This window comes from Rhinolophus hipposideros, assembly GCF_964194185.1.
Source record: "Rhinolophus hipposideros genome assembly, chromosome: 2".
Lineage (NCBI taxonomy): Eukaryota > Metazoa > Chordata > Mammalia > Chiroptera > Rhinolophidae > Rhinolophus > Rhinolophus hipposideros.
In genome coordinates, this window is record NC_138048.1 from 37,925,937 (window position 1) to 38,462,881 (window position 536,945).

At 36.1% G+C, this 536,945-nt stretch overlaps 1 protein-coding gene and 6 pseudogenes across 7 annotated transcripts; 1 reads left to right on the forward strand and 6 right to left on the reverse strand.

Annotated features, from left to right (window-relative positions):
• Positions 1–15,768: 15,768 nt before the first annotated feature.
• LOC308510034 (rab-3A-interacting protein-like) lies at positions 15,769–18,459 on the reverse strand (annotated as a pseudogene). Its single transcript has 2 exons — positions 18,380–18,459; positions 15,769–16,930 (listed from the first exon to the last, which is right to left on the reverse strand). The product of its transcript is annotated as a rab-3A-interacting protein-like (transcript).
• Positions 18,460–59,754: 41,295 nt separating this feature from the next.
• On the reverse strand, positions 59,755–78,946 carry LOC308510041 (ferritin light chain-like; annotated as a pseudogene). The gene is made up of 2 exons: positions 78,896–78,946; positions 59,755–60,359 (listed from the first exon to the last, which is right to left on the reverse strand). The product of its transcript is annotated as a ferritin light chain-like (transcript).
• Positions 78,947–81,083: 2,137 nt separating this feature from the next.
• On the reverse strand, positions 81,084–81,684 carry LOC308509516 (large ribosomal subunit protein eL15-like; annotated as a pseudogene). Its single transcript has one exon. The product of its transcript is annotated as a large ribosomal subunit protein eL15-like (transcript).
• Positions 81,685–84,220: 2,536 nt separating this feature from the next.
• Positions 84,221–467,654, reverse strand: LOC308510048 (protein DEK-like; annotated as a pseudogene). Its single transcript has 3 exons — positions 467,613–467,654; positions 466,690–466,842; positions 84,221–85,189 (listed from the first exon to the last, which is right to left on the reverse strand). The product of its transcript is annotated as a protein DEK-like (transcript).
• Positions 231,925–232,455, reverse strand: LOC308506240 (double homeobox protein A-like; annotated as a pseudogene). The gene has a single exon. The product of its transcript is annotated as a double homeobox protein A-like (transcript).
• LOC308506246 (C-terminal-binding protein 2-like) lies at positions 319,241–320,159 on the forward strand (annotated as a pseudogene). The gene is made up of 3 exons: positions 319,241–319,338; positions 319,455–319,722; positions 319,754–320,159. The product of its transcript is annotated as a C-terminal-binding protein 2-like (transcript).
• Positions 343,289–343,666, reverse strand: LOC308503338 (large ribosomal subunit protein P1-like; the record flags this gene model as incomplete). Its single annotated transcript, XM_081062662.1, has 1 exon — positions 343,289–343,666. The coding sequence occupies one exon, from the start codon at positions 343,664–343,666 to the stop codon at positions 343,322–343,324; it is 345 nt and encodes a 114-aa protein (XP_080918788.1). The 3' UTR covers positions 343,289–343,321.
• Positions 467,655–536,945: the final 69,291 nt, after the last annotated feature.

Below are 536,945 nucleotides of genomic sequence, written 5' to 3' on the forward strand. Positions count from 1 at the left end.
TTCCATACAAATCTGATGATTTTTGTTCTATTTCTTTAAGAAGTGCCATCGGGATTTTGATGGTGATTACATTAAATATGTGTATTGCTTTGGGTAGTATGGCCATTTTAACTATGTTGATTCTTCCAATCCATGAACATGGAATGTCTTTCCATTTCTTTGTGTCTTCTTCAATTTCTTTTACTAATGTCATATAGTTTTCAGTGTATAGGTCCTTTGCGTCCTTTGTTAAGTTTATTCCTAGATATTTTATTCTTTTTGTTGCAATTGCAAAAGGAATTGCTTTTCTCATTTTTTCCCTGAAATTTCATTGTTAGTATGTAGGAATGCAATGCATTTTTTTTTTTTTTTGGAACAGGACTTTATTGGGGAACAGTGTGTACTTCCAGGCCTTTTTTCCAAGTCAAGTTGTTGTCCCTTCAATCCTAGTTGTGGAGGATGTTGTTCAGCCTCAAGTTGCTGTCCCTCCAGTCCTAGCTGTGGAGGATGCAGCTCAGCTCCAGGTCCAGTTGCCATTTCTAGTCGCAGGGGGCACAGCCCACCATCCCTTGCGGGAGTCGAACCAGCAACCTTTTGGTTGAGAGGACGCACTCCAACCAACTGAGCAATCCGGGAGCTCAACAGCAGCTCAGCTCAAGGTGCCGTGCTCAATACCAGCTGCAGGGGGCGGAGCCCTCCATCCCTTGCGGGACTTGAGAATTCGAACCGGCAACCTTGTGGTTGAAATCCCACTGGCCCATGTGGGAATCTAACCGGCCGCTTTCGGAGCCAGGAGCATGCAGCTCCAACTGCCTGAGCCACCGGCCCGGCCCCTGCAATGTATTTTTGTACATTGATTTTGTATCCTGCAACTTTACTGTATTTGTTTATTGTTTCTACTAGTATTTTGGTGGAGTCTTTAAAGTTTTCTGTATAAAGAATTATGATATCTGCAAAAAGTGACAATTTAACTTCTTCATTCCAATTTTGGGTGTTTTTTATTTCTTTCTCTTACCTGATTGCTCTGGCTACTTATCTGATTGCTCTGATACTATGTTGAATAACACCTATGTGGCATCCCTGTCTGTCCTGATATTTGAGGAAACGCTTTCAGTTTTTCATCATTGAGTATGATTAGCTGAGGGTTTGTCATGTATGGCCTTTTGTGTTGAGGTACTTTCCTAGTATACCCATTTTATTAAGTATTTTAATCATAAATGGATGTTTTACCTGTATCTACTGATATCATTATATTATTTTTATGACTTATTTTGTTTATGTGGTGTATCACATTGATCGATTTGCATATGGGACTAGTTAATTTTTATAAATCCCTGACAGTGGACCTATTTTTCATGCATATATACGTGTGTATACCTGGTCTTTTTTTGTGCAGTCCATTCCAGAAAGATTTTTAAAACTTCTTTATGAACCGGGTCAACTCTGTAAGTGTCCTGTAAGCAGTTTATTGTTCCTTAATTATCAAGACCAGTCATTAAGTATTTGTCTTATAGCAATTATTACAATTTAAAAGGGATTGTAATAGTGTTATTACAATTAAAATTAAAGAATTGAGGATATTGGCGCTCAAAAACGTCTCTTTCATAGATCTTGAGATTTAAGCTAATTCGCAGCATATATTCTTGCAGATGGTAATTTTTTTCCAACAAAATGGCATATTTAAAAATGTGTGAGCTTTTAGTTGAGTGTGCAAAAATAAATATAAGTCATTCTTTGTATCAGTCTTTTTTTAGAGTGTTTTATGGGACTTTGCATGTGTGGAGACTATATCCAGCCAAAAGTAAAATTGTCTTTGAAGCTCATGTTGGGAATCTAAAATGCAATATTTATTGCTTTCCAAGACTTAAAATTTATGTGTAGATATACTGTTATGAAACCTTATTTGATATTCAAATATTCACTTTATCTTCCATTCACCCCCCAGGACTGTTTCTACTATCAAGACAGACTTTTTTTTGTTTTTGTTATTAATACTATTAGTGACAATAGACTCTAACAGTGGAAAGTAATCATTGCTGGAGGGTGGGGGCGGGAGTTGTTTATGGTCCTTGAAATATAATACTTAAAAAAATATTTTTGAGTCGGTAACCACAAGATGGCCATGGGGTTTTAAAAATTAATTTGGGGAATGTAATCAATAATGTTGTAAAGATTTTGTAGGGTATCTCATGGATACGTGTCCCATTTGGCAGACCACCTCAGGGATGATGTAGATGCCTGATCACTGCACTGTACACCTGAAGCTGAAGCTGAAGAATAATGAATGCCAACTATAATTATATATATATATATGTATATGTATATATATGTATGTATATACTTACAAGAAGTGGAGTACAGCATTAGGAATAGAAACAGTGGAAATGGAATGGCTCTGTGCGACGTCAGAGGGATAGTGGGGGAGAGGGGTTCACACAGTGTGAGGGATATAAATGATAAACGTCTAAGTATTACTTTGTCTTGTGCACCTGAAACTAATAAAAAAAACAAAAAAAAAATTTGAAGTGTTTTTTTCAGAGTTCAATATGTCTCAAGCTTTAATTTCAAAAAGAATAAAGAAAAATCAAGTAGAGAAGAAACAAAAGGCACCTAAATGGTGAACTGTCGAACATTTGGGTGATACAAATTTATGTAAATCTGAAAAATATGACAAAAAGCAACAACCCAGTGCTCCATGATAGAATAAACAAGGCAGGGACTTCCTCTTCCCAATTTAGTTTAATCTTTTTCAATTTTTGTGTGTCTCTTCACATAATTAGTGATCGATAATTATTAATTTATTTGGCATTTATGATGGCAATATTAATTCATGCATATCTAATATGGCTTAATTAGAATTGGGAGGAATTTTCTGATATGATGGACTAAGTCTAACATAGTAGTTATTGAGAGAATATAAATATTTTTACATGAATCTCGCTGTAGTTTGCTAATTAATGTACTTACTCTAGGATATACAGAGTGACATTAGAATCTGTACTAATGAAAAAGCAGTAGTTTAAAAATTATTCAATATTTATGTTGGTACTTAATGCGTCTTTCTTGGAAGCCATATTATGAACAAATTACCGAGCAACCAGGTTTTCTTATAAAGTATATTTTTATGAATATTTTGTATATTGGAAATCTTACAAATTGAGATAGACTTCTGTTATTGGGAAGATAACGGTCTGACACTGATAATAATTGACAATGATTCTCTTGATCATTGTTAAGTGAACTCTTTGCTCCTTCTTGAGCCCATCTTCCCTCATCTGTTCCCTGCCTCTTGCATGTTTGAATTTCAGTGTTTGGTCTCTTTTCAGTTTGAATTTAATGTAGGGTTTAAAACTGAGCTCTGGAAAGTCAGTTTATGAGAACTAAGTCCTAAGGAAACTAGAACCCTCATTTTTCTATGATTGTCATATAAAGCTTGGTAAACCCAAAATCTTTTACTGCCTTTTGTATAAATAATAACCTTCTCTACATGATTTCTATGACTTGACTCCATTTTTTAATGCTTGGGAAAAATGGTTTCACACTCATGTTTCTATGACCATGTTTCAAGGTTGCATTAGGTTGATGCAAAAGCAATTGCAGTTTAAAAAGTTAAACATAATTGCAAAAACAGCAATTACTTTTTTAAAATTTTATTTTATTTATTTTTTATTTTTTTTAATTAAAGTTTATTGGGGTGACAATTGTTAATGAAATTACATAGATTTCAGCTGTACAATTCTGTATTACATCATTTATAAATCCCATTATGTGTTCACCACCCAGAGTCAGTTCTCCTTCCATCACCATATATTTGATCCCCCTTACCCTCATCTCCCACCTCCCTCCTCCTTTACCCTCTGGTAACCACTAAACTGTTGTCTGTGTCTATGAGTTTTTGTTTCTCATTTGTTTGTCTTGTTCTTTTGTTGTTTTTGGTTCATATACCACATATCAGTGAAATCATATGGTTCTCTGCTTTTTCTGTCTGACTTATTTCACTTAGCATTATACTCTCAAGATCCATCCATGTTGTCACAAATGGTCTTATTTCATCTTTTCTTACCGCCGAATAGTACTCCATTGTGTATATATACCACAACTTCTTTATCCATTCATCTATCGAAGGACAGTTTGGTTGTTTCCATGTCTTGGCCACCGTAAATAAAGCTGCAATGAACATTGGAGTACACGTGTCTTTATGTATTAATGTTTTCAGATTTTTTGGGTGGACACCCAGGAGAGGGATTGCTGGGTCATATGGTAATTCTATTCGTGACTTTTTGAGGAACCTCCACACAGTCTTCCATAACGGCTGCACCAGTCTGCATTCCCACCAACAGTGGATGAGGGTTCCTTTTTCACCAGAACCTCTCCAACACTTGTTACTATTTGTCTTGTTGATGATAGCCATTCTAACTGGGGTGAGGTGATATCTCATTGTGGTTTTTATTTGCATTTCTCTGATGATTAGTGATGTTGAGCATTTTTTCATATGTCTATTTGCCATTTATATGTCCTCTTTGGAGAAATGTCTCTTCAGTCCTCTGCCCATTTTTCAATTGGGTTGTTTGCTTTTTTGTTGTTGAATACCACAATTATCTTTGTACCAACGTAATATTATGTATTCCCACCTCTACTATTATGAATGAAACTTCTATTTTTTTTTTTTTTTTTACAGAAAGCATTCTGATCACTTGAATAAGCTTTAGGTATAAGAGTACAGAATCAGTTTAAAATCAAGATTTATCCTCTGAACATTATAGGCTTGTGTCAGACAGTAAGATGGAATTACATTTTAAAATTCAGTATGTTATTATTCAGGAAAGACAGAAATATTTACAAACTGACTACCTGAATTTTAAAAACAAAACATGCTCCTTTTTATTATCAGGAAAATATTACTCTTAACTTTTGCCATTCACTAAGAATCAGAAGTTAAATTCAAAGACAGAGACTGAATCAGATTGTCCTTTCTAAAGGACTTGTGCCAACTGCTCCTGGCAGAAATGCCCCTTCTCTCCAACCCTAACATGGCAGACTTAATTAGGCCCATTGCTGGCCTCCTGGAATAGGATGTTATTTCCCTAAAGTAATGAAATACATAATAATAGTAGCTACCATTTATTGAGCGGTTATTAATGCTGGAAACTTTCCTAAGTATGTTCATATATTATCTCTCCCTTTGACCCTTCTCTCCCTCTTCCTAATTTCACATGGAGTAACTCTAAAAGATTTACCGACAGGATGTTCTCTTTTTAAGTATTCTGACAGCCACATAGTTTAATAATATTGGAAGTTCAGGGGGAAAAAAAAAACAGTTGAGCTATCAGTATGAAGCTGCCTGTTAGACTTATAATCAAAATGCAAATGTCAATATTTAAATACTTTTTGCTATGGCATAGCAAAAAAGGAGAGAGACAGTTCAATAATGTTCACTGCAGGAAACTGGGGTGACAAATACCTTTTCACTTTTCTGAAACTTACATAAGAGTAAAACATACTCCAGTAAATTAGGCTTTTACCATAACAGGTTTGGTTTTTCATTTAGGAAGGGAAAAAGAAGATCAAACTCTGAATCACTTCCCATTTCATCCACTCTGATAGCTTTAACTGAGGCAAAGTTTTCTAATGATTACGTTTAGTCATAATAATATTTCGCTCATAGTTCTCTGGCACATATGACATAACCTTTGCTGTTATCAATGTGTCATAACATTTTCTCTCCATGTTTAGCTTGCTTTGTTCTAAACCATCTGTATCAAGTAGATATAATTTTGTGATGTTCCTCTTCTAGCACCACAACCTGCTCTTTGAGTGGAAACGCCTGGTAAACAAAATTTAATTTTCTCAAGTGTTTGTTCTTAGACTTTGTAGAAATTCAGATTTGCATTTTCTTTCATTTCCTCCTGAGTTTTGTGCTCACAAGATAAGTGATCCTTTCTGGGAACTGAAGTTTATCTAGACCACAGGAGCTCCCTGGTTTATAAAAACTGATATAAGAAAATCTACAAGCAAAAAATAAATTGAAGGATTTTTTTTCCAAAAACGATCTTTCGTTTACTGAATGGATTTGCCAACGGGTTGCTTCCAAAAGCCATTTCTAAAAGTACGTCTGCTTATTTTACACATCATTAACTATTTGTCAAAGAAAACAGGACAGAGAAAATTAAAGAATTTGGAATCCACTGCCAATTATAGAGCAATTAAGAATGAGGACATGATTATTTGAAATTATAGTGGCAATCAACATGAAAAGATGACTGCCACACTTAATGGCAGAGAAGTGAGCCTGAGAACATGACATTCTTGATAGCCATTGACTCACTGGCTACCCTGCACTCAACTCTGCTGGAATGCCACAGAAGTTCTTTGTTCTCAAGGGATTTATAGTGTAGTGAGAGGAATCAAATTCATAAATGCTGATTCTTTCATGTGAATGGAAAGTGAACTGGTCTGGAAATGAGATTCAGTGGTGTCCTGCGGGGTCTCTGCTCCCGCTCCCCACATAAGAACGCAGGAAATGGTGAGGCCAAAAAGGAACACCCACGGAGCCATAGGTAGGGAAGTCATACCACTATAGTCTCGCTGGAGGCTGGGTTTACACAACGTGCGAACTGCTGTTCACTTTGCTGCCAACCGACCAACTCTTCTCGACTCTCCTTACTCTCCTTCAGTCTCCTTCTTCACTTTCCGAGGCTGCCCTCCGTAGCCGCGGCAGTTATATCAGTGGCCAATGGCTCAATGGCTACTGCTGATGGCCAACCAGCCATAGCTGACGGCCATCCACTATCTGAGCCAGCACCTCTCCACATGAGGCCGAGAGCCTGGAAACTGCTTTCTGGGGCTCTGTCCCCACAAGTGGTATAGTTAGTGATTGTTGATTCATCACAAAAATCTTCCAGAAAACAACTTTTGATTTGTGGCCTAACTATTGAAGGGAAATATTTGAAGTCTCACTGAGCTAGCCCACAAGTGAGTGAGGTGAGAAAATCATGCAGTTTGGCATCTTGCAATTTGATTTGTCTCTTAACTAGCCATGTGACCTGGGAAAAGCTATTTAATTTCTCTGAGCTTCACTTTCCTCATCTCAAAACAAGACTAAGAGTCTTCATTTACTTCACAGCACTGTTGGGGAAACCAAACGAGCTATAGTTGGACAGTGTTTAGCGTAGTCCTCAACACAATTTCCCTAATTGACTTTGAGAGTTTGGCTGTATCCTTAATCTTCACATCTAAAGTGTTGAGCCTCCAAGATCCGAGATCTGTATCTGCCTCTGAGTTGCAACACCTGGTTCAGTGGAAAATCAGCCTGAAGTGGGAAGGTAGGTAGGTGCTGGGGAGAGGCTAGCAGGTGAGCCTTCAAGAACATGATGGACAGACACTAATAAAAAGCAGCCTGTGGATTGGGGTTGCTCACTAAATCTGCAAGGTTGGATATGGGAAAAACTTAAGCAACCAGTGAAGGGAAAAGGATGAAAACAAAGGTCAACATGAAAAAGGATCTAAACATAGAAAGATGTTGATGAACGGTAGTTTTCTTGAGACTAGGGATCAATGTTCTGCAATTTAAAAATTGGTTGTTAATAATTTAATGAAGTTACAAATTGGGAAATCCATGTGTCCCGTGTACTAGCGGTGGGATTTTCTGCATAGATGTGTCCAAAAACTGGCATGCCCACCAAGATGGGTTAGGAACAGGGATTGCATGTGACTTTCCCATACTCACTGTACTTATGAGTGCCTGCTCTGGATTTAGAGAGGTAATAGCATTTTTGAAATTCACGCTGCCAATACCTGGAATTCCATTTCTCCCTTGATTCACTCAGAGAGGTCTAGAAAATGAGAGGGTCAGTGGTTAATATCGTGTTAGAAGGGACAGGAAAAACAATCCTGGAATGCATTTTTTCTACCTATGGCTAGAAGGGGTCCATGGGATACCATGGGAGTGGGAAAAACTCAGCAGTTTGGAGAAAATATCCCTTTCTCATCACTGCTAATAAGAAGGTCCAAAAGTAAAATAATTTACACTTCTAGATTTCTGTCAAAGAAACAGGATTGTATCAGGAGTTTTCCTACTTCAAAAGTTCTTCCTGCTGTTTCATTAGGCTCTTGGCTAAAACATCCAATTAACAAAGGTAATTATCCAGGTGTTCTCTCCTTGGCTGTGACAAGACTTGTTTTTTTTTTTAAATTGTTTTAATATTGATTTAATTCCTAAGTGCCCAACAGCTGTCAGACAGTGACAGCTTTTCATCCACAAATAATCTAATAGTTTATTAGAAGTAGTTACTTACACATGAGTGGACATCTGGCCTCCCTTGTATAGTATTAATTTTTCTTGAGTATTATCTTTAGACATGGACTTGATACTAGAGAGATGGATGGTAGCTAGAGGTCAAATTTTAATGCATCAAGTCAGATTTATTTCTGAGAAGCCACCATTCCACAGAATCAGAAAATGGTAGAGCTGAGGGGCAGAGTGCATCTACTTTATCCTTCTACCTCCAGGTGGTCAACAGAGTGACCCAAATGTTATGCTAATTATGCTTATTCTGCGTAGCTTGGTAACATGCTATTTCCTGTCTCTTTCCCTCAGCTGCAAATTCTATAGCATGACATTTGTTTCGCTGATAACACTGATAACTGCTGCCATAATAATAAATAATAACTGCTGTCATCTAATAAAACATGATCTGATTTTGCGATTGAAATAGCAAATGCTACTCTTACCTGATATCTTTCTAAAGAAACACTTGGCCTTTGATCCTTTCTGCTTTGGTTTTTCCTAAAATCCTAAGGTCAATTTGCTACTCAAGACTGAGTGTATTTTGTGAATGTATGAACAAATTCTCAGAGTCTGGGGAGGAAACAAGAACTTTGGACTTCCGGACCTCATATCTTTTTTTGGTTCTTTTCAATAAAATGTTTTTGATGCTACTTTTTCCGTTGGAGAAAAGCAAAAGTGGAGCTGGGAATCAAGCTCAGTTATTTTTTCTTAAGGAAAAGCTTATCCCAAATTAAGTTTCCTGGGTTATATTGAAAGTGAGCTAATGACTCAAGTCCCACCAGCATCTATGAGACTTCCACTGAGATCCAAGAAGGCCAGCTATAATAGCTCTCTCTGCCTTCGACACTTAGACAACTTGTCCAGTTTTCAACATGGTACAATCTAAGTGCCAACAGGTTGCAGATGGCAATGTTTTGGTAGGTAAAGTGTGAAACTCTCCCTTAGCTACAGGAGATTTTATATTTAAAAGTAATCTTATTTTTTAAAGGTTTTTAATTTGAAGTAATTTTAGATTTGAAACATTTTTCAAAAAATAGAAAGCTTTCATATAACCTTCACCTAGACTTCCCAAATTTTAAGATTTTACTGTATTTATTTTCTTCCTTTCTTCCTTCTTCTTTCCTTCCTTCCTTCCATCCATCCACTTTCTCTCTCTTTTTATATTTATACATTTAGGCATGAACTATTTGAGGGTAAATTGCAAATATGATACATCTTTACCTCTAAACACCTCAGTGTGTATTTCTTAAAACTGAGAAATTATTTTACACAACCACAGCATGACAATCAAAATCAGAAATTAACAGCAATATAATACTGTTATCATACAGATTTTGATATAATACTGTTATCATATATTACTTTTCAGTAATATAACACTGAATCAATAGACTTTGATCCAATTTTTCAGGTTTTCCATTAATAGCATTTTTTTCATGAATATCTTTATAGTACAATAATTTTTTCAGTCTGGTTCAGAATCCAATTCATAATCACAAATTGCATTTGTTGTCATCAGCGTAATCTTTTCAAAAACCTGATCTGTTAGTATCATTATCTGGTTAAGCATCCTATGAGTTTGTAGTTTTCCTAAGATAAAAATAAAATATCTATTGCCAAGGCTGATATTCAGGAGGTATGCTGCACTAATTCTCTTGACTTTATTCAGATTGACTAGTGCCTGTACCTGATGGTTGTTAAGTATTTGCAATATTACTCTCTCTTTTTTTTTCTTTTTTCTTTTTCTTTTTTCATTGGGGAAGGGGAACAGGACTTTATTGGGGAACAGTGTGTACTTCCAGGACTTTTTTCCAAGTCAAGTTGTTGTCCTTTCAATCTTAGTTGTGGAGGGCACAGCTCAGCTCCAGGTCCAGTTGCCATGGTTAGTTGCAGAGGGCGAAGCCCACCATGTTTTGCGGGAGTCAAGAATCGAACTGGCAACCTTGTGGTTGAGAGCCCACTGGCCTATGTGGGAACTGGCAGCCTTCGGCATTACAAGCCTTTGGCATTACAAGCACAGAGCTCTGACTGCCTGAGCCACCAGGCCGGCCCTTCAATATTACTCTTGACCATATCTCATAATATCCTGTTCTGCTTTGCAGATTCATATTTTGCCATTCTCTTCCAAATTATCTTTGCTTCACTCACACTTGTCATCAACTGTGAAGGGGCTTAGGATTTACACTATTTAAAAGGTAACAATGTAGCCTGCCACAGTTTCATAGATGTGGGCAGAAGACATACGATTCCTCAGTCAGAGACAAAGGATATCATTGTGCATGGCACAGCGGGAAGATTCATATTCATGTTGCTTCTTCCTGACTCCAAAATCCCATGAGGATGATGTGGACATAGGCCCAGGTGAATGCTGTGCACACAATGGATCTGTCACAGCTGAAGAACCCTGAGCTTAGGAAACCCCCAATCTTATGAGTAGTCTGCCAACAAACTTGATCTTGGAGTTGGAGGAAGATATTTTATTTATCATCGTGGTCAGGAAACAAATATGCTCTTTTGATCCAAAGAGAGACACTGTATCTTCCAAGATTGTCATTATATAAACATCCTTAGAAAGCCAGTACAGCACGAGAGCTGATAGAAGATGTCCATTAATGTCATGGAGAATTGTCTCTCAACAACACTGGTCATCTTTCAGTTTCTCTAATGGGCCATGCTCCCCCCAAGTTCCATTGCATGTATTGTTTTCCTTTTGGAAATATTTTCCCTTCTTCCTCTGCAACATCTAATTGATATGTCATCATTCTTTTTTTTTTTTTTTTTTTTTTTTGCGATTTTTGTGTTAATTTTAATGATAAAAGGGCTCTCATCATTCTTTAAATCTCTTATATTGATGATTTTTCTTTAGTCCCTCAAATTAAGTTAGGTTTCTCTATAGATCACTATACATTTCATTAAGGGGATTTATCATGCTGTGATTTATGTTAGTGTAAATATTTGCTTAATGTCTATCTCTTGAAGAAGACACAATTCCTTAAATGTAAGGGACTGGACTGTGTTGCTTGACTTGAATCTCCAAGATCTAGCACAGTATTGGACACATAACAGATACTCAATAAATATTCGAAAAGCGAAAATAAAGTGTGTGTCAGGCATGTAGTATTTAAGGTAGCAAAGCCTGTGGTTGTGCAGTCTCTTAGTAGTTATTCCAAAATTTTTTTAAATATTTGATTTTGTGAAATCATCTGCAAATAATGAGAGTTCAGTCTATTTCTAATATTGATACCTCACTGTGTTTGTGTGTGTATGTGTGTTTATGTGTGTGCGTGTGTGTAAACACACATGCTAGGCTCTCCATTATAATGATACAAGTACTAATAAGACTGGGTATTTCTCTTTGTTTTGACTAATACAAGAATTGTTCTGATTTTTTATTAACAATGGTCTACTCTGCTATAAAAAAAAAAAAAAGAATGAAATCTTGCCATTTGTGGCAATACAGATGGGCCCAGAGGGCATTTATGCTAAGTGAAATTAGAGAGAGACAAATACGGTATGATTTCACTTAAATGTGGAATCATCTTAAAAAACAAAATAAACAAAAAAACAAAACAGAAACAAACTAAAGAAAAAAAAGAATGACCTTCAAGGATACCCTTAAAGAAGTTTCTTTCTATTCATAGTTGGCTAACAATTTTCTTTAAGACTATGTATTGAGTTTTACCAACCACTTCTCTTATATTTTTTCCTTTAAACTATCAGTGAGTGACTAGAATAATTTTTACATTCTAAAGAAAATTATATGGTTATATATCATTTAGGAATGCTTTTTTACAGGTTTATTGAAAAATAATTGACATACATTAGTATGTAAGTTTAAGGTGTACAGCATGATAATTTGATTTACATGTTGTGAAATGATTACCACAATAGGTTCAGCTAACATCCATCTTCTCATGTAGGTACAATAAGAAGAAAAGAAAGGAAGAAAAAATTTCTCTTTGTGATGAAAACTTTTAGGATTTACTGTCCTAACAACTTTCCTATATATGCTGTACATGATATAGCAGTGTGAGTTACAGTCATCATGTTGTACATTACATTCCTAGTACTTATGTATCTTATAACTTGAAGTTGGTATCCTTCGACCATCATCCTCCAATTCCCTCTCCCTCCATCCTCTGTCTCTGATAATCACAAGTCTGATCTCTTTTTCTCTGAGATTTTTTTTTTTTTTAAGATTCCTCATGTGAGGTCATACTGTATTTCTCTTTCTTTTTCTGACATCTCACTTAGTATAATGCCTTCAAGTTCCATCCATGTTGTTGTAAATAGTAGGATATCCTCATTTTTTATGGCTGAAATATACATATACATATACATATACATATACATATACATTCCAACATGGATGGAACTTGAAGGCATTATGCTAAATGAGATGTCAGATAGAGAAAGAGAAATACTATATGTGGAAATACCTCACATGTGGAATTCTAAAAAAAAAAAATCTCAGAGAAAAAGAGATCAGACTTGTGGTTATCAGAGACAGAGGATGGAGGGAGAGGGAATTGGAGGATGATGGTCGAAGGATACCAAATTCAAGTTATAAGATAAATAAATCCTAGGAATGTCATGTACAACATGATGACTAACTAACACTGTTGTATCATATACTGCATATATAGGAAAGTATTCCTCACAATTTCTTTATCCATTCATCCGTTGATGGACACTTAGGTTGTTCCATATTGTAAATAGTGTTTCAGTGAACACGGAGGGGCAGATATCTTTTTGAATTAGTATTTTTATTTCCTTTGGATATATTCCCAGAAATAGAAGTGCTAGATCTTATGGTGTTCTATTTTTAATTTTTTGCAGATCCTCCATACTGTTTTCCATGGTGGCTGTACCAATTTACAATCCAGCCAACAGTACACAAGGGTTCTTTTTTCTCTACATCCACACCAGCATTTGTTATCTCTTGTCTCTTTGATGATGGCTATTCTAACAGATGTGAGGAAATATCTCATTGTGGTTTTTATTCGCATTTCCCTAATGATTAGTGATGTTGAGCATCTTTTCATGTACCTGTTGGCCTATCGTATTATATTTTCAACACTATTAGAAAATCTATGCATATCTTTAAATCATTAACTTAACATCTAAATTTTCTTTTTATAAAGATGTACCTAATAATATAATCCCACTATCTAGACATTTTAAAAATAGCATGATACATAGAATGATAATTTTAAAGTCCTAGATACATTTATTTCTCTGCATCCTTTAAACACATATTGACATGTAGCTAAATATTTATAGGTTGATTATTATATCCATTGAAACATGGTGTGTTTGAATTTATAACTTAATTTTAAAAAGCGGTTTTTATGATGGGTTTGAATATATACATCAAAATGCTAATGTTGCATTTTTCAACATTTAATCTATAATTTATAAACATTTATAAATATTGTACTTGAAAGGGAATTTCTTTTTTTCCTTACATGGAATAGACGTTATTTTGAATCACAAATTCAACATATCTTTTAGGATACTAACCCAAAACTATGTTGAAAATAGTTGCCTTTCTTTGAAATAGTATACTTAAACCAGTTTCAGCTGAATATTTAGATATGGCTTATTTTGTTTTAAAATTAAGTTTACTGGGGTGAAACTGGTTAATAAGATTATATGTTTCAAGTGTGCAATATTAATTAATACATCATCTCTATATTCTATTCTATGCTCATTACTCAAAGTTTAGTCTCCTTGCATCACCATATATTTGACCCCCTTGAACCTCTTTACCCCTACCCCCTTTCGCTCTGATAACCACCACACTGTTGTGTGTTAATGAGTTTAAAATTTTTTTTTGTTCATTTGTTGTTTTGTTTTATATCCCACATATGAGTGAAATCATATGATTCTTGTCTTTTTCCATCTGACTTATTTTGCTCAGCATGATACTCTCGAGATTCATCCATGCTGTCACAAATGGCAGTATTTCATCTATGGCAGAGAAGTATTCCATTGTATATATTGTACCACAGCTTCTTTATGCAATTGTCCGTTCATCCAAGGACACTTGGATTGTTTCCATGTCTCGACCACCACAAATAATGCTGCAATGAACATAGGGGTATATATATCTTTATGAATAAATATTTTCAAAATTTTCAGGTAGATACCCAGAAGAGGGATTGCTGGGTCATATGGTAGCTCTATTCTTAATTTTTTTCAGGAACCTTCATACTGTTTTCCATAATGGCTATACCAATTTACATTACCAGCAGCAGTGTATGGGGGTTTCTTTTTTCTCTGCGTTTTCTCTATAAATCATAACAAGTGTTATTTTTTTGTCTTGCTAGTAATAGTAGATATGGCTTATTTTAAAAATATACAACACTTGGAAAATATAGGCAGCATTTTGTTACGAATGTATGTCAAAAACCTAATCTATTTTTTTAAAAATTTTATTTTTAATTGGGAAAGGGGAACAGGGCTTTATTGGGGAACAGTGTGTACTTCCAGGACTTTTTTCCAAGTCAAGTTGTTGTCCTTTCAATCTTAGTTGTGGAGGGCGCCGTTCAGCTTCAAGTTGTTGTCCTTTCAATTTTACTTGTGGAGGGTGCAGCTCAGCTTCAAGTTGTTGTCCTTTCAATTTTACTTGTGGAGGGTGCAGCTCAGCTCCAGGTCCAGTTGCTGTTGCTAGTTGCAGGGGGCACAGCCCACCGTCCCTTGTGGGAGTCAAAACCGGTAATCTTGTGGGTGAGAGGTTGCGCTCCAACCAACTGAGCCATCCTGGAGCTCAGCGGCAGCCCAGTTCAAGGTGTCGTGTTCAATTTTAGTTGCAGGGGGCGCTACCCACCATCCCTTGCTGGACTTGAAGAATCAAACTGGCAACCTTGTGGTTGAAAGCCCACTGGCTCATGTGGGAATCGAACTGGCAGCCTTCAGAGTTAGGAGCAAGGAGCTCTAACCGCCTGAGCCACCGGGCCCGCCCTCTGATCTATTTTTTAAATTATTTTTTTCAGTTACAGTTGACATTCAATATTATTTTATATTAGTTTCAGGTAAAAACCTGATATTTTTTTCAAATAAAAACAATAAGTATAGAATTAAGGCACAATTAAATGATGACGATCATGAAAATCTAAAGTGTAAATTGTAAAAATCACTATTTATTCAGTGATTTGAATAAAATTAATATATGCTAATACATATCCCTGAAACATACCAGCAAATATAATTCAATATTATTTATGCATATTTTTTCAATCTAACATTTATTTAGCTTTTTTTGGCAACTATATATTACAATCACTGGTACACCTGTAATTCTTTATAGTGTGTTCGACTAAAGAATAAGCAAACACAGCACATGTCAGTTTAAAAGAAATCACAGTACTTTGTGTAATTTGCAAAAGAGGGAAAAAGTCTTGGATGCACTCCCTGGAAATAAATATCAAGTAACCATAAAAACATTCAGCCATTTCCCAGGTATTCAGAGGGGTTTATGCATGGTCCCAGGCAGAGCATCAGAGTTTCTCTTTGAAATGTCCCAGCTTTGCATATGACATCTCTCTTCTCAACTGCATAACTTCCCAAAACATTTGCTCAACATCTTGCTGTTTCACAACAGGAGGATGTATATATATCAAATGTATGCAAAAACAGTTACGTACAGAAGTGATCCTGTATCTACAAAAAGGAGAAGTGTAATAATTGCTTGAGTCTCTGTGTTAATTCTGTGTTGACTGGACTCACTCTGGCCAGTGAGAGCACGTCTTTTTGGTATTCGACTGCTGAAGCTTTCACAAATCAAATAGATTGTAATTTCACTGACTCAACGCTTAGAGTTTTCCACATCCTCCAGAATAACTCACTTTTTGAGCATGTTAAACATGGAGAAAATCTTCCTGATTTTTGTCTAAGAAAGGACAGGTTCTGTCTGTTGTGGGCCCATCCTTTCAAGATCTGAATTGATCATACAGAGATAAGTCAGCCTTTTTGCAGTCTTTTACACTTGGCTGTATCACATTGAGGTCCTGATGACTGCCACTCATAGCAACGCTTGTACTTTAATTTTTTGTATGCCCCTTGTAAAAAGGTGTCTTTCCACCTAGCAGAGGCTCTTGTGGAGGTGATGTTGGAGAACTGGAAAGTCTGTTTTACTGCTGTTGCCTGCTTGACATTTGCTACATCACCATATTATGAGCTTCCTCAAATAGACTAGCTATGAGTTCCTCCAATTCCTGGCCAGTTTGATCTCGTGCTTTAGAAAGTCACACTCTTCATCTTTTGACTTCAGTTCCCTCTGAGCTATTGCAAGTTCTTTTAATCTTTCATAGCCCCTTTCTCTGACTTCCAAAACAGATGGGCTTTGTAAATGGGACAGACTATCGGTACTCAACCCCAAAATTTATCACTGACATCACAAGCCTCTATTATAGTAGCACCCTTCAAAAACTCCCTCTCTGCTCTACAGTTGTTATAGTTAATTTAGTTAATCCAGCTGTTACTGCAGAGGTAGAACAAGGTGTTGGATCTGTAACACTGATGCTGATACTAGATATTTCCGTACAGTTTAAACGTCTGGGAAATGAATACACAGGTTGTGTAGGAAGGTTAGAGACATCTAAGGCATTAGACTGAATAGGGTCAGAACATAAAGCCAAAGGTATGGCCAACACATGGCACCTGCAATAATGAGTACTCTCCTAGCTTTATCAGACTTTGTGGAAGAAGTGCTATTAAAGCTGGTCCCTGAGTTCCTATTTCAATTTCTAGGACATTATTCCACTGGGTCTTCTCTGCCTCAGAGTCAAGAGAGTGTCATTGATGGACTAGAAAAGCAAGGAACAATCTCTGAGTGGTACATAGCACTGGGTGTGTGCTCCTTGCACTTTGACTAATATAAACAATTGAAAATTATGTCTAATATTAGTAATATTAGAGAAAACTAGACACAAAACTAATAATTATAAATGACAATTATTATAATTTTAAATTTACATTGCTCTTTTTTTTTTTACTAGGGATTTAATCATTTAGTGTTGAACACTATTTTTTTTAACTACTGAAACTATTTGCCCAAGGATACACAAATGAATCAGTAACTCAATTTTAATGAAATGCAAGTGATCTGTTTTTGAGTCCTGACCCTCACAGTTTCTCCAAAGCAAATCCCACTTGGAAAAGTGTAGAATGCTATCAGTAGCCAATTTAAATAATGTTAAATAGCTCTGAATTTGACACATTGGATTTCTGTGTCATCTTATTAATCAGGACAGCCATCTGGCATCACCAAGACTTTCAGAATATTACAGGGACTCAATGGATTAAATTGAGGTAATTTTAGAAGTTCATAGCTCTGAACTTCTTACATTTTCCCCTCACCCCCAAGTCTGTTTTGTGGGAAAAGGCAGTAGTGGCTGGATTTACTCATTACTTTAGTATGTATATTTGGTGAGCTGGAGACACTGAGATGTTCTGACTTGACAGATAGTTCTAGTTTAAAGGATTTTCTAGCTATATGGACTTTTATTAACCATAGAGCAAGGCAAATATTGCATTAAAAGTTTTCTTTCTGCCCTAAGTGGTTGTCTCTTGGGAAATAGAGAATTTTGTATTATTGGGCAAAACCACTCAGTTGTGAGGTACCCACAACTTTCTTGGGTAGGTGGAATTCCTGGTAGTGGAGGAACAACTTTCATGTAGAACAATGGGAAGACAAAGGTAGGATCCTGGGAGAGTCCAGCAGATATTTTGGATTTCTGAACTGCAGCATGAAGTAGTCAGTTCAATTTTCAGAGGTACCTCTGAAGTACCTGCCTAAGATACCTTAATAGAGAAGCTTCCTTCCTTTCTCTGAATAACAAAATGTATATAATGGGATACAGGAAACATTTAAACTAAATCCTACAAAAACTTTCCAGAAGAATACAGATAGTATAAATCATCCTCAGGGCTGTTACCCAGAGGATGGAGTGATGGTCTCACTGCATTTTCATATCCAGAGTAGAAGTTGGAATCATTACTTTTCCTGAAATCACCTCAAACTCATTGGCCTCATACCCATTGAGATATAAATGATTTCTTCCAAAATGTGTTATGTTTGGTAAATATTCTAGAATTTCTGTGCATTACTTCAGCAGGAAAGGACATCTTTTTGAAACATTTTCTTCATTTCCTCCAATTCTTTTGGGTATTAAAGATTCAGGAGGCATCTACTGATTCAGAGCTAAGCAGGTCTAGCTTTGAAAGGACTTAATAGATTTTAAGAGATGCAGATTACTCTTTGTGACAAAAAAAACTATAACGTAAACAACTAACATTTTTTCTCTCATTAGCTCAGCAAGTGAAATAAAGACTGGGATTATTTTGCCAAATAGTATGCCTAAACCTCAGCTGTGAAGGGCACGTTGCAGGAAGTACACATTTCCAATCTCAAAATTATCATATTTGCCACTGTTGGAAACTAAAAATACTCCAAGGAAACTCTTTGTAATACTGATACCATTATTGCTAATATACACATACACTATGTGCACTTTTATACTGGGGGTGCCAAAAAAATGTATGTACATGACTTGTATTCATCTTTTGTTATTGATATATATTGAGTATTACAATTTTAATAGTTTTTTCCTTTCTTACAATGTGTATACATTTTTTGGCACCTTCTGTATACTGTGTTTCCCTGAAAATAAGACATAGCCATGCAATCAGCTCTAATGCATGTTTTGGAACAAAAATTAATATAAGACCCAGTCTTATTTTACTATAAGACAGGGTCTTTATAATATATGTTATATATATAATATAATATAACATATGATATAATATAATATAATATTTGGTCTTATATTAATTTTTGCTCCAAAAGACGCATTAGAGCTGATTGTCCAGCTACGTCTTCGTTTTGGGGAAACGGTATTGTGTTGCCTGTCAGGGAAGTGAAAGCCCAAAGGAATTTAAGAAGTGACCTTGTAGTCATTGTCTATTGCTGTGTAACAAATTACCACAAACTTAAAAACACCACCAAGTTGTCTCATAGTTTCTGTAGATCAGAAATCCCAGCAGGACATAACTGCGTTCTCTGCTCAGGAGCTGACGTCAAAGTGTTGGCCAGTGCTGTGGTCTCATTTGTAGCTTGGGAGGGCTCTCCCTAGCTCATTTAGGCTATCAACAGAATTCAGTTCCTGTGGTTATAAAATGACCAAGACCCTCATTTTCTTGCTAGCTATTGGCTGGTGTTGCTCTTAGGAATGGCTTATACTGCCCTCTTATTCTGCTTACATTTTTGCATTTTCTCCACTGGTGATATCAGTTTCCAGGTAGAAAGGATGGATTATGAACAAAAAAGAACTGAAAGGTTTATTGTGAACATATGTTTCTCTATATGATGTATGTAAGTTGCCTGGCACAATGCAGTAACTAATAAACATTAATTAACTTCTGGGCTTCCCTGAGAATGTGGAGAAGGAAACAAGAATAGATTGTAAAAGCAAGACTTTAGTTCAGTGATTTCAAACTTTTCCAGAAATGCTTTTATTAAGATTAAAAGCAAAAAATGAACACTTTAAGGATCCCCATATAGAAATTTGGAGGAGTAGCAATAATGATAAATGATTCTTGGGATTCAGAGGATTGAGACTTTGACTTTTCATTGGGTTTTGTCATTGACATTCTTTCTTGCTTCTTTATTTCTTTGCCTAACATGTGGTTTGCTGTCACCTTGGTAGAGATGTATAAGGACAAGGTCATGTCTGTAAAGCAGTGTCTGGTGCCTATTTGATATCTCCCCATGATTTACTTCTTCTGCAGGTGATTGAAGTCTGTGGCTAGTCACAGGGATTCTTCAAGGTTATTGGGATGTCATGTACTCAGCTGGGGAGGTTTTTGTGTCCCTCTGACTTACTCTGGCTGTTTATGTCACCTTATTGTCGAGTGCATGTCTGATTCTATCCATTAGCATATAGGTGTTCAGAGTTAATGATGAGTAAACAATATACACTTTATGCGCTTTACAGGTTATTACTTTTTTTTTTTTTGCATCTTAGGCAGAACAATCTGACTGTGCTCACAACTGTTATTTGAACACATTTAAAAAATTGCTTTGGTCATTATTTTAGGCTCTTGTGAACTTGCCCCCTGAGAATCCTGCTAAAAGCATATGTATTTAGATTCATGGCAGTGCTTCCAGGCATTCTCCCGTTTGAGAAAAACATAAATACCTATTAAAGTTCAATGGACAGTTTTGGGAAAGTAATAATCACTCTGTTTCTATCAGTCTTACGGAGGTCCACTATTTAATTCTCTGGTCAGAAGCAATCACATACAGAAGACAAGCTCCCATTTGCATGAAAAGACTTAAGTCCTTTGTTTGTACTGCTCTATTAGGAAAACTGTATAGTAATGTGGTTAAGAGCAGTGATTTTGACTTTATGCAAAACTGATTCAGACCCTGCCTTTGCTATCTTTAAACTGTGTGATGTTAGCCAAACCTCTTAAGCACTTTGAGCTCCAGCTTCCTCATCTATACAGTCTATAACTCAGTGTCATCTTGCAAGTTAATGACCAGCACTTAGACACAGATGGCTATACAGTAAACTGTGTATGGCTTGATTATTACAACTAACTTAATTTTCCTCTGCAAACTGTTCCTCTCCAGTTGTTTCACAAGTGTTTTAAGTTCTACACTCAAAGTAAATCCCTATAGCTTTATGTAGATGTTCAATATACTAGGTTACGTGCCTCAGATAGGAAAATTAATCCAAAGCCCATGAGGTCAATTATGGATCTTGTGCTGCAATTGCTCCTTCTCATAGTTGTGTTGGGTTATGTTGACTGATACCCGTATTTTCTTACCAGGTTGCTGCTCCAATTAAGGACATACATTTGGAAGAGTGCTGTTTTGAGATAGGAGTGCTGAAAGTAGTTATGTAATTGTATTTTTCACTGTATGAAGCCAATTTGTCCATACCAATTGAGTGAACCTAAAACCCTGTCTCATAAGCTCCACATTCTGGTTACTGTTTGAACCATTGCTTTTTGAGAGCTGTCACTTTTGTTAGAAATTGAACTGCACAAAAAAGACCAGGGCCAGAAAAGTGATTAGAGTTCATGAGTTCAGGGAAGCCACAAAAGGATTTTGACTGAGCTCTCTTTATCGTACATGATGAGCTGCTGGGTTTCAGAGGCTTGGGCTGTTACAGTCGTCCCGTCTTATCTATGTGGGTATGTTCCAAGACTCCCAGTAGATGCCTGAAACTGTGGGTAGTACTGAAACCTGTATATTAAATATATAATTAAACCTATGATAAAGTTTAATGTATAAATTAACCACAGGAAGAGAGTAAATAACAATAACTAATAATAAATTAGAACGATTATAACAATATACTATAATAAAAGAATAAAAGTTATGTGGATGTGGTCTCTCTCAGTAAATTAGCGTAAATTTCTTTTTCCATCTTCACAATTTCACCTATTAAAGATTTGTTCTTGCTGTGGATCTTACCAACTTCAGCATAGATTTTTTTTCTTTCTTTAAATCAAGAACTTCCACTTTTTCACTTAAAGGAAGCACTTTACCGCTTCTTTTTGACATATGCGAATTGCCAGCATCACTACTTTTGCTCTTTGGGGCCATTATTAAGTAAAATAAGGGTTACTTGAGCACAAGCTCTGACTTACTGAGACAGCAAATTTGATAACCGAACCTGCTACTAAGTAGCAGGTAGTGGGCAGCATATACAGTATGGATATGCTGGACAGGGGAGTGATTCGCATTCACGTGGGACAGAGTGGGATGGTGCAAGATTTCATCACGCTACTCAGAATGGTATGCAGTTTAAAACATAAATGGTTTATTTCTGGAAACTTCCATTTAATATTTTCAGACCACAAGTAACTGACACCACAGAAAGTGAAACCATAGATAAGGAGGTGACTGAGTAGAATTGGATGAATTACAACTTGATATTAGCCAGATGAGAGGACTAAATATTTTCTTTTTTGGTATTCATTTTCATTTTCAGTTTGTCTGTTTCTAGATAAAATTCTGTAGTCAGACAGAAGAATTTGAATTTTTTAGAAAACAACTAAACTAGAAGGATCCAAAACCAAAAGCCATAAACAAAGATGCTCTCTTGTATTTTGTTGATTCTAACCCAAAAGAAAAAGAAAAACAAAACAAAACAAAAAACCCAGCACAACAACAAATAACCAATAAACACAGTTATTTATTGCATTACTACTGTTTTAACATTAAAAGGGAACAGGCTGTCTACAAGGCAGGTTACCTAGCTTATTGCCAAGATGTCTCAGTCTCTCAGGCATGTTAATGGGTCATGCCCATGAGTTCTTGTTCCCTCTTCTCTCTCTCTCTCTCTCTCTCTCTCTCTTTCTCTCTCTCTCTCTCTCTCTCGCACACACATGATTTAAAATAGCAATTTTCACATAATAGCTGATTAATAACTGTTAGTTATTGCTGTTGTTTTTGTTACTTGTACTCTAATTGAATCCTCTAGGTATGAGGTAGGTACTATTATTAGCTCCATTTAACACACGTGAGCACTGAGATTTTGAGAGGTTAATTAACTTGCCTGCCCAAGAACTCTGAGTAAATGGGCAAGCTAAAATGCTAACTCATTATTATCAGTGTTTATTTGACATATTTTGAAGCTCTTATTGGCTAGATAAAGGTTTAGTATTGTTATGTCTGCTTGATGAATTGACTTCTATATTATGATGAAATGCCCCTTCATTGTCCCTGTTAATATTCTTTATTTGGAAATCTACTTTTTCAGATAAAGATATGACATTTCAGCTTTCTTTCAATTAATATTTGCGTTGTACATCTTTTTGTATTCTTTAAGCTTTAGCACTATGCTGAATCAAAATGATGTGAGTAGACATTCCTGCTTTATTGTGATCTTAGGGAAAAACTTTCAATCATTCACAATTAAATATGATGTTAGCAGGCTTTTTGTAGATGTTCTTTATCAAGTAGAGAAAATTTTCCATTATGCCTAGTTTTCTGAGAGTTTTAGTTTGAGTGAGTAAAGAATATTATGAAATGATTTTTCTGCATCAATTGATATGATCATGCAATTTTTCTTTTTAGCCTTTTAATATGGTGGATTATACTGATTGATTTCTAATGTTGAACCAGCCTTGCCTCCTTAGAATAAATATACCATATGGTCATGGCATATAGTACTTTTCATGTATCTCTGAGGTCTATTTGTTAATATTTTGTTTAAGTTTTTTTTGTGTGTGGCTATGTTAAAGAGGAATATTGGCCTGTAGTTTTCATTTTATGTACTATCTTAGGAATTAGGATAATACTAGCTTCATAACCTCTGTTGACATTACATTTGATTGATAGCATGTTTCACATTGGAAACAATACAAATAAGAAGACAATGGAACAATATCTTAAATGTACTGAAAGAAAAACCAAACATGTCAGCCTATAAGTCTTTATCCAGTGAAAGTATTTTTCAAAAACAAAAGCAAAATAAAGATTATTTCAGATACTCAAACCAAAAAGAATTCAGACATGCATTATAAAAAGTATTAAAGGAATTTCTTTAAATAGAAGGAATGTGATACCCGATAGAAATCTGTATTTATATAAGGGAATGAAGCCACGGGAGATGATAATTACATGGGTAAATATAAAAATTATTTTATTACTCATATCTCTGTAAAAAATAATTAACTATTTCAAGCAGAAGAATAACAATGTATTGTGAGGTTTATAACCTATATAAAAGTATGATAATAGAATGTATGACAATACCTGTAATGTCAAGAGAGGAAATATGGAAGTAGACTGTTGTAAATTCCTTATACTATATGTGAAAAGACATAATATTTCATGGCAGTCTGTGAAAAGTTACATGACACTGTAAACCAAAAGACACTTTAAAGTAAGTCAACAAAGGCATATAGATAACAAGTCATAAAAGAAGATATAGTGGAATCATTAAAAAAAACCTAAAGCAAATGAAAGTAGGAAAAAAAAATGGGAACAAAGAACAGATGGGGTGTGGGGACAAAACCCCAAAAAACAGTTTCCAGGCTCTCGGCCTCACATAGAAAGGTGCTGGCTCGGGTAGTAAATGGCCATCAACTGTGATCAGATGCCAGCAGCTGTGGCTAGTTGGCCGTCAGCTGTAACCCGTAAGCCATTGGCCACTAATATAACGGCTGTGGCTACGCTAGCAGGAATGGAATGGGGGCTAGCAAGAAGATGGTGGCTGGCAAGCGCGGACTGCTGTTAGGCAGATTATGTAGATCCTGCTTCCTGTGTCTCCAGCCCAGCCGCCAGCGAGAATATATTGGTTTTACTCCCCTACTTATGGCTCCATGGGTGTTCCTTTTTGGCCTTACCGTGTCCTGCGTTCTTGGGCGGGGAGTGGGAGCTGAGACCCTGCACAACAAATGGCGCAGCGAGCAGGGTCCCCTGCGCGACATGGGGAAAATGGAAACATGGTTGATTTAAATCCAACTATTTTAATACTCATTAAATGTAAATGGCCTAAAAACCTCAATGGAAAGATATTGCATTATTGGAAATTAAATGCAAGACCAAAGTGTATGCTACTTATAAGAAACAAATTTAAATAAAAAGACAGAAATACGTAAAAAGTAATTATTGATTTCCAGTTTGATTCCATTGCTTTCAGTGAACACATTCTGTATGATTTTAACCATTTAAATCTTATTGAGGTTGGTTTTATGACCCAGCACATAATTTATCTTGGTATACGTTCCGTGGACACTTGAAAAGAATGTATATTCTGCTGTTTTTCGGTGGATTGTTCTATCATATTGATTAAATCCTGTTGGTTGATGATGTGTTTAGTTCTATAGCCTTGCCAAGTTTGCATCTAGTAATTCTATTATTTGCTGAGTGGGGAGTGTTGACTTCCCCAAGTATAATTGTGGATTTGTATATTTATCTTTTCAATTCTATCCGTTTTTACTTCATGTATTTTGAGGCTCTGTTGTTTGGTGGATACACAATTAGGATTTCAATGTCTTCTTGATGGATCTACCCTTTTATAATTATATAATATTGTTCTCTATACTTGGTAATTTTCTTTGCTCTGAAATCCAGTTTATCTATTATTTATATAGCTGCTCCTGCTTTCTTTTGGTTTATGTTTGCATGGTATATCTTTCTAACTCCCACCTACTTATATTGTTATATTTGACATTTCTTGTAGACAGCATATAGTTGGGTATGACAATCTGTCTTTTGATTTGTATATTTAGACTATTTACAGTTAATGTGATTATTGATAGTTTAAGATACATGTCTGTCATTTTGTTTTCTGTTTGTTTCTCATTTCTCTATTTTCTTTTTTTTTTTTTTCTTTTTTTTTTTCTTTTTTTTTTAATTTATTTATTGGGGTGACAATTGTTAATGAAATTACATAATTTCAGGTGTACAATTCCGTATTACATCATCAATAAATCCCATTGTGTGTTCACCACCCAGAGTCAGTTCTCCTTCCATCACCATATATTTGATCCCCCTTACCCTCATCTCCCTCCCCCCACCCCCCTTACCCTCTGGTAACCACTAAAATATGTATTTCTCTATTTTCTTTTCCTCTATGTAGTTACTTGGACATATTTTAGAAATCTATTTTGATTTATCTATAGATTTTTTCTCTCAGTGTATCTCCTTGAATAGCATTTTTTAGTAGTTGCTCAAGATATTACATTATGTATACATAACATCACAATCTACTGATGTCTTTGGTGGTCATGTAAACTATAGAAATCTTACCTCCTTTGTGTTCCATTACCCTCATCCATATACCTTACATATTTTCTAATATTTCTAATACATTTGAACATGCTTATAATACATCAGTGTTATAATTTTTGTTTCAACTATTAAACATAATTGAGAAAATTCAAGTGGATGAGAAAAGTTTATTATATTTATACATAATTTTTCTTTTTCTGTTGTTCTTTCTTTTTGATGTTTCAAGATCTCTTGTTTTATCAGTTCCTTTCTGTTCAGAGAACTTCATTTATCCAGTTTTAGGGTCATTCTTCTGCTGATAAATTCTCTTAGTTTTTCTTCATCTGAGATGTTTTTCCCCTTCATTCCTAAAGAATATTTTTGCTGCATAAGGAGCCATGGGTTTGAAGTACTTCCACTTCAGCACTTAAAAAATGCGGTACCACTTCCTTCTGGCATCCATGATTTCTGCTGAGAAATATGGTGCTACAGTGAATTATTTTCTCCCTATAGGCAAGGTGTTATTTCTCTCTCCTTCCAAGATTTCTTCATTGTCTTTAGTTTTCAGAATTTGACTATGATGTGTTTAGGTATGGATTTCTTTGGGCTTATTTTACTTGGATTCTGCACAACTTCTTGAATTTGTAAGCTTATGTTCTCTTACCAAATTTGAAAAATTTCTAGCCATTATTTCTTTGAATACTTTTTCAGCCATACCGTCTTTATCCTTCCCTCCAGGATTCCTATGATAAGGATGTTACTTCTTTTTGTTAAATTCCCATAAGTCCTTGTGAATTTATCTTTCCAGTCTATTTTCTCTCTGTTGTTCAGATTGATTACTTTCTGTTGTTCTTCAGTTCATTGATTTTTTTCTCTGCCCTCTCCATCTGCTGTTGAACCCATTCATTGGGTTTTTAAATTTTAGTTATTTTTTTAATTCTAAAAATGCATTTTGATCTCCTTATATTTTCTATTTCTTGACTGACATTTTGTGTTTTTTATTTGTTGCAAGCATGCTCATAATTGTTGAGGCATTTTTATTCTTGTCAGATAATTGTAACATCTGTGTCTCAATGTTGGCAATTGTTGATTATTTTTTCTCATTCTAATTGAGAATTTCATAGTTTTTGTATGACGAGTAATTTTTTTTATTGAATCTAGTCATTTTGGTCATTATGTTGTGAGACTTTGGATCTTATTTAAAGTTTTAGTATAGCAAATATCCTCTAACACCACTCCAGTGGGGAAAAGTAGCGTCACCTCATCAGTATAAAAGTCCAGGCTCCGACTTGACTTCCGTTGACACTTGTGTGGGGAGGTGCTCTTTGATACTGCTGGTTGAGGGTAGAAAACCAGGCTCTTTATTATGCATCCACTAATACCACTCTAGCTGGGAGGAGGACCATAGTATTGCTTCTCACATGGCATCCCTGATGCTGTCAGAAGGTGGTGCCTTGTTACTACTGGGTGTTGGCAAAAGACATGACTCTCCACAAGGCCTCATCTAAGACCAATTTAGCAGGAAAAGAGAGGGGCACCTTAATCCCTCTGGGTAGGGGTGGAAGACCAGTTTTCTCACATGGCCTCCACTGATCCCACAGGGAGGAATACCTTGTTACCATTTAGTTCTGAGAAAAGTCCCTTCTCTTTTCTTAGCCTTAATTGACACCTCCATGGCAGAGAAATTGGGGTGACTTTTTAAAATCCGGTGAGCTTATAATTCTAGTTTCCTCCCTTGGCTTTTGATAGCGTAGGTGTGGATGGAATCATAGTTTATCTTCAGTGTTTGGCTGGAGTGTTTTGCTTATTGTCTAAAACAAATATCTCTGTAGGTTGCCCCTTTTCTGAATGTTTGGTATGATTAGAAAGTCTTTCTTGGGAGCATATTTTTTTCTTGTTTCTTTTTTTCTGTAACTTGGTGGTCCCAGTTTACCTGCTGCTTCAGCACCCCGTCTGGGCTATTAGAGGCAAATAGACTAAGGAACTCATTGCTCAGAAGGGCCCATGCCTCCAGTTACTGGAATATTTCTTTGGTTCTAATCTGCAAATTGGCTTCCTTCTGTCCTTTTTTTACCCCCTAGGGGCTTAGCTTTTAGTATTCTCAGATTTTCTAGGTCAGTTGTCTTTTTCCATCTGCTTTCCATTTTTACAAAATCTTCTGTGTAGTATCTCTTGATTAATTTGTCATTATGGATTTATTCCTAAAAATACTTTAATTTCATTTTATTAGGTTTTTGTGAAGGATATGTGTTTTATTTTTAACAACGTTTTAAAGTATAATTCTTCAAAACTATTTCTTTTGTGTGATATTTTTATTTAAAATATTTTAGATCTACTCTCTCAATGCCAATGGCTTCATAGCATTGTGTGTGTCAGGGATAAGTGACAGATAGAAACCATACAAGTTATTTTTTAAAAGATTTTTATTAAAATATAGCAAACATACAATATTATATTTGTTTTAAATGTATTCCATAGTTATTCAACATTTACATACCTAAAGAAATGATCACTTTGATAAATCTAGCAACCATATGACATTGCAACACACTATCACAATATTATTGACTATATTCCCTATGATGCACATTGCATCCTCATGACTTATTTGTTTTATACCTTTTAAAAATTTCCAATTATAGTTGACATTCAATATTATATTAGTTTCAGGTGTACAGTATAGTGGTTAGACATTTATACAATTTAAGAAATGATCCCGCTAGAAGTACAAATTTATTTTTACAAAGTAGTCATGGGATATAGGGTATAGCATGAGGAATATAATCAATAATATTGTAAAAACTATGTATGGTGTCAGATGGATACTAGATTTATTGGGGTGATAGATGGGAGGGATGGTTGGGAGACCGGGTGAAAAAGGTGAAGGCATTACCAAAAAATTGGTAGTTACAAAATAGTCATGGGGAAATAACGTATAGATAATATAGTCAATAATATGGTAATAAACGTATGTAGTGCCAGGTGGGTGCTAATCTGGGGGATCACTTCTTAAATTATATAAATGTCTAACCACTATGCTGTACACCTGAAGTTAATATAAAATAATATTGAATGTCAACTGTAATTGAAAAATTAAAAGGGGAAAAAAGGTGAATGGGAATAAGAGTTTCACATTTCCAGGTATAAAACAAATAAGTCATGGGGATGTAATGTACAGCACAGGGAATAGTCAATAATATTGTGATAGCATGGGACAGTGTCAGATGGTTACTGGACTTATGGCGATCACTTCTTCAGGCATATAAATGTTGAATAATTATAGTGTACACCTGATACTAACATAACCTTGTATGTTAGCTGTATTTTAATAAAATTCAAAAAAAATGTTGTCCTGCTGACTGGTCTAGTACCCACTTGGCACTATACATAGTTATTACTATATTATTGACTATATTCCCTATGGCTTACTTTACATCCCCATGACTGTCTTATAACTACCAATTTGTACTTTTTAATCCTTTCACCTTTTCCACCCTGCCCTTTAATCTGCTTCCATCTATCACCCCAATAAATCTAGTACCCATCAGACACGGCACATACTTATTATAATACTATTAACTATATTTCTTGTTATACTTTACATCCACATGACTACTGTGTAACAACCAATTTGTACTTCTTAATCCCTTCCTCTTTTCCACCAACCCTACAACCCCCCCCAAACCCCCTTCCCCCAATCTGGCAACTATCAAATTGTTCTCTGTTTTTATAAGTTTGATTCTGTTTAGTTTATTTATTTTGTTCTTTAGATTTCACATATAAACAAAATAACATTGCATTTGTCTTACTTTGTCTGATATACTTTCACTTAGAGCAATACTCTCCAGGTCCATCCGTGCTGCTGCAGATTGCAAGATCCCACGACCTACAATGGCCTAGCAATATTCCATCGTATATATGTACCATCTACTCTATCCTTTCATCCATCGATGGACAGCCAGGCTGCCTCCATATCTTGGCATTGTAAACAATACTGTAATAAATGTATGGATGTACATGTCTCCTTGAAGTAGCATTTTGAGTGTCTTTGGATAAATATTCAGAAGTGGGATTACTGGGTCCTTCTTTGTCTTTTGTTGTAGTCTTTATTTTAAAGTCTGTTTTGTCTGGTATAAGTATTGCTACCCCAGATTTTATTTTGTTTCCATTTTTATGAAATATTTTAAATCTTGCTACCCCAGATTTTATTTTGTTTCCATTTTTATTTGTTTCCATTTTTATGAAATATATTTTTCCATCCCTTTACTTTCAGTCTCTGTGTATCGTTCAATCTGAAGTGAGTCTCTTAAAGGCAGCATTTGGGTCTTTTTTCCTTATCCATTGAGCCACCCTATGTCTTTTGATTGGAACATTTAATCCATTTACATTTAAAGTAATTTTCGATGGATATGTTATTGCCATTTTATTATTCATATTTTTTTAACCTTTCCCCCCCCATCTTGAAGTCCCTCTAACATTCTTTGCAATACTGGTTTGTACTTGTCTGGAAAGTTCTTTATCTGTCCTTTGATTCTAAATGATAGCTTTGCTGGATAGAGTAATCTTCGTTGTAGGTCCTTGATTTTCCATACATGATGTTTTAATGGAAGGAATTCAATTTACAGACTTGTTTACTAGCTATTTAGAATTGCAAAAAAAGAGAACATGATGGTATCATGGAAATGCCAATTGCAAGAAGTAGCTACATTTGGAAGAACAAAGGAAAAAAAAATTAGAATGATTACAATTTGGACAATTACAGAAGGTACTCCATAAAGCTGAAATCCTGGACTCAAAGTTGGATGTGTTTGTTAGGTGGTGCTGGTGTCTCTAATCTCAGAGGAGGGGTCTGTGAGGCTGGGACACAACACACTGAGGAAGGAAGTGATGGCTGGGTATGCCAGGTGTCTCTGAGGGCACATAATAAAGCAGAACTGCAAGTGTCAGAAACACTGCAAAATAGATTCAACTAGTCTCCAAGAACAAATCATTGTTGCTTGGCTGAAGAAGCAAGGCTGAGATGATGCTGACAAAACAAGATATACACAGAAAGCCAAAAGCAAGCAAATGGGAAAGGGCAGACCTTTTCTTTCTCCTCCATCTTTGAAGTCTTCCTCTCATACCTCCTATTTGCATACCAAGAACATACCAAGAGTGTGATTTTCATAGTTCTGACCTCAGAATGAGAAAGCAGAGTGGAGTAGTTGGAGAGAACAACTTAAAAAATGATGTAATTATCTTTTGTCTTATCTTTAGTCTTATCTTAAAATATTTGCATTCTCGAAATATTCAGATAATTGTGTTTTCTAGTTTGCTTTATTATAAGATACTATCTCACTGCTTTTACAATACTTTATGATATAGAAGAGTAATAGTTTTCTGATTCGACCTATGTGAAACAGAAGCCACAATGAAATTAAATGACTTGTCCAAAACCACATAGCTGAGACTAAAAATCAGGCTCTCTGGATCCTATATCAGTGCATTCAGTATTGCTTTAATGATTTTGTGTAGTCTTATGGCTCAATACCTTCTGTCTCATAAATATATTCTCTGAAATGTTTGTCTCCACTCCAGACTTCTCCCTAATTCCAGACTATTATCCAAATGTCTGCTTAATATCTTTACTTGGATGTCTAATAGACATCTCTGAACATATTCAGAAATTGTTCAGAGCTTTCCATTTTGAAACTCATTTTTCCTGCATCCTTTCCCACTTCAGTGGCAACTTAACTTCTTCTAGTTCTCAGGCCAACACTCTGAGAACAGGATTTGGGTTCCACTAATTCTCTCTCATTTTCTAGTCAATCCATTAGCAAATCCTGAAAAATATAATCAAATTTCAATGTCTTTTCATAACATTCACTTATATTCTCCTCATCTAGGCTGTCATCATCTCTTGCCTGAATAATTTCAATAACCTCCTACTAGGATTCCTGTTTTCCTCTGTGGTCCCTCTTCTCTCTACACTTAAGGAAAACAAAAAAATTAAGCAGCCAGGTAATCCTGTTAAATTTTAAGTCTGAACATTTCACTCTATGCTCAAAATCTTCCAGTGTCTTTTCATTTTACTCAGAGTAAAAGCCAAATTCATCTTGGGACTCCACCACACCCTGTGTAATCCAGCCCACTCTGAATTCCCAGGGAGAACTAAGTACCTCCAGAGAGCATCATCCATATAGAATGTTAAGTGTCATATCCTATGCCCACCACCTTCCTCTTTTTTTTTCTCTGACTTTTCTTCCTACTGTTTTTCTTTTCACTTATTTTGTTCCAATCCCGATGGCTTACATGCTATTATTCAAACAGAACAAATACACTTGGGGTCATTGTCCTGTTCTTTGTGCTTCTACTTCAAAGACATGGTTGGCCTCTCTTGTGCATTCTACAGGTTTTTACTTAAAAGTGTCATCTCAGTAATTCTTACTTTGGCCTATTTAAAAATGTAGCCAGTCCTACTTCCTGTGGACCTTTTCCCTTTTCCCTGCTTTAATTTTCTGATAGTGCTTACTCCCATACAACACACTACATATTAAATGTTATTTTGTCTACTTTTTTGTCCCCCATTCAGCGAAACTGTAATGTCTCAAAAGAAGGTTTTCCTTTGCCTAGTTTATAAGGGATGTGCTTCATGTCGATACCTAGGACTGAGCAGAACACATAGTAGGTGTTCAATTCATATTTGAAAATTTGACCATATATGTAGTAATCTCATATCACTATCTCCATAATCTGTGAAGATTTGACCTGCCTTACTATAAATGAAAAAGAATTTGTAACTTTGAATTCTGGAACAGAATGAGCATCTCTACCAAGTTGCTAATGCACTGTGGCAAGGCATGGAATTTACAAGATGGAAGTTATATTGAATTGGAAATTACATATGTGTGTGATACGAAATCCGTATCATATTGCCAAATTTGAATAATATTTCAAACTTTTATGCAAGATTGCTATATCCCCCAGTCATCATAATTTAGAGCTACCATGGTTATTTAGTCAATATAAATCCATTAAAATCGTTTCAATAAGAAAGCAAAAATATTGTCCTATTGAAATATTTTCTAGGACACTTGTTTTGCACCTTATTGGAGTATCTGGCCCCAATTTTAGAATGCATTAGTAAAGAAAAGAAATTAAGAAAATGTGTTGTGTTGTGGGGCAAAAAATGCATTTGCCACTGGGAAATCTAGCATATTGACAAAGCTATGGCTTGGCACTTACCTTAATTTTTGTCTTTAAGGATTCTTAATAGGATGAAGTAAAAAGTTGCATTGCTCTCCCTTGACAAAGATGCACATATAAACAGAATGCCAAAATGCAATGTAAGCTTCAGGGTGAACTTTGGAATGCAGGATGTTACCATGAATTGAAGTGCCAAGCTTGTTAGTATTCCCAGCCCAGTCTGTACATAAACAATGTTACCTCTTGTCTTGTGACTCTGGACTTATTTAATTGAAAATGTGTAGGCTATCTGTCTTTAATGGATTATAAGAAGGGAAACAGTGACCTATAGAATGCATTATCATTTTCCTGTTGATAGTATCAAACAAATGAAGTAGCCCAAAGTGGAAAATATGTAAAAACTCATCTTTTAGGAGTCAGAAATAGGAAAAAAATATAATAAGCTCTAGAATGTATTCAGGACATCACAAAGAAGGCATCATAAAGCATCCAGTATGCTTAGATGTGGCACTATTACAGGGCTTGTGCTAACAATTTATGTCAAGCAAAAAATTAACATTGGGAAATAAATTCTTCTGGACACTATCTCTGTAACAGCATTCATTGTGTAACTTGCATTTCTTAAAGTACCACTGGTTTGATAAGGTTAATTTAATTAGAGAGAAACCCACCAGAAATAAATGTGTAATAACTGAGAAATGAGATTAATAACATTTTGAGAAAGATAGGAAATGGGAAAAATTATTGCTGAGAGGGTTAGTTGGCCTGAGCGAATATTCTTTTTTACTGTGTTGGGTAGCAATGAGTGTGCTAACCATGTCAGTTTTCACTGACCTGGCTCAAATTCACAATGTAAGAACTTTGTCTTGTTAAGACACAGATGCTGCTACACTTGAGAAAACCAGGGATTTCATCTGACAGTAGAAAAGGCATAGCCTGCCTGTCTTTCTTATATTTACAAGAGGCTTTAGAAAAAGCTTTGGCAGGGCCAAATGAGAGGGAAACAACCCTCCTTTTACTAGATACACCTTTTCTTTGTTCAGTTCTGTGATGAATGTTGTTGCACATGGTCGCTTCTCAGAAATGTATTAATATTAGGTCCTGATAAAGTAGTGAATAGAAATGATGTATCCTAACATCCTTTTTAAAATTCATATTCAATTTAATAGCAGATACAATTGGTCTATTTCTTCAAATTTTTTGTTCAGCTTTATTCAGTTTTTTTTTTTTTTTTAGTAGCAGCTTAAGTTCACAATATAAAAAAAAGTCTTTATTTTTCTGTTAATTGATTTTTATATTTCACTTTCTGGACAGAAAAATACATACCATTCTTTCTCATTAGGCCATACAGCCAGTAAGACTGTTCATGAGGAACTAGAAGTAGGAGTGGATGAAGATTATAACTGGGAGAGAGAAACCAACCGGGAGATGGTGGTGAGAGTTAAGAGTATGGGTAGAGTTAATGGCCCAGGTAAAGAGGCATGGAAAGTCTGAAAGTCAACAAGAATGAACCCATGATTTAGGCTATCATGGGAATAGGAGTGAATTCAGAGGAGGAATCAAGAAATCAAAGCGAGTTAAATCCAAGGGACCACACAAAGACACCTCATAGCAAGAGTGTGTACAAGGAGATCTGTGAGGAAGGAATGTGTCCTGTAAACCTGGCTGTTAGTTCTTCTCCATCGCTTCATGAACAGATATTTTTTCTATCTAGAGGACCATAAAGATATCCCGTGTCTTCTTGATTTTTGTTTACTTTGTTACTTTTTAAAAGATTTTTATTAAAATACAGCTAACATACAATATTAATTTCAGGTGTACACCATAGTTTTTCAACATTTATATACTTAGAGGAGTGGTTATTTTTGTAGCTCACTTCTGTACCTATGCAACCTTCCCTTCTTTCAGTAAACATGTATTGATGCCTTCTATGTGTCAAACATTATTCTAAGTATTTTGATACAGTAGTAAACAAAACCAGTGAGGGAAGACCAAAAGTAATCAAATGATAGAAAGGGTCAAGCAATAAAAATGGTATGAAAAACTAAATTAGGGTAGACTGACAGAAAATAACTTGGGGCAGGGCTGAGATGGGGCCGTCTGAATAAGTTACATATAAGTTGATACCTGAATGTCAAGAATATCTGAAGGTCTAAGAAATATGAGATAAGCACCAGAGGATAGCTGAATTATATCAGGATGGAATTTAGACATCTTGGCCCTTTACTTCCTTAGGTTACTCCCTTTTCTAGGACTTTAAGCTGCTTTATTATTCTGTTTTTCCTTCATTTTACTTATTTATTAATTTATTCACTAAGCCAAAATTATTTTTTGACATTTTACTGTGCACCCTTATCACTTTTAGCACTAAAACATCTTCAAAAATTAAATTATCAATATATTAGGAGTGAAGAATTGGAAATTGAAATTTTAAAAGTATCACTACAGTAGCACCAAAAAATTAAAATAGGTAGAAATCTTACAAAACATGTTCAAGATCTGTATCCTGAGAACAAGAGAATACTGTTGAAAGAAATCAAAGAAGATTTAAATAAATAGAGATAATGTCATATTCATGGGTGAGAAGACCCAATTTTGTTCAGCTCTTAATTCTCCCAAATTGACCAATAGAGACAATGTAATGACATTCAAAATCCCGGCCGTACTTTGTAAAATAGAAATTAACAAGATAATTCTAGAATTTATATGGAATGACAAAGAAACTCGAATAGACAAATAATTTTGAAAAAGAATGAATTTAGAAGACAGAAAGAATGCTCAACATCATTAGTCAATAGGGAAATATAAATTATAACGACAATGAGACTTCACTATACATTTATTAGAGTGGCTAGTTTCAAAACAAACAAAACAATTGACAGTATTAAGTCTGGTGAGGATGTAGAACAACTCTCATATATTGCTGGTGGGAATGTGGAATGATACAACCATTTTGGAAAACAGTTCAGGAGTTTACTATTTAGTTCAGCATACTCTTACCATATCACTCAGCAATCCTCCTCCTAGGTGCATATACAAAGACATGTATGTGAATATTTATAACAATTTTTTTTTAAATAATTGCTCCAAACTGGAAATAACCCAAATGTTCCTCAGCTGGAGACTAGTTAAACAAGCCATGGTATATCCATATAATGGAATATTCTTCAGCAATGAAAAGGAACAAATGGCACAAAACAAAATAGATGTGCCTCAGATTCATTATACCAAGGGAAAGAAGCTAGACTCAAATGACCACATGTTGTATAATTCTACTTATATGACTTCTGGAAAAGGTAAAACAATACAAACAGAAAACATCAGTGGTTGCCAGGGGCTGGGTGTAGGGGAGGGGTTTATTATAATGAACCACAGGGGGCATTTTTGGAGTGCTGAAACTGTTCTGTGTCATGATTGCAGTGATGGTTACATGACTATGTTTGTCAAAACTTGTAGGGTCAGTTTTCTTGTATGTAAATTACACCTTAATATAAAAAAAATGACAGAAACAAATTATAGAGATACTTTTTTTTGTCTGTTTTTTCTATCTGAAATCTAAAGGTCTGGGAGCCACTGGTTTAGAACAGAGTGTCTCAAAGTGTGGTTTCTAGATTAGCAGTGTTATCTTCACTAGGCACCTAGATGACAATGTAAATTCTCTGGTTACACACACTGAATCAAAAACTTTGGGGGTGAGGCTCACTTTTAATAAATCTGCCAGGTGATTCTGCCAGGTAATGTTTGAGGGTCAGCATCAGTTTCTTTGCTTTATACGGAGTCAGTATAGTATGGATTTAGGAGTAAAACAATGCTGCTTTTGCATTCTGGATCTTTTACTGTATGAAGTATTTAATGCTTTCAGGTTTGATTTTTATCATATCTAAAGTGAGGATTTTCTTTTAACAATTTAAAAAAATTATAGTTGACATACAATATTGTATTAGTTTCAGATTCAGTGCAACATAGTGACTTGATATTTTTATACATTATGAAACGATCACCACAGTAAGTCTACTTAGTATCTGTTATCATGCAAAGTTATTACAACATATTGACTATTATATTCCCTATGCTGTGCATTGCATCCCTATGACTTATTTATTTCATATCTCCTAATCCTCTTTACCTATTTCACCTGTTCCCTTCTCCTCTTCTCCTTGGCACCCATCAGTTTGTTCTCTGTATTAGTGAATCTGTTTTTGTTTTGTTTGTTAGTTTTGTCTTTTAGATTCCACACATAAGTGGAATCATGCAGCATTTGTCTTTCTTTGTCTGACTTATTTCACTTAGCATAATATCCTTTGGGTCCATTCATGCTATTGCAAACAACAAGATTTAGTTTTTATAAGGTTGAGTAATATTCCATTGTATATATGTACCACATCTTCTATCAGTGGACACATAGGTTGTTTCTATATCTTGGCTATTGTAGATAATGCTGCAGTGAACATAGGGTACATATATCTCTTTGAATTAGTGTTTAATTTTCTTTGGATAAATACCCAGAGATGAAATTGCTGGATCATATGATAGTTCTACTTTTAATTTTTTGAGGAACCTCCATACTATATTCCATAGTGGCTACATCAATTTAAAATCCCGCCAACAGTGTATGAGGGTTTCCTTTTCTCCAAATCCTCACCAACACTTGTTATTTCTTATCTTTTTAATAATAGCCATTGAGACAGGTGTGAAGTTGTATTTCATTATGGTTTTGATTTGCATTTCTCTGAAAATTAGTGCTGTTGAGCATCTTTTTGTGTGCCTATTGGCCATCTGTATGGTTCTCTGCCTATTTTTTATTCAAATTGTTTTCTGTGTTGATATTGAATTGTTACATATTTTGAATATCAGCCACTTATTGGATATATCACTTGAAAATATTTCTTGCATTCAGGAGGCTGCTTTTTCAGTTTGTTGAACATCTACTTTGCTATGTAAAAGCTTTTTAGTTTGATGTGGTCCCATTTGTTTATTTTTACATTTGTTTCCCTTGCCTGAGGAGGTATATGCAAAAAATATTGCTATGGTTTTAGGACTTACATTTAAGTCTTTAAACCATTTTGAGTTTATTTTTTACACAGTGTGAGAAAGTGGTCCAGTTTCATTCTTTTACATTTAGCTGTATACTTCAACACCATTTATTGAAGAGACTGTCTTTTCCCATTTTATGTTTTTACCTTCTTTGTTGTAGACTAAATAGCTGTTTGGGCATGGGTTTATTTCTGGGCTCTCTATTCTATTCTATGGATCTGTATGTCTGTATTTTTGTCAGTACCATACTGTTTTGATTACTATAGCTTTGTAGTATAGTTTGAAATCAGGGAGCATGATACCTCCAGTTTTGTTCTTGAAAATGAATAATATTATTCTTTCTCAAGATTGCTTTGGCTATTCCTGATCTTTTGTGGTTCCATACAAACTGTAGGATTATTCTAGTTCTGTAAAAAAATGCCATTGGAATTTTGATAGGCATTGCATTTTATCTATACATTGCTTTGGATAGTATGGGCATTTTAACAATATTAATTTTTCCAATCCATGAATCTGGTATATCTTTTAATTTATTAGTGTTCTCTTCGATAAAATGGAGATTTAACATTTAACTCCTAACGTTGTAAGATTTGAATAGAATAATGTCAATAAAGTGTTTAACACAAAGTCTGAAATATAGCAAAAGCTCAAGGAAGGGTCACTAATTTTAAGTGTTATCTTGATTCATAGCCTTGTATTTTTTCTTTTTTCTTTTTGATGTATGCACAAGTAAATTCATCTTAGGTAGGAATTTTATTTTTATTTTTCAGTTACAGTTGGTATTTAATATTGTTTTATATTAAGTTCAGGTGTATAGCATAGTGGTTAGACATTTCTATAATTTACAAAGTGACCCGCCCCCGTTAGTCTAGTACCCACCTGGTACCATGCATAGTTGTTGCAACATTATTAACTGTATTCTCTATGCTGCACTTTACATCCCTGTGACTATTTTATATTTAGTAGTACAATAGTAGTTTGACATTTAGATAATTTATGAAATTATCTCCCCAGTAACTTCAACATAGTTGATTATATCTCCCATCCTGTATTTCACATACCCATGGCTATTTTTTGACTACCAATTTCTACTGTCTAATCCCTTCATCTTCTCTCCCATATCCCAACCCCGCTCCCATCTATCAACCGTCAATGTTTTTCTCTGTATCTATAAATCTATGTCTGTTTTGTTTGCTCATTTATTCTGTTCTTTTATTATTATTATTATTATTATTATTATTATTATTTTTAAGGAGGGCACAGCTTACAGTGGCCCATGTGGTGATTGAACCAGCAACCTTGGTGTTATTGGCACTGCGCTCTAACAAACTGAGCTAAGTGGCCACACCATGTTTATTATGTTCTTTAGATTCCACATATAAGTCAGAGCATAAGGTATTTGTCTTTCTCAGTCTGACTTATTTCACTAAGCATAATACATTCTAGGTCCATCCATGTTGTCACAAATGGTAAGATTTCATTCTTTTTTATGGCTGAGTAATATTCCACTGCATATGTACCACATCTTCTTTATCCAGTCATCTATTGATGGACATCTAGGTTGCTTCCATATCTTGGCTATTGTAAATTGCATATATTTTTTTGAATTAGTATTTTGGATTTCTTCGGATAAAAACCCAGAAGTAGAATAGCTGAGTCATAAGGTCGTTCTATTTTTAATTTTTTTGAGGACCCTCCATACTGTTTCCTATAGTGGCTGCACCAATTTGTAATCGTACCGATAGTGCACGAAGGGTCCCTTTTCTCCATATACTCATCAAATGCTTTTTTATTTGTTGATTTGTTAATGATAGCCATTCTGAGAGGAGTAAGGTGTATCTCATTGTGGTTTTGTTTTTTTGCATTTCTCTGATGATTAGTGATGTTGAGCATCTTTTCATATGTCTGTAGGTCTTCTTTGGATAAATGTCAATTCAGATCCCTGCCCATTTTTTAATTGGATTGTTTGTGTTTTTGATGTTGAGTTGTATGAGTTTGTATAAGTTTTGGATATTAACTCCTCATCAGATGTATCATTGGTGAATATCTTCTCCCATCCAGTAGGTTGTCTTTTGGTTTTATTGATGGTTTTCTTTGCTGTGCAAAATTTTTTAGTTTGATGTAGTCCAATTTGTTTATTTTTTTCTTTTGTTTCCCTTGTCTAAGAAGATATGTCAGAAAAAAATCATTGCTAAAGAACAGTGTCAAAGAGTGTACTGCCTATGTTTTTTTCTAGGGGTGTTATGGTTTCGGGTCTTGCATTAAGTCTTTAATTCATTTATTTTTATATATGGTGTAAGAAGGTGGTTCAGCTTCTTTCTTTTCTTTTTTTAAGCAGGGATTTCAGACTGCTGTCTGACTATTGCTGTTCAATTTATACAGGCAAGGGGCTCAAAATTTCTGATTAGATTTTTTCCTTTTCCTTAGTGTTTTTCCAATTATTTTATGTTTTTTATTGCTTTTTTTTTTTTTTTAGATTAAACACTACTTGAGGAGAGAGACTCTTTCTTGAACATTGGAAGAAGAATGCATGTCTATTTTGCAGAAAGAACATCTTTGTTTGCATATTTATATTGCAGTCAATCATTACTTGGGCATTTGTAAAAATTTAATTAAAAATTAATTTAAATGAAAATTCAACTGACTAATCTAAGGCAGAATATTCAGTAGGAGATATGAGTATCAAACCTTGTTCTCCTGATTCACAATCTGTTTCCATAATCATGTTATAAGCTTAAAATATAGTGTGCATATGTGAATGTGTGTGTGTGTGTGTCTGTGTGTGTCTATGTCTGTGTGTATGTTTTGAAGGGAGGGCAGTTGATTGAAAAAAAGAGGGAACATAGGGAAGAATGTATCATCAAAGATGAACAGGTAAAGTTTTAAAAAGTGCTGTCTCAATTTGTAAAACATAAGGAATTAATAATCATTTTGTGCTAATTTGTCAAGTTGGATTTTTTTTTTTTTGAAGAATTAGAGTTGAGAAGTAGTTGATATTATTCTTTCTTTTCTGTTTCTTGCAGGTGACAAGTGTTTGCTTAATTGTTCTTATGGCTCAGTAATGCAACCATTTTTCAAATAGGAGACCTGCCAGGATATTTCACCATGTCCCTTTGACTCAATAGTCTAGAGATTTATTTCCTTTTCCTTGATTGGTGAAGTATTGGGAATAGGAAATTTATTTCCTTTTTGAGCATGTGTACTTGCATATCTGATTCAATGGAATTTGAAAATAAAAGTGGAATCTTTTGCATTAATGACTTTAGATCCCACCTTGACTTGCATGAAATCCTGCTACAATGCTATAATAATAATAGTAAAAATAATATAATGATCATAATAAATCAGTAAATACTAGTATAGGGGTTTTACTTGATATAGTATTATCAAAATATAAGACTTGAGGATAATTTATTTAGAGAGGAAGTTAAATTGTCCTCTATACTGGGCAGATACAAAGAAGCAATTTTTTTTTGGAGAAGGCTAAGTACAGGTATACTACATGGACATTTGTTTTTCCTTCTGTGCAGGGGGGAAAACACGCTAAAGAAATGGATATTTCTCCAAACCTTCCGATCAATAGTTGGGGTAGTTTGATAAATATGTTAGCTCATTTCTATTGCGCTGAGATTTGCAATGCTTTATCGTTATTGCAGATCTTCTAATGGTCTCAGAACCAGTTCGGGGAACTTACTGGGCACTTAAGAGTAAGTTCTTAAGAGCTTTGTAAGAGCTTTGTAAGAATGCTCTTAAGAGCTTCATAAGAAAATGTATTCTTCCCATTTTGTAGTGTGGCAGCCGTTCAGATCCCTGTTTAAGAGAGAAGTTGCTGTTCTGATACATTGAGTGCCAGTGGTTGACAGCATTCCTTGGTAGTGCCTTCACGTTCCTTGGGGGCTTTTTGTTCTAGTTGAAGGCATACTCCTCCTAAGCAGTCCACAGCCAATGTCTGAGCATGGTGGGACTAGCAGGGCCTGGCCATTTCTGCTCAGCATATGAGACTTCTCGAAAGGGCAGTCTTTTCTTCAGAGATCTCCATGAGGTTGGCTTACACTTAGACCCATCCGTTGGACAGTCTGAGACTCTCTCTGCCCAATCTTGCTTCCTCTTTATCTTTCACAGGTGTTACCTCCCAATAGATCACTTGTAATTCTCAGCATTTGCATCTAGAAAGACCAATTGACACGAGATTGATTGCTGTAAAAATTCAAACAACACAATGATACTTGCATTCAAGAGTAAAATTCCCTTTCAACATTACGTTCTCCATATTTCGCTCTCCTTCTCTAATCTAAATACATCTGCCCTTACATGCACATTATTGCACACCAGTAGAATCATGCAGTCAGGTGTAAAGGTTGAGAATAAAGTAAGATCTGACTGCTGGATTAGCAGCCCTCATTCACACGTTATTAGCTGTGTGATTGGGATCAGTCTCAGTTCCCTCATTTTCAAAATCATAAAGTAGTAGTGCCACCTCACATTAATATTAGCAAGATTAAATTAATTATTATACATAAAATATTTGAAAGAGTATCTGCCACAAATTAGTGCTTTATGGGTTTGCTATTATTAGTAGTAATATGACTGACCATTGTTTTTCACATAAGCAATATACTGTGGACATCTTCCCATCTTCCTCATCTACTTCTTAATTTTGTAAGGAAACAGGTACTTTATTTAAGTAATGACTTTTTGTTTGCTTTTAAGAAAAACACTTCACTGAGGTATAATTGACATAATAAACTGTACTTCTTTACAGTATACAATTTGGTGAGTGTTGATATAGGTGTATACTTGTAAAACAATCACCACAATCAAGACAGTGAACATATCATTCACCCCAAAGTTTTCTCATGCCCCTTTGTAATCCTTTGCTCCTAGTCTTCTTCATTACCCCCTTCCCAGGCAATGCTTGATCTGCTTTGGGTTGTTATAGTTGAATTGACATTTCCTAGATTTATATAAATGGAATAATATAGTATATACTACAAATGTCTGTATATGATTCAATGTATAGACCAAATTTCGTTTTTTTTTTTTTTTGCCTGTGGACATCAAGTATTCCGTCACGTCTTGTTGACTAGACTCTTTTTCTCTAAGTTGCATTTCTCCCTGTGTCTATTTTTATTCCAATACTTGTCTGGATTGCTGTAGCTTTATAATAAGTCTTGAAATCAGAATGTATTCACTCTCTAATTTTGTTCTCCCTTTCCAAAGTTGTTTTGGCTTAGAGAGATAGCTTTAAAGACAGGTGGCAAGGGAAGAATTTAGCTTATTACATTGCTTCTTTTTTAAAAAATTATTTTATTTATTTTATTAGTTTCAGGTGTACAAGGCAATGTGATAGTTAGACATTTACACCCTCACAAAGTGATAATCCCCCTCCCCCAATCTACTACTCCTCTGACATCTTATATAGCTGTTCCTTTGACTCTCTTCCTTGTGCTATACTCCACATCCTGTGACTATATATATTTATATTTAATTATAGTTGATGTTCAATATTATTCTACTTCAGCTTCAGATGTATAGCATATTGGTCAGGCATCTACACAGTCTATGAAGTGATCCCCTTGATAAGTCCAGTGCCCATCTAGCATCCTACATAATCTTTACAACATTATTGACTATATTTCCCATACTGTGTTTCATATCCCCGTGTCTATATTGCGTCTACTAATTTGCACTTTCTAATACATTCACCTTTTCCCCCATTGCCTCCCCTGCATTGCTTCTTGAAGATAATTATTTTAAGTTTAAATAAAATGTCACTTTTATAATACTTTTGTATACAGATGGCAAGTAAGCACATTAAAAGATGTTCCACGTCATATATCTTCAGGAAATACAAATTAAAACAACAATGAGATACCACTGCACATCAATAAGAGCCAAAAATCCAGAACACTGATAATACAAAATGCTGGTGAGGATGTGGAGGAACAGGAACTCTCATTTATTGCTGGTGGGAATGCACAATGGTACAGCCACATAGAAAACCAGTTTGCTGGTTTCTTATAAAACTAAACATATTCTTAGTGTAAGATCCAGCAGTTGTACTTTTTGGTATTTACCCAAAGAAGTTGAAAACTTATGCCCACACAAAAACCTTCATGTAAATGTTAACAGAAACTTTATTCATAATTGCCAAAACTCGCAAGCAACCAAGATGTCCTTCAATAGGTGAATGGATAAATAAACAATGATACATCTAGAAAGTAGAATATTACTAGGTGTTAAAGAGAAAAGAGCTATTAAGTCATGAAAAGACATGAAGGAAACTTAAATGCATATTACTAAGTGAAAGTAGCCAATCTGAAGAGGCTACATACTATATAATTTCAACGATATGATATCATGAAAAAGGTAAAACTAAGGAGATAATAAAAAGATTAGTAGTTGCTAGGGATTAGGGATGGGGAACACGGATGAATAGGCAGAAAACAAAGGATTTTTAGTGTGACAGTGAAAATACTCTGTATGGCACTATAATGATGGATACGTGTCATTACACATTTGTCCAAACTCATAGAATGTATAGCACCTAGAGTGAACCCTAAGGTAAGCTATGGACTTTGGGTAATAACGATGTGTCAGTGCAGGTTCATCAGTTACAACAATGTACTCTCTGGGGAGGGATGCTGTTCATGTTTGCGGGTAGGGGATATGTGGGAAATCTCTATACCCTCCTTGCAATTATGCTGTGAACCTAAACTTTTTCTAAAAAGTTTGTCTTAAAATAATGTTGCTTTTGCAGGGGAGCTTGATTTGGGTCTTGGCCATGGCATCATTGAGCGTCATTGCTTCATTATAGCAGCACTTGTGATGGTAGCAGATGCTGCTCTGGCCACCGGCCTGGAGAAGGCTTGTGGAGAGAATGTGTTGACACACATTGAGGCCAGTAGTCATTGACTCAGATCCTCTTAGCGTGATGTCTGATACCTCAACCTCCTGAAACACCTCCTGTGACATGGCTGAGTGATGGGGTGCTCACAGTCACTGCTTGTGAGCCCATCTGCACCTTGAATAAAGAACACACCACCACAGCTCAATACATGGGCTTACAGTGCTGCAAATCAGACCTTGCCCTGTGGGGACATTATCACCTCCATTAGTGACTGCTGTCACCGCTCAAAAGCCAAACTGCTGTCAGTAAAGAAACTCAACACCTTGTGGACTCCCCATGTGGAGGACATAAAGTTCTCCCAATGCTTTGGTAGTGGGTGGATGGAAGTAGGGCAGGTGCGTCTGAAAAGAAGGCTGGTAATGACAGTGTTAAAATTCCTGCTGATAATGCAGTTTTATTTTTATTTTTATTTTTTATAAAGCCAGCTGGAAGTAGCAGGGGCTAGCTAGAGGGAGTGAATGCAGCCTCCAGCTTATTGGGAAAATGTCCTTTGCTTCATTTTCCTGTACCAGTTAGGAAGAGGAGATCAAGGATATCTAAGAGCCTGGCCACTGAAATGTTCTAGGTAAGGTTGAAACTAGTCAAAGCATCTGGACCGGCAAGGAAGTCTGCAAGTGGGGGATTGATGAGTTAAATATGGGGATAAGTGGGTGAGAAACAATAGATTATGGTAAGGACATATGTATCTGGTGGAGGAGGTTCATGAATCAACATAGGTTAACACAGTCTGACATAGACTGGAACTGACATAGTTTGATCAGGGAAACATGCTTCTTAAATAAATCATTTAAAGGAGCTTTTTATCTAACATGCTCAGAAACACATACTTATATTCACTTTGATTCTACAAACACCTAATTCTGACTGGGAGCTGGGGATACAGAGATGAATAATGTCATGGACCTTGCTTTTGAGGAGCTGTATAAAAGGCCAGGATACCTTCTGATCCTTCTCTTGCTCATGCCGTTGTGTGGAACAACACATGTGGATTAAGAATCTCACATTCACCAGGGACCTGTTACTGAGACGGCCTTCATTGGAGAGTCAGACAGGAAGCTTATTATGGAAAAGCGGTCAAGTGCTCTGAGGTTTTTTTGTCTTTCTCCTCCCTCTTCCTCTAACTGCCTGCCTGGAAGTTGACAGAGCATAAAAGCTTTCAAAAGTATACTGCTTAATGGAGCGCTCAGAGAAAACTTTTTTTTGTTTACTGTGGGTAATTTTTCCTTTTTTGTTGTTGCATTTAGTGAATTCCTAGCTTTAGTAAGCTGCTAGTTTTCATCCTTAGGTAGGAAGGAAAGAGTGAAATAAATATGTAAACAAAGAGATACATAAGTAAATACAAGTGAAAAAGTAAACTGTTCAACATGTAGATTAGAAATGCTGGTTGATCAATGTTTTTGTGGATTAGAATTAGATGTGCATTTCGTTTTTCAGATTTTGAGATAAGTGGTTTTATTTATTACAGGGAATTAAACCTTTCAAGGGACTGTTTAAAAGTGTTGGGTATATTAGCTGAGGGCTGCCACATCCTACTGAATGTGGGTAATTATATCGCTCTGGGTACTTAACTAAAAGTCACTTTGTAGGAGTCGGACAATTCACTCCTTCCTGTCACCCAATTCCACTCCAAAACTGCATGTCCCATGGCACGCTCTATTTTGCCTAACCAAACTCTTGTAGGAAAAACTGTAATTTTCTTTTAAAATTATAAATAATAATAAAAGTAAATATCATAATGTGCAATGTAAATATTTTCCTATAGATTTATTATTCCAAGAAATTCTCCTCTTCCACTTACGAGGAAGGTGACGTGTCAGATGAAGAAACCAAGTTACAACTTGACCAAGGACACACATTAAGTGTCACATGAAACAGTTAAGCTGCAGTTAGTTTACAGATTCCCATTCTGAAGGCTTAGTTGTGTAATGAATGAAATCAGCATGTCTACTGAGGTTCCTCTTTTCCCATCATAAGTTTGGTGTTATTAGCCTCATTTTGCCAATGAGGAAACTGAGGCCTAGAGCAGTGAGATAACTTGCCCAACGTCTCATGTTCACTAAGGTTTAGAGAGAACTTCAGACCCATAACTGACTATCCTGAACAGCATCTTTCTTTCTCTCTACTTGGCTGGCTGCTAAATCTCAGGAACTCTGCACAGAGCAGATTTTCTGTAAAACCATTGTTGCTGTAAATGAAGGACTCTGCTGTGTGTTCCTTGGAACATTTAAAAATATCCATCATTGAGATTGTCATGGCCATCACTGTCACTGAATCATTTAAGCAAGCAAGGTCATAGATTTCCAAGAGAATGTCTATATCTGCTTCATTCTTGTTTCTGAGGGCTAATGTATTCATAATATTTAATTTATTAAGGTCAGTCCAAACTCTACAAATAATGTAGAGGGAATATAAATAGATTCCATTGACATATATATATATATATATATATATATATATATATATATATCAGATATATATATATATATATATATATATATATATATATATATATATATATATCTCCTTTCTACCTCAATTACTGGTAAATAAAATTCAAATACAGATAATGTAATATACTATGCTTAAAATTTGATTTGTCTGTTAGATTTAATATAAATATTTTAAAATCAAACTGCCATAGAAATAGAATGCACATATCATTTGTTTTACATTTCAAATATCTATTCTTACGTATCATAGTATGCAATTGTCAGTTCATAGTTATGACAGTGCATTAAAAATAAGAGTAGTTAATAGCATTTCTTATTTTAGGTTTTAGGATACACACCTTGGGTGTTGAAGCCAGTGTTTTCTGTTTTGTTGTGTTTGTGGTTTCTTCATTTGATTTAGGATCTTGGTCAATCACAAATTTTCCCTATTATAATTTCTCCATCTCCAATATGAAAATACCAATAATGATTTGCCACGAATTAAACTGATTCTTAGAATTGATGATGACCTGATTTCTGGAAAATATAGGATACTATAGGTATAACTGTAGCAACAAAAAGAAGGAAGAAAGTGTGGTCAAGTTTTTTTCCAATAAACTAAAATAAAGAAGAGTGGGTATAATTTTTCATTATTGGAATTTATAGTCTAAAATATTAGAGACAGAAAAGACTATAGAGGCCAGATGTCAGTTGTGTTCAAATATACTTTTTTTCTCAATGTAGAGTTTCCTTTTATCAAGTGTTCCTTCTCTCTCTATATATAGGTATATATTTTCCACAATTAAAAAATAATTTAAAGGAAAATCCAGTTATACATGTTTTACTATTGTGTTTGCTAGGATAATGATTATCAAATTAAGTAATATTTTTGATATTTTACTCTGTCTCATTCATAGGACCTCAAAATTATGTGTATGCAAATCTAAAACAATGGAAGGTCAAATAATAGCTTTTTCAACCACTCTGTTATGCATGCAGAATGATGCATTTGTATTTTCTATATGCTTGCAATTTAGAAAAGTCTTTCAAATGCCCAGTTTAAGGACATTTAAATCACAGAAAATAAAGTCAACTTTTTATAAATTATATTCAATGCAGAGTCATCACATTTCCTTTGCCTGGTGAGGAGTAACTCAGTATAGAGAAAAATGCTTAGACACCATTTATTAGATATGTGACCTAATTTTCTCACATGGAGAAATGAAAGTAATAAAAACTACATGCAGGTTTTTTGGTGAAGGTGAAAAATAAGATGTTAAATCAACCAGTACTTATTAAGAGCCTGCAAAGTACTAAACACAGTGCAAAGCAATTAACACTGTATCTGCATACAATAGGCACATTAGTGAATGGAACCTTTATTAATAACTTAAATGTTTTTGTTATGATTAAATTTTTAATGGCTTTTTGTCATTTTCTGTTTTCAGCAGTGCATTGGTCCTACAGTGAAGTCTGCCTAGTAACCTTGTTTCTTTGGGGGTGTGACCCTGTTGACTTATGAAAATTTTCATGATAGTTTTAATTCTTGGCTAAATCTACTCTTTTCCAGAGAGATTCATGAAATCACATTCTCATTCAAATGACTGTAACCTAAAATAAATCACAGTGACCCTGTTGGAAACCAACCAGCCAAAGCCAGCCCTTGCCCTTTTTGGATTTTTAAATTTTGATATTTCAAGTTTTCTATTTGTAAGGGAAGCTAGCTGTAAGACTGCATGAGGATTCTTTTTCTTTCTTTTTTTTTAAAAAAAGATTTAATTGGGGAAGGGGAACAGGATTTTATTGGGGAACAGTGTGTACTTCCAGGACTTTTTTCCAAGTCAAGTTGTTGTCCTTTCAATCTTAGTTGTGGAGGGTGCTGTTCAGCTACAAGTTGTTGTCCTTTCAATCTTAGTTGTGGAGGGTGCTCTTCAGCTACAAGTTGTTGTCCTTTCAATCTTAGTTGTGGAGGGTGCCATTCAGATTCAAGTTGTTGTCCTTTCAGTCTTAGTTGTGGAGGGCACAGCTCAGCTCTAGGTCCAGTTGTTGTTGATAGTTGCAGGGGGCACAGCCCACCATCCCTTGCGGGAGTCGAACCGGCAACCTTGAGGTTGAGAGGACGTGCTCCAACCAACTGAGCCATCTGGGAGCTCAGTGGCAGCTCAGCTCAAGGTGCTGTGTTCAATCTTAGTTGCAGGGGGCACAGCCCACAATCCCTTGCAGGACTTGAGGAATTGAACTGGCAACCTTGTGGTTGAGAGCCCACTGGCCCATGTGGGAATCGAACTGGCAGCCTTGGAGTTAGGAGCATGGAGCTCTAACTGCCTGAGCCACTGGGCCAGCCCCCGAGGATCCTTTTTCTTATTAAATATTGCATTTATGATTTAAGAAAGATCAAAAGAGAGTTGTTTGGAGAAATTGTGAGGTATTGAGCTGATGAAGATGAATTGAGAGGGTACATCAGGGGACAAATGATTTCAAACTAATTTCAAGATTAAGCTTTGCTTACAATGATCCTTCTTTGTGTATGGAATTTGAAAGAAAACAATGAAAGAAAACTACGTCTTAATTTATGATATTACAATTGGTTATTGCTGGGAAGCAAAGCTGCCTACTCAGTTTAGCGTGTTTGACAAACATTACTGAATGAAGCTAGGCAGGTATGTATGCACTAAGTATGATATTAGGCAATGGGAAATCAAATGAATCAAATGGGAAACTTGTTGGAATTTTAAGGCTTTATACTACGCATAGTTTGGTACATTGTGCCATATAATGTCTCCTTAGCTATAAGCTCTTTGAGGACAGACTGGATTTTATATATATTTTATATTCTCCGTAGCTTTCAGTGATCCTCACCTAGAGCAAGCTCTCCATAAACACTTGTTAGCCAACAGTCTGCCTGCCTGACTGAAGACATTAACTAAAACCTAATTTTCAGACATTTTACGGCTTTCATTTTCTGTTTTCTAGTTTCCTTTATTCATGGTCCAGAAAGAAAGCATCTTGATTTAAAAGCTGCTTGTGATGCTACATCAGTAAAAGTCCCATGAGCTTTGTAGCTCTGCCCTCTCCACGCTGACTGTGTCACAGCCCATCTGCACGGCAGGGTGTTCTGTAACTCCAAGCAGTTGAATCTGATTTCTTTCCAATACCTTAACTATCTTTCTGTCCTGTGTGCTTGCTCCTAATTAACCAAAGGTGAAGGACTGTGGCAGTCCTGGCTCTTGTGTCAAATCCATTTATCTATTCTTTCCCACACAATTCACAAACGAGAGGATCAGAGACAACTCGCAGTGGCTGTTTGTAGTATAGGGGAAAAAATATATCTAGGAGGTAGTAGTTGCAACATGGATCCATTAAATTTAGCATGCATTTGTTTATTGGCTAGCAGCATGTGATCTGGAGTCAAAAGAATCGGATTTGAATTCTGCATCTGCCATTTGCTGTTTGTGTTACTGTAGGTAAATTACTTATCTGTCCCTCCTTCCTTTTAGTCTTTTTTTTCATGATTAAAAGTCTTACACAAAATATTTAAAGCTCTTCAAACTTCAGTTTCCTTACCAACAATAAATTTTAAAAAAGCAGTATCCATCATATAGATTTGTTTTAAAGATGAAATGAAATAATCCATATAAAGTATTTACACCCTGTCTGGTGCAGGTTTCCGTCAATAAATATGATTCCTGTTATTGCTGTTATTCTTATTCTTTCTGTATCACCTTTGTATTATAATTAATTGTACGGTTCTTTATATGTCATCAGTATTAGGTCATTTTACAGTTCAATATCAACTGTTCTGCCTTATTCACCACATGTGGTGAATCTAAAGTGAATCTAAAGTGAGTCTCTCATCTCTTTTCTTGTTACTCTAGCTCTTGTAGGTTCCATGAGTTTTAAGTTTAAGGTAATCAGGAACTTCATTCCCTTATTGCGTTGTCTTTTTGTTCACTACTCATAGTGCCCTTTCTTTTTGACGTTCTGAATTGGAAACTGTACCCTTGAACTTGATGGCAAGTAAATCTGCTGTAAGTCAGAAGCTGGCCTCTATGTGAAGCTCTAGCAATAACTATAGAAACTATACATGATTATAAATCAACAGAGTTCACCTTTCTGTTCTAATTTAAACTTAGTTTGGATAGTCCTTGGATCATACAAAATGTGAGGTCTTCAACTGTTGTTGAAAGAGACGATGCCCTTTTCTCTATTACAAAATGTGCTGATGCCAGCACTCTTCATTCGCATAGCATTCTGCTCAGAGGCAAGTTTGAGTCAGAGGCAGCTGTATGTACCGAGGCTGCTTTTAGGAGAGCAACTCCAGCCCATGTTACCCTTTTAATATAAGACAACTGTGAGAGTAGTCCTGTAAAGGGGAACAGTCTCATTTTGGGTGCCAAATCACTTGTACTGCATAAGATTTATTTGCATGATCCTGGAGATCCTTGCTGCCCGACTCCTGTAAACCTGGGGGAAAGTAGAGCTCTTGAGCAGCTTTTTTTACTGGGAGTAGGAGCCATGGGTCCCATCTCACTCATTGCCAGGCAGCTCAGAGAGGCTCTCCCATGATCATTTATTGGACCATCCTGTGTGCCATTCACAATTAGTTAATTATGAGATCTAAATTTAGCAACTAATTGTTAGACCTAATAATTAGTAATATATTAATTGTCAGATCTTACAATGACTAATTAATAGGTCTAATGATAACTTATGGAATTTTTTTTTAAAGATTTTATTGGGGAAGGGGAACAGGACTTTATTGGGGAACAATGTGTACTTCCAGGACTTTTTTCCAAGTCAAGTTGTTGTCCTTTCAGTCTTTGTTGTGGAGGGTGCCATTTAGCTTCTAGATGTTGTCTTTTCAGTCCTAGTTGTGGAGGGCACAGCTCAGCTCCAGGTCCAGTTGCTGTTGCTAGTTGCAGGGGGCACAGCCCACCATCCCTTGCGGGAGTCGAACCGGCAACCTTGTGGTTGAGAGCCCAGTGGCCCATGTGGGAATCGAACCGGCAGCCTTCGGAGTTAGGAACATGGAGCTCTAACTGCCTGAGCCACCAGGCCGGCCCATCCATGGAAGGTTTTGAGTCAGAAAGATTTTGAGTCAGAAAACTGCACAACAAAGGCAGCGTTTGGGGACCATTGGTCCAGGTGCAATAATCCGTTGTGCAGGAGATGATGAGAGTTAGGGGAGATTGTTGTTCTAGAGCCTGGACTTAAATAAGCAATGGCAGAAATAGAATAAACATTAAAAGGAAAGGATAGATAGACATTGTGATCAACTGAAATCCAGGGATGAAGGAGGGACTGAAAGATGGTTCCCTTTTAGGTTATGGCAGCCTGTGAGTGTCTGACAGAAGAGCATGTCCGATGAGCTTCTCTGGGAGGTCAGGAGGCTAAATTTCCGACACAGGGTGAGTTATTGCAGGGGAGGAAATTTGCTGAGGGGATATTTAGAAAGAGATATAAGGAAACCCAAAGATAAACTTCAACAATTTCTACAGTTTTGTTTTGTTTTTAGGTTTCTGGAGTCAAGACAAGACCTGGGCTTTAATCCTTTTCCTATCTGTTACATTTCATACTAGTGCCTACATTTCTTTGAGCTTTAGTTTTCTTATCCATAAATTGGGGAGGGGGATAATAGCCAGTACCTAGGAGACAATTTGTGAATAAATGTGTTATGATATATAAAGGTATATAGCACAGTGTCACGCATGGTAAGCACCCAGTAAATGAAGCGTGATAAAAATATTCCATGTTCAACCCCTTGAGGTTGGGAGTGAGTATAAGGGAATGTTGAAACTGGTAGTTGGAAGTTGGAAAAGTCAGGAAACCTCCTCTATTCCTATAAGGTCTGGAACTTTAAAAATAATGCTGTTTGCTTTTTGAATACAATATTGGAGTTATTGTTTGGGTGAAAAGATTCTGGCTTTTTACCCTGGACATAGACTTTTAAAATCCCTTGGAGATTACCAGTGGACCCTGCAAGACAAAGGAGATCATAATGATGAGCTGGTCATAAAATGCATTATTAATTTGTCTGCTTTGATAGAGGTTATTTACTGAGATCAGTGCAAGTTTCACTGTCTCTGTGTTCCCACAGCCTGGATATTACTCTCGTCTTTAAACAGCAGTGACAAGCTTAATTGTGCACTAAAGGATTTAAAAATTGCAACTCCTAAGAACTGACAAAATACTTTCTGCCCTACTGACTGACATAAAATGCAAATTATAATTCTGCTTTACTTCCCTAGGACATCATATGGAATAACTAGTTAATGAATGTCAACAGCATAAAAATAACGATTAAACGTGAAATTAATGTGAAGCATTATTTATTTATTTTTGCCATCATAGCTATCTCATTTTAGTGGCTGATACCTTCTTTCTCTACAGCTGCAAATATGCATTTGGGGATTATGAGAATTAATCAAGCCTCCAATTGGATTTGGTGGTGGCAGACATCCTTAATAACAGGCAATAGAAAACGAAGGTCATTGCTAGTTTGGGTCTAGCATAGATCAGTGCAGCGAAAAAGCCATTAACAGCTGAGTATGATTTTGTATTCTGAACAGAAGGAATTGCTTCAGCCCAATTTCTTAGTAAACAGGTGTCCCACATCCAAGCTAACAATCACAAAAAGGATCAACTGGCCCCTTTGCTTGCAGCCTTGATAAGCAGAAATTCTCAGCCCTGGCTTCACATTAGACTCACTTGAAGAGCTCTGGAAATGCAGATGCCCAGACAGCACACAGGCCAATTAAATCAGGGTCTCTAGGAGCAGAACCCAGGCACCAGTTTTTTTTATTTTTTTATTTTTTTAATAATGCTCCAGTAATTTCAAAATGTGCAGCCACATTTGCACACCACTGCTTCAGAGGAAAGAAAAGCTAAAATGCAACTCTTTCCCCCTCTTAAAACATATTTCTTCATGATAGCTTTGCAATGAACCACAACCTATGGCAGAAGTATTTATTTCAGTGGTGCTTATGTAAGGTAAGGCATGCAGATAAAAAAATAGATTTTAGTTTATTTGAATACCTAGTTCATAACTCTGAGGACTATTATGTTGCTTTAAAAAATGATTTGTAATCCCAACCACAGCCACCACTTGGATATTTTATGTTGTAGCCTGCCTGAAGACTGCACATTTGAGGCCTATCAAGGTTTCTGAGGTTTCTGTACTCATCTCTGTTTATCACCCTGTTGATGCACAATTTAGATCTTTGCTGTGGGGACAGAGCCAGGAGTGCAGTGTCCAGGCTCTCGGCCTCACGTGGAAAGGTGCTGGCTCAGGTAGTAAATGGCCATCAACTGTGATCAGATGGCCATCAACTGCGGCTACTTGGCCGTCAGCTGTAACCAGTGAGCCATTGGCCACTAATGTAACTGCGGTGGCTATGCTAGTAGAAAATGGGGGCTAGCAAGAAGATGGTGGCTGAGCTAGCAAGAGCGGATTGCAGCGAGGCGGATGCCGCCAGCAAGAATATAATGATATGACTCCCCTACTTATGTCTCCGTGGATGTTCCTTTTTGGCCTAGCCATATCCTGCGTTCTTGTGTGGGGAGCGGGAGCTGAGACCCCACAGGCCGCCCCCCATGACATTTACCTACAGACAGGAAAGCTTTGCACTTACTATCTTAATATGAGAATTACAAATGCTCGATTTTTCGCAGGCGATCTTCAATTCAGGTCAATGAGTAAGAGGTATTATACTCCCACCCTCACCCCCACCTCTTTCAGATTGGCGACTGACAAATGTGGGAGTTACAGGCAATCACAGATACAGAGTATACTTGGAAAGGAAGCAGGATAAACCCACGGAGAACACTTAATACTGCACGTTCTTTAGAGCTCCCAGAACTCTGGCCAGGTCAGCAGTTGTCTTCTCTCTCCATTTTGTCTCCAGTGTTTTTATCTTTTATTCACAAGACAGTTAGGGCACTGGCAAGGATGAGCTAAACATGATTGCAGTCTCTCATCTCCTACCTTCTAGAACAGCTTTGGGTTTGATCACCATGACTACCCCTAGTGACTGAAATTCAAGTGAGTTGCCAAACCTAGAGAAGGAAATTCTGTACAACTAACTAGCTTTCATTCACTGGACAGGAATCACTTTGGATATTATTATTCTTAAAGCAAACATCTAATTTTCTCTCTAGATTCTTAAAAACTGGTAGAATTTCACAAAGAGGAATTCAGCTTTGCTGTTTTTTGGATGAGAAAACCGAAGCCCACAATCACACAGCTGGTTAGTGGAAGAGCCAGAATTCAACCTGAGACCTCCTAACACATCTACACTGTGTTCTTCCCACTACTGCAGAAGCCCCACTCAGAACAACCACACCTCTTGTTGCCTAAACTGTTTCAAAGCACTTAGCTGACAGTAAGAATAGGATTTTTGATTATGACTGTCAAGTGGGGTGGCCTGGGGGGGAGGGTCTCAGCTCTTGCTCCCCACATAAGAACGCAGGACATAGTGAGGCCAAAAAGGAACACCCACGGAGCCATAGATAGGGGAGTCATACCACTATATTCTCACTGGTGGCTGGGTTGGAGACACACGAAACAGGAGCCACACAATCTGCAACCTGCCGTCCACTTCTTTCGCAACCAACCCCATTTGCTAGCTGCAATCCGCTCTTGCCAGCTCAGCCACCATCTTCTTGCTAGCCCCCATTTTCTACTAGCATAGCCACAGCAGTTATATTAGTGGCCAATGGCTCACTGGTTACAGCTGACGGACAACTAGCCACAGTTGATGGCCATCTGATCACAGTTGATGGCCATTTACTACCTGAGCCAGCACCTTTCTATGTGAGGCTGAGAGCCTGGAAACTGCTCTCTGGGGCTTTGTCCCCACAGTGACCCATGGGGGAACTTGTTCAGGCTTTGAGATGAGGCCCGGTCCCCTTTCCTGTGCTTTTTGGGGGTTCCCTTATTTGCAGAAAAATTTCACAATTTAAATGTTTTCTGTTAAATATCTGAGCTCTTCAGAAAAATATGGGGGTGTGTGGTACAGTTATACAAGAAGCATATAGAATTGCAACACTATTCTTACTTGGAAGATTATATTGTACAGAAACTTCTCTCTACTAAAACTATCAGGCAGCTACTAATATTCTTTAATATGTAAAATAACTTAAAATCCTTTAATATAAGATGCCAACAGTGGTGTTTTTCCTTCAGTAATTCAGTTTAATAGTACTTTGAATTTTGTACATACAAGTGTATTAAACATGTTAGCAAGATAATGGAGGGGAAAGGCAAGCATTTATATTGTCCTTTTTTAGAAACATGGATTAAGTCTGTATACAAACATTCAATATCCCAGCAGTACGTCATCATTTAATTTTCTGATATTATGATTATGTCAAATTGCTTCCATAAAGCTTAATTTCCCATATTTGATATTGGTCTTTAGAGAAATTACAAATTACAGCAGCTACTTGAGTGGCTGATACAAGTAGATGGACATACAGTACATTAGAATATAATTGCCTTTCCTACAAGCCCTAAGTATAAAGTGTAAAAAAAGAAAAAAAGCTGCAGTGAAGCACTGATATAAAACTGTATATCAAATCTATGTTCTTGGATCTTGCATACCAGTGGGTGAATATGATAATAAACAGTATCATGTGAGGTCAGAGATAAATGATTTCAAGAAAAATCCAGCAGGGTCTGAAGGGGTAGAATTGATACGGGGTGCTTTTTAGATAGGTCAAAAAAAGAGTCTCATAAGGCAACATTTGACAGAGATTTTAATAAAGGGACCCAGAGACCTCTATTGCTATCTGGTAGAAGAGCATGTCCAGCTGAATAGATAATAAATAATTAACACTTTAAAAATTATTAAGTAAAAGCTTCCTAACTTGCAAATTTATTAATCAGAGTTCTTTGTTGCAAGTGACAGAAAAATAATTTAGTAAAAGCATATTGGATAGTTCACAGATGCTCAGAGGATTGGAAAACTTGGTGCAGATGTACACAACCAAGAAAAAGGGGTTAGATGAAAAACACACAGCCACTATTACCAGAACCCAAACCCCAGCAGCTGGACTCCTGTCTGTATTAAGCAGGGAAATAGAGATTGTAGCAACTGGTTTAGCCACGAGAGAACATTTTCTAGTCTCCCCTTCTTTGTATCATCTTCTCCCTGGTAGAAATCCATACCACCATGTTTGATTTGTAGAGCTAGGTCATATGCCCAGGCACCCACTGCAAAGAATGTTGGATGGTGAATGCTTGGTATTTTCAGCTTTTAGAGTTGGAGAATTCCACAAACACAGGGAGGGCTTTATCTGCTGGGTTGTCATAAGGAATTACAAATGCTACGACAGCAGGGGTCTCCTACAACTCAAACATTCTTTAACAGTAATTACCTTTTATTATATTGTTCCCAGCCTCAAAATAGTTAATACTACTTTCATATTTATAAAGAGAACCTGTTTATTTAAAATATTAAATATCCAGAGTAGCCACTATGTTTGCATACAGTTCAATACTCAGATGATTTAATAAGGAGGGTCTTGATGAGATAGAATCAGAATCTCATTTCAGCTAAAGGGATTTAGATTATGTATAAGGATAGGTATGGTATGTATAGTTTACTTTGAAATGGATTATTGGGTTGCTGGATAAATATGACAAGATACATTGAAATAAATGCAATTTGCATAGGTATGTAGGTTGGGTATATGTAACTGATTTCACTACCCTGTGAGAACATATACAATAATATTAACATTCATATCTAGATCTCAATTGTTCCAATACCTAGAACATTTTGTGGGACCTAAGTCTACTCCCAAATATTAAGTCTCCCTTGGTAATGTCAGCTGGATCCAGCAAGGTGACACCATCTGTGCTTTTGAATAAGGCTTCTCATGTGCTCATGCCGATTCCTGACATGTCAAATTGTCCCACCAGTCTTTGACATTGGAGGCCTGTAGGTACAAATACTTTCTTCTTTTTCTCTCCTTTAATTCTCAATTGGGTCTCAAAGCGGTACTGAATAAGCTCAGATTCTCATAACATCTTTTATATATATATATGTAACTGTAAGTTTCTACCCTAACCCTTTCTTTTACAGATGTTTAAAACTAGGTAATCAGTTCAAGTAAGAGAAAAACATTTCTGTCTCTTTTACGGAGTTTATCAAAACTTTCCCAACAGATCTTTGTCTTAGTAGTAGTATCATCATCATAAACAACAATGAAATGCCCCCTTTCTCCTTCAGTCAAAAATTTAAAACCCCTCTCTCACATCTACAGACACAAATAGACATCCGCAGGTGACACCACACAGAAAGCAATCCAATTTAGGTTCAGCTAAGACACTCTGTATAAGGGACTCTGTGTTGACTAGCTGTTGGGTGTGTTTGGCTCATACAATTATTAAGTTGTCTTTTACTTTAGCTAATGCAGAAGTTTGGGAGTCCAAACTACCCAAAGTCCCTGTTCTAGTAGTGTTTTACAAGTTCAAATTGGGAAGGAATGTGCTCTTGATTTAGTTAGTTAAATGAAATTGTTACAATGTAGCGTTAACAACAAGAATGTACCAGTCTGGCTCAGTTCAGATCAGAAACAGATCAATAAAGCAGGAGAGGCTGTTGTGTCCTAACTGAGCAGCTTTGCTTAGCTGTTTTTGAGCAATTAGTAGCCTGGGGGAAAAATGGAATGACAAATTCACAACCATGTGTAGTTGAACACCTTGCATTTATATGTGTAGATTCTTCAAAGAGATCAAATTACATTTAAAAACACTTAAATTTTTCTTCATAATAACTTATGGGAAAGAAAGGGATGAGTATTTGTACCATTATTTTATAGATTAGGGGATTGAGTTGCTGAGAGAGGGTGAGAAAGGAAAAGGTGACTAGACTAAACTAGACTACTAGTCTCTGGCCTAAAATTCTTCTTATAGTCTGTATGATAATGCAATTTAAAACACGGACTCTCATTATACATATTCCTATCATTTATATGTTAGTATTTTGATTACATCTTATATATGCACTTTCATCTTTTTCTTTTGCTGCATAAAGCTTTATTGTTTCAATTTTGTCCATGGCATAGGAGAGGGTTCCAGGTGATTAGAAGACTTTCTGGTGGTTGCAGGGAAAGGCTCAGGTAGAAGCCCAACACCAGGGGTATACAGAGGGGCCCCTCAAAGACCTCTGGGCTCCAAAAGCTCCTAATCATGCTTTAGGGTGAGATTTTCGCCAAGCCCTGCCTAGGCGCTGGCCAGCCTACGGAGGTTAGTCAGGTGATTGCCCATCTTCTTGACAAGTTTCACCTCCGCATCTAGGAAGTGGTTCTCCAGGAAGTCACAGAGATGTGATCTGTGTGGGCAGAACCCAGGGCATGCAGATCCAAAAGGTCCTGGTTCAGGTTCTTCTCCATGACCATGGTGGTTTCCATAGCATCCAGAGTTTTACCCCAGTCATCTTGGGAAGGCTTCTGCAGGTCCTAGAAGAGGGCATGGCCACCATGCTGGTTTTGCATTTTCAAGAGATACTCAGTGTCCTTGTGATTCTCCTTGGCCAACTAGTGGAAGAAGTGGCTCAGGCCTTCTATGACCACATCATCTCAGTTGAAATAGAAGCCTTGAGAGAGGTAGATATAGGAGGCCCACAGATGCAGGTTGATCAGACAGCTGATGGCGACCTCCACCTTGGTGGAATAATTCTGATGAACTTGGGCATTAATGGTTGCTCGGCAATAAGGAGTTAAGCTTAAAAAATGGTTTTGGCTGGTCTTGGAGGCCGAAGATGGCTGAGTTGGTTCTGAAGGTTGAGACTAGAAGGCAGGTTGGAGGGTAGAAGAAGGGACATCCCTGGGTCTGTTCCATTCAAACACTGTTGAAGCAAGAGACAGATCCGGGGGACCGCCAAGGTCACTCTGCACTTTCCATCTTGATTTCATATTTAAGTCCTTTGAAAACTGTTTTCTCTTATCTAAATTCCTTACGCAGATGAATTCACTATTTTGTTCAGCATGAGGCATTTTTGGGATTTATAAGAGCATGGATTCATATACAAGTTATGATAAGAAGTTTCATGAATATTTATATAAAAAAATTATTACAGTAAAAGACACATTCCCATTTATCCCCCTCAAATACTCCCCTGCTCTTCAAATACACTTATTCCCTCATTCTTGCCACTTTCCGAAGCAGTTCTGAAGTCCTCTTTGGTGAGTGTCTTTAGTTTCATTGTCGTGGCTGCTCTGATGTGCTAAATCATTTGACTTTGGGGAAGAGGCAGAAGTCGCATGGTGCCAGATCTAGTGAATAATGTGGATGAGGACACACAGTAATGTTTTTATTTGACAGAAATTGCCATACCAGAATTGATGTGTGACACAGAGCATTGTCATGATGGAGGATAAAGATTTCCAAAACTGCTTCAGAAAGTGGCAGGAATGATGGTATGGGTAAGTGTTTGAAGCGAGGGGAATATTTTGAGGGGGATTAATGGCAATGTGTCTTTTACTGTGATAATTTTTTTTTTAAATTTAAACCTTCACCATATTTTTTGATCGCACCTGATTTTGTGGGGTAAAAGGGTAATGGGTCAAAAATATTGCAAAGTCTTTAAAACATAGTCTTGAGGCACAAATATTCATGTGTTGAGAGGAGGAAAATAGAGATGACAAAGATAAAGAGCCTGAACTGAAGAAAGAGAATCAGGATATGCAGAGTGATGGAAACCTAGGCATTTTTGGGGTTTATAAGAGCATGGATTCATATACGAGGTATGGTAAAAAGTTTCATGAATATTTAAATTAAAAACAATTATTACAGTAAAAGACACATTCCCATTAATCCCACTCAAGTACTCCGCCGTGCTTCAGATACACTTATTCCCTCATGGGGATGACAAAGTTTTTTTTTTTTTTTTTCTTTTTAGCAGTCATAATAGTAATAATAGCTACCATTTATTTAGCATGTATCATGTGCAAGGCACTATGCTAAATGGTGTACACACATTTTTATTATTTTTTTATTGGTTTCAGGTGTGCAAAACAATGCACTAGTTAGACATTTATACCCCTCACAAAGTGATAACCCCTCTCCCCCAAGCTACTACTCTGCTGACATCCCATATAGCTGTTACAATCCCATTGACTCTATTCCCTATGCTGTTCTCCACATCCTGTGTAGGGATGACAAAGTTTTAATACTAAAGGGAAAACTTTCACCAAAGAGCCCTGTTTATAATTCAGGTCCCCCAGCTCCCATTGCTGTCAGCTATCCAGTTACTAATTTGGCTACGGGGATTTGAAATAAAGCTATGTTTCTTTAACCTATAAACTTAGCTCCTTAGGTAGAAAAAAATGATAGGTCATAACTATTCTGTTTTGATAGATTCTGATTTTCATTTTTAACTATCCGAAAAAAATTAAATCATCTCTATAAAACAACAGAACGTTAACAGTCTCACTAAAGTCTTCATTAACATCATTTGTGGATGGTCTGTTCCAAGAACATCTTTCTAATTGTTTCTTTCTTTTTTGTTTGTTTTTTCATTTGCCTTATCTCTTGCTCTCAGTTCCTGGGAAACAAAGCCAATGAAAAACCAAGCAAGTGGACTGAAAAACAAAACTAGACAAAAAACCCCCACTTTGGTATTTGGATAACATGAGGTGACAATATCTTGGTTACTGCCTGTTATGTTCCAACTATGTCATTTAGTACTCTGAAATCACACACTCTAATTGACGCACACAGATGGGAGACTGGAGAGCAAAACCACAAAATCTAGGAAATCTGAGGGTAACGTCATCAGTGAATCTTCACTGTAAATTTCATTGTTGTAGTGAAAGTAATTTCTTCTTTCAATAGTAGGGAAGATACTTTCCATGTTGAGGCCTCACTGAAAGACGAAAGACTATTGGTTAATTGCTTTATAACCTTATTATTACTTAAGTTGATAAAAAAGTCATCTTGATTTTTGTTCCTAGTTCCAATATAAATCAAAATGGGTCTAGTTTTTGTCTTTAATCACATAGATATTAACTAACAACAGTGGGGAATTTAATTAAAAGAAGAGAGAACTGTATCCTTGCATAGTTTTTGCATCAGACTTATTGTATGAAGGTAGAGAATTAATTAAATGGCTCCTTCACAACGTTTGTAATATGATTTATTCTAGAAAGGAGGCCCTTCAAAAAGTGAGACAATGGGGAAAATAAAGCTATATTTGTATCATTAATAGAACATTATATCACATATGGAAAAATACCTATTTTATTTGTTAGTCATTGTCTTTAATTGTGCACAAAGCAAGTGTATGCCTAGATTTAGTATGTGCAGTTTGAAAATATATATTTACTATTGTAACTGAATGAATATTTAAGGTGGATTTGTCTGCATTTTGTCTATAATTGCAAAGCAAAGCAAAGCAACAGACAGTGTGAAAACTGACCTGCAGTCTAATTTCACAAGAGCTAGAAAAGAACTTGTCGTAGGCAAACCCACTGCACATATTGATAACATATTGTAATATATATTAAACTTATCATTTTGTGACTTTTTTCTAAGTAAAATATTTATGTTTAATTTCTAACTAATTCTAAAAAGGAATATTTCCATATTTGTCCAAAGAACACATGGAAAAAAAGAGGGTGGGATATTATCTTTTCTAATATTTGTGACTCAAACTGGTTTTGCAAAAACAATACCTGGCATATAGGGAGCACTCAATAAATAGTTGTTCAACAGTTGGCTGTAAAATTACTTAATCTTTCTATGTTCTCCTTTCCAGTGGTTAGCTTTAGTATTCCTCCAACATATTTATTTTACTATTATTATAGAGCAGACTGTGAAACCTGGAATAAAGAGATACGGTAGAAAAAAAGCAATGGGACTTTTGGGGATGTAAAGCTGTGTAGTATATAATACTATTTAGCTTATTCATTGAGGTTTGGGAAAGGCCATTTATAAAAGAGCAGGCCACAGAAAAACTTTAAGCTTGGGAGCTACACAGCTTAGGAGATCAATGGCATTTGGGGTTGAATTAACACATTAGAACATTGGTTTCTTGACTTGCTTTGCCGTTGTTCATCGGTAATTTGGAGGAAAGCTTTGCTGCTCTGGTTGACTTGGGGCTAAAGCGGCTTGAGAATATGTTTTCTTGGCACTAACTTCTTCTGTGACAGACATAGAGGGGCTCTGAAGTGCAATGTGTGAAAACAATCACCTGGAAATAAGCTAAGTGGGCTAAACTGAAACACAAATATTTGTTGACTGACTGACTGACTGGATGTATGAGTACATGAATAGACTCATCTCTTTGATGAGATAATGAAGATAAAGATTATGTTGATGATGATGATGACAGTCGTGATAAAATACTTACTGAATGCTTTCTATGCACTAGATATTGATCTAAGTGTTCTTATTTATTTAATGCTCATAATTAACCAATAAGGAAGATATTATTATCATCTCCATTTTACTGATGAACAAACTGAATCACAGAGAGGTTAAGAAACTTGCCCAAGATCACCAAGCTAATAAGTGACCATATTCATGGATAAATCTTATTGATTAATATTAATATAATGAATAATGGTTAATGCGGTAAATAAGTAATTATCTCTTTTGTATCTATATACCTATATGTGCATCTATTATCTTTACCCTGTGCCTAATAATATGTGAAGCATGTAGGAGATCTTAAATAAGGAATAAAACATAGTTCTTCCTTTGAAGCACATATAATTTTGTTAGAAAGACCTCCTTACACATAATACAACCCAATTCAATTTATTTAAATGATTTATTTAGTATAGAAAAAAAGGCAGTGAGAAGTCAGAGATCACTTAGTGAGTATCCTGGAATAGTTATTAGAAGGCTTTGTTTAGAAGACGGGACATAAAATCAAAAAGTGTAAGATAGGTAATATCGATAAAATAATTTTCTAGGTTGGTAGGAAAATGGGGGAAGCCATGAATTATAAATACATACATGCAGGTGCCAATGTAGAGTGAGATCTGAAATTAGGTTTTGGGTTGGGCAACAGAAAAGCTGAATTGAAATGATGATACAGTTTTTGGAGGGTGTCTTAGTTAGCTCAGGCTGCCGTAACAAAATACCAGAGTTTGGGTGCCTTAAACGATAGACATTTATTTTTCACAGTTATGGAGGCTGGGAAGTCCAAGATCAAGGTGCTGGCAGCTTCCGTGTTTGATGAAAGCCTACTTCCTGGCATGCGGATGTCTGTCTTCTCGTGTCTCCTCACATGGCAGAGAGCAGAGAGAGAAGCAAGATCTCTCCTGTCTCTTCTTATAAGGGCACTAACTCCATCATGAAAGCTCCATCCTTATGACCTAATTATTTCCCATAGAGCCCCATCTCCAAATACCATCACATTGGGGAATACGGTGTCAATAATATGCATTTTGGGGGGGACGATAACATGCAGTGCATAACAGAGGGCCTTGAACAGAGAGTATATAACTGTGTTCTATTTTGAAATTGTGAATGTTTTTGAGAAAACAAAGTAGAAAGTGGGAAGTAGTGTGATGACAGAGTGCTATCGCAGGGTTAATGTACTGTTGTATACAATACAAATTAGTACAGAGACTGAGTAGACCTTGAACTAAAGAAATGTGTTAAAGGTGTTGCAATAACTCAGGAATGGGTTAATGAACAACCAAATTGGAGTCATGACAATGGGAATAAAAATGAGGAGAGAGAATGAGAGAGACAATTAGGAATATATTTTTTTAAATGATTGGTGTCTTTTTTTTTTTAATTGGGGAAAGGAAACAGGACTTTATTGGGGTACAGTGTGTACTTCCAAGACTTAATTTTTTCCAAGTCAAGTTGTTGTCCGTTCAGTCTTAGTTGTGGAGGGCGCAGCTCAGCTCCAGGTCCAGTTGCCATTGCTAGTTGCAGGGGGCGCAGCCCACCATCCCTTGCGGGAGTCAAACTGGCAACCAAAGTGCCGTGTTCAATCTTAGTTGCAGGGGGCGCTGCCCACCATCCCTTGCAGGACTTGAGGAATCGAACAGGCAGCCTGTGGTTGAGAGCCCACTGGCCCATGGGGGAATCCAACCGGCAGCCTTCAGAGTTAGGAGCGCAGATCTCCAACTGCCTGAGCCAACGGGCCGGCCCAGGAATATTTTTGATGGCTGAATTCAGTCACTTGCATTTGGCCACAGGTTAGAAAGTTCACAGTGAGTTTCTGCTGAATATTTTCTGAGGTGCAAAAACAACTTTGTAATGTGATAGTAAAATAGTGTCTGCTGGTCCCAGATTGTTCAGTTTGTTGCACCTGTAAATCACTATATAAATACCCTGCAACAGGAAACTGGTATCAGACAAAAATTGTATAAAACTGAAAGAGGAGATATGGTACTCTCAAAAAATAAATATAAACAACTTAATAATAAGAGAATTTGGCATAAATATACTCGTATTAATTGAAAATCAAACAACTCACCTGCATGGATCATCTATGCCCATGTCTAATTATGCTACCATGGATAAATACTTGCTTTAAAAAACCAGCCATAATGTTTTGCATGTGTCAGAGATGCAGTGCTCTTCAATTTTATGAATTTAATACATGAAGTCATTTTAAACATTAGCAGCAAATTGCTGTAATTAGAAAACTATACTCCCATAAATTTTCACCAGAAAAAAATGGTTACTGGTGATTTTTAGATGTTATAACCATTTCATTTTACCTGATATGAATGTCAGGACAGCAGGAGATGGCAAACTTTTCCAGGGGAACTATCTTGCTACCCTGAAATTCAGCAAATGCCATAAATGCATAGGTGTCAAAGTGTGTGCTACATATTTTTTACTGTAGTATTTAACTAATGTCTTTACTGCCATCAGTAGCAGCATATGTTTCAGTTCTTTGGATTGGAATCCAAAGCGATATAATTGCTGAATAGTTCATACTGAAAATTAAGGGATGGCATTTTTCCTGTGCGACAAATTAATAGGAAAAATGGTATTGATGTGCATCAAACCTATGGACCTGTGAATTTACTCAGCATTATATAATTTCTGTAACCATGAATGACTTCCCTTCCTGAATAGCCCTGGAGGATTCCCAAAACTGGCTCATGGCATGGGGCTGATGAGGAATAAAAACAGAGAGAGTGAGAATTTTCCGTGAGGTATCTTATAGAAGGGCTCAAAGGTCAAGAGGTAAAGGGCTAGTTTTCGTGCGGCAGTGTGAACTTCCCTCTGAATTCCGGCATTCTGAAGAGTTGTAATATAGTCGCTTCTCTTCTCCCATTCACCTCCTTGCTTCATCATCCCCACATTTTTCAGGGTTGCAGGATGAAGCTGCCAAGGATGCTTTTTCACTCTCAGGTTCTCACCAAGCTCTATAGGAAGACAGTTGAGAGAAGACAAAAACTGAAGCCCACTTAAAGCTGGGTTGGGAAGGACACCAAAACTGCCTTTGCTGTCTTCTCTCCTCTCATTTGTTGCTTTTCTATGATCCCCTTGTTTGTCTCCTTCCCAGTTTTTATGGACTGAGTTATGTCTCCACCAAATTCATATGTTGAAGTCCTAATCCCCAGTATCTCAAAATGTCACCGTATTTGGAGATAGGGTCTTTAAAACGGTGAATAAGTTAAAATGAGGCCATTAGGGTGGGCCCTGATACAATCTCACTGGTGTCATTATAAGGAAAGGAAGTTCGGATACACAAAAAGAAACACCAGAGGTACGTATGCACAGAGGGATGACCATGTAAAGAGGAAGCAAGAAGTGACCATCTGTAAGCCAGAGAGAGCCCTCAGAGGAAACCAATCCTTTTGGCATTTGGATCTTGTACTTCTAGCCTCCAGGACTCTGAGAAAATACATTTCTGTTGTGTAAGTGACCCAGGATGTGGTATTTTGTGTTGCGTGGCCCTAGCAAACTGATATACCAGTGTTCTCATGAAACTCATGGTCCCTCTATGATTGCCTCATTTCTGCCACCATTTTCCTCTCACCTACTCATGGGAATTTTTCTGCGTGATATAAAGAGTTACTGCATTAAGCTAATTTACAGTAAAATAATCACTTCATAGAATTATATCATGACCAAATTGCCCAACAGCATATATTTTGTAAGTGTTAGAGCTGGGATGAAAACCTGGATATTTTGAATCTTAGCCCTAAGTATTTTTTGCTGCACACTCTTCCTCTTATGATAAACCATTAGAGAACTGTGACTATGAACCAGGTTGTTTGGGCTTTTCATGATATTACTTTTACTAACCTGTGCCCTGGTGTTTCCCATCAGACTGCATCAAACAACTCATTGAAACTCACTGTTGTATTTGTTGTAGTAGCGTCACATATGGTTGTCATTCTCAGCGTCCCACAGTGTCTCTTTGAGGACAATCAAATGTGTTTGAAGGAACTGATGGATTGCACTTTTGTGTCTCTGGCCTTTTTTCTGGCTTCCTTTTCCCCCCGAAAATAGTCTCTTCTCTTAAACTTGTATGTAATTTATTTCTTTATGCATACATATTTAAAGTAACTTCTAGTTAATTAATTTAGGAGTATTCATATTTTTCACCTATATTTTTAAAAATTATTAAAAAAAATTCAGTTACAATTGGCATACAATATTTGTTTCAGGTATACAACACAATGATTAGACATTTATATAACTTACGAAGTGCTCACCCTGATAAACCTAGTCCCCATCTGACACCATGCATAGTTAATACAATATTATTGACTATATTCCTATGTTATACTTTACATCTTCATGGATATTTTGTAACTACTAATTTGTACTGCTTAATCCCTTCCTGTTTTTAACCAGCTTCCCAACCCGCCTCCCATCTGGCAACCATCAGAATGTTCTCTGTATCTGTGAGTTTGTTTCTGTTGTTTGTTCATTTATTTTGTTCTTTAGATTCCACATGTAAGTGAGATGATATGGTACTTGTCTTTCTCTGTCTGACTCACTCCACTCAGCACAATACTCTCTAGTCCTTTCATGTTGTTGCAGATGGCAAAATTTCATTCTTTTTTATGGTTGTGGACTCACATTTTAAGAAGAGGTTTAGTTCAAGCTATTTACATGCATCTCTGCCATCAATATCTTTATAATCAATAGGCAGTTTTCCAGAGAATGTCCATGGATTGTGAGTATGAATTATGACTGTAAATCCCATTTTTATCATAGCACTGTATCATTCTCAACCCACACATTAATGTAGCGACATTCAGGGAAGGACCCCACATCTTCTCAGGATCAACATAATAGAGTTGTTTTATTTACACCCACATGAAACATACATGCACATTGGTGGGGGTAGTGGCACTGAAATATGCAATAATAGTATCTGAGACCAGCATACAGAAGTTCACTAAGTATAAGCACCCTGAGCTTACACAGCTTAATATCACTAGTTTGCTCTTATGGCAATGCTATATGCTGTTCCTCCACTCTCCTAATGCTACAAGGTTGGGTCTCTGTCCAGAGACTCTGGAATGCTCCTTGGAAAACAGTTGTACTAGATCCAATCCATAGTCATGGCCTAGCAAAACCTTGGAAAAGCAAAATCATCTGTCCCCACAAGTCAAATAATGAATCAACAGTGACACCCGTCTATGTGGCCTGATATCCCTACTCCAAGAAATATGCATTGATGTAGTGTGTATGTTAATAGGAAAGTTTAGTTTACATTCATTGGGTATTTTTAAATTGAATTTATTTTTGTTGTGTTGTGTAATTCTATAGTAAATATAACTAATTGGAAAAAGGCTATCTCTGATCAATTTCCACGTTATTCTGTCAAAGCAGTAGAGTATAATGGAGTTCACTTTAGGTCTTAGGCTGCTAGAGATATGGTCATGCCATTTTCACTTCTGTCTAAATTTTTTTGAGATATGCATTTAATAATTCCATGTATGATGTCATTGGAAAATTCAACTTATGTTACAAAATCATCACATTAGGAAGTGGGTGCTCCTATATGTTCTATAGGTGTACATTCATAATCTCCAAAACTAACCACTTGCTAATTTTTTTTTTTTTAGTTTTACTTTTTTCTAAGTTATATATGTACAAAGTTTAAAGAGGCAAATGGTTCTTACAAGATTTGTTATGAAAACCAGGAGTCTACTTTTCCTTACTCTCACTTTTGGATTATTTTGGGATACACTTTTTTTTTTTTAAAGAATATTTATTGGGGAATGTTGGGGAACAGTGTGTTTGTTTCTCCAGGGCCTATCAGCTCCAAGTCGTTACCCCTCAATCTTGTTGTGGAGGGTACAACTCCACTCCAAGTCCAGTTGCTGTTTTCAATCTTAGTTGCAGGGGGCACGGCCCACCATCCCATGTGGGAATCGAACCATCAACCCTGTTGTCCAGAGCTCGCGTTCCAACCAACTGAGGTGTCCGGCCACCCCTGGGTTACATTTTTATGTCTCTAAATAACATACTTCATTGCCACTCCTTGGTTTGTCACTTTTAAGCATGACCGATTGACTTCCAACTATGGAACCTGCAGCTTAACTCTCTATTACCACTTCCCCTCTCCCCTGCACACTGCCACTTTTCAGCCTACGTCCTCTTGATAGAATTAAATACAATTTATAGTTGAGCCATGTAGCGAATCTTGATAATTTTTCTTTCCTCGCACCACTTTATGTTTTCCCTAGAGATCATAATTGTCGGAATATCCTCAAGATGTGAGGTATATTAGGTGTTCTGTCAGTTTCATCTTCCTGAAGAAATCTCTTCCTGAAGAGCTTTCTGCTCTATCCCAATCGGGATTGTTTTCCTTCTTTGCTGGGGCACAGCTGTTAGTATAGAAACTTCCTTTACCATCATCTGGGAATTATTCCCCCCTATCTAGTGAGTATCCATTTTTTCCTTAGTTTCTTATCTTCTTTCTTGGCTTACACCTTCATGTTAGTGAAGCTAACCCTCCTGTAGATTTCTGAGCAGGGGGAGAATTTTTCCAAAATCCAAAGTCCAAAATGGTCTTTATCTTCACATTTAATTTTTTACTCTGTCTGTTATATACCTCCTTCCTTCAGTACTTTAAAGTTATTGCTGTGTATCTTTAAGGTTCCAGTTACAGCTCTTGAAGTATGATGATACTGTTTGTATGTCACCTGTTTTTTGCTGTTCTCTTTGTCGCCAGAGATGTGAAATTTTATGATAATATGCCTAATGTAGTATACTTTAACCTGTTGACCTGAATTCTTTCAACCTGAAAAATCATGAAATGTCCTTTAATTCTGGGACATTTTCTTGAAAAATCTAACTGATTTTCTCTCTTAATTTTCTATGTTCTTTTTTCTATAATCTCTATTATTCAGACATTAGACCTCCTGAACTAGTTATTCCCATCATTGTTTTCTAATTTTCCTTCTCTAAATTTTTTTACTCTTTATGAGAATTTTACTCAGTTTTATCTTTCAACACTTCTACTGAGGTTTTCACTTTTGTAATCACATGTTTAATTTCAGAGAGCTCTTTTTTTGTTGTTGTTCTGTTTTGTTTTTGGAATAGTTCTAACAGCATTGTTTCCACGTTTATGGATGCAATAAATTATTTTTATCTCTTTGAATATATTAACAATTTTTATGTTTTCTTCTCTTTTTGTAATCCTTGTTTCCCCCCAAGTTGTTGTCTTTTGCATGAGAGGCTTTACTCAGATGTTGGTAGTTTTTGCTTGCTGCTCCCATTTAAAAGGAATTTTTGTTTGCTTCTCCCATTAAAAAGCCATTTAAAAGGACAGAGGGTGAAGTTAGGGCTTGTGTGCCAAGAGTTTTACTGTAAGTTCATGTGGCTGGGCCTTTTGGGGTGAACCTCTGATGTTAGTATCTTCTAGATCTTTCCTCTTAACTAGTCAGATTCTCCAAAGAAGACCCTTTGAAACTTCTTCATGGAGATGGAAGGTCTAGCTACTGCTGGTGTTCTGAGATCTGAGTCAGGAGAGTGGATTGGGATCCAAAAACCCAGTAAGCATTTAATACTCACTCTATATTTGGTATTGTACTTCTACCCTCAACTCTTTCTGGTATCCCATCACCAACCCCCATCCCACCCCCAAATTGTTTAACTTCTCTAATAAATAAAACTTCAGTCTTTTGCTGGGGAAGGAGAGAGGAACTGAAGAACTACTGCTCCGAGAAAGCCTCCTTATTTTAGGATACTTTCTTTGTCATCATTTCCAAAGTGAACTGGTGCCATCAATTCCTGACTTTTTGAGGATTCTATTGAATAAATAAGATTTATTTTTGGCATTCTCCTCTACTGCTTTAGCATTTTGTTTCTTAGGTAGTTTATGTCATCACCACTAGCCCATCTACTCTAAAATTTTGCTGCTATTACCTCCTGTTCTTCCATCTTCTGGTGTTATGCCTTAAAGTCCCTGTTCCATTATTTTAGAGGGGTTTGAAAAGAAAGGAAATTTGTGTGCTCTATTTTCCACTCTAATACCTAGATGTATCAACATTTATTTGTTATCTATTGTCCTCTTATTGTATTGTACATATTTCTGTATGCTCCCTTAAATTTTATTTAAAGGGGGAAAAAGGATAAACTAAACAGACTACCCTGATTAGAGTTCTACATGTGTCTAAACTTCATCATATAACAGATAATCTTTTGGTTTAGTGCTACAGTAGAAAAATGTGAATTGCTATTAATTTAATTCTTTGAAATTCACTTTATTTCCAAGGTCTTGAAGCACACCCCAAGATCTTTAATGCATCCCCAATGGCAACTTTCCTACTTCATCATTCAACCGAGAGCTCACTTTCCTAAAGTATGTGTCTGTGTGCCTAGTGGCATCTCATCATTTTTAGTCAGGCAAATCGACTTTTATCCTGGAAGAAACCCAGGGCATGGAGTGAAACTATATGCTAGATTTGGCTGTGCCAAAAATGTTTCACTTTGAGATATTATCTGTTCTGAAACAGTAGGAACTCGGTTGTATTAGGAAATGACATGAATTTAATTGGTTTTTAAAAAGCCCTTTTCAATTGTGTTCTCACTAACAACCAGAGAGGTCTGATCATTCTCTGTGCATTCCATGCATGGAGGTTTTAAATGAATGACACATGTCATCTGTGCAGTGAGGTGTGTATTGTGCCCGAGCCATCTCCGGGTTGGTCAAGTGTTAGGAAACTTCCTAGCGATGTTGTATATTCAAAGGGAAAAAAAATATTTTTGAGAAGTTAATCTTAAATCATGGCTGACCCTCTAGTAGTTTGGTTTGATCTGAGACTATGTATACGAAGTAATTTTTAAGCAGAAAAGCACTACATAATTCCCATTATTTTCTTACATTTATTATTTTTCTATGCTGAACTTTGAAATATGTTCTATTTTATGTACATCATTTAAAAAAGCTGCATTTGGAAAAGGGAATGAAAAAGTATTTTATTTAACAGGTTTAGGGTTCAATGAATCCCCCAAACTTCTGTTTTTAAGATCCTGTGCTGATCCAGCCTCCGGTTGGCATCTCCATCGATGTGGGCATGGGTGAGTTAGAAGACGCAGGAAACAAGCACTCACATGGGCTTTCAGACCTCCCTTCATCGAAAAAGTGAGTTTTTGGATGAAATGAAGTTAGCAGGTAAATTTTTATCTACAAGTACCAAACAATAAATCAAGATGAATGCAAACATCTAAGATTTTGCTAACTTTATCTGGGCAGCAATAATTGTTGCCAGCAGTGAGTGTCCTGAAGGATGAAATGGCTTCAATATCCTATACATGGGAAATCAAGAAGTCCTCTCTCCCCCCACCCCATATACCGATTAAATGCTGGCAGTGCAAAAACAATATTTTACCTTTATGGAACCTAGTCTGTGTGATTAATTGAAACATGTTTCAAAACAAAGATGCTTCATCAGAAAATACTTGTTAAATGATTTATGTGATTCTAAAATGGTACTGGAAACAATAAATGGGCAAGCATCTACCCTGACAAAACTTACAGATGAATGAAGAAGATATTAATACAAAAATAATCTTACTTAGGTGCAAAACTCTGTATGATGTAGCTGTTCAACAAATTTGCTGCATTTTTGATGAAAGATGCTTTTTAAAGTCACCTTTATTGAGGTGTACTGTGCACAATTAAAATTTATTTAAGTTTACAATTCAATTAATTTTAGCAAATATGTATACTTACTCCGCCACCACAGTCATCATGCAGATATTTCTATTGTACCAAAGAGTTCCTTCCTTTATGATCATTTCCAGTCAATCCTCTGCTGTACTTCTGCCATCACTCACTGTTTTCTGTATCTGTTAGTCTGTCTCCCTAAGAATTGTGTATGAATGAGACTGTAGAGTTGAAGGCTTTTGTGTCTGGCTTCTCTCACAGAACATAACCACTTTTGAAATTCATCTATGGTCTTGTGGATATCAGTAGTTTATTTTTATTGCTGAATAGTATTCTCTTGTATGGATATTTATTTATGCATTCACAAGTTACTGGACATTTGAGTTCCTTCCAGTTTTTTGGCAGTTATGAGTGAACCTTTTATGAAATAGTCTTGGTGTGGACATAAGTTTTCATTTCTCTTGGATAAACTTTTAGAAGTGGAATTGCTGGGTTGTATGATAAGTGTATGCTCAGTGTAATCAATCAACTGCCAAACTGTTTTCTAAAGTGACTGAAAGCAAAAAAATATCTATTTTGTTTTCCCAGTGCCAGTATATGAGAGTTCCAGTTGCTCCACATTCTCACCAAAACTTGGTATTTGGCAGTTTTTAATGTAATCAGTCTAGTGAGGGTCTGGTGGTATTTTAAGTTTTAATTTCTATCTCCCAGTTACTAATAATATTAACCATCTTTCATGTGCTTACTAGTTATCTAAATCTTTAGGGAAGCGTCAGTTCAAATATTTTACCCATTATTTTTTTGACTATTTGCTTATCTTCTAATTATTCTGTGTAAGAGTTCTTTATATAGTCTAGATACATGTTTATATTTTCTCCTAGTTTGTGGCTTGTCTTATCAGTGTGTTTCGAAGAGTAAAATATTTTAATTTTGATAAAGTTCAATTTATCAATTTTCTAAAAGAGTTTGAGCTATTTGTTTCCTATTTAAGCAATCTTTATCTAATGAAAAGGTCACTACCAAGCTTTTTTTTTTTTCCTAGAGGTTTTATAGTTTTAGATTTTATGTTTAGGTCATGACCCATTTTGAGTTAATTTTTGCATATAGTACAAAATTTTTATCTTCATATTTTTATTTTCATATTTTTTGCTTCATATTTTTTTTGCATGTGAATATTCTAATTCAGTGGGAAGAGGATAGTCTTTTAAACTAATGAACTAGTTCATATGTGTTCAGGAGGATAAGGATGATGAGTTCTGGTGGAAGGCATCCACCTGTGAAAGAACAAATAGTACACCATAAAGCACTGTGTCAGAGTACTGTACTAGAGTCATACTCATGGGTAAAAGTCTGGATGTATGTTACACAAACACACACATACACATATGTAAATATATAAATTATATTTTCTTTAATGTTTCCATTTATTTGATTCTTGATTAGAAAATGGCTTAACTCTATGATCCTGAGGATATAATGTAACCCATCCGTACCTCAATTTCTCCATCAATAATGTGGGGATCGAAATAGTGTCTGCCTCATAGAGCTCTTAAAAGAATTAAACAAGTAATGCATATAAAGCACTCAAATGTTAGACGTTATTATGAGCACCTTTTCCTTCCCAGTGAATGCCCTAAGCAGCTAGCTCTCTTATACAGGGACAAGTCTTTATAGTATCATTCGTATTATGTTCTTGCCTCATCTCTTCCTTCTGAGCAACAAGAGTGTCAGCACAAATATCTAGTTACTTTCCTGTAATTAACAATTCTGGAAGAGGTTCTTCTGTCTCAGTCATTTACAAAGACATCAAAAATGATTAATTTAGAACAAGTGAACTCACATCATGAAATTAATTATATAGATAGTACTAGCAGTTCATTTAAGTATAAACACAGTTAAAATGATATCCAGAAAAATGTATACCCTCTCATATTTATTACTGACTATTTTTCCAGAGGCGTTAAAAAAATACTGTGCAACTCCTGCTAAGGATATTGTCCTGATATTTATCCATGTCTGTTATTTCACTGTCCTTGTTGCTGCTGTCCATTGATCCACTTCTGTATTCCATGCTGGGCCAGTACCTGCTGATCTAATCTGCTTCATGTCTGTCTTGTCGCTCCCTTGATTTAAGACTGATATATTAATTACAAGGATTTCTAAGACCCCATCTGTATTTCTGAGTCTAACAATTCTCTTCTCATTTGTTATACAGATATTTAAGCCACTGCCTCATTTTTGCCAGTGTGTTGGTTGTAGCCATCTATTCCAAAATGTCTCCTTTACGTATTGCTCTGAAATGAGCGGCGTTACAGAACCTCCTGAACAGGACCAGCCACATAATGTGCTGGGAAAATATAAAATGAAATTGGGTGGTTATTTATTCAAAAATCATCAAAATTTTCAAAATAGTGACAGCAGGGAGAGGGGTGGTAGATGAGGGTTACCGGGGTCAATTATATGGTGATGGAAGGAGAACTGACTGGATGGTGAACACACAATGTGATGTATAGATGTTGTATTACAGAATTGTACACTTGAAACCGATGTAATTTTACTAATCATTGTCACCCAATAAATTTTAATTAAAAAAAAGATAGTGACAGCAGAGCATTAAACCAAGAGAAGCCTTTTAAGCATGGGTCCTGTGCAGCCCCACAAGTTGCACACCATAAACTTGGCCTTGATACTGGATTTTGATGGGAAGTAAAGAGAACCCACCTGGGTGTTCTTGAAAATATTTCACCTACTACTTAGAAAATTTAACTCAATCCTTACTTTTTCTATATTATTTCATGCTCCATTTTCTACCATCTTTCCAACCCCACTGGTAGCACTGTAGTTAAATATCTGCTTACTGTTTTAGTGGTTTTTGTGCTTTAATAATTTTATACACATTTGTATGTTTTCTGATTATAAGAGGAGACAACATAAGCCCCGTGATGCTGATGATAAATATGTATTGAACAGCAAACTATGTATAGTCTTGTGCTTTACAGTCTGCAGAGAAAGCTAAAGGGATACAGTCCTCATGCTGCTCTCGTTACAACTGTGTACCAGAGTCTACCTGCTACTGGACCTGAATTACTTATTTTGTCTGTACTGTTCCCCAATTTCCTCATTAGTCAAAATAGAGATAATAAGCTAGGGCTGTTGTTGTTATAGTGAAAATATAATATACTTAAGACATTTGGAACAGTGCTCAACATATAATAAGTGATCAAAAAATATTAGCTATTTCACTCAGTTTCCATACCTGGACCAGGAGAAACACATAATATGGATTTCATGCCCAGCATTTGGATCAATATAGGATTTTTGTGCCTGTATAAGATGACTTTTGTGCTTGTCAAACATACAGCAATAAATATCAACCAGGACTATACTTCAAGATTAGAATCTTTAAAAATATATGTCCACTGATTTAGAATCTCTTGGCAGGCGGCCAGGTTGTAAATGTGTGTGTATGTGTGTATTGTAGATGGTACAAAGAAACTGAGCCTGTGATCTTCCTCCCTCCTCTCCTCCTTTCCCTCTTTCCTTCCTCTCTCCCTCCCTCTCTCTTTCATTTTCCCTTTCTTTCTTTCTTTCTTTCTTTCTTTCTTTCTTTCTTTCTTTCTTTCTTTCTTTCTTTCTTTCTTTCTTTCCTTCCTTCCTTCCTTCCTTCCTTCCTTCCTTCCTTCCTTCCTTCCTTCCTTCCTTCCTTTTCATTCCTTCCTTCTTCCTCCCTCCCTCCCTCCCTCCCTCCCTCCCTCCATCCATCCATCCATCCTTCCCTCTCTCTCTCTTTTTCTCTCTTTCTTCCCTTCCCTCTTTCCTCCCTATCTATCTATCTATCTATCTATCTATCTATCTATCTATCTATCTAATCTATTTATCATCTATCATCTATCTAGGTTGTGGAAGATAGTGACACTGTGCTAGTTCTTAGGAATTCATTAGCTTCACAGTATACTGAAGGAGAGAGAGAAGAAAATAGGACGTATTTAGTAAATCTATGAGAACACAAAGGAGAGCTACAGAATCTAACCTGAGTGAAGGGTCTTTGGAAGCCCTTTGGGAAGAGGTAACTTCTGAGCTGAGATTTAAAAGTAAAATTGGAATTAACCAGGAGAAAAGGGTGTTCCCGATAGGAAGGATAGTATACGCAATGTGAACTTATGCTTTTTTAAGTTCCACAGGCAGTTTTGATGTGGAACTAGGGTTAAAGATTTTAAATTTAGAGTTGTTTATTAATTCTGAAAATCTGGATAAGGAAGCAGAGAAACCAGAAGAACAACACTAATGTCTTTAACTCTGCTGTTGTCTGTCCCAGGCCTGCATCCCAATTAGTCAGTCTGTCCTAGTGCCTTTTGCCTTTGTCTTTGACCGTATATGGGGACTAAACTAACAATGTGGCTTTTATGTTTTGTGGTTATGATAACTGTCAGAGGATCCTGACAGTATCCTGGGTCTGTATCGAGACACTGAGTTTGTCTTCCTAACTCTGATTAATATTTTTTTCTTTGAAAGTTAAATATTGGCCGTTTATCAATTCTTTTATTTTCTTTCTCAGGGCCTGCTCCTCACCCATTTTTCCTCAGTCTGATCTTGTAAGAGAATAATATGAGATAATCAGTTTAGGTGAAGTGTTTGAATTGTTCTAGGTCACCTTAGTTTATAAATTATAGAGCCTGGATTAGAACCCCAATGTTCTGATTCCAAGATCATATTTTTCTATTCTCTTTCAATAAAATTCAGAGACATTATTCATAATTTATTTTGTCTCTGGAACTACTCTCTTAATTCCATTTGTTATCCATCAACAGATAAGAAATCTGTGGGGAAGAGGAGGGTTTTGGTTATCATGATAACCAGTCTCCAAAGATGGCCCCTCCAGTTCCTCCATTCCTGCACTTTATGCCATGCCTCACAGGAAGAGATAGAGTTACAGATATGCCTCAACTTACAATGGGATTATGTCCTAGTAAACATCATAAATTAAAATTATCGTAAATCGAAAATGCATTGAATATACCTAACCTACCAAACACCACAGCTTAGCCTAGCCAATGGTAAATGTGCTCAGAACGCTTACATTAGCCCACAGTTGGGTAATTGTCTTGCATTTCATTTTGAGTAAATGCCTTCCTCTTTTTCTTCTCACCAGAAGTAGGAGACACAGATGGGTGATTTGTAGACCTTATGGGATGTGAAAACACAAAACACAATGTCCAAAAAATTGCTTTCAATGCATTACATGGTAGAGTATCAGTTGTTTACCCTTATGATTTCATGGCAGACTGGGACCTGTGGCTTGCTGCTGCTGTCCATCATCGTAAGAGAGTATTGTACTGCATATTTCTAGCCTGGGAAAAGATCAAAATTCAAAGTGCAGTTTCTGCTGATTGCATATTGCTTTTTCACCTTAATAAACTTGAAAAATCATAAGTTGAATGATTGTCAGTCAGGGACTGTCTGTATACCTCCTCTCTTTGAATCTGAGCTTCTCTTGTGATACATTTGACCAACAAAACATTCTGGGACTTTTGAGTCCAAGCCTTAAGAGGACTAATAGTTTCCCTTTCTTTCCTCTTGAAACACATGCTCTTGTGATGTTCATTCTGAAAACCCAGCTGTCATGCTATCAGCAACCTGAAACCTGAGGTGCTTTGGTTTATAACCCAAGAAAAGTCCCCAGTGGACAGCCAGTACCAGTACCAACTGCCAGCCTCAGAGTGACCTTTCTTGGATGTCACAGTGCAGTGAGACCCAGACAATTGCAGACCCAGTCAATATCCTATGGAACAGAAGAACCATCTAGCTGATTCTAGTCAACCTGCAGAAACACGAGAGTTACTAACATGGTTGTTATTATAAGCCATTACCATTTTGAGATGGTTTATTACACAGCAATGGGTAGCTGAAAATGTTACCTCTTATAATAAGGCTTATACCTTCTTTCAATATTTTGAATAATGAAAGCACTAAGTGCAAAGTAATGAATCCCATGTGACTTACTGAATAGACTAGCTTATTATATATTAAAGTAACAATGATCTCCGCTACAATAAGAGTATTTCTGAAAATTATTTTTTAATGGCCAGAAGTATTGTTATCCCAAGCAGAGCCAAAATGAAAATGACAGTGGATTTAAAAAGCCTCATTAATTTGGGCAGAGTGCATGCTCTAAATGCAAAGGAACTTGGATCAGCTTGCTGAATGTCCTTTTGTGATGTTAAAAAAACACACATATTCATTGTTTGACACTTGAGACTTGATTTTGAGCTAAAGTATCTTAAAGTATTTTTTATGGGGACACAGAAAAGGAGCAGAGTGCAAGGGAGGAAGAGACATCAGTAGGTATTTCCTGCTGGGGGACTCTGCAGTTAGCATTTGAGGTTAGGGAAATTGAACAGTGGTACTAGTTCAGAAATATGTTTTCTTTAATTTTGATATAACATGTATATATATGGTTTTTAGTTTTGCACTCCTCTTCCACAGAATTTATTTTGCACCTGTTATACCAAACAGCATTTTAAGTACTGACATATAAACTCACTAATGAGTAAAGCAAAAACAAAAGTATTTGTCTTATGAGAAACAAAATAACACCATCGTTTACTCTTCAAACATTATTGCACTTTAACTTTCATAATTTGACAATGCATTCATGAAAGAATCTGCAGTCTACTAGTTTTAACAGATAAAGAATACTTTTAAGCCGACATGACTGTCTTTATTTTTTTAGGTATACTTTGTTTATAACTATAAAAGCTAAGATACATGCATTAATATTGACTGAAGAGAATTTGTAGACATGGAAATAAAATTCAATGTTCAGTTCTGTTTCTCAGAAGCTGTGTATACTCTTAATACAAAAATTTAATGACAAATTGAGATACGAAAAGATTCATGCTTGACTCTATAGAAATGAAATATATCATTTTTCTTACAAAGTACAAATAATCCTTAAGCATTAAGTCTTATTTATGTGATAACAATTTCAATTCAATTACCTAGTTAATGCAGTAAAGAAATCAATAGAACTGATTTTATTTGTTAAATTAATGATTTCTAATTGCTTGGCTCATAATTATGTATCTGTCACTGAAAAATGGGATATTATAAAATTTAAAATAACAACTCTTTCTTTATAGCAGGGCTTACAAAGAAAGTTTTGTAAGAACAGAATTTTATCTTCAAGGACGTTTTATGAGAAATTCCAACATACAAAACCAGATGAGACTGTAGAATCCAACTTGAAAAGCATTGCTTCACCAGGTTAACACATATGAGATTGTTTTAGTCCCTCAGAATGGCTGTAATATGCATTAGCCACCTTAATGGGAGAAACAGGGACTTCTGTTAATATCATGTTATGTAGTAGGCCTCCCATAAGCAAGGTCAAATTAGGACATGACTGTCTTTAATTGTTTACTAGGTAAGAATTTTACAAACATTACTCATATTAGCGGTAACCGTGGAGCTGGAGAGCACTGCGCCTTCTCCAAGCTGCACGGTGAGAACCACTAACAGAATGGTGGTTGTGGCCCTTTCGAAGGCCACGGCTCTTGCGGCCTGCAGATGTCAGCTTCGCATCTCCCTGTGCGTGTGGACTGGTTTTGTGATCCAGTGGGTGTCAGGATTCCGTCTGATAGCTTTACGGAATGGATCAGTGAGGATAACCTCAAAGAATTTGTACTCAGAATCTTCACCAACCCAGTAAGAATTCAGGACTCTCAGAGCCCCACAGTTCTCTCCTCGGCAATGGACTGATGGCTTCGAGCAAACCATCTGGTTAATACCGTGATGGACTGGCTTGCCATAGGCTGCACCCTTAGAAACTGGGCGTTTGTGGCCCCGATAGTGCACACAAATCTGATAGATGATGACCTAACCTTACGTGGCCTTGTCTCCCAGCCTGCGCGATTTGTCGGGCTGGGTGGGGCGGAGGGCCTGGTGGAACGCAGAGAGCTGGCGGTATGCCAGCAGCGCACCCGGAGAAGAACCCACATTACCTCGGATTGCTGCTTCCTCCATAGCTCCTGGATGTACTTGTAAATGCCCATCTTGGCTTACTTGATGGCCGTGGCCAGAAAACAAAGAGCCTTTCTACTACCTGAGGGAACATATTTTCCAAACCATAAATTGGGACATCTGCTTGACAGACATATATGAAATTATGAACACATAGGACAAAATCATCAGGAAAAAAATAATAAAGCATAGCCACACAGAAGACAGTGTAGGTGATAATAAAAATTAGTTAAACAAAATTTATATAGTGCTTATGAAATACTAGGTAGTATCCTAGGTTTCAGGAATTAACTCATGTAATAGGTACAAAAACTCAATCACATAGGTCCAATGTTAATTCCTATTTTACAGATGAGGAAATTGAGGCACAACCTTCTAGGTGGCAGAACAAGCTGTGAAATTAGTCTTATTCTAGAATCCATATTCTTTTTTTGATTTATTATTTTTATTGACAAGGTTTATAGGAACACATTAAATATTTAAAATATAAGGCCAATTCTTAGGTCTCATTTAGTTTATTCCATTCATTTGTATTCTCTAATGTATTAACAACTTTATCAAGAAACAAGCCAAAACTGAAAATCCCTGTTAACTGTCAATAAACACTCCATTGGTTTATCAAAGTCGTAAGTCTCTCATAAGCAGCATGTTTTACTTTAAAATTTGGAGATTATTTAATAAAACTGATTAAGACAGTCAATTTAAAAGACAAGTTAGTCTCATTCAGGGGTGGTCTATATGTTGATCAACTAGAATCTTGACTGGCCCAAATTAAAAACCCAATTGTTCTAATTCCACAAATATATTAAATTTCTTTCATGTTAACAATAAGTCTGTTGTCACTTTTGAGAAATACTTTGTCAGAGATACCCACTATTGCCTACACATTATCTTCTGGCATTCTCCTGGTACTTTCCATCACAATTGTAAAGGTGGCCGGGTTCCCTGTAAATATCAGCATTTTTATGTGGGCAAAAGCAGTTAATAAAAATCAATCATGCATTTTAAGCCAAATGTGCTTGTAAGTAATCCCACTCTTTTGCAAATTTGTGAAGTTTCGATGTGTTGATATTAGCCTATCCTTAGTATAAAATGTATCTATAGACTCTGTTGCCCAGTTAACACTAAAACTACAAATTGACACTTTTAAGGCAAAGCAGAGAACTCTGTTCCTTCACTGCTTTCATTGAATTCCGACTTTCACTGACACTTCATAGTTTATAACTGTAAAGATAACTCCCTATGAGTTTAAAAATTAATCTACACAAAAGAAATATTAAAAAAAAATATATGCAACAAATTTGTTTTTAAAAATACAAAAATACTATCTGTCATTTTGTCATGCTGACAATTTGACATATATGCACGTGCAGGAGAAAAGTTCCAATTTAGTAACCAGGGCAGCTGAAGCTTGTATATTCTTTTTTTTTTTAATAGAATTTCCTCAATGATTTTCTTTTTTTTTTTAAAGATTTTATTGGGGAAGGGAACAGGACTGTATTGGGGAACAGTGTGTACTTCCAGGCCTTTTTTCCAAGTCAAGTTGTTGTCCTTTCAATCTTAGTTGTGGAGGGCGCAGCTCAGCTCCAGGTCCAGTTCCCGTTTCTAGTTGCAAGGGACACAGCCCACCATCCCTTGGGGGAGTCAAATCGGCAACCTTGTGGTTGAGACTACGCACTCCAACCAACTGAGCTCAGTGGCAGCTCAGCTCAGCGGCAGCTTAGCTCAAGGTGCTGTGTTCAATCTTAGTTGCAGGGGGCAGAGCCCACCATCCCTTGTGGGACTCGAGGAATTGAACTGGCAACCTTGTGGTTGAGAGCCCACTGGCCCATGTGGGAATCGAACCAGCAGCCTTCGGAGTTAGGAGCATGGAGCTCTAACTGCCTGAGCCACCGGGCCAGCCCAAGTTTGTATATTCTTAATTGATGAACACACGGTCACTGAGGTTTTACACTGACAGAGAGATGTGTACATATTCAAAATATTTCTTATACTAAATACTGCAACAGTCTCTGCTTGTATGAATGTCAATCATAATAGTTTCTGTTCTACTTGATTAAAAGTATGTCTTTTTTTTAAAATTAAAGTTTATTGGGGTGATAATTGTTTGTAAAGTTACATAGATTTCAGGTGTACAATTCTGTATTACATCATCTATAAATCCCATTGTGTGTTCACCACCCAGAGTCAGTTCTCCTTCCATCACCATATATTTGATCCCCTTTACCCTCATCTACCACCCCTCCTCTAAAAGTATGTCTTTAGCTAATGGTAAGTGCACTAAAAACTACAAAAGTTCAAGAGTCTGTGTTCTTTTATAAAGAAATACAAAATGTACAAAATACAACTATAAAGGCAAGGAACATTGACTGCCATGCAAAATTTTAAACTAAAAACTGCATAGAAATGCAATTTAAAATGGCAAACTCAAATTTATGTTAATACTCAAGATAAAAAAAAAGTCAGCAGTAAGTTCTATCAACAATTCTTGCAAAGATTTAGAAAAAGAAATACATTCTCTTTGCTGGAATAATGGTGTAAATCAGATCTTGAAGTCTATGGAACAAGTCATCTGTCTCTAGAAATTAGCTCTTTAACAGTCATTTTTATGAAACCTTTTCTTTCATTTAAATCAGAAGCAGTATAATTTTCATATACCTTTTCCAAATCTGCTTCATTGTAACTTCCTCCAAGTTACCACTGGCAAATAATGTCTTTACAGTTTGTTTCCTTTAACTCTTCATCTGTAGGAGGTTTCTTCAATTTTTTAATTAAAGTTTGATCATCTGAACTATCCTCTGCTTCCCTTTCTTTTCTTTTCTTTTTTTCTTTTTTTTGAATTGTTTTGATTCTTCTTGGTGGTGCTGCTATCTGCTTTCTTCACATTAGCTCTCTTTACAGATTTTTTACTTTTAGAAGGGGCTTTCTGTTTAGGTTTTCACTTTCATTATCTTCATCCCCTGAAGTTTCTTCCTTGTTTTTCCTTTCATCACTGATAGATTCATCTGACAGGATTTCAGGACATGTGGTTTGCTTAGCTTACCTTGCCACTCCAGAACTGTTCTGTGCCTTTGCCAGAAGTGTTTTTAAATTTTGGCAGTGGTTTGCCAGAAGGCTTTGAATGCATTAAAAAATTCAAGATCCCCTTCACCAGTTCACTATTTACACCTGATCTTTCCAAATCAAGAACGTCACAGATGCTCTTTAACATGGCATTTTTAAATTTTTTCAACATTTCTTTACTCTTTTTATATGGGGTACTTCCTTTTTCAAATGGAAAGCAACTAAACTGACCCACATTCTTCTTTAATGAGGACACAGTGCCTGGTCTGTTGTAAAATAGTTTATGTAGATTTGTAACTTCATCTATTTTCTTCTTACTCAGAAAGAAATATGCCTTTCAATTTCACAAAGTTTCTGCCCCTTTCCTTGTGCAATTATAAATGGCTGTCTTTGTAAAGAAGAGACTTGCATTGTCAACCTCTCTACTTTTTTCTTTTCCCTCTTGCTTTCCACGACGAGGCTCTTTTCTTCCTCCTTGTCCAGAATCCATATTCTTTACCACTATATTATACGTCATCTAAGTACAGTCAGTGTACAAGGTTAAGTATAAAAGGCAGAAGGCTATAGTTCTTAAGTAACAAGAAGGGGCAGCCATGGCTGGTACAAGCTTATTGCATGTAAAAGATTTTTGGAGCTTTACTAAACAGTGAAGATATCACCTGCCTATCTGACTTTCATCTCCTCTAAAGACACTGATGGCAAAGTTGGAGCTACTGTCTAGCAAGTGGCCCCAATGACAAGCTCCCTGGTTACCCAGGATGCTAACTAAACAAGGAAAATGTAGAGACAGCATTGCCACTTCTCTGAAAAAACTGGCCAATGGTAGGGCCACACTCATGGCCCCATCAGCTCAAGATCCCATGGGAAATATGAGTTGTTCTTTGTGAAAATCCAATGCTTTGTTTTCTCTGTTTTATGCACTTGTAGTATATCAACAATGAGGCAGCAATTTGGGTGTCTGATAACAAATTTCAGTGTGCCCTGATTGTCAAGGACAATACAAAGTTCTTCTTAACTATTTCTGTGCAAATGATAGCAGGTTGCTAGCATATAAGATCTAACAATTAAGTTCATGAACTCATCCTAGAAAAAGTGCTACATACCTCATTGCTGAATATCACTACAGTCCAGTACACCAAATGCCAGTGCCTAGTCCCTCCTTCAAAGAAATTTTGGAACTCTTTCTGGAATGGCCATCAGAGCTGTCATCGTATTACATTTCATGTTCTGAATGTCATCAAAATGTCTTCCTTTCAATATTTCCCTCATCTTTGGGTAAAGAAAGAAGTCATTGGGTGCTCAGTTGCATAGAGAGGGTGTTCCAATACAGTTATTTGTTTCCTGGCTAAAAACTCCCTCACAGACAGTGCTGTGGAGCTGGTGCATTGTTGTGAGGCAAGAGCCATGAATTGTTGGTAAAAAGTTCAGGTCGTCTAACTTTTTCATGCAGCCTTTTCAGCACTTCCAAATAGTAAACTTCGTTAACTGTTTGCCCAGTAGATACAAATTCATAATGAATAATCCCTCTGATATCAAAAAAGTTTAGCAATATCATTGCAACAAGTTTGCAAATTTAATTTACAGACCTCTTATATCAGGACCCAAAAGGGAGAATATAGGATACTGTAAATGCCATCCCCTTCAGCAACTGGTTTGATATTTTAGACATAAATTAATTTTTTACCTATTAATTTTTGTTGAGTATTTGGAAATATATGTCATTCCATTACCTTGAGGATACTATGCTATTAGACAGTGTTAGTATTGTCAGAATTGGAGGTTACATTGAGCTGGATTCCAAGAACTTGGACACAGGGAAGATAACATAACATCAAAGTTAAATGTAAGATCAACACAGGAAGGATCTGAGCAGGCAAATCCTAATTCACCTGAAAGAAACAGGACTGTTCCTAGGGCAACCAATCTTACATTAACAAGGAAGAATGTATTAAAATATCTATAGAATAGATTTTTATTCAAAAGAGAGTTAATCATCCTAGAGGCACAGAAAAAAATGGAGAGTTGGTGAGGTGAAGTAGGACACAACCATAGGTACAATACAAGAGAAAAGGATTCTCAACGATTGGAGCAGGAGTACCTCTGAGCTGATGACCAGACCATCTTTGATTTGGACATAGATGTGAGGAATGGAGGGAGTAAATTTATAGGGTTTCTGATCCTCATGGATGGCACTATCCCTAATGGAAACTACATGGGACTTGAATAGACTGGGGACATTAAATAATCACAGATCCTCTTATTCTAACTTTATAAGGTAAGCAAACATTTGTTTATGATTTGACTTTCTATGTACTCCTGCATAGGAAAGGTTGTAAACTGAGGATCCAGAGGCCAAATTCAGACCAAAAAATTTTTTTCTTATGTAGTTAAATGTTCATCAATAGTTGTGAACATATGAAAATTGGGAAAGTAGTTGGGACCAATCTTAATCTTAACTCACCTCCAAATATAGAAAGTTTTTATGAGATTAAGTTCAACTTTCTAGTTAGTAGCTACTGACAATGGATAGCAGCTGCTTCATTTAAATAGGATATTTATGTTTAATTTTATCAGAATTTTCACCGTGCCCTGTGATATTATACCCAGCTGTTCACCAACTTAACTGCCAGCCCCTGTAGACTTTTGAGTTTTTATCTTCTAAGCCTAAAGAAAAATTCTCTTATTACATAAGAATTAATTTTTAGTATATGTGATAATTCCTCATTGCTAATGAATAAAGTGATCTTTGTCTAGCTTTCTATGTAGCTTGGCTGTTATAGTAATTCTGACCCGAATCCACAGAATTTTCTCTTTCTCATTGTTAAATTATAAATTATCATCCTTAGGACTATTTCAGTGATAGACACCTTTGATTCCGTGAGATTTTGCTCTAAGGACTTACTTATCCCTGGGCATAGAAATAGCTAGGATGACCTGTCTAGGCAGAGCTTCAAGTCTCCCGACATGGAGAATGAAGCCCTCCTGATGGAGGCCACTCTGTCCTTACCTAGATAACACAATTACCACTTCTGATTTTGTATAGGCAAAGAACACTGAAGGAAGAGCCACTAGAAATCGGGTACTGTGTAGCTCTATCATTAAATTGGCTATGTGGCCATGAGCAAATACCCTAATATACACCTTGGTTTCAACTTCCTCATAAATGAAATAGAAGAGTGGAAGTGAAATATCTCTGAATTTTCATCCTGCTGTGGCATTATGTAAGTCATTCAGACATACTCTAACATTCTTGAGATCATGTGCACATTGTCTGTATGATTTAGGTATGACTTAAATCCTGTCTGCGTGAAGGATTTCATGAAACCCAAATTATTGTGTTCCAGGCATATTAGCAACCATATTTATATCCAAACAGAGAAAGTTAGATTTTGAACATATTTCAGCAACATTTGGATATCTTGATGATTTTTATAAACTGTTTTTAATCATTCAGTACAACAGAATTCAAACAAAAACAACAAAATAAGCACATAAAAATATGTTTGACTTGCACAATAATAGGTAGCTGGGGAGCCAGGTACACTATTGCAAAATAGGCCTGCATATATCACACTTTACATATTTATAACTGTGTAGTTCCAGCAATATTGGCAGTTAATAGAGTGTCAATGAAAGAAAAGCTGTCTCAAAGGCTTGTTTTTATTGGACAAAAGGAGAAGAGCCAGGAAATCTAGTTTTCTTTTTGCCAAATAAAGTTAGCTGGGAGTGTAAGTCATCCGTTTTCTTTGGACATGCCACATATGTTCCTGTTTATCCAAGAGCCAACCCAACAACACCAGGATAGACTCATCTTCATTTATGTCCAAGTTGAATTTAGGAAACAGAAGCAGAGTTTTCTATATCATTATATTAAAGATTATGGATGAAGGTGATGCATTTGACCAGCAAATTGCTATAAATAAAACAAACAAGTAAAAACAAAACAAAACAAAAAAACTAAAGATTTAACATCTATACAGAATATATAGTAATTTTCATGACAGAATGGCAGAGCAGCCCAGGGAAAATTAAAATCATCTAACTCAAAAGAGATACAGGGATTTTGGTGATGGTGAGGTGGTGGAAGCAGCACAAGGAAGAATGAAGAAAGAAAAAATAAAAAAAAGATTTATTAAACATAAATGTCATGAGGTATCATGTATCTACACATATAGGTGCTTGTTTTCTACTCAACAGAATTGAAAGGAATAAAATGTGGAAGAATAAAATTATGGTTTCTCCTTTACCACAATATAATTGAGGTAAACAAGGAATACACAATTGCTTTAAGTCTTAAATAATATAATAATGCAACTACAATTAGAAAATGATAAGAAGAATGTGACATAGAATTGGTAGTAAAAATCTTTTCATGATCAGGACTAGAGAAGTAGTAAATGGGGCTTAGGTTTTGTCCATGGTCCACGAGGCAAAATTGTGGGGCACAGATGGTGTCATGGGCAGGAAATTCACTAAGATATACCAAGAGCAAAATTGTGCAGGAATTCCGAAGCAAGTCTGTTAAGAGGATCCAAAGATTAGTCACTAGGGCAAAAAAATGAGATAGTCGAAGACAAAGAGTTCTAGGTGATCCTATATTGAATGTGCATTACACCTCTGTGGCCGAACACTCTTTAAATAGGGTACGTGTCTGTCTCTGTGTGTCTTGCTATATTAGTTATTTATTAGTATTAGTTATCTATCTGTACATAAATTACCTCCAAAAACTTAGCAGCTTGAAAGTACAAATGATAACTCACATTTTTTAAAAAAGATTTTGATTAAAATATAGCCAATGTACAATATTAGTTTCAGGTATACACTATAGTATTTCAACATTTATATATCTAAAAAAAAGGATTGCCATGATAAGTACAACCATCTCACTTTACACCATGTTACCACAATATTATAGACTATATTCCCTATGCTATACATTACATCCCCACAGTGTCTTTCATGATGTTTAGTCAAGATGTCAATCATGGCTGCAGTCATTTGACGGCTTGACTGTGGCTGTGAGGTCTGTTTCAATCACCCACATGGCTATTGGCAGGGGGTTTCAGTTCCTTGCCACATGGGCCTCTATCTAGGGTTGCTTGAGTGGCAACTGGCAACTGGCTTCCTTACAGTGAGTGATGAGAGAGAGAGAGAGAGAGAGGGAGAGAGAGAGAAGTCACAATGCCTTTTGAGTCTAATAAGACTGGTCATGTGACAACAGCTCTGTCACCTTTCTACAGCCCACAGGAGAAGGAAATTAGACTCCATTCTTTGAAGATAGGTGTATCAGAGAATTTGTGGGCATATTTTAAAGCCAGCACAGTGTGATAAAAATATATGCTATCACCTGAAAGTGAATGGGAGTTATTGGCTAAGGCTTCTTGCAAGACATGTGTATCAATCAGGATCTTAGCAGGAAGTAGATAATTTCAGGAAGGTTTGATAAAAGGACCATTTATAAACATGCATTTGGGGTATATGGAAGCAACAGGAAGAGTATATTACTACAGAACTAATAACAATCATCACTGTCCTAAGAGACCAAGGAATGGAGCAATTCCTGGAACACAGAGGAAAGGATTCCTGTGGAGATGGCTGCCTTTGGTTGAAGGATGCAGCCAGGAAGGGAAAAGTGCAATACATACCACAATCTCCCTCTCCTCTTTCTTCCTCTCCTATCTCTGCCAGGATTCCCCTTTGGCCAAACTTCACTGACAGCTAGAAGTCAAGGCTGCCTGTTGATGTAGTCCATCGGCCATCTGGGTAGAGGTCAGGGTGGAAAAGTGTGGAGAGTGGATCTGAAAAGGCAGACAGAGGATCTCTTTCATTAGATGAGAATTTAACTTGACTTGAAGGATGAGTTAGAAGCAGAGCTATTAGTAGTTGGATTGTATGTTAAGTGAAAATGATCAGGATAAGCAAATGTTGTGGGATTAGAAAAATAATTAAAAGTCAACTAAAACAAATTATGTCGTATGGAGAGGCTGAAATAGGCTGGATAGGGTTATGGATGAAGCCATGTATGGAGGATCCTGGGAGAGACATGGGTTTAGACGGTCTGTGAGAAGCAGTACTTGACAGTTTTTAAGCTTAGATGTGCCAAGACAATAGGAATGGGAGAGGTGGGGAAAATCTCAGAGACATGTGTCTGTTTAGAAAGCAGGAATAAATGAAATAATGTCGATAAAAAATTTAGTTTTGAAAAACTTTTCAGGTAAAATCAATAGTAAGTATTAATGGTCAAATGAATAAAAATGTGAATTTTTTAGAATGAGATATCCATGTTTACAGAATCATGCTCAGTCTACAATTTGCCAGAACTGCAAGCAAAGTAAGCTTACAATTATAAATACTTTAATTTAGAAAAATTATGTCATACTACAGTATGAACCTAGGGACGAAAACAGTGTTATAACAGAAACAATCATGCCAAAATAGAGTGAGAGATCTGTTCTTTGGAGATCTGTTCTTTGATGTCAGCATGGCTGAAGGTGTGGTTTGAGTACACAGTGTATTCGAGCATTCATCTATGGTCTGGGTACTTAGTACCGCAGGAAAGTCTTGTGAGATTCATAGAATCCTTAATTTCTAATTTGATTTGAAACACCCAGAAATTGCAGTGTTTCATATCTATAGAGACTTCAGTGAAGGCAAACATTAGTAGTAGGAAGAAACATTGGCATTTATGCCATGGTTTAGAAAAAAATAGAAGTATGATAAGAGTTTACAATGAAACCTGCTTGAATGCACTTACCACATCTGACCTGCTATCAAAACAGTAAATCAAAGGGGAAAAGTAGCAATAAACACTTAGTGATTGCTAGTGCAGAGTGGGACATGCAAGTGATATATGACTGATTATACTCAGTGACACTTTAATATTACGTATTACAGTAAAGCCTGTTTCACATGGCAGGATGTCAACCATAAATTTCCTAATTGCATTTCCACACATTTACGTTGAATGTAGAGATAATCGATGTTAACACAAAAGACCAGGGAGTGCTTGCTGAGTTTAGGGGGGAAAGAAAAAAGAGGATGTTACATTTTGAATGAGTGTACTTTGATTTGTAGGTTCTTTCCTGATAGTTTGAAAATTACCAGTTTAGTTAAGAGTGTTGTAACAATTAGTCAGGATAAGGATAAGGGGTAAAGTGTGATACTTATTCAAAGCTTACCTAACAAGCATAATTGACTGTTACTATTTTTAGGGCTTAAAACTTGTTGTGCAGGACCTTCCAGAAACTGTGTGTCTCAGAAGAATGACACTGAAAATATGAAAAATGTTAATATAATGCTACTTGCATTCATTCACTCAAATTTTTGAGTAGTTAGGAATTGCAAGTCATAGTAAAGTGTTGAAAACACAATATGTTCTTAGCATTAATGATTGCAAGGTAGCAGTTCTTGCTTTTAATAAATAAACACAAATGATTAATTTACCATGGTCATAAGTGCTACAATGATCTGTTCAGATGCTAAGAAAAAACAGCAATGAAAGATTAGCAATGGCCTAATATGCTGTTAGAGGATGTTAAGCTCTGTTAGTCCTAGCTTCACAACTAACACCTCCCTCTTTGATAGAAAATCAACACTTAAAATGAGGAAGATAGCACAAGCAAATAAACAACCAATAATTAACATCTCTTTCGCAGTTAAGCTTTTCCTTAAATTAAAGAATAAAATTCCACCTTGTAGATCTTCATGTGTCTATGGGAACCAATGAAACAATCAGGAAGGTCTTTGGTGTGAGGGAAAACTAGCTTCAGTGTTTTCTCAGTGATACCTGAGAAATAGTGACCCCCTCCCCTCACGATCTTTTTATTAAGAGTCACATGTGGAAAAGAAGATGAATCGGAAGTAGTCCTATTCCATGGTTATTAAAGATAAACTCAATCCAGTAGAATTTATATCTTAATGATTAATTCTGCTTCTGTCCTGTGCTACTGTTTATCTTGTCAGAAGAGGAAGAAAAGGAGGCAAATGATGGACTGGGTGTATGGCAAGAGTTCTACCCCCAAGTTAGCTGGGTCAAGCACAAAAAGGGAAGTGGAAGAGACTCAGGGGGTTAGAAAGATGCGAAGTGTAATTTCCAAAAGTAAAAGAGGCCAGAATGAAAGGTTTGGGACTCAACAGAGTCTTAAAACATCATTTTGCTCATACAATTAATTATCAAACCTGTGATTGGATTATTTGAAAGCTTGGAAAATTAGTAGTGCTATGGTGTGTACTCATATATGTGTGCATGTATGTGTGTGTAATGTACACACACTTATGATTTGAAATAATCTATTCCAATTGGAAATCATATAAATAAAAAAATATCAAAGAGGAAACATCCAAATAGCTTAAGAAAAGGGAAATGCTATCGTATAAGCAGCCATTCTCCACCTGCAGCTGGGTAATAAAACAGCACAGGTCATAAAGAGGCCGCCCAAGACACTGCCTGACGGACTTGAGACTCAATCCTCCCAAAGGCCTCATCTCATTTGGGGCTTAGGTTTTCCTGCAAATCATGGTAATTGGTAATCAGCTCACACAGCTGTGAACCACAGCTCACAGGTACAGAGGGAACAAATTTGAAGTTGAGCATCTCTGTTGGAAAGAGAAGGGAAGTGACTTGTTTATGTACCATTTCATCACTTTCCCCAAAAGGCACTAGTCCCAGGTTTGCGTTCCATTAAAGGTATAGTGACATGGTTTTAAAGCATTGGCCTCTTATTAGAATTAGGGAATTTGGATTCAATTCTAAGTTAAAAAATCATGAAATGTTAGTTCTGCAAGGAAACTAGGTATAATCAAATTAATTCAATTTTCCCCATTTATAGGTGAGAATCCTTTGACCTAGAGATGTTAAACAGTTTGCCAAGTTAGTTAATGATGGCATCTGGACTAGAATCTCCAGTAGCCTGTATTACCACTTCTATGTTATTCGCCCATTCAGGAAAAATATTCCTGGAACCTTGAGGCTGATGCCAGTCAACTTTAGCAATCTCCTTTCCTCTATGTCCTCATATTTATTATGTTCAAGGTTTTCCTACATACATTGAGAACTCTGTCATATGGTTTATCATTTTTGGTTTGCCATCCTTAGTCCTGCTCTCATCGAGGTTATTTCCCTAACCACATAGACTGTTAACCCAATTTGCTAAATTCAGATTTTCTTTCTACCTTTCTTATTTATTTTCACTTTCTATCAGCAACCAACTCTCATGATGCCCTCCTGAACCATTTATTCCCTAGAACTACATAATGTTTGAAGTCACAAAATCTAACATCGTAATTTCTGATTATAACTCCTTCTGGGTAGTACATCATCATTCCACTCACATTCATTACAGGGTAAGCTGTCTGAAACAGACAGACCCCAGAATCCAAGGGCTTTGCCTCATGTAATAATTTAAAAGTGGGTGGTCTAGGGAGGCAGATGGCTCTATTCTACAAGGTCATCAAAGGACCCTAATTCCTTCTATCTTGTAGTTCTGCTGCCTTGTAGGTTTCTTCACATATTTGAAGTTGGTTTGCTGCTATTAAATATACTTTCCAGCACTCAGAAAGAAGAGAGAGAAGGAAGGACTAGCATCTTTTTTACTAAAGGATATTACCAAAAAGTTGCTCATATTTCTCATACCCATATCTTATTGGCTAAAGCTTGGTCACATTGTCATACTTAGTGACTTAGTCCATTTGAGTTGCTCTACCAAAATACTATAGACTAGGTGGTTTATAAACAAAAGAAAGTTATTTCTCACAATTCTGGAGATTGAGAAGTCCAAGATCAAGGTGCCAGTAGATTTGATGTCTGGTGAGAACCCACTTCCTGGTTCATAAATAGTTGTTTTCTTGCTGGATTTTCACATGGTGGAAGAGGCCAGGTAGCTCTCTGAGATCTCTTTTATAAGGGTACTAACACCATTTATGAATGTCTCACCCTCAAGACTTAAGCACTTTCCAAATGCTCCAATTCCAAATGCTATTACTTTGGGGATTAGGTATCAACATACAGATTTTAAGGGGATATAAACATTCAGTCTATAGCACCTAGCTAAAAAGGAACATGAAGAAATGTATCCCTAGCTGAGCAATCTTGTTTGAAGCCAAAAATTGGGATATTCTATTCCTGAAAAGAAGAAAGATGAAAAATTTTTTTAGGACACAGTTAGCTGCTTCTGCTATAACTCTCACTGCACTTGAATTCATTGACTTCATTGGAATCTCCAGTTACTTGATCCAATATTTATAGCCAAGTTTATCAGTCCCTTTCTGAACTTACATCCTTTCTCCCAAATACGGATCCTATGGAACACGAGCTTAAACTATATCTCACTAACCGTTTCAAAAGCTTATCTCAGTTACCTTCTGCATCATCTCCTAATTTATCATTGTGCACTCCTACTTTAAAGTAGATTAGTGACTCTGGAGAAAAAAAATCATGCAACTCTTCTCATAGGTGTTGATAGACTGGTGGTTGCCAATCTAGTAGGGGTCATCACATTTAAATATCAACCGAATCTGCTAAACTGTAAGCTCTTCCCAAACAAGAGTTAATTAATCTTTTTTAGTTTTATGTTCATTGCCTAGTTGTCTGGCTCTGAATTAATTAAAAAAATTGTTTGTTGAATGAATATGGGAATACTAGTGTCTTTCCAACTTTGAAAATTTATTAGCATTTTAAATTAGCCTTTTGAATTTTATGTTTTAGAGGCAGCATTGCCCTTATGTTTTTACATGTTTCTTTTTAATTTTTTAAATATTCGTTTAAGGTGTACAAAACAACATAATAATTAGACATTTACACCCCTCACAAAGTGATAGCCTCTCAAGTCTACTACCCTTCTGCACTCCTGTATAGCTATTACAATACCATTGACTATATTCCCTATGCTGTATTTTACATCTCATGACTATATATATATACTGGGGGTGCCAAAAAATGTATACAAGTGGACACTTTGGTCAATGTTGCTCAAGGAGTAGTTCGCCGTAATCAGAAGTGTCTGGACACTGATGGTAACCACTTTGAGTACTTCTTGTAATTGCAGAAGTCAGACATGACTTGTATTCATCTTTTGTTATGGTTATATATTGAGTATTATAATGTTAATACAGTTTTCCTTTCTTAAAATCTGTATGCATTTTTTTGGCACCGTGTGTGTGTGTGTGTGTGTGTGTGTGTGTGTGTGTGTGTGTGTGAACTATAATTAATTATAGTTGACATTCAATAGTATTCTACATCAGCTTCAGGTGTACAGTGCAGTGGTCAGGCATCGCACAATCTATGAAGTGATCCCCCTGATAAGTCCAGTACCATCTGGCACTCTACAAAATCTTTATAACATTATTGATTATATTCCCCAGACTGTATTTCACATCCCCATTACTATTTTGTGACTACCAATTTGTACTTGGCCCTTGTAAATGATGCTGCAGTTTACATATGGAGACACATGTCCCTTCGGAGTAGTGTTTTGGGTTTCTTCAGATAAATACTCAGAAATGGAATTACTGGGTTCTTCTTTGTCTCTTGTTATAGCCTTTGCTTTAAGGTCTATTCTTTCTGGTGTAAGTACTGTGACCGCAACTTTTTTTTTTTTTTTAATTTCCATTATCATGAAATATCTTTTTATGTTCCCTATCTCTTTGTTGAAGTTCTCATTGAGATAACTGAGCATCCTTATGAGCACTATTTTGGACTCTGCATCTCGTTGATTGCTTGTCTCCATTTTTAGTTCTTTTTTTGAGCTTTGTTCTGTTCTTTCATTTGGACATGTTTCTTTGTCTCTCCACTATTGGTGGGGATGTATATTGGTAAAACCACTATGAAAAACCTGGAGTTTTCTCTAAAAATTAAAAGTAGCACTGAGACAGGATAGTTAGCATGTTGCTAGGTAGATGGGGGGTCCCTGGTGGAATAAACAAAAAAGCAGCCATATCCTGAAATTCCAGGTCCTGAAATGTCTCCTTTACTCCAGGACAGAGACATGAGAATATGCCTCGAGGTTAATAAATTATCTCAAATCCCTTCGGCTGGACAAAGGAGCAGATCTGATAGACAGGAATGGGTTAGCTCATTAATCCCTTCAGGATGGGAAAACAGGACAAACCTGATAGGTGAATTCAATTAGAAGGCTCCAGCCCCATTCCCCAAGCAGGTAAGAGAAGGTATATAAGTAAGAACTTTTGCCTCAGTCACTGGGCACCCCCATTTGGGACCCCCTCCCGCATGGGAGCTGCAACCTCTTCTGTCTCTAATAAACTATCCTCCTTTACAACTTTTTGCCTCTCCCTGGTTCATGTGTCCATTCTTTGGCTTCACGAGACACAATCCTGGCCCACACCCAGAAACTGTCGGCAGATCCAACATCATTTGGGGACTCACAGAGAAATATTCATTACTTCAGCACTACCATATAATCTAGCAATTCCACATCTGTGTATTAATTCAAAGCAAACAAAAATACTAAGAAAGATATATGCACTCCCATGATCACTGCAGCATTATGTACAAGAGTAAAGATATGGAAGCAACCTAAGTGTCCATCAATGGATAAATGGATAAAAAAGATGTGGTATATGGAATGGAATAGTATTCAGCCATAAAAAGAAGGATATCTTGCCATTTGCAACAATATGGATGAATCATGAGGGCATTAGGCTAAGTGAAATAAGTCAGACAGATAAATGCCATATGATCTCACTTACATGTGGATATGAAAAAAAACAAAGTAAACAAACAGCAAGCTCATGGATACAGAGAATAGATTGGTGGTTGCCAGAGGTAAGGGGTGGAGGGTGGGGGAAATGGGTGAAGGGGAGGTAAAAAGATACACATTTCCAGTTATAAGTAATGGGGATGTAACGTACAACAGAGACTATAATTAATACACTACTGTGTATTTGAAAGTTGCTCAGAGAGTAGATTTTAAAAGTTTTCATCACAAGAAAAAAAATTTTGTAATTGTTTATGGTGATGGATGTTAAATAGACTGCAATCATTTCACAATAAATACATATAAAATATATTATGCAACTGAAACTAATGTAATGTTATCTTAATTATATCTCAATTAAAAAAAGAACATAATCACACTAAAAAAAACTATAAATATCCAAATTTATTGTCTCAGTTATGAAGCATAGAAATCTAAAATGAAGATTGTGACAGAGGGGGCCGGCCCGGTGGCGCAGGCGGTTAGAGCTCCGTGCTCCTAACTCCGAAGGCTGCGGGTTCGTTTCCCACATGGGCCAGTGGGCTCTCAACAAAAGACAAAAAAATAAATAAAAAATAAAAAAGCCAATAGTTTCTTTAAAAAAAAAAAAAAGATTGTGACAGAGTTGACTCCTTCTGAGATCTGTTCTAAGCCTTTCTCTTTGACTTGTAAATGGCCATTGTCTCTATGAGTTTCTTCCTTTCCTCTTCTCTCAATGTATGTGTATCTCATGTCTACATTTTTTCATTTTTATAAGAAAACTAGTCATTTTGGATTAGGGCCCATTGTATGACCTCATTTTATTTTTTTAATTTTTTTTTTTTTTGAGATTTTATTGGGGAAGGGGAATAGGACTTTATTGCGGAACAGTGTGTACTTCCAGGACTTTTTTTCAAGTCAAGTTGTTGTCCTTTCAATCTTAGTTGCGGAGGGTGCTGTTCAGCTTCAAGCCGTTGTCCTTTCAGTCTTAGTTGTGGAGGGCACGGCTCAGCTCCAGGTCCAGTTGCCGTTGCTAGGTGGGGCAGAGCCCACCATCCCTTGTGGGACTTGAGGAGTTGAACCAGCAACCTTGTGGTTGAGATCCCACTGGCCCATGTGGGAATCTAATTGGCAACCTTCGGAGTTAGGAGCATGGAGCTCTAACCGCCTGAGCCACCGGGCTGGCCCTCGATGACCTCATTTTACCGTGAGTACCTTTGTTAAGTAAGATTCTACATATTAGGCCTCATTCTGAGATAGTAAGTAGTGTTAAGACCCCAACACACCATTTTTGTGGAACACAATTCAACCCATAAAATGTATAGTGAAATTCAATTTACTTTATAAAACCTGCATAAAAATACAGCCTGTTTGGAGAATCTAGGTTTCTCTCCACCACCTCACTGCCATCAGTGAAAACTACACGAATCACTGCTACTTGTATATTTTCTATGATTGCTCGTAGCTTAGATTGTAATTTATTTATTTACAAACCAATATGTATCTCTTATTAGACTATGCCAAATTTCAGAGCAGGAAGTCTTATACTGATCTCATTATCCCCAGAATGGAGCATAAAATAATATTGCCCTTATTATCATTACTATTATAGTGGACACTGAAAAGCTTTATAAAAATTTATATTATTTTTAGTATAGTATGATATAATAATACCTGGTCTTATTTTACTATAATATAAAACCCGGTCTTATATAAGACCAGATCTTATATTCATTTTTGTTCCAAAAGACGCATTAGAGCTGATTGGCTAGGTCTTATGTTCGGGGAAACACGGTATGCATATACTAAAAGTGTAAAAAAGCATGTATGAGAATAATAAACATCAAAATTTGGTTTGTTTACCTCTGGAGAGGTGGGAGGAAAATGAGGTTGAAGTGTACACGGGGTTTTCAATTATATCTAATGTGTTACTTCATTAAAAAGAATCAAATGTGAGAAAGGTTTGGGCTTATTAAAGCTGTGATGCTTTGATATGCTTGATATTTAATAATAAAGGTTTGGGTTTATTAAAAAAAATATATTATTTTAATTCTTAGATACATAAAATAGTATAAATAAGTTTTCAACATCTCTTAGAATAATGTGTTTCAGAAGATTAGCTCCAAAAGGCATTTTCAACATACTTCTTTTACTTGTATTTTTTAAAATTGTTTTCTAGAAATCAACACAAACTTCAGTTAGGTGTTGGTGAGTTACCAACTTGAAAGTCCTTTTTATTTGGATCAACCATACCAAAGAATTAAAAAATATTAAAAGCTGGTTGAAATATGTATTATGAATGTGTGTGTTTCATATAAACAATATTGTAATAGTGGAGATTAAAAATGTTTAAAAAATGGAATCACTTAGAAGTCAGTAATCTTAAAAAAAGTAAAATACCTTATATTTTCAACATTTCATTTCATTTCTGTTCACATAAATAAAATTTATGTCAGTAATCTCAGCATAAATGTGATTTTTCTCACTTTTTAGAACATAAGATTTTATCAACAACATTTTTCTGTTGCATGAGGAAAGAAGGCTTTAAAAAACACAGCCTTGCTGTTATTAAAAACAAATATATTTTTAGTTCTCAGTTATGCTTAACCAGTCCTAGCGTAATGGTATCTGTTGCCTGTGGCCATTTAGGCCAATATGGTACAGAATCGTGTTCCCGGGTACAGGCTGAGTGGAGGAGTTCTAGCCCTCTCAGGGCCTGTTAGTCTCATACAGTTCCACAGCTGCCTCCCTCTCTGGCCATCAGAAGGCATAAATATGCAATGGTTTCCAAGGGACCAATTCAGAGAGGGTATGTGGGGGTTTCCAGTGTGGCAACAAAATACTATGAATTCCCTCTTTGAGAACAGAATATTAAATCACAATTCTGAATCAACCTTTAAGAAGAGATTTAATTATAGGGAAATTATGAAGTAATCAATTTGACTTACTGCTTATGCAGAGCATTGCCTTTGAACGATTACTGTAGTTGAAATAGAATTAATTGGGTTAACAGCCAAGGTCCTAGGTCAAAGTGCAGATTACTATGCTTTTTCTCTTGAAGCTTCACACTCTGCTGTTGTTTCTTCAAACCAAAGGCTGAAGGAGAACAGCGCTTTCTCAAATGTATTCACAGTCTTTTTCTTTTTATAAAAACATAAATACCAACCTCTATATGTCTATGGACTTTACATTTCATGAAATAGTTTTAGAAAATTACACCAAGTCACAAGCCAGGAAACATTTGGAAAATGGCTATCAGCTTATAAGTTTTATCTGTTGTTAATCGATTTTGTTGTAAATTACTGCATAATAAACTCAGTGATTTTTTTATTCTTTCCTTGTCATCTTTCCAACTTTATCTAGTGGGTCTTTTGTATCAAACTCTGAAAACTCACTGTGAATCCTGATATTTGAAACAGCAAGTTGCTCTTTTTTCTCTCCTACGCAATGGTTTTAAAAATGCCTCCGATCATTTTTAAACCTAAATCCAACTGGAGCTTTGTTTGTCTTTGACACTGTAGGAAAAGCAACTCAATCTGTCCTTTGAAGGAGAGAATACATAATCTAATAGAGTGTCAAAATGGAGGACCATCATTAATTTCTAGGTACTGGGTTTGATGGCTTGAGGAAAAATGATTTTTATGTCTTTTATTCTAAGTAATGTGGGTCAGAGCTTTTTTTTTTTTTTTTTTTTTTTTTTATCTGAAGTTTCTTGTTTCAGTTCCTATCCTTGGGAACCTATTGTAGTTTGGGTAGTTTATTTAAAATTAAAAACAAAACAAAACTCAAGTGCTACGTACTGCAGCTATACAAATATACAAATAATGATATATCATTTAAACAAGACTTTACAAGAAAAAATGTTGCTATTTCATGAGAAATGGAAATCAGTCTGTTATTTAGAATTCAGAGCTTTACTTTCTAAAATGTCTCCTGTGGCTAGGAACAAGATAACCGAATGTTCATATTTCCAAAGAGTTTCAAAAAATGAGGCTCCAAGCCATTCACATTGAAATTCAGTCGTGCACAGTATAACACTGCTTCAGAAAAAGGGTGCAAAAACTGAGAAATATCTTCAAATTGTCCTTGGTTTTTCAGAGAAATGTGATAAGATTCCTTTGAATGACAAAATGGGAAAGAACATTTGATACGGTTTCTCACAACGTGGTAAACATAAACCAAATTGACCTGGAAAATAATGGAGCTGCATGAACTAAAACCTAGTAAAAAATGCCAGTAAAAGTAGAGGCATAATATAAGTGGATTTGAGAGGCTCCCAATCAGGAAAATAAGAGAGTGAAGAGAAAAAGCACCTGGGATGATTAAGAGGATGAAGGCAAAGATTGATGACGTTATAAAGGATGTCAGTATGAATAGTCTAAGAAAGCTCTGGATCAAGTTGGAATATCAATAAATAAAATCTAAGCAAAGCAGTCTAAGAACAACCTACAAATGATGCTAACAAAAATAATTGTTTAGCACAATACCAACTGAAAAATAGAATTAGGAAAAGGAAAATGAAGGAATAGAATAAAAAAAAAAAAAAAAGAAAGCAACTTATTTGCAGCTTAGAAACGACCTGAACATGCAAATGTCTGTTGCCATTCTCTTTCACAGCTCTCTCCCTTACCCCATTACCATATACCACACACAGAATCCCTCCTTCTCTATCATGTGAAGAAAGCCACTTACTTATTCTCAAGAGCCCTCAAAAATTTTTCCTGCCTTGTTGTTAGCCTCATTTACAGGCCTTTCTGAGCCTGCCTTGCTTAGATTTTATTTATTTATATCCCAAGCTGTTCCAGAGCTTGTGAGACTATTCACACTGACACCTTTTATGACATAACAAGGTAGAGATGGAAGAGAAGAGAAGTGAATATACTCGTAGATGAGAGTAGGTCCCTGAGAGAAAGACTCTGATTTCTCCTTACTGGTCAAACTCTAAGGAATGCAAAAGAAGTTGCCTGGTGTTGTCCAGGGTTGTTGACAGCCATTCCTCAATTACTGAGCCCCAGCATGGCATGAAAGGAGCAGAGATTTAAGTGAGTCATAGAAGTAGCAGAGCTTTCTGCTTTGAAGAGGCCAGTGACAGGAATAAAGAGTATTTCAAGGGGAATCACTGTGATGTGAAGACTGAGAACCCAATAAGATGTTTCTCTTTGGACAGACAGCATCAAACATTAGAGGTCTCAGCCAGATATCCCGGGACTGTGTGAAGTCTCTATAAATTGGATGCTATTCCTAGGAAACTCAAAATACAGAGAGGAAGTTACTGTCATCCTGGCTGAAGGCTGTGCCAAAAAATTAAATCATTATAGAAAATTCAACAAAATTACAGTTTTAACACCTGATTTGGAAACTAAGATTCATCCTTTTACACTGATTTACTAGTGTTAACTAAGAACACATAAAGCTTCGAATACTGAATTCATAAACAAGTGTCTTTTAAACAAACAAAAAATACTTTTTTGAAGTTAATTTGCAATATTTTCCTCAACTGAATTTAGCAGTATTGAATGCTTTCTTTTTGTCATTTTTTTTTCTAGCATCAAAGCAATAATTAGTAAGCTTAAACTCCAGGGAAATATTATCAGGAAGGAATTCTGCATTGCCTCATTTAATTCAACAAAACCTTAGGTAGGAAGTACTATTATTCTCACTTTTCAGATGCGGAAATTGAGGCACAGAGAGGTTAAATACATTGTTCCATTTTGCATACGTGGTAGATGGTAGATCCAGGATTTTGAACTTGATCCCTCTGTGTCTAGAGTCTGCGGTCTTAATCATCTCTGAATGTCGATGCCACTGAGTTCCCACTTGGCTCATCCATCCACCGAGAGCATGGCAGGAGCTCCAAAGCCCTGTTCTCCTGCTCCTCCAGAGTTGAAGCACTACCCATTCCATGCTGCTTGGGGCTATGTTTAAGATTAGGCAAACCGGGGAGAGTGACATCGTAGGAATGGCGGCAGTGGGGCGTATTTTCTGAGTTCTCCTCCAGATCTTATTACAAATGGGACATATAACCCATCAAAGAACTCTTTGCTCATCAGGCAGAACAGCGAAGAGACTTATGGAAGTATTACTTGAAGGTGCACAAATTGGGCGAGCAGAGAAGGAAGGAAGGGAGCAGAGTGGAAATACGAGGTCCCGTGGTGGAATCGCAGATGGCACCTGCAGCTCCAGAGACGCAGGGGACCCCAGGGCAGAACAGAGAACACAAAAGCCAGGAGGTGGGCTCTTTCCCTGCATCCCACAGCGGATCTCTCCCCCCGAGGTCAGCTAGGTGGGCCATAGTGCGGACAAAGAACACAGACTCCATACCTGGGCCCCTTCCCCCACTCTTGCAATCCTACCCCCACCCTTTCAGAGATTTACACTGGCCCCTGAACTGAGGAGTAGTGTCAGATTACAGAGGAGCCGTAGTGCTCAGGCTCTGGGGAGACTGACAGGCAGCTCTCACCCAGGGAAGAGGCTGGGAAGAGTGTGATTTTGGCTGGGCTAGGAGAGAAGAGACTCCTCCACCCCCATCCACCACCTTTTCTGGCCTGCAGGAAGAGTGTGACACAGCTAGGCTGGGAGAGAGAAGACTCCTCCATCCCCAGTCCCCACCCTTTCTGGCCTGCCTAGGGCAGGGCAAGTGCAACTGCGGAGGCACTCCCAGGGATCAGCAGTAAGCGGCAGACGCAGATCCGGGCTTCCAGCAGCTCAAAAATCTCCCACCTGCCCCCCTGCCCCCACACACACGGAAGAAGTGCCCTAAGACCCAGGAGTACTGGACACAGTGCTGGTGTTGCTATTCTCAGTGTGTATATGTGCAGGCAAGGGCAGAAACTGCACTGACCTTGTAAAAACTATCATCCAGACCCTCCAGCCCCACATATTTAAATCTACAGTCCCTAAGTCACTCTGGGCACCAGGTGACCGGTTCTTCCTGTAATAGGCTGTAATAGGCAGGGGACTCTTTGCTGTAATAGGCAGGGGACTCTTTGGTACAGCAGAGGAAAACCTGGAGATTACTTGGTGGGCTTAAGCCAAGACTGGCGCTGCTTTGTGTTTTGCTTTGTTTTGTTTTGTCTTTATATCTTTGATATCTTTGCCTGAGTTGAGAGGGGATTATCGGATGTTTTTACATGTGAATATATTTCATTTTTTTCTTTGTTGTTGTTGTTGTTGTTGTTGTGCTTGGTGATTTGCTTTGTTCTGAAATTGCCCTACCAGGGCCCAGCTTAAGAGGCACAAAATTCAACATATCCTGAGGCCAACTCCAGACCAAACCAGAGTACTACCGTGTTTGACCTACAAGTCACACACCCAGACGGAATTTTCTGGAGGCACAAGAGCCCATAGAAGCCAAACCACATTTAAGGGGTCAACCCTCACGAGCAGAACACCCTGCGGTGGGCAGAGCAAAGTCTCACAACTAGTCAGCCTAGGAGTTAACCCCACCTACTTACAAGCAAAAAGCAATTAAAGATCTTCTTTAACAGGACAATATACACAACACAAGAGTCACCTTTGGAGCACATGCAGAGGAGAAGAACGAAGTAGTGCAAGTCAAATATAAAGGACACATACTACATAAGATAACCCAGCAAGAACTAAGAACTCTAGGGGATCTACCTACTACATCAAAGCAAACACAGAGAGTCAGTCAGAATGGGGAGACAAAGAAACATGTCCCAAATAAAAGAACAGAAGAAACATCCACAACTGGAACCAAATAAAGCAGAGGTGACCAACCTATCTGAGACAGAGTGCAGAACACTGGTGATAAGAATGTTTAAGGAGCTTAAAGAAGACATAAAGAAGGATGTAGAAATCATAACGAACAACCAGTTAGAACTAAAGAACACAATTACCGAAATTAAGAACTCACTTGAAGGAATGACCAGCAGGTTAGATGAAGCAGAGGATCGAATCAGCGACTTAGAAGACAAGTTAGCAGAGATCACCCAAACAGAAGAATAGAAAGAAAAAAGAATAAAAACAATGAAGATGGTTTAAGAGACCTCTGGGATAACATCAAGCACAACAACATGCGCATCATAGGAATACCAGAAGGTGAAGAGAGGAAGCAAGGAATTGAGAACATATTTGAAGTAATAATGTCCGAAAACTTCCCTAACCTGATGAAGGAAACCAACATACAAGCCAAGGAAGTGCAGAGAGTTCCAACCAGGATAAACCCAAATAGGTCCACACCAAGACACATTATAGTTAAAATGGCAAAGCTTAAAGACAAAGAGAGAATCCTAAAAGCAGCAAGAGAAAGACAGAGGGTTACATATAAGGGAACTCCCATAAGACTATTGAACGACTTTTCTACAGAAACATTGAAGGCCAGGAGGGAGTGGCAGGAGATACTCAAAGTGATGGAAAACAAAGGCCTACAACCTAGATTGCTTTATCCAGCAAGGCTATCATTTAAAGTTGATGGAGAGATAAAGAGCTTCCCAGGAAAGAATAAGCTAAAGGAATTTATTACCACCAAGCCAGCATTGCAAGAAATACTAAAAGGACTTCTGTAAATAGAAGAAAGATGAAAACAATCTAACTACAAATTTAAAAATGGCAATAACTATGCACCTATCAATAATCACTTTAAATGTAAACGGATTAAATGCTCCAATCAAGAGACGTAGGGTGGCTGAGTGGATAAGAAAGCAAGACCCTTGTATATGCTGTACACAAGAGACTCACCTCAGAACAAAAGACACACAGGCTGAAAGTGAAGGGTTGGAGTAAGATATTTCATGCAAATGGAACTGAGAAAAAAGCTCGAGTTGCAATACTTGTATCTCACAAAATAGACTTTAAAATGAAGAACATATTAAAAGATAAAGATGGGCATTATGTAATAATAAAGGGATCAATCCGACAAGAGGACATAACCCTAGTAAACATCCATGCACCCAACATAGGAGCACCTAAATATATAAAACAGGTACTGATGGACATAAAGACAGAGATCAACAGCAACACTATCATAGTAGGGGACTTCAACACACCTCTGAAAACAAGGGACAGGTCTTCCAGACAGAAAATCAATATGGAAATAACAGCCTTAAATGATACATTGGACCACTTGGATTTAATTGATATTTTCAGAGCATTTCAATGCTCTGCTCCAATGCTGCAGAATACACGTTTTTCTCAAGCGCACGTGGAACATTTCCCAAGATAGACCATGTTAGGCCACAAAACAAGTCTTGATAAATTAAAAAAAAATTGAAATCATACCAATTGTCTTCTCTGATCACAGTGCTATGAAATTAGAAATGAACTACAGGAAAAAATCAGACAAAGACACCACAAAAAAAAACACACAAAACTACAGGCCGATATCTCTAATGAACATAGATGCAAAAATCCTTAACAAAATATTAGCGAACAGAATTCAGCAATACATTGAAAAGATCACATACCATGATCCAGTGGGATTCATCCCTGGTATGCAAGGGTGGTTCAACAACCCAATTAAAAAATGGGCAGAGGACATGAAGAGACATTTTTCTAAAAGGGACATACAGATGGCAAACAGACATATGAAGAAATGCTCAACCTCACTAACTATCAGAGAAATGCAAATAAAAACCACAGTGAGATACCACCTCACCCCAGTCAAAATGGCTATCATCAATAAATCAACAAACAACAGGTGCTGGCGCAGATGTGGAGAAAAGGGAACGCTTGTGCACTGGTGGTGGGATTGCAGACTGGTTCAGCCACTATGGAAAACAGTATGGAGGTATCTCAAAAATCTGAAAATGGAACTACCCTATGATCCAGTAATTCCACTCCTAGGTATCTATCCGGAGAAACCCAAAACTCCAATTCAAAAATCTTTATGCACTCCTATGTTTATTGCAGCACTATACACAATAACCAAGACATGGAAACAACCGGAATGCCCATCAGTAGATGACTGGATTAAGAAACTGTGCTACATTTATACAATGGAGTATTACGCAGCCATAAAGAATAAAGAAATCTTACCATTTGCAACAACATGGATGGACCTAGAGAACATTATGTTAAGTGAAATAAGTCAGACAGAGAAAGACAAGTACCATATTATCTCATATGCGGAATCTAAAGAAAAGAATAAGTGAATGAACTAATTAGAAACAGTTTTGGAGACAAAGAGGAAAAACTGAGGGCTGCTAGATGGGAGGGGGAGTGGGGATAAGGGGGAAGGTGAGGGGATTAGAAAACAGTTGGTAACCACAAGATGGCCCCGGGGTTTTGAAAATTAATTTGGGGAACATAATCAATAATGTTGTAAAGATTTTGTAGGGTATCCAATGGACACTTGTCGCATTAGGGAGACCATCTCAGGGATGATGTAGATGCCTGATCACTGCAATGTACACCTGAAGGTGAACAATAATGAATGCCAACTATGATTATATATATATATATTTTATATATATATATATATATATATATATGTATATATATATGTATATATATGTATGTATATACTTACCAGAGGCGGAGTACAGCATTGGGAGTGGAGAAAGTGGAAATGTGATGGCAGAGAGATTGTGGATGGGGGGAGGGGGATTCACACAGTGTGAGGGATATAAATGATAAAAATCTAAGTATTACTTTGTCTTGTGCACCTGAAATTAATAAAAATAAAGATTAGGCAAACCCATATTCATAGCTTAGTTATAACCATAATTGTGATGTAGAGCTCCCTCTTGTTTCAAATGAACACCTACATAATCTCGGGTAATCGTCAGGGCCACTCTGGGAAATATTATGATCACTGTTTTACAGAGGACGCCACTGAAGCTCATTGACGACTTGCTCACTTTGGAAATGACATAGCCAGGATTCCAATCTGAGTTTGCTGCTTTTTTGTTTTTTTAATTTTTATTATTTTTTATTAATTTCAGGTGTAAAAAAAAGATAATGATTAGACATTTACACACCTCATGAAGTGATAACCCCAACAAATCTTCCATACATCGGATACCATACCTAGCTATTACAATACGATTGACTATATTCCCTATGCTGTACTTTACATCCTATGACTATATACATATATATATAACATATGTTATATATAATGTATATAAATATATATATATTTAATTATAGTTGACATTCAATACTATTTTATATTAGTTTCAGGTGTACAACTCAGTGGTTAGGCATTTATATAATCTGTGAAGTGCAGCCCCTATAGTTGTAGTACCCATCTGACACCATGCATAGTTTTTACATTATTGACTATATTTCCCGTACTGTATTTCACATCCCCGTGGCTATTTTGTGACTACCCATTTATACAGCCTAATCCCTTCACCTTTTTCATCTATCTCCTCGACCCCTTCTCATCTAGAAACCATCAGTTTGTTCTCTGTATCTATGAGTCTATTTCTACTTTGTTTCTTAGTTTCTTCTGTTGTTTAGATTCCACATATAAGTGAGATCATATGGTATTTGTCTTTCTCAATCTGACTTATTTCACTTAGTACTATATCTTTTAGTTGTTGTTGCAAATGGTAGGATTTCATTCTTTTTTATGGCGGAGTAATACTCCATTGTATAAAGGTACCACAATTTCTTTATTCAATCATCTACTGATGAGTATTTTGGTTGTTTCCATATCTTGGTTATTGTGAATAATGTTTCAGTAAACATAGTGGTGCATATATTTTTTTCAAATTAGTATTTTGGATTTCTTTGGATGAATACCCAGGAGTGAAAATACTAGATCATAAGGTAGTTCGATTTTTAATTTTTTGAGGAACCTCCAAACTGTTTTCCATATTGGCTGCACCATTTTGCACTCCCACCAACAGTGTACAAAGGTTCCCTTTTCTCCATGTCCTTGCAACACTTGTTGTCTGTTGATTTATTGATGATAGTTATTGTGACAGGAATGAGGTGGTATCTCATTGAGGTTTTTATTTTATTTGCATTTCTCTGATGATTAGGGATGTTGAGCCTCTTTTCATGTCTATTGGACATCTGTATGTCCTCTTTGGAGAAATGTCTGTTCAGCTCCTCTTCCCATTTTTTAATTGGATTGTTTTTTTTTTTTATTTTATTTTGAGTTGTATGAGTTTTTTTTTTTTAAATAAATTTTGGATATTAACCCTCATCAGATTTATCAATGGCAAATATCTTCTCCCATTCAGTAGGATTTCTTTTCATTTTGTTGATGATTTCTTTTTCTGTACAAAAACTTTAGTTTGATATAATCCCATTTGTTTATTTTTTCTTTTGTTTCCCTTGCCCAATAAGCTATATCAGTAAAAATATTATTAGAGTGATATCTGAGAGTTTACTTCCTATATTTTCTTCTAGGAGTTTTATGGTTTCGGGTCTTACATCTAAATCTTTAATCCACTTTGTGTTTATTCTTGTATATGGCATAAGAAGGTTGTCCAGTTTTATTTTTTTGCAAGTATCTGTCCAGTTTTCCCAGCACCATTTGTTGAATAGACTGTCTTTACCGCAATGTAAATTCTTGTTTCCTTTGTCATAGATTAAATGATTACATAGAGATGGATTTATTTCTGGGTTCTGTTTTATGTTCTATTGATCTATGTGTTGGTTTTTATGCTAATACCATGCTACTTTGATTACTATGGCCTTGTAGTATAATTTGATATCAGGTAGCATGATATGTCTAGCTTTGTTCTTCTTTCTCAAGATTGCTAAGGCTTTATCTTCCTTCTTTTTTTTTATGGTTCCATATAAGTTTTAGTATTATTTGTTATAGTTCTGTGAAAAATGCCATTAGCATTTTGGTAGAAATTGTATTGAATCTATAGATTGCTTTGGGTATGGACATTTTAACTATATCAGTTCTTCTTATCCATGAGCATCGTATATGTTTCCATTTATTTGTATCTTATTTAATTTCTCTCTTCAATATCTTATAATTTTCTGATATCTTTCTCTACTTTTAACCACCACACATGGCTGTGGGGCTAGTCCTCCCACATCTTTGCTCCTCCTACCAGTCTCTACATGGCTTTTTCTGTATGTCTTAGTTGTAGGACTTCTGTTCAGCTAGATTGCAGGCCATTTTCAATGATGGTTGTTCTGTAGTTTAGTTGTAATTTTGATGTGGCTGTGGGAGGATGCAAGCACAGCATTTTCCTACTCTGCTATTTTGACTGAAAGCCCTATGCTAAACTTTATGAGATACTTTCTTGTTCACATTACATTTTACTGTAATTGTAGTAGAAAAAAATGCAGGAAGTCACTTATTTAAAATGTGGTCACACCAGGATCCTGGGGACCACCTTGGTGGTAATAGTCAATGATCCGGGCAGTGCACCATAGGCAAGGCTGTTGATCCCCTCTAGCTCTATTCTTGATCAGCTCAAGTGTTGGTCTCGAACTACTGACTCTGATGTGGTCTTCCTCATCTCAGATGCCGTATAGCTTACTTTTTGAGTATGTACCTCAATCACACGGGAAACTTGTAGAAGCTTTTTCCTATGCCTGACAAAAAGTTCCTGGGTCAGACCTGTTGTGGGGCTTATATATCTGTACTTCATATTACTGAGGTATTTCTTCTGATGCAGGTAAGCTGTGAACCACATTTTGGGAAATAATACTCTTCTATAGTAACAACATCAACTACAAACCTACTGAGCCTGGAGGCACTGTAAGATTTTACTTTTTAACTGTCTAGCTTCATACTCTACTCTGGTGTAATTGTGACTCCTTCCCACACTGGACTTTATCTGATGGCGGTGCACACACTGACTTCTGTCCTTTCTCAGTACAGCTTTGTTTTCTGCTTCCACTTTCCTTCTTGGAATTTCTTTAGTCCCTTACTATCGTGACAGTACACCTGATTTTCCCTGAATGTGACAGCCTCTCTAACAATCCCAGCTACCTTGGCATGCTGCATTACTACTTCTGCCATTTCAGCTGGGTTAACGCTGTGGAAACCTTATTAACCTTCCGAACCCTTTCATTTAGCTTTCCAGAAACCAACATATTAAATTGCTTTTTACTTCAAACCCACATATTCTAAATCCCTAGGACCTTACTGAGACAGTACTCCTCTCTAGGCATAGCTATGTTAATTTTTATAAGCATATTATAGCACATTTCGAATCCTGTCATTTATTTCTGCAAATGCCACCATGTCCAATTATTCTTCACTTTTAAATTTATGTAGTGTACATTTCAAAGATTCCACTGTTCCAACATTTCCCCCAATTTAAACAGTTTATAAACTCATTAACCAATTTAAGTAAAAAACATCCCAATAAACATGCCTCCTCTTGTCTCTCTAGTGGTCTTGTATGTCGACAAAAGTGAGATACAGCATGGTAATTTTTGTTACCCAGTATATTTATAAAAATGGCATGGCATCTCTGTATCTCCTGTTGGCATAGTCCCAAACCTTAGTTTCTGAACTTATTGTAATGAAAAGTTCATACAGAATTGCTTGGTCCTAGGTAACATTCCATGTAGTCACCATCTATACTGTTGGCAACTATACTGGTATCTAGATTCTGGTGAAATCTACATATGCCATTCTTATAGATATATACTTTGTCCCCCTTGGAAGTAATGATGCCCAATCTGTGCCAGCCTGTAGCTTTGTCTGATTACTTTTCCTCTTTCCAAGTATTCCTAAATCCCCTGGCTCAACTCCTCTTCTCAGTTTATTCTGACACAGCAGTCTTAATGCTGGGGCTGAGGGATTGAAGATGTCAGACATCAGCATGCTGGGCAGGAAGAAATTCATTATCCTCATCATGTATTATCTCAATTTTAATCTTCAGATCAGTTCTATATGAACAAGGAGGTTAAGCATATTGCCCACTGTTATACAGCTTCAACATGAGAGGACTGTCTGCCACTTTTCACAACTGTCTAGGCACCCACAAAGAAGTTGCAATTTTTCTAAAGGAGCCCTGGGAAATCTTAGCCCCTTCACTGGTTTATAACAGCCTAATGTGTAAATCTGAAAAGTGACATGTTGACCAATTACAACCAGATAATGGCCCATCAGAGCTCCAACTCCCTCCCTATGCCTATGACTATGACCACTGGCATTTTCAGTAGTCTGCTGAAATGACTTCATCTTCGCAGGAAAGTTGGCAACCAGTACAGTTTCCCTCTTCATTTTCATTTGCAAATCAGCATTCAATCTGCCCCAGGTGAAAAGGGTCTAAGGCTTGGCACATTCTTTTTCTGTTTTGCAGTCTAGGTCCTGCTTGAAATCAAAGGCAATATTAAGAAATAGCACAGGTTCTGAGCTGTAGAGAAGGGTATTTCAATCTCAACATTTTGGGCCAGGTAATTCTCTCTTGTGGAGAACTAGCCTGTGAATTTTAGGATGTTTAGTAGCATCCTAACTTTTACCCACTAGATTCCAGTACCACCTCCCCCCCCTTTGCCCCATGCGACAACCAAAAATGTTTCAAGACACTGCCAAATGTCCCCTGGGGAGTAAAATTGCCCCTGGTTGAGGTCACTACCTTAGAGAAAGTGAAATTTAACCAATGCGATTCCCATTATTACTTCTTTTTTAAAAGAAGATGTGATCTATCTATCTATCTGTCTGTCTGTCTGTCTGTCTGTCTGTCTGTCTGTCTGTCTATCTATCTATCTATCTATCTATAGATATCTATAGATAGATAGATATAGACATAAAATCTTTCATTTGTTTTTAAGATAATTTATGTGACTTTAGAGAATTAGCAAGAGTTCATTCTTGGTCTAAATGTTAACATAACAAGGCTGTTATGAACTTCTCATAGGAATAGAAATGCTGATGCTAAATAAGGTGTTCCATGCAAATTAGCTGCCATCTGAATTTATTATAGCTGAGAGCCCAGCCTAGACTACAGGCATTTAATGTTAAGTACCCATTCAGTAGCATATTAAACGAAGTTGTTCGGACTATGAATTAACCCATGTCAAAAGACAACATAAGGCATTTTTCTAAACCAAAGCTGTTATGTTTTTAGATATCTAATTTTTAAAGCTAATATTTGATACTCATTTGACACCATGCCTCATATGTGTCTCTGTGTTCAAGAAATGTCTGATGAAAGAATGCTAATTCACAGAGAAAAATGGGTGTATGTGAGTGGGTGGGTGTAGGGTACATTTCAGGGATTTATCTGTTTCTAAAGTATGTTCTCTAGTACTAGGACTCAACATGTAGTCCGCAGACCTGCAATACGGGGGTCACCAAGCAGCTTGTTAGAAATGCAAACTCTTGGGCCTCATCCTTGACGACTAGATTATGAATGTCAACACTATCCTAGGTGATTCTTTTGCAGTTAAAGCTTGCTATAAGCACTGTCCCAAAACACTAATTCCTCAGATTATTAAAATAGAAACTCTGGGAAATAAGTTCAGGGAAGTGTGGGTTAAGTAAAGTTGTATAGGTTGATATACAACAGTATCTCTCAAACAATATCCATGTTTAAATTCTTTCCAAAGTTAGCAAGTGGTGGGAGATTCTAAGTGGTGATTTCCAAATGTACTTGATGATGGAAGCTTTCTCTCATAGACAGCATTTAGAAAACATTGCTATAGTTATGTGGTACAAGCGTTCATCTCATAATTAAGTGGCAACTGGATCTCAAGTAAATAATTTTAATCAGATAGCTAGTGGTTAATGATTTCTGATAATATGCTGAGTGGAAGGAGAAAACAGACTTTCCAGAGAAGAAAAAGTAATCATCATCACTATAAAACAGCAAACAATAGAGCATAATCCCTTAGAGTACTAACTACTTAATTTAAAAACTATTAACAAAATGAAACAACAATTACAAAAGTAATGGGTTCACAGCATTTAGTATACCCAATTTTTTTTGCAATGAATTTCCTGAATGCAGTTTCAATATATTTTTACATAAGTTTAGTTCTTATTGTTGATGAAATTTTGCATATTAAGATTTAGACAAAATTAGCAATTCAAAAATATTTTTCAAACTACTTTATCAAGGTATGATTGACATACAAAATCTGTATATAGTATTTGTCAGATATAACCTGATGAATTTGGAGATAAGTACATCACCACAATTGATCCATAAACATATCTGTCACCTCCCAAAGATTATGAATGGCATAATACCTGCTGTCTTAAAAAAAAAAAATACCTTTATGTTGAATAAAAGTCTTACATGCTTATCACAAGAAATGTGTAGGATACATAACAGTACACAAAGAAAATGATATAATCTTACTATTTATAGAGAAGCACAGATGCTGTTTTAATTTATTTCCTTTAGCCTTCTTTTTTGTATGTTTATGTATATAAAATGTTAAAAACGTATATATTAGCTTGTATTTTACTTTTTCAAATTTAATGTTATACTGTGAACATTTTCTAAGATATTAAAAGTTACTGAAGACATATTTAAAGAATGAATAATACCCCATTAGATAGATTTACTAGAATTTACATATTCATCTTTTAGTGAGAGATTTTAGGCTGTTGATACAATTTCACTCTTATTAATAATGCTCAGTAAACATCTTTTTTTGAGAAGAATTCTAATTATTATCTTAGTATAAATTCCTAGAAATGTAATTATTGTTTCAAAGGAAAAAAAATTAAATGGCAATTTAAAAAATGGGAGGTTTTAAAGATTTACCATATTCTTCATTTTTATTTATTCTTTCTTAGAACTATGTCTTCATTTGTATTAAGGCGAAATAATATTTGACATAACTATTCACTTTATATGCAGGGAAATTTATAATGAGTTTTTTTGTGTGAAACTCACTGTTCTCAAAGATCCCTAGTTTTCTAGCTGGAGCACCTGGTCTCGTGATTGACTCCATCACAATGACTGACTCTGATCAAATGATATTCTGTAATTCACTTTCAATTGATAGATCTATAATTATTCAAAGCGAAGAGAAAATTAATGGTTCAGAATCTACAAAAGCTGTTTCTCTTTAGTGAAATCTTGAAAAGTTTCCCAGGAGTCTCCTAATTTCATATTGTGCACATGGATCATCTCACGGTGTGACTGACATGTTTTTTTTTAACCTTTGTTCAATCATATCATTCATTTTTTTTTAACCAGAAATTTTAGAAGGAGAAAAAATTTTATGGTTTAATATTATAAATGAATAGTGTTAATGGTATGGGTATATGTATATACATGAGAGTAGATTATATGCATTTATAAATATAAATATCAGATACAAATAGTGACATCTTATAATCATTTGTATTTTGTGAACTTGATTCTCTATATAAATGTGTCTAAGAAAGTTATATACTTGGCTTTAGGGCTTTGGGCTGCAAAGAAGAAATTGAATTTGCCCCTAACAGGCTATTTACTGGCAATTGCAAGGTATAAAAGTAGACGATTAGGATCATGGTGTTTCAGGTTTATTCTCTTTCCTTGGATATTATTTCTGAGAGCAGTTCAAGCTAGAAGAGCAGGTGAAGAACAACTTTGTCAAAAATTGTTTTTCAAGGCTATTTTATTATAAGCCTTTAAGATGTGAAAATCCCATAGAATAGCTCCCACAGGACATGGCACATAGTAGGCACTTGAACATTTGATTTTGATCTGTCCTCCTGCTATGGCTTAAGTTCATAAATAAAGGCCTAGGACGTGGGTGAATTTCTTAGGCATTGGGAAGTAGATCAGTATTAATTTAAAAGAGTAGCTCGGTGTAAATCTCTGAAGTTCAGAAAGTATGGATTTGCAATTTTTGCCATTGGCTTTGTTGTAGTTTAATTTAATTCTTAACCTACCTGGTGGGTTTTCTTCCTTTCTTCCTTCTTTTCTTTTCTTTTCTTTCTTTTTTTTTTTTTTTTTTGGAGCTATAGTTCTTAAAGGGTGTCAACTATTCTTTAGAAATGACTCTCAGAATACACTAACTTTTAATCCCAAGAAATCTCAGACATGTTGAACTCTAATTTGACCAAACTAACAAAGAAAAAAAATCTTAAGGATATTATAGATTACCTACAGCTCAATCTTTAAAACTGATGAAATAATTTTTTTAGAAAATTTGTAATCAGTTTTCTCCACTCTCCTTATTTCTATTGCCTCTGCACAAAACCTTGACTAATTTGGGGTATTCTAGAAATAAAGAGATAGCTAGCCCTAGCATGGTCAGCCACATTTTTATCACACCTTTTTGATGTGTCTGGACCTATGTTTGTACATGCATGTGTCAAAGATATTCTCTTTAATTAAGGAAGGATTGTTTATGACAACCTTCAAAAATCTTCCATTTTCTTCGAAGTAATATTCCAGATTACTTAGTTAACCCAGAAGTAGAATTTCTAATAAAATTATTTATAATACCTGAAGCATAAATCTGTATGTTTTGGGTTGTTCATGATAGAAAACTTGAGAATCTATTATTTTAAATGTTCATATTTGTCTTAACAGTCCTAACTGCACATTGAAGACATCAGTAGACAACATATAGATAGATATAAACATATATAAACACTTGGAGTGATTTTTTTAGTCAGTGCAGCATTAATGTTTACATCACACCATTTTAACCAACTTTGCCTCTACTTATTAATTTAATTTGAATTGGAGGTAATAGTAACCTTTCACTCATCATATCTTTTCTGAAAATGTGTGTATTCTTCCCTCCTCCAGTACCCATACCCCTCCCCCACTCTTCTCACTGATGAAATTTATATCGAGGAATACTCTTGCCTCTACTGGTTATGGTGTTCCCTGTGCAGATTTCAATGACTTGTATCCCTGAATGATATTCCACATATTAACTTTATCAGAGATTTTCTAAGACAATTTGCTCAATTACCTGGAGTTAATTGAGGTGGAGGAGCTTTGTCTTTGTATCTATTTCTATTTTAATCTTTGAGGGCCCCTTTAGGACTAGGACTTGTTTTGCGTATATTGGGAATTTGGTTCATGACACATATTTTGAGCTCAATAAATTGTGTGCTCAATATATTTGTCATTTATATTTTGTACATGCAAGAATATTTCCAACTCTGCTCTTGAAATTCTCTCTGCTTAAAATGTTTCTTCCTAAACTATTGACAAAATAATGAGGCAACCAACTGAATGGGAGAAGATTTTCGCAAACAGTTCCTCTGATAAGGGGCTAATATCCAAAATATACAAGGAACTCATGAAACTCAACAACAAAAAAACAAACAACCCAATTGAAAAATGGACAGAGGACCTGAAGAGACATTTCTCCAAAGAGGATATACAAATGGCAAATAGACATATGAAAAAATACTCAACATCGCTAATCATCAGAGAAATGCAAATGAAAACCACAATGAGATATCACCTCACCCCAGTCAGAATGGCTTTCATCAATAAAACAAATAGTAACAAGTGTTGGAGAGGCTGTGGAGAAAAAGGAACTCTCATACACTGTTGGTGGGAATGCAGACTGGTGCAGCCACTATGGAAGGCAGTGTGGAGGTTCCTCAAGAAATTACGAATAGAATTACCATATGACCCAGCAATCGCTCTCCTGGGTATCTACCCCAAAAATATAAAAGCATTTCTCTATAGAGACACGTGTACGCCAATGTTCATTGCAGCTTTGTTTACGGTGGCCAAGACATGGAAACAACCAAACTGTCCTTCGATAGATGAATGGATAAAGAAGTTGTGGTACATATACACAATGGAATACTATTCGGCGTTAAGGAAAGATGATATAGGAGCATTTGTGACAACATGGATGGATCTCGAGAGAATAATGCTAAGTGAAATAAGTCAGACAGAAAAAGCAGAGAACCCTATGATTTCACTGATATGTGGTATATAAACCAAAAAGAACAAGACAAACAAATGAGAAACAAAAACTCATAGACACAGACAATAATTTAGTGGTTACCAGAGGGTAAGGGGGTGGGGGGTGGGTGATGAGGGTAAAGGGGATCAAATATATGGTGATGGAAGGAGAACTGACTCTGGGTGGTGAACACACAATGGGATTTATAGACGATGTAATACAGAATTGTACACCTGAAATCTATGTAAATTTACTAACAATTGTCACCCCAATAAAATTAATTAAAAAAAAAATAAAAATAACAACAACAACAACAACAAAAAATGTTTCTTCCTTATATATTTCCCATGTTTTTTTTCTTTCTCATTTTATTTATATTTCTGTGGAAATGACACCTCCATAGAGGAAACTATCCTAAATCACCAAACCTTAACATCTTAATAGGGTGCACTCACACACAAACTCACACGTACTCTCATCATTCCCTTTTTATTTTTCTCATAGGATTTACCAATACCTTAAATTGTATTTGTTTATTTATTGTTTCTCTCTTTAGAATATGAAGCATCCCAAGGAAAGGAGATGTGTTCATTTTGCCAGTATGTATAATAGATCAGGTATATTGTAGCCATTTGACAAATATTAGTCCAATAAGTTAGTAAATTATTTGATTAACCCCTACCTCTGTCCCCAGACACATATACACTTATGTTGGACTAAGCATTTCATGAAAATTACAGATAGTATCTTTCTTGTTTATCATTGTATCCAAGCAGGCAGTGCTCATGTTTGTTGAATGACTGAATGAATGTTGACTGGTCAGTTGCTTTGCAGGCATTGTTTGTGCACTGTTTGGGACTATAGTCTGTTAGGTACTTTGTTTTAATCATTGCCATGCTAAAAGGAAATAATTCCCTTGCTTTGCATTTATTCTTGTTTTTATATGTTGACATGAAAATTTTGAGAGTGGAAACTTTACACAATAGTCACACTGGACTCTCTGGGGAAATTTAGTGATTTAATTCACATTTTCTTCCCATCCTTTATTAGACCTTAAAAATGATAATGGCATTTAACTTTGCAATTACAACTTGTATACAGTCCCTGACACCCAACTCCAAAACCCACTACCCCACCCTTATTTTTTCTCCCAGTTCTGTAGGAATCCAAATGTTGATTCCTGCAGAATCTTATTTGCTATGGGCAAGTGACCCAGTTCTCTCCTCCTCAGATCCTTCTCTAATGTATCTAGGCATGTGGCCTTTGAGAGTTGGGGACACACATGTCTCAAGTGCAAGCAAACCAGGAGTCTGTCCAGCTTCCCTTGAATTCTCCAGGTGACTTTTTGACCAAGGATAGGTCTTAGCACTTTGATGACTTCAGTGCCCCTACACAGTGTGGGATATCATAGTACCATACTGACCACTGAAGGGGCCACTCAGACAAGAAAGACATGTGTCAGAGATGACCCGAATGTACTAAAGCCTAGATAGGAAGATGGATATCAAGGCAGATATTTTTGAGGACAAAGGACATGAAAAGTCCACCCTGCTAAGAAGGAGTAGAGGAAATTCTTTAATTGACTGGGATTACATTTCTTCCATCCTATCTGAACCTTGATACTAAATCAAGGTATACATAAGAAGTACAAATAGAATTATAAAAAGTTATAAATAGAATTGAGAATTGAAATAAGAAAACCAAAGAATTAGAAATACGCTCAGACGCTCGCGTGCGCGCGCGCGCGCGCGCGCACACACACACACACACACACACACACACACTCACTCACCTTGCATACTTGAATTGTGCCTCAAAGAGCATAGTTTGTTGTATACCTAATTAGCAGAGGCCAAGCCATTCAACTGTAGGCATTCAAAAAATGGCTTTCCCTAAGGAGAAATCAAAGAATTTATTAATGGGAAAAAAATCTTACAATTCTGAAAGGAATTCTGTGTAACTGTCAGTAACTTAGATAACTTTTCTTTCATGGGGAAAGCTATTATTATTAATACATTCTGGGTCTACTCATGTATTTGACAGTACTTACATTTCATACTCTGAGTGGAAAAAGGTATGTTTGAGTATTAATCTATCACTGTAAAAGTGTCTCGTTACAAACATCTAGCCTTAAAACTGTCATTAACAAACTAGTTAGCTTTTTAAAAAAAATTTATTGGGGAATATTGGGGAACGGTGTGTTTCTCCAGGATCCATCAGCTCCAAGTCATTGTCCCTCAATCTAGCTATAGAGGGCGTAGCTCAACTCCAAGTCCAGTTGTCGTTTTCAATCTTTAGTTGCAGGGGGTGCAGCCACCATCCCATGCAGGAATTGAACAAGCAACTTTGTTGTTGAGAGCTCCCGCTCCAACCAACGGAGCCATCTCACCGCCCCTCTGGCAGCTCAGCGGCAGCTCGTTGTCTTCAATCTAGTTGTGGAGGGCGCAGCTCACTGGCCCATGTGGGAATCAAACCGGCAACCCTGTTGTTAAGAGCTTGCACTCTAATCAAATGAGCCATCCGGCTGGCCCCAAACTAGTTAGTTTCTAAAGTTACAAACACGGTAAGAATCTTGATATTAAATTTAAACATATTAGCTACATACTGGATTAAAGATGACTTTATATGAGGCTCTTATTATTTTTAGTTCTTAGAGTTGCATAAATTTCATAGAATATTAGAACATCAATTTAAAATTGGTGTTAAATAGGTCACTAAGTGAATGTGTCTAATTTGGCTGATAATTAAAGGCTTATAGTGTTTATTTTTTCATAATTATGTTCCTTTCACTGAAATTACAATTTCAAGCCAGTTAGTTCTACTAGCTATACTCTTACTCCCTTCTAGAAAATGGTCTCCACAGAGCCTCATTTAGAAGGGGTATGCTGAAGGGAAATTATATATATAGAGGGGGGGGGGGTCATTTTGGTGCTGGTTTTTGGAAATAACCAATTAGCATGTATTTCTTAACAGAAAAAAAGCAAGAGAAAAACAATGCTGCTGTTAACTCAACCCTTGCTTCTCATCAGATAATTTCATGCAGACAAAACAACAGACTCATCAAAACTGTTTAGTGCTCCAATCAATCATAATCAAATTGGGTAGAAATTAGCCAAGACTATCAATTATTTCTTCAGGTATTTATCATATACCTGTTATATTTCTAACAGTACCTGTTATATATTTAGCATAGAGCCTGGCATTTGGGGAAATAGGAAATAGTTCATTTTATTTACATAAGACTTTATTTCCTCTTTAAGATCAGCAACAGTGTCATTTATGTTCTACGTGCCACATGCTCAGTGTGATGGCTTTTTGATGTCACCTTGGTTTGACTGAACTACAGTTCTCAGAATTCTCTGTCTCATATGTGTCTGGTTAGGGCAGGTTGCAAAGGATATCCTCTCATGAGAAAAGGAAGCCAGTGGTCATTCTGTAGTACACACATACCTTCTAGTCATTGAAACTCTAATCCAGGTGCGCTGTGAGGGATTTTGCAGATGTGATTTAGGTCCCTAATCAGTAGACTTTAATAAAAAAGAAGAGTACCCTGTGTGGGCCTAACATTCAATGGGGAAGCCTTGAAAAGAGGCCTTCAAATTTTTCCTAAGGTCAGGACTCCATACAGCTTCTGGCTCTATAATTGCTCTTCCTTTCTTCTGGATTTTACTTCCTGACCATCACCCATGAACAGAAGCTTCAGCTTGTGCCTGTGAGGTTGCAGCCTGCTTGTCACCTTCCCTTCCTGGCTGCTTGTGTTATGGACTTTGCTTACCCAGCCCCTACCCCTGTGCTAGCCATTCCCCTGTAATAAATATATCTCTTACTGGTTCCACTTCTCTGGTTGAACCCTGAGGAATTCATTCAATAAATATTTCTTGACAAGACACAGTCTCTTTCTCAAAGGGTTTACAATCTCATAGAACTGGTCACTGAAGACGAAATCATAGACACTAGATCAGGATCATATTTAGTTATAAGTTAAAATGTGGGATACAGAAAATTGGCACTATAAGATGGCAAAATAGCACGAGATCAGTACGGCCAAGAATTAGTGAGAAAACTCTCACCAATAACATGAATTTGTTCATGAAGGATGGATTAACAATTAAAAGGTCAGAGAAAAGTGAGAAGGTCATTCTGTTCCGTGAACAACATTGGCAGTTATTGAGATTAAATTAGCATGTTGAGTGCAGAGCACAGTAAACTGATTTCACATTGGACCAACACCCCACTTAAACTTTCACCTTAGTTGTCCTTCTAAAAGCAGCTTGAAAGTCTAATAATGTCTTCAAATGACTGTGAATTATTACCAGGAAAATGTCAAGTATTAAACCCTAACAATCTTTAGTTAAATAGCAATGTTAATTTTTATAGTAACTTTTCAGTGTGAGATCCAGAATCCTGGATACAGTCTGGCCTTCTGTAAAAGTATAAAGACTCAGGAACAAAGTAACAAAAACAAAGATCTCCCTCCCTGCCCCTGCAAAATATTCTTCAGCTTGTGGGCAGCCCTTCAAATTCACTGGGGTATGAATTTGTTGAGGAATGAACCAGCACACTGACTGAAAGTTTCAGGAGAGTGAAAGATGGCAGGAGTGTGTGGGTTTGTGTATGTGCATGTAGGAGGCGGGGTAACAGTGAAGGAGCAGCTACTGGTGTTTGGAGAAAGTAATTCCGGAAGACAAGAGTTTTTTCCTGATAAAAATATTGGAAGTTTTGGGGTTGTTGTGCTAGATCAAGAAAAATTAGTTTGGTTTACTAAGAATACATTTGGGGAATCACTTAGGGCATGTATTCTTGCTGTCAATATATTTTTCATTCTGGTTTGTGAGCAGTAAACAATTCTGATGTATGTATGTGGAGTAAAAAGGCCCCAACGTTTCCAATAATTTCTTAATTTTAGGAAGCAAGCACCATACTGGCAGTTATAGGAAAAATAATTACTAGCTTGCGTATAGCATTTTGCAGCTTACAAAGCACTGGCATGTATGCCACATAATTTCCTTCCAAGGTCATTAGAATTTCTTGGCAGGTCACGGTAACCCTGTGATACAGGCTTAGATTATTTAAACTCATACAGTTTAAGGCTTTCATCATCTGTCTCTAATTAGAACGCCTTCTTCCTGGAATGGTCTGCCAGCTGTTAAACCCCAAAATACTTCAGCTTCAATTAATAAACAGTTTCATCCCCTAACCTACTGCATTTCCCCCACCTCCTATAACCCCAAATTATCCACCGGGGGCTCAGACTCTCCACCATCCATCAGTGAAAGGGTTAATATCTAACTCGGCAGGGAGCCGCCCTGACCCAGAACCAAGGTCTGCTGGTTTTCTTCTGACTGGGTAGTACCCAAGTCATGCTGCTTGGTAAACATCTTAAATCACATCCCCTAATTACTGATTTTACATCTATTATCCATCTTTCAAAACTGTTGAAATCTGTCATCTCTGATGTCTTTCCTTCTAGTTCCACTTGTTTGGGGGCTTTATGCCTTAAAAATCCAAATACTGTGATTTCTGCAGTGTCAGGAGGCAGAAGAGGTAAATGTATTAGTCAGTATGCTTTATTCAACCATAAGTTTGATTCATAATCTTGAAGGTTGCTAAAAACATCCACTGGAATAAGGTTTATATAAAAATGCACCGTGGAAGCTTGTTAGTAAGTGCTACAGGAAAAGAAAAAGGACTCTGATCCAATAAGTGTGGAAATGTTGCATTAAATAAAGTCAAACATGCTATTCCCCCCACCCCCAGCTTTTTAGTGCGTTTTCAATGCCATAGTTCATTGTTATTAGGTAGGTGCAAAAGTAATTGCGGTTTTGCAATTTTTAACCTTTTAAACCACAATTACTTTTGCACCAACTTAATAATTTCCAAGCCAGAGTTTAAATATGTGTTTCTCATGTGTCTTCCCCTTCAGAATCTTTCTTATTTTTCAATGGAACACAAAGGTACTAGCACCTTATCATGAGAATTATTTTAGAAAGTATGCGTAATTTGGGGGAATTTGAGCTGTATCATCTGTAATTCATTGGCCATCTAACACTGTTTAAAGAGTCATCTGAATTTCAGCAAAGAATCTGCAATTTCCCAGAATCCTCTGTGTAGTCTATGAAAGGAACTCAAAAGAGAAGAGGAAACCAATGTTCTCTGGATCTAGTACAACTAGATGTACAGTTAGCAGTGAGCACTTGAGAACAACCAGTTAATTGGGTTTAGTCTGGGTCAGTTCATAGGACCTCTTCAGTGATACTGGAGAATTGAGGCATCTTCCAGGCAAGATGACCTTTAATCAACAGCGTTAGTATTTTGGGTTGAGACTACTTCCCTGCCCTTCAGTGGCAGCTGCCCTAATCTTTGGTAGAATTTTTTCTGATCTCTGTTCTTTCATCTCTTCTAAGAAAAATGTAAGCTTCTAATTCTTAATGAAACCCTTCAGATCGTGATTCATAGGTTAGCTTCTGTTTTCCTGATGAACTGATTCAATACAGAGGGTGCCAAAAAAATGTATACACATTTCAAGAAAGGAAAAAATTGTATTAAAATTGTAGTACTCAATACATACCAATAACAAAAGATGAATACAAATCATATGTATACATTTTTTGGCACCCCCCTCCCCAGTATGTACAAATAAAGAGTAAGTGTCAGTCAATCAGAACTATTTCTGTAGCTGCCTAGACAAATATTAGAATAACCACTTAGGAGTTCATGAAATTTACTCAATTTCAGAAAGCTGATGTTTAGAGGATTTTTTTATAGCCTTTTCCAGTTTAAAGTTAAGCAGTGTGACTGAAAATAATGCTGTTTTTCATATAGGGAAGTGTTTACCCAAAGGGTATCAGTACTACTTAAGTCACCAAGACTTTGACCAGCATTGAAAAACATAATTATCTGGTGTAATATTTTACAGTTCAGAAAAATTAATAATATTGAACTGGTGAGCTTTCTTGTTGGAAAAAGATCCCTTCTTAAAAATTGGTAGCATGATGATGAAACTGGGATTAACGGGAAAAATTAAATTAAAAAACAAAAAAACAAAATAACATTAAGAAAACAACAACTTCCTCTTCCCTACATCAGGGTATATAAAGAAGTCCCCTGATATCTCTCTCCCTACTCACTTCAATTATGCATTCATTCAGGTTCAACTCAAAGGACATTGAACACTATGTATTACAATCACCTTATTCTTCAATAGTTCTGATTTCAGAAGCCAGCAGTCAGTTATTGTGAACTCCTACAGGATCAAGTCCAGGTCTTTTGTATTCTTTATATAGAAACTTGAACAACACACAGTTTAGTTGTAAAATTCTTCTTGGTGTTATTTAGGACGTTAAATGTTGAGTTGTCTTTTATGTTGTATGTGTATCTTGCTTTTACTCCATCCATGTTGTGGAAAGTCCAGTACACACAACTGAATGTCAGTTAAATTTAAGTTACATCTCCTCTCTTACAGGACAAAGAAGTATGCACAGAACAATAGAACTGGACATACAGGCACTGATCTTCTAGTTCTTTCCTGAGTAATGTGTTTCCTGAGCGTCCCAATCTGTAAAATATAAGGAATCACATAGTTCACTTACATGTCAATCAGTCAATGAGACAGTATTGAGTACTTCCGATGAGTTTAGCATTGTAATCATTTCATACTATTTTTGTTGTCAATAAAGAATACTATCTTTGTCCCTCACACACAGAATAAATTATATGAAAGATTTAATTCTTTCCATAAAAAGAGTCAAAATTATATTGCTGTGAGCAAAATTATAATGCATATAAAGCAATTGTAAATTCCTAAACAGGTTGCTTTAATCTAGCATGGGGCAGAGCAGGCTTAATACAGCACATTATTCCTCTCGCAAAAACATATCTGATCTTTTTTTCAAGGATGGTTTGGGAGATTCTAGTCTCAAAAACTGGGTGACATATCGTAGGTGAAATGCCACCAACCTGAAAACAGAAGAGACCCTTGCAAGGCCAGAATCCAGTTGTTTGTTCAATTTTCCGAGCACAGCAACCATTCAACTCTGAAAAGCAGCCAAGGAGAAATATATTTAAAATGAAGTCTGGAAAGAGATTGCAATTTTCCCAAGTTCCCAGTCAGCATAGGGAGGTTATTAACAAGACTTTTGACTCCCAAACCTCTAATAATCAATATTTTCTCATAAAGCCCAGGATTAGCCTCATAAATGGTGTCTGACTTGAATGTGGAGGCCTAACTTTGAATGATTTCATTACTTGATCATTTTGTTCTTCTAGTTACTCACTACCAAACACCCAAATGAGAAAGACACAACACAGAAAACAAAACTTGTATGTTTTTTTTGTTAATCCATGGTATAAACAGTTTTAAAAAAGGGATAAACTTATAAAACAGACAATACGTTTTATTAAAGGTATTTTTTAGAAGTATAATATTTAAGTGGTTGCAGAAAAGTAATTACTTTAATTTTTGGTTGATTTGGATGGAGAAATATGCAAAATAAATTTTGAAAATGGAGTTTAAATAGACTTCCATTTATAAAAATTGAATTTTTACCCCACTTTAAAATATTCATTTTTTTGCATAAGGTGACATGAACCAATGGTTTTAATAGCTGATATGATTATTAGTGGGTAGATATTATATATGTTATTTCTGCTTTGTAAATACATATTGCTGATTATACAGCAGCAGAATTTCAGAACATAAGTCTGGGACAAGCTGTTACTTCAACTGAAAGAACAATTTAAAGTTTGTGTTCTATTAGGAACACATTATCTCAAAAATATAAGGTTAGTTGTGTTAAGGAAGAATGAGTTTAAGTAGAGTGTCAGGATGGTAGCACATTTAGATATATGGCCCTGGAGTTTCACTATGCTACTCTGTGGCGTGTCAGACTAGTCAATGAATTCATGGTCAAATGATTCAGAGCAGATTTAAAACCAAACTTTACTACCAATTTTTAGCACGTGTATGATAAGATGAAAAACACAATAATCTTAAGTGTCAGCTCAAGGAACTTTTTGCGCACATATCCAAATAATTACCACTTAGATACAACACATGTCTGGTAGCCCAAAGCTTCCATCATATCCCTCTTCAGTCAATACCCAGTCTTTCAAGGTAACCAGTATTCTGATTTCTGTTATTGTCAGTTAGTTTTGCCTGTTCCTGAGCATCGTGTAAATGAAATCATATACTATATACTCTTTTCTATTTGACTTCTTTTACTCAACGTAATGTCTGTAAGTTTCATTCATATGTAGGTACCATTCATTTGCCCTTTTTGTTTTTTTTTTTACTGCTGTGTAATATTTGCATGAACCTTTACAGTTTATGAATCCATTCTCCTATTAATAGATGTTTCAGTTGTTTTCAGTGAGGGAGATTATGAAAAAAGCTGCTGTGGACATTCTTGTACACATCATTTGTGGAATCAGAGCAGATTTTACCTCTCAGTAATGCTTATTTAGACAAGACGTTTGTAATAATTCCTCTTTCATAAAAAAATGGGGTACTCATTCAGTTGTAAGCCATTCAGCTTCTTCCAGACAGGGGAACTTCTAACCCTGCAGCTGTGACTAAGTTACCAAGGATATCAATTTTAAACTCTAGAGAGAACAATTCTCATTGTAGTTTGGGCTCCAGGGGGCACATAGAATAGTGTATTGAGACCAGCCTGAAACCAATAATCTTGTCCATAGGGAGGAACTGACAACAACTCTCAGGTCCATAATTTATTCTTTGTTACTTTGTGCAACTGGCTTAACTTATACTATGCACAATTGTTACTTATGGATATAGAATAATAACCTACTAGGATTTAAAATGTGCCTTGTATATTGTGCTACATAATGGATGTTGCTGAATTTTAGCATTACTATGCTGTTTTTCATCCTCCTATTTTTGAACATTGGCATTTCAAATAGAAACCCTCAGTAACATTCATGACTATTTTCAAGATACCTCACACCAAGTATTTTCTTTATTCATATGATTATTCTATGTATTCAGATAAACAAGTGTCAAAAAAACCATCCCTTGAGGCTTCTTATAAGCTATAAAGCATGTTGGAAATAGATTCCTCTGCTCATCAGTTGCAAGGACATGTTAAATCTTCTATATAATTTATTGCTCTAACTGCTCTTTGCTTATCTACTCAGCTTTACATACAGATAAGAGGCCATCTACTCATTATGTCCATAATGGTTTTTAAAACAATATTTTAAGAGCTGCGCAGATGTTCCTGGTCAGATGTTAAAACCAACTGCCTTACAGAAGTACAAGGTCATTCTGACTCAGCATGGTGAATGGTGATGATGACTCATATTTTCTCATAACTGAATCAGGAATAGAAGAGACTAAGCCCAACATCAGGGTGTCTTTTTTGGGACAAGCCATGGGGGAATGAAATCCTATTTCCTTCATAGACATGCATAGTTCATCTTCATTTTATAATCAATTCAGTGGTGTTTGTGTTTTGTCAATCAAGATTATCTAGTTGTAAGTGATAGAAATACATTTAAAATAGGTTATGTATAATAATAGTAGTATCCATAATAATTGACATTTTTTTTAAGACATTGCCTCCATAGGCTTTCTCTTAGGGCTGAAGGACCCATCCCTCCCTACTTTTCAGTAGTTATAGCTTTAACACCAATATTCGTCTTGAGTCCAGTAGGACTAATCTCATTATACCCTCTCTCCTTATTTGTTTCAGTTATTCTAGGAAGTCTCAGACATCCAGGCTACCCCTCTCTCACCCCCCAATCTCTTCCCTTGTAATTCCTATAGGTTCTGTATACCTATTCTTTTTTAAAATTCAATTTACATAAACCAAAAAACAAACATCTCATCCGTATTTCCCACCCTCCCACCCCTGCTTCTGGCAATGACCAATCTGTTCTCTGTGTCTGTGGGCTTAAATTTATTGACTTACAAAACTTCAAAGTCCATGAGTATATTTGGTTTTAGGCATGGATACAGGCATGACATGAAGCTCAAATGATGTCATCAGTATGAGTTTCCCTTGGAAGTGCTGGACAGATGATGACCAGGAATCCAGTAATTTCACCCGTTTGCTTAGCAGATGTCACAAGTTGCATTCTCCAGAAGGAAGAACCAAGATGGAGTCTACAGTACAAGCTGTTTATTAGGAATCAACACTTGTAAAAGAAAGAGGGGAAAACAGGATTGGACAGAGGAAGAAGTCAAACTGAAATTCAGTTCTGACAAAACCTCAACCATTATGGAGAGGAAATTTGGAGTGAGTACTGCCTTCAGAGTGTTCTTGCATCAGGCTCAAATGGCTGGGTCATTATACCCCCACCTCACTGAGTCACTGGATGCATGCTGTCTAAAGAATTATGTGACCTCTGGCAAGATGGATCTGTGTGACTAGAGAGCGAGGGAGCTGACAGCTGGAGGCTGTCTACTGACTGCCTTTTGTGCAGTTGTGCAGAATGTTTTGCCCTCACAGGGGATCTTTGTGTCTACCACAGTTTACCTGTTGGGCTGCTCAGATGTACTTCTTAAAATTACGTTTCGGAGAGAGCTTAGTGGAAAGACCTACAGCTCCTGCCACTGAAATTGGCTTTGGGATCATAATTGATACTTATTTCTTCCTTCTCTAGTTTTCATCCAAGATTGTTCTTAACGACCCTCGGTGCCCATCTGTGCTCACCATAATGGCCTACCTATAGTCATGACCTAGATCCTCAATCCAAGGGGTCTGGGTCCTGGGTTGCCATGCTCTTCTTAGTCAAACTGTGATTCAGGCCTGACAAAGCCTCAGCTGTCCCTATTGGGGACTAGCAAACAGAGCTTGTCAGAGTTTCCTTCTTCCAGGCAAAACGAATGAGCCTTTATAACCCCATCTTGTTCAGTCACTGGATGCAGGCTTCCTGGAAAGTTCATATACTCAGGTCGAGGTGAGTTTAAAAACTTAGGTAGATCCTTAGAAAACTGAAAACTAAAGGCCAATTGCTTACTTTTAGCCCTACTGCAAAAGTTTTCTTTATAATAGGATCTGAGCAGTACACCTTCAAGTCTGCCATAGCCAATCCAGTCGAAAGAGGTAATCTTTTCCCAGAGCTATGGCTGTCAGAACAGTCCAGCATCGGACAGGGGGTATGGACTGTGATAGGCCTGCTTGCTGAACTTGCCAGTCTCTTACCCAATCACTGTGGTCATGAGTACATGCTTTTCCCATTGGCCAGGCTCAGGCAATATGATCACCACTGTGGTCATGGAAAAAAGGAGTGGTTCTCCCATCCAGCCTGTGGGATCTATTCACTATAGAAAACAGAACTTTAGTTACCAGACTAAAGGGGGAGGAACCCTGGGCAGCCAAACACAACTGATGTCTACTCCTTACAGAAAGAATTTTAGAGCTAGCTGCAAAACATCTACAAAAATGAGCTACTATTAATTTAAAGTTGAAGTCTCTAAGAAGTCCTGGGATCAGCATTTTTAGTTCAAACTTGCAAAGAATGAAAGTAAGAGAAGCAGTTTCCTTTTAGCAAGTGTAGAGGCAGTAGCAGCAGTAGTGAAAATTACACACAGGTGACACAAAACTCATCTAAAGAAATGCACTCTCACTGTGTGCTGATGAAAAATAGAAGTGCACAGCATTAAAATCTTTTGCTTAGGAGGAAACTCACAGAATTTTATCTTGGTGTATATTTTTTCTTATGTAGAATGACTATCATAGTCCATCTAGGGAAAATAGAAAACTTTGCAAGTGTTTCAATTAGAAATAATATGTGCAGGGAACCCATCAAACATGATGGAAGACAAATGGGATGTAGTAGCAGCAGGAAACCACAATCATCACTACAAGGCTTGAGTGATAAGGGAGGCACCGTGGTTCAAGGAACAAAAGGGCTGGGGCCACCCAGTTAAATCCCTGCAGACCAGTTTGATGGGAGGTGAAGCCACATAGGAAATGCAGTTACTACCATAGACACTGGCCAACGTTGAGTGGTAAGGGAATGGAGAAATATCCTGGCTTTTTCTTTTTCTTTTTTTTTTTTTCTTTTTTTTTTTTTAATTAATTTTATTGGACAGAAAAAGCAGAGAACCCTATGATTTCACTGATATGTGGTATATAAACCAAAAAGAACAAGACAAACAAATGAGAAACAAAAACTCATAGACACAGACAATAATTTAGTGGTTACCTGGCTTTTTCTTTTGGCAGCTTCTGAGCTTCTTCAGTGCCTCTGAATAGCATGGCTAGCAACCAGCTCTTGTAATCAATCAGTTAATACAATGCAGCCTATTGTAATCAATTCCCTACTCATAGATAGCAGAGGCTGGAAAGGACAAGGAATGCATCAGAGGGCAAGACCCAGGAAAGGCACTTGTAACCAGGATGAAACACTATCAGTCTTAGACTAAATGCCTTAAATTACAGGTGAAGTAAATGAAAGGTAGTCCAGAGACTAAAATAGATATTCTTTCTTTTCTTAAGTAGTTATCATCCTTCAAAGTCTCCAAGACCAGTAAATTGGTCTTTATAGTTACTTCTCCAAGTTTCTTATCTGTGACACAATAAGGCTCTTTCCACAAGATTTATAACCTGGGAAATGAGCTATGCATTAGTGAACTTGACTTGTCTCGTAGAGTTTGGGGAAAGTAAGCACTGAAACAGTTTGGAAGTACAGTGTAGTACAAGCAAAATTACAACTGAGGTGTTAACTTTGCTAATACTGAGGTTTATTGATGAGCAACTGCTATGTATCTGGAAATAAATGCTACAGCTTGAACTTAATTCTTTCTTAGAAATTATACCAGTACACATCCTCCTGGCAATAATAGTCCCTTGGAGTAGGCCGTTTAGCTGTGTAAAGCTCCATAGTAGTCAGGTTAGATAATTTTCATCTGGCTGAGAAACTGTGAGAAGAAGCCATTATAAAAGCCACCAGACTTCATCCTGAAATAGATATATTTTGTGTGTCTACCAGCACACTCAAGCTAGCTTTCAGTAATATGACTTGAAATTCTGAAATCTTTGACATAAATACCGTGTCTAATCATCATCTATTTTAATCTATGAAATTGTAATACATAATAGACCAGATAGAGATAAAGCTCTTTAAAGATGAATATTGAGAACAGTTGACCATTCTTTGCCCATCTAAACACTGGACACTGTCAGCTATTTTGGATCTACTGGATTCTGTTTACAGCAATAGCCAGAGAGGTTCTTCAGTTTGGGACATTATGAAGAAATTAAAGGGATTTGCTGAGATTGCTTAAAGTTATGCTCCATAATGAAAACTACATATTATTTCCTCTCTGTATAATTGGTCTTAATCCTAGTTTCCAGTTTTTGTTCTCTAAGTTACTATTACTACCTCCAAATCATGTGAGCTAGTTTTATTTGGACCTTCTGTACAGTGTTCATTATTGTTCTGCTTGATGGTGAAACGTCCATTTCTTACAACAAAGCTCTCATCACTCAGGTTGCCTTAATTACTGTGGTTTCATGATTTTTGAATGTTGAACCAACCTTGCATTCCTGAGATAAACCTCATTTAGTCATAAAATATCATTCTTTTCATATTTTTCTGGATTTTGTTGAGGATTTTTGCACTTATGTTAGTAAAAGATATTGGTACATAATTGTTTTGTTCTGTAAAGTCTTTGTCAGATTTCTGTAAAAGAATCGCCATACTCTGTTTGGCTCCTCTTTTCTATGCCATGCTTAGAAAGTTATTCCTAGACAGAGAGCTGGGCACAGGTGGGACTCAGCTTGTAATTTTACCTTCTGTCAGAAATTGTAGTATTTCACTATCTTCTGTTCACTGTCTGAAAATGTTTGCCTCATTTATTTGTTCCACTTTTATTGTTATTTATGGTGGGAGAGCTAGTCTGTAATGTGATACTCAGTCATGGCAGGCAGGGTATAACCTCATAGACTATTAAGATATATGATAGGTTGTTATTGTTTTTCAAAAATATGTAGGCTCTTGTTCCATATTTACTATATCTGATTTATTACTTAGATTATATTCATTTATTCAGCTTATGAATTCAGTCAAGGGCTGAGTATGTGCTACCAACAATAACAAGTACTGAACATAGAGTGAAGAGTGAAAGCGGTGTGACATTTGACTTCATATGGTCTACATATACTTTAGCACTGGCTTGTAACATTAAATATAAACTTTACATTTTAGTGGATTTAGTTGTATTTATACATTAATTTGGGAGAAGATACTTATGCATTATTTCTTTCATGCCACAGATATAATTTCAAAACACCTTTCTCTCCTTGAAAAAAAAATTATAGATTCTGTGTTTTTTTTCCTTAGATATAGAACTTTCATATTTTTTTTTAGTTAACCCTAGATCTTTTATAGGTTTTGTTGCTATTGTCAGAGTGTTATTTTTTTTCCCCATTACACTCTGGTGATTATTGCTGATATAAATGAAAGCTATTTCTTTTTGTGCAAATCATTTATTGATCTCTCTATGAAATCCTAATAGTCGTTTCTTTGGAATTTGCCAGGTAGTGCTTATGGGACCTTTATTTTCATGAAATACACACTACACAGTACTGGTATAGCAGTGAATTAACAGTGTCTGTGTTTTTCTAATGTGAACAAGCTATGTATGTATTTTCTGTGCAGGAATTGGTATTCAGTGTAGTGTGGCCAGATGGGATTTAAACCTCTTTTGGAAAGATCAGCCACTTCCTGTTTAAAGTCAGGGTTCAAAATAGAATTCCCATCTATGTCGCCGCATCATGTCCTACCCTGTAAAACACCAGTAAATATCCTCTTGGAAGTAGTCTCTTAGGACAGGCTGTTTAGCCATGTAAAGCTCCATGGTAGTCAGGCTAGACAATTTCTATCTAGCTGAGACACTATGACAAGAAGCCACACTTCATCATAAAATAGATATATTTTGTATGTCTATCTGCACACTCAAGCTAGCCTTCAATATGATTTTAAATTCTGAAATGTTTGATATAAATACCATATCCAATCATCATATTTTTCCAAATAAACCTTAATAATAATATACTTGAAATCATCAGTAAATGGATGAAAAAACCCCTCATTTTATAGTATTCCATCACCTTAATACATTGTATTTCCATTTATCTTAAAAATATATTTTCACATATTACATTATTTAAGGCGATTAAAGGCAGTCTTAACATCACCCAGATTTTCTTATGTAAATATAGTTTGTAGTAAGTTTTATTGTTGATATCCTTTGAACATTTCTACCTGTAGCATTAAAATCAATTAAACAGAACTTAGGAAAACACACACACACACACACACACACACACAGATATATCATAGGGAATTTTTATTCTCCAGAAATATATGAACACTTTGACACTGTGTTGGGGAAAATGTCTCTTCTCATTCCATGGATTGATTTAGAAGATAAGAGAGAAGAGAATGTTGATTGGTTAGTTTGAGTAGTAAACCAGCCTATGGTTTAAGAAATACTCTGAAAAATTGGTAAATGATGATTCTTCTCCCTAAGAAAAATGCACATACGCACAGCATTTTACATTTAAATTTGATTTAGTCCAACTTTCTCATTTTGTATGTGGTAAACAGATACAGGGAGGAGATAAACCACATGATTAAGTAGAGGTAAATTCTGGTTTGGAAGGATTTCTGATCTCCTAGTTTAATGTTTTCATGATGCTATAGGAAATCTTAACAAGAAAGGGGCAAAGGACAATACATAAAAGTCAGATGACTAAATATAAAAAGGATGCAAACAGAAGCAAAGAAATATTTAACAACGTTTATTTGACTGCCTAAGTGAATGACAAAAAGAGGAAGTAATGTGCAAGTGAAAATATGACTAACAAAATATTTATTTTCACTCTTAAGGATAAGACACCTACTACATAAGGTCACTCTACTAAGACCAGGAGACATAGTAGCTCTACATAATAAATAGAAACAACCACAGAGAGGCAGCCACAATGGGGAGACAAAGAAACATGTCCCAAATAAAATAATGAACAAAACTCTAGAGAAAGAACTACAAGAAATGGAGACAAGCAATCTACTAGACGCAGAGTTCAAAACACTGGTCATAAAGATTCTCAATAATCTCAGGGAGAACTTCAACAAAGAGATAGGAAAAATACAAATGGAGATAGAAAACGTAAGAAGAATCAGTCAGAAACAAAGAATACAACAATTGAAATGAAGAATGCATTAGCAGGAATGAACAGTAGATGAGCTGAAGCAAAGGACCACATCAGTGATTTGGAAGATAAAGTGGCAGAAAACACCCAATCAAAACAGGAAGAAAAAAAATCCCAAAAATGAGGGTAGTTTAAGGGGCTTTTTGGACAACATCAGACATACCAATATTCATATCATAGGGGTACCAGAAGGAGAAGAGAGAGGGCAAGGAATTGAAAACCTATTTGAAGAAATAAAGATGGAAAACTTCCCTAACTTGGTGAAAGAAATAGATATACAAGCTCAGGAATCACAGAGAGTCCCAAAGAAGATGAACCCAAGGAGACCCACTTATAAAGGAAACTCAGTAAAGGAAATAGTCATGCTAAGAGCAGCAATAAAAAAATTAAATAAAAATACTCATTATCTCTGCTGAATACAATGTTGGGTCTTCTCATCAACAATTATAAAAATATAAAATCTTAGTTTATTTTCTTGACATTGGAAAGTTCTGCTTTCTGGACACCCAAGACAAATGGATTCCTCTGTCTTGAACCATGTACTAGTAATATAATATAGTTATCTATGTCTGTACCAAGTCCCCAATTGTCTCTAAATTGGTTAGGAACTTCTCAATTTTATTTACTGCACTAAAATTTTCAGGTATCATGACAAGGAGTGAATATATATCTCTCAACAGCTGATTTACTTACCTCAGTTGAAATATAGTGGACAGTGTCTTGAGTTTTTCCATAGAAAATTTTATTTTCCTAGATCATCCCATTCTTGGAAATGTGTAGGTAGGTATTTGTCTCTTTTTGTGCTCTAGCCTTAAAACTCTGGATATTTCCTTGAGTGAAGCTTGCAGTTATTCTTTCTGACTTTCATTAAATTTGTTGCAGCACTATAATGAGGTACTAATAAAGGATCTCCAGCATAGGCCATATTCTGTTTTGCAATCAATTGGAAGGCAGACAAATTCTGTTTGAAAGATAAGGGTAAAACATCTTAAAAAACAAGTTGACGTAGCAACAGTTTGAAGTCGAAAGGGGAGAAGATCTGACAAGGCAAACGGACCATGCATACCCATCAAAGGATGGCAAATCTGATTTCAACACTTCACCCAACAATATTTGATGGTTGGATGCCAAGGTTAGTACAGAAATCTGATGTCCAGCTGATAGTGTAGGATCAAGTTCATGGACAGCTGTTCTCATTTTTTTCTCTAACAGCTTTACTTTAACATTACCAGTTCTACATTCTACTTCTAGGAACACATCATTTGGTCTTAAGGATGCCTCATGAGTAATGTCTTTAACAATAACAGGGTTTAAAAAATGTGCTACCTATTTCAAGTGTTGATTATAAGAATACTTCCACTCTGGGAACAATTCTTGCTATTCCAGATTCTGGTCATTTACCAGCAACATAATCCTCATCATTTCTGCAGGAGTGAGTTCATGACCTAGAACTTGGGAAGGTTCAGTATTGCCAAGTTCAGGTCAGGGCACAATGGGAGTCGGGGGTCATTGGAGGTGGGGAGTGAGAGCAGCATTCCAACACACCATAATGCTCCCCGTGAGCGCTTCCTCTGTTTATCTAAATAATGCAATCTATAATATAATACTTTTTCTGGGGTTGCTGGCAGTCTGTTGGTCAGAGACAGGCTATGGATTTTAGTTTCTCTTAATTTTACCTTTTTCATTTGCTGTTTTAAGGGACAAAGTGGTGTGTCACTGGCTGGCTTCTCAGAAGGAGTTTAAATATGTTTATAAAGAAAGGCTTTAAGTTTTTCGGTTGACTACATAGTGACCCAATACAACTTTTATAAGTAATGCAACGAATACATTTTTATTTAAACCTACTCGTTTTCAAGAAAGATAAGTTAAAGGAAAAATAGTAAAGGAAAGATAAGAACATACATTTGCTAAGTTGTATAGAAATATAAGGAAAAGTTAACCCCTGGAAACTAACTTCAAAGAGCTTGTTGACTAATTAGGGAGAAAAAATTCATTCACATCCATCCATTCGTTTGTTCACTCATTTAAGTAATAAAGCCCTATCCAAACTCTTCTTATGAGAGGATTATGTTGGGGACAAATGACCAGAACCTGGAATATGAAGAACTGTTGCCAGAGCTGAAGTGTTCTCATAATCATAATATGTATTGAAGATATAATTTTAAATAATGAACACATGGGTGGCACAAGTTATAAGAGCTTTACTCCTAAAGTTGAGCCATCTGTGAAAAGCTTTACGCACTTCAAGTTGTACCATCTGTGATGGGTACACTGAGAATGGGAAAATTAATTTATCAAAGGTGGCATCATTTTAGTGAATAGCTGTGGTGGCATTATATTTTCATTTGACTTTTTTTCTCCTCACTTCCTTGCTTTAAAAGAGCCTAGGTAATGGAACAGCATAGAGAACTGAGTTAAAAAATACATATGATGTTTTAAACCAGTCTGTGTCTCCCATGGAAGAGATGTATCATGCATAATGGATATGTTACGCTTATAGAATCTGGTTGGCTTTGCAAAAGGATGGAAATAGCAACTGTCCCATCTCCACTCCCCTCTCAACTCTTTCCTTCTCTTGAATAAATGGAGCTATTTGTTTATGCTCACCTGCTAAAATTTAACAACTAAGAATATGATGGAACATCAATTTTGCCCTAGCAAAGAGCTTCTGTGAGTGACCCTGCTGACAACCTTGTCCTAACTGTAGTACAGCTTGCATTTGTCATAGGTGAGTGGGCTCAATTAGCATGAGAGGGAGACAGTGTTTCAATCATTAAACAAACGAAACAAAACAAAACAAAACAAAAAAACCCACAAAGAAAGCAGTTTCCTCTTTATGGAGAGGTGACATTATAGCATATACCTTTTTCCTTTGTGTTTTACAAAGAAAGCAACTAAAGCAAGAAAACAGCACTTTATTTAGCATTGACAAAGTGATTTGAAACAAAATTTCAGGGCATAATTCTGAAAAGACCTTAATAGGGAGTAAGGTTTTCTACGGGTATTAATGTGCTCTTACACCTCTTAAAATTTCATGCCTTTCTGTTTTTATTATAATCTAAGAGGCAATAATAGGCATTTGCTGTGATTTCTATAATGAAGCAAATGACCACAATTTTCCCTGATCTTTTGCAATTTTGGAAGAGACATTATTTACTTTAGTTTATGAGATAGTAGTTAGTACAATGGAAAAAAATTAGATAGCATAATACCACGATAGGTTGAAAGAAAGTCTCAGGCTAGCCACTAACTAGTTAGGTGAGCTATGTGACCTTGATTGTAGTAAGGACTAAATTCCCAAAGTTTTGTGAACCAAATGAAGAAGAACTGTAGAATCAGTATGATAGGTACCTTGATATTAGAAAAGAGGAAAAATTGGCATTTAAAAGGAAAATCTGACTATATAGTTTCTTGAGAGGAGTTGAGTGTTAAACTTAGAATTAAGTTATGAAGATCAAGGAAAGATCAGTATTCTAGAGAGTAGTACAGAGATAGAAAAAAGAAAAGGGGAAAGATCTGAAAACAAAAACCAAAATGGAGACTGTGGAACCACCTTCCAAGAAGTATCCAGATTTCCTTGCTTCTCTTCAATGTCTAATTCAGTTATCTATCTTTTATTTGTTTAATTTTCAAACCTTCACTCAACTCTTCCTAAGTGTCAGGAAACAGAGTAGGTTTTGGCAATACAATAATAAGTGAGACATAGGCCTCTCCAAAGAAATGTTGATCTAGCAGGCAAAGTTATTTAAACAAATAATCGCACGTAATGTCAAGGTAGGTTGAATTCTGCAGATAAGTAAAAGTACATTAGGAGCAGAAAGAACAGAGTGAATAACTTTGCCAAGATCTAAACAATAAATAGTTTTGAGAAAGTGTCACCTCTTACCACCCCTACATGAGGTGTCCCGCTGCCTGGAGGCAGCAAAGATCTTAATGCCTGCCACCAGGCGCAGCAGTCCCCAGGTGACAGTCCACTGCAGATGTCGGGGTAAGAAAGACACGACTTACACAGGCACTCAATGGAACAACACTTTACTCACAAAGGGAGCAGGCAGAGCAAGAACAACTCCAGCAGTGAGTCTGTTCCCCATGGCCAGCATCTTTTGCCCACAGCTGATGCAGGGAGATGGCCTGTCCTCACCCCTCTGTGCTGCAGGAGAAGGACTCCATTCCTTCTTTGCCCACTGGGAACAGATAGAGCAGGGGGCTTGACCAGTTCCCGTATGACACACATATGCTCAAGCAGAGCAAAGATGTACACATCAAGCGTGGAATAGGGAAAGATATTTATTTCCAAGCAAAGACACAAAGAGCTGTGAAGGCTCTGTCTCTTTGCAAAGAAATGTTCCAGGCTCAAGGCCACTCTTAAGAAGCAGTGCAAGAGGCAAGGCTGTGCATGACTGCTTTTCCCAACAAGTAGAAACTTGCATGGTGGACAAAGTGAAGAAGATGTTTTAGTAAAAGGAACAGCATATGCAAAGTCATAGAAGAGTGAAATAGCAGAGTATGTTTGTTTGGAGGTCTGTACATGGTAATTGTTTGTTTCCTACATATAAAGTATATAGTTGTCTTTAAAATTACGTCAAGAAAAAAAGTCAGGGTAGATGGACAAGAAAAGGACCAATATGCAAGGTATTTGATCTTACATAGTTCCTAATATCCAGCTAAATTTTTGGTTATCTTGTAGTCGAAACAAACAGGGCAATGTAATCAGTTACGTGCTATCTACTGTTCCCAGGAGAAAATTGCAGTTTCTTCAGAGAAGAAAACTGTTTACTTAAGGAATAGGTAGGGGATGTCTCGTTTTGTTGTTATTTGTTTATTAATTGATCTGATTATTGATTTATTCATTCTCTCACTCATTCTGATTGGTGAGAATGTCAATTATGTGGTCCCACTTCCTCTCACTAAAGGGGGTAGGTTATGCAACCCAAGCTAATTATATTTCTTCTAGGAGTTTATAAAACATGCAGAATATGAAATGGCTCATTAAGCATGCTGGTTAATTCCATGTCAAAATCAGAAAGTGACTCTTCAAGCCTCCATGCTGTTGAGATCCCCAAACTCATCTTCCCTGAGATGTGGCCAATCAACTCTTCAATTCTGTGAACTCGCCACTGTACTTCTCATCCATACCCCCACTCCCCAACTGCTTTTCTCCATTGTATGTTTTTAGCTTCTTTGTCAAAAATTATCTGTCCATATTTATGTGGTTTTATTTCTGGGTTCTCAATTCTATTCCATTGGTCTATGTGACTGTTTTTCCGCCAATACCAAGCTGTTTTGATTATTGTAGCCCTGTAGTACAAGGAAAAATCAGGGAGTGTGATACCTCCAGTATTGTTCTTTTTTTTTAATATTGCTTTGGCTATTCGGGGTCTTTTGTGGTTCCAAACAAATCTGATGATTTTTTGTTCTATTTCTTTAAAAAATGCCATTGGGATTTTAATGGGGATTGCATTAAATCTGTATATGGCTTTGGGTAATATGGCCATTTTAACTATGTTGATTCTTCCAATCCATGAGCACGGAATGTCTTTCCATTTCTTTGTGTCTTCTTCAATTTCTTTCAAAAATGTCTTATAGTTTTCAGCATATAAATCCTTCACATCCTTGGTTAAGTTTATTCCTAGGTATTTTATTCTTTTTGCTGCAATTGCAAAAGGAATTGTTTTTTCTATCTCTTTTTCTGAGATTTCATTGTTGGTATATAAGAAAGCAATGGACTTTTGTACGTTGATTTTGTAGCCAGCAACTTTACTGTATTCATTGATTGTTTCTAATAGCTTTTTGGTGGAGTCTTTAGGGTTTTCTATATATAGCATCATGTCATCTGCAAAGAGTGACAATTTAACTTCTTCATTCCCAATTTGGATGCCTTTTATTTCTTTCTCTTGCCTGATAGCTCTGGCGAGGACTTCCAACACTATGTTGAAAAGCAGAGGTGATAGGGGACAACCTTGTCGTGTTCCTGAACGTAGAGCAAAGGGCTTCAGCTTTTCACCATTAATTATGAGGTTAGCTGAGGGCTTGTCGTATATGGCCTTTATTATGTTGAGGTATTTTCCTTCTATGCCAATTTTAGTAAGTGTTTTAATCATAAATGGATGTTGTATCTTATCAAATGCTTTTTCTGCATCAATTGATAGAATCATATGATATTTGTCCTTTATTTTGTTTATGTGATGTATCACATTGATGGATTTGCGAATGTTGAACCATCCTTGTGCCCCGGGGATGAACCCCACTTGGTCGTGATGAATAATCTTTTTAATGCATTGTTGTATTCGATTTGCTAGAATTTTGTTTAGGATTTTAGCATCTGTATTCATCAGAGATATAGGTCTGTAGTTTTCTTTTTTTGTGTTGTCCTTACCAGGTTTTGGTATCAGGGTAATGTTGGCCTCATAAAATGAGTTAGGGAGTACTGACTCTTCTTCAAATTTTTGGAAGAGTTTGAGCAGGATTGGTATTAGATCCTCTTTGAAGGTTTGGTAGAATTCACTGGTGAAGCCATCTGGTCCAGGACTTTTGATTTTGGGAAGGTTTTTGATGACTGATTCAATTTCGTTACTGGTGATCGGCCTGTTAAGATTTTCCAGTTCTTCATGATTCAGCCTTGGAAGGCTATATGTTTCTAAGAACTTGTCCATTTCTTCTAAGTTATTGAATTTGGTGGCATATAGTCCTTCATAGTATTCTTGGATAATCCTTTGTATTTCTGTGGTGTCCGTGATAACTTCCCCTTTTTCATTTCTGATTTTGTTAATTAGTGTCTTCTCTCTTTTTATCTTAGTGAGTCTAGCCAAGGGTTTGACGATTTTGTTAATTTTTTCAAAGAACCAGCTTTTTGTCACATTAATTTTTTCTATTGTCTTTTTGAAACATAAAAAGGGGGAGCGTAAAGGCCTGAACTGGAATATGGGAATAGAGAAAGTAAGCGTACTGAAGAAACTGGAATACTCTAAATATCAAACTTTCTTTTACATAAACTCAAGGGTAACCACTCAAAAAACATCCAAATCTGAAATATATACTGTAATAAAAGAAGAAACAGAGGGAAACATCATAGAATACCACCACACAGAAATAACAGACAACAACAAAAAGGCAAAGAAACAATGGAGACACAGCCTTACCAGAAAACTAAAGACAGAATGACAGGAAATCCTCACATATCAATAATCACCCTAAATGTAAATGGACTGAACTCACCAATAAAGAGACACAGAGTAGCAGATTGGATCAAAAAACTAAACCCAACCATATGCTGCCTACAAGAGACACATCTCAGCTACAAGGACAAGCATAGACTCAAAGTGAAAGGGTGGAAATTGACACTCCAAGCAAATGGTACCCAGAGAAAATCAGGTGTAGCCATAATGATTTCCGATGAAACAGACTTCAGGGTGAAAAAGATAACAAGAGACAAAGATGGACATTTCATAATGGTAAAGGGGACTATACAAGAAGAAGACATAACAGTCATCAATATTTATGCCCCCAATCAGGGAGCACCGAAATATACCAAGCAACTACTAACAGAACTAAAGGGAGAAATTGACCAAAACACAATTATACTAGGGGACTTAAATACATCATTGACAGCTATGGATAGATCATCCAAACAGAAGATAAATAACGAAATCGCAGCCCTAAATGACACATTAGATGAATTGGACATAATTGACATATATAGAGCACTTCATCCTAAAACATCAGACTATACATTCTTTTCTAGTGTACATGGAACATTCTCAAGGATAGACCATATATTGGGACACAAAATCAGCCTCAGCAAATTTAAGAAGATTGAAATCATACCAAGCATATTCTCTGATCACAAAGCTTTGAAATTGGATATCAACTGCAAAAAGAAAGCAGGAAAAAACACAAATACATGGAGATTAAACAACATACTTTTAAAGAACGACTGGGTCAAAGAAGAAATTAGAGGAGAGCTCAAAAGATACATAGAAACAAATGACAATGAAAATACATCCTACCAAAATTTTTGGGATGCCGCGAAAGCAGTTTTAAGAGGGAAATTTATATCATTACAGGCCTATCTCAAGAAACAAGAAAAATCCCAAATAAATAACCTCATGTTACACCTTAAAAAACTAGAAAAAGAAGAACAAGCGAAACCCAAGGTCAGCAGAAGAAAGGAAATAACAAAAATCAGAGCAGAACTAAATGAAATAGAGAACAAAAAGACAATAGAAAAAATTAATGTCCCAACTGCTTTAATTACCTAGAGTTCGTTTCTCTTACTTTTACCAAAATGACGTGAGCCTTCCGTGTCAGAAACAAATCACTTTATTACTCACTATCTGGAAGCATCATGAGCATCATATTTGCATCTGTTCACCTCGCCCCCCACCCCAAGCTCCACAGAAGCAACATGGAAATGTCCAGGTAGATACTGCACACAGAGGGGATGTATGTCACAGCTGATTTACCCTGACTTTAGGGAACCTGAAGCTTATATAACAGGCAGTAAACAAACTTGTTTCAGCTCTAGAGACATATTTTTCACTATACAAATGTCTTTGAAAAGAATATCCAGGTAACAAGTCAGTTAGGCCCGTTGTTCGCATGACATATAGAAGCATGAAAGGCCCATGAAAAATTCTCTCAACAGTGTTGTTAGGACTTCAAGGCTGAGATGTGTGGTGGTCTCTTACGTATAAACTGACACTATTTTAAGTGCTACTTGCATTCTCCCAACACCATGCTATTCCTGCTTTGCTGATATTGTCCTTTAGATTCAATAATGCACTCAGTGAAAATTTGGCTCCAAATATCAACCTCCCCTCTCTGCTCTGCTCTCCTGCTGTTGTTATTATTATTATTATAATTTGCTCAGCCACGTTGTGAACTACAAAAATATCAGATAAAATACAGTAAATGGAAGATAGGTCTGCAGAATAAGAATAGTTTAAACAGCCATAATTATGAAATATGCTGAAATTGGTTTATGCTAATACTAATAAGTTTAAGTTATGCATGTAATATCTAACTATTTATTTAATAGAAATTTCTTGGTCTAAGTCTGTTGTTAATGTAAATAGCTCTATTAGACAGAAATCCTGTCTTCAAGAAATTCATGTCTAGAAGGAAGGATAATATATGTATAGAAAAATAAAAATGCAATGTACGGTTGAATTTCATTTAAAGAGAATAAATATAAAGTGTGTCCTTGAAGACTTTAGAGGAGAGATTCCTTCTGATGAGGAAGGAACGTTTAAAAGATGGAATTTTTATAGCTAGAAATTGAATATGGTTGGAAGGAGAAGGAAGGAATGTCCAGTTTAGAGGAGAGAGATGAACACTGACTAGGAGGCAAAGAAACACTGTGTGTGTGTGTGTGTGTGTGTGTGTGTGTGTGTGTGTGTGTGTGTGTGTGTGTGTGATGAAGAGCATGGTTACAGATTGGCTCTAGAAGAATAGAGTGTAGGCTGTAAAATTACTGGAGGACTTGGAATGTCAGTGTAGAATGTAGGGTAGTAACGGTGAGAGCAATGGGAGAGCCATGGCTGTTGAACATGAAGGGAACCCAAAATACGAGAATGTGAACACTCAATGAGAACTTAACCAAATTTAGCATAAAAAAATAAGCAGAATGAGTCTTTTAGAAAAAGATTTTTATTAAAAATACAACTAACATACTGTATGTATATTATGTATATATAATATGTATATATATGTATATATATTAGTTTCAGATGTACACAATAATTATTCAACATTTGCATACCTAAAGAAGTGATCACCATTATAGGTCCAGCAACCATCTGACACCTACCACACTATCACAACATTATGGGCTATATTCCCCATGCTGTATGTTACATCCCTATGACTTATTTGTTTTGTACCTGGAAATTTGGACCTCTTATTCTTCTTCACCTTTTCCCCCTTTTTAAATTTTTCAATAAGAATTGACATTTAATATTATTTTACATTAATTTCAGGTGTACAGCGTAATGGTTAGACATTTACATAATTTAAGAAGTAATACCCATGACTAGTCTAGTACCCACTTGGCACTATACATAGTTATTACCATGTCATTGACTATATTCCCTATGCTTTACTTTACATCTCCATGATTATTTTGTAACTACCAATTGGTACTATTTCATCCCTTTACCTTTTCCACCCTGCCCCCCAACTATCTCCCATATATCACCACGACAAACCCAGTACCCATCTGACACTATACATAGTTATTACAATATTATTGACTCTATTCCTTATGCTATACCCTTCATCCCCATAACTACTTTTTAATGACAAATTTATACTTAATTCTTTCCCCTTTTTTCACCCAACCTCCTTCCCATCTGGCAACCATCAAAGCTCTGTATCTATGAGGTTGTTTCTGTTTTCTATGTTTATTTTGTTCTTTAGATTCCATGTATTAGTGAAATCACATTGCATCTGTCTTTCTCAGCCTGGCATATTCCACTCAGCACAGTACCTCCAGGTCCATCAATGCCGCAGCAGTTGGCAAGAACCCATTCCCTTTCACGGCTAAGCAATATTTCATTGTATATATGTATGTACCACCTCTTCTTTATCCATTCATCTATCAATGGACACCCAGGCTGCTTCCACATCTTGGCCATTGTAAATAATGCTGCAATGAACATATGGATACACATTGTAAATAATGCTGCAATGAACATATGGATACACATTGTAAATAATGTTGCAATGAATATATGGATAGTATTTGGGTTTCTTCAGATAAGTACTGTGAAAGAGGATTACTGGGTCCTTCTTCATCTCTTATTATAGCCTTTGTTTTAAAGTCTATTTTGTCTGGTATAAATATTGCTGCCCCAGCTTCTTTTTTGTTTCTTTCATTTCCATTTTTATGAAATAAGTTTTTCCATCCCTTTACTTATTATGAGTGTGTGTCTTTCAATCTGAAGTGATTCTCTTGTAGGCAGCATATGTAAGGGTTTTGTTTTCATATCCATTTAGCCCTCCTATGCCTTTTAATTGGAGCATTTAATTCAATTACGTTGAAAGTATTTGTTGATAGATATGTTGCTGTTGCCATTTAATTATTCATAATTTTGATCTTTTAAATTTATTTTTCCATCTTTTAGAAGCCTCTCTTAACATTCCTTGTAATTCTGGTTTGGTGGTGATGAACCTTTAGCTTTTTCTTGTCTGGAAAGCTCTTTATATGTCCTTCAATTTTAAATGATAGCCTTGCTGGGTAGAGTATCCAAGGTTGTAGATCCTTGCTTTTCATCATGTTGAATATTTTGTGCCAATCCCTCTGGCCTTCAAAGTTTCTATTGAGATATCAGCTGACAATCTTATGGGTGCTCCCTGATAAGTTACTAGTTGCCTGTCTCTTGGTGCTTTTACGATTCTCTCTTTGTCTTCAGCCTTTGTCATTTTAATTGTAATGTGTCTTGGTGTGGGATTGTGTGAGTTCATCTTTTTTAGGACTCTCTGTGCTTCCTGGACTTGTATGTCTATTTCTTTCACCAGGTTAGGAAAATTTTCAGTCATTATTTCTTCTCAATCCCTCGCTTTCTCTCTTCTTCTTCTTGTATCCCTATGATGAGAATATTATTATGTTTGATGTTGTCCCAGAGGTCTCCTAATCTATCCTCCTTTTCTTTTTCTTCTTTTTTCTTTTTGCTATCCGGATTGGGTGTTTTCTGCTACACAAATTTCCAATCGCTCATTTGATTCTCTGTTCCATCTAATCTGCTGGTGATTCCTTCTGGTGCATTCTTCATTTCAGTTATCGTATTCTTCACTTCTGACTGGTTCTTTTTTTTTTTTTTTTTAATGCTTTCTATGTCCTCTTTAATGTTTTCTATCTCTTTGTTGAAGTTTTCACTAAGTTCCTTAAGCATCATTATAACCCTTGTTTTGAACTTTGTCTCTGGTAAGTTGCTTGACTCCAATTTGTTTAGTTTTTTCCCTGTGCTTTTCTCCTGTTTTTTTTTTTTTTCTTTTTTTCATTTTGGACACATTTCTTTGTTTTCTCATTTTGGCTGCCTCTCTGTGTTCGTTTCTGTGCATTAGGTAGATCTGCTATGTCTCTAGCCTTGGCTGCATCATTATATGTGGGGCCCTGGCACAGTTCCTGGTCACCTGCACCAGGTGCTCCAGGAGAGTCCTTTGTGTGGGTTGTGTGTGCCCTCCTGTTATAGTTGAGCCTTCATTATTATTTGCACGTCAGTAAGTGAGATTGACACTCAGGTTAATTAACTGTTTGGGTTTGGCCATGTCAATAGCTTATAGGCTACTATGTGGGAAGACTTACCCCCTGTGTGGGATTTGTCCCGGAGGGCTCTGATGCCTGTTGAGACTGCCCATTGTGTGTGCCATTTTGGGGGCTAATTGGGCAGTGTTCTGCAGTGGTCTGAAGCCCACCTCCAAGTATGTTGGTTCCGGGGCCTCTTGGGAGGGGCTCTGGTACATAACCAGGTCAACCAATGCCTGTGACCAACCGGGTAGGAGCCATAAAGTGATCTGTGGTTTGTTCACTGCCTGTGCTAAACCTGGGTGCACATGGGAGAGGCCACTTGCGAACTGAGGACATCTGCGACTAGTAATGGGCATGGGGTAGCACCAGAGAAAGTCAGGATACCCCAAGCCTGCTGCCACCTGCTTGCTCCCTTAAGGTTCAGCCACCGATAAAGTCTAGTGCAGTACATCAGTTGTGTGAGAGACGGTTTCAGGGCGTCACTAGAATGTGAAGAGTTGTGGTCATCAGTTTAATGTAGACTCTAGTTTGGTGCCAGTGCTGATCATGGAAATACTCAACAAAAGTTTCAGAGCACACTGAGGCCACTTGCCACCTGCCTGGGGCCTGTGGACTCTCATAGTTTTCCAACAAAGAGTGCAATATGGGCAGGTCTGGCTGCTCATTATGAAAGTACCTCTGGCATTGGGGGTGTTGGGTGGGGCAGGGTCCCAGCGGAGCTCACCAAACTGATGAGATTTGGATTTGACTTGTAGGGGAGGGCTCAATACAGGAAAGATGGCACCTATCTTCCAGGTGCAGGGGAGAAGGACCCCACACAGGGAACATTGTGACTGTCTTCCAGCCCTTTCTTTGAAGACACATACCTCAGTCTGCCCCTTCGTATGCCTCTGATGCCCCGCGAATTATCATCCCTCCACTAGAGCCCAGGGTGAGTGCCTGTGAATGAGTGAGTCTGTGTGTGGGCTGTTTAAGAGGACATCTGGGTTTTCTGGAGCCTTCTGTCCTACCAAGATGGTCAGAATCCCCACTGTTTTACACTGCTAGATGTGGGGGCTCCTCTCCCAATCATCAGTACTCTGGACTGGGAGGCTAGTGTCAGGCTGGGGTTCATCACTCCTCTGGGGGGAATCTCTGCAGCCAAGATACTCCTCCTGATTCTCAACCACCACACATAGTTTTGGGATCAGTCTGTTTTGCGTATCAGCCCCTCCTGCCAGTGTTGATTTGGCTTCTGTTTTATATCTTTTGTTATAAAATTTCTGTTCAGCCAGACTTCAGATGGTTCTCAGGTTGATTGTTCTATAATTTAGTTGTAATTTTAATATGTTGTGTTTATGGAAGGAAGCACGTACGGTGTTTATATCTACTCCACTATCTTGGATCTCTCTCCAAAATGTGTGCTCATGGAGTCTTTTCTTTTTTTTTAATTTTTATTCAGGAATATTGAGGAAGAGTGTGTTTTTCCAGGACCCATCAGCTCCAAGTCAAGTCATTGTTTTGTTTTCAATCTAGTTGTGGAGGGTGCAGTGCAACTCCAGTCAAGTCATTGTTTCAATCTAGTTGTAGAGGGCACTGCTCAGTTCCAAGTCAAGTCATTGTTTTCATTCTAGTTGTGGAGCATGCAGCTCAGTGGCCGGTGATGAATCGAACTGGTGACGTTGGTGTTATGAATACTACACTCTAACCAACTGAGCCAACTGGCCGGGGTGCCCCGCTCATGGCTAGTCTTACTATATTCTCCTCTCCTAATAGGAACCCCAAACCTGAGAAACAGTGGTACCCATGCCTTAGACCACTCAATTTTTTTAAGTTTATTGGGGTGACAATTGTTAGTAAAGTTGCATAGATTTCAGGTGTACAATTCTATAACACATCATTTATATATATCACAATTTGTGTTCACCACCCAGAGTCAGTTCTCTTTCCATCACGATATATTTCATCCCATTTACCCTCATCTACCACCCCCTTTCCCCCTTACCCTCTGGTAACCACTAAACTATTGTCTGTGTCTATGAGTTTTTGTTTCTTCATTTGTTTGTCTTATTCTTTTGTTGTTTTTAGTTTTATATACCATATCATTGAAATCATATGGTTCTTGACTTTTTCTGTCTGATTTATTTTACTCAGCATAATATCCATTTGTTTTATATTCTTGATATACTCTTCCTTCCTCTCTAGCTTGGCCCGTGTGAAAGAGCCCTCTGGGAATCATGCAGCCTGCTTCTTTCTTTCTTTCTTTCTTTCTTTCTTTCTTTCTTTCTTTCTTTCTTTCTTTCTTTCTTTCTTTCTTTTTTTTTTTTTTGCACCAATTAAGGTGCAGGCCTCACTTACCCTCTTTCCTATTCCTGGGAGCAAATGCAATACCAGCTCTGCTTTGTTGAGGGCAGAGGCAAGAGAAAATAATAATTTATTCATAGCACATTTTTTAATGAAGAAGGAAAACTTGTCATGTGGGTTTGCTGAAAAGATTCCACCTTACACCCAGTATGCTCTGTATATATTGGGCTAGGATAATACAGTAAAAGAAAAAAAGTCTAAATTACTTGAATAAGCTTGTATTATAGCAGTAATATTATTGTTAGTATCTGCTCTTCAGCCTGATCTGATTTATTCTTTATTCTGATGCCATTTTAGTTGTTGGTCATTTTTGAAAATTATGTTTTTCCTTTTTGTTGCAAAAAAGTATACACAATAAAAACTTGAAAGGAGAAAGTAATTCAGTACGATGAAACTGCATACAAAAAAGACTTATTGCAGAATAATGCCATTATGTGTAAGATAAATGCATTGAACTGTATTTAAGATAATGAAATTGACTAAATTGCGTTATTCTACAGTAATATATGCAGAAGCTAACACAATAATTCAGACAAGAGATGTGGGAGGTTTGAACCAGGTTGGAATTGGTGAGCAGTGAAAAGTGGTGACAGTGGCAGAACTTGTTCATGATCTGAATGTGAATGTGAGGGAAAGGGAAGAAATAAAAGATGAGCCATGGGTTTTTTCCTTGAGCAACTGAGTGAATGGCAAAACCATTCACCAAGATGAGAAAAATTGGGGAATAGCAGGTAAGAGAGGATACAAAATTCTGAATTGGATAGGTTAAGTGTCATGTGAGTATTGGATTTCCAAGTGGAGATGTTAAGTAGACAGCTGGAAATGTGAGTTGAGAATTAAATGTGAGAGCCAAGTTCAAGGTATAAATTTGGAAATCAGAAGCATACAGATGATTTGTAAAGCCATTAGCCTGGATGGGATCACCAATGAAGGAAGTGTGGATAGGGGAAAGGGCCAAGAACTGAGCCTGGAAGCCCTGCAACAATTAACAGTCAGATATAGCAACGAAGACCAAGAAGCAACAAGTATAACAGAGGAAAGGAGGAGATGTATTGTACTGGACCTGGGGTTGGCAAACTAAAGCTTTAATGGCAAATCCAGGCTACTGTTGTTTTGTATGGCTGTCAAGCAGAGTGGGTTTTACATTTTTAAACTGTTCAAAAACATCAAAAGAAGAATAATGTTTTGTGACTCGTGAAACTTATGTGAAATTCAAGTTTCGGTGTCTATGAATAAAGTTTTGTTGGAACACAGCCATGTGTACTCATTTACATATTGTCTATGGCTGCTTTTATGCTACAACAGAGTTGTGTAGGTGCAATGAAACTATGGTCCATAAAACATAAAGTATTTTCTGTGTGACTCTTTCAATTAAGAGAAGGATGTGTTTTAAGAAGGAGAAAGTGATCAAATATGTTGACTTCTGCTAGAAGGTCAAGTTACAGGAGGGGAGAGTTGACCCCTGGACTTGGCAAGATAGAGTTAATTGATAGCCATGTCAAGAATGGGTTCAATAGACCGGTAGGGAAAAAGCCTAATTAGAGTGGATTGATGAGAGAATGGAAATACAGCATGTAAATATGGAAAAGTTAGAAAACAAACAGCTAACATTCTTTAAAAAACTTTTCCTATATAGAGTAAGAAAAATGTTGTAGCGACTAGAAAGGACATGGGTTCAGGAAAGATATTCTTCAGCATAATATATAACTGTGCAGAATATTCTCTTATAGCATTTTACTTTAAACAATTTTTGCAATAATCCTGAGAGTCATGCCCACTGCAGAGGAAAAAGCATGTCTTGAAAAAAACGTATGGTTAAGGGGTGGCCGGTTAGCTCAGTTGGTTAGAGTGCGATGCTCATAACTCTAAGGTTGCCGGGTTTGATTCCCGCATGGACCACTGTGATCAGCAGCCTCCACAACTAGACTGAAACAACTACTTGACTTGGAGCTGATAGGTCCTGGAAAAACAACTTAAAATAAAAGTTCTTTAAAATTCTTTTTAAAAAAGAAAAAAATGTATAATTAAAACTTGTGGGAAGCAGAATAATTGTCCAAGTTTATTGTGGTATTAAAGACATCTTAAAATGCTAGCTAAAACATAAAAAGAAAGGAAACTAAAATTGTGGGTGCAATTAAACTGAAGATCTTCTCTATAGAAGTTAGTTGTTAAGTACTAACGTCTATAAAAAATTATTTTGGGGGAAATTTTCATTGACCTAGAAAATATCTTTTAATTTTTGTTACATTGGTATATCCATATGTGATAGATGTATAGAAAAATATATAATTGATATATGGAAAGATACATTTTCTCTGTTACCATCATAAACTAAACATGGTAAATCTGATCCAATTAAATGAACGGTAACTGTCAAGCAAAGAAACAACCACCGCCATTTTTTAAAATTAAATTTATCGGGGTAACATTAGTTAATAACATTATATAAATTTCAGGTGTACAACTTTATGATATGACATCTGTATAGTCCACTATGTGCTCATCATCCTAAGCCTAGTGTCCGTTTTTGTTTATTATGCTTACTCCCCAATAGTAAAATTGTTTCACTTAATTTATTTATGAATCACAGGCAAAGTAGATGGATATGGATTTATGCATATGATCTATCCTGAGGAGCAAGGGAAAGAAAAGAAACATACTCATTGAGATACCAAACACATTCTGTTACTTCACAGGTATAGAAACTCTGGCCAAGAACTGCAAAGCCTTTAATGATAACTCCCACAGAAGACTCCTACATAACAGATATCTAGGATCCTTGGAATTTCCGTAAGAGTCTAATAAGAAGTGAAGTTATGAACTTGGACCTTTGTGATGTATAGAGATACATAGACTTTAAGTACAACCTTTGGGGAAGAGCATTATAGGATTGAAGCTGTCAGAAGAGATCAAGTACTGTCTAACGAACGAACAAAAAAAGCTCTACTAAAGCTGACAGATTAAGTATCTAGGAACAGTACACTCTTCCACAATAACTTGAGCCGAAATAGTTAGCAGGAGTAGAGAATATAAAGAAGTTAAATGTAAAGTGAAACTGGCTTATAGCAACTAGAACTTTTTCGTTTTCAGCAAATATTTATTGATTAACTACTTGAATAAAGCACATGGGTTACAAATAATGAAATTGCACTGTCCTTCTCTAGGTGATGTGACAATCCAATTAGGATTCTAACATCCTGAAATATATCAGCAGAAGAGAATCAAGGCCCATGCTAAAGGCCAAAAGAAAACAATCCTATATCTTGTGAGGATAAAACTTGAGGACAAACCTTGAGGACAGACTCTGGTTTTTATACCTATTTTTTTTCAGTGTAGGGTCCTTCTCTCTTCTCTGGAAAGAATATCATCCCCTATCTCTACACATAAGATTTAAGGTGGGGCTGCTGCTTAGTGAACTGTGCCCTTTCTTATCACCCTCCAAATCACAGGACAGTGAATTTGACCCAGTTATTTCTCTGATTACAGTGACTGAGCTAGTTAGAATCCTTTCCGAGTCAGTTAGAGCCTTCCTGGGATTTCATATGCAAAAGTTGGGGGACAGAAATTTCTCCTCCTCTGGGTTGTAATCTAGGATGATATATTCTAGTTACTTCTGGTCATAAAACACACATCTGCTCTCATTGGAAGCTGTCTAAAGTAGGAGAAAATAGTCAAAACCCAGAGAGCAGCTAGGGAGATGGAAAAATCAAAGAACATCATTTTAGTCCTTAGAACCATTCTGTCCTTCCCAGTTGTATGAGCCAATACCTCTCCACTCCCCCACCCCTTTTTCATAGGCTAGTTTGACTTAGTCCTGACTAATATGGGCAATGATCCTTCAATAGCTTAATTATAATTATTATGAGTAATAGAGAAATAAAAAGAGGTAGCATACGATGATTTGATATTGTGTTTGATTTTATATATCCTAGATGCAACTTTCTCCAACAAAGAAAATGTTTTAACCACCTTAAGACCTAAGAGGAATTTTAAAAATGCCCATTTTTAAGTGCTTTATTATATAAATGAGTGAAGTCATGGAGGACAAAGGTATCTCCTATCATCCAACAGCAAGTCAGTAGAAGACCTGAAACCCAAATCTTTTGCTGATAGTTCAGTGACCTTTCTCCTTCATTGCTGTGCCAGTGATGAATTTCAACATTGTTGAGGAAACTGCTGGTATTGTAATCTGCAGTTATGTCTGGATAAAATAAATCACTGTAACAATAAATTCAATATCTAAATTATAAAAAGGCAAAAACAGAGAAATTCCTCTTTATTTGACTTGTCTCATAAATACAGGACAACAGGAAAGTGAAGAAAAAGTGGTTTAATGGTAGAATAGCTTGAGCATCAATAATTGTCAGTTGCAGAAAACAAATGACATTTACTTTTTTTTGACACGTAGCTCATCATTATTGTGCCTATCAAAAGCCGTAATAACAAATAGACAATATTATCCATAAAACATTCTGCCAGTTTTTGGGTCACTGAACCTCAATATCATTCAGTCAGTCAAATTAAGGGAGTCTCTTAATAAGACTTGTCCAATATAATGTACTTATTAAGGTAATTTGAAAACTCACAGCTTGGTTCTCTGGAGATGGTTGAAACATGAGAGATATAATGCAAAAAATTGATCATAGACAGTAGGAAAGTCATCATTATGATTAAAATCCTTGCACAGCAAACACTAACAATGTTATAAAACAGATTTTAATCACTGTGGAATGGTGCTTAGTTAGAAATGGGTTTTTATCAAGAAAGTCACATATCTCTTCATACAATTGGGATAATTTATGAGATTTCAAATTCCTTGTCAGATGGATTGTTGAAAAACATAGACTTCGGAATCAGCTGGAAAAGAGCATGACTTTCTCTTAACACCATCTTGTCCTTTTCTTCCTGAACTTATGGTCGCCAACCACTCCCACCCCGACATAACATCGGCAGAGTCTCAACTGCCCAATTGTGCCATGAACAAGGATGGCAGGGAGAGGCAGGTGGAGTAAGAATGTTAGCTCTGAATTCAGAATTTCTACCCCTGCTTTCACCAGTGCTTCTTGGGCTCTGTCTACTTAGAACACAACAGAATATGGCATGGGGATGAAACATTTTCATTTTCTCTACATTAGAGAAGAAAGAAATAGGTATGAATAATGTAAAAAAAGAAAACAAATAAAAGAAGTCTGGGTAGGATATAGGAAGGATGGAGACAAGTTGGAGAGAGTAATTAGCTAAAAAGAATGAAATTCATTCTTGATGTTGGTCATATTACCTCCTATATTTAATTAATCAATTTCTGTCTATTTTCTCTCATAAATACCTCTTAAATCTGTCCATTTTTTTTAACTGCATCTGCATCACCAAGCCACCATCTCTCTTGCCTGGACAGCTGCTGAAGCCCCCTGGCTGGTTTTCCTGCTGCCCTGCAATCAGTGGCATGTGCTGGAGTTGCCTTGTTCAGGCTCTCAAGAGCCTACTCTGTGCGTTACTTTCCAACTCCACTTTCAGTGAGATATTGGTAGCTTGAAATTGGCCAGGGTGGGAATATTTATACCACAGAAATTGGAATCTGCTATAAATCAGGAATTTTTAAAATACATTTTCCAGATAGTGAATTGTAAATATTTACTGACACACCACTGCCTACAATTCATTCTCCACATAGCTGCAAAAGTGATATTTTAAAAACAAATTACATTATGTCATCCATCTTCCTGGTGTCTATAGTGACATCCTATGAAATCCAAATTACTTCCTGGATGCTCTAGACTCTAAGATATTCTGACCTCCCCCTACTCCATACCTTTGTGTTCTTTCACTACTCATCTCACTCCAACCAGCCACCCTTGTCTGTTTTCTGTCCCTCCAAACATACCAAGTTCATTGCATGCTAAGACTACTTGTCTCCTGGATCTTTGCATAATTGTGTTGTTCATTGTCATTCAGGTCTCAGGATAAAAATTACCTTCTCAGAGAAGTCTTTTATGACCATGCATCTCAGTTTTTTTTTTTTTTTAATCATATTATGTTGTTTTCTTTTCATAATACTATATGAATGTTAAGTATTTCTTTTTTTCTATCTCCTCTATTATAATGTGTGCTTTGTGAAAACAGAATCATACCTTTTAGTTTCTTTTGCTATGTTACCAGCACCTAGAAAAATGCGTGGTTCAGAGTAAATTTTATTGACTTAATTAATAATTGGATGAATATATATAATTCTCAACTACACAGCATAGTGTCTGACATAACTATTTGAATAAGTGAGTGAATAGGTGAATCGTGAACTATATTAATTTAAGAACTGATGATTAAAATCTTACTTGAATCCCATCCCATTCTCTACTTATGTATCTATCATAACCCATAAAAGAAGAAATCATGCCCAGTGACGGTAGTTAGAGTCTTGTGAGCTGAAGCTCAGGAAATGCCTCTCAATTTCCACGAGGAAAATCTAAGCGATAGCCCCAGAACTTTAATCTCATGTTATTGATTCTGCAAATTTGTAGGTTGTAGAGGCTGAAATGACCTATGCCCTGAAGTTTTAGGCTGTTTTAGTCCCTAAAACATTATTTTAAAATAATTATGTGTTAGCTTTGAATTAAGAAAAAAAAATGAATCAAAAAAAAAAAAGGTCTTATTTATTTATTACCAGTATAAGCATTTAGAATGTTCATGAAATTTCCTGACATTCATGCCACTTTTTTTTTTTTGGGTGCGGAGGGGTTTTAATAATTTTTTATTTTTCAGTTACAGTTGACATATTATATTAGTTTCAGGTATACAACACAGTGATTAGACATTTATGTGACTTATGAAGTGATCACCCTGATAAATCCAGTACCCATCTGACACCATACACAGTTATTGCAATACTGCTATATTCTCCATGCTATATTCTACATCTCCATGACTATCTTGTAACTACAAATTGTACCCATTAATCCTCTCCCCACCCTTCACCCATCCTTCCTCCCCTGCCCCCCTACCTGGCAACCATCAAAATGCTCTCTGTATCTATGTGCTTGTTTCTGTTGTTTGTTTATCCTGTTGTCTAGATTCCACGTATAAGTGAAATCATATGGCATTTGTCTTTCTCTGTCTGACTTACTCCACTCAGCACAATATCCTCCAGGTCTATCCATGTTGTTGCAGATGACAAGATTTCATTCTTTTTTTATAGCGAGTAATATTCCATTGTACATATGTACCACCGCTTCTTTATCTAGTCATCTAATAATGGTCACTCAGGCTGCCTCCATACACAGCTATTGTAAATAATTCTGCAATGAGCATATAGATGCACATGTCCCTTCAAAGTAGTGTTTTGGGTTTCTTTGGATAAATACCCAGAAGTGGGACTACTGGGTTCTTTTTTATCTCTTGTTGTAGCCTTTGTTTTAAAGTCCATTTTATTTGGCATACATATTGCTACTCAAGCTTTTTTTTAAAATTTCCATTTTCATGAAATATCTTTTTCGTCTCTTTACTTTCAATCTGTGTGCATACCATTTTGTTTTGAGTGAATTTGACAGAAGCTAAAAATGAGAAACACAGGAAGTTTGCACTGAAAATCCCATGATCCTCTAAGCCATCCAGATGTATGGACGGTATAGCTCTTGCCCCTCATTCTAAGGCGCATCCCTTTCATTGGCCAATTCTGAAATTGTACTGCTCATCTTCATGTGGTCTGCTCACTCATGTGCCCTTCTGACTTGCAACTTACGCTGGGCCCCCTCTCCTCTGCCACCTGCCACCTTCACAGTGAAGAAAATAAACCCCACACCCTCAGGGTACTCACTTCTCCTCTTGCCCAGTGACCAAGAATAGTTCTCTTCCCTCCAATGGGGGAGAAACAGTGCTTCTTTTACTTGCACAAATTTTAATCTAGAAAGCCTTTGGCATTGAGATTCTTGGAGACCACCACAGAATTTGTTGTTATTACTGACACCATTTTCATTGTTTAAAAGTCACAAAACAGAAGAGGAAACATCTGCTTTAGGACAGATGGGCGTTTTAATCCTTAGTTTAAAAGCCTGCAGAAAGTACTCAATATTTGCAGGCTTTTCTGAACTGTTTCCACTGATGAAGATCGACTTTTCTAACTGGGATACAGACCAGAGTTGGCAAGACATTAGTATGTAAGGCGTCGTTGTTTTGTATATCTAGTCATTTATCGCACCATAATCCTTTGCTTTCCAAATGAAAGTCATGGCAAGCGACTTAAACTATTTACTATCTATAAGTTGGTGCTCAGTGCTCAGTACTCAGCACTCATGCAAACAGACATTGCACATCAGGGAAGCTAGAATATCAGTTTTAGGATTTTTGATGTTCAGTTATCCGTGACACTTTTCCTTCATCTTTGTGATTAAAGATGGCAGTAATAGTAAATGCTTAATATTAGCTATAATGCCAGTCCATTGTTCGAAGTGATTTGTGTGGATTTATAATTTTATCTTCCCAATAACTCCATGAGATAGCTACTGTTGTTGTTCCCATTTGCAGGTGGGAAATCCAAGAACCACAGAGTTTAAGTATTAAACTCTGGGTAAGTATTAAACTTTGGGTAAGTATTAAACTTACCCAAGATCACACAGCTAGAAGGTGGGGTAGTCAGAGTTTGAACCCTTAGTTGGGATTCAGAGCCACTGCTTTGCCTGCTAATTCTAGGCAATATTGCCTCTCAAAAGTTGGCAATGGTGCCTAATGAAAAATGGAGAAGACAATTGCAGACACCAAACTTCTGCACTCTAGTCTGGATGAAAGGGAGGTCGCTTGTGCCCTCAGGAATCAAGAATAGTGTGGATAAAGCATTCAACTGAGAATAAAAGGGCCAGGATTCTATTACTGATATGTCTATTAACTTACCTTCTGATCTGTATAGTCAGAGAGTAAATTATTAATCTGTGTAGTGAGAGGGTTGGACTAGAGATGCAATGTTCAAACTCTGCTTCTATCTGCCTTGGTTTTTTTTTTTTTTTTTTTAGAGGTGTAGTAGCATCAACTTCTGGGGAAGGGAGTGCCAAAGATTCAGAGTTCCTTCTTGGCACTGAGAAGTGTTCCTTTCTTTTGCCTTGTGCCATGTTTTATCTTATTGAGTTGATTCCAAATAGGTCTTATAAAAGGCAGGATTCAATTTTGAAGCCACTTTCTTTCTTGCAATCCATTTTAGTAGTCTGGTCTTAGTTTTTCCACTAATAGGCCCATGAAAGTGAGGTGATACTCTTATCACCTAATAGAGAGAAGTAATGGTGGCTTCAAAATAACATGTATTTTTATGGACTTTTGGAGAGAGACAGCATTCTTGCTTTCTTGTTAAAACTCTTTGTCTCTCTGTAATAACGAAATTTGCAGCCAACTAGGGTGGGCAGGTATTTTCACAGCAGCCAAGAAGTGCTTTCCAAATTATAGCACATAAATGGCCACTCATTTGATCTGTGCATGTTCCAAATATGTGTGCACACATGCAAGGACACACACACACACACACACACACACACACGATGTCAGTAATAATCTTCAGCTAAGTGTTTTGCTATTTATTACTCATATTAAGGAGGGCATGTACACACATACATGCAGACACACTTTTTTTTCCATCCAGCTCATCGTGATCCCACTCACTCTTGCCATAATACTCAACGCTGTACAAAGCACTTGGGTAACTACCCTAAGCTCTGACACAAAAGGCAAATCAGTTATACAACAAATATTTATTAAGCACTCAGTCCTCTAGAGGTCATGGGAGTTTACAAGGAAACACAAGACACATGTCCTCTAGGATCTTAACACACATGAAACATTAGCAGACAGCATATAATTAAATGTTAAATTGTCTGACACAGAATGTTAAATGTAGTGGGAATTTCAGAGAAGAAGAAGAGAAATTAGAACTAGTAAAGTCAAATAAGCCTTTGGGGGAGATGAAACATGACCTGGATCTTTAAGGGTGGGTATCATTTCAGTTGGCAGAAAGAATAAAGTGAAGGGGAAACCCCTGTTCTGTATCTGTCAATCACAGTAACTTTAGTGACTTGATGTGCATCACAAGGGGTATGATTGCAGGAGCAACCAGAAAGTTCTGTCCGTCACATATGAAAAACATCCTAATCTTTGATATAATATTACATTTGCTTCTTAAAATAGAAATATTTGGGTGGATTTTAATACATTAAGACAGGTTACCTTTCATTTATACCTTCGCTGAATACAGTTAAGATCATTCCTTTCCACTGAATACTTCACTGTAGAATAACAAGGACTTGATATCACATGTCTTAGTGTTTCCTATATAAAGGCCCATAAAAACATTTGTTCTTCTGTACCAAGCCTCGGTAACTGGAAATACTTGGTTTCCTTAGATAAACTATTTTTGCCTCCTTATAAAAAAGGGGAAGCCTATACATATATAATTAGTTTAGTAGCAGTGGAAACTTTGGCCCACATTTCTCCCTTCTAACTTTCCTATAAGTCTTGACTTTCTATGTATACATAACCAAACATCAGACTCTTACTCATTTCCAGGTTAATCATCTTAACAGTATATAGAACTAAAGGGAAAATGAGTCTCATTATTTCTCTGAATCATGGAGGTATTAGTTGCTCCTCAGCATGTGTTTCTCAGGATCAATTTAGAGACCCCCGCACCCCAACTGCCATGGCAAAAACTGCTAGTTGTCCACTATTTGTTTTCTTCCTCAGCCATAGAACGTTTGTTTTTTTGGCAGATAGCTGTCTACCTATAATAAAGACCACTTTCCCAGACTTCCTTGCCGCAGGTATACTCACGTGACTAAATCCTAGACAGTAGGAGATAAGTAGAAGTAGTGCATGCAACTTAGAGGAAGTATTCCTAAAGGAAGTGGGTGTGCCTTTCTTGTTGCTTTTTCCTTCCTGTTAGAATATAGATGTAATAGCAGTATTAAGGCAGCCATTTGTCATGGACAATGAGATGACCTTGGGAATGTAGGTCACCTATGGAGAGCAATAAGGAAATAGGACCTCTCTCAAAAAATGAATGTAAGGAATAATAATACAAATGCATAAGTGTGTTTAGGCAGTGCTTGTTACATAAAAAGTACTCAATGAATATTTGTTGATTTCCATTTAGATTGAATTCTGATTGTTTGGGAGGGCTGAATGTTTGTGTGCATTCTATCACTTATCTATTTCATATCAGAATGTAACATGAAGGTTGCAGCTTGCACACAAAAGGAATCAGACTTGGAAAGACTATATCCGCTGGACTATGCCAATGTCCAACCTTGGCTGTCATGGTAGAAGTTCCATGACAATCTTACTAGGTTGGCTAGCTCAGATTTGGAGAAATGTGCTGCAGAGGAAAGAAGGTAGATCTTGACAGAGCCCAACCTCTGATACTGGGAGAGCTAAGTTAAGCTTCAAGTAACAAAGACCCAAAATGACAGAGCTTAAAAAATTCCTTGTTCATTCGAGGGTTTAGTGTAGCCAGTTTTTAAAGACCTAATGAGATTTTTGGACAAGTTGCTATCTTTTTCCTCACTCTCTGGGGAAATTGTAGTAGGGGTGTCATTCTTGCAATTAAGTATATTTTCTTGGGTCTGAATTAATTTTTTAAAATTTTTCTATTTTTAAAAACATGCTTTCCTTAACCTCCTTAAATCATTGGTGGGCTAAGGTAGGAAGATAACAATAAAAATAGACCCGAGAAACTATAAGATTTAATGGGGGAGAGGACAGGAAGAAACCTCTTTGGAATCTGAAGTCATAATACCTGGATAATGAGACTGGGAAGAGTGCCCTGAGGGCAGCAGGAGGGCACTGGCTATGTGTCAGAAGACCTGAGACAAGGAGGGTACAAGGGCGCTTGGGTTAAGCTCTGCCAGTCTCACTATCGCTTTTCTTGATTGGGCTGTTGGGTTTTTCTTTTTCTTTTTTTTTTTGTATTAATAAGCACTGCCATAGTACAACATCTATGAGAGATTTTTAACATTTACTGAGTGCCAGCATGGTACAAAGATGCAGATAAGTCCAAAGGAAAGAAAAAGTTTTTCTAATCCCCTATTGTGAAGGTCAGTCCCTTTGTTTCGACTTAAGGAAAAATAGTGACATATCCTTTAACAAGCTTTCTCTCCAAAATCAATGTGCAATGTGGGAGTTCTAGTGAGCATGTAAGGATTGAGAAAAATAATAAAAACAGGAGGAGAAAGCATAAACTTGAAGCAGGTTCATCAGCTAATAAAAATCGTTGTGTTTACCTACTCCCCTATGAAGAATACGACAGGCCAACCTTCTTCTATGTTCAGCAAAATCCTGAGACTATAATGTGTACTTCCCAATTTTATTTTTTGTAAAATAAAAGGGAAACTAAGTATAGTCTGAAAGTGCAAAGAATTTTTTGCAGAGATAGAGGAGGAATCTGCAATCCCCAAATGATGTGGAGTACTGAAGGTGGCCTAATTCAATTCTGTGCTCTTCATAGATCTTCAAGGCTCTTTTCTTTTTAATGTCCATTGGCCTCCTTTGTATTAGATGAAGGTATTAGAAACCAATGTAAGCTTGATTAAGGAAGAGAAAGGGAGGGTTATTGTAAGACAGCAGAGACAATACATAGGAATTCAGTGCAGGAATGAGCTGGGCTTCAGGAAAAGCCAGGAAGCAGGAAAAGGAAAGCCATCAGAGTCAGCACCGAGCTCTGTGTCTTGATTGCTCCTCTCTGTACTTGGGGTGTGGCCTGTCCCTGTCCATCACATGTCAGAACAGGCCACCCATGGCTCACACATTTCTATGTTATAGTCTCTGTACTTGTGGGTGGCTGCTTCATTGGCCAGATTTGGAATCTTAGGGGAGAGAAACTGAGCAGTTTGAATCAGTATCCATCTTCGGCCCAACTAACTATGGGCAGGGGTGAGGGTCATGTGAAATAGGACTGCCAGGGGCCCACCTCCTAATATTCATGGGGGTTATTCTCAGAGAAGGTGATTTGGCTCATGGTCTTAGTCAGGTAAACTACTGCATTGATTTCATGCTAAGTACCAAAGAAACTGCCTACCCCCTGTATGTTGTTCTGAAACAAAATGGTAAATAAAAATACAAAGACTTTTTCATTTAACTCTTTTTATTACCTTCAAATAATATCTTGCAAATCCTGCTTTTCTAAGTCAGCATAAAGGAACAGTAAGCTTCTATTAATTTGGCATATTTGCTTTGGAGAGTAAATTCCGAACTGCCTGATCGATTTCTCCATGTTTTGTGGGTTTCACTCCGGGGAAATTTAAAGCAAATGGATAACTGAAAATAGACAATTTATTTCATAGGTGTTTTTAAGCAGTAGGACCTGTGATACGTGTGTTTATAACTCATCATTGATACCCAGAGACAGATATAAGATCTGTCATAGCAATTTCCCTGCCATCAAACAACTTCTCAGACCACATTGAAAGAAAACAGAAAACTGGCAGACAACATCTAGTCACCTTGTATGTGTACTTACAAAAAGAACAAAATGATCAGCCCATCTTTGCAGAACATACATCGTGCAAAAGAATTCCTCAGGAGCCTTTGGATTGCCTGTGCTCGGTGTTGAAGGGTCAGAGTCAGTCTCTATTAAGATTAGTTCAAAATGAGGAAAGCAACTGCAGAGCTGGAGTTGGTATACCTGATCATGCCAAATAAGTCTTCTAGAATCTGGAGAAATGGCACTCAGAACAGTATGCACGGAACCAGCATATGCAGGAAAGCAGAGAGCAAATCTCAAGGGAGATACTGTTTAGTTTTTAGATGAAAAAAACTCCATCTCTTATTTTTGCCATTCACAGTTCATGCCTGGTGTGAGACTCCCAGCTGTGATGACTGAAACAGTTTTCATCAACCACGATCTTTTTTTTTTTTTTTTTTTTTTAAATAGGAGGTTGGTGATAGTGGTGGTCTAAGTTAAATGCACACAGGATGACAAAGAGATTGTAGAGATATCACTTTAAATTTGGGCAACTAATTATGCATCAAGATATATTGAATAATATGTAGCTAATTTCTAGAACCCCCAAATAAATTGAAGATTCACTTGAAAAAAATTCAACTTGGTAATTTCTAAAAAGAATATGAATCTTTTAAAAATAATGAACTAAGTGTTGAGTTTGTTTTAGAGTAATGTAAGAAGTTATTAGAGGATTCAAATGAAACCTTTGTCCTATCCACCCCTGCAACTGATACAGGTCATTGATTTAAAAAATATTTATTTATTTTTGAACTATATATTATGTTTAAAAAATGTTTTAAACCATTTTATTGAAGTATGGTTGAAATACGAGCAGCTATATATAATTAATGTATATAACTTGATGAGTTTGGAGCACTTTATTTATTTATTTGTTAAACTAACCTGTTTAAGGAAGAGTGAATTGTTGTTTTTCAAATGTTGCTCTTTGGATTTTGTTTTTGTATTCAATTAATTTCTAATAAAAATGCACATGAGGTGTTAAAGGTTACATGGATTTTACTGGATCTCAGCCCAGTAAATTATAATCAGAATTCACTAAATTGACAAGACACAAGTCAAGGAAAGGATAAAAATGTATTCAAGGGTAACGACGTCTATAACCATGTGGCAATGTTGTCAGGAATGATTCCAAAGTTATTGCTTAGGATATGTGTGTGGTGGGTGGCCCAGAGAGGAGGATGTAAATTTTTCTGAAACTAAATGGCAAATAAGAATAGAAGTTTTTTTCATCTTTCTGTATCGACTTAAAATAATATCTTGATAGTCCTGCTCAGTCCTGCTATCCTGAGACAGAGTAATAAAATAACATGCTTTTATTTATTTGATGCATCCCCTTTAGAGACTAAATTTATGGTATGACATTTATTTTCATATTTTATTAATAATTTTCATATGAAGTATTCTGAAGTTTTTATCTTTCTTCTGAGACAAGGCAAGAGCTGTTAAATTGTAAAAAATGACTGAACTAATTTCATATATGTTCAGAATTTATTTTTACTGTGAAATTTTTCTGACATAATATTTTCCACTTTCTTTCTCCCCCTCTACATGTTTCCCTTCCCTTCCTTCAACTCATGCATTATTAGGAAACTTATAAAGCTCAAGCGAAAAAATGTCTGGCTTTAAATGCAGTGGAGAATTCCTGTTCTTTCTCGACTTTATACATATGCATGTCCTGTCATCGGGGAATGATTTCGTCATATTGGTTACCTCCAAAACTTACAATACTCTTACACCCAAATGTATTATTGACTCAGCGTGGTTCCTGGAATGAGAATGGTTTATATTCTAATTCCAGATATTGATTGACCATGTGTTACTTTGGGAACAACAGTCGACTTGTTTCCTTAGCAGGATAATGAGAAAATTACTGACCTCCTCTCAAGAGAGGTTTGGCAAACAGAGAATTACAAAATACTTTGCATTAGAAGTGTTAAACATTCTTTTAGTCCTTTCATTTTTCTTGGTGTAGCAATGTTCACTCATGGACTGTTTTACGGGAAGACTTTAACCAAGGAGTACATGTGACTTTGCTTTTGCCACTGCAAAATATCTGTACATTCAAGAGGCCCTGACCAAAAAAAAAGTTCTAGAACTACAAAAATGCCCTGACAAAGCCTGACCATGTGCTTATTAATAAGACATTAAGAGCTCCCTCCCATGTCATGTTTTCCAGATGGATTCACTATAATGCCTGCAATTTAGCCAATCTCAATCCTCTCCTTCTCACTTGTAGACAGTCTCCTAATTGGGCCATTACTGGGAAAGGTAGAAACAGTGTAACTGAGATGGAATGGGGTGAGACGGAAGGGAGTCCCAGCGCTGCTGGCGGTGTGGCACTCCAATACAACCAGGGCTGTTCCAGGATTGGCAAACACTTCACAAATAAAATAAATGGAGGGACCAACCAACATTTCATTTGTCACTGTCTCAACAGCCCAAGGCAGAGCTCTGCTTTGCCAGCCACACTTTCAATGGAAGCATGCGTTTCAATCGCATTTGTTTTTCTGACAGTTCAGACGGTATAAGGTTCCACAACCTAGCTGTAGCTCACTTGCCCTCGGCTCACTGCTTCTCTCGGGTGCATCTTCACAGCCATTTCCTCATAGCTCAAGGTTTCCAAGCACACGGGGTATTTGTATTAGTAAAATATTTATTTACATTAGAATCTAAGACCTGCAAGCGTCCCCAGGCAGAACTGAGAGACCTGAGAAGAAATCATTCTAAAGAGATAGTTGTCTACCCTCTTTAAACACACACACACACTCACACAGACACACACACACACACACACACACACACACACACAGAAACAGACACACACACACACACTTAGAGAATTGCCACATGCCTCAAAGACTAGTGCAGGGTATAGTGTTCATATACAAGGAAGCATCTTCTCCACCCTCATGGTCACACCGTAAGGCCTAGCCTCAGGTATATGTTATTCTTGGGTAAGTCATCATCTCTGCGGGGCACAGACTCCTGTTAATAAAATAAAAATGGAAAATCTCTCCTCTGATCCACACTGGTCTCAGATATTTCTGAGATGTGATTAAAACTTATGCAACGTACGTGTCTGTATAGGGCACGGAATTGACTATACTAGTTGATAACTTGAAATTGGCCGATAGGTACATGGGATTCACTATGATATTCTCCACTTGTGAATTTGTTTGCAGTATTCTATAATAAAAAGTTTTAAAAATATAAATGACAATAAAAATCCATTCTGCCTTCTTTTCTGTAGAGTTACAGGTGAGAATCATAGGAGACAATATGTAAAATTGTTTTATGGGTAATAAAGCACTAGAACAGATATCTCTCAGAAAAGTGTATTTCCAGAATGCCCACATCGGACTCACCTTGTGTACTAATTTAAAAACACAGTTTCAGAGTTCCACATGCCTATGGAATCAGGCATGATGGCAGTGTATCCCTGAGGGATCTCCATTTTGAATTAACCCTTTATACCTCCCATCGCAGGTGATGTTTCTACATTATGAAATTTGAAAACTATGTATGCTACACATCTTAGTTGACACAGGTCTTTTGAGTGAATGGAGTAATTGCTTCTAGTGGAGTTGACGACCTGTTTCTATAAAGGAGCCACTATTCTAACCCCACCCCCACCTACAATCTGTTATTTGAACCCTGATTCCTAACTGTTGATTAAGCCACAAGTTCATTCTATCTGCTTCCCTTGTGTTGGCTCCACTTGGTTACCAAACCTGAAGCAGGATATCCCCATTACATGCTGGTCCCTCTTACTTATATCCAAATCTTTGGCCTCAATCTCATCATCACATGGTTCTGTGTAGATTTCAGTTTGCCCAACTATATCTTTTGCCCAGACATGGCCCAGGCATCGCCTAGGTTAATTCACTCAGTCCTCAACCATTTGTTGAGCACCTTTCATGTGTTTGTATTCCTCTAGATGCTAGCAAACAATGCAGGTAAAAATCTCTTCCTTCGTGGAATTTGCACTGTAGATTTGGAGATTTTGTCTTTGATCTGTCAGCAGATAATGCAACTTCAGAGAGTGCTAAGTGCCAAGAATAAAATGAAGTCGGGGAAGAGGGGTTTTGAGTTACAGGTGTCAGGGAAGGTCTCTCTGAGAAGGAAATAATTTAAACAGAGACCTAAGATGAAAAGGAGAAGGTGGTAGAAAGAATTGGTGGAAGAGATGAGACAGTAAGTACAAAGGCCCTGAGGCAGGAATAAACTTATGTTCAAGTAATGGCAATGGGGTCTCCATGGCTGCATAGCAGTGGTCAGCGGTCAGTGTGGCAAAAGGTGAGGCTGGAAAGAGAGGGCCAATGGCTACGTCTTATAAGGCTTTGGAGGACATGAAAAAGCGTTTGTATTATAAAGACTGGCTGTGGGTACTGATCATGTTTCCATCAGTCTAATCAGGTGTTGCCATGCTACCCGAGACCAGATAACCCCCTCGGAAGCTGGGGCTCCTTCTACTGTTCCCTACAGCACTCGAAGGGCATTCATAATATGTAAATTGTTTCTATTTGTCATAATTAATACTCAGAAAAAAATAGAGAAAACCTGCTCCTTTGTGTTCTCTATCATTGCTGACTATCTTTAACTGAACATAATCCTTAAAACCGCCGGGAAACGATGTGGAACAATGTTCCCCCTCACCCCGAACTATGTGATCCTGTAGTTACCAGATTTGACCACTAGATGGTGGCTGTATATCAGTACCGTGAAACAATGAGTTTTCTATTTGACAAAGGAGTGAAAGAATGAATTAATGGATTAAAGATACTAACAAAGTATATGTGTATTTAAAATTCCTTTGGTTGAAAAGATCAGCAAAAGAAAAAGAGAGAGGAAAGGCATCATGTCCTGCTTTTTGTTCAGTTACAGTTTTCCTTAGGAGGATTTTGGCTTCTTTGAAAATGCTTTTGTGACATAGAATACGTAATATGTAAGACAGAAACACTCGAGGTTTGGCCATGACTAGGGAAAAAATTCTTCTTGCTCATTCACCTTACTCCTCATTTGAGGCTCCCTGGAATTTTTCCTTCTTGCCCTCATACACGCATATATTCTCAACCACGAAGTATGTATGCTGATGATGCTCTGATTAGTATCTTCCGTTGGTATTCTCCAGACCTCCAGACCTGTAATTACAACTATTCTTAGATAGCAGATAGATGGTGTTAGGTACTTGAAACTCAATAAACTTTAAACCAAACTCGTAGTCTTTCTTCTTTACTACTTCCTTCTCTTGAAATATTTTTCTTCCTATCTCAGTTAATGGTGTTGCAACTTACTCAGCTGTCTTGGAGAAAAGCCTCTAAATATTTATTTCCACCTACTGTTCACTTTCCATATCCAATTTTCCTTGAGGTACTGTTGATTTTACCTCTTAAAAGTCTTACAAATGTATGTATTGTTGTTTGTTTTCTCATCTTTATCATCATTTCCATTCATGTAATAAATTCTTAACCAAAGTCTGTTTTCCGTTTTATAGTCCATTGTCCACACAGCCTTTGGAAGAATATTACCAAACCTCAGATTAGAATGGGTCCCTTTCTTGCTTTATATTCTTCTGCTTAGAGAATGAAGTCCAAACCCCATATTCTACTATTCAAAGCCTTCAAGTTATGGTTTCACCCACCTTCCCAGCCTCTTTCGGGTCTTTCCCTACTACACAGCCATGTTGTTTTTTCAGAGTCCCTTGTTTGGGCCATAAACTCTCATGGCTGTATCCCATGGTACATGCTTTTTGTCCTAGAACTCTCTCCTCCTCTGTTGGCCTCCGATTTTCTATTTTCCTCTCAAAGTTCTAGTAAAGCTTATACCTTCCTTTCATGAAACTCTAGAAGTAGAGTAGAGGATGTCCTCCTTAGTACTTCCATTGATCCTTGTATACTCATCCATTATAACATTTGTCTTATGGCACTGTGCTTATTTATGTGCCTGTACCATGCCACTGAACTGAGATTTGCTTTCCATTAGAAAGTGTCTTCGGCCATCTTTGTGTCTCCTGAACTTGCATAAGTCTTGGAAAGTCTTAGGTGCTCAGTAATTCTTGTTTTAATGAATGGACAAATGAACAAATTCTGATTCCCTCTGCATCTTTCCCAGTAGTCAGAAAGGCTTTCCCGTGTTCCTCTTTCTCTTCCACTTCTACTCATGAATATTTTCACATGAAAAAGGAAGGAAAAAGGATATCTGGAAATGCTGTCTTTCAGACACAGAAAGCAGACCATCCTAGAAAAGGGAAGCTTTAGGAACTGGAGAAGAGGTGGGAGAAGGGGCCCCAGTTGGAGTCACAAAAGTACAGGTACTACAAGGGGCCCTCCAGTGCCACACCTGCAGTCTCCCTTCCTTACTGCACACGTGATGGTGGCACTGATGGAGAATGAGCCTTGCAGATTGATCGACCAGGGGATTATCTAAGGTCAGGGAACATGACTATTGTTCACTCTCTTCTCAGTGATTGGCACCCGGCCTCGCATTGAGCAGGGGCCTAGTAAGTGATTGAATCCCCACTGTCTATTTTCTTATTGGCAGACTGCAATTTTGAGTTAATGTGATATATAGAATTGTTTGTAACTTTTGGGGTAAAAGGTACAAATATGAGCAACTGTGACTATTGAGGAATCTGTGATGACTGGGGAGGATCTCATAGGGAGACTTGGCTTCATTAGATAATCTGAATGTCTTTGGATAGAAATCTGTGCATTCCATGCATGCCTTCACTTGAATGAATTGCTCAGTCTGGATGCTCACTGTGTTTCTTTATTGATTCAAGTGAAAAGAACAGAAAAGTAAAAGGTTAGAATTTTTCTCTCTCTATGCCCAGAAAAAAAAAAGTGCCTCATGCAGATATATTTATTTGGTAAGAGGTAATAGAACTGCCTGGATTTCATTCATATTTAAATTTTATTAAAACATACTTCAAGTTCTTTAATTCTTTAGTTCTTTAGCTAATAGACATGTTTTTTGTGTGCGGCTCAAATTTACCTTAAACATGTGACCTATCTCTGCTACCCAAAGATTCCTGTTGTGATGATATTGTTTTGGACAGGAAGTAATCACCCCCCTATACCCCACTCTTAAAATTTCTGGGGAGTATAGTTATATTACTGTTTGCTAGTAATTCCCTGTCTAGCTGTGCTTCTTTGCAAACTATCTCAGTGTGTCAATATAAGAATAATAATCACTTATGTTTGTTTAAGGCTTTATAATATATTTGTTTCTCATTTTATCCTCATAACAATAAACTGAGCAGTATTGATGGACCCACTTTACAGATGAATAAACTAAGGCTTACAGATATTTTTAAGCCAAATTCATACCAATAATAATGTAAACAATGGAATTAGGTGCAGATTTTAATTTTCAGATTCCCCATGTCTTTGTCACCCACACCAATTATGCTAATATTAATTCATTAGAAAAGACAACATTTGGGTAAGAGCTAGTTTTATTTGGCATACCTGGAAATGGCATACTAAAACAATATCTCTGCTAATAAGCTCTCTGTTATTCACAAAATAGAGAAGCCCTTATAATTATCAGGAGTGTCTGCTCTGTGCCAGTAGCATACATGGGCACTGGGCCCTGACAAAGAGCACATCTTCTTGGGCAGAGCATTAATCATTAGATATGACTTGTGGAAATAGGCAATACTTCATCAAAAGACAAAGTGCTAGCTTTGATACCTCTTTGTGCAATTGCCTGAACACTCCTAGTGTCTACTTCTGATCTAAAGATTAGCTGGTGGCTTTGCCCTTTTTCCTGTGAAATATCTGTTCTTATGGGAAATCAGTACCAACACATCCTCAGAATTTTTATGTCTTATTAAAGGTTGTTCACTGATATTTGTAGTTTCCTGCAGCACCTACCACATTATTACCAGGCAAATTCTAAATTTACTCAGAGAGAAATAATGTTATGAAAAGAGTTCTTCAAAATCATAAGGGATTGCACTATGGGGTGCATGTCTTTGCCATTGAAAAGGTCTCTTATAACTCACTTTTTTTTTATAGCTTTGAAGTGGCTTAGAGTGGACCTTACCTCAGAGCTAGTATTTTAAGAGGAAAGCTTTAATGTCACCACTGCGATATTTCCAGACAGGACTAGGCATGGCTCAGTCAGCATCAGAAGACTGAGTAACAGGAGGGGCAGTTCTCATTTGGGACAGGTGGAAGGATGCATATTATTACAGGTACTCAAGGATGTGTGATCTTAAAAAAAACACACCATGGTACTGCATAGGTTCTGAAACAACACACGCCACATAAGGCAGTTACTACTGGGTGATGTAAAGGATGTAGGGGTGGGGGAGAAGGGTGGCCTAAGAACATCCGTATGTCCTGAGGAGTCCAAGTGGCTTCCAGGGAGCTGTAGGCAGAGTGAATCAAGGAGGTCTGCATTGGGGAGGAGGCTCAGCCATGGAGGTTGTGATCCAGGGGTTGGGGTTCCGTCCTTGGACGATGCTGCAGAATCTAGAGTCTGGAATCTATGCAGATTTTAAGATAAGGATTTGGTGCTAGAACAAGCTTTGAAGCTTAGATATCAGAACTGGGCCAAAAGGTGGCTGCTGCAGAATCTAGAGTCTGGAATCTATGCAGATTTTAAGATAAGGATTTGGTGCTAGAACAAGCTTTGAAGCTTAGATATCAGAACTGGGCCAAAAGGTGGACTCTAATTTTTGAGAATGAGGCAGAAGTCCAGTTATCACCAAGGCAGAGGACCAAGTGGAAAGTAAATAGAATAGAATCTCCAATTCCCCTTACTCTGAGATCTTTCCCAGGTCACTCAAGTCCACCTAACCTTCATCTTTTCTTCTAGTACATGACAATGATAGTAAGGGCCACTTCAAATTTGTGAGAGACTCATCAGCAATATGTTTGAAAGAGTTTGACTATTATAAAATACCAAATAGTTATTGTTCATAAGTTCTTTATGAGATTAGTAAGCATTTAATTTTCCAAGTACTGTACTTTTTATGATGAATAATACTTTCATTTTTATAAATAATATCTGAACCTATTCCTGGTGCTGTCTTATCAGCAATGATCTTTTCTTTTCCTCCTTGCCTATAATTTGGATTCTTCATCCAGCCATATTTTCTGTGGCCACTCTGAATCAACATCTCTTTCTATCCCATTGTCCTTCCAGATGCCCGTTTCCTGAATATAGTTCCATGCTGTTGTGGGACAGTCCAAAACTTTCAGCCTAGGCATTACTGCAGAAAGTGCTTCACGTAGTTTAAGTATGCTGGATTGTTCCCATAGGGAGCTAATGAGACTCATTGGGAAGGCCATTGCCGTCCCTCATTCCCTTCAGTGTGTGTGGGGGGGTCGGGGTAGGGTGGTGGGGATTTAACAGTAGTTTGAGAAGCAAATGCCTAATACTGAGAGAAAGAAACAAAGAAACGACCCCAGGTCAGAGAGTGTTTGAGGTGATTCTTGGAGCTCAGGAATAATATGAACTAGAAGGCAATACAGGGAAGAAACAGAATGACCTTATTCCAAGTGAGAATTTTTATGCAGAGACAGTAGCTGCCCAAACAGAGAGGACACACATTAAGAGGGAAGCTTTATAGTCTGAGCTCAAGGATCTCTACAGGGTAGCTGTGATCGCTGATCAGGCATGTGTTCAGTGCTGCTTTCACAGGAATAGCCAACGATTATCTTTGGATACATAGAACACAGGCAAAGGGTGATACCAGCAAGGGATCAGACCCTTGGGATGAGACCACCGAGGGACGCCCCTCCCGAAGGAGGTACAGCAGACTTGAGGGGACAGCTTCCTTAGAGACTGACCCCTGGGGAAACTTCTATGGCATTTAGACATGAGGACATCGTGGGCTTTTTGGCTACTTCAATTTTGATGTTTCTCAGTTACTTTTCTTTTTTAAAAGTAATTTTCTTCTTTTTGGAAGTGTGCTTGCCAGATCTACTTGGTTTGTATTGATTTGACTATCTGAAAAATAGGTTTTTCTGGGTCTTTAAATGTGGGTTTAAGCCAAAAAAAAAAAAAAAAACAACACACAACAGGCTAGATAGAGCAACCTAAATTTTCATTGTTATTTCTTTCTTTTTTCTCTGATACTGGCTCTGACACTAGATTTGTATGTGTTAATCAGTAGTCTGCTTCTGTATGTCATAAATCAAGCAAACATGTTGATGGCCCAGAAGGTATTAGTTGCTGTGTTAAGTGTTACCCAGGACATTTTTAAAAAGCAGAAAGACACTGTCATTCAAAGAGCTGGAAAACAAAGCATGAGCAATAATAAATTATAAAAATAACAAAAAAAGAAATATAGATATTGGCATAATTAAAAAGTCCCATTGCATCTCTTTCCTTCCCTTATTTATATTTTGTTCAAATTTCCTAACAACACACACACATGTACACACACAGTCACTTAGGAAAGTTCCAGTAATTATTGACATGGTAAAATAATAAAATCTTAAAGAGGCTAGCTTCAATATTAATAGATCTCTCATAAGGTAGTAAATAATTAATTTTAAACTTAGTAAGACAGACTCACGGTGCCAGATGAGAACAGGAGAGCGTGAATATTGGGCTAAAATACTTTAGGACAATTTTATAGAAGAGGAAGAGTTTAAACTGGGGCATAAATAATGGATAGAATTTGGTTAGGAGAAAAGAAGTGAGGACAAAAGTATGGAGAAAGAAAAAGCCAATAGAAAGACAAATAAAGGGGCACAGAATGGAGAAGATTAGTATTTGGAAATGAAATTGAAAGAGGGTGAGGCATGCTTTTAGAGGGTCTTAATGCCAATTTAGGAACTGAGGTATGGCTTTTCTGAAGAAAACAAAGGTTTGTGAATATGAGCCCCTCTTTTCCATTTTAAAGAAAACCTTTTCCTAAACATGTGAGTATATGTGCATGTTTACAGGCACAGACATAAATGCTGCTGTAGTCACTCAACACAACTGCCCCCACCTATGTTAAAAATACTAGAATAAATACTGGAATAGTTAGTTTTCATTTATAAAGTGAGCTAGAACCATCTTAACCAGTGATGGATAGATGTTTACCAAAAGTGTTTTGAGATGGTCTCAGAAGCAACCCTAAAGCCAGCATATCCTGGTCAGTAATATGATACCTTATGGTTCATGTAATAATGAGAAAACAATCACGCCTGCTGAATTTTGAAAAATTCTTTCAAACGTTAATATAATTTTGAAGCTGACCATACTTCACAGTAGAATCCAGTTTGTGTGCTAGTTGATGAGTTTTATAAGCTTTTAAAAGAAAATATTTAACCTAAGGAATTAATTAATACCTAAGGATGAGAGAGGGAATTGTCTTGCTCTTAATATTATTACATGGATTACATGTATTGTTACAGCATATTTTATATTCCATTTGTTTATGTATTTTACCAAAATACTATGTTTTATGATTATTAAGTTACATTATTAGCTGGAGAGCTAGTTCTATGATATTAGATTTCAACACTGGCTCCTGAGTTATATCTATTATCAAAAATGAAGTCTAGATTTGTGCCCTTAGAGTATACATATTTATATTAGGTTGGTGCAAAAGTAATTGTGGTTTAAAAGGTTAGAAACAATTGCAAAAACCGCAATGACTTTTGCACCAACCTAATAAAACGTCATTCACAAATAAATCTTTAAGGTTAATTGACATGCTGTTGTGTAGGTTTTGAAACACAGGCTTGATTTTTCTTTCTTTTCTGTTTGGAAAGCCCTTTTATAACTTTTTTCATCCCCTCACAGGAAATATGATTGCCTCGTTTATGGTTTTCAGTCACCCACAAATATTTTTTAAGGGAGATTAAACGTAAAAGGCCACATTTTTAGAGGCAATGTGACTCAAGAGACTCACATGATAATGTAAGGCTACTTCTGCCCCCAGATTCCTTATCACTGCAGGTAAACTATGAAACCCACTTGACAATCTTGCCGATTACATCTGTGAAATAGTGATTATAAAGGCCCCTTACTCAATTCGTTTCTCAAATATTGCTTAAAACTTAAAGTTCAATTTTTTCATCCCTCACACATTATTCTTATATTCACTCATCCTTCCAACATTATTATTTAATTATATTTATTTCTCTGCTGTTTTAAAAGCTCATACTTATCATATTTGTGGAAGGGCCTCTTCTGATCTTTTTATTCTCTCTTTCTCTCTCTCCCCCATCCCTAATTGGGGGGGGGGCTTGTTTTTAGGTCAGACATCCTCCCTGTCTCTTCTCAAAGCCTGCAAGGGCCTTAGTGAGGGACTGAGCGGGGACCTGAGAATAAGGGAAAATATCTCTTTACTTAACTCTTTATGGTTGTTGGTTTCTGTATGTCTCTGCAAATGGGCCACCAGTGTCCTCTTTCCAGCATCTGTGTGAGTCAGATTCTCAGCAGAAAAGAGATGGTACACTCAAATTGAGACCAAGAAGAAGAGGAAAACAGATTTTGGTGAGGAGCTTTAAGTTTCTGCAACATATGGTAAATATATTTTAAAAAATTAAGTCATATAAATTAATCAGTACTTTAATTTGATGACAACTGACAAGAAATGACCTGGAGAAGAAATAGTGACCAACACAACAAGTTGTATAAGATTCTAAAAGAAACCAATTGCCAGTGTCCTCGGGGATTGTGGTCTTCTACCAGCTAATTCTGAAAAGTTTTGCTTGCACCATTAGATCTCTTAAAAGCTAAAAATGTCCTTCATATATCTTGACTCTTGAAGGACTATGGGGCACTTATTTTGGGACTGTGTGATGATTATGTATGATCTTATTTAGTTCCACCTTTTCTCAAAGGACAAATAAAACAAACAGACTCATAGATACAGAGAACAAACTTATGGTTGCCAGATTGGAGGGGTGTTGAGAGCCTGAGTGAAAAAGATGAGGGGATTAAGAACTACTAATTGGCAGTTACAAAATAGTCATGAGGATGTAAAATAAAGCCTAGGGAATATAGTCAATAATATAGTAATAACTATGTATGGTGTCAGGGTGATACTAGACTTATTGGGAGGATCACTTCATAAATTATATAAATGTCTAACTGCTATTCTGTACACCTCAAACTAACATAATATTAAATGTTAAATGTAATTGACAAAAAAATTAAACAAAAAAGAAAGGTGAAGTGACTAATTTAAAGTCAAATGCTGGTAAATTCTAAAGTCGTGTCTTAGTCCATTTTGGCTGCTATACCAGGGACTGAGTGGCTTATAAACAACATAAATTTATTTCTCACAGTTTTGGAGGCTGGAAATCTGAGATCAGGGTGTCAGCATGTTTAGGCGAGGGTCCACTTCTCGGTTGAAGACTTCTTGTTATATCTTCACTTGGTGGAAGGGCAGAGGGGGTTTTCTAAGGCTTCTTTTATAAAAGCATTAATCCCATTCATGAAAACTCTGCCCTTATGACTTAACCACCTCCCAAAAGTTGTACGTCCTAATACTATCACACTGGACATTAAGATTTCAACATTTGAAATTAGGGAGGACAGAGACATTTAGCCTATATCAAGTAGGAAATGGAACTCATGAGTTTTACCTATTAGTCCAATGATGTCTTTCTTTATATCTTACCATGTTGTTTTTTTTCCCCATATTGAAAAAAAATTTAAAATATCTTCTATAGTATATTAAGAGCCAGGTGTGGAAGAAAGGAACACAATACATGTGGTAACTTAATTGGTAGACAGACTGAGCAAAATTTTATAAAATTATTAAATTTTCTACTACAAGGGCAGATTTTTATATTGTTACAATTATTGAGGGATAGAGTTAATAACCACAAAGTGACTCAAGCTATTGCTGTACAGATTTCATTACTTTATAGTCTAAAGTCCTTTTAGAAAAACAAGATGCTGATTGTTATCATTTGCACATAGAAATCAAAATTATTCTCATAATTCAAAATATGAAAAGCTCAAAATTCTTAGATTATGTTGTTTTAAATTATATATATATGTGTATATATATGTGTGTGTGAGCATATATATATATATATACATATATATATATATATGTATATATATATATATATGAGTTAAGAAAAGAGACAAGATGAGTGATAATAAGGTATCAGGTTATGAGGATTACAGAAGCCCCTAGAAGATACACAACTTGGCAGGAATGACCAAGACTCACTTTGCACAATGACTCCCTTTGCACAATAGATCTGAGAATAGGAAAAGTCTCAAGGCTTCCATTTGGAAGTATGCAAACAGTTTTAAAACCTCTGAGGACAAGAAACTTATTTTTCTCTCTAAGGTTCATAAGACATTAAGGATCATATTTAAGTTACCAAGGTCTTTGGTCTTGGGAGAAAGTCATAGCCATCCCAATGGTGAATCTGACAGAACCTCAGGAGAGAAAGACAAGTGAGATATTTACTACAATGCACCAAATGAAAGACACAGAAAAAAATTATTGTAAAAGATTATATTCCAATGACACTCCTCAGTTTCATAAAAATTACTGAGGAAAAATAATATAGTAGCTTAATAATATGTTCTAGATCTCAACGCATGTAGTACAGAGTGGAAAAGCAAGAGCTCTTGAACCATACAGACCTAGGATGGATTCTGACCTTACTTATTTCATAGTTTTGTGGGCTTGGACAATTTGCTTAACCTTAATAAATCATTCTGACTTTATAAGAAAATGGGAGGTAATTACATCCACATAAGGTTGTTGGGAATAATAAACAACTTATTCCCAGCAACCTTATGTGGATGGATATATATATATATGTAATTTGGCAATAGCAAAGTCAGAGTTTTCTCTTTATAAATTTATGGAATATTTTCTTTTTCTATAGGTAGTTTCTATACATTTCTCAACACTGAGTGATTGCAAATATTTAGATATAAAGAAAAGCTCTGCAAAGCCAATATCACAATTATGTTTTAGAACCATCTCTCTCTTACTGTTCTTAAATGAATTGTAAATGTTTAATTGCAGCTTACACAAAATGGCTGTGTTGAAAGCAGCATGTAATCAAAGTACTGAAATGCTTCCCCTCTTTAATGCACAGTACTGCCTCAAATAACAGATCCTCCAAGAATAAAGTTGGTCTTGGAATCTGGCCACATGAGTGTTGCGTTGGAAGCAGTGATAGATGAAAAGGAAGATGCAGCAGAATAATTTTAAATATATATTTCTGTGTGGGAGTGCCAGAGCTTGAACAAACATAAGAGAAGGACTACATTCCCCTCCACTTCAATTTTAGATTTTATTACCTCGAAATGGAGAAGCTGCTTGCAAACTTGGCTATTGGTGAGTATAGATTCTGTGATACTGGGTAAAGGATCAAATAAGGATGGAAAAGAATGTGTCTAGGCAAGCCAAGTGCTGTCAACTTGATTGGAGGGGAACAAATAACAGATACCCCTTTTGAGCGCATACTCTGTGTCAAGCACTGTAAGAAAAAGTTGTTTATTATTCCCAACAACCTTATGTGGATGTTATTATCTCCCATTTTCTTATAAAGTCAGAATGATTTATTAAGGTTAAGCAAATTGTCCAAGCCCACAAAACTATGAAATAAGTAAGGTCAGAATCCATCCTAGGTCTGTATGATTCAAGAGCTCTTGCTTTTCCACTCTGCACTACATGCGTTGAGATCTAGAACATATTATTAAGCTACTATATTATTTTTCCTCAGTAATTTTTATGAAACTGAGGAGTGTCATTGGAATATAATCTTTTACAATAATTTTTTTCTGTGTCTTCCACTTGGTACATTGTAGTAAATAGCTCACTTGTCTTTCTCTCCTGAAGTTCTGTCAGATTCACCATTGGGATGGCTATGACTTTGTTCCAAGACCAAAGACCTTGGTAACTTAAATATGATCCTTAATGTCTTATGAACCTTAGAGAGAAAAATAAGTTTCTTGTCCTCAGAGGTTTTAAAACTGTTTGCATACTTCCAAATGGAAGCCTTGAGACTTTTCCTATTCTCAGATCTATTGTGCAAAGGGAGTCATTGTGCAAAGTGAGTCTTGGTCATTCCTGCCATGTTGTGTATCTTCTAGGGACTTCTGTAATCCTCATAACCTGATACCTTGTCATCACTTATCTTTTCCCTCATCTGATACTCGTAGGCATTTTCTAACAGGGATACATGCACTTTTATCTTTCAGCTATGCCTCACAGGTTTCATAATTAGAACTCATTTCTTATTGTATAAAGCTAAGAAGAATTACCCAGAAATCCCACACACCCAGCTAGCAAGATCATAGATCATTTATGTGTACTGACAGAGGTCAAAGAAGCACAGGAAACCCAGATATAGCCCTGCCAATTAGGGAAAGGACCTTTACACACTAAGATCAGTGGGATTTAGATAATAACTAAAATAGCCAAATCTTAAGGTCTGTTAAGAAATAGAAAAAAAAAGGAGTTGATCTTGTCAAAAAAAGAGCAAGATCTTGTCACTTACAAAGAAAGAATTTGAGATGAAATAATATCAGTAATGTGGAGCTACTGAGATATTGAAAATAGGAGGCTATTCTCACCTGCCCAACCCCTTATTTATATTGTTCTGTCACTTCAATACAGTTCAGGACATCTAGAGGCAGTGCCGGCTAATGGAAAGAGCCCCTTCCTTGAAGTGTGAAGTCATGGGTTTAGGTCTCCTGCTCTCCCATGTATTTAACTTTGTGAAGAAAATGCCTTATCTTCTTTGAGCCTCCCTTTACATAGCTGTAAACGGACAGTAAAACCTGCCTTGCCTACTTCACAGGCATTTGTAGTGATAAAGTGAGGTAATATTTGGGAAAGCACTTTGTTAATTTTAAGATGGTATTAGCAGGACTGGCTGCATGATTTGTGGGGCCCAGTGCAAAATAAAAATGCAGGGTTCCTTGTTTAGAAACTACTAAGAATTTTAAGATGGTGATAGCAGAGCATTAAACCAAAGACATTATTCTTCTAAGCATGGTGCCCTCTGTGACGAAGTTGGATGCCCACAGCCATCCCTGAGTATTAATAGTAGTACAGGATGAACCTCCGTGTTCCACTTCTTGTCCTACAGCTGCTGTAAGAATTGAGAGTGTCTGTGCTGTATGCCGGAAACTAATGTAAAATAAAATTGAATGTCAACTATAATTAATACACACACATACACACACACACAGACACACACACACACACTATGCAGTCACAAGATGTAGAGTACAAGGAATATAGTTGATGGTATTGGAATAGCTATGTACAGTGTCAGATTTGTAGTTAACTTGTTGGGGTTATCACTGTGTGAGGGGTATAAATGTCTAGTCATTATGTTGTTTTGTATTCCTGAAACTAATTTAAAAAATAGAATTGAGAGAGTGTTCACTCTCATTGCTGTAGCAAGACAGCTTTGTCTTTCTGATGTCCTGCTTGCTTGTAGTGCATTCCCTTTAGAAGTAAGTACTTAGGAATGATACAAGTAAATAGGAAGTTAGACTTAGTTATGTTAATACTATTATCACACATTTCTCGTACAGTAGGGGTTAAACAAGCTTGATCTGGCGGGACTACTCTAATGAATGTTAGTTATTACTAATGATTAAGTCTTTCCCGGGGGAACTGGATTATGAATTTTCACTCTGCAGCTTTTTGCAGTCTGCTTTCGGTCGGGGACTTCCTGTACTTCTCTTCAGCAGACCAACTGCCACGTTAGGAGAGAATGTGGTAGTTGTCTGAAAAATTTCACTTCAACCTTCTCTCTACAGATATTTGATCCTTCTGTGGGGAAATCATTAGTTATCCTTTTGGGTCCAGAGCTGCCAAGAGCACTAATAAAGTATCTGGAATGCTGTCCTATAGACACAGAAGGAGATAAACAAGAAATGGAGAAAAATCCAGTAAGTTGATTTCCCTGTGGATGGTACAAAATTATTTACTATGACCTTAGTTTTTTTTTAGTCTACTTTTTTTTTATATTATTATTCTTTTATTATCAAAATACAACACAATTTTAAATGACTGATTATTTTTCTTCAATCGCATTGATATCTCTCTGGAAAAAGAACCACAAATCTTATGATTACACACGGTAAATCTGATTTCTATACTGAAGTTAGTGCTAAAGACAAAACGGTCAGTCTCTTCCCACTTCTTCCCATCCCTGGGATATGTTAGTCTACTTTTAAGTATAATTTCATAAGCTTCTTCTAGGTCAGGAAGTTTTTTTCTTGCCATTCAGCAAAACATTTATTTATTTTGAAAACTTCCTTCTATTATATGGATTTACATCTCTCACGTTTCTACTAATTATATTTTCTTCCCCTTAGTGTTTTACATCCCAAGTATTTCAGACTCCACCGGTTCTTCTCAATAACTGTAAAGATCAGCTATACAAATTGGTTGTATTTTTTTTTTCCTTCTCCATCAATCAATCCTGCCATAATTAAACCACTGCTTATCTTGGAACTTTCTCCTATCTGTCACCTGTTGTATATTGCTGAACTGGTCCAAAGAGAATGAAAATTTCTGGTCCTTTTGTTATAGAGATCTGTGTATATCTCTGGATATTATTTTGAAACTGTCCCTAAATAATTTTGGCCATTTTTTTTTCCTGCGAAGTTTACTGCTATGAAGTAGTATACTTTTTGGGTACCAGGGAGATTAGCTAGAAGGAATTGGTCAACAGTACCCACATCAGAAAGTTTAAACAAGAAAACCATGTATTGAATTTTACAATTAGGGACCAATCTCATCAAATTGTCAATTTGCTTAGCCAACTGCTCTGAGGCAAGGTCTTTGTGGGTCTGGGAGCTGTGGAAGTGCCCTGCTTGAATCTCCCTTCAGGAAGATTCTTTTTTCTCCTTTTTAGCCACCTCTGAACTTATGTTTAAACTGTGAGATAATCAGATACTTAAGACCATCTAACTATAGCATCTTTTGGACCTGCCATGGCATTTGGAATAAGGTCACTATTTTCACAGGTAACTCTTAGCAAATCCCTGAGCATGGTAGGGGTTCTAGGATCTGGCCACTTATGCCTAATACGGGACTTCTCTGCTGGGCAGTCTTTGCTCCAGAGCACAGTCTATAATCAGGATATCAGAGATGGCTAAAGATTTCCTTCTGTCTTCTCTTTTTTTCTTACAGATACTAGTAATGTCTACCTCTGACATGTCAAAAACAGGTTATTATTCCGAGCCTCCATGAAAACTGGCTGTGTACTGAAGGCAGTGTTTTAATGCTTTGAAAACAAGGTATCTGAGAAACCCTGGTCTAAAATGTAAGAAGAAAATATTAAAAAAAATATTGCAGCAACAATATACGGTTTGCAGACGTAAAGCTCATTCCTTATCATGCCACATTTGCTCTCTTCTACCTTGGTAATTTTGTTCCAGTAAGTTTACAGCAGAGTTGCCTGAGCTATTTCTCCTTGTGCAGCACACAGCTGTTGTTGTGTATGGCACTTGTGGTGTCTTTACTTCAGTTATCATGTGACTACTGGACTTAGGAAATATTCTAAGAATGAGTAAAATTGTTTATAGGTTTTCCAGTGCAGTGGCAGGGGAGTTGAAATAGTTTCCCACAGCTTCATACTAAATGCTAGTTTTACTAAAGTAAGCAAACAGTTAATAGAATTAAACTGGGTTCTTTATTCTGTCAGAAAAATTATCATATTTCTATAGAATAACATTTCTATTCATGACGATACAAGCATGCTATTCCACAGTGTGCAGAAGCTCAGACTTTCAAAAGAGTGAGGGGGAAATGCCTCTTGGGGAGAGAGCCAAATTCTCTCAACCTTTGCTGGAACTCATTACAAGCTTTCCTCTTATTCTTGCCTCTAACAATTCACTACATTATTATTTAATCACATTGAAGATTCATTTTACTCTTAGTAAACCATAAAGATAAGTTGCAAAAATGATTAGAGGTGATTCCTTATTTTGTGTGAATATTCTCTCTACACTGACTTTAAACAGTTTATTGAAAGTAGAATTTTCTTTGTAAAGACATCTGTTTTGATATACACCTCTGGGATTACTGGCCATCCTTGACATACCAATGACACATGAATATGAATTGGTGTCCATTGCTTCAGGAGCCACTGGGACAAGTACCAAACTAGGTAGGAGACCTGCTCACTGTTGTCATTGATGCTGGATTCTATGGATCTGTGTCATCCCTACAAATCATTATCCCCTTACAGAACTCAGTTGGCTCTCTGTATGTATAATGCATGCATAAAGAAAGTCTGTCTTTCTGCCTCACTAGAATGTAATCTCCATGAGAGCAGGGTCTATGAATGGTTTTGCTGATCGTGATATCCCTAGAGGCTAGTTTGGTACCTAGCACAGGGAAGATATTCAATAGAGACCTGTTAAATCCATTAAGTTTATTTGTTTACTCACTCGATCATTCTTTAATCTATCTAACAGGTATTGAGCGCCTTCTAAGATAGTCATGGGTCTGGGCATTGGAGTTAAAGGAGGTGTTAAAATATGTGTATATTTGTGTGTATAGATTTTTCTACAGCTCCAGATCCAGATGCTACTGAAGAATCTGTAGCATCGATCTCCAAGGCTACAGTGTAGGAACCTTTGGTCATTCAAATCACCAATGGAGCTGTGATCACTATTCAGTAGGTGAGGGAGCCTTTTTTCTGGTGCCAGTGTGGATAGTCTATGGATTAGAAGGTTACATGTATTTCTAGAATCTAATTTTAAAATATAAATTATTATTATTATTATTATTATTATTATTATTATTATTATTATTATTATTTTAGAGATCACATTTAAAATTGCACTTAAATATTTTAAGTCTGATGCTAGCAGGGTAAGTTATCAACGTATGACTCTCCAAAGAGAGTCCCAGGTATGATTCTCGAAGCAAAGGGACACAGAAGCCAGAGGTGGGGCACCCAGGACCTGTGAAAGGATCTGAGGGGACCTGAGCAGAGCATCCAGTGTCCACTACCAGGGCTGTTGGTTTATCACAGAAATGGGATGGTGGGGGTGAGGAGAAAATGGACTTATCTCTATTATTAAGGTGGAGGCTCAGAGAAGTTTACTTTAGTTCTTAAATGGAGCATAGTTTTATGCTGATACCCGAAGAGAAATATTTGCTAGACTAAACAGATAGAACTGAACTGATTAATAAAATAGAGCCTGTTTGTTTTTCTGTTTTGTAAAGTGAGGTTCACCTGTAACAACAGTTTACATGTTTATAGTAGAGTTCTAATAACTGGGATAGCAACAGCTCCTTTCTTTCTTCCTTGATATATGCACCTAGTGTTAGGAATTCATTGCAATCGACAAACAGACTGTAATATGTAGGACTAGATTTTCTTCTATACCTCATTCTAATGGTGTTTGATGAAATTTACCTATGCTCAGAAGGATCAAAATAACTGAACACTTTGACTTGGTAAAGAGTTCAGGCAGAGGGTTTGAGTAGGGAGATAAGCCCCAGTCATGCAGCGTATGTATTCTGTAAGAACAGGGACACAGTATGGGAAGTGTAAACCTATAAACACAGTGTATGAGCGTTCATTGGAGCAGAAGCCACTGCGACGAAAATTAGTGAACAAACTGTGCTTAACTGGAAAAGGAGCGTGAAATTTAGTATTTACAACATAAAAGCTATTTTTTCCCTGTTAAACAGAAGAATATTGTCAAATATAGAATTGCTTTGAAGTTTTTACCAGTGTTATTAATGGTCCAGACACCTGTATGCCCTATTTATCAGAAGCTTGTGCTTAGTTAGACATTAGGTGTGAGAGAAAAGAAAAATAGAAGGCTCAGTCTCTGTCCCTAAGAAACCCACGACATAGGTGAGGACACCCGTTATGCACAGCATGGACCTGTAAAAAGAACAGTCCTCAATTGTTCGGTGGGTCCCTACTCCATGCCAGGAATTGTACTAGATATTTTGCTTCTGTGATCTAATCTTCTCATTACCTCAGCACTGCAAAGTATGAAATATTATTCTCTTTTTTTTAATCATTTTTTTTTGTTCAACTACAGTTGACATACAGTATTTTTTCAGGTGTACAACATAGTGATTAAACATTTACATAACTTATGAAGTGATCACCCTGATAAATCTAGTAACCATCTGATACCATACATAGTTATTACAATATTGTTGCCTATATTCCTTATGCTATACCCTACATCCCCATGACTACTCTGTAACAAACAATTTGTAGTTTTTAATCCCCTCCCCTTTTTCATTCACTCCCAACCCCTCTCCCATCTGGCAACTATCAGTTTGTTCTCTTTATCTATGAATCCATTTGTTCTTTTTTGTTTGTTTATTTTGTTATTCCACAGATAAGTGAGAGTATATGGTATTTGTCTCTGTCTGACATATTTCACTTAGCACAATACCCTGCAGATCAAACCCATGTTGACACAAATGGTAGAATTTCTTTTATGGCTTAGTAATATTTTATTGTGTATATGTACCACCTCTTCTTTATTCAATCATCTATTGATGGGCATTTCACTTGCTTACATGTCTTGGTTATCATAAATCAGCACTGCAATGAACACAGGGGTGCATATATCTTTTTGAATTAGTGTTTTGATTTCTTCAGGTAAATACCTAGTAGTGGAATTGCTGGTTCTTAAGGTAGTTCTGTTTTTAATTTTTTGAGGAACCTCCGAACTGTTTTCCATAGTGGTTACACTAATTTTCAGTTCCACCAACAGTCCACAAGGGTTCCCTTTTCTCCACATTCTCACCAACATTTGTTGTTTATTTATTTATTGATGATAGCAATCCTTACAATTGTGAGGTGATATCTCATTGTAGTTTGTATTTGCTTTTCTCTGATGATCAGTGACATCAAGCATCTTTTCATATGTCTATTGGTCATGTGTATGTCCTCTTTGGGGAAATGTCTTTTAGGTCCTCTGCCCATTTTTTTTACTGCATTGTTTGTTCTTTTGGTGTTGAGTTGTATGAGTTTCATATAAATTTTGGATATTAACTCTTTATCAGATGTATCATCGGCAAATATCTTTTCCTATTCAGTAGTATATCTTTTCATTTTGTTGATGGTTTCCTTTGCTGTACAAACACTTTCTAGTTTGATGTAGTCCCATTTATTTCCTTATTTTTGTTTCCCAGCTTGAGGAGATATATCAGAAGAAATATTAGTAAGAGCAATGCCAGAGAGTTTACTGCCTATGTTTTCTTCTAGGAGTTTTGTTGTTTTAGGTCTTACATTTAAGTCTTTAATCCATTTTTAATTTATTCTTCTATATGGAATCAGAAGGTGGTCCAGTTTCATTTTTTTGCATGTATCTCTCCAGTTCACCTAGCACTATTTATTGAATATACTGTCTTTACCCCAATGCATATTCTTGCTTCCTTTGTCATAGATTAAATTACAATATAGGCATGCATTTATTTCTAGGCTCTGTATTCTGTTCTATTGATCTATGTGCATGTTTTTATGCCAAAATCATTCTGTTTTGATTACTATGGCCTTGCAGTATAGTTTGATATCAGGTAGCATGATACCTCCAGCTTTGTTCTTCTTTCTCAGGATTGCAATGGCTATTTGGGGTCTTTCATGGTTGCACATAAATTTTAGAATTATTTGTTCTGGTTGTGTGAAAAATGCCATTGCTGTTTTGATAGGGATTGCATTGAATCTATAGATTGCTTTGGATAGTTTGGATTTTTAAACAATATTAATTCTTCCTGTTCGTGAGCATGGTATGTGTTTCCATTCATTCATATTCTCTTTCATTTCTCTTCTCAATGTCTTATATTTTTCAGAGTATAGCTCTTTTACTTCCTTGGTTAAATTTATTTCTAAGTATTTTATTTTTGTGATATAATTGTAAATGGGATTGTTTTTTTAATTTCCCTTTCTGATAGTTCATTATTCATGTATAAAAATGCAACCAATTTCTGAATATTCATTTTGTATTTTGCTACTTTACTAAGTTTATATATTAGTTATAGTAGTTTTTTGGTGGAATCTTTTTGATTCTCTCTAGGTAATACCATGTATTCTGCAAATAATGTCAATTTCACTTCCTCCTTTCCAATTTGAATGCCTTTTGTTTCTTTTTATCATCTGATTGCTATGGCTAGAACTTCCATTATCTTGTTGAATAAAATTGGGCATCGTTGTCTTGTTCCTGATGTTAAGGAGAGTCCTTTTAGCTTTTCCCCATTGTGTATGATACTAGCTGTAGCTTTGTCATATATGGCCTTTATTATATTGAGATATGTTCCCTCTGTTCTCACTTTTCTGAGAGTATTAATCAGAAATGGATGCTGGATTTTGTCAAATGCTTTTCCTGTATCTACTGATATGACATATGGTTTTATTTTTCATTTTGTTTGCATGGTGTATCACATTAATTGATTTCTGGATGTTGAACCAACCTTGCATACAAGGAATGAATCCCACTTGATTGTGTTGTATGATCTTTTCAGTGTATTGCTTAATTTGATTTGCTAATATTATATTGAGGATTCTTGCATCTATGTTCATCAGGGATATTGGCCTATAGTTTTCTGTTTTTGTAATGTCTTTGTCTGGTTTTAGAATCAGAGTAGTGATGGCCTCGTAAAATTAGCTTGGGAGTCTTCCCTTCTCTTGAATTTTTTTGGGATAGTTTGAGAAGAATAGGTGTTAATTGTTTTATGAATGTTTGGTAAAATTCACCTGTGAAGACATCTGGTCCAGGACTTCTGTTTGTTGGGAGCTAGTTGATTACTGATTTGATTGTTAGTAGTAATTGGTCAGTTCAGATTATCTGTTTCTTCTTGAGTCAGCCTTGGATGATTATGCTTCTGGGAATTTATGCATTTCTTCCAGATTGGTCAATTTTTTGGTGTATATTTGCTCATAGGTTAAATTTCTTTGTATTTCTGTGGTATCTGTTGTCACTGCTCTTTCATTTCTGATTTTATTTATTTGGATCTTCTCTTTTTCTTCTTGATGAGTCTGGTTAAAGGTTTGCCAATTTTATCTTTTTCAAAAAACCATCTCTTGGTTTTATTGATATTTTATATTCTTTTTTATCTCTATTTTGTTTATTTCTATTCTGATCTTTATTATATCTTTCCTTGTACTCACTTTGGAATTTGTTTGCTGGTCTTTTTCCAGTTCCCTTAGATGTAAAGTTAAACTGTTTATTTGAGATTTTTCTTCATTATTTAGGTAAGAGTGCATTGTTATGAATTTCCCCTTTGGAACTGCTTTTGCTGTGTCCCCAAGGTTTTGGGTCATTTTGTTTTCACTTTTGGTTGCCTCAAGGTATCTCATGATTTCTTCTTTGATCTCATTGTTGACCTATTCGTTATTTAGTAGCATGATATTTAGTCCCCATATAATTGTCTGTTTTTCAGTTTTTTCTTGTAATTGATTTTTTGTTTTATACTATTGTGGTCATAGAAGATGCTTGATATGATTTCAAGCATCAAGTTTATTGAGACTAGTTTTGTGGCCTAACATGTGGTGTATCTTGGAAAATGTTCCATGTGCACTTGAAAAGAATATATATTCTGCTGTTTTGGGATGAATTGCTCTATGAGTATTAGTTAAATCCATCCCGGCTTAATGTGTCCTTTAAGGTCACTGTTTCCATGTTGATATTTTGTCTGGAAGATCTGTTCATTGGTGTCAGTAGCGTGTTAAAGTCCCCTACTATGATTGTTTTATTGTCAATCTCTGCCTTTATTTTGATCAATTTATGTTTTATATATTTAGGTGCTTCTATGTTGTGTGCATAGATATTTATTCGGGTTATGTCCTCTTGTTGGATTCATCTCTTTATTATTATGTAATGTCCTTCTTTGTCTTTTATTATAGTCTTCATTTTAAAGTCTATTTTGGTTGATGTAAGTATTGTTATACCAGCTTTTTTCTCATTTCCATTTGAGTGAAATATCTTTTTCCATTGCTTTACTTTCAGTCTTGTGAGTCTGTCCATCTGATTTAGAGCTCTTGTATACAGCATATGCATGGATCGTGTTTTCTTATTCATTCAGCTACTCTATGTCTTTTGATTGGAACATTTAATCCATTTACATTTAAAGTGATTATTGATAGGTACATAGTTATTGCCATTTTATTATTCATATTTTTGATCTTCTTTTGTTTGTTTTCCTCCCTTTTTCTTCTTAAGTCTTTTTAAAATTCCTTGTAATACTGGCTTGGTGGTAATGACTTTCTTTAGCTGTTTCTTTTCTTGGAAGCTTTTAATCTCTCCTTCCATTTTAAATGATAGCCTTTTTGGGTAGAGTAGTTTTGGTTGTAAGCCCTTGTTTTTTCATTACTTTGAATATTTCCTGCCATTCCCTTCTGGCCTACCAAGTTTCTGTTGAGAAATCAGCTGATAGGCTTATGGAAGCTCCTTGTAACTATTTCTCGTTTTCTTGCTGCTTTTAGGATTCTCTGTTTGTCTTTAACTTTTGCTATTTTAATTATGTCTTGGTGTGGGCCTGTTTGGGTTCATCTTGTTTGGTACTCTCTGTACTTCCTGAGGTTGTATGTCTAGTTCCTTTGCCAGGGTTGGGATATTTTCAGTCATTATTTCTTCAAATACATTCTTGATCTCTTGCTCCCTGTCTTCCGGTACTCCTATATTGTGAATATTGTTACTGTTGATATCCCAATGTTCCCTTAAATTATCTTCATTTTCTTTTTTGTTCCTTTTTCTTTTCATTGTTCCAAATGGGTGTTTTCTGCTACCTTGTGTTCTAAATTGCTGATTTGAACCTCTGCTTCATCTAATCTGCTGTTGATTTCTTGTAGTGTAATCTTCATTTTAGTTTTTGTATTCTTCGTTTCTGACTGGTTCTTTTCTATGGTTTCTGTGTCATCTTTTATGCTTACTATCCTTTTGTTGAAGTTCTCACTAAGTTTCTTAAACATTCTTATAACTAGTGTTTTAAACACTGGTAGGTTGGTTCCCTCCATTTCATTTAGTTCTATTTCTGGAGATTTCTCCTTTTTTTTAATTATTATTATTATTTGGGACATATTTCTTTGTTTCCTCATTCCGGCTGCCTATCTGTGTTTGCTTCCATGTATTAGGTAGTTCTGCTATGTCTCCCAGTCTTGACCAGGCCTTATGTAGTATGTGTTCTGTGTGGTCCAGTAGTGCGGACCACTGTTCGGTGTGCTCACTGGTCTCCCCTGATCACCTGTATGTGTTACAAGTGTGTCTAATGTGTGTGTTGTGTGTTCAGACTTGATTGTTTTTGACACAACAGTGGGTTGTATTGACTCCCAGGCTTAGTGCCTATGCACAAAGTTATGCCCACAGTGTATGAGCTATTGTGTGGGTGATGACCCCTCAGAGAGAAATTCACCCCACTAGGCTCTTGTGCCTTTTGAGACCACCCTTTCATATGCTGCCTGTGGGGCTGTCTGGGTAGTGCTCTGTTGTGGTCTGAAGCTGGCCTCTGGGTGTGTCATTTCTGGTGTGAGTTGGGAGGACCTTCCATGCAGGTCAATTTCAGCCTTGCCTGTGACAGGTCCAGGACTACCTGATAGGAGCTACAAAGCTATATGTAGTTGGCTGCTGCCAGGACTGGACCTGGAGGCATGTGGGGGTGCCCTCTCTGTGAACTAAGGCTTGCTGCCACCAGTATTGTGCCTGTAGCAGATTAGCAAAAGTCTCAGGACCTCCCTAGGCCTGTTTCCACCTGCTGGCTGCCTGTAAGGTTTAGCTGTTCAGTCTCCTGTGATGCACTGACCAGGCTGGTTGACCTATTGTTGAGAGAGCCCCAGTGATGGAGCACTAGTTGGACAGGATGGGGCCCTGGGAGCCATGGGGTGTGGGCTGTGGTTTTTACAAAGTTAATGCAGATTTTATTCTTCCACCGGTGCTTGATCTGTGACCACAAACTGCTCTGAGAACACCTGGGACAGCCACAACTTGCCTCAGGCCCATTGATCCCCCAAAACCACTTAAGAGAGACTTCACCACAAGTTGTGGCTAACTGTTTGCCACTGACTGAACGTTTCTCAGGCCATTGCTAGCCATCTGCTACTGTAAAGGCTTCTGCAGCTTGTGGGGTGGGGCTGGCTGCCCGGAACCCAAGAGTATTCCTGGTGATGCAGCAGTAGCTGGGTGGGGGCAGGGTCCCAGAGTATAATCAAGTTGGTACATACATGCAGATTTTACCAGACCAATACGGTCTCATATCTGGCTCTTTGGGAGAGGGGTTTTAACATAGAAAAGATGGTGCCTTCCTGTAGGCTGCACATGAGGCAGGCTCCTCACAGGGACAGTGGCTGCTGTCTCTACACACAACTCAGTCTTTCCCCATAATCTCTGGAGCCTCTCAAGTTGCCCATTTACCGGAGACCATGTTAGTGTTTGCCAGTGGGTGAATCTGTGTTCAGACACTTTAAGAGGACGTCTAGGTTTCCAGCCACCTTCCATCTCACTGGTACAGGTGGACAGTGTCCTCACTGATTTTCACTGCCAAATGTGGGAACTCCTCTTCCCGGCTGGGGATCCCAGTGTGGGACTGGGACCTCTCCCTCTTCAGGAGGGACCTCTGCCACCGAGGTGTCCCTCCTGGTGTTCACCCACTGCCTGTGGGTTTGTGGTTAGCCTGTTTCATGTCTTTGCTCCTCCTACCAGTCTCAATGTGGCTTCTTCTTTATATCCTTAGTTGCAGGGGTTCTATTCAGCTAGTCTTCAGATGATTTTTGAGGTTGATTGTTCTATAATTTAGTTATAATTTTGATATAATCCTGGGTAGCAGGCATAGCATTAAATTAATCTGCCATCTTGGACCTTTTCTCCTCATGGCATTTTTATTTAATAAGAATATTTGCCTTTTTTATGTTCTCCTTAAGTGCAAATGTAAACTGTCTAGTGTCAAAAAATAAGGAAGAATAACCTGTGATGTTCCCTTCCTATTCCCCATACACATCAAAGTTGGTATAGCTGTCTTATTTATTTTAAATAAATTTGAAGGTCAATGAGATGAAAAGGCAATTGTGCCACTTTGATTTTCCATAAATTGACTATATTCACAGGTCTTAAATATACAATTCAAGGACTCTTGAATAAGTTGTTCATTTTGTCATTCAGTGAACAGGTACCATGATAATGGAAACTGAGAAATCCCAAGATCTGCAATTGGCCAGCTGGAACCCAGGACAGCCAATGGTTTAGTTTCAGTCCAAGGGCAAGAGAAGACCAATGTCTATTATTCTCACTTTAAAAATGAAGAAACTCAGGCTCAGAGGGAGAAAATATTTTTGTTATGATAAAACAATTTGGTAGCGTTCAATTAAGGATTCAAATCTGAATCCAAACCATCTTTTTACAAAACTAAGCTGCTTGTTAAAAATAGTGTCAAAAAGTTTAATATCCAAATTGATCTGAGACTAGAATAAGCATGCAAAAATTGTCAGAAATGTCTTTTTAAAAAGCTGTGTTTGAGGCAAAAGATCAATGAAGAAATAGTGTGTTGATTAGGGCCAACATTACAATATTGATGATTAATACAGAGAAGCAGACACCCTCAACTTTTATTTTGCTTTGGTCCTCGCTGTCAAATAGAATGATCTTCAAACCATAAGAGGATAAAACAAAATTGATTATAAGGGAATTTAAATCTAAATTGTGAAGATATTATGAGACAGCACCTAACAGATCTAAATGAGCTCAGGTGTCCTGTTAGAGGAAATGTGCCCTTGAAGATTAGGACAATCTCAGACCGATCAATACTCTAGTTATATTTTCTCATAGCACCCTGTAACAGTGTATATTATGATTTGTAAGCATATATTTATTTATTTGGTTATGCCAATCATTACTTTTCTCTCTAGAATCTAAGCTCTATGTTGTGCTATTTGTTGTTTCCTTGGTGGCTAGTTCAGTGCTTGGAACATAGTTGGGACTCAGCACACCTTCAGTGAATGAAGCAATTTACTAAACGTCTGTAGGTTATCTCTGAGGAAACAGTGGGAACTGAAGAGGATGATGACACTCTTATTTTGAAGGAGATGTTGATGATAAACAGGGATACTTTCAATAAGGAGTCATAAAATGGTATCCTGTAGGACAAATAAAACTGACAAAAATCTATTAACTGGTGTAAATATTAGTATCCCAGCTTTTTTTGTTGCTTTGTTTTGTTTCCATTTTCATGAAATGTCTTTACCCATCCCTTTACTTTCAGTCTGTGTGCTTTTGATCCGAAGTGAGTCTCTTCTAGGCCGCATATGTAAGAGACTTGTTTTCTTATCCATTTTAGCCACCCTATCTTTTTTTGGGGGGGGGACTTATTTTATTTTATTTATTTTTTATTAAGATTTAATTGACATATAACATTGGATTAGTTCAGATAAACAACATTATGTTTTGATAGATATGTATATTGTGAAATGATCACTATAATAAGTCCAGTTAACATCCATAATCACACAGTTACATATTTTATTTTTCTTGTAATGAGAACTTTTTTAAAAAATTAATTTCAGGGATACACAACAACATAATGATTAGATATTTACACCCCTCACAAAGTGATAACCCCAACAAGTCTATTACCCATCTGACACCATACATAGCTATTACAATATCATGGATTATATTCCCCATGCTGTACTTCACATCCTATAACCATATACAAGATGTGATCAGGAAATAAGGTGAATGTTTAAATAAAAAAAATTATTACAGTAAAAGACACAGTGCCATTAATCTTTCAAAAAACTCCCCCTCACTTCAAACACACTTATCTCCTCATTTTTGCCACTTTCTGAAGCAGTTCTAGAAGTCCTCTTTAGTGAGTGTCTTTAGTTGCATTGTTGTGGCTGCCTCACTGTCATGAATAGATTCAAAATGTTTTCCTTTCATGATCATTTTGACTTTTGGAAAGAGCCGGAAGTCCCACGGTGCCAGATCCACTGAATAAGGTAGGTGAAGACACACCATAATGTTTTTATTGAACAGAAATTGCTGTATACCAGAAGCGATGTGTGACACGGAGTGTTGTTATGATGAAGGATGATTTATTGCATACTTTAAAACACACCTTCACTCAACCATAGCTCATCCCAACTGACTGCACCAAACAAGTTGAAACTTGTCACACACTGTTACTATGGTTGGACATGCCACTTCCCATATTGAAGATCCCTGACTTTCCGTTGGATGGCATTTGGCAGCAACATTCACCATATTTTGTGATCACAATGGAAAGGCTCCGTGTCCCACATAGCTTCTGGAATGGCAATTTCTATCAAATAAGAACATTATGGTGTGTCCTCATCCACCTTATTCATCAGATATGGCACTGTGCAACTTCTGGCTCTTCCCCAAAGTCAAAATGATTCAGGACATTGAGGAGCTAAGTGACAAGAATAAGGGGATAAGTGTGTTTGAAGCAAGAAGGAGTATTATGAGGGAGATTAATGGTAATGAGTCTTTTACTGTAATAATTTTAAAATTTAAACATTCACTGTATTTTTCGATCCCACCTTGTACATATATATGTATATATTGACATTGAATACTATTTTATATTAGTTTCAGGTTTATAGAACAGTGGCCAGGCATACATGCAATTATGAAGTGATGCCCCCAACAAGTCCAGCACCCATCCGACATGATACACAGTTTTACAACATTGTTTTACAGTACTACCCATACTGCATTTCACATCTCCATGACTATTTTGTAACTACCAATTTGTGCTTCTTAATCCCTTCACCTTTCTTACCCATCCCCTCAACTCTTTTCCAATCTAGCAATCACAGTTTTTTTCTGTGTCTATGAGTCTATTTCTGATTTGTTTGTTCATTTATCCTGTTCTTTACATTTCACAAAGAAGTGAGATCATATGGTATTTGTCTTTCTCAGTCTGATTTATTTCACTTATCATTAATATACTCTAGATTCATCCATGTTGTTGCAAACGGTCAAATTTCATTCTTTTTTTATAGCAGAGCAATACTCCATTGTATGAATGTACTACAATTTCTTTATCCAATTATCTACTGAAGAAATTTCACTTGTTTCCATATCTTGACTATTGTGAATAGCATTACAGTAAACATAGGGGTGTATATGATTTTTTGAATTCATGTTTTGGATTTCTTCGGATAAATACCCAGAATTGAAATTTCTGCATCATAAGGTAGTTCTATTTTAATTTTTTGAGGAATCTCCAGACTGTTTTACACAGTGGCTACACCAGTTTGCAATTCTACCAACAGTGCACGAGGGTTCCCTTTTCTCCACATCCGCGCCAGCACTTGTTGTTTGTTGATTTATTGATGATAGCCATTCTGACAGGAGTGAGATGGGATATCATTGTGGTTTTTATTTGCATTTCTCTGATGATTAGTGATGCTGAGCATCTTTTCATATGTCTATTGACCATGTGTATGTCCTCTTTGGAGAAATGTCTGTTCAGGTCTTCTGACATTTTTTAATTGGATTTTTTTTGTTTGTTTGTTTTTTTGGTATTGAGTTGTGTAATGAGGAGCGGGGAGGAGCACATGCTAGAGTGGGATTAATCGATTTATTTAGCAATATGCAATAGCAAGAGACAAAGGCAATTAATAGAATATGGTAACATCAGAAAGTAAACATGGTTAGGACTAAACTATATACATTGATAACAATGTCATGTCAAAGGAGTATACATACATATATGTTTAAGAGATCCCAACATATGTTTACTATTGATAAAAAATCATTTGGCTACATACACAAATAACATCAGTAAGGAGTATCAAAAAGCAGTAATAAGCTTTATATCATAGTAATTGTTACAGTAGATGCCAAAAGTTTACTGAACTGGGAAAACACCACTGGAAAAGTCATAAATCAAAACCTTGCCAGATCAGTAGCTGAGAGAAACTCAGGCATCTCCCACACCGCTGTTTGCTAGTTCCCAAGAATGCTGCTGCGGTTGTCTTTGCTGTTGTTGTTGTTTTTAGAAATCAAGGTGTCTTCTGATACTGTAAGCTGCAAGCTGTATATAAGTTTTTAAGGTGTTAACAAGTTCTCAGAAAGGCTAACCATGGGAAGAGCACTGGAGAGGTTGAGAACCAGCCAGACTTCACCAGGTTTGCGGCTGGAAGTCAGGACATCCCCTGGTGTTGTAAGTTGCATGTTGTTGGAAGTCTTCAAAATGTTAGAATGATGAAGAATCACCAATGACAAATGACCAAAAGATGAAACAATAATTACACTGCCAACTCTGAGGTCTGTCTTACATATTTTCTCAGATGTATCTTAGAGCGAGTTTCTTGTTCTTGCCTCCCACTCTGGGAATGGCCAGTTCTGGGAGAATCTGGCAGTTACTGATATGAATGTTGCCCATCTGGCCAAAGGGCCACTTCATCCAGATAAGCAACAAGGCCTGGTGATGTGTCATGTCATCCTGATTTTTTTTTTAATTCATTGTGGTGACAATTGTTAGTAAAATTACATAGATTTCAGGTGTACAATTCTGTATTACATCATCTATTAATCCCATTGTGTGTTCACCACCCGGAGTCAGTTCTCCTTCCATCACCATGTATTTGATCCCCCTTACCCTTATCACCCACCGCCCAGCCCACTTACCCTCTGGTAACCATTAAACTATTGTGTGTGTCTATGAGTTTTTCTTTCTCATTTGTTTGTCTTGTTCTCTTGTTGCTTTTGGTTTATATACCACATATCAGTGAAATCATACGGTTCTCTGCTTTTTCTGTCTGACTTATTTCGCTTAGCATTATATTCTCAAGATCCATCCATGTTGTCACAAATGTTCCTATATCATCTTTCCTTAACGCTGAATAGTATTCCATTGTGTATATATATCACAATTTCTTTATCCATTCATCTGTTGAAGGACATTTTGGTTGTTTCCATGTCTTGGCCACCAAAACAAAGCTGCAATGAACATTGGAACACATGGGCCTTTATGTATAAATGTTTTCAGATTTTTTGAGTAGATATCCAGGAGAGGGATGGCTGGGTCATATGGTAATTCTATTTGTAAATTTTTGTGGAACCTCCACACTGCCTTCCATAACGGCTGCGCCAGTCTGCACTCCCACCAATAGTGTATGAGAGTTCCTTTTTCTCCACAGCCTCTCCAACATTTGTTACAATTTGTCTTGTTGATGGTAGCCATTCTGACTGGGGTGAGGTGATATCTCATTGTGGTTTTCATTTGCATTTCTCTGATGATTAGTGACGTTGAGCATTTTTTCATGTCTATTTGCCATTTGTATGTCCTCTTTGGAGAAATGTCTCTTCCGGTCCTCTGCCCATTTTTCAATTGGGTTGTTTGTTTTCTTGTTGTTGAGTTTCATGAGTTTCTGTGTATTTTGGATATTAGCCCCTTATCGGAGGCACTGTATGCAAAAACCTTCTCCCATCCAACTGGTTGCCTCTTTATTTTGTTGATTGTTTCTTTTACTGTGCAGAAGCTTTTAAGTTTCATATAGTCCCATTTGTTTATTTTAGCTTTTACTTCCATTGCCTTTGGAGTCAAATTCATAAAATGCTCTTTGAACCCAAGGTCCATAAGTTTGGTATCTATGTTTTCTTCTATGCAGTTTCTTGTGTCAGGTCTTATGCTTAAGTCTTTGATCCATTTTGAATTAATTTTGGTACATGGTGACAGATAGCAGTCCAGTTTCATTCTTTTGCATGTGGCTATCCAATTCTCCCAGCACCATTTATTGAAGAGGCTGTCTTTCCTCCATTGAATGTTTTTAGCTTCTTTCTCAAAAATGATCTGTCCATATTTATGTGGTTTTATTTCTGGGTTCCCAATTCTATTCCATTGGTCTATGTGTCTGTTTATCTGCCAATACATGCTGTTTTGATTATTGTACCCTGTAGTACAAGCTAAAGTCAGGGAGAGTGATACCTGCGGTATTTTTCTTTTTTCTTAAGATTGCTTTGGCTATTTGGGGTCTTTTGTGGTTCCAAACAAATCTGATGATTTTTTGTTCTATTTCTTTAGAAAATGCCATTGGTATTTTGATGAAGATTGCATTAAATCTGTATATTGCTTTGGGTAACATGGCTATTTTAACTATGTTGATTCTTTCAATCCATGAGCACGGAATGTCTTTCCATTTCTTTGTGTCTTCTTCAATTTCATTCAAAAATGTCTTATAGTTTTCAGCATATAAATCCTTCACATCCTTGGTTAAGTTTATTCCTAGGTATTTTATTCTTTTTGCTGCAGTTGCAAAGGGAATTGTTTTTTGTATTTCTTTTTCTGAGATTTTATTGTTAGTATATAGGAAAGCAATGGACTTTTTTATGTTGATTTTGTAGACAGCAACTTTACTGTATTCGTTGATTGTTTCTAATAGCTTTTTGGTGGAGTTTTTAGGGTTTTCTATATATAGCATCATGTCATCTGCAAAGAGTGACAATTTAACTTCTTCATTCCCAATTTGGATGCCTTTTATTTCTTTCTCTTGCCTGATTGCTCTGGCAAGGACTTCCAACACTATCCCCTATCACCTTCCAGCAGAGGTGATAGGGGACAGCCCTGTTGCGTTTCTGAACGTAGAGCAAAGGGCTTCAGTTTTCCACTATTAATTAGGAGATTAGTTGAGGGCTTGTCCTATATGGCCTTTATTATGTTAAGGTATTTTCTTTCTATACCTATTTTATTAAGTGTTTTAATCATAAATGGATGTTGTATCTTGTCAAATACTTTTTCTGCATCAATTGATATAATCATATGATTTTTGTCCTTTATTTTGTTTATGTGATGTATCACATTGATGGATTTGCGGATGTTGAACCATCCTTGTGCCCCGGGGATGAACCCCACTTGGTTGTGGTGAATAATCTTTTTAATGCATTGTTGTATTCGATTTTCTAGAATTTTGTTTAGGATTTTTGCATCTGTATTCATCAGAGATATAGGTCTGTAGTTTTCTTTTTTTGTGTTGTCCTTACCAGGTTTTGGTATCAGGGTAATGTTGGCCTCATAAAATAGGTTAGGGAGTACTGTCTCTTCTTCAATTTTTCTTCTATTACAGTATATATTTCAGTTCTGGATTTTTTTTTTTTTTTTGAGTGGTTACCCTTAAGTTTATGTAAAAGAAAGTTTGATATTTAGAGTACTCCATTTTCTTCAGCACTCTTACTTTCTCCATTCCCATATTCCGATTCAGGCCTTTACTCTCCCCTTTTTGTGTTTTTCTTGCCACCAATTGTCCCCGTTGATGGTACTCGAATAACCTCCTTTAGTATTTCTTGTAGTGCATGTCATGTATTAGAAAATTTCCTCAGGTTCTGTATGTCAGGAAAGGTCTTTATTCCTCCTTCATTTCTAAAGGATATCTTTGCTGGATATATTATTTTTGGCTCATGATTTCTCTCTTTCAATAGTTTGAATATTTGGTTCCACTCCCTCCTGGCTTGTAGAGTTTCTGCTGAAAAATCTGATGATAATCTAATGGGCTTTCCTTTGTAAGTTACCGTCTTCTTTTCCCTGGCTGCCTTGAGGATTCTTTCTTTGTCGTTGATTTTAGACAGCTTCAATACAATGTGCCTTGGAGAAGGCCTGTTGGGATTGAGGTAACTAGCTGTTCTATTTGCTTCTTGGTTTCAAGGATCCAGTTCTGTCCACAAGTTTGGGAAGTTCTCATCAACAATTTGTTTGAATATATTCTCTGTTCCCTTCTCTCTTTCTTCTCTTTCTGGTATGCCCATTATTCTTATATTGCTCTTTCTGGTGGAGTCAGAAAGTTCTTGTAGATTTCTTTCATTTATTTTAAGTCTCAAGTCTCTTTCTTCTTCCGTCTGTGTCATTTCCAGGTTTCTATCTTTGATGTCACTGATTCTTTTCTCCATCTGGTCAACTCTACTACCGAAGCTGGTTATTTCATTCTTAATTTCTTCTATTGAGTTCTTAAGCTCCAGAAATTCTATTTGGTTCTTTTTTAAAATTTTAATCTCTTTCATAAAATGCTCATGTTGTTCTTTGATTGCGTTTCTGAGTTCATTAAATTGCCTTTCTTTGTTTTCTTGCATTTCGTTGAGTTTTATCAGAACTGCAATCTTGAATTCTCTGTCGTTTAAATCACATATTTCCATATGTGGAAGTCTCCTTTTCTGGAGACTTTTCGCTTTCTTTCTGAGCTGTCTTGTTGCCTTGGTTATTCATGGCAATTACTGATTTATTATTTCTCTTCCTAGATATCTACAGGTGTGGCTTCTGCAAGAGGTTGATATGAAGAAGTCTTTCTTTTGTTTTCCAGTACTTGTTGGCATACTGTTTTATTTTCTCTCCTACTGCAGCATTTTTTTGTCTCTCACAGAGTAATGCTATGTTTTCCCTGTACTATTCAAGCTTCTCACACAATGGGGGGATTCCCTGAGAGATGGGCTTCTCCTCTGTTAATAGTTCTCTTGGGTCACAGGGCGCAGTGTCCGTGTGTTGTGCAGAGACCTTTTGAAGTTCCAAAGCTCTTCCTTCACCAGACTCAGAGCCTGTATGTTTCAGTAGTTTTTTTACTCCTGCAGGGATCCGCCCAGATAGGTGGGGCCATGGGCAGGGTGAGTTGTGAGAGGTGGCCCAGAGAAATTGCAGCGACCACCACCACAGGCAGTCCTGCCTCCGCAGCTCCCTCCCCTTTGCCGGAACAAGTTGGGCTGCAAATCTGTGTCTGCGGTCTACAGTTCTCTGAACAGCAAATATTCTGTTCTTTTGATCTGACACTGCTACTTTTCTGCTTGTAGCACCAGGCAGGTGGGGGCGGGGCGAGCTCTGGCAGGGGGCAGCTAGTGTCAGTGACTTAGGCTTCTGTTCTCTGCTCGGCAGTGAGGGCTTAAACCACAGTTTTCAGTCTTCTTCCTTCAGTCTTTTCTCTGAGGTGTCTGCCATGAGTGTTGGGTTCAGCCATGTTATATGCTGCCTCCTCAGCCCTGTGGGCCATAAGCGGAGCTCTAGCAGTCCGAGTTCTTCCCTCTCCCACAGCTGCGGTAGTTCCGGGGTGCAGTGAGCTGGGAGCACTGACTTAGGTCTGCATCCTGCGCCAGCGCGGCTACGTCTCCGCATTTCTCCCCTCCTGCCCCACTCGTGCGATTCTCCCACCTTTAGGTGAATTCAGTAGACGGCCTGTTCTTCTTGCCTGTCTGCTGTGCAGGGAGTCCTTTGTGGAGTTATTGTTGTTCGATTAGTTGTAAATTCAAGGGAAACTTTACGGCAGCTCACATCACGCCGCCATTTTGATGACGTCCTGTCATTTCATTTAGATTTAACTTAGTTACTTCTTCACTTCATTTGCTGATGCAGGTGAAACAGGCAGAAAACAACATCATCTCATACAGAAAGCAACATTATCTTGTATCTGCCCTGCGCGGGAGAATGAGACCAAAGGGGGAATTTACTTAACGCCTAATCACAGCACAGAATTTTTTTTTTTTTATTAAATTTATTGGGGTGACAATTGTTAGTAAATTTACATAGATTTCAGGTGTACAATTCTGTATTACATCATCTATAAATCCCATTGTAGCACAGAATTTTTTAACCCTAAGCTAACCATCACCTCACATGCAGTAACAGACAAATGCTGATAGAAAAAAGATCACATCAACCAATGAAGATGTTTTCTTTAACATCTTCCCTACAAATTTTATGCGTTTTTTCTTTTTTTAAATAAATTTTGGGTTTTAACCCCTTAGCCTCAGATGTATCATTACAACTATCTTCTCCCATTCAGTAGGATGTCTTTTGTTTTGTGGATGGTTTCCTTTGCTGTGCAAAAACCTTTTAGTTTGGTGTAGTCTTATTTGTGTATTTTTTCTTTTGTTTCCTTTGCCCAAGGAGGTATATCAGTAAAAATATTACTAAGGGCAATATCTGAGAATTTACTTTTTATATTTTCTTCCAGGAGTTTTATGGTTTTGTATCTTACATTTCAGTCTTTATTCCACTTTGAGTTTATTCTTGTATATGGAGTAAGAAGGTGTTCCAGTTTTATTTTTTTTTTGCCTATAGCTATTCAGTTTTCCCAGAACTATTTGTTAAGTACACTGTCTTTACCCCAATGTAAATTCTTGCTTTCTTTGCCATACAGCAAATGACCATATACAGATAGATTTATTTCTGGGCTCTGTATTTTGTTCCATTGATCTATGTGTCTGTTTTTGTGCCAATACCATGCTGTTTTGATTACTGTGGCCTTGTAGTATAATTTGGTATCAGGTAGTATGATCTCTCCAGCTTTGTTCTTATTTCTCATGATTGCCATGGATATTTGGGGTCTTTTATGGTTCCATATAAATTTTATGATTAGTCTAGTTCTATGAAAAATGTCATTGTTATTTTGATAAGGATTGCATTGAATCTATAGATTGCTTTGGGTAGTATGGACATTTTAACTATATTAATTCTTCCTATTTATGAGCATAGTATATGCTTCCACTTATTTGTATCTTCTTTAATTTCTCTCTTCAATGTCTCATAATTTTCTGAGTACAGATATTTTACTTCCTTGGTTAGATTTATGCCTAAGAATTTTATTTTAGTTTTTTGAGACGCAGTTATAAATGGGATTATTTTCTTAATTTCTCTTTGTGAATCTTTCTTATTGGCGTATAAAAATGCAACTGATTTTTTTTTTAATTTATTTATTGGGGTGACAATTGTTAATGAAATTACATAATTTCAGGTGTACAATTCCGTATTACATCATCAATAAATCCCATTGTGTGTTCACCACCCAGAGTCAGTTCTCCTTCCATCACCATGTATTTGATCCCCCTTACCCTTATCACCCACCGCCCAGCCCACTTACCCTCTGGTAACCATTAAACTATTGTGTGTGTCTATGAGTTTTTCTTTCTCATTTGTTTGTCTTGTTCTCTTGTTGCTTTTGGTTTATATACCACATATCAGTGAAATCATACGGTTCTCTGCTTTTTCTGTCTGACTTATTTCGCTTAGCATTATATTCTCAAGATCCATCCATGTTGTCACAAATGTTCCTATATCATCTTTCCTTAACGCTGAATAGTATTCCATTGTGTATATATACCACAATTTCTTTATCCATTCATCTGTTGAAGGACATTTTGGTTGTTTCCATGTCTTGGCCACCAAAACAAAGCTGCAATGAACATTGGAACACATGGGCCTTTATGTATAAATGATTTCAGATTCTTTGGGTAGATACCCAAGAGAGGGATTGCTGGGTCATATGGTAATTCTATTCGTAATTTTTTGAGGAACTGCCACACTGCCTTCCATAGCGGCTGCACCAGTCTGCATTCCCACCAACAGTGTATGAGGGTTCCTTTTTTTCCACAGCCTCTCCAACACTTGTTACTATTTGTCTTGTTGATGATAGCCATTCTGACTGGGGTGAGGTGATATCTCATTGTGGTTTTTATTTGCAAAATGCAACTGATTTTTGAAAAGTAATTTTGTATCCTGCTATTTTACTGAATTCATTTATCAGTTCTAATAGTTTTGTACTGGAATTTTTAGGGTTCTTAATGTACAATATCATATCATCTGCAAATAATGACAGTTTTACGTCTTCATTTTTAATTTGGATGTCTGTTATTTCTTTTTTCTTTCTTTCTTGTTTTATTTTATTTTATTTTACTTTATTTTTTTGTTTGTTTGTTGTTGCTAGGACTTCCAATACCATGTTGAATAAAAGTGGTTAAAGTGGACATCCTTGTCTTGTTCTTTAGACTCTGTTCCATGAATTTCTGCTCTGATTATAAGTACTATTTTTTCCTTCTTCCCCCTTTGGGCTGTTTGGTGTTCATTTTCTAATTCCTTTAGATGTAAAATAAAATTGTTTGGTTGAGACTTTTCATATTTCTTGTGGTAGGCCTGTACTACTATACATTTTGTCTCTTGGGACTGCTTTCACTGTGTCCCATTGATTTTGGGTCATTGTGTTTTCATTTTCATTTGTCTCAAGATATCTTTTTATTTCATCCTTGAGCTGATTGTTAAGCCATTCATTGATTAGTAGCATGGTAGTTGTCCTCCACGTGTTTGTTTGTTTTTCAGTATTTTTCTGTTAAGTAATTTCTAGTTTCATACCATTGTGGTCAGAGAAGACACTTGATAGGATTTGAGTCTTCTTAAATTCATTGAGACTTGTTTTGTGACCTAACATGTTGTCTGTCCTGGGAAAGAGTCTATGTGCATTTGAAAAGAATATATATTCCTTCGTTATTGGGTGAAAGGTCCAAAAAATATCAATTAAGACCTCTGATCTAATATGTCAGTTAAGGTCACTGTTTCCTTGTTGATGTTCTGTCTGAAAGATCTACCTATTGATGTTAATGGGTGGAAAAGTCCCCAGTGATGACTGGATTACTGTCAGATCTCTCTCATTATGACAGTTAATATTTACTTGATATATTTAGGGGCTTGTATGTTGGGTATAGAAATGTTCACCAGGGTTACAACTCTTATTGTGTTGATCTTTCTATCATTATGAAATGTCCATCTTTATCTCTTCATAGCCTTTGTTTTAAAGTCTACTTTGTCTGATATAAATATTGCAACCCCAACTTCATTTTGTGTTTCATTTCTATTTCCATGTACTATATTTTTCCATCCGTTTACTTTCAGTCTGAGTGTCTTTTGATCTGAAATGGGTCTCTTGGTGGGTAACATTTATAAAAGACTTTTTTCTTTTCCATTCAGCCACTGTATCTTTTGATTGGCACATTTAATTCATTTACATTTAAAGTAATAAGCAGTTATTGCCATTTTATTATTCATATTATAATTTTTTTCTTCTTCTTAAAGAAGTCCCCTTAACATTTTTTGTAATATTGTTTTGGTGATTATGAACTCCTTTATTTATTTTTTTTGTTTGTTTTTTGTTTTTTTGTTCTTGGTAGCTCTTTATATCTCCTTCAATTTTAAATGATAGCTTTGTTGGTCAGAGTAATCTTGGTTGTAGGTCATTGCTGTCATCAATGTGAATATTTTGTGCCAATCTCTTCTAGCCTGCAAAGTTTCTGTTGAGAAATTAGCTGACAGTCTATGGGAGCTCCCTTGTAGTTAGCTAACTGCTTTTCTCTTGCTGCCTTTAAGATTCTCTCTCTGTCTCTACCCTGTGTTATTTTAATTATGATGTGTCTTCATGTTAGCCTCTTTGGATTCATCTTGTTTGGGACTCTGCATTTCCTGGGCTTGTTTGTGTATTACCATCACCAGGTTAGAGAAGTGCCCTGTCATTATTTCTTCAATTATGTTTTCAATTCCTTTCTCTCTTCTGCTTCTGGTACCTCTATGATTCAAATGTTGGTATGCTTCATGTTGTCCTAGAGGTTCCTTAAATATCCTAATTTTTTTGGATCTTTTTTCATTTTTGCTGTTCTGATTGGGTGTTTTCTGCTACCTTTCCTTTTGACTCACTGATTTGATCCTTTGCTTCATCTAATGTACTGTTGATTCCCTCTAATGTATTTTTCATTATAGTTATTGTATTTTTTTTTATTTGTGGCTCATTCTTTTTTAAGGTTTTCTATCTCCTTTTTTATGTTTTCTATTTCATTGCTGAAGTTTTCACTGATTTCATTGAGCATCCTTATGACCAGTGTTTTGAACTCTTCTGGTAGATTGCTTGTCTCCATTTTGTTTAGTTATTTTTCTGGAGCTGTGTTCTGTTCCTTTATTTGGGACTTGTTTCTTATCTCTCCATTTTGGCTGCCTCTTTGTCTTTGTTTCTATGTATTAGGTTGGGTTGCCATGTTTCCCGGTCTTAATAGAGTGGCCTTATGTAGCAGGTGCCCTGTGGGGCCCAGTGGCACAGTTTCCTTGTCACCTTTGCTGTATGCTCCAGGTGTGTCCATTATTTGTGTTGTGTATGCCTTCCTGTTGTAGTTGAGCCTTGGTTGCTGTTTGCATGTGAGTGGTATTTATTGACCCTTGAGTTGATTGGTTGTGAGGATTGGCCGTGACTACAGTGGAGGAGCTATTGTGAAGGGCCTGTACCTATGGAGCAGGACTTACTTTATCAGTGCTCTGGTGCCTGCCAATCTACCCTTTGGGTGTGTCATCCTTGGAGATGGCCGGGTGATTTTCTGGCTTGGTCTTATGCTGGCCACTGGGTGTGTCAGTACTGGGACCTCCTGGAATGGGCCACACTGCAGGCCAAATCCAACCTTTGCCTGTGTCCTGCCTGGGGACCCTGGCATGAGCCACAGAGCCATTTGCAGATGGTCACCACTGCACTGGGCTTTGTAATGCCTCAAAGGCCAAGTCGTGAACTGAGGTCAGCTGCTGGTAGTGCTGGTCTTGGGGCTATTCAACCTGAGATATGGGAGATGATGATGCCAGATGCTGCTTGTTTGGATTTTGTGAAACTTTGAGAGATTTTTAGGAAATTTTGCAGCATGAGCCAAGATAGGATGTTTGCACATGAAAACAACTGGAAGCAGCTTGAGTGGTTGTGCACATTGGGTGGGACAGGATCTCAGGAAATCATGAGAGTAGTTTGAAGAGTGTTAGTCAGGTTAATGGAAGACTCAGAAATGGTGGCTGTCTTGGTCTGCAAGCTGGGCGGTGGGAGGGCTCAACAGAGAAACAATGAATTCTGCTAGCACTTCTGTCTGAGAGAAAGGTGCCCCTCCAGCCCTTGCCCTGCAGCCAGACAATTCAGTTCCCCCTTGTATGTCCTTGGTGCCTTTCAGACTGCTGTCACAGCAGTGGAGCTTAGACCAAGTAAGTCTGTCAGTGACTATGTCCGTGAGCAGGCCCTTTAAGGGTAATGCCTTGGACTCAAATCACCTTCCTTCTCATTCAGCCACAATCTCCATTGGCTTTCACATATAGCATTTATGGGGACCTCTCTCTCTGGCTCTATAACCGTGGGTTGAGGAGTCCAGTTTGGGGCTTAGACCCCTCACTTCTCCAGGGGGAACCTCTACGCCTGATATATCCTTTCCTATCTCCAACGATCACACTTGGGATGAGCCCATTCCATGTTTCTGCTCTTTTTACCAGTCTCAAAGTGGCTTCTTCAGTATGTCCCTAGTTGCATGATTTCAGTTCAGCTAGACTTCCAGCAGTTCTTAATGATAGTTGCTCTGTAGTTTATTTGTAGTTTTAATGAGCTTGTGAGAGGAGGCAAACACAGTGTTCACCTACTCTGCCATCTTGACCAATACCGTCAAGGAATTAATTTTCTAAGGGCTAACTCAGCTTATTGGATCTTTCTTTATCTGAGACCAAGTATGTTTGAAACTGAAAACAGTTTTTTCTTCAGTTTCCTTGAGATTTGTTACACCAATCATTTGTGAGTTTAGGATATGATACTGATTGTTTTGTAGTGTCATGGGAGATATATAATCTGTCTCAAAGTTTCGCTGTTTTCCTGGCTGGTGCCTATTATGTCTTTCCCCTGTCCCCTTCTTTTTACTTTCTTTATTAGTTTCCCTGGGAACTTCAAATTGGTTGTCTTCCATTATGCAAAACTATTCTTCCTTTTTTAAAGTTTTGCTATCTGATACCCAGCCAGGCTCTTGAGATCCCACTTTCTGCATCATCATTGTCCGAGGCAGTTTTCTTTTTAAGAAACAATTCTACATTTATCAGTGCATTACATTCACCTAGTTAAAAAAATCAAATAGGACTAAAGGGTGTAATTTGAATAAAATGTGGTCTCCTGTCCCATTATCCTCATTTTCAAGTCTTGTTCTTCTAATATATATTAAATTCAACTCTCTTACAGTTTTTTTTCTACAATTTTCCAGTATCTCTATGATTATTTATACTTGTCCTCTTCTTTCTTTATTTATCAGTATTAGTGGTTTTGGACTTCTTGCTTTGGTAGTTGACGATGTGTTACTCAATACACCCCACTCCACACATATGCGTGTTCCCTCATACTGTTGTCTGAATACAGTTTAGTACATTTCTAATGAACTCAGTATGCAATTTCCACATTATTGAACAATTAAATATTATTTACTGCTGGGTCTAGTAGTATATTATGTTTCTTCTTTTCCTGATTTACTCTATTACTTTACTATATTTACTATATTATTCTATTTATATTTCTATATGTTCCATTTTTTCCAAAGTCTCCAATAAATCTACCAAGCACTAATATTTTTTCAAATACTAAAATATAAAGGATAATAAATCAATTTATTAAAAAAATACAATACTTTTTGCACTTGAAAGACTTTTTCCATCCCTCCATCACCCTTCTTCAGTCCCAGCTCATTGCACTCTAGGTCTTGTGAACAAATGTCATCTTCAGTCTTCTTCAGCATTTGATCTTACATCTGGGATGGTACATAGCCCTCTTTCTCAAGTTATTCTCTTATTTTTCTGAAGCTCATCGTCCAGCAACTCTCTAAGGAAGAGTACATGTCAATTCATTTGAATGCTTACATGTCTGAAAATATCTTTATTCTATTCTCACATTTGATTGATAATTTGACTTGAATACTGCCATGTTTCCCCGAAAATAAGACCTAGCCAGACCATCAGCTCTAATGCATCTTTTGGAGCAAAAAATTAATATAAGACCCAGTCTTATTTTACTATATGACCAAGTCTATAATATAATATATAATATAATATAACATAACATGACATAGTATAGTAAAGTATAATATAATATAAATTATAATTATAATATATACCAGGTCTTATATTAATTTTTGCTCCAAAAGATGCATTAGAGCTGATGGTCTGGCTAGGTCTTATTTTCGGGGAAACATGGTATATATCTATTATTTGATTAGCATAGTGTCCATTGAGTATCTCTCAAACATCTTCCCTGTATTTTTATGATCCCCACCTTGTGAATTCTGTTTTTTTATGGTGTGAGACAGACTACTCTTTTCACCAACATCTTTTGCAGCTATGTGACTTCAGCCTATCAAACAAGTCAATAAATGATTTCCATTCAGAAACAAGTAGCTTGAGTTTTGTAGGAGGTTACCATTTTTCTGGTGAAGGTTCGAAGGCATGTGGCTTTCAACGGCAATAGTGTCATCAGTTCTGGAGGCAGTGCAGTTGCAGTGAATTCCAGTGCATTGTTGGTAGAGGGGTAAAATCAAAGTTTCCCATTAGGGCGGTTCTGTAGAATGGATATGGGCTTTGGTCCTGCAACCCTAATTTTGAGCTCATTTTTCTAGCCCTTCCAATAATTCAGTGAATTATTTATTATCCTGTAAAGAGTTTATTTTTCTTGGCCTACAGTGTGCATTCTCTTGTTTGAAACTAAGAATGATACAAGGTCTGACAGTTAAGTTTGTGAACTTGTTGCAATGATGTTGCTAACCTTTTTTGATATCAGATTATTCATTATGAATTTGTACCAACTGAAAAAACAATTAAACATTTGGGAGTGTTGAACAGTTTACTATTTGGAAGTGCTGAAAAGGCTGCGTGACAAGTTAGGCAACCTGAACTTTTCATCAACAATTCATGGCTCTTGAATCATGACAATGCATCAGCTCACACAGCACTGTCTGTGAGGGAGTTTTTAGCTAGTAAACGAATAACTGTATTGGAACACTCTCCCTACTCACCTGATCTGGTCTCCAATGACTTCTTTCTTTACCTGAAGATAAAGGAAATATCGAAAGGAAGACACTTGGATGACATTCAGGACATCAAGGGTAATACAATGACAGCTTTTATGGCCATTCCAGAAAAAGAGTTCCAAAATTTGAACTCTTTGGCTTTGAAGAGTGGACTAGGTGCTGGCATTGGTGTGTAGCTTCCCAAGGGGAGTACTTTGAAGGTGACCAGGAGGAGTTTGCGAACTTAATTGTCCGATCTTTTAGAGTTAATATGGAATTCTAGACTAAAAATTTTGCATCACGAGTTTGGCTTCACTATTATTGAGTATCTACTGTTACTGATGTGATGTGATGCCTATTATTTTATAAAGGCCTGTGCATGTGTGTTATCTTATAAGCTTTCAGAATCTTTCCTTATCTCTTAATGAAATTTCTAATGATGTTTCTTGTTTATTATGGGAACTCTCTTTCTTGAAGATTATTTATTTCAGTTCAGGGAAACATTACATTATTTGTTTGATAATTTCTATATTTAGGTTTTCTGGAATCCCTACTATATGTTGGAAAACAGGGTACAGTTGTCTCATTTTGTTGTTGTCATGTTGTTCCAATATTCTATCTTGTATTACATTTAGTCAATTTTCCTGCATTTACCAGCTTTAACTTTCATTTCTGCTTTGGATTAAAAAAAAAAAAAGTAATATAACAATATTCTTAATTTTCAGGAACTCTCTTATTTTAAACTCTAGTACAGTTCCTTTTTCATTGCATTGTTTTCCCCTTTTGTAGAAAGAATGACATCTCTGGATATCTTATGGGTTGTGTTGATTTTCTTCTTCATCACCTTTTTTATTTTTGGTTTCTGTTTGTTTTGTTCTTTCACTTTGGAGACTCAAATATTTGGTAAAAATTGGCTTTCCATTTATATTTAAAAATTTGTCACTAAAATTCCAATCAGAATTCTGTTGATGTCTGGGTGGACTTGTTACCTGATGACCTTCAGTTGTAGAGCCAGTTATTTCATTGACAGTCACCCAAATATCAATATGTGGAGCTGTTTAGTTACACTAAATAAAAATCCTCTAGTTTTCACCTGATGGGGAGGGAGTTCTGAGAGTCCTATGGTTCAGTATATGAACTTATACATAATTCCCTGCTTGTCAGCACACTGAATTATCCCCTTTCCCTGTGTTTGTTCTTCCCACATTAGGAACTCTCCAGAGGAAAACCACATTCCATTTCTCACATAGCAGAGACTGAGCATAAATTGCCTTACTGTACAAGATAAGAAAGGGAACCTGAGTGGGAAGGTCTTCATGTCTCCTCTTACTGTGTGAGTGTAGATCTTTAAACATTTCTCTCTGTTCACCCCATCTTGTCCCTGGTTTTGTACTGCTGATTGCTTTCAAAGGCTGAGCTTCCAGGTGTTTTGTTAAGTGAAGTGACTAGCTTCTTTTTTTGGTCCCCTCTGATATGGATGTAGACTTTAACTTCCTGTATTCTGATATGTCGGTTACCACTCCATCTATTTTTCATCCCTCAAATATTTGTTGAAATTATTTCTCTCACTGTTGCCTCCTTTCTCATTCTCTGTGTTATGGGTTATTGAAAAGCTAAGTTGTCAACTGTCATTTTGGTGTAATTTTTGGAGGGTTAAAGGTAAAAACGCGACAATATGTAACCAAATAGTCTTCTCAGTTTTCCAAATGATGACAAAACTTTCAATGAGGAATTCTAGTGTCAGCTATTACAACAATAAAATGATCAACTCATCACCATGAAGGAGTTATATTGTCTCTTTAACTCTTGATAGAATGAGATTCAGAGTGTTTAATTAACTTGTCCAGAGTATCATCCACTTAGTAGATGGTAGACACATATTCAAACCCAGACCAGTCTGATTCCGAAGGCCATGCTGTAACTATTAAACCTTGCTTAGCACATTGAATAATTGATGTATCATCAGTGCTCAATGATGACAATTATTGGCAATATGAACCCACAAGTATAGTATTCAATGTTTCAGGTAGATATTATTTCTAGAGTGAGTGGGGTAATAGGATCATTCTTAAATATAACATCTATAATAATTTAGACCTGACAGTAGGAGATAACATAATTAGCATTTTTTTAAAAAAAAATATTGTGATAGGTAGAATAATGCCCCCCGTCCAAAAGATGTCTATATCCTAATCCCTAAAAAACTGAATATGTTAAGTTATATGGCAAAGGGAATTAAGGTTACAGATGAAATTAAAGTTGCTAATCAACTGACCTTGAGGTATTTGGATGGGCCCAATGTAATAACAAGGGTCCTTATAAGTGGAAAAGGGAGACAGGAGCGAAAGAACCAGAAGGATGAAGCCTGAGAAGGACTCAGTTTAATGATGCTGGCTTTGAAAATGTTGGAATGGGCCATGAGCCAAGGAATGTGGATAGTCTCTGAAAGCTGGAAAAGGCAAGGAAACTGGGTTTCCCTTAGAATCTCCAGAAGTGTAGCCCTGCCAACACTTTGATTTTAGCCATGGAAGACTCATTTCAGATTTCTGATCTCCAGAACTATAAGATATCAATTTTTTTGTTTTTTTCAAGCCACTAAGTTTATGGTAATCTGTTACATCAGCAATAAGAAATGAATACATTTATTAAGTAAAATAAGTGTGTGTGTTCACACATGTGTGCACATGCATATATAGCTTACCAGAAGAAAAAGGTGGTAAATGCTTACTTGGAATGATGTGTTTAAATAGTAACCCCAGGCATGGAAGGCATCCTGGAAAGGAAAGAGTAACTGGTGCGGCAAATGTATCACTCAGTGAACATGGTGGGATTGGATCCATTTCATCTTGGACACAGAGAGGACAGTGAATCTTCTTTCTCGAAGAAGTCTGAAATGCCTCACTAATTTTTGCTACAGTATGCAGAGTGTGGACCCTGTTGCAGGACACCGAGGTTAGGGAGAACTGAGACACAGAGGAAAGAAGCAGAAGAAAATCCTAGTGAAAGTGGTGTGCTCTTTATAGTGAGGGGAACAAATCCCAATAGTATCATGTTTTAAACACTGTTCCTAAAATATCTCTTATCTATTCTAGGCATTGGGACTGGAAGTTGGGTGGGAGGCCAGCCCTCGTAGCACCAGGAGGGAAATGAGGCAGGGAAGAGAAGGAATCAATACTCTATTGCGAAGATGACCACAATGAGAAAGCAGGGTTTATTCACGCTGGGGACCTCTGGGAATCAGTGAAGGACACACATCCAAGTTGTTCCCCTGAGGTGAGAAGGGGATGTGATATTTATTCACCAACTTCCCTTTGTCAGTGATTGAAGGCTGCTTTAGGGATGTCACCTTTCTGCCACCTCAGGACGCCCATATACATTTGCTGAGCATTCTCTGGCAAGTAGATCAAGCCCTTGGTGAAGAGCCGCAAGTGCTTGAAGTAAGAAGCCCTCAACAGGTATGGAAACAGTGGATGCCAAGGATTTATGTTCTGCTATCCTGTCAATCATGGCAGCAACGATATGACATGTATGGCACAAGAATCTGTGACACCTGGATTGCATCAGCCAGGTCTAGAAGAAGAAAAATCAGACTGGTCGCAATGGAAACAATTTTTCTTGGCCACACTGATTAATAGTCATTCATTTCCTGGAGAAGAGGGATTAGGAATTGGTACAAAAAACCATTTGTGTTGACATTGCAGAGCATGTTCATATTAACCATATAGGAATCTAATTATATAGGAAAATGTAGAGATATAGCTATGTGGACTCAGACCTGAGTATTGCAGCCCATATGAAGGAGCCTGAAGGAGACAAATAAGATCAATGGCACCACATGTGCTTCCTGACAAGGTTTTTTGCTTTATGCATGTGTCCCACATTACATTCCACTTTCCTTTTCTAAAAACACACAGAAAAAAAAAATCAAAGCTCCAGTGGACACATTTCCCAAAGTATACAGGTTACTGGTACACAATATGTGGTTGAGAATTCAGGTCAAGGATTTGGTTGTACCCTTCTTTCTTCCGTGAAGGTAGAACAGGTGGGAGTATCATTTTCATGCACATAGAACTACCATTTAAAGCAACAGTAGTCTCAGACTATACCAGTTCCTGGCAGGCTTAACTAACCATGGCAGAGGTAATGGCTGAGAAATGAACAGTGTAAAAATAAGTAAAACAAAACAAAAAGAAACATTTGGGCATAACGTGTATTTGAAGGCTGCAGTCAGTTATTACCAAGATTTGGCAAAATGCAGATGAAAAACCGTTCCTTTTTTTTTTTTTTTTTTTTTTTTAATTAATTTATTTATTTGTTTCAGGTGTACAAAACAAGGTAATACTTAGACGTTCATCATTTATATCCCTCATACTGTGAACCCCCCTCCCCCCATCCACTATCCCTCCGACCTCACACTGAACCATCACATTATATATATAAAATTATAGTTGGCATTCATTAATGTTTAGCTTCTGATGTACAATGCCATGATCAGGTATCCACAGTATCCCTGAGGTGGTCTCCCAAATAGGACGCATGTCCATCGGATACCCAACAAAATCTTTACAACATTATAGAATACCTTCCCCAAATTAATTTTCAAAAGAAAAACCCTGAGGCCATCTTGTGGTTACCAGCTGCTTCCAAATCCCTTCACCTTTCCCCTTATGCCCAACCCCCTCCCACACACCCATCTAACCACTCTCGGTTATCCTATATTGTCTGAAAGAAGCATTAAAAAGAAAAACCAAAACGAAAGCTCTAGCTTTGGGACCTGCTGAGGGCTTAAATGTCTTTATTCTTACTAGCTTTGACCTTGAACAAGTTATTTGAGTCTCAATTCTTTTACCTGTCAAATTAATATGGAAAGCCTCTTTATTGTAGATTTTGAATGGAGTGTTCATCCTCATTTCTCCTTATGCAGTCCTGGGCTTTCTCAGAATAGAAGGGATATTTGCTTCATTGTGATTAAGTTCAAGATTGTTTACTGATGCTCTTGAGTTCTAGAAGGAGTACTAGCTACTGGTGATATCAGAAAGACTAGAACACAGATCTTGTCTTTGAGGAATTCCAAATATAGTGGAGGTGTAGATAGTAAATCGTCTCAGTACATTGTATTGTGTGCTACAGTAGAAGTATACAAAATGTTAAAAGATATTGGGGCAATTGATTCTATAAGGGAAATACAATGGAAAAGAGGAAGTCAAAGAAGGGAAGTAATATTTGAGCTGTGTCTTGAAGAATAGGTAAGATTCTATATTTTAAAAGGGAAGAGATAGCGAATACTGCAAGCAGGAGAATCATTTTAAGAATTGTGTTTCAAAGAAAATCTCATAGACACAGACAATAATTTAGTGGTTACTAGAGGGTAAGGGGGTGGGGGGTGAGTGATGAGGGTAAGGGGTATCAAATATATGGTGATGGAAGGAGAACTGACTCTGGGTGGTGAACACACAATGGGATTTATAGATGATGTAATACAGAATTGTACACCTGAAATCTATGTAAATTTACTAACAATTGTCACCCCAATAAATTAAAAAAAAAAAAAAGAATTGTGTTTCACGTACCTTTATATGTAGTAACCAGAACAACGTATGGGGCAGAGGGTTCTTACAGCCTTTGAGAAATTTACCTCTATAAACCGTACCCTGAATCATTGTGCAGAGAAAGCCAACGCTTGGTTTTCGTAACTGTTATAGGGGTGACTTGGATGATCTTTTTGTCAAATATCATTTTGAATTTATGTGGCTCACACAAAAGGGTGCATCAACTCAGAGGCCCAACTTCAAACAAGTTAAACCATCTAGAATTAACTAGAGAATAGAAAACTGAAAAACATATAGAAGGCCTCTGAATAAGAATAGAACTATTACAGGTTTTATGAGCTTAATTTTAAATTTATTTTTAAATTACCCCAAATATACCAACAAATGATCAATTTATAAGGATTAAGAGTAAAAAAGTAAACGTTCAGATTTTTGACTAAGTGTAGCACACACGTTTTAACCCATGCTTCTCCCCAAAATTCCAATAAAAGGACACTGAAGTGATTTTTTTTTGAAAGTCATAAATCCACAACGGCAAGGAAAAGCAGTAGAGATGTGGGTGGGTCGGTGGGTGGGTGGGTGAAAGCTGTAATCAAAAGTCTGAAGGAAGCTGAACCCTAACTGGATAGGGGGTAAAGACCAGTAGCAAAGCAGTTTGGACCACACGGAGGCATGAGATACCTGGACCTAGGAGTGCTAGTAAGTCGGACTGAAGAGCAGGAGGATTCTTTCTTAAACAGCGGAAAGGCTGTTTAAGAAACAGGCCCCCAGATTTCCTTCTTCAGCCCTCATTGTCAGGAACCCACTGTTCCCTTCTTCTGAATAAAGGCAGGTGGATTTTCTGGAGAGGTCATGTCCTTGATTCTGAGTTTAGGGCATGAGGCATGGAAATTTCAGATTTGGGGGAGGAAGTTGTGAATGTGTAGTAGAAGGAGGATCAAAGAGCTGCTGATTTTTTTTTTTTAACCTTGTAGAATTGCTTCATTATTTTAACAATATGGATAACTTCGTAAAAACAAAAAAGTCCTTTTAACTGCAGGACTTGATGATTAAGAGATTCTTGCAGACCCTCTCATAGACTCATTTTATTGTGGGTACAAATGAATATTACAGTGTAATTTATATTCAAGTGTGACTTCAGTATTCTGGGTGGAAGGGAAGGATTTGTGTGATAAAAAAGATACATGAAGCAATTTTTTCCTCCTTACCTCCTTTATTTACTAGATTGTTTTCAATAAAATATTGAAAAAATAAAATTCAATTTATTACAAACACTGTTCTGATTTCAGGTGTTGGGAGTCTTAGAATAGAACCAGTGATTTTAAAGGTTTCATCCTATCCTGGTTCAATCTCCATGACTTATGCGCCGCTTTTCTGTCAAATGGAAATAAGATTTGCATCTTGTTCAGTCACACACAACACTGATTCAGTGTCTACAGTGAGCTGAGAGGTGAGCAGATCCTCCTCTGTAAACAGTGGCCTCTTATCTTGGTGACTTCGAGGCCTCATATGAAGCATTTTCTTATTATCAAAGTGATCCTTTGTCTTATTGAATGTCTGACTAATAATAATGTGATATTTTTTTCCTTAATCCAAAAATTTCATTTCCAAATGAATGTTTTTCTTTTCAAAATATTCACCTTAGAAAATTAGATACTAAATGGCTCATCATGTTACTTTAGAATTCTCCCTTTGAATTTCCTTTGAAACCTGAAGTATGACTTTGTTTTCTAACTTATCCTTGGTTTGAGAACAGGCCAAGATCATTTGAAATTAAGTCCAGTGAATAAGTTAGATAAGAAAATCAATGAGTTCCACTTTAGGAAGTAAAATTGAGAAGGCACAAAATAGAAATAACACTGAATTTTGTGTGTGACTGCTGAACAATTCTAATAGCTGCACATTTTTTTTCTCTAGGTGTCTGTTTCAAAAGAGATTATCTAGTGAATATATAGATATTAGGAGATAAAATAGCTCATGGCTAACCACTCACACAACTTAACACTTACTGATCAGATGTATTTTTATTTAATGCTTTTATTCTTTCTTTGTATGTGTAGCTGCATCGATGGCAGCTTCATTTATTTTAAGTTGTCACCTCCTCTGAGGTCTTTCTGTAAACTTACAAAGTATCATAATCAGGTAATTAAAATACCTTTTTGTTGTAGACAATGAATTTAGTAATGAAGATAACGTGCATGCATTCAGAAGCTGCTGGAGTTTGCAAAGAGCATAAAGCAAAAACACAGCATATTTTGCAACCTATATAATTTTACTAACCAATGTCACCCAAATAAATTTAATAAAAGTTAAAAACAAATGAACAAACAAAAAAACACACAACATATTTCCAGACGATGTGGACAAGAGCACAGTTAGAGTCATGAGGCTGGGGGTGGTTAGAGGGTAGGTTCTTTGAAGAAGGATTCCTAAAATCATGGGATGTGAGCCTCTTTTAGTCAGATACCCTCATTTTACAGAAGAATAAACGAAGGCCCAGGAGGTGATTTTCCTAATACAAATGGAAGACCAGGACTCAAATTCCAGTATTTGGGGTTTGGTGGTTGCAGCCTTCTTTGATTTCTTTATGGTCTCTCTTGCTACTCCAAGCTTCAGGCTACTTATGAAGTACGCAGTTTGTCTTTAATGCTTTCTTGCTTAAAATCTCATTCCTCTTCTTTTTTCTCTTTCTTTTCCTAGCCTCAGTGCTAAAAATTTCCTCTCACATTTCTTCCCTCTCAACTTGAAGTTATTTTATACAAAAGGGGGAAGGTTTTGAAAGCCTCTGATTTAAGCTGGCATAAACCTGCTATGGAGTGAGAAAAAGCTAAGAGGAATTTGCCTTCAAACCTTTAACAGCAAAAACCACTGTCAGAAATTTTAGCAATTTCATTTTTATTTTAGAAGTCTTCCAAGCTCCTTGGTAATAGAACTGTGCTAAAAATATTAAAAGGTAAATAATCAGATTCTTTCTCCTCTACTATCAGGAGGATGTATTATGCTATTCGGATCATGGTTCTTTATTGTCTGATTAGAATAATGGATGGAGAAGACAATGAAGGAAGCTCAGCAAACTTAAATTAATTTACATTCTGTGCCTATACTTAGACTTGGAAGAAAAGAAAAGGTCCAGAAGGCAAGATTAGGGTAGTAAGAGAATGGAGATGGAATGGTGAAATTAAGAAAGTTTGGAGGAATTTTGAGACTGGGTTAGTAGAGTTTTAACAGCTGCTTCCTGGAGTGGAAATTCAAGCAGAGGCAGATATGGGGAGAGGTGATTTTAAGAAGATTTTTGTATGAGTTATTAGATACAATTCTTCCTTTTTTGACTGTCCAAGACTTTAGTATAAGCATACTGTTTTTTAAGTCATTGAGGAGTTGGATTTTTGTTTCATTGGGTGTATCATCATGCTAAGATTGGCCTCAAATTGGAGCAAGAAAACTCAGTTTCATTTGGAAAATAACAACTATTTTTGATGCCTTAATTCTTTCCTACAATGCCTAGCACAATTTTTCCACAATGTGCATTAATAGGGAAAGTGACTCTGTGGAAGGAACCAAAAGTATGAGGTGGGATATAGGAGGAACTGGCGACTAAGTGCATATACAGTCATGTCTATTTTTGAAATGCTATACTGATTAACTATGGCAAATGAAATCTACAGTTGACCCTTGAACAGCACGAGTTTGAACTGCATGGGTCTACTTATACATGGATTTTTTTTTCAATAAATACTGTAAAGTATCTTTTCTTTCTTATGATTTTCTTTTCTCTAGCTTACTTTCTTTTAACAATACAGTATATAATACATGTAACATACAAAATATATGTTAATCAATGTTTATGTTATTCATAAGGCTTCCAGTCAGCAGTAGGCTATTGGTAATTAAGTTTCGGGGGAGTCAGAAGTTATATGCAGGTTTTTGACTGCACAGTAATCAGCACACCAAAATTAGCATTGTTCAAGGGCAACTGCATGAATTTATTGGCTGGTTAATAAGTCTAATCCACGACCTGTGAGATTAATTTTCCAATAGCACTTTCAAGACACTGTAGTTAATAATTTCTCCCATAATCTGGCTACTTTATCTATGATATGGGTGAAGACAAGTCCCAAATGCACTTATTATACAATTTTAGTAAGTATTTGGAGCAACATTGGAGATATATAACACTTTTCTCTTTGGCATCCATTTACCCACCAGAGCGCTAACCCCTTATTATCTCCTGTCTGGAGTGTGACACTAATTTAGATGACTGTTTGTTTCATTGCAGCCTCTTTTTTCAATCACAATAAAAACAGAAGTGGCAGGATATTAGAAACAAAATGGATAGTGCTAAAAAAATTACAGTTTAACTTCTCATTTATCAATGTAATTGAAAGTTACTAGCAGGGTGTGTGGTGCCAGTGCTTCTATCAGGGCATGAGTAATCTATTTATGCAGCATAATTCATCCTTCTAAGGTTCTAATGAGGACTGCTTAATTCAGGTTTTAATCAAACCTGACAAATCGTCATTGAAGTTGGCAATGGGCTTGTTCACAGGTGCCATTTCCCTGCTAGTTCAACATTGCTTAGATTCATCTCCCTCTCCGCATGTTCTTTCAAGCTTCACTTATTATAGCAACAACAAACAACAAAAATACTGGTTTCTCTGAACCACAAAATGCCAAATGTTTCTGGTCTTTTTTGGACTACTCAGTGCCATTAGTAGCAGCTGTTTTTATTTATTATTCTTTAATGTTTGAAATATTGAAGGAGAAAAAAAATGATCTTTTTTTTTTTTTTTTTTTTTTTTACAAACAAATTGATCCCATTTTATAAAACATGTGCATTCCTTGAGTAGGTTCATGTTCCACATCTTGCTCTTATCCAATAATCCACTTGACTCAGACAAAATCCATCTGCTGATGTCTGGTGGGGAGCATGCTCCAGCTCAGATGCACTTAGGAGCTCCAGAGCCTGAAAGCTGACATCTCACTTGGAAAACAAACCCGGCCTCTTTCTAGGAAAGGGCACACAATACAGAGGAGGTTCACAACTCAAAGATAAACGGCAGTTTACTGTATGAATTTTAATACTGCAAAAATGAATGTTAGGGCCTGTAATCTCCAACACTAACATTTCATAAGAGAAAGATGTTTGATCAGTTAGCTCCATGCCCCAGGATAGAATTATGACCTCTAAAAAGAGCAAAGTATATTCTGCTAACTTAAGTTTCTCCCTAAAGATAGCTTTATAATTACATGCAGGCTTTTAGTTTTCAAATCCCTTTGACATCTGTTATTTCATTTTTCTGCACAAAACCTTTTGAAGAAGGTAACACAGCATCACATTTTATAGGTAAACAAACAAAATCAGAGAGGGTAATTTTTTTGCCCAAAGCCATATAGTTAGAAGTAATGGAATTTGATCTCAAATGCAGGTATGTCAGCTCCAGGATTTGTGTCCTTTCCACGGTAACACAGGATCTCATTGACACTAGGGGAGACAAGTGTTTGATGGAATTCTTGTACCTGAATATGATATTCACCATGATTTGGGAAATATGTCTCTTTATTTATGCCACCTGTAATTCTTTGGAAGGTTGTATAAACAAGACAACCCCTAAAACTTTATTTGTGATTCTAAGCCACTTGCTATTTATCAAGTCTGTCTTTCATTATAGACTATCAAATGCAGACACTTTTGACTTACAGGGATACTAAGTTCTGTGGTTACCAAACATGCTACTCTAAATTCCGATGTTTCCCTCAAGCATTTTGGCAAATTTCCAGTCACACTCTTGCTGTAGCTCCTAGAAATATTTAGCTGGGAAGAACCTAAGAGAGTACACAGAATAACATTGTTATTAAAGCAAAAGAAACTGAGGACCAGTGAGGTTAAGTATTTTAAGGGCAATTAAGTACCAGAGTCTCTTACTCTTTAGATCGTATGACAATAATTGTCTCTATGGATTCATTTAAAGGATTATTTACCAAAGTTCTGGGCATTCTTGAGGATCATTTTACTCAGAATTGGGGTAAGACACTCTTCTGTATGAACTTGTTCCTTAAGCATTGGAGGAATAAGAATCAGAGCCAATTGGGGATTAAGCCAGGCTACAGCCTCATCTTTTGTATCAGGCAAGTGCTTACCTATTTTACAGCATCACCCAGAAAAACTCTGATGGTGTTTGTATGGAAAAGGTGCCTTCATTTTTATCAAGGTGGCAGATAGGATCTTAACAACTTGGCTTCTAGCCTATCAATGCCGGATGCAGGAGAAAATCCATGGTCCATGAAGTGGAGTTGAATAGCATATGGAAAAGGTAGGCTGGGCACACCGAGGGCAGAGAAACTCAAAGTTAAAAGCAAAGGCCCCAATGATTAACTTTACCTGATAACATCCCTCATTGTCATGACTTTGGGAGAATGCTGAAATCTGGAGGGGATTGTGAAGTGCTGAAATTAGAGGAGGCATTTAAAACTGAGTCAAGAGAATAGGCTAAGCACATGATCTTATCTACCTTTTCTGTTTCAAATCCCGTGAAATTACAGACTGATTTTTTTAAACCCATAAATATGTTGGAACTCATGAAAGCATAGAAGAACACATTTTGAAAAATTTCTGAAAAATTCAAAGCAGATGGGATCTGATTTGCAGAAAAACCACAGTAGAAATAAATTAGCCTCAAAGTGGCACAGAAGAGAATTGTCAGAAAGGAAATTTTGGAGAAACTTCAAGCTTAGAGTTAAGTGTACAGATAAGAAATGGGCACTAATGCTATCATTAGGTTAATTAACAGAATGCCTTACCAATTAATAGGCTCTGCATGTAGATGTAGTTCTTATATCACATAACGAGGAAGAATAGAGAAGCAAGGTAGACTCTCAGGTAACTGTGGACCTCTACAATAAGTCGAATAATAAAAAATAAGATAGCTCTTTCTAGAAGTAAAATATACCAACATTTCTCATTTCCTCAGAACTTTCTTTTCTTTGACAATCTTGGGAGTACCTAGCTTGCCTGATTCCACTCAATCATGCACAATAAGAGAGCTTATAAGTGACTCACCCTGATCCATTTATACAGAATCTATAGTAAGACACTCCTTCTCCTCCTCCATTGAGTACAGGAAAAGAAACATCACAACCATGAAGAAACATTACATTGTGTTTTTACATTAATGAATCTAGATCTTCACATATAAAAAAAGAATAGAAAATGAATCACCAAACATTTGAGATAAATCAACTACAGAGAGAAGAATCATATAAATAAACAGGACGAACATAAGTAAAAATAGAGATAATGTTGGAAATAGGTTTATAACGTCACACAAACTTTTTTAATAATTCCAGAGATTGGGGATAATTTTAAATTCATAAACAAGACCAAGAAACTGAAAAATGAATAATGAGAAAATGAAAGTGATTTATATTAAACAACAACAAATAATATATACAACAAAAGAATCAAAAGAAGGGCTGAAAATTTGAATGGCTATTGCTGAAGAACAAGTTATTGATCTGAAAGTTAAATTTGAAGTTTAAGGTATAACCGGAAAGGATGAAGCCAGGAAATAAAGAAGTTCAGAAGAAAATTTCCCTGAGTTGTAGAAAGACTCAAGTCTTCAGTTTGTAAAAGCTCACTGTATACAAAGCTTGAAAATAAAAATAAACACCTAGACAAATCCTGGTGAAATTTATGGGCTCTAAAGACAAAGATAAACATTCTGAAATGTTCCAGAAAGAAAAACAAAAAAGTTACTAATTCAACAGATAGTGTTGCCTGCCAGTAATCCATTCCCCCACATTTGTTTTCCCCAGAATAACCTGCTTTTATCAGGTGACAGGTAGGCTCTGTACCTCGTTAGGGAAGGTAGATCTCTTTCCCAAAGGGACAATTGTGATACTTTTATTCCTTGTGCAAGGAACAGTTCAGACTTGGAGATGTAATGCAGTCTGGTTCATGGGATGTGAAGAAGTTTGTCTCTGGAAGAAAGGTTTGCCTTCTTGGATAAAGAAAGAAAGAAAGAAAAATGTCAGTCCCACCTCTCCTATAAGAGTTCTCAAGGGTGCACATGATTCCTGGAATTATGGTAGCCATGTCTTGCCTATAAAGACATTTGGCCAATGCACTTAAGATAGCATTAAGAAAATAGGAAAATAGTTGGGTCTTTGGCAAAACTGTGAATTAATCCACACTGGTACTATCCTGCCAGTAGCCTAGCGTTTATAGTGAGAAAATAGGGTTTTTTTGTTTTTTTGTACTATTTGAGTTAATTATTCTGTAACTTGCAAGAGTAGACAACTACACCTGGAAAACATGAAGAATATGGGTGGCATCACAATTCCCACTTACAACCCTAGCTGCTAGAAGGCATTGAAAAATAACTTCAAAGTGATAAATGATCTCTTAACATAGAATTCTCTATCTAGTCAAACTATACGCCAGTGTGAGGATAAATATTCATTTTTTCAGAGTTAAGAATTCCAAATGTTCATCATTCACACATGATTTATGGAATAAAAAAGTGATTTGGAGACATGGTCCTACAACATAAAAAAGAAATAGAAGAAAAAGGCATGCATTACAAAAAAAGAGTAGAAATCAAGTATCACTCAGAAAGTTAGAAATAAAATTAAGAAAGAATCCCTCTTATGTTAAACATTATCATCTTAAAGATTTACTTTTATTTAATTAATTATTTATTTTATTATTAGTTTCAGGTGTACAAAACAATGTAATAATCAAGCATTTCACCCCTCCCAAAGTGATAACCTCCCTCCCCCAATCTATTGCCCCTCTGACATCGTATATATCTATTATAATTCCATTGACTCTATTCCCTATGCTGTACTCCATATCCTATGACTATATATTAAATTATAGTTGACATACAGTATTATTCAGCTTCAGTTTCAGGTGTACAGTGCAGTGGTCAAGCATTTACACAATCCATGAAGCTGTCTCCCTAATAAGACATGTGCTCATCTGACACCCTATGAAATCTTCAACAACATTATTGATTATATCCCCCAAACTGTCTTTCATATCCCCGTGGCAATATTGTAATTACCAATTTATTTATTGTAGTTACCCCTTCTCCCTCTTCCCCACCCCTCTCCCATCTAGCAACCATCAGTTTTTCCTCTATATCTCTGAGACTATTTCTGTTTACTTTGCTCAGTTATTCAGTTCTTCAGATTCCACATATAAGTGAGAGCATATGGTATTTATTTGTCTTCCTCTGACACTTATTTCACTTCGCATAATGTCCTCTAGGTCCATCCATATAGTTGCAAGTGGTAAGATTTCATTATTTTTTATAGCTGAGTAATACTCCATTATATAAATATACCACAGTTTCTTAATCCAGTCATCTACCGTTGGGCATTTCAATTGTTTCCAAGTCTTGGCTGTTGTAAAGATTGCTGCAATAAACATAGGGGTGCATATATTTTTTCAAATTAGTGTCTTGGATTTCTCTGGATAGATATCTAAGAATGGAATTGCTGGATCATAAGGTAGTTCCATATCCAGTTTTTTGAGAAACCTCCATACCAATTTCCATTGTACTGCACCAATCTGCAATCCCACCAACACTGCAACAGGGTTCCCTCTTCTCCACAGCCTCACCAGCACTTGTTGTTTGTTGATTTATTGGTGATAGACATTCAGACTGGAGTGAGGTGGTATCTCATTGTGGTTTTTATTTGCATTTCTGTAATGATGAGTGAGGTTGAGTATTTTTTCATATGTCTGTTGGCCATCTGTACGTCCTCTTTAAAGAAATGTCTCTTCATGTCCTCTGCCCATTTTTTAATTGGGTTGTTTGTTTTTTTGGTGTTGAGTTGAATGAGGGTTTTATAAATTTTGGATATTAACCCCTTATCAGATGTATCATTGACAAATATCTTCTCCTATTCAGTAGGATTCCTTTTTGTTTTATTGATGGTTTCCTTTGCTGTGAAAAAAACTTTTACTTTTGAGATAAGCTCAGATGTTTATTTTTTCTTTTACTTCCCTTGCCCAAGGGGATATATCAGTAAAAATATTACTCAGGGTAACGTATTCAAATTTATTCCCTGTATTTTCTTCTAGGAGTTTTATGGTTTCGGGTCTTACATTTAAGTCTTTAGTCAATTTTGAATTTGTTCTCGTATATGGTGTAAGGAGGTAGTCCAGTTTAATTTTTTAGCACGTGTCAGTCCAGTTTTCCCAGCACCATTTATAAAAATAGACTGTCTTTGCCTGAATGTAAATTCTTGTTTCCATTGTCATAGATTAAATGACCATATATGAATAGATTTATTTCTGGGCTCTCTATTCTGTTCCATTGATCTATGTGTCTTTTTATGCCAGTAACATACTGTTTTGATTATTGTAGTCTTGTATTATGATTTGATGTCAGGTATTATGATACCTCCCACTTTGTTCTCATTTCTCAAGATTGCCATGGCTATTCAGGGTTTTTATGGTTCCATATAAATTTTAGGATTATATGTTCTGTTTCTGAGAAAAATGTCATCGGTAATTTGATAGGAATTGCATTGAATCTATATATTGCCTTAGGTAGTATTGACATTTTTGCTATATTCTTCCAATTCATGAACATGGTATGTGTTTCCATTTATTTGTATCTTCTTTGATTTCTTTCCTCAGTGTCTTATAATTTTCAAAGGTTTACTTTTAAATGGCAAAGTTTCAATGATATATATGATCGTAGTTCTTTCTCTGAGTGTAAAAATACCATGAATATAAGCACTTGACTATCAAAATGATAGTGATCAAATTATGGCATTAATCACAGAAACAGATGGCATTAAAAATGAAAAAAAATCTAAAATTCTTTTTTACAGAAGATACACCAAAAAGTGCAGTGCTATATCCCATGCAATGAGTTGAAACAAAACTATACCTAGTACATACTAACAAAAAGAAAGCTGATCAAATATTTAAAAAGTAGATTTTAGGTCTAATGATTACATGAGAAAAATTGATGTTTTCTATTGAGAAAAACTTAATGAATCAGAAAGTTTTCATTTTTATTAACCTTTATGGTCTCATTATCATACTGTTAAGAGATATAAAGCAAAATGTAGTCAGAGAAATAAAGACATCTATCAATTTAATGAGACTTAGAAACTTATAGATGATGGAAATAAGAATTAAGGTTCTAGAAATTGTTTGAATAACACAGCTTCTGCATTCAATATAATAGGTAACTTTGTACCAATAAACAGAAGGTACACATTCTTTTCAGATATCCATGAATCATTTATAAAAATTGAGCTTGTTATTATACTACAGAGATAATCTCTACTCATTCTATATAAGAAAAATTAAATGAGACAGATTTCTAACACAAGAAATAAAAATAGCAGTTAAGCAGAAAAGTATATTCAAAATAAATACATTCACTTTATATTCAAAATAAATTCCTGAAAAATTTTGGAAATTATTTAAAAATGCATTTATCTAAGTAGATTAAAGGGAATGCTACAGTGTATTGTTACAAACTTTTAAAAAATAGCAGGGGTAAAATCACTAAAAGCCTAGTTAACACAATTTGCTGAGAAAATTCATAATCTTATAAACTATGCTTTCAATTGAAACACACACACAAAACAACTAGCCATACAAACCTATGCCTTATAGGAAAAGAGAAAAAGCTCTAAGGAAGATAAAGGAGAGATCAACTAGAGAAACGAAAGCATGAATAGGCTGAGTAAGATGAAGGGTGGCTGAGGTCTCAGATGCTGCTCTTAAAAACCCAGGCACAGACTTACTTGCTGATGGACTCACTCATCTGAGCTCCAGTGCTGCACAGCAGCTCAAAAGGTGCCAGGGACATACAGGGAGAAACTGAGTTATATGGCTAAGGACGAAGGCTGGAGAGGTAGCATTCTCTCAGAACTAAATGCTGGCAGAACCTATTCTTTCTTTATTGAGCCCTCTGCCCTCTCTGCATGCAGATGCAGGTAGCCACTATATCTGAATCTCCATTAACTTGGCTAACATCATTTGTCCACCCTACACAACTTGTGGACACACCCAAGCCAATTCCAGGGACTTTTTCATACAAATGGCCTGTCTTGTCTCATGCTGCAGACTTTCCTAAAAATCTCTGAAAAGTCCCCAAACCCAAATAAGCAGCATCTCACCTTGGCATGCCCTGTAGCACTTGCTAAGCAGCCCCAAGCCCAGCATTAGAAGCAGGCAGCCTCAGTTTGTGGCTTAGCCTCTCCCAGGCACCTCCAAGCTCAACACAAGTAGCAGTCATCTACAAATTGCTTTGTAGTTCATTCCAGGTGGCCCTTAGCAGGACAGAGGCTGTGACTGAACCTGGCCTAAGATGGGGTCACACTTAGGATGCCCTAGGACTGGCAGCCTGGTGTCCAGCTTTGGACCTAGCCATCTCCGAGGACAACACACCCAAAGGGCAGACAACAGAGCCCTGCTAAAGTGAACCCTGCTCTGTAGGTTCAGCTCCTGTACAACAGCTCCTTCACTGTAGTCACAGACAGTCCTTAAAAACAATGAGTCCAAGGATGAATCCATCCCATTGACATTCAAATAGCGAGCAAGACTTAACTACAACAGAAGGGCACACACAAATCCACACCAGGAGAACCCAGTTCACGTGGTCAGGGAGACTGTGTCACTAGGACTCACAGGACACCTACTACATAAGGCCACTCTACTAAGACTGAGAGACATAGCAGCTCTACCTAATACATAGAAACAAACACAGGAAGCAGCCAAATGGGAGGACAGAGAAACATGTCCCAAATGAAAGAACAGAACAACGCTCCAGCAAAAGAACTAAACAAAATGGAGAAGCAATCTTCCAGATGCAGAGTTCAAAACATTGGTTAGAAAGGTGCTCAGTGATTTCAGGGAGAACTTCAACTAAGAGATAGGCGTGAAAATGGAGATAAAAAAACATAAAAAAAAACCATTCAGAAATAAAGACTACAATAACTGAAATGAAGAATACATTAGAGGGAATCAACAGTAGATTAGATGAAGCAGAGGACTGAATCAGTGATTCAGGTAGCAGAAAACACCCAATCAGAACAGCAAAAAGGGCATAGAATCAAAAAAATTAGGATTCAGTAGTCATGGGGATGGAGTGTATAGCATAAGGATATAGTCAGTAGTATTGTAATAAGTATGTATGGTGTCAGAGGGGTACTAAATTATTTAGATGATAGATAGGTGGGGATTTGGGGACAGGGCAAAAGAGGTGAAGGGATTAAGAAATACAAATTGGTAGTTACAAAATAGTCATGGGGGTGTAAAGTAAAGCATAGGGAATATAGTCAATAGTATGGTAATAACTATGTATAGTGCCAGACAGGTACTAGACTAGTCAGGGGGATCACTTCTTAAATTATATAAATGTCTAACTACTATACTGTACACCTGAAATTAATATAAAATAATATTGATTGAATGTCAACTGTAATTGAAAAATTAAAGAGGAGGAAAAGTGAAGGGGCATAGGAGGTCCAAATTTCCAGGTATAAAACAGTAAGTCATGGGGATGTAATGTACAGCATAGGGAATATAGTCAGTAATATTGTGATAGCGTGGTACAGTGTCAGATTGCTGGACTTATCCTGGTGATCACTTGCTTAGCTATATAAATGTTGAACAACTATGATGTACACCTGAAACTAATATAATATTTTATGTTTGCTATGTTTTAATTAAAATCTTTTTTAAAAAGAAAGCATGAATAAACATTAGTTGTAAGAAATAAGGTATAAATACAGATGGAGATTTGAAACTTTGAAGACTGTGTGATGTTATACCAATAAGTTTGGAAACTGAGTCATGAAATCAAGAGTACAGATGTTTTCTAAGATATTGTATCTTAAATCAAGGAGAGGCAGACCCTGGATAGTAATGAAAAATGGAAACCTTTAAAAAGGCATCAGGCCCAAAGATTTTACAATGATTTTACCAAATCTTTAAATACATTATTTAAAATATTCCTGAGCATTAAATGGATGGAAAGCTACTGTATTATTCAGGATGAGGCAGTGATAAACATTCCAAAATACCAGTGGTTTAAGATAGAAAATGTATTATACTTGTCAAATTAAATCTCATGTGGGCATAGGTAAGAGTTTTAGGCAGCTCTTCTTGATGTGGAGAATTAGTCAGTAAAGCTGCTCATATTTTGTCCCTCAATTATTTCAGCCTAGTGCCTCCATGTTCACTGCTATCAGGGAAGAGAAAACATGGAGAACTGGAGCAGAGATGACACCTTTTGAAACAGTTCATGTCTAAGTCCAAACTTTATCGGGATGCACACACATGAAATAAAACTTTAAAATGCAATAAACTGAAAGAAAGGAAAATTTAGAAAATTATTAAAAATTATTAAAAATTATTAAAAGGGATGCAACTACTCTAAGCAGAACCCTGATTGTTTTCAGCTTTGTAGTAAAGAGAATTTTATCACAAGAATACAATCATTTTTAATCATTAGGTACTGGAATGAACTGCTTAATGTATTAAAAATAAAAAAAGTTTCTGATAACAATGCTAAATAAGCTATAAAAATAGGAAATTTCCTTTACCTTAGGATATAAGGGAGATCTTTTTTTTATTTAAATTTATTTATTGGGGTGACAATTGTTAATGAAATTACATAATTTCAGGTGTACAATTCTGTATTACATCAACTATAAATCCCATTGTGTGTTCACCACCCAGAGTCAGTTCTCCGTCCATCATCATATATTTGATCCCCCTTACCCTCATCTCCCTCCCCCCACTCCCCTTACCTATAAGGGAGATCTTAAAACTATAGAAAACCTATCAAAACCAAAAACATTGAAAATATTTAAAGTATTTTAACTAAGATAGGAAATAACAAAAGAAGATGCACCTTCAGAAGCACTGTAGATAAACTTTATAGATAGTTTTATTGAATGAAATACAGCTTGTAAATAGAATGAATTCTATGTATTAGAGAATAAGAAAAAAATATCTCACTGTTTTGGGAACTATATGAAAAACTATCTGGAAAATACCAAATAGTTAACTAGGTATATATTGGAATAAGAGATAAGCAGAGTGACTCAAATTCAAATGGAGAAAAATGTGTTTCCTGATGCACTAGAAAATAAAAATACATTGGGAAAAATATCATACACACATATGTACATGAGGTCCAACAGTTAAGTTTGTGAACTCATCCCAGAAAAAGTGCTACATACCTCATTGCTGAATATCACTACGGTCACCTTCGAAGTACTCCTCTTGGGAAGTATGCACAGATGCCAGTGTTTAGTCCACCCTTCAAAGCAATTTTGGAACTCTTTTTCTGGAATGGCCATCAGAGCTTTCGTTGTATTACCCTTGATGTCCTGAATGGCATCAAAATGTCTTCCTTTCAGTATTCCCTGTATCATTGTGTAAAGAAAGAAGTTGTGTGCCAGATCAGGTGAGTAGAGAGGATGTGCTAATACAGTTCTTTGTTTACTGGCTCAAAACTTCCTCACAGGGGTGGCCAGATGGCTCAGTTGGTTGGAGTGTGAGTTCTGAACAACAGGCTGCCAGTTTGATTCCCACATGGGATGGTGGACTGCACCTCCTGCAACTAAAGTTTGAAAATGCCGACTGGACGTGGAGCTGAACTGTGCCCTCCACAACTAGACTGAAGGACAATGACTTGACTTGAAGCTGATGGACCCTGGAAAAACACACTGTTCCCCAACATTCCCCAGTTAAAAAAAAATCTCCCTCATAGACAGTGCCGTGTGAGCATTGTTGTGATACAAGAACCATGGATTGCTGGAGAAAAGTTTAGGTCCTCTAACTTTTTCATGCAATCTTTTCAGCACTTCCAAATAGTAAACTTGGTTAACTGTTTGTCTAGTTGGTCCAAATGCATAATGAATAATCCCTCTGATATCAAAAAAGGTTAGCAACATCATTGCAACAAGTTCACAGACTTAATTGTCAGAACTCATAGAAACATACAATTACCCGAATAAAACAAAACAAAACAAAACCATAAAGCTTTAAAACTTTATAGTAAGATATTAAATTAGTCCTGAATAAATGTTGAGATGTCCCATGTTCCTGAATGTGAAGACTTTTTTGGTAAAATATCTACTACTTATGCAATGCATCTATAAAATATATACAATTTCGATCAAGATTTGAATGGATTTTTAAAAATAATATGAATAAATTTATTTTCATTTTCCTGGACATCTGCTGAACTGTGGAGCCAGGATCCTGTTGGTAGAGTTGTGTGGTACCTTGTATTTGTCTGCCTCCTAAAGTTGTTTACCATCTACAGAAGGCTCAGCTTCTTGAGAAGCTGAAGGTATATTTATAAGGGTAGGTTCCCAGAAAGACAGAGATTTGTAGCCCAGGCTGATGACATCAAATACATTGAATTTATCTCTTGGTCAATCTTGTTCTGGCTTCAGAGAAATAAGACAGCTGCTAATGAGATTGGTGCCATTTGATGTAGTTTCTGTATCTTGAACTCCCTCGTCTTAGACATTTTGTTCCTGGTCTTGTTTCTGTTCTAAGAGCTCATCATGTTCTCTTTTTCTCTGGACACGGAATCTAGATCTTCGATTTTGAAACCAAATTTGGACTCTTGACTCTGGAACTCCAATTTCTTTAGCAAGTTGCTCTCTGGAATCAATCCCAGGACAAGGTTTGTTCATAAATGCTGAGATGAGATTTGTAATTCGGAGGAGGTGTAGCTGGTACAACATCATCTATCTTCTCTACTATGAATCTTTTCTTCAAGGTGATCTTGGTCTTGGTCCTTGCTCGTAAGTCCTCAGGTTCTAATCTTTTCTAAACTTGGTGCGACGCTCTTCGATTCTGAAACCAAATCTGGATTCTAGACTCATTAGTATTGATTTCTAAAGCAAACTTTGTTTGGTAGCATAACCTGTGTAAGGTGTTTGCTTGAATGCTTTGCTGAGGATTTTCAACTGGTCTTCAATGAATTTGGTGAGGCTTTGTCTATGATTCCTGGCTGTGGTCTTGTTTGGAGAGTTGTCTTGGGCCATGTTGGAATAGAGTCCTGAATCCTTCAACCGGCCTTACGGATATTTTTAAAATAGAAAATGACAAACTGATTCTAAGCTCATCTGGAAGAGTAAATGCACAAGAAGAGATAACTTTGGTGGTGGGGGGGGTTAATGGGGAAATTTTGATGCTGCATGTTAAAGCAAAGATTATTAACAGTGTTGATAGGGCCAGAACGAACATGTAATTTAAGAAGTAGAGCAGTAATTCCAGAGCATGTATGAATTTAAATTAAAAAAGGATGTATTGCATACCAGTGGGAAAATAAACTGTTTAGTTAATGTATCTGACAATCCATTTATTCAACAATATAAATAAAGCTAAAATCTTCCTCACCATATCCCAAAAAATTCTAGAGATATTAAACATCAAACACTTAAAAATTATGAAAGTGATAGAAAAAGTACTGATGCATACTTTTATAAATTTTTAACAAGAAAGGCCTTCTTAAAAAGAGACATAGGACCAGCCGAGTGGCTCAGGCGGTTAGAACTCCATGCTCCTAACTCCGAAGTCTGCCGGTTCGATTACCACATGGGCCACTGGGCTCTCAACCACAAGGTTGCCAGTTCAACTCCTCAAGTCCCTCAAGGGATGGTGGGCAGCGCCCCCTGCAACTAAGATTGAACATGGCACCTTGAGCTGAGCTGCCGCTGAGCTCCTGGATTGCTCAGTTGGTTGGAGTGCATCCTCTCAACCACAAGGTTGCATGTTCGACTCCCGCAAGGGATGGTGGGCTCTGCCCCCTGCAACTAGCAATGGCAACTGGACCTGGAGCTGAGCTGCACCCTCCGCAACTAAGATTGAAAGGACAATAACTTGACTTGGGAAAAAAGGTCTGGAAGTACACACTGTTCCCTAATAAAGTCCTGTTCCCCTTCCCCAATAATAATAAAAAAAGGTGTAAAACTCAAAAAGCCATAGAAGAAAGTCTTTACAAATGTAACCAGATAAAACTGATGACTAAAAAAAACCTAATAATAATAATGATAATAATAAAAACTCTATAAAAAAATTAAAAGGAAATTGAAAAATCTAGGCCAAGTTTTTGTAAACATTTAACAAAGGAGTAACATGCATACTATATAAGGAATACCTTTAAGTCAGCAAGAAAGACAACCAGTAGAAAAATTGAAAAAGGATATGAGCAGCAAATTCAGACAATGAAAAATATGAATGGCCCCAAATAACTATTGTAAGTCTCAATCTATTGAGTAATGAAATATGTTTTTAACCCATCTAATGGACTAAGTTTAATATATGGAATTAGCGGGAGTGTGGCAAAGTAGACATTTTCATTATCTCTTAGTGTTAATTGGAACTACTTTTTGATGGGCAGATTGATGGTATCAAAATTTCAAAAGCAAGTATACTTTAAAAGGATTATTTCACTTCTATTATGTATATGTAGAGTTATTTGTTGCAGTTATATTTGTGATCATGTAATATTTAATACAATTCAAATACATATGAAGACAGAAATGGTTATAAATAATCCAATTATACTAGAGAAGAGTGTGCAACAGTCAAAAACATTTTTTTTTTGTACTGAAATAAACAGATCTCCAAGTACTTTATATATTTTTAGGAAATAGAGGGAAGCAGCAGATTAACATGTACAGTATTATTGAATGATGTTAAAAGTCTGCTTATACAAATGTTTGTCTAATGTGATTGTGTCTGTACCATCTTTATTTTCTGTGTCTTTATCACAAGTATGAATGCATAGAAAAGTCCGGATGGAGTACACCAATGTCTGAAGAGTGTAATATAGTGAGTAGCTGTTCAATAATGAATGAATAAATCAAGAAAAAAAGAAATTTTAAAATGGCCCATTGTCTGCCATAGTGGTAACCCTAGCCAATACGCTTTTACATGCACATGGTAATAAAAAATCATCATAACAGTAGAAAACATCAAATCCAGAAAAAAACAACATGTTTTTTAACTCCTGTCCTTTTACCAATATTGTTTTATCTAAACTTAATCATTAAGAGTTCACTTACACAGAAATGTAGATTTACTCAGAGCCCTATCGGTGCATTTTGTTTTCATGTTTTTAACTATTGTAAACAAGGCTTTGATGACTATTTTTAGGTTGGAATTCTGTTAGGATATACATAGGGTTAATTTTTAGTAGATGAATTACTAGATCATATAATATAACCATTTAATATTAATAATTACTGCCAAACTGCTTTCTAGAAAGGCACTCCTATGGTGCATGAGAATGCTGAGTCATCAGTATCATCTGTGAAGTCATCAAGGTTGTCTAGTTTAAAACATCCCTTTGCTATTTTAACTGGGATTGTATAAACTATATTGAATACGTTATGGAGAACTCATATCTCACAATACTGAGCATCTCTATCCAAGAATATGCTCTATCTTGCTTTATTTTTTCTTCTTCATTTCCCCTAGTTTATTTTTATAGTAGTTTTCCATGGGATCAGCACATTTGTTAAATATATCCCCGTCTATTTATTGCTATCATAAAGGTGTACTTTTCTTTTCAAGTATTTTCTAACAAATTCTTTGCATATTTGATGTTACTGATGTTTTGTATGAATGTTGTAACCAGTTGCTATACTAAATTCCTTTTATTTCCAATATTGTTGTTCATTCTCTGTTTTCTACATATGTAAATCCTATCACCATTAAACAATAATCATTTCCCTCTTTTCTTAATCTCATTACCTTTGCTAATTTAATTGACTAGGACTTTGAGAATAAGTTTAAATAATACTTGAGAGGGTGAGCATCCTTGCCTTGGTTTAAATTTTTTATTCCATACATATTTCTTGGGTCAATACAAAAGCCATGTATTGCTTTTACGTTTTAAAAAATTAATGAAAATATTTTAAAATCTTGTTTTGTCTCCAAAATTATATGTTTGACTAAACCTAACAAATCATAGCTTTCATGCTTTTCAACCAAGCATTGCAACCAACACTAAATATCATAAATATCTTAGCATTCTGAAAACCATCCAGTTTTTACCCTTTTTTGGGGTGGTGATTATCCCCAAATCCTATTACTAGCAAAGGGCATTATAGTCAAGATTCAAAAAAGCTATCACCCTCTGGGGAGCAGATGTAATTAACATAGAGTATATTGTTAACATACAACTGTCAGTGTAATTACTGCAAGTAGGAAGTACTACCATTGTTTAGAGCTAATCAAAGATGGCTATTAAGTGGATGGCCATTAGTAAAAGATGAGTAAAAGGGTAGAAAAATGGATAGCACTTAACTCTGGGGTTCATGTGTTCTATAAAATAGTTACCCAGGTTTGTTTTGATATTTTGGTTGCTAAAAATCAGAGTGGCATTACCAAATTGACATCCCAGAGAGAAAATAGGTCTAAAGAGTATAATTCCATCATGGATAAAAACATTCTAAAGCTCTGGATTGGAAAATTGATTTGGTTTATTACTTTGACTATCAAACATTTTAGTTTAAAAAATATTTCACTTGAGGTAAAGCGACCATACTGCTCTTATGCTTAGCTCATTCCCAGTGGCACTAAGTATTCTAAAAGATTCAAGTACTGTTTATCCATCTTCTCTTCTACTACCTAACCAATTTATTTTGCCCCGCAACATAAGGGAAGATACAGGGAAAAAGTGAGTGTCAGGTTTGGGTTAGGGAGTGTTTTGGAGAGGGTAGAATATATATTCCTTAGGAATGCAATTATTTAAAGATAGTAAGATAATATTTAGATTTAAAATCATATTTTTGCAGGATAATTTTTAAGAATTGAGTAATGTGTTTGATTTTGTTTTTTAGGATAAAATCACAAACCAGTCTTAGGACAGACTTAAATAAAGCCTGCAGACTACATTCTGCCAAAAGCAGACTATTATGCCTCTAATTTATTTCTGAGATATAGGTGTGCAGAAAAATAATTGGTAATTATTATAATGGATGTCTTTATCCATTTTTGCTAGCAACTAATTTATCTCTCCAGATATCTCTTAATTGTTCAAAATTGTGTTTTGAATTCAAAGCTGTGTCACAGTTTATTACCTAGGACTTCCATTCAAAACTTTTCCAGATACTATGCCAAATTGAGATGTGTTGGGAGGATTAAGAATAAAGGAATAGAAGAGTGTTATCAAAATTCTGCACTGTGAATTCCATGCGTGTCTGTGAAGGAGTTCTGTCCATCATCCCCTGGAACTCACCAAGTCCTTTGGCACGAGGTGGGGTTCTAATGGTGCTTCCTGCTGAGACCTCTTCTGCGTTCAAAGCTGCCTCAAGATCTCTGTGAGTGCTGGCCACAAAGGTACATTCCCCTGGGCTCCTCTATCTTTCATCAGAAACTGCTAGCACTCTGTATGGTGATCACTGTGCTGGTGCTGACTTCTTTGGAGACCACAATGCAACAAAGCCACCTTACTTTCCACGCAAAGGCCAGGATAATGCTCCTTTTCCTCCTAGACCCTCTTTCATTTCAACTTTCTTACTGATGTCAAGCACAGCTTGTTCCCTATATCCATTTCTATTGCTGCTGTAACATACTTAGTGCCTTTATAATAAGAGAAAGTTATTATCTTAAAGTTTTGGAAAATTAGAAATCTGACGCAGGTCTTATTGGGCTCAAGGTGTTGTCAAGACCATGTTCCTTTCTCAAGACTTTAGGGAAGAATCTGTTTCCTTGTGTTTTCTGGCATCTAGAAGTCACCCACATTCCTTGACATGTGACCCCCTTCCTCCATCTCCAAAGCCAGCAACACTGCATCTCTGACCACGCTTTTATAGTCACATTCCCCTATGACTACAACAAGAAAATGTTCTTCACTTTTAAGGAACCATGTAATTAATTAGATCTGGCCCAGCTGGATAATCTAGCATCACCTCCCCATCTCATGATCCTCAATCTTAATCATATCTGAAAAGTCCCTTTTGGCAAACTCACAGATTCCAAAGATTAGGACATAGACATCTTGGAGTGCCATTATTCTGCTAACTACATTCCCCAATAGCAGGTAGAGTTTTTGGTATAAAAACTTCCTTTAATTGTGTTTTTGAAGTCTCCCCAGCATTTGAAAAATTCAGGCAATAATCCTTTTATTATACCTTAGGATATCTTCAGTGAGACAGATTTACTCTTCTCTGTCAGTCCTTCTTAAATACAGTTCTGGTCATTGCCTGTTTGCACTAAGATCCAGGTACTGCTCTATTATGTGTCCTATCTAGTCTGTATTTGCTCTATGTTGCTGATATTATGTTTTCAGGCTTCTAGGTACATGTAGCCTATGGGAGGCACTGGTGGAGTACTGGCAGGTTGGAGGAGTACAGAAGCCAAGACATTTCTTAAATGTTTCTGCCTTAGGCAGAAGTTTAAGAAGTGGCTGTGTCTTCAGGGTAGCAAGTTCTTTTTGAACAGCTCTTCCTTTGTAGACCCAGCTCCTACAAGGAAAGCCCTGCTGTGGTTCTAGCTTGCCCTGGGTGTCCCAAGCTTCTAATTTTTGGTAGTACTACCTCCCTACTGCATGCCTCCAGCCCTTGAGGTGGCTTTCTGCTCTTTCTAATAATTCAGTTACCTCATCTTGACTTCTGCTTGAAGTCAAGCCCTGCTTGACTTCTCATCTCTTTCATTACCATTGTAATCCCATCCCTATATTAAGTTCCCTGTGTTTAAAATACCAAGAGTGTTTCCTGTTTCCTCACTGACCTCTGACTGATACATAAATGAAGTGTGCCTTCTTATACAGGCATTCAGCTCAAGCCCTCATACAACCAGCCAATCAGATATGCCCAGGCAGTGTGAATCCCACACGGAGTACAGCTTCATCTCAGTGTCAGCCTCTGCTGTGTGCAAACAACTAACAATCAAAAAGTTCTTGGTACTTAATAAATCTGGTGGAGCCTTTTATTTGGGTTGGTTGAGTATCAGCAGAGAGGTCCTGGAATCAATATATTTTGAAAAGGATAAGCTTCAGTTTTAACTCTACTTCCATATACCTGTGTGGTGCAAAACAAGACAAAACATTATCAACCTGCATTAGAATTTCTACATAGAAGAGTTGGAACTTCTGAAGAAAACTGGACTGGGAGAAATTTCTGGTGCCAGAGTACTAAGGAACTTTTATAGGAACCAAGATACCTGATACTGAACTTCAAGTTACTTTTGTTGTGGATTGAGTTGTCTCCCCTCAATATTCATGGGATGAAGCCCTAACACCCAGAATCATAGAATGTGACTATATTTGGAGATAGGGCCTTAAAAGAGATGATAAAGTTAAAATGAGACCATTAGGGTGTCTCCTATTCTAATGTGTGTCCTTACAGAAAGAGAAAATTTGGACATACAAAGAGACTTCAGGGAGGCCATGTGAGGACATAGCAAGAAGGTATCACCTGCAAACCAAGGAAAAAGGCCTCACAAGAAACCAAACCTACTGACACCTTGATCTTGGAGTACTAACTCCAGAAATGTGAGAAAATAAGTTTCTCTTTAAGTCATTCAGGCAGTAGTATTTTGTGAAGGCAATCCTAGCAAATGATTAGGTTGGTACAAAAGTAATTGTGGTTTAAAAGGTTAAAAAAAAATTGCAAAAACTGCAATTACTTGTGCACCAACCTAATAATACACTTGCATTTTGTGATGTAAACCTCTTCGATTGCTACAAATGTCAGTGAACTCTGCTACATTCACAAAGTCTCATGTGAGGTATATCTGGGGTGGGAGGAGGAAGAAGAAGGTGAGATGGTGTCACAGAAGGACTAAAGAAAGAGATCTATGTTTTCTAGGTTAGTGAGTTCCAGGGAAAAGAGAGCTGATAGGAAGTATTAAGATGGAGAACTTCATAAAAGCAGCACCATGGGAACATGAGTGATGAGGGAAATGTATCCCTGTTCTGATCTGACCTCAATACCCGTTCCCTCAAACACATACTTCACCCCCACCCTGTGAAAAATCCTGGAGTTACAGGGAGAGAGTAGGATTTTCATAATCATATGTAGCTGGTGTGTACTAACCTACAAAGCCAAATTCTATGTAAATCTTTTTTAACAATTGTTTTATTTTTCAATTACAGTTGACATATTAGTTTCAGGTGTACGACTCAGTGCTTAGACATTTATATAACTTATGAGGAGATCACTCCAATAAATTTAGTACCCATCTGAAAACATACATAGTTATTACAATATTATTGACTGTGTTCCTTATGCTACCCCCCTCCTCAGCTGGCAACCATCAAAATGTTTTCTGTATCTCTGAGTTTCTTTCTGATTTGTTCGTTTATTTTGTTCTTTAGATTCTACATATAAGTGAAATCATATGACATTTGTCTTTCTCTGTCTGACTTACTCCACTCAGCACAATAGCCTCTAGGTCCATCCATGTCATTGCAGATGGCAAAATTTCTTTTTTTGTGGCTGTGTAATATTTCACTGTATATATGTACCACCTCTTTATCTGTTCATCCATTGATGGACACCCAGGCTGCCTCCACATCTTGGCCATTGTAAACAACGCTCCAATGAACATATGGATGCACACATCCTCCTGGAGTAGAGTTTGGGTTTCTTTGCATAAATACCCAGTATTGGGATTACTGAGTCCGTCTTTTTTTTTTTTGTTATAGATTTTGTTTTAAAGTCTATTTTGTCTGGTATTAAGTATAGCTACCCCAGATTTTTTGTTGTTGTTGTTTCCATTTTCGTGATACTCATATATCTTTTTCCATACCTTTACTTTCAGTCTGTGTGTCTTTCAGTCTGGAGTCTCTTGTGGGCAGCATATGTAAAGGTCTTGTTTTGTTATCCATTCAGCTACTTATGTCTTTTGATTGGAGCATTTAATCCATTTACATTGAAAATAATTGTTAATATTATAGATATGTAGTTGTTGCCATTTTATTCATAGTGTTGTTTTTGTTTTTGTTGTTCATCTTAAAGAGGTCCCTCTAAGATTCCTTATAATTCTGGGTTGGTGGTGATGAACTCCTTTAGATTTTTCTTGTCTGGGAAGCTCTTTATCTGTCCTTCGATTCTAAATCATAGCTTTGCTGGATAGAGTAATCTTTTTATTTTCTATTTTTCTTAAGTCAAACTTTATTAATTCAGAGTAGACATATATTAGGGATGATTTTTACTTATTTATTTCAATTACAGTTGACATTCAGTATTGTTTTACATTATTTTCAGGTGTACAGCTTAGTGACTAGACATTTATATAGCTTAGGAACTGATTGCCCTCCTTGACTGATCTAGGACTCACCTGACACCATACATAGTTATTACAATATTATTGACTGTATTCTCTATGCTGGACTTTATATCCCTGTGACTATTTCATAACAGCCAATTTGTACTTCTTTTTTTAATTAAAATTTATTGGGATGACAATGGTCAACAAGACTACATTGGTTTCAAGTATACAATTGTATAATACATCACCTATATATTACATTATATGTTCACCACTCAGTGTCAGTTCTCCTTCCATCACCATATATTTGACCCCTTTACTCTCTTCTACTATCTTCCATCCCCCCTTTCCCTCTGGTAACCACTAAATCATTGTCTATGTCTATGAGTTTTTGTTTCTTTGTTTGCTTGTCTTGTTCCTTTATTGCCTTCAGTTTTATACCCCACATATGAGTGAAGTTATATTGTTCTTGACTTTCTCTGTCTGACTTATTCACTTAGCATAGTAATCTCAAGATCCATCCATGTTGTCCCAAATGGCAGTGTTTCATCTTTTCTTATGTCAGACTAGTATTCCATTGTGTTGATACACCACAACTTTTTTATACAGTCATCTATCAATGAATACTTTTGTTGTTTCTATGTTTTGGCCACCATAAATAATGCTACAATGACCATTAGAATATATATATATATATATATATATATATATATATATATATATATATATATATATATATATATATATTTTTTTATGGATAAATGTCTTCAGATTGTTTGGGTAGATACCCAGGAGAAGGAATGTTGGGTCATATGGTAATTTTATTTTTAAGTTTTTGAGGAATCTCCAAACTGTTTTCCATAGCGGCTGTACCAATTTACATTCCCATATAGGAGAGTAATCTTGGTTGTATTTCCTTGCTTTTCATTACTTTCACTATTTTGTGCCAATGCCTTCTAGCCTGCACTTCCTAGGCTTGTATGTCTATTTCCTTCAAGCTAGGGAAGTATTCCACCACTATTTCTTCAAATAGGTTTTCAATTCCTTGTTCTCTCTCTTCTCCTTCTGGATGTGAATGTTGGTATGCTTGATGCTCTTCCAGAGGCCCCTTAAACTCTCCTCATTTTTTTGAGGAGAATTTTGTCTCTTTGCTGTTCTTATTGAGTGTTTCCTGCTACTTTATCTTCTAAATCTCTGATTCGATTCTCTGCTTTATCTAACTATTGATTACCTTTAATGTATTCTTCATTTCAGTTATTATGTTTTTTTATGTCTGACTTTTTTTTTATGTTTTGTATTTCCATTTTTATGTTTCCTATCTCTTTGTTAAAGTTCTCACTGAGTTCATTTTTTCTTCCCCTCCATTCACTAAGCATCTTTATAACCAGTGTTTTGAACTCTGCATCTGATAGATTGCTTGTCTCCAATTGTTTTTGTTATTTTTCTGGAGCTTTGTTCTTTTCTCTCATTTGTGACATGTTTCTTTGTCTCCCCATTTTGGCTGCCTCCCTGTATTTGTTTCTATGTATAGTTAGGGCTGCTATATCTCCAAGTCTTAGTAGAGTGGCCTTATGTAGTAGGTGTCCTGTGGGTCCCAGTGACACAGTCTCCCTGGGCCTCTGAACTAGGAGCTCCAGGTGTGTTTCTTGTGTGAGTTGTGTGTGCCATCTTATTGTAGTTGAGCCTTGGTTGCTATTTGCACATCAGTAGGAGGGATTGATTCCTGTGCTGTTTGGTTGTAAGAACTGGTAGTGATCACAGTGGAGGAGCTGTTGTGCAGGGGATGACTCTATGGAGCAGGATTTGCTTTAGTTGGGTTCTGATACCTGACGAGTCTGTTCTTTGAGTGTGTCATCCACAGAGGCAGCTGAGTGGTGATCTGGCTTAGTTCAAAATCTGCAACCAGGTGTGGTTCTCCTGAAGCATCCTGGGAGGGGCCCTACCCCCAGGCTAAGTTCAGCAGTAGCATGTGCCCTGCCTAGGGCCACTTGGCATGTTCCATAAAGTGATCATCAGATGGCTGTCAACCATGCTGGGCTTGGAGCTGCCTGAGAGAGGCCAAGCTATAAACTGAGGTTGGCTGCTACTAGTTTCTGGCTTGGGGCTGCTCAGCACAAGGTATGTGTCACACTGAGGCCAGATGTTACTTGTCTGGGTTTTCTGAATCTTCAAGAGATTTTAGAAAACTTTATAGTATGAGCAAAGATAGGCTTTTTGTATGGAAAAGTCACCAGAAGAGGCTTGTGGTGGTCTGCAAATTGGGGGTGTGGGGCTCTCAGGAAATCACTAGGGTGGGGATGATGAATGGTGTCAGCCAGGTTGATGAACACTCAGATATGGCAGCAGCCTGTGTCTCCATGCTGGGGGAATGGAGGGCTCAACAACAACAACAACAAAAAGGCTTCCACCAGGTTCTCTGTCTGTGAGAAAAGTGCCTCTCTAGCCCTTGTCCTCAAGCCTGACAACTCAGTTCCTCCCTTTATGTCCCTAGCACATTTGGAGCTGTTGCCTCAGTGCTGGAGCTCAGAGCGAGTGAGTCTATCAGTGAGTAAGTCCATGCATGGGTCATTTAAGAGGAATGCTTGGGACTCTTTCCACCCTCTGGCTCACTCAGCCACAATTTCTGCTGGCATCCACAGCTAGAAGTTATGGAGACTTCTTTCCCCATCACTGGATCCCTGGTCTGAGGAGCATGGTGGTATGGGGCTGGAAGGGGACCTCTGCAGCTGAGATATACCTCCCAATATTTAGTTGTCTCACTCAGATGTGTGATCAGTCCTTTCCGTGTGTCTGCCCCTCCTTCCAGTCTCTAGGTGGCTTCTTTTGTATGTCCTTAGCTGTTGGGCTTTGGTTCAGCTAGACTTCAGGTGATTCTCAATGATGGTTTTTCTATCATTTATTTATAATTTCATGTGGTCATGAGAGGAGGCAAGCACAGCGTTTACCTACTCTACCATCTTGACTGGAAATTCCCTATGCACATTTTAAAGGACAGTAGATTTTTTTTTTTTTTTTTTTTTTTTTTTTTTTTGCTGTGGTTATTGATGGAAATAGAAAAAGACTGAATGGAAAAAATTGTAAAACAGCTGAGGGAAGACTAAGCACTTTACATCCAAGATACCATAAAATGATAATTGTCATGTGATATCACTACTAGAGAGCAAATGTATGAGGGAGGAGGAAGAGCTGCCCATCTACTTGCATTTAAGACAGGTGGAATAACAGGTTATAGCTCCACAGCAAGAGAAAAATAAATCTTAATTTGACTGGCATATACATGATCTCATGTCACTCATATAAATAAACATATATGCATGTCACTCATATGCATAAACACAAAAAAGGGGCCACATACTAAACCTGACAACCTCAGGAGAGGCCTGCATGGTGGGTCTTACAAACTCAGAGACTGAAAGTAAACACATAGGCTGGCCTGAGCATAAATATTCCTAACTAAAAGAAAGTTATGGTGGGTAGCCATGTCTTGGGCTTGTAGCTTCCTTGAGAAAGGTCGATTTTTACTTTAAGTGAGCATGGCTATTGTCTTTTTGTATCTAAGATAAGATACCTTTAGAACATCAGAGTAATCTCTTTTTGCCATACCCCTCAGGCTGCAACCTCACCAGAGCAGGAGACCACAGAACCCCTTTTTGTTATCTTGTTCCCTGAATACCATTTCTATGTTCTGTAAATGTTTATTACTAACTATCTTGTACCCACCAATGTAAAACAAGTACGTGTCTCTCCATTTTACTTTTTATCCAACCCCAGAGATTTCCCCACTTTGCTTTCTCCCACCCCCTTAATCTACCACCAATGGATTTCGTATAACTCTCCTTATGTGTCCTCCTAATTTGAATCTAATTTATGAAGTAAGCTGCAAAACTGCCATTCTCTGGAGCATTTTCTCAACCCATTGAGATTTTGCGTCCCAGGAATTGTCATCAGTTTGACTGAAATAAACTCATAAAAATGTTCTACAAGTTTGGACATTTCTTACATCAAGGGCTTTTTTGTAACCTACCTGGCGAAGGTATAGAAGATTATACAATTCATAGTGATAGCAATAGTTACTGTTACTTAGCACATATTATGTGCCTTGCTTTGTGTGTTTTATCTTATTCTTATAATTGTCCTGAAATGTAAACATTATTACTTATGTTTTATAAATGAGGAAAATCATAATTTTAAAAATGAAGAAAATGGAGGTCAAGTAAATTTTTCTAGAATACAAAGCAAAGTGATAAAAATGGGATTCATACCCTGCTATTCTGAGTTTCAGAGCCTGCAGTCTTGTCATTGTACTTGGTAGAATTTAAAAGAGCGATTGCCATTGTCTGAGGGAGACTAAAAAGATTTCATGAAAGAAGTGGCATTACTATCATTTTTTGAATGAAGAGTAAAATTTTGACAGGTGAGGTAGTTGGAATTCCATGTGGAGGGAATAAATGAACAAGTATCTATATGATGTTAGCAATGTATTTGAGAAATAGTACACACTTCAGTCATTTGAGGAAAGTAGAGTGAAATAAGAATTGTGTTGATATATGGTAGAAATTCTTTGCAATAACTTTGTTCTCTTGTGAATGATGGGATGACATTGAAACTTTTGAGCAATGAATGACATGGCAATATGAGGATTACTTTATAACTTTGTTTGAGGGAAGTTATTGGAGATTTTATTTTTCCTGATATTAACTAGAGAGGTGTTAAATAAACAATTGACTTTGGAAACATTGAAGGCAAGATCCTATTGAAAATTAGCTGGGATATTTAAGAGGGCTTAACTGAAAAGGGAAATACATTGGAGCCATTGAGGTAATCTCCCTCAGAGAAGTAAGGTGAAGTCACTCTTGAAGATTCTGAGAAGGACCTCAGATGCATATCTCTAGGTCTGGAAATGCGTATAATTAGTGCTTTGCTTTAGAGTGTCGGGATGCAGAAGTAGCCAGAAAATAGGCAATGGGAGTAGGTTAAGGTGTATAAGGTGGAAACTGCCAAATCCACATTGATGTCATAATCTAGGAAAAGCATATGAACTGAGGGGTAGCCAAGCATAAGACTGTTTGTTGAATGGGTTGGTCAGTTAGCTCTGTTAGCTCTGTGAGCTCACATTAGTGTCCTTGGGTAATAGCTGGAGTATGTCGTCAAAAGCAGCCTGCTCAGTAAACCGCTGTATCTGTTGTGAGCAATCACTTCATGGTCTCAGCTGAACATTTTCTATTCTCCTCACTTACCAATAGAGGTTGCCCCAGCAACCAGGTACTGCTGTTAGGCTGAAACAATATCATTTCAGTCTAGTGTTTAGAGTGCTGTCGCTTAAGCTGCCCTTCGCTATTGCTGTGACTGTCTGGTGTTCTTATAACCAAGTCCTTTGAGATTCACTTTTGGTACCACATTTCTATAGTATTAGAGGAAATGTGTACAAGTAATAATAGTAGAACATTTATTGTTTAAAAATACCTAACAAATGGGGATGGTTTCAGATCATTTTTATTTTCTTTTGGTAGAAGAAGACCTCTGCTTTTAGTTCCTTCTTCTCTTAGAGCATAAATAAAATTGACATTTACTTTCTGGTTAAAGAATTGTTTTATAAGCAGCTAGAGGCTCATGAGTGGAGCTCAGAAGAACAAAGAGGGGTAGAGCTAGATTTTCTTCATTCATATTTTATTTTAATCTTTGTTTTAATGAAAGATTTTTGGGGTGACAATTGTTAGTAAAGTTACATAAGTTTAGGTATACAGTTCTGTATTACATCATCTATAAATCACATTGTGTATTCATCACCCAGTCAATTCTCCTTCCATCACCATATATTTGACCCCTTTTACCCTCATCTATCACTCCCCTCCTCCCTTACCCCCTGGTAACTACTAAACTATTGTCTGTATCTGTAAGTTTTTGTTTCTTCATTTGTTTGTCTTGTTCTTTTGTTGTTTTCAGTTTTATATACCACATATCAGTGAAATCATATGGTTTTTGACTTTCTGTCTGACTTATTTCGCTTAGCATAATAATCTCAAGATCCATCTGTGTTGTCACAAGTGGCACATTTCTCATGGAAGAACGGTATTCCATTGTGTATATACACCACAACTTCTTTAGCCATTCATCTATCGAAGGACACCTTGGTTGTTTCCATGTCTTGGCCATCATAAATAAAGCTGCAATGAACATTGGAGCACATATATCTTTACGGATAAATGTTTTCAGATTTTTTTGGGTAGATACCCAGGAGAGGGATTGCTGGGTCATATGATAATTCTATTCTTAATTTTTTGAGGAACCTTCACACTGCCTTCCATAGTAGCTGCTTGGTCATTCATATTAGATTGTCACATAAAAATCGATAGGTTTACAGGGTATAGAAACTACTGTGTGATTGGACCAATAGAGTTGTGCTCTGCATAACCTGGCCAGACTTACACAGAGGCTGTATGCCAAAACAGGGATAATTCTACTTATGGATATTAACTGGAGGAAAGAGTATTAAGAAAGAAGTTTTGGAAATGCCTCAAATTTAGAGGGTAAAAGGAAAAGGAAGATAAGCTGGGAAGGGAAAGAGGGAGAAGTCAGAGAAGCACAACTGGTCCTGAATGGTGCAGTTACCATGTCTTTTCCTCTACATGTCCCAAACTGTCTTCATGATGAAACCTTTCAAACTGAAAGCAGTTTGTCGCCTTTTCTCTCCAATGTAAAGTCAGTCTCTCTCTCTGTCTCTGTGTTGTATCTCTCTCACACATGTGTGCATAGGCATTTTTCACACAGTCTGTTAGTTTCATTGTCAGTTCAAAAAAGTTTGTTAGACTTAAATAATCTTTGACAAATCACCATTTACCCATGGAATGGTTGCTTCCACTTAAATTGATATTAATTAGGAAATTTCATTCCTTTTCTCATTCTGTGTAGAAAACTTTGATTTTCAAAACGTGATCCTCTTCTGAGAAGTTACGTTTAAGCTTTGAAATTTTATGAGAATATTTCATAGTCATTCAATAACTATATCTACTTACATTATCTCTGTAAAAGAATATAGATGTTTAACATGGTTAGCTTTATTTTGAAGTTTGAAGCCAGCCTATCAACAACCAATCATCATAATTTGATAACCTGTGTCTGAGGTCTTTGGTCCAAAAGTGGTATTTAAAAAACTGTGTCCTTAGGGACATTTTCTTTCCAAATGAAGGGAATAATTACTGTGTTTCCTCGAAAATAAGACCTAGCTGCACAATCAGGTCTAATGTGTCTTTTGGAGCAAAAATTAATGTAAGACCCGGTATTATATTATATTATATTATATTATATTATATTAATTATATTATATTACATTATATTGACCAGTCTCATGTTATAGGAAAATAAGACCGGGTCTTCTATTAATTTTTGCTCCAAAAGATGCATTAGAGCTGATTGTCTGGCTAGGTCTTATTTTCAGGGAAACATGGTAGTTCCTAAGAAGTGACACAGCCACACATCGTCAATGTAATTCAATGTGCTGCTGCCAAACAGATAAGACTGCATTTCTGTCATCCTGCCTGATGCCAGAGCGAACATGTTTTTTTGTTTACTATTTTATAATGAGCACTTAGATAGCTCAAGGAAGCTTCTTGAATCCCAGGAAACCCATAAAATAAGACGGCCTACCATCCTGGCAATGCCTCCAATGTTAAAACATAGTCATTTAGAACACTCTACCACTTGTCTTTTGCATCAATGTACGAATTACATTGGAATTATTCTGCTTTCTAAAACCATCAGAAAAGAGTTTTCTATGGCTTTCTCTTGTAATCAATGGCAATGTATAATAATGTGGATTACCAACAGTGAAAACCAAATTTGATCAGCATCTCCTGATTTTAGGCCAAGTCCTAAGCAAACGGTGAAAAGATTTGACTTATTTATCTTTAGCTGCTCTTCACCCACCTTTAGCCACGTCTGTTGTGGAGTGGGCTAGTTATTATTTTTGGCTGCACGTGATGATGTTTCCCTCATTCTCTCTTAGTATCAGACCTCACCCTCATGGTGACTGGATGGGGTGGGGGTGACGTTATGACCAAGCACAGGACCGCATCCCCCGTACAAAGTGATTGCTCTGTGATGGGAGCTGACCCAAGTATACAAGGTTGCCAGATAAAATACAGGATCCCCACTGAAATTTGAATTTTTGATAAACAATGAAAGGGCTCTTGGCTATGGCATATTTTTACCTCTGTAGAAATCTTGCCAAATATTCACTGGAACATATTAGTACCGATGTGGACTTATATAGAAGTCTCATATTTGTTATTTATCTGAAATTCACTTTTAAATGGGTATCCTATATTTTTGTTTGCTAAATATGGCAACCCTAAAAGTGGGACCAAAGCCTCCCCCCCGCCCCCCCCCCCCCGGAAGCCAATCTATCTTTTTGCATGAACATTAGGAGAGAGAATATCTTTCTGTTGTGGACCTATGGGAGGGGACTCAATGCAATCTGATAAACACTTTTTCTGATGAATAAGAGGAAAGTCTTTTCAGGAAAGTAAGCGAAGGAGACAGAAACAGGTATTATTTGAGTGGCAGAGAAGAAAATGACCTCTGAGTTCCAGCTCCCATCTGCTGGCTCTGGCCCTTCAGCTGTTCCTTTCATATTAGGCACTGTCCTCAGCATTCTTCCGAGGTATGTGACACAATAAATTACTTTTTCTTGTATAAGCAAGTGTGGGTAGGGTGTTGTCACTTTTAACATGTGTGTTTTACATACATCTTTAGAGCATATAGCACCCTCATCCTGTCCCCTAGCCTCCTTTGGCTTTCCCCTAGGAGTGTACATTCTGGACTGTCCTCATGTTTTCTGGGGACAGTCGTTCGATCCCTTGTTAATTCCACACCACAAAGACCTTCATTGGTAGAGATTTTCCTTGATAAGAGGAGAAGCTGGAACACACTTTTTATACTTACTGCATGGATAAGTGATGGTGGCTGTAAGGACAATGTTAGTTATTCAGGTAAACAGTAGAGTCCGAATTTACCAAAGTATGAACACTGGGAGACAAAAGCTTATAGAAGTATAAGACACAGAAAAGTAGTCACTTTGTTTATGACTATATCAAGTAATTTTAAAAATCAAAGGTAAACTAAAATTGTTGGTAGAGCCTCCTTCAGGCAAGACATAAATCTTCTTAAAAGTAGCCTTAAAAAAGGAGAATAAAACAAGTGAAGATGAATGAGAAAAGTGCAAACAAACATACACCTTCTTGTTTTGAGCACCTGTTAGATTAACTGCCACACTAAGTCCCTCATGAGTAAATGGGTGTACACTGTAAGGGTCTAGCACGTGAGCTTTTCCACCTCTGTAGAAATCATGTCGATTAGTCTCAGCTCCATGGAACACTAGTCATAAACAAGTGAAAGCAGTATTCTAATCTGGCTGTAGGTTACCTATAAAACTAACTTTAAAATTTTTACTATCCCCTCCTGAAGAAAATAGGAGTGACAACAGGATGAATTACTAGTCTAGACTAAGGTCAAATATCAGGAATCCTGACATTTAATATGGTTAACCCATTTGGCAGGTTTAGAATCTGTGGCAAAGGCACAGATCAGGAGTAGAGTCTCAAATAAGAGTGAACAGATTTGAGAAAACCATCCTTCTGGGCCAGAGACTACCATAGTGTGAAATAAATAACTGCCCTTGACAGTTAATATAGAGACCAGAACCCACCACTCAGGGTCCTGACAAAGAGAATAAGGTGATTAAAATCAGATTGATGTCTACAATTAGAGTGTCTATCACTTCTTTTGTTTACCTTTTCTATCCTATGTTGCATAGAAATACTGTAGTTAAGGTGGAGAGAGGTAGAGGGAATGTGGGGTGAGGAAGAAAGTGGAGGAAAAAACAGGGGAGGTAAGGGTAAGCCATATTTGCTGAATGCTTTCCAGGAGGTTCAAGAGCACTGTAAATAATAATACATAATGTGCGTTACTTTTTCTTTGAAAACAATTTTATAGACTTCAAGAAGATTCTATATCCAAAATTTTCACAGGCTTCTTCACAAGAATATCTATATCAAGTGAGGTACACACAATGAAAATGGTCTTCAAGAGATTGAGTGACATGGTCAAAGTCACCTGAATAATAAATAGCACAGTTTGAACTCTATCATGAGTGACCTTTTAAAAGAATCTTTTCATTTTTGTGCCTATTTTATTTTGATATCCCATTTATATAGAGACGTGTGATGTGGCCTTCTGTTTATTATCATATATCAGGTCTTATCTTTAAAATAAAGAGTGGCATGGAGAAGGGATAAGGGACTGTCCAGAATGTCAGAATCAAACTAGTCACTGATAGGGGCAATTATGATTGGAGAAGAACCAGGACCTTGGAAATGGCATTTTAGATATCACCAGAGAAAACCACTTAAAGAAAGTCTTCAAAGAGTTCAAGAAACAAAGTAAACAGAAAGCTATGAAAATATGAACACTTTCAGTAACAGTTAAGTAAATAGGACTGTTCTTGGCAATGACCCTGAGCTATATCTGATGGGAAAGAAAAATAAATGAACACATGAGGTTGTCTATAAGTTCTGTAGATGCCTCTTTTATATGGAAGGCAATTATAAACAAGGTACTCCTCCTTGATTTCCATCATTTTAGTTCTATAACATAATGTGTATTCATTTACATTTTCTATTGCACATATGCCCAGGCATAATTAACGGTTAAATTTTTTAAATGCATAAAAGTGATCACTCACTGTTGGGACACACATGCTTTGGCAACAAAACATGAACAAATTTATTAGGAATTAGTTTTAATTGGGGTTGCTTAAAGGAACTCTGTTGGGTTGCATTGCCTTACATATGACAATACTGCTGTAGCTTGTAGCTTTCATGTTATGTTTTTCTGTGTACTGGTTGCCAATGATTCTGGCCCATGAAACATACAGAGAAGTTTGTTGGCACTCTCCTTTTTCCTGATCTCTTTTTACCACTTTGAAGCTAAAAACAATTACAGTGGAATTAGAAGGGAAAGGCCAGGAAGATTTTTATTTAATCTTGACATTGCTAAGCTAACACAGCACAAGTAACTTCTAACTTTCAGATTTTGTATAATGTAATGAAAACAACCTTTCTCGTCTGAATTACTCACAGTCAGCTATTTTATTACTTGCAGCTCAAAGTATTTCTAACTGAATCCTGAATTCCTGTATTTCTTATTTGCTCTTTTTAAGCTTTCTACTGGTCTCTCTAATGTGGAGATAGTTTAGTCTTTCTGGCTGCCTAGCATTTGAATCCCCTTCCTATGTCATATGAGTCTTGGTGGGAGACAGAGCCAGTTTTCAACTACAGAAACTAAACATGCCAGATACTCACTTTCTCAGCCTCACTTGAAGCTAGGGCTTAGACAAATAAGGCTTTTCAACTGGATGTAGCCATACCAGGTTATGAGTGTGGACCTGGTGACACAGAGAAATGTAGAAAATGTATCATTCTCTGATAAAGGAAGTAGGCATAGCAAAACTGTGCTCTGAATATCAGTGACAGCAGTAGCTAGGACAGTCAATTATTCTAGTCCTTGCAGAGGGAAAAGTCCTTTCCTTATCAGCCCACCTTTGCAGCCTAATTTGTGGCATTGTTTTAAGATGCATAGTTGTGAGCAAGATGGTCCAGGTCTCCTGGTGATTCAGAGAGCCACCCAATATTTTTTCCCCTGCTTAATCAGTCATGGTTGATTTTTCTAGCTTGCAACAAAAAACCCTGCCTGATATACTTTCTGTCTCCTAAGCCAAAAGAATAGAGGTCAGAGGAGTGACAGCCTAGAGAAATAGAAACACCTCACTTTTTTTGCTTGAGTACTGCAGCCACTTTTCACAAATGAATTTGCATGTTAAATAAGCTGACAGGAGAAAGGAAAAGGAAGGAAAGAAGCCCACACATTTTTTTTTTTTTTTCAAATTAAAAATCATGAAATTTATGGGTTTAAGAGCTTATGTAAGAACTCTTGGTAATGTTTCCAGGTAACTATTAAAATGTTAATTTACTTGTTTTTTTTCTACTTGTATTCTCATTCAAATAGGAAATCAGGCTTTGTACTTCTTTGTCTCAAGAAAAATTTGGATGTGAAAACACTGAAGTATCACTTCCACCCAGATTTTCATTTTCTAGCAGTCTAGGCCCTTGAAGAGATTATGCTAGATGACCTTGAGGGAGAGAGAAAATGCCTCCTAAGAGAGAGGAAAAAAAAATGAATTAAATTTCATCATACTGAAAAGAGTTTCCTCCTGATAGGGGTACAAGGAGGATGAATTATTATAAGGATAACTTACAATACAAGAAAGGGTCACAGCAGAGACCCTGCCCACTGTCAGTGCTGTGGTGAAGAAGCCAGACCTCAAGGAGGAATGCTATATGGAACTCAGGCTTGCTAAAGATTCCTGCACCAGCCATGTAGCACATGGAAGCAGCATTGGGGAGGAAAGCTGGGCCCAGAGGGACCATGTGGAATATGTCTAGATAGTAACCATTGGGCAAATGGCCAATGACCAGAAAGGCTACCCTATGTCATTGTGCTACTTAAGACCCTCACATAGTCTCACTGCCTTAGTCGTGGGTGGACCCCCAGGAATTGCTGAGATGGTGTGGACCCCCTGTGTCTTGACAAGGGGTGGGCAAGAAATCAACATTAAATACATTTATAGAAAATAAAGAAATTCACTACTGTATTAATTAGCTAGGACTGCCATAACAAAACCATGAACTGGGTAGCTTAAACACAAAGAATTTATTTTTCTCACGGTTCTGGAAGCTGAAAGTCCAAGATCAAGGTGATAGCATGGCTGGTTCCTTTTGAAGTCTTTCTCCTTAGCTCACAGATGGCAGTCTTCTCCAATGTCTTCACATGGTCTTCCCTCTGTGTACAGTCACTATCTCTATACACATTCTGAGGTAATGAAGGTTATGACTTCAACATATGAATTTGAGGGGCCAGGACACAGTTCAGCCCATAACAACTATCTTTTACCCAACAGTGTGTGAAATTGTGGGAAATAAATTTCCCTGATGGTGTTACTAATAATGATGTTACTAATAATGATGCTACTAGCAATATAAATATAATAGGAAATAATTCCCAATGCTTATAAGGGATTAGGCATTTTCTAACTCATTTAATAACTTATTTAATCCCTATAGTAGACTAATGTAAGAGATATTATTGTTATTCTCATTTTATTAATGAGGAAGCTGAACAGTAGAATATTTCTGTAACATTTATAAGCACTAGTCTATGCTGCTCAATAATGAAAATGTATAGTAATTATTAAGCATATTTTGCTTAAATTATTAAGCAAAATTTATCCTATAGTTGGGCCAGGGCAAGAATTTTGCTTATGATATTCTTCCCTATTTTTCTGCTTGGTTCACAAAGGCTCCTATCATTTAACATGGGTAGCAGTCAGAAATTCTAAAATTGGCTCGCCAGGATCCAGAGGTGAGGTAACACCTTTGGAATTACCTCCATTTTTATTCTAGATTATAGATATGTGGCTTTCTGCTGTCTCAGTTATAAATAAGAATAATGAAATTCTATGAGTCTACAGTTTTATTTTTTTATTCAATGGGACTAGATTTGGTTTTGTAGTAAGAATATCACTGGACCTAGATCAATAATGGTGCTACCTTCTTTCTTTTGAAGTCTTCTGAAATCTTATTACTTGGCTTTAGGGTAGATCTTCCTTGCTTAGTTGGTTTGGTTGTTTCTTGTACTCTCTAGGTTTGGAGTTACTTTGTTGGGGATCATGTGAATCTGGGTCTATAAAAGATTAATATAAGACTCATTTCCTTTCTCTAATTACTACAGGACACAGCTCTAGCCTACTCTCTGGCCCTTGCAGAGGAAGGGTGGACTGTGCCAGCTTATTTTGGAATTTGACACACCAACGAATTGAGCATAGTGGTGAATCATTTTCCCCAGAAACCTAACCAAAGATGAGCTCTCTTAGTGGGAGACCTCATTATCTGCAGAGTGGAAAAGCAATCAAACCCTTCTTAATAGAGTTGGTTATTAAGTGATAACTGTAAAGCATAAATAATAGGCAGGTAGTGTTTATTGTTTTTATTATTGTTTCATTATTCTACTTCTTTGATATAATCCAATGGTGGCAGATACTAGAGTCACTGGATGAAAACTGAGGATAAAAAAGAGAACTATTTATTTGGAATAATGATACCATACCACCTAACAAAAAGGTTAGAGCAACTCATCTCAATATTGACTACATGGTAGAATTTATAGGAGGCTTCTAAGTAATAATATTTGGCTTTACCAAGATCAATTAAATTTGTAGCCCTGGAAGTGAGGCCCAAGTATTAGTAGTTTTGAAAGCTTTCCAGATGATTCTAAAATAAATTTAGGATTGAGAATTAATGAGCTATAGGAAGAGATATCAGGATTAGTCAGCTACCAGATGTGTACGAGTAAAACTGAATAATAGTGGATTAAATAAAATAGAAGTATATTTCTCTCACTTAAAAGGCAGTCCAGGGCTGGTGTAGTAGCTCTATGGTATTATCAAATACCTAGGATCATATCATGTTTCTCAGAATATGAATTTCATTCACAATGTATGTTTCATTATTTATTTATTCAACCAATATTTATTGAGCACCTACCCTGTGGCAGGAACAGTTCCAGGATCTGGTTGCACTTTAGCTAGAATGGCTACACAAAATATTTTGCTGAGAAGGTGACATTTGAGTAAAAAAAACTGAAGAACATCAAGGAGTAAGCTATGTATATATCTAAAGCAAAAGTGTCTCCAGTAGAAGAAAGAGGTGTCAAAGTCCCTAAGGTAGGAAGTTGCCTGATGTGTATGAGAAAAAGCAAAGTGGTCAATGCAGCTGGAGCTGAATGAGTGCAGGGTTAAGCAGGCAGGATATAAGAGATTGTGAGCGGGAAACATACTGTGCAGGTTTTACAGGGTAACAATAAATACTTTAATTTTAGCCTGAGGTTAGGGGGTACGCGGTGTTAAGTAGAGAAGTGACAAGATGATTTGATTTCTGCTTTAGTGTCATCAGGATCACTGTGTTAGAAAATAGAGCCACTAATTGGCCAGTTGGAAGCAGGGATACCAGTCAAATGCTATTGTAATTATCAGGGTGAAAGATAATGGTGACTTAGACAAGTTTGGGAGCCATACATTTGATAATAAGTAGACTAATTCCAGATTCTATTTGAAGATAGAGCTAACATTGTTTATTAATGTAATGAATGTGCCATGAGAGTAAAGTCAGGAATAAGGATGTCTCTAAAGGGTTTAGGTTGACAAGCTAGAAAAAGGGAGTTACCATTTACTGAGTTAGAAAAGACTGAAAAAGAAGATTTGGGTCAAAACCAGGAGTTTAGTTTGGACGTGTCTAGTAAAAATGCCTGTTAGACATTTGTGTCAGTTATCAATTTATTGCTTCTCAACTCCAATGTATGCTCTGTGATAAACAATGGAATTTCTTTAAGCATTTCTCTTTTAAAGTGAGCACAGTGTTAAGCTTTTTTAGTAGAGGGTGCCAGAGGGACATTGCAGGAGGTAGAGGCTTTCTCTTGCCATTTCTGGAGGAGACTGGGCATTGGCATTGTAGGTTTGAGGACATTAAGTGGAGCTGCTTCAGCCCTGGGATCAGGATCTTGTCCTCTATGACACTGCAGTTCAGTCTAGTAATAACTGCTTTGCAGCCCTCTTGACATGGAAACCAGAGCCCCCACACTTTCTGAGGTCCTTCCTCTCCTGCCCGCACTCTGACTTCCTCTGTAAGTCATTGGCAGCTGCTTACCTGTTCCCACCTTACTCAAAATAGTAGCCTGTTTGTCCAGCAATTCCAGACTAGCTCTGGCCTTTTCTACTATCAGTTGGCCTGGACCACATCTTCTCCAACAAAGTTTTAATGCCTTTCAAGTTTTCTTTTCCTTGGGTACCCTCTCTCAGTCTTAGGGCACCATATGCCTTATAGTTACTCTTTTATAGTAGCTCATAATTATTTATTTTAATCTTTCCTAGTTAACCTAATCCATCGCTTTTGTCTTCTGGTTAGACAGAGACTGCTACCACCTCCAAGTAAAGATGTGTGTAGGTAATTGGTTATATAAGATTGGAGCTTATAGTAAAGGTCTAAGATAGGGATACACATTTAGAACCAGAAATATATAGATGATGGTGAAAGATATGAAACTGGATTAGCTTTCAAAGGAAATGAACTTAGAGATAAAAGACACAAGACTGAACCTTGCTCCAAAATTCAGAGGAAGAGGAAATAAGGAGGAAGCAACAAAGGAGACTAAGAATGAAGAGAGAGAGAGAGAGAGAGAGAGAGAGAGAGAGAGAGAGAGAGAGAGAGAGAGAGAGAGAGAGAGAGAGAGAGAGAGGTGTCATTGCTTCATGTAGGGTGGCGGGCGAGGTCTCTGGTACCGCTCCCCACATAAGAATGCAGGATATGGTGAGGCCAAAAAGGAACACCAACAATGCCATAGATAGGGGAGTCATACCACTATAGTCTCGCTGGCGGCTGGGTTGGAGACACAGGAAGCAGGAGCCACACGATCTGCAACCCACTGCCCACTTGTCTCTGCCAAACAGCCTCACTTGTTACTGCAATCCACCTCTCTGCAATCCGCAATCTACACTCCGCCACCTGCTAGCTCAGCCACCATCTTCTTGCTAGCTCCCATTTTCTGCTAGCGTCGCCACGGCAGTTATATTAGTGGCCAATGGCTCACTGGTTACAGCTGACGGCCAACTAGCCACAGTTGATGGCCATCCAATCACAGTTGATGGCCATTTACTACCTGAGTGAGCACTTTTCCACATGAGGGCGAGAACCTGGAAACCACTCCTGGCTCTGTCCCCACAATATGCAGGAGAGTAGTTCAAGGAGGAGAATATGATAAACTGTGTTAAATGCAGATGGTTGGTCAATTGGAAAAAGTGATGGAGAATTGGCCATTGGGTCAGGCAGTGTGAAGTTCTTGGTGATAACAGTAGTTCAGTGGCGTGGAAGGAGTTAAATTCTAATTGGAGAGGGCTTGTGGGAGAATGGAACAATGAAATCATGGACAGTGAGTATGGAAACTCTTAAAGACTTTTTCTATGAAACAAAGGAGAAATATGGGTTAATGTGTAGAGGAAAGTATGGATTCAAGGGGAGGGTTCTCTTCTTTTACATGATGAAATAAAACAAAACTATTTTTTATGCTAATGGGAAGTTTCTAGTAGGAAGAAAAAAAGTGACAATTAGGAGAGAGAGTGCAGAACTAGATTCCTGGAGCAGTGTCTGAAAAGAAGAGAGGGGATGGGAATCCAGTGTACAAGTAGTAGGGCTCATGCATGGTCACAGGAGAGAAGACAACATACCTGGGCACAAATGCTATGCCATAATTAGAGATAGTGGTGGGGGCACGTAGAAACATTCTTTTGATTAAATCTATTTCATCAGTGAAATAAGAAGTAAGGTCATTAACTGAGATGAAAGATGGGGAAGAGGCTGTTACATGCTTGAGAAGAAAGAAGATATGACATAGTTTACAAATGAGCAGAAGAATGCATTAAGTGAAGAAATATACAGCTTGCAGTAAAATTTGAGAGTTAATTATATGAAGGACTTGGAGGAAAGATGGCAGAATAGGAAGCCCCAGAAATCTGTCTCCCCATGTAGATGATAATTGCACTAGCAGAATCAGATAACTATTTTGGAACTCTTGAGTCTGTTGAAGACTCGCAACTTCCAAGGAAAGGCTTAAATTGTAAATTGTGGTTAATTTCAGTCAATTTTAGCTTTTAGTCCAGTAGTGGGTACCCATACCTCACCACCAGCTCCTGGACTGCAGGACAGCAGGCAGCTGGACACACATTCCTGGAGCAACTTGCACACAGCTTACAGGATCAAGTGTGGAGGATAAGGATCCTGTCCATCAAAATATGAATAATTTTGCTTTGATTGCTGATTTTTACTTCTGATTGCAGAGGTGCAGGCACAGAGAGGCAAATATTGTTGCACATCCAGCCTCCATTTTTGTCATACCTCCCCTGATAGCTGAGTGACTTCCATGAGATTTAAGGGATTTCCCCCTTCATTTCTCTCTTTTTGCACATTTGGGAGTCATACATTTAAGGACAGTGATGTTTGAAAGCAATCACATATTCAGGGTAATTTAGAAAGTCACTATGTATGTTGAGGAAAAGTGCAGACTCAGAAAAGATCTGAGAAGACTTTAAATCTACACTTTGGGCTGATCACTGACACATGAACACCTTACAACAATGAAAAACAAAACAAAACAAATTAAACCCTGGAGAAGAGGGAGAAACTGATCTCCAGAGTCACCACATTGTAAGATTCCAATGTCCATTTCTAACCAACAACAACAAAAACAAAAATCACTAGGCATGCAAAGAAATAGGTAGGTATGAACAATTTAAAGGAGAGAAATGAATCAATAGAAACTATCCCTGAAAAAGAACAGATAACAGATTTGCTAGGCAATGACTTTAAAACAATTGGCTTAAGGATTATTAGAGAACTAAAACAACATGTGGACAAAGTCAAGAAAATAAGCATGAACAAAATGGAAATATCATTAATGAGATGGAAACATAAAAAGGAACTAAAAAGAAATTCTGGAGCTGCAAATTACAATAACCAAAATGAAAATTTCAGTAGAGGGATTCAAATGCAGATTTGAACAGCCAGAAGAATCAGTGAACATGATGATAGGATGGACAATTGAAATGGCCAAGCCCGAGGTACCTAGAGAAAAAAAGATTGAGGGACAGTGGACAGAACTTAAAGGACCTTTGAGACACTATCAAGTGGATCAATGTACACATTGTGGGAGTCTCAGAAAGAGAAAGAGAAGGGGGAAGAAAGATTATTTGAAGAAATAATGTCCAAAAACTTTCAAAATTCAATGAAAGACATAAATATAAACATCCAAGAAACTCAACAAACTCTAAGAAGGATAGATTCAAAGAGACACACACTGAAGCACATTATAATCAAACAATTTAAAGCCAAATCCAAAGAGAGAATCTTGAAAGTAGCAAGAGAGAAGTGACTTGTTACGTACAAGGGAATCCATAATAAGATTATCAACAGAAACTCATCAGAAACCTTGGAGATCAGATGACAATTAATTGATATATTTAAACTACTAAAGGATAAAAACTGTTAACCAAGAATCCTATGTCTGGCAAAACTGTCCCTCAAAAATGGGGATGCACTTAAGACTTTCCCAAATAAACAAAACCTTAAGGAGTTCATTGTTACTTAGGGAGTTCATAGATCTAACCTGCAAGAAATACTAAAGGGAGACCTTCAGTTTGAAATGAAGGGCACTGGACAGTAACTCAAAGAAGTATGAGAAAATAAAGATCTTTGGTAAATGTATTTGCATAGACAATTATATAAGGTAATATTACTATAACTTTGGTTTGTAATTACAATTTTTTTCTACATCACTTAAGAAACTAATAAAATAATAAGGATTAGTCTATGTTTTTGAATACACAATGTAGAGATGTAGTTAGTGACATCAATAACTGAAAAGGGGTAGGAATGGAACTGTAAAACAATAGAGATTTTGTATGTTATTGAAGTTAAGCTGGTATAAATTCAAATCAGAATGTTATAACTTTAGGGTATTAAATATAATCCCTGTGGTAACAACAAAGACAGAAGTTAGAATAGTAGTTTCCTGAGGCTGGGGTGAGTGAAGAATGAGGAGTTACTGTTTAATGGGTAGAGGGTTTCAGTTTTGCAAGTTGAAAAAATTTCTAGAGATGGATGGTGGTGATGATTGTACAATAATCTGAATGTACTTAATGCTACCGAACTCTATACTAAAAAATGGTTAAAATTGTAAAATTTATGTCATGTATATTGTCCAACAATTTAAAATAAATATTTTAAAATAGACCTAATACTAATGTAATTAAGATGAGAACAGTCATTATGGTTTCGTGTCGTTTCTATATTCCAATTTAGTTATGGTGCAGTTCCACCACAGATCCAGTGAAGATATGAGTTTCCTAAGGTTATACGACAATACAATGACATGAGTAGGGGGTCAAGAAGGTAAGAATATACAAAGGGTGATTGACTGTGAATGTAAGCTGATCACTAAAACTTTAGCCATTAAGATTAGGCTGGTAACAGGAGGAAGAAGAAGACAGCAAAATGCCCTTGACTTTAATGAGTCAACTAATTTTAAGCAGCCTTCTTGGATGTCCTGAACACTTACCTTTTAGGGTTCAGAATTAGTCATATTCAATACTTAGCTATAAGGGATTCTGGAAAATCTGTTAGTTTATTCTGAGAAGTAAAGTGTCTTGCTGAAAACCACACTATTTACTAGGGGGAAAGGGAAGAAAACACGTAGAGAGTACATGTCAAAAACAACTAGCCTCCTCTGTCATAGCATGAAATAATGTCCTGTCTAATGAGTCTCTTTGGGAAAGAAGACTATAGAAGAGTTGATTTAGCCTGGGGGAAAGGAGATGTTCTTCTTTAATCAAAACTAGGCACAAGGCCATTTAGGCAAAACATGTGAGTTAGATATCTGTATGTCTTTGCTCATCCATCCGTCTCTCTTCATCTTCTCCCTCAGGCATATTTACCTTTCTAGTCATAAAACTTCATGTACTTCTCACTTCTCATCTTTTTACTTCAAGACTCTTCTTTCAGGAAAGGATCTGATAAACCCATTTTCATTATAGTTTAAATGATTGAAAACTTTTAGAGTCATTCATCTGAATGGGGTAAACATTTTTATTTGTTTCTCATTTGTTTGTCTTGCTCTTTTGTTGTTTTGGTTTATATACGACATATCAGTGAAATCACATGGTTCTCTGCTTTTTCTGTCTGACTTATTTCACTTAGCATTATACTCTCAAGATCCATCCATGTTGTCACAAATATTCCTATATCATCTTTTCTTACCGCCAAATAGTACTCCATTGTGTATATATACCACAACTTCTTTATCCATTCATCTATCGAAGGACATTTTGGTTGTTTCCATGTCTTGGCCACTGTAAACAAAGCTGCAATGAACATTGGAGCATACGTATCTTTATGTATAAATGTTTTCAGATTTTTTTGGTAGATAACCAGGAGAGGGATTGCTAGGTCATATGGTAGTTCTATTCGTAATTTTTTGAGGAACCTCCACACTGCCTTCCATAGCGGCTGCACCAGTCTGCATTCCCACCAACACTGTATGAGGGTTCCTTTTTCTCCACAGCCTCTCCAACACTTGTTACTATTTGTCTTGTTGATAATAGACATTCTGACTGGGGTGAGGTGATATCTCATTGTGGTTTTTATTTGCATTTCTCTGATGATTAGCGATGTTGAGCATTTTTTCATATGTCTATTTGCCATTTGTAAGTCCTCTTTGGAGAAATGTCTCTTCAGGTCCTCTGCCCATTTTTCAATTGGGTTGTTTGTTTTTTTGTTGTTGAGCTTCATGAGTTCCTTGTATATTTTGGATATTAGCCCCTTATCGGAAGCACTGCTTGCAAAAATCTTCTCCAATTCAGTTGGTTGCCTCTTTATTTTGTTGATGGTTTCTTTTGCTGTGCAGAAGCTTTTAAGTTTCATATAGTCTCATTTGTTTATTTTAGCTTTTACTTCCATTGCCTTTGGAGTCAAATTCATAAAATGCTCTTTGAACCCAAGGTCCATAAGTTTAGTACCTATGTATTCTTCTATGCAGTTTATTGTGCCAGGTCTTATGCTTAAGTCTTTGATCCATTTTGAATTAATTTTGATACCTGGTGACAGACAGCAGTCCAGTTTCATTCTTTTGCACGTGGCTATCCAATTCTCCCAGCACCATTTATTGAAGAGGCTGTCTTTGCTCCATTGTATGTTTTTAGCTTCTTTGTCAAAAATTATCTGTCCATATTATGTGGTTTTATTTCTGTGTTCTCAATTATATTCCATTGGTCTATGTGTCTGTTTTTCTGCCAATACTATGCTGTTTTGATTACGGTAGCCCTGTAGTACAAGCTAAAGTCAGGGAGTGCGATACCTCCAGTACTGTTCTTTTTTCTTAAGATTGCTTTGGCTATTCGGGATCTTTTGTGGTTCCAAACAAATCTGATGATTTTTTGTTCTATTTCTTTAAAAAATGCCATTGGGATTTTGATGGTGATTGCATAAAATCTGTATATTGCTTTGGGTAATATGGCCATTTTAACTATGTTGATTCTTCCAATCCATGAGCACGGAATGTCTTTCCATTTCTTTGTGTTTTCTTCAATTTCTTTCAAAAATGTCTTATAGTTTTAAGCATATAGGTCCTTCACATCCTTGGTTAAGTTTATTCCTAGGTATTTTATTCTTTTTGCTGCAATTGCAAAATGAATTGTTTTTTGTATTTCTTTTTCTGAGATTTCATTGTTAGTATATACAAATGCAATGGACTTTTGTACGTTGATTTTGTAGCCAGCAACTTTACTGTATTTGCTGATTGTTTCTAACAGCTTTTTGGTGGAGTCGTTAGGGTTTTCTATATATAGAATCATGTCATCTGCAAAGAGTGATAATTTAACTTCTTCATTCCCAATTTGGATGCCTTTTATTTCTTTCTCTTGCCTGATGGCTCTGGCAAGGACTTCCAAAACTATGTTGAAGAGCAGAGGTGATAGGGGACACCCCTGTCGTGTTCCGGAACGTAGAGCAAAGGGCTTCAGCTTTTCACCATGAATTATGAGATTAGCTGAGGGTTTGTCATAGATGGCCTTTATTATGTTAAGGTATTTTCCTTCTATACCTATTTTATTAAGTGTTTCAATCATAAATGGATGTTGTATCTTGTCAAATGCTTTTTCTGCATCAATTGATATAATCATATGATTTTTGTCCTTTATTTTGTTTATGTGATGTATCACATTGATGGATTTGCGGATGTTGAACTATCTTTGTGCCCCGGGGATGAACCTCACTTGGTCGTGATGAATAATCTTTTTAATGCATTATTGTATTCGATTTGCCAGAATTTTGTTTAGAATTTTTGCATCTGTATTCATCAGAGATATTGGTCTGTAGTTTTCTTTTTTGTGTTGTCTTTACCAGGTTATGGTATCAGGGTAATGTTGGCCTCATAAAATGAGTTAGGGAGTACTGTCTCTTCTTCAATTTTTTGAAGAGTTTGAGCAGGATTGGTATTAGATCCTCTTTGAAGGTTTGGTAGAATTCACTTGTGAAGCCATCTGGTCCCAGAATTTTGCTTTTGGGAAGGTTTTGGATGACTGATTAAATTTCATTACTGGTGATCGGTCTGTTTAGATTTTCCAGTTCTTCATGGTTCAGCCTTGGAAGGCTATATGTTTCTAAGAACTTGTTCATTTCTTCTAGGTTATTGAATTTGGTGGCATATAGTCCTTCATAGTATTCTTGCATGATCCTTTGTGTTTCTGTGGTGTCCGTGATAACTTCCCCTTTTTCATTTCTGATTTTGTTAATTAGTGTCTTCTCTCTTTTTATCTTAGTGAGTCTAGCCAAGGCTTTGTATTTTGTTAATCTTTTCAAAGAAACTGCTCTTTGTCACATTAATTTTTTCTATTGTCTTTCTGTTCTCTATTTCATTTAGTTCTGCTCTGATTTTTGTTATTTCCTTTCTTCTGCTGACTTTGGGTTTCACTTGTTCTTTTTCTAGTTCTTTAAGGTGTAACATGAGGTTATTTATTTGGGATTTTTCTTGTTTCTTGAGATAGGCCTGTAATGATATAAATTTCCCTCTTAAAACTGCTTAGCTGCATCCCAAAAATTTTGGTAGGATGTATTTTCATTGTCATTTGTTTCTATGTATCTTTTGAGCTCTCCTCTAATTTCTTCTTTGACCCAGTCATTCTTTAAAAGTATGTTTTATAATCTCCACGTATTTGTGTTTTTTCCTGCTTTCTTTTTGCAGTTGATATCCAATTTCAAAGCCTTGTGATCAGAGAATATGCTTGGTATGATTTCAATCTTCTTAAATTTGCTGAGGCTGCTTTTATGTCCCAATATATGGTCTATCCTTGAGAATGTTCCATGTACACTCGAAAAGAATGTATAGTCTGATGTTTTAGGATGAAGTGCTCTATATATGTCAATGATGTCCATTTCATCTAATGTGTCACTTAGGGCTGCTATTTCCTTATTTATTTTGTGTTTGGATGATCTATCCATAGCTGTCAATGATGTATTTAAGTCCCCTAGTATAATTGTGTTTTGGTTAATTTCTCCCTTTAGTTCTGTTAGTAGTTGCTTGGTATATTTTGGTGCTCCCTGATTTGGGGCATAAATGTTGATGACTGTTATGTCTTCTTGTTGTATAGTCCCCTTTACCATTATGAAATGTCCATCTATGTCTCTTGTTACCTTTTTCACCCTGAAGTCTGTTTCTTCTGATATCATTATGGCTACACCTGATTTTCTCTGGGTACCATTTGCTTGGAGTGTCAATTTCCACCCTTTCACTTTGAGTCTATGCTTGTCCTTTTAGCTGAGATTTGTCTCTTGGAGACAGCATATGGTTGGGTTTAGTTTTTTGATCCAATCTGCTACTCTATGACTTTTTATTGGTGAGTTCAGTCCATTTAAATTTAGGGTGATTATTGATACGTGAGGATTTCCTTTCATTCTATCTTTAGTTTTCTGGTAAGGCCGTGTCTCCATGTTTTCTTTGCCTTTTTGTTGTTGTCTATTATTTCTGTGTGGTGGTATTCTATGATGTTTCCCTCTGTTTCTTTTTTTTTTTTTTTTTTTTTTCCCCTCTGTTTCTTCTATTACAGTATATATTTCAGTTCTGGATTTTTTTTTTTTTTTGAGTGGTTACCCTTAAGTTTATGTAAAAGAAAGTTTGATATTTAGAGTACTCCATTTTCTTCAGCACGCTTACTTGTTATCAGAGAATATGCTTGGTATGATTTCAATCTTGGTATGATTTCAATCCCATATTCCGATTCCAGCCTTTACTCTCCCCCTTTTTGTGTTTTGGTTGCCACCAATTGTCCCCGTTGATGGTAGTCGAATAACCTCCTATAGTATTTCTTGTAGTGCATGTCGTGTATTAGAAAATTTCCTCAGGTTCTGTTTGTCAGGAAAGGTCTTTATTCCTCCTTCATTTCTAAAGGATATCTTTGCTGGATATATTATTCTTGGCTCATGATTTCTCTCTTTCAATAGTTTGAATACTTGGTTCCACTCCCTCCTGGCTTGTAGAGTTTCTGCTGAAAAATCTGATGATAATCTAATAGGCTTTCCTTTGTAGTTTACCATCTTCTTTTCCCTGGCTGCCTTGAGGATTCTTTATTTGTCGTTGATTTTAGACAGCTTCAATGCAATATGCCTTGGAGAAGGCCTGTTGGGATTGAGGTAATTGGCTGTTCTATTTGCTTTTTGGATTCGAGGATCCAGTTCTGTCCACAAGTTTGGGAAGTTCTCATCAACAATTTGTTTGAATATATTCTCTGTTCCCTTCTGTCTTTCTTCCCCTTCTGGTATGCTCATTATTCTTATATTGCTCTTTCTGATAGAGTCAGAAAGTTCTTGTAGAGTTCTTTCAATTCTTTTAAGTCTCAAGTCTCTTTCTTCTTCCATCTGTGTAATTTCCAGGTTTCTATCTTCGATGTCACTGATTCTTTCCTTCATCTGGTGAACTCTACTACCTAAGCTGGTTATTTCATTTTTGATTTCTTCTATTGAGTTCTTAATCTCCAGATTTCCATTTGGTTCTTTTTTTATAATTTCAATCTCTTTCATAAAATGCTCATGTTGTTCTTTGATTGCGTTTCTGAGTTCATTAAATTGCCTTCCTGTGTTTCTTGCATTTCGTTGAGTTTTATCAGAACTGCAATCTTGAATTCTCTGTCGTTTAAATCACATATTTCCATATGTGGAAGTCTCCTTTTCTGGAGACTTTTCACTTTCTTTCTGAGCTGTCTTGTTGCCTTGGTTATTCATGGCAATTACTGATTTATTATTTATCTTCCTAGAAATATACAGGAGTGGTTTCTGCAACAGGTTGATAGGAAGAGGTCTTTCTTTTGTTTTCCAGTACTTGTTGGTAGAATGTTTTATTTTCTCCGACTGCAACCTTTTTTTTCCTCTCTCACACAGCAGTGCTATGTTTTCTCTGCCCTCTTCCAGCTTCTCACTTAATGGGGGGATTCCCTGGGAGACAGGCTTCTCCTCTGTTAACAGTTCGCCTGGGTCATAGGGCGCCTCGTCCTGTGGGGATGCGGAGAGCTTTTGAAGTTCCAAAGCTCTTTCTGTACCAGATTCAGAGCCCGTATGTTTCAGCAGTTCTGTTTACTCCTGCAAGGATCCGCCAAGATAGGTGGGGCCAGGGACAGGGTGAATTGTGAGAGGTGGCCCAGACCAATGTGGGCGACCATCACCACAGTTGGTCCCTCTTCCACAGCTCCCTCCCCTTTGCTGGAACTAGTTGGGCTGTGAATCTGTGTCTGTGATCCACATTTCTCAGAATAGCAAATATTCTGTTCCTTTGATCTGACACTGCTACTGTTCCACTTCTAGCTCTGGGCAGGTGGGGCAGGGCGAGTTCTGGGTGGGTAGGGAGGGCGCGGCTAGTCTTAGTGCCTAAGCCTTCCGTTCTCTGCTTGGCAGTGAGGGCTTAAACCACAGTTTTCAGCCTTCTTCCCTCAGTCTTTCTTCAAGGTCTCTGCCGTGAGTGTTGGGTTCAGCCAAGTTATATGCTGCCCCCTCAGCCCTGTGGTCCATAAGCAGAGCCCTAGCAGTCCGAGTTCTTCCCTCTCCCACAGCTGCAGTAGTTCCGGATGCAGTGAGCTCGGAGCACTGAGCTAGGTCTCTATCCTGCGCCCACGCGGCTCCTTCTCTGCACTTCACCCTTCCCTCCTCCCCCTCTTGGGCATGCGATTCTTCTACCTTTAGGTGAAATCAGTAGTGGGCCTCTTCGTCTTGACTGTCTGCTGTGCAGGGAGTCCTTTGTGGAATTATTGTTGTTCGATTAGTTGTAAATTCCAGGGGAGCTTTACAGAGACTCACCTCACGCTGCCATTTTGATGACGTACTCCTGAATGGGGTAAACATTTTTAAAGGGGATGAAATCTTATGCTAAAATATGTGATTTTTCATTGGAGTGGATGGCTAGCTTAGGAAGTGTATATAGTTTAAAGGATATGGGAAGCTTCCTGTAGCCTCTGTGTTGGTGCCATGTTGGCCATTCCTTAGCTGAATGCTCCTAAGGAAGGATGTCACTGGCCAGAGCTTCATGGTTCAATCTTTCAGACTGTCAATCTGGCAACAGCCTTTTAATTCAGCCTAAGACCAAATTAAAAGTAACATTTTACAACTGGATTGAATAAAGGGTAATAGCATAAATGATGCAGAAATTATGATCAGATAGCTGTGGGACTCATACTTCTCACTACTCAATCAGTGAGTGCTGGAAAGTTGTTAACCTCATGGCATCTAGCAGAATTGGCCCAGGACAAATTTTTGCTTATGACAAAAGCACATTTTGTTTTCTGATCATTGAATAGCCAAATAGAATTGATTTATGTTTTTCCAATGTCACCAAGAGATATCTTAGTGCATCTGATAGGCAGCAGAATAAGAATGCTGCTTAACATAAATTTTATTGCATCTTAGCACTTGCTCCAGCCAACAGTCATTACCATCTAAGGGAGACTGTGCTCAGATTATTATTATTCCTGTATCTTTGCATTTGTATTCTGCCGACTACTGTGCAAGGTAAAATTGATAAATGGAGGGACTGATTGTGAGTGGCAGAAACCCAGAGCTGCAAGTTTTTTGCAAGTCTGGAATATGAAGAAAGGTTGGGAGGGGTGGGGATTGTTTATGTAATTGGGATCATTGTCTAGATACACCGACTTTCTCTCTCATTCAATCTTCTTCCTTCCCATCCTCCCTCCCTCTCATCTCTCTCTGTTTCTCTTCTCCATTAATTTTTGTCAAGATATTTTATTTTAATAAGACACAAGGAAAAATATGTAATAATCCAGACAAAACCCACCAGTCCCCAAAACAAAATCTCTGATCAGTAGTATAAATGCTAGACTTGTAGATGGCCATGTATTAGGCATGATGCTCAGGAAAACCAGGCCAGTTGCTGAGATACTGAAATTCCTCCTTGCCAAATGGTATATATCTGCTGACCCAAGTCTTGTGAGTATATCCTTGCCACAGAGCTCCTTGGTGGGTCCTTAAGGGTCCTAAAATCCTTAAGATAGTCTCAATATGTAGAAGCTAAATAGTCAGACCTTGGCATGGCAGAAGATCAGCAAGAAGCAGCTCCTGGTGTCTAATCTGATTCTTCTGACCCCACGTTATAGCAGCTGTTAACTGCTAGAATGTCCTCCAAAGACTCAAACAGAGAACGCTGCTGTGGGGTAGGAAAAATAAGATGAATTGTTCCTTTGTAATGGACTGGATTTTTGTTCTTAGGTGTATAACTAGGCACTTAGCCCTCTTGGGCCTTTGGTGAGGAGCTGAATCAGTATTCTTTTGCTTATCAAACTGTCTGTTTTTAAGCAGGGAATATTGACTCTAAGTAGATGAGAAAAAGAAAAAAAAAACAATCTTAATTCATGGGTCAAAGACCCCTCAGATCTAAGTGATGATTCAGCTCATTTTATGTGGATTGCAAACTTTTGCAATCTTTGCTTATGAATCTGTAAAATGAATTTATTACTTTATTTTTATGTGTTTTTCTCTTATTGAGAAGGTCAGTGAGGCTCCCAGAGGGAAATTCCCTGGTGAATTTTACCATTTGGACATTTCTTCCCTTCAAAATTCAAAAGGCATAAACATGTTTCGTATCTTTAGCAGGATTCATGTTTTTTCAATTATAGTTAACAATAGTATTGACAGGAAGTTCATCCTCTGCCACCTTATTATGTGCATTTCTTTGAACCATTTGTACATTGTGTGTGATTGGGTCTGTACAGATTAAAGTAGCACTGAGAGCCAATTTAAGGCTTGGGATGAGTGAGCCTGAGCATTAGAAACATTCTGACACACACACGCACCTCGTAAAATCCCATTGTTAAATTTGTAGCGGGTGTGATGGAATGTGCAGCTCAGGCACTTTATTCTTGTTAGTGCAACAGTAAATTGTAAGGACTCTCACACAGCTTCTTGGGGAATAAAGAGAGAGAGGGAATGGAAAAGCTTCTCTGAAATCTGATAGCTATCCCCCTTGGTACCCTGAGATGCACATACACTGACCAAAAGGGCTAACATCTTTGCTAATTTTAGCCTTGGATATAATTAAATATATACTATTACTTAGTAAGAGGAAATCAAAATGGCTTTCAGCACATGCTAAATGGAATTGATACTAGAAACAAGCCTTCTATAAACAGTTTACCAATAAGCTTTGGTAAGGGATGTGGGAATTACTGAAGGTTAGTCTCATGATGGCATGTTTGGGAATTAAATATTTTCTTTAAAACTTTGTATTGTTAAATAACACACATATTAATCTGATATGGTCATCTGTTAGAGCAGTAGTTCTCAACCTTGTAGGGACATTAAAATCTCCTGGGGAGCTTTAAGAAATACTGACACCTTGGTCCTACCCAACAAGATTCTGATTTATTTGGTCTGAAGTATGGTCCTGAACATCAGAGTTTTTAAAATATCCCTGGTGAATTAAAATAAAAAAAATCCACCTTTTTGAGGTATAATTGACAAATAAATTTGTAATATATTTAAAGTATACAATGTGATGATTAGATATATTTAAATATTATGAAAGGATTCGTACAATCTAATTAATACATCTGTCACCTCACAGTTACTTTTTAGGTGGGAACACTGAAGGTCCACTATCATAATAAATTTCAATTGTACAATACAGTATTATTAATAAGATCTAATGTTATGCATTAGATCTTCAGAATTTATCCATCTTATAACTGACAGTTTGTAGTCTTTTACCAACCTCTCCCTATTTCCCTGACCCCCACCCCTGGCAACCACCATCCTACTCTCTGTTTCTATGAATGCAACTTTTATTTTTCAGATTCCACATTTAAGTGATACCATGCAGTATTTGTCTTTTCCTGTCTGGTTTATTTCACTCAGCATAATGTCTTCCACGTTCATTTGTGTTTTATCGTCCAGGGTGAGAACAACTGAGTGAAACCATTTTGAGCCATTTAGTTTACAGTAAGGTGTCTTATTGACACAAATGCTTTAAAAAGTAAGAAATCATTCATTTGTAGTTGTATATTTGTAATATACATATATTCTTCAAGCTATAAGTGACTCTGAAAATAATTGTCTAAAACTTTAAGGCTTAGAAACACTTGGATTATCCCATTGAATTTTTAATGGAATGTATTTAGAAACATTGTTTCATAGCTTTGTTTGCAATTATAAGGCATAAAGTTTATCGAAATCCAGAAATGTATATATTTTAGATTTTATAGTATCTTTAAGAAAGCAAAACTTCTGAGCACAAATAGTTAATGGTTTTAATGAGACTTTTTTCCTTTAGCTATTTAGCAAGAGCAAAGATATTTCCACATAACAAAGTGTTATTTGTTTTTTATTGGAAGAGAGAGACAATAATCTCTAGATAGAAGATATTAGCAGCTGGATGCTGTTGAAGTTTTGACTGATTTGATTACAGTTAATTAAGAATTTGGGCGTTTCTGAGACTCAGAACAGCTCTATATCAGAGGGGATGAGGATCATTTTGACACTTCAAACAGTCTGTGACTTGAGTGAAGTCTATTGCAACTTTGAGGTAGGAGAAAGGTTTCATGTAATTATTTCTTATTGCTTGGCTACTGGCACAAATAATAAATTCACTTCATTAGTAATCTAAAATGCTATTGGTAGGGCCTATTTAAAATGTCCATTGAAAAGCATTGTGGGATACTTTTTCTTTTTCCAGAAACAAATCACCTTTATCACCTGTCTTTGCTAAATCTTAATAGGAAAAAAATGAATATTTAAACTGCTTTTTCATTCTCCAATAAGACAACAAATTTCCAAGGCTAGGCATTCCTAGGTAGCCCTCTTCTGCTAGGAATTTATTTCCATCACAGCATTTCTGAGGCAAAAGGTTAAGAGAAAACTACCAATACCAATTTACACCAGGAGATAGCCTGATGGTTGGTGGACAACACTCTGTGTTGCTAACAAACATGTGTTTTAGAACTAAAAATAGCAGTTTTTGAGAGTGCAATTCCCTAATGTGAGAAGTGTTTGATTTATCAATAGTTATGAAACAAACTATTCATTTTAGAAAAGGCTCAGTAAGAGGTGTCACAAGGCATTTTTGTACAGCTGATATTATTGTCCCCAGAGAGAAACTCTAATGATAAAGTGAATCCCCAAGGATTTCGGTTTTCTTCCTTTTTTCTCATAAATTCTATACTTTCTCTCCTCAGCTAATGTGATGGTTAATTTTGTGTGTCAACTTGACTGGTTTAAAGGATGCCCAGATAGCTGGTAAAACATTATTTCAAGGTGAGTCTGTGAGGGTGTTTCTGGAAGAGACAAGCATTTGAATCATTAGATGAAATATCACTCTCACCAAAGCAGGTGGCCATCACCTAATCCTCTGAGGGCCTGAATAGAAAACAGACAAAAGGAGGGACAATTTGCTCTCTGTGTTTGAGCTGGGACATTCATCTTCTGCCCTGGGATATCCAGGCCCTTGGTTCTCTGACCTTTGGACTAGTCCTGGGGTTTACAGGCACATCCTCTGATTCTTAGGCCTTCAGGCTCAGACCACCGTTTTCCTGGTTCTTCAACTTGCAGATGGCAGATTGTGGAACTTCTCGGTCTCCATAATCCAATTCCCATAATAAATTTTCTCTTGTATGTATCTGTATATATCTTACTGGTTCTGTTTCTCTGGAGAACCTTTACTAATACAACTTATATATCATAAAGAAATTAGGAATCTTGAAAATCATCCTGAATTTTCTCTTGGTTTTAAGCTGACAGCACATAAGTCTTGTACATTGTAGGTGCTATAACAGAGATTTCTTTGAATGAAAAGAAGGAGGTGTGAGCCATGACTTAAATAGCAATAAAGAGCGAAAATTTGTGATTATCAACAAGGAAACTTCACCAATCTACTACTATTTTTCTTCTTTTAATGACATCCAATCTTTTCTATTCTTAACTGGACCATTCCTGAGACATAGTAAGTATTCTTTCTCTGTTTCCCTGTACGTCTAAGTGCCACTAAACACTAATTTACTTTATTACTTCCTATAGTTGATGTGAGGGTTTTGAATTGTCTCTCTTCCTTAGCATCATAGAATGTTAAAATTTGGGCTTAGGAAATCACGAGATAAGGATTTAAAGGATATAGTACAGCATATGGCATTTGCCCCAAATAAAATTAAGAGCAATCCCCAAGAATGGGATAAGATACAGGTTCTTCTGAAACTTAATCTGATGCTTTTTAGAACATGTTCCATCAACCTCTTGCTTAACGACATGCTAGCCTGTGACAAAGATAGTGTTATGATTCTTAACTGATCCTGTTACATTTTCCTCTTCCTGGGCACAAAAAACTATTTTCCAGTCTTCTTAGGTTGGGAGCATGGATTAATTTCTTGGCAATGGGATATAGTTAGAATTGATTTAAGCTAGTTTCAGGATTTGGACTCAAAATACCCTATATGACCCTATCCCCTAGCCTCCTTTTTCCTTCTGGGTTACCTTAGACACCATGTGTCCCAGATGCTTTAGATATATAGTGGCAAGGGCCCAGATCCCTGAGTCATAACTTGAAGGAGAGCCACTGAGAACAACCTAGCTTTCACTGGTACCGTGTTTCCTCGAAAACAAGACCTAGCTGGACAAGCAGCTCTAATGCGTCTTTTGGAGCAAACATTAATATAAGACCTGGTCTTATTTTACCATAATATAAGACTGGGTCTTATATAATGTAATTTAATGTATGTAATGTAATGTAATATAGTATAATACCCGGTCTTATATTAATTTTTGCTCCAAAAGATGCATTAGAGATGTGTTTAGTCACTAAGATTTCAGTATTTTTTTCTTACTTCAGCATAACCTATTCTATCTATATAGCCTATGACAAGCTGTGGGCTTCAACCTGAATGTATTTTTATCTACTATACAAACTTCATTTGTCCCTTCTATTTTCTGTGGTGAAACAGCCCATGACTACTTTTAATTATGGGGAACACTGATTAATTTTTCCCATGTTTCTTTATTTTCCATCTTTTCTTCATTTGACTTAACTGTAGATTGACTCTGACCTTGGGCAAATTTCTCATGGGCTCTTTGCCTCAGTTTCCTCAATGTGAAATAGAAATAATGTTGTTTCCCTATTTATTACTCATAGCTGTCAACAAGATGAATGAGTTGATAATTATTAGGAAAGTAGTGTATAAGCATAGAGAATTATGTTATTATTATGTTATTCTCATAAGAATAGTAAAAAGTATTCCTATATGGTAGATCTGGGAAATGTTATGAAGGAAAGATTTATGATTTGTTCAATGATTTGTTTTTCTTTGTAGAATTGGAATAATTCCTTTAGGTTACATAGATAATCTATTTATCTTAAAACTTGAAGGCATCTTAATATGTCCACATGAATATTTAAAATGCTTCAGGGCACTGATATTAAGAATGTTATATGAGATAAAGTGATTGATATAAAGAAAAACATGGGTGGCTTTTCATGCAGTTTCATATTGCAATACAAATCTGCAGTTGATTCTAGCCTAGACACGAATGAAAAATAGTTACAATATTTAGGGGCTCAGTGAACCTTGTAAAAAAATAATGTGACAAATGGTTGGTCTTACGAGGAGACCAGACTTAAAAAAATCAATTCTTAATAAGGCATATGTTATTTTTTAAAGCAGTGTGAATATTTAACCGCAATTAGTCTTTAAACTTAGGCGATTATTATAAAGTATTCTTCCTGATCTTCTTTGAACTATAACTTAATTATGGAAGATGTATTTAGTTTTAACTTTGAGACAATCTTAAAGCATCCTCAAATATATTTAATCCATAATATATTTAATCACATTAGTCAGGGCTTAAAAGTGGAATAATATGATTAATCACAAAATAGTAGTTCCCTTGCTTCATATATCCACCCAATTTGTTGAAGAACTAACTTTCCTAAAAATTCCCCTCAACTGATTTTGATAATCCCTAGAAAATGGGCAGCATATGCTCACTGATGATCCAATATATGCTCTGTGTTTGGCAACCCCATGATATTGGCCTTTCCTCCTCTTCATTATTGGCTCACTAGGTGATATATTCAGTCTTGCTGGCATCCACATCAGGACCCAGGCTACTAATGAGCCTCAAGATGTCACCTGGTCTGGCACTGATGCCTGCAAACATGCTCTGAGATTACTAATGTATTATGCTCAGACCACTGATGTTTGCATCAACGGTCTTTGTGTCCAATGAAGCCTAGGCATGAAGACGCTTCTATAGCCAATGTTGTTTAAAGTCTCATGATAGTAAAAGCTGTATTACTGTTGGTGACAGTAAGGCTTTCCACTTGGGCTGACAATGGCCAAAAGTGAGGATGTTACTTTCACTACAGAGATTGTGTTAACACAGCTCGTTCATGATTTCCCTCTCTTTTGCAGGGACAATTCAGGTGGGAGTCTTTAGGATAGGGGCTGGGAGAGAACAAACGAAATTACCAGGCTCTCTTCAGAAACCCTCTTATTTTATTTTATTTTTTTTAAGAATCCCTCTTTAAGTCTGACTCTGGCCTTTTGGGAATTCAGAGTTTGTCATTCAGGCTTCCTTTTATGTTTGGAGACCTGGAAATTAATGTAAACATGTGACGATGACTCGACAAATGTGAAATCAAATGTATTAATCTTGATAATTACCTAAACTTCAACCTCATCCTCTGGAAAACTATGTCAAAGAACATAAATTAGTTAGAATCTCAAGGGGGTGGGTCTCTCAGCTTTTACCCTATATGTGGCTCTTGGCATGTACACTTTTCTGTAGAACTAGATTGAGGGCTACTAAGGAGTGTGTAGGAGTCAAGGCACATATTTGTTTGTGTGTGTGTGTTTTAAAGATGGGTGATGCTAGAACATATTCGAATGCTGATGGGAATTTTAGAAAAATAGGCAAGGCAGAAGGTGCAGGAGGGAGATTTGGAGAAACTTGGAGTAAATTCCCAGAAGGGCAATGGACATAACCAGCCTTTGACAGCAGGATGGGCTCTTGTGCTCTCTTTCTTACATTAGGGCACTTGCACAGCTAGAGCTCTTCCTGTAATTTTTCTACTCCATATTTGCCAAGCTCATTTCTATTCCTTTTTCTAGTGATTACTTAGCAGTAACACCATTCCTTACACCTTGCTCATCCTTACTTGGTCTAGATGCCCTTCATTTGTATTCACCCAGTAGTCAAAGGATACTTATATCATAGAGCTTTTCATACTTCATTATAATCAGTAATAATCTGTTCATTCTCAATCTTCCATGAGGACGTAAACTCTTTGAGCACCTAGTCTAACTTGTTCTATTTTTCTTTTTCCTCTTTTTGTGGTGAAATATAGGTAACATAAAATTTAGCATTTTAACCGTTTTTTGGTGTTTAGTTCTATGGCATTAAGTACATTCACATTGTTGTGCAACCATCCCCTCCACTTCCATAACTTTATCTTTCCCAACTGAAACTCTGTATCCATTAAACGCTAACCCCCATTTTTCCCTCCCCCTCCCCCTGGCAACCAGCATCTAATTTGTTTACATGGCCTCAGGGAGGAACACAGTGCCTGCCATATACTAGGTGGGCAATACATGTTTATTAAATAAGTGAGTAAAAGTTCTCATTAATTTTAGTTAATTTTCCGGTGGAAATTATGAGCCAATGCCTTTAAATTTGGAGTGATTATCTCATCTCTACATTAGTCACATGAAATGTAATATGTTAAAATTTGTTTTAATCACATTGTGTTGTTAATTTGATGAAAGAACATCATGATTTAAAAAAGGACTGAATAAAAGTGGATGACAATCAAACTAAAAATAGGGGTGCAGGCAAAATAGAGCAGTCAGATCATTAAAAAACAAACACAAAGGAATTCAATTATTGGCAACCTTTACAAAGTAAGTACAAGAACAAAAATAATCAGTAGTTTCAAAAAATGCCAAATAAATGGCAATGTCAGCTATCATCATTAAGGAATTAGGGCACAAGAGAAGATTACAAAGGTGAGCTTTTCTTTTTTTACAGTGACATCCTATGATTGGGTTATAGATGTTGCTTAGAAACGTCAATAAAAAATAAAGAGATTGATCCTAATAAAACTGTCTGTCTTAATGAACTGTTAGACTGGCTTTTGGGAAAATAAACAGTATTATTTCACAAATTTATAGTACTTTCTCTAATTCTTAGTTTGACAAACATGAAGCTTGAAAGCTAGCTATAAGGTTTTATTGAACTCACCGGTGTTTTTGATGGAATAAAAAAAATCCATGAGTCCTCTGAGGGTCATAGATTTGTTATAATAATAAATGAATGACAACAGGCATATCCTTTCAGATCAACGAATTCCCATTAGTAGGTAGAAACTGGGTTCCTTTCTTCCTCTATGGCTGAGGTTAAGAGATGCAGATTGGCATTAAAGTTGCTGTGTCAATTCAGCTTTCTCTAAAATACGGGTTACTCTCTTGAGCCACATAGAGAAAAATAATCTAAGCAAAGTGTAAGTTTCCAATGATGAGTCAGTCATGTGAAACTGGTATATGTTCCCAAGGATGAGACAAGAAAATCTGATCAAAGGTCAGAGTACTAGTGGGGAAAGAGAACATTCACAACAAAGTTATGCAATTATATGCTTTCAGCTTGATTCCCTGCAATTTCACGGATTTTTTTTTATAGTGCAAAATGATGCTTAAAATTTAGAAAGCCACGTGATCCTGTAATTTAAGAAATTATTTAGACTATTTAATAGTGTTAAAGAATAACCTAGAAGTAGCAGGTAATGTTGAGATGCTGGGTTTTAAATGACATGGTGGATTTTAGTTCTGTTGTTTAGCAGCTGTGAGACTTAAGCTAAGATCTTTCACTTTTATGGGTCTTAATGTCCTTTTCTGTAAAATGAAGAGATTGAATTAGGTAATGAAGGAAATCCCAAAGTTCTATAAAGCTGTAAAATTCATAAACAAAGCAGATATTAAACATTTCTTTCTTACATCAGCTTCATAAAGGTTTGGGAGTGGCATCAGGTGAACAATATTAAAACTACTGAATTGCCATGTTGTACATATTCCAAATTATTCAACTGTGTACATTAGGCCTATAAATTATTGCATTATCAACCTTCATCGACACTCTTAGGTTCATTAGATGAACTTACATAGTGAGACACACAGTAGAACCGTGTTCTATTTTTCTCAATTCTGAAGGACAATTTATAGTGCTAAGATCAAACACTTTTCTTCCTGAAAATAATGAGAATTTATTTCTTTACCCCCAATCAAACTTTGAAGTTCCAGGAGAGTAACTTTAAAAAAAATTGGTTTTTAAACCTTGTCTTTCTGAGCCTCCAAGGGTAAAACGGTATTATGCCATTTAAATGATGGAAAGCTGCGTATACCTCATTTTAGTCTTTTACCCAAGTAAATACTACTTCAGGGACCTTAAACTTTAAAGTAAAATTTCCTCTCAATCTTTACCTTGCCAAAGTTTATTAAGATTGAACATAGGGCTGACTTTACATCTAAGAAACCTTGAACAGTTTATACACAGGAGGCCAAAATTGTTTTTAAATTAAAATGCACGTTCTATTTTTTTTTTTTTTTTAGAGTTTTAAATCGTTTTCATTATGTTACTTGAATTTTCTTATTTTGTAGATCTCTGTTTGAGTAAATGATAGAGAAGAAAGTCTGGAAATGAATATGTATGCATTTTGATTTTAGAAAGCCCTGACAGACTTCTCTTTTGCCTTCACTATCAGAACACACAAAAGCAAATTTCCAGTCTATTTGAATTGATGTGCTTAGTTCTGATGATTAGGAGCTTTTCTTTAGTACCTGTTCTTTAAAAATACCCTTTTCTCAAAGATGACTAATGCCTTTCAGTTTTAGTAAACTTTGAAATTGTTGCCTACATACCAGTTTCCTGGATGCCATAGTCCTTTACTGACCTACCCCATATAAAAAAAAAAAAAATCGGCATAAAAGTATACTGAAGGTGACCAGCTTCACTAAACACCAGAACATAATAGTATGTGTAACCATGGATACCTGGTTTTAAGCCTAGAGGTACCTTCGGATTCTAGGGAGGAGATATGACTACACTCATGCGTAGAAACATTTAATGCCACACGTATGTCTCCCAATTTTTGGATCACTTCATCAACTACAAAGGCCAGCAGTGGCTCTGAGGTCATTTACTATTTCCTTCTTCCTCCTCCCAAACCAATGTTACCAAAAGTCAAATTAAAGAGATGTTTTAGGTGTCTCAAGCCAGTTTCCATTGAAAACGACCCTTGGTGACACCAATTGGCAAGTCTTAACCTTTCTCCTTAATGACTTATGATTTAGCTTTTCTAACTCTATATGTGGATTTTTTTCCCCCAATAGCAAATATGGTATTTTTTTCCCTAACTTTGGTATCAAAGACTTAAAAATCTAGATTTTGTACTTGCAACTTGCCGACTTGGCATAGGCTGAATGTTTGTGTCTTTCCCAAATTCATATTTTGAAACTCTACCCCCTAACATGATCATATTAGGAGATGGGGCCTTTGGGGAATAATTAGGATTATGTGAGGTCATGAAAGTGCAGGCTCTGCTCTGCTCTCTGCCAGGTGCATCAGCAACCTACAACCTGGAAGGGTGTCGTCAGCGGAATCCAACCACGACCCCTGCCTTCCAGCCTCCAGAACTGTGAGAAATCAATTTCTGTTGTTGATAAGCCACCCAGTCAGTGGTATTCTGTGATAGCAGCCTGAATGGACTAAGGCAACACTGAAGCCGGCTTGAGTCCATCGCTTTCTATCCTTTTCTCATTTGCATTCTCCCTCTTGGACTTGTCTGTGCCAGGTATGAATGAATGCAGGCAAAGCCCTGCTGCAGTCGGTCCTGCTCTCTCAATTCTGGTCTAAAAAAGCCCAAGTGAGTCAGGCTGCTCACCTCTGCATCTTTTTTTTTTTTTTTTTTTTATTGGGGTGACATTTGTTAGTAAAATTACATAGATTTCAGGTGTACAATTCTGTATTACATCATCTATAAATCCCATTGTGTGTTCACCACCCAGAGTCAGTTCTCCTTCCGTCACCATATATTTGATCCCCTTTACCCTTATCTCCCTCTCCCCACCCCTCTTACCCTCTGGTAACAACTAAACTATTGTCTGTGTCCATGAGTTTTTGTTTATTTGTTTGTCTTGTTCCTTTGTTGCTTTCAGTAAAACTTAAAAAAAAGTAAAGGAAGTGGAAACTAGTACTCTGAGGTTTCAGCAATTAGTATGTAACTTCAACTAGTTATTTTTCCCTTTTATCTACTAATCTATTCTTATCACACAAAAAGTAAAACTAGCATTAGCATATGCTTAATCCTTTTAAAATGCAAAGTAACTGGGTAATGTGTAACATCACATGGAATGAAATGTCATTTATATTTAACCAAACTTTTCCAAACAAATAAGATAATATGTCTATACTATAAGCGAATCAGTGTAGAGTCTATTGCTGCTTTCTAAATCGAGTGATATTTACATATAACACAAATTAGCATATTAGCACACAAAACAGTTCTCCAAATGAAAGATTTGCTGCCTGGTTTAATCTGCAAAGTGGTTGTAAAATAAATGTTACCTTTAAAGTTATAAATAAAAAAACACAATCACTTGCATTAACCTACCATGTATTTATGCAAACTAGAGATAATTGACATCTATTTAAGGGATCATAAGGATTATACAAGATTATACTGACACTCTTTTAAACTATAATTATCACCTTCCATTAATAATAACACAAATTTACATAAGTATATTTCTCTGCTAATTACCTATAATTGAGATAATAATCCATGGGATAAATGGAATTTTGTTGTTGCTGTTAAATTCCATACAGCTCCTCAATACGTACATTTTAATTTTGTAGTATAAGTTCACTGGCTGGTTTATGTACTAACTACAGTAAGAACAGAGTTTTCATTAAGTGCCATCACTGCTTCTGAGTCAAGGCAAACAGGAAGCAGAGCTGGGGATCCCAGTACTTGGGAAGGCCCATCTGTTCAAAGAAGTGAGACCACCAGTGGCTCTTAAGGAAAAGGCAGGTGGATGCATTCACACACTCGTGGTTAAACTAACCTAAAGAAAGGAGAACTCATCAGTCACAACTGCCTTTGGAACCCATGGTTGAATCACAAGCATTTCCTTTCACTTTGATGCCCGAATCACCGATGTCAGCAGTGTTATCTATTTGAAGGAATCAGTTTTTAAGTAATTTCAACCGCACTGCAGTCGTGTTTTTTAAAAGCCTGCTTTCCTTAGAGGAATCTGACCACGCACTGACCAAGATAAAATAATTCAATAAATAAAGATTTACAGTGCGAAGGTGATAAGAATTGATGATTTAGCAACTTCTCACTTCTCTTCAAACAATTATTATTCAAACAGTGAATTGATATGGTCTCTCGATAGCAGAAGGAAAATCTGGTATGATCATAATGGATTATACTAAACATTAAAGAGATGGATAATGATGAATTTCTCAGAATTGGTTGAGAGCAGAAAAGTGGCTGAATAAAGGCCAATTTGCTATATGTTCAATAATTTGAGGCAGCATGCCAGGTTTTTGTGGCTAGAGAATAGTATTATTAAGATATTAGTCTTGAGGGACTACTGTCAGGGGATGTAGATACCGTGCTGAGGACAGATGACGGCAGAAAGGTTCCTGTCATCTCTGCGGAGTGCTATCATTTAGTGAGGACTGTAGTGAGCTGGATGGGTTATTACTAATCCCCAGAATAGTCCTTATATTAAGAGTATTGTAGATGAAGAAACAGACCTAGGGATGATAAGTTCCACACGTAAGATCTCATATGTAGGATATGAAGGAGCTAAGATTTGGCTACAGCCAATATGTTCAAAACCTGTGAGTGCTTCCTCTGTACTAAATAGTATTTTTGGGTCAGTTCTGCTTAAAGCTCAACCAACTTCTGTACTTACCTATGCGTATGTACTGGGCATTTGTAATTTTTTTAATGCATCTTGGGTATTCAATCCTGTATTTTTAAAAGCATCCTGACCTGCCTTTATTTGTGTATAATCTGTAATACAGTTCCTTCCATTCCTTGTCCTTGCATGGGTGGAGGAATAGGTCACATTAGGTACATACTTGGACTTAGAAAGTGAATTCTTTCTTGTAGGACTTAGAACTGCAAAAGAGTGACGCTAGTAATAATTGGGGGCTCATTGTCCACAGTGGGGTTCAGATCAGACTGCTCCCCTAGCTTCTGGGGATCCCTTCATTCCTGGCTATTATCCAACACTCATTTCCGAGGCTCCCTTTGATTCCATTGAGTGTATAGCCTTCCAGTACATTCTCGTTGTGTGTAGGCTGGTCAGAGTCGGTTTATAATTATGACATGAGAATCTCCTCACCTCCCTGTCTAAAGCAAAAGACAACAACAAAATGAAAAAAGAAAAAAAACTTAAAAATCAAGGGACCCTTTTTTAAAGCAAAGTTGCCTGTAAATTGCTTCATATAAAATTCCCCAGTAGATGAGAAATGACAGCAAGAAAACCACTGAATTCAGAAACTATAAGTATCACTACTGAGTCCATCCCTCAGAGTCAGAGCCAAAATACTCAAGGGGAACTTTCTGAATGAACAGAATAAGCACATCAATATTACTCATTTTTAAGTTTTAGACTGTCCAAACAAATTTCTAAAACTCAATTTGATGTTTGATATTTAATATTTGATAATACTACTTTAGTATTTTTCTCTTAGGTCTACTCCCACACATTTTTTCCCACAAAAAGCAGATTTTAAAAAATAAAAATCTAGGCCTTTTAAATAAAATCATATGATTGAATATGCCTTTAATGTGCATATGGTACTCTACTAAAACATTAGAGTCCGGGTTATGATTTTGATTTGAGATGAATGAATTTCCATGCGCCATCCAGGGTGTGATTCAAGATAAACCTGGAGAAACAGCTTATTTCATAACTTTTTTTATATATTACTTTTGAGCTCTGATTTTTATGGTTTTCAAAGTGATTTAAGTACATTACTTCATTTGGAAACAGCATCACAACTGGCAGAGAAGGAGTTGTTGAGAATCTTCTAGAATTTCTGGGGGGGGGGGGAATTAAAACGCCTTCTGCCAGAGTAAAACTTTAAAATGTGGGTAAAACCTCCACCTTCTGGGTATGAGTGGATGGTTGGAAATAACTTTTTTATTACAGGTTTTAAATTTTAACTATTTCTTGGTGAAATCATCCTAAAATTGTGGTGTACATTTCTCTAGTTTCTTAGGCAGAATATGGCTACCTAAGAGTATCTTTTTCTACACTTAGCTGTAGAAAGCAGCATCAGGAAGCTATGATTTCATGATAGCTCCAGTTGATCTTGAAGGTCTAAAGGGCCTTATCAGATCTCAGTTTTCTGCAACTAATTTTCCTTCTATCTCCCCTTTAGCTTGTTCTAAAAATAATGACAGTGGAGAAGACGGGATAAGTGTGCAAGCCGTTGGAATCAAATTGGCTGGGTTAAAATCAGCCTTATTATTTACTAGTCATGTGATCTTTGCCATGTTAATTGATTTCTGTCTCAGTTATCAAACCTGTAAATTGGGGATCAGTGTACATCTAACTTACAAGATTATCCATTCACTAAATATTTACTGAGCACACATTGTAAGCTATTTAATACTGGGTGACAGGAATATAAAAGTGTATAAAAGAGGCAAAAATCTTTAAAATCTTTAACCTCTTGGAGCTCGCATTCTACTACATAATAGCTAACATCTACTCAGAGTCCCAGGCACTGTTCTAAATAAAAAATGTATATATATATTTCATATATATGTGTGTGTGTGTGTGTGTGTGTGTGTGTGTGTGTGTGTGTGTATATATATATCACTTAATATTGACAACCACTTCATGGGACAGATACAATTGATATTTCTATTGCTTTAGGCACAGAGTCATTAAGTAACTTGCTCAAGATCACACAGATTGAAAGAACAAATACAAAGTGCTCAGAGAACTACCTGTCATAAAGGAAGCACTAAAGATAGATCGATAGATAGATTTGATATTCAGATAGATATTAGATCTTATTTACTGTTTATGTGTACATACATATATTTTTTCTTTATCACAAATGTAATAATGTTTAAGTAATACAGAAATATGTAAAGTAAAATTAAGACTTCTTGTAATATCCTCCCATACATACTGTTAAGAGTTTGACTTATAAATTATTTGATGGACATCTTTTCCTAGGAAATATGTGAAATTAATTCCCAGAATGTAATAAGACAAAAATTGTGGTTACAATCAGTATTCATCTCAGAAACATCAAGTGATTTCTAATATCAAAGAATATCAACAAGTAAGAAGCAAATTGCAATAGGGGCAGTATAACGAATGTTTAAGCAATTCCATTAACTGGCATTTTTTCACTCATCTTCTCATAAGGGCAATAATATGAAATATCTCTGTTCACTGTAGTACAGAAAAGATAGCTCTATTTTTGCCTAATTGGATTGACTGCCAACCAATTTCTAACTTTTAAATATAAGTAGTTAGTGTAACAACATACCTCAGGGCATATGCTCATTTTTATGTATGAGATGTCACAATCATAACTCTCTCGGAACCAAGAGGAGAATTATTCTTTGCATCTTTTTACACATTTTAAACCAAAATTGTTTTAGAACCTAGCTCTAGTTTTCATTTCCTTTCTTTCATTTTGATCCAGTTCAACTGAAAAGCTCGAAATCTGATTTTATAGAAACTAATGTTTTGCTATTGTAATTACCAAGAAAATAGTCTTGTAACATGATTAACTAATAAAATTTCCCTCAGTCTTTCAAACACTAATGGTATGTATATCTCTGTTTTAAGTAAGTAAAAGCTTATTGAAGAAACATAAACAAAATAAAACAAAATGTGGTTTTTCAAAGTGAGATAACACTTAACAGGTGCCAGATGGACCCACCCTGAGCTGTATACAAATGTAAATTATTATATTCCAGATGTTACCTAGTCAAAGAGAGGATATAATCTTGGGCAAAATAGGGTGTGTGTGAGTGTGTGTGTGTGTGTGAGTAATTTGGGGTATGCAAAGCAATTGGGGCAGTGAAGAAACTTAAGAACTTCTATTAGTATTATTTTAGTCTAAAAATTGGGAAGACATATGTCTCTATTAGCATTTATTATGTTAGTAAAATTAAGAAATGGTCCCAAAAGATTCCTGTGAGTAAATTTGTTTTGAAGATAAGCATAAGCAAAGAAAAATTGGAGAAAATGATGCGTCTCCTATTTCGATGTCCTCTTTCTCAGCAGTAGTGAGGGGTAGAACAATGATTACCTAATCATATCTATTAGGAAGCTCTTTAAAAAATGAAATTATGAGGAAGATTATTTGAAGTATGTATTAATATCCACATTGTTAATGATGAACCTCACCCTGCATGCATCTTGTGCCTTGAGATATTAGCAATATATGTGATGAAGACAACAACCATTCTCTCTTCTTATTGGAGGGTGAATTTATTAGAGGGAAGGTACTATATATACCTGAGATTGCAAACATATCTTCTTTGAGCCAAATCTGGTTCACAGAAATGTTTTCTGCCACTTACACAGTGTTGTTTTTTCCACCTATTTGCTACTTTTGAAACTCAAGTAATTTTAACATTTTAAATACAGTCTCTCTCTCTCTCTCTCTCTCTCTCTCTCTCTCTCTCTCTCTCTCTCTCTCTCTCTCTCTCCCTCTCTCTCTGGCTCTCTGTCTCTCTCTCTGTCTCTCTCTCTCTCTCTCTCTCTCTCTCTCTCTCTCTCTCTCTCCCTCTCTCTCTCTCTCTCTCTGAGCTCTGCCAATATTGTGCATGCTTTTCTGTGTGGGAACCATGTTACCTCTTTAGTCAGAAAATATTTTTTCAGATTCCCTACAATTCACTTCCTGTAGTTATATATTCCATGTCATTCATTAATGTCCCTGTAGGCATTCAAGCCTGTGAACTTTGGTATAAATGCTAACTGTGGTATAGACAGCTAGCTTGTTCCACAAAGATTCAAACTCCCCCTACACTAGGGAGTATAGAGTGAGTACTGGGAAGCAGCTGCTGAACTGGGACTATTCCTTCATTCTTCTCTCATCTAGTGGGGCATTGCGACTGGTTTTATCAATGGAATATGAATGGATGGACATAGGCCCCAAAGAACTTTTCCTCCCCCACTACTGGCTGGCTGACTAAAGAGGAGACCCTCGCAGAGAGCATTCACATCAGATGGTACAAGTCTGGTATCTGAGTTACCATGTAGAAGGCTTTCTGCAAACCAGGAGCACACTTCTGCTGTGATAAGCCAGAAAATGTGTGGGTTTATTTGTTGTAGCAGTTTGTTTCAGTACAATTATTAACACACACTAATATTCATGAAACACTTATACCCTGATTAATTTAGAAAGCACTGTCATGTTTACTAATAAAAGCCATGCAGAAATAATTAAACTGGAATGAAGCCTGCAGATACAGTTTGTCTACATTAAAAAAAGAAAAGCTAGATTTGGAAAAAAATGTTTACTCAGTTTTTTGTTATTTTAAGAAATGAAACTAAGTGATGTCAATGGGTGCATATAAATAATTAAAAAGCAACAGAGTAAATATGTCCCTACTTCTCTGTCAAACCAAAGATTTAAAAAAAAACAACAAACTTAAGATCAGGTGTTAAATTTTGAAACTCTTAAGAACTTCTGTAATTAGGGTATCAAAATAATTTCATCTTTTCCTACGGTCAGACTTTTACCCTCTTTATTTTTAGCATCAGATATGCGCATGTTGCACACTGAGGAGAAAGAAAACACAGGTTCTTTCTATACTAAATAAATTGAAAACATTTATTTGCCAGGGACAGGACTTAAGAAAAATCCTATGCAGCAGGCTGTCGTCAAACATACTTTATTCCAAAATGATGTGAGGTGAAATTTAAGAAAAAAATGTCACAGCCCTCCCTGCCAGGTCAACTGAAAGGGAAGTAAATAAGTTAGAATGAGCTGTTCCAACACATGTGCTGTGTCTTGGGCAGGAGAAATAGCCTTGATCTTATGTAGGGGAGGTTGTCTATGAATCGTTTTGAATCTGGCCTGTAGTGTGTGCACATGTGTGCAGGTGTGTATGTGTGTCTTGGGTGTGAGAAAAGAGTATGAGGTCAGTGTGTAGCTCTAGAGGCCAGAATAGAGTTGGTTAGTCCTGGAAACTGGACAAACCACAGAGAAGAAGCAGATGAGCAGGAGAGAGGAATGAATTGAGCATCAGCAGGAATTCTGGAGAGGAATGCTGCTCATCTGCTCACCTCCAGTCACATCATTGTTCATTAGGAGAGAATTATTCATATTTTGAGGCAGCACTGAATCTACATGTGGAAGTTATAGAGGTTTCATCTTCAAGATCAGAGCTGAAGGAACAGTGCAAAAAATCATCACTGGACACGCTTAACTGTTCACTGCCCCTCTGAACTACTGACTTTAGTTGCTTCCTTTAAGCATTAAGGATTTCCCAGCCCCAACAAGAACAGGGTGATTGCTTGGTCTAATACACTCTAGATCCCAACAAGGAAATGTGCCCAGGAGCGCTGTATTAATAGAAAGCCACAGAAGGAAACAAAAAGTGTATTTAACCCAATAATATGTAAATTGTTACTTTTTGTCTTTCTAAGCATAAAATTAGAATTAAAAAATTGCAAAATCTGTAACATTTGGAGTAGTTCCACAAATTGGAGTGGTTTCCTGCTGGTTGGGCTCTACTTCAGCTAATCTCTGATACCCCTCATACTCAGAAAATTCTATGTTTCTATATACAAATGTATTTTGCTGTAGAAGATTGACTAAATGACATCAGTATTTTTCTGGCGGCTTACAAATTTAATGAGTTTAAATGAAATTTTTTTTTTAGAGTTTCCAAAACTTCATTTTTTATTTATTTCTTCATTTGTTCATTTATTCACTAATTTAACAGATAACGAGGTGCCAAAAAATGTATACACATGACTTGTATTCATCTTTTGTTATTGGTATATATTGAGTATTACAATTTTAATATAGTTTTTTTCCTTTCTCAAAATGTGTATATATATATATATATATATATATATATATATATATATATATATACAATTTTAATATAGTTTTTTTCCTTTCTTAAAATGTGTACATATATATATATATATATATGTATATATATATATATATATTTGTCACCCTCTGTATTTGTTGAGCACATATACTACTCCAGGTACTGTGGGGTTCCAAGACGAGCAAGATATAGTATCTAACCTCCAAGAACCTATAGGACTAAATCACCTGAGACCTGTGAGTTAGGTTGTACAGAGGAAGAAAAAAAAAAAAAAATTTAACTTGGATTTTACTTGGATATCACTTGGATTTTAATATGGGTAATATTTATTAAAATGTTTCCTTTAAACTAGCATTCTGAGTTTATTCCTCTCTCTCTCTCTCTCTCTCTCTCTCTCTCTCTCTCTCTCTTTTTGTTAAAGTCGTCATTTAAACAGATAGGATCTTGAAAGCCTATGAGTTAACTTCATTTGTCTGCATTCCAAATATTTAAAAATATTTTCACATATTATTACTATTAGAGAAGTGATACTCTCTGGCAAGGAATGTTGGAATGAGAACGATTGTCAAAAATATCCCCCAAATAAAGTTTAAAAGTGACTGCTCCAAATGGCAATTCCTTGCAAATAAGTGATGAGTCATTTATAAAGTCAGCACTTGAAACTCTATCTTATGATTCCAAAAATCATTAACTCTTTAGTCACATGATTCCTGAATAGTCTGTAAGTGATATGAATAACTCTTTTATATGACCACATAGGATTTTCATATAATTTATTCAACATTTCTTCAGCATAGTCTGAGGAAGGAGTCTACTAAACATCTCTTTGTTTCCTCGGAAATTTGAATGTAATGTTGGAAAGAGTAATATATGATAATCATGGCTACTAATGTACTTTAGGAGTAAGGGCAAAAAGGAGAAGTTTTATATCTATAAAGGAAACAAAATATATTTAGCACCTGTCACAGTAATAAGTCTAGGTAGTTTGAAGGAGAATGTATTTGTGTACATCTTACTAAATAATCAGCAACAATACTTTACAAATAGATTATATTTGCATTAAAATAAAATTAGATGTGTCAGTGCATATAAAAGTGTCACAGTAATTTATGTTAAAGGAAACAACATATTGTTAAAATATTTATCATTTGACACCAAATTTTTACATATACGTTTGCCCTCTAATTGGGTTTTATTTCTGTAATGTCATAAAATGAAGATAAGGAGAAATAAATGATTGGTTTCACATATTTGTTCTGTGAATGCAACTTTTCCTTAAGAGAACCTTTACAAAGTTCTGCCACAAAGTGGGCAGAGAGACAAGAAGTTAGATCAGCAGATTTAACAGAAGGAAGAGAGCAATAAAACATCGTGGTTGAGTGGTAGGCTCTGGAGTCACACTGCCTAGATTCAAATTCTAGCTCTGCCACTTTCTAGCTGTGGAACTTTGAACAAGAAGTTTACACTCTCGCTGCCTCAGTTTCCTTATCTATACTCCACAGTACAGCAGGTCCTTGAATGACATTTATTCAATGTCATTTCATTATAACGTTGGTGATATGATGTAGGACCTTAATTTTTGTTTATATCAATCAGTCTGTGGTAAAATTGGTTTTTTATATGTCATTTCACTTAAAGTTGCAGAACCTATCAACCGCATTCTGTGAGAACTTGCTGTGCCCTATAGGTCTATTGTCAGATAAGATGAGTTTACTACTCCCACAGTTACTACATCTACAACCACTACCACCTTTGCCATTTCCACTCCATCTATGGCTATAAAATAACCAAGAAACAGTTGAATTTTATAGAAATCGACTAAGGCATAAATCTTCACATGGAGGCCATGTTTCTAAAGCAATAAAGTATAGAGCCTAATGCAGTTAAAGATTCAGGAATAATGAAGATATGTTAGTGTGAGGACAGAACCCCAGAAAGCAGTTTCCAGGCTCTCGGCCTCACATAGAAAGATGCTGGCTCAGGTAGTAAATGGCCATCAACTGTGGCTAGTTGGCCGTCAGCTGTAACCAGTGAGCCATTGGCCACTAATATAACTGCTGTGGCTACACTAGCAGAAAGAATGGGGGCTAGCAAGAGCGGATTGCAGAGAGGCAGATGCCGCCAGTGAGAATATAGTGATATGACTCCCCTACTTATGGCTCCCCTACTTATGGTATTCCTTTTTGGCCTCACCACGTCCTGCGTTCTTATGTGGGGAGTGGGACCAGAGACCCCTCCGGCCACCCCGCATGACAATTAGAGTGGTCAACTATACCAAAAGCTATTATTTAGATGCTCTAGATTATATTCTGTCAGGATACTCTAGAACCAGTTATGATTTAACTGTGGTTGGAGGATAAATGTTTTACTATGATTGGGGCAGAGTAGAAGTATTGAGGTAACTAGGTAGCCTGCATCCAATTCTTATCAAACAATATTATTTACTGGAACAATTTAGTTTCCCCATATTTAAGATTAGGGTGCTGTAGAGGACTCTAAAGTCTGTTTGAGTTTTAATATTCAGAATTCTTAGGCAATATGTGACTTGCTGAAGTCTATATCATTTGTGAATGATAGAGTTAGACTCAAATCAAGTACAGAAAAAAAAAGTTATAAATGTATTGAAACAATATTAACCTTAATTCACTTTCACATGAGAACGTCTAAAATACTAAATAAAAACAAACTTAAAATCACAAACATCTAATAGTCAGGAAGTGATCAAGAGTCCAACAGTTTGGATTCAATTCTTAGACAGCATAGTGGTTCAGAGTTGAGGCTCTGGATCCGGAAGACTGTCCTGACTTGAAAAAAAAAAAAAAACACAATGAAAACAAACAAACAAACAAAATTCCTGAGCACTGTTTCTGCCAGGTTCAGTAAATGCATGTAAAAAAGAAAAATGAAGCACAATTTCTTGAGGTTTCTACCTCTACGTGACTACCCCTCTAGGATTAGAGAGCCCAGAGAAAGTTTTAGCAGAACCTCACCATTAAGAGGTATGCACAGGTTCTTGAGATCAAACTCAAATATAACTGCTAACCTCACGGCAATAATGACAGAATCAAATTTATATCACTGAAACTGTTCACAGGGGGAAGCAATATCAAGCCAATAATCAGGTCAATATATACTTAAGAGCATTTGCTCATTGACTTCAGAGTAATCTTGCTGAATTTCATGAGGAAGAAGAATAAGAATCAATGTGAAATCCAAGATCCCTCAGGAATTATAAGAAAAATAACATCCATAAAATTTGAAGAAGGTGTTTGTATTCTATCTGGAATCATAGACTAACTGTCTCCAGGAATGTTTTGGGATAGGACCAAATTTGAAGAACTTTTATATTTCTGACATCTATCTTTCTGGCAATCAAATTAAACTGCTGATGAACATTCTCATTTCATTTCCTCCATGATTCTTTACTCTTCTTTAATATTGTCCTTCCTTTTTATCTGTTTATTGAATTCTTGGTTAATTATTCAAATTAGTCTTTTCTGTTTACTAATTTCTCTGACTCTATTTAGGTTGTATTAATTATTAATCTCATCTATTGAGTTTTTTTTTAAAAATTATCCCATATATATTTATTAAATTATACACACACACACACACACACACATGCACACACACACACACAATTTCTAGGAACTCTGTGGTACTCTTTCAAATCTTACAAAATCCCTTTGATAGTCTTACGCGGATCTTTTTTTTTTTAATTTCACATTTTAAATGAGTATATTATAATCAAGTAGTTAATAATTTCTATATCTGAAACCCACTAGGATTTAATTTTGTGTTTTTAAATTCTGAGGTGACTGAATTTAAAGTGAATTATTCTAGGCATATTTTTATTTCTTTCAGACAGTAATAAACTTAGTTAGGTTCCACCAATCAGAGATCACAGTAACTTCTATTAGGGTGTTTTGGACCAAGCATGTGATATAAATTCAAATATGTGAAGAAAATTTATGGGTGGAGAACATAGTTTTATTTACTGATCACAAGATAGAATGCCTTTGTTTTACATAAAACTTAAAAAAATGAAATAAAATTTAACACATTGGCTTTGTATAGAGCTTGTTCCCACCCCCACCCCCCACGCCCAGCCTTCCACAAGTAAGGCAGTTCTACAAGGTTCTGGGGAAAAAAAAAAAAAAAAAAAGAAGAGGTATGCATATGGATGGAAATTAGCTTGATATATTCCGAGGGAATTTAGGGTTGACAGATAAATTTGGAGTTTAGCCAAACTGAAGGAGGTTTCATTTCAGGCATAGCAGTCTTGCTCAAACCTCAACAACTGAGAAATGATTAGGTAAAATACAAATACATTTTGGGTAGATTGTATTACTGTTTTCAATTGGTTGCTGCCTCTCCCTGTGAGAAGGTGACATTTTTCCCACTGTAGACATGAGACTTGACCATGCGTCTTACTTTAGTCAATGAAATGTGAATAAAGTGATGTCTGTCACTTTAGGTCAGAAGATTTAAAAGCCCTCACATGGTTCCACCATTGCTTTTTCCCGCTTCCAAGACAATAGCGTAGCCTCGTTAGAGATTGCTCCTATAGTGGGGGACTCAAAATGAAGCAAAGCCAAAACTGACCAGTAATGTACTCTCGTAAAAAAACATGAACAAAGTATTTGTCAAAAGCCATTGACATTTTGAGATTGTCTGTTATTACAGCATAAGCTATTAAAGACTTGTCAATACACTTCTTTCTCCAGTAAAGGTACTTTTAGTTGGTTACATTTGGATATACTGCTCTTGGTAAAAAACAAAATAAATAAATAAATAAGTGGGAAATTTCTCTGGCAATTTGAATTCACTATTAAGTTTTGCCAAACATGTTCTCTTAATAATAAAAAAAAAAAATGGCCTAATAAAATCAGAAATGATACATTTTTTTTTTCTACCAAAGCCAAAAGGTTAATTATACAGAATTAATTGTTTGGCATAGTATGGTCTTAGAAATGGAAAAGTGAATTCATTTCTTAGGAAAAATGAAGCCTTCATTTTAAAGTTAAAATATTTTAAATGCGTTGGCACTCATAATGATGCCTAGAATGAATTGACATGATTTCTGTTCCATCTGGAATGGCTGTTCCATCACTTTTTGAGGAGGCAGATTGACAATGTGCATGACCATCAAACACAAAGGGAAAACATTTTCAGTATGTTGAATGACAGCTGTGAATGGAATGGCCCAGTAAAAGTAAATTCAATTTACTGTCTTTGAAAGTACAAATACTATGAATAACCACAGAGTCTGCAATTATGCTGGCTAATCTATGATTCTGAGTTATACTTCCCACATAGCATCTTTGAGTCTAAGGCATTATTCTGGAGAGGCAATTCCAAGAGTAATGGATTAGTTCTAAACAGGAAAAAGTAACCAAAGGCTTTAGAAAAAAAATAAGAGAAATTCAGGACTGGAAAAAAATAAGTGGACAAAGAACTTGCTTGTCATGTGTGCCTTTGAAGATAACTATATACCTTTCTGGTTCCCATCAATGGCACCCACTTATGCTATTTTGAAAGGAAGATAAAAAGAAGCAGTGGGCTGTTGTGTCTATAGATTCAACCTTAAAGTTTCACCTCTTGGGCTGTTCAGGTTATTCATGGAAGCAGATGAAACCTACAGTTTACTGAGACAGGAAGAATAAAGCTGTGAGCACCTGGTTTACTGTTAATACGTCCTCCAATCCCAAGACAACAATGTTATATTAGTCAGGTTAGGCTTATGTTGTAGTAAACAGTTCACAAATTTCTCTTTGTTATTCATGCCACGATCCCATGCAGATAGGCCAGTCACTCAGGGACCCAGATTGTTGAAGATTCTACTATCTATTTTAGAGCTATACTCTGGAACACTAGATCCCCAAGTTTCTCAGCATAGCAACAGAAAAAAAAAATACTGGAGAATCTTTCACCAGCAGTTAAAATGCTTTAGTCCAGAATAAATGTATACCACAAACCATTGGCCAGAACTAATTGCATGGCCTTGCCTAATTTCAGAGAGGTAGGGACATAAAATCAACCTCTCATTTACTTAGCAGGACAAGAGAACTAATTATGAATGAGCTGAGTCATAGAAGTGCTCAATCATAGAAGTGAACAGAGACCAACCTTAAAAAAAACCTAGTGGAAACCTTAGAATGAAAGACACAATCACTAGACATACGTATGGAAAGAAGGGTTATACCATTGTAAGTAGAATTTGGGGAAATCGAATGAGACAGAATAGACGTTTTCCTTTGGAGAACTGTGTTTACACCTGTGTCTTAGAAACTTGTCATCCATGTGTTGTTTCAAAACTGTTTTCATCATAACATATTTTAAATGATGTTTTTGAACTGGGAAACAGATTATGGCCTTTGCAAAAATAGCAGCCTATAACTATAGCCAAGCATTTTAAATTAGAAGGAATTTTAATAATAATAATAATAATAATAATAATAATAATAATAATAAAAGGAATATTTTCCCAATAGATAGATTTTGGCAATGGCAGGGAAAAGATAAGGAATAAGTTGGTGCCAGAGAAATATTTACTGAATAAAAGACAGTCACTAGGGTTGAGAGAGATCAGTTTCATCACACTAATTTCTTTTTCTGTTATGAAACTATACAGGAACAGAGAACCATCTGCAAAAATCTCAATATTCTGGTTGACCAAGAATGCTAGTTGGATATGCTACTTATAACAGGGAGATTACAGCAGAATGAGTTGTACTTGCTGATAAACATTATATCATGGACCTGAGCATCAGTAAAATTTACAACCTCCTTCTGAAGTATTACACAGCCATAAAGAAGAATGAAATCTTACCATTTGCAACCAACATGGATGGACCTAGAGTACATTATGTTAAGTGAAATAAGTGAGACAGAGAAAGACAAATACCATATGATCTCACTTATATGTGGAATCTAAAGAAAAGAATAAATGAATGAACTAATCAGAAAAAATATAAATAAATAAAATCAAACCTCCTTCAGGTGAGTTTAAGGTAGAGCCTTGGCAGTGGGACCTGTGCTGTAAATGAAGCAGGAATCATATCTTGTTTTATGCATCACTGTATTTCTAGAGAATAGCATCATCCCTAACGTACATCCAAAATATTTGCTGAATAAATGAATGTTGATGGAATGAGTATATTTGAAAAAAAAATTGTAGCATGTAAAGCACTTTGTAGACATAAGTTGGCATAGGCTTAAAATGAGAAGTGTAGTTTTGAAAGAAAAAATGAGTTAAGGTAAATGTTAGTTAACCGCTCTTTGACATTGATTGGCTACACAGGGTCATGAGAGATAGGTCTATTAATTTCCCTTGATAAACACAATTAGGTATTTAAATGGAGGGTTGTTCTCCCTCTCTTTCTGAGAACCATGATATAGCAGGTGTTAGCAGTGAAGAATGACCCACTATTCATTTAGATGCCTGACCTTTCACAGAACGCGGTTACATCTGTTTTGAGAGAGCTATAATTAAACCACACTTTATAAGAGTAATTAAATGTAGTGACCACTATGATAACATGCTTGGTACTTCTTTGGTTTAACTCTCAATTTTTGCCACTTGTCAATTTTAACTCTTTTCAAACACTTCTGAATAATATTTCTGTTACCTTGGTAGGAGAAAAAAATAGAAAAAAATTGTGCTGTTTTGTATGGATTCCCACTTTATTCAAGGCCCTTTAAAAAATCATTTATCCCACTTCTACTGGATTCAAAATTTCCCTCTATATTTATAAGATTTATTTATTTTTCTTGTCTTCATTCCCCTTCCCACATTCTGCCAATTCTATTGCTTCTTAAATCAGCCTAAGAACTGTATATCAAACTGTATATCTTCTTTTTTTGCTTCATTTTAGGTTCCATGATTCCGTACACAGTAAGACAGAGAATTTCTTAACATAGTAGAGAAGTCCCTTTAGGGTTTAAATTTAACCTATTTTTCCAGACTTGCACTTCTTTTCTCTCAACATTCACTCTTCCAAACATCCCTCCTCCCAAATATGTCCTTAGTTAAACAAAGCATTTTGACCATTTCACAAATACATTATGCATTTGCAATTTTATACCACATCAATTAGCATGCTTTCAGAAAACACGATTTAAGGGGCTTAGATAAAATAATATTTATTATTTCATGTACAATGCCTCAGAGAATGATTCTAGTGTTAGTTCATTCAGTGGCGTGATGAAGTCATCAAAAATCTAGGTTCATTCCTTTTCCCCCTCTATAATCTTCAGAATGTTGCTTTTGTTCTCTTCATGGTCACAAGTTGGCTGAGCCAGCTCCACAAATCATATTTTCAAACAACAGGAGCAGCAGGCAGTAAAAAAGAGTTTTTCTGTCTTCTGTAGTTTTCTAAAGGATCAAGAAGACTTTACTGGAGGTCTTCAGGCATCTCCTCCTGTCCCACTGGCTAGAATTGCATTTCATGACCTTGCTGATCTTTTGGTGAGAGGAAGGTTGTTTTAAACCAGTCTTAATTCATCCACAGTGGTTGATGAGAGACCATACCTCTTTGAAAGGACTTATTGGAGAAGGTTGAATAAAATTGGGGTATTCTTGTTAAGAAGATGGGAAATAGATGGTGAGTGGGAAACAGTGTCTTTCATAAACACAACCGTACTTTTCTACTTTCAATGTTCTCTACCTGTCCCTCTCCCCTTTAGGTAAAATTACAACTCAACCACCAAGATTCTCTTCAAATTTTGTGTCCTCTGCGAAGCTTTATTCAACCTCCTGTAGAAAGAGTTAGTTACTTATATCCCAAATCATTTGTTCATGCTTTTATTAAAACACATTGCAAACTGTATTGCTTATATCTGTTTCTTTTATTAGGTGGAAGACACTGGAAATCAAGGGCTTATTTGACACTGAATTCCTAGGACTCAACATTTTACCTTACTCAGAGTAGACATTGAATAAATGTTTGAAAGGTTGAATGATCAAAATCAAACTAAATCCAGATATCTCAGATAATGTGTTTTTTATGGTTTATATAATCTAACTTATAACAAGTACTACTATTCTAAGGATGGCTGTTCTCTTGTAATTTACAGATGGGCTAGAAATAATGGATTTTCTATCTTTTGAAAACTTCTTTGGATGCTTTAAATAGACCTTTAGAAGCCAATCTCACCTGGCCATTTAAATTCAAAATGTGTATGTCTGATACTGTCCTAGGTTCTTCAGATAGAAAATAACCCAGGTATAGACCCTACTCTCAGGGAGTCTAAAATCTAGTGAAGAAGATAGACTTTTTAAAATAAGTAATGAAAATGTAGTATGTGTTTGGAGAAATACATCCCAACTGAAAAGCAGGAACTCCAAAGAGGAAAATAATAAGAGAGCTTACCCTCTTGGATAATGCCTATCTATAGTATAAGTGATGCCTAACTTTGGTCTGGGAAGAAATGAAGGACTTTTCCATATGAACCGGAGAGGGAAAGGAATGCCAGGATAAGGCAGAAGAGTATACAAAGATACAGAAGCATATAATCATATGCATAATCAGAAAGTCCAACTAGTTCTACCATGTTGGAAGACATATTTTGAGAACAATACTAAGGGAGGTAACTTTACAGGGAAATAAAGAGTTGGATTATGAAGGGTGTTATGGGAAGAATCTAGAACTATCCTGAAGGCTTTTCTGGGAGCTGGCTAGCTTAATTTGCGTTACTGCCAGGGGAACATGCTCTTCAACTAACAAATGCACTGTGAGTTTTCATTGGATGGATGATGGTAAAGTCTTTTATTAGCAAATTAGAGAACCTCAGCAGACTAAATTGATATAAAATGATCAACTTTCTCTTTTACTTTTAAAATAATAGGAAATTTGAAATGGATCCTCTCCCCTCAAGCATTTTTCATCCTCTTATTGTCACTTGGGGGATGTTAATGCTTTTGGACTGCTGCCTGCAGCCTTGGCTTTGCCCCTTAAATGGATATTTGGTGATGGCAGTATACCTTCATAGAGATAGACTGCTGATTACATTTCCATTAAAGACCAGAGCTATGTCTGTCTGCTCATTTTCCTGCCAGTAAGAGTTAGGTTTTTACAATGGTCAGTTAACTGTGGAGAAAAACCACTTTTCTCGTCAGAGTGCAAAAAGATAACATATGCAGTTTAAGATTGTAGCCTTCATCAACAAATATCCTAAACAGAGTTTCTAAAATAGTCTTTACATTTCATGGTTTTTGTTTTGTTTTGTTTTTAAATCATATGTCTTTATTTGTGGCAAGTTATACTATTGTTTACTCTTTTAGATTCTGTTTGTCCACTACAGGTATAAAAATGAAAGAGAATAGAGGAAGAGAGTATAATTACAGTTATTTATTCATGCAACATTTGCTATGTTTCAGGCATTATGATAGGTATAGTGGCTTTGAAAAAAAAGGATATGGCCTGGCTGTTGACCTCAAAAACTTACAATCCAGCCCTTCCCACCTTGAGTGTAAAGTATTTTGATAATAAATACAAAAAAAAAAAAGAAATCCTTATGAAGGAAACAAATCTATCATAGTACTATGGTTAGCAAGAGAAACCATAAGTAAAATTCTAGTATCCAGATTATCATTAATGGTCGATTTAATTATAATAGAGTCTCTGTAACAACATTTCTCACAATTTCATGTATATTTTTTCTTTTTCTGATTACCTATTTTTATGAACTGAATGTTTGTGTCCCCCTCAAAATTTTTTTTTAAGTTTATTATGAGTTGCCCCTCAAAATTCTTATGTTGAAACTCTAACCTCCAATGTCTTGGTATTTAGACATCAGGACTTTGGGCGGTAATTAGGATCAAATGAAGTCATGAGAGAGGGACTCTCATGGTGGTATTAATGTACTTATAAGAAGAGACACCAGAGAGCTTACCCTCCATCCCCACTTTCTTGCTATCTCACTCTTTCTAAGTGCACATACAGAGGAAAGGTCATGTGAACACGTAGTAAGTAGGCAGCTACCTGCAAGTCAGGAAGAGAGCTCTCACTACAATCTAACCATGTTGGCACCCTGATCTCAGACTTTCAAACTCCAGAACTGTGATAAAATAAATTTCTGTTGTTTAAGCCACCTAGTGTACGGTGTTTTATTATGGCAGCCTAGCTGACTAATACACCCATCCTGTGGTAAGCACAATGCCTGGTACTTTTATGTCCACTATTAAATGACACCACTTCATGGCATAGATTCATGCTTTGTTCCCATATGTGACAAAATATGCTACTTAGATATTTATTTGTACTCTAACTTCCCAAATCTCTACTTTTTTTTTTTCATCTCATATTTAGTAATCATCACACAAACTAATTAGTCCTTCTTCCTAAGCATTCTATATGCTTGACAATAGTCTGTCATTTATATAATGATTTCAGGGGCCATAGAAGCTGGAGAATATTTTTTTTTCTGAGATGCAAGTATCATCTTCTTTACTATTCAATTTTGTCATGACAAGGAGCAGCAAAATAATAGTTGTCCGACTCAATATAATAGTACATTCATCATATGATTACTGAGATTCTTTGGTTCTGTTTTTATTTGCTGTGGAAATTATGTGATGCTTTGATTCAGTGGAAGGTGGAACTGTCAGGTACATGATTTAGGTAGTCATATGGATGTTTTGCTGCTTTTGATTGGTTTACGTCTTTCGTCAGTTCTGGTGTAGCTTTTCAAATATGGAGCACATATACATTTGGTAATATATTCTTTTTCCAGTATGTTTTGAACTGGCATATTTTTTGAGTGGCTAGAATAATGCACATCTGTTCCTGAGTCAGTAATTTTTGAGGAAGGTCTGAATGTGTTCCTGTTAGAGCCTCATTGCTCTCTTTTTCTTTATAGCAAGTCTCCTTGAAAGAGTGATCTATACTCACTGATTCAAATTTCTCTCTTGCCCAGCTTTTTAAATCAGATTTGCTCCAAACTGTTCTTACTAAGGTAAGTAGTGACCTTCACCTTGTTAAATCCAAGGCTTACTTTACTTCTTGTCCTTGGTCCTTCAGCAACATTTGACGCCATTGATCATTCCATTCCTTTGAAATACTTTTTTTCTTCTTTCAGGATATCACATTCACTTGCTTTTCTATCTTATCTCTCTAGCCACTCCCTCCAGTTTCCTTTGCTGTTTTACTTTCATCTATTGCATCCCATAAATGTTGAAGTGTCTCTGGACTCAGTCTTTGTACCTCTTCTCTTTTAGTTTTATATATGTGATGATTTCCCATAGTCTCATGCCTTCAAATAATCTGTTTTATGTATCCATTTCTGTGTGACAAATTACCCCCAAATTGTTTTAACATTTAGTGGTTAAAATAATGATAGTCATTTATTTTTTCTCAGTTTCTCAGTTGAGTGGTTCTGGTTTGAAGTATCTTTTGAGGTTATAGTCAGATGTCAACGAGAGCTGCAGTCATCTGAAGGCTTGACTGGGGCTAAAGGATTCACTTCCATGGTGACTTATTCACATAGCTACAAGTTGGCCCTGTTATTGGCCAGAGGTGACAGTTACTCTCTGTGTATCTCTCTGAATAGGAGTCATACATTTTCACTTCCACTATTAGTCACACAAGGCCATCCTTGATTTAATCTGGGAATGGACTACATAAATACATAGCTACCAGGAGGCTTAGATCATTAGGGGCCATTGTGAGGCCAGCTACCATAGTCTACCTGTGACCCCCAATGATATCTCTTCCACATACAAGGTATACCCTTCCCCAATACTTTCCAAAATCTCATCTCTTTATGCCTCAGGTGCAGGAGATTGTCAAGCATTGCCTCAATCTAAATGTGACTGAGGTGGCTCAGGTTAAGTTTATAAAGCACACTTCACAAGTAAAATTCCTATTGATATATAAACTAATGAGACAAGTCATCTGTCATTAATGTATCCAATAGACATTTGTGGGACAGATGAAGGATAACTGTCCTCAATACTCCATTTTGAAAGGGAGGTAAATAGGAGGCCCACAGGAATAACTGCTGTCAAGGAATTCTGAAATCCAGCTGGGCACACGTTGCCAGTATTTTGGTTAAGGCACATCACTACTGCCTGGATATTATTCATTTGACACTTAATTCCATCATTGGAAATCTTGATTCCTTATTCTGAATCATCCTTTCTTTTTCATAATTAGTGTCCGATGTTTGTAACTTAGTTGTTTTTTAAGCCTGCTTCCAGACCATAATAATTTCAAAGTGCAGAGCCATCTTTCTTTGTATTGTCTCGGATCCTTTTATTCCAAGAGAGTAGTGTTTCCACAAATACAATTCACTTAAAAATATTTTTGGCTCTCCTATGAATCATATTGGGGGTTCACTCAATTAGAAAATAGCCACATTGATCAACAAATCTTGTCACAATAAACAATAAACCACTCTTTGCCTTGGGTTTCCTGTAAGGCTGATATGAGAAAACACAGCTAAATATATATTACACTCTAAGATTCTTAGTAGTCCCATTTTTTACTGGAGCTGGTCTGTGAGTCCTGCCTCTAAGATTCTTAAAGGGACTTGTATTTCTGAGATCTTGACAAAGGTTTTCACAGTCATACCCTTCATCTTTGGGCAATGTTTTCCTGACAATGCCTTGGATTTTATCTTTTCCTGGAAGCCATTTTCTTATTTTTAGCATTGTTTACCACTTGGAGAGGCAGAGCTTAGATGGTTTTATTTGGGACCTAGAAAACCTTGGGTAATTTATATATTTAATCATTATGCCTTTTGCTGAACTTTTGCATCTTGATTTTATTATAGGTAACAGGAAGCTAGGTGACACTAGCAACAGTCTACCTAGAAATATCTTTAGCTAAATAAACTTATTATTTAGTATATTTTGTATTTCCCATTTTATTGCAGATAATAGTGTTGCCAAATTTGTTATTACTACATAAAAATAATGCCCCTTTTTCCAGCTCCCAGTAACATTTCATCACTTTCATTTAAGTCCTCGCTCACAATCTATTTGAGAGCCATTGGGTCTGCCGACAGTCTTTTTCTGCTCCTTAACAATTTCACTAATACTCCCCTTGAGGTTCTCCTAGCTTCTGGCTATTACACAATCACAAATTGACGTGCTATAGATTTTATTCTGACGGCACTGTATGCTTGGTACCAAAATTTATATTTTACTTTGCTTCTGCAAAACAAATCATTCATAACTTAGTTGCCAGAAACTATCAAAGTAATTGATCATTTAAGTTTTTTTGTGGGGTTGCTAATTAAGAGTGCTTTAGTTACATAGTTCTGGCTCATGGTCTTTCGTGCTGGTGCTTTCATATATGGCTGGAGCTCCAGCCTCCTGAAAGCTTGACTGGAGCTGAAGGATCTAATATCAAGGCGGCTTCTTGAAATGACTAGCAAGTTGGTGTTGGCTAGTTTCCAGAGACCTTCTTTTCTCTCTACATGAGCCTCTCCACTGGGCTGATTGAGTGTCCTCAGGGCATGGAACAACCAATTCAAGACACCAATTAGCAACCAATTCAAGACACCAAGACAAAAGCTATAATGCCTTTTTATGACTTAGCCAGAGAAATCACACACTTTCATTTCTACCATACTCTATTAGTCACACTGGGTTAGCGTTGATTTATTGTGGGAGTGGACATATAAGGGCACATATACCAAAGAGTGTAAGTCATTGCAGGCCATCTTGGTGGCTGACTGCAACACTCATCAGTATATAATGCCTCTTCTTAACCTAAATCCAACTTATATAGCCAACTGCTTGACTTACATCTTTACTTGAATACTTAATAGGAATATCAATATCCCACATAAAAAATGAGCATTTTATATTTTTATTCTTAACTCTCAATTCTGTATCTCTTATAGTCACAGTATTTACTTTGTCTCTTTCCATCCAAGCCTTCTGTAGTTCATCACTTTTCAACTGCATTAAAACAATAACCTGCTAACTAGTTTTGCTGTTTCATTCCTAAGTCCCATAGTCTATTTTAAAGTCAGGATACAGAGTGATCATATTAAACTTTAAGTCAGATCGTGCCACTTCTTTGCTCAAAACCCTCTAATGTCATCCTGTCTCATGAGTAAAAACATTTATCCTAAATATAACTGACTAGACCCAGTGTGATTTGGCCCCTTTCAAACTCTATGATATCTACTTGTCCTCACTGGTCTTGATGCTGTTACTTGAACAGATATACTCTCACTTCAGAGCCTTTGTACTCACTCTGTCTAGTATGTTCTATCCTTGATATCCATATGTCTTGCCACCTTATTTAAGTTTTTACTCAAGCAAGACACTTTCTTATGATAGTCTTCTCTGGGAGCATATTAAATATTATAATTCTCACCCACAGTTGCTTCCTATTCTCTTTACCACAATACTTAAAACTATATAACTATTATTAAATATATATATATATACACACACACTAAATATACATATATATACACTAAATATACATACATATATATATATATATATATATATATATATATATATATATATATATATATATTTCTCTTTTTTTTGAGCCCTAACTAAACTTACAGAAGGCAAGGATTTTCTTTGTTTACTTCTACATCTCTCGTACTAAAGCAGGACCTGACATATGATAGAATAAAGATGGCCCCAATACTTTGTCATTGCACATCAAGTGAGTGAATTTTTTTTCCTGCCATTCCTTTAATCTGTGCAGGCTTTGTGCTGCAACTGATAGAAGATGGCAGGACTTAATTTTTTCCACTTCTGTGTTGAGTCTCTAAGAGTACCACAGTTTTTGCTACCTCATAACTGGAAACATCTTGGAATACTTCCTCTTGGAATACAGCTATTGTGCTGTGAGAGAATCAAGACACAAGGAAAGGCAATATATAGGTATTCTATCCACACTCCAACTGGTTGAATAAAGTATCTTGAATATTCCTGCCCAATTGAGCCTCCAGATGACTTTGCTTCATATAAAATCAGTGAAGCAGATTTTCAGTCAAAATGGCAGAGTAGGTAAATGCTGGGCTTGTGTCCTCTTGTGACCACACCAAAAGTACAAGTAAACTACACTGAGTTTTGGCTATCACTGAGAATTGCCTCAAGTCTAGCTGACAGTCTACAACTAAGGACATACAAAGCCACTTTGAGACTTAGAGGAGGGTCAGGGATGCTAAACAGGCTGGTTCCAAACTACATGTGACCATTAAAAACTGGGAGGGATATCTCAGCTGTGGATGTTTTCCCTGAGGATCGAGGGGTTCCAGTCACTTCCCAGTCTAAGGTTCCACTGCTGGGAAGAGAAGTCCCATAACTTCTGGCTGTGAAAACCAGCGCAGATTGTGGCTGAGTGAGATAAGTGCAGCTGCACTCCTAGCATTCCTCTTAAACGGCCAGTGCACAAACTTGCTTACCAACTCACTTGCTTTGAACTCCAGCACTGGGGTAGCAGCTTGAAAGGCACCAGGGACATTTGGGGAGCAACTGAGTTGTCTGGCTGCAAGGCTAGAGTTGGAGGGGCAGCTTTCTCCCAGACAGAAGTGCTGGCAGAATACATTTAATTGATTTTTATTTTTATTTTTTATTGAGCCTTACCCCCTTCCAGCATAAATATGCAGTTAGCCACTATATCTGAGTCTCCATCAACCTCGCTAACACCATTTGTTCTCTCTGTCCTGGTGATTCCCTGAGACCCCACCCCACTGAACTTTCGGATCCACACTAGCTACTTCCAGTGGCTTTTCATGACTCTGGAATGGCCAAATGGCCTATCATGGCTCATGCCATGGACTTTTCCTAAAATCTCTCAAAAGTTCACAAATACCAAACAAGCAGCATCTGGTTTCGGCACGTCCTCTCCCTCTTGCTGAGCAACTCCAAATCCAACACTAGAGGCAGTGGATCTAAGTTTGCAGGTTGGTCTCTTGAGACACATTAAAGCCCAGTGCAGGTGGCAACCATCTGCAGATTTCTTTATGACTTCTGCCAGGTGGCACCATACAGGCAAAGGTGGAAGCTGAACTTGGCCTTCCAGGAGACACTAGGGCTGGCATGCCCAATGGCCAGTTCTGGACCAAGCTGCAGCATCAGTGGGCCCCCTCTGAGGAAGGTAATCCAAAGGAAGACTGGGCAGCCACCAGAGCCCTGCTAAAGATAACCCACCTTGATAGAGTCAGCCGTTATACTATAGTTCCTCCCCTGGTGGTGACGGCCAGTCCTCACAACCAACCAGCCTGAGGGACAGTCCCTTCCACTGACATTTAAACAGCAACCAAGGCTTAACTACAATAGGATGACATACACAATCCACACAAAGGACATACCTGGAGCATCCAGCTCAGATGACTTGGGAGACTGCCACTGGGCCCCATAGTATACTTACTGCATAAGGCCACTTTCCTAAGACTGAAAGACATTAAGTAGCAGCCCTACCTTGTACATAGAAATAAACGCAGGGAGGCAGCCAAAATAGGGAGACAAAGAAACATGTTTCAAATGAAAGAACAGATCAAAGCTCCAGAAAAGGAACTGAGTAGAGACAAGCAATCTACAAGATGCAGAGTTCAAAACATGGGTTATAAGGGTGCTCAGTGATTTCAGGGAGAACTTCAACAAAGAGATAGGAAACATAAAAATGGAGATAGAAAACATTAAAAAAGAACCAGTCAGAAGTCAAGAATACAATAACTGAAATAGATACATTAGAAGGAATCAACAATAGATTAGATGAAGTAGAGGATCGAATCAGCAATTGAGAAGGAAGGTAGCAGAAAACACCCAATCGAAACAGCAAAGATAAAAAAGAATTAAAAAAAAATTAGAATAGTTAAAGGGGCCTCTGGGACAAGTGTATGAACATTTGCATCATAGAGGTACCAGAAGAAGAGAGGGAGCCTATTTGAAAAAAATAATGATGAAAAACTTCCTTAATCGGTTGAAGGAAATAGACATACAAGCCCAGGAAATGCACAGAGTCCCAAACAAGATGAACCCAAAGAGGCCCACACCAAGACACATCATAATTAAAATGCCAAAAGTTAAAGACCAAGAAAGAATCTTAAAAGGAGCAAGAGAAAAGCAGTTAGTTACTCTGAAGGGAACTCACATAGACTATTAGCTGATTTTTCAACAGAAACTTTGCAGGCCAGAAGGGATTGGCACAAAATATTCAAAGTGATGAAATGAAAGGACCTACCACAAAGATTATTCTACCCAGCAAAGCCATCATTTAGAATCAAAAGAGAGATAAAGAGCTTCCCATTCAAAAAAAGCTACAGGACTTCATCACCACTAAACCATAATTACAAGGAATCCCAGAAGTATTTCTTTAAGATGAAATTAATAACAATAATAATAATAATAATAATAAATATGACTAATAAAATGGCAATAACTACATATCTGTCAACAATTACTTACAATGTAAATGGATTAAATGCTCTGATGAAAAGACATAGGGTAGCTGAATGGATAAGAAAACAAGACCCTTACATATGCTGCTTACAAGAGACTCACTTCAGAGTCTCTGTGTGAAAGACACACACAGACTGAAAGGGACGGAAAAAGATTTTTCATGAAAATGGAAACAAACAAAAAGCTGGGGTAACAATACTTATACCATGCGAAAGACTTTAAAATGAAGCCTATAAAAAGAGACAAAGAAGAACTCAGTAATCTCACTTCTGAGTATTTATCTGAAGAAACCCGAAACGCTACTTAGAGGGGACGTGAGCATACATAGGTTCATTGCAGCATTGTTTACAATGACGAAGATGTGGAGGCAGCCTGGGTGTCCGTCAATGAAAGAACAGATAAAGAGAAAGTGGTACATATATACAATAGAATATTGCTTGGCCAATGAAGGAAATGGATTCTTGTCATTTGTGGTGGCATGGATGGACATGGAGGGTATTGTGAGAATACCTCACAGAGAAAGACAGATGCAATGTGATTTTGCTTATATGTGGAATCTAAAAAACAAAACAAACAAACAAAATAGAAACAAACTCAGATACAGAGAATATTTTGATGGTTGTCAGATGGGAGATTTTGGGGTGTGTGTGTAAAAGAGGAAGGGTTTAAGAAGTACAAGTCGGTTGTTCCAGAGGAGTCATGAGGATGTAGGTTATAACATAAGAAATATAGTCAATAATATTGTAATAAGTATGTTGTGAGATGGGTACTATTATAGATTTATCAGATGATAGATCGGAGTGGAGTTGGAGTAAGTTGAAAAAGGTGAAGGGATTAAGAAGTACAAATTGGTAATTACAAGGTATTCATGATGATGTAAAGTAAAGCATAAGGAATATAGTCAATAATATGGTAAAAAAATTACGTATATTGCCAGATGGGTATTAGACTATTCAGAGGGATCACTTTTTAAATTATATAAATGTGTAACCACTACACTATACACCTGAAATCAATATAAAATAATATTGAACATCTATAATTGAAAAATTAAAAAAGAAAAAAGATGAGAGGGTTTAAAAGTATCAAATTTCCAAGTATAAAACAAATAAGTTATGGGGATATAATGTACAGCATAGGGAATATAGTCAATAATACTGTGATAGTATGGTATGGAGTTAGATGGTTGCTGGATTTATCATGGTGATCACTTGTTTAGGTACATAAGTGTTGAATAACTATGATGTACACCTGAAACTAATATAATATTGTGTATTAGCTATATTGTAATCAAAATCTTAAAAAATAAAATTAGATAAAGTCAGTGAAATAGAGCTGTCCAACTGAGTAAATTCATTCTACAAAACGAGAGATGAAAAAATGATTTTATTCCATTCTTTTGAGACACAAATTATTGACATAAATTATTGATTTTGAAGTCATTAAGTTTTGGGGTGCTCTTTGTGCCTCAATTGTGAATAGAAATAGAATTTGGTTTCAGAAATAGAGTGATGCTTTATGGAAAACCTTAAAATACATAATGTTGACTTTGAATCTTGTCAAGTTTAATCTCCAATGGTCACAAAGAAATTTTTAGTGAAGCCTGGAAGAATAGAAAAGAATTTTTATTGGGGGCTGGAAAAAAGATGAAATATGTTATGTAGTGAAAGAAAGTTAGGCAATATTTTGTCACAATTTGTGGTAATGTGGAAGACAGAAAATATACATGTGGATTTAGTCAATGAAATTTTCAGAGACTTTTCAGAAAGAATGTTAAAAGTACCATTTTGTTTATTTAAATTGCAGATGATAAATCATATATATGTATATATATATATATATATATATATATATATATATATATATATATATATGAAGAAATTGTTTAATTTTTCAAATAGAATTTAGAGAAAACATTTTTGAATTAAGTTCAGCTGAGTTCAAAACTGAATCCTGTCTTTCCTGGAAAAAGATTTTCAATGAATGAAATAGCCTCAGGGAAAATATCAAATCGAGAGTTTTGCCAGTAAAACGTGATTTCAGGGTCAAGGTCTCAAAGGTGCTCCTGTAAGATCCTTTCTTAAAATTTCAGAAAAAAATTGAGACAGTTCTATATAGACTTGCTCAGCTAGACAAAAAATCTTCTTAGAATCATGGCATCATCACCAACTTTTTATTCAGGGTATATTCAAATAAAATGGAAAGAATGAACTCAGTATTTTATCCTTGAATAATATAAGAGATATACCTGGGAGATCTGAGAAAGAGAGAGAGGGAGGGAGGGAGGAAAGGAGGAGAGAGAGAGAGAGAGAGAGAGAGAGAGAGAGAGAGAGAGAGAGAGAGAATCTTTGATGTTAAGTATCCCCCCAAAATTTATAAAATACTTTATACATAGGGATATTTTCCCCTTTCTCTCTCAATTTTACTTCCCACATTATTAAACAATGAAAGCAATGGTCATTCTTTGGTGGTATATTCTAGAATCTGTATTGGTAAACTAGAGAAGTGGGCCAGCTGTCTGCTGCTAATTTTTACAAACAATTTTTTATTGAAGCACTGCCATGCCCATCCATTTATGTATTATGTGTATAATGTCTGCTTTTATACTGCAATGTCAGAGTCGAGTAGTTGTCACAGGGACTATATGACCACAAGCCAAAAAAAAAAATGTTTACTGCAGAGCCCTATTAGAAGTTTGGTGATCTGAAGAACAAATTCTATGAGGACAGGGACCAGTCTCTATTCCATTTTAATGTTCAACAGTACCTAAAATGGGATCATACTCAGAGTTCAGTGCCAAAGAAGTTCCTGAATGATGGGATGAGTATATAAATTAATTCTTTCTAGCAGGAAAGAAATCAATAACCATATTAAAAGTACACAGAGCAGTTCTGTACAGATCATCTGTGTACAGAAAACATTCATTCTTTCAACAGATTTTAAGGACATGCTTTTTAGACTCTTTTAGAAAAGAGGGCTTTTTAGGAACCTTAATTTCATTGTCCCAGAATACACTGACTCTTATCAGGGGTGTCCAAACTTTTTTCAATGTTTTTCACCAAGGGCCATATGTGGTAAAATACACAAATAGCGGTGTCACTCACTCGAGGTGAAGTACATATTGCCTCACCTGGTTTATTTAAGTAAGCTAAATATATTTTTGGAATTTGCTGCGGGCCAATTAACAATGGATCATGGGCCGCAGTTGGCCCACGGGCCGCAGTTTGGACACCCCTGTCTTAGATCAAGCAAGAGAGGGTGGTTCAAAGACATTTATAGGTGAGGTGATCCTGTGATGGATTATAACTTATTACAAAATATGCTCACTTTTTAATGGGATTGTTGCAGTTTGGACTGAGACAGAGATACTCAACACGAAAAGAGGCACAGTGCTGGTTCAGAATGAGTAAGTATCCAGTGGATATTTACTTTATTCTGGGAACATTGCAAGGATTCCAGTCATGTGCAATAGATACCATGTTTCCCCGAAAATAAGACCTAGCTGGACAATCAGCTCTAATGCGTCTTTGGAAGACAAAATTAATATAAGACCCCATCTTATTTTACCGGGTCTTATGTTAATTTTTGCTCCGAAAGATGCATTAGAGTTGATCGTCTGACTAGGTCTTATTTTCGGGGAAATGGCATTATTATCTCTAATTTTGAGGTGATAAAGCAAAGGCTTAGAGAGATTCAGTAATTTACCAAATTTTTTATCATTAGCAAGTGGAAGCATTAAGACTTAAATTCAGATATTTTGACTAAATTCACTATTTTTTTTGGTGATGTGCCAGCCATTTTACATTTGAGATCTGTGAATAAAAACAGACAAACAAATAAACACAGTTTTGTCGCATTGAAACTTAGTTTAACGTAAAGTCAAAACATATCCTCAAGCAGTGGACAGTGGAGCACTAAGTGTATAAGGGAGATGGGTAGGAAGAGCTTGGGAACTACAAGAATGATGGGGATATTATGGTGTCACTAAAGAAAGACTTATTTGGTAGAAGCAGATCTAGAGTTGGTTGGTGAAGAGGACAAGAGCGCAATCCAGGCAGAGAGCTATATGAGCAAAGGAGAGGAAAAACAGTGACTAAAACTCTTTCAGGCTCTTGTTCTGGCTCTAGTGGAGGGATGCAATGGAACTTAAAGGTCTGACTTGAAAGCTGAGAAAAGTAAAACACTGAGAATAGAAGGGGGGGATATATTTTTTTTTGACATTGGTAAACTCTTTAGATTTTAGCATTTCTAAAAAAATAATATGAAGAAAGTGTGAAATCCAATTAAGACAGCTCATCCACATGTCACACTGAATATATAATATTTTTGTCCACTTTGGAAATAGTATGCAGAATGCAAAAAGGTACACAAGATTGAAAGATGATGAGCTCATTGTACAGAAGGTCTGTTTTTTTTTTTTTTTTTCCAGTAGAGTAGCTGTCTCAACTGAGTGCTCCTTAAAATCCTTTCCAACAAGTCAATCAAGTAGTAGAGAAGAGTGCATTTCAACAAAAACATTAAGGAAAGCTCATGTCCTCATTACCCAATATAAACAAGAAAAAAAAGAAAGATAGCAGCAAAAAGTTGAAGAGCCAAGTATAGTTAACTACAGATTCTTTCATAGTCTATAAGCTAAGTGCAATGTGTGAGGAAGAGAGTTTCCTTGGGGAGCCAGGGAATTGACTTTGAGTGCTGGTACATTAATCCTACTTAGAAACACTTACTATTGTAAATAATTAAAAACTATGATTCAGGGAGACAGTCTATGCTAAAGGAAGTTCCAGGAAGATAAACCAAATAAAATAATGGTCTCTATGGAATAATCTGAGGATGGGAAAGTAGAGAAATCATTTTGATATTATTGTTCTTGGAAACACGATGTCCCAATCTAGCTTAGACCTTCAGAAAAATGAATGAGGACATGTTCTTCGTCAGACATTTAATGAATTGAATAGGGTGGGACTTAAATAGATACTAAATTACAACAAGGGGGTGGAGGGGAGCAAGAATGTAGTTGCAGAGGATCCTCAAGTGTAAGTGATCTTTTATAATCACAGAGGCTCTAAAACAATGTGGAATAAAAGAAAGTTAGGATGTGTTTGATTGTGCACGTCCTTCAGCATATCTACCCAAATCCCTCAAGTAATAAATGGGAAAACTAGTTATAAAACTAGATGTCAACTTGTACATTTTTCTGTTCACTGTAAGGGTAAAAACAAGTAAAAATTTGTAAATAGCTCAGTTTTTATAGGCTAGATGCTGAATCATGTTTTTCCCTCAAGTGTAGTCTTTTTCCTCTAGCAAAATCAATAGTAGAGCAGATTTTTGCACGGGTTCACCATGCAATCAAAAAGGGAATTGAGTTATAATAATAAAGGAATATGAGATAAAAAACTCAATTTAGTTTTTGGATAGCATCTTTTTATGCATTCAAAATATTTCTAAAGTCTGACTTTTTCTATAAGAAAGTACATCCTTTAATTGTGTGCTTGACAAAATAACCTCTTAATTGTAAGATCTTTAGCATCTGAAAAATCAAATATGAAAGTTAACACAGTCATTGGTCCTTTATTTCACTCTGTAGAAGAGATAGTCTGATAGGGTCCCTAGTTCCAAGCTTTAAAAGACAGTACATTAAAACAGTAAAACAAAACCAGGATCTCTTGTCACCCACCAACAATTCTTCACTGATATGGGAGAGCTCAGATGACAAACAATGTTAAATCCTTTTCTGACCTTTATATGTGATTCTGTAAAACCTGATCTATGAGTAATTGTTCATAAGCCGCTACTTGAATAGCATTCAGGTTTAAAATCTGAATTAATATTTTTAATGTTTTCTGAAGAAAGTGATTGCTGCTGTTCAATGACGTCTTGAGTTTTATTTAGTCTTGGTAATGACAATGAAAGTGTTCACATAAATTATTCTTTTCATTTGCTTATTTTAAACCATAAAAAGAATTATGGGAAATCCAAGATAATATCACATTTAATTACAACTCGTAAATAACCTTGAACAGTTGCTTTTGTTGTCTGTATTTGAACATGAAGAAACTGAATCAAGAGCAGTCCTATCTTGAATAATTTCCTTAATCGAGGTATCTCAGCTCACAAAGTCAAGTTGGAATTCAAACCCAAGACTGTCTGACTTCAAATACCTCTTTTCCTTAAAAAAAAATACCACTTCCAATGAGGAGAGGAACATTCACCTATTCAACACCAGTTAGGATGAAGGGATTTGTTTTGTTTCTTTACAGTTGGAGCTACCATGAAATTTACTCCCTGATGAGGCCTGGTTTCTTCCCTCTGCATGACATTCAGTAGGTAAGTATCTTGCAGTCTATTCAATCACTGTGGTTAAAGGGAGAGACTACTGATGGCACCTCAGAGACAGCTAATGGGGTGGGCAGCCTTCGCCATTTCTGAGTGTATTCAGGTTCTATGTTTGGGTCAAAGATCATAGCTTCTGGTTTTGTTTAGTATCCATCCTCTGAACCTGATACAGATCACAATAACCGTGAAGAAAAGAAAGAAGGACAATGTCTAGGCTCTCTGTAATATTACTAGTGTTTTTGACCTTTTGCTTTAAATCGGTTTTATTTTTTCAATAGCTATCATTCAACACAATGATCTTAAGGCATTTCTGATGTTATGGCTTTTTTTACACTGAAGCAAACATGGGCTTTATTTTTTAACTACTTGCAATATCAGAGATAATATTTACTATAATGTGTTTCTTATTAAACTTTAAATTATAGAATCAATCGATATACTTTGTTTAAAAATTCATGCTATATAGTGAATTAAATAAAATATAAAATCTAGTTGGCTTCTTCCCTCTCCAATATCCATCCCCAGCCAATCTCACTATCCAAAGGAAACTACTATTTTTTCAATTACTCCTCAAATTTCAAATAATGTATTCATTTGATGTATGATTTACTGACTTGTCAAATTAATACAGTGCCTAATGAATCTCCACCATAAAAAATAAATTGTGCAACTCCTTTTTCATTCTTCTTTCTACTTCTTAATTTTTGTTAGTTATGTTACCATTTTTATGTTGCCAAACTTTCTAAGATTTTATTCTGTTCTTTAAACATTAAGTCTTCTGTGCAATGTCTAGACTAATTTAAAATAATTAAATACTAAGAGGCAGTATTCACAATATGGCTTTCTAAATATTTTGTGCTATAAAGTCAAGAATGTGAATGGACCCATAGAAAAGAAAATGTGATCCTAAGGAATTAAAAATTCACATTTCAAAACAAAATTCTTCCAAATGTTAATGTTAAATGAACTCTCCTTTATTTTCTGTCCAGTTTCCTTCAAGCTTTCTGAGTCACACATGGTGCACGAACAATGAATTTTCTGAGTTCTGGCATTATAAAACTAGAATCTAAACTGATTCTATATTGTTCTCACATTTTCTTGGTAGTTTGACAAGGTAGAGAATGTAATATTCCAAATATTTTTCATCCAGAATTTGAAGACATTCTTTCACCCTTTGTTTTTTGTGAGAAAATCTTTGTCAGTATATGATTATCATTTATGTGGTCCAGATGTACTAAGTGAACACTCCCACCTATGTAAGTAACTTGTATTTCTTTTTTGTAGAAGTTCTCAGAATTTTCTTCTTATTATTAAAATTCACATTGTTGGGTCTAGGAGTTAGTCTTTTTTCTTAAAAAATCTTCCAGGTCTTTTTAATCGGAAACTTCTTTAAATTAAGGGAAAATTCTATTGTATTCTCACTGGTCCCTCTCTTCATGGTTTCTGCTTTCTTCTTTGAAAATATTTTTAGGTATCTATCAGATTTTCTGGATTCCTCATAATTTTCTTCTCATGTTCTCGTGTTTGTTTTTACTTTATTATCTTACAGATTATCTTTAAAACACTTGATTTTAAGCCATGTTCCCTTTTCTGCCACTCACTCCATATTTGTAAAAAGTCATAATGAGTGCCTTGTTTTCTGATTATTCTTCTTCTTTGTTACCTGTGATAATATTTTAAGACATTATTCAAAGCACTTAAAATGTTTCTACTGAGATCCATTATTTTGATGTCCTTTTTACTGTTGATACTCTTTAAATATCATGCGAATTTTGTGTGTGTGTATGTGTGTGCATGTGCGTGTGTGCGTGTGTGCATGTGTGTGTGTGTGTGTTCATGACTAAAAAAACTGTTGTGGGGGCACGGAGAAAAAAAACAACCTGTGATGATTAAAACAAGTAGGTGATTCCTCTGACTTTGTGTAAATCTTTTCTCAACAAATCTTTTTCTTGAATGAGGGTTGGAGAAAGGTAGCTTGTGCAAGTTAGGAGTACCTGTAGGCAAATCAGCTTCCCTATTGGATATGTGAAGATAATGTATTTGATGACAGATCACTTTAATGTAGAAGGCAAAAAAATGACCTAAGGTTATTATTTATTGGTAGTTCAGTTCAGAACTCATGGTGTATTGAAACTTGGCTTGTCCCGTTCTTCCGCAGAATTCTTTTCCAGTAACTATTGCTAACCTTTTATGTCCTTGTATTCCTTCTCCAAACCTTTTTTTCTATATGCACTTTGAATGAAACTCTGATAATTAACCTTTATCAAGAAGGTGGTTTGTTTTACTGCTCCTTCGATGAACATCTGATTTTTAATAGAAATATTTTATATGGTACATGAAGTTCTTTTTGATATCTCAAATTTTCACCATGGGAAAAAAAGGAGGACCAACAATAAAATAGAAATGATACAGAAGTGACACACTCCCAGGAAAAGAAGATGAATATCATTTAACAGTAAAATATTTCAGAGATTGTTGGAAAGCATTTGAGAAAACTAACCGAAGTTTGAAAACATATAAAATACAGATGAGGCAGAACAATGCTTCCTGGATAGATAGACTGAGAAAAGTTTTTAATGACAAATAGAAAAGCATGTTTAAAAATCCTCAACACTTGGTTTTGTTCTTTCTACGTCTCTTGTAATGAATGAGTACCATACAAATAAATGAGACAAAGTGGTGTTTGTCCTTTAAAAAGACAGGCTGGAAAGAAATCCTGATGAATTCTTTTGACACACACCTCATAGCCATCTAGTGCACTGATTTGAAGGCCAGTCTTGCTGCCTTAAATACTGTGCTCAGTTCAATGTCATAATGTCAGTGCTTTGCTAGAGTAGAAAGAGACTAATTTATTTTCATTTTGTTGTTCTTTAGAAAGCAAATCATATACTTTCCAAGCTTGTTAATTTATGGTTAGGAAAAGTGACTTTTAAGTTAAAAAAGAAACAAAACCTGTGTTTTAATATATGGGATGGGATTAATATGAAATATATTTTCTAGTTTCTAAATTAACTCAAATATTATTTTGTTACTATTATTTTACAGTCTATTTTTGTAATTGTGCTTGACTATAAAAGCAACAGCTGGCCTATTTACTAAATCAAATGTTATTTCACTATTAGAAAAATCAGCTGGCACATCTTGAGAGCTCATGTTTTTAATAAGAAGTAGAAGGTACAATCTAATTTAAGAATGGCAATACAATTGAGCTGGATTGAATTCACTTTATGTTTGAAGGTCCAACATGCTGTTTTGATGTTCTGTAGCTCCTGGTGCTCGAAGGCATAGATTTTCATTGGTTTAAGGTAGACATGGGGTGAGAGAAAAATAAAGAAAATCGCTGAACTACTATAGCGTGCATGTGAAATGTTTTGGGGACAATTCTATCACTCATTGCTAAGTTGGTCCTCTTTGTCACTGACACTTTATCTTGTAAGGTGTACACAGATGCTGACAGGCAAGGATGCCAAACTTAGTAGATCTTTGATAGGCCTTATTACTATTGTGCTGATTAACTGAGGGAATCTACCACAGGACAAAAATCTTGACTACAATCTTTGTTTTTGTTGAGCTTTTCTGTATATATACGTACGTGTTTGTGTATCTTCCTAAATTATACCAGTTTTAGCCTAAAAATCCAGTTATTTTATGTTTATTGTGTAGCTATAAGAAAAACAATATAGAAAGCGCCATTAAAACTAAAAAAAAAAAATAAAGAATATCATAGTATTCCCTTTGCTAATGTCAACTGCAGTTAGATGATACCTAGGAAGGATGTTCACTTTATGTACATCCTAAAAATGCACGGTTAACAACTGAAATGACCCTAGGAGCCAAATGAGGAGAAACTTCACCCATTATTACTTTATGATTCTAAGTAATGCTGATCTTTATGTTAGCTGATCATAGGAGTTTTGCATCTTTTTTTTTTTTTTAAATTCAGTAAACCCTATTATTCTGAGTGGTAGTGTCACCTGGGACTTTATCACGTGCTATACCAATAGTTTACCATGTGTGTAATACAGAAACTCAAAGAGACCATGGCTCCCTGGCCAAATAATCTCTGTGTGAACCAGAGCCTCTCTCTGGTGTCTAGTGCAGCCTCCAAAGCTAACTTTCTTTTTTTTTTTTTTATGGTACAGTAAATGTTAATGCATTTGGAATTAAGTTTTATTTCTCTTGTGTAAATTGTTTCCCATGACTTTTGTTTTTGCACTGGCATATTCAAAACATACCATGATTTAAGGTTAACCTCAAATATAAAATAGAACATTAACTCCACAAATACTTGGGAAACATGGGTCATTCTTGCATGGATTACGGCAAACTTCCATAAAAATATGGCACAGAGACATAGCCTGTGTCTACTCTTCAATTTTTAAGTTTATGTGTACAAATCCTATCAAGACTCTACTCAGGACCTAGTTTTGGAGTTTTAAAGTTCCTGCTCAATACCAATGAATATAAACATGATTGGAAGATCTAATACATAAACATAAAAGCATTTTTATATTAAATAATATTTAGACATGACCCCCACATGCATTTTAAATCAAATATTTATGAACTATATATGTACAATATGCATGTATAACATTACAAAATGAATTTGGCTCATTTTAGCATAGACCTTTGGCTCTCTTTGTATCAGTAGGGACATATTCATGACAAAACATCTTGCATCAAAACTAGCTTTCAAGTCATAGCTGAAAACCGTTTCATAAATTCTATTCATGCTATATTTACCAGTATCCTTAACTCAGTTGCACTTGTATTTTTCACTCAGCTGCCCTGAAATTGAAAAAGACCCCCACACATAAACATCATTAATATTGACACTTAAATGAAACTTTCAAAGAGACTGAGAGAGATTGCAGAATAGGAATGCATACAACCTTCTGCTAAGTACCTTATTTTCAAGGTATTTTACCTCCTTGATGTGTATAGCTACTGAAGGTTATAAGAAAAGAGTTCCTATGGAGAGACAAAAGAATAATCCTGGTGTGCACGACACACAGGTTAGCTATGGAACAAAGATGTTTTTGAAAAGCATATTGTATATATTGAATATACAATCACATATATTGTGATAAACTTCTTTAAATGTATTTTCAAAACCCACAGAATAAATTAAATTGATTCCATGATTCCTTTTAACATAACACAGCATGTGTCTATGCTATTGTTTTGAAATCTTTAAAAAAAATCCTATCGCTTATTCCATAGAAGGATAGAACACAACCCCTACCTTGAATATCTTTGTAAGAAAAAAAAAAAAAAACAGTGCATTTCTCAAAAATAATTTCACATTTCAAGTTTGGGAAGACTTGTTCAGTAAAATATTACACTTTGCCTTTGTTTTAACTGTTACTGCATCAAGAATCTCTGATAAATTAAGAAAAATTCATATCTCATGAAGGAAATGGAAAAAAAAAGACAATGTGCTTTGCAACTGAAAGAGAGAGGTTTTAACAAACCTATGACAAGAGATTTTTGGAAATTTATGGCCTCTAAACCATAGTGTAGGAAAGCTTTGTTCTATGTGTCAAAGAAAAACACTGATATTGAAAGCAATATAGAAACAAAATAAATATTAAGAACAGTTATTTAGAATATGTTTACAAAAACTGAAAAAGAAATTAAATTTCCTGCTTTGCCCAGAGAATGTGACCAGGTAAGTCATGGACTTAAAAGGAATGGATTTTTAAAGTGGCTGGGGAGCTGCCCAGAGGAGCTGGCAGCAGCTGGAGGAGGAAGGGATGGAGCCCGGAGCCATGTTGGCATGGAGGGTGACACATCTCTGCTGCACCACGGGGTGGGATGGGGCACTGGCAGTCCCAGAGGAGGGTTTCATTGCCTTAAATGTCTTTGAACCAATGAAGCCAGATTCCGTTAAAAAGACAGACAACCCATCCTGTGAACTACAGAGTTTGTGGACAGATTTATATTGGATTCATAGTGGTGTAATGCCTACAGACTCCTGCAAGTTCCCCTAAGTTCTTAGAGGACCTCTTTGTCTTTTAAATCAGAGAGTTGCAAAATTAGGTGAAGAATGGCCCTTGTGGACAAGCACAAAATCAAGCGACAGCAATTGGACAGAATTTGTGAAGTATCCATCCCCGGGATAATGAATGGGCCATCTGCACCCAGCCCCTGGTGGCACTGCTGGAAGGCAGAGACTGCACGATGGAGATACCAGTCCTAAACGACTGACCACTGTGGCCCTCTGTGGCTCACAGTGCACTTGGGAGATCCACGAGAAGGTTTTAAATGAAGCTGTTGGAGCCATGATGTACCACACCATCACTGTCACCAGGGAGGACCTGGAGAAGGTCAAGGCCCTGAGAGTGATCGAGCGGATAGGCAGCGGCTGGACGACGATGTCTACATTAAGTTGCCAGCGAGCTCGAGATTGCCATGTGTGACATTCAGTCAATGGCAATGGAAGAGACGGCAGATTCCACCTTCTGCCACATCCTCCATCTGTAACGGCAGAACACGTGGTTATACTAGGCACTGCCAGAGGCATGCAGGTCCAGAGTGTCCAGCAAATCCGGGGGGGTTCCCTGAGAAGCAGCCTGCAGCTGGGGGTAGATGATAGGCCTCCTTGGCTTCCACTGCACAGGCAAGCAGTCGCTGTTCAAGCAAAGCCTTTGGATTCAGCAATTTTTTAAAAAGTTTATTGGGGTGACAATTGTTAGTAAAGTTACATAGGTTTCAGGTGTACAATTCTGTTGTCAGCATCATCCTTTATGGCCCTTACTTGCAGGATCGGATAGAGGGATCCCTGGAAGTACAGAGGGTCTACACCCTGCAGGACTTACTGTATCAGAACACGACTGCCATCCTTGCACTGTAATCTCATCCATGAACATAAGCACCATCTCATCAACGACTTTGCCATAAAACAAATGAGGCAAGGAGCGTTCCTGGTGAGCACTGCCCAGTGAGCTGGGTGACAAGAAAGTCTTAGCCCAGGGTCTCAAGGAAGACAGGATACAGGGTGTGTGTGGGACAGGGGTTGGGGGATGGGGGAGCAGACCTCCATGTGCACTAATCAGAGCCTTTCAGTTTTGCTCAGGGTCACTTGAAAGGTGCACACTAGAGATGCAGGACGTCGCTGCCACTGAGATCCACTGGGCAATCACAGGTCGCATTCCAGAAAATTAAACTGTGTGAACAAGGGATTCTTTGTCACAACAGCTTCCTGGTTAGTAATAGATCAGCAAGCACTTCATCCAGAGCTGAACGGTGCCACATACAGATACCTGCCCGGCATGGTGGGTGTAGCCCCAGGAGTACTTCCTGCAGCCCCCGAAGGGATCATCCCCGGAGGCGGCCTGTTGACTCAAAACCTCCCCACAGCTGGCACACACTTTTCAAGCTCCCTCTCTTAACTAGCACACAAAACACTGGGACAATTGAGAGCATCCGAGAGAGCAATAGCAGAGAATGACAAAAGGTCATCATCATTCAGATAAACCTAGGACCAAGAGATGGTAAAAAAAGAGATAAACTAAGAAAAAAGGAATCTGACAGTCTTTTTAACTGATTCTGCACATATACATCACTGACATTGCAGTGTTCAAAGGACAAAAGAGCTGGAAGCCGTGAGGCAGGAAAACTGAAGATGCCGGCTCACTATGGAAGCACTGAAAATCTAGAACTGTGATTCATTAACAACCAACTTCTGTTATCGTGTGTTAAGTTTTTCATCTGTGCATCAAATCACAAAGAATAAGTAGATCTTTTTCCTTTATAAGTCGCTTGGGAACAGCAGGTCCTCAACAGCTTGCTCTAGAATGTTGCATCAAGAGTTCCAAACATTCAAACAAAACATATTAAGAGAAAATCCCCATTTGTGACGCTAGTGCCTTCAGTCCATAGGGGCTGGTTATTTCTTTATCTAATAGGAAGATTAAATGACTACAAAACAGGAAGAAAATTGTTTGCCTGTGTTAGACAATTACAAGCATAGGATTGAAGACAGCGCAGAGAAGCCCCTCATCTGAACTGCATACTTGAGCAGGCACGTTGGTTTGTGAATGCAGTAATACCTCTGATGATGCAAAAAAAGTAGTAAGTTTCACAAGCGGTTGGTACTCAAATATGTTTTCTCAGTTCAGATCCTCAGCTACTTTATTGAGTAGAAAGTCTTAAACTGAAAAAGGTTCAAGAAGAAGATTGTTGCATTTCCTTATGTCTCAGGAAATACTTTATGGCAACGTGTCTGATTGTCTATGAACAAACCCACATTTTTAGACATTGACAAAGTCTTCTCCATGTGATCGTTTATACAAGAACACTTCCGATGTGTTACTAGATGTGACTGATTTTAACAAATCCTATTAGGTTTGTATCAACTAGTTACACATTATATTCATAGTCTTTTGTGAATCATCAACTTTTTGTTTAAAAGATGGCCTATTTTGAGCCTTCGTATGGGTATATTACTGTTTTTCGTGACAAAAACACCTTTCAAACTGTCCCAAACAGAAATATAATGGCTATCAGAAATACATTTTGTTTTAGTGTAACTGTTACTGTATTTTTGTATTGTAAAGGAGGACATTTAGCATTCAGTGCAATTTTCAATGAAAAGTAATAAAAAAAGGAAAAGAATGAACTCAGGATAATTATTTCAAATGATATATCAGAATAAAACACACGAGCTAAATAGAGGCCATGAACTTTTACTCTTGGTATATTTATATAATGAAAAGACATATTTAATGTTTGTATAATTGTTTACTTTGTTTTCAAGGAAGAGACAAAGAGATAGTCAGCTGCTAGTGAATGTATTCTATGTTCTAGCACCTTCCTCATGCTTCTAGTACTTCCCATTTATTCATCATGAAACTCTAAGAGGAAACCAAAACAACCCTTCTTTTACAGATGAGGTTCACATGGTTTGGGAGCTTGCCCACAGTTTCTATTCCACTTTATACAAAGGCAAAATGTCACTATAAACCCTGGTCTTTCTGGTTTGAAATTTGATGTTCCTCCCACTTTACTATTCTGACATCTTAAATTTTCAAGCCTCATTATTTTTTATGTTACCTCATTTTATTCTCATGAGAATAAAATTGACTCTAAAATATTGACTGAAAATAAATGAATATCCTCATTTTAAAGGCAAGGTAATGGAAACCACAACAGAAAAACTGACTTAACCTATTTATAATTTGAGATGGAGGTGATAGTTTTGAAACCAAGTTTCAAATACCAGGTGAATGTTTTTTCCCTATCATATCATACTTCTAATGGCACCAGGATGGAACACAAGATATTTATGAAGAAAAAATTTAGTCAGAGCCTAAGCTATATACGTATTCAGACTTTGTGCGTATCCAGGATTATTTGAACAATGTTGACTCCAGTGTCATTTATCAGAAGGTTTCTTGTACCTGATAGGACTGACCCTGATGAGATAGTCTCTGGCTGTAAGGTGAGCCCTGGATGAAAACCATGTAAATTTTCAAAATAGTGGCCTCCTACTTTTCTCAGGCAGGATTATGGACAAGTTCAGGGAACAACTTAAGCGTGGGGAATCCAATGTGGGAATAAGGGGAGGATTACATTTGAGGGCAGAGGATTGCACTATTACTCAATTATGTCCTGAACAAAATCCCCTCCTCCCAAAATTTATAGAAGGTCAAAGGGGCAAAAACATATTAAAGCATAAGCTAAATAGAAAAAGGAACATTACTAGAGGCACTGCAAGCATTGTGGAGTGTAAAGCCCCACAGTGTTTTCCGGCCTAATAACAGAAGTTAACTCAGTTTATGGGAAGGTATTCCCTCAGACTTTATTTAGTGCTGTAACTTATAGAGCAGGACCAAGAAGTAGAGCTCATGTGGATGAAGTACAGAAAAAACATTCATCTTACCAAGGGTGAGAACAGGATCACATGGTGAGAGTCCTGGGAATGGAGATCAGCTCAGCAAGATTTTTTTTTTTTTTTTTTAACCTTTATATTTTAGCTTTAGGGTTTTTCAGGTAAAATCTAACATCTGCAGATATCGTGGTGGACATTTTAACAATACTGTTAGTCAAATGGTACTACTATTTATTGAGTGTTTAATGTATGTCAGAAACAGATCCTAGGTTTCCATATATTATCTCATTTCATTCTCATATAAACTGTGTCAGGCATGATTTTTTTTATTTGTTTGTTTTACAGATGAAGAAAATGGAGGCATAAAGAGATTAAATAAGTAGTCAAAAAATCAAACCATTAGATGGTATACCCAGGTTTATACCCACACAGTTTCTCTAGAGGTCAGGTGCTTGACCACTGTGTGTTACTTCTTCCCCAGTAAGATGCTTTATCAGAGATTAATTTTTTTTATAAGTAAAGTCCATTAAAAGGAAACAAAACTGATTAATAAAACAAGTTAGTAGATACACAAATATTGAAAGATAGCTAAAAAATTGTGAATTTTGAACAGGTATAAAAATGACTATTTTATTTTATTTTATTTTATTTATTTATTTATTTATTAATAATTGTTTTACTTTTTAATTACAGTTGATATACAATAGTATATTAGTTTCAGGTGTATAACAGTGATTAGACATTTGTATAACTTATGAAGTGATCACCCCAATAAATCTAGTACCCATCTGATACCATATATAGTTATTATAATACTACTGACTATAGTCCTTATTCTATACCCTTCATCCCCATGACTATTTTGTAACTACCAATTTGCACTTCTTAATCCCTTCACCTTTATCACCCTGCTCCTAGACGCTCTCCCATCTTTTACCCCAACAAATCTAGTATCCCTCTGACACCATACATATTTATTACAATATCATTGATTATATTCTTTATGCTATATCCAACATCCCCATAACTACTTTTATATATATATATATATACACACACACACACACACACACACACACACACACACACACACACACACACATATATATATATATATATATATATATATATATATATATATATAATTATAGTTGGAAACCCCGTGACCATCTTGTGTTTACCGACTGTTTTCTAATTCCCTCACTTTCCCCCTTATCCCCACCCTCCCGCCCATCTAACAACCCTGTTATTCCTCTTTGTCTCCAAAACTGTTTCTGATTAGTTCATTCACTTCTTCTCTTCTTTAGATTCTGCATATAAGTGAGATCATATGGTACTTGTCTTTCTCTGTCTGACTTATTTTACTTAACATAATGTTCTCTAGGTCCATCCATGTTGTTGCAAATGGTAAGATTTCTGTCTTCTTTATGGCTGCGTAATACTCCATTGTATATGTACCACAACTTCTTAATCCACTCATCTACCGATGGGCATTTCATTTGTTTCCATGTCTTAGCTATTGTGTATAGTGCTGCAATAAACATAGGAGTGCATACAGATTTTTGAATTGGAGTTTTGGATTTCTCCGGATAGATACCTAGGAGTGAAATTACTGGATCACAGGGTAGTTCCATTTTCAGATTTTTGAGATACCTCCATACTGTTTTCCATAGTGGCTGCACCAATCTGCAATCCCACCAACAGTGCACTAGCGTTCCCTTTTCTCCACATCCCCGCCAGCACCTGTTGTTTGTTGATTTATTGATGATAGCCATTTTGACTGGGGTGAGGTGCTATCTCATTGTGGTTTTTATTTGCATTTCTCTGATGGTTAGTGAGGTTGAGCATTTCTTCATATGTCTGTTTGCCATCTGTATGTCCTTTTTAGAAAAATGTCTCTTCAAGTCCTCTTCCCATTTTTTAATTGGGTTGTTTGTTTTTTTGGAGTTGAATTGAGTGAGTTTTTTTTATAGATTTGTGATATTAACTCCTTATCAGATATATCATTGGCAAATATTTTTTCCCATTCAGTAGTATTCCTTTTTGTTTTATTGATGGTTTCCTTTGCTGTGAAAAAACATTTTAGTTTGATGTAATCCCACATGTTTATTTTTTCTCTTACTTCCCTAGCTCGAGGGGATATCAGTAAAAATCCTACTCCGGGTAATGACTGTGAAGTTTCTTCCTATATTTTCTTCTAGTTATTTTATGGTTTCAGATCTTACATTTAAGTCTTTAAACCATTTTGAATTTATTTTTGTAGTGTGTGTCCAGGTTTCCCAGCACCATTTATTGAATAGACTGTCTTTACCCCATCGTACATTCTTGCTTCCATTGTCGTAGATTAAATGACCATATAGGCATGGATTTATTTCTGGATTCTCTATTCTGTTCCATTGATCTATGTGTCTGTTTTTATGCCAGTACCATGCTGTTTTGATTACTGTAGTCTTGTAGTATAATTGGAAGTCAAGTATTGTTATACCTCCCACTTTGTTCTTATTTCTCAAGATTGCTGAGGCTATCCGTGGTCTTTTATGGTGCCATATAAATTTTAGGACTATATGTTCTATTTCTGTGAAAAACATCATTGGTAGTTTGATAGGAATTGCGTTGAATATGTATATTGCCTTAGGCAATATGGACATTTTAACTATATTAACATAAACATGATATGTGTTTCCATTTATTTATATCTTCTTTCATTTCTTTCTTGAGTGTCTTATAATTTTCTGAGTACAGATCTTTTACTTCTTCGGTTAAATTTATTCCCAGGTATTTTATAGTCTTTGGAGCAATTGTAAATGGAATTGTTTTTTTAATTTCTCCTTCTCATGTTTTATTATTGGTATATACAAACACAACTGATTTCTGAATATTAATTTTGTATCCTGCTACTTGAATAAATTCATCTATCAGCTCTAATAGTTTCTTGGCGGAGTCTTTAGGGTTCTCTATATATAGTATCATATCATCTGCATATAATGATAATTTTACTTCCTCCTTACCAATTTGGATGTCTTTTATTTCTTTTTCTTGTTTGATTGCTGTGGCTAGAACTTCCAGCACTATTTTGAATAGAAGTGGAGAAAGTGGGCAAACTTGCGTTTTTCCTGATCTTAGGGGGAATGGTTTTAGCTTTTCCCCATTGAGTATGATGTTAGCTGTGGGTTTGTCATATGTGGCCTTTATTATGTTGAGATATGATCCCTCTATTCCCACTTTCTTAAGAGTTTTTATCATAAATGGCTGCTGGATTTTATCAAATGCTTTTTCTGCATCTATTGATATGATCATGTGATTTTTATTTTTTATTTTGCTAATGCTGTGTATCCATTAATTGATTTGTGGATGTTGAACCACCCTTGCATACCAGGGATGAATCCCACTTTATCATGGTGTATGATCTTTTTAATTTATTGCTGAATTCTGTTCGCTAATATTTTGTTGAGGATTTTTGCATCTATGTTCATTAGAGATATCAGCCTGTAGTTTTCTTTTTTTTTTTTTTTTTTTTTTGTGTGTGGTGTCTTTGTCTGATTTTGGGATCAGGGTGATATTGGCTTCATAAAAAGTATTTGGGAGTCTTCCCTCCTTCTGGATTTTTTTGAAGAGCTTGAGGAGAATAGGTGATAATTCTTTTTTGAACATTTTGTAAAATTCACCTGTAAAGCCATCTGGTCCAAGGCTTTTGTTTGTGGGGAGATTGTTGATTACTGATTCAATTTCCCTGGTGGTAATCAGTCTATTCAGGTTCTCATTTCTTCTTGAGTTAGCCTTGGAATGTTGTTCGCCTCTAGAAAATTGTCCATTTCTTCCAGATTGTCAAATTTGTTGGCATATAGTTGCTCATAGTAATTTCTTAATTTTTTTTGTATTTCTGCGGTGTTTGTTGTCACTTCTCTTTCATTACTGATTTTATTTATTTGGGTCCTCTCTTTTTTTTAATGAGTCTGGCTAAAGGTTTGTCAATTTTGTTTATCTTCTCTAAGAAGCAACTCTTGGATTCATTGATCTTTTGTATTGTTTTTCTGATTTGTATTTCATTTATTTCTGCTCGGATCTTTATTATCTCCTTCCTTGTGCTCCCTTTGGGCTTATTTTACTGTTCTTTTTCCAGATCCCTTAAGTGTGAAGATAAACTGTTGATTAGTGATGTTTCTTGTTTCTTTAGGTAGGCCTGCAATGCTATGAATTTCCCTCTTAGGACTGCTTTCGTGGCATCCCATAGATTTTGGGTTGTCGTTCTTCATTTTCGTTTGTCTTGAGATATCTTTTGATATCTTCCTTGATCTCCTGATTGACCCACTCATTATTTAGTAATAAGTTATTTAGCCTCCATGAATTGGTGTGTCTTCCAGTTTTTTCCTGTAGTTCATCTCTAATTTCATAGCACTGTGATCAGAGAAGACAATTGGTATGATTTCAATTTTCTTAAATTTATCAAGACTTGTTTTGTGGCCTAACATATGGTCTATCTTGGAAAATGTTCCATGTGTGCTTGAGAAAACCATGTATTTTGCAGCATTGGAGTGAAATGCTCTGAAAATATCGATTAAATCCAAGTGGTCCAATGTGTCATTTAAGGCTGTTGTTTCCATATTGATTTTCTGTCTGGAAGACCTGTCCCTTGTTGTCAGAGGTGTGTTGAAGTCCCCTACTATGATAGTGTTACTGTTGATCTCTGTCTTTATGTCAGTCAGTACCTGTTTTATATACTTAGGTGCTCCTATGTTGGGTGCATAGATGTTTACTAGGGTTATGTCCTCTTGTTGGATCAATCCCTTTATTATTATATAATGCCCATCTTTATCTTTTAATATGTTCTTCATTTTAAGTCTATTTTGTCAGATATAAGTAGTACAATGCCAGCTTTTTTCCCATTTCCATTTGCATAAAATATCTTACTCCAACCCTTCACTTTCAGCCTGTGTGTGTCTTTTGATATGAGGTGAGTCTCTTGTATACAGCATAGACAAGCGTCTTACTTTCTTATCCACTCAGCCAACCTATGTCTCTTGATTGGAGCATTTAATCCGTTTACATTTAAAGTGATTATCAATAGGTACATAGTTATTGCCATTTTTAAATTTGTAGTTAGATTGTTTTCATCTTTCTTCAATTTACGGAAGTCCTTTTAGTATTTCTTGCAATGCTGTTTAGGTGGTATTAGATTCCTTTAGCTTATTCTTTTCTGGGAAGTTCTTTATTTCTCCATCAACTTTAAATGATAGCCTTGCTGGATAAAGCAATCTAGGTTGTAGGCCTTTGTGTTCCATCACTTTGAGAATCTCCTGCCACTCCCTCCTGGCCTTCAATGTTTCTGTAGAAAAGTCATTTGATAGTCATATGGGAGTTCCCTTGTATGTAACCCTCTGTCTTTCTCTTGCTGCTTTTAGGATTCTCTCTTTGTCTTTAAGTTTTGCCATTTTAACTATAATGTGTCTTGGTGTGGACCTGTTTGGGGTTATCCTGGTTGGAACTTTCTGCACTTCCTGGTCTTGTATGTTGGTTTCCTTCATCAGGTTAGGGAAGTTTTTGGACATTATTACTTCAAATATGTTCTCAATCCCTTGCTTCCTCTCTTCACCTTCTGGTATTCCTATGATGCGCATGTTGTTGCACTTGATGTTATCCCAGAGGTCTCTTAAACCATCTTCATTGTTTTTTATTCTTTTTTCTTTCTGTTGTTCTGTTTGGGTGATCTCTGCTAACTTGTCTTCTAAGTCTCTGATTCAATCCTCTGCTTCATCTAACCTGCTGGTAATTCCTTCATTTGAGTTTTTAATTTCGGTAATTGTGTTCTTTTGTTCTAACTGGTTGTTCGTTATGATTTCTATATCCTTCTTTATGTCTTCTCTAAGCTCCTTTAACATTCTTATCACCAGTGTTCTGAACTCTGTCTCTGATAGGTTGGTTACCTCTGCTTCATTTGGTTCGAGTTGTGGAGGTTTCTTCTGTTCTTTTATTTGGGACATGTTTCTTTGTTTCCCCATTCTGGCTGACTCTCTGTGTTTGCTTTGATGTATTAGGTAGATCCCGTAGAGTTCTTAGTTCTTGCTGGGTTATCTTATGTAGTATGTGTCCTTTATATTTGACTTGCACTACTTCGTTCTTCTCCTCTGCGTGTGCTCCAAAGCTGACTCTTGTGTTGTGTATATTGTCCTGTTAAAGAAGATCTTTAATTGCTTTTTGCTTGTGAGTAGGTGAGGTTAACTCCTAGGCTAACTAGTTGTGAGACTTGGCTCTGCCCACCGCAGTATGTTCTGCTGGGTGAGGGTTGACCACTTAAATGTGGTTTGGCCTCTATGGGCTCTTTTGTCTGCAGAGATTTCCCTCTGGGTGTGTGACTTGTAGGTCAAACACGGTAGTACTCTGTTTTGGTGTGGAGTTGGCCTCTGGATATGTTGAATCTTGTGCGTCTTAAGCTGGGCCCTGGTAGGGCAATTTCAGAACAAAGCCAATCACCAAACACAACAACAACAACAACAACAAAGAAAAAAATTCAAATACATTCACATGTAAAAACACCTGATAACCCCCACTGAACACAGGCAAAGATATCAAAGATATAAGACAAAACAAAACAAAACAAACTAAAACAAAAAGCAGCCCCAGTCTTGGCTTAAGTCCACCAAGTAATCTCCATGTTGTCCTCTGCTGTACCAACGTGACCCCTGCCTCTTACACAGGCAGAACCGGTCACCTGGTGCCCAGAGTGACTTTGGGATTGTAGATTTAAGTGTGTGGGGCTGGGGAGTCTGGATGATAGTTTTTACAGTCAGTGCAGTTTCTTCCCTTGCCTGCACATATACACACTGAGAATAGCAACACCAGCACTGTGTCCAGTACTCCTGAGCCTTAGGGCACTTCTTCTGTGTGTGTGTGTGTGTGTGTATGTGTGTGTGTGAGGGGGCAGGTGGGAGGTTTCTAAGCTGCTGAAAGCTGGGAGCTGTGTCTGCCACCTACTGCTGATGTGCCTCTGCAGTGCCTCTGCAGTTGCACTTGCCTGGGAGTGCCTCTGCAGTTGCACTTGCCCCGCCCTAGGCAGGCCAGAAAGGGTGGGGGCTGGGGGTGGAGGAGTCTTTTCTCTCCTAGCCCAGAAAAAATCACATTCTTTCCAGCCTCTTCCCTGGGTCAGAGCTGCCTGTCAGTCTTCCCAGAGCCTGAGCACTATGGCCGCTCAGTAATCTGACACTACTCCTCAGTTCAGGGGCCAGTTTAAGTCTCTGGAAGAGTGGGGGTAGGATTGGAGGAGAGGGGGGAGGGGCCCAGGTATGGAGTCTGTGTTCTTTGTCCACCGTAGCGCCCACCAATCTGCCGCCCCCTCCCCCTGGCAGGCGATGAGCTGTGGGATGCTGGGAAAGAGCCCACCTCCTGGCTTTTGTGTTCTCTTGCCACGTTACCACCGCTGCCGCCGCTGCTGCAGCCACTGCCGCTGCTGCCAGCCACAACTCCACCACGGGACCACGCGTTTCCATTCCGCTCCCTTCCTTCCTCCCCTCCTCGCCCAATTTGCGCACCTTCAAGTAAACCTTCCACGAATCTCTTAGCTGTTTTGCGTGACGAGCAAAGAGTTCTTTGATGGGTTATGTGTCCCGTTTGTAACAAGATTCAGAGGAGAACTCAGAAAGTGTGTCCCCCTGCCGCCACTCCTATGACGTCAGTCTGAAAATGACTATTTTAAAATTACACTTGGTAGTTTTTGATATCTTGTGATATTCTTAGTGAAGCAAAAGAAAAAAAAAATGATTCCAGCTGCATAAGTCAAAACTATAATTTGAACTTTGGTTTATTTAATGTTTATTTACTGTTAACTATTTTTTAACTATTTTAAACTAGTTTTTAACTATTTTAAAAACTAGTACTTCTCACATTTCCCAAAGTCTAACTTTAAATCTGGTAACCACTGTATCATTCATTCATTCATTCACTCTATTAATAATGATTTATCAAAACCTACTGAAATCTTTAACTCTCTGTTGATTGTCAGGTATGGAAAAGGTAAAAAGTCATAGACCTTGACTTCAACTAGTTTACAATTTAATGAGAAAATGAAAGAAATATGTTAAATGCCATGACAGTGAAGGAATAAACTTCTGAAAGAATGGTGAGAATCCAAGGTCACCTCTGCTGAGAAGGATGGGGGATTTTCTGCAGAGAAGCAGCAGCTAAGCTGAGAGATCCTGGTCTAATGCAAGCCTATATTCCATATGGAAGGAATAATGATGAGATTTGACCTTCATGTTCCTCATGAACAGGCTTACATTTAGTCAGAACGTTATGAAAAATCTTGATCCTCATTGAAACATTTTCAGAACTATTCTTTATTTTTAGACTTCCGAATTTCCTTCTTAAACTGTTCCTTGACCAGGTTTCATACAACATACTTTGCTATACTTTCTTCTCTTTGTTATTAGGCTTACTAAAGAATTATGTTGCTCACTTCAGTTGCATCAAATTATAACTGATTCTATCTGAACTGATGTTGTTGACAAATGTAGTCTATGGACACTTGGGTGTAAGCTATATGACTATTCCACATAGTCATATCTCTCAACTTTTGCTTAAGCTTAATGATTAAAACAGAGTACCCAGTTATAGAAATGTTTCCATTTTATTATTCTTTGCACAGTGGTCAAAGTAACCATGGCAAAGAATTGTCATACCATCCTATAAACTGTTTCTACTATCCCTTTGCTGCACACACATTTCTCTTAAATTTTACTGATCTCTAAGTTTCTCCTGACATTTGAAACAGCGTCTTGCTTAATTTCTCTTCATCGTATTAATTTTCAATCTCACAAGCTGAATCACATTTTTTTTCTTTTTTTTTAAAAGATTTTATTGGGGAAGGGAAACAGGACTTTATTGGGGTACAGTGTGTACTTCCAGGTTTTTTTTTTTTTTTCCAAGTCAAGTTGTTGTCATTTCAATCTTAGTTGTGGAGGGTGCCATTCAGCTTCAAGTTGTTGTCCTTTCAGTCTTAGTTGTGGAGGGCAAAGCTCAGCTCCAGGTCCAGTTGCCATTGCTAGTTGCAGGGGGCACAGCCCACCATCCCTTGCAGGAGTCGAACTTGCAACCTTGTGGTTGAGAGGATGCACTCCAACCAACTGAGCCATCTGGAAGGCAGCTCAGCTCAAGGTGCCATGTTCAATCTTTGTTGCAGGTGGCCGAGCCCACCATCCCTTGAAGGATTTGAGGAGTTAAACCGGCAACCTTGTGGTTGAGAGCCCACTGGCCCATGTGGGAATCGAACCGGCAGCCTTCGGAGTTAGGAGCATGGAGTTCCAACCGCCTGAGCCACGGGGCCGGCCCAAGCTGAATCACATTTTAAAGTCCTCCTTAGACTCTGTTAGAGCCTTCCTGTCTTTTACAATTTTGTCTCACTTTCCCATTTTGAATGATTTCAAAGCTTATTACATTTATTTAAGAACTGATGTAAAGAGAAAAGGATTCATGGACTAAGGACTACTCTGACTCCCACTCACTTCAAAAGATTTTTGCAGGTCAAAAGATGGGGACCATCCGCTGTGATGGTGAGTTAAAGCCTAAGTGGGAGAGAAAAGAAGGAGTAAGTAAAGCAGTAGCATCTATGTACCCCTTCTCTAATCTTCTCACACCTGAGTCAAACCTAAACGTGAAAGCAGACGTGTACTCTCTTGGGTCAGTCACATATTTCAAGCCCATATTTCCAAGCCTAATAATTTGGTTATTAGCTTTCAGAACTCGCTTCCACTTACATCACAAGGAAGATGAACTTTTTTGTCATTCTATTTGACAATATGGTCCTGTTGAATACTTCCTTCAGTAGGCTCTCTAAAACACTTTTCTGGGAAATGTCAACAGTGCATCATAAAAGGTTAACCAGTATTTAAATAAATTTAGAAAATACTATATCCCCTTGAGTATTCACTGTATAATCATATTAAAGGATGACAAAAATTCCAGACTAATGATATTTGTTCAGCACACTTTAACTCAATATTTCCAAAATGTATTTGATTAAGGAACCTTTCTGATTTTTTAGTGGTGGTGGCACAACTACTACCTTCTTGTGCAAAAACATTTAGGAAACAGTATCCAAGTGAATCACTATGATCCTCTTGGGTCCAGCTCACTAAGATTCATTATCTTTCACTGATTACAGGTAGAATGTGGATAGTTAAATACTCATTGACAAATGATCCTAAGGAGAAGCTGATTTTCTACATCCATTTCTTTTGACACCCTGAAACCTGTCCCTTGGTGCAACTCTGACATCAACTGGGACTCTTGTGAACAGCTTCTTTGCACATCGACAGTATTGCATTCCAAGTTCCTGCCTGCCTTCTTCAGTTCCCTACCCCAAGAGTTTTGGTGAAGTCTGGTAGGACACTCATCTTAAATACAGGTCACGCTGAAAGTGCTGAGGTAGAGGGCCTGGAAGGGGGCATTAACCTTTGAGTAGCAATTCTCAGCCAATAAGGTGAAAAATGAATGCCCCAGATTCACCACCTTTGGATAATCCTGAGGTGAAGTCTGCACAATTCCTCAGACACCTCAGGGGGATTAAGTTCAATTGTCCACAGTGGTAGCTAGCTTAGTAATTTACACTTTATAAGGTTTATTCCCATTCCTTTCTCACTTTCATTGCTGCTTCCTGAGATCATCTTCCAAATAAGATGGATATTCATCTCAGGGTCTTTTTTTAGGGAAAATCAAAGTAAGACAGCCTTTTTTCTTTTCTAAATGACAAAAAAGGAAAGGGTTAAGTTAACAGTTGGAAGGATATGTATCCCTGGTTCCCTGATTCTCACCTGTTCATGTTATATTTTGAGCTGATTCTTTTCTATGGGCTAAAGTTATTTATTTATTTATTTAAATTATATTTATTAGGGTGACAATGGTTAGTAAAATTACATAGGTTTCAAGTGTACAATTCTATAATACATCATTTACATATGTATCAAACTGTGTATTCACCACCCAGAGTCAGTTCTTCTTCCATCACAGTATATTTGACCCCCTTTGACCTATTCTACCATCCACCCTCCCCATTTACCCTCCGGTAACCACTAAATTGTTGTCTGTGTCTATATGTTTTTTTCTTTTCTTTATTTGTTTGTCTTGTTCTTTTGTTGCTTTCAGTTTTATATTCCACATATGCGTAAAGACATGGTTCTTTTTCTGTCTGACTTACTTCACTTAGCATAATAATCTGAGGTCCATCCACATTGTCCCAAATGGCAATATTTCATCTTTTCTTATGGCAGAGTAGTATTCCATTATGTATATATACCATATCTTCTTTATCCAGTCATCTATTGAAGGACACTTTGTTTCCATGTCGTGGCCACCATTAAATAATGCTGCAATGAACACTGGAGTACATATATCTTTACAGATAAATGTCTTCAGATTTTTTTTGGTATATACCCAAGAGAGGGATTGATGAATCATGTGGTAGTTTTATTCTTAATATTTTGAGGAACCTCCACACTGCCTTCCATAGCGGCTGCACCAATCTACATTCCTACCAACAGTGTACGAGAGTTTCCTTTTTTCCACAGCCTCTCTAACACTTGTTATTATTTGTCTTGTTGGGCTTAAAATAAGGGGATATAATCTGATGGCCTTTTAGCCCTGCCATTGTGTCCTAAATCTTATCACTGAACTTTTGCTTTGTACTTAAAGGCATTTCCAACTTATAAAACAATAATAACAAAACCAGTTAACAATAATAATAACAAAAGCAATTTTGGCAAATACTGTACAACACGCTTAAAAACGATTGCATTCTCACAACTACCCATGTAGATATTGTTATCTTCAATTTAGAGGTACAAAAAAACCTGAGAACCAGGAAAGTTAAATAATTTGCAGAGAATTGTATTACTGGTAATCAGATCAAAATTGGAACTTATGTCTGTGTGGCTCTGTGGTCCAAGCTCAAAGTCAGTGTGCTGTACTACTTAAACTCCATGTCTAAGAACTGGCTAGCACTGATTTTCACTTGGAGATATAGCTGTAAAATGAAGATAATGATATTACTTTCCTCATAGTGCCATAGGCAGTATCAAATAATGTATGTGAATATAAAACAATGCTTTACAGTCTCTATAAAAATGTTTACTACATTATCATTATTATTATTACTGTTATTACCAGAATTTGATAGGGTCTATCTCCTTTTTTTTAGAGTCCTTGAAACCTCTGGCAGATGAGGAAAGAGTGCCAGTACATGAAACTGTTTTAGGAGCTAAGGCTAGCAATTCATACGTCAGTTCTACCTTCATTCCAATGTCCAGTATCCAGTCACATGATCTAATCTAACTGCAAGAGAAATTGGGGAAAAGTATAGCTGTGTGCCTAGCAGGAAAAAAGAAATTAAGTAAAGTTGTTGTACTGCAATATCTCATATGTTATCATCACCATTATAAATTTCATTTAAATTTAGCATAATAACATGCTAAATTTAAAAAATTAAATTACATCCTTAAAAAAATAAATTACATCCCCCCCAAATATATCCAGAAGCTCCCTATATTTTATCACAGCTCCATCACAAATCTTCTAATTCAAGCCATTATTTCTCTCCCTGATTTCTGTAATAACTCTAACTGGTTTCTCTCCTCCATTCTTGCCATTCTAAAAATACATTCTTTTCCAATCATAATGGTGCAGTAGGTAAATGTTGTGCTTGCCTCCTGTCATGATTACATCAAAATTACAACTCAACTACAGAACAATCATCACTGAGAATCACCTGAGGTCTAGCTGAACTGAAACCCTACAATATAGGACATAAAGAAGAAGCGACCTTAAGGCTGGTAGAAGGAGCAGAGACGCTGAACCAGCTGTTCCCACACCCACGTGTGACCATTAAAAATTGGCAGGGATATCTCAACTGTGAGGTCCCCACCCTGGCGGAATGAGGGGTCCCAGACCCACACCAGGCTTCCCAGCCCAGTGTTCAACTACCATGGAGAGAAATCCCCATCCCCAAAATTTCTGGCTGTAAACACCAGCAGAGATTGTAGCTGGCTGAGATGAAGTTCTCCTTCAGTCTCAGGTGCTCCTCTTAAAGGGCCCACACACAGACTTACTTACTGATGGACTCACTCACTTTGAGCTCCAGTGCTGGGACAGCAGCTAGAAAAGCACCAGGGACATACTGGGAAAAATTGAAGTGTCTGGCTACAGGGTGAGGGCTGGAGGGGCAGTTCTCACCTGGACAGAAGAGCTCACGGACACCATGCTTTCTTTGCTGAGCCCTACCTGCCCCTCCATGCAAATGCAGGTAGCTGCCATATCTGAGTCTCCATCAACCTGGCTAATTCATTCACACTGCCCTGGTGATTCCCTGAAACCCTACCCCACCCAACTTGCAGACCCACCCAAGCTGCTTCCAGTGGCTTTTCCATACCAACAACCTGTCTTGGCCCATGCTATAAACTTTCCTAAAATCTCTCAAAGGTTTACAAAACCCAAATAAGCAGCATCTGGCTTCAATGTGTCCTACATCTGCTCAGCAGCCCCAAGCTCATCCCTAGCAACAGCTGGCCTCAGTTCATGACTTGGTCTCTAGAGGCACCTTCAAGCCCAGGGAGGGTGGTAGCTATCTGCAGATTGCTTTGTGGCTCATTACAGTTGATCCAGGCTGAAGGTGGCCTGTGGTGGGGACACTCCCAGGTTGTCTTGGGCCTAGCATGCCCAGTAGCCACCTTTGGAGTGAGCAGGAGCATCACCCAGCCAGCTGTGAGGATGATATACTGAAGGAAGACTGGGCAGATACCAGAGCCCTGCTAAAACAAGTCCTGCTCTATAGGATCAGTCCCTGCACAACAGCTCTTCCATGGTAGTCACAGCCAGTCCTTACAACCAGTGGTGCAAGGGTCAATCCTGTCCACTCACGTGCAAACAGCAACCAACATTAAACTAAAACATGAGGGCAAACACAACCCACACAATTCAGGTGAAAAGGAGACGGCATCACTAGGCCTCACATGGCACCTACTATGTAGGGCTACTCTACTATGATTAGGAGACATATGTACCTACCTAACACTTAGAAATAAACACAGGGAGGCAGCCAAAATAGGGAGACAAAGAAACATGTCCCAACTAAAAGAACAGAAAAAAGCTCCAGAAAAGGAACTAAACAAAATGAAGACAAGCAAACTACCAGACGCAGAGTTCAAAACACTGATTGAAAGGATGCTTCGTTATCTCAGTGAGAACTTCAACAAAGAGATAGGACACGTAAAAATGGAAATAGAAAGGATTAAAAGAACCAGTTAGAAATAAAGAATACAGTAACTGAAATGAAGAATACATTAGAAAGAATCAACAGTAGAATAAATGAAACAGAAGATAGATTCAGTGATTTAGAAGAGAAGGTAGCAGAAGACACCCAATCAGAACAAGAAAAAGAATCCAAAACAATGGGGATAGTTTACGGGGTCTCTGGGATAAAATCAAGTGTATCAACATTTGCATTATAGGGGTACCAGAAGGAGAAGAGAGAGCAAGGAATTGAGAACTGATTTGAAGAAATAATGACAGAAACTTCCCTAACCTGGTGAAGGAAATAGACATATAAACCCAAGAAACGCAGAGTTCCAAACAAGATGGACCCAAAGAAGCCCACACCGAGACACATCATAATTAAAATGCCAAAGGTTAATGACAAAGAGTGAATCTTAAAAGCAGCGAGAGAAAAGAAGTTAGTTACCTACAAGGGAGCTCCCATAAGATTGTCAGCTGATATCTCAACAGACACTTTACATGCCAGAAGGAATTGACAGGAAATATACAAAGTGATGAGCAGCAAGGACCTACAAACAAGGTTAGTCTACCCAGGAAAGCTATCATTTAGAATTGAAGGATGGATAAAGAGCTACCCAAACAAGAGAAATCTAAAGGAGTTTATCACCATCAAACCAGTATTACAAGGAATCTTAGAGATGAAAACGGAAAAAGAAAAAAAAAATGAAAAATGTGAATAATGCAATACAATAACTATATATCAACAATTATTTTCATATAAATGGATTAAATGCTCCAATGAAAAGACATAGGGTGGCTGAATGGCTAAGAAAACAAAACCCTTACATATGCTACCTATAAGAGACTCACTTCAGATTAAAAGATCCACACAGACTGAAAATAAAGGGATGAAAACAGATATTTCATGAAAATGAAAACAAAACAAAAAGAAAAGCTGGGATAGCAATAGACTTTACAACAAAGGCTATAACAATCGACAATGAAGAATCCAGTAATCCCACTTCTGGGTATTTGCAGAAACCCAAAACGCTACTTCTAGGGGGACAATGAGCATATGGATGTTCATTGCAGCATTGTTTATAATGGCCAAGATGTGGAGGCAGCCTGGGTGTCTGTCCATGGAAAAATGGATGAAGAGGAGGTGGTACATATATACAATGGAATATTGCTCAGCCCAGGGAATGGGTTCTTGCCTTCTATAGAGTCATGGATTATATTGGTCTGAGTGGAGTATGTCAGATAGAGAAATACAAATGCAATGTACTTTTGCTTATTTATGTAATCTAGAGAGCAAAATAAACAATCAAAACAAACAAACTCATAGATACAGAGAACATTTTTATGGTTGCCCAATGGAAGGGGGATTGGGAAGGTGGGTGAAAAAGGGGAAGGGATTAAGAAATACAAATTGGTTTTTACAAGGTATTCATAGTGATATAGGGCATATAGCATAAGAAATGCCGTTGATAATATTGTAATAACCATGTATGACATCAGACGGGTACTAGATTTGTCGGGATGATCGATGAAAGGGGTTGGGAGCAAGATGAAAAAGCTGAAAGGATTAAGAATTATAAATTGGTAGGTATAAACTACTCATGGGGATGTAAATTAAAGCATAGGGAATATAGCCAATAATATGGTAATAAGTAGCTGTAGTGCCAGGTAGGTACTAGACTAGTCAGAGTAGTCTTATATAATATGTAACCATTATGCTGTACACATGAAATTAATATTAAACGTGAATGTCCAAAACAATTAAAATAAAAAGAAAGTGGGAGGTAATACTAAATCCTTGCCCCCAGAAAAAATAAAAAGGAAAAATAAAAATGTTTTGTCCAGTAGAAAACACATCAGCCACAACATGACCAAATTATGTCTCCCCCTCCTTAAAATTCTCCAGTGGATTTCCATGACTCTTAGAATAAATGACGGATGTCTTCTTTATCTGTCCCTGTCTACATCTTTGATGTCGCCTTCTGCCACACGCCTTCGTACCTTAGGACTATCGAGTTGCTCTTTCCTCTTCTTGAAAGCTCTTCCTCTGCGTCTTTATACAGATCCCTTCCTCAATTCTTTTAGGTCTGTCCCCAATATCATCTTCTTAAGTAGACCTTTCAAATACTTTCACCTAAAATATGCCTTAGTTATTCTCCAACTCCTTAATCTAGTTTTTTTTCATAGCACTTAAAATGCCTAGTAATATATTGTGTATTTATTTATTTACCAGAGAGCGATGATTTTCTGTAGTTCACTCCTGTATTCCTAACATTAGGGCAGTCTCTGGTGTGTGGGAATTGTTTAGCACATATTTGTTAAAAGGATAAAGGATTGCTTGACTCCCTGCGATAACAACCTTAGCGCGTGCCAGTTCTCATAGAGCTCATTTTCCTCTTCCAAGGATTACAGTGCTTTCTCTCTACCCCACACTTCTTTTTATTTTTTTCTTTTTTATTTATTTCTGGTTTTATGTATTCATTTTTCATTTCTGAGGCTTTATAAAGTGATGACAATTTCCATGGTACTCATAGCCCAACTCTCTATATGTCTCAATACGTTTGTGTTTCCCATACTGGAACTAAAGAGAAATGCTATCCAGAGTTTCTATGTTGATTTCTTCACAGTGATCAAATTCTGCCTGTTGTTTGTGATACCAGTTCAAAGCATCGATGCAGTCATAAGAGATTGTGCCTCCCTCTTCCCCTCTCTCTCTTTCTGCCTTCCTCCTCCTCTCCCTCCCTTATGGAATAGGCATTTGATAAGAAAATACAATCTGAAATAATCTGTGAGAAATACCCACTAAATGGACCATCAACATATTTGAAGTTTTGCAATGTGTCTCTATCATTATTTTCACATAAGCAGGAAACAGAACGGGTGATACTGTTCATGTGGACATTACCGATGCTATTGCTAGTACGTAGGATCAGCATCTGTGGTCAAAAGGAATTTGTCACTATGCCCTTTACATTTCAAAGTATTATAAAGGCTCATCCACTAGCTGTTAGCCTTTTACCCCTCCACACCAAATATGCTCTTCAGAGATAGCTCTGTTAGAGATCTCTGATAGAGAAGACATGATCATAATTCTAAGGCTGTTTCTTTGAACAATTTCTTCTTCTGAAGGAACATGTTTCTACTAAATTTCCCTAGAGGAAGGAGCAGTAAAAGCTTGATGCCTTACATTTCCTGATTTTAGGAATGACTGGTTATATGAGGACCACAGAAATTTAACTCATCAGTTTTTGTTTTACCACTTATGAAATATAAAAAGGTGAAAAAATTATTTACCAATTTCTATTTTAGTTCTTGGCCACAAGTAGCCCAGGCTCTCCTAAACATTACTTGAGAGAATAACACCTATAAAGGAGTATATGTTTCAGTTAAAATTTTTATAAGTAGATCCATTGTTGGGCAATTTTCAAAAGTGAACATTGTGCCAGGATTGTGATATGACCTATAGTGGAGGATTTAGACACAGGAATCAGAATTTATAGTTTTAGACTTGTTTCAGTTCATAACAGCCAACAATTCTTCCCAAATTCAGAAAACTTCCTCCACATACTCCAAGTGTTTCTTGCATTATCTCATAAGAAACACTTATTTTAGCTGGCTGTGTTTAAGTAAACATCAATAGAGATTTTATCAGCTTAAAAGAAGTCTTTATCAATTTGAAAAATACAACTTTGATTGCATTACAGAAGTAATCCCTAATAAAGTTATTTGCTTTATGATTTCTCTCTCTCCCCCACCCCCCACACACACTATTCAGTTCATAATGCAAACAAAAACCTATAGGCTAAAATCAAAGGTAATGTCAACATTTTCCTAAGTGCCATAGTGAAAATGTCTCATTGCTTATACCAGTTTTATGTCTTCAACAAAAAGTCATTTGCAACATAGTCAATGGCAGCCAAATGTTTACCAGGTCTGTTGTAGATACATCCTTCTATTTTAAAGCTAGAACTTAAACCAGAGCAGATTCTTAACTCCTCAAACCAAGTCAAAGAATTTTCATATGTAAGGAAACTTGATTAGTAAAAAAATAATAACATATTAGCAGGTATTTAAGATCAGTACTACATTATTCTATTTTGTATACCATTGGACTGTTAAGAGCCAGAAAGGGAAAAGGTACATAACAAAGCTTTGAATGTTTCCAACCTTATTTAAATGTAAAGTAGCAATCAAACCTAAGGCATATATATTAAAGATGGCACGTACACTTATTTTCAATAGCCTTTGGGCTCTCCTCTTTGTCACCTCTGAAAACCTCACCTGTCACTCTCCCTTCTCAACATCATGAAAATTGACTGTCTTCTTTACTATTCTTTCTGCTCTTTTTTTAATTGTATCCTGCAATAACAGAACAAAAAAGCAGTACTAGTACACCGCCCTACCATACTAAAACATGAGCTGTTATCCATCCATTGAATGAACATTTTCTTAAGAATTAGTGGTACTTGAAAAGTTACTTATGCAGAGTTTATGTAAGAATACAATGACACAATGGCAGGATTAGAAAATTGATAAAGAATAAAGACAGTTGGATGAATAAAGTTGTTAATGAACAAAGAAAGTGATACAGAAAGAAGAAAGAGTATTCATAGAAATTAGGAGAAAATAAAACCAATATTCCCTTCTCCCTAGTAAAATTGGTTCAGATTATTGGCAAATTGCATATATTTTTTTTGAGACCAGGAAAGACAACTGCTTAAGACTGCAGGTCAACTGCGTAACTGACAGAAGTCTTAACGGACAGCAAGAAGCCCCCAAACATCTTTTTCAATGACTGCTTCTTCAGATAGTGAAACAATACTTAAGTAAACCAGAGGTGGTCAATATTTAAATTATGTATTATCTAATTTGAGGTTGAAAATACTGTAAATATAGTGATGAAATTATAAAATTTATAACATGGATCATGCAAGCCGACAATAAGATAGAACTAATATTATGCCTGAAAATGATTCAATAACTCCAGCATAATACAACTAGTGGAGTGTCTACTATTTATAAAACACTGTGTCAGACACTCAGTGGGTGTGACAAAGATGAATGAAGTATGAACTTGGAATTAGTAAAAAATCTTCTAGGAAATTTTGAATTCACATACTTGAAGTCATTATAAATTCTAGCAAATGATCCATTCTCCTGCTTTCCAACATTGATGTTCAAATATTCAAATAAATATTGATGAAAATATTTATAAAAATATGAATATTTTGTCTGCAGATCATTCCCAGGGGAAAAAACAAAACAAAACTCTGTTGTGTTGTAATTTGTTTCCAGAGCTCGTCTAGGAGATGGCATACACATCTTTCTCAGACTAATTTTCTGTAGGGGAAGAAGAATATGCCATGGTTAGGTTGAATCAACACTTAATAAATATTTAACAACTTATACTTAGCAGTGAAAGAGCCATCTACACATTTTGCATAATGACTGTAATGCCTGAGAAAGATGATGAGTTCATTGGAGGGAAAGCAGGAAATATCATAAAATTTATGCCATTAAAGACTTGCTATGGGATTTATCATGGAGAAATGCCATGGGAATCAGTTTAGCACAAATAAACCTATACTGTCATTCAACTAGTTTTCTGGGGTTTCTTATACCTGAGCATTAGAGCATTAGAGCACGTGATATATTGACGTGAATTTAAATATATTTGATAAATAAATAAATAAATATTTTTATTTTTTTATTTTTGTGTCTATATATATAAACACAAACACACACATACATATCAGTCTAGAAGGTGAAGTGTAAACAAGGCAAGAAAACCATCATTTTTCATCTAGTGAATGTAAAAATAAAGTTAAAAATTACTTCTGGTTCTCCAATCATTACTCCTTTGTCTTTTCCAGTCTATTCTTTTTCTAGGTGCCTCGTTAATTTTTGGTGTTCCCATATTTCTGTTTTAATGTTTTTCTTCTCATGCCATATTCTGTAGAATTTCATTTATTTTTCTGTTATTTTAAAAAATGACAATCGATTTGTCTTTTCCAAATCCTGAGGCTTAACACAACCCAGGTCATTAATAGAAAGAAATTATGCAGATCTCACCTTTAAAGGAGAAAATTAAATTCTCCCTGAAATTCTATCCCTTGAATTGGTTGTTTACCCATCACTTGTAGACTGATGATTTATACTCCTAGCACTAATTCTTGCCTGACTTTAAGTCATGCATTAACATGTTGAATAGGATTTCTGACAGGTTACGTAAAAGTCAAAATATCCAAAACTGAACTGGGCATATTTTGTCCCCATCACTCTAATAAAACACCAATATAACTTGGTATTTATACTTTCCCTTCAACTTTCCATGTTCTATTAATTAGTAAGACTCATAGATTTTACCTCTCAAGTATTTCCTGGATACATTCGTGCTCTCTGTCCTCATTGCCACATTGCCATTGCCACAACTTTAGTTCAAGCCCTTATCTTTTTTTTTTTTTTCAGAGTTCAGCTTTTTATTGAATATGTTACAAGAGGTTTAGTCAAAAAGACCAAAGCCCATGTCATCATCAGACTCCTCAGATTCTTCTTTCTTTGCTTCCACTTTCTTCTCCTCAGCTGGCGCAGCAGTGGTGGAGGGGGCAGGACCTCCTGCTGGGGCAGCGCCAGCTGCTGGGGCAGGTCCACCAGCCCCTACATTGCAGATGAGGCTCCCGATGTGGACATTGGCCAGAGCCTTTGCAAACAAGCCTGGCCAGAAAGGTTCAACATTTACACCGGCTGCTTTAATGAGGGCATTGATCCTATCCTCCGTGACTGTCACCTCATCGTCGTGCAGGATGAGGGCCGAATAGATGCAGGCTAGCTCTGAGACGGAGGCCATGCTTCAGGCGAGTGCTGCCGGGCGCGGTGCTAGTCGCCGGATGAAGTGAGGGCCTCACCACCACGCGGCCTTAGCTTCCTCGGAAGGACCGAGCACCTTACTGACAACTGAGGAAAGGGGCAAGCCCTTATCTTTTACCTGATTTCCTTTCTCCTAGCTCCTTCATCCCCAACCTCTATCCATCCTGTACTATGGCTGAAGTGCTGTATCTCTTTCAGAGGATATAGTTTACATTTCTTAACAAGGCATATGAAAGCCTCCATGATTTAGACCAGCATCCATAAATGTTCCCACTTCCTTACTCAAAGCTTCAGTAATTAAACTGCTCGATGCTCCCTGCTCTATGCACCCCCTACCCCACCAACACAAACACACACAAGCACCAAATATTTTGTACTTTGGTGCTTCATTATGTTATTTCCTCTTCCTGGGCAACCGTGCTCCCATACATTCCATAAACTTACTCTTCTTCTTTGGGACTCTTACTCCTCCTTTAGGACTCAATTTGCATTTACTTCTTCCAGAAGGCCCTTCCTGACCCTTTCCTGCCTCTGGGGTTCTTCCTCATCACACTGGAAACTCCTTGAAGACTGGGACCATTCCTATCTCACTAGTGCTTTTCCAGTGCTCCACAGAATCTGTAAAATAATTGATCAGCAAATGTTTAAACAGTGCGCTCCAAAGAGGATAAATGGAAGTGACTAGTAAATGGACAAAAACTAGTCAATTACGGAATCCAACCCTTAAATTTCTGCTATACTCTTTATATTCACCACCTCAATGAGTATGGCTTCTCACTTCTCATTTCCAGACCAGTGATTCCCATAGATATGGCTCTAATCTTTCTCCAGCTTCTACTTGGGTGCTGGACGTCTCCCACTTGGATGATGGACTTTTGTCTTCCCTATAGTGGCATCACCATTCTTCCATCTTGATCTTTTAATCTGACTTTTTAAAAGTATCACCTGTCCTTCCGACAATCTCATCAATAACAAAGTATATTATTTTCTTGTAGTATTTTTTTACCCTGAAAATCTCTTTCCTTCCCTTTCTCCTCTTTTAAATATATCGTAGGCTGATCTGGGTCCAATGTTACTTTCCTTCTTCTTCTCCTTCTCCTTCTCCTTCTCCTTCTCCTTCTCCTTCTCCTTCTCCTTCTCCTTCTCCTTCTCCTTCTCCTTCTCCTTCTCCTTCTCCTTCTTCTCCTCCTCCTCCTCCTCCTCCTCCTCCTCCTCCTCCTCCTCCTCCTCCTCCTCCTCCTCTTCCTCCTCGTCCTCCGTCCTTATTCAATACATAAACTCCCACCACTCCCCACTCCCAGACAGCAGGATGGTTTTTCACTAAACTGTCTAAAATTGTCTTTCCTAAACTCTTTCTCTAAATAACGCATACTATATAGTTCATTTCCATCCCTTCTTTCTACCTCCTCATTCTCTTTTGTTCTTTCTTTAGCTGTCAAGAATTCATACTTGAATTGTACGCACAATTTAAAAAGTCACTTGGGGTTAAATAATCATTAATGAATTAATGGAAACAACACATTCTCGGTTCTCTCTTAGGGTCAGCGTCCCTTGGCTCTCAGATCTACGTCATATGTATTCATGTTCTTTGCCTCTGCTTTTGTGATGATACCTTTAGCATATCATAATGTTTGCTAATTAAAACAAGGTTAATTCGTTCTTTATCACCCTTCATCTAAGGAATCAGGTAGCTGAATAGTGAATATAAGAGGACTGCTACTAAAGAAGTTGAGAAAAAAATTAGAAAGCCATAGATAATAGTGTCTTGAAAATTTACAGTTCAGAATAATCCTGATATTTTTTGTATAATAAACCATAACTATTCCAGTTTTGCTTTTTTGTACATATTGATTAATATTCAATACTGGGGGGAAAGTTTTGAACTTGCTTTAGTAAACAGATTTATTGTAAATCTTTTGGAAATGATTTAATGTCCATCAAGTTAAAATAAGACTAATTGGGGTAGCTTCACAAGGGAGAGGAAATTCATATTCGTAAGTATTAAAACTCCTCAAAGGGTTTTAGTTAAATTCAAGACTGAGCCAGAGGTCCAAAATAGAAGTCCTCTCAGCCCAGTTACTACCTTTTGCTGATGCTTTCTCTGTGGTTACTCTGTCTAGGGGAGAAGATTCTAAAGCTGGAAAGACTATTTGCTTTTTAATAGCTAGTTGGCCAGACCACCGAATGCTTTACAATGCTATGGCTCTGAATACAGTTCAGAGTATTAGATTAATGGCTTTTGCTTTGACCAGCAAGAACAGGAGAGTTAGGAAATAAAAAGCAGGACCCCTGTTTTCCCCATTGCAGAATTCTTTGTTCTCTGAACCACAGGGAGGATTAGTTTGAATAGTGCTGTGTAAAATGAATTCAGTCTTATAGATCCTATCACTTTTTATCACTCCAGCATGGGAGGGTTCAATTTAATAAGACATGGTATTAACTGTATTTGCTTTTTTTAGGACTTTTATATAGATTAGCAACCCTGGACTATTTTTTTGTTTGTTTGTTGTTTTTTTTGTTTGTTTGTTTTCTTTCTTCCTCTCTTTCTTTATTTCTCTTTGACAGATGATAGTGTGATTACCACTAAAGGGAGGTAATGGCAGCAGGGGTGGAGGGGATTTTGAAGGTGCAGCTTTGATACATATCTGGGATTTGGGACTCACAGGAAGACACTGTGTCCCACGTCCTTTGTTGGGGGATCTGTCAGAGAAGTCTCAGTGGTTTCTAGTTTCTGCCTAATGGAAAATAAGCAGAAAAGATCTCTCTTTGGTTACACTCTGCTACTAAGTTGTGTATCAGTCGATCTGCAGTCTCACAAACAGAAACTGAACTGAACACAAAAAGCAATTTTCCTAGTTTAGATCCTGGGCCCCCATCCTCCGTTGCAACAACCACCTCTTTTCCCCAACCTACTCACAATCTCAACCTCTTTTTAGTATTTAATTTCCTTTCAACAAACATTTATTGAATGCTAGGCATTGTATTAAGTGTTGAAGGGAACTAGGAGATGAATACAGAACCTGGCCCCTGCCCTTGTTTTCATCACTTTAAAAACACAATTGTGTCTCATAGAGTGATTTATTTGTTTAGTAATCTAGATTAGCAACTAGCCACACAAAATACAACTGGACGCATAACTAAGTAATGACACTAAATATAGCAAGTCTCAGGATACAGTGTCAGGTAACAGCATAAGGTAGATAGATAGGGTCCTCAGCAACACCTGGACACCAAACAACTATAGTGAAGATGTTATCATGTGGATCCTCCCAGGTGACTTTAGTTTATACTGTTATTTAGAGTTAAAACACACACACACAGTGCTTCTCTTTGCAACTGGATATACATGCCCGAAGATATCCAAATGAGTTGATTAGCATCTGACATTGAATAAATTAACAGTTTCAGACTATCTTTTGTTAGTTTATATAAACTGTGATTATCGAAATTGAAATGAACCAAGCCTGTTTTATTCTTTTGTCTTGTTAAGTAATGATGCTGATGATTTGCATAAATCACCCTTTTGTCCTGAAGAGATTTAGAGAATGAATTACACAGATATTTTCTTTTCTGCTTATATTTAAGTTGTAGAATATACAAATATTAGCATCTTTATTTTAGAGATAGAGAAAATGAGACATTGAACTGTGTAATGACTTTGAAAAGACAGGCGTTTAGGATTAGAATTCTTAATTTTAGAACCAGGATCTACATTGGAGACAGAAATAGATTGTCCCCAAAAGACACTTTTGCTACTGTTCTTTGGTTTTCATCAGCTTTCCGGGCACATTTACGCATGTTCAAGAAATTACAAGAACAATGTGGCTGCACTGGGCAAGGGAGGGAAGGGATAATGCCCCCCTCCCTTTGTTTGGTAGAGTAGGTTTGATAAGAAGGAAGTTTGGGATTAAGAGGAAATCTTTTGAGTATAAACTGGTACTTTCTTCCCCAATTCATTGCATCAGAAAGACAACATAAAATAGTCACTCCTGGCTACTAAGCCCGACTTTTGTCTTCTCATGGTTTGGAGTCTAGATCTTTTAAATAGAGCCTTTTCATGTGCTTTCATTTTAAAAGGCACACAAGTTAAAAATTGGCTACATTTCCAAGATGCTGAAACAGTTTTGTAAATTTCATGAATTGTTTACACTTTTCCCTTTCATACTTCCAAACAGTTTGCAAATAGTTAAGAAATTCAGTGACAGTTTTAAGCAGCCTGCTGTTGACGCGGTGTCTAACATGTTTTGACAGACATGGGAGCTTTCCAACATGAAATTGCTGTTGTGTTTCAGCACAGCTCAAGTTTCAACTACCTGCATTAGAAACAAATGCAAGATATTTTCTTGGCAACTGCCATTGCTTTTGGCTTTTTAAGAAAAACAATGCAGGTCTGACCAGTAGAAGAAGGAAGGAGTGGTTATATCATAAAATAAAATAAAATAATAAATGAAATAAAATAAAATAAAACAAGTAAAAAGTAAAGTAAAATAAAATAAAATAACCACATAGATTCTTAGGCCTGAGAAGGATTTCAAATAAATACTCAGTCAGTCCCCCTGTTCCCAAGCAGAATTACATCCACTTCTGGTAGACATTCATTTGCATGTCCTGGCATCAGCTTTTTCGCCAGTAGGGCCTCATCTCTTGGATTATGTATTATCTGTAAAGGTATCTTTTAAAATCTAAATAGCTGTGAGGTAAAGTAAGATTTAATGAAAAGAGAATAGGATCTGGAATCAGAAGGACCTAGTTTCATGTTCCGACTTCTTCTCTGACTCTGTGTACAATTTATAATAATTCTTTAAATCATCTGAACCTCATTTACCTCATCTGCAAAATTGGCATGAACAAATTTATAAATTATTGTAAGGATTAAATAATATAACCTATCTCAAGTTTCTAGCATACTATTTAGCACCAGATATGGGTGTTTTGTTTAATCCTCATATAAGCAGGATGAGAAAGACGCTGTCTGTATTTCTTAGAAGAAGACTCTGAGGTTCAGAGTGGTGATATGGTTTTGTTACCAAGGGGTGAAAGTCCCCTTTTCGAGAACCTCAAGCAGGGTTCTTTTCCTGTCAAGTGTCTTGAAGCCAATTAATGAAACTGAAACTGAGTGTGAATAGAGTAAGCTTTTATTTCATGGCCAGAGAATGGAGAAGCGGGAGCACAGCTCTCAGATCAACTTCTTATCCTTTAGCGGTGGAGAGGGAGCTAAAATTGGATAGTAAGAATGAAGGGGGAGATTTAAATAAATAGGTAGGAGGACTATTCATAGCATTTCTAGGGAAAGGGGCAGCAGCTTTCTCAAGATCAAGAATCCATCCTCTTTTTGTTCCTTTTTGGACTCTTCCAGCCATTGTAATGGCGATTGCCAGATGTCATGGCACTGCTAGGAGTGTTATTTAGCATGGAGGTTATATTATAATAAGCTTTAAAATCTTTTGGAGGTCATTTAGACTCATCTTGGTTTCAACTGGTTTCAACTAGTGTTGACAAGTTCTTAACTGTGGATCACTGGCTTCCCTGTACTCAGAGATGGAGAGAGCGGGTGACAGGGTCAGCCAAGCCTCTTAGGCTTTCAGGCAGGCCCTGCAGGCCTGTCACAGGGCAACAGTTTCTCCAAGTTCTGAAGTTAAGTAAACAGGAGTAGATGGGATAGCCAAGTACCATCTTACTTATCAAAGTAAATAATCTTTGTAATCTTCACATATTTTTCAACTCAACTTCATCCCTCAGGCACCTCTGGGTTAGATACGGTGTCCAGTATAGTTCATACACCAAAAGTAAAGGAGGCAAATAAATATAGAACCAGGATCACCACCTTAACAAATAGTTCTGTTCTTTATCATTATTGGACAAGAATTAATGACATGCATTAGTTGAATTTTAAACTTTAATTTTTTTATGATTGTGCATTAAATTTAAGCCTGTCTTTCCTGTTAGACTGAAAGTTTCAGGAAAGTAGTCCCTGACACATAGTAGTTATTTATAAATATTTAAATGAATACTGTTAGTTGAGAAATAAAATTTTTACAATGGCATAAAATTCCACTTTTTTCAGTATTTTTTTGTTTCTATTTCAGGAATTTTTCTTTAGAATCTACATTTTATTTCTTTCATAAATAAAATAAATTCTTATTGCTAAGGAAGATTCAGAAAATATAGACACGATAAAGAAAAAATATATCATCTACCATGTCAGTTTGATGTTTTGCTCTTTTTTTAAAAAAAAAAAATTATTGGGGAAGGGGAACAGGACTTTATTGGGGAACAGTGTCTACTTCCAGGCCTTTTTTCCAAGTCAAGTTGTCCTTTCAATCTTAATTGTGGAGGGTGCCGTTCAGCTTCAAGTTGTTGTCCTTTCAGTCTTAGTTGTGGAGGGTGCGGCTCAGCTCCAGGTCCAGTTGCCATTTTCTAGTTGCAGGGGGCACAGCCCACCATCCCTTGCAGGGGCTGCAACCTTGTGGTTGAGATGACACATTCCAACCAACTGGGCCATCCAGGAGCTCAGCGGCAGCTCAGCTCAAGGTGCGGTGTTCAATCTTGCTTGCAGAGGTCGGAGCCCACCATCTCTTGCGGGACTTGAGGTTGAACCAGCAACCTTGTGGTTGAGAGCCCACTGGCCCATATGGGAATCGATCCGACAGCCTTCAGAGTTAGGAGCATGGAGCTCTAACCGCCTGAGCCACCAGACCGGCCCAATGTTTTGCTCTTTTTAAAAGTTGAAATCAATTTTAGGTAGACTTCAGAAACTGTAGATTTCTTGGTCTAACCACAAGGCTCTTCCCATTACAAGAGATAAAACTTAATAATGACATTGTTTGCTTTAAAATTTCAGCAAGATGGCACAAGGAAAGATGGCAAAAACCCCTTCGTGTATTTTCAGTTTGGTTATTGTTTGGTGAGATTTGGTTAGTGACACTCCTTTCATAGATCTTATAATTAGTTTTTCATTCTGCCTATTGATTTTCTCACAGTGAAGCAGGAATATTTGTTTTTCTAGTAGATATTTTAATACCGCTACTGTGTTCAGATAAATTTTGAATCATCTTTGAACTATCCAAAAACTTCAAGTAATTTAAGCATACTACATATGTAACTAATATTTTAGCTCTGAACACTTTAAAATTTGACTGGAAATATATTTCATTTGCTTTCATACACGGAACAAAAATTAGTTTCAATATTAAATTATTAAATCATAGTTTTTAACTTCAGAGCTTCATAATGGCTTATGTATTTATTTGTTTGTTTGGGCGTGGGGAGTATAATTGTTTTAAAACTTGTCAATTATAATTTTTTCCATGATGTATTTTAAAATGCATTTGTTTTAAATAATTTCGCTTTGTTTTCTATACTTATTTTTGAAGTATAGAACTTTTTTCAGTTATATTTTTGATTCATCTTTTGACACACTTCAATTATTCTCACTTCTTAGAACATCTAAACATCTTTTTTTAATGTTGATTTTTTAAAAATAAAGCGGTACAGTATACAGTTAAAAAATCAAATATAACTAAAGGGTTTACATTAAAAATTAGCAGTTCCTTGCCTCTCCCCTTCTTCGTCCTTTCCTACATTCAATTCTACCCTTATTTAACTTTTAGCTATAAATTCTGTTATTTACTTCCATATTTTAAAGTAACATTTTTATACTGCTATTTATTAATGTTTCCATTTTAAATAAAAACTATTTATTGGCTACTGCCATCATCTTTCCCTTCGTGTGGTCTTCCAAAAATGGTTTTGTCACAGCTTTTGGTTAAATCAACAGTGTTTATATTACATGATTATGAAAGTATTAGTCATTACTGAGCCAAAGAATGCACTATTATTTCAATAATATACTACTTTTTGTTTGTCCTGGAGTTGATAATTGCTTTTTGTTTTGCATAGTTTTCTGTGTGCCTATCAATAATCCTTTATTAAATGCTCCAACAGATCTGGGAAATGCCTAGTAATAATTTTTCCAAAACTAAAATATACCAGAAAGTCTATAGCCCCATTTGTTATTCTTCTTGGAAACTGCCCTCTCCCAGCTCTCTAACCTCATGCTGTAATATGCACTATTGCTTTCCAGGCCTGTAGCACAGCTGCTGCCCTGAAATTTCTTGGTAAATCTTCTATATTGAACCCACTGCTTCCTGTATACCATGTCTACAATTTTCTTTCATTTGTTTTGCCAAAATGTATTCTCCAGTAACCTCCCAAGAAGAAGGAAATGGGTAGTAAACTTTTGAATTATTAGGTATCTGAAAACATCTTTATTCTGTCCTCCCACTTGATTGATAGTTTGGATGGGAATAGATTACTAGTGTAAAAATTATTTTCTCTGAGAAGTTGGAAGGCATCATTCCCCAATCTTTTAGTAATTCAGTGTGGGCTGATGAAAATTCCAAATGCTATCATAATTCCTTTTCTTTTAATTATGTTTTAGTTATTTGTTATTTTTGGAAACTTTTAGAATTTCCTTTTATGCCTGTTGTTCTGAAATTTTTATTTCATTCATTAGTCTAGTCAATTTGTAAAGTTTTCATATGCACAATTTATTTCTCTCTAATTTTTCAGTTCTTTATTTTGGGTGTGGTGTGGGGATAAAATTTCATAATTGTTGGATTTTGAGCCTTCCAGATTGATCCTCAAAAACTATGATAGTTTATCTAATCTTTTCCATATTCTTTTCAGACAGATTTACTTTGGGTGTATACAAAGCTTACAATTTTAAATTTTATTTATATTTTAATTTAAAGGTCTGTTTATTATCTTTTGTTCTAATAGCAGTTATGTTTATCTGTTTATTTAAGACACGGTGTCTTCTCTTGATGCTGAATACATAGTATATATAATTTTCATCTGCTCTCTTTTTTCCCCTCCACTTTTATTTCCTTTTCTTACTTCCCACTTTTTCCGTTTTGTTGTAGTTTTTGTTTTGAATTCCTTTGGCTTCTCTTTTTTACACTGAAAACATTCTTTAAATAACAGTTGCTCTTCATCTGTCCATTCATATTCCAGAGGCATCAAAAAGTTCAGTGGAAGCTGAGCATCTTCCTGGGAGAATGAGCTTGGTAGTTGGCAGAATAGTTAACTCTATACGGAGTAAGAAGAGAGCCAGCCTTCTAATGGATGGACCACACGATGTCAAAATGAGGACTTCTTTTCTCGGGCTGTACAGTTACACCCAAAATGTTCCCTTTTCCAGCTTCTTGTGGAAGGATGCAGACAGAAGATCCTTACATCCAATTTCTAGGCAAAAGTAGGAGAAGGAAACCAGGAGTGTGCAGTAAATGGACTTTACTGCATCTCATTTTCACTCCCACACAGCCTTCTGCTCTCCGCTGTGCCCCTATCACAAAGTCTAGAGCCTTTCAGAGAACAGACATTGGTTGTCCTGCCAGTGCAGGGGGATGTGGGAATAATCCTCTGGCTACTGGCATGGAGAAAGGGAACTGGGATGTTCCAACTGCCGTGTATACCATCTTCCAGCTAATCTATCTTTTCAGTCCTTACCCCTCCTCCCTACTTCCTTGGTGCCTCCACTAGTTAAACCTTTCAAAGGCTTTGGGGCATATTGCCTCATTGTTTCACAGTTTATCTTCAGGTACCCAGATTATTATTTACTTTATCCAAGCAAATTAGTTATTATGCCTTCTGCTTTCTGTCTTCCAGATATTTATTGAAATCTTTTGTTTATAGTTTTGTGTTATTTGTCCTGTGGGTTAATAAAAATTTTTATTTTCTGCTATGTAATTTCTGCATTTTACTGCCAAAACCCCAGAGTGTAATGGTGTCAACCATCTCTCTTTTCTTTTCATCGTGTTCTTTTTTCAAGGTATTTTGGTCTATTTTCATAGAAATCTTGTTCTCATACATCCTATTCTGATTCCCAAAACATTTAAAAAATGTCTTTGTCTCCTGGTTTTTACAGGCAATCTCTAATTTTGGCTCTTTAGTGTGATACTAATCATAATTTCTCTTGTTTTGCAGGATTTTTGAGAACCTTGTTTTGGTTCTTAGTTTAGCCACATTCTGTTTGGCTGTTGTTTGAAATCTCTCCTCAAGTTGATGATATCAGGCTTATTATATAGTTCTGAACAGGCTTGCCTGCTCAGTTCACGCTGTTGAGCTGTGGTGGGAATGTCAGACACTTCTCACTACGAAGTGCTTGAACTCTCCCTGTAGAGGAAGTACCTGAAAACCACGATTTCCAGCATTCTTCCTGAGTTTTCCTCTTTTCCTTTTCTCTTTGCTTTCCTGAGGTCATCTACAGCATTGCCCTCCTCTTCTTCTTGTCAAATAGTTTTCAGGGATGTACTTACTGTCTCTTTTCGGCTAGAATTGAAGTGTTCATTTACTGGTATGTTTGGGTGTATCAGACTAACCCTGGAGGACTGTCAGACAGTAATCACACAATATCACAGATGGCTCACTTTTTCCAATTGTCAGAATTGTATAGCTATTGCCTGTCTGTGCTCTCAGAAGAAAGAGACAAATGGTGGAGGTAATTCCTGTTTTTCTAGTGCTGAGCATAGCACTAGTGGAGTAATGATTGCAGTTAATCATATATAAAATGTAATAATTATGGGAATTCCCAATGAATGTTGGTAATGGTGATTTTTCTGCTTAATTTTCAGTGTTGTTTCAAATTTTAGTCACCTCAATATCTTACTAAATAGTTTTAGGAGGAAGTCAGAAGTTCTTATTAAGTCTTTTATTAGACATCCCTTTAAATGGTAGCTTCATGTAGTTTTACTAAATTTAAAACAGTAATCTTATGTACAGTCTTTTCATTTACTCATCACATATGTTAAGTTCTGTTTAATAAGGGTGAAATCAGATTTTGGAGATAGTTTCTAATAGAATACAAAAATAATTGTGTGGTAATTTCTTACTATGTATCAAGAAGGATAAAGCTCTTAATGTTATGTAAAACTCCTAGAGCAAAATATCAATTTCAGTGCTTTGTAAAAAGAAAACTCAGTATGTATGTAACTAGGTGGTTAGAAAGAGAAAGTGAGCAGATATAGGGAAAACACATTAAAGTTTTATTTTTAAATTCTACTAGGGTCTATTTGAGTATACTTTTTCGCTAGCTAAGTTTGAAACTGCTATTACAAGCAAAATTGAAAATTTAAAAAGAGAACAGATTATGTCTTATAAAGGTATAAACAACAAATACCTAATGGAAAAGCTTTAGCAGACAAAGTTTCTCTGAGAGTTGTTTTCATTGACCTGTATTAGAGTAAAAATATCAGTATTATTGTACAGTTGTTAAGAGCACACACCTTTAGTGTAATGTAAATTATCTGATTCTCACTTTTCTCCTTTGCAAAATGTACAGTCGTTTAGTGAGGATTACATAAACTAATGTTACAGCATGTGATAGCCCTTGGTGTACAGTAAATTCTTTAAAAATGTGGTAGGTTTTGGTAAAGTAGATTCTGTGGATTAATATTCTGAGAATTTTTTTTTTCATGGATTTCAATTTGTTGATCTAATAAATGTATTTTCCCCTCATCAGTTTTGTTAGCCAATGCCATATGGATTATCTGCTCCTACTTGCTCCCTGGAACTAATAAAGGAAATGATGTTGCTTTGATTAGATCACAATGAGCTTTATATCCAGCATTCCTGGAATATTGAGAGTGCATAATAAATATTTGTTGAATTAATTAATACCAAAAATTAAAACAGCCCTTCTTTATTTATTCGAACTACTTGATTTGTATCTGTAGAATATCTGGATAATGCTCAAGGATTAAAAGTTATCACGAAACCTCACTCTCCATTATTAAATATAGATGAAGGCTATTGATACAGATAATCTATCCATGCAATTATAGGTTGAGAATGTTTCCCCTATTCTTTAGGCAGAAGACAAGTTAGACTTCTTGAAAGGATTCCCTCCAATTTTCTTTAAAAATCTGTAATGGAGAGTTTTATACTCTTTGTACCTCTGTCCAGTAGGTGATACTCAAGGCACTGGGCTTACTGAGGGTTTAAAGAATTATAACACGTAATTCCTGTCCTATAAAGCTTGTGAGACATTTGGAGATATAATTATAGAACTCAAAAGCTTTCTGTGCAGTAATTAAATATAACACACAAACTTTATTTACATATAAAAGGGATAGGATTGGACAAAAAATATTTCATAAAGAAATTGAACCTTGATTTGGGCTTTGAAGGAAAAGTAACATTGACTGTATTTTAGTAAAGGTGAATGGGAAGAAGAGGAGAGAGTGAGCAAAATAAAGGAGGCAGGGATAGGCATGGCACATGCAGAGTTCTTGAAGTTATTATAAATTTGTGTTCTATTTGAAATGGGCATTGGTTTCTTCTATGTGAAGTTTGTTAGCAGTGAGCATATTTTAATTTGATGGTGTTTCTGAGTAATTATATGAGTATATTGCCATTAAAAATGTTATGGAGGAAAAATTTATTAACTCATGTGAAAGAACCAAAAGTAGAATCCAGGCATATCCAGGTGCTCAGTAATTTTTTTTTTTTTCCCTCCAGGTTTTTCTTGAATTAGGCTGAATTTTGACTTTTTCTCTTTTCCTGTAATCTTTCATTGGAAACCCACTTGAAATCATGCCAGAAAAATAAAACTAGAGGTGATTCTGGAGACCAGAGTTGGGTTCCCTAGGAAGCAGATTATGACATGAAGATGAGAGATAGCCCAGGAAGAAGGAACCTTAGTTGGGGCAGCTTTCTCCAGCTGAGGGCAATTTTTTGAGACTGAGGTGTCTGAGCTGTTAGCACTCTTCCAATTTCTGGAGGCACATGTCTATCCGTCCTGCAGGAGGTTCTGGCCAGCACATCAAAACATCTACTACAGGAGGTAAAACCATTTGGTGGAGATGTGGACGTTAAAAGCACTGTTTTGCCTGGATACAAATTCAGATGATAGTGTGGATCACTCAGGCAACTTGCCAATGCCAGTTTCCAAGGGCCACTACCACTTTGCTGGAATAAAGAAGAGCTATGGGGCCTATAATAGTTTGCTTGGGCTGCCATAGAAAATACTTCACACTAAGTGGCTTCAAAAACAGAATTTTATTTTCTCACAGTTCTGGAAGCTGGAAGTCTCAGATCAGGGTGTCAGCCAATTGATGATCTGGTGAGAGCTCTCTCTCTGGCTTTCAGACAGCCACCTTCTGGCTATATCCTCACATGGACTTTCCTCAGTATTTGAGTATGGAAATAGAGCTCTCTCGTGTCTTTTAAGCACACTAATGCTATCAGATTAAGACCCCACTATTATGGCCTCATTTAAACTTACTTACGTCTTTAGAGGCTCCATCTCCAAGTATAGAGATAGGTTTCAACATCTAAATTTGGGGGTGGGGGCACATACATCTATAACAGGGCCAGTTAATGGAGATTTTCACATACTTTTTTTTAAATTAAAGTTTATTGGGGTGACAATTGTTAGGAAAGTTATATAGATAATTTTCACATACTTTTCTTCATGAAACTGAAGAAATATAAATGATTCCTGCTCCCTAAAGAAGTTGGCATTTGTGTTTGTTTTGTTCTTGTTGTTTCTAAACCTTGACAAAAAACAAACAGATAAGCAACAAAAAAATAACACTACTCCCCCACTTCGATCAACCTCCTATGAGTTTTTCATACATTGCCTTTTTAAGTTGCTTGAGTGGCCTGGTTGCTGCTGATTACATGTGTAATTGAAGAATTGCCATCCTTGGGGTTGAAATCTATTCAAGGCAGGTAGTTTCTTTCAGGAGGACTAGAAGGGAGCAGATTTGGGTTCATTTGGGATAATTTCAATACTGTCAATGAATTTTAGTCCAATTTTCTTCCCATCAAAACTTGTTGAATATAATAGCCATTCATTTAATCAACAGTGTATTTTAAGTGACGACTACTATGTACTCCATGTATTTCAATGTATGTTTAATATACCAACCATCACCATTCACAATTATGGGCATAACTTATGAAAATAGAACAGTCTCAAATAGTTCTTATGTTTAATTTCTAATTTAAAATTAACTATTATTAATCAGTGCCAATATTAAAAAGTTTTTCTTTTTTCATTATGTATAACATGAAAATTCCTAGAGTTGTAGCTGGAAGTAGCACTAATTCGCTCTACTTTTCAGAGATGGGGTATAGATTATAAAACATTTAGTTGAATTGATTAGTAGTTGTGGAAAATAAATTTTTGTGATTACACATGTTGCATTAAATTGAATCTTTTATAAGCATATATATCACAGTATGCCTTCATAATACTTGACCTTTTGATAACTATCAAGCATCTGCTCTGCTCAACTCTTAATGGACTGAGGGGAATTCACTACTTAAAAGGAAATAGAGCTCTCTTTCTTCCTTTTGAGTGTTTATGTGTCAGTGCAATGTAGAAAGACAGCTATTCCTTTGATATTTGGATATAAAAGGAAAGGAGACTGAATATCTTACCCTGTAGATAGTGAATAAATGTTTTTTGGGGGCTGGGGTTGGGGGTTAAGGAAGTGTTTAGATAGTGGATGCAGAATTGAGATGAGAAAGTGGAGTGAAAATTATACTACAAAAGTCTCAGTATTAATTGAAGCTTTCATGTCCTGTTTGGCTTTACTTCCTCTTTTGTGTTTAGCAGCTTAAATATGATAATGATAGATAAGGTTTTGAGACTCTCCCCTAAACCTGAACCTACTGGAAAGTTGTTCTTAAAATCCACAGCACACTGTCTCCCAGGCACAGCATTGAAAATAGAATCACATTTTAATCTCCTGTTTCTGGAATATTTCAGCTGGAGGGTAGAGAACAATTCCGTTGTTCTCCTCTATGACAGCTTTATGTGTTCTTTAGAGTATGATGAACAGTAGAATTTCTTTCCTTCTCTTTTATTCATTTCTTCATATGACAACTTTTAAAAATTTACAGTTGAAATATGTGACTTGTCACATCCAGGCACTAACATTATCTTCCTATTGAACATGGAACATATCTAGTCATACTTAACTGGATTCTGACCTGAGGGAGAAAACAATCAATTTAAGTTCATCTTTTGTGAAGTACATGTGAACTAGTTGGAATTCAGTCCTCATGAGGGTGTTCCAAAAATATCATCAATTCTAAACACTCGTTTATGTTTGTGGTGCAAATATCGAAAACCACATGTTATGCTGTGATATCTATATTTCTGTATATATATTTTCAAGTAATATGTCATCCAGAGAGTAACACGTTGTATGATCAAGGGCTAAAATTTGTGAAACAGCTTTAAATCAAAGAAGTTACTCAGAACCAAAATAATAAGGAAGATTCACAGAAGAGTGAGATTAAGAGTAAATTCTTGCACAAAAGAAATATTTACCCTGAAAATGAGGGAACAAACTAAATGTGGGAGTAGGACTAATTAGACTATATTTCAGAAGCCCTGAGAAGTTTGGTCTAATTCTCAATTGCTTAGAGACAGTGCTTGAAAACAGGGCCTGTATTTATCTAGTTCACCATTTTACTTCCCACACCCCATGAAAAATGGGTTCTCAAGAGATATTTGTTGAATGAATAAATGAATGTAAATTCAAATAAGAGAAAAGCTAGAGGGTGGGTCAAGATTATTTTCTGACTACCTTTAGATAAATATTTGACTTTGTAAGGGATGCTTGGCAGTCATTTCATCTAACTGACCACTTACCCTCTTCTGCTTGACAGCCATATATGTTAGTGACTTGATGTTCAATTCCTTTTTCATCTACAATCTTACAACCTCAAGCACATAATGTCATTTTGCCATGAGAATCATGTACAAACTAGTGTTGTCTTTGATTGAACTTTTGAGTGTGAGAGGTTACTGATATCCAGAGCCGAGAGCACAATCCAAAAAGAAACTGAAAGAACAGGGGAAAAAAAGTTCCCAGAAAACAAGACGTTTTCTTTTGGTCTGTGCTTCACACATCTTCTCACACCAAAGATGTGGTTAGATGTCAAATTGTTACTTCATCATGAAAGAGTTTTGTTAGCTGGGAGAGCACTCAGGCAGGTCAACAGAAATATACCGGAAGCTGACTGGTACTCTAACCCATGTCTAAACTTCATTCTCAAGGCATGTATGGAAGCAGCTTTGGCATTCTCTGATTCAGGTAAAACAATGAAAGGATGTTACACCTGCCTTACTCTTTGTAAAAGTTTAGCAACCCACCAGAGGAAGATTACTGTAATAGATTTTTAACAGTTCCCCCTTGTATTTTTTATCCACTCTATTTTTTCCCCTCGAATGTTGTCAGATGCATGGTTGGAAAAGAGAAATCTGATTATATTGGCCCCACTTGAAAACCTCCAACGTATTCCTGTGGCCTTCAGTGTAACATCTAATAAAGTCATTAGAATAGAGTACAAAACTCATGAGGCACCCCACATTTCTCTTCCCTCCTTTCCTATAATGAGTACTTATGGAGTACCTGCTATGTGCTTGGAACTGGGCTCATTGCCAAAAACCTGATGATGAATAAGGAATACAGATAGACTGGCAGGGGCGTTTTCCTCTATTTCTCAACATAATTTCAACGATGTTTACATGGGCCTTTTTGCCTTTTTTTGCATGTAATCTTTGTCCCTGCCTCTTCATCTCCCCATTTTTTGCTTAATTCTTACTCATTCTTAAAAATCCATCCCGGCCCCTGCTCCTTTCTAGGACCTGCAAGCCAGATGCACATACTCTGCATTTCTACAGCACATTACGTTTTCTCTCTCATGGCTCTGTGTGACATGCTTTTCTCTGAGAGGAAGCCTGTTTTTCATCTTTATTCCCAGCAACTTGCACAATGCCTACTATATAGTAGGTACTTAATAAACATTAGTTTACCTCTTCTATTAGCTTAGAGGTCATCCCTTCATCAAATCTTATTTTTCAGATGATTACTTTGACGATGTAGATTATATTCATTCTCTCAGCAACCATTTCTTGAAAATCTGCTATGTGTCAGTCATTACATGGGCACATTTCACTCCCCATTTCTTCAGCAACGATGCTATTGAAGAAATGGAAGCTTGGATGTGATGTCGGTCTTAAAGTTCCTATGTGGCAGAAAAGCTTCTTACTCAGTTTTATGTGATTCCAAAACCTATGCTCTTTTTTTATGCCATGCTTTTTCCTCTGGGATAAAGAATAATCTCTGTAAATTTTATATAGCCAGTAAGAAGATACTACAGTTTAAATTCTGTCATAATAAACTCTTTAAGACCTCCAGATTCATTTGTCATTTGATCATAATGAGCATATTGTTAGAAATTCGTTTTGCAATTAGGATCTGAACATAGGCACTTAGGAGTTTTTGTTTTTTTGGTTTTTCTATTCATTAATAAATTATTGGATGGAAAAACAAATTTTTATTTTTCTTTCTTTTTTTTTTCTTTTTTTTTACCCACTAGAGGAAAGAGAAAGATTCAACACAAACTGCATTCCCATTCCTTCCTTAAACTTGTGGATTGAAAGTACTAGTGCTGGTTTGTTTAGAGAAGCTGTTTCAAGTTTCTCTCTTCAGTCACTTGTCTAACAGGGGCCTATGGGGAAATTTTTTTTCCTGTTTCATCTTCATGTTATGAATTTTATATACGTGCAGAAGCTTACTTGGTTCATATATACTGTGGTAAGAAAGATATGTCGGGAATGAGGCAAAGAGAAAAGAGTTAAGCTACAGCTGATTTTTACCAGTGTTTGTGCAGCAGATTATGGATGTAAATTCTTTGACATTCTTTCGAAAGAGTAGTGAGGTTTATTTCTCCTTCCCTTGAATTTGGGCAGACTCTGTGATTGGTTTGAATGATATAATTTAGTGGAATTGATACTATGGTAATTTCCAAGCCCAGGCCTGAATACACTGATAGTTACTACTTTTTGTTTCTTAGAACTCTCACTCTTAGAGCCCTGCTTTATCATGAGAAAAGCTCCACATGGTGACCATGTAGAGTGTGACTGCATAGAGGGTAGAGGGGGAAAGGTGCTCACTGAGCCAAATCTTCTAGATATCCTTGCAAGAAGCCAGGCTTGGAGCACCTCCCCACCCCCACCACACCCATCCAACCCCATCCCAGACCAGCCACCAGCTGAATACCACTGAATGACTGCACTTGATGCTACATTCTTCTGGGAACAGAAGAATCTTCCAGATGAACCCTTCCTAAATTTTAAAACTATATTAACCCACTAAAGTTTGACATAGTTTGTTGGCAATAATAGGTAATCGGAACAGTTTATATCTAGCCATCAATTAACAATTACTTTAAGTGATCCCATATCTACTGCAGGACTCATTGAAGCTCATTGGATCTATTATAGATTCCTTTTCTTTGGTGGTCACCAGAGTGTGTGTGTGTGTGTGTGTGTGTGTGTGTGTGTGTGTGTGTGTGTATTTATTTATTTATTTATTTATTTAGCCTACATATATGAGCTAAGGTGGAAGGTATGTGTTACTTGTGTGTTAAGTGTATTAAAAAGTAAATACATAAATACATCTATATGTATTTACCATGTGAAATTTTCCAAGCCACATTTATATCTATTTTCTCTATGTATCCTTACCATATGTCTGGTAAGTTCATTTGTCAAGTCTGTTTTATGCCATATTGTAGATGGTGAAGCTAAGGCATAGATAGGTTACCTTCTGTGAAGACATAGGTAAGTTTCTCAGAAAGCACTTTATTTTCCCTTTGTATAATTCTCAAATTTAATTAATTTTAGGATGATTATTTGTTTAATATCTGTTGTATCAATTAGATTTTAAGCTCCAAGAGGTCAACAAACTTTTCTGTCTTATTCACCACTCTATACTTAAAACTTAAACCAGGGCCTGACTGAGAAAATACTCAATATTATATTAATTGAATGAATAAATTAATACAAAATAACAGAGCTGTGACTGACACTTAGACTTCCTGATTCAGAGGTGCCATCTCTTTCCATCATACCAATGAGTGAAGAGAGGGCATGAAACATTTAGGAATTCCAATCAACTCTCCCCTCCCTCTGTCCTCTTTTTCAAGGGAGCATATCTTTGGGAAGAAAATAATGCTTTTTGAAAAATTTTACTAGTAATTCTCATATATATTTTTTTGTTGAGAACTAAGACACAACACTATTGTTCTTACTCTTAATCACATGTTGTACATAAGAAGGAAGTGCTTTGAGAAAATACAATGGTTTTATACTTGCAAAGGAAATACCCAAAAGCAGAGGGTTCTATCTTAATGACTCAATGAAAGAAAGACTGAGGGCATAGGGAGAATCTAAATCACCCAATCATCAATGACATGAGGAGACAATTTACTGTTAGGCACTTCAGCATGTCTTAGCTAATGGGTACTGTAGCACCCATTAAGGTAACTATGTAAGTTGCTTCCACTGTTGTTTTCCTAAGTGCTTCTGAACTCTAAAAGGCCCTTGAACTAAATGTCAGTTCCTAAGAATTGATAGTGATTCTTAGGGGCTGCCTACAGGCCAGCATGCTGGGGGAACAAGGAGCTGCCTCTTAAGATTCCTGTCCTTTCCTTTCGTGCTTCTCAAGGTTCTTAGCCAACTGAGCCGTGGGAACATCTGGCCAATATAATTAGGGAAAGAGTGCCACGAATTTGTGTTTTTTGGCTAGCCAAAATTCACAGATGGATTTCTTAGATCTGAGTGGCTGGGATGCTGTGGTCTATAGATTAGATTCATCAGTCAGGAGTAGGCTGAAAAGATGCTAATACCTTAAGGTAATTAGAATAATGTTTCTCTAATGTCTCAGACTACCAGCAGCTTCTCTTTTCTGAAGTCAAAATTAGTCCCTCCAATGAGAAGAAAAGGAAGGAGAAGAGAGAGAGAGAGAGAGAGAGAGAGAGAGAGAGAGAGAGAGAGAGAGAGAGAGAGAGAGAGAGAAAACGACCTTAGTTCTAAGCAAAATAATTTCCTAAGGATGTATGTGTACATATGTACACACCTCAGCAAAAACACTGTTGGATTAAAGTCATATGTAAAATAAGGTGATTTAAGAAGCTTGACTAGTCCTAGTAGACAACTGATGGTGTATCAGATATCAAATACCAAATTACAAGATAATACCAGAAATTGCCACATAGGTTATCTCAACTATAACTGGGGAAGAAGATAGAAGAATCATGGCATCCTGATGGCGTTTATAAACTGCATTCTACACATTTCGGTTATCCTAAGAGAAGTGCTACTCCTCCAGAGAAGGTGTCCCTAGAGTCATTAGGATGGCTTATGTGCAACTTTTAAAAGATGTATATTTTTTATATCAAAGTTAACTATTAGAAATATTTGGGGAAAAGCAAAGATAAGGCTAAAAATACTCAAAATCTCATCTTGCAATGACAGTCTGCTAACATTTTGGACTAGCTCCTATTTTCTCTTGTTATGTTGAACAGAAATATATCTTATCAAAGCAGCATGCTATAGAGGGTATAGCTTAACTGTTGTGTCCCATTCTGAGCAAAATTCTCTTGTTTTCAATAGTCCCATGGAGTGCAGGAAACTGATAATTTTCAATACCAAATTTAAAGGCTACTTCAGTGTGGGCCTTTCAAAACAGTGCAAAGGAATCTATTGCAAATGACTGGACACAGACCCTGGACTGATTCTATGTATGGCTTATAATGAAGATTACATTAGTATAAATGTATTTTATAAACTATAATGGATATGTAAACGAGTCTACTATGAGCTTTCATTCATCACTGAGGAACAGATAGAAATACCTCATGAGCTGTGGCTAAGAAAGCAATTATTGTTCTAATCCATCCTGGATTCCTATTTCTCCTTGACATGTTTCACACCATTTCTGTATCCTACTGCTCTATGCTGTGATATACACTTTTATTTGAAAAAATAAATATTTTAGGACCCTTATACTTAGTCTTTGAACATATTATAATCAAAGTTACTCGAAGCAGTCTTTATTCAGTTAGTGTGCTTCCTCTTCTCCATTTTGTAGATGCTGTTTATCTCTTTACACACCCTAGCAACATCTGTTTCGTCCATTTAATGCTGTAGCTCCCCCTCCTCATCTTAGTGTTCTCTGACTATTGACCCTTCATTTTCCTCTCAGTCATCATTCCTTCTGGATGATGGATATTTTAGATAGTTTATGGCAGGAGAAGTAATTTCCACTTTAGGATTTGAGGTACCTAGCAGATGGATGATGCTACTTTTGTAGACTGGTGCTCCACTCCACCCCATCCTGTCCCAATCTACAGCAACTCAGTAAAATTGCTGATTTTGTATGTAGTACAATTTCTCAAGGATTGCTTTTGATTTTGGACATAATAAACATATTTTATATGTTTATGGGCCATATAACATCTTTTATTCTTCCTCTTTCCACTTAGCATTTTATTATATCCTAACATTTTTATACTCACCATAAACTTAGAATAAACCAAAAGTATATCATATGAACTTATTTTTCTTTCCTTATAAAATTAATAAAATTTTATCAAAGCAAATCGCAAAATAGGCAAAAGAAACAAAACACTTCTACTCTGTCTTCTTTTTCTTTTTTAAATTAAAGTTTATTGGGGTGACAATTGTTAGTAAAGGTACATAGGTTTCAGATGTGCAATTCTATAATACATTATCTATATCTCACATTGTGTGTTCACTATCTAAAGTCAGTTCTCTTTCCATCACCGTATACCCTCTTCTAGAATCCCTCACCCCCCTTGTCCTCTGGTAACCCCTCAAATATCTTCTTTTGATATATATACCATATACATATAGCTTTGTATCTTGCCATTTACTTTGTACCAGAAATTATAAGTATATGGGTAAATACCAATAATTTTTTTCTTATTATTTAAATAATTTTAAAAGATAAATTTTGCTTACAGAAAAAATTAATAACAATGTATAATGGAGTTTAAACCATATGCAGAAGTAAAATGTATGGCACTGATAGTACTAAAGCAAGGAGAAGAAGGAATACTCTTGTAAATCTGTTATACTATAATAGATGTGAAATATCACTTGCAGGTAGATTTTTAAAGATAAGTTAAAAATGTATATTTTACATCTGAAAGCAAGCACTAAAATAACACATGGAGTTATGGCTAATAACTAAGGAGAAAAGTTGGAATCATTAAATGTAATCAATTAATCTAAAAGGCAGAAAAAAAGAGCAAAGAGAACAAAGAACAAATGAGACAGAAAAAAAACATAAAACTGATAGATTGAAACCTAACCTTATCAATAGTCACATTAATGTGGAGGGTCTAAACAACTCAATTTAAAAAGGAAAGCCAAGTTGGATAAAAAAAAAAGGAAGACCCAACTATATGTTGCTTAGAAGAAAATTTTAGGAAACAGAAGAAAAATCATTCACTCCTAATGCCAATACTCGTCATCATTGCTATTCTTGTTTGTGTTTATTCCTTTCTAGTCTTTTTTCATAGGCACGCTTTATTGTGTTGCTATTGTGGTGTGTATCTGGCTTCCTTTTTGCTTTTCTCACTTAAAGTATGTTGCTATATGGAAATATTTTAAACCTCAATGTTTCACAATAGACCATTCTCTAGCAGTTATGAATTTGGAACCAAGTTTCTAATATCAGCCAAATAAAAATGTTTCAAAGTTGGCCTATATAATGAGTAATAGGATACAAATAAGAGAGGATCCATATTCTCAAGAAATTACAAATAGCTTTATTTACAATGGCGTGTCCTTGGGTAAATGGCTCATAGCAGTATTCACCAGTAAATGTTGTTGATGCAATGGTCCAGTTAGAGCACATATTCATTAATGCATAACTTTTTTGAAGTGAATGTAATCTTTTTAAGATGACTTAGAAAATTCTTTTGAAATGTGTTCGTTGTGTTTAGGATGGTCCTAAAGCATCATTTATCTCTGAGCTATAAAAACCCAAAATCACCTAGTAATAAAGGTTTCTGCTTTGTAGACTATTCAATCTACCATGTTTCTCTATGTATAGCTTCTAGCTCAACACTTGGCATATAGTATTCACTTATGAAATACTATTTATATTCTTTTTATTCATTGTGCTGTCTTTATATTTTTATTTTAAGCTTTTATAGGTTCAACTACACATTCTTAGAAACATAACTTGCACAGTTGAAGTGGAAATATTGTAATGTCAAGGGATAAATTTCCAGAAGTGAGATTACTGGGTAAAAGGCTTTGAACAGTTTTATGGCTTTTGATGCATTTTGCCAATTTTATCTTTCAAAGTGGTTGAACCTACTTATTCTACCACCAACGATGTAAGAGTATAGAAATTCCATTTACATGTTGTCAGCATTTGGTACTGGCATCAATTTTAGTTTTTGCCCAACTATTAAGTTTCTTCTAATTTAATTTGAATACATTGGTAAAGAGTTGAATATTTGAGGGCCTTCCACATTTGAGTATTTTAATTTTTAGAAAGTTATATTGTGATACACTGAGATCTGTTTGTTGTAACATACTGTTATTTTGCCTAATTCAGGATTATCATGGAACACTATTTCCTTTTTGAATGAAAGCCACTAAAAATATTTCCTCCAATATTAAAAGTAAAAAGTAATCCAAGATTTTAGCAGAAAATAGTTCAGAAGGAAATTGTTCAGGCTGTTGAGGCTAGATGCTGACATTTTCCTTTTCACAATAATTTCTGTAGAAGTGTTCTCATTCTTGCTTGAGCTCTGTCTTTACCATGTCAAGCCACTAACATATCAATATATTCCTGAAATTTAGGTGAGCATGGACCAAAAGCCCTTCCCTTGGATGTCTTAGCATAACTTAGGACAGAAAGGAATGAATTTGAGAGACAGTTTAGCATCTGTGCTAAAAATAAAAAATTGTACGTGAAAATGTCATAAAATTCAAATATACAAAAAGGTATGCATTATAAAGTTTTCCTTCTCAGAAATAAGGAGTTATTTTTTTATGCATTTACAAACAATTTCTGCTCCTTCTTCTTCCACTTTGCATAATGTTACTCTAAGTAAGTGTTCTATCTGGCTACTTGGAAATGATCAAAAGCTTTGGCCTAAGCACAGACTTCAAAAATGACAGAGCCAGACTCAAAACTATCTATGCAACTTTAAGAAAAAGCAGTCATCTCTATGAAGTTTAATTTTTTTTTATTTGTAAAAATGGAGGAAATGATGATTACCTCAAAAGGTTACTCACCTCAGAAAAAGTACAAATAAGTCACTTAGTACAATGATGGGACCATAGATGGTATTCAATAAATGATAGGTATTGCATGTGTTATTATTAAATGTATTATTGTTATTTTTATTAATCTCATTAAGAGAGATCAAAATCATAAGAGATTAGTGAAAATTCTAAAAGCATAAGCAGAGAGAAGTATCCTTAGTGAGGCATTCTGGTTCTAAATGTCAGAATAATCTGGGAAGAGCTTTAGTTGACCCCTAATCCCTGTAGATGTCACCAACTGTGCTGGTTTTTACTGAGGTTTCTTTCCTCCTACAGGAGGATTATCCCTCAGCACCTCCTCCTAGAATGAAACTGGAACAGAACAAAACAAAAACTCCAGTTCAAAATCACCAATGTCCTAGCTTTCTTTCAATTTATGTTAGAGAAACTTACTGAACTAAATTGACTCCTTCACCTTGCTGATCTAAGATGTCAGCTCTACTCATCACTCTGAGCATTGTTTATGAAGACTTGCTAATGGGAAAATCCCCAGGAAGAGAAGTGACTACAAAAATGATAACCACACCTTATTCATGCTAGACCTGTGAGAAAAAAACTCCATGAGGGTAGGAAATGTCATTGTGTCACCAACCATTCTGGTGATTAGCAGAGCTCTACATAAAATATGTACTTGGTAAGTTGTAATTATTGGCTAATGCATTTCTGGCTTATAAAGCAACAGACACTTTCACTACAGCAATTTGATATGTCTGGCATATGTCTGAATTCTTCTCCTTAGTAAACATTCTTGGATTCATGGTCCTTTAAGTATTCTTAGTCTCTCTCCTTTAGATGTTTGTCACCTAGACTCATTAAGAAACAAAGATTAAAGGACACAGAACAAAACAAACAAACAAGCCAAAGACTCCAGAAATCTTACCTCTTGCCCAAACAGGATGCATCAATTTTCTCCCTTACTTTCCCCGTGTTTGTACTGCAATAAGTATATTGCATTAGCTTTTTTCCGATATAGAAAACTTTGGGTATAGAAATCAGATATAAAAATCTTCTCTGTTAATATTGACCCATTTAAATTTTTCGACATCAATAATTTATTCCCTTCCCTCCTCGTACCACCTAACAAAAAACAAACAGACACACAAAGAAACAAAGCTGTAGGATGCCCATTATCCTTTGGTAATCTCATTTGTTTTGTTTTCTCAGCTGGGAAAAAATGGGGAGGGGGGCAAAACTAAATATTGTCTTTAAGAAATTGTAAAACTGCTTATAAAAAATTAATATGTTTGAGCCACAACAGAGTGATGAATCTATGCATATTAAGCTGATAAAATCTCTCTATAGGCAGAATATTCTTACTCCAATTGCTACTATGATACTGGATTCTTTCTACATTTCTTTTTAGACATATAATTACCATTTATAAGGACAATTCAGTAGAAAGTTTAATGTGTATTATATATGTAAAAACTAAACAGAATAATATTCAAAAGTATAAAGTAACTCTCAGCAAATCATCGATTAGGATCATCCTAATGTTTCTATTGATGGAAAATGAAGGATGGAAAATGAAGGATCGCAGTTTAGCTTTTGTTTGTACCCTGTGTATTAAGGCTGTCATTAATGGAGTGATGGATACACAGTGATACCGGGAAATTTACAATTGATTTTTATTTACATGTTTTTTTCCCAAAATTTTGTCTCAGATAAGTAGTAGTTACTGGAATAAAGAAACTATTACGAGAAACTAAATATTATTGATAATGGGAGGATGAACTCAATTAATAATGCACTAATTTCTGGCTCTTCTCCAAACCTAAAACTCAGCTCCTGTCTAGTTTTTGAATATTGTGTCATGCTAAAAATAAGTCATTCTATTGTATAAAAATGAATGTATACTTACGAAATTTCTAAATACAAAGATATGTCTCCTATGGAATGAATCTGAATTCTGTAGAGAATATTCTGAAACATGATGAAACTTTCTTTTATCTATTTGTCACCTTTATTCATAGTTGGGGTTAGAGGTGGGAGAAGAAGAAGGAGGCCTTGGTAAGGAAACTGTAAAGCACATGTTTTAGTATCCACATATTAGCAAATATTTTCAGATGAGTAAACATGAATTTATAGGGAGCAGACTATTTGAAATTATGACTGTCATTGAAAATCTAAATTATAAGTCATATAATTTTTCTTTTTACCTTTATAATTTCTGTAACAAACCTGAAACCATTAAATATAAAAAATTCCACACTTAAGTCTCTTTTTGCTTACATAATTATTTTAATAATATATATGTCTGCTTAATGAGCATGGCTTTACAAATCAAAATATTACATACGGTATTTGTATGCCAGCTGGCAGAGAGGAATACGGTTCAATTTTATGTCTTCTTGTTTGTTCAATAATTATTAAATTCCAAAACCTTATCTATTTCAAATGTGTTTTGGAATGAGATGTAGCAATTTATTCAATGACTGAGAGTGAGTTTTATAGCACTAAGGATTATTGAAATTAAAAACAAGTCTCTACTTACCTATGTCAGTTTTATTAAAATAGTCGCAAAATATAGAACGTGATAGAACCGAGTAGTCCAAAGGGACAGTATGAAAAAGACATTTGTGTTTCAGACAAATTCCTTGATCATGAATATCTGTGAAGAATGTTCATTTTAACAGCCAGTCTGGTGTCCAGCATATAGTGGTCAATCAATTACTGTCAAATGAAGGAGTGGATATGTGAACAGCTGACAGAGTGAGGAAACAGATTTAGGTGAGTCATGGAGAGCTGTATTTGACATTAGGGAGAAGTGCTATGATTTTTCTTTGATAATTATAAATCTACATTATCTCTCAATTTCTGAATAGTTGCAAACAATGTAAAGGACTTCAAATCACATTTATTGCTGTTTTAATTCATATTTTATGTAATAGTGATATATTTATAAAATAGGGCATGAAAATAAAATATTCATGAACACATCATCCAATCTAAGAACCTGAGGACAATAACTTGACTTCAATGTTGAAGATGCTTTTGTTTATTGTTCCTTAATTCCATCCTGTGCCACTCCTGTATGGGTAACCATTATGTCTTTTTACCACATATTTTTTTTTTTTTTTTGCCACAGAGTTACAGTTTTAGCACATATTTATATGTTTGTAATTGTTTGTTTTGTTTTGACTTTTTAAGCTTTATAACATTTCTGTCTGACTACAAGTGATATTTTTGACTTAAATTGTTACCTAGAGCTGAATATGTTTATTTTACCATTGTATAATATTCATAAAGAGCCTACGTATTCTCCTACAAATGGACATTTGAGTTGGCTATTGTTTTCTTTTATTTATTTACTTTTTTTCATTACCATGCTGCTATAGATGTGCTCCTAAAGTGAAACTCTACCCAGGCAGAGATGTTTGTCTATTGTTACAGAAATTATAAAGGTAAAAAGAAAAATTATATGACTTATAATTTATTTTTTAGCCTATAAAGGTGCCTGTTTCTTTTTAAGATTTTTATTCAAACTATAGTTAATATACAATATTATATAAATTTCAGAGGTATATCATAGCTGTTCAACATTTATATACCTAAAGAAGTGATCACGATGATAAGTCCAACAACCATCTGACACCGTACTATGCTATCACAATATTATTGACTACATTCCCCATGATGTACGTTATATCCTCATGACTTATTTGTTTTATACCTGGAAATTTGGACCACTATTGCCCTTCACCTTTCCCCCTGCCTTTTTAAATTTTTCAATTAGAATTGATATTCAATATTGTTTTATATTTATTTCAGGTATACAGCATAGTGGTTAGATATTTATATAATTTAAGAAGTGATCCCCCTGACTCGTCTAGTACCCACCTGGCACTATACATAGTTATTGCCATATCATTGACTATATTCCTTATTCTTTACATCCCCATGACTATTTTGTAACTACCAATTTGTACTTCTCAGCCCTTCATCTTTTTCACCCTGCTCCCCAACCCCCCGCCTGTGTATGACACCAACAAATAAACTAACCATCTGACACTATATGTAGTTACTACAATATTATTGACTATATTCCTTAAGCCATACCCTACATCCCCATGACTACTTTGTAGCAACCAATTTGTACTTCTTAATACCTTCCACCTTTTCACTCACACTCCCAATGTCCTCCCATCTGGCAATCATCAAAATGGTCTCTGTATCTATGAGTTTGTTTTTTATTTGTTTGTTTATTTTGTTCTTTAGATTCCACATATAAGTGAAATCATATTACATCTGTCTTTCTCTGTCTGACATAGTCCACTCAGTACAATACCCTCCAGGTTCGTCCATGCCTCCACAGATGGCAAAAACCCATTCCCTTCCCTGGTCGAGCAATATTCCATTGTGTATATATACCCCTCCTCTTTATCCATTCTTCCATTGACAGACACCCAGGCTGCCTCCACATCTGGGCCATTATAAACAATGCTGCAATGAACATTATGTGTGCATATGTCCCCTCAAAGTAGTGTTTTGGGTACCCAGGAGGGGATTATTTGGTCCTTTTTGTCTCTCATTATAGGCTTTGTTTTAAAGTCTATTTTGTCTGGTATAAATATGTCTACTGCAGGTTTTATTGTTTTTTCCTTTTCATTTCCATTTTCATGAAATATCTTTTTTTCATCTCTTTTCATCTGTGTATGTATCTTTGAATATGAAGTGATTCTCTTATAGGCAACATATGTAAGGATTCTTTTTTTCTTTTTTCTTAAGATTTTTATTGGGGAAGGGGAACAGGACTTTATTGGGGAACACTGTGTACTTCCAGGACTTTTTTCCAAGTCATGTTGTTGTACATTCAATCTTAGTTGTGGAGGGTGCAGCTCAGCTCCATGTCCAGTTGCCGTTGCTAGTTGCAAGAGGTGCAGCCCACCATTCCTTGTGGGAGTCGAACCGGCAACCTTGTGGTTGAGAGCTCGCACTCCAACCAACTGAGCCATCCTGGAGCTCAGCGGCAGCTCAGCTCAAGGTGCCGTGTTCAAACTTAGTTGCAGGAGGCGCTGCCCACCATCCCTTGCGGGACTCGAGGAATTGAACTGACAGCCTTGTGATTGAAAGCCCACTGGCCCATGTGGGAATCTAACCGTCAGCCTTCGGAGTTAGGAGCATGGAGCTCTAACCGCCTGAGCCACTGGGACAGCCCAGGATTTTGTTTTCTTATTCAGTCAGCCATCCTATGTCTTTTCATTGGAGCATTTAATCCATTTACATTGAAAGTATTTGTGATAGATATGTTGCTATTGCTATTTTATTATACACAATTTTGATCTTTTCATGTTTTCATCTTAAAGAAATCCCTTTAGCTTTCCTTGTTATTCAGGTTTGGTGGTGATGAACTCCTTTAGCTTTTTATTATCTGGGAAGCTCTTCCTATGTCCTTCAATTCTAAATGATAGCCTTGCTTGGTAGAGTACCTTTGGTTGTAGGTCCTTGCTTTTCATCACTTTGAATATTTTATGCCAATCTCTTGTGTCCTGCAAAATTTCTGTTGAGAAATCAGCTGACAATCTTATGGGAGCTCCCTTATAAGTAACTAGTTACCTTTCTCTTGCTGCTCTTGGGATTCTCTCTTTGTCTTTAACCTTTGCTATTTTAATTATCCTGAGTCTTGGTGTGGGCCTGTTTTGGTTCATCTTGTTTAGGAGTCTCTGTCCTTCCTGGGCTTGTATGTCTATTTCTTTCACCAGGTTAAGAAAGATTTCCATCATTATGTCTTTAAATAGGTTCTCAATTTTTTGCCCTCTCTCTTCTCCTTCTGGTTCCCCTACGATGTAAATGTTATTATGCTTGATGTTACCCAGAGGTCTGTTAACCTAGCTTCATTATTTTTGGATTTTTAATTTTTTTTTTCTGTTCTGATTGGGTGTTTTCTGCTGCCTTGTCTTCCAAATTGTTGATTTGATTGTCTGCTTCATCTCGTCTGCTGGAGATTCCTTCTAGTGCATTCTTTATTTCAGTTATTATATTCCACTTCAGACTTGTCCTTTTTTATATTTGCTATCTCTTTGTTGAAGTTCTCACTAAGTTTCTTGAGCATCCTTATGACCATTGTTTTGAACTCTGTCTGTGGTAGGTTGCTTGCCTCCATTTTGTTTAGTTCTTTTTCTGGAGTTTTCCTTGTTTTTTCATTTGGGAAATATTTCTTTGTTTCCTCATTTTGGCTCGATCCTGTGTTTGTTTCTATGTATTAGATAGATCTGCTATGTCTCCCAATCTTGGCCGGCTGGCTTTATGGAGTAGGTACCCTCAGGCCCGGGCACAGTCTCCTTGGTTACCTGCAGCCAGTGCTCCAAGAGTTTCCCTTGTGTGGGTTGTGTGTCCCCTCCTGTTATAGTTGAGCCTTGATTGCTGTTGGCATGTCAATTGGTGGGATTGACCCTCAGCCTGATTGGCTGTGGGGTGGCCACATCCACAGCCACAGCTTACGGGTTGCTGTTAGTGGAGTGTACCCCACTGAGTCAGACTTGCCCCAGCAGACTCTGGTGCCTTTTGAGACCGCCCTTTGTGTATGCCACCTTTGGGGCTAATTGGGTCGTGCTATGCTGTAATCTGAAGCCAACCTTCAAGTATATTGGTTTTGGGACCTCTTGGGAGGGGCTTGGTGCAGGCATAGGTCACCCACTGCCTGTGACCAGCCAGGGACAAAGTGATTCACAGTTTTTCACTGCCTGTGCTAAACCTGGAGGCACGTGAAAGAAGCCATGCTGCAAACTGAGGATGGCTGCCACCAGTACCAGGCCTGATGTAGTTTCCAAAAAAACTAGGACACCCTGAGTCCTGCTGCCACCTGCCAGCTCCCTTAAATTCATACACTAATAAAGCCTGGTAAGGATGCAATTTGGGTGGGGCAGCATCTCAGGGTGTCACTACAGTGGGAAATGTGTTGTCAACAGGTTAGTGTAGACTCTGGTTTGTGCCAGTGCTGCACCTGGATCTGTGCCTGGAGCTACTCAGCAAAAGTCTCAGAGCACACTGAGGCCAGTCATCACCCACCTGAGGTCTGTGGACTCAGATATTTTTCCAAGAAACAGTGCAATGAGGGAAGGGCTGGCTGCTCTTGGAGAAAGTGCCTCTGGTGTTGGGGGAGTTGGGTGGGGTGGGGCCCCAGTGAGTCAGTAGGGCAGAGCCCCAGAGCTCACCAGACCAACCAGATTGAGATTAGGCCATAAGTGTTGGGGGAGGACTCAACACTTTAAAGATGGCAGCTGCCTACCAGCTGTAGGGTAGGAGGACCCTTCACAGGGAACATGGGGCTGTCCTCTACCCCTGGCTTTGAAGCCATTTACTTCAGTCTGCTCCCTATATGCCTATTATGCCCCCCAAATCATTATCCCTCTGCTGGGGCCCAAGGTGAGTGCCTGTGAACAAGTGAGTCTGTTCACGGGCTCTTTAAAATGATGGCTGTGTTTTCTTCAGCCTTTCGTACCACCCACATGGTCAGAATCCCCACTGGTTTTCACAGACATATGTGTGGGGGCTACTCTTCCCGGTACCAGCACTCTGTGCTGGGGAGCCAGGAATTGGGCTGGGGTCCTTTACGCCTTTGAAGGGAACCTCCTTGGCCAAGGTATCCCTCCCAATTTTTATGTGCCACAGAGAGGTTTGGGACCTGCCCATTTCACATCTCTGTCCCTTCTACCAGTTCATTGTGGCTTCTTCTTTATATGCTTAGTTATAAAACTTCTGTTCAGCCAGACATCAGATGGTTCTCCAGTTTGATTTTTCTATTATTTGCTTGTAATTTTAATGTGTTAATGGAAGGAATCAGGCATAGTGTTTATCTATTCCACCAAGTTCCAAAGGTGTTTAGTTTTTAATGAGTGCTTAATAAATGCTTGTTGTTGAGAGGGAAAAAAAAAATTGTATGTGATTCCTAAAAGTACCTGTGCAAGAGGTGTATATATATATATTTATAGTTTTAAATTTTGCTCACATATCCCACAACAGGATTTTGAAAGCTTGTGTGACTCTTCACATATTTTTAAGTTGATATCTAATTTTTTTTTTATCAACTGTTTAAGTGATTGCAAATGATGCAATTTCTGGTATATTTTGATGCTGACATTTTAAATCAATACTGTAATAACATTCTTTTAAATACTGGAGGTGCCAGAAAAGTGTACACATTTTAAGAGATTTTCTCTATGTATTACTTTTCGAAGTTGAATTGAATTACAATAGTAATGTGTAGTATGACATTTGCTCAAAAGATAGTGTTAATCAAATGAATGCTAGCGTTATTCATTGTATTACAATTTTAATACAGTTTTTTCCTTTCTTAAAATGTGTATATGTTTTTTTGGCACCCTCTGTACATCCAGTGGAATCCAAATACTATTGTGATTTGTTTTACTATCATTTATTTATAAAATGCAGATAAAAAGTTCTTTTTAAAAGCCAGAAATTTTATGTAATTTTTTTCTCCTGGACTCATATTTTCATTTCACTACTCTTACAGAATTTTATCCTAATGAAATATGCATTTGCACTTAGATTCTTTTTATTGGTCACCCTATAATGCTTTCCAAATATATCTACATCTATATCTACATCTATATCTATATCTATCTATATCTATATCTATATCTATATCTATATCTATATCTATATCTATATCTATATCTATATCTATATCTATATCTATATCTATATCTATATCTATATCTTGTTATTTTTTTATTTTCCTGTGCCTTTAAGATTTGCGTTAATTGTTTTCTGAATTTAGTTATCATAACAATTATTATTTCAGAGTTGCTTAAAGCTATTTGAAAAAATAATTATTGAACACAAAGTAAAACTTTATTTGGAAATGCATCTCTTTAAAGGGAAGGGACTATTATTTTTCTATTTGTTCCTAGTTCTTGCATGACTTATCAACTGCTGAAATAAGACAGGATTCAGGGAAATTCACAGTAAGAGAAAGTATTTGGCCACCAGTAAGTGTAGGGTTTCGTAAAGTGTTGCAATGATCATTGGTAAGTACGCATTGTGCACAGTACAACCTATTTTCTATTCCATTAGGAAATAATCAAGTAAAGAAGTGGTTGACAAATGCCAGAAAGGACATTTATTACTAAGTAAAAAACAAAACCATTTTTCAGTGTCCATTGATTTTTTTTTTTTTTTGTAGAATGCAGGGAAATGTTTATCCTATGAATAATAAATGTTCAAGAGAACACAAAATACTTTTCACCGCCAGTATATGTTCCATTTTCTGAAAGATACAATGCTGAGATGTCAGAAATAACATTTTAATGTTTAATTCTTTGAAATCATGTAAAATATCCAATTGAGACACAGTCCCAGACAGAGTCAAACAGTAAGATTCAGAGCACGTTGTTTTATTTCTATGATGCTTTTTCAAATATTTTGAATATTTTAATTCTATGACAAATAGAGTGATAAGACAGATAGCCTTATCTTGTGCTTGTTGTTGTGTTGGGTATTTCTTACCCTCACTCTTTTCTGCTTTTCTTTCATGAACAAGGGTCTCTCCCTCAGGTACAATGCTGTCTAATACAATCACAAGCCCTGGAAAAGTGAGGCTATTTAACAAAACTTGTCTGTACTCCCATAATCCTACTCTTCAATATGTATGAATTCACTACACTCTAATGTGGTGTGTCTGTGTGAGGGAGCCATTTCTAATGCCCACCTTGTCCTTAATAGAAATACATTTATACATAAGACACAAAGTCATATGATTGACAAGCCATTGTTGATATCACTATCATTAAAAGAAAGTTCTCTGAACAAGAACTCATAGACACAGACAATAGTTTAGTGGTTACCAGAGGGTTAGGGGGGTGGGGGGAGGGAGATGAGGGTAAGGGGGATCAAATATATGGTGATGGAAGGAGAACTGACTCTGGGTGGTGAACACACAATGGGATTTATTGATGATGTAATACGGAATTGTACACCTGAAATTGGGTAATTTCATTAACAATTGTCACCCCAATAAATAAATTTAAAAAAAAAAAAAAGAAAGTTCTCTGTCACCAACATTTTGAATTGTTCTCATTATTTGACTTCCTTGAAGTTTTTATGGGATAAACTTCCTTGAAGTTTTTTAGGATAATGCATCAAGAAATTGAAGATGAGGGAGAGGTATTTTTTTAAATAAAATGGTAGAAAGGATGATTTTGTGAAAGGAGAGAAGAGAAGTAATTGCCAAGACACATTCTCAGAAAGATCACTTCAAAATATATACATTACATACGGAAGCTGGGAATCTAGCAATTTATTCCATTAGATTTATTTGTGCCTGTAAGAAACTCCTCAGGTATCCAGGGTTACATATATCCAGTTTGAAGTTTTCTGATATGTACCGAGAGGTTGATTGCTCAGTCATGGGATACACCTCTTTTCCTCTTTAGAAGATAATTGCCAAATTGTTAACCAAAGAACTTGTTCAAATGGTAGTACTCCAACCAGAAGATATGAGAATTCTCATTTTCTCCACATCTTTACCAATACTTATTGCCAGTTTTTAAAATTTTAGGAAATCTAGTAGATAAAAAATATTATATTTGATATTAAATAGCATTGCCATGATTACTAACTTACTAAGTAGGTTGAACATCTTATGTTTATTTGTCATTCAGGATTCCTCTTCTGTGCAATACCAATGCATATATTTTTGCTCATTTTTCTACTGAATCATTTGTCTTTTTGTTATTATTTTGTAGAATTGATTTGTATATTCTGGATTTTAATAATTTTCTTGCTAAATATGTTGTAATTATTTTCTCCTAGTTTTTGTTAATCTTTTCACATTTCTAAATGGAATCTTTTGATGAGGAGAAGTTCTCAAATGCAGTCTAATTGATCATTTTTTTCCTTTCAGGATTAGAGATTCTTATATTTAATTGAAAAAGTATTTCCTACTCAAAGTTTATAAAGATATTTTCCCCTTATCCTTTTTCTAAAAGTTTTAAAGTTTCTTGTTTTACCCTTAAGTCTTTAATCCATCTGAAATTAATTTTTGTGTGTGATTTGAAGTAGAGGTTTAATTTCAGTTTTTGTGCTAGTATCCAGAATTGCTTATTGTTTAGTGAATCTCTTGCCTTATGATCTGCAGTGCCAACTTTACTCTAAATCAAGTTTCATGTATGTGCATGTCTGTTTCTGGTCTTTTTCCTTTTCTTTACAAACTTTTCGTATGCCTATGTTAATATCACACTCTCTTTATTAGTATAGTTTTATAATAAGTCCGGATATCTGTGGCAGATTAACGATGGCAGGAAATTTTTTGACACATTTCCCATCAGTAGAGTCGGTTTCTCTCCACTAGAAATTTTACTGCCCTGTGATTGCTTTGACTAGTAGAATATGGTTCCAGAATTAGACTTGCAGATATCTGGCAGTTTTCAGTATAGTTCAATGGATCACTGTGCCACCCTTGGGAGAAAGAAATCCAACTACCTTGATGGAGATGCCAGATGGTGAGACTATTATAACTGCATGGAGCGGGAGAAGGGGCCAGCTAAATCCACTCTTCTGGCTATCCCTGCCAGGGTCCTGGGCATTTGATGTTGTCTTAGACCCTCCAGACCAACTAGCATCTAGTTGAGTACTATTAAATGATCCCAAACATACCACAGCAATTTGGAAAAATCAAAATAACCAGCTGTCATGGCTTCCTGAAAGATCAACTTGGTTGGGCTACCATCCCACTTTATTCAATCAACAGTGATCTAGGTGCTGCTGTAAAGGGATTTTACAGATGCAGTTAGTGCCCCTACTCAGTTGACTTTAGGTAAGAGCAATTATCCTGGTGAGCCTAACTTAATTTGTTGGATGGCCTTAAAAACAGGACTGAATGATTCTTAAGGGAGAAGAGAAATTTCACCTCAGACAGCAGCTTCTGCCTATGCCCATGGAATTCAGACCTGCATAATCTCCCATTCCTGATTTCTTGCTCTACTTACTTACTTAGCCAGCCCCCACAATTTTAGTGGCCAATTTCCTGAAATAAATAAATCTTCATAGTGAATTCTACTGGTTTTATTTCTTTGATTAAACTTTTACTGAGACACTCCTCAAGCCTTGCCCAAATTCCTGATCCATAAAATCAGAAGATTGATAAAGTAATTGTTTTAAGCAACTAAACTTTGGGATGGTTTGGGATGGTTCTTGAGCAATGATGACAATCATGTATCGTGGGCTGTGATTTTCCAGTGCAAGGCTGGCACTACCAAAACTTCCAAATAGAGATGTATTATTTATCTATTGCTATGTAACAATTTACCCCAAAACTTAACGGCTTAAAGCAAAACATATTTATTATTTCAGAGTGTCTGCAGTTCAAGAAGCCAAGCATAGCTTAGCTGGGTCTTCCATCTCAAGTTTCTCACAAGACTGTAATCACATTGTTGGCCAGGGCTGGGGTTTCATCTGAAGGTTCAAGTGAGGCCACATTCGCTTCCAAACTCACTCATGTGGTTATTGGCAAGAGTCAGTTACTTGTGGGTCATTGGGCTGAAGGCCTCATTTCCTCACTGGCTGTTGGCTCGAGGCTGTCATCAATATCTTGCCACTTGGGGCTGTCCATAAGACAGCTCACAACATGGCAGCTGCTTTCCTTAAGGGTGAGCAAGCTAGAGAGAACAAGACAGGGTGAGCAAGAAGGAGGAAGCCAGAGTCTTTTTCTAATCTAATCTCAGAAGTGACATTCCATCACTTTTGCCAAATTCTGTTCCTTAGAGGTGAGCACTAGATAACCAAAACAATATTTCAAGGGTAGATTATCACTTTTTTTTTTTTTGTATCTTCGTATCCTTGGTCTTTGATGTTCCATACAAGTTTTTAAATCAACTTATATAGTTTCTTTAAGAAAATTATTGGTATCTTAAGGGGAATTGAATTAAATTATATCTGAAAGCTAATTTTAGGAGAATGACATTGTTATATCAAATCTTCTATTCATCTATTTATTTCTCCATTTATTTAATGTTTTTAAAAGATGTTTTAAACTCTCCTCCAAAAGGTATTACATATTTTGCCATATTTTCTAGACACTTTATATTTTGTAATATTATATATTATTTTGTAATATTAATGTAATATTATTAATATAATATATTAATATAATACATAATTAATATAATATATTATATATTATTATTAATATAATACATATACTATAATATATTATAACATATAATATATATATAGTAAGTATTTTATTAAAAGAACGATTTCTGTTTGTTGCTGTGGATGGGAATTTTTTAAAAATATACTGATCTTATATTTCTGCAATCATGTTTAACTCTCTTACTGATTTTATATTTTGCCTGTAGAAACTTTTAGGTTTTCATTTTACGTCTTGTTTCTATCCCCTTTCCTCACCCCATGCCTTCCCTTTAGAAACTCTAAGGGGAAGGTGTATGGAAACAAAAAGCTGATTTCAAGTTTACCCATGGCTTAATTTGTGGAGTTTATGGCTTGTGCACTTTTAGAATACTTCTAGAATTCTTCTGTTGGGGCTTTGCAGCTTAATAATGTTCATGGGAAAAATTACAGTTAAGAACATGTGTAGAAAATTTACAGTATACTTAGAGGTTAAGTTCCCAGCTTTGTTTCTTATGAGCTATATGACCTTAGATAAATTACTTAACATTGTTAAATGTGTTTGTACCTGTGAGGTGGGGATTAAAATAAACTCATATCATGGGTTTGAATTATGGACAAAATTTAATGAGTATATGCATGCAAAATTCTCTTCACTTTGAAAGCACTCAGTAAATAGAGGTTATTGTGATTGTAGGCAAGTAACAATCTGCATTTAATTAAAATGTTTAATAAGTATATATAATTTTTCTATGATTGAAGTCATACTTTATTGTGCAATTTTAACATTTTAATACTGTATTTTTACCTAGGGCTGGCAAAAAGCAGGTGAAGTTGTCTTGCATATTACCCTTCCTTCTTTAGAAGCCCTGTACTTCCTTTCAGTCATTTCCCTTTTATATGTTCAGTGTTGTCATGTAGAGACAATTTTAGAGGAAATGAAACTCATAAAACTGATACTAAGGAATTTGTGATTTATGTGATGTCTGTGGCAGATTATTTCTTTAAAGATTGCCGTGTGTGTGTGTGTGTGTGTGTGTGTGTGTGTGTACACGCGCGCTCGCAGGTACGTGTTTTTGCATTTTAACAGGCATTATCCTGGCACTGTTCTTTTTTAAAAATTGTCCTGACCCTCAGACAATAAAGATCCAGCATAATATGCCTTCATGACTCTTTCTAAAGCTAACTCTTGAAAGGAGACGAAGAAACAAATCATTCTTAATTTGGATTCGTCTTTTTCCATGATTATCCACTTGTTTTTAAGTCAGACCAATGTCTCCTGTGGTTTTATTTCATGAATAAGAATGCACAAATGATTATATGTGAACTTTGTGGTAGAGAAACAGTTCTCACCTTGGAGCAAACCTCTAATAGCCTGACTCTAATAACATCAAGTTAGGCTTACAATTCAAAAATGACTACTTGAATAATGTTTTAGATGTTTTCTCTCTTGATTTTTTTTATAGGATTAAAAGCCTAAAACCAGTATCTCTGTTCCAATAATAAGGCTCGGCCAAAGGTAAGAAACAAAACAAGACCCAATTAAGGAGCTAAAAGCAGATACCAGCGGCTATATAGTTAAAACATTTAAATATGATCTTGCTTATAAATGTGCTAAAAGGTTCATCTGAATTTTCTAGTATTGTCAAAGCAGCATATAATTAAGAGAAATAATTTGTAATTGTAGAGTACCCTGTTATAACTTAATAGTCTTCTTATGCTTTGTTTAATGTTTAAAATGTTTCATTCCATGGGAAAGGTCATGCTCCCTTTCAGAGAGGGCTAAGGACAGGTTTCAAAATTATAGAGGGTTTATTTTATGTAGGTGGTATAAATTAGTAAATAACTATTAGCTAGTTATCTAATAAAAGGAAAGATTACAATAATTTATGCAGTTGGAGAAAGGGAAATCTGCTGAGAGAAAATAAAAACCAAAACAAAATATATATATTTTTTGTTTTATCTGTCCCATTGGTATCTGATGTTATGAATGTCTTTCTTTCTGTATTTGGCCTTAAAATTAGAGAAAAAGCATGAAGCAGTTATAAAGATTTAAATAGAAAGGCAAGGGGATGTCTAATATGGACTGAATTGTGTTCCCCTAAAATCCATGTGTTGAAGCCCTAAACCACAATGCAACTGTTTTGGAGTCAGAACCTTTAAGAAGGTAATTAAGACTAAGTGAATTAAAAATATGGGGCCTTAATCCAGTAGGATTGGTGTCCTTATACGAAGGGGAAAAGCAGCCGGCAGTATGTACATATAGAGGAAAGACCATGTGAGGACACAGTGTATGTAGGCAGGAGTCTACAACCCAGGAAAAGAGGTCTCACCAGAAATTAACCCTGCTGGCACCTTGATCCTAAACTTGCAACCTTCGAAACTGGGAGAAAATCCACTTTCGTTGTTTAAGCCACCCAGTCTTTGGTATTCTGCTAAGTCAGCCCAAGTCGACTAATGCAAAAACTGAGTAGGATCCAGCCCCAGGAGTTCTAACATCAACTCTGTTAAGTTAGTGTAAATGAAACCTGCATCAGCTGGATATAGCCAACCTTGCTTTACTTTTATATTTATAAGTAATTACAGTTGACCCTCAAAAAACATGGGTATAAATTGCACAGGTCCATTTAAGGCGGATTTCCGTGTGTAAGTGGACTCGTGAAGTTCAAACCGGTATTGTTCAAGGGTCAATTGTATTTCTGATCTGAGGTTGGGAATCAACCTATGCAAAGGGCCAACTGAAGTTATAGTTGAATTTTTGACTGCATGACAGTCAGTACCCTTAACCCTCATGTTGTTCAAGGTTCAACTATAAATACATGCTTCTAATATGCATCAACATTTAAAGCAAAAACCTGTATACAGTAATTTCCAATTTATAAAATGTTTTCACATTCATTAACTCATTGTATTATTAGGGAATGTGATGTTCTTGGAAAGTCATATATATTCAATCGCCCTGCTATTTATCCTAATGAAATCAATTGATATGGATATAAAGAGAAATCTATGGATAAAGAAATAACACTGTAGCATCCAATTTGCAGCCAATGGGGCAATGGAAAGAAAGAGGATTTGCAGATTAGAGTGGTACTCAGAGTGGCCCAATATGAGTGACATCAGCGTCTCCTGGAAGTTAGGCAGAAAGGCTCTGCTCCAGACCTACTGAATTATGAATTAATGACATATCCCCTTATACTGGTTAGTATTGCTATTATCAAAAAGACAAGGAATAACAACATTTTTCAGTGTGTTGTATCTGTTCAGAACCCAAAGCAATACAATAAAAATGAGACGTTAGCCATTTGTATAGTCCTAAGAGGAATAAATAACTTGTATTTGAAGGAAGGACTGGAGTTAGCAACAGCAAACGAGTAAGCAAACAAAAAAACTAGTAAATAAAACATGCAGTGCTACCTAACACATTACCCTTTTCCAAAATGCCAGAGCTTCAGTAGCCTGGAATTGGTTATATACGAATATTCCATTTACATAGGATACCTTTTTTGCTTCAGCGTGAAATTCTGACACTGTGCTAAGTTGTTTAAGTAACCACTAATTTTCCCAAGTGGGATAGATGGAGCATCTCATGACTGATAATCTGTATCCCTGGATAATATTGCTGCCTGCTTTTCCTTACAACATTCCTAGCTTATTGATTAGGACTATCTAGCTAGCTACGGGATTGCTTGTCTGTTACTATCAGGTAGCAAATTTCAGGTATCTCAGCAACCCAATTTCTGTCTGTTTACATCAGTGTTCAAAATCTAATTACCTTTAACTTTATGAACACAGAGATTTCAAATGTGATTTTTTAATTCATCTGGGGAGAATTCTAAATTATAGAGCATAATATGAATGTTTGTTGCTCCTTTATCCTGGAATGACCAAAATGCAATCTAGGTTTTGTTATCTCTTGTTTCGGTATCTTTGTTTTCCTTCTAGTATATTTCTGTGAAGGAAGTTGTAGGCTGCTGGCATGATACAGCCCACCCCACACCCCCATTGAAAGCAGTAAGTGTTACCTTATGCCTCATAGGGGTGTGTAAAATCTTATCATTTATGCAGCTTATTCTAGCTTGTCCTTCAGAAAAGTAACTTTATTTTACTGAGGGTACGAGTATTTTATAAGGACTATGGATTTTAAAAATATAAGAAGTAATAACAATGACACTTACTAACTTATGTGGTTAACCACCTGCTAGACCTGATATGGACTGAAAAGAAGATGGGCAAACACTGAAATTTACAAATGGTTAATCCTTTATTGCTCTTTTAACTTGTGCCTGGAAGGGGCTCTGAAGTGTATGTCATTGAGATAAGGCCATGCAAAGAAGGGTATTTAATAGGACAGAGAATCCTGTGTTTGAATTAAACCTCTGCCTTGACTGTTTGCCTTGGACATTTCATGTATAAACCCTGAGAAGGAATTTATCCACGGAGATGGACTCCTTGTGGTCAACCAAGGCCCCAGATTGCATGAATGATAAGAGTCCAGGAGCCATTTGCTGATGGGCTCCTCATGTACTCTGTGCACCAGGAGGAACCTCAGACTGACCTCTGGGCTGCCTGCATTATGCCTTGATTGTTCACGCTGCCTGAGTCAACCACTGCATGGAGACCCTGGTTTTCTCTTTCTACCAATGGACTGAGACCTGCCCCGTCCAATCATAATGGCGCAATTTTGATACCTCATTTATATAAAATGGACCTAATTGGAAACTTGGGTGGGAACTTTCACTGTAAATTGCGACCTCCCCTTCGTCTTGGTGGAACACAAATTAGCTTACTACCTGAATCTGTGTCTCCCAGGATGCAGCTGCTTTTTGCTCAAATAAATACTTTTTATTCTTTATTACAGTCTAAAATTAATGTTGGTTTATACATATAATATTTCTAAACTCAGTTGCCTCATCTAATCCTAGTTACTGCACAGTATGGTGGCGAGCGTGAAATGGAACAACCCAGGTTTAGCACACAGCAAATGTAAAAAAGTGCTCCATAACATTCATTCCTTCTGTGCTTCTATTGAATCTGCAAGACATCCTCTGACTTCACTCTTTCCTCAATAGTCACACAAGTTGTGACAGTGGCAGAATTTCACCCTTGCTACAGAGGAGAAGTTCCAGAGAAATGTCTTCAAAGCAAATGTGGGGACTCTGCTAGAAGACCACTTCCCTTTCTGGTCTCTAGCAGGAACAATTTTGTCTTACACTTCTCTATGTAAAGTTCCATCTGAGGCATGATGAGTTATACCTTTTACACAGTAGATACTTATACTGGTAGAAGGATGGATGGCTGACATACTGGGTTTTCAAACATTCTGGTTAGTAAGTAAGGTGCACAACATTTTTGTTGTGTTGTTTTTCTTATTTTCTGTCTCTGCTTTTTTTTTTCTAAGACTGTTTGCAAGATAATATATGCACATACACAAATTGTACCCATAACTATGCACATGCATACATGCCATTGATTGATTGATTGATTATTTTTTAATATTTTTATTAAAAATATAGTTAATATACAATGTTATATAAGTTTCAGGGGTACACCATAGTTATTCAAAATTTATATACCTAAAGAAGTGATCACCATGATAAGTCCAGCAGCCATCTAACACCATGCCACACTATCACAATATTATTGACTATATTCCCCATGCTGTAGATTACATCCTCATGACTTATTTGTTTTATACCTGGAAATTTGGACCTCTTATTCCTCTTCAGCTTTTCCCCCTTTTTTGAATTTTTCAATTACAGTTGACATTCAGTATTCTTTTTATATAAATTTCAGGTGTACAGCATAGTGGTTAGACATTTATATAATTTAAGAAGTGATCCCCTTGACTAATCTAGTACCCACCTGGCACTATACATAGTTATTATCGTATCATTGACAATATTTCCTATGCTTTTCTTTCCATCCCCACCACTATTTTGTAATTAAAAGTCTGTGCTTCTTTGTCCCTTCACCTTTTTCATCTTGTCTCCCAACCCCATTCCATCTGTCACCTTGATAAATCTAGTACCCATCTGACACTATGCATAGTTATTACAATATTATTGACTACGTTCCTTATGCTATACCCTACATCCCCATGAGTACTTTGTAACAACTAATTTGTACTTCTTAATACCTTCTCCTTTTTTCACCCACCCTCTCAAACTCCCTTCCATCTCCCAACCACCAAAATGTTTTCTTAATATATGAGTTTCTTTCTGTTTTGTTTGTTTGTTTGTTTTTGTTCTTTAGACTCCATATACAGACAAAATCATATTGCATCTGTCTTTCCATGTCTGACATGCGCCACAAAGCACAATACCCTCTAGGTCCATCCATGTTGCTGAAGATGGTGAGGACCCATTCCCTTTCATGGGCAAACATATTTCATTGTATATATATGTATGAGGCCTGACAATTAAGTTTGCCAACTTGCCACTATGGACTGACATTGGCAGCATTGTACAAACAGCTTGGTAAGGTTTCATAACCTTAGTATATCAGTGTCTCACAACTGTGTTCATGTCAATGAGTGGTGTTGTACTACTGAGTGTTATTCATTATTGTTGTGTGTTTTTGTGTGCCATCACGAGAGTGTCTGAGCTTGAATTAGAGCAACAAACAAACATTAAATTTCTTGTTAAACTTGGCAAGAATGGAAGTGAAATCAGGGACATGATAGTCCAAGTTTATGGGGATGATGCCAGGAAGAAAACGGCAGTGTACAAATGGATTAAACATTTTTCTGAGGGGAGAGAATGCATCGGAGCAGCCAGCAACGAGCAGAATTGACAAAAACTTTGCAAAAATTAATTGAATTGTGCATAAAAATTGTCAGCTGACTGTGAGAAGCATAGCAGACCAAGTAAACATCGATAGAGAAACAGGAAAATCTTAACTGCAAATATTGGGATGTGCAAAAATGGTTCCAAAGAAGATCACCGATTAACAAAACCAAAGAAGAGTCGAAGTTTTCCAAGACCTTTTGGAGAGGCAAGACAATGTTTTGGACCATGTTATCACTGGTGATAAAACATGGGGGTACCAATACAACCCTGAAGCAAAGCGTCAAGGTACACTATGGAAGTCAGTCAATTCTCCATGACCAAAAATTTCCGTCAGTCCAAATCAAGAGTCAAAATGATATTGCTAACCTTTTTTGATATCAGAGGGATTATTCATTATGAGTTTGTACCAACTGGATAAACAGTTAACCAGGTTTACTATCTGGAAGTGCTGAAAAGACTGCATTAAAAAGTTAGACAACCAAACTTTTCACCAACAATTCATGGCTCTTGCATCACGACAATGCACCAGCTCACAGGGCACTGTCTGTGAGGGAGTTTTTAGTGAGTAAACAAATAACTGTATTGGAACACCCTCCCTACTCACCTGATCTGGTGCCCAATGACTTCTTTCTTTACCCGAAGATAAAGGATATATTGAAAGGAAGGCATTTTGATGACATTCAGGACATCAAGAGTAATAATGACAACAACTCTGATGGCCATTCCAGAAAAAGCGTTCCAAAATTGCTTTGAAGAGTGGACTAGGCGCTGGTGTCAGTGCATAGCTTTCCAAGGGGAGTACTACAAACTTGACCTTAGTGATATTCAGCAATGAGGTATGTAACACTTTTTCCAGGATGAGTCCATGAACTTACCTGTCAGACCTCATGTAACTTGTTTTACATAAAGCAGGCAGATCCTCTGTAGACCTAATTCCAAAGTCTCCTGCTCTTTATACTATTCCAGTATTTCATGGATACTTACAGATAAATGTAGTTGTTTTTAAGGTTTGACAGTATTTCTTGCCATTTAATAAGTTTGACTTATTGCTGTTATGTGTTAACTGTTGTGAAAGGTAAATATTTTAAAAATATTGACTTTCTTTAGTATCTAATCATTTGATATGTTTTATCATGTAGTTGAATTATGGTGGTTACTGTCTCTGGGTACTTGGTCATGCAGAATGCTGAGAAATTAACAGAATCAACTATCATAACGACATCCTTGAATCCAGATCTTAGAAATGGCACTGCTGTTGTGTAAAAATAAAGCCAAAATCCATCAATTATTGTTATTTACAGTATGAGTTAGCCAGTGGACAGGACACCTTGTCATCGGGTCCTCTTAAAAGGTAGCACTGATGGGATCTTTGCAATTATAATCTTGGAGAATTATAGGTGCTCTATAGACTATGTCATACCGAAAAACGCCTTTAAAGCTCATGCATGCCATCCCTGTTTTCTGAAAGGACATATCTTATCTTTTTTTTTTTTTTTTTTTTTTTTTTTTTGATTTCCACTATTTTTATTTTTTTTATTTTTTTTTTATTTTTTATTTTTTATTTTTTTTTTATTTATTTTTTTATTTTTTATTAATTAATTTATTTATTAGTTTCAGGTGTACAAAACAAGGTAATACTTAGACGTTCATCATTTATATCCCTCATACTGTGAACCCCCCTCCCCCCATCCACTATCCCTCCGACCTCACACTGAACCATCACATTATATATATAAAATTATAGTTGGCATTCATTAATGTTTAGCTTCTGATGTACAATGCCATGATCAGGTATCCACAGTATCCCTGAGGTGGTCTCCCAAATAGGACGCATGTCCATCGGATACCCAACAAAATCTTTACAACATTATAGAATACCTTCCCCAAATTAATTTTCAAAAGAAAAACCCTGAGGCCATCTTGTGGTTACCAGCTGCTTCCAAATCCCTTCACCTTTCCCCTTATCCCCAAACCCCTCCCACACACCCATCTAACCACTCTCGGTTTTTCCTCTGCGTCCCCAAAACTGACTCTGATTAGTTCATTCATAGTCTTTTCTTTAGATTCCATATATAAGTGAGATCATATGGTACTTGTCTTTCTCTTTCTGACTTATTTCACTTAACATAATGTTCTCTAGATCCATCCATGTTGCTGCAAATGATAAGATTTCTTTCTTCTTTATGGCTGCGTAATACTCCATTGTATAAATGTACCACAGCTTCTTAATCCAGTCATCTACCGATGGGCATTTTGGTTGTTTCCATATCTTGGCTATTGTGTAAAGTGCTGCAATAAACATAGGAGTGCATACAGATTTTTGAATTGGAGTTTTGGATTTCTCCGGGTAGATGCCTAGGAGTGGAATTACTGGATCATAGGGTAGTTCCATTTTCAGATTCCTGAGATACCTCCATACTGTTTTCCATAGTGGCTGCACTAATCTGCAGTCCCACCAACAGTGCACTAGCGTTCCCTTTTCTCCACATCCGCGCCAGCATTTGTTGTTTGTTGATTTATTGATAATAGCCATTTTGACTGGAGTGAGGTGGTATCTCATTGTGGTTTTTATTTGCATTTCTCTGATGGTTAGTGAGGTTGAGCATTTCTTCATATGTCTTCTTGCCTTCTGTATGTCCTTCTTAGAGAAATGTCTCCCCAAGTCCTCTGCCCATTTTTTAATTGGGTTGTTTGTTTTTTTGGAGTTGAGTTGAGTAAGTTTTTTATAGATTTGTGATATTAATCCCTTATCAGATATATCATTGGCAAATATCTTTTCCCATACAGTAGGATCCCTTTTTGTTTTATTGATGGTTTCCTTTGCTGTGAAAAAACTTTTTAGTTTGATGTAATCCCACATGTTTATTTTTTCTCTTACTTCGCTCGCGCGAGGGGATATATCAGTGAAAATCTTACTCCGGGTAATGTCCATGAAGTTTCTTCCTATATTTTCTTCTAGATATTTTATGGTTTCAGATCTTACATTTAAGTCTTTAAGCCATTTTGAATTTGTTTTTGTATATGGTGTAAGGAGGTGGTCCAGCTTCATTTTCTTGCATGTGTCCGTCCAGGTTTCCCAACACCACTTATTGAACAGACTATCTTTACCCCATCGTACATTCTTGCTTCCATTGTCGTAGATTAGATGGGCATATAGGCATGGATTTATGTCTGGACTCTCTATTCTGTTCCATTGATCTATGTATCTATTTTTATGCCAGTACCATGTTGTTTTGATTACTGTAGCCTTGTAGTATAGTTTGAAATCAGGTATCGTTATACCTCCCACTTTGTTCTTATTTCTCAAGATTGCTGAGGCTATCCGGGGTCTTTTATGGTCCCATATAAATTTTAGGATTATATGTTCTATTTCTGTGAAAAACGTCATTGGTAGTTTGATAGGAATTGCGTTGAATATGTATATTGCCTTAGGCAGTATGGACATTTTAATTATATTAATTCTTCCTATCCATGAACATGGAATGTGTTTCCATCTATTTATGTCTTCTTTCATTTCTTTCTTCAGTGTTGTATAATTTTCTGAGTACAGATCCTTTACATCTTTGGTTAGATTTATTCCCAGATATTTTATAGTCTTTGGAGCAATTGTAAATGGAATTGTTTTTTTAATTTCTCCTTCTGCTATTTTATCATTGGTATATACAAATGCAACTGATTTCCGAATATTAATTTTATATCCTGCTACTTTACTAAATTCATCTATCAGTTCTAATAGTTTCTTGGTGGAGTCTTTAGGGTTCTCTATATATAGTATCATATCATCTGCATATAATGATAATTTTACTTCCTCCTTACCAATTTGGATGCCTTTTATTTCTTTCTCTGGACATATCTTATCTTGGATATAAAATAGGAATTTCATTTACCTTCCATAGTTAATCAGCACATTCTCTGGGAGAGGGAAATTCTGGTTGTTAAGTAAACAAATCCTCGGTATTATGTTCTGGTTATGAGCGTACAGGTACTATTTAGTTTCCTTGACCAAAAACTTATGGCAGTTACATATAATTGTCATAGTATAAGTAAAGATTTTCATTATTTATAGGATGTTTTGGCCCAGCAAGATTCTTGGAAGAGTCTATTGCAAGTAAGAAGTGCTGTGAACTGATTCTGTGCTAAGAATTATTTAGTGTTAGAACTTTCTACTATTTTTCATTCCTTAGAAAATTTCACTACACTAAACTCAGAACAGAGATCGCAGTGCATAATCTGACAAATAAGTACAAAAGGAATAATACTAACTAGAAAATGCTAATATCTACACTCGACAGAATAATGCAGAACTACCCTTAACCATTACTTTAGCTATACTAATTAATCATTAAAAAAAGAATTCAGTAATGTACAATGCCAAGCTACTTATTCCCATAAGAAAGTCTGTATTTTTAGTTGTAGGCTCAAAGAATCTTCTGGATTATACATTTTCTAGTCTTTTCAATTAAAGCAAAGTGAATAAATATACCTATCCAATCTTAGTATTTGAATAGAAGCATGCTTAGTATTAAAATGCAATTGATTAATCATTTTAAGCAATGTGTATTTCAAAGAGCCTTTTGTCATCCATTGAAAAGAGGAAAATACTGTTATAAAGAATTAATTATATCTTTATTTTTACATTTGTAAGTAAATTCTTTCAGGAAAAAAAGTTAAAATACTAATGATTAAAAAATTAAATACATGTACTTCAACACTAGATTTCTATTCTGCAAAATTTGCTGTCCTATATATCTAAATTGGTATTGAACTATCTATAGTGGAAATATAAAACTTCTGTGTGCATAAAAGGCTATATTGATATTTATTACATCCAAAAATATATGACTCAAACTTTTGGGAATTATTAAATTTGGGGCTGTCATTTTCTCCTTTTGGATATTTTTTATTTGCTTTGTTTCCCAGTATCTACAATTATATGACATAAATTCCAATTTCCAAATAAGTTAAGAGCAAAGTTTATATTAATATTCTAAAAGCTCTCTGTTAATTAACTATTTAATAATGGAGACATCACTCATCTATATTCTCATATTTAGTGTTCAACTTATAATTTTTTTAAATTAAAGTTTATTGTGGTGACAATTGTTAGTAAAGTTACATAGATTTCAGGTGTACAATTCTGTTAATACATTATCTATATCTCCAATTGCGTGTTCACCACCCAGAATCAGTTATCCTTCCATCACCATATATTTGATCCCCTTTATCCTTATCTACCACCCCTCTCCCCCCTTACCCTCTGGCAACCCCTAAACTATTGTCTGTGTCTATGAGTTTTTGTTCCTTCATTTGTTTGTCTTGTTCTTTTGTTGTTTTCAGTTTTATATACCACATATCAGTGAAGTCATATGGTTCTTTACTACTTCTGTCTGACTCATTTCGCTTAGCATTATAATCTCTAGATCCATCCATGTTGTTACAAATGTTCCTATATCATCTTTTCTTACCACCGAATAGTATTCCATTGTATATATATACCAGACTTCTTTATCCATTCATCTATCAAAGGCTATTTCGGTTGTTTTCATGTCTTGGCCACAGTAAATAAAGCTGCAATGAATATTGGAGCACATGTGTCTTTATATATAAACGTTTTCAGATTTTTTTGGGTAGATACCCAGGAGAGGGATTGCTGGGTCATACAGTAATTTAATTTTTATTTTTTTGAGGAACCTCTACATTCCCTTCTATAGCTGCTGCACCAATCTGCATTCCCACCAACGGTGTATGAGGGTTACTTTTTCTCCACAGCTCTCCAGCACTTGTTGCTATTTGTCTTGTTGATGATAGACATTCTAACTGGGGTGAGGTGATATCTCATGGTTTTTATTTGTATTTCTCTGATGATTAGTGATGTTGAGCATGTCTTTATACGTCTATTTGGCATTTGTATGTCCTCTTTGGAGAAATGTCTCTTCAGGTCTTCTGCCCATTTTTCAATTGGGTTGTTTGTTTTGTTCTTGAGTTGTATGAGTTCCTTGTATATTTTGGATATTAGCCCCTTGTTGGAGAACCTGTTTGCAAAAATCTTCTCTCATTCGGTTGGTTGCCTGTTTATTTTGTCGATGTTTATTTATTTTTTTTTTTTGGCTGTGCAGAAGCTTTTAAGTTTGATACAGTCCCATTCATTTATTTTAGCTTTTACTTCCATTGCCTTTAGAATCAAATTCATAAAATGCTCTTTGAACCCAAGGTCCATAAGTTTAGTAACTATGCTTTCTTCTATGCAGTTTATTATTTCAAGACTTACGCTTAGGTCTTTGATCCATTTTGAATTAATTTTGGTACATGGTGACAGATAGCAGTCCAGTTTCGTTGTTTTGTACATGCTTTCCAATTCACCCAGCACCATTTATTGAAGACACTGTCTTTTCTCCATTGTATGTTTTTTACTTCTTTGTCAAAAATTATCTATCCATGTTTATGTGGGTTTATTTCTGGGTTCTCAATTCTATTCCTGCATGTCTGTTTTTCTGCCAATACCATACTGTTCTGATTATTGTAGCCCTGTATTACAAGCTAACGTCAGGCAGTGTGATACCTCCAGCATTGTTCTGTTTTCTTAGGATTACTTTGGCTGTTCTGGGTCTTTTGTGGTTCAATACAAATCTGATCATTTTTTGTTCTATTTTCTTTAAAAAATGTCATTGGAATTTTGATGAGGATTGCCTTAAATCTTTATATTGCTTGGGTCATTTTAACTATATTGATTCTTCCAATCCATGAGCATGGAATGTCTTTCCATTTCTTTGTGTCTTCTTCAATTTCTTTCAAAAATGTCTTATAGTTTTCAGCATATAAATACTTCACATCCTTGGTTAAGTTTATTCCTAAGTATTTTATTCTTTTTGCTGCAATTGCAAAGGGAATTTTTTTTGTATTTCTTTTTCTGAGATTTCATTGTTAGTATATAGGAATGCAATGGACTTTTGTACGTTGATTTTGTAGCCAGCAACTTTACTGTATTTGTTGATTATTTCTAACAGCTTTTTGGTGGAGTCTTTAGGGTTTTCTATATATAGCATCATGTCATCTGCAAAGAGTGATATTTTATATTCTTCATTCCCAGTTTGGATGCCTTTTATTTCTTTCTCTTGCCTGATGGCTCTGGCAAGGACTTCCAACACTATGTTGAAAAGCAGTGGTGATGATGACAGCCCTGTCGTGTTCCTGAACGTAGAGCAAAGGGCTTCAGTTTTTCACCATTAATTATGAGATTAGCTGAGGGCTTGTCATAGATGGCCTTTATTATGTTAAGGTATTTTCCTTCTATACCTATTTTATTAAGTGTTTTAATCATAAATGGATGTTGTATCTTGTCAAATGTTTTTTCTGCATCAATTGATATAATCATATGATTTTTGTCCTTTATTTTATGTGATGTATCACATTGATGGATTTGCGGATGTTGAACCATCCTTATGCCCCAGGGATGAACCCCACTTGGTCATGATGAATAATCTTTTTAATGCATTGTTGTATTCGATTTGCTAAAATTTTTTTAGGATTTTTGCATGAGTATTCATCAGAGATTTTGGTCTGTAGTTTTCTTTTTTTGTGTTGTCCTTACCAGGTTTTGGTATCAGGGTAGTGTTGGCCTCATAAAATGAGTTAGGGAGTACTGAAGAGTCTTTCTCTTAATTTATCCCCTCAATTATTATTTTGTGAGCCATTAGATGGACTAGAACAGGTGTAATGATATCAAGCTGATAGAGCACCAGCTACATATTCAGCAAGGATGGAGAGCGATGGTACATTTTTGAAAGATTAGAGATAAATGATAATTCACATATTTTTTTATTTGTGGAGAAAGCTGGTAGTTGTCCATAGATCTTGATTCAGTTGATACCTTTCTATTACAGGTATTTTAGTATGCACTATTTCAAGTATGCTGTTTGATTCAACACTGCATGAACAGGTGACTAAGACTTGGTTCTCAGACCCACTGATTATAGGGCAATAGTAATCGATTAAAATGTGAGCATATGACCAAAGATTTCCCTGGACCTATTAGGACGAAAAAGGTTCTCCCCAATCTTTTAATTTTCCTCTCTGATAGATGTTTTGGGAGGATAAAAGTGCAGTCATTGCCAGCACAGAACGAGAGTTTGCTTGGAATGGAGCCAAAAAAGAAGTCTGAGAAACAGGTCTGAGATATGGAAAAGTCTTGGTCAAATCCCAAGGATGTTGTTTGAGCTGATGTGTTTGTGATGGAAGTCACATTTGTTGTGAATTTTTAGTTAGTTTTTTTTTTCTTTAGCCATTTTGAATATGGTATTTTGCCACTTGAAAGGGAAAGAATCCTGAGTACAAAATAGATTGTGGCAATTAACAGCCTAGATTTCGAAGTCAGACTAAGTAGTCAACTTGTAATATTTATGTTATCGTTTTCATCAGGAAGATAATTAGTCAGTAAACCAAGAAAATTAACTATTCCTAGGTCCACTACTTGCTTATTGTGTAGCCTAGTACAAGTTTCTTCACTTCTCTGTGCCTCAGTTTTATCATCTACAAAAAATGAAGACAGTAGTACTTATCTCAAAGGGTTATTGTGATGGTTAGAAGAGATAAGTGAATTATAATACCTTTAAATTAAATATATGTATAATGACTCAGAATATCTGGCATATCGTAAGGACTCAATATTGATTTTTATTATTTTTATCTTTGTTACCATGTTTATAAATTATCAGCCATGAAAAAATTCATCCAAATCTGCAAAATTGTCCACAAACACACACAAAAAATACTTTATAGAGCTGAATAAAACAGAAGTATAGAATTGGAATCCACTCACCCCAATCCAAAATTGAAACTTTAAAAAATATTTCAAGTATTGAATAGTTCAAGTAATTTACTTGTAATTCTTCTCTGCTAGGTAACACATTTCTCACTCAATGTCTGTTGAGGAAGGAAATATTAACCTAGCAAGTTGCCACAATGGAGAGGGCTGCCCAAAGGAGTAGATTATTCTGATGGTTTATAGAAGCTGCCTTTAATTTATTTTCTCTCTCAAGCATGCAAATGAGGGTTGTGTATAGTCTTCCATGAGAAATCTCTTCATAATTGCCATATCTACATTTAATTGAAATGCCTAGATGTTGGAGCTGCCAAACAGTTGCTGCCATTTAATGAATAAATGTGAAATAAATTTGTTTTAATCTAGTAGAGAGAATGAGTAGGATATGAAGCTGATGAGATGTGGAATCTGACTGCAGATTCAAGCCATATATCATATAGTCAAAGATAAATGAGTTTGTTGAATGATTCTAATTAACATTTATCTACTTTGTCTCATTGGTAGGACTAAAATAATCATTTGAAATAATTAAAATATTCTGTTTTGTTTATTAAAAGTATGATTTTCTAAAGGTGGCAAATTTCTGTATGTGCCAAAAGATACAGAAATATTGATTTAAGGGGAGTGAGGCTATAGGTCTGCAATTTTCTAAATGGACCATTTAGAGTGCAGGGAAATGTTGGAGAGCTCATCTCATCTGTAAACATAAGCATGAGAGCACTAAGGACATTCAGGAAATTTTGTATCCATCTATTATGTATTAAAATTGTAAGCATTTGATAAAAATTAATTTGATTCTTTAAGAGAACTTATAATGTAGAAATTTGTATCCCTATTTTATAGGTTTGAAAACTAAGGCACAGAGAAGTATAATAATTGGCATAAGGTCATAGAAGAGGCAAGTGGCAGAGCCAGGATTATAACTCAGGGGATCTGGTCTGCACACTTGACCAGTACAGTCTTCCGCCTCTCATGATTAGAAATCACTTGATAAAGGAATCAGCCATGAATCTAAATTATCTCCTATTTGTATTCCTCAAGTATCATTTTCCTGTCTTCATCTTATTATATTTCAGGGCAACTTTGCTCTAAGTAGATAAAATATGCTCCTCAAACTTTGATATAATTTGTGTGTTAATTTAAAGCATTTTCACTGTTCACCTCTAAAAAGTCCTACATCTATTTTCTCTTTCAAACTTATACTCAAACTTAGCCAACCCATGCAGGGCTTTTATTTAAAAAAAGAATCATAATTTTGCAATATCCATTTTCAAATTGAACCATCCAGCAACATATGTGTACTTTACATTATTTAAAAATATTTTCACTTTTAAAAATTAGATCTTAAATGTCTCAAGCATAGTGATACCATGTTAGTTTACAAATTAGATGGGAAATAGTGTCTACCAAGTTTGTTAACATGTATATATTGATTTGTTCAGATCCCACATCATATTTTAAACTTCAACCTAATCCTCTGTATTTAATTCCACTCAGTGCAAGTACATTCATTCTCCACCCAGTGGCTGTGCATTGTTATATATCGAGGTTTGAGATATATATATATATAATATACCATCACACTGCACAACTTAAATGTATACGTTATTTGTCAATTGTATTTCAATAAAAGTAGAAAACACTTAAAATAAATAAACAAACAAATAATACAAAATTAAAAAAAACCAATGGATAAGGAAACAGAGCTGATTTAGAAATTACTGTGAAGATGGTAAACCTCTTGACTCTTTGGAAATTATCTGAAAGGAAACTATTCAGATTAAACACTGACATAATGATCTGAAAGGTAAAATAGTGATTCTCACACCGTCTTGGGCTACAATCCTCCACCCAGTACTAAGAGCTATGCCAGTGGTGACTATCCCTGCAACCAATCATAATGGGAGCCCCTACCCTGCCTCCCAAGACACCATAGCCTCAATTTTGCCCACACATGTACCTCTTTCTCTGCCGTTATACGAGCAATGCTCTTACATTTCTACTTCATTCATTTATTTTAAAATATATTAACTGAACCCCATGTTCCTGGCATCAGTGTTAGAGGAACAAAGGTGAAAAGTCAGATATAGTTCCTTTCCTCATGATAGCTGTAATCTAGTTGAGCAGGGAAACATTAATTAAATAAGTACACAAATGCTAGTATTGTATGAGTATTGTTTAGTCAATACTCAATTTTTGTGCTAAAATATAGATTGTATTTAACAAATCACGTATAATATCCTAAAACAATTGTATGGCTAAAATAAAATTCTATCTTTGAATATTTAAATCAGGAAAAAACAAAGGACAAAGGACACCAGACACTATCTTTGGGCCATTTTTTATAAGTTACTTAAATATGCTTTGGTTTTATAAAGATTATTCCATCACCTCACACCCAGTAGGATGACTACTACTAAAAATTGAAAATAATAAGTGTTGAAGAATATGTGGAGAAGTTGAAACCCTTGTGAATTGTTGGTGGAAATGTAAAATAGTACAGTCACTATGGAAAACAGTATAGTGCTTTCTCAATAAATAAAAATAAAGTTATTATATTTGACCTAGTAATTCCACTTCTGGTTATATAACCAAAAGAACTGAAAGCATGATCTCAGAGATATTTGTCTACTCATGTTTATAGCAGTATTATTCACAGTAGCCAAAAGGTTGAGGTAACCCATGTGTCTACCAATGGATGAATGAATAAACAGAATGTGGCATATACATACAATGGAATATACATACAATGGAATATAAAAAGGAAGAAAATTCTGACACATACTACAACATGGATGAACCTTGAGAACATTTCTCTAAAATAAGTCAGTCATGAAAAGACAAATTGTATGTTAACTCAGAGCATTTTCACTGTAAGATTCCACTTACATGAAGTAGTCACATTCATAAAGACAAAGTAGGATGGTGGTTGCCAGGTGAAGCAGGTAGGGGAGAATGTGTAGTTGTTAATAGGTATGGAGTTTCAGTTTTACAAGATGTAAAGAGCTCTTCTGGATATTGTTTGCACAATGTGAATGTACTTAACACTACTGAACTGTACACTAAAAAAATGGCTAAGGTAGTAAATTTTATGTTTTGTATATTTTACCACAATTCAAAATAAGTATCAACAGGGAAAACAAATCATCCCAGATGATTGTTGTGTGCAACTAGGGTTTAGAACCACTGTACTTGTCTTTACCAATGATCCCTTGATCACCATCATCATCATCATCATCATCATCATCATCATGTGGGAACTTGAAAAAAATCATTCAGTGTTTTATTCCCCCTACCTAATAGGACAAAGCAGAGTCTAGATTTCAAATCTAGATATCAAATAATCTCATCCTCACTAAAAATAAAATTTATACTACAGTGATTTTTTTTGGTAAAATATATAAAATTAGTACATGATAGGTACTAAAAATCAATACTATTTTATGTTTACCTTATAAAACATTTAGCTATAAGGTAAATAATTTCACTTTTAAAATTTTGTTTAAGCCAAAAGTAGCACAAAATTAGAAGAAAATGATCACTGTAAACAAATGTGAAAAGTTATACAGATTGTTTTATGTGGAAAAATGGAAATTCCCAAGGATACTAGTCAAAATATTTTTCTTCCAGCTTTATTGAGATATAATTGGCATATATCATTGTATTGTTTAAGGTGTACAGCATATGATTTGATATATTTATGTATTGCAAAATAATTACCACAATAAGTTTAGTTAATATTTACCACCTCACAGTTACAAGTGTTTATCTTGTGATGATAACTTTTAAGATTTACTCTTTAGGAATTTTCAAATATGCAATACAGTATAGTTACACATGGGCAAATCTTTACAGACACTGACCATGGTGCTGAAGCTGAATTCTAGATGCCCGCTGGTGTTTCAAGCATTACCTCTTTAGTTTCTGGATAATGAGAGTTGAGGAGGGATCCTGGGGTAGCATCGGGGGGTAAAGATCACAGTGAGACATTTGAAGGGTTCAGAGCACCAGCTAAGTATCAGGTAAAACAGAAATATTTCAATATTTTTACAAGTGGCCTGGATATACTGCTGTATACTGCTGAAGATTAGCCCTGGCTAAATTTTATTGGTTTGTTTTGAAAAGTTCATGATTGCATGTGTCTGCTAAGTCACTTTAATTAGGTAACTTACACTGAAACACTGAAACATTGCACTTACACTGAAACATTGCACTTAACATCACATTGGACTTGAATTAGATCAGATTCTGGAAAATCGGAGGTATTAATACAATAATATGGACTGAGTTGTAGAAGCTCAGAATAAAAATCAGAAAGAGTCAAGAGTGACTCAAGATTAGATAAGCATGTAATCTCACAAGGTAATAACTGTTCAGTGGTTTTCACACCCTACTGTTTAAACTGTGTTAAATGGGTCAGGAAAAAATGGGAGAGGGGGGAATACTCAATTCCTTTGTGGAGTAGGCTAAATTAACTGGCTAAGTAAAATCTAAGAAAATGATAATTAGCAATAGTTGGTGTCAATTTTGAGGATTTTGAACATTCTGGTGAATATTGTTTCAATAAATTCTGTGTAGTAGATATATCGTATTATCTGTCCAATCATGGTTGATGATTACTATTAGCTTAACATTGACATACAAAATTTAACTTCCATATGCCTTTTGTATGGTGAACGTACTGTATCTAGTAAAAATAGAAATATAAATTTTCTCAGGCTGGAGAAATATTACTTTATATTTGTGGCTTTAATGAACCCTTTAGTAAGTTAACCAAAACTATTACTGAGCGTTGTCTTTCTTTTCCTTATTTTTGAATCACTTGAGAGTAAGTTACTGACAAGTTATCCCAGCATTTCAGAATATTCTAGCATATATTTCCTACAAACTGGATATTCTTTTACACAATCAGACTACAGTCATTTGAATCAGGAAATTAATAGCAATACAGGGTATCATTTAATAAGCAGACCCCACTCAAGTTTTTCCAATTGTCTCAATAATGGCCTTTATAGCAAAACTTTCTAATTTATGATCACATGTTGCATTTGTTATGTTTCTTTAGATTCCTCCAGTAGTTTTGCCAAATATTCCTTATTTTGGGTTTGTTTTATGTTTCTTCTTGATTAAATTCAGGGTATGCACTTTTGCCAGGAATATCCCAGAAGTAATGTGCTGTTTTTATTGTGTTTTATCAGGTAGTACACAATTTATTAACCTTGATCACTTGATTAAGATAATTAAGTGTTTGTAATATTTCTCCATTGCGAATCATGCTTTCTTTTCTGTATATTAGTAAGTATTTTATTGGGAGGTATTTGAAACCATGTAAATATCTTTTTGCTCAGCAAACATTATCTGCTAATTGTAATATCTATTGATGTTTCTTGGCTGAATTAATTAATTTCAAATAAGGTTTCCTTATAGTGATTTTCTGAAGGAATTATTCCTTCTATATTTAGACATTGACATTCTACTACAAGTGACATTTTTTCTACCCTCATTAATTGTCAATATGGGCTATTAGATTCCTATTTTCTTTAATTGTAACTTTAATACTAAAGTTATTTATTTAACTATACATTTTGATTTAAAATAAACTTTAAACATATAATTTGCCTTTAATAAAATGAAACTATTTTAAGAATATTGTTCTTAGTTTTGATAAATATGTAGACGTCTTTGTAACCACCAAACCAATCAAGATACACATTTCTTTCATCTTAAAATGTTCCCTTCCAAAGGAATGTAGTCAGCCTCTCCACCCACATCACATGGGTCTCAGGCAACCTCTTTTGTTTTTAATCACTAAAATGCAGTTTTGTCTATTGTAGAATTTTATATAAATGGAATCCTTCTATATTCACTCTTTTGTTTCTGGACTACTTTGGTCATTATAATGTTTTTGATATTTATCTATGCATTTAATGGTATCAGTAGTTTATTAGTTTTAACTGGTATGAATTTTTCCATTTATATACCAAAATTTATTTATCATTCGTAGATTGATGGACATTTTAGTTGTCTTCAGTTTGGGAATAATGTTTCTATCAACATTCATATACACATCTTTTTGTGGACTGGATATGATTTTCTTTCTCTTGCACAAATACTTATGGATAGAATTGTTGTTATGATTAGTATATATTTAATTTTATAACAAACTGCCCAAGTGTTTTTCAAAGTAGCCATACCATTTAATATTTCTACCAGAAACTGTGAAAGTTCCAGATACTCCATATTCTCATCAATGCGTGGTATTGTCAGTCTTAATTTTCACTGTTCTAGTTGGTGTGCAGTGGTTTATTGTGGTCTTAATTTGCATTTCCCTGATGACTAAAGTATTTTTATGTGTCTATTGGCTATACATATATTTCTTTTGTCCATTCAAATAGTTTGTTCATTTGTTATTATGTTGTTCCTTTTCTTCTTATTGAGTTATAAGAATTCTTCTTATATTTGAAATATGAATCCTTCATTGGGTATTTGCATTGCAAGCATTTTCTTTTATTTTGTGGATTCTCTTTTAATTTTCTTGAAAATGTGTTTGAAAGAACAAATTGTTTTGACTTTGATCAAGTGCAATTCAGTTTTTAAAAATATATTTGTTGTTCTTTTGTATCCTTACTGAACAAACTGCATATTTAACAAGGGTCAATGGGACTCTTATGGAGAATTCTGGAGTTTTTCTCTATGATGTTCTGTACTCTGTAGTGCTCTGCTCAATAAATTTCCTGATATTTCTGCCTCCCTAGATTCCAGTCTCTATTTATTCAAGAGTTTTGCTTTTGTTTGTGTTTGAAATTTCTGAATCACTTGAGAATAAGTTACTGACAAGGTGCCTCCACCACTTTCTGAACACTCTAGTTTATTCATTGTGAAACTTTCACACTCTGTTTAGATTCCAATCAAAAAGGTATCTTCAAAACGAAAGTCTGCATGGGTTTTGGGCTCGTTTAAGTGATTTCCCTTCTCTCAGGGATCACAGCCACATTATGCTTGTTGCTTCATGATGACAGCATAGAATTGTTCTCCAAGTTCTCTACTGTATACTAAGCTAGTGCTTCTCAAATTTTCATGTGTATGAAAATCACCTGGAAGGTAGTTTGGACTAAAAAATATTAATACTTTTCTTTCCATCTGTGGGGACAGAGCCCCAGAGAGCAGTTTCCAGGCTCTCGGCCTCTTGAAGAGAGGTGCTGGCTCGGGTAGTAGATGGCCATCAGCTGTGGCTGATTGGTCGTCAGCTGTAAACGTTGAGCCATTGGCCACTGATATAACTGCCATGGTTATGGAGGAAAGTCGAGGAGAGTGGAGGAGAGTGGAGGAGCGTGGAGGAGAGTGGAGGAGAGTGAAGGAGACTCAAGGAGAGTCGGTCGGTTGGCAGAAAAGCGGACAGCAGGTCGCAAGTAGTGTGAATCCAGCCTCCAGTGAGACTATAGTGGTATGAGTCCCCTACCTATGGCTGTGTGGGTGTTCCTTTTTGGCCTAGCCACATCCTGCATTCTTATGTGGGGAGCAGGACCAGAGACCCCGCAGGAGACCCTGCACGACACCATCTTCTAAGTTCTTCTAGCTGGGCTAATACTCAAATTAAAAGATAGATTAACAGGAGAAAATCAAATTTTAATACTGCACATGGGGAATTCACATAACCATGAAAATTCCAAAAATAGTAAGGCAACATGGGATATATAAGACATTTTGGTAAAATAGAGAGTAGGAGGTGATGGAGTATTTGATTTGGAAGTGAGAATGGGAGATTTACAAGTAGTTGAGGCAAAGCAGAACATATGAGGCAGGAAAATACTTGCTCAGAAACAGTGGGACACAGGTGGTATGTAGCTAATAGGCTTGCAGTTTTTCTGACTAATGCTAGGGTGAAAATTCTTATGGTGATTAATCTGAAGCTCCCTTCCTAAAAAGCAGGTTTCTTTGTCTGAATCTCCAGCAGGAAAGGAGGGGAGGCTCAAAGATTCTTTCTGAGTCTTGTTTGTTAATAAACAGCTTAAAGTCAGTATCCCCAAAAGTAATTTCAGGATGGCAAATTTTGGTTTCCTTTGTCACCAGGAATGACAATTTTCCTCGGTTCGTGTCTTCGAAGAAAGAATTCAGTCAAGAGACAGGGATCAAGCAAGCGGCAGACAGCAAAGTTTACTTGCAAAGCAGGTACACTCTGAGCATGGAGTGGGCTGACCAGAGGGTGAAAACAGTTCAATGTATCTGGGACCCTGGTCTTATATCACATATATAAGAGAGTGGAGGAGAGTGAAGGAGACTCAAGGAGAGTCGGTCGGTTGGCAGAAAAGCGGACAGCAGGTCGCAAGTAGTGTGAATCCAGCCTCCAGTGAGACTATAGTGGTATGAGTCCCCTACCTATGGCTGTGTGGGTGTTCCTTTTTGGCCTAGCCACATCCTGCATTCTTATGTGGGGAGCGGGACCAGAGTCCATATATATATATGGCTATCCTTCTTTTCCTGGTTTTTCTCCTCATTCTGCATGTCTCCTTCATCCTAGTGTGTTGCATTAGCCCCAAGTCTTTCTTCTGGTTACTCGCGTCAGTAGGTCTGTAACAGAATGTCTTGACGACAATGAGTTACCTGTGGAGGCTTCTTAGTTCCTCCCCTCCTGCTCCTGTCTATCTTCCCAGCTACTCTATCACCTTCACTGGGCTTTCCCCTGGATTTTCTGACTCAGTTAGTCTGGATGGGGGCCTGACAATTTGCATTTCTAAGAAGTTCCCAGGTGGTGCTGAAAGTGCTTGTAGAAACACTGCCTTGGGAAATCTTATTATCAGAACAGAACTGGATCTTTAGGCAGGATATTTCACAAGCAGTAAATATATTTGCTAACTTGGCTAACTGCCTGCCCATGAAAATGAACTATAAATATTGCTTTTCTATTATGTTTAAGTGTTTTAGTTCCTGTGTTTGTAACAATGATAATTGCTGCAATGAGGCTGTTTACATCTATTATAATTGCTTCCACTACTAAAGAGCTTCTTTGTTCTAGGAAAGCCCAGGCTTTTGTATTTGGATACTAGTTTTATGTTTGTTTCTTTTCCTTGTCAGACCAGGCTTGATTTATGAATTTGCTCTAACTACATGCCTGCACTTTGATATGTAAATTGCTTTAGACTCTAAGTCAGTAATTCAGTGCAACTCTACATGACACCAGTAACTTTTTTTTTCTCTTTTCTCTACTATGCAATGTAAGATTTTCACACCATGTGCTTTTCTTTCACACATAGATCATGATGTACCATGTTCCACTACAAAATGGAAGTAATTTCAAATGCGGATTATTAACTAAAGCCTTTTCATCAATACACAACTTATTGTTTAAAAGATCATTTTCTTTAACATTCAATTAGAATTGTATTCTGATTTAGATTTCTTCTATTTCTTTATTTTTTTCATCGTTTTTCTCCCTCCTAACACATATACATGTGTGTGTGGGGATGTACACACACAATATACATAAATGCACACACACTATTGTTTAATCATAATATCAGTGTATTTATGTAGCATTTATGGTTATAAATATAATATATAATATTATAAAATACCATAACATTCAATAAATAAGAGAGATGAGGCATGGGACTCCCTCTCTATCACACAGAGGAAATCTGCATGGCTTAGTTTCATGGGAAATCTTCTATTTCTTTAGGCTAAACTCTTAGGCATAAAGAACATCAGTCACATTGTTACTGGTCAAAAGTCCAGGTACCTGATGTCTAAAAGGCCAAATCTCAAAATATCAGAGGTTGCAGTAAGGAAATGTTTATTGATTGAGAAGGTGCCAACTGAAAATATGAGAGTTCTAATCCTCAAATCCATCTTGCCATAGTACAGAATTTAGTCTTCTTTTATGTCAAGGGAAGGGAAAATGAGAGGGGATGTTTTTGTAAAAACTCAAGCTCCAAACAGAATTCCTCTAGTGATTAGCATGTCTAAAGCAGGACTATTAGCATGAAGGCCACAGGAGCAATGCAGGTTTCAATAAGATGCAGTCAGAGACTGAGCATTTCAGTCTGTTACAAAGCAATGACTGTACATTTCACATCCCATAAATACACAATAACATGTATTCATGCCCTCTGTTTTCCAAAGGCAGTCTTATTGATGGTGATTTTGTCTTTTTTTTCACCTTTTCAAAATGATTAGTTAATGTCCATTATCAATAAAGTTATTTTTAGTATTATTGTGGAAGCAAATCAGATTCAGCTATTGCATGTTAAGTATAAGTTACAAAATGACATTATTTGTTTAGGTTCATAGGAACCTAGGTTTAGGAAAGTGATTCACGCTAATTACAGAATAATAAATAAATGAAATTTTAAAATTATAGAACAAATCACCCAATTTATAAGTGAGGAGATTGAATCCCAGAGGCTCTAAATGATGTGTTCTACACATTCAATTTGTCAGAAAGTGTGGATTAGAACCCAAGTATTGTAATTTCTAGAACTGTATTCTTTCCACTACCCATTCTGGAAAAATAAATTAAAAAAGAATGGTGATCAGTAAAAATAATCTGACTTTTATATTGGAAAATAACATAAAAGACATGCTCTTTATCTATAGCCTCCACTCTTTAACCTTCTCATCTTTATGCTTAGATTATGAATAATTGAAAGCTTGCAAGAGGCTGTTAGCATCATTGACAGTCAGGAGGATAATAACAGTATGTAGCAATTGTTTATCAAATTATGTATGTATGTCCAACGTGAATAATTACCAAATCATTGTAATAAGTAAAGACAGCCATTGATTATAGCTCTCATCAGTGCAAGAAATTATATATTACATCATCCCCTTTGCTAAATATTCTTAATGGATTCATCACATTATACTTGGTACTGTACTCTCAAAAATATAATGTCCTTGCAGAATAATGCATATACAAAATTTTTGTGTTGTTTTAAAAAACAGCCTGTGAAATAGCACCATGATACACTTTCCTAAGAGTACAAAATGAAACCAAAACCAGACAAGCAAATCAGGCTAGATGAATAGCATGAGTTGAAGCAGCATCACAAATATTTAATCAAAGTGAAATTATGCCTGGAGTCTGAGAAATATTCCCTTATCAGCAGCACCAACTCTACTTGGGGAAAAATAAATTTAAAAATTTTAACATTTAACATGGCTTCACATCTGAGGTTGAATAATTCCAGCCAGCTTCCATCATATTGGTCTTTAGCAATTTTTAAATTACTGCTGCGAGCCTTTTAAATTGTTCTTCTCATAAACATTTGTGATCTTAGAACATTAGCACTACAAGGAATCTCTGAATACATATGATCAACTGTCACTTTACAGATGAGGAAAGCCAATACCCGGAGGAAAGCATGATTTTGGGAAGTCAGCTGAGTGATTCCTAGGAGACCTGGGAATAAAACCTCTGCAGATGACTTCCAGACCATTATGTGACACTTACTTGGTCAAGACAAATGAAATTGCTGCTGCTCTGGGCTCCATGCTTACGCCTTTTTTGTTTATTCCTCAGTGTCACTCTGACACTTACTATTCACACTAAATTAAGTACCTTGTGTCCTGAGCACAGGGGACTTATTTTGTTCTGTAACTTAATTCAGTTGAACATGACCTTATTTATTATAGCAAGAGCTCAAAACGAAACTTCTTTTAATACTAAAAAAAAATCATGAAAGTTATTGTTCAGTTTGGAGTGTTAAAGAAAGTGAATAAATTGGTATCTATAAAAAGCTGCTTCTGGCTGAGTTAACACAAAGAGTGAACTTTGCAGAAGTCTATAATTAAATTCTAAATTCTCACTTAGTTTTCATATCAAGGGGCCAGGATCACCGCTTTTAAAGATTACTCTTTAATACAATGACCAAAATTTTATCTTGTTCAGTCCAACTTCTCTTTATTACTTCCTTCCTCCATAAAGCCACTGACATCACATTTTCAAGTCACTAATTCAAATTTTGGGGACTTGCTATGTTGTAAAGCAAAGAATGGGAAAGGAACTATGATCTGAAAGTTAACATCTGGGTTCAGAGACAAATGGGCACAGGCAATGACTAAGGGCATGTATTTCTTTAAGAGAGAAAACACCCATGGGCAGAATCATACATTTTAGAAAGGTAAATGAGACAGGTTAGTTAACATGTTGTTAGACAGAAAAGAAAGTCCCTGGTGGAATAAACAGACAGTCATATCCTGCAACTTCAGGTTCTGAAATCACTCCTTCGCTCCAGGACAAAAAGTGACAGAGCCTTAAGATTAATCATAAAATTCCTTTGGGCCTGATGAAACAGATCTGATAAATTGGAGTGGTTTATTTTGCCAGTCCCTTCAGGATGGGCTAACAGAACAAACCTGGTAGATGAATTCCATGAAAAGGCGCAAACTCCTCTTCCCCAAACAGACAAGGGAAGATATAAAAGTAAGAGCTTTTGCCTCAGTCACTGGGCACCCCATTCGGGAACCCCATTTGGGAACCCCACCACCCCCTTAGGAGCTCTGACCCTTTGCTTCTAATAAACTATTCTCTTTTTAAAAACTCTTTGCCTCTTCTGGGTCCGTGTTTCCATTCTTAGGTCTCACGAGACACGATCCTGGCACTCACTCAAAAATCTACATCATAAAGACAAATTCAAATGTGATATTTATTTATTATTTATTTATTTATTTATCTTCTTCTTTGATTCATGTGTGATCCTTTATTATCAACATCACAATAGGATAAAGGTTAGAAAGCAGCGGAGGAAGAAAATCTGGATTTAAATTATTGATCTGTCTCTCACCAACAGGATGGTGTTAGGTAAATCAGTAAACTACCTTGAATTTCAGTGTACAATTATACCCATCTTCCCTACCTAGTCAAGCGTGCACACATACAGGGTTATGATTATTAAAGATGATAAATTAAAAAAAATGCCTAGAATATAATGTGACGTGTAGTTGTTAAAATGTACTTGAAATTCAATGGGTAGGACATATGAATGTTGTAAAACCATATGTGGGCTCTTCAAGACTAAGTATTATGAATATTTCAATCCTACAATCTGAATATCAGTATTTTATCTCACTGAGAGCATACCTCTAAAGTTATGGCCAAGATGTAGAACACATTTCAGTCAGACAAATGAAGACAGTCCTCTCCTCAGTTGGTATAGGTGCTTGATGGAATAATTTTCTCTAAGAAAAAGTTAAAATGAAAATATCTATCATTTGAATCATTTTCTCATTGAATTCTACCAATTTTTAAAATGTATTCCAAAGAGGGGAAATGACTCTGGGATCTAATAAAAATCAAAGGGAAAAAGTATTGTGAAAGAAGCCTAACAATTTTTCTGCTTTGCAGTGAACAGTGCTAGTTCGGGGGCAGACAATGTGCTGTGTGGATGAGAGAAGAAGCACTGTGGCTGACTCTCATAGCATCCCCTGGCAGAGCTGAACCACCAGGAGCCAAGGGCAGGTAATGATGTCATCCCGGGCCTGGGAGTTTCTTGTTTGGGCCTGTCTACAGGCTTGAGATTTAATGGCAAATGAAGGGGTGAGATGAGACCAGCTCATGCTGTTCACTCTGACACTGATGGTAAAACAATGTCAGGAGACAACAGATAGGGAGTGAATGTCTTATGTTTCCAGAAGATTCTAGTCTGTCAGCAAAGGTACCCACTGAAACTACAAATATGATTTTTCAAAAAAAAAACTTCTTGTCAGTTTTTCTTGTAATTATAGTAAATTTCCACAGGTGTGTTTCTGGAAAATGGGGTCTTATCCTATAGTAAGCATTGCATTTTACAACTCAAATGTTAAAAAGAGCCACCAAATATTCCTAGCATGTTCTGATTCAGGATCATACTTAGATGAATGTCAATGTGAACACAACTTTCTTTCCCATTGATCCCTCTCAAACATATGAAAGGATATTATAAATGATGTGGGTCAAACTCAGAATACGCCTTTGGAGAATATATTGTTATCCTGCTTTTCTAGAATGTTAAGCTAACATTGAGTGTCTCCATATTTTTACATCATTTTCAAAATGAGTTTTGCCCCTCTATGATTAACAAGGAGCATGCAAACCAGTCATCCTAGGACTCTGTACCAGTAAATAGATCTGTAACATTCTGCAGAGCAGTGGTGATCGTTGCTAAACCCGGGGCACAAACTGGCTCCCAACACTACTCCATAGGCCAGTGTCAGCCTGCATTTTATGATCACTTGAGGAAGATTTTATAAAGTACAGAATACCAGGGTCAAACCCACAGATTATGTTACATTAGATCAGAGATAGGGCGCTGAACTAATATATAATTCCAAATAAACTATGGTTTCGAAGTTGCTATATGGTAAGCCATATAGCTTTAAACCCTTCAATACACATGGGTCTGAGTAACATAAATTTTTTGGTAAGAGATAAGACAATTTAAAAAGGAACATATAACTGAATGTTAATTATACTCAAGCATTGTCAATTATAGCGATAGAATGTAATGCAGATGAATGCAATAAAGTTTTAAACATTTTAGATATTCAATATAAATCAACAATATTATAGAATGTGTGTTATATGCCTGTCCTTGAACCCATTGTACTTAGGGCTTCCCTCAGACCTCGGTGAAAAAAGTCAGTACTTATATTTTAGTCTATTGCAGGAAAACAAGTATTTTATTTTATTACCTTTTCTTGATACCTTTAATATGTAATCCTGAAGCAATTGTTAAACTGCAATTTGGAAAGAATGAACATCAACATTTTTAAGAGGCCATTCTATCTTGTCCATTCTGTATTGTTCATTAATCAAGTATTTATTGAATATCTGCGATGTGCCAGGTACTAGACTAATGAACAGTACTTCATAAGGAAGTCCCCTTTTTGAATGTAAGAGGCTGCAAAATCATCTCATGTTATATTAATGGAAATACATATAACTTATTACTTTAAAAGGAGGCAAACTTAATAACTTGATGCAGTATAAGCAATTAAAAGTCAGGAAATGAGAAAAAAAAATTCAAACTGGAAAAATTACATCATTTACTTGGACGTGAAGCAGATTACAAGCAACCTATGTAAAACGAGTCTTAAATTACAAAATCTAAAATTTGAGTTGTAGAATAAATAAAATCTTTTTTTTTATAAAGATTTTATTGGGGAAGGGGAACAGGACTTTATTGGGGAACAGTGTGTACTTCCAGGCCTTTTTTCCAAGTCAAGTTGTTGTCCTTTCAATCATAGTTGTGGAGGGTGCCGTTCAGCTTCAAGTTGTTGTCCTTTCAGTCTTAGTTGTGGAGGGTGCAGCTCAGCTCCAGATCCAGTTGCCGTTGCTAGTTGCAGGGGGGGCAGCCCACCATCCCTTGCGGGAGTCGAGGAATCAAACTGGCAACCTTGTGGTTGAGAGCCCACTGGCCCATGTGGGAATCGAACCAGCAGCCTTCAGAGTTAGGAGCATGGAGCTCTAACCGCCTGAGCCACCTGGCCAGCCCATAAAATCTTCTTAATGGCCTTGAAATATAGTCATCTTCTGCCATGGATTCAGGCTTTACAGGCATTTTTATTATTCATTAATTATCTTATTTTGTTTCACTGGTTTCTAGCAGAGACTAGTTAGCAGAGGATACTTGGATATGGATGGATGAAAAAAAAAAGCAAATTGTCAGTCAGGGAAATGTTAGTGAGCAAGGTAAGTTAGGCAGAGACCTGGAGTCATTATAGACCCAGATCAAAGCAAAATGCTATATTCTTATTTTTTAAGTTAAAAACCTATATAAGGACATTTTTAAAAAAACTAAAACAAAACAGAACAAAGAAGCTGGAACAAATTAAAGGCAGTCTATCAACTAAGAACACTGGTTAAGTTTGTCTGATTTTTTAACCTCTCAAAGACTTTTTGTTTTCTCATTTGTTAAATGGCAACAACACATCCCGCAATTCCAAATACCTAAAGAGGTCTAAACAGAGATTTTCTTTCCTTTTTCTTTTTTTTTTTTTTTTTTTAAGTTTGGCATCACAACTCATTTGGCAGCAAAATTGGATAGATCTGAACTGATCAGAAGCAATTTATGATCTTTATTTCTCTCAGCAATATTCCTAACTATGATTATGTTTTTATAGCAGAAATATTAATGTGTTTAATTATACCTTAATCATTGTATCTATGTAATGGAATCATGAATTCTTCAGATAAATACCCAGAAGTGGGATTGCTGGGTCATATGGAAGTTCTATATTTAATTTTTTGAAGATCTCCATTCTGTTTTCCATAGTGGTTGTTCCAGTTGACCATCCCAACAATGCATGAAGGTTCCCTTTTCTCCACATCCTCGCCAACACTTATTCTTTGTTGTCTTTTTGATAATAACTGTTCTGATAGGTGTGGTTCTAATTTGCACTTCCCTGATTGATGATCAGTGATGCTGAGAATTTTACATGTGTCTGTTTGCCATCTGTATTCAGGTCTTCTGCCTCTTTTTCAATCAGATTGTTTGATTTTTTTTTCCTTCTGATGTTGAGTTATATGAGTTCTTCATATATTTTGGCAGTTAATCTCTTATTGGACATATCATTTGTAAATATCTTCTTCTCCCACTCAGTATACTGCCTTTTCATTTTGTTGATCATTTACTTCGTGGCACAAAAGCTTTTTAGTTTGATGTGATACTATTTGTTTAGTTTTGCTTCTGTTGCCTTTGCTGTAGGAAACATATCCAAAAATATTGCTAAGACTGATGTTAAAGAGGTTACTGTTTATGTTTTCTTCTAGGAGTTTCATGGATTCAGGTATTATATTCAAGTCTTTAATCCACTTTGAATTTATTTTTGTATATAGTATAAGAAAGCAGTCATTTCATTTTTTTTTTGCATGTATCTGTTCATTTTTTCCCAACACCGTTTATTGAAGAGACTGTCTTTCCTGCATATATTCTTGCCTCCTTTGTCTTTGTCATAGATTATTTGACCACTGATGTATGGGCTTATTTCTGGGCTCTCCTCTGTAGATCTGTGTGTTTGTTTTTGTGCCAGTACTATACAGTTTGATTACTATAGTTTTGTAGTATAGTTTGAAATCAGGGGACATGATATCTCCAACTTTGTTCTTCTTTCTCAAGATCACTCTGGTGCCCATTGCATCATTATTTACAATAGCCAAAATATGGAAGCAGCCTTGGTATCCATTGATAGATGAATGGATCAGGAAGATGTGGTACATATATAATGGAATATTACTCAGCCATAGAAAGAATGAAACCTTGCCATTTGCAACAACACAGATGGATTTAGAGGATACCATAAGTGAAATAAGTCAGACAGAGAAAGACAAATACCATAAAATTTTATTTACATGTGGAATTCGAAAAACAAAATAAATGAATGAACAAAACATAACAGAAACAAACTCATAAACACAGAGAACAGACCAGTGGTTGCCAGATGGAAGGGAGTGGGTTTCAGGTGAAAAAGGTGAAGGGGGTTAAGAAGTACAAATTGCTAGTTAGAACATTAGTCACAGGGATATAATGTACAGCATAGGGAATTTAGTTAATAATATTATACAACCCTGTATGGTGACAGATGAGTACTACCGTGGTGATCACTTCATAAGGTATATAAATGTCTAATTACTATGTTGTACACCTGAAACTAATATAGTATCGTGTGCTGAATATAATTAATAAAATGAATTTTAAAAAATCAGAAAATCACAAAAGGGTTGTTCTCAGCACTTGATAAGTTGATTATAAAATTTATACAAAAGCAAAAAACCAAAAATAGCCAAAACACTTTTGGAGACAAAGAAGCAGTGTAGCATATTAAAGATAATAATGGTCTCTAGAGCCAGACTGCCTGGTTTACAATCCCACCTATGGCACTTACTATCTGTTTTTAGAAATGTTACTTAATCTCTCTATGCCTCAGTTTCCTCATCTGTAAAATCAGAAAAATGGAAGTACCTACCTTGTAAGGTTATTTTGAACATTACATGAGTTAATATTTGTAAAGGGCTTAGAATAATGCCTGGCACAAAATAGGTTCATATGTGTTAATAAAAAAATATGAGGGAAGTATTGCTCTACATTTCACACTTCAATTAAGGCAGAATGATATTGCTGTGGGGAGAGGACAAAATCAACTGCAGAAACAAAATATAGGGCCAAGAAAAGTCTCAGGGTTGGATAAAACTTTAATATATCACTGAAGTACTTGGACAGATCACCGAAAAAAAGAAAAAAAAATTCAAAAAACTGAAGTAAAAAAATGAGTCATTAATAAAAAAATGAGGTGGAGTTTCTACCTCATACAATACACACACACACACACAATCAGCTTTATATGGATTGAGAATGTTGAAAGCAAAAGCTGAACTTTAAAACTTTCAGAAGAAATATAAGTGCATGATTTTTTGACATTGGGACAGAGAATATTTTATGAAAGACTTCAAAAAATTTGAGCAAACAGATGGTGTGAAAATTAAGAACCCTTTTTTCTCACAAGGGACTTTAAAGTTAGTGAATAGATGTGAGACGTTATTTTAAATTATTTTATCAGCAAAGACTGTAATTAAGTATACATAGACAAATTCCATAAATTAAAATGGAGTAGACATTAACAATAAAACTGGATAATATTAATAGACATGTCACAAAACATGTATGTAGCCAATAAACATGAAAAGTCACCCAATTTTAATTGGGAATGTTCAATAAAGAGTAAGAGATACCATTCTCTATCACTAATCAGTAGAATTTAAGATATCTGAAGGAAACTGGAGAGCACATGGATCTTTTACACATTGCTGGTAAAAGTGAAAAGTGATGCAACCATTTTGGAAAACAATTTGACTTTGTTTTACAAAATTTAACACTACTGGATATATACCATTCTTGCATGTATGTACTAGAAGACATAAAAATGTACATCACATCATTGTTCGTAACAGCAAAAAAATTGAAGCAACAAAACCATTCATGACCAATAGAATGGATAAATATAATATGGAAGTTTCATAAAATGAAATATCATGCAGCAATAAAAATTATATGTAATTAAGGATCATGGATGAATCTTAGCATCATAACCTGAGGTGAATAAAACAAGTCTTAGAAGACTACATGCTATATGATACCCTTTTAAAACATTCATAAACAAATAAAGTCAAGTAATACATTGCATAGGTATACATATGTGAGTTATAAAACTGAAAACACAGGTATCAACAAACAAAATTTCATGTGATGGTTAGAATTCCTTTTTCCATTAATCAAGCACAGCAATTGCCTTAAACCCTCTTCAGACCTCTTCTAGTCTTTCCCTTTATTAATAGCTTTAACTATTACTTTTTTACAGACATCAACAGGAACATGTTGGATTTATTGAGTTCTGTAGATTAAAAACACTTTTAATCTTAATGTTTAATAGTGAATAAAATGATGCTCAAAGAGTTTGTGACACACCTAAGGTCATATAAATTAGAAGATCCAGGATTTGATATTAAATCTTGGAACTCTAACTTTTGTACTCTTTACATCCCCTTTTATGGTCCAAATAATAATTGAAAAGCCCAAATTTTCAAGCAGGAACCTTAATCTCAACCTTTTAATTAAAGCAAATATCACTCTACTGCCCCTAAAATTAGTGCATTTTCCTTCCTTGTTTTTTTTTGTTTCTGTTTGCTTTTTTTTTTGAATAAAGTCACCAGTATAAACGTAGTTCTTTTAAAACACAAATTTATCTTTAATTTTTCCTTCTACACTATGAGCTACCAAGTCCTATAAATTCTTACCTTTTTAACTTTATCATCTACCTCATCTATGTACTCTTCAAAGAACCTGAACATACCTGTAGTCTTTGTTCTCCCTTTCCCTCCTGCTTTCTAGAATGTCTTTCTTCCTTTCTCCCTTACTTGTCAAAATCCCGTAAAATTAATCATAAATGCCTCCTCATCCAGGAAGCTTGTTATTCTTTCTGTCTCTGCCTCTCTCTATATCTAGATTGTTCTTTATATTTTTCTTAAGTTATTTACCTTCTTTGCTTTGCATTTTGAGTATATTATTATTCCTATATTACCAGATTGTAAATATTGTGCTGGCAGATACAATAATAGTTCACTTATCTTTTTAATCCCTGTGTAACAAAGTCATGGAATAGGTGATCAACAAATGTGCAATGACTTAAATATAAATCTGAGGAAATCCTATAAGCTGAATGTACCCCTAAGGTAGGAAATTATAGCAAACTTTAAATTTGATTTGAGACCCCAAAAATAAGTATATCAACAATTTCTAACTCTAACAATAATTATTACAGTTTTTAATGAGTTTATTTCTTAAGGTTTTCTCCAAGAAAGTTTTAATATGTCTCCATATGTATTTGATCTAAGGTCACACAGTTTATTGGATAATTTGTATGAATTCCTATCAAAAGTAGTTCTTGCAAATGTAAAAGTCTTTCAACTCTCAGGATAAGTAAAAAAGGGAGTTTAAATGTGTTATAAATCCTGGATTATGTTTTCAAAGAAACTGTTCATCTACTTTAGAGAAGTTCAGGCTGTTACTAATACAGATAATGTATGCATGTAACAGAAATACATTTTTCTCCCAGTGAAAAGGAATATGGAGTCCACTACTTTCTTTGAACCCAGTGACATTAGCCAGTTGATACTGAGGAAGCATGGCTTCACTTTATATCCTTGTGTTCTGGGCAAAGAGAAAATTTCACCATAGTACTTGAGTATTTGACTAAGAAACACAGTGTGACTTCTGCTTTCACATGAAAATCATATACATACATCAACACTGAATAATCCTCTATTTATTATCATTGTGAACGTTAATGATTTTCTCTGATGTCTTCCTAAAATTACAGAGACCAAATCCTGAACAGTCTGCATTTTGAGAGTTTAAGGAATGGAAACTAAAACAATAAGATTAAAGAGATTTTGACTTTTGAATTCTCTAACAGAAATTTGTTTCTCCCTTTTATTTCTTATAAATGATTTTTTCCATCTATCACATTACTTTTTATCTTTACCTTGCCCAAAGAAACTAATAAAAAAAAGTCTGAATTTTTCCCCCTACCAAGCCCCAAATTAAAATATTATGAATCCAGTGAACCCCAAAACTCATGAGTTTAAGTGCCATGATTGTACCTATTGTAAGTACACCTGCTTTTCTAGTGAGGAAAAAGTGTCTATAGCTTAAGTTTATTATAAAGACAATCTTCGGAGTCAGATTGTCTTCACTCAAATATCAACTCTGATACTTACCTGCAGACATCTCTGGGCATTTAACCCACCCTCCAAGTTCAATCCCTCATTTGTAAAATCACCATCATAATGATATTCACCTCATTGTGTTTTTGTGAAAATTAATTAAGATGATATACTTAAAATTCTCAGCTTTTTTATGTCATATAGAAATAAAATTAAAAAGTTAGCTGTTAATACTCTTGATAAATAGGCAGTTCACTTTTGTAGTAAAGCCAGGATGGATCTAATTTGTAAACTGATTACATAATCAAATCATCCTTCCACTTCTGGTTAACAAACATGTAGCACAGGTAAAGACTCGTCATAAGATCCATTTAAAAGTAGAAATGGTATACGCAGCAAATATTTAGCACAAACCTCTAAACTATAATAGGCTATTGGAAGACAAACGATAACACATAATCATACCTTGGTTTAGATGAACCTAGCTAGTTTTGTTTTATGACACGTATCCTAAAATCCCTGGATCTGTTTTCTCAAAAGCTGAATTTCTTGAAAAAAAAATTAATTTTTCTGTTAAAAAATAAAAATGCCTATGGTATGTTAAGCATAGCTGCAGTTGAATAATAGCGTCTCCATCCCAAGGAAATAATAATACTAAAATATGTTATTCTTTAAATGTCATTTTCTGTTATAGAGAAGACCTAATTTAACAGTACAAAAAAATTACAAGAAGAGCAGAACAAAATAATGGAATTTATATTTAAAAAAAGACTTTATCTTAATTTACCTTGTTTTGACAATGAATTAAATGAGACTCAAAATCATTTCTATGATGTTTTTGCACCAATAAAGTATAAACTGATTTTAGTTATGACAGAACATCTGACAAACCTAAATTGAGGAAGACTGTACAAAACAGATAATGAGTACTCTTACCAATGGCAAGATCATGAAAGAAAAGAAAAAAGAAAGCAAAATCACATAATGAAGAGCAAAGAGAAATAGGAGCTACATACAATGTGAGATCCAAGATACCACCTTTGTGTAAAAAAGAAGACATGGAAACACATACTGGGGAAAAAAAGATTTAGTGAAAAAAGTGATGCAATTTGAGTCAAATCTGCAATGTGGTTAATAATATAGTAACAATGTCACTTTCCTGGTTTTTTCACTTGTATATGGTTATATATAGTGCTAACATTAGAAAAAGCTGAGTAAGGAATGTAAAGGAATTCTCTGTACTATTTTTGCAACTTCTAAGTCTAAATTTAATTTAAAATTTAAAGTAAAAAATGTTAGTTCACTTTTCCCATTTCCGTAAGTTGATTAGTAGAAAAATTTTGATTGAAATCAAAGTCTGTATTTTTCTTTTGCTCACAGAACACTACATCCCCATCTAAGTGGATATTCTCCAATATAGTTAACAGGGCAAGTAAGTTTCTAGTATTTCATTTTATATTATCTGCAAATATTTGCAACTTAAATAAATGCTCTAATCTTTATAATTTAGTAGTGATATTAATAGACCCTAAGCAGAAAAGAATCTCAAAATTAGTAATGAGTTTTATTAAATCAATCAGTTAGAAATATTATCAGGCAAACCTATCTATTCAGCAACAGAACTAACATACAAATTTGCATTAGATATTTTCTATAAGAATAAGCTATTGACCATCTCCTACCAAGGCGATAAGGTATATTTGGTGTTAACACGTCGTTTAAAAAGTAAAAGTCACATTCATTCCATTATGACCTAGTAACCCTAACTTGCAACAACCAGAGGAGAGAAATTGTGGGAAAATGTCAAATTCCATTAAACCTGTATATAAATCCATGGATTAAGATGAAAGTATATGTAGAAAGAGGCTTTCTGAAAGAAAAGTCTAAATGAGACATAGCCTGAGGCTTAGAAAAGTCTACATTGAGGATCTAATGACACCCAGGAAATAAAATCCTTCCTAAGTAAGAGTGAGGTAAATTAACCACCACAACAAAAAGACTACTGGGGCATGATTTTTGTGCACAAATAATCTAGGCAATAAATAGTTTTGAAACCTATTATGATCCAGGCATTCTGTTTTGCCTGAACAATGACACCGGTTCACCTCTACAACCTTGGGCAATTAATTACCTTAATCCCCTAATGCCTAAAAGTGGGATAATCCCCTTTAAACTGTGTGTATTTGTTATTTTACATTATGGTAGTTTTGATAAATAACTGGTTAATATGTGGAAACATTTTACATTCTTGGAAGGCATTTTCTTAGTCACTGTTCTAGGTAGAAGCCTTTTGGTTTTCTGGAAAAAAGCAAAGAAATATGATATAAAAACTATTTTTGAGCTTTGAGAAATAAAGTCTTTACCAGGTAAGAGAGAAATCTGAAAATACTCTTCAGGTTAGCAAATTGGAAGGATAGAGTCTTCTCACATATTTCCTTTTACCAAATAATAAAATGATATACTAAATGGGAAGTGAGGGTATGAATTCTTTGCTCAGATTCTTGCCTTTGGTCTGAGAGATCTTTTATAAGTAAAATGGCCAAGTTGAGAATCTGAGTAAGCACTCTGAATACCTTTACATCATGATAGTCTCTGTGAGATAACACCTGTGTGTGCTTTTGTCCTCTAATAACGTTATTAAAATAGTAAGTGAAAAATTGCAAGAGCACAAGAATGGTCCTAGAGGACACAGAAAACATGACCCTTTAATAGAAGAGGATTTTGTACCGAGAGGCTGGCTTTCCTCAGGATCTGTTGGGTTGTCATGCTTTTCTCTCTCAGGAGGAATCTGATAATCTCAAAGTGAGGCAGAAACAAAACAAATCTCTTGTCAAATCATGTTTTAAACCACATTAACTTTACACTGTGAGACAGTCCTTGAGTCATAGCATAAGTAAACCTATGGCTTCTGAAATGGAATGAACAGATCCCCAGTCCAAGGAATATACATACATCTTTATATATTTCAGTTCAACAGATGAACAGTTATTAATTCTGGACTCAGGATTTAATGCCATATAACTTCATGAAAACAGAATACCCTGAGTTCTCTTAGTGTTAAAATGCTAGCCAAATTCACTAGTCTATTTTTCTCTATTTCAGTAATTTATCGCTTCTTAAGTTGTCCTTGGGGGTTTGGCATTAAACAAGGATCTCTTAACAGAACCCTTTTAGTGGGAAAGCTGAATATCATCATACACAGACTTGGAGAGAGAAATGACTGTTGCTGACAAGTTTCTGTTCTGCAGGAGCAAGCAGCTATTCAGTGAGAACTATGAGCAGCTCAGGTTGCTTGATACATTTATGGGCTTTCTGTCTCGGATCCTGACCCAGGTTTCCATGTCAAAATTGGAGATCTACAGGGAAATCTCCCAAATAAGCCACAAGGTGAATTTTCAAAAGCATTTATTTTCTGGATGTAAACTAACCTATGACGGCTTTTCTTGTAGTGGAAGGGAGCCCTTCCCTGTAAGAGTGGATCCACCCATTGTTTCTTGCTGTAATCTCTCTTTCTTAACATATTTTCAATAAGATTTAGCAATTTTTTTTTTAATTCAGATTAGCAACAACAAAAAATTCCCACCTCTGAACTTACTTTCCAAATCAATAATCAATAATTCAAATTTCAAACCACTGTGTGGCCCTGGACAAACAGCATTGGCATAATCTTTGAGTTTGTAAGAAATTCAGAGCCTCAGGCCTCACTTCAGCCCTAGTGAGTTTGCATTTTAATAAGATCTCAAGGTGATCTATTGTACATTAACAGTTTAGAAGCACTATCTTGTCCTATTAGACTGGTAGATGTCCGCTTTTCACTTCACATTTGGTAATTATAATTGTCCTTTGATTCTGACAAATTGCAAGTTGAGTTATTATATATATGATATATGTACAGTTATAATTTAGAAATATGTGCTGTACAGCATATGTACAGTTATAATTTAGGAATATATCAAGAAGCCCTATGTAAAAACTAATGCTCCAATGGAATGTATACAAATCTTACTTTAAATCTTCTACATATGTCAGTATCAGCAATTTTCCTTTGTCAGAAATAAGCCTTTCAATTGACAGGTTATGTAGTCTATTTTCTACAGATTGTAACATAGGTAAAACTAGCACCCTTTACTTTATGTCAGCCACTATAATTAGCCGAAGATTGAGCACAAGAAAATGCAGCCTATAAGCAAATTTATGCATTCCTTCAGGGCAGGAACCATGCCTCATGATATTAGCTAAATACTAAGGATATAACAATAAATAACATGCAGTGGATTCTAAATAAATACATGTTGAATAACTGATTATGCTCAAGTGTAACTCTTACTTGCTTAGATGATAAGGTGATAAAATGCCTTTTTCTCTGAGTGTTTCCCCAGTAGGGCCCTAATTGTACATGATTTCTCGTTTATTGCCATTATCTTTCACCTCTTCCATTATATATAACACTCTAAATTCACACGGTGATATTTCAATATGCAATTGCAACTGACCTTGCCACTACCATTCAAAACTAAACAAGAATTTGACATGGTGTCATATATCTTTGTGTTGACCCACTGAGGAGACAAAGGGCTTTCTCTTCAGTAGGTTTATTCACTTTTATTGGTCTCCCAAATAAACATTTCAGTCTTATATCCCTCTTTTACAGAATTTGAGAACTTGAGATATTTGGCAAAAATTATTCAGTCAATAAATATACATATGATACCTATAATGCTTAAAGTTGTGTTTAGGTCACTGTTGGGAATATGGGCATGAATAAGAACAAACACAATACTGACAGATGGTGACAAAAATTAGAAGAAAATATATAAACAAAGAGATGTGATGGAAATAAAATGGCTGTGGGAGGCTATTTTAGATCCGGGTGATGATTGAAGAGTCCCTTGAGGAGATGGTGATGTTTGAAGTGAGTCCAGGTAGAAACCAGAAAATTGAATACAGGGGAAGAGAGAGAGAAAGAAAGGAATCAGGAATGGCACCTAGGCTTTTTTAGCTTAAGCATCTATGTGGTTTGTTTTATGATTTACTGAGACAATGGGTTCACAATAAAAATGAATAAATGAAGGAATGAATGAAATTATTAACGAAAAAGCAATGAATCTATGAAAGTTTCACTGTATCTGGGTATGAGAATATTTGAGCGATACCCTAACATCATCACAGTGCCCCTTTGAGTATTATTCCTCATAAATTATACCATGATGGAGTCAAAACTCCTTTATAGTTTCCTACATTAGGGTAGTTCCTCCTCCCCCCACCCCCCAGACCTGGGGCACTCGCTGAGAGGTTGGCAGTGTCTTTATCCTCTCTATTCGTTTTTTTTTTTTACTAGTTTCAGGTACACAAGACAAAGTAATATTTAGACGTTTATCATTTATATCCCTCACACTGTGTGAACGCCCTCCCCATCCACTCTCCCTCTGACATCGCACAGAGCCATTACATTTCCACTGTCTCTATTCCTAATGCTGTACTCTGCTTCTTGTAAGTATATACATACATATATACATATATGTACATATATATAAAATTATAGTTGGCATTCATTATTGTTCAGCTTCCGGTGTGCAGTGCAATGATCAGGCATCTACATCATCCCTGAGGTAGTCTCCCAAATGGGACAAGTGTCTATTGGATACCCAACAAAATCTTTGCAACATTATTGATTACATTCCCAAAATTAATTTTCAAAACCCCGTGGCCATCTTGTGGTTACTGACTGTTTTCTAATCCCCTCACCTTCCCCCTTACCCCCACCCCCCCACGCATCTAGCAACCCTCAGTTATTCCTCTATGTTTCCAAAACTCTTTCTGATTAGTTCATTCATTTATTCTTTTCTTTAGATTCCTCATATAAGTGAGATCATATGGTATTTGTCTTTCTCTGTCTGACTTATTTCACTTAACATAATGTTCTCTAGGTCCATCCATGTTGTTGCAAATGGTAAGATTTCTTTCTTCTTTATGGCTGCATAATACTCCATTGTATAAATGTACCACTGGCACATTTTATTATAAATAAATAAATTAATATTATAAATAAAAAAGAAATCTCTTTATAAATTTCTTAATCCTGTCATCTACCGATGGGCATTTTGGTTGTTTCCATGTCTTGGCTATTGTGTATAGTGCTGCAATAAACATAGGAGTGCATAAAGATTTTTGAATTGGAGTTTTGGGTTTCTCTGGATAGATACCTAGGAGTGGAATTACTGGATCATAAGGTAGTTCCATTTCAGATTTTGAGACACCTCCATACTGTTTTCCATAGTGGATGCACCAATCTGCAAACCCACCAGCACTGCACAAGGGTTCCCTTTTCTCCACATCCACACCAACACTTGTTGTTTGTTGATTTATTGATGATACCCATTCTGACTGGGGTGAGGTGGTATCTCATTGTGGTTTTTATTTGCATTTCTCTGATGGTTAGTGAGGTTGAGCATTTCTTCATATGTCAGTTTGCCATCTGTATGTCCTTTTTAGAAAAATGTCTCTTTATGTCCTCTGCCCATTTTTTAATTGGGTTGTTTGTTTTTTCGGAGTTGAGTTGAGTGAAATTTTTATAAATTTGTGATATTAACCCCTTATCAGATATATCATTGGCAAATATGTTTTCCCATTTAGTAGGATCCCTTTTTGTTTTATTGATGGTTTCCTTTGCTGTGAAAAAACTTTTTAGTTTGATGTAATCCCACATGTTTATTTTTTCTCTTACTTCCCTGTGCGAGGGGATATATCAGTAAAAATCCTACTCCAGGAAATGTCTGTGAAGTTTCTTCCTATATTTTCTTCTAGTTATTTTATGGTTTCAGATCTTACATTTAAGTCTTTAAGCCATTTTGAATTTATTTTTGTATATGGTGTAAGGAGGTGGTCCAGCTTCATTTTTTTGCATGTGTCTGTCCAGGTTTCCCAGCACCATTTATTGAATAGACTGTCCTTACCCCACTGTACATTCTTGCTTCCATTGTTGTAGATTAAATGGCCACATAGGCATGGATATATTTCTGGATTCTATTCTGTTCCATTGTTCTATGTGTTTTTATGCCACTACCATGCTGTTTTCATTACTGTAGCCTTGTAGTATAATTTGATGTCAGGTATTGTTGTAACTCCCATTTTATTCTTATTTTTCAAGATAGCTGAGGCTATCCGGGGTCTTTTAATGTGCCATATAAATTTTAGGATTATATGTTCTATTTCTATGAAAAACGTCAGTGGTTGTTTGATAGGAATTGCGTTGAATATGTATATTGCCTTAAGCAGTACGGACATTTTAACTATATTAATTCATCCTATTCATGAACATGGTATGTGTTTCCATTTATTTGTATCTTCTTTCATTTCTTTCTTCAGTGTCTTATAATTTTCTGAGTACAGATCTTCTATTTCTTTAGTTAAATTTATTCCCAGGTATTTTATAGTCTTTGGAACAATTGTAAATGGGATTGCTTTGTTAATTTCCCCTTCTGATGTTTTATTATTGATATATACAAATGCAACTGATTTCTGAATATTAATTTTGTATATTGCTACTTGACTAAATTCATCTGTCAGCTCTAATAGTTTCTTGGTGGAGTTTTTAGGGTTCTCTATATATAGTATCATATCATCTGCATATAATGACAATTTTACTTCCTACTTCCCAATTTGGATGTTTTTTATTTCTTTTTCTTGACTGATTGCTGTCACTAGAACTTCCAGCACTATGTTGAATAGAAGTGGAGAAAGTGGGCAAACTTGCCTTGTTCCTGATCTTAAGTAGAATGTTTTTAGCTTTTCCCCATTGAGTATGATGGTAGTTGTGAGTTTATCACATATGGCCTTTATTATGTTGAGATATGATCCTGCCATTCCCACTTTCTTAAGGGTTTTTATCATAAATGGCTGCTGGATTTTGTCAAATGCTTTTTCTGCATCTATTGATATGATCATGTGATTTTTATTTTTCATTTTGTTAATGTGGTGTATCACATTAATTGATTTGCAGATATTGAACCACGGTTGCATACCAGAAATGAATCCCACTTGATCATGGTGTATGATCTTTATAATGTATTGCTGAATTCTGTTCACTAATATTTTGTTGAGGATTTATGCATCTATGTTCATTAGTGATATTGGCCTGTAGTTTTTGGTTTTTTTTGGTGTATTTGTCTGATTTTGGGATCAGGGTGATAGTGGCTTCGTAAAAAGTGTTTGGGAGTCTTTCCTCCTTCCGGATTTTTTCGAGAGCTTGAAGAGAATAGGTGATAATTCTTTTTTGAACGTTTTGAAAAATTCACCTGTAAAGCCATCTGATCTAGGGGTAATCAGTCTATTCAGGTTTTCTTTTTCTTCTTAAGTTATCCTTGGAAGGTTGTACGCCTCTAGAAAATTGTCCTTTTCTTCCAGATTGTCAAATTTGTTGGCATATAATTGCTCATAGTAATTTCTTAATTTTTTTGTATTTCTGCGGTGTCTGTTGTCACTTCTCCTCTTTCATTTCTGATTTTATTAATTTGGGTCCTCTCTCTCCTTTTTTTAATGAATCTGGCTAAAGGTTTGTCAATTTTGTTTATCTTCTCTAAGAACCAACTCTTGGATTCATTGATCTTTTGTATTGTTTTTCTGGTTTCTGTTTCATTTATTTCTGCTCTGATCTTTATTATCTCCTTCGTTGTGCTCCCTTTGGGCTTATTTTGCTGTTCTTTTTCCAGATCCCTTAAGTGTGAAGTTAAACTGTTGATTAGTGATGTTTCCTGTTTCTTTAGGTAGGCCTGCAATGCTATGAATTTCCCTCTTAGGACTGCTTTCGCGGCATCCCATAGATTTGGGGTTGTCGTGTTTTCATTTTTGTTTACCTTGAGATATCTTTTGATTTCTTCCTTGATCTCCTGCTTGACCCATTCATTATTTAGTAATAAGTTATTCAGCCTCCATGAATTGGTGTGTCTTTCAGTTTTTTTCCTGTAGTTCATTTCTAATTTCATAGCTCTGTGATCAGAGAAGACAATTGGTATGATTTCAATTTTCTTAAATTTATCAAGATTTGTTTTGTGGCCTAACATATGGTCTATCTTGGATAATGTTCCATGTGTGCTTGAGAAGAACGTGTATTCTGCAGCATTGGGGTGAAATGCTCTGAAAATATCGATTAAATACAAGTGGTCCAATGTATTATTTAAGGCTGTTGTTTCCATATTGATTTTCTGCCAGGAAGACCTGTCCCTTGTTGTCAGAGATGTGTTGAAGTCCCCTACTATGATAGTGTTACTGTTGATCTCTATCTTTATGTCAATCAATATCTGTTTTATATATTTAGGTGCTCCTATGTTGGGTGCATAGATGTTTACTAGGGTTGTGTCCTATGGTCGGATCGATCCGTTTATTATTATGTAGTGCCCATCTTTGTCTTTTAATATATTCTTCATTTTAAAGTCTATTTTGTCAGCTATAAGTATTGCAACTCCAGCTTTTTTCTCATTTCCATTTGCATGACACATCTTACTCCAACCCTTCACTTTCAGCCTTTTGATCTGAGGTGAGTCTCTTGTATGAAGTGTATGTAAGGGTATTGCTTTCTTATTCTGTCAGCCACCCTGTGTCTCTTGATTGGAGCATTTAATCCATTTACATTTAAAGTGATTATTCATAGGTACATAGTTATTGCCATTTTAAAATTTTAGTTAAATTGTTTTCATCTTTCTTCAATTTACAGAAGTCCTTTTAGTATTTCTTACAATGCTGGCTTGGTGGTAATTAATTCCTTTAGCTTATTCTTTTCTGGGAATATCTTTATCTGTCCATCAACTTTAAATGATAGCCTTGGTGAATAAAGCAATCTAGGTTGTAGGCCTTTGTGTTCCATCACTTTGAGTATCTCCTGCCACTCCCGCCTGGCCCTCAATGTTTCTGTAGAAAAGTCATTTGATAGTCTTATGGGAGGTCCCTTGTATGTAACACTCTGTCTTTCTCTTTCTGCTTTTAGGATTCTCTTCTTTTTCTTTAAGCTTTGCCATTTTAACTATAATGTGTCTTGGTGTGGACCTGTTTGGGTTTATCCTGGTTGGAACTCTCTGCATTTCCTGGGCTTGTGTGTTGGATTCCTTCATCAGGTTAGGGAAGTTTTCAGACATTATTACTTCAAATATGTTCTCAATCCCTTGCTTCCTCTCTTCTCCTTCTGGTATTCCTATGATGTGCATCTTGTTGCGCTTGATGTTATCCCAGAGGTCTCTGAAACCATCTTCATTGGCTTTTATTTTTTTTTTTTCTGTTGTTCTGTTTGGGTGATCTCTGCTAACTTGTCTTCTAAGTCACTGATTCAATCCTCTGCTTCATCTAACCTGCTGGTAATTCCTTCATTTGAGTTCTTAATTTCAGTAATTGTGTTCTTTTGTTCTAACTGGTTGTTCATTATGATTTCACTATCCTTGTTTATGTCATCTCTAAGCTCCTTAAACATTCTTATCACCAGTGTTCTGAACTCTGTCTCTGATAGGTTGGTTACCTCTGTTTCATTTGGTTCCATTTCTGGAGGTTTCTTTTGTTCTTTTATTTGAGACATGTTTCTTTGTTTCCCCATTGTGGCTGACTCTCTGTGTTTGCTTTGATGTATTGGGTAGATCCCCTAGAGTTCTTAGTTCTTGCTGGATTGTCTTATGCAGTATGTGTCCTTTATATTTGACTTGCACTACTTTGTTCTTCTCCTCTGCGTGTGCTCCAAAGGTGACTCTTGTGTTGTGTATATTGTCCTGTTAAAGGAGATATTTAATTGCTTTTCGATTGTGAGTAGGTGGAGTTAACTCCTAGGCTGACTAGTTGTGAGACTTGGCTCTGCCCACCTCAGCGTGTTCTGCTGCGTGAGGGTTGACCATGTAAATGTGGTTTGGCCTCTATAGGCTCTTGTGCCTGCAGAGAATTCCCCCTGGGTGTATCACTTGTAGGTCAAACCTGGCAGTACTCTGGTTTGGTCTGGAGTTGGCCTCTAGATATGTTGAATCTTGTGCGTCTTAAGCTGGGCCCTGGTAGGGCAATTTCAGAACAAAGCAAATCACTAAGCACAACAACAACAACAACAAAGAAAAAATCAAATACATTCACATGTAAAAACAACCGACAACCTTCACTCAACCCAGGCAAAGATGTCAAAGATATAAAGACAAAACAAAACAAAAAGCAGTGCCAGTCTTGGCTTAAGTCCACCAAGTAATCTCCAGGTTGTCCTCTGCTGTACCAAAGGGACTCCTGCGTGTTGTGCAGGCAGAACTGGTCACCTGGTGCCCAGAGTGTTGTTGGGACTGCAGATTTAGATGCATGTGACTGAGGGGTCTGGATGGTAGTTTTTACAAAGTCAGTGCAGTTTCTGCCCTTTCCTGAACATATGCACACTGAGAGTAGCACCACCAGACCTGTGTCCAGTTCTCCTGAGTCTTAGGGCACTTCTTCTGTGCGTGTGTGTGTGTGTGTGTGTGTGTGTGTGTGTGTAGCGGGCGGGAGATTTCTGAGCTGCTAAAAGCCTGGAGCTGCATCTGCCGCTTACTGCTGATCCCTGGGAGTGCCTGTGCAATTGCAATTGCCCTGCCCTAGGCAGGTCAGAAAGGGTGGGGGCTGGCTATGGAGGGGTCTCCTCTCTTGCAGTGCAGCCATATCACACTCTTCCTGCAGGCCAGAAAAGGTGGTTGCTGAGGGTGGAGGAGTCTCTTCTCTCCTAGCCCAGCAAAAATCACACTCTTCCCAGCCTCCTCCCTGGGTCACAGCTGCCTGCCAGTCTTCCCAGAGCCTGAGCACTAAGGCTCCTCTGTAATCTGACACTACTCCGCAGTTCAGGGGCCCGTTTAAGTCTCTGGAAGGGTGGGGGTAGGATTGGAAGAGTAGGGGGGGGGACTCAGGTATGGAGTTTGTGTCTTTTGTCCGGCCCAGGGCTCAACTGGAGGTCTTATTGAGGTTATTGCCTCAAATGCTGGATATGCTTCCCCCTCGGCGGGAGAGATCAGCTGGGGGACGCAGGGAAAGAGCCCACCTCCTGGCTTTTGTGTTCTCTATTCCGTCCTTGGATCCCGAGCGTCTCTGCAGCTGTGGATGCCTGCAGCGTTTCCACCGCCACAGATGTGGGCCGTGTTTCCACTCTGCTCCCTTCCCTCTTCCCCTACTTGCCCAATATGCCCACCTTCAAGTAATCCTTGCACAAGTCTCTTAGCTTTTCTGTGAGATGAGCAGAGAGTCCTTTGATGGGTTGTAGATGTCCCCTTTGTGATAAGATCCGGAGGAGAATTAAAAAAGTACGCCCCTCTGCTGCCATTCCTATGACGTCCTGTTCTCTACATAGACACCTGTGCATTGGCAGAATATTTTCCTAACAGGATTGGACAGGCTTGAACTTGTAGAGTTGGAACTTTCAGAGCTGGAACTTTCACCAAGAAGAAGCTCTATTTATTCTTATAACCTTGTATTCATTCCGGTAGGCACAGCTGGTTCTGACACTCCTGAAGGAAGGTAGGCGGAGACATTTTTTAGGACACTTATTTCACAAGATAACACCTGAAAAGTTGTTTTCAAATATGTGAGAAATGTCTCACAGATTTAATAACAGAACAACACATCTTCAGTTCTATAAACTTACATGGAACTACAATGCTGTTCATCTCCGCCACCTCTCATGTTGAGTTCTCCGTGTGTACTGTCATGTATTGGTTTCAGATGAAAGGAATAGCTGTGTGCTCATGTCTTGTGGTCTGTGAATAGAATACAAAGGCTTAGTCCTTACTTGCAGAGACCTGTAGGAAAAGTGTCATGGAAAAATGGTATGACATTATGTGAATTGTGGCTTTCTAAGACATCAGAAAGAAGCAAATTGAGGGGCATAGTGCTTTTGCCAAGTACAGTTGTATTTGGATGTCTTTAATTTCTATGATCTCTAAACACCAGTCATTTGTCTGCATCAATTTTTGCCTATTTGATATTAAGGATTGTTTTTCCAGTTATGCTGATGATTTTTAAAGTTGACCCTTTTTGAATAACTTTACGCTATATTATTAATTGATAATAACTTCTTGCACAGATGACTTAATTGCATTTTGATTAAGATATACATAAATCAGCAATGGGGTTTGTCAGAGCTTGGAATCAGTGTCTTAATAAAAAACAAAACAAAATATACTACTCAGTATTTACAGTATGCGGCACACATGTGGCATTATTCACTCTCTTTTAAAATTTGGTTGATTGTTTTATCTTTGAATTTTCCTGAGGGTTTTATCCACCATGAAAATAACAGAATGATAAGGTCCTGGCTGGTTTCTGCCTATAAGGGAAGAGAGACTATTCATGTATTTTTTACTTAGAATGGGCCTAGATTCATTGCTGAGTTTTGGTCTATGGATCTTAAAAAGAAATGTATTTAACTTCTTGCTGTCTGTTTCTAGTTATACTAGAGATTTATCATGGCTAAGAACCATATTTCCCCATTTTACGATTTAAAACTACAATTATCATAGAACATTATTTAAGTAAATTATCAATAATTTTTATTCTAAATGATAGATAAGAGATTCCCATCTTATCAGAAGCACATTAAGGACTGAGATGTCTGTTAGAAGAAAACACCTTAAGGGAGTAGAGTCAAGTGAACAAGTATGATCCCTATAAAATCTTAGTTTCTTGTGTAGTGATGGTCACTTAGATTTGTGTCTAGGCCCAGATATCTACGGGTTTACGTTTTAGTCTTACGTGTGTAAAGAAAAGTCTCACTAAAAAATTCAAAACAAAAAACACCCTCTAACAATACTAGGGCATAAGCAACATTCTTTGGATATGCATTTGGCAAATTGAAATAATAAAATGGAGCGAAGCATTTCTTTGCCATTGGAGAGAACAAGTCTGGTTACTATCATCAGAGGGTTTCACAGAGCCCATCACTTTCACACCTGGAGATTCTGAGCATCAACTGCCTGGCAGTAGTAGTGTCTGGATGAGAAGGTCCTAATGGTTCTCAACAGGCAGGGGGAACTAGGACAAGAAATACCTAGGATGAGTGGTTTATGATTACATGCTTCCTAGTGATGGTGGTAGGGAAATGACAAAGTGAGATGAACAAACTTTGAGAAGTATGTGACGTGGGTTTGAATTTTATTTTATTTATACAATAAATGTGTAACTTGGATAACATATTTTTGAGACAGATTTTTAATGTTTTAATATAGAAAGAGGGGTCAAAATAATGTATACACATTTTAAAAAAGGTGTCACTTTGGTCAATGTTGCTCAAGCAGTAGTTCGCCATACTCAGAAGTGTCTGGATGCTGTTGGTAACCACTTGGAGCAGCTCTTGTGATTGCAGAAGTCAAACGTGACTTGTATTCATCTTTCGTTATTGGTATATATTGAGTATTACAATTTTAATACAGTTTCTTTTCTTTTCTTAAAATGTGTATATTTTTTTGGCACCCTTTGTATATGTCATACGGATATGCACTGTATACTTCATATGTTTGCTATGAAATTGCACAAGAGATAAAAACTACCTCGCATAATGCCTCACTGGTTGAATGAGTTCAAAATGTTAGTTCTCTTTCTCCCTTTTACATCTTCTCTGTGTTAACTGAGAATCAAAGAGAAGAAATGTAAGGCAAATGGTAGGAAGAAAGGGAATCTAAGTGAAAAAATGAACAAGAGAACATGATCTACATAAAAGAAATGAGAAAAGATAGATGATCACTAGATAGGAGTGAGCTATTAAACGCACATTCTACTTTATGGAAATTATATTAGAGAAAGAAGAATTAGAGGAGGGAATAATTGAGGGATTGTTGATAAAAATAATTAAAACAGACAAAATTGTTAAATGTAGAAGGAGAATAAAAAAAACTGTTAGGAGAAATTACAGTATATTGAAAAACTCTTGCCTGTTAGTTTGCTAAGAACATTTAGAAACACAGTACAGCATGCTGTCAAGAGAATTGTATTAAGTCATTTGAAAGTGACATTTTCCTTCTCTTTTGATTAAATCTTCCCAGAAACTTGGAGTTCAACAGGCATAACATAGCTAACAAAGTTAGACACTGCAACAGAGTCAATGAAAGAAAAAAAAAAAACAAAACGCAAAAACAGAGGATTGTTAGAAAGAAAAAATTGACGTGCATCACACCAGATATCCTCCAGGTGATTGAAGCCAATCCAATATTTTTAAAAACAGTTATATAAACAGGTGTTGAAATTATGGCTCATATGTTACAAACAGGATTTATTTTAAAAACTTCTAATCCGTATTTTAGAAGAAATATAGAAAAATAAAACCATCCCCCAGAAGAGCACAACATAAATAATTATTGGTGGATCCCAAAGTCATATACTGATGTGGTACATCAAAATAATGAATGTATCTAAATGAGACACATGAGACATTCACACCTAAATAGAATTATTAAAATTCTTCAAATTATAGTTAAGTTCATTCAGATAGTTTACTGCTCTTTAATCGTAGCTTATCCAAAAGCGTCTCTAAGAGTAGATACTTAAAACACATTTTTTGAAAGGTCATTGATGATTCATAGATGATTTATGTAAATGTAAAAGTGTTTTCTCCTTTTGACTCAGTGTGGTGTAAAATTTCTTTAAATCTTTTCTGAACTTCAATTTTTTTTATATTACTTATTTGAACTTCACAAAAATACCAGTAGTGGAGGGTTAAAGATAAGTAATGGGCCAGTATAAATCAAGTTGTACCTTCTTTGTCATTAATAACGCTAGATTGAATACTTAATTACATGTCATATTCAGTCATCCATGTCCATATTCAATGATTAAGCTAAAAATCTGGGGAAAAATGAATAGTGATGGAATTAAGTATTTCCCATGCTCCTATTATTAGGGTAATCATTAAAAATATGCAAATGTATGGAGGTAATAGAGGGAAAATTAACACATACATTTCAGTTCTTTATAGCTGTCAGTGGTGCGAATGCATATTATTTTTCTCTTTAGACCAAATTGTTAGAACATGGAACATACCAAAGGTTTGCAGATAAAGCCTTGGGCCAGAGACAATAACCTTCCTACCTAAAAAGCTTTCTTTAAAAAAAAAAAATGCATAGGAGATTATCATTCATTTTTGTCCTTAGTGAAAGGATTGGTTTGTAAACCAAGAAAGAGTATTTTATTAAATTGAAGCCAAAAATGTCCACTGTTATTTCAAAATATCCAGTAACATGGAAGCTTTATAGAAGCAAGGTGAAATTTATTTCATTTATTTCATAGGAAATAATAGTTACGTTTGTTTCTGAAATTTATTTTGAGTATCTGTATCCTAACTTCTTGAAAGACGCTCAAATTCGATAATTTCCATGGTGGTTGCAGTTACCTCTGGAGCCAGAGGAATTAAACCCTGCACTGCTAATATAGTGAATAAATAAAATAGCAGAGCATCTATCTCAGATTATAATGTTGCTAGGGTACTCTGGCCAACACTGGAAAAAAAGAAGAGAAAGACTATTTTTAAATTAACATTATGTTTATTTCCCTTCATTTCCCACCCTCCCTTTAAATGTTTCAATAGCAGTTGACATTCAGTATGATGTTATATTAATTTTAGGTGTATAGCACAGTGGTTAGACATTTATATAATTTAAGAAGGGATCCCCGAACTGATCTAGTACCCATCTGGCACTATACATAGTTATTACCATATTACTGACTGTATTCCCTATGCTTTACTTTAAATCCCCATGATTATTTTGTAACTACCTTTATGTGCTTCTTGATCTCTTCACCTTTTTCACCCTGCCCCCCAAACTCTCTCCCACCTATCACCCTGATAAATGAAGTACCATTCTGACACCATACATAGTTATTATATTAGTACTGACTATATTCCTTATGCTAAACCCTACATCTCCATGACTTCTTTGTAACAACAAAGAAGTCCTTTCCCCTTTTTCACCCACCCCTCAAATACTCTCCTATCTGGCAAAACCATCAAAATGTTTTCTGTATCTATGAGTTTGTTTCTGTTTTGTTTGTTGGTTTATTTTATTATTTAGATTCCACATATAAGTGAAATCACATTGCATCTGTCTTTCTCTGTCTGACATACTCCACTCAGCACAATACCCTTCAGGTCCTTCCATATTGACACAGATGGCAAGAACCCATTCCCTTTCATGGCTGAGCAATATTCTGTTGTATACATACACCACTGTCTTTTTACCCATTCATCCATCAACAGACACCCAGGCAGCTTCCACATCTTGGTCATTGTAAACAATGCTGCAGTGAATATATGGATGCCCACATCACCTCCAAGTAGCATTTGGGTTTCTTTAGGTAATTACCCAGAAGTGGGACTACTGGGTCCTTCTTTGTCTCTTGTTGTAGACTTTGTTTTAAAGTTTATTTTGTCTGGTTTAAGTATTCCTATGCCACTTTTTCTTTCTTTTTTTTTTTTTCCATTTCCATTTTCATGAAATATGCTTTTCTTAACCCTTTACTTTCACTTTTGTGTCTTTCCATCTGAAGAGTCTCTTTAGGCAGCATATGTGAGCAGCTTGTTTTCTTACCTATTCAGCCACCCTATCTTTTATTGGAGTATTTAATCCATTTAAATTGAAAGTAATTGTTGTTAGATAGTATTTATTGCCATTTTATTATTTATATTTTCTATTTTGGTTGCTGTTTGCATATCAGTGTGAGGGATTGGCCATTGGGTTGATTGGATGTGAGGACTGGCTGTGACCACAGTGGAGGAGCTGCTGTTCAGGGGCTGACCCTACAGAGCAGGATTCATTTTAGTGGGACTTGATTGCCTGCCCAGTTTTCCCTTTGGTTGTGTTGTCCCTGAGGGTGGTTGGGTGATGCTTAGGTTGGGTATGAACTTGTCAGCCTCAGGGCCCCATAAGAGGGGCCCTACCCCAGGCCAAGTTCAGCCACCACCTGTGCCCTGACCGGGGCCACCTGACATGAACCACAAAGCAATCCACAGATGACCTTCTTGACACTGGTCTTGGAGGTACCTCAAGAGGCCAGGCTGCCAACTGTTTCTGGCTTTCACTTGTGCTGGCTTAGGGCTACTTAGCCAGAGGTAAAGGATATGCCAAAGTCAGATGCTGTTTGTATGGGTTTTGTGAACCTTTGAGAAATTTTAGGAGAGTCCACAGCATGAGCCAAGAAAAGCTGTTTGTATGGAAGTGACTGGAAGCAGTTTGAATCAGCCTGAAGTTTTGGTGGGGCAGGATCTTAGGGAATCACGGAGAATGAACGGTTAGCCAGGTTGATGGAGACTCAGACATGGCAGCTACCTGCATCTACACACAGGAAGGGCGAAGGCTGAACAGAGAAGCAATGGCTTCCACCAGCTTTTCAGTCCAGGAGAAAGCTGCCCCGTCAGCTCTCGCCCTGATGCCAGACAATTCAGTTCCTCCCTGTATATCCATGGTGCTCAAGGTCAGTAAGTCCACCTGTGAGTATATGCATGTGTGGGAGTATGTGCTTGTGTGGGTCCTTAAAGAGGAGCTTCTAGGACTGTAGCCACCCTCTGTCTCACTCAGCTACAATCTCTGCTGGTTTTCACAGCCAGAAGTTATGGGGACTTCTCTCCCTAGCACTGAGACCCTAGGCTGGGGAGCCTGATGTGGGGCTGAGACCCCTTACCTTTCTGGGGGAGGTCTCTGAGGTTGAATTATCTCTCCCGATTTTCAATTGTCACACACAGGGGTGGAACCAGCCTGTTCCACATCTCTGCCCCTTCTACCATCCTCACGGTGGCTTCTCCTGTATCTCCTTAATTGTAGGGCTTCGGTTCAGCTAGACTTCAGGTGATTTTCAATGATGGTTGTTCTGTAGTTTAGTTGTAATTTTGATATAGTCATAAGAGGAAGTAAGCACAGCCATTTAGCTACTCTGCCATCTTGACTGGATCTCTATAATCAGTCAACTTTAAGTAAGGGAGATTATCCTAGATAATCTGCACGGCTTGATTCAATCAACTACAAAGTTTTAAAAGTAGATCTCTGGTTTACCTGAAGAAGAACTCCTCAGCTTTAGCCTGTGCCCTAGATTTTCAGTCTGTCCCTCCTAGAGAAGGACTTTTTTGAAAGGACACCTCCTGTTGAGAAACCATGCTTCACCTAATGCTATTTTTCTGCCTTATGTTCACTTTAAGCAGCTATTACTAGGCACCCAGTGTTCACCCCCAGTTTGAAGTTTCTAATGTTGAAAAGAATGTGGAGTCAGAAATTTAAGAGGGTTTCTTGGTACTTATGGCTGAATTCTAGTATTGCTGTAGCTTCTCTGTTGCTGTAGTTCCCAGGGAGGGTATTTACTACCAAAAGACCCAATGCATTCAAGTCATTTAGAAAGATGTTAAAGGAATTTTAGACTGGAGTGGATGAGAAAAAAACAAACTTGTATAGCAATAAATGCATTGCCAAACTGGTGGGGATAAAAGAAAAACCCAAAATGTCACCTTATGTATCAAGGTCAAATAGTTCTCTTCCTTTCAGGGGTGTCTTTGCTTTCTACCTTGCTGGTAAAATTCAAACCACTGAATGCTCACCACCACATCTTTTCTTTTCCCAATATCTGTACCTGCCTACATATTCTGTCTTCCCTTCTGTTATTATCAACAGTCTTTATTATTCTTTAAGGGAAGATTCTCCATTTAGGTATAGATCCTGTTCCTCTCTTTACTCTAGGATGTTTTTTGAGAAATTTTCCTCTATCTCTCCTATTTCAGTAAGATTCTTCTTTTCCTGGATCATATCCACCAACATTCAAACCTGCCAATATTTATCATTTCTTAAAAAAAACTGTTCTGATCCCAAGTCCATTGTACTACCCCAATTTCATGGTTTGTCCTTATATCAAAATGCTCAAAAAGTTATCAAAACTACCACCAATTCCTTTTTTCCTAAACTCTGTTAAATCTACTACAATGAAGATTTCACCCTCACCACTGCTCTTAAAGTAATATAACTAAATACCTACATGTTAAATCCAACTGTTAATGCTCAGTCATCATCTTGCTTAAATTTTTAGTAAGTAATCCTTTTTTTTTTTTTTTTTCCTCCAATGGTACACACTCCTGGTTTTCTCCTACCCACGGATTCCTCCTTCGCATTCTTCTTTACTGGTTCTTCTTCTTCCTGACCTCTAAATTTCTTCAGAATGTCCCAATATTCAGTTGTTGGACCTTTTAATTTCTCAGACTACACTCCCTTATATAGCACTATGATTTTAAATACTGTACATATGGTTATGATTCCTAAAATTTTATCTCTAACTTCACCTTCTCCTGAACACTAGATTCATATATTCAAATGCTTACTTAGTATCTCCATTTGAATGTCTAATAGATATCTCATACTCAACATGTTGAAAATGACACCTCTCATAGCTCATATTGAATCCGCTGGCAAATGCTCTCAGCTTTACCTTCAAAATATATCTTAAGTTGTAGCACTTGTCACCACCTTCACTACCATTACTATGGGCCTTCCACCTTCATCTCTTGACAAAAGCCTTGTCATTAGCTTCCTACTTTCTTCAATTTCTGTCTTGACCCTTTGTACCTTACTTTCAAAAGAGGAACCAGAGTGATACTATTAAATGTAATTTTGATTATGTCTCTCTATTGTTCAGAACTCTCTGATGTCTCTTTATCTCATTCAGAATAAAAATCAAAGCCCTTTTCATGGTCTACAAGGCCCTACAAAATTTGTGTCATTACCTTTCTGGCCCTGCCTATTCCAATCGTACCCCTTGTCATTTCTGGTCTTCTGACATGGGGATCCTTGCTCCTTGAACATGCCAGACATTCTCCCTCATCAGCACCTGTGTCTTAATGTTTCCTCTGCCCGAAATGTTCTTCCCCCCAGTGCTTGTCAGTCTGGTTGCCTCATTTCCCTCAAGTTTTTGCTTAAATGGCGTGTTTTGTAAGGTGTTTCCAAAATGTAACTGCTCATCACCTTTTCCTGCTCTTTCTCTTTTCTGTATAGAATTTACTACCTTCTAACAAATTATAATGTCTGTCTTTCTCCAATACCATATAACTTTACAAAGGCAGGGATTTTTGCCTATTTTTTCAGTACTCTAAGCCAGGTACCTAAAGTAGTATATGTGGAATGTAGTAGGATCTAAATGTATATTTGTTGAATAAATAAAGATATTTTCACTGGAGTTAAATTGACACAACTATATTATTATTATTATTGTTATTACTAGTTTTAATTTTGAGAAGAAAGCTTCTTGGATTTCTTTCAGGTCCTCTTTTAAGTACACCACACAATTAAGAGGGCCAAAATCTTTTTAAGCTTTCATAAATCTTTTCAATACCCATCCCGTCTATTTTCAAACAATTTTAAAAATTGATTGTGATATTTTCAAATTTATAGAGTGGTTGAGTCTGAATTTGGAGTTATACTGCCAAGGTTTGATCTCAGCTCATCACATTCCTAGATGTGGGATCCTTGGCAAGTCATTCAACACCTCTACATTCAGTATCCTTTTCTGTTAAATTGGGATGGATATATATATATATATATATATATATATATATATACATATATATATATGTGTGTGTGTGTGTGTGTGTGTGTGTGTATATATCAAGCAATGGCAAAAAAATATATGTATACATATATATATTTTATAATATATAAATATATAATATATACATTTATAATATAAATAAATTTATATTATAAAGTTATAATATAAATTTATAATATAAAGTTATTTTATATATACATATATACATATATGTATATGTGTGTGTGTGTGTGTATATATATATATATATATATATATATATATACATATTTTTTTTTTTTTTTTTGCCATTGCCAGATGTATTTCTTTTTCTTTCTCTGGCTCACTGTTGCCCTAAGTCCTACTTGCTATAAGTGCTTGGTGGATAGAAGAGTCTCAGTCTGGAGGAAGGAGGAGTAGTGGACATGCAAAAGGGCCATGACTTGTGACAGACCATCAGACTACCACATGGAGAACACTGTTCTAAAGTGTGAGTTATTCCCTGGTTGTTTAATAAGCACAAGTTTATTAATGTTATTTACTAATGTGAAATGCAATTTAGACAGCTGAGTTTGTTCCTAAGTTGACATGAATGACAGAGTTGTTTTCCTCCTGTAACTCTTTTTCTAGTTGATGCCTGACTTTAGACCCTTTTAACCTCAATCAACATGGACTTGATTTTTAATTTTGATTCCAAATAAGTATGACAAACAGTACAAATTAGAGAGAGTTATTTAGAAATGACCAGAAATGTGTTATCACTGGTATCATACTTTAGCACTTAGATAGTTATAGCATTATTATTTTGGTTGAATCTTGGTTGTAGAATATGATATTATTCTCCAGGTTCGTTCATTCCCCAGTGGTGAAGAAAGTGGCAATTACTGCATCCTTATCATAAAACAGAATTTCACAATTGCATTATAAGGAATGTAATTAATCATGACCACATTCATGAGCATATTGAAATACAACATGCATTTATTTAAAAAAAATGACACTACTTAGAAACAGTGCATATTAAATAGAACTCTTTGACATCAAATTTGACTAATGAGGACACAGCCCTGAACTAACATCAAAGAATGTGATTAACTAAAACCCTGAAATATCTTTGCTAGTCGTATTCTTAAAATTCTAATCCTGTCTTCAATTCCAAAGGCACAATATAGACTTCTTAATACTATTATTTAAAATCTGATGAACATGTATAATCAATCTACTTCTATACTTTGTCATGTATCCTTTCCACTATGTTGAACTCTCTGCTGCTGACACAAAAATTGTCAACTCATATAAACAAAGAGACTTAGATTAATATATATCCCTCCCTGATTGCTAGTATATAAATGGTGTGTACTAATCTAATTCTCTCAACAGAACAGGTCTTGCTCTATAATTTTATTGTCTTCCTCTGTACTCCCTGCTTTATCATTTCTAAAACACGGAAAAGAGCTTTAAGATCTCCATATTTAAGTCAATAGGATACATTTAAATTATCTTTATAACTAGGAATTTCTGTTCCTCTATAAATGAGAAAGATTTAGGATGGTTCTAGCCTTTCAAAGTCAAATGTGTTTATGTCATTTCTGAAGATAACTATCATTATTAAGCCTGTGGTATTCTCATTGAAAGAGATTATTTTCCATTACACAGGTGAATCCAAATGCTTTTCACTCTTAAAAATGAATAGCTCATTCATCTGAATGTTTTATTATGTCAGTGTCCTATAATTATTCAATTTTTCAGTAATGGCACAAGGTAATATACTATTTAAGATATTAAGGAGACTTAACATACAAATGAGTTAGGGAGTGACAATACCTGGTGTGATACCTAAACAGGGAGTGAATAAGGAAATACGATGTTACAGAGAGTAAAGGTTTATTTTTTTTTAATTCTGTTCTTTTCTAAGATAAATGAATAGAAGCTAAGATCTGAGGAAGTTAATTGAATGTCTTTCAGTCCAAGGCTGCCAATTCTATGTGAGAAACCTCCAGAATATCAAAATAATACTACTGGGTTTCCCGGAAAATAAGAGCTAGCCGGACAACCAGCTCTAATAAATCTTTTGGAGCAAAAATTAATATAAGACCCAGTCTTGTTTTACTATAAGACCGTGTATAATATAATATAATGTAAAATACTGGGTCTAATATAACATAATATAATGCTGAGTATAATGTAATATAATTTACTGGTTCTTACATTAATTTTTGCTCCAAAAGACAGCGTTAGAGCTGACTGTCCGGCTAAGTCTTATTTTCAGGGAAACAGACTACTTTTAGATTCTTCTGTTGTTTTTGGTGAGTGTCTACGCTGTTAATGTTTGAAATTTTTACTGTCATGGTTCGATACACTGAAGTTAAATAAGGGATCTATTTCATTTGATATCGAACTTCTCTTTTATATTAGTTGTCACCTGTTTGTTGGCTTTTCAGTGTTAATTGATTAACTCAAAATAAGGAACACTGTAGCACAAAGTATCCAAAGTATTTCTCTGTCGGCTTTTTATTTTTCATTTACTTATATTTCTATTAATATTTAAGTATATTTCCTTCCAGTATTTTTAATTGAATAGATAGATACATGCCGTGTGTCATTTACAAACTTGGAACCATCTAGTATTTAAAACATTTTGTCCTGCTTTGTTAACTTTACATATGGTCTCTGATAATTTCCTCGATTAGTAAAGTATCTTTACATGTAATATATTTTTTTACTTTATTTGGGTGAAAATTGTTAGTAAAATTACATATATTTAAGGTGTAAAATTCTGTATTACATCATCTATAAATCCCATTGTGTGTTCACCACCCAGAGTCAGTTCTCCTTCCATCACCATATATTTGACCCCCCTTACCCTCATTTCCCACCCTCCACACCCCTTACCCTCTGGTAACCACTAAACTATTGTCTGTGTCTATGAGTTTATGTTTCTCATTTGTTTGTCTTGTTCTTCTGTTGTTTTTGGTATATATACCACATATTAGTGAAATTATATGGTTCTCTGCTTTTTCTGTCTGACTTATTTCACTTCGCCTCATACTCTTGAGATCCATCCATGTTGTCACAAATGTTCCTATATCATCTTTTCTTACTGCCAAATAGTATTCCATTGTGTATATATACCACAGCTTCTTTATCCATTCATCTATCGAAGGACATTTTGGTTGTTTCCATATCTTGGCCACCGTAAACAAAGCTGCAATGAACATTGGAGCACACGTGTCTTTATGTGTAAATGATTTCAAATACTTTGGGTAGTTACCCAGGAGAGGGATCGCTGGGTCATATGGTAATTCGATTTGTAATTTTTTTAGGAATCTCCACACTGCCTTCCATAATGGCTGCACCAGTCTTCATTCCCACCAACAGTGGATGAGGGTTCCTTTTTCTCCGCAGCCTCTCCAACACTTGTTACTATTTGTCTTGTTGATGATAGCCATTCTGACTGGGGTGAGGTGATATCTCATTGTAGTTTCTATTTGCATTTCTATGATGATTAGTAATGTTGAACATTTTTTCATATGTCTATTTGCCATTTGTAAGTCCTCTTTGGAGAAATGTCTCTTCAGGTCCTCTGCCCATTTTTCAATTGGGTTTTTTGTTTTTTTGTTGTTGAGCTTCGTGAGTTCCTTGTATATTTTGGATATTAGTCCCTTATCAGAGGAACTGTTTGCAAAAGCCTTCTCCCTTTCAGTTGGTTGCCTCTTTATTTTGTCGATGGTTTCTTTTGCTGTGCAGAAGCTTTTAAGTTTTATATAGTCCCATTCGTTTACTTTAGTTTTTACTTCCCTTGCCTTTGGAGTCAAATTCATAAAATGCTCTTTGAACCCAAGGTCCATAAGTTTAGTACCTATGTTTTCTTCTATGCAGTTTATTGTGTCAGGTCTTATGCTTAAATCTTTGATCCATTTTGAATTAATTTTGGTACATGGTGACAGATAGCAATCCAGCTTCATTCTTTTGCACGTGGCTATCCAGTTCTCCCAGCACCATTTATTGAAGAGGCTGTCTTTCCTCCATTGAATGTTTCTAGCTTCTTTGTCAAAAATTATCGGTCCATATTTATGCGGGTTTATTTCTGGGTTCTCAATTCTATTCCATTGATCTATGTGTCTGTTTTTCTGCCAATACCATGCTGTTTTGAGTATTGTAGCCCTGTAGTACAAGCTAAAATCAGGGAGTGTGATACCTCTAATATTGTTCTTTTTTTCTTAAAATTGCTTTGGCTATTCAGGGTCTTTTGTGGTTGCAAACAAATCTGATGATTTTTTGTTCTATTTCTTTAAAAAATGCCATTGGGATTTTGATGGGGATTGCATTAAATCTGTATATGGCTTTGGGTAATATGGCCATTTTAACTATGTTGATTCTTCCAATTCATGAGCACGGAATGTCTTTCCATTTCTTTGTGTCTTCTTCAATTTCTTTCAAAAATGTCTTAAGTTTTCTGCATATAGGTCCTTCACATCCTTGGTTAAGTTTATTCTTAGGTATTTTATTTTTTGTGCTGCAATTGCAAAAGGAATTGTTTTTTTGTATTTTTTTTCTGAGATTTCATTGTTAGTATATAGGAATGCAATGGACTTTTGTACATTGATTTTGTAGCCAGCAACTTTACTGTATTCGTTGATTGTTTCTAATAGCTTTTTGGTGGAGTCTTTAGGGTTATTTATATATAGCATTATGTTATCTGCAAAGAGTGATAATTTAACTTCTTCATTCCCAATTTGGATGGCTTTTATTTCTTTCTCTTGCCTGATTGCTTTGGAAAGGACTTCTAGCACTATGTTGAAAAGCAGAGGTGATAGGGGACAGCCCTGTCGAGTTCCTGAACGTAGAGCAAAGGGTTTCAGTTTTTCACCATTAATTATAAGAATAGCTGAGGGCTTGTCATATATGGCTTTTATTATGTTAAGGTATTTTCCTTCTATACCTATTTTATTAAGGTTTTATTCATAAATAGATGTTGTATCTTGTCAACTGCTTTTTCTGCATCAATTGATAGAATCATATGATTTTTGTCCTTTATTTTGTTTATGTGATGTATCACATTGATGAATTTGCGGATGTTGAACCATCCTTGTGACCCGGGGATGAACCCCACTTGGTCGTGGTGAATAATCTTTTTAATGCATTGTTGTATTCAATTTGCTAGAATTTTGTTTAGGATTTTTGCATCTATATTCATCAGAGATATTGGTCTGTAGTTTTCTTTTTTTGTGTTGTCCTTACCAGGTTTTGGTATCAGTGTAATGTTGGCCTCATAAAATGAGTTAGGGATTACTGTCTCTTCTTCAATTTTTTGAAGAGTTTGAGCAGGATTGGTATTATATCCTGTTTCAAGGTTTGGTAGAATTCACTAGTGAAGCAATCTGGTCCAGGACTTTTGCTTTTGGGAATGTTTTGGATGACTGATTAAATTTCGTTACTGGTGATGGGTCTGTTTAGATTTTCCAGTTCTTCATGGTTCAGCCTTGGAAGGCTATATGTTTCTAAGAACTTGTCCATTTCTTCTAGGTTATTGAATTTGGTGGCATATAGTCCTTCATAGTATTCTTGCATGATCCTTTGTATTTCTGTGGTGTCCGTGATAACTTCCCCTTTTTCATTTCTGATTTATTAATTAGTGTCTTCTCTCCTTTTATCTTGATGAGTCTAGCCAAGGGTTTGTCAATTTTGTTAATCTTTTCAAAGAACCAGCTCTTTGTCACATTAATTTTTTCTATTGTCTTTTTGTTCTCTATTTCATTTGGTTCTGCTCTGATTTTTGTTATTTCCTTTCTTCTGCTGACTTTGGGTTTCACTTGTTCTTCTTTTTCTAGTTCTTTAAGGTGTAACATGAGGTTATTTATTTGGGATATTTCCTGTTTCTTGAGATAGACCTGTAATGATATAAACTTCCCTCTTAAAAATGCTTTCGCTGCATCCCAAAAATTTTGGTAGGATGTATTTTCATTGTCATTCGTTTCTATGTATCTTTTGATCTCTCCTCTAATTTCTTCTTTGACCCAGTCGTTCTTTAAAAGTACGTTGTTTAATCTCCATGTATTTGTGTTTTTTCCTGCTTTCTTTTTGCAGTTGATATCCAATTTCAAAGCCTTGTGATCAGAGAATATGCTTGGTATGATTTCAGTCTACTTAAATTTGTTGAGGATGATTTTATGTCCCAATATATGGTCTATCCTTGAGAATGTTCCATGTACACTCAAAAAGAATGTATAGTCTGATGTTATAGGATGAAGTGCTCTATATATGTCATTTATGTCTATTTCATCTAATGTGTCATTTAGGGTGGCTATTTCGTAATTATTTTCTGTTTGGATGATCTATCCCTAGCTGTCAATAATGTATTTAAGTCCCCTAATATAACTGTGTTTTGGTCAATTTCTCCCTTTAGTTCTGTTAATAGTTGCTTGGTACATTTCTGTACTCCCTGATTGGGGGCATAAATATTGGTGACTGTTATGTCTTCTTGTTGTATAGTCCCTTTTAACATTATGAAATGTCCATCTTTGGCTCTTGTTATCTTTTTCACCCTGAAGTCTGTTTCATCCGATGTCATTATGGTTACACCTGATTGTCTCTGGGTACCATTTGCTTGGAGTGTCAATTTCTACCTTTTCACTTTGAGTCTATGCTTGTCCTTGTAGCTGAGATATGTCTCTTCGAGACAGCATATGGTTGGGATAGTTTTTTGATCCAATCTGCTACTCTGTGCCTTTTGATTGGTGAGTTCAGTCCATTTACATTTAGGGTGAGTATTGATATGTGATGATTTCCTGTCATTCTATCTTTAGTTTTCTGGTAAGGCTGTGTCTCCATTGTTTCTTTGCCATTTTGTTGTTGTCTATTATTTCTGGTGGTATTCTATGATATTTCCCTCTGTTTTTTCTTTTATTACAGTATATATTTCAGTTCTGGATTTTTTTTTTTTTTGAGTGGTTACCCTTAAGTATATGTAAAAGAAAGTTTGATATTTAGAGTATTCCATTTTCTTCAGCATGCTTACTTTCTCCACTTCTGTATTCCGGTTCAGGCCTTTACTTTCCCCCTTTTTATGTTTTGGTTGCCACAAATTGTCCCTGTTGATGCTGGTCGAATAGCCTCCTTTAGTATTTCTTGTAGTGCAGGTCGTGCATTAAAAAATTCCCTCAGCTTCTGTATGCCTGGAAAGGTCTTTATTCCTCCTTCATATCTAAAGAATATCTTTGCTGGATATATTATTCTTGGCTCATAATTTCTCTCTTTCAATAGTTTCAATATTTGGTTCCACTCCCTCCTGGCTTGTAGAGTTTCTGTTGAAAAATCTCATGATAATCTAATGGGCTTTTCTTTGTCGTTTACAGTCTTCTTTTCCCTGGCTGCTTTGAGAATTCTTTCTTTGTCGTTGATTTTAGACAGCTTCAATACAATGTGCCTTGGTGAAGGCCAGTTGGGATTGAGGTAATTCGGTGTTCTATTTGCTTCTTGGATTCGAGGAATCAGTTCTGTCCACAAATTTGGGAAGTTCTCATCAACAATTTGTTTGAATATTTTCTCTGTTCCCTTCTTTCTTTCTTCTCCTTCTGGTATGCCCATTATTCTTATATTGTTCTTTCTGATGGAGTCAGAAAGTTCTTGTAGAGTTTTTTCATTTCTTTTAAGTCTCAAGTCTCTTTCTTCTTCCATCTGTGTAATTTCCAGGTTTCTATCTTTGATGTCACTGATTCTTTCCTTCATCTGGTGAACTCTACTACCTAAGCTGGCTATTTCATTCTTCATTTCTTCTATTGAGTTCTTAATCTCCAGAAATTCCATTTGGTACTTTTTTTAAAATTTCAATCTCTTTCGTAAAATGCTCGTGTTGTTCTTTGATCGTGTTTCTGAGTTCATTAATCTGCCTTTCTGTGTTTTCTTGCATCTCGTTGAGTTTTTTCAGAACTGCAATCTTGAATTCTCTGTCATTTAAGTCACATATTTCCATATCTTTAAGTTCCTTTTCTGGAGACTTTTCGCTTTCTTTCTGAGCTGTCTTGTTGCCTTGGTTATTCATGGCAATTACTGATTTATTATTTATCTTCCTAGACATATACAGGAGTGTCTTCTGCAACAGGTTGATAGGAAGAGGTCTTTCTTTTGTTTTCTAGGACTTGTTGGCATAATGTTTTATTTTCTCTTTGACTGCAGCCTTTTTTTCTCTTTCTCACATGATAGTGCTGTTTTCTCTGTCCCGTTCCAGCTTCTCACACAATGGGGTGATTCCCTGGGAGATGGGCTTCTCCTCTGTTAATAGTTCGCCTGGGTCACAGGGCGCAGTGTCCGTGTGGGTATGCGTAGAGCTTTTGAAATTCCAAAGGTGTTCCTGTACCAGATTCAGAGCCCGTGTGTTTCAGCAGTCCTGTTTACTCCTGCAGGGATTCTCCCTGCTAGGTGGGGGCAGGGGTGGGGTGAGTTGTGAGAGGTCGCCCAGAGCAATGGCGGCAACCACCACCACAGCCAGTCCTGCTTCCACAGCTCCCTCCACTTTGCCAAAACTAGTTCGGCTGCGAATCTGTGTCTGCAGTCCACAATGTTCAGAACAGCAAATATTCTGTTCTTTTGATCTGACACTGCTACTGTTTCACTTCTAGCACCGGGCAGGTGAAGGTGGGGTGAGCTCTGGGAGGGTAGGGAGGGGGCGGCTAGTCTCAGTGCCTAAGGCTTCCTTTCTCTGCTTGACAGTGAGGGCTTAAACCACCATTTTCAGCCTTCTTCCCTCAGTCTTTTCTCTGAGGTCTCTGCTGTGAGCATTGGGTTTAGCCGTGTTATATGCTGCCCCCTCAGCCCTGTGGGCCGTAAGCGGAGCCCTAGCAGTCTGAGTTCTTCCCTCTCCAGTAGCTGCGGTAGTTCCAGGTTGCAGCGAGCTCGGAGCACTGAACTAGGTCTGCGTCTTGCGCCTGTGCAGCTCCTTCCCCGCACTTTACCTTTCCCACTTCCCTTGCTCGAGCGCGAGATTCGCCCACCTTTATGTCAATTTAGGAGTGGGCCTCTTCATCTAGCCTGTCTGCTGTGCAGGGAGTCCTTTGTGGAGTTATTGTTGTCTGATCAGTTATAAATTCCAGGGGATCTTTACAGAGGCTGACCTCATGCCGCCATTTTGAACTACATGTCCTGTCAGTTTTTTATGTCTCAGAAACATGTGAAAATCCTCCTTCTAGATAACCAGGGTGGAAGACAACACTTCTCCTTTCAAATATGTTGGATACTTGCCTACTAAGAACATCTTATTAAAAGGAAAGAAACTCAGAGTATGCTCCATGTTTCCTTAGCAACACTGAAGCCGTCAGTAGGGATTCTGCTCTTGTCAGCCCCCAAGTGGTATAATGGTTTCTCTGAAACTGACAGGCCTAGGAATGTTTTTCCACTAAACTTTTATGACTTTGGCCTTGGTTCCCTTGGGTCTAAGAATCCTGCTGCTAAGTCTCTTTACTTGGTTCACTCTGGGTGCTTTCATGAGTATCTTTACAATCAAGCAAGTCCAAGATGTCTTAGCTTCTAAGTGTTTAAGACTCAGTGTGGCTCTTTAGTCTGTTGTTCTTTTTGGCATTTTAAAAATAAAATGAGAATTTACCTCTATTCATTTAGTTATAAATATTTCAGGTGAATGTTTTTAGAAAAGTTGTTCTTCAGCAACAAAATTGTCAAAGTCAAGAGCTTTTCCTCTAGACCTATCTGATTAAACCCCGGTACTGGGAAGGAGGTGGGGTGGGGGCAGGGGGGGGCAACACATAGGGAGGGCTGTGTGTGTTCCATAATGACAATCCTGATTTGCATGTTTTTTGAATATGAAGAAGAATCACTAGCATATGTGCAACAAGATGGGTGATATAGTAATATGAACTACAATTCAGTGATCACATAATAGGTACTATGCCCATACTATTTGCTTTAAATATATTATTTTTACATTCATGAGATTTTGGAAAGGTAATTATTATTATCTCTATTTGATAATCAGTAAAGCTCAGGCTCACTGGATTTAATTACTTGACCAAGGTCACAAGGTCAGTAACTTTTAAAGAATGGCTCTGAATCTTAGTTTCTCTGACCCTTTCCACACTATCACACAGCCACTTGTCTAACTGTCAGTAATTTTATTATTATAGCTTCACTCCGGTTCTGAAAAATTTACCCAAGTTACTTAATCTTTTTGAGTCTCTGCTATATTTTCTGTAAAAAAGAAATAATAATTTTTATCCACCTGAATAAGCTCAAGTAAATATAAAATGAAATCATATATACATAAAGAGCTCTGTAAATTATAAAGCATTATTACAATATTTTGAAAAAATTGTAATTATTTCTCAAAGGATTGTGGTGGTGGAAATAATGGTGGTCGTGAATAAATCCAAATCAAATTCAGTTAAAATTGGGTCAAAACAAGGTACCAAAGTTAATTAACATAGATTTATTTTGCCTGGTAGCTATTTCACCCCGTGTCCCACTGAAGCAGGAATTTGCCTGCTGTCTGTTTCCCACTCTTCCTCAATTACCTGTAAATTACCCATTCTTACTTTGGAAATCTAAGATTCCCTGTTTTTCTCCTTTGTCCAAAATAAAATAAACACCCAATTTTGCCTCACTGTCTTTTGAATTTTTGTGCTTATGTGAATTCCCTATGCACACATATTAAAATTTGATTTTCTACTCTTAAATTTTCTCTGTTAATTTGAATATTAGGCCAGCTAGAAGAACTTGGAGGGTGGCAAAAAAGTATTATTAATTTTAGCCCCCACAATAGATAGATGAGTGATTAGACAGATAAATATAGAAACACACACACACACACACACACTCATTCCTCTCATCCTGGCTATAATAACAGTATGTGTTTTGACTTCCAATTCTAACTTTTCTATATTTGAGCCAAGATAATTTTAAAAACAGTTTTATTTTCAACCTAAATTGGCACAGGACAGTCAAACACTGACAATGGGAGAACAGTGGATAAAGGGAGCATGAAGAATGGATACTCGGAGGCAGAGAAACAATTGAGGCTTTATGGAGCATTAGAGGGAGAGAGATTATTAGGCTAAACTTCTCTCTAGATTCTTAACCCCTCCCACCGCGACATTCAAACTGAAAGAGTGATCCTCTGAAAGAGGGTCAAAATATAAGTAAACATGAACTATAAGACTATATTCCTACATAGCTAAAAACTGAAACTGTACCCTTCAATAACCCACTGAATTATTCTAATACACTGATAATTCCTGTTTTACATGCTTCCACTCTTATGGGTGACTGTAGTCTCTTATATTTGGTATCTAAGGCAGATTTGTTGACACCTTGTACACATTTCACAAAGAACAATAGTCTTACCCTTTAGTGTTTGTAATGTCTCATCGATGGAAACTTCATTGAAATGTTTGCAAAGTATAACAAAGAGAGAATTTGACTGGAATTCAGAATTGTGAGTCAAGGACTGAGTAACACATCTTAGTGAGACACAGTTTAACTGCTTATACTAAAGAAAAAGGAATAGAAATGCAAGAGATCTACAGGTTGCATCAAGCCTTATGACAGGGAATAGAGTTTCTGCCTATGCATTATAGGAAAATCTGATGTGTAAATAATGTAATAAAAACAACAACCTGTATGTCGTCTTAAATAAGTCACTATCAATCACTATTCAGAAAAAACACACAAAACAAATTTTCAAAATATCTCAATCTAAAGTTATCTTTTTAAAAATGAAATCACAAAGGATGTATTTTTCAATTTAGAAAGAGAAGTAAAATAAATTTCATAGTTTAAAGTAATGTCTCATTTTGCTATTTTAGCTTTTTTGGAACTACATCAAAAATCCAAATTAAGTTTAATTATTTTATTTAAAATACTGTCTTTAAGTAAATAAGAATATTGGCAAATTAAATATTTGGAATAGTATGACCCATTTTCTTAAATATCATGTGATTACATTAGATGATCAGTAATTCATGATTATACATCTACTATGATGATGCCAAATTTTAATGTTTTAATTTTTAAAATGTTAATATCTAGATGTTAAAAATATGGATTTTTAATTAATATCATTTTGTCCTAAAAATCAAATTCTGAAAATTAAATCATTATAAATCATCAATTAAATCATCATACTATAAAGAAGACCCTAAAGGATCCACTGAACAGTTGTTAGTAAATAATAGAAACCATTCTTCCAACTTTGTACAGTGTATAAACCAAAAAACTAGTGGTGCTTGACATCAAATCATATCTTGAGTTTTTAAAAGATGTATGTATTTTTTCATGTATCTAAGGTGGAAGCAAATAGACGAAGACTCATGCTTGGGGTCCAGTAATTAAGTCAAGTTATAAAATTAGGATTAAAATAATTTAAGGAGGACTCTATCCTAGAACCAGGTGGGCATATATTGTATACATCTACACATATAGTTTGTATTGTAAATACCTGAATGGTATGTTATGGAGAATCATGGAACATTTTCAAGCAAAAGAGTGACATAAATATATTAGGAGAATTACTCTGACAGTAAAAGGATTCTATGGGAGTTGGGGAAACTTCCATAGGACTAACGAAATAAGACAAAGTGCTAGGGAAAAGATAGGAGGACAGATCCAGGGGCCTTTTAATAATTGGAATCTATAGAATTTGCTGATGAATTAATTGGATGCAACCATAGAGGGAGAGAAAGAAATTTATAGTGAATTCTAGGTCAGATAAGTAGTGGTGAAATCTTTCCCAATTTAGTACTAAAGAAAAAGAGACCTGTTTGCAGAAAAGATGATGAATCTCTTTTGGGGCACCATATGATTGAGGGACCCATGGAATATCTTCTAGAGGTGTCCAGTGCGGAGACAGAAGTTTCAGGGTGGATGTAGAATTCGAGTCTGAGTTGGTCATCATTTGCGCATGGGGCGTAGTTGATGCCTATAATACATTACTCAATGAGTTAATACACATAAAGGCAGGAACAATTACTGGTACGTGGAAAGGACTCCATAAATGTTACCTACTACTATGATCCCTCAGGGAGAGTTTTTCAAGTGAGAATAAAAGTGGGACAGACCTTAGAAAAAGTCTTGTCCTCTGAAAGTCATGCTATAAAATTAACACATAATGAATGAGGACTGAGATATGAAAAGTCATTGCAAAGAAAAATGGCTCCCATTAGACTTGACTAGAGTTACTAATATAGCTATTATTATTACCTGAGACATTTGCCATTGCTAAGTCCTTCTCATTATTTATTTATATTTTTCATTTTCATTTTTTTTTTTTTTTTTGCATCATGGCACATAAAAATAAACATTCAAAGCAAAGAAGCTCCCAAATGCTAGAACAATGTGTTTCAGCAGTATTTCATTTTGGCTGTCTAACAGGCAATGTGTACTGATGACATGGATTACAGCTTCTGCATATTTTTATTCCCCACAGTGTTTTAGACATAGTACACTTTGGATAAACATTGGATAAATGGATACATAAATGAATATTTACTATGTCCATTTTTCAGTTTAAAAATGATTGCTGTTATTTGTTTGTTAGTTTATTTCTTATTATTACTTGCATGTAAACCTGATTGGTGATTGGTTGACTAGCCATGAGGAATCAGTGCAGATAGAGCACAGGTAAAGGCGAGAGAAGACATTTTGATATTGAGGTTGTGGGAAAAGTTTGGGAATCCAGAGAAACGCAGAGATCTATGTCTGAAGGCCAAGCGTAGTATTCATAAAGAAACCCGGAGAACTAGCTCTAAGAGATACCATGGCTATGAGAAGGCATGGAGCCCTGTTTTCAGGCTTTTATATTTAGTACTGTAGCCTGACTTTTCTGGATTAAACGTTCATCCATTTCTGGTTTTGGGTATGTACTGTGGAGCTCCATCTGAGAAAAAAAAATTCCTCATGACTAAGTATCTGCATGGTCATAGATTGAAGCTTTCCTACTGAGACCTACATGGCATGATGAAAACCAGAATTTTTTTAGTAAAACAATGAAGTTTTTTTTTTTTTTTTTTTTTTTTTACATATGGAATAATTCAGGGGGAAAAAAAACACAAAAAACAACAGGACACACAGGGCACAATGTTTTCTAATTGGAATGATAATAACTATATGGAGGTCACTTATATGTCCTTTACTGAATGAGTGTTAATTGGGTGCCAGCATTTGTAGAGCTGAATTTCGGGAGGGCAGATTATTTTCCCCTCCAGGCATTGAAGATTTAGCTGTGAAGTAAATCGATGCCAACCTGGCACACCTACTAGTAAGCACACATGGCAGGCATGCTCAATAAACATTTAAGCCTCGGGATGCGGACACCGAAGTGAATGCAATTCTTATGCGGAGCAGGCAAAACAGGAAGTCCAGGCCCTGGAGCAGCACACACACTGTTGGGGGAAGTCTCTGGCTTGTGCATGTCCAGGGATGAGCAAATAGAGAAGGTTTCCGCTCTGCCTGGGGTGGTTGCTCTCAAAGCACCCTTCTGTTCCTCCAACTAATACCTTTTTCCCCCATTAGTCACCTGCTTAGAATGAGCTTAAAAACTCCTTCTGAATCTAGAACACAGACTATGAGCAAAGTTATGATAGCCAAAGAAGGGTTATGGACCAACATATGACATTGGCCAGTGTTCTGCTATCTTGCTATGCAAAGCATATCCTTGGACTAGTAGAAACAGGCATTACCAATGGAGAGCTGAGTGTCCACCAGAGTCTCATGGAATTAGAATCTGCATTTTAACAGATCCTCATCTGATTCCAATGTACATTAAAATTTAAAAAAAAACAGTGTCGCTGGAAAATGTAGTTTATGTTCACATAAGTTATTTCCCACATCTGGGAACATAGAACCAAATACAAAGTGCTAATTACGTTTCTATGAGGTGATCAATAAATATGGTGAATGTTTAAATTAGAAAATATATTACAGTAAAAGACACATTGCTATTATACCCCCTCAGAATGCACCCCTTCTCCCCGGCTTTGAACACAATTATCCCATCGTTCTTGCCACTTTCTGACGTAGTTCTGGAACTCCTCTTTCTTGAGTGTCTTTAGTTGCCCTGTCATGGCTGCTGTGGCTGTTGCGATGCCCTGAATCGATTCAAAACATTTTCCTTTCATGGTCATTTTCACTTTGGGGAAGAGCCAGAAGTCGCAGAGTGCCAGATCCAATGAATAAGGTGAATGAGGACACACTGTAATGTTTTTATTTGACAGAAATTGCCGTATCAGTAGTGATGTGTGACACGGAGTATTATCATGGTGGAGGACAATTACGGCACACGTTAAACCACACCTTCTCTCAACCGTAGCTCACATCCAACTGATGTGAACAAGTTGACACTTGTCACACACTGTTACTAAGGTTACTAAGGTCATGCCACTTCCCCTATTGAAGATCCTGACTTTCCGATGGATGGTACTCAGAAGCATGATTCACCATATTGTTTGAAGACACCTTATATTTTATAATGTTAGAATAAGAAAATTATCTCAGCAATCATGTGGGCTAATTTCTGGATTTAAACTGGGGTCTATGGAAGCTCCAACACAAATTATTACAACAAACTGAAAGACACAAATTCCATTTTTTTAATGCAATTTTTAAATTTAGAAGATCTTGGACCAGTCTGATTAGAGTACGACTTGACCTACCTGATTAAGTTTAACCCCCAAAATAGAAGTTGGCTCAGGAGCGATAGCAAATAATCAAAAGTTTCTGAGGCAGGAATTTGGAGGATTTTCCATGTCCCAAGGAATACATTGGTACTCTGAGATGTGAACTGATTGTGCGCCCAGGGCCTTCCATTGCACAGCTGTACTGTATATGTGTATCTTCAGCCTAATCACTTCTCACAAGTTACCGCACATTCTGCATTTCACCCAGGTTTCTGAAAATAACACAAAACAGTACAAAACATAGTCCTCATTCATGCCTTTGTGTCTTTGAAGCGACATAATTGAAATTATCAGAATATATACTGTTTCCTTCCCCTGAAGAATTTATCTGGTGATTTCATGTACTTGTAGCAAACTGAAATGGGATGATGTTGATTCTAAGATCTACACCATGTTAAGACAGTAGATTTTATTGTAATTATTGTTCTGATTGTCAATAATTGTAATGACTAATAATATATTATTCCTACTGAAATTACTGTATTAATAATAAACAACAGAGCAATATGCTAATAGAATAAATGTCTTGAAGTAAGCTTCACAGCTTCCAGTTATGAAACTCTAAAGAAGGTATTTAATACCTCTACATTTTATTTCCCCATCACTACAGAAAAATTTGCAATGCCCTGAAACACAGATTTTGTCTTAGTTTGGGTTTCTCCAGAAGTAAAAATTAATTGCAGTATAAGTAGTTAATTTTGGGGGAAGTATAAGGAAAACCTGGAAGAAAGGCTGCTAATAATAACTGCACAACTATGCCAGCTACCACAGTGGGCAAGTGGAGCTTAACCTGCAGGGAATTACTTGTCAATGTGATGATGGAAGCAGAAGGAGTAATGATACAGCCACAAGCCAAGAAATGCAGGTAGCCTCTAAAACCTGAGAAGGGCAAGGTAAGAATTCTCCTCTAGAACTTCCAGGTGGAATGCAGGCTGATCGACACCTCAGATTCAACTCAGTGAGATGTATTTGGGACTTCTGAACTCTAAGATAATACATTTGTATTGTAAGATAATACATTTCTGTTGTAATGCAGATTTTATGGGGAAAAAAAGTATATACCTCATAATTATACCACTTGAAGGGCAGGGAGATGAAGTATTTAAATGCCATCTTCCAAGTGTTTTTAGTTTTCATTCCCTTCAAATAAGGAGAAAGAACTGCCGTTTCTATTTGTGGAATAAAGATCTCAAGCATAGAGATGCAAAAACTGGCAGTTGGAAGTTAGTCAAGAAGGGACTATGGGTGGGAGCTGAAAATCCAATGCAAGAATTAAATGAAGTTATGTAAACAAACATCCGGCTTGTGTCCCATAAATTGAATGCATGATAAATGTTACCTTTATTCTTCCTCCCATTTCTATCTGCTAAATCCATACTTTTTCTTCAAATATAGCTCAAATATCACCTGTTTTCTGAAGTCTTATCTATAGCGGGAACAATTTACTTTGGTGTATTATGTGGATAATTCACTGAAATACTACTTCAATTTCTTTTCATTATTTGTTAACATATTTATGATTGCCACTAAATTATGAGTCCTTGAGAGCAAAACCATGTTTAATTTATTTGAAACTTGCATGTATAATACAGACTATCAAAATTTAGGCTCATACATCCCATTGCCCAAAACAAGTCACATGGTCAAATCCAGAGTTATTACTGAGGGACACTATCAAAGGGTATGGAGACAGGAAGACATAAAATATTGGGGCCGTTAGTGAAATCAATCATTCACACTTTTAACACTTTTTACTACTCTTCCTTTTGCTTACACAACCCCAACCATACTGACTTCCTTCCTGTTCTATTAAGACGATACACTCATTTCTGCACTAGGATCTTAACATAGCTGTTCCTTCAGCTAGAATTGCTCTTTGCCATGTATTGGCTTGGCTAACTCCTTCACTTATTTCAAGTTTCTGTTCTAACCTCTCCTTGATGAGCCCTACCTGCCCCACCACCATTTAATAAAACAATCCACAGCAATCGCCCTACTTGTTCTATTTTTTTCCATAACATGTATAAACTTCTAACATAATGTTACATATGTACTTTTTGTTTCTTATGTATTCTTTTGTTTCTTGTCTATCTCATCTCTTCTGAGAAATACATGGTGTGATCTTTGCCTATTTTCTTTATAATGGTGTATCCTAAGGTACTTGTTAATTGAATTTAATATACTTGTTAAATAAACTACAAAAATAAATAAATAAATAAATAAATAAATAAATAAATAAATAAATAAATAAAATTTAGGCTCATAAGAAACATTTGTTAAATGAATGAACTTTTGTTTTCAAGACTCAGTTCTCATCTCAAGTAGAGGTCACATTTTACAGTTTCCACACTTCTTGCAGAAAAATCTAGTCCCTTCTATCGTATTTCTGAGCATTCTAGGTCCTTGTCTTATTTTCACATCAGCAATGTCACCAAGTGATCTCTCTCAAGACAGACAATGCTTTGGATGCCCAATGCCATTACCCCCATTAAGGAGTCATTTTCCATTAGTCTCACAACACTTCCTGTCATAGAAAGCTTACACTGGATAACAGAAACCAAAATAATCTAATTAGTGCTTGGAAAACATTTTTTTTTTTAATATACTGAACATCTGTAAATATTAGGAGGCTCGCCATGAGATATATATTTCTTTATTAATTAGAGAAAATAGCTGCTCCTAGCAGTCAAGAATGCAAGGGGGTTAGTGCAAAAGTAATTGCAGTTTAAAAGGTTAAAAATAATTGCAAAAAATGCAATTACTTTTGCACCAACCTAATACTTTGTTTGTCTTGGTTTCCACAACATTTATAACTTCCACAAAGCAGATAACAGCTGTTACACTGGCAATCTGCAGTATATTTTGGGCAAGTAGGGCAGCGGGGTGAGTAATGTGCACTGTAATGGCATTATAAGTGACTCACTGGAGTGCAATTATCAGTATAGTTGCCACGTGCTTGGTTTATGATTAGGTTAATCTGTTTCTTAGCAGATTTCACTCTGTGTGTCATCCTCTGGTATACTTGAACACTTCATTCTTTTGCTTGGGGAACTTAGGCACAGAGTTTATTTGAGTTCATATGTCACCTTTGGTGCAAGTTGCTATTTTCTCTGGATCTTGTTTGACCGTGCAGTCCAATTCACATATGGTACCACTGTTCAAAATGTCATCAGTGCTGAATTCTCAATCAGTGCTGAAAACCCTCATGGGTTTTAGCAACTAGGAGTCTCTCAAGCGAGCATGCTAGTTTCTTTATTGCCTTTCTTATTTGTTACTCATGATCATCAGGACATACAGGGAGGAGATGGCGTTAGTTCTTCATATGGAGAGGTATCTCACAGGCAACTTGGGGGTTCCTCAACTTGCAAATGACCAGAGGACAGTGGTTTTTGGAGCACTCCATAAACTAAGACCTAACGTTATGAAGGCAGTCAGGGCAATACTTTCAAGTTCTATTACTTTATTCCTGTTTCTATTTGGAAACAAAGCTGAATTTTCTCCTTTTGGCACACACTCCCCCCCCCCCCACACACACACACTACTCAAAAATCTTTAGTGAATTCCTAATTGTTTCAGACAGAAACTTAAATTGTCTTAACATGGCAGTCATGATGTACAAACTCTAGGGTGTCTCCACTTATCCTTACCTTTGGGGGTTATGCCTTGTATTACCCCTTGCCCTTGAATGTGGGCAGAATCTGTAACTTGCTCCTAACCACTGGTATATGGCAAAGATGATGGCATGTGGTTTCCATGATTATGTTTTGCTAGTGTAATCACTCTGCATTCTCTTCTCGATGCCTTCATGAAGAAAGTGGCTGTAATAGAGAATCCCAGTGGCAGGAAACTGTGTTGGATCTCTAGGAACTGGGGACAGCAGCTAGGAGCCAAGAGTGGCTTCTAGCCAACAGCCAGCAAAAGGTACTGATGCTCAGTCCTACAGTTATAAGAAACTAAATAGTGCTAACAACTCTGAGCAGGAAAGAGGGCTCTTCCCCAGCTGAGCCTCCAGATGAGAATGCCACTGGCTGACACCTTGATTGCAGCCTGTGAGACCCTAACCAGAGGGCCCAGTTGAAATGTGCCCAGATTCTTCACCCATATACATTTTGAGGTAATAAATGTGCTCTTTTTAGTGCTAAAGTTATAATTTATTACACAGCAGAGAAAACTATATAGCAATCAAAGGCTTCTATAATTTAATTACCTTTTTTAGTTCTGACATTCATGTATGTGTTGTAAATTCCTGTCACACAGACTATTCTCTAAACAGTCAGGATTCTTATCTATAAAATGCAGATATTAAGTATCTCACTGGTGTACAATTATCATCATTGTAATGTGGGATAATGATACTTGAAAAGTTTTTGTATTAAATTTTATGACACATGAAAGCACTTATTTCAATCTTGGAACATTGTAGGCACTCAGTAAATACTAGTTTCCTTTCTTTTTCACTTTTATTTCTTTTCCAAAGAATCATTTTGGTTCCCAGTCTCTCTGCCTTTGATCTTGCTGATCCTTCGTTCCAGAATGCCCTTCACACTCATCTCCATTACCACACCCTCTCCCGTCTTTAAACTTCAGTTTTGATTTAATTACTGTAGGAAATGTTTCTCCACAAGAATTATAATCTCACTCTGTCAGTACCCCTTCAGCACTTAAAAATATAATGAAAGCTGTGATTAAGGTATAAAGTGACTTATAATTAATTATGCTTCTAAAGAAGAAAAGATACATTGATATAAAAAGTTGAGTATCTATCTATCATAATTATATTTACATTGTAAGTTTTTGTGGAATATGGTTTCTCTTCCTGGTCTTATCTGTTATTGAGCCCCATCATTAGTGTCCAATGAAGGTCAGACATTGGGAAGAGGAACTGGAGATGTGAAACTTGTCGCACGCTTACTTTGTTCCCTCCAGATGCACAACCTCCACTGTACAGGCCCTGCTATTTTTGGTGATCCTGTCACTTATTAACTTATTACAGTGTACACAATAGACATGGATAAGGAGATCTGAGGTATTTATCATTTGGTTTTTAAAAAAGAAACATGAGAATAGAAGCAATACTAAGCAGTATTGTTAACTGGTGAGGGAAAAGGTGGAGGGTAATTTTTACTGTTGTTATCCAGCCACAATATTCTCTCTGTGCACAAACATTTCATAACCCTCCTCATGTAGATTATGCTTTATCTGTAGTTCATTCTTTTATGTTACTTATATGAGGTTTTTCATCCATAAAGTAGGCAAAGTCAAGCCTGCAAGAAAAATAAGACAAAAAGAGCAGTTATGGAATTAAAATGTCCTATTGAATGAAAGTAGAAATATCAGTTTCTTAACCCTGATCAAACCTATTTTTTTGCCCATTGTAGCAGTTACCCTTAGAATTTGATTTGGCTGTGGCATCAAAACAGTTACATTACATATTTTTTCTCTCCATCCCTCAAAATGTACACAGCTGTTAGTGTTTTCATGCGAGTCCTCTAATGTAGTTGGCCAAGTAGTAGTTACATGAAGAGAGACTGACTTTGGAGAGAAAAGAAATACTCCGACTTCTTTTTTTTTTTTAAATTTTATTCACAAACATTTTTAGGATCCTGTTTTATTTTCTTTAGATACTTTTGCTTTTGGTATAGTCTGTTGCATACTGGCTGAGTGCAGTTTTTTCCCCATAAATTTTGCACACGCATAAGCATTAAATTGAGTGGCTGTCTAGCAGTGACAGGAGGGAAGATATTCCACTGCATGTTAGTCATTCCCAGGGGCTATCTGGGCTGTTGCCGTGATTCTGTAATCTGGTTATTTAGCTTCTTTTTCTTTGTAAATCTACAAATAACTCAATCACAATATTGTTTGTAAATGTTACACTGTTGCTTGACTGGGGAAATTATGAATTGTCAGGTTATGTTTGTATCATAAATATGAACACACTTGAAATATTAAATAAGAAAGGAAATAAAATAAGGTTCAGTCCTGCTCAAACAAAATAATGTAAGATACAGTCTAGTTAACCTTCTCCTGATGCATGGTTAACTTGAATTTGTGGGTTGAAATACACTAATAAGAGAAACATACAAGATCTCCTTAGCTATTTCAGAAAAGGACAGTGCTCAATCAGTGGGAGGAATGGTTTCATTCTGACTTAATGTTTGGAACATTTGGAATATTTATTTACAACGAAATCCTATTAGAAGTGTTATCTTCCATGTAAAAAGAGTATTTGTTATTTAACAACACCTTTTAACCAAGAGAAAATTTGTTCTGAAGTATTAAATATGACAATGCCCTTCTGAATTTCAACTGAAGTACCTTATATTTCTCAATAGGATCTGCCTTTCTCCCACACTTTGTGTCTTTCAGACATTTTGTTCTGCGTCTGTCACTACTGTCTGTCAAGTAAAACTAACTACAATGCATCCATAATGCCATATGCTTTGTATGCATTATCCCATTCAGTACTAAAAAGAAATTTTGTCCAAATCATAGGGATGAGATTTACTGTCAGAAAAGCATTCATAGCGCTGCTTTCATGTAAAGATTAACTGTGTAAGAGAAATCCAAAATCCATAATACCACATTGAGAAGGACATTTTGGAGAATCGAAAACTGGAAATACTTGACTGCCTTATCTCTCCTAAATCTTTTTCATACTGTCTTCAAATATTTGAATGTCTGAAGATAAGGGTTGTGTTTGTTTTATGTGTCTCTAAAGAGTAAAAGTAGGGTCAGTGGAGAAAACGAGATGAATGTTACTATTTTAGCAGATTTCCCATAGAGTAGCCATCATTAAGCATGCCTAGCAGGGTCATGGAAGAGATGTCATAGAGGGGACACGAGTGCCAAATCACATATTGGACCAGATGACCTTGAAAGCTCCTTAAAAACATAAAATTCCATCATTAGAATTATTTAAGGACCAAGCCTCTAGCTTTCAAAACTTTGATCTGGTTACTGAATGGTTTCAGAATGGCCTTTCTTCCTCTACCTGTGACATTTTTCACTGGCAATATTTATCATTCTGTATCGATAGCCAATACTATGATAGAGTAGAATGTCTGTAAAGAGAATCAATTGATGTCCAAAGGGATGAGACAGTATTATGCTTTATGATCCACCACGGATTGGATTATGTTCTTGAATGAAAGCCACTCACTATCAATATCCTAAGGAAATAAGCATATAACACAATATGGAAGGTGGGCGGTGTTTCATTTTACGTAGTCTTAAGAATTGCTCCTTTCCAATGATGAATGCCTGTGTTTTTCCTGCTTATAAGCCTTGTTTTTTTCCATATGCTTTCTGAATAGGTACATGAAAGTGATTTTAACAACTCTAATCATAATGTTTAATTGAACTGTATTTTATAGAGAAGCAAATTTTAGTTATAGGTATATTAGTCAAGATTCTCCAGAGAAACAGAAGCAGTAGGGTGTGTGTGTGTGTGTGTGTGTGTGTGTGTGTGTGTGTGTGTATGTAGAGAAGAGAGAGAGAGAGAGAGAGAGAGAGAGAGAGAGAGAGAGAGAGAGAGAGAGAGAGAGAGAGAGAGCTATTTAAGGAATTGTCTCATGTGATTTTGGACTTTGGTAAATCCAAAATTTGCAGGGTGGGCTGGTAGTCTGGAGACCAGGGAAGAGCTGATGTTGTGATACACATCCAAAGGCCATCTGCTGGAAAATTCCTTCTTTCTAGAAGGAGGTCAGTCTTCGTTATAGTCAGGCCTTCAACTGATTTAATAAGGCCCACCCACACGGACAGCAATCTGTTTTACTTAAAGTCCACTGATTTAAATGTTAATCTCATCCAAAAACAACCTCTTAGAAACATCCAGAATAATGTTTGGCCAAACATCTGGGCATCATGGCCCAGACAAGTTGCTACATAAGGTTAACCATCACAACAGGAATGTGTCAATTGAGGGCTTCCACCATTTGAGTTTCTATGTCTGGAAAATAAATGATTCTTCAGGATTTCTGTACTCTTCTTCCTCTGGACTATGTTACTTATAACATTATGCATCGCATTATTAGCATTTAGTAAGCTTTAAGTCAGGGTTTTGTTTCATGAAAGTTCCACTGATTTGTCACTGTTTTCTTTACTTCATTTTTACACATTGTACTTATTGGATTAAAACTTTTCAAGTCTATCAGAAACAAACCTAATTTCCAATCTTATTAGGTATTTTCAACTACCTTATCTAGGTAGTTGGGTTTTTTCACACCTGTGCTATTCAAGTGTGAGCTGTAAACTGCAGCACTGCTTTTGTTCTCTCATGGTAAGAAGTCTACTTAGAATGAATATTTTAAGACTTGGAATCTAATCATTTCTATATTTTGGTTTGGATGCATGAAATTTCTGAAATTCTAGTGATTATTTATATTATAATATCAGCATTTAATTAAACCAATTTTAAAGCCTCTAACAATTACAAGAATTTTTAAACTTTTAACCGCTGAAAATATCTGACAATTATTCTAATTGCTTTCCTGGTAAGTGGTCACTTGACAGACATTGGTGAGCACTTTACTTAGAAATGTGTGTTTACTATTTGGTAGAAAATAGTTTTTAAAAGTATATTTTAACATTATGAGGCAGTTAGTGATTTTATTTTTTAAAATCTTAACACTTCAGTACTTAGCTCTGTGAGGCATTATTCAGAAGTTAAAAGTTGGACACAATATATAAAATAAAACCAATTAAAATGGTTTATTTCTTGTTTTATTTGAAATATTAATGCCAGCACCTTCCTTTGGGTAACAAATAAATATGTAAATTTTGGACCCCTCTTCTTATATTGTTATAAATATATCTAAAATGTTTCTTAATTATTAGTCTTAAATAATTACACCCTAATGTTATTCAGTTAAACAATCTGCATAGCCATGTACTGTGGCTCATCTATATCCTTCCTCAGTGGGAGAGATTATCTAATATTTATAACATATTCATATTATTTTATAGACAATATATTATGCTGCTGTGCTGTTTTTCACTTAATCCTCACATCACAAAGTCTGATTATTGCTGCTTGATAAAGGATAAAAGAAAGGCTTAGACAACTAGTTGAACACTGCAAAGTAAGTGTTAAGACACATTTTATAGAAACTAAAACTTGGTGACATTTAAGGATTGGCACTCAGGTATACATCTGGGTGATTTCACAGCTTGTGATTCTGCCTATACTCTTGCTGCCTCTAACAAATAGAATATGGAATGTGGCCATCCAAAGCCTCGATGGAACAACAACAACAAAAAAACTCATTTTGAATAATAGTCTTTGGATTCTAAATCTTGGCTAAAATGGAAAAACTTGCATAACTCCATATATAAAAGCCACATTTAAGAAAACATGTTAGGCTGTCTGAAAACAAAAGAAAAGGATCACATTGTGAAAGTCAACTATATCTTGAAGGCAATAGTCTCATAATAATTTTGCCATATAAAGTGAGTTTAGGTTTAATCATAATTTTTTATACCTTATTATGTCTCCTAAATGTATTGCATTCATACTTCTATGGGAATTACCTATAAAATGTCTAAAATTTTTATGTTTTTCTAACAGAGGAAAATAGTAGTATTTTACTGAGTGGCTTAAAATTCAAGTGCTTTTATATTGCTCCATTAATACAGGAAAAGTTCAAGAAGAACTTTTTAAAGAACATTTTGATAATAATAGTTTACTTCCTTGATGTTGTACAGTTTCAAGAAATCCTATCTGGAAAATACATAAATAATAGCCCTGTTGAGGATGGCCCCATGAATATTAACTCCCCTGATTAAGACTTTAACCACCTGATCAGAGAAAGATGAGAGAGAGAGAGAGAGGAGAGAGGAGAGGGGAGACGGGAGAGGGGAGAGGGGAGAGAGGAGAAGAGAGAGGGGAGACGGGAGAGGGGAGAGGGGAGACGGGAGAGGGGAGAGGGGAGAGGAGAGGGGAGAGTGGAGAGGGTAGAGGGGAGGAAAGGAGAGAGGAGAGAGGGGAGAGGGGAGAGGGGACAGGGGAGAGGGGAGAGGGGAGAGAGGAGAGGGGAGAGGAGAGAGGAGAGGGGAGACGGGAAAGGGGAGAGGGGAGAGGAGAGGGGAGAGGGGAGACGGGAGAGGGGAGAGGGGAGACGGGAGAGGGGAGAGGGGAGAGGGGAGAGGAGAGAGGGGAGAGTGGAGAGGGGAGAGGGGAGGAAAGGAGAGAGGAGAGAGGGGAGAGGGGAGAGGGGAGAGGGGAGAGGGGAGAGAGGAGAGGCGAGAGGAGAGAGGAGAGGGGAGACGGGAGAGGGGAGAGGGGAGAAGAGAGGGGAGAGGGGAGACGGGAGAGGGGAGAGGGGAGACGGGAGAGGGGAGAGGGGAGAGGAGAGAGGAGAGAGTGGAGAGGGGAGAGGGGAGAGGGGAGGAGAGGAGAGAGAAAGATTGTGCCATTCATCTGATGCTCAGTGCTGGGCATGCACTGTGCTGAAATCACGTGAGTAGTGGAGATGTGCTGTGGTGCAGAGCAACTGTTTGGAACAGCCTGTCCCTATATTGATCAGATATCTTCATGGTTGAAAACATGAAGTGATTGTTTGTCACTGAGAAAAAAACGTTAAATTAAGAGGGTTAATGGCCTGTACTCTTTCAACTGCAATTGATATTCGTCATCATCTTCCTCTTCTATTATTCAGATTTCATTCATATCACATTCACATCAGTTGGTCACAGTTATTTGCCTGGTGAAGAAATCCAGAATTTTATTCCTGCAAGTGTGACCCTTGATGGCCTTGACTTTGTCAGATTGTATTAACACAATTGCCCATTTACTATTTTTTAAATTAATTAATTTTTATATTCAATATTATTTTATATTAATTGCAGGTGTACAGTATAGTGGTTAGACATTTATGTAACTTAAGAAGAGATCCTCCTGACTATTCAAGTACCCACCCGGCACTATACATAGTTATTACCATATTATTGACTATTATTCTCTATGCTTTAGTTGCTATCCCCATGACTATTTTGTAACTACTAATTTGCATTTCTTAATCCATTTCCCTTTTTCACTCATCCACAAACCTTCTCCCATCTAGCAACCATCAAAGTGTTCTCTATATCTATGAGTTTGTTTCTGTTTTGTTTGTTTATTTTGTTCTTTAGATTCCACATACAAGTGGAATCACATTGCATCTGTCTTTCTCTGTCTGACATACTCCACTCAGCACAGTACCCTCCAGGTCCATCTGTGCCACATTAGATGGCAAGAACCCCTTCCCTTCCATGGCAAAGCCATGTTCCACTGTATGTGTGTACTATTTACTATTTATTTATTTTTTCATCAATGAACACCCAGGCTGCCTCCACATCTTGGCCATTGTAAGCAATGCTACAATGAACATATGGATGCACATGTCTCTTGAAGTAGCATTTGGATTTCTTCAGATAAATACCCTGAGGGAAGATGACTCGGTCCTCCTCTGTCTCTTGTTAAAGACTTTGTTTTAAACTCTATTTTGTCTGGTATAAGTATTGCTACTGCAGCATTTCTTTTTTCATTTCCATTTTCATGAAATATTTTTTTTTTCCATACCTCTACACTCCATCTGTGTGTGTCTTTCAATCTGGAGTGAGTCTTTTGTAGGCAGCATATGTAAGGATTTTGTTTTCTTATCCATTCAGCCCTCCTATGTCTTTTGATTTGATCATTTAATCCATTTATATTAAAATAATTGTTGATAGATATGTAGTTATTGCCATTTTATTATCCTTATATTTGATTTCTCCTCCTCCTCCTCCTCCTCCTCCTCCTCCTCCTTCTCCTCCTCCTCCTCCTCCTCCTCCTTCTCCTCCTCCTCCTCCTCCTCCTTTTTTTCTCCTCCCCCTTCTTCTCCTCCTCCTCCTCCTCCTTCTCTTCTTCCTTCTTCTACTGTCTTAAAGAAATCTGTCTAACTTTGCTTGTAATACTTGTTTGGTGGTGATGAAGTCCTTTAGCTTTTTCTTGTCTGGAAAGCTCTTTATCTATCCTTTGATTCTACGTGATACCTTTGCTGGGTACAGTAATCTTGGTTGTAGGTCCTTGTTTTTCATCACTTTGAATATTTTGTGTCAATCCCTTCTGGCCTGAAAAGTTTCTGTTGCGAAATCACCTTATGGGAATTTCCTTGTAGTTAACTGTCTTTCTCTTGCTACTTTTAAGATTTTGTCTTTGTCTTTAACCCTTGGCATTTCAGTTATGATGTGTCTTGATGTGGGCCTCGTGGGTCATCTTGTTTGTTACTCTCTGCAATTTCTGGGCTTGTATACCTATTTTCTTCTCCAGGTTAGGGAAGTTTTCAGTCATTATTTCTTCAAATAGTTTTTCCATTCCTTGTTCTCTATTTTCTCCTTCTGGTACCGCTATGATGTGAATGTAGGTATGCTTGGTGTTGTCCTAGAGGCCCCTTAAACTCTCCTCACTTTTTGAATGCCTTTTTCACTTTTGCTGATCTGATTGGATTTTTCCTGGTAACTTACCTTCTAAATCACTGATTCAATCCTCTGTTTCATCTAATCTACTGTTGATTCCCTCTAATGTATTCTTCATTTCAGTTATTGTGGTCTTTATTTCTGACTGTTGTTTTTTTATGTTTTCTATCTCCATTTTTATGTTTCCTATCTCTCTTTTGAAGTTCTCCCTGAGATAATTGAGTATCTTTATAACCAGTATTTTGAACTCTATGCCTGGTAGATTGGTTGTCTCCATTTTGTTTAGTTCGTTTTTTGGAGCTTTGTTCTATTCTTTTATTTGGGAAATGTTTTTTTGTCTCCCCATTTTGGCTGCCTCCCTGTGTTTCGTTTCTATATATTAGGTATAGCTGCTAGGCCTCCTGGTCTTAGTAGAGTGACCTTATGTAGTAGGTGTCCTGTAGGATCCAGTGATGCAGTCTCCCTTGTCACCAGAGCTGGGTATTCCAGGTGTGTCCCTTGTGTTGGTTATGTGTGCCCTCCTGTTGAGTTGAGATCTGATTGCTGTTTGCACATAATGGGAGGGATTGACCCTCTAGCTGATTGGTTGTGAGGACTGGCTGTGACTACAGTGGAGGAACTGTTGTGCAGGGCCTTACCCTACATAGCAGGGCCCACTTTAACAGGGCTCCGGTGCCGTAGATGTGGATATGTTGTACTTAGGAGTGTCTAAGTGAAATGGTGCTTCAGCCCAGTCTGAAGCTGGCCACTGGGCATGCCACCCCCATGGCCTCTTAAATTCAGTTGGAATAGATTCTTTGTATTGATATGCCAGCAACTAGATACAAAATGCATTTGTTTTATTTTATTTTCAATTTTTGGGTATTTCTTTCTTTTTAAAATGTAATTTTGTTTTATGATTATACAAATATTTAGAATTTTCAAAAATCAAATCTTTAAAGTAATGCATATTCCAAGAAATTTAAGTTCTATATCTGCCCCGTATATTGAATGACTTCTCTTATAAATAGAAATTTTTAAAATTTTATAGCTTATCCTTGCATTGTTTTTAATAGAAGCATGTATGTATATATTTATATTTGTATTCCCCCGTTTATCCAATAAATGACAGTATATCAGCATACCATACATACCTTCCTTAGTCTTTTATTCAATTTAGTAATATATCTTGTATATTATAAGATATAATGTAATTATAAAGATGTCTTTTATTCGCTATTATAGTAGCATAGTATACCACTGTGTGGCTATACTGTTGTTTATTCATTCAGTATATTACAAATAATGTTTTCAACCAGGCCACCTAAAATGCACATAGTTACACATAGTATAGCAGCATTTTACTTTACTGCCCTGGTTGCTGAATTTATATTAATGTAGTCTAATTGTTTGAGTTTAAAGTTAATAATAATAAAATTATCTTTGAAAATAAATATCAATACATATTGCATAATCATATTTTTCTGTTGTTTGAAACACATCTAGAAATTTACATGTTTCTCAGGTAGATATATTTTTCAAGCTAATCCTATTATATCAGTATGTAAAGAACTTTTTAAACCTTGATTTCTGTTCCTATTAAGTTTGTGGATTTACCAATTTGACAAATATACTTTCTATTACCTCATTAATGTAGCTGGTAAAGATGTAGTACATTTTGGAACCAAGTACATGATCTGAGAATACCATAATAATGTGCTTTCCGGGGGACATTGACTCATCAATCAATAATAGTTAGGATAATTTTCAGTCAGAAATGACTCAACATTATTTTAACTATCCCAAATTACTTCTTTAAATTTCCTCAGAGTGGATAGAGTTTTTAGAAAAATATTTGAATTTTAAAATATTTCTAAAATTTAAAATATGTAAAGGAGTTAAGATGCCATGAATGTTGTAATTAAATGGATTAGATTCTAGAAATAGCAAACATCTATGATATTAACAATGTATAAACTGAGCAGAGCAGGTATTGCCAAATATCTGGAAAGCAAGATTCATTCATGATAATAACTCAGAATTTTATTGTACTTTTCAATTTTCATAGTGCACCCCCTTCCTTTATTGATCTCCCCCACAACAAATCTGAGCGGAAGACAGGGCAAATCCAATCGTTTCCATGGGAAAAACCTAGCACAGAAGAGAACAGCTTTCCGTAGTAGACATATAATTTTTAGCTCACTGACAAATTTTGCTACTTGTCCATTCTAATTGCATTACAAATATCATGTAGAAACCAATTTAAATGAGAGCAGGTCATTTTAGGAGTGAATGTCTGACCCTGCTTTAAGCTAGCATTTAACTGGCTTCTTCAAGAATGGTCTGAGGGAAATTTAAAAATTAAAGCTCTAAAAAGAGAATTGCTATTAAACTGACTCAAATATAGGCTAAGTTTCTTTTGCAGCGGACAGTGTAATGACAGATAAACTGAAGGAAACTACACACACACGCACACACACATGCACAATCAAAAAAGAAAATGTTAAACCAAACATAATTTCAAGTTGAGTTTCTTAAAATCACTGCCATTAGAGATAATGCTGGAATGCAAGAAAGCTGATAAATACTTTGTGAAACGATGTTTTCCCCCTGTGAATGTGAAACAACTTTCTGAAGCTGTTTTCATCCTAGACTATGGTAAATTAATAGTGTAGAGGAGGAATGTGCCCCCTAAATTGTCCTGAAGCAAGTTGGAAGAGTAGAATTCACCAGGAAACCTGGCACCAGCACCAAATACTCCTTTATTACATCGTTTCTCCTGTATTAGCAGGTAATACAGTGAAAACAGAAACTAGTCTGGCTCGAAGAAGTCTGGGCGCTTTAATAACCTCAGGATTCCAACTGGTTTCATGTTGACAGCTTATGTGTCCCAGTCGAGATCAAAGAAATAGGGTTCCATAAAATTTTATCTATGTTACCTACTCTGTACTATTCCTTCCCACCTTGGTGTCTATCGCTTCTCACCAGAACAACCTATACTCCATAAAAGCATCCTGTGTACCATTTGCTGGCTGTTTTCAGCAAAAGGGATGGAGTGAGTACTTTTTGTCATCCAGTCATTTCATGGGCCATTGACATACCCAGGTCAGTAGTTTCTGAAAGCCTCCTTCTGATTCAAGCTCTTCTGAATTCTTGGCTTAAGGGGCATTTCTTGGATCCATGCATATCCTTCCCAGTATACAATCTCAATAGATGAGTAAACTGAAAGAATACGTAGATCCAACATGGCAAATAGAAAGAATTGTAATTTTACTCATAACTATTGATGACAAAAAGAACTATAAAATATTCTACGTAAAAGGGGATATGCAGTGGTGAAAATAATAGTGATCATGGAAGTCACTTATTTAGTAAAGTAAAAGGCATGTAGAACACAAGGCAACATGGTTTTAAATTATTTTATATTTTCATCCCTTCAGCTGTAAGTCCAATGTATTTCACTCAAATTATGTTGAGTGATTGCTGTTTTTAAGCTCCCACAGCAAAAAGAAAAAAATCTCATTAACAGTTGACTAAAATACAAGCTAATAAATTGCTAATCTATGATTGTAGTGTAAATACATAAAGTATGGGAGTCTCACTCACAATATTTTAAAGTCAATGGATCACCATGTTAACTATATGCAGAGTTAATATTTCTATGCTGAGGTAAGTTCTATTTTAAAAATAATTGTATGTGCATAGCAACTGCAATATAACTGTTATTTACAAGTTATGTACTTAAACTCACAAAGCTACTGTACTTATACTGTGCTGTAATTGTTCGAATATCAGGGATAATTATTTTTATTTCTTGGAATGTGTGTGTGTGTGTGTGTGTGTGTGTAATTTTATTGCTAATTATACTCTAGTATTTGAATGTTTCAGAAATCACTGCAATAGCTGTTTAGACATCACATTCTTAAGGTTCTGGGTTTTTTGTTGTTGTTTGGCATTTTACATCACTTAAATTTATAATACTGAAATGCATTATATTTAATGGATTTAGAATAGGGTATACCATTTTTATACAAAATTTTCTTTCCACTGTTTATTATTATTATTCTAAGTGAGGACTATGTTAGCAGCCTAGTATGCAACCATAATTTAAAAATACTTTTGCTTAATTTTAAGATCATGAAAGAATTGGTTCTGCTCAAAATTAGAAAGAATTAATTATTTATATTATAACCCCAATTTGACGAAGAACAAGGCCTTCTTAAAATTATAAGATAGTGACAATAATAAGATAGTGGCAAAATTATAAGAGTGAAAATTATAAGATATAAGATAGTTGAAAATTCTTTACAACTAATGTTTCTATATATTTTTCCCTTTCGTGTATCCTTATTAAAAAAATCTTTAGAAAAGCAAAAAATGTTATTGGAGACTTATTTGATGAAGGCCTCATGATTGCAAATACTGATAGTAACTATTTAATATCTATTGAGCTCTAGGTTTTATTCATGTAATAACTCAGCTCTAACAACCCTTTGGGTATTATATGCCCATTTTATAGATAAAGATATTGAGGTTCAGAGCCCTTGAGATAAAAGCACAAATATAACTTGTACATTTATTAAAAATGAGTGTATATTTGTTAGATTTCTTGTTCTAGCCAGAGCTTTTACTAAATCTTTAGTATAATAGGTGCTATTTAGGAGCAGAAGGTAAATAAAATTAGATTTAACATATGGAAAGATAGATAGCCTAGATAAGCATTTGAGTCTTGATGTTAGGTGTAATTCTCTGCAAGACACTGAAAACACAGTGTTCACTTTATCCACATAGCCTTCATAGGGTCACTGCATGATCTTCCAGAAAAATTTCATACTGTCATGAGTCTCAACCCTCAGAGAAGATTAAGAGCCTGAAAAATTAAGTGGCTTTGGAAATAAATGAGATAAGGATGAGATAATTGTAGAATTTTAGTGATGGAAGAATGTCTGAAGAAATTTGGACTTTCTCAGCTGTGCTGCTTCCTTTACAAGCATCCAGAAAGGCCTGAAGCCACAAATGTTGGTTGTATGCATTGAGGAATATTTTATTGATTTGCTTGAATGGGACAAAGAAGTCACCTATTCATCTTTGAGGCAGAGCACTTAGCCTGGTGCCTGGCATATACAGGGATCCCTGAGATAAATGTTTACTCGGCAAATACATACCCCAAATGAATATACAGGAGGAACAAATAATTATGAACTCATTCAGTGAATATTTTCTCTAAGAATTATCTTTACAAAAAGAAGTTACAACAATAAATTCCTCTATACTCTAAAAATCTTTTAACAGCTAAAACAGTTTTTGGTATAAAATGCCCTTAGATGTATCAGAAGAGCTGACTTTCCTATGCCTTGCTATGTGATGGCAGCCTAAGTATAGCCTTTGGGTAATCTAAACACTGATTTTTCTAAATAAAATTGCTTATGAAAAGTAAATTTTTAGAGGCAGCATATTAGGACAGACACCAATTTCTGAAATAGAGACTCTGGGATATAACATAAAACACTTAATACCTACTTAGTGGTAGTTACTACATGTAGTAATTATATATTCTGTCTATTACATTTAGAGGGGCTCAGAAACTGCAATAAATGTAGAAATAACTTAAGCTTTCTATGGCAAATATCACTAGACTTAAATTTAAAATTTTAAGGGCTTTTTAATATGATATCACAATTCATCAGAGTGAGACTTTCTGCTGAGAAATTTATGTGTGTGATTCTCAAATGGAGGTAATCATGATGTTTGGGCTAGGAGGGCTAAATTTGATGTTAATTTCTCTCCCCTCATTCTGGATGATACTGATATATCCTTGGAATGTATAATCTTCTGAAGATATATTTGCAGATTCCCAGAGTGGAGAAGAACTGGGATTTAATCCAGATGGATTTTGGTCACTTAAAAACAAATGAAGTTAGAAATAGGTGAAGGTCAAATGTTTTTGAGTCTCTGAGAAGCCACTAGAATTTTCAGAAAAATAAATAAATAAATAAATAAAAAGACTAGATGAACTGTAAATGCAAGAGTGTGTGATTTTCCAGATTGATTTATTGAGATAGGTAATTTATCTGTTTTTACGTTGCTTGTTTACTTATGTGGTAGAATGGCATTTTTGAAGTTTGAGGTAATGCTTTCCTTTATTTCTTTGGCTCATTGAACTCTGAGTAAATCAGGCAGGTGTTGGTTTTCAATGACGTCAAGAAACAGCAAAAATGCAGACAGCACAAAAAATAAAGAATCGTCACTTTTGAATTTAAAATTCGAAGGCCTCAGTGAAATGGGAAGCACTTATGCACATAGACATTGCTATGGGAGAATATATGGAAAGAGGAAAGATTGTCATGCTGTAGTAGAGAGACATCCTGGATTTGGAGGGGTTGAGAGGAAAAAAAGGAAGTGTGACCAGCGACAGAATGGCCCCAGGATGAAGGACGGATGTGAAGGTGCCAAATGTACCAGAAAGAGTCAGCATTCAGAGTGCTCCCAGCCACTTGAGGAAATCCCATCCATTACCCACACAGGAGCTAAATACTCAGTATGCAGAACTCCAAGGTATAGTCATTGGACACCAAACATTACCTGTGCCAACAATTAAATATACATTCACCCTTTACTGGCAGAGAGGACTACTTAAGTAGCAGCCAAGGTGCTTCCTTTAGACTTTCCATGAACAGTGAAGCCATTTGACCCTCCCTATACTTTACTGACTTATCCTGTATAAAAAGATTTCTTCCAGTTTGCCAGAACATGGAAAAGTTCTGTGATGGAAAGTGGTGCCCTGGACATTGTCAAAGACAAATTGTTAAGCAGAGTTGAATGGGCAAGGGAGACTTTATTCAAGACTATTGCAACAGGAATCACGATTATTGCAATAGGAGAAAGAGATCGAACTCAGCATTGAATATAAAATGCCTAAGTGGGGATTTGTACATACCAATGGGCAGGGTGAAGAAGTGGATGGAAAATTACTAAGAATTTTGTTAGGTATCAAGTGTGGGGAAAGGGAAACTTGATTTGATATTAAGGGTCAAGGGAGTGTCTATAAACTGGCTTAGCAGAATTTCTTGCTAAGGAATTAAGCTTAGCAGGCCAAAGATGGGGCCAAGGAAAAGGCCTAGTTATAAAAAATAAGTGCTCAGAGGACCCTAAACAAAGTTTGGTTAAATTGGGAGTCCTTGTTAACATCTAGAGGAAGAGAGTGCTGTGGAAGGAGCATCACTCTCTCCCACCAACCCTGCTTGCCAATCTCTGTCACCTCATATCCTCACAACCTTCCTGACCCCATTACATATTAATCATATCCTTAGACCAGAAAAACATGAGAAACAAACAGCTTCAAAAACATATCCATTTTCCACAAATTATTTGTGCTACCTGATATCACCAGGCCTAGGGCAAAGCTCCTTGCTTCTGGCCTCTGCTGTGATGGAAAACCATCAGGTTAAATGCTCTGAGATCTCAAATCTTTCAGCCCACATTTCTTTATCTTGACAATCCAGCATTCTGCATGATACTTAAAGTAGGTCTATTTTTAAAAGTAACAACTTCTACTCAGTGTTTACTGACTCTATACTGGTGGTTCTAATCTCATGGAATCACCTGGGAAACTTTGAAAATATACAAATATATAAAAAATATATAGAAAATATATAAATACTCACACAAAATACTGCGCAAACTGAATTAGAACTTATCCAGCATAGGTTGAGGACAGAGGCAGAGTATGTTTACAAAGTTCCCAGGCAATTATGATGGCCATATGCCTTTTGGAAATGGTGACTTTGACAACTGTCCTCCAGGGCAGTACCCTCACCCAGGAGCTCACAATGAGTATGCTGAGTCATCAAAATATTGAAAATGAAAGGGAATGTATTGTCTTAGTGTTTGCTTTGGAAACTGCAAAGTAATTGTAATAATAGTACAATTGTAGTTGTAGGTAACAATTATTGAGTGCATTCTATTCACCGAGCTCTGTACTCTGAGCCTGTGTAATTCTTACACTGGGCCTGTGATATTAGTATCTTTGAAATGAGAAAACTGAGGCTTTGGAGGTTAAGTCATATGGACAAAGTTATACAGCATATAAGTGACAGTGCCAAGAATCACAGATCTGCCCAAGTAATTTTCTCATTCTTAACTATTATGTATTATAGCTTCAATATTTTATCCCCTAGAGTTTTTTTTTTATTCTTTTTTCTTTTTTTTAAATTAGCTATTACAGTTACCTAATGAGGTTACAAATTAAACAGAGGTAAAATAAAATATAAAAACATACTTATGCCCATTATGGAGTCAAATTTGAAGTATTCTTTGCAGATTTTTATATATGTGTAGCTTTTATTTGTGACATGCTATATGCATACAGGAATATGTTCTACTTAAAAAAAAACTATTTATAACAAGTATTTCCCATATTATTATAACATCTATAAAAATTTTACCCTCAATGGTCGCCTAATAGTCTATTAGCTTAAAATAATCATTCTCCTCTTTTTATTTGTATTATAAATAACATTTAGTACCTCAATAAAGTTCTTAAACACTAAATAATTATATATATATATATATATATATATATATATATATATATATATATATATATATATATATATCAGGGGGTGTCAAAAATGTGTACAGAAGACTTGTATTCATCTTTTGTTATCGGTATATATTATTACAATTTTAATACAGTTTTTTTCTTTGGGACCCTCAATGTGTGTGTGTGTGTGTGTATTTCTTCAAATGTCTATTTCTTCAGGTTCTATTCCTAAAAGAGTTATTTTATTTAAAATACATTATTTGAAAATTCTAAATACCTTATGCAAAATTCTTTTTTAGAAAGACATACAAATTTACAGTTAGCACTATGTGAAGTGACTTCAATTTTATTTATTATCTTATTGAACAGTATCATTTTTCATTTTTGTTAATGTGATAAAATAGTATCTTGAAATCAGAGTTTTCATACCCCTTTTAACCATGTTTTGTTTTCTTGAATAAATACTATGTTGTGTCCTTTGTTTTTTTCTAAATATTTTCATCTAATAATAACAACAAAAACAACAGTTTACATTCTATGGAGCACTTATTGTATGCAAGGCACCATTTAAAAACTTTACATGAATTACCTAATGTATCTCAAACAACATGCATTTAAATAAATATTCTTGATTGATCCATTTTATGTATTAGGAAACTGAGACCCAGAGAAATGAGGAGAGATGAATTGGGGAGATCTGCTGAAAGCTATTACTAAACTAGTATTCTCTTTTTAAAAATATTTTATATCATAGTGATTAAGAATTTTCCTATAATAGTATTTTTATAGATAATATTTTTATAGATGATATAGATAATAAGTTTGTTGTTTATCCTTCCATTTTATTTGTTTTTATTGTGCAAAATTGTGTTTGCGTGTGGTCAAATTATCAATATATTTAATGATTTCTTCCTTTGCTTCAAAGATGACAAAGTAACTCCTTTATTTCAAAAATAATCAGTCTCCCATAATTCTAGTTCTTAATGCTGTCTTTATTTCTTTAATATACTGGGAATATATTATATAAATGATATGAGATATGACTCTAAATATAAATTGATTTTTCCACAAGTAACCCATACTTTAAAATTAATTCATTGAACAATCCTTTATTTACCTATTGGTTTATGATAGCTCTTTTATTATATGTTAAATTCATCTACATAAAGTCTACTAAATTATTTTATTTCCTCTTGAAGCTGTATTATAGCATTTCAATTATTATACTATTATAAAAATTTTAAATACCTTTTAGAGTAATCTCTAGGATTCTGATCAGTGTTAATCTAGCAGAATATTCTCTCAGAGGGGAAAACAGAAGAAAATGATGTGATAAGAAACAGCAAAGAGAGACAAGTAGAATGAAATCTGTGAAACTGAGATTAGTATTTCATAAAGTATGTGCCGTCTCATTCCGAACTCACATGGGCATGTGAACTACAGATAGGCATACAACCTATACAAAAAAAACAAAACAAAACAAAAAAACAAACAAACTATTTTGTAGCTATTCCAGAAGCTGAACTTGTAATGGCACACAGAATTGATATTTCTTTGCTCAGGATCTATAAGCGTGAAAACTAATTTGAGAAAAATGTTAAGTGGAAGGCATTCCAAACTTTCATGTGCATAAATCACAACATATACTGAGTGTGCTCTTATTATTTAAATTGAAGCACAATATTATATGCATATATCTCAGCACAATAATTCATATTTTTGAATCACATCAAATTTTTTGTTTCTACTAAGGGAAGAAAATACTTTATCTTTACAAATATGTATTGAGAAGATATTATGCTAATTATTAACAATAAAAAGATAAATTATGTCTCCTGCCTTCAAAAAGCTCTCAGTTTGAAAGGGCTGAAAAGCATATTAAAAAGCAATACACTATGATTAAGTCATAATAATAGAGTAATAGAACTAGTACAAATGAAGAAATGTTCAGTTAAGGGAAAGGTGAAATCTTCTCAGAGATAGTGATATTGAAGTGAAACACAGTATAAATCTACAAATAATAGCATTGTATATTATTGTGTATTATGCACACGAAGCTAGGTCTCCTATTTTTCCCTATCTGAATACCTTAATCTAAAAGATTCATTGGCTGATAAACCATGCCTTTGAACAAAATAAATATCAGAAGTAATCACAGTTGCCCTTCTGGATTGTTCCTACAACCTTACTTAGATTTTTCTAGCATTTGATAGTTTAATCATTTTGCACTACTTTAATCTTGAATATTGACATGCTTCCCCCCTACGAAAATGATACACTATGTTACGGCACCCTATTTGTTACAAAGTCCTTTGAGTCAAACATCAGAAACTTTGTTAAATATTGTAATATTATTATTCACAGTCAATTCTTTTTTTCTTTCTATGTAGGAATAAAGAGACTGAGAAGGTGCACAGATTACCTATGTTTTGTAACTAAGCAATTCAATTGAAATGCACAAGGATTTATTGAGATTTTACTATGTGTCTGACACTGTTACCCAAGCTAAGGATAAAAAAATCCATAATACATAAACTAGAATAAGAAGAATTTCTTTCTCTGCCAATGCTTAAGTAGACCACATGATATTGGTTGTGAGGTAATTAAACACAGATGTCCCTCCTGTGCTGCTTCAGGAAATGTTTTTATCCAAATAGGAAATCCATATGAAATTGAGACCTTAATCAGGAAATAGCCATCTTATTGAAAAGGGTTTTAACCCCAGCATTGCTATCCTCTCATTATCACAATATATGTAACCCAGACATACAACAGAGCATCTAGAAGTTGACAAAAAAAAAAAGCTCATCCAAAGTTACTAAGTAAATAACAGTTCCTAGTTTACAGTTTTATTACAGTAAACAAATCTCAGGATAAATCAATTAATAAAGTCAGTAGTGAAAGTGAACTTATGGAATGGTAGAAAAATCGACAAGAGCCCTGAAACAAATAATATCTTATCTGAAAGCAGAGACTCTGGGATAAGAATGTGTGATCCTGGGTATATGATGAAAAAAAATGGAAACAAGGCAGATCTTTAATGAAGAAAAACTAAAATTCATATTAGAAGTACTCCAAGATAGAGACTTTAGTGTTTGCTGCATATTTTCAGTCAATAAACAGATCATGAGTCATCATAAAAGCAAGAAAACGGTCTGTTTTAAAGCCCTAAGCCAAAGAATTGCAAGCGCACAGGGTAGAATGGACATACTATTTAAAGTCAAGATTTTGACCTGGGTATGTACCCCAAAAATGTGAAAATATTTATCTGTGAAGATATACCTATGTACTCCGATGTAGCTTTTATTTACGGTGGCCAAGACATGGAAACAACCAAAGTGTCCTTCAATAGATGATTGGATAAAGAAGATGTGGTATATATACACAATAGAATATTACTTAGCCATAAGAAAAGATGAAATACTCCCATTTGCAACAACATGGATGGATCTTGAGATTATTATGCTAAGTGAAATAAGTCAGACAGAACCATATGACTTCATTCATATGTGGGATATAAAACTGAAAGCAACAAATGAACAAGACAAACAAATAAACAAAAACTTAGACACGGACAACAGTTTAGTGGTTACCAGAGGGTAAGGGGGTATGGGTAAGGGTAAGGGTAAGGGTGGAAGAGGTTAAAGGGGGTAAATTAAAAAAACAAAAAAAAGATTTTGATAATTTACCCTAGGTAAATAAAGTAAGAATCTCACCATACCTCCACGCACCATCCCAATAAGCCTTCTGCTTTAGTAGACTACACATTATACTCTCATATAAGAGGATCATTATTTGTTGAGACCTTACTGAAATGATTTTGATCCTATGTATTGATAGTGTCAGGTCTCTACACCTATAGTATCATTAAGAAGGCACATTTCATCCTATTTAATATATCCACCCTCTATTTCATGTGACACTGTTGCAGAAAAACTCTCTGGAAAATTGCAACAACAGTAGGTTTTATTAATAGCTTCCAGAGGAATCAAAATGTTGAGGTTTACTATCAGTCATCTCAGTGCTTCCTTGGGGTCAGAGAGGGTTGAGGAAGGAGGGTTCTGATGAGCCATAAAGTAGCTCACCCAGCTCACCTCAGGCTTCACATTATTTTTAATTGATTTCAGCATCCACAGAGCGCCCTATGAAGCTGTATTTCCGAACCTGGAGCAAGAAATAAACATAAGCCTCGTAAGGACTGACCCAGGGAAGAGGCAAGAATCAACCCAATTTACTCTTGCTCTCCCTTATAGCCTCTCTCTCTCTCTCTCTCTCTCTCTCTCTCTCTCTCTCTCTCTCTCTCTCTCTCTCTCTCCCCCCCCTCTCTCTCCTGTCTCCCTCCTTTTCTCATTTTCCAGATTAGCTTTCCCTACTTTAATATGTATATACTACGTACTTAACGCTCAGCTCTACAAGGACTTCTCAGATTAGAGCAATCAATTGAGGCTTGTCCAGTCATTCCAAGCCATACATATTTCAAATACTACTCGATAGATAGTATATAATTGGGCCATCTTGGGTAAATTGTCCCATTTTGATTCAATCAGGTGCAGCCAAGATGGTACTAGAGGTATGGATGAGAACTTTTTTATTTAACTGCAAAGCACAAACAAAAACATTGGCAGATGAAATAATTGTCCTCTTTATGTGCTGCTCATATTGATAGCATCAAGACTGAGTAAAGTCTCTTCAGTAGATATGCTGTAAAACCAAGAGGTGAGATTAAGGGCCTTTAAAGTGTTTTTCAAGTATAACCAAGAATTTCTAAGAATTTTATGGTAAAGCCGTCAAATCCAAAATGATAAATATTAATAATGATAATAATGGTTAAAGAATTAATAAATTATTCATCAATAAAATGACAAATTGAGCAATGAACCATTGAGTAATTTCCGTATAAAAGCACTTTATTGTGTATCATATATTACCTGTGTTACATCACACATTATATATGCTATTGTATTATATATTATGTATTTTATAGTACATATATTGTATCATGTGTAATATAAGCCATGACATTACATAATGCCATGTTTTAAACATATAATATTTAAAACTATTCCATGAGGTGGGTGCAAATTTATCAACAGTAAATAACAAGAAAACTATGTTTCGTCAGTTTAACTTTCTTAACACTACTGGTATTGACTGAATGTTTGTGTCCCTTCAAAATTTTTATGTTGAAACCTAATCCCCAGTGTGATGGTATTTGGAGATAAGGCCTTTGGGACGTGATTAGTTCATGAAGGTAGAGCCCTCATGTATAAGATCAGTGCCCTTATAGAAGAGACTCCAAAAAGCTCCCTTTCCCCTTCCACACTGTGAGGTTACAGCTGTCTGTGAACTAAGAAAGGGGTGTTCATCAGACACTGAATCTGCCACAGTCTTGATCTTCAATTTCCCAGCCTCCAGAGCTGTGAGAAGTATTGATTGTTGTTTAAGCCACTTGATTTATGGTATTTTTGTTATAGCATCCTGAATGAACAGAAACTGCTACTAAAAAGCAGGGATGTTGCTGTAATAAATACTGTGGAAGAGATTTTGGGACTCAGTAATGGGCAAAGACTGGAAGAGTTTTGAGTTGCATGGTAGAAAAAGCTTTCATTGCCATGAAGCTACTATTTAAAGGAGCTTGTGGTGGGAGCTCAGAAAGAGAAGAGGAGAGCTGTAAAGAAAGCCTCAGTCTTCTTAGAGAATACCTAAGTAATCCTAAACATGATATTGGCAGGAAGATGAACTGTAATACCAGGTCATTCTGATGAGATCTCAGATGGAAATGAGGAACATGTTATCGGAAACTAGAGAAAGAGCCATCCTTGTTACCAAGTGCCAAGGAATTTAGCTGAACTGTATTTCTGTTCTAGTGTTTTATGGAAGGTAGAACTTGCAGGTGATGAAATTGGATATTTAGCTGAAGCTATTTTTAAGGTCCTCCTGCCTGTGTATAGTCAAAACATAAAAAGAGATAAGTCACTTAAAGACAGAAATGTTAAACAGAAAAAAAAGGAAGCAGAACTTAAAGATTTAGAAAATTCTCAGCCTATTCATATTATAAAAAATTAGAAAACTAAAATCAAGTGACCATTTGATAAAAAGATTGGTATGAATTACCATCTCTACAGAAGTCAGGAGGTAAACTCCAAGAAAATGAAAGGATAACACCAAAGGTGATTAACATCAAAGCCACCACTCCCATCACTGCCTAGGTGCAAGGGCCTAGAGTGTCAGAGAAGGTTCAAAAGAGGAGCTGCTGGCACCTGTGGGACCTACGTTTCCATTGCCTGGTGCCTCCTCTTGTTGCCAGGTCTTCTCCCTACATTCCAGCTCTGAGATCCTTAGTTGCCCCAGGTGCAGCTCTGGGGGGCCTCAGTTCAGTGCAGTATGCTGTGACTGCCCCTCTGGAGGCTGCAAGCAGTTAACTTTGGCAATATCCCTCAGGGCATCTTCTGTACAGGTCCAGGAGGCATGGTCACCTACACCTAGTTTTCAAATGATAGCGCCACATGGAGTCACAGCAGGCACAGAACCTGAACCATGGAGAACTGCAGGCATGGCCCCTGCAGAGAGCTGCCTGGGTCAATACCCAGGTAAATCGACTCAGTGGTGCTGTCGTGCTGAGTCATGGGAATGCAGCCAAAGAGTATTATTCTCAATCTTTAAGGCCTACTGGAATTTGCCCTTTTAGGTTTTGGACTTATATGGGGCTATTACTTCTTTCCTATTTTTCCCATTTGGAATGGAAATGCCTATCCTATGCCTGCCTCACCAGTGTGTTTTGCAAGCACACATCACGTTTAGTTTCACAGGTTCACAACTAGAGGGGGATTTATATCAGGATGAGTCATACCTTGAGTCTCACCCATGTTTGATGTAGATAATATTTAGGTAAGATTTTGGACTTAGGCTTTAAAGTTGATGCTAGAACAAGTTAAGACTTGTGGGGCTATTGGAATGGAATGAATGTATTTTGCATATGAGAAGGACATTAGCATTATTGCCAGCTGTAAATCAGCAGCTTCCTCGAACAAGTATTGTCTTTTACAATTCTTTTTGTTCTCATCGAAATAATAGGGTATATTTTTATTTTTGTGTATATAAGAAGATTCCAAGCAGCTTCTATGCTTCCTGATAGTGTATCATCTCATTTCTCCCCAGAGACTTTTATGAGATCTTGTCCATTGTCTCTATTGGTTAATGTTTGAGCATAAGAAGAGAAACCCACACAAACTGGTAAAGTAAGTAGTTGGTTAATTTTAATACTAGATCTCACAGAACATACAGCCAGATCTCATCAGAAAAGCTGTTGAAACTGTAGAGTTGGTATGAGTGATGTTGAATGAGACTTCTGATATTCTAGAATTGCAGTTAAAGATAATTGTAAATTATACTCATGACAGACTCTGAGTGCTTTATATTCTAAAAAAGAATTCCAATGAGCAACTCGTAATGGTGGCCAGATTTTTCTCCAGAGAGTTTTCCAGTGATCACTCTACTACTCCCTCCCTAGTGAATAAAAAAGAGAAACTTGAAGGTAAATGGAAGACTCAGAGGGTCTTGGCAGTACAGTTGGGCACAGTGTACAAAAAATAGTAAAAAAAGTACTCAGTTTTCTGCCTCCTGACAACTCTCCCCACTTCTCAAACAGGACTCTCTACCACTAACAATACCAAATTCAAGGATAGTCGAAGAGAATCACTAGGATAGTCTGGGTACACCTCTAAGAGATAGAACTGTGCATCACATTCCTTGGGTGGATTTTGGACAAATTGAAGAACTTGAAGGCCCATTGTTGTGTGATCATGAGTGAAGAAAATAATGAGGAATCTCTTGGCAGACCTTGACTTGTATCCTCTGAGTTTGAGGTACTGTCCATTTTGTTATCTATAGATTTTGGCATGCTGAGAATCATCTGGAGTATCTCATACTATTAGGGCTTGGAGGAAACATGATAAAGTGTATTTCGAAAAAGATGGAGGCAACTTCCATTATGGTTCTCTTTATACCTCAATTGATGACAGACAGGATCTCAGCAATTACTAAATATTTGATTGAGGGGAAAAAAATGAATTAATGAAGTAGCAAAAGGCATAGAATTGTCCAGACAGCTGCCAGACAAATAATAGTATTCTCAACATTAAAAAAAAAAAGGATCAGATGGTCAAGATGGTAGAGTAAGTAAATACAGTGCTCACTTCCTCCACAACCACATCAAAATTACAACTAAACTACAGAACACCATCATTGATAATTGCCCGAAGTCTAGTTGAACAGAAGTCCTATAACTAAAGATATACAGAAAAGCCATGTTGAGACTGGTGGGAGAAGCAGAGACACAGCACAGGCTGGTCCCACACCCATGTGTGGTGGTTAAAAATAGGGAGGGATATTTCTGCCTCAGAGGACCCCCAAAAAACAAAGTGTCCCAAAGGCTCCCCAACCCAGGGTTCCAGCACTGGAGAGAGAAGTCTCCATAACTTCTGGCTGTGAAAACCAACAGAGATTGTGGCTGAGTGAGATAAAGGGTGGCTGGAGTCCCAGGCATTCCTTTTAAAGAGCCCACACATGGACTTAGTGGCTGATGGAATCACTTGTTCTGATCTCCAGTTCTGGGACAGCAGATCAAAAGGTGTCAGGGAGATATGGGGAGGAACTGAAGTGTTTAACTACAGGGTGAGGGCTTGAGAGACAGCTTTCTCTAAGACAAATGTCAGCACAAGCCATTGTTCCTTAGTTGAACCCTCCCCCGACCCAGAAGGGCACCATATCTAAGTCTCAACCTGACTAATGAGGACAGCCCCCCTGTATGATTCCCTGAGACCCCATCCCACCAAACTTGCGGGTTCACCCAAACCACTTCTAGTGGTTTTTCCATATAAATGGCCTGTCTTGGCTCATGCTTCAAAATTTCCTAAAATCTCTCAAAGGTTCACAACCCCCAAACAAGCAGTATCTGGTCTTGAAATGCCCTGTAACTCTTGCTAAGCAGCCCTAAGCCCAGCACTAGCAGCAGCCAGCATCAGTTTGCATCATAGCCTGTCCCAGGTCCCCTCAAGCCCATCATAAGTGGCAACCATTTGCATGTCACTTTGTAGCTCATACCAACTGGCTGTCTGTGGGGCAACTTGGCCTGCACCAGAACCCCTCCCAAGAGGCTCCAGAACCAATGCACACAGTGGCCAGTTTCAGACCACACAACAGTACTACCCAACAACCTCAAATAATGAAACACCCAAAGGACAGACTTGGCAGGCCCCAGAGCCCTGCTAAAGTGAATCTTGCTCCATAAGTTCAGCCTCTGAACAGCAGCTTCTCTGATGTACTTACTGCCAGTCCCCAAAACCAATCAGCCTGAGGGTCAACCCTTCCCATTGACATGCCAACAGAAAGCAAGGCTCAATTACAACAAGAGGGTACATACAACCCACACAAGGGACACACCTGGAGCGCTTGGTTCAGATGACCAGGAAGACTGTGCCACTGAGCCCCATAGAATACTTACTTCATAAGGATACTCTACTAAGAAAAGAGACATTGCAGCTCTACCTAATACATAGAGACAAACACAGAGAGGCAGCTAAAATAAGGAGACAAAGAAACGTGTCCCAAATGAAAGAACAAAACAAAGCTCCAGAAATAAAACTAAACAAAATGGAGACAAGCAAGATACTGGATGAAGAATTCAAAACACTAGTTTTAAGGATGCTCATTGATCTCTGGGAGAACTGCAACAATGAGATAAGAAACAAAATGGAGATAGAAAACATAAAAATGAACCACTCAGAAATGAATATAATAACTGAAATGAAGAACACATTAGAGGTAATCAACAGTAGATTGGATGAAGCAGAGGATCGAATCAGCAATTTAGAAGATAAGGTAGCAGAAAGCACTCAATCAAAACAGCAAAAAGAAAAAAAAAATCCAAGAAATGAGGATAGTCTAAGGGGCCTGTGGGACAACATCAAGTGCACCAACATTCATATCATAGGGGTACCAGAAAAAGAAGAGAGGGAGCAAGAAATTGGAAACCTATTTGAAGAAATAATGACTGAAAACTTCCCTAACCTGGCAAAGGAATTAGACATAGAAGTAAGAAGCACAAAGCGTTCCAAACAAGATGAACTCTAGGAGACCCACACCAAGACACATCATAATTGAAATACTAAAAGTTAAAGGCAAAGAAAAAATCTTAAAAGCAGCAAGAGAAAAGCAGTTAGTTATCTACATGGTAGCTTCCATAGGCTGTCAGCTGATTTCTGAACAGAAACTTGGCCTGCAAGAAGGGGTTGGCATAAAGTATTCAGTGATAAAAAGCAAGAACCTACAACCAAGATTACTGTACCCAGCGAAGCTATCATGTATAATGGAAGAATAAAGAGCTTCCCAGAGAAGAGAAAGTTAAAGGAGTTCATAACCACCAATCCAGTTTTACAAAAAATGCTAAAGAGACTAAGAAGCAGGAGGAAGAGGAGGAAGAGGAAAAGCAGGAGGAGGGGGGGGAAAGAGGAGAAAGAAGAGTAGAAGGAGGAAGAGGGGGAAAAACAATAATAAAATGGCAATAAATAATAATAACACATCTATCAACAATTACTTTAAATGGATTAAATACTCTAAGACATATGGTAGCTGAATGGATAAGAAAACAAGATCCTTACATATGCTGCCTACTAGAGACTCACTTCAGATTGAAGGACAAACACAAACTGAAAGCAAAGGGATGGAAAAAGATAGTTCATGAAAATGGAAACAAACAAAAAGCTGGTATAAGCAATACTTATACCAGGAAAAATAGACTTTAAAACAAAGGCTAACATGAGACAAAGATGGATCCAGTAATTCCACGTTTGGATGTTTATTTGAAGAAACCCAAAACACTGATTTGAAAAGACATGTGCATCCACATGTTTATTGCAAAATTATTTACAATAGCCAAGATATGGAAGCTACCTAAGTATCCATTTATAGATGAATGGATAAAGAAGAATAGATGGATATATACAGTGGAATATTGCTCAGCCATAAAGAATAAAATCTTGCCATCTGCAACAACATGGATGGACCTAGAGGGTATTGGGCTGAGTGGAGTAAGTCAGATAAAGACAAATGTCATATTATTTCACATATATGTGGAATCTAAAGAACAAAATAAATGAATAAGCAAAACAGATACAAACTCATAGATACAGAGAACATTTTGATGGTTGCCAGATTGGAGGGGGCTTGGGGGATGTGAAAAAAGGGGAAGGGATTAAGAAGTATAAATTGGTAGCTACAAAATAGTCATAGTTCTTCATTTTCATGTCTTTTCTTTCCAACCTCATACAATTTAGAGAGCAAATGAGTAGAAGGAGTGAATGGGATTGGTGAGGCAAAAGTGCTTTGAATCAGATAAGAGACTGGAATATTAAACTGGAACTAAACTTTCACAACTGACAAAGACCAAGAAGTTGTAGATTCTTTCTAAGGCAAAGGAGGGCATGTTTGAAAGGAATAATTGAAAAATTAAAACCAGCTAATGTTAATAAAATCTAGTCTTATTAAAGTCAATGTTTATTTCTCTCATGGGTTATCTATCTTTCTCTCTTTCTATCTCAGGTTGGCACAGTCTCATTCTCTTATGTTCTTTATCTTTATCTTCTCACTATCCACATGAGTTTGCCCTCTCTGAATATGTTAGGTTGGTACGAAAGTAATTGCGGTTTAAAAGGTTACAAATAATTGCAAAAACCTCAATTACTTTTGCACCAACGTAATAACATGGCCCCAAGGTAATATGGGCCCAGTGCAAATCATCTTCTGACTACGCATTTCCTCATACACATTTTCAAGGGAAGGTATTTTACTTGCTTAGCACAGCTACCAAGTTGATTCTCCAGTTAGCTTTGGTCATGATGTGGACACATGGTACAAATGGCAGCACAAATGGATAATTGTTAAAAAATTTCTTAGAGGGGGACGTGACAAGTAGGTAGTCACTTGGGGTTACTCAGAGTGAGTGTTCATTTAATGTTTTGTGGATTGTGGTGCTTTTAGGATGACTCAGTTTCTTTAACATCTATCTGTACCTCTGCAATCACAAAGTGACTCTGTGGTATTTCGTCAAGGTGAATCATACTAGATCTATTTACCTGCTTATTACTTCTGAACAAAGAGGGAGGCTTGTTAAGCAGGTCAAGTATGACATCTGTTCTTGGTGAGGAAGAAGAAATGAAATAAGCAAGATAATCTTTCAAATTACTTGCTCACGGTTAAGCAAAGAGCTTCAGGTAAATGAAAAGTGCAATTGCATTAGTAATGTGCTTATTCCTTAAAGTGTAATATAAAAAAGTGTATATACAGCTGAATATCACTATTAGAGAAGCGCTGAACTTCACGGGGTCTGACCGGCCTGTATTCAGTGTTCTGGATGATAGCTCACTCACATCATGTCCTTGAGAGCAGCTGGGGGTCTTGCATTTGATATGCAACTGAGAAGATACACATATGTGCTGGACACTGTAGTTTCTTGTTACTTGGCAACAGTTTCTTTTTCCTCTTAGCAACAGTAGAAAGAAGATCTTTTTGAAAACGGAAAAAAAAATTAGAGAACATAAAAAGTAAAGCCTTTTGTGTGTCCTTGGGCTGAAGGGTGTATTAGAAAGAACTGAATTCAGCTATGGATAAAATGTAGTATATTTGTTTTCTAGTTATGATTTTGTTCCTATTGAAATTTAACCAAAACTTTTAATATCTTAGTCATCTAACTATTTCACTCCTATTGCACAGTTAGTTATAAAACAGTCTTCTCTGTCAATTTATATTCATGTCAGTTTTTCCAGTATGTGACTCACACTGAAAAGAAACATATCAAGAAAGGCAATAATTTTCAAGTAACCTCTTATTATGTGGTTAACCAACCACAGCCTGGGTTTCTCATTTAATTAAGTTTTTAGAAAGACAGCAGTTGTGGATGGAGAGGAGAAGGAGAGAAACACTGATTGATTTTAGCAGAAATTTTGACGTATAAAGAAATCACTAGTCTTCCTCTCTTTGTCTCGGTGGAAACGATGACTCTTTTAATGCAAGAAATACATTTTTATTAAGTCACAGAGAATCTAGAACTCGTTTGTTATAGCAGCATGTCCTTTAACTAGTATGCTGCTCAATGCAAAAAACAAACAAACAAACAAAACTTATTAGATGGAGTTTCAGATCTCAGATGGTCTTGTTTGGTGATGAGAGTTGCTGATGAGCGTGGCCATCAGGACTGCACGATCTTCCAACAGTTTTACCAGAAAATGAGGATCTGGCTCTTGAAGTGCAGTATCAAGCCATTCTTTATGTTTATGTTTATGTTTGCTTTTTATAGTGCAATGAGCAGAGCTAAGTGTACATTTCCAAGAGATTTAGTCAATGTGTTGCCCATGTAATTGTTATTTCAATTAAAATAGCAAACACACTAACACCCTATAAAGTTCCCTCATGCCCCCTTCTAATCAATCCACAGTTACCCAGGCAATCAGTCATGATATTTGCAACCTAAATTAGCTTTCCTGGTCTAGAATAAATGAATATATGTATGTGTATACACACATACAAATGTATGTGACCTTGCATTGCCAAATTTATTCAGCTCCTCAAATGCCCCATCCTCTCTAGCCCTCCGTGCCATTGCATATTCTGCAAAATTCACCATCACTTCTTCTGAGAAGGTGGTATAATATAGTAGAAGATCATAGACTCTAGAGGCAGATTGCTGAGTTCAAATACTAATTCTTCCCCTTATTAGCAGTGCGCCTCAATTTCCTCACTTGTAAAATGAAGATAATAACATCTTTAGAGTTAATATAAAGATTGAATGCGTTCAATATGTAGAACACCTGGAACAAATTGTACCTCCTTGTGAGCACCATATCAGTATTCACTATACCATATTACATTTCCAGGCTCTGGTCCGGTAACACTTCCACTAGGGAGCTTTGTTCATGCTTCCAACCTGGGTCAGAGTCACCTCCAAAGTTTGTACATGGTACTTCCCTACTACCCCCGGGGTGCTAGAATACATCTACCACTTCCCCTAAGAAAAAAAGACACACAAATAAAATAATGCAAAATCCCGAGACCTATCCCAACAGTGCCAGTGTAACATACAATTCACGGTTTGCATCTCAGCGGTAGGTATAGCTTGCTCAGCCTCTGCCCCCCCACCACCAACAACTGACATTGCCTTTTATTGGTGTGTATGTGAGGATGATTTCTTCCCTCTCTCTGCTCCTTCCTATTATCCCTTTTGTTCTCCTTTTCTTCCCATGTACACAAAAGGAGAAATTACTAAGATTATTGGTCTTACACAGGCAAATTAATTAGACCACTTTCATTACTGGACAGGCTCACTTGTATAAAAGGTCACATGTGTGTACCCAAGAGCAGCTGTCTCTTCTGCTCTCGGCCATGGTGTAGCAATTAACAGCCCTCTTAGGACGCAGCCATCCTGCTCTCCACTCTTTCTTCAAATTGACTCGAAGCACATTCATGAGTATTTTCATCTCCTCTACTACCAATCCAGCTTGAGATTGGTAAAATGCCAGAATTTTAGTTTTGTACATATTTCTTAGGCCTTTATGTTTTGCCATATTATCTAACTCAGCTTTACCAGGTCTCTGCTTTGATCATCTCAAGCATGAGACTAATAAATATCAAATTGACATGTCCCCCTACATGCAAGGGATAAGTATTTATACTTATTCCTTGTACGTAGAATGAGTCTCATAGTAAATTTATAGGGTAGGGTGCTTTGTCAAGACAGGATTATTGTATTCCTGGATTTCTTTAGAAAATTGGGAGAAGGCTTGATTATCATTACTGTTCTAAAATTTATCCCCCGCTTTTAAGTTGAATTTTATCTTAAATTCATTGTGATACAGAAATTACTATTTTGTAAAATAGATGTAAACATATTTAACAACCATAACTCAAATTTGTAGAATCCTTTAATGCTCTGAGTCAGAGACCTGGACTCTAAATCCAAGCCTTACAAGCAAGAGCATAGTATAGACTTGTGTGACATTGGGCAAATCATTTAACCTCTGACATACTTTCCTCAAAGAAAGAGACACTAAAATACGTTCTACTCACTTTAGTGTATTATATTGGCTGTTTATATATATATATATATATATATATATATATATATATATATATATATAAACATATATATATATTATATATATATGTTTAAGTTGTACTCATATATGTTTATAATATTATTTTCTAGATGAAGAACCTGAAAAGTTAACTATACTATTCAGAGACACACAGTTACAGTTTGCCAATAGGAGGAACTAAATTGCAGGCCAGGATATTTTGCCTCCATTTCCTTCTCCTTCTTTAAAATAAAGCAAATTCCATAACGTAAAGGATGAAGGGCAGCAAGGCATTTAGCCTTATAATTCTCTAGCATTTTGTTAAGTGTTGGAACTTCAGTGTGCACGTTTATTTTGACTGAATGTTTTCACTTCCAGAAGTAGATAACTATCCCAGCAACACTGTCAAAAAGCATGAGTCTCAGTTATATCATCTAGTTATGTGCTCAGTAACGTTTCATGGGATATGTTGTGGGATGCCCTAATTGCTCAATTTCATGACCTCCTTTTTGTGCCTTCCCCAGGACCAATACCTCCCCTGCATCTGTACTATGACTGCATTCTAGACGCTGATGTCACTGAGTTCTCTGATGACTAGTCCTCAGCGATAAATGTGGCCACTGAACTCAGGGCCCTTTACCTTTTAATCTCATCATACACAAATCGGGCCTCTCACCACTACCTGAGGGTCAATGAATTAACAACCTCAAAACTAGAGCCTCATAGTCGTTTTATTTAGACATGGACCCCTTCCTCAAAATTGAAATCCACCCAGGCCAACTTCTAATATTCTCTTCCCATCAGAAAGGAAACAGCCCTGACTATTTTGGCAGTTGGTCAGGACTGTACTATCCATTAATCTATCATTTATGTCTTTTCTCTGGGAAACTTATTTAACCCTTCTTACAAAATTTATTCCAAATCTATGTCCCTCAGATTCTACATTTTATAAACTTTTTAATATCATTAACCATTAGAGTAGCTGGTATTTACAAACTACCTAGTCCTACATCATCATTCTTGAAGACTGACACCTGAAACATCTTCTCATTGTTACGCAATTTTGCTACCATCCCCAGTAATTTTAATGCTTGTGTGAAAGACTTGTATAACCTTAATTTCTCAGTTTTCCCCAGGATCATTACCTTCATTGCACTTGTATCTGTACTTCTACATCTACTCTGTGCATTTCTTTCCCTTTTATTTTTTTTTTTTTAGGGAACAGGACTTTATTGGGGAACAGTGTACTTCCAGGGCTTTTTTTTTTTTTTTTTCCAAGTCAAGTTGTCCTTTCAGTCTTAGTTGTGGAGGGCGCAGCTCAGCTCCAGGTCCAGTTGCAGTTGCTAGTTGCAAGGGGCACAGCCCACCATCCCTTGCGGAAGTTCAATCAGCAACCTTGTGGTTGAGAGGACACTGGCCCATGTTGTAATTGAACCGATAGCCTTCAGAATTAGGAGCATGGAGCTCTAACTGCCTGAGTCACAGGATCGGCCCCTACTCTCTGCATTTCTTGATCAGATTTTGAAATATTAACTTTTAGAGATCTGAGATGGAATAGTTCCTAGTGATGAAAACTTCTATAATTCTAATTATATAACTCAGTTATGCTCATTGCACATGTTTAAAATAAATAGGCAAGGAGAAAAAGATAAGTAAAGGCAACCAGGGATTAGAGGTTTTAATGAAGTCAGCTTTCGTAGTAGTTTAGCATCACGTAGACTCTATCAGATTATATCTTCAAATATATTTTACCTGAGTTTCACACTGCTATCAGAAAGATGTTTTTGATCTCGAGATCTCTCTCTCTCTCTCTCTCTCTCTCTCTCTCTCTCTCTCTCTCTCTCTCTCTAAATATATATTATAGTAACTATATACATATATAGAAATAATATAGTAACACATAGCATTAGTTTTACATTATTTTATTCAATAAGTGTTAATATAAAATAATTATTAAAATTATTTAAAAATGGAAAATGGAAGGATAAAATTTACAAAATAAAAATACAATTTTTTAAATTTTCTTGCAACATCACAATAAATCATCCCCTGCTTCAGAAATGGTGCTCTATGTTTTTGCTCCGATTTTTCTTACAAAGAACCCAAATAGAAAACCCTGATACCAAATCAGACCACCTGCTAATTTTCTCTGTACCCATAATCAGGATCTAGAACTCCACTGCTAGAGTAAAACACACACATGCGAATCTTGGTTTTGATTATAAATATATGTTCTCCAATTTAATTGAGTGCTCAATGCCACCAATTAATCTGTTTATGTTCTCTTAGTTCTCATTTTCCACAGCTAGCAATTCAATGCTTTTCTACTCTCTAAACTCTAACCTTGCTATATATCTCCTTTCATTCTTACTAAATAACTTTATCTCAGCTTCCAGTCTCACTAGATGACTATTTACTTTATAGAGTGGGCTTTTGCATCACAGCATTCCACTGAAACTGTTCTTTGATTTTCAACAGTCTCAGCCCTGTGGCTGAAGGAGTTAAAGTCCTCCTTCAGGGCACAGATAGAAACTTTCAGGTCATTTATATAGTGCTGCAGCTGGGAATTCAAATCCCTGAGCTCATTCTTTCCTTTTCCCACTTTGTCTAGTGGTAATAGGAAGAACCAGCCAATCTCATTATATACATTAGTTTGCCCAAAATGTTTGAAAGTATCATGTATGAGGTGTGATCACAAAATATGGTGAATGTTTAAATTAAAAAATAAAACATTACAGTAAAAGACACATTGCCATTAATCTCCCTCAAAATACTTCCCTCGCTTCAAACACGCATCACCCATTGTTCTTGCCACTTTCTGAAGCAGTTCTGGAAGTCCTTTTTCATGAGTGTCTTTACTTCATCCTCCATCATGACAATGCTTCATGTCACACTTTGCTTCTGGTACGATATTTTCTGTCAATGAAAAACATTCCAGTGTGTCCTCATCCACCGTATTCACTAGATCTGGCACCATGCGACTCCTGGTTCTTCCCCAAAGTTAAAAAGGCCATGAAAGAAAAACGTTTTGATATTTGACTAATACCTCTCCATTTCCTCCTTTCTCCTAGTAGTTTTGTAAAGAATAAAAGTGGAGGACTTGAAGTACCATATTTTCAAACGTTTATGTAGACATATTTATATATAATGTAGATATACATAAATAGATGATAGATAGATAGATAGATAGATAGATAGATAGATAGAGTAGCTATCACAGAAAGAAACACAAATAAATACAGTGGGATGACGGGCAAATTAATACACTGGAAAAGACATTTTACAAAATAAGATATATTAATGGCAAATAAGCATTGAAAGGATGCTCAGCCTCATTAATTGTCAGGAAAATCCAAGTTAAAATCACGAAATTCTCCACCCAATAGAATGGCTGAAATTAAAAGATTTGTAACAACAAATATTGACAAGGTTGAGGAGCGACTTGAACACATTGCAGATGAGAATGTAAACTGATAGAGCCACTTGGATAACTATTTGGCAGGTTGTGATGAATGTAAATGTATACCTATTATATCCCTCAACAATTTCACTTTTATCAAAGAGATGTGAAAACATCTGTGCATTAAAAAGACTTGTGCAGGAATGTTTATATTCGTGAGAGCCAGGAAATGAAAACAATTTAGATATTCATTAGCAGGTGAATTATAAACATATTTTCATAAATACATACAATGGACTATTACTAAACAATAAAAAGAAACAAACAACTGATCTAGACAATAGTATGGATAAATATAAAAGTAGTATGTTGTAGGAAACACACCAAGTGTAAATAAGTTTATGCTGTTTGAATCCATTCATACAAAAATGTTATAAAATAAAAATAATCTTTAGTAAGAGAAACCAAATTCATTACTTCCAAGGACTGAGATGGGTTGGATTGGCTACAAAGAAGCACTTATGGAACTTTTTGGGTGATAGAAATTCTTTATATCTTAATATTGATGGCAGTTATATAGGTGTATATAATACTCAAATTCATTAATTGTGTGCTTTAAAAGAATGTATTTCTATTAATTATATTTAAAGTTTATGTAATAAAAGATGATGAAAAATGTGCATGATAAAAGCAGTCATAAAGAACTAAATATTATACAAACATTTTAAGAATGATTATTTTAGGAATAAATGCAGTGAAAACATTATCCAAAAGACTATTAAAGGATCTAAAGTCACTAAAGAAAAAGAAAATACTCACAGAATGGAAAAAGAGAAAAGAAGGAGGGGGAAAAGGAAGGGGAGAACTATTTATACTAATTAATACTTTTTCATGTAAACAATGACTAAATATGCTATGTAGAAATAAAATCTGATTATAAAGAAAAATGATCATATTCATATAGAGTTTTCAGGAAATGATGTTTTTATAAGTAATGTAATTTAGAACAGCCTTGAAAGAATGTTCTGCTACATCATTCCAAACTGTCTTTTGAATAAAAATGACATATGGCATTAATTATGAGATGGCAATGTGAAATGCACATGTTAATTTTCATGTGAAAGAAATTACACAAGATATTTTTATGAAGATCATCATTATTATAATACCTCCAAGGTACTTGTCCAGCCTGGAAAAATTATTCAAATTTTATGTGAACGGCAGCAGGCTAAATCAAAGAGTTTGCTATTATCACATTAAGAATAATAGTCTTTTTTCTTTTAGTACCTGCAGGGAAAATGACAGGGAAATGCACCTGCTGATATTTTTTAAAATGTCCTAGGTTACACACACACACACACACACATATACACAGACACGCATGAATGTGTGTGTATATAGAAGATCCTCATTGTTACATATTACATATATGTGAATACACACACACACACACACACACACACATTCGGTCAGGGAGAATATGATCCTTAAATAGGGAAGAGCACCAGGGCCACAAAAACATTGTTAATCACTCTGCTTTGCTGCATTTCCTCTGGACAACTCCTCCAGTCAGGATTTTACTTTAGGAAGAAACAACACGGACCAGAGCATTCCTCCTAGGTTGAAATCTCCAGACTTGATGTTTGGAAAGGCAGGATAGATGAATGATTATTTGAGCAATGCTAGACAGCCCACAGATGTTTTATCAATTTCTCATTCTAGCAGAGTTTTCGTACAGCGTCGATTTTACCCTTGAATACTAGTAGCCTGGTTTTTGAGAATTTATGTGATATGGGAACAAAGAATGGTTGTCCCAAAGGAACTAGCAAGAGAGGAAAGAAGAGGCTCAAAACTTTTCTCCAAGTAACCTTCTTACTGCTGGCTCAAACCATATATACATACACACACTCAAACCAGGTGAACTACACACAACTTCAGAACAACTTTCAAACTGGGGCCTGTTCCCCCAGTTGTTTTCTTCGTTCCTGACATCCATGATATTCTCCTAATTTTCTTCATGAGTAACTTTGGAGGAGGAGGACAGGTGGAGGACGCGGCAGCAGAACATGCCGGTTTAACACTGAGGCAGGAAATGAAAAGCCAGACTTTCTTTTCATCACCGTTTGTTGACTTCACTTTTTATTCCCATCCTCATCATATTTTCACAGTCTGACTTTGGGGTTCTGTAATAGGTATTTGGTAAGAATCATTTCTCTCCCTGAGTTCCTTGCATCTGCCAGATCTCTAACTTCATAGGGCGTTCCATTCCAGTACTTTTATGGCATGCTATCAATTACATTTTTAAATTTTAAGCCCAAATATAACTACAAATATATGTATATATGTATAGATATATATATATATGTGAAATTATTTTTTATTAAAAGAATACCTATCTTTTGTATAAGATCAACTTTGTTTTCCTTTTGTATTCTATTTCATTAAAAATGTTTTTCATGATCCAAGAGTAGATTCCATGACAAACAAATAGGTATATGCCTCATAGATTGACATTGTTTTTATCTCTTAAATTTTCTATTTTATTGCTCTCTCTTAGCCCTAGCTTGATGTATTAGGGTTCTTTGGAGAAACAAGTTATGTGTGTGTGTATATATATATATATATATATATATATATATATATATATATATATATATATGTTATGTATATATAAGTTAAGTATATATATATGATGTTATGAATCACATATATATGTTATGTTGTTATGAACATATGATATGTTATGTTGTTATATATCAAATATATATGATATGATGAAGAGATTTGTTATGGGGATTGGCTCATGTAACTATGAAGGCTAAGATATACCATTATATGCTGGTTACAACCCCCTGTTGTAATTCAGTCTGAATCCAAAGGCTTAAGAGCCAGGTGTAACTCTCTGTCCAAGGCTGAAGACCTGAGGACTGAGGAAGGAAGGGGGCATTGGTGTAAATCCTGGAGTCTGAATGCCCAAGAACCAGGGACTCCAATGTCTGGGGGTGGGAGGAAATAGATGTCTCTGCTCAAGAAGAGAAAAAGAGTTTGCCCTTCTTCTGGTTATGTTCTATTGGGGCCCTCAAATGATTAGATAATGCCTGCACCCACTGGTGAGAATGGATATTTTTACTCAGTGTACAGATTCAAATGCTAATCTCTTCCAGAAACACCTTTACAGACACACCCAGAAATACAGTTATCTGGACATTCCTTAGCCTAGTCATGTTGACAGACAAAATTCACCATCACACCTAGGTGTTTTATTTTATTTTTTTATTGGGGAAGGGGAACAGGACTTTATTGGGGAACAGTGTGTACTTCCAGGTGTTTTTTCCAGGTCAAGTTGTTGTCCTTTCAATCTTAGTTGTGGAGGGTGCTGTTCAGCTTCAAGTTGTTCTGGCAACCTTGTGGTTGAGAGCACGCATTCCAACCAACTGAGCCATCCAGGAGCTCAGCAGCAGCTCAGCTCCAGGTGCTGTGTTCAATTTTAGTTGCAAGGGGCACTGCCCACCAGCCCTTGAGGAACTTGAGGAATAGAACTGGCAACCTTGTGGTTGAGAGCCCATGTTCCAACCAACTGAGCCATCCGGGAGGCAGCTCAGCTCAAGGTGCTATGTTCAATCTTAGTTGCAGGGGGCAGAGCCCACCATCCCTTGTGGGACTTGAGGAGTTGAACCGGCAACCTTGTGGTTGAGAGCCCAATGGGCCATGTGGGAATCAAACCGGCAGCCTTCGGAATTAGGAGCATGGAGCTCTAACCGCCTGAGCCACAGGGCCGGTGCCACACCTAGGTGTTTTTGATTTGCAATTTTAGGTCATCCTAGATTTTGTTCTGTTGATAATATCTTTATCTCAGTTGCCCTATTTTATTTCCATGGCAAATCAAGGTTTAAAAAGAAAAGAAATCAATCCTGGATGAATTCCACTGGCCATCCTTGTTTCTCTACTCCCAAGTAGCTCAATTGAGCTAGAGAAAAATCAACAAACCACCCAGAATAATGCTAATATAAATGTGTGATCCACAAATTGAAACAGGGTTTAAATTGTTTTATATTACTTATAAATTTCTCTGGTCTGTTTTCTTGTCCATTCTTCATAGCTATTATTTAAATGTTTATTATCTTATATATCTCATACCGTCACATGTTCCCTTTACTTGTCCCAGGTAAATGGCCTCCTAACCTATTTACAGAGACACTAGGAGTCACGAACCAAGGACTTGTCTCAACTCCTATATTACTGACTACACATTTACCTATATTTTTACCTACCCTTGGTTCCTTTCCTTCTGTACAATAGAAAAAGGATTCTCTGTAGATTTATATAGAGTTTGAAAATCACTGCAATAAATTGTGGAAACTCATTCAAATTACTTGAGTGTGATAAATTTAGAAAAAAAAATTACTCTGCCAAATAGAACAAGAGTGGAAATCATGAGGAACATGTAGGAAGTTACTGTGAAGGTCCACAGAAAAGATGAGAGTTTTAAATAAGGTAAACACAGGAGCAGGAAAAGGGGTTATGCTATTCAGGATATTTGAAAGTTGTATTAATCTACCAAACACCTATAATGTGATAGACATGGTTCTAGTTACTGAGTATAGAACAGTAAATACAACGGGCAAAACTCCCTACTTTCATTTTTATGGAGGAAGAAAGATGATTTCCAAATCAATGACATATATTGTTGGTGATCTGTGTTTTAGAGAAAAGTAAGTTACAGAATATGGATTTGGAATCCCAAGGGTGAAGAGGTTGCCATTTAAAGCTCTGTGGTTAATGAAGGCTCAACGAAAAGATGACATTTTAGCATAGACCTGAAGTGGATGAGAGAGCCAGTTCCTGGCAAAGGAAGAGTGAATGAAAAGGCCCGGAGGCAGGAGCAGATGTAATGAGTCTGAAGAACAGAAATGAGACCACTGTAGCTGGAATATGGCTTATGAGGGAAGCAATATTAGAGAAGAGGTCAAAGTGATACTACGGGCCAGTATAAGTCATTGTAGAGTTCTGGCATTTCCTTGGAGTGATAATTTGAGTAGAGAAGTTGTGGGGAGCCATAATTTCTTGTTTCTCTGGAAACTTGCGGCCTGGCTTAGTTCATGATTAACTTGTTTCAAGTCCTAAGACATTGTTCTGCTTGTCCCTCCAGGGGGCTTGCAGGCTACTGTGGAATGAAGTGGGAGTGGCTGGTTTTCCTGGATACAGATAACTGATGGCTATCAGGATGATTGATAGACTTTGTCTTGTTAATTACTTTGGGGAGTTTTGTAGTGATTTTGTAGTTTCTTTGTAAAAGTTGAAAATTTACTTTCTGTGAGGTAATGCACACATGTGATTGTTAAACAGCACGTACCCATAGGGTATATATTGGTGAAGATAATTAAGCAAAGGGCTCCAGCATCCCTGGAGACCGGCCGCATCATCATTTGTGTGTGCCTTTCTTTCATTTCCACTCCCCCCCTCCCAGGTACCGTTCGACTCGTGGTGGCTGGCCCGTCACAAGAAGTGGTTTCCCTTTTAAGAGGTTTACTCTGACTACTGTGTTGAGACAGCACAGAAGTGGCAAACGGTGCCGACATGGAAACCCACTAGGAGACTATTGTATAGTTTAAATGAGAGATTATGGTAGCTTGGTCTGGGGAGATGGCAGAAGAAATTATGAGAAATGGCCAGATTCTCGATGTAAAGGTAAGGCTAGCTGGAATGTGTGAGAAAAAGAGGAGGCAAGGACACCTCCAAGATTTTTGGCCTAAACAATTGAAGGAGAGAGTTACCATTTGCTGAGTTGAATAAAACTGTGGAAGTAGAAGAATTTGGGGAAAAGATAAATGTGGTATGTTAAGTTTGAGATGCTCGTTAGACATCCAAATATGTATGTTAAGTAGGTGATTATATATATAAGTCTGAAATTTAGGGAAAAGACCAATTGAAGATTTATATTTGCAACCCATAAGCATATAGAGGGTATCAAAAAATGTATACACATTTTAAGAAAGGAAAAAACTGTATTAAAATTGTAATAGTCAATATATACTGATTTAAAAAGATGAATACAAGTCATGTGTATATATTTTTTTGCCACTTTCAGTAGACGGTACTACAAGTGTAAGACCAAACAAAGCCACCAAGGAAATAAGTGTAAGAAGAAAAGAAAATCTGTCCCCAAACTGAATTCTGGGGCATTCCAAAGTTTATTTTGATTAGTAAGGTAAAGAAAAACTATGAAGTGAGACTGAGAATGGGATAGGATGAGTTTACTATCTTGTGAGCCAGTAAGGAAATTGTTTCTAGAAAAAGAGAATGATAAAAACAGTGTCAAATTTAGAGAGATGAATAAGAGGAGGACTTAGAATTATCTGTTAAATTGAACAGTGCGGATGGAGATTATCTGTGATCTTGTCAAGAACAGTATCCATGGAACAAAGGGGACAAAAGGAGTCAGCTAGAACTGGTGTTTTTAAAAGAGATAAAATATTATATAGAAACATTAACATGTTTGTATTTTGCTAATAGTAAGTAATATTGTACAGGGAAAAAAATGTCACTGTGCTTGCATGAAAGCAATTGCTGAATAGTCCTTTAGTAAGTGATTGACCTTTGTTTAGGAGCAAGAAAAAATCTATCATCTATCTATTATCTATCTATCTATCTATCTATCTATCTATCTATCTATCTATCTATCTATCATCTACCTACCTACCTAACTACCTATCTGTCATCTATCTGTCTAAGGGTAGTAGGGGAGAAGCCAGAATATATGGACAGGTACATGGTAGACATTTTGGAGACTTGTAAAATATTATTTTAATTACATCTCTTTTCTTGGAGAAATGTGAAGCAAGGTCATCAGTCAAGAGTGCAGATGTTGGAGGAGCTTTTTGATATTTGAGGAGAGAAGACGTTAAGTAATTAGAAAAGCGGAAGAGTAAGTGACTCTAGAAGAAAATAATTAGTTACACAAAGCTATTTAGATATAATAAATTTTGTCATATTCCATATATCTCTTTCAAATCATATTTTATTACCACAACAACTTATAAATGTGAATGAAATAAGTCTCCAAAGCTCTTCCGTTTTCTTCTAGAGACACTGAGATTCAATTGCTTTGCTGATTTGTGTTTATATATGAGATCTAAATACTTCAAGTTGAATCACAAAACTAAATTATGGACATGCTTAATTCACCCTCATCCCTCCAAAAGGAAGACAAAAGCATAAGGGAAATCATGGGCAAAGTGTACTGTTACGAGAAATGTGCAATTTGTACTTAAGTTCAGTCAATAATGGCTGATTACCACATTTTCCTTTTTTTTAACACCATAGTTTTCTTAACAATCTATTTTTTCTGCACTATTCCTCACACATTTCTTTAATATTCTCTTCCTAACTCAATTAATCACAGTTCTTATTAAGCCCATTGTAGCTATATAATTACACTTACAGAATTAAAAGACAATTTGAAGTATGCAACCGTTGAATTTTAATTAAAAAAAGCCATAGTTTGTAAAAACTCATAGAACTATATAACACAAAAAGTGAACTTCATGGTATACAAATTAAAAAAAAAAAATCAACAAATATGGGGAACCCAAAATGGAATACAATCTGTAACAAGTAGATATATTACAAATAACTTGCTTGAAATGAATGACAAGTTATTAAATAACTCATTACAAATGAATGGCATAACAATAATGATGGAGAAGAGAAGAACTAACCTAAGAATCTTTGGAAGCAGTATTTTGACTGGATGCAGATTAAAGACAAAAATAATGGTACACAAATACTGTTCTCTCTTTGGGTTTCTCACAGGGGCCTTGGTTACCCATTCGAAAACTACTTTATCAGTTTACCAGAGTGGGGCAAATAGTACATATATATTGTTGATAATGAGAGCCAGGCTTTCCTGTCAGAAAAAGAAGTCACAAATATGGAAAGGGTGAAGACTAGAATAAACCTTATAGTATAAGATTGGAATCAGAAGTGTCAGTACAAGTCATGGTTTTGAAAATACACACATTTACAGATTGACAAAGAAATCAGAGTAGATGTATGTGGATATATGAAGGGTGTGTGTGTGTGTGTGTGTGTGTGTGTGTGTAATTTCCTAGCACTGTCCCCTGAGAGGGCTTAAAATAATTGATACGCAGTAGGGATTGATACACATTCTAGTCTTGATTTCTAAAGACCATTTTCGAATGAGAGGAACCAGGGCTCCCTGGAGAAGTGGTTGATTCCACAGCTGAGGCAAGGAAAATTTTGAAAGATGAGCATTTTGTAGTGCTCACAAAAAGACACATCAGAAGTACAAAGGAGCCAAGCTGAAGGAAGTCTTAATTACAAAGTTGGAGCAGATTGAGTAACGAAATAATAGCAATAGTATTAGATTGTAACATATAGAATAAATAATATTCATGATATAAATAAATAACTGAATAAATAAATAAATGGAGAAGAAGGGACAGTGTTTTCTTACCAAAGAAGTCCATTTAACAAAGTAGAAGAAGCAAGGGAGATAGAAAATTACCATTAGAAAAAAATAGTAATAATTGTTGCATGATGGATGCTAAAAGTAATGGGTGAAAGTTGAAGGAAAAACAGGATATTTACGTAGTCCCAAAGTATCTCCCCAAGATATTTATTCATTACGCAGAGAAAATAACAATTTCACAGTAGAAATACCTGGGTAACACCACTGTGACCAAGGGGTCAAGGAAAGCATCACTATTAATAAGCTGTATCAACAGCGTGTACTCCTGATATGAAACTTTTGTGGTATCCTTGCTTAAAACACATAACCTCAATCTAATTATGAGAAAACATCAGATAAACCTGAAATGAGGGACATTCTACAAAATAATTTATCAGTATTCTTCAAAAGTATCAAATTAGTGAAAGACAGAGTGAGACAAAAGAAATGTTGGATTGGACGAGGCCCAGGACTAAATACATTATGCAATTCTGGACTGGATACTGGATACTGGAACAGAAAAAGGACATTAACAGAAAAACTGATAAAATTACAATAAACTCTGCTGTTTAGTTAAAAAAAATAATAAAATATCAAATCTTTATTTACATTTAGGCAGAGTACACATCTTTGATGTGTCTCCTCTGCCAGAAGCTCCAGAAGGGCAAGGCCTACCATATGCACACTGTGTAGATCATGAAGCAAATTGAATTTCGTCTGTGACAATATATTATAATAACCTGTTATGATTTTTAAGTCCCCTCTGTACTGGGAGGTTCTTAAAGGCAATGATCTTCTGTGTAAAAACTAGATCTGGGACACAAAGATAAATGTTTACTCAATGTATTAAGTGAATTTTGCTATCTAATTGAAAATAGGTCCCCTCCCCGTAGGGATAACTATAGACTATTAAAATTTTCTTGACTTGTGATTAGAAGCACTTCTGAGTGCAAATGTATTTTGTGCATATGATTTAAATATTTGTGTGTGCATGATTTTTTTAAATTTCTATCATATCTGGCAGAAAAATAGAGGATAAAAGACTGTCTTTTATTAGTATAAATGACATATAACTCATTAATAAAAATGACTGCACAAATAGAAATTTGATATTTTTTTCTGTAATATTGTATTCTCCCCCAGTATGATCAGCATCAATAATAATTCTTAATGTTGAAATAATAAGCAAGAACTTTGTTCTTTTGCTCTTTTGAAATATTTCATATATTACATTTGAGATGGATTGGGAATTGACACAAAGAGTAGTAGCAACTGGCAGTAAAGCCAATTTATAATTGGATTTCAGGCTTATACACTTACTCGGAAGTTATAACAAATAAAAAGAACAAAATGAATAAATTTTAATAATAGTATCCCCTGACTGCTTTGAAATACATAAATTAAGACAAAACTATATTTGTCAAAATTTGCACTCTTGACAACAGAACTCTTCTTGATTATTAATTTTTTATATAAGGGAAAATATGAAAATATATAAAATGTCAAGATTTGAATTAATTTGAAAAAATGAGGTTCATAAGAGGAAAAAACATTTACAAGTAAGAATATTGACGGTGGCATTTTCAATGAACATCACTTTAATGAAAAATTTCCATATTCTTTTAATTTTAACGGATAGGGCTACTAGAAATAAATTCAAAAGTCTAGGTTAGTGCGTTTGGCATGATCTGTTGAAATTGGTCACTGAAGGCTAGTGGATCTACCTCAAAGGGGTTGAGTTACATGGTAATAGAACAGAAATGCAATACAAAGAAAGCATTTTAAAAAACCCCAAAACAAATGGAAACTAAGGATGATAATCTCATAAATTTGTATTCATTGATTTACGCATTCACATATTCAGCAAACAATTTTTTTTCTGGCAGTGTGATCTAAGGCAGTATGATTGTGGGGACAGAGCCAGTAGTGCTATTTTTCGGCTCTCAGCCTCACGTGGAAAGGTGCTGGCTCAGGTAATAAATGGCCATCAACTGTGATTGGAGGGCCATCAGCTCTAGCCAATTGACTGTCAGCTGTAACCAGTGAACCATTGGCCACTAATACAACTGCTGAATATTATAACATATAATAATAATAATATATAATATTATTACATATGTATAATAATAACATATAATATTATTACATATGTAACATGTAATATGTATTATTACATATGCAACACACATGTAACATAACATATTGTACGTAACATATTAACATAACATAACATATTAACATAACATAGCATTAACATATATGTATATATGTATTATGTGTAGCGTATTAACATAACATAACAACACATTAACATATATGTATAATTATATGTAACAACATATTATATGTAACATAATTATGTTATGTTATAATAATAATTAATATAATTATTATAACATATAATTATAACATATGTAAATATAGCCTATCCCCCAACTGCTGTGGCTATGCTAGCAGAAAATGGGGGATAGCAAGAGGATGGTGGCTGAGCTGGCAGGAGCGGATTACAGTTAACAAAGTGGATTGCATCTAGCAAGTGAGATTGGTTGGTAGAGAGAAGTGGACGGCAGGTTGTGGATAGTGTGGCTCCTGCTTCCTGTGTCTCCAACCCAGCCTCCGGCGAGAATATACTGGTATGACTCCCCTATCTATTGGTTCCGTGGGTGTTCCTTTTTGGCCTCACCATATGTGGCGTTCTTATGTGGGGATTGGGAACAGAGACCCCAGGAGAGATCCCGCATGACACCCTTCATGACAATGATTTTAATTCTAAGGTTAAAAAGAAAAAGTCCCCCCCCCCAATATTATCCCAAATCTAAAATTAAGGTTTGAGGAAGTATTTTGGAGATGGAAAGTGCATACACTCTAATATTACATGAAAATGTAAGGTATAAATCATTGCAAAGAGCCCATTTGTAGGAAAAAATTATAATTAGTTGTAGGGTTATTTTAAGATGAATGGTATAAATGAATGACGTTTTCTTTAAATTTCTCCTTCCCTTTATTCTTTCCTGTTGCTACTCTTTTCCTTCTTCTATCACTAATGGCTCTCCCTCCTTCCTCCAGAGTCAGTTACTCTGAAAGTAACCACCTGTTGGATCCTTGGTTCTCAGGGTTCACGGCACGTGAGAATCACCTAAGACTTGTACCCACCCAAGGTAAAATAAATCGGGATCAATCTCGGGGAGAGTGAAGTCTTGATATTTGCTTTTTAAAGAGCTCTCTTGTTGATTTTAATGTACAGCCAAGTTTGAAACACTATCTTTTTAGAGAATTAACAAGGTAAGTCAGAAAGTTTTTACCAATTAAATACCTACTACATATCCAGCAACTGCCTTAACATTATGGGCATCAAAGAGCAGCATAAAAACACTAGGCTGTATCTTCATATTGCTTGCAAATCTACTGCAGTAAGCAGTCATTTTTAAAATCTAAGTAAGTAACTCTAGGCTTATGTTTGTTAATTTATCAGTTGCACACTGTACATAAGAAAATTGTTATTAATAGAAGTTAAATTATCTAAGTTTTTGAAATATTTACTTTTTTCATATGTTAAAATCTTTGCAATAATATCTCAGTTGCAAGCTGATATATATGATTTTTTGATGGTGAATTAAGAATTGAAGTTATAGATGGTAAAGTGTGGGGACAGAGTCCCAGAGAACAGTTTCCAGGCTCTATGCCTAACGTGGAAAGTTGCTGGCTTGTTTATTAAATGTCAATCAGCTGTAATCAGATGGCCATCCACTGTGGCTGGGTGGCCATCAGCTGTTACCAGTTAGCCATTAGCCATTAATATAAGTGCCGTGGCTACGCTAGCGGGGTCGTTGGTCGGTAGAGAAGTTGACGGAGGGTTGTGGCTAAGAAGTGCAGTTAGCAAGTGGATTGTGGATTGTGGATAGTGTTGATCCTACTTCCTGTGTCTCACCCAGTCACCAGCAAGACAGGGGTGCAGGATGACCCCTTGTTGGGGTACTGGCAGATGTTTGCTTTCATGTCTCAACCAGCAGTCAGCGAGAATATAGTGGTAAGACTCTCCTATCTATGGCTCCGTTGTTGTTCCTTTTTGACCTCACCATGTCCTGTGTTCTTGTGTGGGGAGCGGGAACTGAGACCCTGCGTTACATAAGGTCTCAAAATTATGCTTACAACTTAAAAGTGAACTTTTTGTTAAAAGCATGGGCCATGGTGTTAGGTTGCATAAATTCAAGTCTTAGCTTTGTGATTTACTAGTTTTATTTTCTTGAGCCAGCCATTTAACTCATTTATACTTTTATTTCCTCATCTATAAAATGAGGATACTACTATTCCTACTTTACAAAGTTGTGAAGAATTAATGCCTTAGAGTTCCTTATATATGACAAGTACTATGGTAGTGTTAGCTATTATTATGTTACAGGTGTCCATGTTTTAGCATTTTGAAAGGCTGTTATTATTTATTCATATGTTGTAGCTATCATTATACATGCTATGTCAAAAAATGTTTTATATTTGCTTTATATTGTTGAAAAATGTGTTGGGGTATCAAAATCAAGGGCATATCTAGGGAGAGTAGGTTATGAATGCAAATATCTGGTTTTTGTTGGATAAAAATAGACTGGCATTGACCTAAAGGAATTTGAGAAGGGAGAAATTGGTATGGGCTGACATGCTGCATTGAATACTAATCAAAGAGGAATTGAATTGAGCTACACATTGAAAGTATGTGGAATTTGACTAGTCAAGGAGGAAGTGGGAAAGGGGTTGCTGATGAACCTCAGAAGTAGGCTTGCCTATGAAACATAATATGAATTGGACCAGGTGTCATAGTTGTCCCTATTACCTTAGCCTAAGATCCTGCTTTTTGTTTTTACCTTAGATAATATAGATAATATCTGTATTACCCATTCATTGACAAGGAGAAGACAGAGTTCTTCAGCATAACAATAGAGAATATATGTAAGACATCATGATCATTATCATCATACTTTTATCATAATGATAAAAGTATCTTTTGTATAGCAGCAAAAAGTTTGAATTTTCTATTTCCTAAAATAATATTTCATTACTGCGGTATGTTTATTGAGAAGATCCCACTAATACCAGGGTTCTGGTCCCTACCATAACTTCTCAGTATGCTAGATAGATGTTTAATTTTGTATAAATTACTGATATCTTAGCTTCCTTATTTGAAAAATGGGGGATATAAGATTATACAAACAACTCACCGAGTTGTTGGAAAGGGCCAAATATATAGGGCTCTAAGACGCTCTGTAAAAATTCATAAATGGGTTTACATGTATATACAGAGGGTGCCAAAAAATGTGTACACATTTTAAGACAGGAAAACTGTATTAAAATTATAATACTCAATATGTGCTGATAACAAAAGATGAATATAAGTCAATATATACTGATAAAAAAGATGTAATTGACTTCTGCAATTAGAAGAGGTGCTCAAAGTGGTTACAATCAGCATCCAGACACTTCTGATTATGGCAAACTACTGCTTGAACAACGTTGACCAGTGTCCACTTGTATACATTTTTTGGCCATATATATATATGTATATGAGTATGTATGTATTTTTTTCCTTGTTGACTTGATAGATAGGAATATTCTATTTTAGTTTTGGAAATATTTTGTATTCAATGAATGCATTCTTCATTGTAAACATCATTCTGTGAGTAGCATCTGAAATGGTCTATGTCTTTTCTTCCTGAATCCCTAGCTCCTAGGACAGTGTGTAGTATATAAACCTTAGCTTTCTGGTTTTTTGCTCACTGATTTGGGGAAGAATCTTGAACTCTCTGAATCTTCATTGTTCTCAATCTTTATTTTTAAAACTCTAGCGCAAATTTAACAAAAATCATTGATTCTTTTTTCTTAAAATACACCCACACAAAACTGCATGAATTTCAATAGGCTCACTGAGTCAATGTAGCCCATTCATTAACTTATTTTGCATAAAAATATCTCTTTATTTACATGATAAATATATATTGAGCACCTACTGTGTGGCCAGAAATTTGCTAGTCACTGGGTTAGAGTTAGGAACAGAAAAGATATGCTCTATACTTTTGTGATGTTTATCAGCTATGGAAAGTAAGTTGCCTCTAGTAACTAATGAATAAGAATTAACCACTAGTAACAAATGAATAAAGAATAGTCCTGAGGGAAAGGACCATAGTTCTCTGAGAGTGCTGAAAGATTGAAGATCAGGGAAGATTTCCCTGTGAACATAGTAATTGAACTGAAATTTTAAGAATGAGTACAAGTTAATAGGTAAGAGTGACAGTGTGGGAAACACAATCTAGGAAGAGGGAATAACTTGTGCAAAGCTTTTGTGGCTAGAGAGAGAATGATCTGCAACAGGAAATTTGAAAAGACTGCTTTCCTGGAAGACTAGAAGACTGAAATGAGGATGGAGAGGTAAGAATTTCCTTATATGATGCACTAAGGATTTTAGTCTCTGCCCTAAGAAAACTAGAAAAAAAAAAAAAAAGCTCTCTAAAGTTCTTTGTCATGACTTAGATAGTAAATTAGATTTAAAAAATTAATGAAGCTCTCTGAGACCCTCAAAAAATCTTATGTGTGGTTTTCTTACAAAATATTTTCTATAGTGTTGTAAACATCTTTCATGATAATGGTATTTAAAACCAAATTTATCTGAATGAATATTATTTTTTATGAGCTTCTTGCAAATTTTAGAATAGGAAGAAAACATTTTTACTTTCTAGAATAGTATTTTCAAACTAGTAACTAAGAGAAAAATTAGTAATTAAAAAAAAACTTTTAAAATATAACTTTGGGCCAGAATCTCCCTCTTCTACCACTTCCTTCTTGTTTTACTACATAACTGTGATTCTCTTTTCCATAAATCCATTAGAGAAACACATACAAATGTAATCGTAGTATAAAAACATTCCCTAATTAAACCACCACTTATTGAATTAGTTCTTACTCAAAACATCCCTTTTAGTTTAATATAACATTTATCCTAACCCATCACACCAATTAATTTGTCAGCATTTGAATAAATTTCTTGCTAATGTGCATACAGACATATCTATCACTATTTATTTATCAATATCTATCTCTTATCTATTTATCTATCTATCTATCTATCATCTATCTATCTCATCTATCTATCTTATCTATCTGTCTGTCTGTCTGTCTGTCTATCATCTACTTTGACCATCCAAAATATTACTGAGAAAGGAAGTCAGTTGCAAATTGAAACTGCAAAATTTATAACTGATGCATAGTTTCAGGAAGTCCAAGGAAAATATTCTGACATCTCAGACAAAATATTATCAAATAAAGATTATGATAGCAGTTTATACTTATTGAACACTTACTATACAATAGGCACTGCTCTAAGACGTGTACTTATTTAGTCTTCACAACAAACTTATGAAGGAGGTCCTTTAATTATGCCCATTTTTTAGATGGAGAAAAGAATTTACACAGAGGTTAGTAACTTGTCTGTAATTTAGCTCAAAGGCGTATGAGCTAGCTAGACATCAAATGCACACAATCTGAACCAGAGCACACAACACTCTATTGTCTCTTGAGTAACAATTTAAGCCAATTTAAAATAAAGTGAGAGAACAATGAAATGATTGGTATTTCAAAGAGCATGACTTGAATATCAAAGGATTATGGAAATCTATTGGGAAAATTGATAAGGTCCTTGAATAATTTGCAGAAATGACCATTTTTATTATTGTTTTAAAAGTTAAAATGTAAGAGTATTACTTTGGGTTAATAAGAAATTTGGCTGGATTCAGAGCAATCAGACAAGAAAAAGAAATAAAAGGCATCCAAATCGGTTAGGAGGAAGTAAAATTGTCATTATATGCAGATGACATGATACTATATATAGAGAACCCTAAAGACTCCACCAAGCAACTATTAGAGCTGATAGATGAATTTAGTAAAGTAGCAGGATACAAAATTAATATTCAGAAATTAGTTGCATTTGTATATACCAATAATAAAACATCAGAAGGAGAAATTAAAAAAAAAAATCCCATTTACAATTGCTTCAAAGACTATGAAATACCTGGGAATAAATTTAACCAAAGAAATAAAGATCTGACTATAAGACACTGAAGAAAGAAATGAAAGAAGGTACAAATTGATGGAAATACACACCACATTCATGGATAGGAAGAATTAATATAGTTAAAATGTCCATACTGCCTAAGGCAATATACATATTCAACGCAATTCCTATCAAACTACCAACAACGTTTTTCACAGAAATAGAGCATATAATCCTAAAATTTACATGGGACCATAAAAGACCCCGGATAGCCTCAGCAATCTTGAGAAATAAGAACAAAGTGGGAGGTATATCAATTCCTTGACATCAAATTATACTACAAGCCTATAGTAATCAAAACAGTATGGTACTCGCTTAAAAAAAACAAAACACATAAATCAATGGAACAGAATAAAGAGTCCAGAAATAAAACCATGCCTATATGGCCATTTAATCTACGACAATGGAAGAATGGTGGGGTAAAGACAGTCTACTCAATAAATGGTGCTGGGAAACCTGGACAGACACATGCAAAAAAATGAAGCTGGATCACCTCCTTATACCATATACAAAAATAAATTCAAAATGGCTTAAAGACTTAAATGTAAGATATGAAACCATAAAATTCCTAGAAGAAAATATAGGAAGAAACTTCACAGACATTACCCGGAGTAAGGTTTTACTGATATATCCCCTCTCACGAGGGAAGTAAGAGAAAAAATAAACTTGTGGGATTACATCAAACTAAAAAGTTTTTTCACAGCAAAGGAAACCATCAATAAAACAAAAAGGGATCCTACTGAATGGGAAAAGATATTTGCTAATGATACATCTGATAAGGGGTTAATATCATAAATTTATGAAAAACTCAACTCCAAAAAAACAAACAACCCAATTAAAAAATGGGCTGAGGATATGAAGATACATTTTTCTAAAAAGGACATACAGAAGGCAAGAAGACATATGAAGAAATGCTCAACCTCACTAACCATCAGAGAAATGCAAATAAAAACCACAATGAGATACCACCTCACCCCAGTCAAAATGGCTATCATCAATAAATCAACAAACAACAAGTGCTGGCGAGGATGTAGAGAAAAGGGAACGTTTGTGCACTGTTGGTGGGATTGCAGATTGGTGCAGCCACTATGGAACACAGTATGGAGGTATCTCAAAAATCTGAAAATGGAATTACCCTATGATCCAGTAATTCCACTCCTAGGTATCTATCTGGAGAAATCCAAAACTCCAATTCAAAAATCTCTGTGCACTCCTATGTTTACTGCAGCAGTATACACAATAGTCAAGACATGGAAACAACCGAAATGCCCATCTGTAGATGACTGGATTAAGAAACTGTGGTATATTTATTTATACAATGGAGTATTACACAGCCACAAAGAAGAAAGAAATCTTACCATTTGCAACAACATAGATGGACCTAGAGAACATTATGTTAAGTGAAATAAGTCAGACAGGGAAAGACAAATACCATATGATCTCACTTATTTGTGGAATCTAAAGAAAAGAATAAGTGAATGAACTAATCAGAAACAGTTTTGGAGACATAGAGGAAAAACTGAGGGTTATTAGATGGGAGGGGGGGTGGGGGTAAGGGAGAGGTGAGGGGATTAGAAAACAGTTGGTAACCACAAGATGGCCACAGGGTTTTGAAAATTAATTTTGGGAAAGTAATCAATAATGTTATAAAGATTTTGTAGGGTATCTGAAGGACAATTGTCCCATTTGGAAGACCACATCAGGGATGATGTAGATGCCTGATCACTGCACTGTACACCTGAAGCTGAACAATAATGAATGCCAACTATAATTTTATATATATATACACATATATGTATACACGTATATATGTATATACAATTTAATATATGTATATATACATATATACATATATATATATGTATATATATGTATGTACATACTTACAAGAAGCGGAGTACAGCTTTAGGAATACAGACAGTGTAAATGCAATGGCTGTGTGCGATGTCAGAGGGATAGTGGATAGGGGGAGGAGGGTTCACACAGTGTGAGAGATATAAAAGATAAACGTCTAAGTATTACTTTGTCTTGTGCACCTGAAACTAAAAACAAACAAACAATAAAAAACAACTACCCAATAAATAATTTCATTGTGGAGATCAGGAATATTTACAAAGAAGAAAAATGAAAACCGTAACTTGCCTTAAAGATATAAAAAAAGGTGTTTGTGATTTGGGATACAATCATTAATCATACCCGTGAAAAGATTTTATCTCACAAATTTTAAAGGGATGATGTGTTCTAAAAAGCACACTAATAATCTAAAAGGTTGATTTAGTGTTAAAGACATTAATGTCACAGGTATATCTGAAAAAATTAAGTTGTATACTTTTATTACAAAATAAAAATGAAGTTCTTAAAAATCTCATCTTGACCAAATATGGAACAATTTAAAAACCTTTAAAGTGTATTGAGAAAAAAAAAGTCTTTCTTTATTATTAAAAAACACATTTGTCATTAGCAAGCACCTGTTAATAAAGGTCTTAATTGTAAAAAAAAAACAAAATATGTCTGAAGAATCAGAATAAACTTATTTCATAAAATGTTAAAAAGAAGAAATTTGGCTGGATTAATTGCATATAAACGATTCATAATTTCCAAAAATCAATGCATAGCCTACTTTCTTTTAAATATGTGACAAGATATGCATATTTTAAAATAAAATTTTTACTTTTGAAATCCTAACTAAAACTTTTTTTTTTTCAACCAAGAAGTTTTGGTCTGCAATTGTAAATACTTCTGTTTGCTTGCCTTTAAATGTCTAATCCTCTACTTTTTAGTTTAACTTCTCATTGCATGAACTATTTGTAGTTCTATTTGTAGAATGCGATACACTGCCTTCTTCAAGAAAAATCTAAGGATCAACATTTCTTTTCCTGTCATTGGCAGCCCATCCCCATATTCAGGATCAGTCAATCATTCACTAATTCCTGGGACTTTGAATATTGAGGGAGTAATGTGAAGAGCAGGTACAACTGAGAAGCTATTTATCATGATGGAGGTGGCCACAGGAGAGACAGGAGAGTCTAGCAGGAGCAGTACTGACTGCTCCTAATGATGATACTGGGAAAACAGTGATGTGTTTTCATCAGCATTGTGCCACCTGGCTGTTCCTATGGGGTGAACTTGGTGGTGGTTTTATGGCTCGGTCATTCTCCCTTGCTTTTTTTGGTCCATTTTAAAGCCTTGTTATCATCTGAGAAGCATATGCTAGCTGGGTTAAGATGTGGAAGACATATAATAGGGAGAAGTGCCTGGAGAGATTGAAGAAGCAGGAGGAAGCAGCAATCAAACAGTACAGTTTTCAAACCTGCCTGACACTTATGAAAAGAGGTGGGAAAAGGAGGACAGTATTTCTGAGACAGTTTTGGTCAGGTCAATGGGAGATCCTTAAGAAAAAGTTGCACATCAGAGAAAGCCCACATTGGGAATAGCCCAGTTTATCTCCTGTGCTGTTACTGGCTGAACAGCTTGGAGAAAGCATGGTCTGATGTGAATGACAGGGTGGCTCCTAAGGTACATTTTCACAGCCATGACTTTGGGTCTCCAGAATTTTCATCAATTCTATAAACTATTAATATTATTCCAAAGATATTGTTTTTTTTTGCTTAAGTCATTAGGGTTTTTTTTTTTTCTTGCAGCCAAGAAAGATCAACTTGTACCATTTTATGAAGTCTCTCTTTAATTGTCTTTTTATTGATATCAATTGTTATTGAAGATTGATGACTTGTTATTATTCGTAGACTTAGTAGCTTAGGGATTGTCTGTTGTATTTCCTATAGTTCACTGAGGAAACTGTAGCTGAAGAAAAATATACAAATGTGTTTTTTTATGTGGGTGTTTGTATGAACACAATTCTGAACTGTTTATATTTCAAGTAAACATTTTACACAGGGTTTCCTTGGCATTGGCCTCTTAAAGAGATTTCTCATTTTTCTTAGGATAAAGATAAAAATCCAAATCATAAATCTTTATGTGGTCTGATAAGCTGGGTCTACTTGCATCTTTAGTCTGTTTTGGCACCATCACCTCTCCTCATTCTGCTTTCCCATCACATTGCTGTTTCAGTTCCTCTCAAACACTGTGTTAGCTTGTGTGCTCCAAGAAACAGATGTCAAGACAGAAGTAGATGTGCAAGTGATGACTGAGAAAGCTAGAGAGCAGGGGACAGACAAGAAAAAGAGAACCTTTAGACTGCAACACAGGCTTAATACCTGTGAAGGAAAAGCAGAGGAAAAACCAGAGATTCCAGAAGAGTTCCAAGGCTTCATCCTGGTTGATAAGGAGTCCTTGAGCCAAAGTCTCCTGTTTTAAGAATTCTGTCTCACAGAAATGAGCCTGCATTAGCGTGAACATTAACATTAACACGTGCTTAGAAGTTGGCCAGGATCCAGAAGAGAAGCAACTCAGGCTGTCAGTCAGTTATGCTACTGAGAAGCTCATTTTGATGGCTACCATGTCCACTCGTGGCTACACACAGATCTATTGCTCCATGAATATTCAGGGAACAGCTTCTTCATAGTCCCTTGGGGCTTTTATCTCTGAAGGACATCACAAATGAGGAAGGTTAATGAGAAGAACTAGAATCCATATTTCTGTAGTTGGTCTCAGGGCTGCAACTGATACTTAACCCTCCCTTGCTATTCTTCACTCTCATCCTGAACTAGCACTTAGGCACGTTATAGAGACTTAACTGGTGGTGTCATCCAAAGTTTCATTCTTCAGTGGTCTGAGCCCTAGGCAGGCATACCCTTTGCAGGCCAGGATTAGCTATACATATTTATTCATTGTCAACAATGGGCAAAGTACTACTAGGAGATGCCTAAGTCAATGACCTAGATCTATATATTCCTTTATGGTTAAATTGTGTAACAGTTTTTGTTTGTACCTCCTCTGGCTGATGATGTTTAATTACGTCTATCAGGATGGTGACTACTCTTCTTACTTGCTGATCCCCATACACAAGGAGCCCCAAGTACACCGCTCGTAGCCTCAGCTGGTCCTTGTTCCCATCTTCCATAGCCATTATATCCTTGGATTCCAGAGAAATTGTTTCTGTATCCAAACTTCAGGGACTGTCCCATGCTTTCAAACCTTGATGTCAAAATAGTTGATTCAGGCAGTTCTTTTCAGATCATTAGTTGTTTTTGTGGAGGGACAATTTCTTGCAGCTTCATACTCTTTCTTCTGTGATATTCTATATGGTCTATCTTGATGAATATACCGTGTGCTTTCGAAAAGAATATTTTGTATAGTTTGTAAATGCAGCATTCTATGGATGTTAATTAGATCATGGGGGATCTGGACATCTATTCTAAAATTGACTCTTCAATGATCTGGTACATTTTGGAAACCAGGCCTTCCAACCCTACAGATCCCAATGGTGTGGGGATGGAATTCCAGTATCTCCCAGTGGATCATTTGGAGTGATAACCAATGGAGTCACTCTTCCAACTACTCTTGGGTTTCTGGATCCATATAATCTTCTTTCTGGGGAAATAGTACCATATAGAGATCTTTAGTTTAATGAATATATTTACCCTAAATGACAACATGCTAATCTATTTTAGAATGTTTTCTCCATACTGGATTTTTAGCTATGCCTTTAAAAATGCCATTCCAGTGCTCTTTCAGGCCAGCTGCCTGTAGTGTGATGTGTGATATCACTCAGGATGGTCATGGGTCCACTGATGCACCCACTGAAGAAGTGGGTCCCTCATCATAAGCTACACTGGGATTCCGTTAATTGTGGATCAAGTGTTCTGTACCTTTTGAACAGTGGTGCAGGTTAAGGTTCTGAGAGCAAGAAAGCCACATTCATCTGTGGAATAAGTATCTATTTGGGTGTCAATGTGCTGTTAGCCCTTAAAAGATAGAAGTGCAGTTGACTTGTCACCGAGTGTCTGGTTTGTTTCCTAAAGGAATAGTGTCACTCTGGGGACTTAGCTTTAGCCATTGCTTTCTAGAGGCTTCTAAGAGCCACCCTAACAGCAACTTTGTCCCATCCTCTGTTTTTCTTTGCCACACAGTTAAATTTCATGTCCTGAAAAAGTGCTTCCAAATCCTGAGGAAATCCCACCATATTTCATGATGCTAAGATTTTCTCAATTAAGACCCTGACCTTAGAATGACAGACTTACCCACCTCAGCTGACTCTTTAAATTTCTTTGGATCTTTGAGATGTTATCAGATGTTATCAGATTCTCTGGTGCTAAGTGTGTCAGCTCTTCCACTGAGAAACATAGGGCCTCTTTAAAATCTAACGAAGAGGCTCTATGGCTCTTACATTTAGCTTCTAATAGCTGTTTATAGCTGTTATCCCTCTGGGAAACAATATAATATAGCAGTAAACATCCAACTCCATCGTCCTTTCAGGATTTTGTGAAAAGCAGATAGCAAGATGGAATTAAATGTGCAAGGTTTTTATTAGGAAAATGTCTGAGAGAAAAAAGGAAGAGGAGTCAAAGGAAGTCGCGGAGTTCTGAGATGACAATGCATGGAGATAAGAGGGCAAGAAAGTGGGTGAAATTCTCCTAGACTGCTGTGAATTCTGTGAATTCTAAGGAAGCATTGGGATGGCTAACAGCGTCATCCAGCTCCATATGTGTATTAGAGCAGTCCTGCGTCTTCCAGGGGCAGGCCTGCCTCATAGATCCTACAGTGCTCATGCCGTGGCTGGGAATAGGCTATGGTAAGCACAGCCTTGGGCTAAGTGTAGTATATTTCGTGAACAGAATATGGAGCTCTTAGTCAATTAAGTTCTTGTAGTTAAAGCTCTGCAAGGTGTATTTTTATGACAACTACAGCATCATTTCACTCATATTTTTCAAATGTCTTCCAGAGCGTTTCTCTCCAATAGATACCTTTAATCAATTTGAGAACCCACGTGCCACTCAGGGTGGCATCTCCTTTGCCTTCCAGGTGGTGAGTGAGACTATCCTAAACCTCATCTTCCTGCTTGTCTTGGATCATTTCTGACACCACTTGTGTTCGTTCAGATCGTCAGAGAAGCAGACATCAAGATGGGATAAAGATATTCAAGATATTTATTGGGGGAAAACCTGAAAAAGTAAACGAAAGGGAGCCTGGGTAGGGTAGGAAAGCCTTAATACCATGATGCAGGTCTGACACCTGTGAAGGAGAGAGGGGAAGAAAGGAAGATTTTGTAAGAAGATTCATAGACTACAGCACAGTTGTAAGAAAGTTTCAGTCAGGTTGATGGATGTCCTTGAGCCAATGTCATCCATAGAAAGAGTCCCACATCTCACAGAAATGGCCCGTACTCATACACCCACCATGATCGTTCATTGGCTGGGAGCAGCCTTGGGAAATGTAACCTCAGAGTGAATGTGAGAGTGAATTTAGAATATGTACAGCCGGGGACATCAGTCAGTTAAGATCCCAACTGTCGGCACCATGGTTTCTGCTTCGATAGGGCATTTTCACACTACATTTTTTGACCAAATCTTTAATACCCTGTATTTGTTTCCTATGGCTGCTGTAACAAAATAATGCAAGCTACGTGGCTTAGAAAAGCAGATATTTATTCTCTCAAATTTCTGAAGGCTAGAAGTCCAAAATCAAGGTGTCAGCAGGGTCAATTCCTTCTCAAGACTGAGGGAGAAGCCGTCCCATGCCTTTGTCCTAGTTTCTGGTGGTTGCCAGCAGACCGTATATTCTTTGGCCTTTAGACACATCAGTCCAAATCTGCCTCTGTCTTCACATGGTTTTCTTCCAATATATATTCTCATCATCTTCCCTCTGTGTGCATTTTTGTGTTCAAATTTCCTTCTTGCATAAGGACACCAGTCATTGGATCAGGGTCCAATCTAATACAATATGACCTCATCTTAAGTTGATTACATTTATAAGGGACCTATTTTCAAATGAAGGCACATTCTAGGGTTTCAAGTGGACTGAATTTTGGTGAGACACTAATCAAACCAGTACATAGCCCTACTACCCAATATATAGCCCTTTCTCCTTTCTGGCCTAGTTAATTCCTTATCTTTCTGTAGATTCAGGCAGATTATTACTTCCTTGACTGGGTCCATTTTCCTTATTTAAATATCTTCATAACATCATATACTCTTTGTAGCACTTATCTTAGGGAGATTTCATATTTGTTATTCTTTTATTGACGTCTATCTGTCTTCCCATTCTAAGAGGTATGCATAAAGGGCACAGGGAATTTGTCTTAGATTTTACTTACTGCTGTATCCTTAGAATCTAGCATACTGCCTGTCATATATAATAGGTGAAAATAATAAAATATGAATACATAAATAAATAGCTCTAATTCTGGGGTAACAAATAAGAGAGGGATAGTTGAGGAGTGTAGTAATGAAACTATAAAAACACTTCCACCTTCAGTTGGAAGAAAAAGGAACACTAAGAGAAGTAACCTCTTCCTTTGTTCACAATTCACATTTTAATTCTGTCACTAAGAGTCTTCCCAAATTGCCCATGAACTTAGGTGAGGGAAGTTGGGAAACTCATTAATGGAGATATGACAAATCCTAAGGCAAAAGGGAAAAAAAGAAGAGAAGGAAGAAAAATGGTAAGAAATAGTTCACTGTCTAAGGTGGCTTGGACTGCTCTTCAGAGGGATGTTTTAATATGGAGGCAACCATACATTAGGAATAAATAAGGCAGGCCCTGATTGCATGACAGTAAGGTGGGTTAATATCTGTCTCCAATCAAAACTAGGTTACAAGTTTCTTTTTCCAAAGCAAAATAAAGCTGCAGACAATTAGCCCCACGGATATTTCCAAGTAAACTGAAATATACTTCTTGTTCTGTATGGAAGACCATATTTTGTCTGTTTAAAATTTTAAAAAATAACAATATTGGTGAAATCGTATGAAACTAGAATGGCAAAGGAATAAAGGGAATTGTCAATGGCAATGTTAGCAGAGAGAAGGCACAACTGACAGGAGGACTCTTCAGTTAGAGAATTAAAAATATGATCCAACCAATAAACAAGCACAAATAAATAACATCTGAAGACAATGGAGGAAATAGATAACCAAATGGAACCTAGAAGAAGAAAGAAAATGATAATGCACCAAAAAGGAAAATGTTTTAGAAATCCACCCACTTGCCAATCTATGTCTTTTTCAATCTCATGTATTTTTTTTTTGCAAAAGTTCAAACTTCTATGCCTTTATTGTTTTGGGTGTGATGCCACTCTGAATAGTATGGATGGAAGAGTCCAGGGAGGTCACCTGTTGATTCCTTTCTTAGCAGACCTTCAGGGAAGAGGTAGTAGTGGATGCTGGTTTAAATTCAAATTCAATGTCCTACAGAATTCAGAAACCTTTACAAACTAGGCAATACATGAAAGTCCTAATTAATTTTACTTCAAATTCCTATTGTCTTGTAAATGTAAAACTTCTGATAAAATTCAAATTGTATGAATTCTACCTATTATAACCAAAACACCAGCTCCTATGCAAAGTCATGTTACAGCCCTCTAAAGAAATCCCGCCAGTCTCTGTTTGCTCACGTATTTTCACTTAAGAAAAAAACGGATGAAGAAAGAATAACTTTTGACAATTGTCTTCGTAATCATTCTCTTATTGGCAACTTTTGACAGCATTTGACGCTACAAAAAGTGTTGAAATAGCACACTTCTTGTCCTTAGGCGTTGTGAATGTAAATAAATATTCCACACTTGTGTCCAAATCTCCACTCTGAAAATTCTTTGGGGAACCAGTTTAAGCTTTAAGGTAGCTTAGAAATCATTGGATAAAACATCCATATTACTACCAAAGGGGGGAAAACAGTTGTTTTTGAAACTCAGACTTTGAAAATCATGTAAGTTTCATTTTAACTTTCAATATTTAATTTAATTTATGCCAGGTCTGTGGTTTTCAGATATGATTATAATCTGACCCATCAATTAGAAGACATTTTTCTAAATCAAAACACATACAACCATGTTTTGAAATCTTCAGTACTATATGTAGTTTGTAGTCAGATATTCTATGTTGCATATAGAGAGGGTACCAAAAAAATGTATATACATTTTAGAAAAGGAAAAAAACTGTATTAAAATTGTAATACTCAATATATACTGATAACAAAAGATGAATACAAGTCATGTGTATACATTTTTTTGGCACTATGTATGTGGATTAATGGTTCATTAACTTGTTCTTTTACTAAACTCCTGTATGGTTTGGAATGTGTTCTTCTGATTAACTTTTAGTAAGGAGTCAGTGTTGTATATTGGAAAGACATGGGCATGGGCATCCTATAAAAGTGGTCGCAAACACCAAGTCTGCATTTTCCTCTTGTGTAAATGTGGGTAAGGCATCTAATGTTTCTGAACCTCAGTTGTGTTATTTTGAAAGATGCTTTAGCACTTTTAAAGCATTATTGAAATATACCATTATGAAATAAATGAATATAAAATAGGCAATTGGTAAATTTGAATGCCATTTCTTCCTGTTTCTATGTGCTCAGCCTACTGTTCTCCAAACACTACTCAATAATTATTTGTTGACGATATCACAGAATTTCAGATAAGAGTCACATTGGCAGTTGGATTCCTACTGCTGCCCATTTCTACTCTTGTCCTTTATCAGTTACCCTGCTATTAACACCACCATTATATTTCCAAATGGCACATATCTATTGGCTTTTGCATGAGGAAAATTTTCTAAACAACTATTCTCTGCTTTTCATTGACAGTTGCTCAACTTGTTTTTGAAGCTTTGTACCCCTTCACTCCTTGAGGCAGAGAGTCAGACACTAAAAAAATAAAGTTAAAACCTGTAAGAAATATTTTAGCCACCAGAAATTATTGAATGAAAAACTCATCTGCTTTAACTGTTTTTTGCTGGGAACTTTCTTTACCTCAGGCTTCAAGCATCAAATAGAAGGAGTGAAAGTAGTATAGGAAATGAGAATATCCCAAAACCACTTCAAGCAGTGAAATTGATCAGTTTAACTTACAGGGATAATGACATATTAGCTTCTAGAAAAAAAAAAAGGAGGCATCTTTCTATGTTAGTTATGAAGAACAGAAGTCATTAAAGAGCTAAAGAACTACAGGGATGTAATTATGAGGAAGGATAAATATCTGGGATCAATAATCAGCCTTAGTAAAAGGGAATCTGTGAAAGAAGGATTAAGAAAATTGGATGACATGTGAATACCCGAAATAGTCCTAATATTTAACTTTAACCAAGAAAAAGACAATGTATCACACAAGTATACTACACACACACACACACACACACACACACACACACACACACACACACACAATTTAATAGGAGAAAATGGAAAGAGAAAGAAGAAAATGTCTAAAGCAAACTACATGAGGTATCCATGAATGTCTTAGAAAATTGATCTTATAAATAGTCTGTTTCAATAACTCATCAGCCAATGTTCCCATCCTATTAGCAGCCCTCCCTTGATTGAAGCACTACAATCTCAATGGGTGAAATAGATATAAAGCCAAGTGTTGAGCTGTTGTCATTGTGGATTTTTACACTTGTGTACAAAAGCAATTAGTAACCTTGATGTTATATCAAAAGACAATTACTCCCAAACTATGGAAATAAAGTCTCAGCAAAAATGGTCTCTTCGGAAATGGCTGCCACTAATTCAAGGTCTTATCTAGTAGCACCAAATGATAGGTTGATTTAGTTGTATCAGCAAATAAGAACAAAATAAGGAGCAAATACTTTCTGGAAAATTCATTGAACTATTACTGAATAGAGCCTGTAGATTATTGATTAAAGAGACATGACATATATCATTTTTTGGTAAAAAAAATTTAATACAAATATTATCAAAGATGCACATGGATAAAGAAAAATAATAGCTATGATGAGATGATCAGAGGCTTAATCAGCAACATTTCTAACATTCTTTTTGAATTGTAACCCTTGAAAAGGGATGAAGAAATATAACTTAAAATTGGTATACTTAAGCAATTTGTATACAAAATTAATATTTGGAAATCAGTTGCATTTTTATACACCAATAATGAACTGTTAGAAAGAGAAATTAAGAAAACAATTCCATTTACAATTGCATCAACAAAATAAACCAAAAAACCCTAGGAATAAATTTAACCAAGGAAGTAAAAGACCTGTATTCGGAAAACTATAAGACAATGAGGTAAGAAACTGAATAAGATACAAACAAATGGAAGCATATACTGTGCTCATGGATAGGAAGAATTAACATCATTAAAATGTCCATACTACCTAAAGCAATCTATAGACTCAAATCTTAAAATTTATATGAAACCACAAAAGACCCTGAATAGCCATAGCAATCTTAAGAAAGAGCAAAATTGGAGGTGTCACACTACCTGTATCAAACTATACTATAAGGCTATGGTAATCAAAACAGCATGGTTTTGGCATAGAAACAGACACATAGATTAATGGAATAAAATAGAAAGCCCAGAAATGAACCCAGGCCTCTATGGTCAATTAATCTATAACAAAGGAGACGTGAACATACAGTGTGGTAAATACAGTCTGTTTAATAAATGATGTAGGAAGAACTGGACAGATACATGCAAAAAAAAAAAAAAAAAAAAGAAAAGAAAAGAAAAGAAAGAAACCAGACCACCTTCTTATGCCATATACAAGAATAAACTCAAAATGGATTAAAGACTTAAATGTAAGACCCCAAATCACAAAACTCCTAGAAGAAAAAACAGGCAGTAAACTCTCTAACATTGCTCTTAGTGGTATTTTTTTCCTGATATATCTCTTTAGGCAAGGGAAACAAAAGAAAAAACAAACAAATGGGACTAAGTCAAACTAAAACTTTTTGCACGGCAAAAGAAACCAACAAAATGAAAAGACATCCTACTGAGAGAAGGCATTCACCAGTGATACATCTGATAAGGAGTTAAAATCCAAAATTTATAAAATTTTATACAACTAAACATCAGCCCCTAAAACAAACAATCTAATTTTTAAAAAATGGGCAGAGGACCTGAATAGACATTTCTCAAAAGAGGACATACAGATGGTCAATAGACCTATGGAAAGATGTTTGATGTCACTAATCATCAGGGAAATGTAAATTAAAACCACAATGAGATATCACCTCATACCTGTCAGGATGGCTATCACCAATAAATCAACAAACAACAAATTTTGGCGAGGATGTGGAGAGAAGGGAACTGCCATTCACTGTTGGTGGGACTGCAAATTGGTGCAGACACTATGAAAAATATTATGGAGATTCCTCAGAAAAGTAAATAAAGAACTAACTTATGACCCAGCAATTCCACTCCTGGGCATTTGTCTGAAGAAATCCTAAATACTAATTCAAAAAAGATATATGCACCCCTATGTTCACCACAGCACTATTTACAACAGCCAAGATATGGAAACAACCCAAGTGCCCACCAGTAGATGATTGGATAAAGTGCAGGTGGTACATATATACAATGAAATATTACTCGGTCATAAAAAAGAATGAACTTAACATTTCCAACAACATAGATAGACCTAGCGGGTATTATGCTAAGTGAAATAAGTCAAACAGAGAAAGATAAATAACATACAATCTCACTTATATGTGGATTCTAAAGAGCAACATAAATGAACAAACAAAATGGAAACAGACTCATGGATACAAAAAACAAACTGATGCTTGCCAGAGGGCAGGGGGCAGTCAGGGAGCTGGGTGAAATTGCTGAATAAATTAAGAAATACAAATTGGTAGTTACAAAATAGTCACAGAGATGTAAAGTATAGCATAGAGAATATAATCAATAATGTTGCAACAACTATCCAAGGTGTGATTTCAAAATTTGGTTAATGTTTACATAAAAAAAATTTATACAGTAAAAGAAAACATTCATTGCCACTAATCCCCCTCAAAACACCCCCCCCCACTTTGAACACATTTATCCCATCATTCTTGCCACTTTCTGAAGAAGTTCTGGAACTCCTTGTTCATGAGTGTCTTTACTTCATGACAATAAGCTGTATCACACTGTTTCTGGTATAGCAATTTCTGTTAAATAAAAACATTATGATTCTATAATGCATCATCTATATATGTATTGTGTTCACCACCAAGAGTCAGTTATAAAATTTTACACTTGAAACCTATGTATTAATACTAACCATTATCACCCCAGTAAATTTAATTAGAAAATAAATTAATTTTTAAAAAAACATGGTGTGTCCTTATCTATCTTATTCACTGGATCTGGCACTGTGCAACTTCTGGCTCTTCCCAAAAGTCAAAATGATTCAGGACATCGAGGCAGCCAGCACAGCTCAACTAAAGACTCTCACAAAAGTGGACTTCCAGAACTGCTTCAGAAAGTGGCAAGAATGATGAGATAAGTGTTTGAAGCAAGGGGGAGTATTTTGAGGATATTAATGGCAATGTGGCTTTTACTATATATTTTTTTAAATTTAAACATTAATCATTCTTTTTGTTCACACATCACATATAGTGCCAGGGATGTATTAGACTAATCGGGGATCACTGCAAAAATTATATAAATGTCTAACCACTATGATGTACATCTGAAATTAATATAAAATATTACTGAATGTCAACTGTAACTGAAAAAATAAACTAAAATTTTCATACTACAAATGCTAATAGAAGGATCAGTCACTTTTTTTTTTTTTTGCTTCTGTCCCTGAGTTAGCAGAAATTAAGAAAGGAAAAGGGTTTTAGTATTTTAATTATCAGTACCCCTGCTAGTAAAATAATTACTCCTAAAAAGGAAAAGAAAATGAAGTGGAAAACTATAAGAAAATAAGATGGCATTAAGTCAGAACTTTTACTAAGGAAGCAATAGCTAATGGAAGGAAGCCGTTTCTCATGTAGGTGCAGAGAGATGAATATGACAGATTTGAATGTACCTAGCTTTCATGGAAAAATGTATTTTGAGTCCAAGAATAGAGATTGATTAAAATATCTTAACCAGTCTACCCTTTGAGTGAACTATCAATTTTAAAAGCCAGGGATCTTGAAGCATAGAATAAAACAGGCGCAGGATTATAATGAATAGTACATAAAATTCCCTCTTTTTCTCAAGGCGTCACACTAATTTGAGTATCTTTGATATTTTCTGAATAAATAGAAGTATATAATATGCCAGGCTCCTAGTAGTTTAACACTCTTCCTGAAGCCCTAAAAAAAAAATTAGAACACTAAGAAGGAAGAAACACAATGCTACAGTAAACATGCTTCACTGAAGCTGATAAAACACAAATGGAATTTAGAAGCTGTTATACTAAACTTTTCAAAGCACATTTTCTAATAACTAAAGTGTTCATTTTTTGAAAATTAGTAAGACACTGGACTATCACCATCATAGAATTGCAGCACCTTCAAGCAGATCTATGTGGAGGCTCTAGATGATACCTCTCCCTTATTGTCCAGAAGCTGTTGTTAAACTTATGGATGATCCTCTCCAGAGAAATACTTTTCTCAAAGAATTATTCCCTGTTTAAGAGAGATGCTTGAGAAAAAAAAAAAAAAAAAAAAAAAAACACTCTTTTGTGTGCCAAATTATGATTAGTTCTATTTTGCCTTGAGCATATTTATGTGGCCAATTTTGCCAATATTTCTGTTTTTTAATTTCATCTTTCTTCAACTTCATCATTACAAATTGTGTACACTGTCACCTGTCTTGCCTGTGGCTCATTTGTGATTTGTTTATAGGATGCCAATGAGGTCTAAGAGACTAATGGTTTATTATTTCTTTTGTCTCCTGAGGTATTCGCATTTCATCTTCATTTATCATGAAATGTTAGCCGAACACTTGCTAATGCCACTTCTGCATCACCTAAATGTTCATCATTTAACCTGTCGAATTGTTTATAGTATTTCACTAGTTAAATTTGTGTTATTTCTTCTTAAGAAATGACAAAGAAAAAATCTGAAACAGAAATAAGTTAATACTTACCCCTACACAATCACTGATCACCTAAAATGAAGTATAGGATATTATAGTTTGAAATGCTATTTTTTTTAATCCTGTGAAAATTAGAAACAGGAGTAATCTGAATCAAGCCAATTTAGTTAATTAACTATAGTATTCTCTGGCACAAATGCCCGCTATAAACAAGTCTTATGATTCAAATCACATGTTACCATCTATAGCAAGAAGAAACATTTATGAAGTTACAGAACGACATGAAGAATACTACTACAGCCTTTTAAAAGTTTTTAAAATGCCATTTAATTATTTACTGGTTCTTAGAACATTTTAGAAAGTGAAACTCAGTACCTAATTATAAACATGGATCATAGGTACTTTCTAGAATTTTAGAGCAATAATAGAGTGTATCCTATGAGCTACAAATTGTTTTAATATCTGAAGATACAGCAGTAAAGAAGATACACATGGTTATTATTGCCAAGAGCTTATATTCAAGAAAGGAAACAAAATACTGAACAAGAAAATTTTGAAGACTGATAAATATTAATTCATTCATTAACTCAACAAAGATTTATTGAGTTTTAAAGATGCACTCTTCTAGATGCTAGGAATATAGCTGTGAACAAAAAGTGTCCAACTTTGCTCTCAAGGAATTTATATTTAGTGGGAGAGGCAGACAATAAACATCATAGCTCTGTGTGTGTGTATGTGTGTGTGTGTGACTACAGATAGTAGTGATTTTTTTAAAAATAAAAATAGAGTGAGAGGTTGTGATAGAGACTGGAAAAGAGTAAGGGAGAGTTACTTTAGATATGGTGGCCAAGAAAGATTTCACCTTGACAAGGTAAAACATGCAGGTTGTAAGGCAGGCAGCCTTAGAGTATCTGGAATAGAAGAGTTCCTGACAGTGGATTATCAATTGAAAATTAATCTACATTTCATATGATTTGTTGAGCAACTTTAGGCAATTGAACGATTCACCCATATATTCACCCGTATAGATTGTTTTCACCACCAATTTATTAAGCTAATGTCATTAGAAATTAATAAAACAATATAAAAATTGGTATCTTATCTTCCAATATGAGGATCCCACAGAATATATATCAGATATCAAGTTGAGTGTGAAACTAATCATTATATGATAATTTATTTAATTTAAAAAAGCTGGTTCTATGGCTTCACACTCACCTTGAGAATATAAAAGAATTCTTGAGAGAGGAGAGCACGTGTGAGATCTTCCTGACATAGGAAGAGCTATTGTTATGGGATCCCTCCAATTTCTGGAGAATTTTGGGTTTTTTGGTCTAAAATTTTAATTCACAGTTTTCAATGCTGATATATACAAATATTACTGAATTTTTTATATTGACTTTATATTCTATGGTCTTTGTAGTTTTCTATGTGTGTGATAAGATTATCTATATAGAGATTTGTACCTTTTGCTATCTAATTGTTATGTTTTTGATGGCTTTTTCTTGCCTCATTCCATGAAATAGGACCACCAGTATAGTGTGGAATAATGGTTAATGTTGTGTTAATGAGCTACAGATAATGGTCTGTAGTTTTTTTTTCTTCTTTTGTGTAATGTAGGCCTGACTTTTGTTTCAGGGTAATGGTAAACTGAAAAAAAATAAAAATAAAAATAAAGAGTTGGGAATTATTTCTTCTTTTTTTATTACATGTTAGTATTAGTATAGAAATTGTGTTGTTTATTTCTTAAATATTTTGCAGAATTCACAAGTAATGTAATCTGGGCCTGGTTGTGTAAGGTTAATAATTTAGAGTTCAATTTTTAAAAAATATGTAGGAATATTAATCACTGTATTTATTTCTTCTCTAATAAATTTTACCAGGTGGTTTGTTCAAAAGAATTTGTTTATTTTCATCTATATTATCAAATTTACTAGCATGTTTGTTTAGTATTCTCTTATCAATCATCTTTTTATATTTTGTCAGATCTCTGATTATCCTTATTTGATTCTTAATATTGGTAATTTGTGTTTCTTTCCTTATTTTTGACTAGTATGACTAGGAGTTTAATAATTTTATGGATCTTTTTCTAGTTACACTGCTTTTTATGTTTATTTATTTTTTCTGTTTTAAAATTAATTGATTTCGGCTCTTTTTTTTTTTTTTTTCTTTCAGTTTCTTCCTTCTGTTGGCTTTGGGTTTTAATTTGTTCTTTTAAAAATTTTTCATTGTATAGAATGAAATCACTGATTTAAGACCTTTCTTTTTTTAGAATGTAGCAAGCTTCTCATGCTATAAGTTTCCCAATAACTGCATCTCAGAAGTTTTCACATTTTGTTTTCAAAATGTTTGCTTCCAATTCAAAGAATTTTATGACTTTTCCTGTTATTTTTTTTTATTTGACCAATGGATTATTTAGAAGTATGTTGTTTAATTTCCAAATATTTAGTACCTTTTTACATATATCTGTATGTTATTGATTTCTAGTTGATTCTGTTATGATCAAAGAACATCCTGTTTGATTTTAATCTTTTTAATTTATTGAGATTGTTTTATGATTCAGAATATAGTCTATCATGATATATGTTGTATATGAAGTTGAGAAATGTGTATTTGCTATTGCTGGATTGAGTGTTCTGTAAATGTCAAATAGGTCAATTATGTTGTTGGCATTGTTCAAATCTTCTATATTCTCACTGATTTTTTTATATGACTGTTCTATCAGTTCCTGAGAGAATAACATTGAAGACTCCACAGTAAATGTAAATTAGTCTATTTCTCTTTTCAGTTTTTTTTTTTTTTTTTTTTTTTTTTGGTTAAAGCTCTCTCATTAGCTGCATATACTTTTAGGATTGCTATAACTTACTGACTGATTTGTGTGTGTGTGTGTGTGTGTGTGTCTGTGTGTGTGTGTATGTGTGTAGAGAGAGAGAGAGAGATCTTTTTTATGGTATTAAATCTTGTTCTGTGGTGTACTTTGTCACATACTAAATTTTACATTCTTTTTACTTTTAACCTATGTCTTTACATTTAAAATGCATTTATTTCTTTAATATTTAGTTGTTTTTTTGTTTATTATACAGACTGACAATCTTTGTCTTTTAATTGGTTACTTAGAATATTTAAAGAAATTTATATAGTTGAGTTTAAAGTTAACATCTAACTTTTTGTTTTCTAATTGAAGAATCTGTTCTTTGTTTTGTTTTTTTTATTTCTGACCTATTTTAAATAATGTGAATATTTTATTGTTATTTTATATCCACTAGTAGATTATTAGTTATAGTTAGTTTAACTTTTTATTGGTTGCTAGGGTTTATTTTAAAAAGGCCCAGCTATACGCTATCTACAAGAGACTCACCTCAGCTTTAAGGACATATATAGACTGAAGGTGAAGGGATGGGAAAAGATTTTCTTATAAATGGAAACCAAAAAAGAAAAAAAGACAGGAGTAAATATACATACACACGCACACACATATATATGTATATGTGTATGTATATGTATATGTGTATCAGACAAAATAGACTTGAAGCAAAAAACTATAACAAGAGACAGAGGTCTTTATATAATGAAAAAAGGGTCAATTCTTCAAGAGGATATAACTATTACAAATATTTATTCACCCAACATATAACCCCTAAATATATAAAGCAAATATTAAATATCTGAAGGCTAAATAGACAACAATACAATAATGGTAAAGATTTAAGTTCCCCACTTTCACAATGGGTTGATATTCCATCAGAAAATCATTAAGAATACATCAGACTTAAACTGCATGTTAAATCAGATGGATCTAATAGACATATTTGAAGCATTCCATCTAACAACAACAGTATACACATTCTACTCAAGTACACATTCTACAGGATACATCAAATATTAGTCAATAAAAGAAATCTCAATAAATTTAAGATTGAAATCACATGAATCATCCATTTGAACCACAATGGTATGAACCTAGAAATTAATTACAGGACAAAAACTGGAAAATTGACAAATATGTGCAAATTAAACAATATGGTCCTGAACAACAAATGGGTTAATAAACAAATCAAAAGAGAATGGTTCTGGTTAATAAACAAATCAAAACATATATTGAGACAAATGAAAATGGGAACACAGCATATCAAAATTTAAGGAATGCAGTAAAAGCAGTTTTCAATGGGAAGTTTATAGCAATAAATGCCTTTATTAAGAAAAAAGAAAACTCTCAAATAAACAACCTAACTTTATACCTCAAAAAGCTGGAAAAAAAGAAGAAAAAACTAGCCCAAAGTTAACAGAAGGAAAGAAACAACTAAGATCAGAGCTGAAATAAATAAAATAGAGGCTAAAAAGACAATAGAAAACATCAATAAATTGAAGAGGTGGTTTTCTAAAAGATAAACAAAATAGACAAACCATTAGCTAGACTAACCATGAAAAAAGAGAAGACTCAAATGTATAAAATTATATATGAAAGATGGGATATTATAACTGAAACCACACAAATGCAAAGGATCATAAGGGACTACTATGAATGCTTACACACCAACAAACGACAACAGAGAAGATATGAATAAAGTCCTAGAAACATACATTTCAAGACTGAATCTTGAAGAAATAGAAAATTTGCCCAGAGGAAGTACTAGTAAGGCATTTCAATCAGCTATAAAAAAAAATCTAACTAACAAAAGTACAGAACCAAATAACATCACGAGTAAATTCTACCAAACATTTAGAAAAGAATTAATAGCATTACATGTCAAATTCTTCCAAAAATAGAATTAGAAGGAATACTTCTAAACTCACTTTGCAAGGCCACATTACCTTGATACCAAAGCCCGGCAAGGACACTACAAGAAAAGAAAATTACTGGGTCGATATCCCTGATGAATATAGATGCAAAAACTTTCAACAAAGTATTAACAAACTGAAGTCAAAATGCATGAAAGGATTATACACCATGATCAAGTGGGTTTCATTCCAGTCATGCAAGAATTGTTCAATAGCCATAAATGAGTCAATGTAATATACCACATTAACAAAACCAAGTATAAAAATCATATGCTCATCTTAATAGATGCAGGGGAAACATTTGACAAAATTTAACATGCATATACAATAACAACAGAAAACTCTCAACAAATAGGGTAAAGAAGGAATGTACCTCATTATCTTGAAGAGATATCTCCCATGTTCATTGTAGCATTGTTCACAACAACCAAGGTATAGAAAGAACTGAAGTGTCTCTCAACGGATGAAGGCATAAATAAAATATGAAGTATACACACTTTTCTATATAGATATACAGAAGGTGCCAAAAAAATGTATACACATTTTAAGAAAGGAAAAAAAACTGTATTAATATATACAGGTAACAAAAGATTAATACAAGTCATGTTTGACTTCTGCAATTATAAGAGATGCTCAAAGTGGTTAGCATCAGCTTCCAGACACTTCTAATTACAGAGAACTACTGCTTGAGCAACATTGATCAAAGTGTTAATATCTCTTAAAATGTGTATACATTTTTTTGGCACCCTGTATATAGACATTGTGAAAGGATTTCCCCCATTGAGTTAATTAGCATATCCATCAGCTCGCGTAATTACTTTTTCTGGTGAGACTATATATACCAGGGTGCTAAAAAAATGTATACACCTGACTTGTATTCATCTTTTGTCATCGGTATATATTGAGTATTACAATTTTAACACAGTATTTTTCTTTCTTAAAATGTATATACATTTTTTTGGCACCCTCTGTATATAAACGGAATATTATTTTACCTTAAAAAAGATTATAATCCTGTCATTTACAATAACATGGATTTACCTGGAGGGAATTATGCTAAGTAAAATAAGCAAGACAGCAAAAGACAAATACTACGTGTTATTACTTGTATATGGAATCTTAAGAAAAAACAGAAATAGAGATTAGCTAAGTTTCTGCCAGTAGTTGGGGTGTGGGGAAGTAGGGAGAGGTTGGTAAAAGGGCACAAACTTTCAACTGTAAGATGAATAAGTTCTGAGGATCTAATGTGTAACATGATGATTATAGTTGATAACACTTTATATAATTAGAATTTAATAAGTTAGAATTTAAATGTTTTCACAAAAAGTATTTTGCCATGTATATTTAGCACCCAAGTTTTTGGCCCAAACTTTCAGGGAAAAAAATCTTTCGTTTTAATTTTTTAATTCAAAGTTTTGTTTACATATAAGTACTTGTTTTTTGTGTTATAAAGGAATTTTAGCATTTTTTAAACATATTATGGTATGAGACATTTTATGAAGCAAATAATTATAAAACACAGGAACAGGTACAAGATACAAGAAATTTTATGTACCGGTAACAAATTTGCAATATTTATGCATCATAGAAGGCCAAGAACTCTTCATAGTAGCAAGTTCATCGTAAGTTCAACAAAACCTATTATTGTATTCCAGGGTATTATTTTGCAAACAGATATCGTTATTGGTTCCTAGAGTTACATGTTTAACTCATAAGCATAAATAAATGAATTAAAAACATTTATAGAAATACAGAATTAGTACTACCCATGTATAATGCATATCCTTATATTTCCCTCATAAGTTTGGGCAAAAAAGTACACATTATACACAGCAAAATACAGTAAATACATTAAATGTTGTATGTATTAATTAACACAATAGAGGGGAATCCTTTCACAGTGCAAAATATATCAAATCATGTTATACATTTTAGTTTATAATTTCATTTGTCAGTTATGCTTCAATAAACCTGGAAAAATAAACAAATTGGTTATTGCCAGGTTGGAGGAGAGGGTAAGTGTTGACTACAAAGAGGCCACATGTGGGAGGTTTTGGGGTGATGGCACTGTTCTCTATGAATCTGGGTTGATGGACATATGACTATGAATTAGTCAAAACCCATTAATTATTAACTATGTGCAAATTAAAATTTTTGTATATATAATTTTTAATTATATAATCTAATTATATACAATATATGTTTATATATTATATTAATATTATATTGTTATATATTATATCATATATTATATTTATATATTTATATATCATATATTTAATTATATATATATATATATATATATATGTTATATAAATATATCGGGATATTGGGAAATTCCTGGATGAGATGCAGATTGTGACATGTGAATCTAACCTCATGAAGGAGAGGAGCAAAAAGGAGCTAAACAATTTTCAAAAATAGTTTTGACAGGAGACCATAAAGCTAAAACCAAAAGAAGTTTGTATAAACACTGTATGGTAATTGGTAATTACTTTTTCTCATAGAGATTACATGTTAGCAATTCTGAAACTAATTTTCATGTAAACTAGGGTGAATAAATAATAAATTGAGCATTATTGAATAATAAATTATAGATAATGGGACCAGGCTTCTCACTGTTAGAATGAACTTTTATATAAGATAAATGTATCTAAAACACATGATAAAGTTTAGTTACTGAGAAAAAAGGTTAACAGATTAATAATTTCTGTACCGTCTTGACTTTAATATTTTGCAGAAAAGATTAGGTGGAAAGACAATACTTGCCACTGTAGACTAAATTACATATATGTGTAACGTATATATTACAGACACACACGTGTGTGTGTGTGTGTGTGTGTGTGTAATTAAATCAGAGCTAAAGTCTGGAGATACAAAGTTTTCAAAATAGAAGGGAAAGGGAAGAGGTGTCTGTAACTTATTAACTGATTATTTATTACGGATTTTCAAGTAGTGCTATCATGACATGAAATTATTCTTCACTCATCACTGACAACTGAAATACTCTGAAAGAGCAGAAGCCATACAGTTATTGAATAAGAATCATTTCCATTGTACGTAGCACTACTTCATATCAGAGATAAAATGCCAAACATTTCTCGATTACGCCAGGAGTTCCAGATACTTTATAGGACTGAGAGAACTGGATATATAGGAAACTGTGCTGATTTACACCAAGTTGAGGAGGCTGCTCCCGCCTGTCAGCCATCTCACTTTAGTGAAGTGTATTGTTAATTAAGTGGCCACCTGTACTTATCACTGAATCATTACTGAGGACAAATATACTTGTGGACGGAAACATCTTCACTGTGTAAGTCCTCACTGAAATTTTCTAAGGCATTTTCAGCGTCTTGTGAACTGGCACAGTTTCTCTTGAAGTTGAAGAGCAAAGCATACACAATTAATGACAGAATAGCCAAGAACACTTAAGGACCAGTGCTCTACATTCAAGGTGCCAAATTCTCATTCCTCCTTTCAAACTCATTCTCTTGGAATTATAGAGCTTTTGTAAATATTAAAAGGACCATTCAGTGTATTTGAGGAGAAGTGTGCTCAGTGGGAGCATTACACGGGAGTACAAAAACAAAGCCTTCTTATGCTCCAGCTTTCCCATCAAGAAAATAGAAACAAATGAGAGAATGGTTGTCTTCTGGGGTCTTATTAGTGCAGTGTAAAATTCTTTGATCGTTATGGAGGAAAATATGAACATCGTTGTGTACATAAAAGGAAGACAAATTAGCCATGGATGCAGCCTATTCAGAACATATTCAACTTTACTAGCTAGAGTTAAAATGCTCTGGGGGAGATATCATAAAAGCTACAGAGCAGATGTACTATAGCTTAGAAAAGTTCTGTGCCCCTACACATTGCAAGGGGTAGAATTTCATTCTAAAGTATAGCCATGCTCTGCATAAGGATGTCTCGGTCAACAACAGACCACATATCCAACAGTGGTCCCATGAGATTACAATAGAGCTGAAAAATTCCCATCTCCTAGTGGAGTGGTGGCTGTTATCACATCATAGCTAAAAGCATTACTTACGTGTTTGTGGTGATGCTGGTGTGAAGAAACCTACAGCACTACCAGTTGTATAAAAATATAGCACATACAATTATGTACACTACATAATACCTGACAATGATACTAAACAACTATAGTACTGGTTCATATATTTACTGTAATATACTTCTCATCATTAGCTTCTCTAAGCTAATGAATCATTAGCTTATGAATCATTTTCCTACTGATGAAAAAGGTTTGCTATTAAACAGTATGCCACGTTATGCCAGCAGCAGCCTCATATATGTCATGTTTACTGTGTCTCTTGATTGCATCATTTTCTCTTGTGTATGATTTAATCATATGCTGTTTTGTACAGTAACATGCTGTGTGGGCTTGTAGCCTAGAAACAATAGCTTACACCCCATGCCTAGGTGTGGAGTCGGCTGTACTACGAGGTTTGTGTAAGTGCCCTCTGTGATATTTGCACTGTGATGAAATTGCCCAGCAACACATCTCAAAATTATGCCATCATTAAGTGCTGCATGACTGTAGCGATGAGGTCAGGAACTGGAGTTGATAAATAGTACTTTAATGAGTTATTTTTCATTTGTTTCATTTGTACTTTTCAAATTCTGTGAAACAACGAAAAACTCCTATCACACACTTGGTTGTGTCTTACTGTTGCTCAGACTATGGGTATAAATGTTACCGAAAGTTATATTATTAATCCGCCATCCCAGAGGTGGAAAAATAAAACAGACAGGCTGTAGAAAATTGGCAGAGATCTAATTGTAAGTAATGTTGTTTGGTGTTTAATGCCAAAAGCTGGAATTGTTGCTGCTATTATAAGAATGGGGAAAATAAGTGGCCACGCTTTCTTTGGAAATGAATATGCCACTAGCCCTGGGGGGACATGAAATCACTGCTATCAACAGACAGTATTACATAAAGAAAGATATTGAACAAACCCACCTTTGTGAAAGGAAGTAAGAAGCCATGTGGGAAAAGGCTTTTCAGTGCTGGACTACAGCTGTATCTGAAATCAAGAACTCAAAAGTGTGAAAGAATGATACCTCCCTATCTTGGGGGGAAGAGTTCCTGTTGCTTACTGAGGAGTGGGGCTGGGACCTGCTGGGGTGAATCATCTTCCCAGCCAAAGAACTGGTATGGAATAATGAGATTCGTTTTTTTTTAAAGGGCTTGCATCCTCTTTTAAAATTTTTTAAGCAACTCTGAATAGTGGTAACTAGTTATAGCTAAGGTCTGCCAGAAACTGCAGATCTAGAAGAGCTAGCAATAAAACTCGA